The sequence below is a fragment of the Schistocerca cancellata genome, chromosome 4 (genome assembly GCF_023864275.1).
Source record: "Schistocerca cancellata isolate TAMUIC-IGC-003103 chromosome 4, iqSchCanc2.1, whole genome shotgun sequence".
NCBI classification, from domain to species: domain Eukaryota; kingdom Metazoa; phylum Arthropoda; class Insecta; order Orthoptera; family Acrididae; genus Schistocerca; species Schistocerca cancellata.
In genome coordinates this window covers 703,491,945-704,068,660 of record NC_064629.1, presented here as the reverse complement: position 1 = coordinate 704,068,660, position 576,716 = coordinate 703,491,945, and the positions used below count along the sequence as shown (strand labels likewise).

General features: G+C 43.7%; 1 protein-coding gene and 2 pseudogenes across 1 annotated transcript; 2 read left to right on the top strand and 1 right to left on the bottom strand.

Moving 5' to 3' along the window:
* Window positions 1–122,512: 122,512 nt before the first annotated feature.
* On the bottom strand, window positions 122,513–412,896 carry LOC126184391 (protein artichoke-like). The gene is made up of 2 exons (XM_049926775.1): window positions 409,662–412,896; window positions 122,513–122,841 (listed from the first exon to the last, which is right to left on the bottom strand). Exons 1-2 carry the CDS (start codon window positions 412,894–412,896, stop codon window positions 122,513–122,515), a joined length of 3,564 nt encoding a protein of 1,187 aa, XP_049782732.1.
* LOC126185577 (5S ribosomal RNA) lies at window positions 269,271–269,388 on the top strand (annotated as a pseudogene).
* Window positions 412,897–465,969: 53,073 nt separating the features above from the next.
* LOC126185751 (5S ribosomal RNA) lies at window positions 465,970–466,086 on the top strand (annotated as a pseudogene).
* The last annotated feature ends 110,630 nt before the right edge of the window (window positions 466,087–576,716 follow it).

Here is a 576,716-nt window from a genome sequence, read left to right as displayed (position 1 = left end):
TCTTTGTCAGGGTGGGTTCGAAATACAGCTTTTAATGTATCAGACCTTTTATGACCTGACCTCTAATCTAGAAGGAGAAGAGATTTGTTCCCGCAGAACGGAAGAAAAGCATGACGCATGAAAAGTGTAACGTTTTCTTTTCCCATTTTTCCAGACTTCGATGCGTCTGCTACAAGACTGTTTGCGTAGAACATTGTTCTTTTGACACATAGTCCAAAACGTCCAGTTGGTTCTTGAAGACACACATATATTTTAGGCAGCAATGAACCATCCAGAATAATTATGGGCATTATAGTGTATGAATGGGTGAGTGCAGTCGTGGACTGTGCAATCGCCTCAATATGTTTTTCTCCTTTGAATGGCAGTGTTCTTTTCACACGCATTTCTTTTTGAAAACTTCACTGATCTGCATTGTACACGTATGATTCACTAAAACTAGCGATCTTATTTTTTGCATTCGCAAGAAAAGCTTCTATCATTTCGATTTGTGTCACTTCATTTTCCGACCTGTTTCTCGATACAAATTTTGTTATTTTTCTTGCCACAATTTTTTGTGATCCTTTGAAGCGACTAATCCAACTTTGAGAAGCTGTAAATTCTTTAGCGCTTATCGCGTTGGCAATCTCTAACGCCCAATCACGCAAAGTTGTATTGCTCACACCAAATGACTGTTGTGTGGCATAGGTAAATAACTCAAAAAGTCACGCATTTATCTCCGTTGCAATTTCCAGTCGACTATTACGTCGTTGAGCGACTTGCTTTTTCCATCTATACAATTCACGTTCAGAACGGACAAAGCGATACTTATTTTGAACAGTACTGACACGTAGGCGTTTCTTACCACTTTCGTTCAACCAATACGTCACCGCTTTTTCTTCGTCTGATAACGTAATTGTAGTTGCTGGTGTTACTTTCGGAGATAATTGATGATGGTACGTGGCACTATCACTCGAAGAGTCTTCATGAGTGCAACTTTCGCTGGTGTCTTCGCCGTCTGTAGAGTCACAGTCTGCAATATCGAGTGTTCCAGTTATTTCTAGCCACATGTCTGCGCCATTTACATGCTCGTCTAGAAGTTTAGCAACCATGTCGCACAACACGTAGTCTTCACGCGTGTTTCCTGTTGATTGCTTCATTTGGCGTCTGTGGTATATCTCCATGGCAAGCAGCAAAACATTTACAGGGTTCGCCATCACCTGTGAGGGGAGATTCACCGTAAAGTGGCTTGCGGAGTATAGATGAAGATGTACAGAACATCTTTCATATCCCTAACCAGTTTCAGGACGGTATGTTTCGAAATACGTACCAGAAATTAAAAGGACGTGCATGCCACAGAAACGAATATTCGTTTCCCCTTTCCACCAAAACCTTGCAGCGATATTCCTCTTTAGTGAACGCCGCGATAAGACGGCCGCTCTTCCCGACCATGCGCACAACGCTCGCGACTCGCCATTTCCAGGGGTGGCCAGCCGTCACTGCAAGCGCCAAGCAGGAAACACAGCCATGTTCGTGATTTTTTTTAGGTGACTTCCAGTTCATGTCAGCAGCTACAATTTTGCATACGGACCTTTTGCACAGTTAAATAACAGTGCTAAAAAAATCAATACATGTTTCGGCATGACAAGTCTGACCATTCCCTTGTGAGTCGCATGGCGCATATGACTGCAAGTGAAAGGATGCAGCAAATACTCCAATATTCCGAGTATAAATGTAGGTTTCTCAGCCACACGCTTCATTTGTCTTTCCTGATGTCTACTGTCGGTACATACGAGGTGCGACAATAAAGTAATGTGATTTTCTTTACAAGATGTGGCAACCCTGCAGGCTTGTGTAAGCACAATATCTTTGACCTTGGTCTATGAGCTGCTTCTAGTCCAAGCGGCACATCGATGCAACCGCTCAGTCGTGAGTTGTGCTGTAATAAGTTAACCGTTGTTTGTGTCTCTCGCAACGGAAATGGAACTGCATAATACTGCGCAATGGTATGCCATTTCTTTTTGCGTTAAACTGGTGAAAACGCGACGACAACTTACGGTAAGCTTCAGAAAGCTTTTAGAGAGGAGGTTATGTAAAGAGCTCAAGTTTTTCATTGGCATAAAATGTTTAGTGAAGACAGAACGAATGTTGAAGATGAAGACCGCAGTGGAGGACCATCAACCTCACGGACGGATGTCAACTTGGCCAGGGTGCGTGAACTCATACGATCTGATCGAAGATTACCCTTGAAAATGATTGCAGAAGAACTGAACATCAATCGAGAAACGATTGCCGGCCGTGGTGGCCCAGCGGTTCTAGGCGCTTTAGTCCGGAACCTCGCGACTGCTACGGTCGCTGGTTCGAATCCTGCCTCGGGCATGGATGTGTGTGATGTCCTTAGGTTAGTTAGGTTTAAGTAGTTCTAAGTTCTAGGGGACTGATGACCTCAGATGCTAAGTCCCATAGTGGTCAGAGCCATTTGAACCATTTTTGAGAAACGGTTCGTCTAATAATAACTGAAGATCTTGGTATGAGAAAGACTTGTGCTAAAATGGTCCCCAAAAACCTCACACCACAACAGCGAGAAACACGGAAAAATGTGGCAGACGATCTGTTAGAGCAAACGGAAATCAATCCAGAATTGTTGAGCTGATGAAAGTCGGTTTTTTCAGTACGATCCAGAGACAAAGCGCCAAAGTTCGCAATGATGCTCAAAGTGATCACCCAGACTAAAAAAAAAAGCTCGCATGTCAAAATCAAAAGTGAAGTGCATGCTTGTGTGCTTCTTTGATTCCAAGGGAATTGTTCAAAAAGAGTGGGTGCCTCCTGGACAAACAGTTAACCAATATTACTTCAAAGAAATTTTAGAAAGGCTTCGTAAAAGCGTTCTTTGTGTCCATGCCAACATTGCTGATAATTGGATTCTGCATCACGATAATGCGCCATCCCATACTGCTCTGTCAGTACAGCAACTTTTAACCTCAAAACAAATTTCAGTACTACCACAGCCACCTTATTCGCCATATATAGCTCTTTGCGACTTTTTTCTATTTCCAAGAGTCAAAACGACGGTCGAGGGACCCCATTTTCAAACAACACAAGATGTCCAAAAAGCTGTGACGAGGGTCTTGGAGAATATTACAGAAGATGAGTTCCAGAAATGTTACCATCAATGTCAGAAGCGCTGAAAAAAGTATGTGCAATCAGAAGGGAACTACTTCGAAGGAGACAACACTAAATTTGACTAAAACGGTAAGCAATATTATTTTTCACATCAGTCTCATTACTTTACTGTCGCACCTCGTAGTCATACATTCAGAGCAGATTTTTCCCTGCTGCTGATGTCACTGTATGGGACGGCACTTAAGGGAACGACAGTTTTACAGCACATTTTAATTTGTCACCATTAAAGTTAGCCAAAATATCTAACTACACTGCCTTAAATAGAAAGTGCATCACCCCCATGGACTGCATTCAACGGCCACACGGTATAATACAGGGCGTTTCAAAAAGGAATTTACAGCTTTGAAAATTCATATAAATTAATTCATAGGACCTACAGAGGTTACTGTAGTGTCAATTTGTAAAGAAATACGTCACATTTTGTCTCTCGTAGTTCATTAGTGCCGAATCGCACCGTGAGGAGCGCCAGCGGCAGTTGCGTTAAAGATTCACTGGACCTGAGCGTGGTGTTGCCTGAGCGTGCTAGCTGTGTGTTCTGGATTGAAGAATCGACGTCGGCGACACAGTTCAGCGTATAGGCCTACAATTTATGAGTGGCGTAAATGTTTTGTAGAAACAGGGTGCTCGGTAAGACATGGGAAATCATCAGATAGTCCAAGCACGTCTGACGACGACGTTGAGCGAAGGAGAAAATGTTCTGTCAACAGGCCTACGAAATCGATTCGGCGTTCATCTCGCGAACTGCAAATCCCACATACGACTGTTTGGCGTGTGTTGAGAAACCGTCTGCATTTGAAACCGTACCAACTGACGATCGTACAAGCAATAAAAGACACTGATAAAATTGCTCTCAAGAACTTCAGTGCTGATATGTTGAATCGCTTACATGATGATGAACATTTTTGGACAAAATCATCTTTTCTGACGAGTCGGCTTTTCACGTAAGTGGCAAGGTTAATATACATGACTGTAGGATTTGGGGCAGTGAAAATCCACATCAAACGTTGCAACATGTTCGTGATAGCTCTAAATTGCACGTTTATTGTGCATTGGACAAGAACAAAGTATACGGCCCCTTTTTTCATGAGAGAACCATCAATGGGGTAGTGTACGTGGATATGGATTTTCTCAGTGACTGCTTTCCAGGTCAATGGATTGGCGGTAATGCGCCAATGGCATGGCCCCTTCGTTCTCCAGACCTGACACAACTCGATTTTTGTAAATGAGGATTCATTAAGGATTGGGTCCGCTTCTGCTCTTGATATATGTGAACGACCTCCCTTCCTATCTGAAACAGGAAGCTGAAGTGACACTGTTTGCTGATGATACAAGCATCATTATTAATCCAGTAAAAGAAACTCCTATTGCAAATGATACAAATAAGGTCTTTGGAAAAGTCATTAATTGGTTTTCTCCAAATGAGCTTGCTCTAAACTTTGAAAAAACACAGTACATCTAATTTTCTGCTGCAAAAAGTACAGTTCCTTCAATAAATATAACACATCGACAGAAGTCAGTAGACACGCTAGAGCATACTAAGTTTTTGGGTGTACATATAGATGAGAATCTTAATCGGAAATTCGTATTTTGGATCTTCTAAAGCGACTAGGTTCAGCAAGTTTTGCAATCAAAGTAATTGCCAATATTGAGGATATAGAAATTAGTACGCTAACATGCTTTGCATGTAATATGGAATAATATTTTGGGTTAACTCGACATTTAGACAAAAAGTATTCACGGCTCAAAAGAAAGTGATTAGAATAATGTGTGGGGTTCATAGTCGCACATCTTGTAGGCATCTTTCTAAAAGATTGGGACTTCTTACAACAGCCTCACAGTACCTTTACTCAGTAATGAAATTTGTTCTCAACAACTTAGACCAGTTTAAAAACAACAATGACATTCGTGATTATAATACCAGAAAAATGAAAGACCTACACTATCCTTTACTCAACCTATCTTTGGCACAGAAAAGGGTAAAATACGGTGCTATAAAAATTTTCAACAAATGTCTGATAGACAGCAGTAATAGCTTCAAAAATAAATTGAAATCATATCTCCTTAACTACTCCTTCTGTACCATAGATGAATTCTGGAATGGGAATAAATAAATCTATAAATATAGTATATGCATTTTGTGTCATTTAAGGGAATGGGGTAAATAATAGAAATATTAATCTTCAACTCTGTAAAATATATATATATATATATATATATATATATATATATATATATATATATATATATATATATATTAAAAAGTCTTCTTTAGTATGTGCATTTCTTGTGCATTTGACACGTTCCACATCATAACGGCTACCGTACCGTGCGATTGATCAATGGAACACACAACCAACAAAACAAAAAAAAAAAAAAAAAAAAAAAAAAAAAGAAAAGTTTTGCATCACGTCGGTTCCGAGCGTTCGTGAGCCTGTACAGAAAATTGTAATAGAGATCAACATAAACATCATTGCCGCCCTCTTTACTGCTCGTGAAAACCACACATTGCATGTTGTACCACCATACAGTGAGACCTTCAGTGGTGGTGGTCCAGATTATTGTACACACCGGTATTTCTAATACCGAGGAGCACGTCCTCTTGCATTGATGCATGACTGTATTCGTCATGGCATACTATCCAGAAGTCCATCAAGGCACTGTTTGTCCAGATTGTCCCACTCCTCAGCGGCAATTCGGCGTAGATCTCTCAAGGTGGTTGGTGGGTAAGGTCGTCTACAAACAGCCCTTTTCTATCTATTCCAGGCATGTTAGATAGGGTTCATGTCTGGAGAACATGCTGGCCACTCTAGCTGAACTATTTTGTTATCGTGAAGGAAGTCATTCACAGAGTCACCACGCTGGTGGCGCGACCGTCTAGGCATGGTTGAACTACAGACAACACGAGCCGTGTACCTCCTTCCTGGTGGAATGACCGGAACTGATTGGCTGTCAAACTCCCTCCGTCTAATAGGCGCTGCTCATGAATGGTTGTTTACATCTTTGGGCGGGTTTAGTGACATCTCTGAACAGTCAAAGGGACTGTGTTCAAAAATGTGTGTGAAATCTTATGGGACTTAACTGCTAAGGTCATCAGTCCCAAAGCTTACACACTACTTATCCTAAATTATCCTAAGGACAAATACACACACCCATGCCCGAGGGAGGACTCGAACCTCCGTCGGGACCAGCCGCACAGTCCCTGACTACAGCGCCTTAGACCGCTCAGCTAATCCCACGCGGCAAAGGGACTGTGTCTGTGATGCAATGTCTACACTCAACGACTATCTTCAGGAGTTCTGGGAACTGGGGTGATGCAAACCTTTATTTGACATGTGTATTTGTGCTTCCTGTGCTGGCTTCTCTACACAGACTTAGAGCAAGAATCTAGGCCGACACTGAGCAAGTTATTCCTGCAATTATTCAGCAACTTTGGGAAGAAATTGACTTCTGATGGAATGTGTGCAGGAGAAGCAACGGAAGCCAAATACAACGTCTTTAGTTTAAGGTAAAAACAAACCCTTGCTGAGTTTTCCTACAAAATAACCTGAACCCAGCTCTGTACCTTCTTTCAATAAATTTATATGAAATTTTAAAGTTGTTAAGTCCTTTTTTGAAACACCCTGTGTGTGCATACTGAAGGGTTGTAGAAGGAGTGATTCATTTGTCATGGTCATAGGCGATCAGATGCTGCTCAGGATGCCTCTCTGTTTCGACTCTGCAGGCAGTAACTGTGCTAAGTGTAGAGGTGAACAGTGTTTGCAACATTCATTCTAGCGTACAACTATTTCCAGCCGACGAGTACGTACTCCTATTGAACAACTTAGCCCATTTGAAAGGAATCGCGTTGTGGGCCCATCAGCAAGCTGGACGGACGTATCGACGGACTGCTGCACGTGTTGGGCTCAATGTATCGGTAGTGTGTCGCTGCTTTCCGCAGCGGTCTATGGAACATTCCCACATGCGTAGACCAGGTTCTGGACGTCCGCGTAGTACAGACACACGTCTAGATCGACGCATTTTGCGAGCAGTGGTGGTCGACCGAACATCATCCAGGGAAGAAATATGGGCACGTGTTACATATTCTGTATCACCAAGTAACATGGGGAAACGTCTGCTTGCAGCAATACTAGAATCACGTGGCCCTCTGGCCAGGATACCACTGACACCACGACACCGGCTGCTCTGCTGTCGTGGAAGAGTCAACTAGAGAATGGAATAGCGCTCTCTCCTCTTCAGGAATGAGAGTAGAACCTACTCTCATCACTGAAGACAAGAGAACGACAGTCTATGCTCTAGTCAACTCCTGTATGCGGGTGATGGACGTAAACGCGTACGGCGTAGGCTTGATGAGCGGCCTATTCCAGAGTGCATTCGCCAACCAAACACAGGTCCGTCTCCAGGCTTCATGCTGGTTCAAATGGCTCCAAGCACTACCGGTATGGGACTTAACATGTGAGGTCATCAGTCCCCTAGACTTAGAACTACTTAAACCTAACAAACCTAAGGAACCTGCGACCGTAGCAGCCGTGTGGTTCCGGACTGAAGCGCCTAGAACCTCTCGGCCACAGCAGCCGGCCGCTTCATGCTGTTGGGGCCAACAGTTACCAAAAAAAAAAAATTGTTCAAATGGCTCTGAGCACTGTGGGACTTAACATCTTTGGTCATCAGTCCCCTAGAACTTAGAACTACTTAAACCTAATTAACCTAAGGACATCACACACATCCATGCCCGAGGCAGGATTCGAACCTGCGACCGTAGCAGTCGCGCAGTTCCGGACTGAGCGCCTAGAACCGCTAGACCACCGCGGCCGGCCCCAACAGTTACAACTCGAAGTCATATTTGGTGTTTATGCAGGGCAAAGTAACCTGCGTTGCACAGGTTGATATCCTCGTGCTACTGCTATTTCTTCAACAGAAAGGCGATGTGCTTTTTGAATAGGACAATGCTCGTCCACATACGGCTACTGCTACGATGCATGCTCTTCATGGTGTACAAGTGTCGTGACCAGTAAGACCACTGGATATCTCGTAAATTGAACCTGTATGAGACATGATGAAGCGGGAACTTACTCGCTCTCCAGAGACAGCAAGAACCATTGCCGAATTGCAACAAAGGGGCAAGAGGCTTGGGACAATCTATCGCAGGATAGCATTTGGCACCTTTATGATCGTTTGCTTGCGAGAATAAACGTCTGCGTTGCCACCAGAGGGATAACACTGGGTGTTGATGCAACTGTTTGGTCACCCTTTGTTGTGACATGTGTGTTTCATTTGGCCTTACTTTGTTGGTGACCTACTCCTACAAGGAGTCACTTGTCAATAAAATGATATTGTCATTTAGGGTGCTGCATTTTTTTCTGGCAGTGTATATGTTCGCCGCACGATACCTCTCCAGAAATTTGTACAACTTATTTCCGTGGACTTCTTCTTGGAATATATGGGTTAATTGTTGTCCTAAGCCCAAATTTCGCCTCTAATTTCGACAATACATAAACCTCTAAATAACTTCTTCTTGTGTCAAACTGGGTACAACAGAGTATTACTCATTTTTTAACAATGTTGTCTCCATTATCAGCTACTGTAGGAGAAACTGAGGCTGGGATCAGTTGTCACTGACATTCTATTAAAAATGGCGCAGTAACTGATGCGCGTAAATTTTAAATATTCAGCGTACGGCAGATAAACTCTTGAAAGCCTTCGTTTTCCGGAGGGTTGCCGCATTACTAGATTTCAGGCGCACTGATTCAGTCCCGTAAGCTGCTTTGCGAATGAAATGCAGCGACAGACGGAGCACAAATCTTAGTGGAATGAAAGCCATTGTTTACGTTAATTGGATTTTCCGCCAAGCGAATCTCGTGTGATGCTTATGCGGAAATCCAGAAAATGAGATGATGGGCCAGAAGCTTGAATTTCTGGTACTTTATGGTATGTTTGGTGTAAATTCAGTGATAAGCTACATGAGACGTGTATAATATTGTTAGTCAACGTCAAGGTCTGCAAGTATGCTTACCGCATCTTCTGCAAAAATCAGGCGACATTCGAATGAGAACTTGTGTCTGCCCACACTACATAGACCATCATCGAGTTTTTCCATACTTCTTAGTTCTTATATTGGGAAAAACGATTATTCTAAGCACAATAATGAAATTCACATAACGAATGTAAGTAAAGAGGTAGGCAACATATTAGCGCTGTTTGTAAGTTATATGACACACCTTCATGTTGGAACAGGGAAAACTACACTCCTGGAAATTGAAATAAGAACACCGTGAATTCATTGTCCCAGGAAGGGGAAACTTTATTGACACATTCCTGGGGTCAGATACATCACATGATCACACTGACAGAACCACAGGCACATAGACACAGGCAACAGAGCATGCACAATGTCGGCCCTAGTACAGTGTATATCCACCTTTCGCAGCAATGCAGGCTGCTATTCTCCCATGGAGACGATCGTAGAGATGCTGGATGTAGTCCTGTGGAACGGCTTGCCATGCCATTTCCACCTGGCGCCTCAGTTGGACCAGCGTTCGTGCTGGACGTGCAGACCGCGTGAGACGACGCTTCATCCAGTCCCAAACATGCTCAATGGGGGACAGATCCGGAGATCTTGCTGGCCAGGGTAGTTGACTTACACCTTCTAGAGCACGTTGGGTGGCACGGGATACATGCGGACCTGCATTGTCCTGTTGGAACAGCAAGTTCCCTTGCCGGTCTAGGAATGGTAGAACGATGGGTTCGATAACGGTTTGGATGTACCGTGCACTATTCAGTGTCCCCTCGACGATCACCAGTGGTGTACGGCCAGTGTAGGAGATCGCTCCCCACACCATGATGCCGGGTGTTGGCCCTGTGTGCCTCGGTCGTATGCAGTCCTGATTGTGGCGCTCACCTGCACGGCGCCAAACACGCATACGACCATCATTGGCACCAAGGCAGAAGCGACTCTCATCGCTGAAGACGACACGTCTCCATTCGTCCCTCCATTCACGCCTGTCGCGACACCACTGGAGGCGGGCTGCACGATGTTGGGGCGTGAGCGGAAGACGGCCTAACGGTGTGCGGGACCGTAGCCCAGCTTCATGGAGATGGTTGCGGATGGTCCTCGCCGATACCCCAGGAGCAACAGTGTCCCTAATTTGCTGGGAAGTGGCGGTGGGGTCGCCTACGGCACTGCGTAGGATCCTACGGTCTTGGCGTGCATCCGTGCGTCGCTGCGGTCCGGTCCCAGGTCGACGGGCACGTGCACCTTCCGCCGACCACTGGCGACAACATCGATGTACTGTGGAGACCTCACGCCCCACGTGTTGAGCAATTCGGCGGTACGTCCACCCGGCCTCCCGCATGCCCACTATACGCCCTCGCTCAAAGTCCGTCAACTGCACATACGGTTCACGTCCACGCTGTCGCGGCATGCTACCAGTGTTAAAGACTGCGATGGAGCTCCGTATGCCACGGCAAACTGGCTGACACTGACGGCGGCGGTGCACAAATGCTGCGCAACTAGCGCCATTCGACGGCCAACACCGCGGTTCCTGGTGTGTCCGCTGTGCCGTGCGTGTAATCATTGCTTGTACAGCCCTCTCGCAGTGTCCGGAGCAAGTATGGTGGGTCTGACACACCGGTGTCAATGTGTTCTTTTTTCCATTTCCAGGAGTGTATTAAAAATTAATTAGAGGAAGTAAATGGAATATTTTTTATTTGAATGTCTAACGAAATTTGGAAATATATTCGGTTCATTGTATTAGTGGTTAGTCAGTTTTCACCAGAGTATCTAATAATTTTATTTAATTTCTGACCGATTGTGAACGACGTGGAATCACAGATACAGCTTAATATGTCTCAGTTCCCAGCGTGTGAACTTATAATTTTCATCCTTCTCAATGCTCACGAATCAGAAAAGCTGTAATGCATAAGAACTCTCAGTTCTAAAAAATGTAAGTGTGATATGGGACTTAAATCCACAATTAAACAAAAACCATCTACAAGTGAAAGTTAGCAAACGACCAATATTAGGCAGTAAAAATATTACGTCACAAAGTAAATTATTCCGTCTAACATAACTTTGTTACGCATGAAAACAGAGAGATTGAAGCAATTCGGGAAAACTATACACAAAAGTAGGAGAAGAAGCTGAGCAGCGAACATACATTACCAATTACCAGCTGGATTTGGTTGAACGAGAGAAGAAATACACTGAGGTGACAAAAGTAGCGGGATACTTCCTAATATCGGGTCGGACTTCATTTCACATGGCGTAGTGCAGCAGCTGGACGTAGCAAAGAGTCAACAAGTCGTTGGAAGCCCCTGCACAAATATTGAGCCATGCTGCCTCTATAGCTGCCCACAACTGTGTAAGTGTTGCCGGTGCACTAACTGACCTCTAGATTATGTTCCATAAATGTGTGATGGGATTCACAGCAGGCGATCTGGGTGGCCAAATCATTCGCTCGAATTATACAGAATGTTCTTCAAACCAATTGCTGAACAATTGGAACACGAAGTCCATGAATGGCTGCAAATGCTTGAAACGTCTATGTGAAGTCGTTTCATAAGACGCTTGTCGAATTTGGTACAACTTATTCACTTTACTACCTGATTTTAGCTCAATTCATGAACTCTCACAGAAAGACTGAGCACTCAGATAAGGCCTATTGAATATTATATGTGTGTTTTAATGTGGGGTTTCGGTTTTGTTTTGTGGAAAACGCTGAGATGGTCATCGTCTGCTGGGAGCAGACGGTGTTGCTTCTCGTTCGAAGGAGAGCACAGGATGACCAACAAAGTTTTCCAATACCTGAATAGAGAGGTTTACCCATCTTAGTCGAAGGCTGTATTTGTGTGTGAGGTTGGTGACGGAGGGCTACCCCTGTGGTAGCTTCCGCTGCACAGGGAGCTAGGTAATCTCGAAAGAGAAAGCGGCACTCTTCGGTGAACGCTTGGTGAGTACGGATCGTACCCCCTTAGGGTTTCAGGTGATAGGAAGCAGGTTGAGTTACGACTTCGTTATGTTTAACTGTTGAAATACTTAAGAACTTCAGCTTAACTGAAGCGTGTGAAGCCAGTTATTTTTTCGAATGTGCCATAATTATATTGCTTTAAATAGGCGATTTTTGGGTCTTTGAGTTAAAAGTGTGGAAGTTACTTTGTTCATTTTGAACAACGATGAAGCAGAATTTCAAACGGTAAATCTAACTTGGAAAAGCTGGTTAGGATCACTTCAACCGTACGTGAGTGTAATACTGTGTCAAAGCGAGTATGATTTTTAATGGTTTTTAATCTTATATTTTGTGGAAGTTGCTTTTGTCTTTGTGTGTCGATTTCGTGCCACGTGTTTGGTAATCAATGACCCTTCTGGTCCACCACGGCAGCGCAATAGGCTTTATTTTAACAGTTTGCTTGTTTAATGAGCTCTAATTTCTGAAAGAATATCTGTTCTTTCGTGCGCTTTCTACAAAGCAGCACAACAGTATTATTTGGAATGCACCACGTGCTCTAGTTCGGCCGTTTGCAAGCAGCAGACGTAGTTAGTATGTTGAATAATTATCGCACAACCTCCTGCATTGGTTAAACCTCTGTCCAGAATATTGCATACGTAGAATCGTAATGCGAATCTCACTAAGACATTTTTATGGTATGCATGCAAAGGAGATGATAGTATCATTGTCTCCCACCCCCGTTTTCTGTGTTTCTTCTTGCTGTAGTTAAATTGTGCTCTGTTACATTCTCACGTAATTCTTACTTAAATATTTCTAGTCAGGCGCCAGTTATGTGTAGTTAGGATGTGCAACAAAATACTTAAATACAATAAATAATCTAAGTGAAAGATAAATTCTGTGGTGTTGATCTTACCCACTTACCCCGATTTCCAATCCTGAATTAATCAAGTTGCTTTATGCACGACATGGAGTGCTATTTATCTGGCTACTTAAAGAAATTTGCATCCTTGTAATTAAATTGTTAAAGTAATTAAACTAATAATTTTCCAGCTCCGTTTTTTTCGAAACGGTTAGGAAGGGCTTGGGCTGGTGGCGACCCTGAATTTCTGAACTTTTATCATTATTTGTGTGAGAGAAGAAGCTAGAAATGCGAGATAACGTATATGGCTCGAAGAGAAACGTCGTAAAGATAGTAATACGTTACATGGTCTCTACGTAACCGAACATAACCATTTCCAGTCAATGATAGGTTCAGCTGGATCAGAGGACCCAGTCCATTTTATTATGGAGACACCACCAACTTGGGTCCATGGACTCGTGGGGTCTACGTCGCACTCTAACCCTACCATAAGCTCTTATCAACTTAAATCTGGCCTCGTCTAATCAGGCCACGGATTTCCAGTCGTCTGGGGTGCAACCGATGTGGTCACGAGCCCAGGAGAGGCGCTGCAGGCGATGTCGTGCTGTTAGCAAAGGCACTCGCGTCGGTCGTCTGCTGCTATAGCCCATTAACGCCAAATTTCGCCACACTATCTTAATGGATACGTTCATCGTACGTCCCACGTTGATTTCTGACGTTATTTCACACAGTGTTGCTTGTCTGTTAGCACTCACAACTCTACATAAACGTCGCTGCTGTCGGTCGTTAAGTGAAGGCCTTCGGCAACTGTGTTGTCCGTGGTGAGAGGTAACGTCTGAAATTTGGCATTCTTGGCACACTCTTGATACTGTGGATCTCGGAATATTGAATTCCCTAATGATTCCAGAAATGGTATGTCCCATGCGTCTTGCTCCAACTTCCATTCCGTGTCTAAAGTGTGTTAATTCCCATCGTACGGCCATACCATCGGGAACTTTGCACATGAATCACCTGAGTAAAAATGACAGCTCCACCAATGCACTGCGTTTTTATATCTTCCGTAGGCGTTACTGCTACCATCTGTATATGTGCATATCGCTAACTCGCGGCTTTTGTCACCTCGGTGTAGACTAGTAGACGTGGTTCAACGACAGCGCTGCTAAAATAACTTAATCTGCGAGCGACATTAAAATTCAAGGACAATCTTTTAAACGTATTTTCTTTATGAGAGCTTATGTAATTACCCAACAACTCTTAACAGTCGTGCAGTAGCTATGATATATATGCCAAGTGGAAAGCGAAAACGTCGAAATTTCATACGGAATTACCGTCGACTCTCAGAACCCATTACACCCTCAAAATCGATTAAAAATAATTTATGCATACGTGACACAGGACAGCAAAAGTTCCACTCTCCAAGTTGCATGTGTTACTTTGGTAATATCGACATAATAACTATTCTGGCATTATCGACTATTACTCTGCAATACCAAGATCTCCACCTAGACTTCGAGATTGTGGGATTATAGTAGAGAGGAAGATCTGATAGTGATAATAAGTGTCTAGTAAACTCGTTCACAAGCTAATGATGGATGGTGTTTCCATATGCACTTAAGTCTAAGCTCGTTCCAATTAATTAAGTCGGAAGTTCTAGCAAAAACTTCGCCAGTTGTAGTACCGACTATCGTACTGCGGTGGTGTAATAGTTAGCATTTCTGCCTAGCAAGCAAGAAGAGCCAGGTCCGAGTCCTGGCAGCAGTGCAAATTTTATTTCACTTCGTCTGCTTCGATCATTATCTTAGTATGCTTTTAAGTAAATATTAGTAGAGCTTCACTGTCAGTCTTTTAAACTTCGATATTAGGGGTAATGATGCTGTAGATTTGGACCTTCACTTTGCACTAGGAAATCGTAATTCCTACGTAATTATAACTGACACTGCCAAGAAAATTCACGCAGGGAATTGCTAAGGTTGAGAATGCAGAGGAATATAGGGGGTTGTTTGGGGGAGGAAACCAGACAGCGAGGTCATCGGTCTCATCGGATTAGGGAAGGATGGAGAAGGAAGTCGGCCATGCCCTTTCAAAGGAACCATCCCGGCATTTTACCTCGAGTGATTTAGGGAAATCACGGAAAACCTAAATCAGAATGGCCGGACGCGGGATGCAGACCATGATGATGATGTCCCATATTCCGAGGAGTGTAGGGAACGATGCGGGAGAGCCGCACCGCCGACTAGGCAACGTCCTAGCGGATGGGGGTGCCATTGTCTTCCTCCGACCGTAATGGGGATGAATGATGATGATGGAGACGACACAACCACACCCAGTCATCGTGAGACAGGGAAAAGCCCTGACCCCGCCGGGAATCGCACCCGGGACCCTGTGCGCGGGAAGCGAGAACGCTACCGCAAGACCACGAGCTGCGGACGGGATGGAGAGGAATATACTAAATAGCTGGAGAATCAAGCACTTCTCAAATTACCACAGTTTCATTTTCAAACATCAATTTTATTATTATATATTGTGTTGTAAGATGGCAGTATTTTGGCACCTTACAATTATTCCGTCCCACTGCTATACATGCCGTTAAGTAGTGATTAGATGTGTACTGATAGGACTGGAACCGATTATTAAAGTTAAAGAGTATGGCTAATTTCGTCAAATATATTTATATAGGGTGTTACAAAAAGGTACGGCCAAATAAAGAAAAGATGTTATGTGGACATGTGTCCGGAAACGCTTAATTTCCATGTTAGAGCTCATTTTAGTTTCGTCAGTATGTACTGTACTTCCTCGATTCACCGCCAGTTGGCCCAATTGAAGGAAGGTAATGTTGACTTCGGTGCTTGTGTTGACATGCGACTCATTGCTCTACAGTACTAGCATCAAGCACATCAGTACATAGCATCAACAGCTTAGTGTTCATCACGAACGTGGTTTTGCAGTCAGTGCAATGTTTACAAATGCGGAGTTGGCAGATGCCCATTTGATGTATGGATTAGCACGGGGAAACAGCCGTGGCGCGGTACGTTTATATCGAGACAGATTTCCAGAACGAAGGTGTCCCGACAGGAAGACGTTCGAAGCAATTGATCGGCGTCTTATGGAGCACGGAACATTCCAGCCTATGACTCGCGACTGGGGAAGACCTAGAACGACGAGGACACCTGCAAAGGACGAGGCAATTCTCCGTGCAGTTGACGATAACCCTAATGTTAGCGTCAGAGAAGTTGCTGCTGTACAAGGTAACGTTGACCACGTCACTGTATGGAGAGTGCTACGGGAGAACCAGTTGTTTCCGTACCATGTACAGCGTGTGCAGGCTCTATCAGCAGCTGATTGGCCTCCACGGGTACACTTCTGCGAATGGTTCATCCAACAATGTGTCAATCCTCATTTCAGTGCAAATGTTCTCTTTACGGATGAGGCTTCATTCCGACGTGATCAAATTGTAAATTTTCACAATCAACATGTGTGGGCTAACGAGAGTCCGGACGCAATTGTGCAATCACGTCATCAACACAGATTTTCTGTGAACGTTTGGGCAGGCATTGTCGGTGATGTCTTGATTGGGCCCCATGTTCTTCCACCTACGCTCAATGGAGCACGTTATCATGATTTCATTCGGGATACTCTACCTGTGCTGCTAGAACATGTGCCTTTACAAGTACGACACAACATGTGGTTCATGCACGATGGAGCTCCTGCACGTTTCAGTCGAAGTGTTCGTACGCTTCTCAACAACAGATTCGGTAACCGATGGATTGGTGGAGACGGACCAATTCCATGGCCTCCACGATCTTCTGACCGCAACCCTCTTGACTTTCATTTATGGTGGCATTTGAAAGCTCTTGTCTACGCAACCCCGGTACCAAATGTAGAGACTCTTCGTGCTCGTACTGTGGACGGCTGTGATACAATACGCCACTCTTCAGGGCTGCATCCGCACATCAGGGATTCCATGCGACGGAGGGTGGATGCATGTATCCTCGCTAACGTAGGACACTTTGAACATTTCCTGTAAGAAAGTGTTTGAAGTCACGCTGGTACGTTCTGTTGCTGTGTGCTTCCATTACATGATTAATGTGATTTGAAGAGAAGTAATAAAATGAGCTCTAACATGGAAAGTAAGCGTTTCCGGACACATGTCCACATAACATATTTTCTTTTTTTGTGTGTGAGGAATGTTTCCTGAAAGTATGGCCGTACCTTTTTGTAACACCCTGTATACTGATACTTGTGGTTAACTTGCTTGCTGGGTGATGGGCTTTTGTATAGACTGGCTGGGCTGCGTAAACTTTGTGGAGCCGAGGGGCGTGAGGCCACACGCCGCGGCCTGGGGCAGGCAAGGGGCCCAGTGGGGTGTGTCAGAGCGGCAGTAGTTGCTGCGTGGAAGGACACTCGCTTTAGGCCATCGTCGAAAAGCGAAATAACGTATAAATGTGGCCACTGATCCGATTGGGGGCCAAGGTACCGAGTTTTAAGTGGGCGCAGGCGTATGAATGGCGATAACTGTTCCACAGAGACCGGTTCAGGCGGACTGGCGCCGTGTAGTCGCGGGCGCGAATCCTTTCAAACAATGCTGTGGCGAATTCGAAGCGGCCAGGTGACAGGCTGGCGCCTCGAGCCGTTAGTTGTTTTGGCACGTACACCAGACTTGTTCCCGCGAATTTTTGAGTTGGACGGTCCGCATTGGCGCATTTGCTTGAAGCGTTGGTAGGTGGGTTGCCTTCTGGAAAATTCAACGAAAACTTGAGTGTGATTGGCCGGAGCCGTTTAGTATGACGAGAGAAGGATAATGCACTGTGATTTCTTAGCTATGATTCGCTCGCTCGTACCTGTTTGGGGGGGGGGGGGGTAAGGAAACGCGAGCTGGTGAGCCGGCAGTTTTAGCTACGGGATTCCTGTGTGAATCCTGGAAGGAGCAGCAGACCCTGCTTCAGCTCTCAAAAGCGCGCAGAAGAATTCTATTTTAGCCTCAGTGCGACGCAGAACTACTGACCTAGAAATCAGTTAGAGCCGGGGTTCCCAACAAAATTTTCTCGAGGACACCTTCATCGAGCATGATTGGTACCTTGTCATATCACAGTATCAAGTACCTAAAAAGGCCAAATTAAGAGTCTTTTTATACCGTAAGTTTTATATTTTTGGTACTTTGAAAAAACATTGACATTGTTATTGTTCAATTTTCGATTATTGTTCAAAATCTTTGTCTTCAAATCTGGGTGTTTAGTATAACAACCTCCTTAAAAAATAATGGTCGATTGTCGTCTGAAATGCGAGTTTCTGTGTAAAGTTAGTTGTCAGCTGCAAAGAGGCAGCGCGCGCAGTCTAAGGTATACAGCAGAACTATTTGCCTCTATCTAATTCTCGTTTTGCGCTAGAGTGTGCTAGTGTCAGTTGGCTCAAGGAAGATGCTAGACGCAGAATATAGCGTTCGCTAAAGCTCTGCTCATGCAGCATGCAGCCAAAACAAAAAATCTGTTACCATACGAAATATATTTAATATATTTTTTATTCTAATAGCATCTTGCGGACCCCTCTGGCACTTGGGGGATGCGGACCACCTGTTGGGAACCACTGAGTTAGAGCACTGTGTTTTTCTGTACGTTTAAAGACGAAACTGTGCTCCGTCTTGCGTTGGGAGTCCTTGTCTTACGTCTGGCATACAGTTATTGGTAGCGCTTTGCTATTATTCACTTGCGCTTAAGACGCTGCTGAATTCCGCCTTGTGCTGGAAGATCGCATCTTACGTTTGTTGTCGGGACTAAAATGACAAGATTCAGCTTTGCTTTAGCAGTTATAGACAGCACTCTGCTGCCTAAAGTCTTAGGTTTCAGTTCTCACCACATTTGCGGGTCTGCAGCTTTGTCGCCGTCGGCAACTACATCGAGTATCTACATGGCAATCAACCAACACGCTTTTGCTTCGGTGATATATAGCCAACGGCACCGGCTTCTTGGAGCAGATAGAAATTAAATTGTTGGGCTAACGTATAATTGTTACTCCACTGAGGTTACACGGCAATCACTCGATTCCAGTAGTTTCTTCCAGTTTGGTACGACGGACGAAGTCAGTCATATCGTATAGTATTTCTCAGATCGCGTTATCCACTTTGGGCAGAAGCAGGCTGAATTTTTCTAATATTAGTTAAGTCCATTTATTTTACCATTGTTTGAGTTCACAAGACACTTATTGTTTCCTATTGGTGTCGGTAAATTTCTGGGCTTTTATTAAAATAAATTGTATAGTGAACACTACAATTTGTCCTTCCACTGGCATTATAGTCTATCCTTGATCCTTCTTTTACTGACATGATTATTTTTTGAATTTGTGCTCTAACATTAGCCACAGGGGATATTTATGAGTGACAGGGCCAGATTTCAAGATCGCCTTAATTTAAAGTTTCCTTTGCGCAGATTAACACTGATAGGTGTCCGTTCCCGTTTACTTCGAAACTCTACAGCTGAGACGTAGGAAAGTACTCGCGAAAATCACACTTGTACCAAACACATACAATAAATGAGCGGGGGCGCGTTAGAGTTTTACTGCCTGTAATTGGAACAGACACGTTGGTTACTATTACTATAGGCAGATTCACTTGGTACCCAATAAGTTGTGGGCGTTTCAGAGCTTTCGTTGTTACTGTGTATCAAAAAGCTTAACAACTGACTACCCTCTTGGGACACAGCATCTCGAATTCTGCTGAGCCCCACAAAACCACTGCGCTTCGTTTAGGAAGTAGGAAATACAGGTAAGTAGTTTAGACAGTGATGTTACTCGAGATTTATTGAGGACGGCGAAGATTAAACAAATGAAAGTATACAAATAAATTATATGCTCATTTTCTGGCATTTAATTTTTACGTCTAATCAAATGAGTCAAATGGCTCTGAGCACTATGGGACTTAACTTCTGAGGTCATCAGTTCCCTAGAACTTAGAACTACTGAAACCTAACCAACCTAAGGACACCACACACATCCATGCCCGAGGCAGGATTCGAACCTGCGACCGTAGCGTCGCGCGGTTCCAGACTGTAACGCCCAGAACCGCTCGGCCACCCCGGCCGGCTCGTCTAATCATCATCATAACAGCTTTGAACGCTCTGTCACATTTTGCAGAAAACAAACCTACGCTGTCAAAAAACGAGAAATTCTTAGAAAATTTCACACATGCCGAACGAAAAACGTGAAAAAAATCCAGTTTCTGAGGAATACAATCAGAATCTTCAACAATGTCATCAGCATGGAATTTGGCTAAGAGAAGATTGCCACACTGGCACTTAAAGAAGGGCAGAATATCGGAAACTTTAATGACAGTAATGGAAATGGGCAAACAATTAAGTGCCACAAGCCAGAACCTACAAATACCTAGTCGTTTTTCAGTTTGAACCGCCAAGCATGAGCATGTAAAAAGTGTTGGCAGTAAAGACTACACCCAAAGGGTTAGAAAAATTTTGAAAACCAAACTGAATGGCGCCAATACCATTAAGGCAATCAATACATGGACCATACCTGTCATCAGATACGCTGCAGACATCATGAACTGATCACAAGTAGGATTGGATAATTTGGACAGGATGACAAGAAAACTCATAACAATTCACTACGAACTTCTTCGCAGTGAGGCCGACAGGTCTGTACTTGTCCAGAAAAACAGGCGGTTGAGGATTCTTGCAAGTGAGGTTGACAGTGGTAGAAAATAAATATGAATTGGCAAATTATGTGAAAAGAGGCAGAATCAGTTGCGATTAAAGTAAACAAAATGCTTCTCAAAGTACAGCGAACCAAAAACCGATACCGGAAAGCTGCACTCCAGTGCTGGAATAACAGCTCGTGTAATAAAGAATTGCATGGACAATATTTTTGGAGAAAACTGAAGGCAAAATAGCTAATGAAAAGACCCTGTTTCGGCTGACCACCGGATCTCTAAAGAAGAAAACTGGAGGAGTGATTTTTGCTGCACAAGAACAAAACATCAGAGCCAACGCGCCACCAAGGCCAGAATCGAGAAATCAGGAAGAAGATTCAAAACTCTGCAATGTAGCTGAGGAAACAGTCGATCATATCTTGAGATGTTACAAAAAGAACGCTCAGGCTGATTACAAGCAAAGGCACAATACTGTGGCACAAATGATCCACTGGAACCTATACCAAAATTACCATCTGCCGGTGGCAAAGAACTGGTGGGAAAACAATGCAGCAAAAGTTGTCGAAAATCAACATACCAAGTTACTGCAATACTTCCGAGTTCACACAGATGGAACGTTGGAACAGAATACAACAGACATCACATTGGCGCAGAAAAAGTACGTGAGGATCTTTGATACTGCCATCGCAGGTGACTATGAAACCGACGAGAAGCAACTGAAAAAACATGTCAGATACGGCTACCTGAAGGTAGAAGTACAGCGACTTTGGCGTAAACCAGTGAAAGTGGTCTCAGTGATTCTCGTCAGACAGGGAGCACCTCCAAAAACTCTTAGTGGGCACTTACAAACCGTTTATATTTACAAAACATCCATCTGCCAGCTACAAAGCGCTGCATTACTGAGATATAAACAAATTATCTGCCGATACATCACGAAGTCCTAGACGCTTGGAAGTGTCCGACTAGTGGTGTAACACGAAATCTAGCATATTGATCTCATTTTCTGTGTTTCATCTACACCAATAATAAATCTGTAAGAGTGTCGTGTCTGTCTGTTTGTCTGAACACGCTTCTCCAAAACTACTAGATGAATTTTAGTGGGGTTTTCGCAGGTAACTTGAGCACAACTAGCGGCACCATATAGGGTATAGTTTATCAACATAGGATCATGAAAAATAAATCGTGATTTAAAGTTTTATCTGAAATCATCGCATCTGTAGAACTAAATTCCAGTCCAAGTTGCAAATTTTTACTTTTTATTCGTTCGATGACTAGTTTAGAGTCGAGACCCATTTTCAAATCATCATAACATAGTCGAAAATTGCATTTCAGAAGATGTCAAAAATGTGCAATGAACGCTTACAGTGCATATGAGTTAGCTGTATGCACTGTAAATGTTTATTGCACGTTTTTGAGAATAAAAAGTAAAAATTGGCAACTTGGATTGGTTTCTCGTTCTACTGATTAACAGGAGTTGCTGACCCAAGCTACTCCAGTACGCTGGAAGTTCGTAAACCATCGTATCTGTCTGTTTCTCTGACTGACCACGCTATTCTTCAAAACTACTTGACGAAATTTTTGGGGTTTTCGCAGGTAACTTAAGCGTAGCTTGGTGAACGGAATAGGATTTATTTAATCAAAATCGGATCACGGAAAACTATAGTGAAACAGGAAGTTTTATTGATACTAACATTATAAATGTGAAAGTAAATCTGTTACGTTTTCACGACTTGCTGAACCGATTTCGAAGAAAACTAATTTGGAGGCAGCTTGGACCCTGAGGAAAAGCACAGGCTAATCTAGAAAGTGTGTAGTTCAAGATATTTATTGATTTGAAGAATGTTATGTGAATTAGGGAACATATTTAGATATTGAAAAAGTTATTTACTCTTCGACATTTTAGCTTTGTCACACTCTGAAAATGCTTTTATTGGTGATATGTGTTACATGGTAGGATTCAAAGTAACGTATAAAATACTTATAGAATCTTCAGTGTGTTTAATCCATACTTCCACACTAGTTGTTGCATAATGGATGCGTTGTACAATGTAGGCCTATAGCTACTTCAGCAGCACGAAGCGTGCATGTGCGCTCCTGCCCATGCTCCTCTGTATGCACAGCTTGGCAGCGACACACTGCGCATACTGACGCTTCGTGCGTTGGGACAGTTTGGGAGGGGGGAGAGCAGGGTGCACATTACGGGCTGTGCTTGCCCGAACAGGCAGACACGTGAAGGCAGCTGATGTTATTGAACGTGTAGTAGCGGCCTGTTTATTGATGTCACACTCATTACTGAGGGTAATCAAACAGTTCTGTAAGTAAAGCTGTTAGGAGGACTAAGAGAGCTGAAGGAAAACGTTTGTAAGCTGTCACAGTCATCTGGAGTTAAGCTTGTTCTAGTACATCCAGCAGCTGAAGGGAACAGAGATGCGAAGGATCCACAGAGCAAACAGGAAAATGGACGTCGTAGTACAGGAATTAGTAATGCAGAGAAATACTGAGATATATTCACCATACTTTTTCTGAACCACTACTGGCTATTTTAAGTTCAAATGGCTCTGAGCACTATGGGACTCAACATTTTAGGTCATAAGTCCCCTAGAACTTAGAACTACTTAAACCTGACTAACCTAAGGACATCACACACACCCATGCCCGAGGCAGGATTCGAACCTGCGACCGTAGCAGTCCCGCGGTTCCGGACTGCAGCGCCAGAACCGCTAGACCACAGCGGCCGGCGCTATTTTAAGTGTGAGCTGTTCCACCGTAATGCGTTCAGCTAGTGATAAAGTACGAAATCCAGCATACTGATCTCATTTTCCGTGTTTAATATAGTAATAATAATAATACTAATTATTATTATTAATAATTTGAAATAATTTTGAGATGTACAAGACTCATTATTACCACCACCCTCGTTACAGAGTGTAAAAATTGAGTTCTGTACGTAAAGTTGTTAGGAGGGCTACGAGAGACGAAGTAAAACGTTTGTAATTTATCACGTGCATCTGGAGCTATGCTTCTCCTAGTAAATCGCGCAGCTGATGAGAACTGCGATATGAAGGCTCCATGGAGCAATGAGGAAATTTGACGTCCTAGTAAAGTGAATTAGTAACCCTAAGAAGGAGGAGGAGATTAGTGTTCAACGTCCCGTCGACAAGGACGTCATTAGAGACGGAGCGCAAGTTCGGATTAGGGAAGGATGGAGAAGGAAATCGGTCGTGCCCTTTCACAGGAACCATCCCGGCATTTGCCTGAAGCGATTTACGGAAATCACGGAAAACCTAAATTAGGATGGCCAGACTTGAGTTTGAACAGTCGTCCTCCAGAATGCGAGTCCAATGCGCTAATTCCCTAAGAAGAACTAAGATCTATTCACCATGTTTTTTCTGAACCATTATTGGCTATTTTGAGAGTGTACTATCCCACTGTACGGTGTCAGACTAGTAATAAAATACGAAATCCAGCATAGTGATATCATTTCCTGTGTTTACCACAGTAATAATAACAATAATAATAAAGTAGATACTCTGCACTTCAAACGTCGGTTTTCCACAATGGTGCCTCTCATGATTACAGCACAGCAACACACAAAAGAACAAACACTGCATTGTTCAAAAAATTCAGAAACCCAGAATTAATCCTTTCTGCAGTTCCGAGATGTGACTCTTTTTTTGAACTGCAATCTGTAACGCAAACGGAAGTATCTTATCGCGGTTGTTAAATGAAGTGTCAGGGTTCATTTACTGCGTTTCGAGACTGACAGAATAGATAAAAATATAAACTTCTTCAAAATATATTAAATGCGTCATCTTTCTTCTGCAGATTCTTGAAAGAAAGGATTCCTAACTTGAACATCTTCAAGGTGTGGGACTTCAAAACTCCGTACGCAGTTTTTGAGGGACGCGAAAAATCACGATTTGTGTGGCCACAAATTATGGCTTGGAGTTATGATTATGGTTGGTTGGGTGATTTGGGGAAGAGGACGAAACAGCGAGGTCATCGGTTCCATCCGATTAGGGAAGAATGGGGAAGAAAATCAGCCGTACCTTTTCAAAGGAACCATCTCGGCATTTGCCTATAGCGACTGAGGGAAATCACGGGAAACCTAAATCAGGAGGGCCGGACGCGAGTTTGAACCGTCGTCCTTATGAATGCGAGGGCAGTGTGCTGACCACAGCACCACCTCCCTCGGTAATTATGATTATGTTTTATCCGAATTGTCGACATATATCCTGGTAGCAGAAGAAGAAGTGATCGGATGTCTTACGCATTTAGACGCCCGTGTTATGAAACATTTAAATATTTTACTCTGTAGTTCGATTAGCCAAGGAGGGTCAGTGCGATGGACACAACGATATCCTGGCCTAAGAGCTATAGACTTCTGTGTTTTGGAGGACATGAGCCGCTGCGATGTACCGGACACTGAATACCACGTTGTTGAAACTACGGTAATTATTCAGAGGACCTAGTCGCTTTCAACATGTTAAAAAATCATTAGACAGTTGTCACTTATGCATTTCCATGCACGGAAGACACTTTATACGACAGAACCAAAATGAAGATATTTTCAATAGTATCTCAGGTACCGATTACCTATCTTCCAAGTAACGACTGCGATATATGTGTCAAATGTAAAAGAGTTCAAAATGGTTCAAGTGGCTCTGAGTACACTATGGGACTTAACATCTATGGTCATCAGTCCTCTAGAACTTAGAACTAATTAAACCTAACTAACCTAAGGACAGCACACAACACCCAGTTATCACAAGGCTGGGAAAATCCCTGACCCCGCCGGGAATCGAACCCGGGAACCCGTGCGCGGGAAGCGAGAACGCTACCGCACGACCACGAGCTGCGGACTGTAAAATAGTATCTAGCTATCTTATCTACCAATCCCGAACCGCTCTACAGAAAATTTCTAGGATTTTTTGCACTCTCAAGTCCATTTTGGGATACGTAATGCACTGCATAACGAACTATTTGACGAAACAAAATATAAGTGGTGTTGATAATAGTACGATTCAGTTGTGTAAATAGCAGTTCAGCGCAGCGATTACTGAAATGGCACTATCCAGGTGGTGTAGTGGCTGAGTCAATAGCCTGTATGCCGGATAACAAACCACGACTCGGCCACCCTGATTTAAGTTTCCCGTGACACCGGAAAATCGTTTCAGACCTGGAATTTCTTCCGCAGGGTTATTTATTCCACATTCCTTGTCTAACTAAGTGTTCCGAACTCTTATGGCCTCGACATAGCGAGAGTATTCATCTATAAAACGATTCGTAAACTAGCGCGCTGTCTTCTCCGTCCTTCATGACTAAGCAAGGCAACAGCCACATGCTGGTATTCGACCGTCTACGGCGTAGTGCCGGGCCATGTAGTGTTCGCGGCAACACGTGAAGTGTATCTACTCCGGTAGACAGCTCAGGCTCTGCACAGTTCCTCTTAGTGCCGCGGCTACTCCATTATTACTCGGCAGAGTGAACTGAAAATTTGAATTGCGCGGCAACACCATCGTATTTCCGCTCGATAAATATAAAGAGGAGGTAGCAATAGCGCTATACTCTAGTATTTACAAGTGATGTCCTGCCTTGAACGTGATTTTGGTTTGACAATTGGACGCTGTCAACCTGCCACCGTTAATTCACTATATAACACGTACGAATCAATGTTTCGTCTGAATATATCACCAGTCACCTTGATTCGGATACTTAAATCTTTCGTAAAAATTGAATGTAATTTGATTTTTGCAAACTACATTGCTTCATATACACACTATAATTCATTTGTATTCTTGCATTTTCGGAAACCATATCCCACAGACGAACAATTTTTTTCAGAGTTTCTTTGCTAGCCTCGAAGTCGACTTCCGCGAAACTAAGGCTGTGACTCTGGACGAAGGAGTCCAAAACCCATCTATCAGTATCATATGTTAACACTCTGGAATATTCAGTAGCCCAACATTAACATAAATATTGGAAATGATATGTGGTGTCTACATCTACATACATACTCCGCAATCCACCATACGGTGCGTGACGGAGGGTACCTCGTACCACAACTAGCATCTTCTCTCCCTGTTCCACTCCCAATCAGAACGAGGGAAAAATGACTGCCCATAGGCCTCTGTACGAGCCCTAATCTCTCTTATCTTATCTTTGTGGTCTTCCCGCGAAATGTAAGTTGGCGGCAGTAAAATTGTACTGCAACCAGCGTCAAATGCTGGTTCTCTAAATTTCCTTAGTAGCGATTCATGAAAAGAACGCCTCCTTTCCTCTAGAGACTCCCACCCGAGTTCCTGAAGCATTTCCGTAACACTCGTGTGATGATCAAACCTACCAGTAACGAATCTAGCCGCCCGCCTCTGAATTGTTTCTATGTCTTCCCTCAATCCGACTTGATAGGGATCCCAAACGCTCGAGCAGTACTCAAGAATAGGTCGTATTAGTGTTTTACAAGCGGTCTCCTTTACAGATGAACCACATCTTCCCAAAATTCTACCAATGAACCGAAGACGACTATCCGCCTTCCCCACAACTGCCATTACATGCTTGTCCCACTTCATATCGCTCTGCAATGTTACGCCCAAATATTTAATCGACGTGACTGTGTCAAGCGCTACACTGCTAATGGAGTATTCAAACATTACAGGATTCTACCAAACGAGATCTCTGAAAAAATTCACTGTGATGTATATGATGCTCTCATGACTAAAGGCCGGCCGCGGTGGTCTAGCGGTTCTGGCGCTGCAGTCCGGAACCGCGGGACTGCTACGGTCGCAGGTTCGAATCCTGCCTCAGGCATGGGTGTTTGTGATGTCCTTAGGTTAGTTAGGTTTAAGTAGTTCTACGTTCTAGGGGACTTATGACCTAAGATGTTGAGTCCCATAGGGCTCAGAGCCATTTGAACCATGACTAAAGATTTCGTATCCTGGAGTGAAACGAGAACCTCTACACTGTCAAAATTGGAACACAGACAGGAAATGATTTTTTTTTTTTTTTGTGAACAGACAGGTTTGCGACAATCCTCCTTGTTACTGACAGAAGCGTCAGTATTAAGCGCGGTGTTGTTTGCCATTCATCAGGCTATTCTTTACATAATCGATGTACGAGTCGACAAAATCCTAACGTGTGGTGTGACTCGACGAGCGCCCAACAGACTTTTACGAGGATAGCCGAAGAAAAAACTGTAACTCCACTAGCACACGATATACTAAGGAGTCTCATCACAGCAAAGGAGTTGTTTCAAGTGATTAATCTACAGTGGGTACGGGGATGTGTTCCCACTAATGTACCCCTACCACATTCTCAATAGTACACTCGCCAACCAAACAAAACCGGAATAGGCAATGTCAGTAGACACGGACCATAATATCAAAGGCATATACTAATGGGCGATTCAGCAACAGATTTCACCTCAACCTTAGTTTCTCAACTCGGCGTTACATGAATACTAATAAAAACAGACATTTGTTAAAATTAATATCCCATCCAAGGTGTGATTCCTGTCTCATTGAAGACGACATTGTACATATACTAATATAATGTGATAAATGGAATCGAATGGTTCAAATGGCTCTGAGCACTATGGGACTTAACATCTGAGGTCATCAGTCCCCTAGAACTTAGAACTACTTAAGCCTAACTAACTTAAGGACATCACACACATCCATGCCCGAGGCAGGATTCGAATCTGCGAACGTAGCAGCAGCGCGGTTCCGGACTGACTCGCCTAGAACAGCTCAGGCACCGTGGCCGGCAAATGGAATTATCCAAGAACAATTTCACCATAAAGTATTTTAATAATTAATGATTATTTTTCTCTTAGAATAGCTATTAGTTCTACGAACATGTTTGCTCCCAAATGTATTTGCCTTTTCATCCGTATTTGTGAAAGGGAGCTATAAAATTTGAGGAGCTTCCCTGATGTTTCATTATGAATACTTCAGTGTATATACCGTCCGCCCCCGGTAGCTGAGTGGACAGTCTGCCTTCGGCGGTGCTACGGCACGGACGTCTGTTTACGTCCCTGCCGGAGAAGTTCTCGCTCGCGCAGTTGTTTACCTCATCGGCGTACTCGCGCGTTTAGACGACTCGATATAGAATGGCGCATGCATACCGAAAGTCGACTCTCAAGATTAGTTCAAAAAATGGTTCAAATGGCTCTGAGCAGTATGGGACTTAACATCTGTGGTCATCAGTCCCCTAGAACTTAGAACTACTTAAACCTAACTAACCTAAGGACATCACACACATCCATGCCCGAGGCAGGATTCGAACCTGCCACCGTAGCAGTCGCGCGGTTCCGCACTGAGCACCCAGAACCGCTAGACCACCGCGGCTGGCCTCAAGATTAGTTTTTCGAATGAATATGCAAGACCGAAAGCCAACGAAATACAAAGGTTCCTACGAGACGAAGTTAAACTTGACTACAACGAACTTATCGGAATCCACCTCTCCATAGTGAGCAGTGTCGTTTAAGTCAAGCTGATTAACGATGCAGTATGTGACAAAATCATCCGAGATACTAAACATGGACTCAAATTTCGTCACTCTGATGGACATGTTGGAGAAGTAACTATTGATCACGCAGGACTGGGCTTACGAAACATACGTATTTTCGAACTTCCCTTCGAGGTTCCGTCTGGCTTGGTCGTTGACGCCTTACGCCCATATGGAAGAGTGCTTAGCCACGTTGAGGAAAAATGGTCCAACTTCACGACTTACCCCGTTCTCAATGGGGTGCGTCAAATCAAAATAGAACTGACACAATATGTACCCTCGTACTTGTTCATCGGTGGAAGCAGAGCTATAGTCATCTACGATGGACAACCCAAAACATGCTCAGGCTGTGGGAAAGAGGGCCACGTCAGTTCAGAATGTATGCAGCGGAGGATAGTGCAAGTTTCAAACGGCGAACCCGTGCCTCCGTCCACGTTGACGCCGCTGCCACTAACGTATGCGGACGCATTTCGAACAGATGCCATCCCGAAGAATGACCAGCTACAGAATCCTGACAGTTTACGGCAACCGACTGCAGCAGAGACCGCCTCCAGTGACGAAATGACGCACAATTCTGCCGCTCCGTCACCGACGACGCCCTTAACCGAGCGGAAAGGATCGGTAGGAGGTATGGAAATTGATCTTGCGGTTGTGCCGACAGCTGCTTTCGTCCCTGATCACCGGGAGTCACTTCCGCACTCGGATACGGAGGCGCACACGCGCAAACAACGATCGCCGAAGCGCCACAAGAAATGACGGCTAGCGCCGTCGGATACCTGCTTACTACAGTCCACATCTGACGGACTTGGGTGTAACGTGGATACAGTGCATCCGGATGCGCAACGGGAGGTTCTACCTCCCACACATCAGTACGACGCGAATCAGGCTAGACAGGGGTTGCATACAGACACACCGGACGGAAAGCCCACGGAAGGAGTCCCTCCACTCATCGCAGCAACGCCACCGCCTTCGGTCAGCCAGGCCGGAGAAACACGACGGGAGCGGGACCTTCAGCACAGGAACTGGGCCGAAGAATCCGATACCGACCCACAGACCGACGAAGCCCACGCAATGGCGAGTGCTGCGTCCACCGGATGTTAACCACGCAGAAGATGCAGACTGACGCACAGACAGCATGTCACCGGGCAGCAGCACACAAATTAACATAAGCGTTCATGTGCGCTTTACGCACTGAGGAACAGCGGCAGGCATATCGAACAGCCTGTATTAATATTAATACGATCAGAACGCCTGTCAAATTGCAATTATTACGAGACATGTTGCATGCGTCAGACGTCGACATCGTTCTGCTGCAGGAAGTATGTGTTGAGAGCTTCCCCGACCTCTATGAGTACGATACATACATTACACCTACTACCGACGGCGGCAGCGGAACAGCGATACTTCTACGTAGCGGCATAGTAGCTGAGGACGTGGTGTACCTGCCGTCAGCGCGAGGACTGGCGCTCACAGTGCTGGGAGTACGGGTCGTTAACATTTACGCACCGTTGGGGTCAGACAGACGGCGCGACCGATCCCGATTTTACGCAGAGGAGATTGCAACACTATTCTTAGGTCGGTGGGAACATGTCTTATTTGGAGGCGACTTCAACTGCGTGCTCGCACCAAAAGATCAACACCCACGTTATACTTCATGCCCGGAGCTGCGGCAACTCATACAGGACATGAATCTCATTGATACATGGGAGACGATACATGGCGACAGACGTGGATACACCTACGTCACGAGTCACTCTGCAAGTCATCTCGATCGCATTTACGTAACACGTTATCTCGAACTTGCGATCCTCGATGCGGAATTGTGGCCTGTCGCCGTTTCAGAACACATAGCATATATATGCACGGTCTCCCTGAGTCGTCAACAAGTGTGAAGGAGTCGCAGTGTTTGGAAACTGAATACAACACACCTCAGGGAACCTGAGTGCAGACGCTTAATCGAAGACACTTGGCACGTGTGTGAACGACGCCTCCCGACATATCCGACGATGTTGCTGTGGTGGCTGGAATGCGTTAAGCCTGCATTGCGCCGAGCGTTAATTGCATATGGAAGAGGGCAGATGATGTGGAGGCGACACACGACCGAATTTTATTTCACGATGTTCCGCGAACTTTCTGTACAAGCACCTTCACAGGAGCGTCGTGCCGGTATAAAACGAGAACAGGCCCAAATAATTTCCATAACGCGCCGCCGTCTGGAGGGTGTCGCAATCCGTGCAAGGGCCTTTGAACGAGCCAGTGGAGAATCGCCGTCGATGTATCACGTTATCAGAGAAAAACAACGTAGCCGCAGAACCTTAATACAGACGGTCGTACTGCCAGATGGTCGCCGTATGACAACGCAAAAAGACATTGCCAACGCTTTTGTGGAACACTACGGTCATCTCTATGAAGAAGCGGAACACGATCAGGCAGCCTTTCATGAGGTCCGACGAGCGCTCTCCGCGTGTCTCGACGAGACGGCCAACCTGGAGTTAACAGGTGAAGTCACAGTTGACGACGTAATGGAAGCGATTGATAAGGGAGCGTCGCACAAATCGCCTGGCCCGACGGGTTTCCGTTAGAGTTCTATCGTACATTTAAAGATCTCATGACTCCACGATGGACTGCCATGTACTGCGAATTGATGTCTCGCAACGTGCCACTTCCACCCTCCTTCGTGGAAGGAATGATCATCCCCATCCACAAACCATCTGGCGGCACACGGACACAGGCCTACCGGCCACTGACCCTTCTTAATTGCGACTACAAGATCTACGCCACGATACTTGCAGCACGCTTTAAACGCGTAATACGCCAAGTGATATCACTCGATCAAACCCAGCTAGGAGGAGATAGCAATATACAAACGGCACTCAGCGACTACCGCGATATTATCGCACTGGCATCAACATGTCGTCTCCGGGGTGTATTGGTATCGATAGACTTCGATCGCGCATTTGACAGGCTGAGTGATGCTTATAGCGCGGACGTGATGACGAAAATGAAGTTTCTCTACATCTACATCCATACTCCGCAAGCCACCTGACGGTGTGTGGCGGAGGGTACCTTGAGTACCTCTATCGGTTCTCCCTTCTATTCCAGTCTCGTATTGTTCGTGGAGAGAAGGATTGTCGGTATGCCTCTGTGTGGGCTCTAATCTCTCTGATTTTATCCTCATGGTCTCTTCGCGAGATATACGTAGGAGGGAGCAATATACTGCTTGACTCTACGGTGAAGGTATGTTCTCGAAACTTTAACAAAAGCCCGTACCGAGCTACTGAGCGTCTCTCCTGCAGAGTCTTCCACTGGAGTTTATCTATCATCTCCGTAACGCTTTCGCGATTACTAAATGATCCTGTAACGAAGCGCGCTGCTCTCCGTTGGATCTTCTCTATATCTTCTATCAACCCTATCTGGTACGGATCCCACACTGCTGAGCAGTGTTCAAGCAGTGGGCGAACAAGCGTACTGTAACCTACTTCCTTTGTTTTCGGATTGCATTTCCTTAGGATTCTTCCAATGAATCTCAGTCTGGCATCTGCTTTACCGACGATCAACATTATATGATCATTCCATTTTAAATCACTCCTAATGCGTACTCCCAGATAATTTATGGTATTAACTGCTTCCAGTATCTGACCTGCTATTTTGTAGCTAAATGATAAAGGATCCTTATTTCTGTGCATTCGCAGCACATTACACTTGTCTACATTGAGATTCAATTGCCATTCCCTGCACCATGCGTCAATTCGCTGCAGATCCTCCTGCATTTCAGTACAATTTTCCATTGTTACAACCTCTCGATATACCACAGCATCATCTGCAAAAAGCCTCAGTGAACTTCCGATGTCATCCACCAGGTCATTTATGTATATTGTGAATAGCAACGGTCCTATGACACTCCCCTGCGGCACACCTGAAATCACTCTTACTTCGGAAGACTTCTCTCCATTGAGAATGACATGCTGCGTCCTGTTATCTAGGAACTCCTCAATCCAATCACACAATTGGTCTGATAGTCCATATGCTCTTACTTTGTTCATTAAACGACTGTGGGAAACTGTATCGAACGCCTTGCGGAAGTCAAGAAACACGGCATCTACCTGTGAACCCGTGTCTATGGCCCTCTGAGTCTCGTGGACGAATAGCGCGAGCTGGGTTTCACATGACCGTCTTTTTCGAAACCCATGCTGATTCCTACAGAGTAGATTTCTAGTCTCCAGAAAAGTCATTATACTCGAACACAATACGTCCGGAAAGTTTTGTCACCGTCGTCATGAGACTGCTCCACGGAGCCGCATCCAAAGTGCTCATCAATGGACGCTTGGTGGGGACCATCACCATCTCACGATCGGTCAGACAAGGGTGCCCGCTGTCAACGATATTGTATGCCATCGCTGTCGAGCCGCTGCTCTGCGGGCTCCGGAATCGACTCCAAGGAATGACGATAAGGCACAACAAGTTTATATGCCGAACATACGCAGATGACCTAGTGTTTTTAGCACAGTCAGACGACGAGGCAAGAGCGGCCTTGCATTGGATTAATTTGTATTGTATGGCTACGGGAAGTCACCAGAACATGGCAAAGTCGGGAGCGATGAACATCGGGAGAGGACTCCCGACGGGAAGGGTAGCACCATTACAGCCGATCAACAAGATGAAATGCCTAGGAATTATCTTCACTACAGACGTTCGACGCACGGCGGCACAGAGTTACAGACATCTTCTGCAAACAATTCGTGCGAGTGTCCGAAGTCACAGGTTAAGGGCACTGGATATGATACAACGGGTCACCTTTGCCAACATTTATCTAGCTTCACGCATCCCCCACCTGTCACAAGTTCTTCCTATGCCGGTGGTGTTGGCCCGCCGAATCCTGGAGGCACTAGGATATTTTGTGAGCACAGGTCTGCTTTTTAAGGTAGGATACGGAACCCTCACCCTTCCTCGTAGTCGTGGAGGTCTTGGACTAGTCCACGTACGCGACCGAGCAGTGGCTATTTATGTAACCACAATGATAAAGATGTGGACACGACACCAGACCAGTCTGACAGGCACCTTGATAGATGAACTCGCTCCACCTTCTCGTTCGGCTCCGGTAGCGGTGTCTCACATCTCACCATCGCTTGCCCATATGCGAACCTTTTTTGTGGAACATAGTTATGTACATATGGAACTACCGACTACCAGGACGGCAACTGCACGTGATATATATCACATCTTTACTCGACGACGACCGAATAATGCCGTAGAGCGACGCCAACCAACAGTTACGTGGTCAGTGGTATGGCGTACAGTGCACCACCCACACCTTGATACGGGAACGCGCGCACTGTGATATCAGGTGGTAAATGGGAAATACGTGACTCGTTCCAGGTTGCATACAATTCATATGGCGGACGAGCCACTGTGTCCGCAGTGCAATGTTATAGACACAGAGGAGCATCGCCTGATATGCGGACCTTCGGCGGACGTATGGTGTTTGGTCAAAAAAATGATCGCCTTCCTCCTTCGGGTGGGGCCGCAAACAATAGAACCACGCATACTACTTCTCCCAGATAGGACATATTATCCCCGAACAAAGACAAACGCAGTGACTTGGATTCGAGGTTTGACTGTGCGTTATCTTTTCCGAGACGGCAGTAAGAATGTGCTCGAATTTTGGGCCTTACTACTCACAGCTTATGAGACATCCGAGATATCGAACATATTACGCAAATTTTTTAGGGAGTGCCTTGCTTGATCCCCGACCCAGTAGGGGTGTCCCGGGTAAGAGAATGTAATTATTGTCTATACGTATCAGAACAAGAAAGGACCAGGACAGTGGAGAGGATCCACAACCACACGTGAAGACGTACCCGACACCAACGCGAGGTATAACGGGATTAGCGAGGTACGCGGCCAAAAGAGGAACGTAGACCGTTATTGTTTTGTAATGGCAGAAGCAGGATATTTTTGTTTTCACTATTATGTAAGAAAAACGTCCACTTACTTACGTTTCCCAGAAAAATTTTATTTTTTAAAACTCATTGTCTTATATATTTAAAAAATGCATCATTATTTCATCCCCATCGACGCGCAAGTCGCCGAAGTGGCGTCAAATCGAAAGACTTGCACAAAGCGAAGGGTCTACCCGCCGGGAGGCCGTCATCACACGACATTTAGTGTATATACCAAGTCAGATTTTATATTAAAAACTTCTATGGCGCAGTCAGACTATAGCACTTTCTAGGGCAATTATGTCTCACATCGCTTACTTTTGTACAGTTCGATTATGTAATACATTGTCACATATATTTTGTATTGAGGTCAGACAATTGTTCTGTTTGTATCATTGACATAACTGTAACTCGTGAAGAGGCTTTGCCTGAAACCAATTAAAAACGCTGTGCAGTTTTGTCTAAGTTCGTACAGAAGATGCACAAAAATATGGAAATACCGCGAGAAATGCATGCTTGAACATAAATGCAGATGCTCACCAAGCCTGCAGGTTTCGCTGCTGTATTTGACAACGAACGTCATCTGTGCCAGGTCCTCGATGCGTTACGAGTGTCAGTAGTGGGCAGAACAGGGTTCTGTGTAGTTGTGAGTGCATCATGTTGTAGCTCAGTGAATTGGAACAAGGGCAAATTGTTGGTGCTCGTACGGTGGGTGCTTAGTAACAAAGGCAACTGAAGGGTTCGGTGTTTCAAGAGGCACCGTATCGAAGGGTTATACCGCATACAGGTAAAGTGGAAAACATCATCCGCTATGTCACAACGCCGACGAAAGTATGTTTGGGTGATCGTGAAGGGTGAAACCTGGCGGCCGTTCGGTGATTGTTTGGGTAGCTTTAACGTGGCGTTCCATGTACCCCATGGTTACCCTGCAAGGTCGCATTACTGTCAAGCATTATGTGATCATTTTGGCTGAACGGGTCCATCCGATGGTACAATGTTTGTTCCCGAATAGTAATACTGTGTTCCAAGACGACACAGTTCGTATCAACCAGGACTGCTCTTATGAGCACGAGGATGAATTGTCCCACCTCCACTGGCCACCACAGTCACTAGATCACAATAAAATTGAGCCCTTGTGGTATACTTCGGAGAGAAACTTGTGTGATCGCTATCCTCTTCCATCATCGTTACCTGAACTTGCCACTAGTTTGCAGGAAGAACGGTATACACTGATGTGACAAAAGTCGTGGGATACATCGTAATATCGTGTCGGACCTCTTTTGCCCAGCAACTCGACGTGGCACGGTCGCTGGAGGACCCCTGCAGAAATATCGTGCCATGCTCCGTCAATAGTCGTCCATAATTGCGGAAGTGTTTCCGGTGCAGGATTTTGTGCACGAATTGACCTCTCGGTTATGGCCCATAAATGTTCGATGGGCTTCATGTCAGGCTATATAGGTGACTAAACCAGTCGCTGGAACTGTCCAGAATGTTCTTCAAACCAACTGTGAACAACTGTGGCCCTATGACATGGCGCACTGTCATCCATAAAAATTCCATTGTTGTTTGGGAACATGAAGTCCATGAATGGCTGCAAATGGACTCCAAGTAGCCAAACATAACCATTTCCAGTCAATGATCGGTTCAGTTGGACCAGAGGACCCAGTCCATTCCATGTAAACATTGCCCACACCGTAATGGAGCCACCACCAGCTTGCACAGTGCCTTGTTGATAACTTGGATTCTTGGCTTCGTGGGGTCTGCGTCGTACTCGAACCCTACCGTAAGCTCTTATCAACTTAAATCTGGACTCGTCTGATCAGGCCACGGTTTTCCACTCGTCTGGGGTCCAACGGATGTGACATTTCCAGTCAATGATCGGTTCAGTTGGACCAGAGGATCCAGCCCATTCCTTGTAAACACAGTCCACACCGTTATGGAGCCACCACCAGCTTTCACAGTGCCTTGTTGATAACTTGGGTTCTTGGCTTCGTGGGGTCTGCGTCATACTCGAACCCTACCATAAGCTCTTATCAACTTAAATCTGGACTCGTCTGATCAGGCCACGGTTTTCCACTCGTCTGGGGTCCAACGGATATGGTCACGAGCCCAAGATAGGCGCTGCAGGCGATGTCGTGCTGTTAGCAAAGACACTCGCTTCGTTCGGCTGCTGCCATAGCCCATTAACGCCAAATCTCGCCACACTGTCCTAACGGATACGTTCATCGTACGTCCCACATTATTTTATGATATTATTTCACGCAATGTTATTTGTCTGTTAGCACTGACAACTTTACGCAAACGCCGCTGCTCTCGATAGTGGTGAGAGGTAATGCATACAGTTTGGTAATCTCGGCACACGTTTGACGCTGTGAATCTCGGAATACAGAATTCCATAACGATTACCGAAATGAAATGTCCCATGCGTCTAGCTCCAACTAACATTCCGCGATCAAAGTCTGTTAATTCTCGTCGTACGGCCATAAACACGTTTGAAGCATTCTCACTTGAATCACCTGAGTACAAATGATTGTTCCTCCAATGCAGTGCCATTTTATACCTTGTGTACGCAATACTGCTGCTATCTGTATATGCGCATATCGCTATACCATGACTTTTGTCACCTCATATTCACTTGAAAACCGTACAGGAAATGTATTTATCCACTCCGAGAGGACGGGAAGCCGTTTTGAACGCCAACGTGTTTCCTGCGCCTTATTAGCCATGGCAATGTGTTGTTTTTGATCTTCCTAGCCGGCCGAAGTGGCCGATCGGTTAAAGGCGCTACAGTCTGGAACCGCACGACCGCTACGGTCGCAGGTTCGAATCCTGCCTCGGGCATGGATGTGTGTGATGTCCTTAGGTTAGTTAGGTTTAAGTAGTTCTAAGTTCTAAGCAGTTGAGTCCCATAGTGCTCAGAGCCATTTTTTGATCTTCCTATAGTTTTATCCACCCCCTGTATTTCTTTGTGGGCAACGGCCTTGCCACAGTGGATACACCGGTTCCGATCAGATCACTGAAGTTAAACGCTGTTCGGCGTGGCCAGCACTTGGATGGTTGACCATCCGGGCCGCCATGCGCTGTTGCCATTTTTCGTGGCGCACTAATCCTCGTGATGCCAATTGAGGAGCTACTCGACCGAATAGTAGCGCCCCCGGTCAAAGAAAACCATCATAACGACCGGGAGAGCGGTGTGCTGATCACACGCCCCTCCTATCTGCATCCTCAGCTTTGGATGCCATGGTGGTCGGACTGTCCCGATGGGCCAGTTGTGGCTCGAGGACGGAGTGCTGTATTTCTTTGTGTTGTTCAAAATAGCGCTGAAAATTCTGCCTAATAACACATTTATCCATCTCGTTGATGTGACACTTATTAAGGGCAACTTGCTTCTTGTTCTTTGGGGGCACATACTTGAATTCCACTCCGCACGGTATCGTGTGCCTCATTTCGTAATTTGCACACTACTGACTTGCTCAACATTAACTTATTGCTTGCTTGTTGAATTACCTATTCTGCCTTCTTTCCCCATCTAGTCGGCAGTAAATGTAATGACGTTAACAGCAAACCCCCGAGGCTGACCCCGAAGGCATGTTCCTCGATCATTTCCAGTGGCTGCACTGCGAGGTTACAGTGCGAACTACTTGGATCTAGAACTTGGCGACATCTACTCATGCGTCCAAGATAGCTCCTGATATTGAATGGTCCTCGGTTCGCTTTATCTATCAATAAAAGCCCGATAGTGTCATGTCATGTACGCGAAAATGCTAAGTACTTACTGTTGGAAGGATTGCACGTGCAGCCACCTGAGAGGCGAGCAGCCGTCATCTTCTTAACGTTGTAAATCTGAACGGTTTCATCACAAGAAAATATGGCAGCATTCATACGAGCTATGGCGCTGGTGAACTCTAGAAATAGCTTTAATTTTCTAAAGTAAAAAGTCGCTTTAAACTGAACGCATCATGTTTCAGAGAAGGAACTGGGCTGAGAAACGGCATCTTGTAACAACATCGTAAACCACAAAAAATCAAACCTACAGATTTTCATATGTCGTGCTTTACTCGCTTGCTTGAATTTTTCTTCAGTACATTTCACCATTTTCTGCCTTTTGCACGACGGAATTCCTACTCTCTTTGGTTCCATTTCGGTTACCACCACCGTTTTTTTCCGAGTGCTGAGTTCCTAACAAAACCACAAAAAAGACAGTTTTAAAATGTGTGTGACATCTTACGGGACTTAACTGCGAAGGTCATCAGTCCCTAAGCTTACGCACTACTTAACCTAAATTATCTAAGGACAAACACACACACCCATGCCCGAGGGAGAATTCGAACATCCGCCGGGGCCAGCCGCACCGTCCATGACTGCAGCGCCCTAGACCGCTTGGCTAATCCCGCGCGGAAAAAAAGTCACCTAGAGCAGGTGCGTAGAGAAAGTCAAGTAGTAATGACGGCAGTCTACAGAGGCGACCGCAGGAAAATGTGCATATGCACAGGAAAGATTTATTTTTTTAATGTTCGTGCGGCAAATATTCGAAAATGTGTTGTGAGATGCCTTCTTTTTATGTAGTTTGCTTAGTACAAAAACAGGCCCTATAACTACCATGACGTCGCATTATTGTGGCAAAATATTTACCATGAGGGTAACGAAGACCTCGCAACATGACAAGGTACAAATGAATATATACACATAGTTACAAGTTTTTGTGTTACACGGTTCAGTCACATTAATGTGACCACCTGTCAGAAGCCGGAATAACCATCTTTTGCACCGCGGTCGTTCAGAAAGAGGATCAGTGAGGTTCTGGAAAGTACCGACAGGTATGTCGAGCCATGATAACTCCACTACCGCGAACAGCTGCGTTAGGCTTCACGGTTGCGGATCCATGGCATGAACAGCCTGCTCGGAGTGGTCCCACAGATTTTCGATTGGGTTTAAATCTGGGGAGTTTAGTTGCATAGGGAGTGTGGCAAGCTCATCACGGTGCTCTTCGAACCACACATGTAGCTGCAAACTGTGTGACACGTTGCATTGTCCTGTAGATAGATGCCACTGTACTGAGGAAAAAACTAACTACATCTGGGGTTGTAAATGGTCCCCAAGGATAGATGCATAGTTGTGTTGATCCACTATACCTTCCAGAATGACGAGATCACACCAGACCATAACGTTCTCTCGTTCGGCATGGGTCCTTACGACGATTGCTGCAGGACCATACACTCCAACGGCCATCTGTCAGATGGAGCAGAATACGTGATTCATCTGGAAAGACCACCTTTTGCCACTCAGTGGACGTGCAGTTACGGTACTGGCATGCTAATTTCAGCCTTCGTCGCCGATGAACAGCAGTTAGCATGGGTGCATGAACCAGGCGCCTGCTGCAGAGGCCTGTATGCAGCAACATTCGCTGAACTGTCGTTGAGGACGCACTGTTCCTAGCACCGTGGTTCAGCGGGTGGTTAGTTGCTCAACAGTTGCACGTCTATTCTCCCGTACATATCTCCGCAGCCCTCATTGACCCCTGTTATCTATGACCCGTGGCGCACCACAGTTGCCTCGGCGTCGGTTTTGGGTAGTGCTATTTTGCCATGCACCGTAGGCTTTAATCGTGGCGGAATGTGAACTGTTTACAAACGTAGCCGTTTCGGAAATGCTTCCGCCCTTGGACCGAAAGCCAATTATCGAACCCTTCTGGGCGTAAGATAAATCGCTCCACTGCGCATTACGGCAACGACTACACTGTTTTCCACGTCTTTTTTTTTCTTTATTGTTATTTTAATCACCTTGTACAAAGGTGGGCTGTCAGCACCATAGTACGCTGCTCTTCAGTCGCGAGTGGTACAATAAATGACAGAAAGTAGGTACAGATAATACAATAAAAATGGCGGGTAAAAACTGTAGACACGAAAAACAAGATACATGAAGCCGTTCATGCTGGACAAGAAAAAACACTAAAACCTGTTGACACAGTGCACAAAACACGGACGACTGCGACGGCACAGGTGAACGGTGGTGGCATGACGGCGAAAGAACACTGAACACAAACACAAAGGCACACACATGAGACACTGATGGCGATGATCTCCGGCAGAGAGAGAAGGGAGGGAGGGTGCCCAAAGGAAAAAAACACAGGAAGTGGGAGGGCGGATCAAAGTTGATAGGAGGGGTAGATGGAGGGGAGGAGGGCATCATCAGGGAGGGGGAGCTGGCGGAAGCCACCTTGGGAGAGGGTAAGGAGAGTGGAGAGGTGGAGACCGGGTGGGACGTGGGAATACAGGCGCGGCAGTGGGCGGGGGTGTGAGAGGATGGGTGAGGCAAGCGGGTGAGGAGGATCGAGTTTACGGGAGGTGTAGAGGATTTTCCACATCCCCCCGTCACACCTTATGTACCCTCCACTACTAGTGCGGTCACCTGCGAATGATTACTGCGCGTTGACGTTGCATGCAGGGGGTAGTCAAATTAATGTGACTGGATGGTGTACAATGAAATCATCAATAATGATAGATTTACAAGGATCCTTACGTATAAGTATTTGACAACATCCGTCATTAACATGAAAAAGAAAAAAAAATATTATTTGCAGTGATGTTTGATCTATAACATACACTTCTGGAAATTGAAATAAGAACACCGTGAATTCATTGTCCCAGGAAGGGGAAACTTTATTGACACATTCCTGGGATCAGATACATCACATGATCACACTGACAGAACCACAGGCACATAGACACAGGCAACAGAGCATGCACAATGTCGGCACTAGTACAGTGTATATCCACCTTTCGCAGCAATGCAGGCTGCTATTCTCCCATGGAGACGATCGTAGAGATGCTGGATGTAGTCCTGTGGAACGGCTTGCCATGCCATTTCCACCTGGCGCCTCAGTTGGACCAGCGTTCGTGCTGGACGTGCAGACCGCGTGAGACGACGCTTCATCCAGTGCCAAACATGCTCAATGGGGGACACATCCGGAGATCTTGCTGGCCAGGGTATTTGACTTACACCTTCTAGAGCACGTTGGGTGGCACGGGATACATGCGGACGTGCATTGTCCTGTTGGAACAGCACGTTCCCTTGCCGGTCTAGGAATGGTAGAACGATGGGTTCGATGACGGTTTGGATGTACCGTGCACTATTCAGTGTCCCCTCGACGATCACCAGTGGTGTACGGCCAGTGTAGGAGATCGCTCCCCACACCATGATGCCGGGTGTTGGCCCTGTGTGCCTCGGTCGTATGCAGTCCTGATTGTGGCGCTCACCTGCACGGCGCCAAACACGCATACGACCATCATTGGCACCAAGGCAGAAGCGACTCTCATCGCTGAAGACGACACGTCTCCATTCGTCCCTCCATTCACGCCTGTCGCGACACCACTGGAGGCGGGCTGCACGATGTTGGGGCATGAGCGGAAGACGGCCTAACGGTGTGCGGGACCGTAGCCCAGCTTCATGGAGACGGTTGCGAATGGTCCTCGCCGATACCCCAGGAGCAACAGTGTCCCTAATTTGCTGGGATGTGGCGGTGCGGTCCCCTACGGCACTGCGTAGGATCCTACGGTCTTGGCGTGCATCCGTGCGTCGCTGCGGTCCGGTCCCAGGTCGACGGGCACGTGCACCTTCCGCCGACCACTGGCGACAACATCGATGTACTGTGGAGACCTCACGCCCCACGTGTTGAGCAATTCGGCGGTACGTCCACCCGGCCTCCCGCATGCCCACTATACGCCCTCGCTCAAAGTCCGTCAACTGCACATACGGTTCACGTCCACGCTGTCGCGGCATGCTACCAGTGTTAAAGACTGCGATGGAGCTCCGTATGCCACGGCAAACTGGCTGACACTGACGGCGGCGGTGCACAAATGCTGCGCAGCTAGCGCCATTCGACGGCCAACACCGCGGTTCCTGGTGTGTCCGCTGTGCCGTGCGTGTGATCATTGCTTGTACAGCCCTCTCGCAGTGTCCGGAGCAAGTATGGTGGGTCTGACACACCGGTGTCAATGTGTTCTTTTTTCCATTTCCAGGAGTGTACATGAACATGCGATTCCAATGTTTATGGTATTGTATGTCTGCCTCATTTTGTGTTACTGATATGGTAACATACCGACATTGGGCGTTTATGTTCGTACTGGTCATTGATGTCATCGTGGATAATTGACGAATTAATGTGTTGGTTGAGTAACGAATCTATGTGATATAAAGCGCATCTCTTCACTAACAGTTTTGATTTTAAAGTCACTGTGCTCTGTTGACCTTCTAACGAATCGTGAAGAATTTAATGCACTACTGGCCATTAAAATTGCTACACCACGAAGATGACGTGCTACAGACGCGAAATTTAGCCGACAGGAAGAAGGTGCTGTGATATGCAAATAATTAGCTTTCCAGAGCATTCACACAAGGGTGGCGCCGGTGGCGACACCTACAACGTGCTGACATGAGGAAAGTTTCCAACCGATTTCTCATACACAAACAGCAGTTGACCGGCGTTGCTTGGTGAAACGTTGTTGTGATGCCTCGTGTAAGGAGAAGAAATGCGTACCATCACGTTTCCGACTTTGATAAAGGTCAGATCATAGCCTATCGCGATTGTGGTTTATCGTATCACGACATTGCCGCTCGCGTTGGTCGAGATCCAATGACTGGTAGCAGAATATGGAATCGGTGGGTTCAGGATCCCAACGGCCTCGTATCACTAGCAGTCGAGATGAAAGGCATCTTATCGGCATGGCTGTAACGAATCGTGCAGCCACGTCTCGATCCCTGAGTCAACAGATGGGGACGTTTGCAAGACAAAAACCATCTGCACGAACAGTTCGACGACGTTTACAGCAGCATGGATTATCATCTCGGAGACCATGGCTGCAGTTACCCTTGACGCTGCATCACAGACAGGAGCGCCTGCGATGGTGTACTCAACGACGAACGTGGGTGCACAAATGGCAAAACGTCATTTTTTCGGATGAATCCAGGTTCAGTTTACAGCATCATGATGGTCGCATCCGTGTTTGGCGACATCGCGGTGAACGCACATTGGAAGCGTGTATGCGTCATCGCCACACTGGCGTATCACCCGGCGTGATGGTATGGGGTGCCATTGGTTACACGTCTCGGTCACCTATTGTTCGCATGGACGGCACTTTGAACAGTGGACGTTACATTTCAGATGTGTTACGATCCGTGGCTCTACCCTTCATTCGATCCATGTGAAACCCTACATTTCAGCACGGTAATGCACGACCGCTAGTTGGAGATCCTGTACGGGCCTTTCTGGATACAGAAAATGTTCGCTTGCTGCCCTAGCCAGCACATTCTCCAGATGTATCACCATCTGAAAACGTCTGGTCAATGGTGGCCGAGCAACTGGCTCGTCACAATACTCCAGTCACTACCCTTGATGAACTGTGGTATCGTGTTGAAGCTGCATGGGCAGAGTTACCTGCACACGCCATCCAAGCTCTGTTTGACTCAATGCCCAGGCGTATCAAGGCCGTTATTACGGCCAGAGGTGGTTGTTCTGGGTACTGATTTCTCGGGATCTATGCACGCAAATTGATTGAAAATGTAATCACATGTCAGTTCTAGTATAATATAGTTGTCCAATGAATACCCGTTTATCATCTGCATTTCTTCTCGGAGTAGCAATTTTACAGAATGTCTTATTTTGGACAACTTCGTATTCGTTGATATGCGGAGACGCAGCATGTCCCCGCATTGCAGGTGTATAAGATTACTGGTTGTACTATCGACTTATGAAGTAGGATACTGTTTTTTCCTTGCTTTATTTGGTGCGTCTGCCATACGTTTCTTGAAGATAAAGCGTTTGTACAAATGAACTCCAAGATATTGGGTGGATTATTATTCACTGAATAACAGCAGTGGGTTTTGTACTGTCTTTTTCTTGTACAAAAGGTTGCTTACATTTCGTTCACGGTTCTTTTGACTCGCCATTCTGTAAACCATTTTTCAACCTGTAGCAGTTCCCCTTGGAGTTAGTCGTGAATGTGTGAATGTTCGTTTCGTTGTTGTCGGTGCAATATATCGCTGTATCATCAGCGAAAGAAGCTATATTAACTGGATGCAAGTCTGGTATGTCAGATAGCGGGATGCCTACGACACGATATTTACGGAATGTACCTGGTGATTATAATTAAAGTGCAGCTACACACAGCTAGTAATTATCGTTTGGTAGCGAATTTATTAAATATTCTAACGCGTTAATGCGGAACTGATTTAGTAAACTGGAAATAAATTAGTTCCAATTTGCCCACGAGATACAAGTCTGGCGCTGTTAATGCAAGAAAAACGTTTAGAGATGTTGTCATATGTAATGGATTAGGAACGGGACGTGGGCAGAAAAGGTCAAACAAGTGCGAAAGACATAATATTGAGTTTATTATTAACTGCCGCTTTCACAATTTGTTCAAGACGAGCGCCAGAGACGTCGACGAGATCTGCATCCGTAAAATGACATGATCGCCGGTTGCTCGCAGCAGTTACTGTGGAATCTGGGCTATGTGTTCCTGTATACTGGCCCTCAGATCAGGGAAATGCCGAAAGTGTCGCTGGTAAAGGTGCTGTTTTAGATATCCCCAAAGCCAAACGTCACATGAATTTTGATCAGGTGGTCTTGCAGGTCGCGCACCTGGATAACCTCTGGGGTCAACACGTCCGTGGAAGGTTGCATTAAGCATATATTTTACTGTGCGAGCGACATGAGGTGTTGCCCCGTCTTACATAAAAACAATTTTTTCCACACAGCTGCGCTCTTCCAAAGCAGGAAACACCTGCTGAACGAGAGGATCTCCGATAATAAAGATACTTGTAAATCCACACTACACAGATGTGGCGAGTGAAAATGCTCTTCTTGCATAACAGTACCCCAAATTCGGCAGTTCTGTGTATTCACTGCACCCTGTAGTGTAAAATGTGCCTTGTCATTCCATATAATGCCGCCCGACCACATGTCATCAACTTCGATCCGTGTCAGAAACCGAAGAACATATTCAGAATATTGCTGCGGATCATGGAGTTCCAATTGCTGCACCTTCTGGATCTTTTACAAGTTCCAGTGTACAATAGACCTCAAAACTTCCCGTACTGTTGGCCATGGGATGAACAATTCTCTTGACAGTGCACGAATACAAGCACCATTTGGGGCACGTGTTGCATGGTCGGTTATAGCAACAGCAACCTTCAATAACGTCCATCGGGATAGGACGCCTTCCTCTTCCAGGTGTCACACCAAATTCTCCCGTGTTTAAGAATTTCATTGTCTTCTTCTATAAACCATTTAATGATATCGGGTCCCTCCTCAGACCTTTCAATCGGCGGTACTCTTTCAATGCAGCAATGTAATGGTTGCCGTTCATGTAAAACAGTTTCACACACGGCGCACGGTTCTCTTCTCAAAACCCGTACTGTTCATTCACGTTATGGATTGTCAAGTGAATGGGTGGATATCATACCTTCATTCAAACAGCGTACAGCGCCAGATTTGTAGCTGATGGCCAAAACTGGAACTAATGTGTTCCAGCTTAAATCGGTTCCGCATTAACGCATCAGCATATCAAGATTCGTTCCCATACGATAATTACAGCCCACACTGGACCTCCGTGAGTAGTTACACTTTAACTTCAGTCACCCGGTGCTTCGTGAACACTGATGTGTGATTTCTGTGCCACAACGATTAACCTTGTCGCCAATGTGCACTGGCCCACAGCATAAAAAGAAAAAGAAGTAAAAATTGCCGTAAGACACATAGCACGAATGAAAGCATGGTTCAAAGAAAAATCTAGATTTTTTCACATCATTGAGTAAAACGAAACAATCATGTGAGAGCTGGTACTGAAGAAAGCGAGTTAATCGCAACAATATACTTTCAGGTTACATACAGAAGGTATAAATAACGTGGAATTGATCAAGCTGATTCAGCTGCAGTCTCCAGTCCTTGAATTTCCCTAAACTGAATTTCTCTGCTCAGAGCAGTTACTTTAGGCCCTTTCTCCACTTCATTTCCCACAAACTCCCAGAACTTTCTATCACAATCACACTATACTCTTGTCATCTTCAGAGCAGTCGTGGGTTCTCAGACAGAGCAAGCAGTTCAATGCCAGTTTTAAACGCTTTCGAAGGATGTAATAAATGTTTGTAAAATGGTGGAAAGCTCGTTATTTTGTGAACATCTGTGTGTCATTTTCCGAAGTATTGAAAACTGGCATACTATTTTGTAACTGCTATGCCCGTGAGGGGCTTCTGGTTCCCCATCGTGCGTCTCCCCAGGTGGCGGATAGGGGGATGCTCGGCCATGCAGATGTCTAGCGGGTACCAGGGAAATTAAATACTCGGCTGAGCTGAAGATGAGCTGAAGGTTCAAAATGGTTCAAATGGCTGTGAGCACCATGGGACTTAACTTCTGAGGTCATCAGTCCCCTAGAACTTAGAACTACTTAAACCTAACTAACCTAAAGACATCACACACATCCATGCCCGAGGCAGGATTCGAACCTGCAACCGTAGCGGTCGCGCGGTTCCAGACTGTAGCGCCTAGAACCGCTCGGTCACTCAGGTCGGCTGAGCTGAAGGAAATGCACAGATATTTCAGGCACAGTGCCAGCAAAATGGGACTTTTGATAAAGCAAAAAAAAAAAAAAAAAAAAAAAAAAAAATATGTTGAAATATGTTGAGTCATAAACCCAAACCCACACTTTGAAATTGACCAACATTCAATATTCAGAAAAATTCATCAGTTTAAACACCTTGGATCGCGCTTCAGCAGTGAAAATATCATGGCTCTAGACATAAATGAGAGAATAGCCTCAGGATCAAGATGTCTGTAGGCTCTAAGCAGCCCACTCAAAAGTAAAGCTTTGTCAGTGACCACTAAAATTAAGATATATATTCAAACTGCTGAGGTCATCGGTCCCTAGACTTAAACATTACTTCAACTAACTTATGCTAACAACAACACACACAACCATGCCCGAGGGAGGACTCGCATCTCCGGAGGGAGGGACCGCGCAATCTGTGACGTGGTGCCTCAAACCGCGCTGCATTAAGATATATAACACCATCATCTGACCAGTAGTACTGTATGGTTCTGAAAGCTGGACGCTTACCAAGGAAGCAAGAAAAAAACTGAATGTATTCGAAAGAGAAGTGATGAGAAAAATCTGGGAACCTGTGGTTGGAGAATGACAAATGGAGAGTTAGAAAGAACACAGAAATTTATCAGTTAATGAAGCAACCCACTATCGTCCACAAATTAAAAAGTAGGAGACTGCAATCGGCTGGGCATGTGGCTTGAATGGAAACCAACAGAATTCCTAAGAACGCATTTGAGGGCACTCTCCAAGCAACAAGACTATTGGGCCGACCTCACACACGGTGGAAAGATGGTATAAAGAAGAACGCCGCAGCATTATGAATCCTCGCAGGGTGGAGAGAGACAGCGAGAGATAGAAGAAGATGGAAGCAGATCGTCGATGCAGCGCGTTGTCTACAGGGCCTGTGACAGCTGAAGAGAAAGGAAGTAAGTAGCTATGATACAAGTAGAGGTGTTCCACAGAGAAGTTAGGAACTGAAGAATGCAGCAAGTACAGTATGGCAGGAAATAACTTTCTGGTTCGCAGGTGATAAGCTAACCCTCAATTACAAGAAACCCAATATCTTGTATCTCACATGTAATTATGGGAAGCTCTCTTCGAACGAATAATCACAATCTGAAGTAAGAGAAGATCAGAATATTATTTCCTATTCCCTCATTTGATACTGCTTTACTCTGATTTACTTTACGTCTTCCATTTCTGGTCGTTATATAGGGTGATAATGAGTTCACATGGTTATCTCTAACATTTGGAATCAACACCGTACGTTGTTTAGAAGGGTACAAGGCTTTGCTACGAGGCCACAGCAGCAGTCGTGTAGATTGATATAGGTATACCCATTAACTGTGTTCACTCGAACAATGATATTTAATGAGCAGTGCAGCGGGCTAGCGAGCTGTTAGCCAGGACACACGTGCAGAGACGGGATGGCAGGCGAGAATACTGGAATTGTGGCACGACGGCGTCATGCAGCTGGCGTTGGAAGTTCACGCCCGTCTGACCGTGAAATAGCTTTCGACTTGTCAGCGGCCCTAAATCCGAGCCAGCGCAGTGGCAGTGTGCCCACATTTTTTTCGGTTTCCTTTTTTTTTTGGGGGGGGGGGGGGGCGACTTTAATAGCCGTCAGTTGCGGCACTTTTCCCGGTGCTGAGATGCTACGCTGGCCACGCCACTGTTCCTGCGCTCCGTTATTGCCTCTTTTCTTGTGTGTCCCCCTCTCGCACGTTTCTCGCCTTCTTTTGTTATCAACTGTTTTCACTTAGAGGGTATTGTGCCTGCAGAGCCTTTTGTTCCTTGCATTACTCGTTATGTGCTTTAAGGTAAAGCACCTCACAATTCCTGAAACAAGAAACGAGTTTCTGTACTGGAGGCAATTCTGCCAGCAATAAAGTCATTTTCAGAGCTGTTAACCAGTTCGATATGTCTTTAAATACTTATAGAAGTTGCAGTTTTTCTTCAAGTGTGAATTTCAATATATTTCTTCATTGAAAACTGTGAGAGTTTTCCGCCACCGTTCATTGTCGAGCAAGGTAAGGTTTAGTGTTTCATCAACATCAAGTTTTTTCGGAATGGAGCACTATTTGACTTGAAGGACAGAAACAGGTATCAGCCACATCCTATTTGACAAACATATAATTATTTGCCTAATACTCTGAAGCACCACAGAAACTGGTACAGGCATGCGTATTAAAATACAAAGATATGTGAAGAACCAGTGTACGGCGCTGCGGTCGGCAACACCTATGTCAGGCAAGTGGCTTGTTAGATCGGTTACTGCTGCTACGATGGTAGGTTATCAAGATTTAAGTGAGTCTGGACGTGGTGTTATAGTCGGGGCACGAGCGATGGGACACAGTATCTCCGAGGTAGCGATGAAGTGGGGATTTTCCCATACGACCATTTCACGAGTGCAGCCTGAATATCAGGAATCAGGTAAACCATCAAATCTCCGACATCGCTGCCGGCGGAAAAAGATCCTGAAAGACAGAGACCAACGACGACTGAAGAGAATCGATCAACGTGCCAGAAGTTCAACCCTTCCACAAACTGCTGCAGATTTTAATGCTGGGCCATCAAAAAGTGTCAGCGTGCGAACCATTCAACAAACCACCATCGATATGGGCTTTCGGAGCCGAAGGCCCACTCGTGTACCTTTGATGACTGTACGACACAAAGCTTTACGCCTCGCCTGCACCCGTCAACACCGACATTGGACTGTTAATGACTGGAAACTTGTTACCTGGTCGGACGAGTTTCGTTTCAAATTGTATCGAGCGGATGGAGGTGCACCGGTATGGAGACAACCTCACGAATCCATGTACCCTGCATGTCAGCAGGGGAATGTTGAAGCTGATGGAGGCGCTGTAATGGTGTGAGGAGTATGCAGTTGGGGTGATATGGGACCCCTGAAACGTGTAGATACGACTCTCACAGATGACACGGACGTAAACATCCTGTCTGATCACCTGCATCCATTCATGTCCATTTTGCATTCCGACGGACTTGGGCAATTCCAACAGGACAATGCGACAGCCCATAATTGCTACAGAGTGGCTCCAGGAACACTCTTCTGAGTTTAAATACTTCCACTGACCGCCGAACTCCCCAGAAATGAACATTATTGAGCATATCTTGGACGCCTTGCAACGTAATGTTCAGAAGAGATCCCCACCCTCTCTTTCTCTTACGAATTTATGGACAGCTCTGCAAGATTCATGGTGTAAATTCCCAACAGCACTACTCCATACATTAGTTGAGTCCATGGCACGTCGTGTTGCTGTACTTCTGCGTGCTCGCGGGGGCCCTATATGATATTAGGCAGGTGTACAGGTTCTTTCGCTCATGAGTGTATTATATAGGGAAATTCTGAAAGTCCTTCTTACCGTTGCTATTACGATAGTCAGTACGAAGACTGGTTTGATGCAGCTGTCCTTGCTACTCTCTCCTGTGCAAGAGCCTTCATCTCTTAACAACTACTGCAACCTACCTCTTTCTGATCCTTCTTACGGTACTGTACCGATCTCTAGGACTGCCTCTACGGTTCTTATCCCCCATACTTTCCTTCAGTACTAAACTGGTGGTCCCTTGATATCCCACATTGTGACCTATTAACCGATCTCTTCAATTAGTCAAATTATGTCACAAATTTCTCTTATTCCTGGTTCCATTCAGCAACTCCTTATTAGTTACGCTATCTACCCATCTAATCTTCAGAATTATCCTGTAACACCACATTTTACAAGCTTCGATTCTCTTCTCGTCCATTGCTATGCTCCATACGAATACTTTCAGAACAGATTTCCTAACACTTAAATCTAAATTGGATGTTAACAAATTTCTCTTCTTCAGAAACATTTTCCTTACCATTGCCACTCTACATTTTATATCCGCTCTGCTTCGGCCACCATCAGTTATTTTGCTGCCCAATTAGTTAAACTCATCTACAATTTTAAGTTTCTGGTTTCCCAATCTAATTCCTTCAGCATCATCTGATTTAATTCTACAACATTGCATTATGCTTGTTTTGCATTTGTTGATATTCATCTTACATCCTACTTTCAAGACACTGTTCATTCCGTTCAACTGCTCTTCCAAATCCTTTACTGTCTCTGACAGAATTAAAATGTAATCGGCAAACCTTACAGTTGTTTGGGTACCGTTATCAATAAGCTTACAAAGAATCGATATTAGCTGGTAATTTCTGGCGGCTGTGATATCGTTGATGCTCTAGAAGGCTCTGGACGTTAGAGCTTCGCGCCAATGGTTGGGTATTCTCTAGTAAACGATACACGCTATTAATCGGTGAAGAGAGTCAGTCGTGGCTAGTGGTTAAGTGTGACGGTCGGGCTGCAGCGTAGATGTGCGGATGAAATGTTAATTTTGTTAAAGGAATAGTTTAAAGAAAATAAGAAGTGTTTCCAGTCGTGGAGATAGTAGAGAATTCATGGAAAACATTTGTTTGAAAATAAATGAGAAGAATCGTGAGTTACTGTCAGTTGAAGACAGCGGAGTGATGTGTTTATGGCAGCCATTTGCATAGGCGACCTTGTTTAAAATCTTTGACACGAGAAAAAGCCTTAAACAAATTAGTGTGAGTCAACAGAATAATTAATATTTTCCCAATGCAAACGTACTTAGTGGCTAAGATGATGATGATGCGGTAATCAGCGCCAGTACAAATTCCCAACCTTTACTCAGTCCAAAGTCGCCACTTGCATGAATGATGATGAAATGATGAGGCCAACACAAGCACCCAGTCATCTCGAGGCAGGAGAGAATCCCTGACCCCGCGGGAAACGAACCCGGGACCCCGTGCTCGGGAAGCGAGAATGCGACCGCGAGCCGGCCGCGGTGGTCTCGCGGTTCTAGGCGCGCAGTCCGGAACCGAGCGACTGCTACGGTCGCAGGTTCGAATCCTGCCTCGGGCATGGATGTGTGTGATGTCCTTAGGTTAGTTAGGTTTAAGTAGTTCTAAGTTCTAGGGGACTGATGACCACAGCTGTTAAGTCCCACAGTGCTCAGAGCCATTTGAACAATTTTTTTGCGACCGCGAGACCACGAGCTGCGACAAGTGGCTAAGAGGCAAGTGTGTTGTTGAACTGAGTGAGATCATTTAGGGCACACTTAAATTGCAGTAAGTGAAATAAACAGCATTTACATTGAAAGGCTTCTATTATTAATGAATAGTTTTTAAAAATAAGTCCCTATAATTATAGGATTTAGAATTCAGGATGGTTGTAGGACCACGTTTTTACACGATTGGAGCAAGCGTATCTATTGTAGCAGACCCCCTTCGCTCGTCCAATTACCGTAAGCTTAAGTAAACATTTATGAACTGAATTTATACAAATATAAGGAGCGGTCAATAAGTCCCCTTTGGGGCCGTTTCTGCAGAGTATATTCAACATTGCGCCGTTCCGATGCGGTTATACAAGCATCGACACATAGACAAGGGATTAGTGTGGCATTTAGATCTTTCCGACGTGCGTGCAGTAAATGCGACGTTATTACCAAATGCGTCAAAGCAGGAACAACGCACTGTTATGCTTTCCTTGGCCGCCGAAGGACAAACAGCAGTCGACATCCATCGGAGAATTAAGAATGTGTATGGGTAGCATGTCTATCGTAAACCATTGTTACTCATTGGTACACCAAGGGGTACCGCTGCTTCGCGATAACACACGTTCTTACATCACAAATGTCGTAACGCAAAAGTACGCCACATGAAGTGGAAGGCGCTCTGGCACCCGCTCTATAGTCCTGATCTTAACTCATACGACTTTGGCCTCTTAAAAAAGGCCTTGAAGAGTCGACGATTCCTGTCGGACGAGGATGTGCAGCAGGCAGTTATGGACTTCTTCACGCAGCAGGACATGGTGTTTTGCCAAACGTTTATCTTGAACCTCATGCGTCAGTGAATGATTACCTCAGTGTTCGCGGCGATATTTCCTGATTGGCGTACGGACTATGGACTATATGGCCTTCGAACGTAAACTTTTTGATCGCCTCTTAGAGACTCAGACTCAAAAAATAAAAGAGAGAACAACAACTAACCACCACGAACGAGTTATCCGATGGGACGGAAATCGGTATTTGTGATGTACATGTTAAGATTTCAGAACAACAGTTGGATGGTTTATTCAAGAGAAAGAGCTTCACAAAATGAGAAAGAGGCTAATAACGCATTGGTCCATCTCTCGTCTGATGCAAGCAGTTATTCGGCTTGGCATTGATTGATGGAGTGATTGGATGCCCTCCTGAGGGATATCGTACCAAATTCTGCCCGATTGTCGCGTTAGATCGTCAAAATCACGAAGTGGTTGGAGGGCTTTGGCAAATACGAAGACAAGCAGTCCCTGTGCGGGCGGGCATTATCTTGCTGAAATGTAAGCCCAGGATGACTTGCCATGAGGGGCATCGAAACGGGGCACAGAATACCGTCCACGTACCGCTGTGCCGTCTGGGGCCCACGGACGACAAACAAATGGTCCTTCATGAACAGACTGTCACTGATGGTTGTCGGGCCATGTAGCGGGCGACAGGTAGACTGGTATCCCACCCTGTCTTTGCTGGTCATCGGGACTCAGTTCGAAGCGAGACGCAGCACTGAAGACAATTCTAGTACAGACAATGAGATTACAGGCCGAAGACGAGTCTGGAGTCGCCCCAGACAGCGGTGGGATACCAAACTGACCATACGGCCAGAAAACCGGGAGTGATGGTCTGGAGTGTCATTTCATTTTATAACAGGACGTTGACGATATTCTAAGCCCCGCTCGCACATGGCGAGGGTTTCTACTGCTTGTCTTCGTGATTGCCAAACCCTACCTTTGTCAGCAAGGTCGCCGGATCCCTTACCAACGGAGAACGTTTGGAGCATTACGCGCAGGGCCTTCAAACCAGCTCGGGATTTTGACGAAATCATGTGCCAATTGAACAGAATTTGGTACAATATCCCTCAGGAGGACATCAAACCACTTCATAAATCAATGCCAAGCCGAACAACCATTTGTATAAGAGCCAGAGTTGGACCGACAAGTTACTGACTTGCTCAATTTGTCAAGCTCTTTATCTTGAATAAACCATCCAGTTTTTTTTTTTTTGAAACTTTAATCATTTCTTTGTCTGTATACGTACATTATATCTACCACTATTCGTCACATGCGGGAAATTCCTTAGTGGTGCGTCGTTTTTTTCTGTCTTAGAGCATATATACTCGACCGGGGAGGGGGGGGGGGGGGAGGGTTGCTTACAACCTAAATCAATCTGCCGGGACGGATGGATATGTGGAATACGAGGTGTAACTACTGATCCTCTTCACTCAGTAACTGAACAGTTGCTTTCAGCACAAATTATTATGTTCGTTTCTACACTACTGGCCATTAAAATTGCTACACCACGAAGATGACGTGCTAAGGATGCGAAATTTAACCGACAGGAAGAAGACGCTGTGATATGCTAATGATTAGCTTTTCAGAGCATTCACACAAGGTTGACGCCGGTGGCGACACCTACAACGTGCTGACATGAGGAAAGTTACCAACCGATTTCTCATAGACAAACAGCAGTTGACCGGCGTTGCCCGGTGAAACGTTGTTCTGATGCCCCGTGTAAGGAGGAGAATTTCGTACCATCACGTTTCCGATTTTGATAAAGGTCGGATTGTAGCCTATCGCGATTGCGGTATATCGTATCGCGACACTGCTGCTCGCGTTGGTCGAGATCCAATGACTGTTAGCAGAATATGGAATCGGTGGGTTCAGGAGGGTAATACGGAACGCCGTGCTGGGTCCCAACGGCCTCGTATCATTAGCAGTCGAGGTGACAGGCATCTTATCCGCATGGCTGTAACGGATCGTGCAGCCACGTCTCGATCCCTGAGGCAACAGATGGGGACGTTTGCAAGACAACAACCATCTGCACGAACAGTTCGAAGACGTTTGCAGCAGCATGGACTATCAGTCGGAGACCATGCCTGCGGTTACCCTTGACGCTGCATCACAGACAGGAGCGCCTGCGATGGTGTACTCAACGACGAACCTGGGTGCACGAATGGCGAAACATAATTTTTTCGGATTAATCCAGGTTCTGTTTACAGCATCGCGTGTTTGGCTACATCGCGGTTAACGCACACTAGAAGCGTGTATTCGTCATCGCCATACTGGCGTATCACCCGGCGTGATGGTATGGGGTGCCATTGGTTACACGTCTCGGTCACCTCTTGTTCGCATTGACGGCACTCTGAACAGTGGACGTTACATTTCAGATGTGTTACTACCCGTGGCTCTACCCTTCATTCGATCCCTGCGAAACCCTACATTTCAGCAGGATAATGCACGACCGCATGTTGCAGGTCCTGCACGGACCTTTTTGGATACAGAAAATGTTCAACTGCTGCCCTGGCCAGCACATTCTCCAGATCTCTACCCAATTCAAAACGTCTGGTCAATGGTGGTCGAGCAACTGGCTCGTCACAATACGCCAATCACTACTCTTGATGAACTGTGGTATCGTGTTGAAGCTGCATGGGCAGCTGTACCTGTACACGGCATCCAATCCCTGTTTGACTCAATGCTCATGCGTATCAAGGCCGTTATTACGGCCAGAGGTGGTTGTTCTGGGTATTGATTCCTCAGGATCTATGCACTCAAATTGCGTGAAAAAGTAATCACATGTCAGTTCTAGTATAATATATTTGTGCAATGAATACCCGTTTATCATCTGCATTTCTTCTTGGTATAGCAATTGTAATGGCCAGTATTGTAGGTTAAGAGAATAAAAAATGTGGTTAAGACACTCAGTTCAAACACAGGGGAAGCAATATCAAGATCTCTGCCCAACAATAATTATTTAGATAAATCATTTCGGGCTAGAGACAGCAGTATTCTGACTACTAGTTTCTTTCGCAGTCTTTTTCCAGTCCGACTTAGTTCTCTGTCTGTAATGAAGACAATGTTGACCTCACGTTGTACTCTAAACAAATACTTTAATTCTTTGCAAACGAGACTGCACACTATTCCAGAAAGGGGGGACTACTGCGCCACCTCGCTTGGTGTGTAGTTCTTCCAAGTGTATCTCTTCCAAGTTAAGGGGTTGTCGAATATTGCACCCGATTATCTAGCTGTGATCTCCATCATATATTCCCAACTTTGAGGCTTAACAGTTAAACCGCAAGCGGGCACGCCCATATATACAGTGCGCCAACCACAAATAAAATTGTTTTGCATTGTTCCATTGTTGTTTCACAATTGCGAGCCCACACCTATTCCTTCATTATTGCTTCAGCCAACACACTGATGAATTTTGTTGCCACGCGTGCAAGGGAGCAGCAGCATTATAAAAGAAACAGCAAGCTAGATGAGAAAAAAATTATGGCCAGTGCAAGAAAATGGCCCAGATTACGACCTAGCAGCACAATCCCGCAATGAGGCAGTTGTCTGTGAGATAATTAGTAATAAAATAATCGGCTGGCTGGGGTCTGATGCAACAGCGCTGTTTAATGCTTCGAGTGGGTCAAGTGTGGTTAACACATGTCCGAGGCAACAGAGTGATAATGAAAGTTTTTTATTATTGTTTAGTTAAAAAATGCTCTAGCTCATATAATGTAAGTCTAGTTTATCGTTGTTTCATTAAACCGAGATGAATTTGTGATTTTGCTCATATTTGTGTACCCTGATAACATAAAGACAGCTATTACCTACATGTGTACAAAATACGCCAGGCGCCCACTCGTGTTATGAAAAACGGCGCGCCCGCTCGAGGGTTAAATGAGGTGTCAGAGTTAATGTAAGCAAGGGATCTCATTTCGCCAGGCGTACACTGAGCACGATTACTTGCTTCTTCTTGTTAAGAGTAATGCGCCATTTCTGTTCCCATTTACCTGTTTTACACAATACAGTGTTGAGACACCTCTAATTAGCGTGCTGTTCTTCAAACAGAAGAAATACATGTTAATGAGTAAAGAACTGTTTCCATGTAGTGTCCAGCATAGATGTCAAATGTGTACATCTTACGAAGTATCAGACTAAGGTCCAACCGTTGAAGACCTCTTGCTCCAAGCGTCTTTGTTGAGAGAACCTTTGTTCCTGTGAAAATACCTTCACAACAGCTCAGCAGTTCATCGTTGTGCCGCTGTTCTACAGCAGTGACTGAACCACACACGAGGCACATATCGCCCAAATCTTCACCAGTAAGCCAGTCATTACTCCTGCGTATCACTGTTATTATACAATAAGCACTGCCAGAGAAATAAGCCCGATGCAAGAGCAAGCAGTACTGAGCGCAAGCTTGGGTTCGAAGAGTGAATTAAACAAGTTCTTTTCTAAACAAGACGCAGTGCATACCGTCGACATTTGCAAAGTTGTGCGTGTTTTTTTAATGCAATACATTTTCAAAGTTAAATGGGGCTAAGAGATCAAAAGAAATGCAATTGCTCTGCAACGAGGCAAGGGTGACCAAGGGCCGCTCATATCAAAATACTCAGAAAATATTCCCGACCAACATCCAAACATTTTCTTGACAAAAAATAAAAACACCTACAGCCGTCCTTATGATTTTATTCAACGCTTCGCTGCGTCATCTTCAGGCTTTTTAGATGCGGTACATGTGGATACGATCCCCATGCATAACCCATTAGTTGCCAGTCTTACTGGATTCGCAGATAATCTGAAACTCACGTGTCAGCACTCCAACCATCAACTGTACCTGCGAATCCAGTAAGGCTGCAACTGACGGGCTATGCATGGGGATAGTATCCACCAGTACCGCATCAAAACAGCCTGAAGATGACGCAATGAAGCGTCGAAACTGGTAGCGACAAAATAAAATAAAATCATAAGGACGGCTGTAGGTGTTTTTATTTTTTGTCAAGATAGTAAACGGCCGTCGTCCCAGAGACGTCCTGCTAAAAGGATGGACATACAAAATCCAAAAAGTTTGTCAGAGGATAAAATACCAGGTCTCTTTCTACACTGCGCAACAAAATTAAAGGATCACTTTTTTGAAACCCTGTATTTTCCACCCATTGTCACGGTTAAATTTGAATTTTTCCCAAACGCGCGTACAAACCTTCGTCTGTAATCGTGCAAAAGCGCGGCACACTGCGACTTCACCCTCGGGTTCGACGATACTTCAAACACCAAGGTGTGGACACTTGCGAAAATGGGTTACAGCTCAGAAGTTCATGTGACGTGTAAGGTGGGTTAATGATGTCACATTGGCACCAAATTAGACCAGAATTCTACTCAATGCCATCGTGGACTTGTTGCACTATGGAGAGGTCGTCACGTACCCTCTTACCCACATTTCACCCCTTCTTTTGACGCCTCTACGACGGATGTCAGAAGAGCGACACCGAGCTTTGAAGTCACGCGGTTTTCTTGTGAGTGGCCGAGGACAACATTCTAGACACACCGCAGATAAGAATGAGCACGAAAAGGTCGCAGGGGGTGGCATAAAAGGACGGTAATGAAATCACACCTTTCCCTGAGGCTTTGATTCTCACACATTTCGCGGTCGAAAACGACAGTTCATGTTGCGTTGAACAACAGGACGACGTCCTTCACAATCTTTGGCTCTCCTAACACCCTTTCGCGTTTCAACTCATCCCTAAGAATACTGTGGGGCTGAATCTCCATTGAATGTGATCACACCTTTTTAGAGCGCAGCGCGACCGCAATTTTTGCATTTTTGCTCTCGTGTACAAGCTGGAAACACTAGGCGTCGTTCAAAGCCATTCGACGAAATTTGAACGTGATCCGAAGAACCAAAGGGTGCTTAGGCTTTTTCATCCCTCCTCTTTCGCTTCCTCCTGTGGCGTGATCATGGAAGGAAGTACGACATTGACGCATGAGTGAATAAAACGGCAAAATGTTCTTCTAATACCCCCAGTTCGGCAAAACCCTTAAACCCACCCGCCCACCTTTTTGGAGCACGTTAAAAGTGTTTCTGTACAGACAGAACCCACAACCACAATACAACGCGCCTACAGGCAGGCTACACCGCTGTGCTTTCGCTGCTACACTATTGCTCACGCGCCTACAGGAAGGCTACACTGCTGTGATTTCGCTGCTACACTACTGCTCACGCGCCTGATAATAGGCCATCCAGAATCACAGAGTGTCGATGAGGTTGCTAGCGCCTAGGACTTCGTCACGGGTTCTGTCTGTACAATTACATTTTTAAAACTCTCGATAAATGTGGGCACGTGCCACCAAGAGTTTTGCTGAACTGAGGGGTCTTAGAGGACCCCTTTGCAATTTTATTCACACCTGTGTGTGTCGCATTCCCCTATGATCACGCCACTGGAGGAAACAAAATAAGAGGACTGAGAAAGCATAAGCACCCTCTGCTGCTTCGGATCACGTTCAAATTTCGTCGAATGGTTTTGAAAGGTCTCTAGCTGTTCCAGCAAAAACTGCGATCGAGCTGGGCTCCAAATGGGTGCGACCACTTTCGATGGGGTGCAGCTCACAATTTCCTTAGCGAAGAGTTGAAACGTCCGAAGGTGTCAGCAGTGTCAAAGGTTGTGAAGAGCGCCTTCCTGTTGCTCATCGCAATACGAACTGTCGTTACCGATCGCGAAACGTGTGGGAATCAACGCCTCAGGGAAACGGGTGGTTTCATTGACGTCCTTTACGCCAACCTGAGCAGTCTTTTCGTGACGAGTAGTATCTGCGGTATGTCTGAAATATTTTCCTCGACCATTCATAGAAAAAAACGCGTGCTTTCAATGCTGGGCGTCAAGGTTGTGACCTCCACCACAGACGCGGCAAAAGAAGGGGTGAAATGTGGGTTAGCGTGGTTGCCTTAGCTGTAGTACGGTGAATTACACTACTGGCCATTAAAATTGCTACACCAAGAAGAAATGCAGATGATAAACGGGTATTCATTTGACAAATATATTATACTAGAACTGACATGTAATTACATTTTCAATCAATTTGGGTGCATAGATCCTGAGAAATCACTATCCAGAACAACCACCTCTGGCCGTAATAACGGCCTTGATACGCCTGGGCATTGTGTCAAACAGAGCTTGGATGGCGTGCACAGGTACAGCTGCCCATGCTTCAACACGATACCACAGTTCATCAAGAGCAGTGACTGGCGTATTGACCTGACGTTTTCAATTGGTGTGAGATCTGGAGAATGTGCTGGCCAGGGCAGCAGTCGAACATTTTCTGTATTCAGAAAGGCCCGTACAGAACCTGCAACATGCGGTCGTGCATTATCCTGCTGAAATGTAGGGTTTCGCAGGGATCGAGTGAAGGGTAGAGCCACGGGTCGTAACAAATCTTAAATGTAACGTCCACTGTTCAAAGTGCCGTCAATGCGAACAAGAGGTGACCGAGACGTGTAACCAATGGCACCCCATACCATCACGCCAGGTGATACGCCAGTATGGCGGTGACGAATACACGCTTCCGATGTGCGTTCACCGCGATGTTCCCAAACACGGATGCGACCATCATGATGCTGTAAACAGAACCTGGATTCATCCGAAAAAATGACGTTTTGCCATTCGTGCATCCAGGTTCGTCATTGAGTACACCATCGTAGGCGCTCCTGTCTGTGATGCAGCGTCAAGGGTAACCGCAGCCATGGTCTCCGAGCTGATAATACATGCCGCTGCAAACGTCGTCGAACTGTCCGTGCAGATGGTTGTTGTCTTGCAAACGTCTCAATCTGTTGCCTCAGGGATCGAGACGTGGCTGCACGATTCGTTACAGCCATGCGGATAAGATGCCTGTCATCTCGACTGCTAGTGATACGAGGCCGTTGGGATCCAGCACGGCGTTCCGTATTACCCTCCTGAACTCACCGATTCCATATTCTGCTAACAGTCATTGTATCTCGACCAACGCGAGCAGCAATGTCGCGATACGATAAACCGCAATCGCGATAGGCTACAATCCGACCTTTATCAAAGTCGGAAACGTGATGGTACGCATTTCTCCTCCTTATGCGAGGCATCACAACAACGTTTCACCAGGCAACGTCGGTCAACTGCTGTTTGTGTATGAAAAATGGGTTGGAAACTTTCCCCATGTCAGCACGTTGTAGGTGTCGCCACCGGCGCCAACCTAGTGTGAATGCTCTGAAAAGCTAATCATTTGCATATCACAGCATATTCTTCCTGTTGGTTAAATTTCGCGTCTGTAGCACGTCATCTTCGTGGTGTAGCAATTTTAATGGCCAGTAGTGTATACGTGCTCGTATTACAGACATAGCATTATGACTTTTCGTAAGACGTTAGCTTCTAAATTCCTAGTTGAGAGGGGTGCTGAGCATTTTTGGCTGCTTCTTTCGGCTCCTTTCGGAGTCGGTCTACGAAACTCTTTGTTTAGTGATTTCTTGTTAGGTTACACTATTTAGTGATGTCGGGCCTTGTGGCCTAGTGGTAAAGCGCGCTCTGGAAACCAAGCGGTCGCGGGATCGAATCCCTGTCGGCAAACGAAAATTTTCAGTGTGTCTTAAATATAGCCTTCACCTCAACGATCTGATGAGTTGCCAAGAACAACACTTGGTTCAGATTACAAATTAAACTGTGCTTTTTGCGGTTGGATAACTGGGGGAGAGTAGCGACACGCAAGTCACCAAAGTGGCGTCGAATTAAAACACTCGCACCCAGACACTGACCCACATAAAATTATCATTATTTTTATTATTTAGTGATCTTTTCTGATTCCGATGGAGTGGTAGTTGTTACCTGGTAAGCCGTGGTCTGTTTGGGAACCTTTGAGGGTCTTTCTTGATGCTTGCAAGATCTTTCTCGTGAGGTATTTAGTGTCTTCCCCGCAGTGTCTGTCGTTAGAGGTGAGGCGTGAGAAGTTTCAGGTGCCAGACCGTAACAGTATTGATACCAGTTTGTTTCCATGCAGTATATCTGACGCTGAGAGAGTGGTAATAACTTCTCCATGTAGAGCTCCATGATCAGATTCAGCGAATTAGTGGACACGTCGGGCAGCGGATATGAACTTTTTTGATGCGTGCGAGGCGTTATAGTTTCTGATCAGCTTTGTTCGCTTGCCGAGAATGCCACTAGTTTACGTGTTTGGAGTTAACAGAATCCAATTCATGGTTGCGAGCTACGTGCATCCACAACGGAATTGTTAACGATCAATCCGTGCCTATTCCTTGCGTGGCTTCGTAGTTCAAAGTAATGGTGATAGAGGAGGTGGGGGAAGGGGAAGTGAAATGGAGGAGAGAGGCGCTTAGTAAACGGAATTATAGATCGTGGCGTGACAATCAAAAGCATTCTGCCTGTCGCGTGCGTCTCGGAGATTGGGTTGAAAATTTAATAAATATCTCCGTGTTAGTGCACGTTTGGTATCAGCTGTTTGTCGCCATAATAACCGTTATATCCGACGATATGAATACTACTTGAGAGTTTACGTAGAACACGATGACTTCCTGTTGCTTCTGTATCAATTTTTCAGGATAGCATTGTAAGTAGAAAGAACTGTAGAATGCCTCAGAGTTGTCCGGTGCCAAGAGAGAGGAGACAAAGCATGTGGTGAGGAAAAAAGAGAGGAAGAGTGAAAGTGAGAAAGATGCGGACGTCGCAATGTGTTATTTGTCTCTCTCTCTCTAAACAGAACACGTACCTTACTCGTTTCGCACTCATTTTTGTCGTGGCTGTTGTCATGCATGCCTATTTCAATGGTTTCTCTGAACAATAGAGATAGAACTGAATAAAGTTACACAACCAGCTACTTTTCGGGCTTTCGTCGTCTCAGATTTATTGGGATCATGTAACAGCGCTTGGGTGTCTGACTCGTTTTTATCGATTGCTTGTTACGTGAGGTGGTGGCCGAGCGGTTCTAGGCGCTTCAGTTTGGAACCGAGCGACCGCTACGGTCACAGGTTCGAATCCTGCCTCGGGTATGGATGTGTGTGATGTCCTTAGGTTAGTTAGGTTTAAGTAGTTCCAAGTTCTAGGGGACTGATGACCTCAGATGTTAAGTCCCACAGTGCTCAGAGCCATTTGAACCATTTTTTTTCTTTACGTGAGCGTACTTGGCACGTTCTACAGCTCTGCTTTTATCGTTACCTATGTGTCCCCTACCTGTATCTCTAAGTTTCGTATTACCTCATCAGCAATGTTAGATGTCTTGGTTTGTGTACCCGCAAGACTGCTTTTAAAGCCGGTGCTGTTATCTAGAGCCACGACATCTGTTCGTATTTGTGTTCCACCTGATGTTCCCTGATCTGCACATGCTTGTACATACCTAAGTTTCTTCACTGAATTTCTCCTGTCTTCGGTAACATCGACTTAATTTGTGGGCTTCCTGCTTTAAGAGTGACTGCAGATCCGAGAACTTCGTGTGTACACGGTTTTCCGTCATAGACCCTCATTGATTAAAAGAGTGATACCGCAACGTACCAAGGAATGGGTAGTTTTTATCCAATATTAACACTATGAACGCTACCTGCCTCCATAGCCGAGGATGCTAAAACACACCAGTGCGGTGGCACTCGACTCGAAGGTGAGACGGTTCGAATCCTATTGGTGGAAGTTTTCACTGCCAGTATCTGTCCGGCAAGGGGAGCAATGGTGTTCGCGCCGGTCTTTGCGCCAGTGTTCTGGATTAAATTCCAAGTCTCTTGGTAGTGAGGGCATGTGATATTGTTCATGGTGTTCCGTCATCGTATGGGGTCGTTAAGCTCTGCGTCCGCCTTCATTCTATTCGAGAGGAGTAGGCTATACAGGGTGTTACAAAAAGGTACGGCCAAACTTTCAGGAAACATTCCTCACACACAAAGAAAGAAAATATGTTATGTGGACATGTGTCCGGAAACGCTTACTTTTTATGTTAGAGCTCATTTTATTACTTCTCTTCAAATCACATTAATCATGGAATGGAAACACACAGCCACAGAACGTACCAGCGTGACTTCAAACACTTTGTTACAGGAAATGTTCAAAATGTGCTCCGTTAGCGAGGATACATGCATCCACCCTCCGTCGCATGGAATCCCTGATGTGCGGATGCAGCCCTGTAGAATGGCGTATTGTATCACAGCCGTCCACCGAGCACGAAGAGTCTCTACATTTGGTACCGGGGTTGCGTAGACAAGAGCTTTCAAATGCCCCCATAAATGAAAGTCAAGAGGGTTGAGGTCAGGAGAACGTGGAGGCCATGGAATTGGTCCGCCTCTACCAATCCATCGGTCACCGAATCTGTTGTTGAGAAGCGTACGAACAATTCGACTGAAATGTGCAGGAGCTCCATCGTGCATGAACCACATGTGGTGTCGTACTTGTAAAGGCACATGTTCTAGCAGCACAAGTAGAGTATCCCGAATGAAATCATGATAACGTGCTCCATTGAGCGTAGGTGGAAGAACATGGGGCCCAATCAAGACATCACCAACAATGCCTGCCCAAACGTTCAGAGAAAATCTGTGTTGATGACGTGATTGCACAATTGTGCAACATTACCTCCCTTCAATTGGGCCAACTGGCGGTGAATCGAGGAAGTACAGTTCATACTGACGAAACTAAAATGAGCTATAACATGGAAATTAAGCGTCTCCGGACACATGTCCACATAACATCTTTTCTTTATTTGTGTGTGAGGAATGTTACCTGAAAGTTTGGCCGTACCTTTTTGTAACACCCTGTATATTGGCTCCAGGCGTTTTTACCCTCTCTTTGCCTCATCGTCACACAATACATACATGTCACCATGCTATACACACACTCGTTACAATCATCTACATTCTACAAATGTTATACGACAACACTTTGACATATTCGCCAGAGAAGGAGACAATGCGAGTGGAAAAAAGCCGCCCTTTCCGACAGGCTGCTGAATCCATCCAGTGGGATATTTGAGCCATCAATGCCTTACGCTATTTACATTTTCTGTTACTGCTATTCTCAACCTTGAAATTCATTTTCCAAGATTTTTCTTTGGGAACTCCTGAAAAACCTGTACCTAGTATTCTAGGGCAGATGCCATTTTTTCCCTTCAAATTGGATATTCAATATTTTTACTGCTCTATGAGTTCAACAGTCATAAGTAATAATTGTCCCCTAGAATGCATTAAGTTCGTGAATCAACCAGCTTGATTGAATGACATCTAACAGTCACTTAAACGAGTAAAGTGCAGAGACAGGTACTTTCGGGTCTTTCGTCGTCTCATGTTATTAGGGTACCTATTCGGAACTGGAGCATATGACTCGTATGAATCGGTTGGTTATTGCTGTGTCATCTTCACATAATTTTAAGTCTGATGCCTTCGCGTAGAGTAGTGCTGCAACCCGCTCACTTCGTTATCTACAGGTCTATTTTTTCGTATAACCAACCGTCGATTTCTGTCATCTTAGGTTCCTCGAATCCTTATATAAATCCGAAACGTAATTTCTTTTTCCTGACCAGAGTTTTCGTTATTGATTTGTTTAATATGCTCGCAAAGTTCAGACTCTTTCCTGTTTCCGACATCGCACACATCACATCGTGTGGTTACTTTACAACGCTCAGACACTGCCGCGACGGGAATTACAGCTATCAGCACACTACTCCAGACACGAGTCAAAATTTTATTGAATACTTTGTGATAAATTGAAATTTATTCCAGACCGACATTGGAATACGGATTTTCTACTTTTTTCAAACAGTCGTCTTAACCATTAGGTTATCTGAGCACCCCTCCAGGCCTGAACAAAATTTTTGTTGTGTTTAAACCGCGAGTCGCGTGATAGGAATTCCATTGCAAGCAAGACTTCCCTCTAGCAACACAGGTTGCACAGGTGAGGTTATTTGCTAGTGTGTGTATGTGTGTGTGTGTGTGTGTGAGAGAGAGAGAGAGAGAGAGAGAGAGAGAGAGAGAGAGAGAGGGAGACGAATAGTCATTCATTTGGGTGACCTACAACAGAGGTCGTCAGCACAATAGGAAGTATGTGGCAAGTTATCAATCACATAAAACAAGGGAATAAGTCGAAGACGACGATTGGAAGCTTGTCGAAACGTTACCGCAGAACGACTCCTTGACTCGGCTGACAACACGAGAAGACATCATCAAGTAGGACGCAGTTCCATATCATTGCGCGAGCCAGGATATATACCGCATTCAACGAGTCACCAAGCACCTCCAGCCTCAGTTCCCCCACAGATCACCTACCGATCAACATCGGCTTGTTCGCCGAACGTTCAAATGGCTCTGAGCACTATGGGACTTAACATCTTAGGTCATCAGTCCCCTAGACTTAGAACTACTTAAATCTAACAACCTAAGGACATCACACACAGTCATGCCCGAGGCAGGATTCGAACCAGCGACCGTAGCAGCAGGGAGGTTCCGGAATGAAGGGTCTAGAACAGCTCGGCCACAGCTGCCGGCTTCGCCGAAGGAATAACCACGCTCGCCGACAACGGTTCCTACATGAAGTCAGCAGCCCAGCGACTACCCAAGACATCGCCACGGAGCACTGTCTATGTCGGGGTGAATGCAGTCATACTCACCGATTTGGACTCAGTTTCTGAACGGGGGTGTGTCAAAGGCTAGGTCTGTTTGTACGAGGGTCACATGAATGTTGAGTATTCATGTCACTGAATAAATCAGTGTTTTGGTCACAGATCTCTGTATTTATTTCGGCTGTAATATTAACGTATATGCTTGCCTAACACTGTTAGCTGTGAGTAGCACCCCTGTTCAGACAGACATCTCGTAGGCCGTTGTCAGCATTCAGAAGCCTCCGTAGCCATATACATTGGCGACGAACTGTTCTTACAACACAATGTCATTGATATTCCCTTCTATCACTTCCGAACACAACAACCAAATATTTATCCATCGAGTGCGTATGAATAGCACTACTGGGAGAAAGGATTTGTTGATGAACTGTGCGTTACCCTAACATATGGATATACAGGTTGTACCACAATTAATAACGAAAACTGGCACGGGTGAAAATACATGGTTCAGTGACCACCGTCTATGATCGACGTCAACTTGCAATAACCACTCACAGACGGCACATGCAGCACTAGCAATGGAAGATACATGAAGCCTGTCGGGGGGTACGTGGAAAACGGTGCAATTTTTGTAATGCGGAAACTGAACTTATTATCTGACGTCCAAAAGGGCATCATCATTAGTTTTCGGGCAAGGGTGGAAGCATTTCCGAAACGGCTAAGTTTGTGAACTGTTCGCATGCCGACGTGTTAAAGTATACGAGTACAGGGCATGGCAAAATGGCACTATCCAATACAGGCGCCGAGGCAACTGTGTTGCACCACGGGCCATAGACGACAGGGGTGAATGACGGCTGGTGACGGCAGATGAATCAAGGGGCTACCAAAAGTGTACGCTCAACGACCGTTCAGCGAACGCTGCTGCGTATGGGCCTCTGCAGCAGGCGCCTGTTTTATGCACCCACCTGACTGCTATTAATCGGCGACGAAGGCTGTAATTTGCGTGCTTATACTGCTATTGGACGTCCACTGAGTTGGTGGCCTTTTACATGAAGGACCTTTTATGCAGCACCTGACAGATGACCGTTGGCGTGTACGGTGTGAAAAATGTGAAAGCAAACACTCTGCAACAATCGTCGGAAGGCTCCAGGCCGCAATAGGGAGCGTCATAGTGTGGGGAATGTTTTCGTGGCATTCCCTGGGTGATCTCATCAATATGGAAGGTAAAATGGATTAATACAAGTTTACAACTGTCCTTGGAGACCACGTCCACCCCTACATGCTATTTGTTTTTCTTCCACACGATGGGACCCATCAGCAGGACAATGCAACGTGTCACACAGCTTGCCGTGTATGTGTGGGATTCGAAGAGCATAAGTATTGTTCTACCGTGTTTCCCTGGCCACCAGACTCCACGAAATTCAGCCCAATCGAGAATCTGTAGGACCACGGACCGTTCGCGCCACGCATCCTCAACCGAGGAACCTAGCGCAGCTCGCTACGGCACTTCTGTCGGCATTACTCCACATCCCTGTCAATACCTTGCAGAAACTCACTGACTCTTCTTGCACGTCTCCCAGCGCTCAGGCTTTTGACAGATGGTCACATTAATGTGACTGGACTTTTTATGTCCCAGAAAAACTGAGTCTGCAAACGAATTGTTTGCGAGATAACTGAGAGTATGTTCCTTAAGAGCAACCACCGACTTCAGGAAACGTAGTCCTATATTCTTCACAATAAAACAGACGAGTCTCAGAAGAACGTAAAAAATCTTCGTGCTTAAACAAACAAAACGCACGACAAGGAGAGGAATCATAGGAACTATAATGAAACAGCTAACCTAAACACACACACGCACACACACACACACACACACACACACACACACACACACGCACAGACACACACACACACACACACACACACACACACACACACACACACACACAAAGGGCTACGTATGAGGATGAGGATCTACATCTACACACATACTCCGCAATCCACCATACGGTGCGTGGCGGAGGGTACCTCGTACCACAACTAGCATCTTCTCTCCCTGTTCCACTCCCAAACAGAACGAGGGAAAAATGACTGCCTATATGCCTCTGTACGAGCCCTAATCTCTCTTATCTTATCTTTGTGGTCTTTCCGCGAAATATAAGTTGGCGGCAGTAAAATTGTACTGCAGTCAGCCTCAAATGCTGGTTCTCTAAATTTCCTCAGTAGCAATTCACGAAAAGAACGCCTCCTTTCCTCCAGAGACTCCCACCCGAGTTCCTGAAGCATTTCCTTAACACTCGCCTGATGATCAAACCTACCAGTAACCAATCTAGCAGCCCGCCGCTAAACTGCTTCTATGTCCACCCTCAATCCGACCTGATAGGGATCCCAAACGCTCGAGCAGTACTCGAGAATAGGTCGTATTAGTGTTTTATAAGCGGTCTCCTTTACAGATGGACCACATCTTCCCAAAATTCTACCAATGAACCGAAGACGACTATCCGCCTTCCCCACAACTGCCATTACATGCTTGTCCCACTTCATTATCGCTCTGCAATGTTACGCCCAAATATTTAATCGACGTAACTGTGTCAAGCGCTACACTACTAATGGAGTATTCAAACATTACGGGATTCTTTTTCCTATTCATCTGCATTAATTTACATTTATCTATATTTAGAGTTAGCTGCCATTCTTTACACCAATCACAAATCCTGTCCAAGTCATCTTGTATCCTCCTACAGTCACTCAACGCCACCTTCCCGTACACCACAGCATCATCAGCAAACAGCCGCACATTGCTATCCACCCTATCCAAAAGATCATTTATGTAGATAGAAAACAACAGCGGACCTACCACACTTCCCTGGGGCACTTAAGATGATACCCTCAACTCCGATGAACACTCACCATCGAGGACAACGTACTGGGTTCTATTACTTAAGAAGTCTTCGAGCCACTCACATATCTGGGAACCAATCCCATATGCTCGTACCTTAGGAGTCTACAGTGGGGCACCGAGTCAAACGCTTTCCAGAAGTCAAGGAATATGGCATCTGTCTGATACCCTTCATCCATGGTTCCCAAGATACCATATGAAAAAAGGGCGATTTGCGTTTCGCAGGAGCGATGCTTTCTAAAGGATTTTGGTGTAGTATAACGTATCCTGACATGAATTAGAAGATGTCAGTATGGAGAGGGATAGCAGGATTGTTAAGACTGGAAGACGAGAATCGTATACTTCGGACATTTGATGTGACAGTACTATGAAGATAATTCTAAACATAAAGACTATCTAAGACAAATACGAATACGATATGAAGTACAGATACAACAGTTCAAAGACTATATATATGTAATGCTACAAGAAGTAGCGACGTCCGATGTTGCGAATATAACTGGGTATGGTGCAACCCTTAACATTAGGAAAGAGACGAGTACCACAATTTTATATAAAGAGGGAACACCATGCAGTGCGCAGGCCATTTTAAAATGTGTTGGAAGAATAACGACACGAATAAACGAGTTCGCTTTAACCATCGTACTCACGTATATTCACCCAAGTCATTCGTGAGAGTGCTTACGTGGTTCGTCCAAGTCTCACGCCTCAGTAGTGTGTTTACAATTTTTCGGCGTGCAGCTGCAGAAGTAGCGGTTATAAAGGTAAGTACTGACAAAGTTATTTGTGCACTGTTAAACAGTTATTAAATTTAATAGTTTTCAGCCGTGTTTCGTGCTGTTTGTAGCGAAATAACGATTTAATAAACTTTTGGAAACGTTCGCTCGCTGTGTCTTCTAGAGTTTTCTATGCATTGAAGTCGTTTAGTAAACTTCGTACTTTAGTTTTCAGCTGACGTTTCTTATTTTTTTTAGTGAAATATTTCAGTAAAATTTTCATTCAGTGCTTTACCTTCGTTAAGTGTTCCAGTGACCGCTTGAAGTTTTGGTTTTAGCTAATAATCTTGTGAAGTTTCGATGGTATTAGTATTAGCTGTGGTGTAGTAGTATGAATACAGGTAGTTGCTTTCTTAGTAGACAGAGAATTTCGAGAACGCTGTTCTTAGTTCTATAAATAGTTCTACTGGTGTAACTGAACTTAGGTAACATAAAACTATAGTTTTTTTCAGTAACTGTAAAATTTTACCATGAGTGAGAAGTGAGGGCTCTGTTATAGGGTTGTGAGTAGTGGCTAAGGGTGTGGGATTTGTTCAAAGTATTTTCATTGTGGGGAATGCAGTGGGAAGCCAGTGGGCATTCTAGCGAGATCCTCTACTGTGAATGCCGAATCTGTAGTAGAAATAAATTGACAGAAGAGCAGGAGCGTAAGATCTGTGTCCTTCAGGTGCAGTTACAAAGCATAAAGGAGGAACTAGATAAGTTGAGGAGGGTGAAGGGTGGTGGGGAATGGGAATTGGCAGTTGGCAAGAAGGCAGCTAGGAGGAGGAGGTATTCCGACAGTATACGCAATAGATTTGGCCAGCTGTCAGAGTTGAGTCGAGAGAAGCCTCTTGTAGCTGTAGAGGAAGGGAACATGCAGCAATTATCAGCAGTTAGGAAGCCTAGGTCAGTTGCAAAGTCTAATAGAAAGAAGAAGGTTCTGTTGCTAGGTAGTTGTTCGCACGTTAGAGGTGTGGGCCAGCAATTGCAGGAAGTATTGGGCCAGCAGTTGCAGGAAATGTTCGGGGTGGGGGTGGGGGGGGGGGTGAGTACCAGGTCACCAGCATTGTGAAGCCTAATGCAGGGTTATCTCAGGTGGCTGACAGCATAGGGGACTAATGTACGAATTTTACGGTGGAGGATCAGGTAGTGATAGTGAGTGGAGCAGGGAACAGTCTTGACAGGCACGGGGAATATAATGTAGGTTGTGACTTCGGAAAGATAGCTACTCAAACTGGTGGCACTAATGTGCATTTCGTGCAGCTGTTTCAGCGTCATGATCGGCCTCATCTTAATGCGCGTTAACATGGGGCTGGAGGGGGCGCTGATGGCAGAGGGCATGGGTCACATTTCAGTGACTACAGTTGGGTCTATCAGTAGATCGGGTTTCACTAGGCATGACCTGCATCTCAACAGGTATGGGAAGGGGAGGCTGGCAAAGCTTATAGGTGACAGTGTAGTGGGTGGTGGTGGGATTACTCATGGAAAAATTCCTGTAGTAGTTGGTGTTAGAGCTGCACCTTTTTTAGATTGAAGTCAGATGATAGGTATACCTGCTTAAAGGAAGTCCCTCTAACTAAGGACCCACCTTCAGAGGATGTCATGTTTCCAAGTAGAGAAGGAATTAGCATATTTCATCAAAATATAAGAGGTATTAGAGATAAAGTTAGTGAACTGCTTATAGATGTTGACTCTGAAATTATTGGTATATCGGAGCACCACTTAAATAATTTGACAATCCAGAGGCTTCCCTTACCAGGATACAAAATAGCTGGCTGTTTTTCAAGGAGTTCCTTGTGGGGTGGGGGAGTGGCTACGTATCTAAAAAACAGTATTCCACTTGAGTCCATAGAAGTATCACGGCACTGCACTGAACAGTATTTGAATGTTGTGTAGGGACAGTTGAATTTAGTGAAACTAAACTTCTAATTGTTGTTGTTTATAGGTCCCCTAACTCTGACTTCAGAGCATTTCTGCTCAAGCTAGAGAGGGTTCATGCTCCACTTTGTAGGAAGTACCAGAAATTAGATATAAGTGATGACTTCAATATAAATTTCGCATATGATGGTGCAAGAAAAAAGATGTTGGTAGATCTCCTAAACTCATATGATTTGATGCATACTGTGTTTTTTCCAATTAGGGTTCAGGGGAACAGTAGCACAGCCATAGACAATATTTGTATTCATTCTTCAGTGCTAGTAGGGTATTCTGTTAGTAAAAGGGTGAATGGCCTTTCAGATCATGATGCACAAATTTTAACACTAAAAGGCTTTTGTACTGAAGCAAATGTCACATATAATTACCAACTATGAGGGAAGTTAACCCAACAGCAATAGAGAGTTTTTTAAACCTTGTCAAGAACAAGAGTAGCAGGATGTTTATAGTGCCGATAACATACATGACAAATATAATTCTTTCCTTAACACATTTTTCATGCTCTTTGAGAGTTGTTCCCATTATAACGTTCTAAACGGGGTACTAGCAGTAATAGGCAGCCCGGGTGGCTGACTAGTGGGATAAGGATATCATGTAGAAGAAAGCGAGAAAGCGGGAATAATATCAAAATGTTAGAAGTAGTCACAATCAAGCTACAGTATCCCATTACAAACAGTATTGTAAGGTGTTTAAAAATGTTATTAGGAAGGCAAAGAGTACGTGGTATGCAAATAGAATAGCTAATTCACAGGATAAGTTTAAAACCATATAGTCAGTTGTGAAGGAAGTGTCTGGTCAACAGCACAAGGTCCGACGATGTAAAATCAGTTCGTGGTAAAAATATTTCTGTTACTGATAAATCAGATATACGTACAGTATTAAACAATCATTTTCTGAGCATTTCTGGTGAATTAAATTAAAATTTAGTTTCTACAGGGAGTCATATAACTTTCTTGGCAATTGCCTTTCCTAGATTGATGAATGAAATTCTCATCTGTGACAGACAAGGGGGAGATTGAGTCAATAATTAAATCACTGAAGACTAAGGACCCTCATGAATATGATGGAGTGCGTAGCAGAATATTAAAGTAATGTGATGCATATGTTAGCACTGTACTTAGCCATATTTGTAATTTTTCCTTTAGGAATGGTCAGTTTCCTGAACGATTAAAGTACTCGGTAGAAAATCCGCTTTACCAAAAGGGAGAAAAGGATAATGTAGACAATTTTAGACCTATTTCTATGCCATCAGTGTTTCCTAAAGTTATTGAAAAGATTGTGTATGTTAGAATAATTGATCATTTTATGTCACATGATTTGCTATCACATGTACAGTTCGGCGTTAGAAGTCGTTTATCAACTGAAAATGCTATATTATCTTTTCTCTGTGAGGTACTGGATAGGTTAAACAAAAGGGTTCGAACGCTACGCACATTATTGATTTAACTGAGGCGTTTGATTCTGTTGATCACAAAATATTGCTCCAGAAGTAGGACTATTCCAGAATACAGGGAGTAGCTCACAACTGGTTCACCTCTTACTTTAGAAACAGACAGCAAAAGATCATTATTCTCAATGTTGAGAATAGCTGTGATGTTTGGTCTGAGTGGGGTACAGTCAATTGGGGGGCGCCTCAGGTATCAGTGTTGGTGTCACTCCTGTTCCTTATTTATATAAATGATGTGCCCTCTAGTATTGCGGGTAACTCTAAGTTATTTGTGTTTGCTGATGACACTAGCTTGGTAGTAAAGGATGTTGTGTGCAACATTGGCCAGTTTCAAATAGTGCAATTCATGACCTAAGTTCATGGCTCGTAGAAAATAAACTAATGCAGTTTTTACAATTTCTAAAACACAATTCACAAAACCTGACGTTTTAATTTCACAGAATGGGCATATGATTAGTGAAACTAAACAGTTAAAATTTCTAGGTGTTCAGCTAGATAGTAAACTGTCATGGAAAGCCCACGTTCAGGAACTTGTTCGAAGGCTTAATGCTGCCATTTTTACTATTCGAACGGTATCTGAAGTGAGTGATCGTTCGACGCAAAAATTAGTCTACTTTGCTTATTTTCTTTTGCTATTGTCGTATGGTATTATATTTTGGGGTAACTCTTCCCGTTGTAAAAGGTTATTTTTGTCTCAGGAACGGGCGGTTCGGGCAATAAGTGGTGTTAAGTTCACGAAGCTCTTATCGACCCCTGTTCACGAGTCTGGGTATTTTGACATTGGCCTCTCAATACATGTATTCCTTACTGTCATTTCTTGTTAACTATTAGCTTATTCCCAAGAATAAGCAGATTCCACTCAGTTAATACTCGGCAGAAATCAAACCTGCATTTGGATCGGACTTTCTTAACTCATCTGCAGAAAGGTGTGTAGTGTACTGCTGCATCCATTATCAATAAACTACCGATCGAAATAAAAATCTTAGCAGTAATCCACGCGCTTTCAAATCGAAACTGAAGAGTTTCCTCATGGGTCACTCCTATCCTTGAAAAATTAAGCTGATTATTGTTGTATTGTTGGTTGCGTTTACTTAAACATATGGACTGACTTTTTTCGGGTTCATTAACATTTTATTTTTATCTGTTATTGTTTGTATGCTGTAATTTCGTGTACTGATATGTTCCATGGCCTTGGAGACTTGCTCGTCAATTTTTTCCCGCGCAACTTGGCGTGTAAATAAAATAAGAAAAAAGATTTCTTTCGTGAGAGAGTTATAACCCTATTAACAAACATCGAGACTGATATAATAATAACTGCAGAATTTCATTTTGCCCTCCGTGACACATTCAGTCACATAATTTTAATTATTGCGAAGAGCTTGTAACACTTATATCGATTAGAAGTAGGTTTATATTATGCAACTGTGTATCTGCAATAATGGAGTATGCATTCTTTGTTATTTAAAGTTCTTGATTTGTGACAGGAAAATTATAGTTTTGTAATGTATATATGGAAAAAGCAAAATGATTTGTTAAAACGATAAATTATTATAATATGTGTATGTTCATAAAAAGAAAATGTTTATTGAAAGCGGGTTCATGCTTAGGGCACTTGTAATTGTAATATATAAAAGATGTAAGAAAGTCCCTCCGCAACGGAAGTGGCATGGCGTGATGTAAAAGGTGGTTTTGGCGGTCGAACTGAGCGGCTCCTTGGTGTGAACGGTAAGCAGTATGTGGCTAGCCGTAGCATGGTACACTTCGACGTTGCTAAGAGAGGCAATTGGAAGCTGTTTTACAGTGGATTTGCCTAGGATGTGGATCTGGCTATTATATGGTATTCTCGGCAAAAAGGAATGGCAATAATATTGTGAAAATCCGACACCAAGAAGAGATTTTATGTAGCATTCGAACATCAAGAGCCATGAGTACAGTTGTGTCGCTTGCCACCAAATTTCGCCCCACTTCACTAACATCATACATTCAGTAATGTATATGGGCGTGGACCAGTTGACGTGTGTGTGGTTTGAGTAATAATGAAAAAAACAAGTTTGTGTCGAGAACCATATTTTCTATCCTGATCACGAACCTATGCCGGGTCCTCACTAAAGCCGAGTATCCTGATTTAAATGAACAATTATTGCGTTCAAGTGTTTTAAAATGATTATTTGCCTAATGTAAAAGGAGTAGTAAAAGTTAAAACTACAGAAGTGAAGTCAGATAGGATTTGCTAAAGTATCTTCAGTTTATTACAAAGCATAGTTTTGTAGGAATACTGTGCAAGATTGTGTAAATATTATTGTTTAAAATACTTGCTTCACAGGTGATAAAACAGCTTAAGCAGTGTATTTATGAGATTATTCGTCTTTATTGATTTTTTATGTCAGTTAAGATAAAAGCCCCTCATGTCCAAATTTAGTTCTGCATTTCATGCAGTAACATTTCATTATTTGATTAAGTAATGCCCTTGAGTGAAGCTGTCATTAGTATGAGCTTGGTCCAAAATTACTTCTTCTAATTTACTGATGTGAGTGTGCGCTACACACAGTTTAGAGTGCACTGTGTTAGTTTGTATCCTGTTTTTGCTATTTAAAGGGAAATCTCAACGAGAGTAACTTCAATAACCAATATTCAATTTTCTTAAACGTATGTTTCCAAATTAATGTGCCTAATTGGGCTGGCGACCGTTCATTTTTTTCATTCACTTATGATTTTATCACTTCCACTAACTCCCAAAGTTAAAGTCCGTTTGGTTTCTTCCGTTAATTTCGCTAAATTCTAAATTATAGTCCTATTCCTTTGTCCATTAGACACATGCGCGGTCAATCTTAAAAATCCTCCCAGAGGGTAACATTAGCTTGTTTCACGGCAAGTTAGTGTTATAAGCTCCAGACATAATTGATCCATTAAGAAAAAGATTTTTCCCTTACCAGCATGTAATAAAACTGGATATCAATAACGTGCTAAATCAAAACTTAGAAAAAAAATCGAACAAGCGCGAGTAGCACCCGCGATCTAAGGATTCCGTAAAAACTAAAATCTGTATACAGATAATAATAATAATAATTCGTGTGGCTCATTGGCCTGGTTGATACTTTCTACTGGACGCCACTTCGGCAGCTTGCATGTCCCTAACCTACCCCAGTCATCGAACTGGGGAAAGTTGACCTACAGTTTAATGTGAAATTCGTTTCACGTGTTGTTTCTGGCGACTCCCCATATCGTATAGGGGTGAATGCTAGGTTAAAGCGGAGATTGAAAAATTCGTGGTTCGACGGAGTTTCGATCTCGTGGTTTGCAGACGCGTGCTTTACCACTTTTTTTATTTATGTTAAATTTCTTATTCATTGTAAAGTAAATGATACGGAATATTTTTCCTGTCGTGCAATTGAGAAAGGGAAGTCCCTTTTCACGGGCGTATATTTCTTCATCCTTAAAAGGTAAAGTAAAGTCTCTTTCTGAAATCCCTTATACCTCTCAACTACCTAAAAATTAAACGTATGCTTCTTCATAAATGGAAAGAATTCTCATATTTTGCCTAAATTCAATGACTTGTCGTCAATAGTACCTGAAGTTCTTGTTTCTTTTTCGGGAAAATCGGTGAAATAAAAAAAAAAATATTTCTTCTCCTTCGTTGTAGCAGATTTTCTTTGTACTACCTGTATCCTATGGTAAGATGCATTTAAAATGCAAGTAACATAAGGACAAAAAGTATTTAACTTAATTACAAAGTAAAATGAGAAGATTCAGCAATTTATACACTGGTCTTAATATATCAGAAGCGTGGATACTACACTCTATCACAGTTGGCAATATTTTTTTAAATAATTTCGTTTGTTGCGCAGTTTATGGTGTAATGTTGTTACTTTAAACTTACATTCCGTTAAACACTGCGTGTCTGGTGTTATCAGGAAATGCACGAATTGACCCAATAGCTAGTTAAGCATTTTCTTTTTCTGGCCGGGGTATCGCTTTTGATTCTGTGTCACAACATTTGTATTTTGACATACTGCGGTGCCGTCCGCAAAAATGATGCAAGTTTTCGTTGTGTTCGGTCCCAGATTCCGCGCGCGTGGTGATACGTGGTCCTGTGTATAAGTGTATCCTATTCATTATACTTATCGCGATGCTGTGAATTCCCAAGATGGTGGGAGTATGTCTTCGTGCGTACTGGAATCATTTCATTGAACACTTTGTACTATTCTGTACTAAAAACTAACGTAGGCTGTTTGTTATGAATGTTCTTCCACACCTCAGGTCAGTTTGACACGAGGGTATTTAGTTCTCGTTCAGCTAAGAACTGGACATTTCTTAATATGGGGGTGCCTTTTCTTTGACTGCACATTTTGTCTTCCTTTCCTAGTAAGATCTAGCTTGTGAGTGAGCTGTTAAGCTTCCGAAGGTGAGGTTCGACCGCAAATTCATATAGTGCCATCGATACTGGGCAAACCTGACAGACCGACTGTTTTATATCGAATGGCGTACTTAGTTGCCCATTGATCATGATTTTCGACTCAGCTCCTTGCAAAATGCCTCTGACAAGTTGCGAGAATTTGTTGCAGATACCAAATTTCCCCATTGCTTTTAGTAGAAAACTGTGGGAGTTTCGGTCGAAAGCTTTCGAAAAATCAGTAGATATTACGGAGCACCTTGTTTTACAGATATTCGTGATGGCTAGTATGTCACGGTAGTCGCTCAGAATGTCGGTTATACTGCTTCCAGGGACCGTGCACGTTTGGTAATCTCATATCATGTCCTTTTTCTATTTTTTCACAACGTCCCTAAATTTTGGATTAACTGTTCAAGATAGTATTTTGTAGTCGGCGTTCATCAAGGTTATCGGCCTAAGGGATTTGATGTTTGTTGCCGGGTATTTCCTGAGTATCAGTACGATGGCACTCTCCCCCACCCCTCCCCCTTCCTCCGTCGCTCACCATCCGCACCTCCCGCCGTGGAAACTTACAGGGGCTGCTGGACATACCACGCGCCAGTGAATTTATTAATTAACTCTTCTTTCAATATACCCCAATAAGTGAGGTAGAATTCAGCTGGTATGTCACCTATCCCTGGTGACCTTTCCTTCAGGCTTCTCATTAGCGCTTCATATATTTCCTCTTCTGTAAATTCTTCGCTGAGAGATTTGTTGTCTGCTTGTGTCAGCACGGCATGAATATCGTTCAGAAAAAGTATGTCTACTGCAGCATACAACTCACGGAAATGTTGCACCATTCAGCGTTTGATATGAGCGTGCAGTTTTATCATCTCCTTTCCTATCTAGAATTTTTTGTCCTTTTCGATTTGCCGATTAGATGGCAGAGTCACTTATTTCTGTTTTGGATAATATTGTCACCTTTCAGACCCTCTAGTTTTCTTCTCTGTATCGACATTGTCTTTGCTTTTTTCTTTCTTAGCTGTGAACTTTTAGTGGTTTATCTGGCTTAATTTGCTACAGTTCGCAGAGACACATGAAACAGATTTCCCTTGTATTTTGCTCCTACACACTTTTATTGTACCCACAGTGTCTAGGCAATTTCCTTAACTTGGGTTTCGCATACTCTACCCACCAATTGTATCTGTTGAGGTATTTCGTTATGTTAGTGACACAGGCCTTCCATGTTTTCAGCACTGCAATTCTGCACTCTCCGCCTCTCTGTAAGATAGTATTGAATTTCCAGTATCTTTTTCTACGGCAAGTTATTTGCTTCTATAAACTGATTCTGGTAATATAAGCACAACGATCGGAGAAATTTGCAGGGTAGATTTTTGACGTAGTGACGTTACATATTAAGTCTTACGAGATGTAAATCCGATTTGTTCTTCTAGGTGAATGACTAGTGACGTAAGTGTACATTAATGAATCTGCTTTTGTTGGCTCCCACGTATTTATCACACTTAAATTTCAATCCATGTATTCGGGTTCCACGCATCTGTTGAATTTTTTCAACAATATCGTTAAAACCATCATCTCATACAACTCTGCTCCATTTAGTTGGTAGAACGTAGATAACTTCCTGTGTGAAAAACTCGAACCTCGCCTCTCTGCGACTGCTAACAGATGGAGCATACACATTTACAAGGACTGAACCTTCTATTTGTGCTGATATTTCTTTACTGCTTAGTAGTCCCCCAGTTTCTGCCACTTGAATACAGTCTTTTGTTGATATCGCCGTATCTGCACTTTCAGATCCGTTGAGAACTATGTTGTATCCTGAAAATAGATTAAGATTGTTCGTTTTGACTTCCTGTAGTAATGCTATATCAATTTCAGAAGCGTATAAGACAACCATTGCAGAAAGGTCAGTTTGAACTTAGCTAAAATTCTGTTGATATCTAAAGTACAAATTTATAATTTTAACAAGTTATAAATGTCTTTTGTGGTTTTGAATTATTTTCCGTTGTCTGTATTTGATATTGCTGATATTGTAATTGGTTTTAAAGTTTCATCTGAGAGTCGGCTTCGTATATCTTCTCCTATATTTCCGCTTGGTTGTACTTGACCATGTAATCCCCAGCATCTGTACTTCCTTTCCTCCCTTAACGACTGACCGCAGACAATTGATGTTCGGCATGGGAGATAGCTTCTGAGTCAGAAATTGTTATTTATATGTTCAATCGCGCTTCCCCCTCGATCACTAATGGAAGTGCTCACTCCCCCCCTCCCCTCCCCTACTTCGTTACCACTCACAGAGATTTTCCTCTTACAAGGGAAGGCCACGACGTTCGGATCACGGGCTTACTTCAAACGTCGTACATTTTTAACAATCCGTTAACAACATAATGCGCAAGCAATAAGGCGTACTACTTAGGCAATTTCAAGAAAATCGTAAGAGAAGTTTAACGCGTCAGTGATGTATCAGTGCCTTGCAAACCGGAATACGAGCTGGCAGTGGTCATGTGGCTAACGTTCAAGCTCCGGAACCGGTTGATCGCTGGATCGAATCCTACTTTTTTTTAATTTATATTTTTTCAACACTAGTCATATTATTTCATAAACAAAACGCTTGAAAGGTAACATGCTGAAAAGATATGTGCATCTGCATTAACTTTTATTGACTTTCCAATGTTATTTCGCTGTTTACTAGCTTCTATTATTACGACCAATCTTACGTGTCTTTTATTTCTGTAGGCAATATGTAGCACCTTCCAACTTGTTCGAATTGTCTTCTTCTAGTGAAGATGCTATTAAAATACACTGAATCGTACACCGCCAATCTTCGGCACCGGCATTTACGAAAATGTTGCTTTACGTATGGTTTGCATCCAAATTGTCGGAAGAAAGACATTTTTCAAAATGTCAACGAGATTTGTTTTTCCTTAAAACTCTGAAGATACCTTGGGCATGTGGGAAAACTGCATTCATTCGATGTAGCAGATGCCATTTTAATTTGTGTTTTCAGTGTCTGTATGAAAAATATCATCGTGCAACTTGTAACGTCGGAAGTGCATCCGACGATTAATCGTCTGGCATATTGTAATTCATTGTATTATTGAAGACTGTTATTTACACCATTATTTTTCGATGATTGTCAACGGCTTTCTATGTCTATCCCACATTCTTGAAACGTGCGTCTGCAGCAGATGGAAACGTCCAGGTACAAAGCAGTTCCCGGTACGTTACCCGACTACACGTGTAAGGGATTTCTGAAACCAAAAGTATGAATGTTCAGGGAAACGTTATGCCTTAGGTCGTTTACTTGCCGATAAATATAAATATAATATTTATTGTGATAATAAAAATTAGCACACAGCAAAATAACATGGGAAGTATTCGACCCGGCGATTAAATAGCTTTTTTTTTTATCGTAGTCTTGTGTATTCTCACATTTTCGAATAAAAGAAAACATAAGGAGACGTTATACATAGTATATGATCTTCGTTGATATCCTTTCTTTTTTTTTTTACATGATTAGCAAATGGCTACAATAGCAGACCACATGAAAAAGAAAAAGTCAGCAGATGCAAAGCCATCCGTGAGTAAACTTGTGTAAGGAAAAATGTTGATCAGATGGAGAGAAAAATGAGATTAAGGAAACTAGGAAGACTTTCTGCGTCATGCTCCGAGTTGTCTCGCCGTCAGAACAACGTCCATTCTATCGTTGGACGGGGTCGCCCTATCTTGGTTGGCGCATTTCGTCGAGATTCCAGGTCCTGTGTGGGTTGGCGAAAACACTGTGTATATAGTACGCGAAAGTGGTCCGATACTATCTATGTGGACGCAGGGTATGGTGTCGTACTTGGAGAGGTGTCCAGAAGGCTTCCGAATCGACGATGTCGTCCCGGAAGGTGTAGTTATAGCCATGCCACTGATCCATGGGCTGTGTGCCTCTTATATGATGGAAAGTAGGTCTCGTATGGATATATCAGCATCGTAGCAGAGACGTGATGTGGGAATACTAACAGGTAGAAAGCCACGATCTTCTGTACAAGGGTCCAGGCACCTGCTGCTGCTGCTGCCCCACACACCAAACTGTGTGAATACGTATCTTCGACATTGCACTTGAGGCATAGGGGTGAGTCCACTAGCGCAGTGCGGAGTAGTTTCTGTCTTATAGTATATTTTCCGTTGACGAGAAAGTACCACGACACGGTGGTATCAGTGGTATGGTATGGTTGATAGATCGATTTCGAAACTGTGGACAGTGAAACCGGGAGGGAGGGAGGGAGGGGAGGGAGGGGAGGGAGGGGGGAAGCGGCCGGAGTGGTCGAGCGGTTCTAGGCGCTACAGTCTGGAGCCGCGTGACCGCTACGGTCCCAGGTTCGAATCCTGTCCCGGGCATAGATGTGTGTGATGTCCTTAGGTTAGTTAGGTTTAAGTAGTTCTAAGTTCTAGGGGACTGATGACCACAGCAGTTAAGTCCCGTAGTTCTCGGAGCCATTTGAACCATTTTTGAGGGAGGGGGTGAGGGGGGGTGATGTGAATCGACGGGGTTTTGTTTGGGGTGGTGACGGTCGGAGAAGGTGGCAGATGTCGCGAATGTTCGTCTTCTGGTCCTGGGGAGCTCGGTGCATGTTTGGCCGTATTCCAAAAAGAACCTACCGATGTGTGATACTGGAGGTGGGATATGTACTAATGACGTCGGTGAGCGTCTCGTAATAGGTGCGAACTCGGCGGTCAACACTTCAGTGAAGCTGATGTCCTGGCCTTTCCACAAACGGATCATAGTATTGGTGTAAAATGCCTTGGTCCTAGCTCTCACGTTAACCAGAGCGAGGCTACCATCAGGCATCCGTAAGGTGAGAGCATCATGCTAGACTGAAGATATGTCCCGAACATGTAAAACACACGAAGGGCGCCATTGTAGCAGCGATGGGCAGGATCTGCGCGATGTGTGGCATCCGTGCTGCCAGATGTGTGTTAACAAAGGTGACGCTCTGGCACATATTCAGCAGGTGTAGTGGTTGGTTCAGCACGTTTGCCCGGATGAGTTGCGGTAGCTCCGGAAAACGGGTCGCAGAAGCACGGCGAATGACTCGCGCATACACCACTTCGAGACAGCGGAAGGTGTCCAACGGTTCAAAAGGAACTACACTGTCTGTGGGAAGGCCACGGCGGATCTTCATGGCGCATGAATGAGATTTTCACTCTGCAGCGGAGTGTGCGCTGATATGAAACTTCCTGGCAGATTAAAACTGTGTGCCCGACCGAGACTCGAACTCGGGACCTTTGCCTTTCACGGGCAAGCGCTCTACCATCGTTTTTTTTATTTTTTTCATAGTGTGGCCGTTTTTAAAGCCGGGAATCGAACCCGGGCCCGTAGGACGGCAGTCCGTCACGGTGACCACTTTTTTTTTTTATTGAACAAACGGAGGTTACATATATATATACACAAAGCAAAAGTTCTTCAAGGTACCAGTTAAACATATACAAATGAGTGTTAGGTAAACAAATTATTAGAATAACATGAAATACAACAAAATAGAACATATCCTGTTTTCCTTTTTTTTTTGTTTTTGTTTAAAAATTTGTACTGAACAAAATAAAAGTACATATATATTCACTATGTAAGAGTTCTTCAAGGTACCATTTAAAAACATACAAATGACTGTTAGTTAAACAAAAAAAAAATATTAAAAAAGAAAAACATTAAATACAACAAAATATAACATATTCTGTCTTCTTCCTTGTTTTTTTTTTTTTTTAATTGTGTTTGTTTTTGGTCGCTGCATGAGAACGTGGATAAGGGTGTTGCATCATGTGACAGGTAGGCATGATACACCCCAACTTTGAGGGGGGTCAAGGAAGACGCTGCGGAGATAACCGGCAAAAGTTTGTCGGTAAGATGGTTTTCGGGTGAGGGTGCTATGCGCGGTCACAACTTTGTACCAGAAGTCAAGGACTGTATGCGGACCACTCTGAAAGAGATATTCTAAAGCCTTTCCTTGAAACCAGATTAGGGTATGGTGCTTAGCAAGAGGGTAGTGAAATGTCTGGGGCAACAACAGGAAATCCCGGGTTACCGTCGTTGGCGGGGCACGGAGGTAAAAGCCCACGATTCTTTGGATGAGGAGCCATACGTTTTGTTTCAGGGGGCACGTAAGACGGTGCTCGTCGGTGTCTTCGAGCTGACAGTCAGGGCAGAGTGGGGAGGTGGCCAGTCCTATGCGATAAAGTCGACTATTAGTCGGGAATTTTCCATAGACTAAAACATACCAGAGTGCAGACACAGACGACGGTAAAAAGGGTGCATGCACACACCCCCAAACCGTGCGCCAGTTAATGTCAGGATGCTGTAGCACCATGGGGTCGCAAGGGTTGGACAGCATAAACAAACGATAGTAATCTTTTGTACGGGGAGGACGGGTGACTGGAAGATCGGCCCGAACGTAGCTGAGTTCTATGAAACAATTGGCGACGTAGTACAATAATGGAGAAATAGGTGCCACATTGATCGGTGGATCGAGAGAAGCTGGTCGGAGGATATCTAAGAGACTGCGTGTTAGGGACGGGACCGGCCCCTGCCAGTGCCGCAACAGAGTGTGGACAAAGAGTGCAGAAGAGCGTGCCCGCACGTTGATGAGTCCGAGGCCACCTTTTGCAGGAGGCAGTATTAGAGTGTTGTAGCGGACTTTGAAAAGTGCCCCTGCTGACACGAAATATCCAAAGGCTGATTGGATGCGGCGGCCAAGGAGTAACGGCATTGGGAGGATCTGGGCGACGTGTACCAGTTTAGGGGCGACATAGATGTTGAGATAGGACACACGTTGGAGTTGGTTTAAGTTACGGTGCACTTGACCGCGGACATGGTGCCGAATCGACTGCAAAAGCCGCCGATAAGCCAGGGCCACTGTGCGGCGTATGGAGCTCGTAAATTCGATACCCAAGTAACGAAGGGTGGCACTGACTGGGAGTGGGGTCGGCGCCATAGCCGGGAGGCCGCGCCCAATGTGCATCATAGTCGATTTACGGACATTAAGAATGCTACCAGAAAGACGTCCATACTGGTGGATCCATTGGATGGCGTCATTGAGTTCCGTGGAGGAGCAGGTGAGAAAGAGGAGATCGTCCGCATAAGCCCTACAGTAAAAGGTGTGGTCACGCAAAGTGAGGCCCTGCAGTCTAGAGGTAAGTCCAGTGATGAGGGGTCAAGTGCAATGGCATATAGTAAAGTAGACATAGGGCATCCTTGACGCACAGAGCGGCGTATAGGAATCGGTCCTACAAGCCTCCCATTGACTTGTACCATCGAGACCGCGGGAAGTAGTAACCGGCGAATGGCATCGACAAAAAGCAATGGGAACCCCATACGTGTCGCCACCATGAGGAGGAATGGGTGTCGAACGCGATCAAAGGCACTCGCGAAATCGACGGATACCAGTGCTGCACGAAGGCGACAAACCGACGCCAGTGCAATGAGGTCACGGCATTCCCCTAGGGCTGTTTGTAAGGTGGCCCCACAACCACGTGCAGTCTGCTCAGGTGAAAGGACCGTAGGTAAGACGGTGCGTATGCGCGCTGCTAAGAGGCGTGCATAGATTTTATAGTCTGCATTCAGTAGTGTAAGGGGGCGATATGCAGAGACATGAGACCCTCCCTTCGGTTTAGGCACAGGTAGAAGAATGCCAGTGACGAATTCAGGCGGAATTGGGAAGGACGGAGTAAAGAGTTCCTGAATCATTTCCGTCCAGCGAGGAAGCATTAACGTGGTGAACGCCCGGTAAAACTCCACTGGGAGACCATCTGGTCCGGGTGATTTGTTCTTGGCCCCTTTGTTGATCGCATCTACCACCTCTTCTGCGGTGATTGCAGACATCATGGACGTTGACTCCGCTACGGTGAGGGTCCGAGCAGGGGAAGGACGGAGATCATCAGGAATGGGCGTCGCCATCGGTTCATCGTCATAAAATTGGCGATAATGTTCAGCAAAGGCGGACACGACTGCCGCCTGTGTTGTGTGGTGAACACCATCGGCGGTCGTGATGTTGGGGACGAAAAGCCGACGTCGACGACTATGGTCGGATGCGGCATGGATTGTGGATGGGGTTTCGTCGTGGAGGAGGTCTTGTCGTCGGGAACGTACCACGACCCCATGCAGTCGTGCACGCTGAAGAGAGAGGAGACGAGCTTTAGTACGTTGTCGTTCCCTGTGGGTGTCAAGTGATGGAGGGAGCGCATCGAGCTCACGGAGGACGGCGTAGTGAAAATTTGTGGTATCTCGATGCCATGCTGCTGCTTCCTTGCCACATTGTATGAAGGCCTTTCTGATCGCAGGTTTGGCACATTTGAGCCACCAATGGAACGTGGATGTGTACTGCGGAAGGCGTCTTTCGCAAGACGCCCATGTAGTGGCAATACATTGTCGGCAGTGTGGATCATTAAGGAGGGAGGTATTAAGCTTCCAGTAACCTCTGCTGCGCCACACTGATTGAGGTGGCAGAGCCAGGGAGCAAATGACGGCGCAATGGTCCGAAAATGCAAGGGGCCATCGTTCAGCTTGGGCGACTTCATTGCCGAGGTGAGCAGAGACATAAAACCGGTCCAGTCTGCTCGCAGAATGTGCTGTGTAATGGGTAAAACCGGGGGTATTGCCATGAATTTTCTCCCAAACGTCCACTAGATGAAATTCTTCGATTAAGGTGAGCAGCGCCGGGCATGGCGAATAACCAGGCACTTGGTCCTGCGGATGGAGGACACAGTTGAAATCGCCTCCCATGATAAGGCGATCATAGCGTCCAGAAAACAGGGGCGCCACGTCATGTCCGAAGAAAGTGGACCGCTGCCGACGGTTCGTGGAGCCAGACGGAGCGTAGATATTGATGACGCGCGTGTCGAAGATGGTAACAGCCATGCCTCTTCCACAGGGAAGGATTGTCGTGTCCGTGAGTGGGATTCCTTCGCGTATGTAGAAAGCCACTCCACGCCCTGATTGATCACATGTGGACGTGTATGAGTCGTAGCCGTAGACTGGTGGTAGTGTGGCAACGCGTACTTCCTGAAGAAGGGCGACGTCAACGTCGGAGGCCCGAAGCATGTCACATAGGAGTTGCAGCTTGGGTGCAGTGCCGATCATGTTGATGTTCAGTGTGGCAAACCGGTATGTTTGTTTCAGTGGTGGTGGACGCGCATCTACCATCACCAAGGGAAGTAAGAGGAGGGCACCGACCGGAAGTCCCGTCCCATCAGCTGCAATGCCTCGCTTTTGATGTTAACAGGCAGCCTCGTCCGGCGGAGGTAACTCATCCGGAGGAGGGGGCGTACCTTCCTCAATGTCGTCGGCCCATGCTCCTGTGCCGTGGGTCTGTCCAATGTCCATGGGAATTGCGTCGTGGTGAGAGAGATCTGGAGTTGTCGGCGGGGAGACAGGCGTCTCAACCGGCGCACCGACCGTTACATTGTGCGTGGCGACCTCCATGGTGGTCCCGTCCTGCGAAACGTCTTGTTCATCGTGAAAGTTGTCCGCCGACCTCTGCGTGGAAATGTCGGCTGCTTGGGTGTCGTCTTCGTCGTCGCGGGTGGCGACGCTTTGAGAGCCCGTGGGTGAACGGCGACGGCGTTTGCGCCTACGTGGCGAGCGTTGTTTGCGCACGTGTTCCTCAGTATCGGACGACGGCAAGGAGGAGCGTCGACCTGGTTCGAAGGCGTCGGTGGGTACAATGAAATTGTCAAACAGGTGTTGTGAAGATGTACTGGTCTCCTCAGCGTCCGGTGCGGGAGCCTGTTCGGCGGCAACGTTGTCAGGTGGGACGTCTGCACCGTCCGTTGGTGACTGGGACGGTGGGACGTGCCGATCGGAAGGACCGGGCGACGGACTGGACGAAACTGTAGACGTGGCGAGAGCCGCTGCGTAAGTGACCGGTAGGGCGGTCATCGTGGGTGTGACGGACGCTTCCGACAACGGGAGCTGCGCGACACGTCGTTGAATGCATTCGGACCGTAGGTGACCTTTCCCGCAACCGGAACAGGTCCGAGGTTGGCCGTCGTACATTATAATGGCACGGCAGCCTCCGATACGTAGATAGGAAGGCACGTGTTTCTGCAACTCGATGCGGACCTGTCTAACACCGTTTAAAACTGGATAGGTCTGAAATTGGACCCATCGTTCGGCAACATGTTCCAGAACGTTGCCATAGGGACGGAGCGCCTCGATGACGACGTCTGCAGGTAGTTCGAACGGCAGTTCGAAGATCCTTATCGTCCGTGTGCCGAGACCTGCGTGATCGACGGTAACGGGTCCGACGTTGCCGTCGGAATGACAGAAGCGCAGTCCACGTTTTGCCTCTCGAAGCACCTTGTCGCACGCCGCATCGTTGATCATTTTGACATAGACGGTACTGCTAACTATGGACAAGTGGATACCAATTAGATCCGTTGGTGGTATTTTAACTTCATCGCGTATAAATCGTTCTACCTCCAGGGCCTTGGGTCGGGCGAAGTCGGAACAAAAGTTGAAACGTAATGTCTTCTTCCGATAGTTGTGCGCCATGGTGGTCTAGAAGGAAAACGGCACTTACAGCGGCCGAAGTAAACACAAACACACCGTGCGCGCCTCGCCCGCAGCGCTCTGGCGCGTGACCGCCTCGCAGCACTGTCGGCGGCAGACTGTACCATCTGAGCTACTGAAGCACGACTCACGCCCGGTACTCACAGCTTTACTTCTGCCAGTATCTCGTCTCCTACCTTCCAAACTTTACAGAAGCTCTCCTGCGAACCTTGCAGAACTAGCACTCCTGAAAGAAAGGATATAGCGGAGACATGGCTTACCCACAGCCTGGGGGATGTTTCCAGAATGAGATTTTCACTCTGCACCGGAGTGTGCGCTGATATGAAACTTCCTGCCAGATTAAAACTGTGTGCCCGACCGAGACTCGATCTCGGGACCTTTGCCTTTCGCGGGCAAGCGCTCTACCATCTGAGCTACCGAAGCACGACTCACGCCCGGTACTCACAGCTTTACTTCTGCCAGTATCTCGTCTCCTACCTTCCAAACATTACAGAAGCTCTCCTGCGAACCTTGCAGAACTAGCACTCCTGAAATAAAGGATATAGCGGAGTCATGGCTTAGCCACAGCCTGGGGGATGTTTCCAGAATGAGATTTTCACTCTGCAGCGGAGTGTGCGCTGATATGAACTCCTGGCAGATTAAAACTGTGTGCCCGACCGAGACTCGAACTCGGGACCTTTGCCTTTCGCGGGCAAGCGCTCTACCATCTTTTTTTTTTTTTTTTTTTTTTTTTTTTTTTTTTTTTACTGGGATGTCGTTTTTATTTATTTATTTATTTATTTTCCATAAAGATCACTCTGTTAATAGGAACATGTAGATCATTTCATGGTATAGCATGAGCATTATATATGGAGCGGTGAGAGAAGCGTGATGTTCATTATCAGCTGTCAAATGTGCACCCCGACTGCACCCGGCACATCCCAACTGCGTGGGGGGTCGAGGAAGACTGCCTGAAGATAGCTGGCAAAGGTTTTCCGATAGTGTGACCATCTATGAACCTCATTGTGGGCTTGCTGCAAGAAATACCAAAAGTCGAGTCGCGACTTGGCAGCGTCCCCATAGAGGTACGCGATCGTCCAACCTTTGACCCAGATGATCGAGTGTGATTTAGTCGCCGGAAAGTAGTCACTCTCCGGATGTAAGAAGGAAGCAGGTGTAATATGTTGCGGGGTCACACGGAGGTAGCAAGCCACCATCTGTCTTCCTAGGAGCCATACGTCCTCCACCGCGATACAAGTGAAGCGGTGATGGTCGTCATCCACTTGGCGACATTTCGGGCATAGCGGAGTGTCCACTAGTCCAATTGCATAGAGTCGTTGGTTGGTGTTGAACTTGCCACAGGTGACAGAGAACCACAGTGCCCGAACGAAGGTAGGAAGGAATTTTTGGTGCACATGTCTCCAAATCTTCGGCCAATGCAACTTGGGGTGTTTGAGTTCAATGACATTACGACTTATCCGTCGTTGCAGCCAAACATAAAAATCCTTCGCGCATGGTGGTCTCGTGCGCGGAAGCTCGTCTCTGATATAACTAAGTTCCACGATAAATGTTGATACATGCGCAAAATGTGGCGTAATGTTGCCCACCGCTACCGGAGGTGTGAGGGACGCTGGAACTAGGAGATCCAGTAGGCGGGATGTAAGGGAATCACGCCCGCTACGCCATTGCTTGTACATCGTGGCTAGAAGGAGCGTCGTCGCTCGGCAGTGAACATTCGTAAGTCCGAGTCCCCCCTTGTCCGTAGGGAGCGCGAGCGTTGTGTATCGCACCTTGAGGGGCGATCCAATCATCACAAAATAGGCTAATGGTGATTGAAGTCAACGTCCGAGCGTGAGTGGTAGGGGCAGGATCTGCGAAATATGCACCATTCGAGAAACCACATAAGTGTTCAGATATTCGACTCGTTGCAAAGGATCAATGCGCCGTAGGAGATGTTGTCGGACCATGGTACGTGTTGTCTGTAAAATACGTCGGTAGTTAACTGCCGCAGTATGTTTTACAGATGAGGTAAAGTCTATGCCGAGATAGCGGAATCGTTGCACATAAGGAAACGGACTGATTTCTTCCGGCGTAAGGCCCCTTCCAACAGGCATTGCTGCCGATTTGTTCATGTTCACTGCACTACCCGCCGTCACACTGTGGTCCAACAACAGTTCAAGGACCGTCTTCACCTCTTCTTCAGAACGAACGAGCAGCAGGAGGTCGTCCGCATAGGCACGACATTTGAAGGTGTAGCCCCGCAGTTCCATCCCAGAAAGAGAATTTGTGAGCCTCCCAATTAATGGTTCCAACGCTATCGCGAACAGCAGGATCGAAAGAGGGCAGCCCTGGCGAATGGATCGTCGAATGTGAATGGGCCCTGCTATACGCCCATTAACCTGTACCAAGGATTGTGCGCCTCCATAAATCCTTCTAATGAGACCAGTAAAACGGTCTGGAAATCCCATTTGTTACAGTACAGCGTACAGATAGTTGTGGCGCACCTTATCAAAAGCACTGTCAAAATCAACCGCCACCATCGCCGCTTTAAGCCGGCACTCCTCCGCCAGCGCTATCACATCACGGCATTCGCCAGTAGCTGTTTGCACATTTACCGATCCACCCGGTGTCGTCTGTTCTGGAGAGAGAACGCTACGAATTAACATGCGACATCGGGACGCTAGCAACCGTGCAAAGATCTTATAGTCGGCATTAAGCAGGGTGATGGGGCGATAATGTGTGACCGTAATTCCTGGCTTTGGTTTATGTACTGGCACCAAGAGGCCTTCCATAAAAGCCGGTGGAATAGGCGCATCGGAATTTAACATCTCGTTGTACATTTCCGTCCATCGTGGTGCCATTTCGTTGCGAAATTCTCGATAAAATTCAACAGGAAGTCCATCAATGCCTGGGGACCGATTCAACGCACCCTTTGCGATCGCATCATGTACTTCCTCACAGCTAATGGCTTCCAGTAAGGTTCTCGCGGCTTCCACCGTCAGTGTACGGGAGACGTACGTGGCTATACGTTCGAGGTCATCGACAGGAGCTGCTTCTTCCCGATAGATGTGTTGGTAATGGTCGACGAATGCAGAGATAATGTCCGCTTGACGCGTCACTCTTCGGTCTTCGCGGGTAATTAATTCCCGTACCAAAACGCGTCGTCGGTGCTTTCGTTCATTCACGACGTGGTGCATGGAAGGAATCTCGTGCAGTATCGTATCGTGACATCTGGCGCGCACCATGGTTCCCTGAAGATTTTTCCGAGCTAAAGCCACTAGTTTAGCTTTTATCCTTTTGCGTTCGATCCAGACGTCCTGTCCTGGCGGACCATCGTCCAGGTCGCGCAGCGCTGCAAAATAAAAGTCGGTCGTACGGCGGCGCCATTCTGCCATCTCCCTGCTATATGAGATGAACGTACGGCGAAGCGCCGGTTTAGCACAAGTCAGCCACCAACCAAGCTTCGTCGCATACCTTCCAACCCTTCGCTCGCACAACGTCCATGTCTCAAGGATCCGGTGACGGCATTCAGGAGCATGTAGATGTTGAATGTTTAATTTCCACGGGGCCTTACTGTTCCACACCTCTCGACGGGGAAGAAGCACCGTACAGATGTAAGCGCTGTGATCGGAAAATGCCAATGGCCAGCGTTCCGCGTCCTGGACATCATTTGCATGAGCGCGTGAGATATAAATGCGATCTAACCTGCTCGCCGAATGACTTGTCACGTATGTGTATCCCGGTGCATCTCCATGTCGTAATTCCCACGTGTCACTAAGTACAAGGTCGTTGACAACGATTCGCAACTCTTGGCTGATGTTTGCTTGCGGCCATTGGTCTTTCTGGCTGAGAACACAGTTGAAATCTCCACCAATTATTACACATTCATAACGTCCATGGAAAAGTGGGGCAATGTCTTCTGCATAAAATCGCGCCCTATCCCGCCGCCGATTGTTTCCCGACGGTGCATAAAGATTGATGATGCGTGTCCCAAACGTCGTGAAAGCCATTCCCCTGGCCGACGGAAGGTAACACACGTTTTCCACTGGGAAGCCATCGCGCACGTAAACTGCCACCCCACTCCCATTGTGATCTCCATGTGACGAATAGCATTGGTAACCTGCGATGTATGGGAGTGCAGCTATGTGGACTTCCTGCAGCAAAGCAATATCCACATCAGATGCCCAAATCGTTTCCTTCAGTAGGTGTATTTTGGCCGGTGAACGCACGTCATTTATATTTAATGTCGCAATACTGTTTGCATGGCGTTGAATCCCACTCTGTCGATGCGCAACACCATCTCCCTGCATCGGCGCTGGGGGCTGAGTTAGAAGACGTTCTCTCGCCCCTCTCCCTTCACCTTCAGCAATTATTAGGCCGTCTTCGTGAGTGCCGGCTGCCTCTGTATGACGTCCGGCGCCTCCTCAATATCGTCATACCACATCTTTGCAGGCAGTGATATATTGGTGTCCATTGCCACAGATTCTGCGTCTGGAGAGCCAACTGGTTGTGATTCCTCTTCAGCATTACCACGTCCCGGTACCGTCAATGTGACAGACCGCTGCGGGTCTGATCGAACAGTTTCCATTGCCTCATCCTGTTTCGTAGATGCTGGTGTGTCGTCTTGGTCCACAGGCACATCGTCGTCGGGGCAAGGGGAGTCATCCCTAGGAGATGTCGTGCGACGGCGCCGTTTCCTCCTTTTCGGGGAACGTTGTTTGCGTGATCTTCCTTCCGTGTCCTCAGATTGTAGGGAATCACGGCTGCCCGACAGAAAAGCATCCGTAGGAACAGAAAGTGTTTCGAGACCCATCGTTGTACTTGGCGGGAGTTCGGTCGAAACTGAAGTTGTCGTCATAGAGTGTGTTCCAGACGGAACAGCATCCGTAGTGGCTGGAACTGCTTCGTGTACTATCGTTGTGCTCGGTGGGAGCTCGGTCTCATCCGATGGTGTCGTCGTAGATTGTATGCTCGATGGAGCAGCATCCTCTGCCATCCCGACGTCTGCTACAAGGTTTCGGAGAGTGTCATCTTGATCTTCCACCAGGGCTGTATCTTTTCGGTCATCAGCGGACACAGTGAGAGCTTTGGCATAGGTGATCGGTAGTACTGTCATCGCCGGCGACGGCTCCCGCACATCTGAAGGCAGTTGCGTAATCCGCCGATGCATACAGTTCGACCTGAGGTGTCCCTCCTGGCCACAGCCAGAACATGTACGTGGTTGACCATCGTAAATCACCACCGCCCGACAACCACCAATTGTCAGATAGGACGGTACATGCTTCTGAAGATCAATAGTGATCTGTCGCACTCCGTTAAGAACTGGGTACGTGGCGTATTGTGTCCAGCGTTCTGCTGTGTGACCATGTACCGTGCCGTATGGCTTAAAAGCCTCGATAACTTCGTCAGCCGGGAGCTCAAATGGCAGCTCAAAAACACGTATTGTCCGTACACCCTGACCAGCATGTTCTACAGTGACCGTGCCGACATTCCCGTCACTATGGCAAAATCGGAGACCTGCTTTTGTCGCCTGTAGAATTCTCTCACACGCCGCGTCATTTACCATCTTAACATACACCGTGGGACTAACGATGGACAGATGAATTCCGACAATATCGTTTGGCGGTATCTTGACGTCCTCTCGAATGAATCGTTCCACTGCTAAAGCCTTTGGTCGTTCGTAGTCTTTGCAGAAATTGAATCGTAATGTAGTTTTCCTGTACTTGTTCGCCATGATCGTTGTTACTAGCCCGCGCGCAGACTAAGTCCACAAGTAAACAAACACTCGCACACGCCGCACAGGTGGAAGTACCTGACCTCCGCTTCGCACGGCCGCTAGCGCCGAACTGCCATCTGAGCTACCGAAGCACGACTCACGCCCGGTACTCACAGCTTTACTTCTGCCAGTATCTCGTCTCCTACTTTCCAAACTTTACAGAAGCTCTCCTGCGAACCTTGCAGAACTAGCACTCCTGAAAGAAAGGATATAGCGGAGACATGGCATAGCCACAGCCTGGGGGATGTTTCCAGAATGAGATTTTCACTCTGCAGCGGAGTGTGCGCTGATATGAAACTTCCTGGCAGATTAAAACTCCTTTCTTTCAGTTTTAATCTGCCAGGAAGTTTCATATCAGCGCACACTCCGCTGCAGAGTGAAAATCTCATTCTGGAAACATCCCCCAGGCTGTGGCTATGCCATGTCTCCGCTATATCCTTTCTTTCAGGAGTGCTAGTTCTGCAAGGTTCGCAGGAGAGCTTCTGTAAAGTTTGGAAGGTAGGAGACGAGATACTGGCAGAAGTAAAGCTGTGAGTACCGTGCGTGAGTCGTGCTTCGGTAGCTCAGATGGTAGAGCGCTTGCCCGCGAAAGGCAAAGGTCCCGAGTTCGAGTCTCGGTTGGGCACACAGTTTTAATCTGCCAGGAAGTTTCATATCAGCGCACACTCCGCTGCAGAGAGAAAATCTCATTCTGGAAACATCCCCCAGGCTGTGGCTAAGCCATGTCTCCGCTATATCCTTTCTTCCAGGAGTGGCTCTGAGCACTATGGGACTCAACATCTTAGGTCAGAAGTCCCCTAGAACTTAGAACTACTTAAACCTAACTAACCTAAGGACATCGCACACACCCATGCCCGAGGCAGGATTCGAACCTGCGACCGTAGCAGTCCCGCGGTTCCGGACTGCAGCGCCAGAACCGCTAGACCACCGCGACCGGCGTCTTTCAGGAGTGCTAGTTCTGCAAGGTTCGCAGGAGAGCTTCTGTAAAGTTTGGAAGGTAGGAGACGAGATACTGGCAGAAGTAAAGCTGTGAGTACCGGGCGTGAGTCGTGCTTCGGTAGCTCAGATGGTAGAGCGCTTGCCCGCGAAAGGCAAAGATCCCGAGTTCGAGTTTCGGTCGGGCACACAGTTTTAATCTGCCAGGAAGTTTCATATCAGCGCACACTCCGGTGCAGAGTGAAAATCTCATTCTGGAAACATCCCCCAGGCTGTGGCTAAGCCATGTCTCCACTATATCCTTTCTTTCAGGAGTGCTAGTTCTGCAAGCCCCCCCATGAACCATGGACCTTGCCGCTGGTGGGGAGGCTTGCGTGCCTCAGCGATACAGATGGCCGTACCGTAGGTGCAACCACAACGGAGGGGTATCTGTTGAGAGGCCAGACAAACATGTGGTTCCTGAAGAGGGGCAGCAGCCTTTTCAGTAGTTGCAGGGGCAACAGTCTGGATGATTGACTGATCTGGCCTTGTAACATTAACCAAAACGGCCTTGCTGTGCTGGTACTGCGAACGGCTGAAAGCAAGGGGAAACTACAGCCGTAATTTTTCCCGAGGACATGCAGCTCTACTGCATGGAGAGCTGCATCAAACCAGTCTTAGGACTGAAGACCACAACAACAACAACAGTTCTGCAAGGTTCGCAGGAGAGCTTCTGTAAAGTGTGGAAGGTAGGAGACGAGATACTGGCAGAAGTAAAGCTGTGAGTACCGGGCGTGAGTCGTGCTTCGGTAGCTCAGATGGTAGAGCGCTTGCCCGCGAAAGGCAAAGGTCCCGAGTTCGAGTTTCGGTCGGGCACACAGTTTTAATCTGCCAGGAAGTTTCATGGCGCATGGTTTTGCAACGTTCATAGCACTCCCTGCCCCTGTGCTGTAACTCGTAGTCCATTGCACCGTGCCTTGCATTTCGGCCGCTGGACGTGCGACGAGGGCCCAGTCGTCCGCGTAGGCACTGCAGCGGAACACGGAATGAAATACCCGTCAAGCGTCGCCGTAATCTGCAGGTGTGTGCTTCCACCGCAAAGGTGTAAATGACGGTCCAACTTACTTAAGGAGATCTTTCCATGGGACACAACTTGTCGTGGCACACGTTCGAGTCGCATAGCTAGAAGGCGCGTGAAAATTTTGAAATCGGAATTTAGGAACGTGATCAGCCAGTAGCTATCAATCCGTGTTGCTCCTGCGGGTTTTGACGCTGGTGTAAGTAAGCTTTGCATCAACGTTGGTGACGGGATTTGCCGCGCCGGACAAAGTCGCAGTACACGTCTCTCCGTCGTAGCAACATCAAATCTTGGAATGTTCCGTAAACTCGAGCGGTAAGCCATCCGGGCCCGGAGACCGATTCACTGATCCTTTGTCCACAGCTGCAAGGTCATTGTCGGTGGTCACTACCGCAGAGAGAAGGGTTGATGCTGCGGAGTCTAATGCACGATAGATCTCCTGGGGAACCTCGGAATTAGCCTCCGTACCGGCCGGTACTTTATGATAGAGATGTCCGTAGTACGTTGTGCAGGCATCAGCTATGGGAGCTTGCGATGTCAACCGTCGTCCGTCGGGTAAATCTAAGGTTGACATTAAGGCCTGTCGAAGTCGTCGAATGCTGTGAACGATATGATACGTAGCAGGCTCTGCCCCGCTAAGGACATCACACGCATCCATTCCCGAGGCAGGATTCGAACCTGCGACCGTAGCAGCAGCGCGGTTCCGGACTGAAGCGCCTAGAACCGCTCGGCCACCGCGGCCGGCAGACTTGCGTCGTTCCGGTACAAAAGCCGCGGCTGGTATGATGATGTGATGCTGTCTTCAGTCTCCATAAGAATCTTGGAGCTATCCTTGTTAATTTCGAGCTTGGACGTATCCGGTTGGAAATAATTTTCGCGGGTGGCACTGCCAGTGGCAAGGTGCTGTGACACCTTCACTTGTGGTAGTCCTGGGAGGGCTTGTGAGGGCATGGCGTGCAGTGCTGCCGCATAGGCGAGTGGAAAGGCGGTTGGGGTTTGGTTGGTGTTCGTGTCGTCGTGCTGTAGCTGTGTGATGCATTCGTTATGTATGTGGTCTTCTTTTTCTTAAGCGGAACATGTTCGAGGTTGTCCATCGTAAATCACCACTGATGGCAAATCACCACTGCTGGGACGTGTCGTTTGAGACCTGTTCGGACTTGTCTCACACCAAGAGAAGTGGATACGTCGCGAATTATGCCCATATTTCGGCTACATCACTGTGGACTTTTCCATACGGTCTTAGAACCGCGACGACTTCGTCTTCCTGTAACACCAAATGCAGTTCTAAAACACGGATCGTCCGAAGGCCAATTCCGGCGGGATCCATCAACACATGCCCGATGTTGCCGTCAGAGTGCAGAAATTTTCCGTGTCGCGTCCATTGGATCATCAGGTTGCAGGCAGCGTCAGAAGTCATCTTAAGATAAACTACGCTGGTGACGATCGATAGGTGAACGCCGATGAGATGGACACGAGGAATTTTGACATCATCACACAAGAATTGCTCGACGGCCAAGTTGAACATAAAAGTGTTATTCCTGTAAGAACTGATCATGATAATTTGTTCGACTTAGAAGCGCGGTGACGCGAAAGTAGATAAACGATACGCACGGCCGGCCTGAGTGGCCGTGCGGTTCTAGGCGCTACAGTCTGGAACCGAGCGACCGCTACGGTCGTAGGTTCGAATCCTGCCTCGGGAATGGATGTGTGTGATGTCCTTAGGTTAGTTAGGTTTAATAGTTCTAAGTTCTAGGCGACTGATGACCTCAGAAGTTAAGTCGCATAGTGCTCAGAGCCATTTGAGCCGATACGCACGCGTAACGGCGGGGACGGCTGAGCGCGGTCTCCATTGCGGAACTACCAAAGGAAGACTGTGCTTGAAGGCTAACCACACGATCGCAGCCATCTCGTACTCAGGGTCGCAGCGCTTCGGAACATCACTGGCGCGTATAACTTCTCTTGCGGTTTTCTCGAAATCGCCAAAGCAGTACGCCTTACGACTTGCACATTATGTTTTCCTAATGAACAAATAAAAGTGTATAAAGTTTGAAATAAATCCGTGATGCGAACGTCGTGGCCTGCCCTCGTTAGATATTTCAGTCGAAAATAGACTCAAATTTTCGGTACCAGAAGAATCAATTGTGTTCATATGTGATTGTTCTATTGTTTCTGACGGTGATTCCACAGATTCTTCCCCTGCATATATTATCGATTTAATTTCAAGACTTGGCTGTGGAGCAACGCCCATCGCATCGCCATGAACGACCTCCATCTCAGACATTTCTGATTTGGTTGTTGTAAACTGTCCGACTGCGACCGCAATGTCTCTTTCAAGGTCGGATTGTTTACCATTTGTTGCCTCGACTTGGCTAATATTAGCTTCGTTATCATCTTCGCTATACTACTGACAAGCTGTTAGGTAATGGCTCAGTATTACCGCTCCTAAATTAGTCTGACTCTTTTCCAAGTACGCCTAAAGGCGAAGATACTCATTCGATTGAAATTCTGGAACAACACAACTGTGTTCAGGATAAGTGTATACAGCTTCGGGAACATTAACAGCAACTGGATTACTTTCACCTGGTGTGGCACTGCTGGCTACCGGTTCACTATTTCTTCCTGCTAGGATTTCAGAAAGTAATGGTTTACGTTTAGTTATGTTGTGATCAAGGTGGAATTTTCTTCTGGAACAGTTGTAAGCGTATTGTCATATCGCTGGCTTAGTTGTGGAGTATCTTTGCGGACAGCCGCGTCTGTAGAGAGTCGAGGACGGACACGAAACTGTTGTGTTGTGTTGTGTAGTGTGTAGCTCTGCATGTGAGAGGCATTGTTAGCATGGAAGTTGAAGTGTTGCTAGAGGGGCTATTACAGTAAAGTGATGAAATATGGAAATGATTCAGAGGAAAGTGCGTCAAGAAGTAATTGAAAATGAGCAGTTCCGTCAATAACGTATTTATGTATCCTCTCGTGGCGTGTCGCACAGCATCGATCATCCGCACCGTGTTCGGTCTACAAGAATGAACTAATGTGAATCAGCAAAAATTAGTTACCATAAAAGAGTGCAACCAAGTGCCAGTGTCTTGTAGCGACCGTGAGAACGTGCGTTCGGTCATCGCGTTTCCGCATCATCAACAATCAGCCGCGCCGCGACGGTTACGCGCACGCTCGTAGACATGAGAACTGAGAACTGAAAAACTAACTTTACGAACAGTGTGAAAATATCATTACTAGCATCAAGGAGGACTATTACCAGATATCTGTATGTGTGACGAGCGTAAGAACTTTCGTTCGACATTCGGCTTCCGCATCATCAACAATCACCCGCGTCGTGTCGGTTACGCGTACGCTCGTCCGAATGATATTTTAGAGTATTAATCATCAAGATTGTTAATTGGGATAAACATTTACGATTTAGAGTGTAACCAGTGCAACTTGTGGTTTCCATATCGTCTCAGAATATAGATGTTCATACCAGAAATAGGACAGTGTTGTGTTTTAACATTGAGTGGCTACCCTAAACCTGCTTGCATATTTCGATAGATAATTTCAGGCAAGCCAACAGCAGTGTAGAGCAGGACAATACGACCGCCGCGGGATTATCAGGTACGTGGTGTGGACAGGGCGCACGGTCACGAAACGAGAAGTCAGTTTAAAGTACCCCACCCATTCGGACTCCCGGGCGTGTTACACAGTGTTGTTTAACGTGATCTGTTTTATTACATATGAAGTAACCTGGTAATTGGCGCCGGCCGGGGTGGCCGAGCGGTTCTAGGCGCTATAGTCTGGAAACGCGCGACCGCTACGGTCGCAGGTTCGAATCCTGCCTCGGGGATGGGTGTGTGTGATGTCCTTAGGTTATTTAGGTTTAAGTAGTTCTAAGTTCTAGGGAACTGATGACCCCAGAAGTTAAGTCCCATAGTGCTCAGACCCATTTGAACCATTTTTTGTCCGCAGCTCGTGGTCGTGCGGTAGCGTTCTCGCTTCCCACGCCCGGGTTCCCGGGTTCGATTCCCGGCGGGGTCAGGGATTTTCTCTGCCTCGTGATGACTGGGTGTTGTGTGACGTCCCTAGGTTAGTTAGGTTCACGTAGTTCTAAGTTCTAGGGGACTGATGACCGTAGCTGTTAAGTCCCATAGTGCTCAGAGCCATTTGGTAATTGGCCCATGCATGTGACGTATGCTTGACAGTCGTCAATACTCATTACAGATGGGATCGGTCTTTTAACTTCCATCCATTTTGATAGCTCTTATTTCATTTGGGACGGAAAACTGATAAATATCAGCCAAGACGTCGTTCCCAATTGCACGAACGTTTCCATAAGGCTGCAACTGGATTTTATTACTTCATTTGGAACCCTCATGGCGATGTAAAGACACATTTGGCAAGTTGCATCAGAGTGAACTAACGTTAAACTTAGCGATAGAGCCTGTTGTTAATGTTAGCTCAAAGTGACCAGTACACATACGGATTACTCGCGCGTACACTATGTTAGAGTGAATTTTGAAACAGTAGATCGACTCATTAGTATTCACTTGTGCACTGTTTACTTGGTCTTTTGTTAATTTCATGTAGGTAGTTACTCTTCTCTGAATTTTGAAAGCTGCTGGCCACTCGTCGTCGTTTTCGAATTCCAGTTTCATTGTATTCTTGCGGGGGAAGATGTCCATTGTTGTTTATACATTATTACACACTAAGGAAAGAGTAAAGCTTACCACTCTCCGCGTAATGCAGCTGTGTAGTAGACCTTACACAAGGCGGCACCCCGATTTCACGTGACTTGTAGACATTGGCTGCAGCGCACACAAGTAAACAGCACGTGACCGACCGCTGCGATCGCTGGAGCGGAACTGCCCGCTAGACCATCAGGCCGAACGTCTATACAGATCTATTGGTGTTGAAGAGTGAGTTTGCGAGTATCAAAATCTGTCATATATATATGGCCGTATCTTTTGACTGCATTGGCTTTGAAGCTTAAACTATTTACACTGCCAAGGGACCGTAGACCTTACTATTTGACACAAAATTTCTTCTTGATACGTCTATCCCTTCCTCAGACAAAGGGGTCTTAACAGACAGCCCGGCAGACAGACGGACAACAAATAGAAAACACACAATTTTAAACATGGCTCACAGCAGCAACCATAAATAAATTTTACGTGTATCAGGTATACAGCCAATGGGTTGTATAAGTTTAATGTAAGAACCTTGACTACTAAGCATATCTTCTTCATAAGGAAGTCACCTCTAATGTTTAAACATATTACAAGATAAACTTCTAAAAAACTTAATGCCTGACCACACTGCAAAGAAGAAAATGGAATAAAACTGGTACTTATATAAATTACATGACGTTATAATTGTAAACATGCATGATGAGCTAAGGAGCTCAAGTCAGACAGCAGGAAGTATGAAATAAAGTCCTCCATGCAAACAATAAAAATGTTTACAACAGGTACAGCTTGTTAAAAGAGCAGAGACTGGGACTAAACTGTTTGACACAAGGTGTGATGCCAGGTAAACAAGGTGTAGAGCGCGCTACTGTGCGCTAGCAGCGTGGTAGACGCTCAACTGTATGAAATACGTGCCTGTTACAATAACACATCAGAATGATACTTATTTAGATGTTTAAACAAAGTAATTGTATGTTGTATAAAAGCAGGACGAATAAATGATACAAAAGAAAATAACTTTTATAAAAATGACTACGATAATATGTATTAAAAATTGGTTGGTTGGTTTGGGGGAGGGAAGCAAACAGCGAGGTCATCGGTCCCATCGGATTAGTGAAGGATGGGGAAGGAAGTCGGGAGTGCCTTTCAAAGAAACCATCCCGGCATTTGCGTCAAGCGATTTAGGGAAATCACGGAAAACCTAAATCTCGAGGGCCGGACGCGGGTTTGAACCGTCGCCCTGCTGAATGCGAGTACAGTGTGCTAAACACTGCGCCATCCCGCTCGGTTTAAAAATTAGTAAAATGATTAGTTACAAATACGTGCTGAGAGTAAGGAACTTACTGTGGCAGGATTTTTTTATCAAGACATTACAGCAAGCAAAAAGAGGGAAATACGCTTTACATAAACTCTTCAAAACAGCATGTGGTACACAGTGCCTTCTGGCCTACAATCAGTAAGCAAGTACAGAGTCCACAAAAGAAATGGGAACGACAACGGTTCCGAAATGGAAGTGAACAGACATGAACCAAAGAATCAGAAGGTTGCGAGGAGTGCCCTAAAGGTGCTAAACAAGCTGTTGTTTCGTAACTGCAGTTGTTCGTTTACGATGAGTCCACCTTTACTGACTATATCTGTAAAGATCTAAAGTTCTTCTAAGACACAAAGTTTCCACTCTTTCTTCTCTCTATGTAGAACCGTCGTTTCGTCTATGTTTTTTTAATTGTGCCTCGATATTAGCAAACACTCTGCGAAAACGGAATTATGGACATAAGTACCTGTCTTTCCTCGAAAGTGTAACTTACATCTTATCATAAGAGCCCTACCCCTTTGCCCGATACAAAACACTAGGCAATTGTCTCAAGTGACTTTGTAAACTCATAAGATACGTAAAGGGTTATTTGACGTTTTTAAATTATTGATTAATTTTTTTGTAAACTATTTTTTGTGAAGAAAGCTATCTTGCATTCATATTTTTTAACTAATAGACGCTGAATCCTATATGATACGAGGGCTGTTCAGAAAGTAAGCTCCGATTGATCGCGAAATGGAAACGACTATGATAATCCGATAAAGCTTTGCACAGATGTGTTGGGCAGTGTCTCTAGTATGACCCTAGATAGCATCACGTCACTCCTCTCATTTCTGAGCTCACAGTGATCGCGTAAAGTTGTCTAGAGAATAGTGTCTCCCGCCAAGTACGAGGACCTGGTGAGAAATTTCGCCTGAAGCTATACAGCCAACATTACATAACTGTCGTGCAGTTTCTTCTACAAGGCAATATTCTCAGCCGCATTCTGAAGGGGCAATGAAGATGCTCCTGCATCGTTTTCAATTGGAAATGTTTAACTACCCACAATACAGCCCGTAATTGACTCCCCCTGCCTTTCATTTCTGCTCACATGAACCGCTGGCTATGAATACAACATTTTGGCACAGAAAACGAGCTGTAGGCCAGCGTAGAGAATTGGCGGAAAGCACTGGCGGCTGTCTTTTATGATGAGGGTATTGGAAAGTTGGTGCAACGCTACGACAAATGTCTTAGTCAGAACGGCAACTACGTAGAGACGTAGCTGGATGGTGTAGCTAACTGTTAAAAATAAAACATTTCTAATTTTCACTGTGGTTCCCATTTCGCGATCTATCGGAGCTTACTTTCTGAACAGCCCTCGTACATTACCTAAGTAAGGTATCGAAATACATTTTCCTTTATCAATGTCGTCATTCAGATTGTTACCTAAAGTAGTGATTCTTTTATCGGTATTCGCTTCGAAAATTTTTTCCACTAATGAGGTTTCATACCCGTTATTAAAGGCTACTGTTTTAATCAAATTAATTTCTTTCTTTAGTTTAATTTGTGATAGTGGTGTGACTATAGCACAATGAATAGCTGAATGAAAGAAAGCTTTCTTATGGGACTGAGGATATGTTGAATCCGAAGGCACAACCTGATCAGTATTCGTTGCCTGACAGCAGATATCAAAAGTTATTTTATCATCTGGTATGACCAAATTCAGATCCAAATAATTTATCTCTCGTTTTTCATTTCTTAACTCACAAGTAAAACTAATCTTCTCATGAAGATTATTAAATATTTCGAGGAACTGGTTAATACCTTCATTAGTTCTATTATACTTAATCAAAATATCAACTACGTACCTAGAAAAGGACTGAACGCCTAATTCTGTAGCTTGCAGTGCGTAATCCATTAGCGGTCCTTCTAGCAGACATGTTTATAAATTCAATAGAAGAAAAATTTTTCAGAAGCTACGCCCAGTAGGTGACGCACTCTACACCATGTTCACCTGGTATCGTAACTGGTTACCAAACGTTTAGTTTAATGTCTGCTCTTTTAACAAGCTGTACCTGTAGTAACGATTTTTACCTTTTCCCTGGAGGACTTTATTTCACATTTTATGCTGTTTGACTTGAGCATCTTAGCTCATCAAGTATATTTATAATTTTATCGCCATGTAATTTGGTTAAGTACCAGCTGTATTCCTTGTTCTACTTTTCATTGCGGTCAATTATTAAGTATTTTAGACGTTTATCTTATAATATGTTAGGACATTATAGTTGACTTCCTTCTGAAGAAGATACCCTTAGTGGTATCAAAACCTGGTCAAGGTTTTTACGTTAAACTAGTACAACCGGTTGGCCGAATACTTTATATATTAAGAAACAAAAAGTTAAACGAACTTTTTATGTGATATCGTTACGAACTAACAATATTTGGAGGTTTTCCTTTACTTGTACTGTGAAACCTTGCTCCTAGCCAAATGTTATGATTCTAGGTCTACCGGAAATTATGAGTGAGTTTGCGAGTATCGAAATATGTGACACAAACGGCCGTATCTTTGGATTAGAGTGCTTAGAAGCTTAAATTTTTCACACTGCCAAGGCATTGTAGACATTAGTATGTGACATAAATATCAACTTGATAGCACTACCAATTCCTGAGAAAAAGGAATCTTCACGGTCGGACGGACAGACAGACAGACAAACAAACGGATTACAAAGTGATCCTATAAGAGTTCCGGTTTTACCAATTGAGATACGGAACCCTAAAACTAGTTAGACTCAAAAAACAAACCTAAATGCAATCGCCAACAACCTCCAAGGCGGGCTAAGTTCAAAAAATGGTTCAAATGGCTCTGAGCACTATGGAACTTAACATCTATGGTCATCAGTCCCCTAGAACTTAGAACTACTTAAACCTAACTAACCTAAGGACATCACACAACACCCAGTCATTACGTGGCAGAGAAAATCCCTGATCCCGCCGGAAATCGAACCCGGGAACCCGGGCGTGGGAAGCGAAAACGCTGCCGCACGACCACGAGCTGCGGACACGGGTTAAGTGACATCACCGTTGATAGTGGTGCACAAAGGAATAAGGCTGAGAAAATGGCAGTCGAGGTGTATGCCGGCCAATTGTGAAACTAAATGCCAGTCCGTTGCAAGTGTTGTCTACGACAGTAACAACATTGTGAATTGTAGCCTTACTCCTTTGTCAAAATTGTATCTGCAATTTTTTTGTTTCACGTATTAAGAATAATGTACTTAAACAGTGAGATGAGCAAAAAAGGAAGAGTGGAAAGAGTGGAGAATCAATTCGGGATGCAAGAAAACGTGGTAGAAATGAAGATAAACCTTAGGTGCACCGTTAAAACGTATGGTCGTAGGAGAAACTGAACGTGAAGAATAGGTATGTACAAAATATTTATTACTACCCAATATTTGACATTGTATGTGATTTTCACAATCTAATGACTAATCAATTTGTTTTTAATTCTGTATAAAGACAAATCTATGTCTTGCTTTGTTTCTGTTAAGGTGCAGGTATAAGCTTTGGTACGACTGCGTCCCACTAAAGCAAAGAGGTGTTCATTTTCACAACTTCTATTCCCTCAAAGTCCGCAGTTTGTGGTCTCGCGGTAGTGTTCTCGCTTGCAGAGCACGGGGTTACGTCCCGGGTTCGTTTCCCGGCGGGGTTAAGTATTTTCACCTGCCTCGAGATGGCTGGGTGTTGGTGTGTCGTCTTCATCATCATAATTCATCACCATTACGGTTGGAGGAAGGCAATGGCAAACCACCTCCTCTAGGACCTTGTGTAGCACAGCTGTGCGTGTCTTCTGCATCGTACCCTACGCTCTGTCAAAGAGTATAGGACTTCATCATCATCATCATTCCCTCAAAGACAGGGTGAAGCACAACTCCTTTTTTATGAGGCCGATGGTCAACATTCTTGTCTTTTACAAGAGGTATCATGCAGTGAATGATGATCCAAACGAAAGAAGACTGCAAGCTACAGTTTGTTATTTTTTGCCAGATGGGAAGTATGACGTCGAACAGGTCTGTAGCAACACTATTGTTCAGATTTTCACAGTAACCAAACGCGGAATCGAGAAAGAACAACTTGAAGGACGGAGCACCTCCAAGGTTCACAAGAAAGCAATTACCAATAACATAAACAAGAATTTGGTTTCACCATCACAACCACTTGCAAACAACTCCTTAGCTGAGAAGAAGAGAATCAGCAATATGGGCTGCGATATTTGAAGGCTCTTCAGTCCGGAGCCATGCGGCTGCTACGGTCGCAGCTTCGAATCCTGCCTCGGGCACGGATGTGTGTGATGTCCTTAGCTTAGTTAGGTTTACGTAGTTCTAAGTCTAGGGGACTGATGACCTCAGATGTTAATTCCCATAGCGCTTAGAGCCATTTGAACCATATTTGAAGGAAGATACTGGAGAATTCTTCGACGAATTAATCAATAAAAACTTCTTTCTGTCCTTTAAACATTAGAATAAGGTTCAAAAAATCACGTGATAATATACATAGTCAAATTTATTATAAAAAAAATCGCCAGCTTATACTTGAGATGTATTTCACTGACATTTACCTCATTTTTACCGATAAAAGTATGACACTTAGAACGTTCAGAATTCTTCCATGTAAAATATTAGGTTTAATTCGTAAGACGATGAAATTAAAAAAAAAATTCTGTTGTAAAACGAATCTTTCCCCAGATTATAAAAACGAGGGTCATTCAAAAAGAAATCCAATACATTTTTTCTGAAAGCAGGTTAACTTTATTCAGGAACCCAACACACCGTATTATTCCACACTCTTTTGGCTATAAATCTCTATAATTTATCATAATCTCATTTCAATGGACGGCCTTACATTACCTTACTAGGAAGACTTTAATGGCTCTATGGTAACACTCTACAGGTCGACGTTGGAGTCAAAGTGTTGCTGCATCAATAACCTCCCCGTCATCCACGTACTGCTTCCCGCCGACTGTACCCTTCATTGGGCCGAACAGGTGGATGTCGGAAGACGCGAAATATGGGCTGTAGGGTAGTTGAATAATCCAATGGAGTTTGTGAGCTCCTCCCAAGTGCACAGACTTGTGTGAGGCCTTGCGTTTTCATGGAAAAGGAGAAGTTCGTTTGCATTCTTGTGGCGGCTAGGCGGTTCTAGGCGCTTCAGTCTGGAACCGCGCGACCGCTACGGTCGCAGGTTCGAATCCTGCCTCGGGCATGGATGTGTGTGATGTCCTTAGGTTAGTTAGGTTTAAGTAGCTCTAAGTTCTAGGGGACTGATGACCTCAGATGTTAAGTCAAATGGTTCAAATGGCTCTGAGCACTATGGAAGTTAACTTCTGAGGTCATCAGTCCCCTAGAACTTAGAACTACTTAAACGTAACTAACCTAAGGACATCACAAACATCCATGCCCGAGGCAGGATTCGAACCTGCGACCGTAGCGGTCGCGCGGTTCCAGACTGAAGCGCCTAGAACCGCTCGGCCACTCCGGCCGGCGATGTTAAGTCCCATAGTGCTCAGAGCCATTTGAACCATTCTTGTGGCGACGCAGATACTGAAGTCGTTTCTTCAGTTTCCTGAGAGTAGCACAATACACTGCATAGTCGATCGTTGCACCACGAGGGAGGACATCAAATAGAATGAAATGAAATGTCGTGTGACGAGGGCCTCCCGTCGGGTAGACCGCTCGTCTGGTGCAAGTCTTTCGATTTGACGCCTCTTCGGCGACTTGCGCGTCGATGGGGATGAAATGATGATGATTAGGACAGCACAACACCCCAGTCCCTGAGCGGAGAAAAACTCCGACCCAGCCGGGAATCGAACCCGGGCCCTTAGGATTGACAGTCCGTCGCGCTGACCACCCAGCTACCGGGGGCGGACATCAAATAGAATGATCCCTTTAGACACCCATAAGACGATAGCCGTGACTTTACCGGCTGAGAGTGCAGCTTTTAAACCTTTTCTTTGGAGGCATCACTCCGTGGACTGCCATTTTGTTTCCGGATCGAAGTGATTAATCCATGTTTCATCGCCTTTGACGATGTTCGAAGAAAAATTGTCACCATCAGCCGCATAAAGCGCAAGCAATTTCGCACACACATGGTGCTTCGTTGCTCTTTATGGTCTTCTGTCAGGCAGTGAGGCACCCAGCGGGCACACAGCTATGAGTACCGCAACTCGTGGACAAGTGTGTCAGAACCATCAACAGAGACGTCCAGTTGAGCAGCGAGGTGTTTGATTGCTGGCCGGCACACGAGAGATGGGACAGGTTTGGCGACCTAGTTGTGTTGATAACAGAGTCCTTGCCCAACGAGTCACAGTGCATTTGTTCACCGCCAGGTCTCCGTAGACATTCTGCAAGCGCCTATAAATATCTCCAAGCGCCTATTAATATCTGCGATGTTCTGGTTTCCCGTCCAAAGAAACGCAGTGACTGCTGTCTGCTTGGAACGTAACTCTTTACAGACTGAGATTCGTCCGCCGCTCGTGGTCTCGCGGTAGCGTTCTCGCTTCCCGAGCACGGGGTCCCGGGTTCGATTCCCGGCGGGGTCAGGGATTTTCACCTGCCTCGAGATGACTGGGTGTTTGTGTTGTTCTCATCATTTCATCATCATCCAGGAAAGTGGCGAAATTGGACTGAGCAAAGGTTGGGAAATTGTACGGGCGCTGATAACCACGCAGTTGAGCGCCCCACAAACCAAACATCATCATCATCAGACTGAGATTCAAGTTTTTGGCAGTTAGTCCATTTTTGATGCCTAGTTTCCATGCATCAACGGGTGTGGGCCTTGATTGAAGGTGAGGAACGACTCAAAGGATAAACCTGACGAAACAAAAAAAATATCTTTACTGTGAAATAAAATCGTAGCAGTATCTAACTAAAAGGCAATCGGCTGGAAAGTGCATATCTGTAAGATTAAAGTGTGCTGCCGGGTAACAGTGAGTACCGTACTGATCCATCTTGTGCACTGTTGTACGTTTGGAACGTACTTGGCGTGCTTTCCACAAAATAGCCGAGGCGGTATCGCAGAAGCCTGTCCTACTCTATGATGGCGGCTCTCCTGAGGTCATCGAGTATGTGACGAGGGTAACTGCGGCGACACGCTGAAGTGTGAACTAATCTCAAGCATGCTCAGTTGGATTCACGGCAGCAGTACCGCAGGCTATTCCATTTGGCTGATACCTGCTGGTTGGAGGAAGGTGTTCACGAGGTGAGAGCGGTGTTGTCGTGTATTATCGCCTCAGCTGAAGAACTCGTTGCGGAAATTTTGATTGTAGGGCAGAGAAATAGCTTCGAGGATCCTTCATCGATACCGCTCTGCCTTCAAATTACCGTCGATAGGTATGAGAGGTGTCAGTTATAGGAACATGGAAACGGCTCGGAACATGACTGATCTCACTGACTGCTGAAGCCGCAAACTGTACACTATCTGATCAAAAGTGTCCGGGAATCGTTGTGCATTGCGAAACTGACCACTAGATGTCACGAGAGGCAGACTCGTCAGTATAAACGGAGGCGGGGAAGACTGTGTTATCTTTAGAGAAACAGTAACAGCGGTATGGGTCGGTCAGGAGTGCTCAATGACTTCGAACATGGACTAATCATTTGTCGTCACCTGAGTAGCAAATACATTAGGGACATTTCAACTCTTCTGAAGCTGCCCAAGTCGACTGTTAGTGACGTGTCTGTCAAATGGGAACGCGAAAGAAAAACTTCAGCTATACGCAGACTAGGCAGACCTCATGTACTGACGGACTTTATAAATAATTGCTTAAAATCAGCGAAAGGAAACGCTCATGATCTCCAGATGGCTACCAGACGTCCAGCTAGCACAATTAATTTGAGGAGAGGGTCAAGAAGTTCGTCATATGCAACAAATTTCTATACTCAATGATCAGCGACACTTAAGGTGGTGTAAAGAACGACATCTACATCTACACCATACTACACAAGCCATACGACGCTGTGTGGCGGAGGCAACTTCTGGTGCTGCCTCTGGATCATGGGGTCCTGGGTTCGATTCCCGACCGGGTTGGGGATTTTCTCCGCTTGGGGACTGGGTGTTTGTGTTGTCCGCATCATTTCATCATCATTTCGTCATCATTCCTGAAAGTGGTGAATCTGAACTGTGCAAAGATTGAGACTTTGTAGGGGTGCTGGTAACGGCGCAGTGGCGCGCTCCACAAACCAGATATCATTACCATCATCAGCTACTTCTGATGCCACTGACTGATCCCGCCTTCCCTGTTCACTCGCGAATGGCGCGTGGGACGAATGACTATCGGTAAGCCTGTCTATTAGCTCCGATTTCTCGAATTTTGTCCACGTGGTTATTTCGTGAGATATATATGGGAGATAATAAGGTATTTGACCTTTCGCGCAAAGTACTCCCTCGAAATTGCAATAGGAAACTTCTACGTGACGCACAAAGCCTCTCTCGTAGCGTCTACTACTGAGTTTTGTTGAGCATGTGTCTCGTGTAGCCTAAGCGATCTTGTGACGTAACCCGCCGCTCTTCGTTGGCAGTCCACTGCTGGCCATTCCGCAAATCTATTCCGTTTTCTGGCGCTGCTACTTTCTTATAGACAAACGTATCATCTGCGAACAACCTTAAAGAGCTTCGGAATCTTTCTACTAGATTATTTATATACCTTGTAAACAATAACTGTCCTATGATACCTACTTGGGGTACTCCGGAAATTTACAACTGCCGATTTTGTTTCGTTTCTTGAGTCGACTCGCAAATCTGGTCCGATTCTCGTTAAGCTCGTATTTTTTCACCAAACGGCAGTACGGGACGGTGTCAAATGTCTTCCTGAAGTCGAGGAACACGGTATCAACCCGAGCACATTTGTCCACTGCGCTAAGGATCTCATGGAGCACTAGAGCGAACTGGGTTTTGCATGATCTCTGCTTGCGGAATCCATATTGCGCCGCGCAGTCATTATCGGAGTGGGACGGAAATAGGTAGATGTGATGTACATGTGCAGACAAAAAAGGGATTACAATTTCAGAAAAATTGGGTGTTTTGGTTCAAATGGCTCTGAGCACTATGGGACTTAACATCTGTGGTCATCAGTCCCCTAGAACTTAGAACTACTTAAACCTAACTAACCTAAGGACGTCACACACATCCATGCCCGAGGCAGGATTCGAACCTGCGACCGTAGCAGTCGCGCGGTTCCGGACTGAGCGCCTTAACCGCGAGACCACCGCGGCCGGCTGGGTGTTTTGTTCAAGAGAAAGAGCTTCACACATTGAGTAAGTCAGTGAAACGATGGTCCACCTCTGACCCTTATGTAAGCAATTATTCGGCTTCGAATTGATTGACAGAGTTGTTGGATGTCCAACTGCCACGTTAGATCGTCAAACTCCCGAGCTGACTGCAAGCCCCTGCACATACTGCACATTGCTCCAAACGTTCTCAAATGGGGAAAGATCCAGCGACCTTCCTGCTCAAGGTAAGGTTTAGCAATCACGAAGACCATGCTGGCAGGTATTAGCTTGCCGAAATTTAAGCCCAGAATGGTTTGCTATGAAGGCAACAAAACGTAGCGTACAATATCGTCGACGTACCGCTGTGCTATAAGGATGCCACAAATGACAAGAAAAGGGGTCCTGCTATGAAGAGAAATGGCAACCCAGACTATCGCTCTTGGTTGTCGGGCCGTATAGCGGGTGACAAACATGTTGGTATCCCACCACTGGCTGGAGCGTTTCCAGACACGTCTTCAGCCTGGAATCTCTTCGACTGGAGTAAAATTGTCTTCCTTGATGAGTCCCGCTTCGGAATGAACTCCGATGAGCAGCGAAGACTTACCTGGAGACGCCCCGGACGGTGGTGTGATAGCAATCTGACTGTCCTACACGGCCCCGACAACCGGGCGTAATTGTCTGTGTTGCCATTTCATTTCGAAGCAGGACTATTGGGTTGTCATCCGGTGCACCTTTAAAGCGCATCGGTACGTCGACGATATTGTACGCCCAGATTTGTTGCCCTTCGTGGCAAGCCATTCTTGGCTTACATTTCAAGAAGATAATGTGCTCCCATCCTTCCGCACACGGCGAGAGTTTCTACTGCTTATCTTCGTGCTTGCCAAACCCTACCTTCGCCAGAGAGGTCACCAGATCTCTCCCCAATTAAGAACGTTTGATGCCCTCCATTCGGCTCGGGATTTTGACAATTTAACGCGCCAGTTGTACAGAATTTTGTACGATAACCCTCTGGAGGACATCAACAACCTTATTAATCAATGCAAAACTGAACAACTGATTACGTAAGGGCCAGAGTTGGACCAATGCGTTAATGCTTGCTGGATTTGTGAAGCTCTTTCTCTTGAATAAATCATCCAATTTTTTTCTGAAATTGTATTCATTTGTTTGTTTGTACATGTTCATCATATATACCGATTCCCGTCCCTTTGGGATAATTTCTTCGTGCTGTGTAGTTCTTTTCTTTTATTATCTTAGAGCGTACGTGAGCACAAAACATGTTCCATAATTCTACAACAGATTGATGTCAACAATGTAGGCCTATAATTACGTGCCTCTATCTTACAACCGTCCCTGAAAACGGGAATGTCCTACCCTTTTTACCAGTCGCTAGATACCCTTCGTTGCTGCAGTGTTCTACGATAAACTGCTACTAGGAAGGGAGCATGTTCTTTCGCGTAATTTTTGTAGAATCTGATAGAAATCTCAACTGGTCCAGATGCCTTTCCACTTCTGAGCGATTGTGGTTGCTTTTCTATTTCGCCATCGGTTATCTCGATATATGTCACATTGACGTTCGTACGATGACTGAAAGGTGAGACCCTGTTATGATCCTGGGCGGTGAATCAATTTCGGAAGACCGAATTCAGTATTTCGGCCATCTACATATTATCTTCCGTTTCCCATTTGCGCTCCTCATTTTCGTCCTCAGCACTCAATATTTGATGCTGGCTACTCAGATTCTCTGCAGTTTGTATCTTGTCACTCCTCCTCAAAAATATTTTCCTTTCTTTCTCAACATTCCTTGTAAAAATCGTGGTCATAAGTGCTATCGCAGCCTTATGATCACTGATACCTTCCTCTACGTTGCATGATTCGGTAAGTTCAGGTCTGTTTGTTTCTAGGAGATCTAAGACGTTATCTGCTCGAAGTGATATTGGGACGAGACTCTTAGAATAATATCACAGGAAACCCTGACATTGGCATCAGTTTTGATAGCATTACTCTCCCAGTCTGTACTTGACAACTTGAAGTCACAATCTATTTCAACGGTATGACTAAGAAAATTACTAACGATATACTACTAGATCTCTCTAAAGCGCTCTGCCACTACAGATCCTGATCCAGGCGGTATATAAAAGCGTCCGATTACCATTTTTGACCGACTTTTCACCAAGATTAATTCACATTCGGAATCCGTGTTAACGTCGCTAGATATTATCAAATATTTTACTACAATAAATTTGCCACCACCATCGGCGACTAATCTATCCTTACAACAAATATTCCAATCTGTTTCCAACCAACTTCGTGTTCCTGATACTGAATTAGCGACACTAATTTTGGGACATGTCATTGGATGATCCTGCAGTTTACTAATAACATACACTACTCGCCATTGAAATTGCTACACCACGAAGATGACGCGCTACAGACGCGAAATTTAACCGACAGGAAGAAGATGCTGTGATATGCAAATGATTAGCTTTTCAGAGCATTCACACAAGGTTGGCGCCGGTGGCGACACCCACTACGTGCTGACATGAGGAAAGTTTCCAACCGACTTCTCACACAGAAACAGCAGATGACCAGCGTTGCCTGGTGAAACGTTGTTGAGATGCCTCATGTAAGGAGGAGAAATGCGTACCATCACGTTTCCGACTTTGATAAAGGTCGGATTGTAGCCTATCGCTATTGCGGTTTATCGTGTCGCGACAATGCTGCTCGCGTTGGTCGAGATCCAATGACTTAGCAGAATATGGAATCGGTGGGTTCAGGAGGGTAATACGGAACGCCGTGGTGGATCCCAAAGGCCTCGTATCACTAGGAGTCGAGATGACAGGCATCTTATCCGCATGGCTGTAACGGATCGTGCAGCCACGTCTCGATCCCTGAGTCAACAGATGGGGACGTTTGCAAGACAACAACCATCTGCACGAACAGTTCGACGACGTTTGCAGCAGCATGGACTATCAGCTCGGAGACCATGGCTGCGGTTACCCTTGACGCTGCATCACAGACAGGATCGCCTGCGATGGTGTACTCAACGACGAACGTGAGAGCACGAATGGCGGAACGTCATTTTTTCGGATGAATCCAGGTTCTGTTATCAGCATCATGATGGTCGCATCCGTGTTTGGCGACATCGCTGAGAACATGCAGTGGAAGAGTGTTTCGTCATCGGCATACTGGCGTATCACCCGGCGTGATGGTATGGGGTGCCATTGGTTACACGTCTCGGTCACCTCTTGTTCGCATTGACGGCACTTTGAACAGTGGACTTTACATTTCAGATGTGTTATGACCCGTGGCTCTACCCTTCATTCGATCCATGTGAAACCCTACATTTCAGCACGATAATGCGCGACCGCATGTTGCAGGTCCTGTACGGGCCTTTCTGGATACAGAAAATGTTCGACTGCTGCCCTGGCCAGCTCATTCTCCAGATCTCTCACCAATTGAAAACGTCTGGTCAATGGAGGCCGAGCAACTGGTTCGTCACAATACGCCAGTCACTACTCTTGATGAACTGTGGTATCGTGTTGAAGCTGCATGGGCAGCTATGCCTGTATACGCCATCCAAGCTTTGTTTGACTCAATGCCCAGGCGTATCAAGGCCGTTATTACGGCCAGGGGTGGTTGTTCTGGGTACTGATTTCTCAGGATCTATGCACCCAAATTGTAATCACATGTCAGTTCTAGTACAATATATTTGTCCAATGAATACCCGTTTATCATCTGCATTTCTTCTTGGTTTAGCAATTTTAATGGCCAGTAGTGTATTAATCTTTTCAGTATCCGATCTGCGAAGACGAACATTCTCTGAGATCATTGTAACTGACGTAACTTCGATTTTGGGAGGCAATTCGTCTCTTTTAGCAAGGGGGTAGGAGGGTGGTTCTCTAAATACAAAATCCGCCATGTGCACACGACATGTAGTACGCTACCCTAGTAGTCGCTTACTGCTTGTAGTGTACCCCTAACGTATTATGGGAAACCCTAAAATTCTGCATCCGATAATGGAGGACGAGAAATTCGCATCTGATACGGTCACAGAGTCTTCTGAGCCTTTGGTTTCGAACTTCCATTCTGCTCCAAAATAAAGGACCGCGTTCGACCATAGGTACTATGCTACCAATGGTCAGCTTTGCCTGCACCCTGCGTGTCGGTTGCACTCATTGTCCTCGATAACCCCCGGCGGAGCGTTTCTACGCCATGCACTAAACACCCCCCTCCCCCTCCACTGCCGGCAAACATACTGATGTGGCAATTAAATAGTAGGGTTTTGGTTTAGTGAATGTCTGAGGAACCTTAACTAGTGCCAGCAGTGAAGTACGGATTAGATGGTATTAGGGTATGGGGCTTTTTTTTTCATGGTTGGGATGTACTACCCTTATCGCGCTTAAGAAATCGATAAATGTGCAATGATAAGAACATATTCTACAGTATGATGTACTTCGTACAGTAGAGGAACAGTTCGAAGATGATGTCTGATCAGCATGAGAGTGCACCCTGTCATAAAGCAGCATCAGTGAGGCAATGGTTAGTGGACAGTGATGTTCCCGAAGTGGACTTCCCTGTCCAGAGTCCCGACTTGAACCAAATGGAACACCTGTATATGAGTTAGAACGTCGAGTTCTCTCCAGACTCCAGAGTCCCTAATCTCTACCTTCTCTGGTTTCGGCTCTGGATGATTGGGCTGCCATTCCTTCACAGACAGACACCTCATTGAAAGTGTCTCCAGCAGAGTTCAAACTATCATCAAGGTGAAGGACGGAGCCACCGATTTTAATGCTCACTAGTAGATGTCCCGGTACCTTTGATCAGTTACTCTATGCTTAAGACGTGCAGTGTTATCTGGCTGTATCAACACTCTTTTATGACGGTCATCAGACGTCAAAAAAATCCTGATTCGTTGATGAAGAAAATCCTATACTGTTAATCCAAATTCCATTCCAAGTCTGCGCTTGTAAAACCTCTTCGTGCTCCCGGATGCTGGATTAATTGTAATATTGTTTGTAATGAACGACTAGGGGCCGTGTCGATGGTGTGGACGCAGTTTCGTACTGACTAGGTTGTACAGCCCACGCGGTAGGCTGCAAAGGGTAGCGCACAGTTCTGTTGTATTCTTGTAGGGGTAATTATGAGACGTAACTTAAAGCATCAGCTGATGTTTCTGTCCACGGGCAACCACTTTGGGGCTGGTCGCAAAAGTTTTGTGTGTCCCATTGACGTGTGAGGATACCTGACAAGTGGCCGCAGTGTATGTCACTAGTGCAGGCAGCTTTTGTACTGAGAATCCGCCCAATGGCAATCATGGCCTGTCTTTGAAATGACTCTTCAAGGAATCTTGACAGATGGTACAGAGTTTAGAAGACTCGTTGTCCCGTTCACGATAGGAGACACTACGCGCTTTACTGAAATATACTGTGAGTGCATGTTTACTTTTACCTACATTACAGCGGTTGTGGCAATTTCTATGGTCGAAAGATTTATATTCAAAACGACGCAAAATATGCAACTCATGAAAATGGTGCATATTTTTAAGCAGTTTATGTAGAGTTGTTATGGATACAACTGACTCAACTTGAGCCTCATTTCCAACGTAAATGGTAGCAGTATCTATCACGTAAATTTCAAATGGTTCAAATGGCTCTGAGCACTACGGGACTTAACTGCTGAGGTCATCAGTCCCCTAGAACGTAGAACTACTTAAACCTAACTAACCTAAGGACATCACACACATCCATGCCCGAGGCAGGATTCGAACCTGCGACCGTAGCGATCGCGCGGTTCCAGATTGTAGTGCCTAGAACCGCTCGGCCACCCGGGCCGGAAGAACGCAGGAAAGAACATGAGAGGTATTATCGCCTACGCTGTCCAGAGAAATCTGCGTTAGTTGAGCATGCGTTAGAAAACGATCACCACATGAAATTTGACAATACCTCTGTCGTGACTCGCACTAACGGCTTCTAGGGCAGTTTAATAAAGGAAGTCATTGAAATAAAAACTACCGCAAACACCCTGAATTGAGACGGTGGCTTGCAGCTCAGCGCTGCGTGGGATCCAGCGATCGCGAGGTTGAAGAGGGCACATCGATCGCCGACTCAACACATGGCCATATATGGCAATGTCACAGGCACCAGTGACGTCTCAGCCGGAAGCTAGCGTATATAAGGGCGCCGCAACAGACCACTGGCAGTCATAACACTTGACAATGGCGAAGGAGTGCTTGGCCGAAAGCTCGTGTAGTTTTAAGCAATTGACGCGGTTGGAAACCCGAGAACATTTTATTCAATAGGTAGACTGATTCACGAAGGAGGTTTGTGAATATAATTTATTACTGCCACGTCAGACAAGCCTCCCGGCTGTATACACAGTGATACCCGTGCGAAGCCTGGATGGGTCGGTAATGCGATAGAAATTTTTGTGTTAAGTTCCCATGGGGCTAAACTGCTGAGGTCATCGGTCCCTAGGCTTACACAGTACTTAAACTAATTTACGCTAAGGACAACACACACAAACACGCCCGAGGGTGGATTCGAACCTCCGACGAGGGTAGCCACGCGAACTGTAACAAGTCGCCCTAGACCGCGCTGCTACCCCGCGCGGCGATGCGACAGGAATGACAGTGATTATATAACAGTCAAAGTGGGAAGAACGAGGGTAATCCCAAGAGTAAGGTCTCCTATCTATTTATAACTACATAGACTTGTTTATTTCTACAATGGTTTACATCAGTTTACAGCTTGAACATTTAGCTATATTTCGACATAATCAACATTTCTGTCGATGCATTTTTGTAGACGCTGTAGCAGTTTTTGTATGCCCATGTCATACCAGCTCGCCGCCATGCTGTTCAGAAAGTTATGAACCTCTTCTTTCACCTCGTCGTCGGAGCTGAATCGCTTTCCGGCCAAATGCTCTTTTAACGTAGGGAACAGGTCATAGTCACTGGGCGCCAAGTCAGGACTATAGAGTGGGTGGGTGATTATGTCCCACTGAAACTGTTGCAGGAGAGCAACGGTTTGCCGAGCGATGTGTGGGCGAGCTTTGTCATGGAGAATGTGTACGCCCTCGCTCAACATTCCTCTTCTCCGGTTCTGAATTCACCGTTTGAGTTTTTTCAGAGTCTCACTGTACCTGTTAGCGTTAATTGTGGTCCCAGCGATTCAGCTCCGACGACGAGGTGAAAGAAGAGATTCATAACTTTCTGAACAGCATGTCGGCGAGCTGGTATGACATGGGCATACAAAAACTTCCACAGCGTCTACAAAAATGCATCGACAGAAATGGTGATTATGTCGAAAAATAGCTAAACGTTCAAGCTGTAAACTGATGTAAACCATTGTAGAAATAAACAGGTCTATGTACTTATAAAAAAATAGGAGACCTTACTTTTGGGATTGTAACACCCCACTCGTCAAAAAATGGTTCAAATGGCTCTGAGCACTATGCGACTTAACTTCCGAGGTCATTAGTCGCCTAGAACTTAGAACTAATTAAACCTAACTAACCTAAGGACATCACACACATCCATGCCCGAGGTAGGATTCGAACCTGCGACCGTAGCGGTCACGCGGTTCCAGACTGAAGCGCCTAGAACCGCACGGCCACAACGGCCGGTCCCACTCGTCACTTATCTGGTTTTGGCGTGTGTTCACCCCAGCTAACTGACTAACAGATCAAAAATGGTTCAAATGGCTCTGATCACTATGGGACTCAACAATTTAGGTCATAAGTCCCCTAGAACTTAGAACTACTTAAACCTAACTAACCTAAGGACATCACACACACCCATGCCCGATGCAGGATTGGAACCTGCGACTGTAGCAGTCCCGCGGTTCCGGACTGCAGCGCCAAAACCGCTAGACCACCGCGGCCGGCACTAACAGATCAACAGAGAGTGCAAAACTGCCGTAATATCGGATAACGCAAAAAGTAATAAGGCCCTGTGACTCCTGACTGAACTGCGGTGGCAGTGTTGACGTTAATCGATTCAGAATTGATCACTTTTAATTAAAAAGGGGGTGCACATTGATGTTATATTCAGCTGTTGAACACCGGATGCATATGTTGAACATAAAATTAAGAAAGTGACTTGGGATTGCAACTACTTGATTGAAAACAGATGCAGTCGATTAGCACAAATTTATTTTAACTCCCGACCTTCAGTCATCACATTACAAGGGTCTCCTATCACGCAGTGGTAATAAATTGCGTTTACGTGGAGTAAAGGGCGATAAATCAAAACTAATTCCTATCGACTGACCCAGGCGTAAAGCGTAGTGCGAGAAGAATTCCCCAATACACGGCCCATGAAACCGTCGTGGAAACTTTGCCGACGTGATCCAACAAATTAATCAGCCGGAGCGGGTGCAATATCACCGAATTCAGCGTGGCGGGGCGGCGTTGTTGTGAGGACGTTGGCCGAGCTCGTGGTGCTGCAAGGCTGCGCTCGTCTATTCACTCCTAGCTATCTTGCTCAGTACATAGCTGAACCAAAACTTTCTATCTCCAAGCTCAATCGTTCCATTTGCTAAGTCCTAATCTGCAGAGATGCTCACTCTTTCTCAGGCAAGCTGAGTAAAGAACGCCCCGTCCGCACTCTAGGCAAGTTGGGAACGGAAGACCTCTATGGGGAATTCTCACAGTCCGCTCTTCGCCTCGGTTTCCCCTCCAGCAAAATCACTTACGCCAATTGCAGCGCAAGTCGCGTTAATTATGCGTCACTTCCCAGCGCCGAACAATGCCTGCTCTGGGAAGTGAACGAATTCCCACAAAATTTCCCTTCCTCTCAACTTATGCTCTTTAGCTCCTCCCAGGGCACCCATCAAGGTTAGCGTCTGCACAAAACACCAATTTTTCCGGAATTCTTACTCCCAGGAGAGTACTTGAAATTCCTCGGTCCTATGTTCCCATCAGAGGCTGGCGTATTTCATTCTGTCGGTCTTCACCTGATTTACTTCAGACTCTGCGGACCGTGAATTCAGTGTGAAGTTGCAACAGTCACGAACACGCATATTCTGGCCTCTGTTGACCGCTCCACCGTAGCTTTACGCGGCTTACTCGCATGTTTCACTGAAAATGGGACGACGGACATTTATCAACAGGCGTACAAGTTCTCTGTCTGCTTCCCGGTACACCAGCATGGGGTCAACCACCCACTCACTGTCACTCATCTTAAGGCAGCTGGAGGCCGCACCCCGTTACCGCTTTCTCAGAGCTCGAGCCGCCCTAAGCTGCTTATTGTCGCTTCCCTTCGCTGTTCCCCAGCTGGCCACGGTCATCTCGAATACTTCCCTGTCTAACAACCCTACCACAACAAAGGTCGAAATTTTAATAACGATTGTGGTGTTGCTCACGCTGCTAAATACTGCATTTTCGGGCAACATCAGTCATATTATGTGGCAGGTGTCATTAGAGCACAGTTAATAGTCATTTCATGTAATAATGAAAAAACTAGACACCCATCTTTTTGTGTTTCCCATGCTGGTCTCGTCGTAAAATCATGGCTCAGTCGTTGAAAATCTAGGTGATTATGATTCCAAGCTCGGATGCAAAGAGGCCTAGGTTTTATTCTGCTATTTTCAAAAGTTTTGTAGATGTGCATCTCAAACCATTCTTGGAGATTAAACCTTTCAAAGTTAGCACAATAGTGATGTAAAAAAAATAATCAGCACTCTGAATTTAAGTTACCCTTCCTTTTAATTACTTTTATTGCAATATCACATAAACACAAAACATCATTTCACAATACAAAACATACTTGAAAACATCTTCCTCACAGTCACTGTTAAAGTTCACATTTTATAAGCTGACGACAATATTCGTCTTTCCAACATGACGTCCACGACTTGACTTTCTCAAGGTCCGACTCTCTAACAACTCAACAACTAACTAACTATCGCTTACGCGCCCAAAAATCAGAGTTACAAGTACGTCAAAGATCATAGTGACAAAAGAAAAAATACACATAAGAATAATATCATTGAAATATAAACATATCGATGTATCAAAAATGAAATCAAATCTGAATGTTGTCGCAGAAATATGTTAAGTAGTTAACAGAAATACAGTAGGATATTACTGGTATCGAGAGGTTCAGGTGAGGTGCCGTAATGGTTACATAATTCAAGTACCATTACACCTGGGATAAACTAGCCTCCAGTAAATCGACGCATTTCCACAAAGTTTTCATGTCGTGTGAATTACTTTAAGACCATCACCCGACATTAAATATTCCAATACGTCCATACTATACCCTCTACAAGATGCATTGTGCCTTGTCAGTCATTTTTATTCCGCCCTACTGTTCGCTCAACGTGAGTTAGGTGATCTTTAATGACTTCATGTAAGGGGCATAGTTCTTGCCATCTTACAGGATTACCCTCGTTGAATTGTCTTTTACGGTCGCAGCTCGAACTTTCCGAGGCTATAGATCAGACTTTATGAGTACGCCTCGTATCTGAGCAGGTTGGCCCGCAGTAAAGCTAGATAGATTTAGCTAGGTTACGGAGTGCTCTTACGGTATCCTTGCGGTCGAGGGGGCGCAGCGTGACGCGGAAGCCGGCGGAGCGCGACGAGTTGTCGCTGTGCCAGGTGACGAGCAGCGAGGTGGCGGTGACGGGCCGCGCCCACACGTGGCGCACGGTGGGAGCCACGCAGCGCCGCCGCAGCTCCGGGTCGGCCAGAGACAGGCCGGACACTTCCGCGGGCGCCGAACACTCGTGCTCCGCCGCCAGCGCCATCTCCAGCTTGGGGTGCTCGTCCAGCCACAGCAGCAGCTCGCGCGACTCGCAGCCGCAGTCCAGCGGGTTCCCTGCAACACGCCGCCAGCCGCTGTCAGACCCGCGATGTCGGTCGGCATTAAGCCTTCAATTATAGAGCACGTGACGGTACAAACCCCCGTTACTAGATGAATATTTCTAGTATGCGAGGACTGCTTTGTGGAAAGCGAACGCGCTACACAGTGCGCGATTCGCGGAAGCGCATGACGCGCCCGCTCAAGATTTTGCAACGGTCGCCGGGGGCCACGTGGCCTGCAGCTTGGGGTATTGTTTGGTTTTCCGCGCATTACGCGAAAACTATGTAACTTACGGTGAAGGCCGATGCGGCAGTGGATTGTGGTCAGCAATACAGGGTGTTACAAAAAGGTACGGCCAAACTTTCCGGAAACATTCCTCACACACAAAGAAAGAAAATAAGTTATTTGGACATGTGTCCGGAAACGCTTACTTTCCATGTTAGAGCTCATTTGATTACTTCTCTGCAAATCACATTAATCATGGAATGGAAACACACAGCAACAGAACGTACCAGCGTGACTTCAAGCACTTTGTTACAGGAAATGTTCCAAATGGCCTCCGTTAGCGAGGATACATGCATCAACCCTCCGTCGCATGGAATCCCTGATGCGCTGATGCAGCCCTGGAGAATGGAGTATTGTATCACAGCCGTCCACAATACGAGCACGAAGAGTTTCTACATTTGGTACCGGGGTTGCGTAGACAAGAGCTTTCAAATGCCCCCATAAATGAAAGTCAAGAGGGTTGAGGTCAGGAGAGCGTGGAGGCCATGGAATTGGTCCGCCTCTACCAATCCATCGGTCACCGAATTTGTTGTTGAGAAGCGTACGAACACTTCGACTGAAATTGCAGGAGCTCCATCGTGCATGAACCACATGTTGTGTCGAACTTGTAAAGGCACATGTTCTAGCAGCACAGGTAGAGTATCCCGAATGAAATCATGATAACGTGCTCCATTGAGCGTAGGTGGAAGAACATGGGGCCCAATCAAGACATCACCAACAATGCCTGCCCAAACGTTCACAGAAAATCTGTGTGTTGATGACGTGATTGCACAATTGCGTGCGGATTCTCGTCAGCCCACACATGTTGATTGTGAAAATTTACAGTTTGATCACGTTGGAATGAAGCCTCATCCGTAAAGAGAACATTTGCACTGAAATGAGGATTGACACATTGTTGGATGAACCATTCGCAGAAGTGTACCCGTGGAGGCCAATCAGCTGCTGATAGAGCCTGCACACGCTGTACATGGTACGGAAACAATTGGTTCTCCCGTAGCACTCTCCATACAGTGACGTGGTCAACGTCACCTTCTACAGCAGCAACTTCTCTGACGCTGACATTAGGGTTATCGTCAACTGCACGAAGAATTGGCTCGTCCATTGCAGGTGTCCTCGTCGTTCTAGGTCTTCCCCAGTCGCGAGTCATAGGCTGGAATGTTCCGTGCTCCCTAAGACGCCGATCAGTTGCTTCAAACGTCTTCCTGTCGGGACACCTTCGTTCTGGAAATCTGTCTCGATACAAACGTACCGCGCCACATCTATTGCCCCGTGCTAATCCATGGACATCTGCCAACTCCGCATTTGTAAACATTGCACTGACTGCAAAACCTCGTTCGTGATGAACACTAACCTGTTGATGCTACGTATTGATGTGCTTGATGCTAGTACTGTAGAGCAATGAGTCGCATGTCAACACAAGCACCGAAGTCAACATTACCTTCCTTCAATTGGGCGAACTGGCTGTGAATCGAGGAAGTACAGTACATACTGACGAAACTAAAATGAGCTCTAACATGTCCACATAACATCTTTTCTTTATTTGTGTGTGAAGAATGTTTCCTGAAAGTTTGGCCGTACCTTTTTGTAACGCCCTGTATGCACCTTCTGAAAGATCGATCTTTATTTCAAGTCACGAGACGCAAAAGTTATAGTAACCTCAAAATCGGTTAATATCACGAACACTGAAAGATTAATAAAAACAGTAAATAAAAACTTACAGGGATGAGTGAGCACTCATTAAAAACGTTTCGTCATAGCGGATCGAGTGCCGTAGTCATATGTTAAGATTCATAAATAATTAAGCTCGTAAAGAGCAATAAACAAAGTATAACGGGAAATAGTGTATAAAATTCAATAGAAAATTCATGCCGAAAAGAATGGCACTATATAATATTTTGGGGGATAACACGTATTTTAAACTAGTTAAGTTATACTATACACTTAACTTGCAATAGTTTTCATTGTTTGCAAATTATTATTAACAGTTATCGCCCACAATTAATTAATTATTATAGAAATGAAGATTGTGAGCAGCGCAATGTGTATATCACTATAGATTACGTCTAAAAACGGTGCTACATGCAGTTCTATGTTAAAACTTTGCAGCACAGATGTCAACAAACAAATTTGCGGTAAGTGGCGAAATTTTGCAAAAACTAAAACTTAATTTACGGGCGATAGAATAACCCTAGAAGTTAATGTAAAGTGATAAATAAGATGTACTTCTTAGCGTGGTTCTGGTGGTGCACTTATTTCTGTCGAGGGATATATGTATCATTATTTGCAACCCTAACTGGTGAGATTGGTACTTGCATAAGAAGGGGGTTGACGTCCGAGCCTATATAAGCGAGCGGCCATCTTGGCCAGGGGTCAGTCGTTGGGCAGTCGTTTTGGAGGGTGGGTGGCGAGCAAGGCCGACTTGATGGTGGCCCATGTGGTCCTTTGAGAATTCTTTTTCACGCCGATTTATTTCGACAAAGAGTATTGTGTAATGGTGCAAGTGTGCAAGTATATGTATGGTGAACTGGAAGTGCTACGATTATTTATGTGAGTACGATTTTACGAGGTATACATCGTCGTAAGTGAACATGTGGCTAACTGTGATTTCGCCCCAAAACTTCTAGAACAAAGAGGACAGTGGGACTTGTGGTTCTGTTCGAATTATTTGAATAATTTTCGTTTATAGCAGCCTACATTACTGCTATTGGGGGCTCGGAGTCTAATTATTATTAAATTAAAACTGTAAACCGTCTCACCAGTGCTAATTTCATTGTGTGAAAGAAAAGAACAATGCTAATAAATAGTGATTGAACTGTGTCGTGAAAACTGATTTTAGTATAATAATCGCCTAATTTTTGTTGCCTAGCATAAATTGTACTTATGTCTGAGTGAATAATTAATTCAAAAACTATAACAAATGCGCGGGTGTGGAAGTGTACTAATGCACCAAGTGTGGAAATCATCCCCTGAGACTTACGTGAGAGCCAAAAATTTGCAATAACATATTTTAACCAATATTTGTATATGCACATTCGTGTGAACGCTCCAACCGCATTTCTTTATTATTTTACCGCCCCGTCGCAAGCAGTAAATAACAGCGGAAAACTGCTCCTATAGGAACCCGAAAAAGGCAAATATTATTCTGTTTAAAAACCTCTGAATGAAAATTGAGATATGACCTGCCTCATTCTACCTTCCAGAACACTTAAAAAAGCTCTGAAAAATTTTGGCTTGCTTACGTATTCGTTCTGTTTTTAACGTGCAACTGACCTCTCACTGCCACTAGCTCCCCTAACTGTAACTCGCTCACAACCACTAGTCCATCGCTGTAAGTCGCTCATACCCGTCCACTCTCACTACCCCATTCTCTCACTCATCCAGCCCAACTCATTGTCATGATGTCTTTGTCTCTGTCTCTGTCACTGCCTCCTTCCTCACAGACACTGTCTTTTTTGTTCTCTCCTGCTACTGCTGTCTCTTCTCACTGTCAATGTCTCCCGCTTACTCAGTCTTACTGCTACTGTCTCATTCATTCCTTCTCACTTCTGCTGCCTCTTCTCACTGTCACTGTCTCTCTCTTCTTCGTTGTCATTGTCATACACATTGTCTGTCGTTATCTCTAGCTCTCACCAATGTCCATTTTCTCCTTTTCTTGATTCCTCTCCCACTGGAACTGTCTCTTTTCCTAAAATTTTTCTGTCACCCTCAAGTATGTTACACAGCCAGTTTGTTCCTCTCCTCTCTCACACTGCCAGTGTCTCCTTCGCTCTTCCTATACCACAACCGCCGTCTAGTATCGTCCAGTATTTATTACTTTTCTCTCTTTTTTTCCCACACTATCTCCTTCTCTCTGAGCATAAAAAAGCGCGAATACGTTCGCACGCCAAAATTTTCGAATTTTTTTTAAAGATACTGTTGAAGATAGAACGAGGCAGCTGGTACCACTCTTTTCAGTCAATCTTTTTAATAATAAATAGGAACATATTCGCTCCAATAGCAGCATTTTTCCGCTGGTTCCCTTCGTCTGCCTGCCACAGCAGGCCATGTCACTCATATGAAAAGAATTTTATAGGTCAGTAAAATTTTGTTAGTTTACTAATGTGAAACAGAAATAACGCAAAATTAATTTCAGACGTCAGACCGGATTTAACTTGCACAAAAATTTTGCATGTGCTTCAGTATTACAACATACGGTTCGCAGAAGCCTTGATACCTCAATTTATAGAGGTGTCAGAAGAACGTCACTGACAGAGCTTCTCGAGTTCCTGCTGCTAATAAGGCGAGTACACCGTTCGTTTATTATATATTTTTAGGAGCTTCAAACAGGAGCGACTTATTTTCGGTTGCCTGTATAGTTACTAGTATATTTTTGTAATTTCTTGTGTGTTTGAGTGCTTACTGGGAACAACCTTTTATTGTAGTAACAGTGTAGCATAGAGTACCGCCGTTGCTATCGACCCTTGTATCGACCCTTATTTCGTACAGGCTTTTGTTTGTTTTGCCTAGAACAGCTCAGTGTTGGTTAGACCGTCAGTGACAGAGCCGCTCCAGTTCCTGCTGCTAATAAGGCTAGTACACTGTTCGTTTATTACATGCTTTTACGAGTTTCAAACAGGAGCTACTTCAGAAATGGATAGTCACTGTGATTGCTGTGTACAGATGCGAGCTGAGTTGATGCCCCTTCACTCACAACTACAGGCAGTGTTGGCTTCCGTCACACAGCTTGAGGCTTATGCTAAGGGGCATCACTGTGGGGTGCCAGACTCGGGAATGCGAGGGACGTCGAGCAAGACCCACTTGTCCCCCGATCGGTCCGCTGCTGTGGCCGCGCCGGGTATTGCCTGCACCGAGGTTGAGCCCTCACCCGCGGTCGAGTAGGAGATCATTCCAAAGTCTGGCAGGCAGCGAAAGACTTTCCGAGGGGCCGATCATAGGGCCTCCCCGATTCGTTTGCCGAACAGGTTTCGGGCGTTATATGCGGCTAACGAAGTCTCTGAGCCAGATGCAGTCATCCACCCTGTTCCAGAGGAAGCTTCTCGGCCTGCAAGGTTTGGGCATTCACAGAGGGGGGAGGGGGTGGTTTGCTGGTAGTTGGGAGCTCCAAAGCTAGGCGCGTAATGGGGCCCCTTAGGAACATGCAAGGAGGGGAAGGAATCCAGTGTGCACTCCGTGTGTATACCGAGGGGAGTTATTTCGGATGTGGAAATGGTGCTTCCGGATGCCTTGAAGAGTACAGGGTGCAGCACAGCACGTGGTGGCCCATGTCGGTACCAGTGACGTGTGTCGCTTTGGACTGGAGGAGATTCCCTCTGGTTTCGGGTGGCTAGCGGAAATGGTAAAGACTGCCAGTCTTGCTTGCGAGATTAAGGCGGAGCTCACCATCTGTGGCATCGTCGACAGAACCGACAGTGGTCCTTTGGTGCAGAGCCGAGTGGAGGGTCTGAATAAGAGGCTCAGGCAGTTCTGAGACCGTGTAGGCTGCAGATTTCTAGACTTGCGCCATCGGATGGTGGGTTTCCGGGTTCCGCTTAATAGGTCAGGAGTCCATCACACACAGGAAGCGGCTACACGGATAGCGAGGGCTGTGTGGAAGGGACTGGGCGGTTTTTTAGGTTAGAGGGTTTCTGAAAACCACAGAAAGAGCGTCCGTCTAAAAGGGGGCAGGTAAAACACAGTAAGGTAGTTGTATAAACGATCAGTATTGTAGTTGTAAATTGTCTTAGCTGCGTTGGGAAGGAATCAGACCTCCAAGCCCTAATAGAAAGCACTGAAGCTCAAATACACTCCTGGAAATTGAAATAAGAACACCATGAATTCATTGTCCCAGGAAGGGGAAACTTTATTGACACATTCCTGGGGTCAGATACATCACATGATCACACTGACAGAACCACAGGCACATAGACACAGGCAACAGAGCATGCACAATGTCGGCACTAGTACAGTGTATATCCACCTTTCGCAGCAATGCAGGCTGCTATTCTCCCATGGAGACGATCGTAGAGATGCTGGATGTAGTCCTGTGGAACGGCTTGCCATGCCATTTCCACCTGGCGCCTCAGTTGGACCAGCGTTCGTGCTGGACGTGCAGACCGCGTGAGACGACGCTTCATCCAGTCCCAAACATGCTCAATGGGGGACAGATCCGGAGATCTTGCTGGCCAGGGTAGTTGACTTACACCTTCTAGAGCACGTTGGGTGGCACGGGATACATGCGGACGTGCATTGTCCTGTTGTAACAGCAAGTTCCCTTGCCGGTCTAGGAATGGTAGAACGATGGGTTCGATGACGGTTTGGATGTACCGTGCACTATTCAGTGTCCCCTCGACGATCACCAGTGGTGTACGGCCAGTGTAGGAGATCGCTCCCCACACCATGATGCCGGGTGTTGGCCCTGTGTGCCTCGGTCGTATGCAGTCCTGATTGTGGCGCTCACCTGCACGGCGCCAAACACGCATACGATCATCATTGGCACCAAGGCAGAAGCGACTCTCATCGCTGAAGACGACACGTCTCCATTCGTCCCTCCATTCACGCCTGTCGCGACACCACTGGAGGCGGGCTGCACGATGTTGGGGCGTGAGCGGAAGACGGCCTAACGGTGTGCGGGACCGTGGCCCAGCTTCATGGAGACGGTTGCGAATGGTCCTCGCCGATACCCCAGGAGCAACAGTGTCCCTAATTTGCTGGGAAGTGGCGGTGCGGTCCCCTATGGCACTGCGTAGGATCCTACGGTCTTGGCGTGCATCCGTGCGTCGCTGCGGTCCGGTCCCAGGTCGACGGGCACGTGCACCTGCCGCCGACCACTGGCGACAACATCGATGTACTGTGGAGACCTCACGCCCCACGTGTTGAGCAATTCGGCGGTACGTCCACCCGGCCTCCCGCATGCCCACTATACGCCCTCGCTCAAAGTCCGTCAACTGCACATACGGTTCACATCCACGCTGTCGCGGCATGCTACCAGTGTTAAAGACTGCGATGGAGCTCCGTATGCCACGGCAAACTGGCTGACACTGACGGCGGCGGTGCACAAATGCTGCGCAGCTAGCGCCATTCGACGGCCAACACCGCGGTTCCTGGTGTGTCCGCTGTGCCGTGAGTGTGATCATTGCTTGTACAGCCCTCTCGCAGTGTCCGGAGCAAGTATGGTGGGTCTGACACACCGGTGTCAATGTGTTCTTTTTTCCATTTCCAGGAGTGTAGTTACAGGCACGGAAAGCTCGCTAAAGTCGGAAATAAATTCAGCCGAAACTACCTAACAGTGTTCAGAAAGGATAGATTAAATACAGTTGGTAGAGGAGTATTTATTGCTGTCAGAAGTAGTTTACCTTGTAGTGAAATTGAATTAGATATTTCCTGCGAAATAGTATGGGTAGAGGCTATACTTGACAATCGGACTAAACTATTAATTGGATTGTTTTGCCGACCCCTCGACTCAGAAGATATAGTTGCTGAACGGTTCAAAGAAAACTTGAGTCTCATTTCAAATAAGTACCCCGATCATACAATTATAGTCGGTGGTGACTTTAATCTACCCTCGATATGCTGGAAAAATTATACGTTTAAATCCGGCGGCAGGCATAAAACGTCATCCGAAATTGTACTGAATGCTTTCTCAGAAAATTACTTTGAACAATTAGTTCATGAGCCCACTGGAAGCACAAATGGTTGCGAAAGCATACTTGACCTCTTAGCAGAAAATAATCCTGAACAAATAGGGAGTATCATGACGAATACAGGGATTAGCGACCACAAGGCAGTTGCTGCTAGGCTGAATACCGTAACACATACAACCATCAAAAAGAAACGCAAAGTACATCTATTTAAAAAAGCTGATAAAAATGCTCTTAACGCCTTTTTAAGAGACAGTCTCCACTCCTTCCGATCTGATCACGTAAGCGTGGAAAAGATGTGGAATTATTTCAAAGAGATAGTTGCGACGGCAGTTGAGATATATACTACATAAATTAATAAGTGATGGTACTTATCCCCCATGGTACACAGAACGGGTCATATCGCTGTTGCAGGAGCATCGAAAAAAGCATGCCAAATTTAAAAGAACGCAAAATCCCCAAGATTGACAAAGTTTTACAGAAGTTCGAAATATAGCGCGTACTTCAATGCGAGATGCTTTTAATAATTTCCACAACGAAATTCTGTCTCGAAATCTGGCAGAAAACCCAAAGAGATTCTGGTCATACATAAAGCATACCAGTCGCAAGACGCAATCAATAGCTTCACTGCGTGATAACAACGGTGAAGTCACTGATGTCAGTGCCACTAAAGCAGAGTTATTAAACACGGTTTTCCAAAAGTCCTACACGAAAGAAGACGAAATAAACATTCCTGAATTCCTATCAAGAACAACTGCCAAGATGAGAAACATAGAAGTAGACATCCTCGGTGTAGCATAGCAGCTTAAATCACTTAATAAAGGCAAAGCCTCCGGTCCAGATTGTATACCAGTCAGGTTTCTTTCAGAGTATGCTGATACAATAGCTCAATATTTAGCAGTTATATACAACCTCTCGCACACAGAAAGATTCGTACCTAAAGACTGGAAAATTGCTCAACTCACGCCAATACCCAAAAACGGAAGTAGGAGTAATCCTCTGAGTTACAGGCCCATTTCACTAACGTCGATTTGCGGTTGGGTTTTGGAACATATACTGTATTCGAACATTATGAAGTACCTCGAAGAAAACGACTTATTGACACATATTTAGCACGGATTCAGAAAATATCGTTCTTGCAAAACACAACTAGCTCTTTATACTCATGAAGTAATGAGAGCTATCGACAGGGGATGTCAAATTGATTTCATATTTTTAGAGTTCCAGAAGGCTTTCGACACAGTTGCTCATAAGTGTCTTCTCACCAAACTGCGTGTCTATGGAATATTACTTCAGTTGTGCGACTGGATTCGTGATTTCCTGTCAGAAAGGTCACAGTTCGTAGTAATAGACGGAGAGTCATCAAGTAAAACAGAAGTAATATCCGGCGTTCCCCAAGGAAGTGTGGATCGAATTTGCAAACTTTATGCATCCAGTATTTGAGAATGAGAGCACTCAGTGACTTGAAACAAACTTTGCACATAATCTGAAACTTTTAAGAATTACTTTCTCGCTGACAACCCCTACAAAATGATGAAAGGACAAAGTTTATCACTTACGGAATTTTCGCTGTTCATACAGTAAAACAGCCGCATCAGGCATGAAGTTTTCATTCATTACTTCTTTGCTACTATCTCTACTGACGACATACTGTGCAGATAGTATTCACATACACCACTGAAAGTGCGTGCAGAATTATATAATTGTAGAACACATAGTTCGGGAGATATGACACCACATACTGATAAGCGCGAAAAACTGATGCGTGACGTTTTAAATTATTACTTCTTTATTACAAACTCTACTCACAACAAATTTTGCAGGTAGCTGCCATGTACACTACAGGATGCACCTGCAAAATTATATCATTGTACAATGTATAGTTCAGCTCGTAAACACTGAGCTGCGTGAAAGTGTAATTACAGAGTGAAATTCGGTAGAGATACAGGTGAAATATGTGTACAAATACGTGTGGAATATGGTAAATAGACTTGAAATATATTTGATGGGTACGTACGCGGACAATGCCACGTGTAAAAAGCTCATCCTAAACCTCTGGAACGATTTCAACCAAATTTTGTACACGTATTAGTTATGATCTAGAAAGAAATAATCGTGGGGGTTAGAACTATCAGAACGTTATTGGGGTGAGGGCGAGAACGTGGAGATAGAAGGGGGGAGGAGGAGATAGCTAGAGGGAGGAAAGAGAGGGAAATAGACAGAGGAAGGAAAGAGGAGGAGATGACCAGGAGAGTGGAGGAGGGAACGACAGACGGGGGGAGGAAGAGATGGACAAAGAGAGGAGAGGAGGAGGAGATGAAATTAGAGGGGGAAGGAGCAGATAGAGAGAGGGGAAAGGAGCAGTCGAACAGAGAGAGGGGTAAGAGGAGATGGGTGGTGGAGATGGACAGAGACGGGGTGAAGGTGGAGGTGGAAAGAGAGAGGGGGAAACAGGAGACGGACTAGTAGCAGATTGGAGTAAGAGAATACCCAGGCAACACCAGGTTCTCATCTAGTGGTATCATATTTTAGCTTTGTAATGATCACTAGGGTATTTTCTGTGATTGAACAAAGTGCTTCTTTCTTTACATGTATATTATTGCACAGTGAAAACCGCTACTGTCAGAATACAGTTTTGCGAAATTTTGGATGGAATAAGCTTTCCAGTAATCTCTCATCCAGCGGCAGACGCCACAAGAGAGCCTTGTACATCACGGAGATGTTTGCTATTAATATTCCGAGAGTGTAGAGGTAAGCAACGTATTACATTTTCCCACATACATATCGCAAAATGACCACAACAGGAACATCAGAGAGATGACTGAAAGTTGGTACACACCAATCGCGAATGGAACAGCAAAGTGATGCTTGTGGTACTACAAGTGCCCTCTACCACAGCCGTGAGGTAGCTTGCGGAGTGTGGATGTAGAAATGGATGTTGATGTTGATACAGTTGGAAAACCATGGTGCACATGAACTTTCTTGAGAAACTGCAAATGTGTGCAAGAACATGGTCGGAACATTCCTCTTTCTACATCATAGACAATGTTCGGTCATCTGAGCACGCGTCACGTGTGGCTCTAAACATCCCTCTAGCAATGTGGTAAACTAGGAGAGCGGTACTGCCATGCGATTCGTGAGGCGTGCTTTAATACCCCAGAGGTTAGAAGCTGCTCGCCACAGGCAGCACAGATTTTCCAGAATGCAGTTTTAATCTAATATGTAAGTTCATATGAGCCAAGTGAAAGTTTCATTTTATAATGACATTCGAAGTTCACATACCGTATACAGCCCTCTATACGTGCACGTAACACGAGGTTCAGAAAACTACTCAGCTGTAGGTCGAACTACTGTTGTATATTTACAGTTACTGAAGACATACGCAGCTCAGTACCGTCCTTGTGTTTCTTATGATTTGCATGTTTGCTTCATGATGTTACAGTTCTGAAAAATGATAGTAGATACTGAGTTCAAATTTAACTACTTATCAGGAAGGAATTGACCTTCTCCATGACAACCAGCTCATATTCCGAAACCTCCTTATACGAAACTGAACTCGTGTTCTTAACGCCAATAATTTTTTTTTCTTCATTTTCTAAAACCCTTAAGTGCGATTTCGAACCGAGACTCATATTTGTTGATGAACATGCGTCGGGCAGAATGTACTGCGCACTGTTTGCGCAAAAAACTTACACTAGTGAATCTACAGCTATGTATCCCTCAGGAATGAATTTTTGTTAAGATCACATCTGTGGGGAACCGAATCGTCAATATCCTCGAAAGGTTTCACCAGCATTTTCTTTATTTTAATAATTACGTTATGTAACGCTTTTATGAAAATTATTGCTAATCACTGACGGCAGCTAGATTAAAATGAAAATGAACCTCCATAATTGTAAGTAGTGGAAGGTGTATTAAACAATTCATGTTCTCGTTCTCTGCCGAGAATAAATGTCTGTCTCGTCGCTTTCAGATAACATCAGTGCAAACCTCGATGGAAAACCCCATCGCTTTGCTTTCCTGTTTGCAAAACCAGTGCGTATATTCAAAGCGTAGTCTGCCCATGAGAGCAATTTTCGATGTTTGCTCACCGCTGCCTTAGTACACGCCGTACTCTGTGGAGCGTCGGCGTTTAACCTAGGCTGTTTATAAGCAATCTGGTAATTAGTACCGGCACGCAAACACTTCTTCCACGCTAGTGACCAGATAGGATGATGAAAGTGCCCTCCTAGAATCGGTTGCTTCGGTCGAACGCTAATATGCATCAGCTTCTAATGGTTGCATGTGGCTGGCTTGGCTCTTTATACAAATTGCAAGGCAATACAAGCTTGAATGTGCCTACAAAAAATGGACCGCTAAGAAGTAATTAAGTACATGCATTGTTGCATTAAATGTGACACAAATGCAACCTTCGAAGCGCTAGCTACTGTGACTGAATTTAATACTACATTCGCAAAATACATGCTATTATCATTATAGTGCCATACATAATCCTAAAAGACCCTCTTGTAGAGCCCCATTTTCTGAACATCTTCTGTTCAGCCCTAAAGACACCACTGAATAAAACTACTCATCACTACTAACAACATCAGAGGAAGTATTTTGCCCAGTCATCCGTTGAGTTATCATAGCACAAATCTGAATATTTTGGCTGACCCTGAAAAATCTATTTCTCAAGTACTATCTTTCTGACTTAACAATTGTGTTCTATTAATAAATGGCTCAGTCACAGTAAGGGCGACCACCTGTCAAAAGCCTGAGTAACGCCTTTTGCAGCGCTGAGTTGAGGTTCAGGGAGGTACAGACAGAGATGTGGAGCCCTGCCGTCTCTAGTGCCGTGGTCAGATGTGCTAGGTTTCTCGGTTGAGGATCCATCGTGAGGACAAACGGATCGAGATGGTCCCATAGATTCTCGACTGGGTTTAAATCGCTGTACTTTGGTGTCCAGGAGAATAGGTAAACTCTTCAAACCACCCATGTACACTGCAAGCTGGCCGGCCAGTGTGGCCGAGCGGTTCTAGACCCTTCAGTCTGGAACAGCGCGACCACTACGGTCTCAGGTTCGAATTCTGCCTCGGGCACGGATGTGTGTGATGTACTTAGGTTAGTTTGGTTTAAGTAGTTCTAAGTTCTAGGGGACTGATGACCTCAGATGTTAAGTCCCATAGTGCTCAGAGCCATTTGAGCCATTTTGAACTGCGAGTTGTGTGACACGTTGCATTGTTCTGTTGGCAGATGCCATCGTGCCGAGGAAAAAACAAACTGCATGTAGGGATGGACATGGTACCCAAGGATAAATGGTTACTTATGGTGATCCATTGTGCCTTCAAAATTGATGAGACCATTCAGGGAATGCAGTCCGGCCTGGACCCTTCCGACAATTGTGACGCCGTGTACGCCAACGAACATCTGTCCGATGGAGCATAAAACGTGAGTCATCTGAAAAGACCACCTGTCACCTCTCACTCGACGTCCAGTTGAGGTATTGGCGTGCAAATTCCAGCCTTCGTCGTCGATGAAAAGCAATCAGCATTAGTGTATGTACCAGGCACCGGCTGCGAAGGCCCATACGCAGCAAAGTTCGCGCACTCTGTTGAGGGATTAGTAAAACTTAATCACTCAGCAGGTCAGGCCAACGCGTGGTTGGCCTGTGATGAGGTTGTTGGCCCAGTCCACGGATGAGCCAGTTGCGGGAGCGTCCCGTCTTCTCGTAGAACTTCCTGGCGATGGCGTGAAACCTGTCTCGAAGAGGCAGGATCCCGGTGTCCTCGTGGAGTTGGCGCGTCGAGAAGCGCCTCGGAAGATGCATAGCAGTCTTCAGGGCGCGGTTCTGTATCCGCTGCAGAGTCACAATGTGAGCATCTGCGGCTTTCCCCCAGACCACGGTCGCATACTCTAATAATGGGCGAACCAATGTTAGGTAAAGCGTGATGCCGTATTGCGGTGGCAATGACGACTGCGGGTTTAGCAGCGGATACAGGGAGCGAAGGCGTCCTATTGCTCTCCCTTTCACATCACGGATGTGATGCTCCCAGGTGAGCCTGCGGTCTAGGGTAACCCCTAGGTATTTCGCCGTCCCACTCCATGGGATAGTTTCTCCCAAGGATTTCGACCGGCGTAAGCCCTGGCGGCAGAAGTCTTCGGGTGGAGACGACTGCCTGGCTTTTCGTGGCGTTGAATTTCAGCCGTCACTTTGTTGTCCATGAGCCCAAGGCGTCGCACCCGCGTTGGAGGCGGTTTCTCAGCACTTGGGCGTTCATGCTGCGAGTGAACAGGGCTGTATCATCAGCGTACAGCGCCAGTTCGACTCCTGCCACTTTCGGCGCGTCGGCAGTGTACAAGGAGTACAGCGAGGGGCCGAGAACCGACCCCTGCGGCACCCCTGCACGTATCTGCTGGTCTGTGGACGTGCCGTCGTCAGCCCTCACGTGGAAGGTTGGTTCAAACAGGTACGACCGCAGCAGCGTCATGTGGGACGTCGGTATCCCTTGTTCAAAACATTTGAACTCGAGACCGTCGTGCCACACCGAGTCAAACGCTCGGGAACAGTTTTTTTTTCTTTCTTTTTTTTTGCGTCCCCCGACAAGCTTTATACACTCTCCAGTGCTAGTACTGCCCTGTGTCGTCAATGTGTGGTTACTGTACGTTGATGTCGAACATAGACTGTGGTCACGTTAACGTGCCTGCCGTGTAGTATTGATGATATTTACATGTAGCTGAACCAATACTGTATCTTCATTACGCGTGAGAGAAATACGCTAATGTTTCTACGATGAAAGTAAGTAAACTGACATTATGAGTCACATTCAGTGGTTCGTGTCGGTTGCATTACTTTCATCAAATATGTCAATAGTCATCAGGATCAGAAAGTAGATGTGTTAAATGCGATAGAATGAGGAAACTTGGCCCAGTCACTCAGGAGAAAAAAAATCTTGAGTAGTGCAGAACCACGGATCTCCTAGACGGGCTTGAGAGGGCTTGCAGTGTGATATGAGAAAGATAAAACGGAAAAGGGTAATTTTATCCTTCTTTGTATCAATCACGTACACTGTAGACAATAAAAAGTGACCTTTCGACTAGATATTGCTACAACGGACATCTTCAGTAAGGTGTAATGAGAGATTTGACCACTTACGCACGTCGCTGTACCCTCTTAACAACTGCCGATATTATCATAAAAATGGTCCATAGACACAGTCCTCAGGCTGATGTACGGGCATGCCTTGTTCATGAGACAGCAGACAGAAAGCCTAAACTAGGTATTTATTTATATAACACTCATTCTGCCTCTTAAAAAAAATGGTTCAAATGGCTCTGAGCACTATAGGATTTAACTTCTAAGGTCATCATTCCCCTAGAACTTAGAACTACTTAAACCTAACTAACCTAAGGACATCACACACATCCATGCCCGAGGCAGGATTAGAGCCTGCGACCGTAGCGGTCGTGCGGTTCCAGACTGTAGCGCCTAGAACCGCTCGGCCACCCCGGACGGCCTGCCTCTTTCATTTTTGAGTATTTTTTAGCAGCAGTAGCACTATTTAATTTACGTTAAGGAGCTATACAACTAATTTAAACATTAGTTAATTCACTAGTCTTAATTTTTTTCATTCTCAGTTTAATTATCACCAGACTTTATATTTCTTACGTCGATTTTCTGTTTGGTATGTTCTGTATTTACAGTTACAGCATTAGACTGCTAAGTAATGTAATTGAAATTATGAGACAGACCTGTGTTAACCGATAGATGGTAGGTTATTTGTAGAGAACAACAAATAAATTATGTATTGCGAAGCTATTGTACAACTGTGTCATGAGTCGGTACTGAGAATGTTACACACCAGTAGTCAGGCGTGTTATATTTCTACCGCACCATTTTCGGGACTACGTTATTCCATTATCAAGTACTGTGTATGTCCTCACATTTCTTTGTCGGAAGTAATAATTTTCAGCCCTTGTAGTCACTCCACTTTGAATTTCCTTGTGTGCTGGTACACATGGCGTGTGCCTGGCTTGGCACGTTCCAGATCGTCCGTCATGAAGTTATCATACAACTGTCTCATGTCCCATGAATCGGTAAGTACGATTGATTCCTATGAATGTCATTTTTATAGCTGATGAATATCGGCATGGACGTGCCTGTCGCTTGTCGCTTCACCCTAGAATATTGGCGCTAGCGATGGGCATTGGCGTCAATATCGTGCGATGACCTCTAAACGCAGGATAAGAAAGTGCTCACAGCACCGGTGGCCACATTGACGCTTCGGTGACTAACAACACGGGTTAACTAGGCTGAGTGTCCTACATATCGTGTATCCTAAATGTTTACTTTTTCTCTATCGTGTGACTACAGATGGAGCTGAAAACTCAGTACACACTGCAAGTAACTATCCTGCTTTAGTTTTCTGGAATCAGTTCCCTTCTAACCATGTCTTGGCTTGAAACTACTCAGCTGAGTTAGTAAAAACTGAAAGTGGAAATACCCGGGAACATTATCCTATCACTGGTCGCTGTGGCCGAGTGGTTCTAAGCGCTTCAGACCGGAACCGGGCTGCTGCTACGGTCGCAGGTTCGAATCCTGCCTCGGGCATGGATGTGTGTGATGTCCTTAGGTTAGTTAGGTTTAAGTAGTTCTAAGTCCAGGGGACTGATGACCTCAGATGTTAAGTCCCATAATGCTTAGAGCCGTTTGAACCATTTTTTTCATTATCCTGCCTTTTCCTGTTCCTAATATAGCCCATCAGATTAAATTACGGGCGTTTGTTGTAGGAATCGCCAGTTGTTCACAAATGGAAATTGTAAAATCAAAGTTTTTTCAAGTTACATGACGTCAAGTGTATTTAAAGCCGAACACAGAGGTGCTTTCACGATTTTAGTGAAGACAAAAACAACCTCGTCAGACTGTACTGTACTATTTTCTCAAATTAGGTTTTCAAGAGTGTGAAGCCAAATTAATATTTTGTTTAGTGAACCCTTAGATCGTCGTTCTTGAAAGAATTTGTGTAGTTATGACTGCAGACGTCGGATTCCTCTTCAAAAATAAAGCCTACTGCTGTTGTTCAGCGTCGTCTTCATCTTTGTTTATTATAGCTTTCTGGAAAGTCAAACACTTGATATCATTCCGGAAAAAGTCGAATAAAAACTTTTCTAAATCGATACAGTAATTCAAAAGCTCTGTTTCTAAATCTCATGTCGGCTCTGCTTATGTCTCGATCTTCTTAAATTTTACGTTAGTTTACTAAATATTCTCCATCAAAACCGGCTCTGAGTAGTATAGGACTTAAAATCTGAGGTCATCAGCCCCCTAGAACTTAGAACTACTTAAACCTAACTAACCTAAGGACATCACACACATCCATTCCCGAGGCAGGATTCGAACCTGGGACCGTAGCGGTCGCGCAGTTCCAGACTGAAGCGCCTAGAACCGCTCGGCCACACACGCCGGCTATTCTCCATCCTTACTGTTTCTAATGTAATCTCGAGTAGCTGACCTTGGTATTCCAAACGTTTTCTTAGCTTTCTGTGGTGTCACCGCCAGACACCACACTTGCTAGGTGGTAGCTTTTAAATCGGCCGCGGTCCGCTAGTATACGACGGACCCGCGTGTCGCCACTGTCAGTAATTGCAGACCGAGCGCCACCACACGGCAGGTCTAGAGAGACGTACTAGCACTCGCCCCAGTTGTACAGCCGACATTGCTAGCCATGGTTCACTGAGAATTACCCTCTCATTTGCCGAGACAGTAGTTAGCATAGCCTTCAGCTACAGTTGCTACGACCTAGCAAGGCGCCGTATTCAATTGCTATAATACTTCTGTATCATCAAGAGCAATGTTCTACAAATGTGGATTAAAGTTAAGTATTCCAGAAGCTACCTACTTTTCTTTATAGCATTCATTACGTATCCTGTTTCAGACCTCACGCCAGCCGCGTGAGCTTAGCGTGCAAATCGGTCTCCTCTAAAAACAGTGTTGGCAATTCTGCCGACACTTTACTTTCTATGTTTGCATTTCTTTGTTATGAACAACACGACATGCAAGTTGAAGACTTGCTGAGATCTATGTTCGCTTTTTCTTCTTTTTGGCAACATAGTCGCCTTACCTATTTATGAATGGTGATGAAGTTTTAACCGATGAAACTGAGATGTACTAACAGGAAAATGAAATGGTACTCACAAGGTACACAGTACGAATGTCTTTAATACCACTAAGAGGAGATATTGATCGCATGTTAGCGGTTGATATTAAGCAAAATGCTCGGTTGGTACACGGGAGCGCAAGAAGGTGTCGTGGCACTTCAAACCTCGAAGTTGGCCTTTGGCGCTCATATTGCCTTCAGGACAAGTGTAGGTGATGTTAGACACAGAGGTTATAAATTGAGGTGACAAAAGTCAAGGTATAGCGATATGCTCTAATACAGATGGTGGTAGTATCACAAACACAAGGTATAAAAGGACAGTGCATTAGCGTAGCTGTCAATTTTACTCAGGTGATTCATTTGAAAAGGTTTCTGACGTGATTATGGCCGCACGACGGGAATCAAAATCAAATGGCTCCAAGCACTATGGGACTTAACATCTGAGGTCATCAGTCCCCTAGAGCGTAGAACTACTTAAACCTAACTAACCTAAGGACATCACACACATTCATGCCCGAGGCAGGATTCGAACCTGCGACCGTAGCAGCAGCTTGGTTCCGGACTGAAGCGACACCCCCGGGATAACAAGGCCGCCCAGCAGTGTTAGTGACGTCGCACTAAGCGGCCCATAGCCGACGCAGCAGTCCACGGACACCTCCGTACAGACGCGCCTGATGCTAACGATCTTCTGTCCGTCATACAGGAAGGAGCGAACTATAATTCGAACCAAAGACCAAATTATATATATTCTTGTAAACAGCATAAAGGTTCATAACGAAATACCTCTTACATATACGGGCAGGAATAGGTTCTAGAATTCCTCTGTAAAGTGTTTATCTTCAGTACGAGAATGAACATCAAATTGTCAGATTTTCTAAATAGAAAAGCACTTTGTTAGTAACATACAGCAATAATGATACTTGCAGTTGGTGATTTATACGTGGAAAAGGAAATAAGCTGTAGAGAGATTGAAAATGGTAAGTAAAGAGAGCCTCAGCCTTTTGCTCACATTCTTACATGTAATGCACTTGGTTGTTTCTCATTTCCTTACCTTTCATAACATTTTTAATATTGTTTCAAGAAGTGTATCTTCAATAGCAGAGTGAACTTCAAATCGTCAGGCTTTTCTTAAAGGAAAGAGCAGTCCCTTAGTATCACAGTGCAAGACAGAATCTTGTGTTCAGTGATGTCTATGTTAAAAGGAGAATATTTGATATCTATCTTTTGTTTCCATTCTTTATTACTGGGGATACACTTGTAAAAATTCTTGAAAAGAGCTGACACCATGAACATATGAGTAAATTCACAATATTCATGTGTTTTATGAGATAAAGCGAACTCTTGTTACCTTATTGTAAACGAAAGTTGTGAGGGTTTTGCTATGTATGACAGTGTTTAAGATAATTTACTTTCAGTGTAATAGGTTGAAAATGTTAATTCCTGCTGCCAGTTGGCATTTGTCACCACCTGTATGCGAATTTTAAAGCTAAATAGTGTTCTGACAATTATAAAATAGTGGCAAAGTTCCTCAATCGATTAAACTTACTCCTGCCCGTATATGTAATCGGTATTACGTTATGAACTTTTATGCTGTTAACAAGAATATATATAATTTGGTCTTTGGTTCGAATTATAGTTCGCTCCTTTCTGTACGACGGACAGAAGATCGTTAGCATCAGGCGCGTCTGTACGGAGGTGTCCGTGGACTGCTGCGTCGGCTATGCGCCGCTTAATGTGACGTCACTAACACTGCTGGGCGGCCTTGTTATCCCGGGGGTGTCGACTGAAGCCCCTAGAACCGCTCGGCCACGGTGGCCGGCTACAATCTCCCAAAAGTGGAAATGCATCTGGGCCCAGTGAGATAAAGATACGATTCTTCGTTGCAGCAGCAATTAATCGTGCGCAAGTAGACTGCTGGAACAACGAAACATTTCAGGCGATTGTAAAAAGAAGCAACTCTCTTCGTTTTTGAGAAGGTTCATCAGACAGATATGCATAACTGTAGACTTACTCACATATTGTTGCCGTCTATCGGTTGTAGAATTATTGAACACGTTTTGTGCTTGAGTGTTATTCAGTTCGTTCAGTTTTGATAGGCACTCCTGCAAAGTGGCAAAGCGACGGCTTGAAATGTGTGTCAATATATGCATGATGATAGACTATAGTACTGTCTACCGCCAGCAAGTGGTGTTGCTGCTTCCCATTGGTGGCAAATTGCAGCAGCTCTTGTTCGGGCTTGCAAGTACAGTGTTGGACAACACGAAAGCAGAAGAGCAGGCCAATGAGTGACATTGTGGTTTCTCTGCAGGGGAGGAGTGACTGCTTAAGACATCCACAAGAGGTTAGCAGCTACATGTGTGGAAAAGGACCAACTCACAGATCCGTGTTTCGTTGAGTGTTGGGATGGAGTGATGACAGGATCACTGATGAGAAACGCAAAAGCACTGGGAGTCCAGCAACTGCACGCAGTTCAAACAACGTCCATCGTGTTAATGAGGTAACACGGGCAGGCGAATCACTTTTGATGAACTACAGAAGGCAACTGGTGTACCACAGGAAACCCCCTACACCGTCATCCATGAGGATTTGAAGATCAACACCGCGCGGAAACAGAAGCGTGTAGAGATATGGCTCAAATGGTTCAAATGGCTCTGAGCACTATGGGACTCAACTGCTGTGGTCATAAGTCCCCTAGAACTTAGAACTACTTAAACCTAACTAACCTAAGGACATCACACACATCCATGCCCGAGGCAGGATTCGAACCTGCGACCGTAGCGGTCGTGCGGTTCCAGACCGTAGCGCCTTTAACCGCTCGGCCACTCCGGCCGGCCGTGTAGAGATATGCCAACGGCTGGCGCAACAGCGCACAGCAGATCAAGTGGAGTTTATTAAGCGTCTTGCCACCTCCGACGAATTATGGTTCATCCAACGGACTCTGTCTCTGGAGTGGAAGCATACTGGGAGCCCTCGTCCCAGGATGTCGCGGCCGGGACTACTCGCGCAGAAACAAATGGTGACTGTGTTGTGGGACTGGAAGGGATACTGCTGGTGCATTGCCTCCCTCCCAATATGACACTCAACAGTGATCAGTACCGCAGTTCACTGCACCAACTCAGCCGACGTATCCAACAACACAGCTGCGGAAAGTGGGGCCGTGATATTCTGCTCAGTCACGACAGAGCGCGGCCACATGCCAGTCGCCAGTACATTGCCACTGCGCGTGAACTAGCCTTTACTGTGCTGCCACATCGATCATATTCGCAGGATCTGTCTTCTAGTGACCGTGCCCAATTCGTCACAATGAAAGAGCTCATGTGTGGTATTAAGTTTACCACGAATGACGAACGTCATGCAGTTATCCGCCAGTAGCTCCAGGACACACCCAGAGAGTGGTTCGCTACGCTAATACGGAAGCTGCCTGAACGACAGAAAAAGTGCACAGACATTGGTGGGGAATATCTGTAATATAATCTGTACTCATTTATATGATAGCCGGCCGGAGTGGTCGAGCGGTTAAAGGCGGTACAGTCTGGAACCGCGCGACCGCTACGGTCGCAGGTTCGAATCCTGCCTCGGGCATGGATGTGTGTGATGTCCTTAGGTTAGTTAGGTATAAGTAGTTCTAAGTTCTAGGGGACTTATGACCACAGCAGTTGAGTCCCATAGTGCTCAGAGCCATTTGAACCATTTTTTGTATGATAAATGGTTCCTGTGAACAGTCTAAAGTTGAAGGCCAATCATTTTTGGACGCTCCAAGTGTGACATTGTTGGAGACTGAAAATCTATTCGTTAGAAATCAACATGAAATCCACAAGCAGCAATATTGTGAAACTTAGCTCTCTCTGTTCATGAATGAGATCTACTAAGTAGTAGATAACGGCACTCAGATTGATACTGTATTCCTTGACTTTTGTGAGGCATTCGTTACAATTCAGAAATGTCTTCTAGCGAATTTATGGAATATCGGATTAGTTTTGTGATTACATTCAGCATTTTTTAGGAGACAGAGAACCCGTCGCTCTTAAAGGGGATGATGCCCTCAGGTGTAAAAGTAATTTTGGACCCTCCTCAACGGATATTTTGTGGTCCTTACTGTTTACGAATGTATATTAATGAACTGGTGGATAACTTTGGAAGTTTTGTGAGATTGTTCGCTGTTGTACATCAGGAAAGCACTACGCCAGAAGACTGCAGCGAAAGAGCCGCGCCGGGCGGTGGTGGCCGTGCGGTTCTAGGCGCTTCAGTCTGAAGCCGTGCGACCGCTACGGTCGCAGGTTCGAATCCTGCCTCGGGCATGGGTGTGTGTGATGTCCTTAGGTTAGTTAGGTTTAAGTAGTTCTAAGTTCTAGGGAACTGATGACCTCAGCGGTTAAGTCCCATAGTGCTCAGAGCCATTTGAACCATTTGAAAGAGCCGTAGAGGATCCACGCTTATCGCAGGTACTGGCACATGAACCTCATAACAATGACCTTAACATATTGCACATATATACTCGGAAAGATACTTTATTGCTCGATTTCTGATCTGAGAAGAATCACTGGAAGAAACAACAGCAAAATATATAGAAGTATGTGTCCAGAGCGAGATAAAGTTAAATGCTCACATATAACTAGTTGTAGGAAAAGCTGATATCATCGGAAGACATATATTCCAGGACTTAACAAAGATTCAAAGGAACTGCTGAAATAAGGGAACAACTATTCAATGAGGACCCCTTTTCTGAGCCTGCCGCTTTGGCCGAGTGGTTCTAGTCGCTTCAATCCGGAACCGCGCTGCTGCTACGGTCGCAGGTTCGAATCCTGCCTCGGGCACGGATGTGTGTGACGTCCTTAGGTTAGTTAGGTTTAAGTAGTTCTAAGTTCTAGGGGACTGATGACCTCAGGTGTTAAGTCCCATAGCGCTTACAGCCATTTGAACCCTTTTCTGAAGAAACAATTGAAACAGGTGAACAGCTGATGTCTGGCATATCTGCCTCCAGAAGGGAAAAGTGACACAGTTACTCATTGAAGCATAGCAGTCATAAAACCTGGAAACTCTTGAAAAACCTCAACGCTGACCACATTAAAGCTCCTGCTGAAATGGCTAATGTAACTCATGATCAAGTAGCCCATCATCTGCTATTAAATGGCAAAACGAAAAGAAGATATGTCAAGATTAAACTACAAAGATATGCTGAAGAAAATGACTTTATTGCCTGCCGTTTCACATTAGCAGAACTAGAGGACGCTATGCGTTGCATGAAGAACAACAAAGCTCCAGGATTAGATGATCTACGAGAAGGAAAAATACAGAAGTTCGGACCAGGCACTACATGGTGGATTTTAAATCTATTTAACAACTGCATTTCTAAACTACAGATACCCAAAATCTGGTGTAAAGCGAAAGTGGTAGCCTTACTGGAACCTGGGAAAGAGTCGACAGATCCCAAGAACTTTCGACCAATCTATCTTCTGTGTCATGTATACAAACTGTTGAAAAGAATGATTTTGAACCGCGTATTAGGTTATGTAGTTATGTAGACCGGAGCCTAATCAAACAACAGGCAAGATTTTGGCCAGGAAAATCATGTTGTGGCCAGATCCTCAACCCAACTCAGCACAGAGAGAACAGATACCAGAGAGGGAAAATTACAAGTGTGGCACTCGCGGACCTAACAGCAGCGTACGATACAGTAAATCACAACCAACTCATAAGAAAGATTTACGCAATCACCAAGGACTATCGATTAATGAAGTTGGCAGTGCGCTGGCACCGCTGATGTACATTATCTACAACAATGACCAACCTCTCGGGAAAAATGCAAGATCTTTCATCTATGCAGACGATACAGCAGTTGTAGCTCAAGGACGTACATTTTGAGCGGTGAAAATGAAACTGACAAAATTCTATGACAAAAACCACCTAAAGCCTAACCCATCCGAAACACAGGTGTGTGAGTTTCACTTGAGAAATAGGCAAGCTAGAAAAAAACTGGATATAACTTGGAGGGGAATGAAATTACAACATACATACACCTCTACATACCTAGGAGTAAAGCTTGACTGAACACTCACTTTCAAAGGTCACTGCGAGAAAACAAAGCTGAAAGTCTGCAGCCGAAATAATACACTACTGGCCATTAAAACTGCTACACCAAGAAGAAATACACTCCTGGAAATTGAAATAAGAACACCGTGAATTCATTGTCCCAGGAAGGGGAAACTTTATTGACACATTCCTGGGGTCAGATACATCACATGATCACACTGACAGAACCACAGGCACATAGACACAGGCAACAGAGCATGCACAATGTCGGCACTAGTACAGTGTATATCCACCTTTCGCAGCAATGCAGGCTGCTATTCTCCCATGGAGACGATCGTAAAGATGCTGGATGTAGTCCTGTGGAACGGCTTGCCATGCCATTTCCACCTGGCGCCTCAGTTGGACCAGCGTTCGTGCTGGACGTGCAGACCGCGTGAGACGACGCTTCATCCAGTCCCAAACATGCTCAATGGGGGACAGATCCGGAGATCTTGCTGGCCAGGGTGGTTGACGTACACCTTCTAGAGCACGATGGGTGGCACGGGATACATGCGGACGTGCATTGTCCTGTTGGAACAGCAAGTTCCCTTGCCGGTCTAGGAATGGTAGAACGATGGGTTCGATGACGGTTTGGATGTACCGTGCACTATTCAGTGTCCCCTCGACGATCACCAGTGGTGTACGGCCAGTGTAGGAGATCGCTCCCCACACCATGATGCCGGGTGTTGGCCCTGTGTGCCTCGGTCGTACGCAGTCCTGATTGTGGCGCTCACCTGCACGGCGCCAAACACGCATACGACCATCATTGGCACCAAGGCAGAAGCGACTCTCATCGCTGAAGACGACACGTCTCCATTCGTCCCTCCATTCACGCCTGTCGCGACACCACTGGAGGCGGGCTGCACGATGTTGGGGCGTGAGCGGAAGACGGCCTAACGGTGTGCGGGACCGTAGCCCAGCTTCATGGAGACGGTTGCGAATGGTCCTCGCCGATACCCCAGGAGCAACAGTGTCCCTAATTTGCTGGGAAGTGGCGGTGCGGTCCCCTACGGCACTGCGTAGGATCCTACGGTCTTGGCGTGCATCCGTGCATCGCTGCGGTCCGGTCCCAGGTCGACGGGCACGTGCACCTTCCGCCGACCACTGGCGACAACATCGATGTACTGTGGAGACCTCACGCCCCACGTGTTGAGCAATTCGGCGGTACGTCCACCCGGCCTCCCGCATGCCCACTATACGCCCTCGCTCAAAGTCCGTCAACTGCACATACGGTTCACGTCCACGCTGTCGCGGCATGCTACCAGTGTTAAAGACTGCGATGGAGCTCCGTATGCCACGGCAAACTGGCTGACACTGACGGCGGCGGTGCACAAATGCTGCGCAGCTAGCGCCATTCGACGGCCAACACCGCGGTTCCTGGTGTGTCCGCTGTGCCGTGCGTGTGATCATTGCTTGTACAGCCCTCTCGCAGTGTCCGGAGCAAGTATGGTGGGTCTGACACACCGGTGTCAATGTGTTCTTTTTTCCATTTCCAGGAGTGTACAGATGATAAACTGATATTCATTGGACAAATATATTATACTAGAACTGACATGTGATTACATTTTCACACAATTTGGGTGCATAGATCCTGAGAAATCAGTACCCAGAACAACCACCTCTGGCCGTAATAACGGCCGTGATACGCCTGCACATTGAGTCAAACAGAGCTTGACAGAGCTTGGATGGCGTGTACAGGTACAGCTGCCCATGCAGCTTCAACACGATACCACAGTTCATCAAGAGTAGCGACTGGCGTATTGTGACGCGCCACTTGCTCGGCCACCATTGACCAGACGTTTTCAATTGGTGAGAGATCTGGAGAATGTGTTGGCCAGGGCAGCAGTCGAACATTTTTTGTATGATTCTGTAAACAGAACAGGGATTCATCAGAAAAAATGACGTTTTGCCATTAGGGCACCCAGGTTCGTCGTTGAGTACACCATCGCAGGCGCTCCTGTCTGTGATGCAGCGTCAAGGGTACAGGTCCGTACAAGACCTGCAGCATACGGTCGTGCAATATCCTGCTGAAATGTAGGGCTTCGCAGGGATCGAATGAAGGGTAGAGCCACGGGTCGTAACACATCTGAAATGTAACGTCCACTGTTCAAAGTGCCGTCAATGCGAACAAGAGGTGACCGAGACGTGTAACCAATGGCACTCTATACCATCACGCCGGGTTATACGCCAGAATGGCAATGACGAATACACGCTTCCAATGTGCGCTCACCGCGATGTCGCCAAACACGGATGCGACCATTATGATGCTGTAAACAGAACCTGGATTCATCCGAAGAAATGACGTTTTGCCATTTGTGCACCCAGGTTCGTCGTTGAGTACACCATCGCAGGCGCTCCTGTCTGTGATGCAGCGTCAAGGGTAACCACAGCTATGGTCTCCGAGCTGATAGTCCATGCTGCAGCAAACGTCGTCGAACTGTTCGTGCAGATGGTTATTGTCTTGCAAACGTCCCCATCTGTTGACTCAGGGATCGAAACGTGGCTGCACGATCCGTTACAGCCATGGGGATAAGATACCTGTCATCTCGACTGCTAGTGATACGAGGCCGTTGGGATCCATCACGGCGTTCCGTATTACCCTCCTGAACCCACCGATTCCATATTCTGCTAACAGTCATTGGATCTCGACCAACGCGAGCAGTAATGTCACGATACGATAAACCGCAATCGCGATAGGCTACAATCCGACCTTTATCAAAGTCGGAAACGTGATGGTATGCATTTCTCCTCCTTACACGAGGCATCACAACAACCTTTCACCAAGCAACGCCGGCCAACTGCTGTTTGTGTATGAGAAATCGGTTGGAAACTTTCCTCATGTCAGCATGTTGTAGGTGTCGCCACCGGCGCCAACCCTGTGTGAATGCACTGAAAAGCTAATCATTTGCGTATCACAGCATCTTCTTCCTGTTAGTTTAATTTCGCGTCTGTAGCACGTCATCTTCGTGGCATAGCAATTTTAATGGCCAGTAGTGTATAATACGCAAGCTCACTAATAGCTCACGGGGAGTTCAATCAAATGTCCTACGCACATATACCCAATCCTTATGTTTCTCCACAGCTGAATACGCAGCACCAGTCTGGCTGAACTCTGCACGCACCAAGCATGTTGATACCGCTCTCACGGAGACAGTCCGCATCATAACATGTTGTCTACGACCAACTGCAGTCGACAAAATCTACCAGTTGGCAGGCATAGCACTGCCGGACGTAAGACGAAGAACAGCGGCAGAAGTCGAAAAGAAAAAACGGGAATACGACCCCAAGCACCCCACCTTTGAAAGTGAAACACCGTGTTCAAGGCTGAAGTCCAGAAAGAGTTTCCTGTAAACAGCTGAAGTAATTACATCTTCTCCTTCCGCTCGCCGAAGTGAGCTGTGGCGGGACAAAATAATTGGAAATAATAGCCAAAACTTTAAGGAATAGCCTGCTGCTGGTTTCCAACTACCGCATCGGACGTGGAAGACTCTGAACAGACTGCGGACTGGAGTTACGAGGGGCAAACAAAACTTGAAACGATGGAGATGCATTTCTGGAGATGCAGCCTGCGAATGTGGAGAATCTCAAGACGATGCACACCTCTTGGTCTGCCCGAAGTTGCCTGAATCCTGCACACTTCATGACCGGGTCGCAGCAAATGTTCCAGCAATCAAGACTGATCATTTCTGGGCCTCAAAACTAATTTGACTTGTATAAAATCCTATGTATACAGGGTGAGTCACCTAACGTTACCGCTGGATATATTTCGTAAACCGCATCAAATACTGACGAATCGATTCCACAGATCGAACGTGAGGAGAGGGGCTAGTGTAACTGGTTAATACAAACTATTAAAATATGCACGGAAGTATGTTTTTTAACACAAACCTACGTTTTTTTAAATGGAATCCCGTTAGTTTTGTTAGCACATCTGAACATATAAACAAATACGTAATCAGTGCCGTTTGTCACATTGTAGTTTTGTTTATTACATCCGGAGATATTGTAACCTAAAGTTGACGCTTGAGTACCACTCCTCCGCTGTTCGATCGTGTGTATCGGAGAACACCGAATTACGTAGGAATCCAAAGGGAACGGTGATGGACCTTAGGTACAGAAGAGACTGGAACAGCACATTACGTCCACATGCTAACACCTTTTTATTGGTCTTTTTCACTGACGCACATGTACATTACCATGAGGGGTGAGGTACACGTACACACGTGGTTTCCGTTTTCAATTACGGAGTAGAATAGAGTGTGTCCCGGCATGTCAGGCCAATAGATGTTCAATGTGGTGGCCATCATTTGCTGCACACGATTTCAATCTCTGGCGTAATGAATGTCATACACGCCGCGGTACATCTGGTGTAATGTCGCCGCAGGCTGCCACAATACGTTGTTTCATATCCTCTGGAGTTGTAGGCACATCACGGTACACATTCTCCTTTAACGTACCCCACAGAAAGAAGTCCAGAGGGGTAAGATCAGGAGAACGGGCTGGCCAATTTGTGCGTCCTCCACGTCCTATGAAACGCCCGTCGAACGTGTACCTCATCCCTCATGGTAATGTATATGTGCGTCAGTAAAAAAGACCAATAAAAGGGTATTAGCATGTGGACGTAATGTGCTGTTCCAGTCTCTTCTGTACCTAAGGTCCATCACCGTTCCCTTTGGGTCCCTACGTAATTCGGTGCTCTCCGATACACACGGTCGAACAGCGGAGGAGTGGTACTCAAGCGTCAACTTTAGATTACAATATCTCCGGATGTAATAAACAAAACTACAATGTAACAAACGGAACTGATTACGTATTTGTTTATATGTTCAGATGTGCTAACAAAACTAACGGGGTTCCATTTAAAAAACGTAGATTTGTGTTAAAAAACATACTGCCGTGCATTTTTTTATGGTTTGTATTAACCAGTTACACTAGCCCCTCTCCTCACGTTCGATCTGTGGAATCGATTCGCCAGTATTTGATGTGGTTTACGAACTACATCCAGCGGTAATGTTAGGTGACTCACCCTGTATATTATAGGTGTGTTTGATTTTTTAAATAATTTTATTATACTGTCCTGCATACGAAAATAATAGATAATAATCGGAAGAAGCCGAGGGAAATGTAATTCATCCGCTAAATGGGCTGCTTCAATCTATTCTCGATATTTTTCGTCCGTCTAGCCTCTCATGGAGAAAATCAGAAGGAGAAAAGCGCGAATCCTTTCAGGACCGTCTAGTAAGCGTGACAGGATCACGGAGATTCACCAGAGGTAAATGTTATATGAGAAGCGTTCTGCAAGTGTTATAGATTCTGCGTTTACTGCAAGTGTTATACATTCCAAAAAGCCGTCAGGCAACATGATAATTCCTCCCAAATACGCATCGATTACCGAAAATCGTTATTCCCAAGCATTATTTACGGATGGAATAGGGTGTAATGGGTGTTTTGGACTGGTTTATCTGGGAATTAACGCTGCTGAATCGGAGCTGATGAACTTAAGCGCCTGATCACTTTCTCTTTCCCTCTGCCACCATCATAAATGTATAATGTTTGGTATCAAATACAGTGCACTCACTGTGCAGCTGAATGTTGTCGACACAGAAAAAAAAGTGTAACGGGTAACTCATCTCGTTGTTTAGACCTACTGCTGTAGATCATTTTAAAATTACAATGTTCACGCAAAAATCACAAAATTCAAACTCAAATATAGAATCAGCAGGAGAATTTTATCATCCTGTGTCCCCGATCTTATATATTATTAATGAAAATGTTATACTGGCGGTCATTGCTTTGTTGTGGTACAAAATAAGACTAACATACTAAATTTAAAAATAGATCTGATAACCTAAAATTTTAGAACATGCTCAAAGTAGACACTGTTTATGTTAGAAAATATCTGAAATAAGTGCAATACTCAGAAAACTCGATATTAGAAACTTAATGCCACTGGAATGTGAAAGTGTAGATGGTTGCCGAATGTAATCATAGTGCTACAGCGGAGAATAGTATATTTAGCTGTATTTTTGCCATGAAATAAAGACTTATTCGATATTTTAGAGTGTATTAGCATATTGCCGTATGTTCTAAACAAATTTTACTCGAAAATTACTAAAAACAAACAGAAATTACCTTTGTATTTCGAAGACATGATGCAACTGCGATAAAAAGCTTTCTTTTTTAAGCAGGTGCTGCCACCTACTGGGAACATGAAGAAACGAAACCAGTGATGCACTGAAAGTGCGTAGTGTAAAATATATGTTAGAATGAGGAACAGCGAAATTAGTTTATCCCCTGAGCTAGAAACAAATATTTGAATGCAGCATATATGGGAAGTAAGAACTGAGGAGGTTTATCAAAATAAATAATAGTTCAGTCGTTGAGTTAGGTAACAACGGTTTCCATCAGATCACCAAAGTTAAGCTCTGTTCTGCTTGACCAGCACTTGAATTTGTGACCGTCTGTGTCTGCCGATCGCTGCTGGCAAACAAGGTGCACTCAGCCCTTGTGATACCAAATGAGGAGCTGCTTGATTGAGAAGTGGCGGCTCCGATGACGAAAACTGACAACGGCCTGGAGACCGGTATGCTAACCACATGCCCATCCATATCCGCATACAGTGACGTCTATCGACTGAGGATGACAGGGCGATCGGTCGGTACCGTTTCGCCTTCCGAGGCCTGTTCTGACAGATTTTAGTTTAGATTTTTGCTTCGAGTTAGAATAGTCGTTTTGCCTAGCCACAGAACCTCCATTAGATTAGATACTGTTTTACTGTCACCGTCACTGTCATTAATATTCAGTCTCTAAGGTCAACGCGTGCATTAACGGTAGTTGCAAAAACAGGTTGAAACGTCCCCTTAGCAACATTAATGAATGACTGTGCTGATAAACCTCTTACATTATTTGATTTTCAAACAGCTGAGCAGAACTGAACGTACTCAGAGATTTCGCTCTTTACCTGTTCTGATCAACACTAAACTGACACACAATATTTTTAGCGCAACGCAATCTGACTTTCAAAAATCCCTATAAAAGAATGGCCGTCATTAACAATAACCTATACCTTTCATGAATCACTTACCTCACAAAAATTTTCGTTACTCGAACTACCGTAATACAGCGAGCGCCAATACTGCCAGCTAAATAAAATATTCTAGCTACTGAAGGCACTAACTACTGATAGGCATAGTTGGCAAATGAAAGATTTTGATAGAGAACAAACAATGTAACTTCCTGGCAGATTAAAACTGTGTGCCCGACCGAGACTCGAACTCGGGACCTTTGCCTTTCGCGGGCGAGTGCTCTACCATCTGAGCTACCGAAGCACGACTCACGCCCGGTACTCACAGCTTTACTTCTGCCAGTACCTCGTCTCCTGCCTTCCAAACTTTACAGAAGCTCTCCTGCGGGCACACAGTTTTAATCTGCCAGGAAGTTTCATATCAGCGCACTCTCCGCTGCAGAGTGAAAATCTCATTCTGGAAACATCCCCCAGGCTGTGGCTAAGCCATGTCTCTGCAATATCCTTTCTTTCAGGAGTGCTAGTTCTGCAAGGTTCGCAGGAGAGCTTCTGTAAAGTTTGGAAGGTAGGAGACGAGGTACTGGCAGAAGTAAAGCTGTGAGTACCGGGTGTGAGTCGTGCTTCGGTAGCTCAGATGGTAGAGCACTTGCCCGCGAAAGGCAAAGGTCCCGAGTTCGAGTCTCGGTCGGGCACACAGTTTTAACCTGCCAGGAAGTTTCATATTAGCGCAAACTCCGCTGCAGAGTGAAAATCTCATTCTGGAACAAACAATGTATTTACCTTAATAGTGTTCAAAAGTAATAATATATATATCAGTTCATGACATCCAGTCTTACAAATTTACTCTCTCTGATGTACACACGTCCAGATCATCCGCTCTCAAAACTCCGCCATCTCACTCCCCACATCCACCACTGCTGGCGGCCGCCTCCAACTGCGCAACGCTACGCGCTGTTAACAACCAACTGCCCAACACTACAATGGCGAATGTTCCAACAATGCCAACCAGCCACAGACTGCACACAGCACAGCCAGTGATTTTCATATAGAGCGCTAGGTGACGTTACCAACATAAAAACCTAAACAGCCTACTTACAAGGTGACTATGGTTTTGGTCGAAGCATGTTGTTATTATACCGTGGATGGTTGTTACTGGATCACTAGTGGTAGCAACACAGCGTCTGAACATTGACAGCGTATGTGGCCAGTACTATGAGCTTCAGTAGTGAGTCTGAAGCCCACGTGAGTCGATCGTTTTACGATACGAAGACTGTGCTGAAACATATACACTATCTGATCAAGAGAATCCGGACAATTATTAGTGGACATTAATTTCGTGTATGTCAACCCTTCGCCTTCATGACACTTTGAAATCTCCTGGAGATACTTTTAATGGGACGTCTGAATGTCTGTGGAAGAATGGTGGCCCATTCTTCCTCCTGAGGCGAAACCAAAGAAGAAAGTGAAGTTTGACGCTGGGGTCTGGAGCGAAGTCGACGTTCTAACTCAACCCAAATGTGTTCCGTTTGTTTCAAGTCAGAACTCTGTGCAGGCTAGTCCATTCCAGGAAAGTTATTGTCAACAAACCGATGCTGTTTATGCTTTATGACAGGGTGTAATGTCTTGCTGATACAAACAGTCATCGTCTTCGAAATGCTCCTCTACCTTCCACAGTCCACAATGTTGTAAAATGTGTTCATGTCATTCCGCATTTAGCGTTTTCTTAAGCGCAGTAAGAGGATCAGAGCCGAACTACGAAATACAATTCCATATAGTAACACCACCTCTTCCGTACTTCAGTGTTGGCAGTAACCATGAGCCAGCCGCTGTGGCCGTGCGGTTCTAGGCACTTCAGTCTGGAACCGCGCTGCTGCTACAGTCGCAGGTTCGCATTCTGCTTCGGGCATGGATGTGTGTGATGTCCTTAGGTTAGTTAGGTTTAAGTAGTTCTAAGTCTAGGGGACTGATGACCTCAGATATTAAGTCCCATAGTGCTTAGAACCATTTGAAGCATTCTGCAGTACCCATGATGGCAGATAACGTTCTTCAGGCATTCGTCAAACCTAAGCCCTTCCATCGGGTTGCCACGAGGTAAGGCATGATTCACCACTCCAAATCACCTGTTCCCAGTCATCCATTGTAAAGTGGCTGCGCTCTTTGCACCACCACAAGCGTTGCTTAACATTACCTGCAGAAATATGTGGCCTCTGAGCAGCTGCACGAAATTGTACACCATTCTTTGTAGTTCCTTACTCACAGTCATTGTGGTAACTGGACTGGTGGCAGCACTTTGGAATCCATGAGTGATTCCTTCCATTGATTTCATGCAACTTTTTACAACCACCCATTGCAGTGCTCTACGGTCTCTAACCGGCTGTACATGAGGTCTGCCTGATCTTGGTTTATCTGTCACTATTCCTTCGGCGTTTCCACTTCACCAACAGTCGATTTGGGCAGCTATAGAAGGGTTCAAATGTCCTGTATGTATTTGTTATTCAGGTGACATCCTGTGATTAGTCCACGTTCGAAGTCAATGACCTCTCCTCCTATTCTGCTGCTACTGATTCTCTACTAACAACACAATACTTCCCAATTCCTTTTATACCGGCGGGTCCGCATCTTGTAACATCTAGCGGTCAATTCCGCATTACTTAACGGTGGTCCGGTTACTTTTGATTCGATAGTATGTAATACAGAAGTAATACATCCGGAATCGAGCGCAGCCTCAGAAAAATTATAATGAGGATCAGTCTGCTCTAGATGTCTTTCTGTTCAAAGAAAATTAAAATATCTATGTCTATAAGACAGATAACCCTCGAACGACGTGTTGATGGAAAGTGTATGGACACTCGTCACCTACATTTTTAATATATCGTACCTTGATATGTATAGTACATCTTTCATAGTGTACTACTCATGCTTAGTATAGAGGAAGATATACAGAGCAATAACCATCCCTACTACATTTGCAGACGGTGTGCTTGACAAATGTTTGTATGCAAAAACTCGACATAATTCATCGGACCATATTAACAGCTTTCAGTAATTTTCGGCCCATGTTGAATGACTTTAGCATTGTTTGTGTTGCTGTTAGAGGTTCTTGATGATGATCAGTGATTCGAAGTTCGCCATCCGGCCGCAGTGTTCCATATGTGTAGCTCAAGTCGGCTTATGATTTGTAGAAACAAGTGGTTCGTTTTTTCGATTGCGTTCTGGTATCACTTGTGTCATTTTAGCGTACTGTTCTTTATGAGCTTAGCATTAAGTATCTGGCTATCGCTGTCACTGAGGATTGTTTGTGGAACGCTGTTACTTTTCTTTGATAATCCCCTGAAAGGAGTTGCGTATATCGTTGAAACGTTGGATATTGTTGCTTTTGAAACACCTACACAGCAGGTTAGATACGACACACTCAGTCTGTCTATCTCCCGCTTCCATCAGTATGCTCTAGTTTCGTGTGAGTGAGATCTTACAATTTGCTTCTGTTACGTCTGGTTTGTTGCATGGACGAATACGTAACTCAGTATAACCGTAGCTGAGGCCAACTTGCTTCACTTCGGTAACAAATGACGGTTGCAGCGCATGAATGGTCTTTGTTATCACTTGCTGATGTCCAGAAATGTGGTGTTTCCATGGTTTTGTTAAAAATATTGATGCAGATAAGCGCATTCAGAACATTGAACTATCTTTATCGAATAAAATATATCGCAGCAATCACTTGTTACTAATATTTTATTAGCATGATGCGTTTTGGAAGCATGTTACCATCATCAGGTGAATTTACAGTTACTTTTACATTGTAATTAATATGATTTGAAGTTAGTCTTGTTTACTGTGTGTGCAATTGAGATTATGTGCCGAAACAGACGCCTGTTCAGGAAGATAAATATGTTGTAGTGCATAAATTATGTGATAAGTATAAATAGTCATTATGTTAGTGCATTTACTTACATTTTTGTTGGTAATTTCGTTGTCTGGCACACAGTGCACAGTAACAAGTAAATCACAGCTTAACACTCTCACGATCCGATCATTTGTCTACAGCAGTCCAAAGAGTCTTAAAAACTAAGATAAGCTAGTTTCTACTACTGGAACAGTACTATACGGTGAAGATGAAACATTTAACTTCGGGGGTGTATATGTTGTGGAAAATATAAGGTGAGTAGTTGGTGAAGACAATTTTTTTCAATGAGAAAGCCATTCAACACTGGAGAAGTTTTTAAACAAGTAAATATTATTACTTTCAAGTTTATCATTTAGTAACAAGTCTACATGTACTGTGCCATGAATGAATATTTCCAATTGTTCATATAAGTCTATTGGGTGTCCCTTGGTTATTTTATGTAATATATGAAGATCATGTGTAATATCGTAGAATAGGTGGCCTATGTTCTTTATGTGGTTGGTTATTGCTGATTTATTGTAGTTGTTAGTGTGGTAGGCATCTATATGTTCGTTGTATCTTTTTAGGATGTGTCGCCCGGTTTGGCTTACGTAGAAGGCTTTGCAGGTACTACTATTTTATAAATGCCTGACTGTGAGTGTGTGTCTGTATGTGTGTTAATATTGTGTCTCAGTGTGTATTGCAGTTTGTTATGTGTTATGTAGGCAATGTTAATTTTGTATGGTCTGAAAATGTTTGCTATTTTGTAGGGAAGTTTACCTGTGAAAGGAATGCAAGCAGTGAGTTTCTTTTTCATTTTCTGCATGGAAGTTGATTGAATACAGTTTTTTTCTTTTTTATGTGAAGCTGTCAATTAATGTGTCATCGTAACCATTTGCTGTAGCTGTTTCTTTGATTGTACTGAGCTCATCAAGCTTTGCATATTTATCCACTAATATGCTGTTGGCTCTGTTAACTAATGCTCTGTATGCAGCGTGCTTGTGTGTCACTTGTGTTGGACACTTAACCTCACTGGCACACAGAGCAAAGAAAACTAACCTTACTTAATGTTAATTACAGTATCAAAGTCACTGTAAATGCACCTGATGACAGCTGGATGCTGCTGAAACGCGTCGTGCTAGTAAAATATTAGTAACTAGTGACTGTTGCATTATATATTGTTTCATAAACATCTTATAATACAGTCGCAGCCCTCAAATAACGTCCATAGAACTTCGATAAAATTAACTTTAAAAGTAGTGCCAATCTGTTCAACTATTTTAGCAAAAATATAATCGCTGGTACTACATATATATCTATTAATATAACAACTATTTTCTATAACCTTTTAACTCGAACACTGCATAGCTTTGATTCTGTGATACCGATTTCTTTTCGATTCGTAGTTTACTCTGCATGTCGTTATTTCGAATAAATTAAGTACATACAAACTTATACCTGAACGACACAGAATCGACCATTAATGAGAGACTTGTGACATGAGAATGCTCTTAAATATTACGCTGTGACTATTCGTGCGTGTAACTGAGAATAACAACCCAGTATTGTGCGTCCTAACTCTTTCACAGCACTAATAAGAAACGGTCACAGGGTACAAAGATGCTATTTGCCGCAATGTTTTATTCTCTTTACTTTGATAATCACAATTCAGTGGATAAAATATTTACATAAGTTAACTGCTATTGTTCTTGGACAATGCAAATTAAACAGAGGTACGATAATTATTGGAAAATATTCTGAGATCTCTCTCAGGTCTGGCAGAAAGTCTACAGTATAAGAAAAGTTTAAAGAAAGGCGATTGAGCAATATTTTGTGAAGGCAACGAATAAAATTTGTGTGCTTATATTCAAGAATATACTTGAAAACGTAGTCAATTTAGAGATAAAATATCTAATTATGATCATAAGTCCCGTATTTTACTTTTACAATGACCAATATAATTTGTGATCAAAAATAACAGACACAAATCAAGGAAATCTGAGAGGGAACAATACTTTACTTGTGAACGTTGAATGAAAAACGCGATTGGTGCTCTTAGTAGTTTTACACAATTTTCCCGAATGAATATGCCAAGAAGACTATAACAGAACAATCTCGACACAATGACATCCAGGTTTATATCTTTCTCGGCTTTGCCAGCTCTACGTGATACCGCTTCTTTTATAGCCAATACCGGAGCTGTGGAAACGGCTCGTAAAATTCTCACTAAGCCGGTCTCTTGGAGGAGGGGAACAGCTTTTATGAGTAATCTCTTTTCGAGAAATTTTCGCACCTGTGAAGTACAGCAATTTTTTTTTTGGCTGTTTTTGACGATTTTTCTTTTGATTTATTGTCCATGATTGTACGCCATAGATAACTGTTCGAAGTGCAAGCATGAAATGATAGCTCCTCTCCAAATGCACAAATGTATCTTTTACTGAATACTGTGAATTAGCGATTATCGGGGTTCTGAGCACCAGCGTAAGCAAATTGGGGACTGGTTATCCGTTCACACCTCAGATGCATAATGTCTAAAATATAGGAACACATGCACGTAAAAAGTAAAGTTTACTCAGTCTGCAAACGGATAGCTCATCAGATTTTTTTTCACAGCATTTTTTGAGACGACTGTGGTCTTGGCTTTGTCGTGGCCTGTCCCTTCATAATCTTTTCCGATAAAACAGACATTGCACAACAAAGTATGTTTCCTCAACACACCCATTCATGTGGAGTAGATATTCATCTGAGATTTCATAACAAATCGGAAGAGAGGAACAGACGACCCACCTTATAAATCTTGCAGAGGACATTAATGGAATTTCCCTTTCAATCCTCAGCCTTCATTGGCGAGAATATGACAGGCATTGGCTTTCTCCTGCCCATGTGACGGGTGTATTTTAAGCTCTTGCTTGCGACAAATGTTAAGCAGTTCAAGCAGAATAGGTCACTAGCAGTGTTTTAATGTGACCGTATGTTTATAAGCTTGCCACATTATCTGTTACGTAAAGCAGCACGGTATTTAAAGACATGGCACATACAGACTCAAGACAAAGCAGCAGTAGCTACGAAGGGTACTTGTCGGTAGGAATTCTTCTCGGACAGCGATCACCAAATACTGATGAGGACTGTCGGGAAGAACGTATCACAGCACAGGTGATAGTAAAGTTTAAGGGATGTTCTGAAAAAGCTGCACTCGTATGGTCCAGTGCACATGTAAGTAGTGTTAAGCGAAATTGTGCACCTTAGTTTCACTTTCGGTTATCGTGGTGTAGAAACATGTTTTTCAGTGAACTTTCTCGGTTTTAATTTAATATTTTATAACGAAAAAGTGTAACAATACGTTTCACTAAGTATACATGTTGTCTTCTTTGTTTTTCGTCCTCTTCTTTCCGCAACTGCACATACTCAATTTGTGTAGGTTAAGTACCGTCTTTTGTAACTGTGATTAGTCTTATTAATACCAAACACGTTTAACTTTATTCTAAAGCTTCTTTATTGCTCACTATAACAACATGGATTTATATTACAATTTTGTTTGCTACGATCATGAACAATTCGCATGCTTTAACTTTGCACTATAAACAGTGTTAATTACTATCGTAACTCAAGTCTTTTTTTTACGTCATTCTTTCCTGTCCTTCTAATATATGTGTTAGATTTTAGCAAAGTGCACTTTCACTAACACTTAATATATTCACGTTTTTGTGTTGTGAAGTACCACTGTCATCTCGCCGCTTCGCGTGTTTTGTTTCGCTATTGCAGGATGCGTCCGTCCTTTGTTTTCGCTCTCTCTCTCTCTCTCTCTCTCTCTCTCTCTCTCTGTCTCTCGCTCTCTCCCTCTCGCTCGCTGTCTGTCTGTCTGTCTCTCTCTCTCCATCTATGTGTGTGTGTGTGCGTGTGTGTAAAGGGAGCTAACATGTCCTAACTGCTGGGTGTATAAATTATTGCTTTACTGTTCGTCTTCTTAGCTGCGTGGATGCCAGAACGATAGCTCAACGTGTTCTGTCAGAGAACTGGCTGCCTTCTGTAATAAACTGAGTGAAATATTCAACGACGAACGGGCGTCATTTGACATCCCCTCCACACCCAAGACAAAATGCCGAGAACAATGACAAACAAATTAAAAAAAAGTAGTCAGGGCGCGTGGCGTGACTGCCATGCAGCGGGCCCGGTTCGATTCCCGGCCGGGTAGCAGATTTTCTCCGCTCGGGGACTGAGTGTTGTCCTCATCATCATTTCGTCATCATTGACACGCAAGTCGCGCAATGTGGCGACACCTGAAAGGACTTGCAACTCGGAGGCTGAACTTTCTCATGTGGAGACTCCCGGCCATTAATGCCATACGATCATTTCATTTCATCGGTTTACTATCGTACAGCGGTGGCTGATGCAGGGTGGCGATACTGCCTAGTTTGTGATATTATTTTGTGGTGTCTAGGGGGTTTGTTCTTTCGCTACTATTTGTTTTATTAGTAGTTTAAATAGCGTACCGTTGCTGATGTTTGTCTGGTCATTTATTATGTGTTTCTTCTGTATTACTGCTTTTTAAATTTGAAAGTTCTCTTGTAAGTTTAGAAGATCTTTCTTGTTTCTGACTCCGACTATTTTCATGTCCTTTTCTATTGTGGTAGGGTGGTGGTTTTCATACCGGAGGTGTTCTGTAAATGACGGCTGGTGTCATATTTCCATGATATTTTTGTGTATCTTATTTCAAAAGTTCTGCCTGTTTGCTTTAAGTATAGATCATCACAGCTGTTACACTGGAGTTGGTAAATGCCAGATTTTACTTTGGTATGCTATTTTTATTCCTTGCTTCTTGAGGATGTTACCGATTCTGCGTGTCTGTTTGTTTCCGTATGCGAGTGTGTAGCAGATTGTGTGCTGAGTTTCTGCGTCACGCCTTTGCTGTGTAGTTTTTGCTGTATGTTTTCCTCGACTTTCTTATTCGGTTTTGTTAATACGGATTTTTGGTATCCTTTATTTTTTCCTAACTGAATAATTATGTCCAGCTCCTTATTATAGTTCTGTTTGTCAAGTGGTACTGCGTTTATTTAGTCTTTGAAGCATATACCTGAGTGCCGGTTCGTTTTTGGACATGTGAGTGGTTAAATGATTGATGTAATATTGTGTCCGTTGTGGTCTTTTCCCATCTAAATGTTGAATGAAGGTTGACTATTTTTCTTTGTGATGGATAAATCCAGGAAGCGTATTTGGTTTGCTTGTTTTGTCTCTAAGTTGAACTTTACACAAAAAGTAACGTGTTTACCTCCACATGTAGTTGTTCTATTGTATTTTCTGCATCAGTACTGTACACAGTATTTTACAGTTACTATTTTCTGGTAAGTTATTTCTTATATTTTGTTCATGAATATAATTGTTAACTTACGTGAAATTGTGTATCCAATTTGCAATCCTTCTTATAGATAGAACTCTTCACTAAATTACCAACCAAAATCACTTTGAATTCAATAAAGAATTCTACCTACAAGAAGAAGGATTCCCAATGGTATTCCCAGGCTCAGAAAAGGTAGTAAATATCTTCCTGAACAAAACAGAAGAAAGAATTTTCCAGAAAACAGTACCAGGAATATACAATATACTGTATTGTTCGAGATACATGGATGACATCGTCGCCTTGAACCAAAAAATAAAATATGACAATTACATTACACAAAACATAAAGTTCACCTTAGAGACAGTCCAAGAAGGCCAATAAACTTGCTGGATATATTCACCACAAAGGAAAATAACCAACACTCATTCGGAAGAATGATGTAAACAACAAAAAAGGTGAGTAACAATAAGAATTAATACTGTTTATATCAGTAAGTTAAACATGTGAATTATTCATGATCCTAGAAAACAACACTAGAGAGAGAGAGAGAGAGAAAAAAAAAAGAAACCATACTGCTACAGTGACCGTTAAAGATGCTTTAAAATAAAGCGAAACGCCTTCAGTCTTAATAAAGACTTTCATTACAGTTGCAGAAGACGGTATGAAATCTACATAACTTGTTCAGAAAATATCGTTAACAGTCTTAACCCTCTCTAGCGCGACCCACCGACTTACAAATGAAGCTTTCGGTCCTCCCAATGACAATCATCGCGAGACTGCGTGATGAGCAGAGTACCAAAGTTGTTGTTGTTGTGGTCTTCAGTCCTGAGACTGGTTTGATGCAGCTCTCCATGCTACTCTATCCTGTGCAAGCTTCTTCATCTCCCAGTACTTACTGCAATCTACATCCTTCTGAATCTGCTTAGTGTATTCATCTCTTGGTCTCCCTCTACGATTTTTACCCTCCACGCTGCCCTCCAATGCTAAATTTGTGATCCCTTGATGCCTCAGAACATGTCCTACCAACCGGTCCCTTCTTCTAGTCAAGTTGTGCCACAAACTCTTCTTCTCCCCAATTCTATTCAATACCTCCTCATTAGTTATGTGATCTACCCATCTAATCTTCAGCATTCTTCTGTAGCACCACATTTCGAAAGCTTCTATTCTCTTCTTGTCTAAACTATTTATCGTCCACGTTTCACTCCCATACATGGCCACACTCCATACAAATAGTGCAGCATTTTGCAATTACTCTCGAGTTTTAAAACAAATGATGGTATGCGAGAGTAATATTTAAAACGATAATGTCCTATACACACACTGTGAGGCTTTGATGACTTTCTGTGACGCTGCACTTGTGTTACACGTGCTGTACATTACCTGCGTCGTGTATATCAGGGAAGTCTAAGGCCTGTTCCCGCTTTAGTGGATGTTACTGTCCCTGCCGAGTGCATGTTCCCTATTGCTTATTTAGCAAAAATCTTCTAATCTCATGCGGTTCAGCAAATTATAATTAATTAAGTGATGCAGATTTATCAAAATTTCTGTAATTATTCTTAGTAAAGGAACTAATGGTAATTCCGGCGAAAGCGTATAAAAGGTTCAGATGCGCCTTGCTTTACAGAGTCTGTTCGTTTACTTCAATGCAGCAGTTTTAAATACCAGTGCACTAATACACATAACAAAACTGCTGTCAGCATAGTTGTCCCAGTTTGGGATTACAGAGCCACAACAGCGGCTAGAATGAGGAACAACTGATCTCTTCATTCGCTGGTGCTGCAACTGAATTATATAATACTGATTATGAACTTACGGTTAAGAATCCACCATTCTCAAAAATGATAGAAGCAATTATGAAAGACAGAGTAATGAATTACCTGAATAAATACAATCTTTTAAGCGAATCACAGTTTGGTTTCCGAAGTGGCAAAAATACGGAGTCAGCCATAGTAGTACTTGATGCTCTTCACAAAGATGAGTGTGTCACAGGCATATTTTTGGATCTTTGTAAGGCCTTTTACACAGTCGACCACAAGATTCTATTAAATAAATTAGAAGCATTAGGAATAAGAGGGTTAGCTAATGACTGGTTCCGACCATGCCTAGCAGATAGGGTACAAAGGGTAGAGATAACACATACTTCTAACAGATCTAAACATTTAGTAAAACACTTATCAGAACCAAAATACATTAATATAGGGGTTCCGCAAGGTAGCATATTAGGACCAATACTATTCCTGATACACATCAATGACTTTCCCAGTAGTGTTACACATGGTGAAAAAATGCTCTTCGCCGATGACAGCAATATTACAGTCACTGAGAAATCAAGATAACTCTTGGCAGAGAAAGCAAATGAAACTCTCAAGGCAGTTTACGATTCGTTAATAAGCAATAAAGTGACACTGAACATAAAGAAAGCTAACGCCACTAATGCCATGAATTTCAGTTAAAAGAAGGAAAATTACAATGTTAAATTAAATGTAGATGGCACCTCTATAGACTCTGTAACAAATTAAAAATTTCTAGGAACGAATATTGATTCTCAGCTGAAGTGGTGTGAACACACAAAGGTAATTGCAAACAGAATTTCATCAGCACGTTATGCCCTTAGAATCCTATCATCACTGTGTAACATATATTGTCTTTTAATTACATGCTATTCATATGTACGCTCAATTCTTAGCTATGGCATTCTTTTTTGGGGAACAAATGCACAAAATATGAACACAATTTTCAAACTCCTGAAAAAAGCCACAAGAATAATAACTAAAAATAGTAGTCTAGCTCATAGTAAGGATCTGTTCAAAACATTGGGGATTTTAACTGCTCCGTGTGAACACATTTACCAGTCAATTCTACACATCAAAAATAATATTGGTAATTACTTCACGAACCGATCTGTCCATAACCATGGAACAAGAGCTATACTCAACTTACATTTACCAAGAAAAAATAAACACAAAACTCAAAACAGCATTTTCTACCAAGGAATAAAACTTTTTAATAAATTACCAAAAGAGATTAAAGAAACTGCAAAAATACACTTATTTCAAAAGGCAGCTAAAAAGTACCTGTTATGCAATTAGTTTTATACATTGAAGGATTACTTAGATAAAACAGAGTAGGGGTTTGGTAAAAAAAAGTTACACAAATAAATGAATAATAATAATGATTATAAAACATCCAACATTCCTCATAACACCTCCACACTATGTTTTTTCCCTTCTTTTTTCTTTTTCTAGAAAAACTTACGCCCAATCTATGCATAGCACAATGCTAACACCTATTCCTCTTTCTGAGCTCAACAGCTCACTCATTATAGAGGGATGCTGACTCAGTTTCTCAGGATAACAAATGGGAAGTTGCGGTACAGAAAATGGCCCAGAGATCACCCCAGAGATCTCTAGTGTGTGTGTGTGTGTGTGTGTGTGTGTGTGTGTGTGTGTAGTGTGAGAAGTGTTATGAAACAATGTGTGTATAGTGTGTGCAGTGACTGATAGTGAGATATGAGTGAACAGTGTGGCATTACATTATTTAATAAGTTATTTGTAAAAACGTTTTGTATACCAGGAGTAAATCTAATGAGTGTCTGTAACTAGAAGTCTGTAAATGTGTGTGTATACGATTTAAAGCACTGTGTCTTCAGGCCACAAATGGCCCATCGGGACCATCCGACCACCGTATCATTCTCTGCTGAGGACGCGGATAGGAGGGGCGTGTGGTCAGCACACCGCTCTCCCAGTCGTTGTGATGGTTTTCTTTGACCGGAGCCGCTGCTATTTGGTAGAGTAGCTCCTCAATTGGCATAGCGAGGCTGAGTGCACCCCGAAAAAATGGCAACAGCGCATGGCGGCCCAGACAGTCACCCATCCAAGTGCCGGCCACGCCTGACAGCTCTTAAATGCGGTGATCTGACGGGAACCGGTGTATCCACTACGGCAAGGCCGTTGCCTGTATACGATTTAGCTTATTTTAAATTTGTCTAAACTTGTAAATACTTTGATATGTCCCATATCCTCGTAAAAAGAGATCTACGGATGAATAAAGTTACTAATACTGCTACTATGCTCTGGAGTAATAATTTGTTCCAAAATGAACGTACTCTAATAAATTCTAAAACAGACTCACAGATCATTTTTTTAAAATTCGTATCGGTTTGAAATATTATTATATTTATCTCCCTGCCGAATGTTCCAAATGTAATTCGTTTTTCGAGGCAATAAATCTAAAACGAATGAAACGAAAATAAAAGTTTTCTGGCATTCGTAACGATCGCACTGGTATAATCAGAGCAAGTAGCTAACAGTAAATAGTGGTGCTATGGCTGTGTGCCTCTGTTTATATCTCGTCGTATTATATTTACTGCGGCTCTCGCTGGTACTTCACGTGAAACACTGCCTAATAACGTGTACTGGTCTCGCTGAAGCAGTAACGTCCATTAGAGGAACACATAAACCGCTCTCCGCGAGTACTCCGTCACGAAAGTAGCTGTTGCATATGTATGGGACTATTTCAGATTATTATGAAGACGCGCTGATAGATATCTTTAATTTCCCGGCAGTGTACCCCCTCCAACAGGGTATCTATCGACTGCCGCAGCTCTTTCGTCAGGCGTCAGGTATTTCCTGTGCGCAGCTTGATGCTCTGTTAGCATGAAAGGAAATAAACTTCAACACGTACTACTTGCCCATTCCACTTACAATGAGGCAGATGCAACAGGTGTAATCGCAGGAACCCCTGCTACCTACCTCGAAAGTGTTGGTTTTTTCAATAAATTAAAACATTCATGATTAATCAATAATTGCAGCATTCACGATAAAAAAAACTACAGAGACACAAGTCCATGCGGCAACAGATGCATAAATTCTCCAGAAATTTGCATGCGTTTGTGGGTTTTCAAGAAATATGTTAGTGACGCAACGTATGACAACGAAATGCACAGTTTGGTTTTAGCTGGCTTTCATTACTTCAGTGTGGTGACTGACGGTGGTCAGATAATGAATAGACTCATTTGCACTGATTGTGTATGATATGCCGGCAAATCTTCAGTGGATTAGTCCTGTCAAAAAGTCTGCTGAGACTGTCCCCTATACATTATTAAAAACATACTTCGCGCAGTGAATGGTGCAGTTAGGTGGGTGGAGTGGCTCAAAATTTGTACCTGAACTTTGATCCGTGAAAAATTCGGTCCTCGGAAAAAGAGTGTGGTTCTATCAATAGTGGAATTTCTCTTGCGATATTCATTATGATCTCAAAGTTGTAACGTCGCATACTAGCTGACTCCGGTGGTAGGAACTGTCCTGAATTTTATATCTGCCAATGGCCTAATTCGGCTGAAATTACAATTGAATAAAAAAGATATCTTGACTGTTTTGTTCCTGAAAACAACGAGTGTGATTTACGTACAATGGGTCCTCACGTCATTTTACACATAACCAAATCCGAGGGCAGTCAGATGCGTTTGCACGCGTTTATGATGCATCGAGAAGGAGAAAGGTGTGTGTCAGGAATGGCATCATGTTGAGGACTTAATGTAGTGTAAAAAGATTGCTGCTGTCATAGAAAAGAATGGCCAATATCTCAACTAGTATTTCTCTCCGAAACTTATGTTCATGGGAAATTTCGTTCTAGAACTATCTCCTGTAACGATAAAAACTGGTGTGCAAAGCTTAAGGACGAAAGCAATTTTCGCATGACGTGTCACTGCCAGGAAACATACTTAGCTCAACGAAAATAGGGCCATACATACAAATAATTGCGACAGTATAGTGCAAAACGTAACTGAAAGAAATGCACAATGAGACGAAAAGAAATGACCCTTTCATTGAAAGACAGTAATTACACTGAAATCACTGAAATCACCGCGATTTTTTGTGGTCCCCTGGACATTACAATAGGCGGGACATGGTTCTTAACAGAGGGTGTGATCACCAAGAACGGTGATGCATGCTTTGCAACATGCTCTCATGCTGAGGTTGAGGTTGGCAAGGAATTCTTGTGGTAGGACATTACATTTCCCCACCAGCGTGGTTGACGAATGCTGAATGTTCGTTGGCATATGTGGACGTGCTGCATCAATACAAAGCATCGCACATGTGCTCGATGGGATGTAAGTCGGAAGAACGACCAGGGCAGCCCATTCGCGGAATATCTTCTCGCAGCAAGAGCTCCGCCACCAGCCCTGTTCGACGCGGTAGCACATTGTATTCCATAAAAATAAAGTAAGGGCCGAATGCACCCTTAAAATGGCGCACATGAGGAGGGATTACGGTGTCACAATAAGGTTGACCGATGAGTGTACCGAGCTGAAAGGTGAGGGGGTCAGTACGCCGATGCAACATTAAGCCTCCCCACACCCTAATACCTAGCCAGCAAATAAGAGGGCACCTCCAGAATCACTACTCATACTGAATCTGATCTCAGCCGACTATAGCAGACAACCTATGCTCTAGAACCAGCGCAAACGGTGCCGCAGATATGCGTGTGTCAATGCAACACAGCCTACTGGTCGTCGGGCATAGACACCACCCCGATGTAGTCGCCGTGACACTGAGGAGGGTGTGATTGTGTGCCTTACGGTTCTAGTAAAAGTACTGCAACTGTATCCGCTGTTTGGCGTGGGTTCCTTCCTGCCTGTTGCTCAATGTAGCGGTTATGTGCTTCTGTAGTTAAAAATGTAAATGTCGTGTGACTAGGGCCTCCCGTCGGGTAGACCGTTCACCGGGTGCAAGTTTTTCGATTTGACGCCACTTCGGCGACTTGCGCGTCGATGGGGATGAAATGATGATGATTTGGACAGCACAACACCCAGTCCTTGAGCGGAAAAAAATCTCCGAATTAGCCGGGAATCGAACCCGGGCCCTTAGGATTTTCATCCTGTCGCGCTGACCACTTTTTTTTTAAATCTCACGTTTTTCGTTTTCGTTCGTTGTATCTGCTCGGGGCGGACGTCGCAAGACACCCGTTTCAGTTCGTCGTTGTTCCATTAACTCAGTTTTTTTTATCACAGAGGGCAGCTAACCCTCTGAGCGAACACGCTGAGTTACCGTGCCGGCGCCACTCAGCTGCAGGGGGCGCACTGCTGCTGTAGTTGACTGTGGTAGACCACCTCCTGTACTTCTCGCAGAAGTGCCTGTGGCTCGGAACGCTCCCCCTGCTCGTGAAACAATTTTGTGAGCAGTACCAAACTCCTGGGCTACACTCCTCCCCTCCTCCTGTTTCCCCATGATTCTCCTCCGTGCAAAGTCACCCAAATGTTGTCTCCGGACCATGATGTAATTGAAAGCAGCATCGTAGTGCACCGTAACTGCTCCCTGATTGACACACGCATACGCACACGAGCGCGTGTACACACACACACACACACACACTCACACACACACACACAAAATTTTTCCCTTTCCTACAACTGCCTCACGTTGCGGGACCAGACTCATTAAGTGCTATTAATACGTTACCTTGCGCTACATGACGTAGAACTTCTTTCTGTGCATGACTGGGAGACGTCTGACAGCATGCACCCGCGCTTTCATTCATATCCACCGGATAGTTAATATGTTATGTAATTTTATCTAGGTCGTCCTTAAGATTTTCAGAGAAGTATATTTTTTCAAACACCATATATATCCTAACAAATAACAATAAGATAACGGTGTTTAGCGAACCCGTCTCTCAGCACATATTCTTGAAACGCTTATCCTCGAGGAAATTTCTGTCGAAGATTTCGACAAACGTCAGACATCTTCCTATGTAAACAATGGATCCAATGGTCATTCCCACTTACTAGATCTATTTTCGAGTGTTCAGAAGTTTCATTACAAGTCAGTTTAAAAGCATACGGAAAGTCTTGTACCGCGATATGGGCACAGTCCCTTAACAAGACGCAGTATGTACTCGTCTTAGAAATTCCTGTACATTATCTTTTATAAGTCATTTTCCATAGTCCTGGGGGAGGTTGTACTGAATGTGAAAATAATTCAAATATTGACTTTCAGTTAAGTGCAATACAATGATTTGACTCAAAATTATGAAATATTACTGTATTGCATAGCTAGTGTCAACTATAAATTAGCCTAAAACATTAATTTTAAGAGTTTCTGTGAAGTATCGGGACTTTCTCAGCAGTAAGCTCCTTAGTTCATTCTAAATTTTCACCGTACTACATCCATGCGCTCTAAAGTTGTACCGATGTATGTGCCTCCTTTCTGTACTAATGTTAACCCCGCGGAGTCTTTTTAGAGGCTGGTTTCGATGATAGTGTTGTCTTCTATCTTTCAGTATTTGGTTTTGAGAAAATAGAGTTATTGGTGAGTTCTGTAACTTACAATTCATTGTAAACCGGAATCATCGCCAACATTTTCCCTGCAGAATTTGCTATTCATAGCAAGAATTCATATATGCAAGAAAATTTTCAGACATCGGAATTTCTATTTACTAGCTCGACGCAAAAGAATCGAGAGAACTCGCATCAGTTAGGAACTGTGAGTTGTTGTTGTGTCATTTTTAGATATGTAACTGGGTTTTCTCACTGCGAGATTTTTTAGCGTATTTAAGATATGCAGACCAAAATTACAGAATATCCCTTAAAAGTATGTTTCAGGGTGCTGCATTACATCTGAAACTATCTGTTTCCTTAACGATTTTCATCAGTATATGAAATAGTATTTGTATTGCAGTTCCTGTATGTCTCTCAAATTCTCTCTCTAGCCTTCCAGGTGAAAGTTACCTTTAGATTTCCTAATTCACTCTATAGAAATGCCAGTATGGAAGCTGCAACATGCTTGCGGCTGAAACCCTTAGCCGCTAATGTCACAAATGATCTTCTGTTTGGTCTCATTTAACAAAGACTGAAAAAAACTAAATGCTATAAAATATCAGGAAGAAATGCCCTTCCGTTAAGTTTACTGAGGGACATAAACAAATTCAGTTCAGTGTCACAAATGCACCTTTGATCTTTGAATGGAGGTAGCATTTTGGTGGGTAAAGTGCTATATTTCAAGTGAAGAATTTGATATTGAGTTCACCTCTGATCTCTGAACGGCCAGCCTGTGTAACGCATAGATCTTAACCACTTAACAAACTTACTTACACGGGCTCTCAGTCCATATAAAGTGTGAAGATCTGAAAAATACTTCATTCACCAAGGCGATAAATACAAAGGGCAGTCTTTCAGTGTGGTTCTTGTTGCAGAAAAGAGTTGTACCATGGAACACTTTTCCCTACAATAGAAGTTTAATATAAACTGACGGGAAAAATTTCAACGCCAAGAAATTATTTCTGGGTAACGTATTTAAGTAATTAGCACTGCAAGATCACAGGTTAATTTAAGTGCGAGATAAGCTATTGCAAACGTGAAATGCTAGTTCATTAATAACAGGGGTAACCTCCAGAATATTGAATGGAAGCGTGCAAGCGTGCATGAATTGTGTTGCACAGGTGCTGGAAGTCAGTTTGTGGGATGAAGTTCCGTGCCGTCTGTACTTGATCGGTCAATACGGGGACGGTTAATGCTGTTTGTGGATGAAGCTGGAATTGTCGTCCGATGATGACCCATATGTGCTCCATTGGAGACAGATTTGGTGATCGAGTAGGCCAAGGCAAGATGTTGCACACTGTAGAGTATGTTGGTTTACAACAGCGGAAGGTAGGCGAGCGTCATACTGTTGGAAAACACCCCCTGGAATGCTGCTCATAAATGGCAGAACAACAGGCCAAATCACCAGATTGTTGTACAAATTTGCATTCAGCGTGCGTGGGATAACCACGAGAGTGCTCTGGCTATCATAGAAGATCGCATCCCACACCATAACTGCAGGTGTAAGTCCAGTGTGTTTAGCACACAGACAGGTTGTCTCCAGGTCCTCAACTGGTCTCCTGCTAGCCAACTCATGGCCATCGCTGGCACCGAGGCAGAACCAGCTTTCATCAGAAAACACAACAAGCCTCCAATGAGCTCTCGATTGACACCACTGCGGTAGCAAATGGAGGTGATCTGGGTTCAGCCGACACCCCCGGGATAACAAGGCCGCCCAGCAGTGTTAGTGACGTCACACTAAGCGGCCCATAGCCGACGCAGCAGTCCACGGACACCTCCGTACAGACGCGCCTGATGCTAACGGTCTTCTGTCCGTCATACAGAAAGGAGCCAACTATAATTCGAACCAAAGACCAAATTATGTATATTCTTGTAAACAGCATCAAGGTTCATAACGAAATACCTCTTACATATACGGGCAGGAATAGGTTCTAGAACTCCTCTGAAAAGTGTTTATCTTCAGTACCAGAATGAACATCAAATTGTCAGGTTTTCTAAATAGAAAAGCACTTTGTTAGTAACAGACAGCAATAATGATACTTGCAGTTGGTGATTTCTACGTGGAAAAGGAAATAAGCTGTAGAGAGATTGAAAATGGTAAGTAAAGAGAGCCTCAGCCTTTTGCTCACATTCTTACATGTAATGCACTTGGTTTTTTTTCATTACCTTACCTTTCGTAACATTTTAATATTGTTTCAAGAAGTGTATCTTCAATATCAGAGTGAACTTCAAATTGTCAGGCTTTTCTTAAAGGAAAGAGCAGTCCCTTAGTATCACAGTGCAAGACAGAATCTTGTGTTCAGTGATGTCTATGTTAAAAGGAGAATATTTGATATCTATCTTTTGTTTCCATTCTTTATTACTGGGGATACACTTGTAAAAATTCTTGAAAAGAGCTGTCACCAGGAACATATGAGTAAATTCACAATAGTCATGTGTTTTATGAGATAAAGCGAACTCTTGTTACCTTATTGTGAACGAAAGTTGTGAGGGTATTGCTATGTATGACAGTGTTTAAGATAATTTACTTTCAGTGTAATAGCTTGAAAATGTTAAGTCCTACTGTCAGTTGGCATTTGTCACCACCTGTATGCGAGTTTTAAAGCTAAATAGTGTTCTGACAATTATAAAATAGTGGCAAAGTTCCTCAATCGATTAAACTTATTCCTGCCCGTATATGTAATCGATATTTCGTTATGAACCTTTATGCTGTTTACAAGAATATATATAATTTGGTCTTTGGTTCGAATTATAGTTCGCTCCTTTCTGTATGACGGACAGAAGGTCGTTAGCATCAGCTGCGTCTGTACGGAGGTGTCCGTGGACTGCTGCGTCGGCTATGGGCCGCTTAGTGTGACGTCACTAACACTGCTGGACGGCCTTGTTATCCCGGTGGTGTCGGTTCAGCAGAATGCACGCTACAGGGCGTCTGGGCCGGAGCTGCCCCTGAAGTAAGCGATTTGTAACAGTTCCATGTGTCACTGCAGTGCCAACTGCTGCTCAGATTGCTGTTGCAGATGCAGTACCAAGCGCCGGAGCTATACGACGAACACAATGGTCTTCCCTCTCGGTAGTGCCACGTGGCTGTCCGCAGCACGGTCTTCTTTTGACCGTACGTTCTCGTGACCACGGCTGCCAGCAAGCATGTACAGTGGCTACACTCCTAACAAGTCTTTCTGCAATATCTCAGAAGGAATATCCAACTTCTCGTAGCCCTATCACACGATTCCATTCAAGCTCAGAGAGGTGTTAATAATGGCGTCTTTGTCGCCTTAAAGGTGTTCTTGACTAACATCAACTCACAACGTCCACTGTCAAATGTAATTAACTCTCACAATCGTTACAGTGTGTAACTAAAGCAAACCTGATTTGCATCCTCATAGTGGGCTTACTAGCGCCACTCTAATGCGACTGGCTGAAGTCTGAACAGATATCATCTCTCAGATGCAGAAACACGCCTACCAACCTTCGTTCATGTTGCACAACACCTTCTTGGTGTTGGGTTTTATTCTTTTTTTCGTCAGTGTATTTTCATATTCCTTTTTCAGATTATGGCATTTTTATGTGCTGCATTCTTTTTCAGAAATTACAAAAATTACTCCGAAAAATTAATGTTTCTCCAAATGTGAAAACGTATTCCAAGGTACAACATCGTCATGTACATAAGAACAAATATTCTACTCAGTTTTAAAACTGTTGCACGGGAGAAAATCACGTCAACACTATGCCTAATAGTCTTTGCGATATATTGTTACTCCACTACACATCAATAATCAGCAAGTGATATCAAACTAAACAGAAGTACTATCGAAAACAAGTTACAAGTTAAAAAATTTTGAAAATGGAGTTATTGGAAGAAAAGACAAAGTTCCATTTTCAGGACAGGTGAAATTGCTAAGACATTAACGAATCTCAGTTAATCTGCTAATATCACATGTTCTGTTCATGGTTTCTGTTTCATGGTGCAAGATGGTGCACGACCAACAAAGTATGGTTTATCACACGTTATGTAACTAGTTTTAAAATATATAGAATTTTTACTTGCCAACGAATTCTGCAGCTGAAGTTTAACAATATATTCAAAATAGCTTCAGTGTATTATACGGCACTTAAAAAGTATACAGAACTCCAAATATTTACAAATACTACACAAAACACAACCTCAACAACAACGTCAAAACTGTAGAAAAAACAGCGGAAACTGCCTATGGTGGTCTCTAGTGCGCATTCCTTTATGTGATTCTAAAATAAATGTCCAGTTCACTAGACTGAAGTACTGACCAAAAAAAAAAAAGACATCATGTGTTTCTAGATACACTATTCTCTAGGTACAAAACCCCGCCCTACATTTAGCAGCATTATGTTACGAGGGAAAGTCAATAAGGATAGGCAATTTTTTAAAATGAGAACTTTGCATCGGGAAAACAACGTTGGAAGTAACACCATTTCTCTTCATGGTTTCAAAAAATGGTTCAAATGGCTCTGAGCACTGAGGTCATCAATCTCCTAGAACTTAGAACTACTGAAACCTAACAACCTAAGGACATCACACACATCCACGCCCGAGGCAGGATTCGAACCTGCGACCGTAGCGGTCGCGCGGTTCCAGACTGTAGCGCCTAGAACCGCTCAGCCACTCCGGCCGGCTTCATGGTTTCCCTCAACCTCTATGCACGTGGTCAATCTCGTGACAATCTTCTTAATCCCGTCCTGGAAGAAATTTTATGGTATCGTATGCACTGCCACGTTATTCGACAGAAACTTGGATTCACGCAGATGCTCCTTTAACGGAGCAAACAGTAGTAGCTGTCTGTATTCACTGTCAGACCTTTATAAATATAACAAATCATCATTGGACCTTTAAAGTCCCAAAACACCGTCATTAGCAACTTTCTAGCAGTAGCTTTGATTTTAAACTCCTGGTATTGGGGAAGATGGATGTTTCCACACGTTGTTCTGTCACTTAAATTGAGTAGCAATGGACCTTCATCCCAAAAAAGGTTACTGTGCGATTGAAAAAAGAGATTTTTCCTTTCTCTTCAAAACGCCTTGAATAAGGTTTCGACATTTACAAACGTTCATTTCTTCCTTCGTGCATACGGACAACATAATGAAATTCTGTGGGATCACTACGAATAACTAATCACTGACTTGGTAAACAACAAGCGAGAACTTCACGATAGCTTAGATATTCATGGACGATAGCAATTGCTGAACCGTGTCTTCTATTCTACTTATGCGCAATTTCATCATTTCCAGATCGAGGATCATCACGGATCATTCACTCAGGTGTTTAGATGTTCCTGCCCTTTTTGGACTTGGGTGACCTACCCGATCGCTCTTCGTCGAAGACAGATACACATCCACTAGATTTATCCACTAATAAATATTTCGTCCAATAAGGCAGCTATCACCTATGCTGCACCTGCGTCCTGAGAAAAATCTCCGCAGCTTTAGTCCCTTCAGAGTACAGAGAACGAATCAGTCCCTTCATTTCTTGCTTCGTGCATACGGACAACATAATAAAATCCTCTGGAATCTCTACGAATAACTAATCACTGAACCAAAATAGCTAACGCACAAAAAACTGTGGAATTAGGGCATATTACTGTTGAGGCAGTGCTGTCCACCTATCGAACAGAGAAAAATGAGCTTTACCTATAGATTTGCTATCGGGATGTGCTTCATTTACATTTTAAATAGACTTCAGTTTGTCTCGAATTGTTACTGGAGACTAAAGATTATGAAGTCGAAATGAGTTTTTCGTCTGTCGACAACGAATCAGTGTTTTGGTAGTTATCTATGAAGCTATCCTGGAAAACTTACACACCAAAGAGGACGGCCCCTCTGCAGTTGAACACCCTTAACCATCGACCAGCAGTTATAAATCCGAACCTGTGCCCACAGGGAACCACGCGGAGCCGATGCCGCCGAAGCAACCGTAATCTGAGGGTCAGAGTTGCCCAGATGTGCCCATTTTCGATGTCACATTACTCCATGTTCTCTGCCACTATCGTTCAACCCATGATAATGGTGAAATTTCAGTCACTGGGTTTCACGTCACATATTCGAGGAACATTTATGTGTTTCAAAAATATTCAGCGGTTTTCACTAGATCACTGGGTGGTAACTAACGAGCTCCTGTTAGTGTACTCTGAATAATGAAGGTCCCAACAATACGAGAGAGTGATATTCCATACAAAACCATCACTTTCTATGCGTCAACTAAATTCGATGGATGGATCTAGTGAAGGCTGACTTGTAGCCAGTGACCGTGATTCTGTTTATTTACCTCTCTGTTTACAGAGAAGTTAAGTCCATCCGTAAAGAGCACGTCACTGGGTAAACGACGGCTTTTGCACAGCCTGCATGTTTTGCACTCTGGAGACTGAACCTCATTATCTGGATAGTCCTTAGTGAGATGTTGTAACATTAATATTTTGTAAGGGTGTCATTTGTGTATGGCCAAAATTCTCATTATGTATGAACGGCTGACTCAGTTTCCTGGTAGATGTGGCAAGTACTGCGCTTGAGTCCTGTTAGTGAAAGATGCAAGAACAGCGGTTCATTTTGCTTCATCTGTAGCCATTTTCGATCGTTCAGCTTTCGGTTTATCGGCAACAGAGCCTTTTTATGGATTTTTGGGAGAAGATTCAGCACCGCAGTGTGGGTTATGGGTGGCTTTGGTTGAAATCCTCAGTGATAACACGAATGCTACTTTCTCCCGATACCAAGGCGATCTCAGTTTGTGTCAGCGCCACTAGGTTTCACGTCATCTGTAAGGAAGGAAGATCAGTCAAAACTCTGAGAATGAATAAACCTATATTCAAACGGATGGGCACAATCTTTTTCCTCGTGTAATTCTCAGTCTGTGTGATTTATTCCACGATCACCCTCTCCATTTGAAAATTACGAGTTGTACCCAAGATTGTGGCTTCCAGAATGGCCACAATGTTGGTAACATAACCTCACAGGTTTCCTACGTCTTCCATCTCATACTACTTTAAAGGTGTTTATCCACCTTTTTTTTTTAATTTTTGAAGGGTTGTTGCACACCTGTAGACCACCCTGTCTGTGTATCTTCTACGTGAATGAAGACAGAAACGTTTGGTAAATTCAACTTACATATATGACGACAAGGTTTTTGTTTTCAAAAGAACCATCCTATTTTTAAGGGGCCGTCAAATGAAAATGGGACTGTTGAAAAAAAGTAAGTAAACTGTTTATTCTTTCAAAAGTGATCCCTATGAGTGTTAAGATTTCTCTCATTGTGAGAAAAGACGGTAAATACCTTCCTGGAAAAATATTTATGATTGCCTATGGAATTATGATTGTACCCAAGCGTGCACCTCTTCATTCGAAGCAAATTGACGACCACAAATGTGTTCCTCCAAGGCTGCAAAAGCATGAAATTCGCTTGGGAGAGATCAGAATTGTATGGATGCTATGGAATGTCGGGTCCACCTGTTGTCTAGGTATGTTGCAGAAGTTTCTCTGGGAAGCACTTACTCATCCTCCATGTAGTCACAAGCTCTCCCTATACGATTTCCAGTATTCCATCTTTCTCGTTTTCATTTGACTGTCCCTAATAGAATGGTACAGCTTCCATATGCTTGCATGTACAGCAATGGAATACCATGTACAATTGCGTTTAGAACAAAATTTTCATTAACCATTCATAAACGTTAGGCAACGGCCTTGCTGCAGTGGATACACAGGTTCCCATCAGATCATCGAAGTTAAGCGCTGTCGGGCGTGGCCGGCAATTGGATGGGTGACCATCCGGGCCGCCATGCACTGTTGCCAATTTTCTGCGTGCACTCAGCCTCGTGATGCCGTTGAGGAGCTACTTGACCGAATAGTAGCTGCTCCGGTCACAGAAAACCATCATAACGACCAGAAGAGCAGTGTGCTGACCACACCCCCTCCTATCCGCATCCTCAGATGAGGATGACACGGCGGTCGGATGGTCCCGGTGGACCACATGTGGTCTGATGACGGAGTGCTTAGCTTATTCATAAACGTTCCATGTTCCCTTCAACAGATGCACAAAAAGCGCACAGTATGGTTTGAAACACAAACATAGCCGAAAAAACATCATCAGACATGCCTCGATGCACATTGAGTATTGAACGAACAAAATAACTGCATCAGCAGGATCCCTTGCCTGTAGCCTCATGAACTGGCTAATATTTTTTTCCTTCATCGTAATTTCCATTCCCCATCAGGGGCAGGCTGGCAGCAGCATAAGTGTTGCTCTTCAACCAAGAGACATAAATAGACAGGAAGACATTTAAAATAATATAAAGAAGAAAACACGGCGGAATATAGAAACAAAAAAAGGTCAGAACAGAAGAAAAGAAAGCATACAAAGATGTGACTGTAAAATAGCTAAAAATCTAAAAAAGTATTTTACACAAAAAACACACTGGGTTAAAAGGCACCAGACAAAGTACAGCTGGAGCATAAAAAGTCGCAGAACGATTAAAACAGCCACGTGACGGACGGCGTAGCATAGATCAATCATGGGCGATAAACAGGTCGAGCACACAATGAAAACCACATCACTAGATGACACTGTATAACGGCACCGAAACTCTACACTAACGGAGCACACTGAGAGCGAATAAAAACCTGAGAGGATCTGCTGGGGGGGGGGGACAAGATAAAAGGAGGCGAGGAGGAGGGGAGAGAAAGGGGGATGATGTGAGGGGTGGGGGGGCGCTGAAGGAGGGCTGGGGAAGGAACAGGCAGGAGAGGAAAACAGTCAAGGAGGGGGTGCAGGGACTCAGGGGGAAGAAGGGAAGCCGTGATGGGACGAGGATGGGGGAGGAAAAGGGGGGGGCTATGGAGGGGGAGTAACAAGGCCAGGTTACAGTTGGAAAGAAGGGTAGAGGTCATGGCGCAGTTCAACATCTGGGAGGGGGAGGTGCTGGAAATTGCCCTGATGAAGTAGATGGAGGGTGTGGATGTAGAGAGAGGGAGGGATACAGCGATGGAGGTGTGGCAACTGGCGGGGGGTGGAGGGGAAGGAGGAAACCAAGGGATGGGGGGGGGGGGGAATCAAGCCTGCGGATAGTGTAAAAGATGCAGAAATGTAAGAGGAAAAGGAGGAGGTGGTGGAAGGGGATGAGGTCATACAGGAGTTATTTGGGTGAAGGAAGATGGATCCGGTAGGCAAGGTGGAGCGCATGCCGTTCGAGGATAGCATTGTAGAAATACGACTTCAAAAACATTGAGATGCGTGAAAAACAAGCTTCCGCTTGAAACGAAGCTCAGATTACCCATACCATACTCATCCCGTGTTTAATAACGATAGCACGTGGCGATTTCCAAGAAACACCAAACATGGTTGTAATCGAAGCTTTTCTAAACTTCTTCTCGCATACATGATTACATCAGATATTTAACACATTAACTCACTTGTAAAAAATCAGACGTTTGAAGCAGTTTTACACTAGTATGTTCGATTCTTTAACGAATATGAGGTTTACAGGAAATAACGGAAAAGCAAAACACCAGAGAGGTGATCTCAGTCTCTGAAGAAGAATGTTTATCTTACCTGCGTGCAAACTGACACTTTCCTTTGTCAAGTCTGGACATTTGTGATACCAGAGAGTGTCTACAGATCGTGCCATTACGTTTAAGTTATTGTATTATTGATATTGAGGAAATATAGACGATAAAACATATAACTAGTACACAGCCTATTTCTAATCAGAAGCTTTTCTTCTCACACACTGTTACAAAACAGTTAAAATTATTTACTGACGTCAGATTGCTTTCATAAGAATTTATCTAGCTAAAACTGCACTCTTTATGATCGGAAGACTTTAAAATTAGGAAAGGTAATGATTTTGCGCAAAGAAGTGTGATAAAAAAAAGGAAAAACTTAGAGCAAACCCTCGGAGACACCGAGTGTTAGGAATCACACGATACCTTACTATTATGGCTTTAGGATAACTCATTCGTCGGGCAATCCAAAAAGCTGTACATACAGCAAGGCCACAAAATAAGCCATTAGCCACGCGACATTTCTCCCTGCATTCTGCACCGCGCAGGGGCGAAATCGGTTTCCACCTTCATTAAGGAAATGTCCGAGCCCCGAGCGATTTAGTGAAACTGGGTGAAATTAATTTTCGTCGCGAAGTACTACGCCCGCTTAATTGTTTTTCCGCGTAAGATGGTTACATTCGCCGAGAAATTAATTACGTAATGCTGCAGAGTTATTCGGATAACACGGTTCTCTCTGTACGTAATTAATGTTGTACTGTTAGTCTTCAAAGAACATTACGTGAAGCGACAGCGAACAGATTTAAACAATTCTTGCGATACGTAAATTTTACAGTAGCTGCAGACAGTTTAACTTCATTGCATTTACCGTGTTCGGTGTTTCTTAGAGAGCCTACAACTGTGCCATTTATGATTTTAATAAATGAAGCAGTTATGTATTTTTTCGTTCACAGTACGACGCATTTCGAGAATGTATCATCTTTATGTAGCGCGGAGAAATTTGGCGTTAATGGGCTAAGACAGCAGACGACCGACGCGAGTGCCTTTGGTAGTCGCATGACAGCGCCTTTCCTGGGCTCGCGACCATGTAGATTTGACCTCAGACGACTGTAAAACCGTGGCCCGATCAGATGAATCATGATTTCAGTTGGTAAGAGCTCATGGTAGTGTTTGAGTGTAGCTCAGACCCAACGAAGCTATGGACCTAAGTTGTCAACAGGGTACTATGCAAGCTGGTTGTGACTCCATTGTGGTATGAGTTGTGTTTACATGGTAAGGTTGAAAATGGTTCAAATGGCTCTGACCACTATGGGACTGAACAGCTATGGTCATCAGTCCCCTATAACTTAGAACTACTTAAACCTAACTAACCTAAGGATATCACACAACACCCAGTCATCACGAGGCAGAGAAAATCCCTGACCCCGCCGGGAATCGAACCCGGGAACCCGGGCGCGGGAAGCGAGAACGCTACCGCACGACCACGAGCTGCGGACACATGGTAAGGACTGGGTCCTCTGACCCAAATGAACCGATTATTGACTGGACATGGTGATGTTCGGCTACTTAGAGAGCATTTACAACCATTCATGGACTTCGGTAGGAAAATGTTTCTAGAAAGAATAAATGGCCGGCCGATGTGGCCGAGCGGGACTAGGTGCTTCAGTCTGGAACCACGGGGCCGCTACGGTCGCAGGTTCGAATCCTGCCTCGGGCATGAATGTGTGTAATGTCCTTAGGTTAGTTAGGTTTAATTAGTTCTAAGTTCTAGTGGACTGATGACCTCAGACGTTAAGCCCCATAGTGCTCAGAGCCATTTGAACCATTTGAATCATTCATGGACTTCAGTTTCCCTAACAGCGATAGAATTTTTATAGATGACAATACGACAAGTCACCGGTCCGCAACTGTTCGCGACTGGTTTGAAGAACATTCTGGACAGTTCGAATAATGATTTGGCCACCCAGATCGCCCGACATGAGTCTCATCGAACATTTATGGGACATAGCTGAGAGGTCAGGTGTTGTACAAAATCCTGCACTGACAACACTGTCTCAATAATGGATGGCTCTAGAGACTGCATGGCTCAATATTTCTGCGAGGGACTTCCAACGACTTGTTGAGTGCATGCTACGTCGAGTTGCTGAGCTACGCCGAGCAAAACAAGGTCCGACATGATATTAGGAGGTATCCCATGACTTTTGTCACCTCAGTGTATACACCGCATACAGCGAAAGCGGAAAAACGCCATCCGCTAAGTCAAAACACGGACGGAAGTGTGTCTTGAATGATCGTGACTGGCTCTTACTGAAGAGGGTTGTCACGAAAAATAAGAGGACAACAGCTGCAAAAATCACTGCAGAACTGAATGTCACACTCGCATACCCTGTCACCAACAAAACAACACGAAGGGAACTCCGTAAGCTGGTAACTGCAGGGCAGGCTGGAATTACAAAACCAGACATCAGTGATGCAAATGCTCGTTTAGGAAAATGCCGTGCCAAAGCCATAAAGCCTGGACTGTGAACAATGGAAGCATGTCATTTGGTCGAATGAGTCTTGCTCAATACTGTTTCCGTCTTCTTTCCGAGTTTACGTCCTAAGAGTGAAACGTAGCAGGGATTCGGTGATGATTCGGAGAGCAATATCGTGATATTCCATGGACACCATAGTTGCTCTGCAAGGTCGCATTAATGCAAAGGATTATATGTCTAGTTTGGCTGACTAGATCCATATCATGCTACAATATTTATTCCCAACGGTGATGCCGCGTTCCAAAGCGACAGGGCACCTGTTTACACACCTCGCATAGTCCAGGACTGATTTTGTTAGAATTAAGATGAATTTTCACATCTACCCTGGCCACCACACACACCAGATCTTAATATCGTTGAGCCTTTGTGGTGTACTTTGGACCAACAGTGTGTGTGACGGTTTGCGTGTAAGCGGATTTCTGCACATAGAAGGAGGCACATTACTCTCAAGAGACAGAAAAAAATACTATGTCATAACATTAAAACGTAAAAAATCATAACATTTATATTTTTTCAATCATCTAACTGCAGTAAAACCACAAAAGCACGACTGCAGGGTAGGAGACACAAGGAAACACACACGCAAACATAACATAAAACATCAAAATAAGGATATGCACTTGACAACTGGAATAAATTCTCGAAACGCGTCCTAGTATGCATGAAAAAATACGTAACTGGTGCAGTGTTTTATTATTTAGATCTCGAAGGAGTTTATTCAAACAGATTCTGTTCGTCTCTAGTGAATTCTGAAGTACTATCACATAATAACATGCCATTCGCGAGTAATATACACTCCTGGAAATGGAAAACAGAACACATTGACACCGGTGTGTCAGACCCACCATACCTGCTCCGGACACTGCGAGAGGGCTGTACAAGCAATGATCACACGCACGGCACAGCGGACACACCAGGAACCGCGGTGTTGGCCGTCGAATGGCGCTAGCTGCGCAGCATTTGTGCACCGCCGCCGTCAGTGTCAGCCAGTTTGCCGTGGCATACGGAGCTCCATCGCAGTCTTTAACACTGGTAGCATGCCGCGACAGCGTGGACGTGAACCGTATGTGCAGTTGACGGACTTTGAGCGAGGGCGTATAGTGGGCATGCGGGAGGCCGGGTGGACGTACCGCCGAATTGCTCAACACGTGGGGCGTGAGGTCTCCACAGTACATCGATGTTGTCGCCAGTGGTCGGCGGAAGGTGCACGTGCCCGTCGACCTGGGACCGGACCGCAGCGACGCACGGATGCACGCCAAGACCGTAGGATCCTACGCAGTGCCGTAGGGGACCGCACCGCCACTTCCCAGCAAATTAGGGACACTGTTGCTCCTGGGGTATCGGCGAGGACCATTCGCAACCGTCTCCATGAAGCTGGGCTACGGTCCCGCACACCGTTAGGCCGTATTCCGCTCACGCCCCAACATCGTGCAGCCCGCCTCCAGTGGTGTCGCGACAGGCGTGAATGGAGGGACGAATGGAGACGTGTCGTCTTCAGCGATGAGAGTCGCTTCTGCCTTGGTGCCAATGATGGTCGTATGCGTGTTTGGCGCCGTGCAGGTGAGCGCCACAATCAGGACTGCATACGACCGAGGCACACAGGGCCAACACCCGGCATCATGGTGTGGGGAGCGATCTCCTACACTGGCCGTACACCACTGGTGATCGTCGAGGGGACACTGAATAGTGCACGGTACATCCAAACCGTCATCGAACCCATCGTTCTACCATTCCTAGACCGGCAAGGGAACTTGCTGTTCCAACAGGACAATGCACGTCCGCATGTATCCCGTGCCACCCAACGTGCTCTAGAAGGTGTAAGTCAACTACCCTGGCCAGCAAGATCTCCGGATCTGTCCCCCATTGAGCATGTTTGGGACTGGATGAAGCGTCGTCTCACGCGGTCTGCACGTCCAGCACGAACGCTGGTCCAACTGAGGCGCCAGGTGGAAATGGCATGGCAAGCCGTTCCACAGGACTACATCCAGCATCTCTACGATCGTCTCCATGGGAGAATAGCAGCCTGCATTGCTGCGTAAGGTGGATATACACTGTACTAGTGCCGACATTGTGCATGCTCTGTTGCCTGTGTCTATGTGCCTGTGGTTCTGTCAGTGTGATCATGTGATATATCTGACCCCAGGAATGTGTCAATAAAGTTTCCCCTTCCTGGGACAATGAATTCACGGTGTTCTTATTTCAATTTCCAGGAGTGTATTTCTCGTTAGACCAAGACCTTATCAAATTCAGGACCTGTAAATAAAATGGAACTGATATTGACATCCAACCTTAGAGACCTACTTTAATCTACATCTATCCCTGTGCGCCGTGGTGTATGGCGGAGAGAATTTCGTGTACCAGGTAACTCCCCCCCCGTTACTGTTCCAGTCGCGGCGAATGCTGGACAGGGAGAACGGATTGTTTGTAAGCCTCCGTCTGAACTCGAAACTCTCTAGTTTTCATATTCATTGTTCCTTCTCGAGGTATATTTAGGAGAAGGAATATATTGGTTATATCTAGCAGCAACGCACGCTCTCTGAATTTGGCAGTGTACCATTTTAGGGTGCATGCCACTAGAATTCGAAGAGCATCTATTGGGGCTTTCGTGATTACTAAACAAGCCTATAACGAAACTCTCTGCTCATCTTTGGATCATCTATACTTATTCTGTCTACAGGGTGTCCCAGGAGAAATATTTAATATTCAGGGATATGACATTAACGATTATTCAAAGCAATTGTCTTACAAACATAGGCTTTCAACTCCATACCTAAAGTGCTACGAACACTTCTTCAGAAGAAGAGATGTTTCAGAATAGCGAAGACGAACAAGTACTCATAGCCCTTAACGTATGCACTTTACCGACCATGTTTAGCGGACTTTTTTTCTTGGTTTGGTCCACACATCACCTCTCAAAATAAGGAAAGCAAAGAGCTTGCAATAGAAGAGATCTGTTTCACAGAATCGAAGATGAAGAAGTGCTCATAGGTCTTAAAATAAGTATTTTAGAGCCCATATTTATTGGACTTTTTGCTTCGAATGGTCGTACCTGTCATATCTTTGAATGTTGGCCATTCCTCCCCGTACAACCTGTACCCAGACTTCCGACCAATAATCAAATATCGGTCGAACGAGAGTTTCGTTAGCTACCATCTTCGTGAGTGGATTGAATTTTCTGAGGATTCTTCCTGTGGTGTCGTCCGAAGAACAAGTTGCCCTGGTAAAGTTGATACATCGCGACGGAACGACGGGGATTCAAAGAACTTCAGCGCTACAAGAAGCAACGACGAATAAGAGACGTCAGCGTAGACACACCCTCAAAAGTTCTTTGGGTCACCTCTGCAGCCTTAGAGACGTAATTTATTCTACATCTATCCCAGTACGCCGTGGTGTATGGCTGAGGGAGTGCCGCTCATCCTACGCTGCAGTCATTGCCGAAGACGACAGCGTCTTCTCATTACAGCCAGCAGTGAGAAAGTTGTATGACACAGAACCATGTATCACAGTTCATAGCCAGTTCCACTTTGAGAGAAGAGACTATGATCATGTACTGTATCAAGTGATGAGTTAAGTGTTCACTGACAATCACAAATATTCATGACGTTTCCGTGGACATAGATCGTTCAGAGTTCAGTATTCCATCTTGCTCAATTTATAATAAAGCGATTTAATATTTTGTATATATTGTGGTGTCAACTCGGCCTCTTCCAGAAGACCTCTTCCAGAGACCGCAAGTCTCTAGAGGAACGGAAGGTTCCAAATGATTGGAAAAGAGCACAGGTAGTCCCAGTCTTCAAGAACGGTCGTCGAGCAGATGCGCAAAACTATAGACCTATATCTCTGACGTCGATCTGTTGTAGAATTTTTGAACATGTTTTTTGCTCGAGTATCATGTCGTTTTTGGAAACTCAGAATCTACTATGTAGGAATCAACATGGATTCCGGAAACAGCGATCGGGTGAGACCCAGCTCGCTTTATTTGTTCATGAGACCCAGAAAATATTAGATATAGGCTCCGAGGTAGATGCTATTTTTCTTGACTTGACTGGAAGGCGTTCGATACAGTTCCGCACTGTCTCCTGATAAACAAAGTAAGAGCCTACGGAATATCAGACCAGCTGTGTGGCTGGATTGAAGAGTTTTTAGCAAACAGAACACAGCATGTTGTTATCAATGGAGAGACGTCTACAGACGTTAAAGTAACCTCTGGCGTGCCACAGGGAAGTGTTAAGGGACCATTGCTTTTCACAATATATATAAATGACCTAGTAGATAGTGTCGGAAGTTCCATGCGGCTTTTCGCGGATGATGCTGTAGTATACAGAGAAGTTGCAGCATTATAAAATTGTAGCGAAATGCAGGAAGATCTGCAGCGGATAGGCACTTGGTGCAGGGAGTGGCAACTGACCCTTAACATAGACAAATGTAATGTATTGCGAATACATAGAAAGAAGGATCCTTTATTGTATGATTATATGATAGCGGAACAAACGCTGGTAGCAGTTACTTCTGTAAAATATCTGGGAGTATGCGTGCGGAACGATTTGAAGTGGAATGATCATATAAAATTAATTGTTGGTAAGGCGGGTACCAGGTTAAGATTCATTGGGAGAGTCCTTAGAAAATGTAGTCCATCAACAAAGGAGGTGGCTTACAAAACACTCGTTCGACCTATACTTGAGTATTGCTCATCAGTGTGGGATCCGTACCAGATCGGGTTGACGGAGGAGATAGAGAAGATCCAAAGAAGAGCGGCGCGTTTCGTCACAGGGTTATTTGGTAACCATGATAGCGTTACGGAGATGTTTAACAAACTCAAGTGGCAGAATCTGCAAGAGAGGCGCTCTGCATCGCGGTGTAGCTTGCTTGCCAGGTTTCGAGAGGGTGCGTTTCTGGATGAGATATCGAATATATTGCTTCCCCCTACTTATACCTCCCGAGGAGATCACGAATGTAAAATTAGAGAGATTAGAGCGCGCACGGAGGCTTTCAGACAGTCGTTCTTCCCGTGAACCATACGCGACTGGAACAGGAAAGGGAGGTAATGACAGTGGCACGTAAAGTGCCCTCCGCCACACACCGTTGGGTGGCTTTCGGAGTATAAATGTAGATGTAAATGTAGAAGTAATCTAAGAACCTGTCATAGTGCCGACTAGTGTTTTTTCGTCCAGCACAACACTTCCTATGAATCTCTGTCCGCCGTATGCCTGTGTTATGATTAGTTTTATCTATTTACTCTATTATAAATCGCTTCACAGAACTGCAAACCAAACCGCTTCTCAGAAGTTCCCACATATGAATGCGTATAGTGTTAAATTTTCCAGTTAGTATATTCTCTTCTACACTGAAGAGCCAAAGGAACTGGTACACCTGCCTAATATCGTGTAGGGCCACTGCGAGCACGCAAAAGTGCCGCACTAGATGTCTGAAGTAGTGCTGGAGGGAACTGACACCATGAATCCTGCAGGGATGTCCATAAGTACGTAAGAGTACGAGGGGGTGGAGATGTCTTCTGAACAGCACGTTCCAAGGCACCCCAGATATGCTCAATAATGTTCATGTCTGGGGAGCTTGGTGGCCAGCGGAACTGTTTAAACTCAGAAAAGTGTTCCTTGAGCCACTCTGTAGCATTTCTGGACGTATAGGGTTCGCATTGTCCTGCTGGAATTTTCCAAGACCGTCGGAATGCACAATGGACGTGAATGAATGCAGGTGATCAGACTGGATGCTTGATGGCCGAGCGGTTCTAGGCGCTTCAGTCTGGAACCGCGCGACCGCTACGGTCGCAGGTTAGAATCCTGCCTCGGGCATGGATGTGTGTGATGTCCTTAGGTTAGTTAGGTTTAAGTAGTTCTAAGTTCCAGGGGACTGATGACCTGAGATGTTAAGTCCCATAGTACTCAGAGCCATTTGAACCATTTGAAGACAGGATGCTTACGTACATGTCACCAGTCAGAGTCGTATCTAGACGTGTCAGGGGTCCCATATCGTTCCAACTGCACACTCCCCGCACCACTGCAGAGCCTTTACCAATTTCAAAAGGCCTTTGCTGACATGCAAGCTCCATGCATTAATGAGGTTGTGTCCATACCCGCAAACGTCCATCCTCTCGATACAATTTGAAACGCGACTCGTCCGACCAGGCAGCATGCTTCTAGTCATCAACAGTCCAATGTCTTTGTTGGCGAGCCCAGGCGAGGCGTAAAGCTTTGTGTCGTGCAGTCATCAATAATACACGAGTGGGCCTTCGGCTCCGAAAGCCCATATCAATGCTGTTTTGTTGAATGGTTCGGACACTGATACTTGTTGATGGCACGGCATTGAAATCTGCAGCAGTTTGCGGAAGGGTTACAATTCTGTCACACTGGACGATTCTTTTCAGTCGTCGTTGGTCCCGTTCTTGCAGGATATTTTTCCGGCTGCAGTGACGTCGGAGATTTGACGTTTTTCCGGATTCTTGATATTCACTGTACACTCCTGAAATGGTCGTACGGGAAAATCCCCAGTTCATCGCTACTTCGGAGATGCTGTGTCCCATCGCTCATGCGCCAACTATAACACCACGTATAAACTCACTTAAAACTGGATAACCTGTCATTGTAGCTGCAGTAACCGATCTAACAACTGCTCCAGACCCTTGTTGTGTTATACAGGGGTTGCCGACCGCAGCGCCATATTCTGCCTGTTAACATATCACTGTATTTTAATACGCATGCCTATATCAGTTTCTTTGGCGCACAGTTTAGTATCCGACACGTTAACAGACCTTCACAGATGATCGGTGTATAGTGTGAATTGGTCTTAATTTGAACCTTGAGTAAAAATGTATCATCCTCTGGTGGAATCAAAGGAAGAAATCAATGTGATTGCTATATGTTGCATACTGATCGTGTGTTTCTATTTGATGTTGCAAGATAAGGAATGCTTCAGCGCTGAGTACTTAGAAAATCCATTTTCGTGCGAATTTTGTTATAATGGTAACAGTTACGTCTTTCTGCCTCTGCTTATGCTTATATCACTGAGGTAGGCACTGAATCTTAAACCGTAGAACAGATATGAACCCTGTTACCAGAGCAGCCGGTCCTGACTCATGCCAGGGCGTGCTGAAAAGTAAGTCTCCGAATTTTTTTATGAAAACTATTATACCTTTTTAAATAAAACAAACATAATTGAAATTCTATATCTTTACTCTTGATGTCTACATATTTATCTCTCAACATAGTCACGCTGGCGACGAATACATTACTGCCCGCATCTCGTGGTCGTGCGGTAGCGTTCTGGCTTCCCACGCCCGGGTTCCCGGGTTCGATTCCCGGGATTTTCTCGGCCTCGTGATGGCTGGGTGTTGTGTGCTGTCCTCTGATTTCCGTTATATTATCGTGGTGATCGCTTCTCCCTATGTAGGTCAGTGTCAACAAAATATTTTCACATTCGGAGGAGAAAGTTGGTGATTGGAATTTCGTGAGAAAACGCCTTTCTTTTAATGATGTCCAGCCCAAATCCTGCATCATTTCTGCGAAACTCTCTCCCATATTTCGCGATAATACAAAACGTGCTGATCTTCTTTGAACTTTTTCGATGTTCTCCGTCAGTCCTATCTGGTAAGAATCCCACACCGCGCAGCAGTATTCTAAAAGAGGACGGACAAGCGCAGTGTAGGCAGTCTCCTTAGTAGATCTGTTACATTTTCCAAGTGTCCTGCCATTTAAACGCAGTCTTTGGTTAGCCATCTCCACAACATTTTCTATGTGTTCCTTCCAATTTAAGTTGTTCGTAATTGTAATACCTAGGTACTTAGTTGAATTTACGGCTTTTAGATTGGACTGATTTATCGTGTAACCGAAGTTTAACGAATTCCTTTTAGCACTCATGTGGATGACCTCACACTTTTCGTTATTTAGGGTCAACTGCCAATTTTCGCACTGTTCAGATATCTTTCGTAAATCGTTTTGAAATTTGTTTTGACCTTCTGATGACTTTATTAGTCGATAAACGACAGCGTCATCTGCAAACAACCTAAGACGGCTGCTCAGATTGTCTCTCAGATTGTTTATATAGATAAGGAACAGCAAAGGGGCTGTAACACTACTTTGGGGAACGCCAGAAATCACTTCTGTTTTACTCGATGACTTTCCGTCAATTACTACGAACTGCGACCTCTCTGACAGGAAATCACAAATCCAGTCACATAAATGAAACAATATTCCATAAGCACCCCGCCCGTGGTGGCCGAGCGGTTCTAGGCGCTTCAGTCCGGAACCGCGCGACTGCTACGGTGGCAGGTTCGAATCCTGCCTCAGGCATGGATGTGTGTTATTTCCTTAGATTAGTTATAAGTAGTTCTAAGTTCTAGGGGACTGATGACCTCAGATGTTAAGTCCCATAGTGCTCAGAGCCATTTGAACCATTTGAACCATAAGCACGCAATTTCACTACAAGCCGCTTGCGTGGTACAGTGTCACCTTCTGTTATACTGGTGGGTCTGCCTCTCGCGACATGTAGTGCTCAATTTCGCGTTAAGTTGGAGTATCCGGATACTTCTGATCAAGTAGCGTACATTGCTCATGCGACTGCGCAGTGCAATGTGGATGTTATTTCGTACCAACGCTCTATTTTAGTCCTAATCCATTATCGAAAGAAGCAAGGAAAAGTAGCTATCCTGTTCTCCGGAATGAAGCCTAATTTTTCTTATCGTTTTCTCCGGCTCTGTACGCGAGATGGTTACAATGGAACTGTCGCATAGTTTTTCTCAAGTACGCTCTCTTAATTTGCACACAGGGTTTCGAGAGAGTAACGTTTCCATTCTTCCATGTATTCCCATTCCAGCTCCCTGAGGATTTATTTTACAGCGTCACATGGATTATATCAATCTGTTTATTCTATATTTATTCATATTTAACGAGAGATTCCATTCTTTCCACCAAGTGGAAATAATTTCAAAGACGATATGCGTTTCCTTACGATCATCCAGCGACTTTAATAATGTAGCAACAGCATTGGAGGTGAACAATCAGAATTTGTTGCTGACTATATCTGATACATAATTTATTTATATTGAATGTATTAGCCCTACTATTACGCTTCCGATGATACATTTAGTTGTATTGAACATACGCCATCCAGAATGAGATGTTTTCTTGCACTAGTAAAAATTCTTCGAGACAACCACACGTTTGGAGAGACACTTCGTATGATCGTATCTCAGTTTCTAATCGAAAATGTGGGTTACTGTCGAATGTATTTCGGCCGTTCTAGGAAAAGAGAATCGTAGTCTTCGTCTGCATCTTCTATTTGCAAGATATCATGTATGAATAAAGTGAGCTGTGTTACCTGACTCAGTGCAATTTTTAAGTCTCTCCTTGCAAGTGCGTCGAAATGTGGAAACTTGTAACATTCATTTCCTGCAACACATAGACACTTACCTTTAATTCTCATCCTGCATTTCTTGTGTACTTTTTCTTAAACGGGAGCAACACACACTCTTCACGTAGTACGATACGCTGTGTGAGAGATTGTGAATAAATATGAGCTAGAAAGAAGACAGCATATTTAATGTAAAATCCAAGAGGAATTCCATCAGGGATTGGAACCTTATTCGTTTTGAGTTGCCTCAGTTATTTTCCGATATCGGGCGTGCATACCTCCATATTTCTTATTTGCCACTGTATGTGTCGGCCAAACATTGAAATGATGATATTATTATGCACGAATACATTTTCAGATATGAAAGGAAATGCAATATTTCTGGATAGTCTGACAGTGAAATTTATTTTAGGGATTACGCATAGTTAATCTACGGATGCAAGACTTGCCATTAACTTTTCTCGTCCAGATTTCCTACAATCCCGTTTGTAGCAATAGTGTAGTAGTATTTACTTTCACAATAATTTCAGAATATTAGCATTAAATCATGCTGGATCTTTGCTGCCTTTTGTTACTTAGATTGGCACACATTTATTTAGGAGAGGAGTTAGGACGTATTTGAACTTTAACTGCACCTATACTGTTTTTATCATTTCTGTTAAACGCAAGTATCGCAGCATATGCATATCGACATCACGTCACAGGCAAATCTGCTCTTTAACAGATGTAATACTCTCTCTACCCGGAAACACCGCTGCGAACACGTGTCACGGCCGCGATAGTTACTCACACTGCTGCTCTATACGCGTAAATCTCGCGATCGCACAACAACAGACCAGTTGCTGCTAACCAGTGAAGCTGACCGCCACGTGCCGTAAGATTAACAATGTGCCGACCGTTATTTAGCACGGACTTTTCCGGATCAATGATTCGGATTTGTGTGTTTACGGATCTCGGCAACTTTTGCTGCTTTAACGGTTTTCGCTTCGCAGCGGAATTCACATTGTGAACCCCATGTTACCCGTTTCAGTCACTGGGGTGCATCGACCACGTTAACAGACTAGTATTTCCGTATCAGAGTACCACACTAAAACAGTATTTCTCTCATCATAGTCCCTAATCGACTCTGGTGACATTCTCGAATAGATAGGCTTTGTTTTTGCTAAGGGGTCTAAAACATTTCTTTTTCGTGTAACTTGTCGGCAAGATGTAACTGTAATATAATGTTTGTAATATTAATTCAGTTATTATTGGTTTTTCCAGTCTTAAGCTTACACAGACATAGAGCATTTTTCATCAGGGGAGTTCCCCATTTGTTTATTAGGTTGGTCCATTAAATTCGTAGCGTTTTTGTTTTGCATGTTGGTATTCCGGTTGCTATGGGTTTATTTATCGATTGTCATTTTTATTTGTGATTCACTGTTGCTATTTGAATTTACATGCTTTCATTTTGTAATTTGTAGGTAGTGAGTGGAGCTGTAGAAGCTAGAAAATTGTGTGCCAAGTGGAGAAGTCGGAACACTTCCGACATATTATTCTGTTTAAGGTCAGTAGAGGGCTGACAGCAGCTGAGCCAGCCAGAAACATTTGCACCGTGTGTGGGGATAATGCCATTGGACAGAGCACCTTAAGAAAATAGTTTTCTGGTTTCAAAGAGGATCCTTTTGACATTAGTGACTTTCGATGTACAGAAAGACTTTCGGGGTTTTATGAAGATCATTTAAAACAATTAATCGACAAGGATCCACGTCATTGTACTCGACAGCTGGTAAATTTGATGAACAGTCATTATTCCAGAATCGTGGGACATTTGCATGCAATGGGGAACCTTAAAAATGGGTGTATGGGTACCGCATGCTCTAAGACAAAATCACAAAAATCTGCGAGTGGCTGTATGTGCATCCCTGCTTGCTCGCCATCAAGTGGCTCATGAACAACACCGATCATTCCTATCATTTATCCTTCCTGGTGACGATAAATGGTGTGTTTATGCTAACATAAGGAAACGAAAAGAATGGCTGAGCCCAAAGAAATCGGCAGTGGCCCGTACAAAGTAGAGATGGGGGATCTGCTCTTGAACTAATTCATAGAGTTCAATCTTTCAAAGGAGTGAACAATCAGTGATTCAGAAAAAAAGAACGGTAGCTCCAAACGTTTCCCACGGCAGAGAGAGAGAGAGAGAGAGAGAGAGAGAGACGGAGCATATCAGCAGCGCCTCTGCTGGTCACAGCACAGTGCACGCCACACAACACAGCCGGCGCCGGCCTCTGTCCTGCTTCTACCTTGGCTGCCTGCATTGTGCAGTGCCCCATTGGATTTTGTGTTTCACATATGCCGTCTCTGTGCGTCATCTGCCGCGTGCAGTGTCTGGCGCAGCTTAACTTCGCATCACACTCTGTCGGCGATCTTTTGAGTCGCACGTCCTGCCCTCTGGGCAGTTTATGCGAGTAACAGGACAGAGAGCCACCTAGCGGATAACATAGGAACTACTTGCAACAACCTGCTCGCAAGGGAACGGACGATTTGTCTCGGAGCGGGTGAGTTCACCGCTCCCCCCACCCTCGGAACTCGCCCGCTCAACGCTCACCCCACCGTTCTCGACTCTAGCCAGAGCATTAAGCAAAGCAACTCAGGTGTCACTCTGGTCTCTGCGGTCTTAGCTCACGCAGTAATACAGCTCGCGGCTCGACCTGCTCGACTCAGCGCTTCTGTATCGGAGTTCGTCTCTACTGGATATTGTTCTTCGTAGTAATACCGCTATGTATATTACATTATTATGTTATGTATACATCATTTGTTTTTATTTTATTTTTATTTGTTTAAACTGATCAGATTAGGTTCCTGATGACTCCTCTTACCATAGGATTTTTATTATGGACACTCGAATTTACGCTTTAATTACGAGCGAACCGATAAACGTATCGCAAAATGTGATACACCAATATTTTCCTTGTTTTATTCTGCGTAAGGCTATATGCAGCACTTTCGTTTTACAGTCAAATTTATATATTTTTTTCTTATTCTGGTACGGATTTTGCGATTTTAGGCGTCTTCGGAAGGAAACGTTCACTTTAAAAATATATGGCTTGCGATGTATTTGTATGAGGTTAATGAAATTTTAATACGTTATAGCCAAATATATTGTTAATGTAAATCTCAAGTTACAACATTTTCCGATCACCCAAAAAACTACGATAGTGCAAAATAGATCAATAATCAAAAACTTTGTCATATCGTGGAAATTTCAATAAACAATACAAAATTCTTACTCATTATCTGTGTTACTTCAAAATAGGATCAAATAAGATCAAAATACAGGTATAGTACTGGAATAAACCAAGTTTAAAGGGCAATGTGCCTTCCATTTATTTTCTATTGTAAATGAGTGGTGAGTCATGAAAAAGAGCTAATCCATTTCAGGGAGTGAACAGTTCTGATCCGATCTCTGAAAAGAACAGTTTTGCCCATCTCTAGTACAAAGACTTGCGCCCATCCACAAAAGATAATGTTACGCATCTGGTGGAACAGTGATGGTGTGGTGTACTACGAATTGCTACCCCGAGGTGTAGCCATCACTGCTGACATTTATTGTCAACAAATGAGACGTCTTGCAGACGCAGTCCGAGAACAACGATCAGGAATATTGCGTGAGGTGATACTACTTCACGGTAACGCCCGTTTGCATTCTGCTAGGCTGGTAGAAAACATTATACGGGAGTTGGGTTGAGAGGCCATTCCACTACCACCTTATTCACCTGATCTTGTGCCCTTAGATTTTCATATTTTCCGCTCTCTGTCGAAGAACCTTCAAGGAACTTCCTTTACGGTTGAAAATACACTCCGAACATGGCTCGAAGAGTTTTTCGCCTCAAAACCACGTGATTTATACAGTCCGGTAATTGTAAAGTTACCCCAGCGTGGCAGACTGTTGTAAATAGTGAAGGAAAATGTATTATTCGTGACTAAAGTCCGTGTTGTATGTATCTTTTGTGTTTATTAAACTTATGGAAAAGTTCTACGAACAAATGCATCAACCTAATACAAATTAACTTCAGTGGCATTGCCAGACTGATGTAAATAGTGAAGGAGAATGTATTATTGATGACTAAAGTCCATGCTATGTGTAGCTTTTGTGTTTATTAAACTAATCGAAAAACATTTACACCAACCTAATACAAATGATCTCCAATGGTAATTCTGGAAATAAGGTGTACATAGTACTTCGCCTGACAAAAGAAGTGAGAAGGAAAAGAATTGAAACTTCACAGTATGAACCGGTGAACGATATTTTTCGCAGTGATCACAAAAACGAGTCAAATTTACAGAGGACTCCGCAGTATAAACCTAATTACCAGTATGACGATGCACCGCCCTCTGGCATGGATACATGTACTGATTCAGTTGGGAAGGGTATCATCAATCAGTTGCAGCCTCTCTTGAGGCAAGGTGACCCAAAACTGTTTTAACCTGTTCTTGATGTCCTGTATACCGGCGCGGGGACAACAAGAAAGTCAAGGCTGATCCCACGCATATTCTATCGGGAATATACACTACTGGCCATTAAAATTGCAACACCACGAAGATGAAGTGCTACAGACGCGAAATTTAACCGACAGGAAGAGGATCCTGTGATATGTAAATGATTAGCAATTCAGAGCATTCACACAAGGTTGGCGCCGGTGGCGACATTTACAACGTGCTGACATGAGGAAAGCTTCCAACCGATTTCTCATACACAAACAGCAGCTGACCGGCGTTGCCTGGTGAAACGTTGTTGTGATGCCTCGTGTAAGAAGACGAAATGCGTACCATCACTTTTTCGACTTTGATAAAGGTCGGATTGCAGCCTATCGCGATTGCGGTTTATCGTATCGCGACATTGCTCCTCGCGTTCATCGAGATCCAATGACTGTTAGCAGAATATGGAATCGGTGGGTTCAGGGGGGGGGGGGGTAATACGGAACGCCGTGATGGATCCCAACGGCCTCGTATCACTAGCAGTCGAGATGACAGGCATCTTATTCGCATGGCTGTAACGGTTCGTGCAGCCACGTCTCGATCCCTGAGTCAACAGATGGGGACGTCTGCAAAACAACAACCATCTGCACGAACAGTTCGACGACGTTTTCAGCAGCATGGACTATCAGCTCGGAGACATGGCTGCGGTTACCCATGACACTGCATAACAGACAGAAGCGCCTGCGATGGTGTACTCAACGACGAACCTGGGTGACGAATGGCAAAACGTCAGTTTTTCGGATGAATTCAGGTTCTGTTTACAGCATCATGATGGTCGCATCCGTGTTTGACGATATCGGGGTGAACGCACATTGGAAGCATGTATTCGTCATCGCCATACTGGCGTATCACCCGGCGTGATAGCATGGGGTGCCATTGGTTACACGTCTCGGTCACCTTTTGTTCGCATTGACGGCACTTTGAACAATGGACGTTACACTTCAGATGTGTTACGACCCGTAGCTCTACCCTTCATTCGATCCCTGCGAAACTCTACATTTCAACAGGATAATGCGCGACCGCATGTTGCAAGTCCTGTACGGGCCTTTCTGGATACAGAAAGTGTTCGCTTGCTGCCCTGGCCAGCACATCCTCCAGATCTCTCACCAATTGAAAATGTCTGGTCAATGGTGGCCGAGCAACTAGCTCGTCGCAATACGCTAGTCACTACTCTTGATGAACTGTGGTATCGTGTTGAAGCTGCATGGGCAGCTGTAACTGTACACGCCATCCAAGCTCTGTTTGACTCAATGCCCAGGCTTATCAAGGCCGTTATTACAGCCAGAGGTGGTTGTTCTGGGTACTGATTTCTCAGGATCTATGCACCCAAATTGCGTGAAAATGTAATCACATGCCAGTTCTAGTATAATACATTTGTCCAATGAATACCGGTTTATCATCTGCATTTCTCCTTGGTGTAGCAATTTTACTGGCCAGTAGTGTATCTAGTGATCGTGCTAGCCGCGGGAGTACTTCAACTTCACGCAACAGTTTATACAGACACTTGTTATGTGTAGTTGAGCATTGTCTTGTTGAAAAATAGCACCACGATACTGTCGCATGAGAGGTAAAAGAGAGGGCACAGGAGGTGATGTACCATTCTGCTGTCAGCGTTCCGTCTTTTGCTACCAGTATAGACCACAATTCATACCTGATGGTTTCCTACACCCCGGCGCCAGAAGTAACACCTCTATGACTTTCCAAAATATTTTAAGAGTGGGACCTCCACCACACTCGCCGAGGAGGGGCGTGCAGGACGGTGCAGAACCTCGATTCATCACTGAACACAATGCGACGCCAGTGATCAACCGTTGACGGCACCACTCCTAACGTAACCATTTTATAAAACCAATTTCTCCCCTTTTTAGTTATTTTAGTTATTCTTGCGGCTGTCCGACACGATTATGGGAGCTTTAAATAAAGAACACGCTTTATTACAAACATGACCATGTTTTTAATACCAACACTTGTCTGTTATACTTTTCAAATAATAAAGTTGTACTGTTAAAAAATGGAAAATTTCACTTTGAAATGATAGCAGTACAAGTTAAATTGTTTTGTTTTATTGTATAGGGGTAGTCAAACTTCCTTACCTACCACTCACTTTTGTATCCCTTTTAGTAGTAAATTTTCTAACCGCTCAACAGTTTTAAAGTAATGGTGATTTCTAAAGCATGGAAGTAATTTTAGGTTATAAAATTTATAAAGCGGAGTTGCAGCTAGTTAAAGTATGTAATAATTATTACTTACCAAATACTTTGTTCAAAAGGTTCAAATGGCTCTGAGCACTATGGGACTTAACATCTAAGGTCATCAGTCCCCTAGAAACTTTGAACCACTTGAACCTAACTAACCCAAGGACATCACATACATCCATGCCCAAGGCAGGATTCGAACCTGCGACCATAGCGGTCACGCGGTTCCAGACTGAAGCACCTAGAAGCGCTCGGCCACACCGGCCGGCAAGTACTTTGTCAAAGTTTTATGGATAATTAATGAAAACGTATTTAACTATGAACCGCCTACCACACGCCATGGAAGCCGGGCCGGCCGCGGTGGTCTAGCGGTTCTAGGCGCGCAGTCCGGAACCGCGCGACTGCTACGCTCGCAGGTTCGAATCCTGCCTCGGGCATGGATGTGTGTGATGTCATTAGGTTAGTTAGGTTTAAGTAGTTCTAAGTTCTAGGGGACTGATGACCACAGATGTTAAGTCCCATAGTGCTCAGAGCCATTTGAACCATTTGGAAGCTGGAACGTCCACTAGAGAGCAGTAGGGACCAGATTGACTAACACTGTTTTAGCATGTAACACACTTTCCTAACAATGCATAAACTCATCGAGTCTTGTGGTAGCAGTTATCCCACGTAGTTCCATATTCATATCGAAGTAACGTTTCTAAATAACTGAATTACTCAAACGCTTTTCTCCTACGAGCCGACGCAACACTTTCCATTCTTAATTATACATTCTAGCAAATTCTTCATTCAATTTATCCGCGACGCGGTTTCGAGCGACCGCTCCGTGCTGAAGCCCAACAACGACTCTACGCTCACGTTAACTCGGCGCGTGGCTAGCAGCACTAGGAAGTTGTTGACGTTATACGGAAGGACTGCTCTCGCTCCAGAGAAAAGGCGAGCTCAGCTTCGAAAATTTCAGAATCCAGCCATAGGTAAGAAGTAGAATATCGTTACGTCATAACATTCAAGATAGCAGTATTCCTTACAGTTTGTGTTGTGGTATTAACGGCAGGCTCCGCATAGGACGGTAATTCCCTAGTCCGGCTGCTGCTAGTAGCCGACCAATGATGCAGGATGAACACAGTGTCGTACGCCGCGCGTAGTGGCCGCGCAGTTAGAGGCGTCAAGTCGCTGATTGCGCGGCCCCTCCCGCCCTAGTTTCGAGTACTCCCTCTGGTATGGCTGTGTGTATTGTTCTTAGCATAAGTTAGTTTAAGTAGTGTTTAAGTATAGAGACCGATGGCCTCAGCAGTTTGGTCCCTTAGGAATTCACACACAGTTGAACATTTGAACGGTGTAGCAGGTACTCCATTACTCGTTCTCGGATGTCAGGCGCATATATGAAGTGGTTACAGTGTGCTTGGTGCACAGTACAGCGATCCTTCCTTGTGGTGGTCAGGCGTGGCCGACCGTTACCTTGAAGAAGAGTCTGCCTGCCAACACGTTCCCGTGTCATCTAATATCGGGCCACAGTCGCATCCGAATGCTCCACTAATCTGGGTGTTGCACGACTGGACCAACAGGCCAACTGGAGACTCACAATGAGGCCTCGTTCAAACTGTGCCAGTTGATGATAACGCTGTCTCGTACAATTACGTGGAGTACGTGGCATACGCGTCCTTCACAGTGATCATTAGACATCGGTCTCCGTACACTCCCCTTGTACAGGTGAGTCGCTAACTATTGCCACCTAGAATAACTCCGAAAGTATGACAGTAGCTGAAAAGTTTGTGGGACAAAAGTTGTATGGGACAACGGTGGCCATAATATGACGTTGGTTTTTTCTTGCTAGGTGGGGTCGCTTCAGAAATATGAAGGTCAACTTTGGTTTTTGAATGGGATGCTATAGTTTGGTACTTATTTTCTGATAGCTGCTATCGAGACGAATCCAATGACGTGTAACAGAAAGGTCTTTGAAGGTCAACGAAGGTTACAAAGGTGGCGTGAACGTCCATTTACAGACGGTGTTCGAAGTGATGACCACTGGTATCAATGCAGTGCTGCAATCTTCTTATTTCTTATCATAGATTGAGTGGTATTCCTTACCACATCGGCACTTATCGAAGCACATGCTCTGACAGTTCTCTCTCACATATCTTCAGATCTACACTCCTGGAAATGGAAAAAAGAACACATTGACACCGGTGTGTCAGACCCACCATACTTGCTCCGGACACTGCGAGAGGGCTGTACAAGCAATGATCACACGCACGGCACAGCGGACACACCAGGAACCGCGGTGTTGGCCGTCGAATGGCGCTAGCTGCGCAGCATTTGTGCACCGCCGCCGTCAGTGTCAGCCAGTTTGCCGTGGCATACAGAGCTCCATCGCAGTCTTTAACACTGGTAGCATGCCGCGACAGCGTGGACGTGAACCGTATGTGCAATTGACGGACTTTGAGCGAGGGCGTATAGTGGGCATGCGGGAGGCCGGGTGGACGTACCGCCGAATTGCTCAACACGTGGGGCGTGAGGTCTCCACAGTACATCGATGTTGTCGCCAGTGGTCGGCGGAAGGTGCACGTGCCCGTCGACCTGGGACCGGACCGCAGCGACGCACGGATGCACGCCAAGACCGTAGGATCCTACGCAGTGCCGTAGGGGACCGCACCGCCACTTCCCAGCAAATTAGGGACACTGTTGCTCCTGGGGTATCGGCGAGGACCATTCGCAACCGTCTCCATGAAGCTGGGCTACGGTCCCGCACACCGTTAGGCCGTCTTCCGCTCACGCCCCAACATCGTGCAGCCCGCCTCCAGTGGTGTCGCGACAGGCGTGAATGGAGGGACGAATGGAGACGTGTCGTCTTTAGCGATGAGAGTCGCTTCTGCCTTGGTGCCAATGATGGTCGTATGCGTGTTTGGCGCCGTGCAGGTGAGCGCCACAATCAGGACTGCATACGACCGAGGCACACAGGGCCAACACCCGGCATCATGGTGTGGGGAGCGATCTCCTACACTGGCCGTACACCACTGGTGATCGTCGAGGGGACACTGAATAGTGCACGGTACATCCAAACCGTCATCGAACCCATCGTTCTACCATTCCTAGCCCGGCAAGGGAACTTGCTGTTCCAACAGGACAATGCACGTCCGCATGTATCCCGTGCCACCCAACGTGCTCTAGAAGGTGTAAGTCAACTACCCTGGCCAGCAAGATCTCCGGATCTGTCCCCCATTGAGCATGTTTGGGACTGGATGAAGCGTCGTCTCACGCGGTCTGCACGTCCAGCACGAACGCTGGTCCAACTGAGGCGCCAGGTGGAAATGGCATGGCAAGCCGTTCCACAGGACTACATCCAGCATCTCTACGATCGTCTCCATGGGAGAATAGCAGCCTGCATTGCTGCGAAAGGTGGATATACACTGTACTAGTGCCGACATTGTGCATGCTCTGTTGCCTGTGTCTATGTGCCTGTGGTTCTGTCAGTGTGATCATGTGATGTATCTGACCCCAGGAATGTGTCAATAAAGTTTCCCCTTCCTGGGACAATGAATTCACGGTGTTCTTATTTCAATTTCCAGGAGTGTAGTTGGAACATCTTTATAAACAATGTCTTTTACGAATACCCACACGAAAAAATCCAGAAGCGTCAAGTGTGGAGAGCGAGCCGGCCACGACACATCTCCGCGTCGAATCCAACGATTGGGGAATTGTCTCTGCAACTCGTTTCTAGCCATCAGCGAAGAATGTGCCGGACATTCATCGTGTTGATACCACATTCTGTTTCCTGTTCCTAAAGGTATTTCTTCCAATAACAGACCTAATGTTTCTTGCAGGGATGTGGTGTACTTCCTACCCTTAGGATTTCTTTCGATGAAATAGGGGCCTACAATTCTGTCCTCCAGAATCCCACACCATACATTCACCGACCACTGTTTTTGATGTGCAATTTGCCGCAGCCAACATGGATTTTCAGTTGCCCAATAATACATGTTATGCAAATTAACATTTCCATGTCTCGTGACTGTAGCCTAGTCAGTAAATAAAATCAAATTAATAAATGTGTCATCTTCTGAATCTGAAGTTGAGCCCATCGGCAGAATTCAGTGCGACGCATACAATCCGTACCAGTTAATTCTTGGTGGAGACTGATATGGTAAGGATGATATTTATGGCGATGCAGAACGCTACTCTGGCTCATGCCAGATTCCCTTGCGATTTGACACGGACTAACACAAGGATCTCGAACCACAGTGGCAAGAGTACCAGTTTCCGTTTGCTCGTTAGCAACTTTCCTTTGCCGGATATGTTTCCGATGCATTATAGATCCAGTTGTTTTCAATTTATCATACACATATTTAAATGAACGACGTGTAGGGTGAGTACGTTGAGGATATCTTTCAGCGTATAAGTCTCTAGTTCTCACTGATTTTCGTTGGCAGTCTCCGTAAATGAGAAGTATATCGACTTGTTCTTCGAAGGAATACATCATTGAAATTCACTTGATTCGACGATACTAGTCCTACCGTTCCTATTGGTGTTGTATTGTGAAACCGTCGAATGGTGTTTACGTGTCAATGGCACGTTAGTTGAATACGTCGTATTCGGCGAATATTTACTATTTGCACGATATAAGAGAGAGAATTGTTAGAGCATGTCCTTCAATAAATGCCGAAGTAATAAGGAATACCACTCAATCCATGACAAGAAATAAGAAGATTGCGGCACTGCATTGATACCAATGGTCGTCACTTCGAACTCCTTCTGTAAATGGACGTTAATGCCACCTTTTTGACCTTCGTTGACCTTCAAAAACCTTAGTATTACACGTTGTTGAATTTGTCTCGATAGCCGCTATCAGAAAATAAATACCAAACTTTAGCATCCCATTTAAAAAAAAACTGACCTTCACATCTCTGATGCGACCCCACCTAGCAACAAAAAACTAACGTCGTATTATGGCCCCCGTTGTCCCATGCAACATTTGTCCCACAAACTTTTCAGCTACTATCATACTTCCGTAGTTATTCTAGATGGCAATAGTTAGTGATTCATCCAGTATATCCTGCCAGGCCTGGTGACAACATTATACACGAACAACACTAATGTACCCGGGTGGTCGTGTCGTCACAGAGAACTGCAACTCCATTCATTTTCGAACTCGCCGATGGCGTTTACGCGTACGAAGTTACTGACATTTGATCGTGTCTTCTGGCTTTTGGGTTCTTCTCCCTTTTTCAGGCAGTGCACTTTTTTAAATTTTGCCATTTGTGGATTAAAAACCAGTTTTTCTTTATAAGTTTGGCGTTTGGTTTAGTTATGGTATTTTTTCCTTTTATTTACTTATTCTGAAGCCCACGATTTTTTCCCTTGTTGTTAGCGGCGATTTAGGTCGAAAGAAACCTGGTAGGACGTTTACTTTTAGCGAATTTCCTTTGCTGCTGTTTGTGTTGTTTGCACTTTGCTGCTGTAAACTAAACAAAAGTTTTGCGTCTTAATGTTTTCAAAGGAAAACTTTAGTGTTTATCTCCCGTGGACATCGAGTTCATTAGAGATGGAGCACAAGCTCGGAATGTTCCAAGGATGGGGAAGAACCATCCAGGAATTTTCCTGAGGCGATTTAGAGAAATCACGGGAAACCTGAATCTGGATGGCCAGACCCGTATTTGTACCATAGTCCTCACGAAAGCGAATCTAGTATAGTAACCACTGCGCCACTTCGTTCGTTTTAAATGTTCTTGGGCGTAATAATTCACCAGTAGAAATTGGGGAATGGAGACGCATAAACTTCATTCCATCTTTTTTTTCTAATATTTAAGCCGCCTACCTTCCAGCCATCTTCAGAATGAGCCGACTGAGTACAAAGTACACTACGGTACTTGTTCCGTCGTTTTTAATTACAGAAAACACATTTGATGGAGACTTTGACCGTCCACTCGTACGTCAGGAAAGATGCATGGAACACCGCAGTTGCACTTTACTCTTACACCACACGAAATCGATTGTGGCAGACCACTGTATCGATACCAGTCACTCTACGCCACGGTCGACCACGGCTTGCCAAATTGCTCGATAGTCCGATTTGCGGGCCGCGTGTAAGTAGTCCTTCTCGAAAGCATCATGTACAGCGTGACATTTCATTTAGCATTGCGATGTGGCATTGTTCGGTTGGCATAACTCTCTTCATTTCAGGAGCATCGTGATGTCATTGCTGTTTACTTTTCGCTATTTTTTCGTGGTATGAGGGACGTTCACAGGTTCAGTGGCTGTTTGCACAAAAAGAGGTGGTCTAGCAATCTGTCTGCAGAAGCCTCTAAAGCAGAATGGGAATGAGGGGCGAGAATTCTCAACATCTATTACGCAGTCGCTTAATCCACGGGTACTGAAAATTTGCAGTGAAACGACATTGTAATAGGACGCAGAAAGAATTTAAAGATTTAGTTGACAATGAAAGAGGAAAAAATTACAACTGTTACTAACGCGGTTCATTATTCTGTACGTCAAGAAGCACTTTGTTCTAAATTTACATGCATGGAGCACTCGAAGAAATTGGTGGTACGAATAGTAAAATTTTTGAAGTCACACGCATTATTCCACTGTCAATTGCAATAGTCTTCGATGGAAGCGAACGAAGAGTTTGGAGACTTTATATATTACTGCAAAGTACGTTAGCTATGTAAGGGGCATGGCTGTAACGAGTTTTGAATTAAAACCCACTATTTTTGAATTTACGATGGAAAAGAGTGCAGGAACGAAAATTAAAACATCCGGAACGATTTACAGACCTCACATTTTAACTGGACTTGAATGGACACTGTCCACAGTACGACACTTTAAGTGAGAAGCAACTTATTTCTGATTTGATGGTGATGCATTTAGAAAGAAAATCGCATTGAAGGAGGGAGAAGTTCTGAGAAACACAGTCCAGTTCCCTAAGATCAAAATGGTTCAAATGGCTCTGAGCACTATGGGACTTAACATCTGAGGTCATCAGTCCCCTAGAACTTAGAACTACTTAAACCTAAATAACCTAAGGACATCATACACATCCATGCCCGAATCAGGATTCGAACCTGCGACCGTAGCGGTCGCGCGGTTCGAGACTGAAGCGCCTTGAACCGCTCGGCCACCCCGGCCGGCTCCCCTAAGATCCCGTCGTTAAAGAGCATGCGAGGTCTGAAGAATTCATTGTCGCCTTGAACGAGTTACAAGGATCGGTTTCTAAGCATCTTAAGGACACTGCCACTCTTACATCAGTTTTCGAGCTCTCTTTGAGAGTTTACTGTTTGAATTGAAAAGGCCCGTGTGCATGTGCAGATGTAACTGATGGGTCTTCGATGTAATTCCTTTTTAAAGTGAAGTCCTACAGTAAAACTATCCAGGACACCTACAATGTTTTCCTCAGGTAGAGCTTCCATGTCTCCCTAGCGAGGTTGCAAAAGTAGTATAATATTTTGATCGACATGTATGAGTGAAACACCTTTTCTCGATTATGACTCTAAACAAGTCACAATTACGTGGCAGCCTGAGTGCAAAAATCTGTGAAATTGCCTGCGTTTGTCAGTATGCCAATAGTTTGTAGCAAATAAAAATTACGCCATGTCTTCAGCGCACCAAAAATGGTTAAAAAATACTGAAAATTGGTTTCTTTGTGATCTGTATTGTTGAGAAATGTGAAATATGAAACCAAGTCGAACTCAGTGCAACAGCATTACCATTCAAATGCGGTGTTATTGCACTTTCCGCTCTTCCCCCTCCTCACACTCAGACAGCCTGTTGTGGCAGTGGGGGAAATGTGCAGCTAGGCTGAGGGTTATGGCACTCCTACCAGGACATGGCTCTCAAGTTGAATTGTTGGCTGCCCCTGCTCTATGCGGTATGGAAATGCTGAAATACTAGCGTTGGCTTAATCTTTTCTGGACTCGGTGGTGAAAGAAACAGTTGAAATTCATTTAGTGAAAAATTTAATTAACAATGATAGCTGTTTCAACACAGACAAATCATGGGATCCAGTGCTTTCTTTAATAAACACGCAAAGACTCCGTTACAGTGCATTTAATGGTTCAAATGGCTCTGAGCACTATGGGACTCAACTGCTGTGGTCATCAGTCCCTAGAACTTAGAACTACTTAAACCTAACTAACCTAAGGACATCACACACACCCATGCCCGAGGCAGGATTCGAACCTGCGACCGTAGCAGCAGCGCGGTTCCGGACTGGAGCGCCTAGAACCGCACGGCCACCGCGCCCGGCCGCGCATTTAATAATGACTCATCAACATCCCAGCAAGAATCGAACACTTACGTTCAGATTCAGTTTATGCATATTCCTGACCGCCGATTAACGTCTCTGGCACTTGTCTTTTCTGCGATTTAAAACAACGTATCACGTACTGTAGTGTATTGTGGATTCTATCTCTGAAGAGCGGCGGAGGATATACAGTCGAAACATTAGAAAAATAAGAAATAAAGGTTCTGCAACTGATTTCCCTCAAATTTGTGAATGAATTCACAAAAGTTGTTTTCATTGAAATAGTACTGTGGTTTCACCTGTTCCGTACTTAGTGCAGTGTTTTCGTTTCTTCCTTTGTTTTTCATGTAGATTGTGAGTGTTACCGACACTGGAAAGACGAGATTTTTTTAAACGTTTTCGTAATCGTGCGAGTGTGAGTGTGTGCGTGAAAGAAAGAGAGAGAGAGAGGGAGAGAGAAAGTGAAAGAGAGAAGAACATGTATATATATATTATTGACATAGGCAGAATGACAGATTTCCTCACAGGCACAGTCTTCTTTGAATCGCCCACTGCAGAAGATACGATAGGAATTGTCATCGTTTAATAAATAAGATATCCGGAGGATTAGAGAGCTGTTGCTTGTATTTCGCAAACAGTCCTACGTTTTGTGTACTTTGTACATATTGGAGAGATAGGCGTTAGCATAGAGATACGGTGGACTGTGGTACCGTTTTACACAGAAGAGCGCCCATATGCCAGATACGGAAAGTAGCACTTTCCAACGAAGTAGCACTTTCCAACACACACAACACTATGCAGTAGCATTTTACTGACCTGCTCAAACAATTAACTACAACTAGTTTTGCTCTTCGTATAATTGTAGAAAGAAAAGAATCGTGCTCCTGGTATATTTCGCGTATTTTCATTTAATAATGTTCTATGGAATAATTTTGTGTGGGAATTCATCACTTAGAAAGACAGTATTGATTCTATAAAAGCGAGAAATAAGAGTAATGTGTGATGTTTACCTTCTGATATCGAATAGACACCTATTCAAGAAATTAGGCATTTTAATAGTACAATTATAATGCACATATGTGCTAATGGAATTTGTCATAAATAATCCATTATTTGAGAAGACTAGTGATGTCTATACCAACTACATTAGATGAAAAAATGACATTTAGCATTCATTGTTAAAGGTATCAGTGGCTGAGAAAGGAGTTCAGTATGCAGCAACGAAAATTTTTGATCATTTGCCCAATAACACATGTGTCTGATTGGTAGCAAAGCAAGCTATAAATCAAACCTAAAACGATTTCTTGTAACAGATGTTTCTATTGCATGGACGAATTTACATTTAAAAAAGGTATCCAGTAAAAAGACAAATATAAACCCAGGTGTTTACGCGTAGTTGCATAAATAGGACAAAAATAGTATGTTCATTAATTCTAACTCTAATCTCGTATACAAATGCTGTAAACTGATTCATTCTACATCACTTCAAAAAAATAGTCGTTCAAACGATCTATGGAACAAGTAAATAACAACGAGAACGTGCTGAAAGATAATGCCTCTCAATTTCTTACGTGAAAATTCTTACAGTTTTATTTAATAAAACAAACGTTATTAACATTCTGTATCTTTATTGTTCATGTCCACATCTTTATTTCTCAACAGTCACCCCAGCGACGAACACATTTCTCCCAACGAGAGCTCAGTTTGTTGGTACCGTCACTGGCTTTGTTGACAGAGTCAGAGGCTCATCTCGGCTGGGACCTGTTCATCAGTATCAATGTGATGTCTTCGAAGATGCTCTTTTAAGTTTTGGAAAGAGATGAAAATCAGATGGGGCCAAGTCGGGACTGTATGGAGGATGATCGATGACAGTGAACTCAAGGCGCCGGATTATTTACAGATGACGCGGTGCTCGTGTGTGCTCTGGCGATAGCACTCTGAAGAAGATGGCGCTCCATCTGTGGACGAACTCTTCGAATTCATGCTTTCAGTTTTCGGAGGAATTACAGAACACTGTTTCTCATGCACCGACATATTAACGTAACATACCACCATGTTACACGTTACAGTTTAGAGCCCTCTAGCGGTAGAGTGTTGCAACTTGTGTCAGCGAAACGGGAAAGTCGACCAAGTAATATGCATTACATGTAATACCTCAACCGATATTGCGAACCGAATAAAAAATTCTGAGGCATTACTTTCCGTCACACCCTCGTAATAGGCAAAGCGCAGCCACGTTCTAAGTCAAGTCGGCTCCAACATGAAAAATAACTAGTGCTATGTTATCTTATGCATATGGTGCACCCTGTGCAGAAAAAAATTGTGCCGCAATTATTACTTTCGCATTTGATAGAAATTACGAAATAAATACGAGAAGGCAGAAATGGAGGAATATGGACATCCCCTGTCCCTGATAAGGAGTGATGTTCGCTGCAGGTAATGGTAGTAGGAATGAGTCGGTGAAATACCAATTTCTGGAAATGAGATTTCGTGCCGTACCATGCAGACACATTATGTGACTGAGACGTCAGTTCAGACCTGTATCACAAATGAAACCAACGTGTGATCCCAAAACATTTTAATGGATAATAGCAAGGTTACGATGAGAGTCAACTTTTAGAAAATTTTATCTCACTATTGCTGCACATGGAAATATAATGAAACATCATAAAACCTAGGTGTTCTTTTCCTCTGATGAGGTTTATCACATTAATTTTCTCATCTAATCTGTTATTTACTTAGCTGAGTGCATGCGCGACTCCGACAAGCCAGACATCACTAGCACTCATTCGTTAAGGTTCTAGAGAAAACTGGGAGAAGGTGAAGAACAAATAGTTAATGAGGACCAATGAGTTCTTTCGCGGGAAGCAGATGTAACATTTTCGAGCTTTAGAAATGTAACGTACTTTTGTATCTCCTCCTTTTTCAAGTCACTTTTTGAACTTAGTAGATCTTCATTTAGCGAAACGTTTTTGATGTTGTTGAGCCACAGTCATACAGTACTTTTTAAAAGAGTAACCCACCATTTGACTGTGTGTTACTATATTTATCTTCACATATTTCGGCTTTATGGTATTATCAAGTACATTGTTAAACGTTGTTAGACCGCTATTAAGTGATATCTGTTAAGGCAGTCCAAAGCAGCTGGCCGGAGTGGCCGAGGGGTTCTAGGAGCTATAGTCTGGAACCGCGCGACCGCTACGGTCGCAGGCTCGAATCGTGCCTCGGGCATGGCTGTGTATGATGTCCTTAGGTTAGTTAGGTTTAAGTAGTTCTAAGTTCTAGGAGACTGATGACCTCAGAAGTTATGTCCCATAGTGCTCAGAGCCATTTCCACCAAGTCCAAAGCAGGTAAACAAGACTGACACATATGTTTAAGACAGTTACATCTTACACGGTCAAACCGTGGTTTATTCTTTTAAAAAATCATTTAGCAGTTGGGCACTTGTGTATTAATGTGGTGGATTCAAACATTTCATTTTACAGAATAGCTGAGCTCCAGCTTTGGATTTTTCATTTTTTAACAAATGGTATTATTTTATAAGACGTTGAAGAAAGATTATTATATATCATGAACCAGCGCAAATTAATGAATTGCATGTATCTAGAAGTAGGAAGTAAGAATTAGAAGAAATAAGCATTAATTAACAACCAGCCAGGTAGGTGCTCGTCCAGGAGTTTGATGTGGCAACAGCGCGAAGTGATGCTGGGGTGTCAATGTTACCCTCACATTGAAAGCACTCCTGGCTCTTTTCGTGAAACGTTTTACTGCTAACATTATCGAACGTTATGTCACTGTGCCATTACTTTGAAAATCTATCAAATGCCGTTAATATTCCACTGTAATGCTTCATCAAGCCATGAGTCCTTCAGTTTTTCCACAGCTGAAACAGTATTGATCAAGGACGGCCATGCAAACTAATTAATGTTGAAGGACAGTTTCGTTCTGCAGCCAATTCGAACTCTAACCTACATCCCCCTCCTTACTCATATCTCTGAGGAACGTATATATATATATATATATATATATATATATATATATATATATATATATATATCAATGTAACAGTACCGGGTCTTATTACTTCTGTGCCCGAATAACAATGCAGTTTTCATTTCTAGATAATTTTCAAATTACTTTTTTAGTCTAATATATATATATATATATATATATATATATATATATATATATATATATATATAAGCTGTTTAGACACTTGTATTTCCATGAAGTCTTCACTTCTTCACTTCCTCTTGATGCACATACAACTTTCTAATGGTCAGATTACCTCCATTCACCATGATCGTCTGAGCATTTGGAATTAATTTGTCGAGATTTAAGGGAAGAAACTGGTAATCCAAGTCAGGAAGGCCAGAAAGCGATCTAAACCCCTTTCCTCCAAAATAGTGCTATATTGTCTTAATAGTTGTACGCCTGCATCAAACCAGTCTCAGGACTGAAGACCACACAGCTGTACGCCTGCACTCGTTCTTAAACAGCACATTCAAATACATTCACATCGTTTATATTCTGTTGTTTATCTTATGCCTCACAGTCCCTATAAGGCCCGACCCATTTCATCTGCGTGGATTCTTGCCGCTCTTAGTTCTTCTACGAGTGAAATATATTACACCATACTCATGTGGATCATTCGACTCTTGCGTCTACGTGGAACCATTATCAAACCGAAATTCTCGAAGGTACTAATGAAGTTGTATCCTTTCCTGCTGCTTTATTAGATGGCAGCGGAGGGGACAGACAAATCCTAAGCAAACCATAATGACAGCATTTACAAGAAAGGAGTCGTACATCACTTGAGTAGTTAACCCGTTTCTGAATAATTCTCAAGATATGGACTGGACAATGAAAACAAAGAGCTAGAGCTACTCAACGGAAATTTTGTTGACAGGAATAATAAAAATGTAGTATATAGCAGAATATGTAACTTATTGGCAGGATATATTTCCCATCTGTAAGTGACACCTTACCGATTACGAAGCTACTACTTATTGTTATGTAAAGGACCTTCTGGTTCATACATATGGAAAAAATCCAAACCAGGAGTTACACTTCCTGTTGACAAGCGAGACGCATTTTTCACATAATTGATGCGTAAATGGGTGCCAGTATCCAAAATTCTGACTAAACGAAAGGGCCATCTTAAAGTGAAGTATTGATGCCTCAGCAATTTATTACTACTGCGAGCTATCAAAGGTCTTTCTGTGAAATACTCTGAAAGAATACCATCCACTGCTTCAGACTACACGTTTTGACTATACTGCAAATTCGAAATAATGAATCACGCTTTCTTCCTAAAAATTAAACTGCAATTCATCAACTATCTGTAATTAATAACGATTTTTTGATAAAATGGTGAAAATAAGATATTTTACGGTAAAAAAACCTTTACTGGTGATTGTGAGATGGATATCAGTGGAACAGTACCGTGTCTTATTGCTTCTGTGACCGAATAACAACGCTGTGTTAATTTCTAGATAATTTTCAAATTATTTTTTTAATCTAAGGAGCCATATTTTATGGTTTTACCCTCGAAAATAGCGGTGTGTGCTAAACCACTGCTTCCGCGTCGAGGAGATATGGTGGCAACGGATCAAATCCACCCTGCGGATTAACGGCGAGTTTCGGTATGCCGGCCAGTCTGGATGTGGTTTTTAGGCGGGTTTTCACATCCCACTGTGCGTATACCGGGCTGGTACTCAAGTCCAGACACGGTTCGCAAACTTTTAGAAAATTTTCGCTCACTTTCACACGAATAACACTAACCCCAGGCAGTTGAGGTACACATAAGTGTATTCCGTCGCCGGGGCTAACGGGGTGGCGACAGGAAGTGCATCTGTCCACCCCTTAAACTACCCATGCTACATCCGTTGATTACCAAGCCTATCCTGCGATGATGAGGGACAAATGTGCAAGAAAAAGAAGATTCATACTTTGTAGTTTTACTTCATAACGAGCACTCATACACAGATTTGTTATTGCCACTGAATAATCAACTCCTTCTCGTAGTTGCAAAACCGTTGTGCACTGTCCGAAAATTACGTTTCCTCTACTAGTATTTGCCCTTAAATAACTGAAAAAATTTCCGCAGTGACATAACAAAAGGCTGATTGTATATTTACGAGATCCATCATGTGGGGTGAATTCATCAAATGTTTAGAAACATGGCTATCAAGACATAAATCACCTCGTTACGGGATGTAATGCTGCCATCTTCATCAATCTTAGCCTGATATGTCTCTAACTTACTAGCTATCTATGACATTAAAAATATAGCAAATAAAGAAATATACTTTCCATAAAATATTACATGGCTGCACTGTGGAACTCACTTTTCTCATCTAGCATTTCGTTGTAAATGTGTAATGTGTAATCACGGGGCCCATATATCAGTACGAAAAGCCATTCACGTTGGTCGCTGTGGAAGGGGATAGACGTAGTTGTCGTTTGAAATCTCGTTCTCATGTACGCCAAAAAAGAGCTAGAGCAATAAATACCGACATTCGAAACGAATAATAGCAGCAAACAATATAACCGCCGGTTCATGTAATTACTGTCAATTAGCAACTGGCCCGCCGACGGGGGTTGTCTACCGTAATTAAACTTGTGTTCCGCGTCGATTGGGATTTGGAGAGAGTCAGATGGCTTTACCAAACCGCAAAATGACGAAAATAATACACGCGGGATATCAGATTGCGAAAGTCTTTCCCGTAATTGTACCACGTATCAATATGATTCCTCACTAGCGCATCAAGTTCTCCCGCCTCAGGTGAAAATTCCCGTAATTTGAGTGTGCAGTCTTACAATTGATGTACCCAATAATCCAAGTAGTTACTGTTGTATTCACCCTTTTTAGTGGGCGGAGATCGGTGAGCTATGTGGTAACGTGTTACAGAAGTGGCAGATAATGTATTTTGATCTGTGATCAGTATCACGCATGAAATGTGAAGAATAATTGTCTTTGTCAAGCCGTTATATACGTTTGCAGTCCATCCCAGTTAAGATATTATTACCACCATTGTTGGTCCATCTTGTTACATGGCTACTGGTGGTATTCCGCGCCTGGTAGATAAGTTATGCAGTCCGTACGCATTGTTACATGTTCATGGGCACGTCCAAGGTGACGGAACGTTTCTGGCATTCTGTAACGTTCCCACGTCGACACATTGTACTGCGCTGATTCCATAGAACCGACTAGTACATATATATGCATGCACTACATCACTGCCCTGACTTACGACAGGAGTAGAGGGCCATATGATCGGCTGCTATCAGTCGACCATCATTTACGGCGCTCCAAAACGACCTGTGTGCTCTTTAAAGGCGGTATTTAATATTTCACCTAGTAAGCTTATATCGCACCTTTCATTACTTTTACATACACGCTAACAAATGTTAATGTTTAAGTTGCAAATACAATGGGTTTTCGGCGATTGTAATTTATTGCAACTTGTAAATATGCAAAAAATGGATAATATAGTAAAAATTAATGTAATATGCTTAAATTTTATGCACAAACTAATGGACAGATCTCATGTTTCTTTATAATTTGATGAGTCTTTTTCATGTAAAGCATAAAGACAACTTGAGGGAGCTGTGAAGCTTATAGACAATCTCATGTTTGTATCATATGTTAATCACACACCTAAATGCTTTAGTTAAATGCAAGTGATACACGGCCTACGAGGTATGGTAATTCAATGAATATTGCAAGTTTTGCTGTTGTTATATTTTAATGTATATTCCGCTTTATGACATATTTGAGTTATGTAAATTTCTCAAACTTTTTTGTAGTGTAGTTGTGATAAAAAGTTTCGAAGAAAGGCACAACCATGTACAACCAGAGGACCTGTGCGCAACTTTCTCACTCTAATAGTTTTAAATAACGCCAGTATTTGGAATAAACGGAATCGTTAGAACATGGGTAGTTGTGGGAATGAAGATTAAAAATCTTAAAAAGTGAACCGAACGACGTCAAATATTACCTATGAATTTGTGATACTTCCTTGAATATATATTTCCATACACATAATTTTGAACAAAGTTCTTTCGTTCAAATGGTTCAAATGGCTCAGAGCATTATGGGACTTAACATCTCAGGTCATCAGTCCCCTAGAACTTAGAACTACTTAAATCTAACTAACCTAAGGACATCACACACATCCATGCCCGAGGCAGGATTCGAACCTGCGACGTAGTAGTCGCACGGTTCCAGACTGAAGCGCCTAGAACCGCTCGGCCACCAGCGGCCGGCGAACAAAGTTCTTTACAGAGCATTGCAGTACCACGGCGTAAACGACATTTGACAAAAATGTTAGTTGATTTAGTTACCATTAAAAATGCTACGTACAATTGTCCATGTGTAATGATGCGATTTGGTAAATACAGTCCTGCACTTTGAAACGTTTGTCCCTGGGATATGACTACAAATGTAATTTTAATAGGCAACTGTCTTCTTGTCAACTGAAAAGGCATGCTTGGATAAAATTGTGTTAAGTTTATCCGTGGTATTACAACCGTTTTCCCGGTGTCAATCAGCTGAGCATTAATTGTAAATTCATTGAGTTTTGTGCATGCTCCGCTGACTAAGCTCTGCTAAGGTTTCAGCTTCTTTATCAACACGAAAATAGTGATTTCTTCTAGTATAAATTTATATGGCGGTAATTCTGACAAATCTAATGAATGTAAGAATTCCACAGGCTGTTTATCTTTTCGGAAAGAATATTAGTTTAGAAAAGTCAACTTATACAGCGGGCAGAGATAATGGACTATAGTAATGGTCAGGCTTATTATGTGTGACAATGCTGTATAGAAACTACCCAGTTAATAAGTACTTTAAAACAAATAAAATAGTAATTGTAATTAGATACAGGAGGGCTAGATATGGGATTGCTGGAAAAGTGTAAACACGTTTTGCTTCGGATCACTTTCAAATTTTTTCGAATGGTTTTGAACGGTACCTACTGTTCCACCCAGTATACCAGAGCAAAAATTGCAGTCGCGCTACACTCCAAAGGGGTCAAGTTACATTCAATGTGGTTGCAGCCCCACAATGTCATTATAGAAGGGTTGAATCGTTCAGAGAGTGCCAGCAGTGGCAATATTTATATCGAACGTCGTTGTGTAGTCCATCGCACTGCAAGCTATCGTTTTCGACCCACAAAAGTGTGTAAGTGAACGTCCCAAATGAAGCGGTGTTTCAATGACGCATTTCATGCCACCTCCTGAGGCCTCTTGTATCGATTCAGAGCGGCGGTGTATCTGAAATGGTTTCCTCGGCCATCCATAAGAAAACTGCGTGCTTTCAACGCTGAGCGTCACAGTTCTGACCTCCATCGCGGGGGCGTCAAGAGTGGGGGTGAGACTTGGGTAAGGGGGGAGTGTAACGGCCTTCCCATTGTGTGAGATGTCCACGCTAGCTTGGGGTTGCATTGTGATGAAATTTGGTGCCAATGTCACATCATTAACGAAATTTACATTTCACATAAACTACTGATCTCTTGCCATATTTTCGCTCAAATCGACTCGCTGTTTGAAGTTTTGCCGAGCTCGAGGGAACGTTGCAGGGCGCCAAGCTTTTGCACCATTATAGAGGAAGATTGCAATCTTCTTTGAGACGAATTGCACACTTCTTTGTCACAATAGGGAGATTGACGGGTTTCAAAAAAGTGACCCTTCAGTTCTTTTGTGCATTGTGTATCACCGTTCACCACGAAACCAATGAATTCATGACCGTTCCTTCGCCCAAGCTCACATTCTGGATACACTTTTGTTATTGGGTACAGGACATTTAGGACTTTTAGTTTTCCATTTTTTAAACTTTTTTAAACCCATCGAGCATTGAACACTTACATAAAAACGCAACGGTGAACGAAAGATAAGCGGGTCCCTAAAAGGACCAGTCACCTGTGAAATAGTTTCTAAAGATGAACTAGTTTGAGTACCTAGAATCACCTCTCAGATTTAATTTGAATATTGAAGAGGGCTTACAGAAAGTAAAGGACTATCGCGATTTAGGAGTTATTTTTCATGGACATAAAAACAACGTGTTATAGTCTGCTGGCGACATAGCAGTAATCGCTATAAGTAATCGACTGCTCTTTCACCCCCCGGTAGCTGAATGGTCAGCGTGACAGATTGTCAATCCTCTGGGCCCGGGTTCAATTCCCGGCTGGGTCGGGGAATTTTCTCCACGCAGGGACTGGGTGTAGTACTGTCCTCATCATCATCCTATCATCCTCATTGACTGCAGATCGCCGAAATGGCGTCAAATTGAAAGACCGGCACCCGGCGAACGGTCTGCCCGACAGGGGGCCATAGCCATACGATCAAATAAAAATAAAATCAGCTGTTTGATAAAACGAACTTGTGCTAACTGATGAATGTAATATGTACACAAAGAGAGAACTAAGCTAATGGTGTGTACTGTTTGCTCCAGAAGATACGGGTCGCAACCTATACAAAGGGTTGCCCATTGATCGTGACCGGGCCAAATATCTCACAAAATAAGCGTCAAACGAGAAAACTACAAAGAACGAAACTTGTCTAGCTTGTAGGAGGAAACCAGATGGCGCTATGGTTGGCCGCTAGATGGCGCTGTCGTAGGTCAAACGGATATCAACTGAGTTTTTTTAAAATAGGAACACCCATTTTTTAGTACACATTCGTGTAGTACTTAAAAAAATATGAATGTTTCAGTTGGCCCACTTTTTCGCTTTGTGATAGATGGCGCTGTAATAGTCACAAACATATGGCTCACAATTTTAGACCAACAGCTGATAACAGGTAGATTTATTAAATTAAAATACAGAACGTAGGTAAGTTTGAACATTTTATTTCGGTTGCTCCATTGTGATACATGTACCTTTGTAAACTTATCATTTCTGAGAACGCATGCTGTTACAGCGTGATTACCTGTAAATACCACATTAATGCAATAAATGCTCAAAATGATGTCCATCAATCTCAATGCATTTGGCAATACGTGTAACGACATTCCCCTCAACAGCAAGTAGTTCGCCTTCCGTAATGTTCGAACATACATTGACAATGCGCTGACCCATGTTGTCAGGCGTTGTCCGTGCATCACGATAACAAATATCCTTCAACTTACCCCACAGAAATAAATCCGGGGACGTCACATCCGGTGAACGTGCGGGCCATGGTATGGTGCTTAGACGACCAATCCACCTGTCATGAAATATGCTATTCAATACCGCTTCAACCGCACGCGAGCTATGTGCGGGACATCCATCATGTTGGAAATACATCGCCATTCTGTCATGCAGTGAAACATCTTGTAGTAATATCGGTAGAACATTACGTAGGAAATCAGCATACATTGCACCATTTAGATTGCCATCGATAAAATGGGGGCCAATTATCCTTCCTCCCATAATGCCGCACCATACACTAACCCGCCAAAGTCGCTGATGTTCCACTTGTCGCAGCCATCGTGGATTTTCCGTTGCCCAATAGTGCATATTATGCCGGTTTACGTTACCGCTGTTGGTGAATGACGCTTCGTCGCTAAATATAACACGTGCAAAAAATCTGTTATCGTCCCGTAATTTCTCTTGCGCCCAGTGGCAGAACAGTACACAACGTTTAAAGTCGTCGCCATGCAATTCCTGGTGCATAGAAATATGGTACGGGTGCAATTGATGTTGATGATGTATTCTCAACACCGACGTCTTTGAGATTCCCGATTCTCGCGCAATTTGTCTGCTGCTGATGTGCGGATTAGCCGCGACAGCAGCTAAAACACCTACTTGGGCATCATCATTTGCTGCAGGTCGTGGTTGACGTTTCACATGTGGCTGAATACTTCCTGTTTCCTTGAATAACGTATCTATCTGGCGAACGGTCCGGACACTTGGATGATATCGTCCAGGATACCGAGCAGCATAAATAGCACACGCCCGTTGGGCATTTTGATCACAGTAGCCATACATCAACACGATATCGACCTTTACCGCAATTGGTAAACGGTCCCTTTTAACACGGGTAATGTATCACGAAGCAAATACCGTCCGCACAGGAGGAATGTTACGTGATACCACGTATTTATACATCTGTGACTATTACAGCGCCATCTATCACAAAGCGAAAAAAGTGGTCCAACTAAAAAATTCATATTTCTTTACATACAACACGAATATGTAATAAAAAATCGGGGTTCCTATTTAAAAAAAACGCAGTTTATATCCGATTGACCTATGGCAGCGCCATCTAGCGGTCCAACCATAGCGCCATCTGGTTTCCCCTTCAAACTAGACGAGTTTCGTTCTTTGTAGTTTTTTCGTTTGATTCTTATTTCGTGAAATATTTGGTCCGGTCACTATCAATGGACCACCCTGTAGACAAGCACTGTGCTGACTAACAGTGAGGCTCAACTTAGTGTGGCTAAGCTCGAAAAGAGGGCGCACTCGACAAAGGCTATGTTACAACTCCACCTTACGTTACACAGTTAATTAACAAGTGCTCATCCATCTGCCAAACGTGGATATACGCAGGAAAACGGATGCACTCAGCAAGACAGCATTAGTACTCATCTACAGTCGCCACCAATAAAATCTGTCTCGAGATTATTCAAGTGATGTTACTCATCGTTCATTGAATCTAGGGCTATACCAGCCCTTAAAGACAGATCACAGCAAGTGAACGTCGATTTATACTGAAGCGCGAAAGAAACTGGTGTAGGCACGCATACTCAAATACAGAGATATGTGAACAGGCACAATACGCTCTGCGGTCGGCAGCGCCTATATAAGACAACAAGTGGTTGGTGCAGTTGTTAGATCGGTTACTGCTGCAACAGTGGCAGGTTATCAAGATTGAAGTGAGTCTGAACGTGGTGGTATAGTCGGTGCACGAGCGATGGGACACACCATCTCCGAGGTAGCGATGAAGTGGGGATTTTCCCGTACGACCATCTCACGAGTGTACCGTGAATATCAGGAATCCATTAAAACATCAAATCTCCGACATCGCTGCGGCCGGATAAAGATCATGGAAGAACGGGACCAACGATGATTGACGAGAATCGTTCAACGTGACAGAAGTGCAACCCTTCCGCAAATTGCTGCAGATTTCAATGCTGGACCATCAACAAGTGTCATCGTGCGAACCATTCAACGAAACATCATCGATGTGGGCTTTCGGAGCCGAAAGCCCACTCTTGTAACCTTGATGATTGCACGACACACAGCTTTACACATCTTCTGGGCCCGTCAACACCGACAATGGACTGTTGATGACTGGAAACACGTTGCGTGGTCGGACGAGTCTCGTTTCAAATTGTATCGAGGGGATGGACGTGTACGGGTATGGAGACAACCTGATGAATCCACGGAACCCGCATGTCAGCAGAGAACTGTTGAAGCTGGTGGAGGCTCTGTAATGGTGTGGGGCGTGTGCAGTTGGAGTGATATGGGACCGCTAATACGCCTACATACGACCCGGTAAGTGAGACGTACGTAAGCATCCTGTCTGATCAGTCGCATCCGTTCATGTCCACTGTCCCTTCTGACGGACTTGGGCAATTCCAGCTGGACAATGCGACACCCCATACATCCAGAATTGCTACAGAGTGACTCCAGAAACACTTTTTCTGAATTTAAACACTTGCGCTGGCCACCAAACTCCCCAGACATGAACATTATTGAGCATATCTGAGATGCCTTGCAACGTGCTGTTCAGAAGAGATCTCCTCTCCCTCGTGCTCTTACGGATTTATGGACATTCCTGCAGGATTCCTGGTGTCAGTTCCCTCCAGCACTACTTCAGACATTAGTTGAGTCCATGCCACGTCGTGTTGCGGCACTTCTGCGTGCTCGCGGGGCCCTACGCGATATTAGGCCGCAGTACCAGTTTCTTTCGCTCTTCAGTGTATATCGCCACACACAATCTTCATACTCTAGTTAAGTATTGGAAAAATTACTTCAGTAAATCATAAGTTGTTGCTGACCTGTGTTCTTGTCTATTTCTGCTGTGCTCTTCCCTAAGCGTATTTGGCTCTGTGACGAAGCTGTACAGTTACTGCGTGCAAGCAAGCCAACTCATGATAGCAACCACTTTCGGTTGTTGTTCGTTCTCTTTGCCGCCACATTTATATGTTTGTCGCGAAGTGCCGGTCAGGGTGGCCGAGCGGTTCTAGGCGCTTCAGTCTGGCACCGCGCGACCGCTACGGTCGCAGGTTCGAATCCTGCCTCGGGGAAGGATGTGTGTGATGTCCTTAGGTTAGTTAGGTTTAAGTAGTTCTGAGTTCCAGGGGAGTGATGACCTCAGATGGTAAGTCCCATAGTGCTCAGAGCCATTTGAACCATTTTTTGTTGCGAAGTGTTTTTGGTGTATACAACAGTGTGTGTTGCGAGATGACATGCTGATAGGCTAAGTGTTGAATTTGGACAAGATAGCTTTTGAATAGAAGGACGAATTTTGTTATGGCAGTAGCAAAATAGATAAAGAAGGAAGATGTAAGAAAGACATAGAGGTAAGGAGTGCAAGAGGTTTTCTATAAAAACAAACGGTTACAAGCATCCTGAAACACAAATCTTGGGACCAGTGAAAGATTCGTGAAAGTCTATGAGTCGAGTACAGCGCTGTATGAGTGTTCAAATGGTTCAAATGGCTCTGAGCACTATGGGACTTAACTTCTAAGGTCGTCAGTCCCCTAGAACTTAGAACTACGTAAACCTAACTAACTTAAGGACATGACGCACATCCATGCCCGAGGCAGGATTCGAACCTGCGACCGTAGCGGTCACGCGGTTCCAAACTGAAGCGCTTAGAACCGCACGGCCACATCGGCCGGCTTGTATGAGTGTGAACCATGGACAGGGGGAAGACAGAAATAAAACGTTTAGAAGCTTTTGAGATGTGGTTGTACAGGAAATTATAGAAGGTCAGATAGCTTGATCGAGTAATGAGTGGAGACTTTCTGTTGTGAGTCAACGAGTAACAACGAATAATAAAGAAAACATAATGAAACCAAGATATTAAATGATTGGACGCCTATTAAGGTATGAGCGATTGGTGTAAACAGTAGTTGAAGGCATGTTAGGTGGAAATAGTCATATGACAGGTCCTAATATATGAGGAGGATGACTTGGAGTGCAGCAATTATGCTGGACCGAAGAGGTGGCTGACATGTGACAGGAATGGAAAGCTGTAAATTGATGACAAAGACTACAGTTTCGACAAACAAACACGCCAACCCAAATAACTTACCTTGGTTTTATATCCGTGCAGATCCAGGATTCGATAAACATGTTATATCCTAGCCAGTAATGCCAACCGAGCCCGCTGCCAAAAGGTTGGCAGCATCAAAGTCCGGACGCCGTCCGCATAAGCAGCGCCAGCGATACAGGAAATCGCCGCAAGTCTGCGCGCGCCACCGCTGGCTTCTGGCTTCTTAAGCGCTGGAGTCGCGAGCGCTAGACAGTTCTGTATTCGCCGCTCAGTTGTATACTCGCCACCGATTTGTGTACTTGCTAGTCAGTTGTGTGTTCATCGCAGCAGAGTTGTTGTTTGTCGTCAGCCGACGCTGACCTAGCCGCTCCGACTCGAACTAGACAGATTTCTGTAGACACGGAGTTCACTACTGTGTTTCTGTATCTTCGTTAATAAAGATAAGTACCGACTTTTATTGAATCAGAGAGTTTGGGTTTTCATCTTTCTGTTCACTGTTCCAGCGGACCGGTCGGCCCGCTATTAAAAGTGTGGCGGTGACTTCGTAAGCCGTTTCTACAGCGAAGTGTTTGTCGCTAAGAACGCCGCCACAAAAAAACATGTATCATATTTCCATTTAGATGCCTCCCTACGTCGTCGAAGAAACAATTGTTTTTTTTCGTGAGGGGCCAGATTTAGCCTAGGTCGTACATTCAGTGAAACATACTTCGTTGAAACGGTTACTCAGGTTTTACAGTCCTGCGATGGAGACTTACTTTCCTATGCACCACTTCATATCCATCGCTCTAGACGTTTTGATGTTGAGCACAGATCAAACTGAGCACTGGGTGGTGGTTGTAATGTCTGAAAATTACTGCACGTTAAAGACTTTGTTCGTCGCCACGCTTAGTGGCCTGAGAGACATACGTACTATAAATTTAAGTCTCCCGTCACGTCGTGTCTGTCCGTATGTTATGCCTAATCTGAGGAACTACTCTAGAGATTTTAATACATTTCTCACTAATAGAGAGACTGATTGGCGAGGAACGTTTGTGTATAAAATTTATCAAAATGGTTCAAATGGCTCTGAGCACTATGAGACACAACTTCTGAGTTCATAAGCCCCCTAGAACTTAGAACTACTTAAAACTAACTAACCTAAGGACATCACACACAACCATGCCCGAGGCAGGATTCGAACCTGCGACCGTAGCGGTCGCGCGGTTCCAGACTGCAGCATCTAGAACCGCCCGGCCACTACGTCCCGCTAAAATGTATCAATTATAGTAATGAAGAGTGTGTAATAGATGTGTTATTATCTATTCTATATTCAGTTGGCATTTGGAGTTACATCTCGTGCTAATGATGAGAGTTACGAGCTGGTCATTTAGAGAGGAGGCGACATATGAAGGGAAATAAGTAACAGCCTCCGCAACTCCAGGGAGAAACGAATATTGACTAAGATCTATGTTGTTGTTGTTGTTGTCTTCAGTCCTGAGACTGGTTTGATGCAGCTCTCCATGCTACTCTATCCTGTGCGAGCTTCTTCATCTCCCCGTACTTACTGCAACCTACATCCTTCTGAATCTGCTTAGTGTATTCATCTCTTCGTCTCCCTCTACGATTTCTACCCTCCACGCTGCCCTCCAATGCTAAATTTGTGATCCCTTGATGCCTCAGAACATGTCCTACCAATCGGTCCCTTCTTCTTGTCAAGTTGCGCCACAAACTCCTCTTCTCCCCAATTCTATTCAATACCTCCTCATTAGTTATGTGATCTATTCATCTAATCTTCAGCATTCTTCTGTAGCACCACATTTCGAAAGCTTCTATTCTCTTCTTGCCCAAACGATTTATCGTCCATGTTTCACTTCCATACATGGCTACATTCCATACAAATACTTTCAGAAACGACTTCCTGACATTTAAATCTATACTCGATGATAACAAATTTCTCTTCTTCAGAAACGCTTTCCTTGCCATTGCCAGTCTACATTTTATATCCTCTCTACTTCGACCATCATCAGTTATTTTGCTCCCCAAATAGCAAAACTCCTTTACTACTTTAAGTGTCTCATTTCCTAATCTAATTCCCTCAGCATCACCCGACTTAATTCGACTACATTCCATTATCCTCGATTTGCTTCTGTTGACGTTCATCTTATACCCTGCTTTGAAGACATTGTCCATTCCGTTCAACTGCTCTTCCAAGTCCTTTGCTGTCTCTGACAGAATTACAATGCCATCGGCGAACCTAAACGTTTTTATTTCTTCTCCATGGACTTTAATACCTTCTCCTTTACAGCTTGCTCAGTATACAGATTGAATAACATCGGGGACAGGCTAAACCCTGTCTCACTCCCTTCCCAACCACCGCTTCCCTTTCATATCCCTCGACTCTTATAACTGCCATCTGGTTTCTGTACAAATTGTAAATAGCCTTTTGCTCTCTGTATTTTACCCCTGCCACCTTTAGAATTTGAAAGAGAGTATTCCAGTCAACATTGTCAAAAGCTTTCTCAAAGTCTACAAATGCTAGAAATGTAGGTTTGCCTTTCCTTAATCTATTTTCTAAGATAAGTCGTATGGTCAGTATTGCCTCACGTGTTCCAACATTTCTGCGGAATCCGAACTGATCTTCGCCGATGTCGGCTTCTACAAGTTTTTCCATTCGTCTGTAAAGAATTCGCGTTAGTATTTTGCAGCTGTGACTTATTAAATTGATAGTTTGGTAATTTTCACATCTGTCAACACCTGCTTTCTTTGGGATTGGAATTATTATATTCTTCTTGAAGTCTGAGGGTATTTCACCTGTCTCATACATCTTGCTCACCAGATGGTAGGATTTTGTCAGGACTGGATCTCCCAAGGCCGTCAGTAGTTCCAGTGCAATAATGTGTACTGCCGGGGTCTTGTTTCGACTCAGGTCTTTCAGTGCTCTGTCAAACTCTTCACGCAGTATCGTATCTCCCATTTCATCTTCATCTACATCCTCTTCCATTTCCATAATATTGTCCTCAAGTACATCGCCCTTGTATAGACCCTGTATATTCTCCTTCCACCTTTCTGCTTTCCCTTCTTTGCTTAGAACTGGGTTTCCATCTGAGCTCTTGATATTCATACAAGTGGCTGTCTTTTCTCCAAAGGTCTCTCTAATTTTCCTGTAGGCAGTATCTATCTTACCCCTAGTGATATAAGCCTCTACATCCTTACATTTGTCCTCTAGCCATCCCTGCTTAGCCATTTTGCACTTCCTGCCGATCTCATTTTTGAGACGTTTGTATTCCCTTTTGCCTGCTTCATTTACTGCGTTTTTATATTTTCTCCTTTCATCAATTAAATTCAATATTTCTTCTGTTACTCAAGGATTTCTACTAGCCCTCGTCTTTTTACCTACTTGATCCTCTGCTGCCTTCACTACTTCATCCCTCAGAGCTACCCATTCTTCTTCTACTGTATTTATTTCCCCCATACCTGTCAACTGTTCCCTTATGCTCTCCCTGAAACTCTGTACAACCTCTGGTTTAGTCAGCTTATCCAGGTCCCATTTCCTTAAATTCCCACCTTTTTGCGATTTCTTCAGTTTTAATCTACAGTTCATAACCAATAGATTGTGGTCAGAGTCCACATCTGCCCCTGGAAATGTCTTACGATTTAAAACCTGGTTCCTAAAAGTCTGTCTTACCATTATATAATCTATCTGATACCTTCTAGTATCTCCAGGATTCTTACATGTATACAAGCTTCTTTTATGATTCTTGAACCAAGTGTTAGCTATGATTAATTTGTGCTCTGTGCAAAATTCTACCACGCGGCTTCCTCTTTCATTTCTTAGCCCCAATCCATATTCACCCACTATGTTTCCTTCTCCCCCTTTTCCTACTCTCGAATTCCAGTCACCCATGACTATTAAATTTTCGTCTCCCTTCACTACCTGAATAATTTCTTTTATCTCATCATACATTTCATCAGTTTCTTTAACATCTGCAGAGCTAGTTGGCATATAAACTTGTAGTACTGTAGTAGGCATGGGCTTCGTGTCTATCTTGGCCACAATAATGCGTTCACTATGCTGTTGGTAGTAGCTTACCCGCACTCCTATTTTTTATTCATTATTAAACCTACTCCTGCATTACCCCTATTTGATTTTGTGTTTATAACCCTGTATTCACCTGACCAAAAGTCTTGTTCCTCCTGCCATCGAACTTCACTAATTCCCGCTATATCTAACTTCAACCTATCCATTTCTCTTTTTAAATTTTCTAACCTACCTGCCCGATAAAGGGATCTGACATTCCACGTTGCGATCCGTAGAACGCCAGATTTCTTTCTCCTGATAACGACGTCCTCTTGAGTAGTCCCCGCCCGGAGATCCGAATGGGGTACTATTTTACCTCCGGAATATTTTACCCAAAAGGACGCCATCATCATTTAACCATACAGTAAAGCTGCATGCCCTCGGGAAAAATTACGGCTATAGTTTCCCCTTGCTTTCAGCCGTTCGCAGTACCAGCACAGCAAGGCCGTTTTGGTTAGTGTTGCAAGACCAGATCAGTCAATCATCCAGACTGTTGCCCCTGCAACTACTGAAAAGGCTGCTGCCCCTCTTCAGGAACCACAAGTGCTCTGGCCTCTCAACAGATACCCCTCCGTTGTGGTTGCACCTACGGTACGGCCATCTGTATCGCTGAGGCACGCAAGCTTCCCCACCAACGGCAAGGTCCATGGTTCATGGGGGTAAGTAGGATCTATACACATTATAAATTAAAGTCCCATGCCTTTTTTCCATCTGTGTGTGAAGGCTAATCTCACGAGCTATTGTTGGGATTCTGAAAAGCTTTTCACTAATAGACAGACTGATTCACGAGGAAACGTTTTGTATATCATACATATTATATACATGTCGGTCGGCCGTAGGCACTTAGTGCAACTCGTGCCAACCCGGGGCGGTTTGCTAGATCGTAATAACGTTGAGAGGTTGTTTTGTACGTGAGACAGATGCGTGAGCCAGCAAGGAACCACTCTTCCAGTTTCTTGAAAATGACCAAACATAGATGGTCCCAGCGACGCCCTCATCTGGATTTACCTGTCCCCTTCTCAAGCAATAATCATTGCACATAATTTTTCGAAATTAATATTTTCTATTCACGTGCCTATCTCTAACGTTGAAGACACAGTTTCAGCTCTGTGAAAAGTGTCTCCTATTCAGGTGTTACTACACACAACAGTATCGGAATATGGCCAGCAATTCACAAATGAAGTCCGTAAGCAATTTGTGTAGATCACGAGTTTATAAAATATTACTGATTTCTGATTGAACTTTCAGACATCTTCAGATCGTAAAATATCATTACAGAGTGTGAGAAGTAACGTATTGCACATTAAAATACTGAGTCGTAATGTACTTTAATGTACAACATGTGACGTGTTATACTCCGTAATGGTATTTTATTATTTGAAGATGATTGCTAGAATAATCGAAACAACTTATATTTTATAAACTCGCTATCTAGACAAATCAAAGCTATATTAAGAATAATTAGGACACAGTAATTGTTGGTAACTTTTGATAGAACTCTGTCTTTCAGGGAGGTTCTGACAAAAAAGGCCGAAACATTGAAAATGAGAAACATAATCATTCAAAAGCTATGTGGTACAATATGGGCATCATCGGCCTTTATCCTACGTTCTTCTGCTCTGAACCTTGTCTTCTCAGCCGCTGAATATTGTGCCTCAGTCCAGATAACTAACGCATATGCAGAAAAGACAGATGTACAACTAAATAACACTACCAAAATGATAGCTGGTGTTATCAAATCGACACCTACGGAATGGCTGCCAGTACTAAGCCAAATTCCGCCCTCTCAACTACGACGCATAAATTCTCTCACGAACGAGAGCAAAAATATCATGGACAATAAAAATCTACCAATCGATTAACATATCGATGATGTAAACCTTAACGGACTCCGCTTTTGACGACCACCAACAATAACAGCGAGAGTCGCTGTGGAAGATGATCACGGAGAAGAAAAATCTGCCAATCCATCAATATATTGATGATGTAAACCATAACAGACTCCGATCTGGACGACCACCAACGATAACAGCGAGAGTCGCTGTGGAAGAAGAGTTAAACATTGTTAATGCAGGGACTCAAGAACTGACAGGACGACAAAATAATTTGCCATGTATCACCCAAAAATCACCGGGATTCGTGTAACGCAAAACATAATCAATGCTAAACAGAAAGAGGACCCAACTTGGGAGATGTGCAAAACTTTTTTACACAAAATTGGGTAAGAAACCATCCCCACTTTGCGTTTGCGGCGAAGATCATCAGACTACAAACAGACGTTTTTGGAAAAATAAAAATTAACATGGATTCCGCAAACAGAAATATTGTGAAACTCAGCTCACTCTGTTCATACAGGAGATCCATAACATTATAGACAACGGCGCTCATGTTGATTCCCTGTTCCTTGAATTCAGGATGGCATTTGAGACCATCCCACACGGCCGTTTAGTGATAAAAATACGAGGTTATCGAGTACCGGAACACATATGCGACATGATTCACGACTTCCTTGCAGGTAGAACGCAACACGCCACTCTTAACGGAACAAAATCTACAGAGGATTGATAAATGGTGCAGGCTCTGGAGTATTATCCTGAACGTAAATGAATGCAACATATTGCGCATACATAGTAAAAGGAAACCACTACTGTGCAACTGCATTATTCAAGCGAAACTTCTGGAGCAAGTGTATACCGTAAAATATCTCGGAGTACCTATCCAGAGCGACCTTAGGTGGAATGACCACATAAAACAAATAGTACGAAAAGCAGATGCCACACTAAGATTCATAGGAAGAATCTTAAGGAAATGCAACTCGTCCTTGAAGGAAGTGGCTTGTAATGCGCTAGTTCGACCGATTCTTGAATACTGTTTATCAACCTGGGATCCTTAGCAGGTGAAACTGAGAGAAGAAACAGGGAAGATCCTACGAAGAGCGGCTCGTTTAGTACAAGACCGTTTAGTCCGCGCGAGAGCGTTTCAGAGATACTCAACAAATTACATTGCCAGACGTTACAAGAAAGGCGTTTGGCATCACGGAGAGGTTCACTACTCAAATTTCTTGACAACATATCACTTCTTTCCACATACCTCTCGCATAATGACCACGACGAGAAAATTCGAGAAATTAGAGATAGTACGGGGCTTACCGACAATCGTTCTTCCCACGCGCCATTCGCAAGTGGAACAGGGTAGGACGTATCAGTTAGAGGTACCAGAAGTACCCTCCACCACACACCATTAGGTGGCCTACGGAGTATGCTGTAGATGTAGATCACAGAAGAATACCCAAAAAAGTCATACGATGGTTGTTGAGAAGACTTCCTGCTGACGACTCCAAAGTCGACAGATCACATAAATGCTCTAGATGTTTGCTTATAAGATTTTATGTTGTATGTAGTGTGCTCTACAGTCTATGTATTTTTTTTCCAAAATAAGTAACTTTACCACATAGATAAAGAGGATACCTACACTAACGTTCTCAGCAGACATAGGTCAACTCGAAGAGGCAAAGAATTTCTGCAGGGCTGTTGAACGAAAAGCCATCCTACAGCCTGCCCTCCATCCCGCAGCCATTCTAGGTAACAAAAGAGTCCAGAGGGTTATCGCATCTAGGTCAGCTCTTTGAAGCATCACCCAGTACGGACAGAGGACGACGCCTGTGGCTCCCATGGGCCTCCTGTATTCTGAGCAGGTCTAGAGACGCCCTTTGATGCCACCAAAATCAGTTACGCCGCCGCCGCCGCTGGCGCCTCTACCACTGACCTCGCAGACCGCGCCGTCATTGTTTGGCCGGACGCATTACTGGTTGCGGTCGCCACAGGCAAGACAGCATCCGACACCGCTGCGTCAACATGATACATCTGAAGAGCCCGTGGAACTCAATCCTATGAGTTTATACCTCTTCCTTATTGATCTTTCTTCGCCATCCTCATCGCAAGGGGCAACACAAAGTCGTGTGCTGCCAACAGTATCCGCCCCTTTGAGGAAAAAATTTACAGCCGATTTTTTCAGTGTCGCTGAATTGGAAGAAGTGTCGATTCTTCACTCAGAAGAATTTCTCTACTTGGCACGTTAGTCCAACAGCACAGAGCCACGCACACAGGACTACACCTCCCGATGCAGAAAAGCTTTGAAATGTCACACTGCCGCATCTGATACCTGGCCTCCGTCATCACGCCGAAGCACTGCTGCTCTCGTTGCATGTTCTTCAGTGTTCGTCATCCACCGTAAAAGGTCGCAGCACTTTGATTTACGGATTTTGCCTGTATACTACACTAGTGATTTAGTTTCTGTAAAACGTAAAGTCGTATGGCATTGATGGCTGAGAGATGCTGAAGGGTAGTATAGATCTTAAATTAAATTTTCTCTGAGACATTTAAGTTTCTAATTTACCTACGATAACGTTGGAAGTTGAATAAGTGAATTAAAATTTGTGCTACAGCCAGGACTCGAATACAGGACTTCTTACGTAAAGCAGATATGCTGACCATTATACCACCAGAGCACTATGCTCAACTGAGGTACACGAACTACCCAAGTCAAACACCCTCCCCAACACGAACTCTAATTCACATCTCCCCTTACATTGTCACTATTACCAAGGCTCTCTAACAATGGAATAGCACCCCAGCATTAGACGTAATGGGGAAGTGCTGTACTACATGTGATCGTACAGAGTCCCGGCCGGAGCACAAATTTTAATTCACTTCTTCAGCTTCCAACGTTATTGTAGATAAATTAGAGACTTAAATGTCTCAGGGAAAACTTAATTTAAGATGTATACGATCACATGTAGTACAGCACTTCCCCATTACTTCCAATACTGGGGTGCTATTCCAATGTCGGAGAGCCCTCGCAATAGTGAAAATTAAAGGGGAGGTTCAAATGGCTCTGAGCACTATGGGACTTAACATCTCAGGTCATCAGTCCCCTAGAACTTAGAACTACTTAAACCTAACTAACCTAAGGTCATCACACACATCCATGCCCGAGGCAGGATTCGAACCTGCGATCGTAGCGGTCGCGCGGTTACAGACTGAAGCGCCTAGAACCGCTCGGCCACCAACGGCCGGCTATAAGGGGAGATGTAAACTGAAGTTTGCGTTGGGGAGGGTATTTGACTTGTGTAGATCGTGCAAGCATGTTGCCCATAATGCTGCGGTGGTGTAATGGTCAGCATATCTGCCTACAGAGCAAGAAAACCCAGGTTAAAGTCCTGGCCATAGCACAAATTTTAATTCACATCTTCAGCTTCCAACGTTATCGTCGATGAATTAGAGACTCAAATGTCTCAGGGAAAATTTAATTTAAGATCTATACGATCACATTTAGTACTGCACTTCCCTATTACGTCCAATGCTGGGGTGCTATTCCAATGTTGGAGAGCCCTCTTAATAGTCACAATATAAGGGGAGCTGTGGATTGGACTTTGGGGAGGGTATTTGACTTGGGTAGTTCGTGCAGCAATGTTGACCATAATGCTGCGGTGGTGTAGTGGTCAGCATATCTGTCTAGTAAGCATGAACACCCCGGTTCGTATAGCGGCCGCAGCACAAATTTTAATTCACTTCTTCAGCTTCAAACGTTGTCCGAAGGGTAGGTTCTGCCGCCTAACTGGAAGGTTTTTCCTATCCTTGGCATACAGTAGCACCCTTGCGAAGTGTTAGGTGTCTTTAAGTGTACCTAGTAAGACTACGCGACTGTAATACGTTTGTGTTACGTATGGTGTCATGTTTGCGTTGGATGATAATGGGAGAGGGTGAAACCCGCTGCCGACACAAAGCCTACTTCTCTCGAATAGCACCAAGATGCCTGCTGAACTTAACGTCCCTATCAGACTGAGGGATCACCAGCAACAGCGTCACACGCCCTCAGTTCCTGTGACACTGTTGGAGGTATGGAATTTAATCTAGGACATTGGCACAAAGTCTGTCTGTCAGGAGCTTCACGACATCACCCCGCCTCCCATTTGCCGTAAAGGCAAAGAAAAAGCAGCCAACAGCATTCGTGGTGATGTAACCAGGCAGTTACCCACCTCAGTACTGACCACGCCCAACGTTGCTTAACCTCGGCGAGAGTACAAGAAGCGGTGTGCTCGTTGAGGCAAGGCTGAGGAATGTCAGCTCTTGTGTTCTTGTACTACAGCAGCATTATGCATATAGAGGATTTAAAGAAGTGTTCGTCTATTGTACTGGCATTCAGTTAATGGAGTGTACTACAGCGAATGTAACACAGTGGACGAGAAGTAAGTGATTCAGAATTGAGTGAGGTGGCATACACGTATGCGCAACACTGCCGCTTCTTGTGTGACTGGAAAGGTCAATGCTTCCCTCACATCAGTCAATTAAGAGTCGTCAAGCTCAAACGTGAAAGCAAATGGCCTGATTTCTCCTCAATGGCAAGCAGTACAGTTTCATTGTGTGTGTTTGGATGAGGTACATACTTTGGTTTCTGAGAAAGAAGATGTTGGTTGCTTTCATTTAGAGTCCTCTGTGGAACTGGTGGGTAAATAAGGATTGTACGCAGCAGCTAATGAGAACTAGTCTGCACAGTGTGAAAACAGCACGGGATAACCACCAGCTTGTTCATTTGTTCATAACAGAGAGTGTAGTTACATCAATGATACTGCCTCCCCACTTGAGCATTGATATGGGATCGACCTACAGCGTTATCTGCTGTCAGCTGGGCAGGAGCTGGGCTCGAATTCCGGCCCGTCACGCATTTTCACTTGTCGCCGCTGTTCCGCATAGTGTTCCGATGCAGCTGACATAAATAGTTCCTTCCCTTGCCTTTCCTTTCCCCCCGTCCACCATCTAGTTACATAATAAATTTAGAGTTTTCTCTACGACAGAATTTTCTCTCTGCTCACTGCCCTCAGTGCGGGCCGCATCCGTACAAGACGCGACGATGGTGACTGCAATCTAGCTGCTCGAACTGCTAAATGGTGATGAATTGGCAACTGGATGCCACACGCGATTCAGACTTCTAAGAATTATGGGGAATCTGTATAACAAGCTGCTGTATCAGATATGTACTAGATGGGGAGGCACTGCACTCGCCTCAGGAAATTCCATATAACATATTTCAGCTGGACAATACCCTACCATTTGTGACGAGGAATGTGTAAGCTTTCTTCGGATACGCTCGGTCGTTAACGTGTTCAACAACGATCCTTCAGCAACCAATGTTTATATCTTGCGGACTCGCATGAAAACTGTGTGAACGAGATTACCTACGAACTTACCTTTATTCATATTCATTTGTGTGTGTGTGTGTGTTTGAATTTTCGAAACCAGAGATCGTATACTATAATCGTAGTAATACGTGGGTTGTTTAAAGTTCGTTTTAGAGCCGCATGTCTTTGGAGTTTTTCTCATACATTAGTGAATGTTTCTGTATACAGACTGAAAAAAATAAAAAAAGTAAACAAAATAAATAGGAGAGAAGTATACAATACAACACTGAGGGAGGAAGAAATAGAATTTCCATCTTAGAGTCTTTCGTCACGCTTCATTCGGAAAATTCATGTTAAATTTATAGACAGAGGAAACGGGAATGCGCTTCACGCAAGCGATTGTTAACACTGGAAGCACGTTAGAAGTATTTCTCTTCCGAATTTTATAGAATGGAATTAAATACACTGATTGGCCAGAACGTTATCGACATAAACCCGTCCAGGTGATAGCAACATCACCTGGCGAAGAACGACTGCTAGTCAGACACACACACGATGCATGTACACTGAAGCGCCAAAGAAACTGGTATAGGCACGCATATTCAAATAAAGAGATATGTAAACAGGCGGAATACGGCGCTCGGTCGCAACGCCTATATAAGACAACAAGTGTCTGGCGCAGTTTTCAGATCGGTTACTGCTGCTACAATGGCAGGTTATCAAGATTTAAGTGAGTTTGAACGTGGTTTTATAGTCGGCGCACGAGCGATGGGACACAGAATCTCCGAGGTAGCGATGAAGTGGGGATTCTCCCGTACGACCATTTCACGAGTGTACTGTGAATATCAAGAATCCGGTAAAACATCAAATCTCCGACGTCACTCCAGGCTGAAAAAGATCCTGCAAGAATGGGACCAACGACGACTGAAGATAATCGTTCAACATGACAGAAGCGCAACCCTTCCGCAAATTGCCGCTGATTTCAATACTTTGCATTAACAAGTGTCAGCGTGCGAACCATTCAACGAAACATTATCGAGATGGGCTTTCGGAGTCGAAGGCTCACTCGTGTACCCTTGATGACTGCGCGCCACAAAGCTTTACGCCTCGCCTGGGCCCGTCAACACTGACATTGGACTGTTGATGACTGGAAACATGTTGTGTGGTCAGAGGAGTCTCGTTTCAAATTGTATAGAGCGGATGGACGTGTGCGGGGGTGAAGACAACCTCATGAATCCATGGATCCTACATGTCACCAGGAAACTGTTGAAGCTAGTGGAGGCTCTGTAATGGCGTGGGGCGTGTGCAGTTTGAGTGATATGGGACCCCTTATACGTCTAGATACGACTCTGACAAGTGACACCTACGTCAGCATCCTGTCTGATCACAGGCATCCATTCATGTCCATTGTGCATTCCGACGGACTTGGGCAATTCCAGCAGAACAATGCGACACCCCACACGTCCAAAGTCACTACAAAGTGGTTGCAGGAACACTCTTCTGAGTTTAAAGACTTCCGCTGGTCACCAAACTCCACAGACATGAACATTATTGAGCATACCTGGGATGCCTTGCAATGTGCTGTTCAGAAGAGGTCCTCTCCCCCTCATACTCTTATGAATTTATGGACAGCCCTGCAGGATTCATGGTGTCAGTTCCCTCCAGCACTACTTCAGACATTAGTCGAGTCCATGCCACGTTCTGTTGAGGTACTTTTGCGTGCTTCAGGAGGCCCTACACGATATTAGGCTGGTGTACCAGTTCCTTTCTCTCTTCAGTGTAATATGAGCGAGCTTAGTGTCCCTGTGTAGAATGGGGAAGACGCGCGATGACTTTGACCAAGGACAAATTGCGGTGGTTCGGAGGCTCGGCACGAGCATTTCAGAAATTGCATGACTTATCGGGTGTTTGAGGAGCGATGTGGTGGGTGTCTTTAATACGTGGCGAAACCAAGGTGAAACCACCTCCAGACTTCGTGGGATTGAGCGGCCACCCCTCATTACAAGTGTCAGACGTCGTAGGCTGGGTAGATTGATAAAACAGGATAGGCAGCAAACTGTGGCTGGACTTACAAGAGACTTTAATGCTGGGCAGAGTACAAGTGTGCCTGAACACCCAGTGCACCGAACACTCCTAACAATGGGCCTCCGAAGCCGACGACACATACATGTGCCAATGTGAACACGACATCGGCAACTACGACTGGAATGCGTACGTGACCACAGGTACTGGAAGTTGGAGCAGTGGCAGTGCGTTGAATGATCTGTGAATCCCGATACCTTCTTCATCATCCAGATGGGAGGGCGTGGATCCATCGTCTTCCAGGGGAACAGCTCCTTGACACCTGTACTGCAGGACGGAGCCAAGCTGGTGGCGGATCCGTTATGTTCTGGGACACATTCACGTGGGCTTTCATGGATCCAGTGAAGCTCGTGCAAGGCATCATAACTCCAAGGAGTATCGTACACTGCTTGCAGACCACGTACACCCCTTCATGATGATAAGGTTTCCCGGCATCAGTGACATTTTTAAACAAGATAATGCACCATGTGATAAGGCCATGATTGCGATGGACTGGTTCGAAGAACACAGTGGTGAATTTCCAAATGATGTACTGTCCCCCCAGGTCGAAAGATCTGAACCTAGTTGAACGCGTCTGTGACGTCATTGAACGTGGCGTCAGAGCTCATCGCACCCCTCCCGCGATTTACGAGAATTAGTTGACTTGTGTGTGCAGAAGTGGTGCCAACTCCTTCCAGCGGTCTACGAATGTCTCATTGCTTGCATGGCACGACGCGTCCCAGCTGTTACTTATGCCACAGGTTGACATACCGGCTATTAAGTAGGTGGTCATAATGTTCTGGATGATTAATGAACACTTTCCTTGTTGTGTGCCGCTTCACCATTCGCAGTCGTAACGGCAGCAGTGAGTTTACTGGCCTCAAGAAGAGTGGCTTGTGTAGCGACGCTGATCTGAGCTCGGTCATGCAGCACATGGAGATAAGGCAGCACAAGGCCAATGCTGTCTGTCGACAGCATATCAGATGTTGTCAGTATGGCTGAGTTTAGAAAAGACAGAAGGAAGATCAGAGTTTAACGTCCCATCGACTGCACGGCAATTACAAACGGAGCGCTAACTCGGAAGGAAATCTGCCTAGCCTTTTTTTAAAGAACAAGCCAGACTGAGATTAGACAGGTGAGTACCTTCTTGCCTTGAGAGTATTCCTAGAGAAACTCTGCTAGTTCGCCGGCAATATATTCATTCACTATCTGATCATAAGTATCCGAAACCCCTGTGTAATGCGGAACTGACGACTAGATGTTATAAGAGATAAATCCACCAATATGCAACAAGGCGTGGAGTATTGTGTTATTTGTAGAGAAGCAGTGACAGCAGAAGCTCGGTAGCTTCGAATGTGGACTTGTCACCAGATTTCACCAGAGTAACAAATCCATCAGGGACATTTTAAACCTTCTAAGGTTGCCCAACTCGACGGTGTTTTAGGTTTAGAAAAAGCCTGTTGAATGTGGCCCTGAGCACTATGGGACTCAACTGCTGAGGTCATTAGTCCCCTAGAACTTAGAACTACTTAAACCTAACTAACCTAAGGACATCACAAACATCCATGCCCGAGGCAGGATTCGAACCTGCGACCGTAGCGGTCTTGCGGTTCCAGACTGCAGCGCCTTTAACCGCACGGCCACTTCGGCCGGCCCCTGTTGAATGTTACCTACCGTCATGTGTAATGCTAACAGTGAAAAGCGGAAGAGGTGGTGTACGGAATAGGGACGTCTTTACTGGTTAGGGATTGGTCACCTTATTGCACTTAAGAAAACGCTACATGAGGAAATATATAAAAAAATTTAAAGCATTTTATACTGTGTACAATAGGGAAACACTTCTACGTCACTGATCCTTTGTATCAGCATGACAGTGCACCTTGTCATAAAGCAGCATTAGTGAGGCAGTAGTTTGTGGACAATAACATGCCTGAAGTGGATTGGACTGGCCACAGTCCCGACCAGAACCCAGTGGAGCACCTTTAATTAGAACGTCGACTTCGCTTCAGACCCTTGCGTACATCATACCTTCTCTGGTTTCGGCTCTTGAGGAAGAACAGACTCCATTTCCTCCACAGACATTCAGAAGCCTCATTGAAACAGTCCCCAGCAGATTTCAAGTTGTCATAAGGACGAACGATGGACACACCCTATTTTAATGTCCACTAATAGGTGTCCTGATACTTTCGATCACATAGTGTACACTCTCCAGCTGACCGAACTAGACTTAAGCGAAATATAAGTCAATAACATGTTGATCCAACTCTGGGCCATATTCAAGCACTTACTCGGCTTGGCGCTGATTGATAGAATTGTTAGATGTCCTACTGAGAGATATCGTACCAAATTCTGTCCAAGAGGCGCGTTAGATCATCGAAACCCGAGATGGTGGGAGTACTCTGCCCATAATACTCCAAATGTTCTGACTTGGGATATCCGGTGACCTTTCTGGCCAAGATAGGGTTCGGCAAACACGAAATCAAACAGTAGAATCTCTCGTTTTGTGCGGTGGGGGAGGGGGGCGGGGCATTATCTTCCTGAAATGTAATTATCGGATGGTTTGCCATGAAGGGCAACAAGACGGGGCGTAGAATATCGTTGACGTACCAGTGTGCTCTAAGGGTGCTGCAGATGACAACCAAGGGGGTCCTGCTATGGAAAGAAATGGCATCGGAGACCACCACCCATAGTGTCGGGTGTCGAGCTGTATGGCAGCGAACAGTCAGGCTGGTACCCCATCGCTGTCTGAGGCGTCTCGAGAAAGGTCTTCGCTTGTCATCGGGGCTCATCACTGAAGACAATTCTACTCCTGTTAAAGAGATTTCCGGCCGAAGACGTGTTTGCGGGCGCCCTGGACAGCGGTGTGATACCAACCTGAATGTCGTCCACCATACTGCCTCACAACCAAAAGTCTGAGGCGCCATTTCCTCTCGTAGCAGGACCTCTTTGGTAGTCATCCGCGGCACCCTTACAGCAGAGCGGTACATCGACGATATATTGCCCCCTGTTCTGTTGGCCATCATGGCAAGCCATCCTGGGTTTACGTTTCAGGAAGATAATGCCTGCCCGCACACGGCGAGAGTGTCTACTGCTTGACTTTGTGCTTGCTAAATCCCACTGTGGCCCGCAAGGTCGCCGAACCACTCCCCGCATGAGAACGTTTGGAACATTTTGGGCAGGGCTCTGCAACTATCTCGGAATTTTGGCGATGTAACGCACCAACTGGGCAGAATTTGCATGATATCCCTCAGGACAACATTTAACACCGCTTTCAATGCCAAGCAGAACGACAGCTTGCGTAAGGGTCACAGTTGGACCAACGCGGTACTGACTTGTTATTTTGTGAAGCTCATTCACCTGAATAAGTCACCCAATTTTTTCTAAAATTGTAATAATTTATTTTGCCTGTACATGTACATAATATCTACCGATTTCCGCCCCATTCGGGTAGTTCCCTCGTGGTGCGCCATTTTGTCTTGTGTGTGTGTGAAATCTTATGGGACTTAACTGCTAAGGTCATGAGTCCCTAAGCTTACACACTACTTAACCTAAATTATCCTAAGGACAAACACACACACACACCCATGCCCGAGGGAGGACTCGAACCTCCGCCGGGACCGGCCGCACAGTCCATGACTGCAGCGCCCAGACCGCTTGGCTAATCCAGCGCGGCATTTTTTGTCTTACAGTGAGACTTACGCCACCGTACATTATTGAACTACACTGGTGTGCAAAATTTAATGACTGAAAGAAACTCTCGCATGATGTGTCACTACCAACCAACACAGGTCGATGAAACGTTGACTACAAAAAGAAAGATCTACTACGGTATAGTACGGGGATGCTAACTAAAAGAAGAGTACTATGAGACGAACAGAAATGACACTTTTATTCAAAGAAAAAAATTACACGTAAGTCATCGCGACTGATGTTGGTCTCAGGACATCACAAAAGCCGATCCATGTTCTTAATAGGAATGCTCTGCAATGTGCTCCCATACTGGCCACAAGGTTGTTAAGGAGTTCTTGTGGTAGGGCATCCAATGCCTCCACCAGCGCGGATGACAAACTGCCGGTTGGTCGTTATTGCATATGGGGCTGTTTGTCTCCCCACCGCATTCTACACGTGCTCAAGAGGAGGAACGGGCAGGCTTGTCCATTCTCCGAATATCCTCTCGTTCTAAGAGCTCCCCCACCTGCTCTTTTCGATGCCGTCGCGCATTGTCATCCATAAAAATTAACTCAGGGCCGAACGAGCCCCTGAAAAGATGCACGTGGGAAAGGAGTTAAGTGTCACAATGTCGTTGACCGGTGAGTATACAGTGTTCAAAGATTTGTACATCAGCACGCGTATTCACCCTTATGCCTTCTACACTATAACACCTGGATCACCAAACTATCATGTTAGACAACGTTCCTGTTATCACTACATGTTACCACCTCTCGACATATCAGGATGCAACCAGAATCGCTTCTCAGACTGAATCTGCTCTCATCCGAGAAGAGCACGTGACCCCACACTTCGTTAGTCCAGTCCCTACGATCTTGACAGCATCGAAAAATGTTCCGCCGATGTGCGGGTGCCACCGAACACAACGTATGGTCGTCGGCGAAGAAACCGCAAGCATGTACTCGCCGTGTCACTGTGCAAAACGAATTTTGTACATTTCAGTCCTGATAAATTTGAACGAAATTGCACCCGTTGTTTGACGTGGCTGCCTTCTATCCTGTTGCAAAACGAAGCGTCTTCTGCTGTGGTTGACCGTGGTATACCCCTCTTGTACTTCGGGCAGCAGTGCCTGTAATTCTAAACGCTCCCCATGCCGGTGAAGCAATGCTGTGTGCGGTACAAACTCCTAGGCTACACTCGTCACGTTTCGTCCTTCTTCCTGTTTCCCGATTGCTTTCCAATGTGTGAAGTCATCCAGATGTCTCAGGGCCATGTTGTAATGAAGAACACCACCACAGTGCAGCGTCACTGGTCGCTGATCAACACACATTGTCTTTTCCCGTTCCTTCAACTGCCTCCTGTTGCGGGGCAAACCCATGTAGCGCTGCAGCCGCGCTGACCTCACGTCAGGTATTTTCTGGCTTTCTGTGCGAGACTGGATCACCCTTGGCTACATCTTACCGCACTTTTATTCATTTTCACCGAGTAATTAGTATGTTATGTTACTTTATCTATCACTTTCATAAGTTTTGGAGAGAAGTGTATTATGATTCAGTCCTCATCTTATGACTGGCTGAAATTAGTATTACTTGCAGTTTCTGTGTACTCAATAAATTATGGTGCGTCTTTCAAGGAGACATGAAGATATACCATTGTTTCTATTTTATCCTATGTCGGATTCGCTGGAGGATACTAATAGCTGTAACTATAACCGGTTGGAAAGTCGGATTCGCTACGTAATTTTCTTTTACATACCGTTTTACCACAATTTATCTATGAAATTCACACGTTAATGGCAGCGACTTATCAAAGCAAATGTCTATTCCACAAGAATCAGTAACATGTTACGTAAAATAATCAGCACCTTAAGGAGAACCACAGTGTCCGAAGCGATGGAAACCGACTTTATAATTAAACTGTCATTTATTTTACTAGAAATTTTATGAAATTTTTAAGAGGGCCTTGTTTGTACAAACAATCTGTTACATGATTGTGTTTGTCATATAATGTTCCTCAACAGGCGCTTATTTATTTTCTCTAAAAATATAGATACACAAATTTTGTATCTTTGAACTGTGTGAACAGTTAGTTATTGCTGCCATTTACCCTACATTTATGCCTAAACGTATAGAGTCTTTACATCATTGTTTTTCGCTTTCCTGTGGCTGCATACCCATTTCAGTAACAGTTCTGTAGCTAATGCATCCTGCCATGTTGCGCAGGTATTCTCAGTAATGCTTCTGTCGTCAAATTAGCCCTAAAATTGTGACGTCATGAAAAGGAATATTTAGGCAAGAAACGTTAGAATTTATGAGTTTTGACAATTTTAGTATATTGGGCCTGTTATGAGCCTTGTGATATGTGATTTTTTAGTCTTTTCATTAGTCACATTATACTTTTTTTACACTGGCAGTTATCGGGTATCAGTTGCGTATTTCCTGATACATTCATGACCTATACACAGTAGCAATGTATGAAACGGGTTTAGAATGCCTAAACGGTACTGCTGACCTCAGATGTTAAGTCCCATAGTGCTCAGAGCCTTTTGAACCATTTAGAATTCCTAATAGAATTATTTTATCTGGTGAGAACTTTCGCTTATTAGCGTAGGATGCACCCAAATACCTGATTGACTATGAGGAGAAAATGCAAGGGGATGTGCTCATCATTCATCGAAAGTACCTTTTTTCACAGAGCACGACTATGAGATGAATGAAAACATACAAAAAATGATACCTAGATCGATTGCTAGGTAAGTAGGTAGGTATGTAGATGGATAGATACAGAGAGAGAGCCGAGAAAGAGAGAGCGAGAAAGAGAGAGAGAGACAGAGAGAGAGGGGGAGACGAAAGAAACAAAGACTTCGTAATAATTTTATGTACAATCTCAGGTCGTCTCTCAGACGGGAAATATAAAATAATAAAGGCGTGAAAATTAATCATAAATAACTTTCCCAATAGTGTAAGAAAAAGCACATCACTTAGAACTACTTATCTTAGTCAAGAGGCACATCGACAGCGTTATGGTACGAGGCTGGTAAATGTGAAGTAACACGACATGATGAGGCTCTATTTTGCGAAGCTGTGAAATAAATTGGTAGCAAAGCGTTGTCCTTATCGGTGTTATCATTTCACAGTGGCCGCACATGTTCTTCGTATTAGCCATGAGAAATTTCCCCTCAAGAGCAATCATTTCACCTCGGCAGTGTAAGAGTAATAATCAGCAATGAAGTTTCAGTGGCGCCATATCAAGTAGCAGTTTGTACGGGGTGTTTTATTCCTACAGAAGGTAGAACTGGTCAAAAGTAGTAGAAAAATTCTTGTAATTACATGTTCGGAAGCCAGTACGTGTTGAGATGCGGGCTGTTTTATTTATGACGAGTAATGTGTAGTATTCAGCATGAGGCAGGATTCACAAGAGATGTTAAGTAAATTACAACAATACGCACCGTTGGACAGATGTGTCTCTTCGAGCAATCATGGAAATGAGGCATCAGGATCGCTTTAGTATCAACTTATGGACAGGATTTGCAGTAACAGATCCATAGCGAAAGAAGGAAGGAAAGAAAGAAAAAAGATTAGGGTTTAACGTCCCGTCGACAGCGAGTTCATTAAAGACAGAGCAAAAGTTCGGAATAATTCGAGGATGGGTAAAGAAATCGGCTGTACCCTTTCAATGGAATCATCCCGACATTTGTCTGGAGCGATTTAGGGATATAGCGGATAACCTAAGTCTGAATGGCTGGACGCGTGTTTGTACCGTCGTTCACCCGAATGCTAGTCCATCGAATTAACCACTGTGCCCCCTCGCTCCGTGGTACATAGGGACATGCACTTGACCAAACAGTTTAGCAGGTGCTATGTCTCACCGATTTGTGCGCTGTGAATTACCAGCACTACTGGATAACATTACACATGCAGAAAGACAACGCCGATCCCCCCTAGTGCCAAGCTACTTTCTTTTGATGTTAGCAACTAGTTTACTAATATACCTGTTTAGGAGTGCCTAACTATTCTCACAGACTTACCAGATAAATCAGGAGTTAGCCCGGTTGTCACAGATGACCTAAGTATAGCTACAGAAACTTGCCTAACACACAAAATTATTTCCGTTTCAATGGCAGGATATAGAATCAGTTGGATGCTCCAGCCATGGGATCCACCCTCAGTCCAGTCTTTGGTGAAATTTTCATGGACAATTCTGAAAAAACAGTTTTTGGAAAGCCGTCAACTCTCCTCTAATGTCGGATACTGGTTTAGGTGTGTTGATGATGTGTTATACTTACGGACTCCTCCTACCTCGAAGCACTCCATAATGCACAAAAAGCAGAAACAACAGGATACAACTTTCCTTACCCTGTTCTCGACCCACCACCACAAGAACGCAATAAATGGTACACAATTCCATATGTAGGAAACGTCTCGCTGGATGTAGCCACATAGCTTAAATCCAGGTACGTTGTTGTTGTGGTCTTCAGTCCAGAGACTGGTCTGATGCAGCTCTTCGTGCTACTCTGTCCTGTGCCAGCTTCTTCATCGCCCAGTACCTACTACAATCTACATCCTTCTGAATCTGTTTAGTGTATTCATCTCTTGGTCTCTCTGTACGATTTTTACCCTCCACGCTGCCCTCCAATACCAAACTGGTGATTCCTTGATGCCTCAGAAGATGTCCTACACAAACGGTCCCTTCTTCTAGTCACGTTGTGCCACAAATATCTCTTCTCCCCAGTTCTATTCAGTACCTCCTCACTAGTAATGTGATCTACCTATCTAATCTTCAGCATTCTTCCGTAGCACCACATTTCGGTAGCTTCTATTCTCTTTTTGTGTAAACTATTTATCGTCGACGTTTCACTTCCATACATGGCTGCACTCCATACAAATACTTACAGAAACGACTTTCTGACACTTAAATCTATACTCGATGTTAACAATTTCCTCTTCTTCAGAAACGCTTTCCTTGTCATTGCCAGTCTACATTTTATATCCTCTCTACTTCGACCATCATCAGTTATTTTTCTCCCCAAATAGCAAAACTCATTTACTACTTTAAGCGTCTCATTTCCTAATCTAATTTCTGCAGCATCACCCGTTTTAATTCGACTTTACTCCATTATCCTCGTTTTGCTTTTGTTCATATTCATCTTATATCCTCCTTTGAAGACACTTTCTATCCCGTTTAGCTGCTCTTCCAGGTCCTTTGCTGTAGAAACATCGTTTAACGTGCACAGCACTGTTGGACACTTTTCGCCCAATGGTAAAGACAGCACTTCAACTTTGGAAAAGAGTGGAATATATAAAATCACTTGCAATTGCGGCAAACTGTATATAGATCAGTCTGGCAGGGCAATATGCACCCTTATGAAGGAACACCACAGACTGTGGAACCTTTTAGAAAATGAGGTTCTATCTTTGTAGACCACTTGCTTAAAGAAGGTCATAGTTACAAGGAGAAACATGAAGTATTACATCACATCCATAAGGGAAGGAAGACGAACTATCTCGAAATAATGGAAGTTAATAAACATACGTCCATCAGCCCAAGCTTCATACTCAACGATCGAACATAGTTCCCCTACTCGCCACTTCTAACTACAGACACTGCTCATAATCCTACCCAGGCCTTGTTGTAAATTACCCCTCATACTCAAATGCCCCATTTTCCTTTGTTTCGGTTACTATAATTTCTCTTATTTGTTACACATTTTTAATTTGTATAGTCACAGCTGCTTCACTTACCTGCTTAATCTCACTATTATATCTTATCTGTCTGTAATTTAGGACCTACTAAAGACTAGACTATTTTGTGCAGCCACACCTATGGAATACTCGTATGTCAGTAAAGTTTATTGTTCAATTTATTTTTTTCTATGGGCAACTGTTGTAAATTGCATTTAGTCCATCAATTAATTTGTCACATACAGGGTGTTTAAAAAATGACCGGTATATTTGAAACGGCAATAAAAACTAAACGAGCAGCGATAGAAATACACCGTTTGTTGCAATATGCTTGGGACAACAGTAAATTTTCAGGCGGACAAACTTTCGAAATTACAGAGTTACAATTTTCAACAACAGATGGCGCTGCAAGTGATGTGAAAGATATAGAAGACAACGCAGTCTGTGGGTGCGCCATTCTGTACGTCGTCTTTCTGCTGTAAGCGTGTGCTGTTCACAACGTGCAAGTGTGCTGTAGACAACATGGTTTATTCCTTAGAACAGAGGATTTTTCTGGTGTTGGAATTCCACCACCTAGAACACAGTGTTGTTGCAACAAGACGAAGTTTTCAACGGAGGTTTAATGTAACCAAAGGACCGAAAAGCGATACAATAAAGGATCTGTTTGAAAAATTTCAACGGACTGGGAACGTGACGGATGAACGTGCTGGAAAGGTAGGGCGACCACGTACGGCAACCACAGAGGGCAACGCGCAGCTAGTGCAGCAGGTGATCCAACAGCGGCCTCGGGTTTCCGTTCGCCGTGTTGCAGCTGCGGTCCAAATGACGCCAACGTCCACGTATCGTCTCATGCGCCAGAGTTTACACCTCTATCCATACAAAATTCAAACGCGGCAACCCCTCAGAGCCGCTACCATTGCTGCACGAGAGACATTCGCTAACGATATAGTGCACAGGATTGATGACGGCGATATGCATGTGGGCAGCATTTGGTTTACTGACGAAGCTTATTTTTACCTGGACGGCTTCGTCAATAAACAGAACTGACGCATATGGGGAACCGAAAAGCCCCATGTTGCAGTCCCATCGTCCCTGTATCCTCAAAAGGTACTGGTCTGGGCCGCCATTTCTTCCAAAGGAATCATTGGCCCATTTTTCAGATCCGAAACGATTACTGCATCACGCTATCTGGACATTCTTCGTGAATTTGTGGCGGTACAAACTGCCTTAGACGACACTGCGAACACCTCGTGGTTTATGCAAGATGGTGCCCGGCCACATCGCACGGCCGACGTCTTTAATTTCCTGAATGAATATTTCGATGATCGTGTGATTGCTTTGGGCTATCCGAAGCATACAGGAGGTGGCGTGGATTGGCCTCCCTATTCGCCAGACATGAACCCCTGTGACTTCTTTCTGTGGGGACACTTGAAAGACCAGGTGTACCGCCAGAATCCAGAAACAATTGAACAGCTGAAGCAGTACATCTCATCTGTATGTGAAGCCATTCCGCCAGACACGTTGTCAAAGGTTTCGGGTAATTTCATTCAGAGACTACGCCATATTATTGCTACGCATGGTGGATATGTGGAAAACATCGTACTATAGAGTTTCCCAGACCGCAGCGCCATCTGTTGTTGAAAATTGTAACTACTGTAATTTCGAAAGTTTGTCTGCCTGAAAATGTACTGTTGTCCCAAGAATATTGCAACAAACGGTGTATTTCTATCGCTGCTCGTTTAGTTTTTATTGCCGTTTCAAATATACCGGTCATTTATGAAACACCCTGTATTTTATCTTACTTAAATAACCTTACATCGCATTTACACTGAAATAATACATTTCGTTTTATTCGTAAATCTAACATTAATATTTTTTATCTCTGGAAATGAAGATACTCTAGAGATGCACTAGTTTAAAATCTTTGATCCTACAAAATTTCAGTGCACCACATACTTGTCTTCGTAACTGATGATGGCGTAACAGCCGAAAACCGGTTTGTGAAATAAATAATAAATGTTGTAGAATATTACACCAGCGTTGTGTATGTTTAAATTCATAATGTATAAAACAGTCTACCAAGAACCGATGGAACAGTCAGTCAATACAACGATTGGAGTCTACGCAAGACGGTGCACCGCCTCATTTTCCACGAACTGTGCGGCAGTGCTTCACCGCAACGTTTCATGGACAATTTATGGGTCGTGGATGCCCGGTAGCATGGCCACCCCGTCCGCCGGACACGAATCCTTTTTTTCACTAAAACCAACTAGATCGCGTATTAAAATTTCTTTATTTATTAGGGTAAAGTTGTCTTAGTCGTACTAAAGATTAAGTCGTACTCCAGTAATACCTGATCTCACGTTCATAAAACGCGAAATTAAGTGCTGTAAAACTGAACTAAATAGTTGTCCGAGTGGGCATATTCAAGTGAGGGGACCACTGGCTGCCGTGACAAACAAATAATTAACAACTAAGTTTGTTTGACTGTTTTTATTACACTCTCTCGCTCGTTTGTAAGCAACTTCAGAGACCAATATTATAATAAACTAGTTGTTTTGCTTCATGTGTATTTTCATGGTACTCTACCTTTCATTTAAGCATAATCAAACTGTAAGTATAAGTTTATGCCTGTAGTTAAGGTTATGCCTGTAGTTCTGGTGTGAAACGGTAGAGGACTCACTACCTAAGTTGTACCTACGGAGAATTCGTTAATCGTAATTGTTTCAGCTTATCAGTATGACGAAGGGGGCGTATAATAGGTGGAAGCACGACGATATGGAGGAAACTTTACTGAAACATAGAAATGGTGGAATTCGATTAAATGAAGCCAACGCCTACACTGCCTCATCATTAGAAGCGCTTACATGAAATATCAAAATTTGGAAGACCTGATGATTGTGACCCTAGAGATAGAAGATGAATTAGCAGAGCATATAGTTAATGTAGAGTCTAGTTTCTTCGGAGTAACTATATCTAAACTAACGAAACATGCGTACCAACTTTCTGAGAAATATCATCTACCGCACCGCTTCAATAAGGAAAAAAGATAGACGATGAAAATGGTATACCAGGTTTGTGAAATGTCATCCCATTTTTTTCTTGCGAGTTCCCGAAGCAATATCGAATGACACGACGGAAGGGATTTAATAAAGCACGTGTTACTGAGTTTTTTGTTAAATGTGAGCGTTCTCGCTTCCCACGCCCGGGTTCCCGGGTTCGATTCCCGGCGGGGTCAGGGATTTTCTCTGCCTCGTGATGACTGGGTGTTGTGTGCTGTCCTCAAGTTAGTTAGGTTTAAGTAGTTCTAAGTTCTAGGGGACTGATGACCATAGATGTTAAGTCCCATAGTGCTCAGAGCCATTTGAACCATTTAAATGCGAGGAAATACGAGAAGAACATAAGTTTACCGCCGATCAAATGTATATAATGTGGATGAAATTGCATTATCCACAGTTCAAAAATCGTCTAAAGTAATTGCCCGAAAAGAAAAACACGAGGAGGGCGCTATCACAAGCGGAGAAAAGGGGTCTTACAACGACATGTGTATGTACAATGAATGCAGCAGGCCAAGTCATGCCTCCGATGTTAATAATTAAGCCGAGCTGACTGCATGATGTCTTAAAAAGGGGCGCTCCACCAAACACAGCATTTGGATGCTCGACAAATGGACAGATAACATCGGAACTGTTTGTCCGATGGCTAGAAAATTTCATAAAATGTTCAAAAGTAGAAAAAAGGGACCAGAAACAAAGTTTTCTTTTACTGGATGAACACAACACACACTCACACCAAAAATTTAGAGGAATTTCATCTGGCTCGTGATTGTATTACAATCATGCTATCATTTCCTGCTCATATGATTTATTGTCTACATCCATTGACAGATTTTTCTTTAAAACATTAAAAAACAGCTACAATGAAGTGACGTTTTCATGGTTCGTTTCAAATCCAGGTAATGTCATAAAACAAGCTAAAATTGCAGAAATCCTGGGCAATGCATACCCTAGATCAGTTTATTTGGACATAGCACTAAACGGTTTTAAGACAACAGGCTTTTGGCTGTGTGATAGAAATGTCGTCAAAGAAGGTGACTTTGTAACTACTACTGTACATATTGTTGTGAATCAAACCAAGAATCGGCTGATGGAACTGAAGCAACAAAGCGAAAATTTGAAAGGCCACCTAACGTTTCAGCACCACTCAATGATCGGTGTGGACCTTCTAGAATATCTCAAGAATGTGGAACACAAGACAATACTGTGACAGTTTCCGAAATGAACAGTCAAGGAATAAAGTTTTACTTGAACACTTTATCTCTTATGCCATGTGTAACAAGTTATCAAGAAAAATACGGAATGACCTAAACCAACAATGGAATTAACATCAACTTCTTATAGAAACGAAATAGAAGCAAAGGAAAGGCAGATAGAAAGAAAAATTCTGTGCACGGATCTATAAAAAGAGACATGTAGATGAAAACTTTAACAAGAATATAAAAATAAAAGACAGAGTGAGTTGGTTACGTCAGTTGTGTAAGCAAGTGTGATTCAGGGTATGGAAATGTAAAGAATAGGTACATGATCTATGTGCTGGCCTGTAAAGAAAAATTAAGAAATACTTGCGTGATATCTGTGTTCAAACCAACCGATTTTGGGTATGCCATTTCTAGAAATTTAATTTGATAAGAAATTATATTTCGTTTCCTGTGCTTAATTTCACCTCGTGTGACTATGGAAGTAACGTTTCTTTTATAGTTTGTAACTTGTTATTGTGACTTTTTTACACTATTCCATGCATTTATTATGCCGCCTCTGATTTCCTATCCTAAGTACGTCTTAGGCTATAGGGGGTAAGGATTAGAAAACCAGGAGCCTTAACCGTACGGAAGGTACAGATTTGAAAAAGTTTGAAAACCCATTTTGTGGAAAGATTATTGTATTTGTGAGGAAGCTGGTTAGTAGTCTACAAAATAAAGATTCAGTATACGCAATACAAACTGTGTTATTTCAGTTGTGGTACGAAATGCAGTGGAAATGAGCGTACGGGCCGGGAGTCCCCCATTCGGGGAAGTTCGGCCGCCGAGGGCTTTGTATTCGACGCCACATTGGGCAACTTGCTTATCGGAGATGGAGATGAAATGATGATGAGGACAGCAAAACACCCAGTCCCTGAGCAGAGAAAATCTCCTGTCCCAGCCGGGAATCGAAGCCGGGCCCCTAGGTGGGGTATTCCGCCGCGCTGACCACTCAACTAACGGGGGCGGACACCACATACAGTAATTCTCCCTTAACGGGCATGACGTTTCGGCTACGGCCATCATCAGCTATAAATGAACATGGAACTTGTAAAAGGAAAGTCTGTGTCAGTACTAGAAGCTAGGTCTAATATTTAACCACAAAATATTCACAATGAATATTAACATACAGGAAATTCGTTTCCTTTACTAATAAGGACATGAATCCGTTGGATTTCTGGCTTTGGGGACATTGAAAGGCATTGATGTATGCTCAACCCCTCCACAATGTGCAGACGTTGCAGAAGCGTGTGACTAAATGCATGTGACGCAGTCCGAATGGAACTAAGTGCATTTGAAAGAGTGGATGATTCACTGTGAAGAAGGGATGAAGGATGTGTCGGGATGCGTAGTAACCACATACTGTGCTGCCTATAGTATAAACTTCTACGTAACAGACAGACGGGATTGAGAAGACAGATTGACCAGTACCTCAACAGGTATTAGTTTCTCGACATATAATTATAGGAACTTTTCTCATAGTTCTGATCAGTACTACACACTGTAGGAATACGTGTCACTTTTTTCAAACATCTTGTATAAACATATATTATGCTGTCATTCAGGCACAGCCATTGTGTTACTGCGACGACAGAAGAAACAACTTACCGGTTTTTTTGGATATCAGCAACCGAAAGAGAGAAACTCTGAAAAGTGTACTATTATCCACTAGCGACAGCAGGAAGGAAGATTGGGTTTAACCTCCCGCCGACTTCGAGTTAGTTAGAGACACAGCACAAGCTCAGATTGTGTCAAGGATGGGGAAGAAAATCGACAGTGCCCTTTGAAAGCAATCATCTGGGCATTTGCCTGGAGTGATTTAGGGAAATCACGGAAGACTTAAATATGGAGGCCGGACGCGGGTTTGACAGGGGCTTGACTCTCGATTGTGAGTTCAGTGTCCTAACCACTATGTCACCACATTCGTTGTGAAGCAAAGTGCGCTACTTCACTTTACCGTGATATGGTTCTCATCGTCGAACGTTGTCTCCTCAATTCTGTGGAGCAGTTTACCAGCCAGTGAACTGGGAGTACGCATTATGTGTATAATACGTGTAGCCATGACAAGAATTATCTAGAACACCTAATCTTATTTGATATTCAACCCTCAGATCCTGGGATTATGAGGCAAATTCCAGAGCAGTCTGAGCCACCAAATCCACGGAGGTCAGTAAACGTTTGCACCAAAGCCACCAAATCCACGGAGGTCAGTAAACGTTTGCATAGCAACGGTGTCAGAGGCAGACGGCATTACTGGAAGTACAATTTGCAGAAGAGCGTACTGCAGAAGTTCCAAGTGGTTGCCAAGCCGTCGGCGTAAGTTGTGTACGGTAATATATGAGCTTAGGCGAGAAACCGTTAAGCACGCCAGTTATATGCGCTCGGAAGTTTCTGCGAAGGCAAACTTGCAGCTCCACCCTCCCCGTAGTCAGAGCTGCTAAACGCACGCCTTGCAGCAGCATTCGCGGGCAGGTATCCGATTCTAAACCTGGTGGCTGTAGAAATTTTCATCGACATTTATTCAACGGTAAGGGGAGAGGCAGCGCTTGTATAAAGTCACTGATCACCAGACTATCAAGGCAAGTCCTAGGTTAAATCCGAGTATTCTCCGCAGTCACACACTACGTTTACATGGGCTCCGAAACTGGTTTCACGTAAACTGCTGTCGAAATACTGATTCCGGTTGGCCACGTAAACACTCGAATATCGATTCTGGAAATGCAGTTTTGGTTGCCAGCTTTCAATTTCCACACTCAATGTCCGCGGCATCTGAAGACGGTACCACATTTAATTCGATTGTCACGTTGCTGCTTGCTTTTTAAAAAGATTATTTTTTCCGGTTTATTGAATGACTGAGTATTTGAAGTCGTTAAGTGAGCTTTTATATAATATGCATTCCTGTGTGTTTAATTTGTAAGTGTGATGCTTTCAGTGGCCTGTGTAGTGTTGGTGGGAAATGGACTGATTTGTTATATATGGCACCTTGCTGCTGTCATCTTGGTTGATTTGGGGGAAGGGACCAAAAAGCGAGGTCATCGGGGAAGAAATTCGGCCGCGCTATTTCGAAGCAACGAGGCCGGCATTTGCCTGAAGCGATTTGAGGGAAACCACGGAAAAGCTAAATCAGAATGGCCGGCGCTGGTTTGAACCAACCTCCTCCCGAATGCGAGTCCAGTGTGCTAACCTCTGCGCCACCTCGCGCGGTCTGATGTCTGTCGCTGATAACGTATTGCGAAGCTGTGTGACAGTGCTGTAGCCACTTGGTGGTAAATTAATGAATTACCTAAAAGTTACTGCACTTATTACACCATTAATTGTGTCACTGGTAGACTGCATAAATCATGTCCATTAAGAAATTGCTGGCACTAGTGGACTGGGCTGCAATGAGTGGTGCCACTTATCACACATCCACAGAATATCTTCTAAGGTGGATGTGAATATCTCTGATGGAATGCGACAGATCACGCTGAAGTCTAGAACAGTAATCTGCTGTAATGCATTGGTTAACTTGCGTTAAAATATCTGATGTTGCATAATACCCAGATGACGTACTTCTGCAGCAGTCGGAGACAGTTTGTCACTGGGCCTCTTCAGGTGTTGAGAGAGCTGAGGCTGGGGTGATGGACTTGACATCCCTCATACTCTGAAAAGCATTCCAGCCAGTGATGTGGAAACAGTGAAATAGACGTTCTCGAATACGTATTGACAGCAGCGTTTCCAGTGTGTTACAAAATTGAGAGCTCTAGCTGTGGAGCTCTTTTACATAATCGCTCACTTAACAACTTCAAGTAAGTACCCATATAACAAACTGAAAATAACTCCACTATATAAAAAGCGCAAAGTAAAGCCGTATTAAGAGATAAATTGTGTTCTGGGGGTGTAACAGGGTGGAGGGGGCAAATGTGTGTGGTAGAGGCGTGGGAGAAGTTTGGCCGCCATTTCCCTCCTTCATAGGTCTGGTAAAATAAAGGTTGAGCAGATGATTCCCCATTGCATCTACCCCACTATGTTACAAGAAACAATTACAGGGTGTTTCCAAAAGTTATACGGCCCTCCACCGCGTGCGTCGCCAATGCGCAGAAATGACCGAAGAGTGTTTATTTTGCACAAAATGCGTCAACACTACGGTGGAATGCAGTTACTGATAACACTAACGCAAATAATGCATGTGGACAGAATATAAGTAAATCTCTGGGCACTGTTCTACACTGCTAGAGGCGAAACTGATTCTTGACCATTCTGTACGGCAACTGTAGAGTTCTTCCGGGAACGACAGTTTCTCTACCATGAACGCTGCTCGCTTTTAAGTTTACAGACAGGCTATGACTCCCCAGCATTTCCTATCCAGTTCTCCTACGTGAATAGAAAAAATAACTTTACTTAGCGCTTAAACTGACATTTATACGCCCTCCCCACAATCCAAACGCTCACACCCCCACCGGTCAGCATATTTAGTATGTTGTTCAGGAGACTCCCTCCTGGCACTGTGCAAGAATTTGCGACTGCACAATTTTTTCTCCTAATGGATCTTTTTCAATCTTTGTTGTTTTGACTAACTTACAGATATGCTTCGTGGAAAATAAATGTTGCTGGGAAAACTAATATTTGATCGGCCTAGCTGTATCGATTCAGGTATATAATTTAAATGCGACAGTGAAAAACCGTTTTCATAATTCAGTTTCAATCTTCCGGAAGTCGTACGGCATGTAACCGTGGTGAAAGAGTGATGACATTTCATTATTTGAGGACGTTTAGCTCGGCGATCCTCTAGACGTTATTCGACAAGTGTGGACTATATTCCAGCATTTTCTGCCTTTTTTATCAACAACAGTACATCAGTGACGCTGTACACTCACTGTCACCCACAAAATTAGTTTCACATTAGACATAACGGACATGTTAACGACGAAACTGTGTCCCACTGAAAGGCTTCCGCCAGACATGGAGCCACTCGGATATCGGCACCATTTCAAAGGAGAAATGTCTAATTTACGTTATGTTGCATTAGATTTGACTCCGAGTAAGACGCAGAAATGGGTTACACTTTTCCACGAACAATCCCTGCAGTACTCACTCTTCTAGACGGTCTAGGTGCCGTTTAATAAAGCAATCACTTTGACGGGGGAACGTAGGCTGGACGACTGGAAGCGAAAGCCAGATACGAGTATACGAGTTTAATTGCACAAGGTTGTGATCTGATACTAGTTTACAACACTGAATTTCCTGTCATCTAGAAAGCTGAGCACTTCGGCGGGTGTTATTCACAAACAGCAGATTCTCCTCAACGGACGGATTAACGAACCGGATAAAAGAGGAACCACTCAATTAAAACCGTCACTTTCTTTTTCGTGCATCTACAATGAAACGCCAAAGAATCTGGTGTAGGCATGCGTATTAAATTGCAAAGATATGTAAACAGGCAGGATACGGCGCTCGGTCACAACGTCTATATAAGACGACACGTATCTGGCACAGTTGTTAGATCGGTTACTGCTACTACAATGGCAGCTTATCAAGATGTAAATGAGTTTCATCGTGGTGTTATAGTCGGTGCTCGAGCGATGTTCTACAGCATCTCCGAGGTAGCGATGAAGTGGGGATTCTCTCGTACGACGATTTCACGAGTATACCGTGAATATCAGGAATTCGGTAAAACATCAAATCTCCGACATCGCTGCGGCCGGAAAAAAGTCCCGCAAGAACGGGATCAACGACGACTGAGGAGAATCGTTCAATGTGACAGAAGTGCAACCCTTCCGCGAACTGCTGCAGATTTAAATGCTGGACCATCAACAAGTGTCAGCGTGCGAACCATTCAACGAAACATCGTCGTTATGGGCTTTCGGAACCGAAAGCTCACTCCTGTACCCTTGATGACTGCACGACAGAACGCTTTACGCCTCAACTGGGCCCATCAACACCGACATTAGGCTGTTGATGACAGGAAACACGGTTTCTGGTCGGGCGAGACTCGTTTCAGATTGTATCGAACGGCTGGATGTGTACGGGTGTGGAGATAACTTCAGGAATCCATGGACCCTGCATGTCAGCAGGGGACTGTTCAAGCTGCTGGCGGCTCTGTAATGGTGTGGGGCGTGTGCAGTTGGAGTGATATGGGATCCCTGATACGTCTAGATACGACTCTTACTGGTGGCACGTATGTAAGCACCCTGTGTGATACCTTCATCCATTCATGTCCATTGAGCATTCCGACGGACTTTGGCGATTCCAGCAGGACAATGCGACACCCCACAAGTCCAGAATTGATACAGAGTGTCTCCAGGAACACTCCCCTGAGTTAAAACACTTTCGCTGGCCAGCAAACTCCCCCAGACATCAACGTTATTGAGCATATCTGAGATGCCTTGCAACGTGCTGTTCAGAAGAGATCTCCACTCCCTCGAACTCTTACGGATTTATGGACAGCCCTGCAGGATTCATGGCGCCAATTCCCTCCAGCACTACGTCAGACATTAGTTGTCCATGTCACGCGGTGTTGTGGCACTTCTGCGGACTCGCGGGGGCCCTACACGATAGTAGGCAGATGTACCAGTTTCTTTGGCTCATCAGCATTTTAGCGTCCACCGGAAGGAGTCGCAAGGGCAGTTTCCTTAAAAAATAGACTATCTGTCGTCAAAATAGCATGTCTATTCAAGACAAAATAATGTAAGTCAACATGAAGCAGCTTAATCAGATAGTAACCATGTGAATGAGTGTGGTTTGCTAAACACAATTGACTACTATGTGCATACGGTATTGCGAAGTATAAAAGTGCAGTCTGTAAACTTAATTCAACCAATGGATATTTTTCCCAAGGACCGAGCTAGGTAACACAGTGGATAATACACTGGAGTAGCATTCGGGAGGACGACGGTTAAAATGTGCACCCGGTCATCCAAATTTAGTTTTCCTGTGATTTCCCTAAATCGCTACAGGAAAATGGTGGGATGGTTCCCTTTAAAGGGCACAGCCGAACTTCTTCTTCATTTCTGAACCATTCTGATCTTATGCTTTGTCGCTAATGACCACAATGTCGACGGGATGCTAAATCTTACTCTTTTTCCTTTTTCTCCAACTTGTGTAAATGGAGCATTCAACTAGACATATCTAAATAAGTTGAGTAGAATGACAGAAATAATTGAGGTTGGGGTGGAGTGTGTGGAAATAGTGATTTCATTGTCTCCGTGGATAGTGCTCTTATTGGTTATATTAATTTTTATATAAGAGCCGTTTTTCAATTCGTATGCACTATATTAACGAAGATTATTTAAATTTTTTATGAAACATTTCGGTAACAATTTAGTACTACAAATTGCAATTGTTAGAAGTTACGAGGCGCAACCAGAATCTGTTAATGAATCTGTCTATCTGAGAACACTGGTAATATTACAGAATGATATTAGTATGGAAGTAAAGCGGCGGATCCACAAGGCTAATAAATACCATTATGGGCTGGCCCCATAACTCAAGCCCAGAAATCTGTCCAGAAGAACAAAGTGTCAACTATAAAACTTTTATACGTCCAGTATGGACATATGGCTTATAAACCTGGACACTGACATAACAGTGTAAAGAGTAAGGAAAATCCGTGGGTGAACTAATGAAGATGAAACATGGCGACATAGCAAATGCCATAGGATAGTGGGGCGCAGATGGCACAGGTGTGTTGTATGCGTACCACACTCCCCCTATGGCAACTGCAGTTGTGTAGGATATCTTCTGAGAAGTAGTTGTGCAAGTGATTTGTGTACGATGCAACGTGGTTGTGAGCTGACGCCGTTCGAACGGGGTAAGATGGTCAGCGCCCGACGCATGGGAATTTCGATTTTGGCAGCGGTACAGGAATTCGCCTTCAGACGTTCAACCGTGTCCAGACTGTACTGTGAATGGCTGAATGCGGGTGCCACAGCTACCCTCAATTACCGTGACCGGCGACATTTGAGACGGATCGTCAATAGTGACAGAAGGGCAACAGTGCAACAATTGACGGCTCAGTTTAACACGGGACGTTCTAGCCACGTCTCCCAGCGGACAATCCGTAGGAACAAGGGTTCCATGGGGTATAAGAGCCGGTACCGCACACGGGTGTCACTTAACACAACATCCATCGGGCACAACGGCTTGCATTTATCTCCAATCGAGAGGGATAGATACTGGATCAATGGCGTAACGTGCGCAGGTTGGAATCCTGCCTCGGGCATGGATGTGTGTGATGTCCTTAGGTTAGTTAGGTTTAACTAGTTCTAAGTTCTAGGGGACTGATGACCACAGCAGTTAAGTCCCATAGTGCTCAGAGCGATTTGAACCATTTGAGCGTAACGTAATATTCTCAGACGAATCACGATTTCAACTGCACCATGCCGATGTGGGGCCACATGAGTAGATGGATCCCTGCCAAGAAGGTAAGGCCCAAGGCCGTGGAGTCTCTGTTATGGTTTGGGGCGCATTTTTCTGATAGGGTCCAGTCCCGGTCCGCGACATGTTGAGCTGCTCCAAGACCATCTCCACCCACTTTTGGTCTTCCAACACCCTGACGGTACTGCTGTGTTTCAAGATGATAACGCGCCGTCACATCGTACATGCGTCTTTCGGGGCTGGTTCCAGGAACATAGAGGGGAGTTCCAAAGACAGAGATGGCCTCCCTGAGGCCCAGATTTGAACCCCATCGAAGATATATGGGACGACTTGGAACGCAGGCTCCATGCCATGGATCCTGCACCCACAAACACACCACTATTGTCTGCCGCTCTGCAAACGATTTAGTGTCAGCAGCTTCCAGAGGAATACCAAGGATTTGTAGATTCACGTCCACGGCGCCTAACTGCAGTCCGCAGGGCCAGACGAGGTCCCACGCGATGTTAGCTGCCCATCCCATAACAATTGAAAAGCAGAGTAATTTTGAACTTTATAGATTATGTAAAGATCTTGAAATCATAAATTTCATTAAAATAAACCGCCTGAAATGGGTCGACAATGTTTTCGCATGGAACATGATAACCCGACAAAAACAGCACTGCTGCAAAACCCAGAGGGACGAAGAAGCAGGGGAAAAGCAAGACTTCAATATTTGGATGACATGTCTCCATCTTCTGACATCGATAATTTTTATTGGATGGAATGATGTCCTAGAGCAAGCTATCAAGGGCTGTAGAGCCAGGAAGAAAAAGAGAGAAATTACGCGTATTTCTTCTCCGTAGCAAATTCTCAGTTTCATAAAGATGTCTGTCGAATTCTGTTTCTTCTCAATGTTTACAATGTACAGAAGAGATTGATTAAGTCCAGAATGTAAGCGCGAAAAACTATGTTTTCATAGAAATTATATTTGATCCATTATGAACATGTACAGCATTAATGGACAGTGAAAATGTAGCCACAGAAAGGAATCATATGCCAGCGACAAGAATTTATTTCTCACCCGTGTAACATTACCAACTGCAATATTTTTCGAGTCCAATAAAAAGCTACGAAAATCTGTATTAATGGCGATAGAATTTTTTGTACTTTTAAGCGTTCAAATGACGAAAAAAAAATGCTTTAATGTTCGGGAGTAGGGAAACTTGTGTGTGTGTTAGCATATCAGATGCAACAAATAGAGATCATATGTTAGCCTCATAACTGGAGATATATATATTTCACTGCAGCTAATGCCCAAATTAGTGTATACTTTCAACGCCAGCTGCAGTGAAATGGTGGGAGACAGCTGCTGCGGAATGGATACATCTCGTGGTCGTACGAAAATGCATGATTCTGAGAAAGTTATCCCAAATATTTTATGTTGCATGCAAGAAGTCCTAATTTAGGCAGTAAATGAGACCGAGGGCTTATATTCACTTTCTGTGGGTCAGCAAGCAATAATAATTTATCAGTGAATCACAGTTGGGATTACAGAAGAGATGCTCAACAGAGAATGCCATTTACAAGTTCACTCACGAAATTTTACAAGCATTAACTAATACCATAACTCAGGTTGGTATATTCTGCGACCTGTCTAAAGTATCTGACTGAGTTAAACACAATATTCTGTAGATAAAGCTGGCCGGCGTGGCCGAGTAGATTTAGGCGCTTCAGTCTGTAGACGCGCGACCTCTACGGTCGCAGGTTCGAATCCTGCCTCGGGCATGGATGTGTGTGATCTCCTTAGGTTAGTCAGGTTTAAGTAGTTCTAAGTTCTAGGGGACTGATGACCACAGCAGTTAAGTCACATAGTGCTCAGAGCATTTGAACCATTTTTTTTTTTTTTGCGTTTCCAGGCGTTTGTCTTATATCCTCCTTCGAGGACATGCTCTGTTCCGTTCAAGTGTTCTTCCAAGCACATTTCTGTCTCTGACAGACTTACAACGTCATCGACAAAGCTCAAAGTTTGTATTTCTTCTCCTTGAACTTTGATTCATTCTTCTAAGTTTTCTTTTGTTTCCTTCACAGATTGGTTAATGCACCGACTGAATAACATCGGGGATAGGTTACAACCTCGTCTTACTCCCTTCTCAACTACTGCTCCTCTGTCCCGCTCCTCGACTCTTGCAACTACCATCTGGTTTCTACATAATCTGTAAATAATCGGCCGGCCGGATGATAAGTCCGCCTCGAACATATACAACGAACAAAATAGAACAAAATGGGATCGACACAGAATTAAGAAAAAAAAGCGGTTCTAGGCGCTTCAGTCTGGAACCGCACGACCGCTACGGTCGCAGGTTCGAATCCTGTCTCGTGCATGGATGTGTGTGACGTCCTTAGGTTAGTTCGGTTTAAGTAGTTCTAAGATCTAGGGGACTGATGACCTCAGATGTTAAGTCCCATAGTGCTCAGAGCCATTTGAACCATTTTTGTAAATAATATTTCGCTCCCTGAATTTTATCTTGCACATGAGGTGAAATAGTTTTGTCATTACCGGCTCTCACAAGGATATCAATACTTTTGAGGGAATGTCATCTAGTACAAGGGTGTTGTTTCAATTTAGGTCTTTGAGTGTTTTATTAAATTCTTCTCACAGCATCATATCTCCAACCTCACCTTCATATACGTCTTCTTCACTTTCTATAACACTGCCTTAAAGTTCATTTTCCTGTATAGCCCCTCCACATATTCCTTCACCTTTCTACCTTCGCTTCTTTGCCTTTTAATGGTTTTCCATCTGAGCTCTTGATAGTCGTAATATAGCTGTCTCTCATCTCTTCAAAGGTCTTTTTAATTTTTATACAACGGTATCTATCTTTCCTCTAGCTTCTATAGCCTTACATTTGTCTTCCAGCAAATCCTGTTTAGTCATTTTGCACTCTCTGTCAATCTCATATTTTAGGCGTCTGTATTCTTTTTCGCCTGACCGATTTACTGTATTTTTATATTTTCGCCCTTCATCAGTTACACTAAATATCCCCTATGATATCCAAGGATTTCTACTAGGCCTTGTCTTTTTATGTATTTCATCCTGTGCTGTCTCCAATATCTCACCCCTCAAAGCTACCCATTCATCCTACATCGCATTTTTTTTCCTCTGTTGCAGTCAAAAGTTACCTAATGCTCCTTTTATAACCCCCCCCCTCCCCCCAGCAACCTCTGGTTGTTTCAACTTCTCCAGGTTCAATCTCCTAAACTTCTTACCTTCCTGCGACTTCTTCAGTTTTATTCTACAGTTCATAACCAATAACTTATGATCAGAGTTCACATGTGCCGCTGGAAATGTCTTACAGTTTAAAATCCGGTTCTGAAATCTCTGTCTTTCCATTACATAAGCAAAATGAAGTCTTCCGGTGTCTCCAGGTGTCTTCGACGTACACAGCTTCCTTTTACGTCCCTTGGGCGAAGTGTTAGCGATGACTATATTCTATACAAAATTCTACCAGGCGACTCCATCTTTCATTCCTTTCCCCCAATCCACATTCTCCTACCGTTTTCCCTTTCCTTCCTGTTCCTACTATCAAATTCCAGTCCCACATCACAATAAAATTTTCCTCGCCCTTAACTGTCGAAATAATTTCTGATTGTCATCATACACTCTTCGTCATCGGCGGAGATAGTTGGCATATAATCTTGTACGACTGCGGGGGGTGTTGGCTTCGTATCTATGTTGACTACGATAATGCATTCCCTATGTTGTTCACAGTAACTTACAGCGTTCTTATTTTCTTTTTCATTATTAGGGTGAGGTGGGAGATATGATGCTGGTAGAAGAATTTAATAGAACACTCACAGACCTACATTACCCCTATTTGATTTTGTATTTATAATCCTGCACGCGCTTGACAAAACCCCCTGTTCTCCCTGTCACCGAACTTCATTAATTGACACTATATCTAACTTCAAGATATAAATTACCCTTTTTTAAATTTTCTAACTTATCTACCCGATAAAGAGGTCTAATATTACACGCTCCGACCCATAGCATACGAGTTTTATTTTCCTTGTTGACGACATCCTCCTGAGGAGTCCCCATCCGGACATCAAAATGGGGGACTACTTTACCTCCGAAATCTTTTATCCAATATGATCCCGTCATCAGTTAACCATACAGTAGAGCTGTATGCGCTTGGGAACAATAACGGCTGTAGGTCTTCCTTGATTTCAGCCGTTTGCAGTACCACATAGAAAGGTCGCGTTGGCTGATGTTACAAGGCCAGATCAGTCAATCATCCAGACAGTTGCCTCTGCAACTATTGGAAAGCCTGCTGTCACTATTCAAGAAATACATGCTTAAAACTTTTATGAAACACGTGTTTGGCTGGCCGCTTCATAGATACCTGTCCGTTGTAGCTGCACCTACGCTAGGGCTATCTGTATCGTTAGGCAAGCAAGCCGGCTCATCTTGAAAAGGTCCGTGGTTGATGGGGGGATGATTACAGTTCCAGAAGAAATAAAAATGACATTCATTACTACACATTAAGGTTGTACCCAGGAAAAAGGATTGCACAATGCTGCCACCAAAATTTTTGATCACTTAGTCAATGATATAAAATCTCTGACAGATTGCAGCGTTAAATGAGAGTGATAGACGATGATAACAATCACATAGACTCTCTTCCAAAGGAAGCAAACAATGTCAGAAATAAAACCGAATCACTTTGACTTGCACTTCGAATTCCCTTCAAACAGTATTGTAAATAAATAAGAAATAATGGGACACGGCACTCCAAAACGAATGATTCTAAAATCAGTAGAAATATCCGAAGGAATCGTGTTTGAATAGAATACTCTGTTTCGCCAAAATTAGATGATGACTGAACTTTTAGGCAAACAGCGTATGAAGAAACATTACCAAAAAAAATAGTAAAGACTTAGTTGTATATGTATCCAACAAAAACACAAAGCAAAGCACTGTAGCGACATAGTTACGTCAACAAAGTATCGCTGAAATGATGAAATCAAGGAAAGCAACATTTGTATTTTACTGAGCATGAATCAGGTTTAATACAATTGCTACATAGACTGAGCATAACCCAGAACAAAGAGAAGTTATTCTATTCATTAATGCCTATTATGTGAACAAAATGTAACATTCATTTTTACGTTTCAAGAACATATCTTCACATACATTAATATTCTAAACTGAAAATGTTAAAACTAAAATATTTCTGATTATAACCTTGTAAACTAGCAGTTGGGTTTCAAACGTTAGAAGAGAGAGAATAGAGATAGCGAAGCAACGACCCATACCTCCTCCTGGGGATTCCGGAATGGCATATGGGTCTTGGTAAGTTCAGAGTCTATCTTCGGAAACAATGGCTGTATGTAAGTATCCGGCTGTACCATGAGAAGGATGCTGTGCACATAGTGATGTCATCTACCACACGGAACGTACGAACAGTGTCCTGAACTTCAACAACGCAGCCCGACAGACGAGAATAGGCCGCTGTGTGCAGTTAATAGCCTTTCAACATTATCAGATCTTTGGGTGGTTCTGATATAACAACGCAATGAGGAACGTTTTACTTCTCTTATCGACATATTGATGAGATATCCTGCGTTGTTGAGAAGAAACAGAATATGAACGATTATTTTGTTAAGGTAAGTGCAAAACTGTGAGTTAACTTGTTGTCAAGCTGTGTAGGTGCCACGAATATTATTTATAACGACAATAAATCAAAACTTAAATGTGTCAGCGCGCGTCGGCGTTGTACCACAGGCTTGAGACATTGCTTATGTTTGAAATTACACTAAGAATCCTAACAAAGTTCTAACATTCTGCGTGGTGTCTGTTTGTTCTATATCGTATCTCCCTACCATTTTCGCGCATCGACGCTCTGAGCGTGTTTTTTAGGGAATTGACTAGTTTGAACCTGGGACCTGTTGCTGGTAAGGAGACGCCAGACCACACATGACATGTAGAGTTCAGAAGAGTTCAGTGAGACTAGCGATGATATAACCAAATACTTAATGATTTCAGCGTCAGCTCCACTGCAGTCTCTGTAAAAGAATCTTAATACTAACTAAATTTAGTGGAAGGGGTTCAAGGCTTTCCTATTTTTAGTTAGCTGGTAAAATAATGTCGAAAAAGCAGTTAAGTTTACCATTGGAAATTTTATTCTACTTACAAAACATTGTTTATAAATTGCACTATTGATAAAAGGAAATGTTTTAATACAGGATGATAAAAACCAACTGCGTTCAACAAAAATGTGAACGAATATTCCCTGAATGGGTTTCCAAGTTCTACAATGGATCAAAGGATGACCTATGCCATATCACATCTATAATCTAGGTCTGAATTAAGTTTCACAAAAGAGAAAACTATCAAAATGGTCTACAGTGACCCTCAATTATCTTTAATTACTTATCTAACTTGTCGTAAATTACAGTGGCTGATGTGGCTTCTCAATAATTATATAACAGAAAAATCATCGCATTTCAGATTTTAACTTACGTAGCAAATGTGAATACCATGAGCTTTAATTGACGATCGACACTAGTATTACGCAAAACGGGGGTGTAACAGATGAGACTTCTGCAGTTCTGAGTGAAGCTTTATGCGCTCAAAAATGCGGCATCGCGTGCGTTCATTACCTTGTCGGTGTTCGTCAGGGGGCGGCGGCCGGCGCAGCTCTGTCCAGCTCGCCGTCTCGGAAGCAAATCTCCTCCTAACTTCTCCTTACTACAATTTACCGAAGTTGGTTTAAAAAAACTATCTGGCTGTGTTTTCATCTGACCAATCAGGGTCTCAATGTTAACCTTAAGCTCCGCCTACAAAAATTCTGTTTATCCAATGAGAAACGTTATACTTTTCGTGGTGGGGCAATGTTTTTAAAGTTTGCAACGTAACAGAGGCGCGAAAAAGTCTCACGCTAAAACTTGCAGCTGGTGTGGTCCTTTTAGTGTTATCGTAAGATCTATACTGTTCTTCTGGAGGGCTCTATCTTTTAACATAGACGCTAAAAAGTCTCACGCTAAAACTTGCGGCTGGGGTAACCCTTTTTGTGTTATCGTAAGATCTATACTGTTCTTCTGGAGGGCTCTATCTTTTAACATGGGCTGGGAGGTGGTCCTAGCGGTTAGCTGGCGACGTAGGTGTCCGTGCCTTATCGTAGGGCCTCCCAGCTTAACACAGTTCTGCTCTCGGCTTCTGTTCTCGTTTCTCCCCTCGGAACTGCGTTTGTCTCACGGTGGGAAGGTATGACATGCATTTAGGCATTCTTGTGTTAATCTGTGGTATTCCATTTGCTCACTCGTTACTCGTATTACTTTGGTTAATTTAATGTCACGATTTATTCGGAGCTATGTGACATACTACTGGATTTGCTTATCATGTCAGGGTTTTCATGGAAGGTGTTGGATTTGCCTGACACCCTACAAAGTATAAGGAAAGACAGTTTTTGAACTACAAATCCTTAAAAATCGTAATTTAATACTTAATGGTTTTGACGGGACTGTTTACAAGACAAAAAATCCAATCTGTTATCAAAATATTTGCTCTAAATCCTTGTTTGAATTCGACTGAGCATTTCCAGTAGGTATCGCAAGCTGACTATGCGTCAGGCGTACATTGACAGATGCACTTGTGGCAGCGCATCCAAGACTGGGCTCCCCTTCTCCAGAAAACGCTTCGCCACGTAATCGTCAGCGCGCTTGTGGGAATGGGAGCTGTGATAAAGACTAAGAATTGTCATTGTCGTAATAGCTGTCGTTACGTTAAATGGCCGCAAGTACGAACTTCGACGTCAATTTGAGATGCGTCCCCGGAAAGTTTTGATGTTATGCGAAAAGGTCTCATAATGCCGTAAGAGATTTCTTTACTGTAGATCTCTCTCTGCAGTACCTGCTCTTTTATCTTTAGGGGAAAACAAATTACAGCGTACAGTAGCAACGAACGAAAAGTGGTTTACTTCGCCTTTCTTGGGGTCATCACTTACTTCTAAAAAGAATCTACAAATGAAACTGCCTACACCACACTTGTCCGTCCTCTTCTGGAATGTTACTGCGCGGCAAGGAATAGTTATCAGATAGGATTCACGGAAATTATCGGAGAAGTTCAAGGAAGGGCGGCTCGCTTTGTATTACCTAGAAATATGGCAGAGATATGCGAGTTGTGGTGACACTCATTAAAACAAAGGCATTTCTCATTGCAGCGAGCTCTGCTCACGAAATTATAATCACCAATTTTCTTCTCCAAGTGCAAAAAAATGTTTATTTCCCCATACGTATGGAGAAATGATCATCGTGATAAAATAAGAGAACTCAGAGCTCGCACAGGAAGATTAATTTTTCCCACCAGTTATTCGAGAGTGGGATGGTCGCCTCTGGAAGTAGTTCTACAAACACCCTGCCAAACACGTAAGTGTAATTTATGAGTCTCTGGCATGGTGCAGGGAAACAGGTCAGCAATTTATTTTTATTAAAACTACTATTTGTATTTCTGATGAAGTTGCAATTAGAAATTTTCTTTATTTGCGGTGGCTAGTATCGGACACGACGTCCATTACCAAACCATTGCCTATAAATAAATTAGAGCAATTATTACAAATTTTCTTTTAAATGAACAATTTCACATTCAGAGGACATAGTTTTTTCTTTTATAAACTAACACTTACGTACGTCCATGGTAAGTTGGTTGGTTTGTGGGATTAAAGGGACCAGACTGCGATGGCCATCGGTCCCCATGGTAAGTATGAAAACATAATACAACCAGTACATTTAAATAACCACAATCCGCAATCATGATTATTATGTACAAAATCATATACAAAATCAGTTGACCTGATGCTGTGTGGCAAGAAGCACTGATAATACGTTGTAAATGATTTTGTACATGGTATTCATGATAGCCTAGTGTGGTATCGATAGCTAGGATGCCACGGCGTAGCTGCCAGTTAAGTTGGCACTACGACAGACAACGACGACAGCGCCCTCTGGCAGGCGCAGTTCAGCTCTGCGAGCACCACAGTAGATTCTGCCCCACTTGATGATCAACACCAGACGTTGACTCTCTTCTTGCCGAATTACCAAGGTTAGAGGTTAGAGGCAGTATTGCACGGTATAAGCGCCATGTCTCCCACGGCAGCTGGGGGGGGGGGGGCTAATTATCAGTCCCGTACACTTTTCAGAGTGGTCAGAAAAAGTTCCATGTTTAGTAACAATTTATTTGCCTACCAGTTGGTACATAAATGGCAAGAAATTTTGAACTGCTGTAACGGATCACTTTGTGTTGGCCACACTTCTGAAGATTATCGAATACACCGAAACTATTTGTCTAATGATTGATTTACAAAAGCGACTTGGAAACTCTCCAACTGTGAGCAGTTGCAAGCTTCCACCCGATAAGTAAAGATGGAGGAGAACTGTGGTTGGGAAATGATACATAGAAAGTAAGAGAAAAGCCCTATGTACTTTAAAGTACTTGAAGCTGGTGGTAAATGAGGCAGAATTTGGTAACAAAGACTGTTACTGTAATGGTCTGGCTGGTTACAAAGTGAATTAAGTTTTGCCGTTGCCCATTACTCAAGAAAACCTCATCTTTCCCGTATCTGGTTGTGGTAAACCATGTAAGTACGCGCTGCAGTTTTCTGCACATTATTATACTATTGATGAGAATTGCAAAATAAGTAGCCACCTGTACAGTTTATGGCATTCGGCGGCTGCACAACTGCCACCTACTGAGCAACAAATTATTAGTAGCGTGGTTTTGCCATGTCTTATGTTCACGCGGAAAATATTGCAATCCTGAAATCCTGGGACGGTCGACCCTATTTATCGCCAGATTCCGCAACATATATCAGAAATTACTATTGATATTGTGATTCGTACAAATTCCTGTGGTGGCGGATCGCTGCAAAAACCTGGAAATCCAATAGACTCAAATTAACAAACGATAAAAACTAAATTTATTTTCAGTAGGGCAATATTTGCATTTCGCGTGCTACGAGGTTGCAGCATATGGAATGGCACCGCACCAGTGCCTCGCTTTCACATGCTGTTGGCTGTAGGCAAGCGCTTATCCACGACGTGGTCCTTCGTGTGCCATTATTTGAATCTTGTACTGTGTCGATACGAGTATAATTATACAGTTGATTTTAATGTGCATACCGGAAGTATTAGTGACTTCTCAGCCGTAGTTCACTTCTCATTTGTAGAGCCAATTTACAGATGACATACACACAAATGCACATCATGCACACAGTGCATCCCCTTGTCCCTCTCTCAGTAAGACAAACACTAGATTATAAGCACTTCGATTTAGGTGCACGAGATGGAGAAATAGAAATGGAGTTGCGATTCCGAACACGGCGACAGCGACCGACCGCGGCTGCAGAAGACAGATGGCAACGCTGCCACCTGCAGTCGATGCGTTGCGGAACGCAGCGACAGACATGCTATGCTGTTGCCGGGAACAACTGCGCGAGGCGAGATGTCTGTTAACACCACCGCTGTTATTGGAAGAGGAAGACGATGACATTTATTGTTGCATATAAAAGTGCAACTGCAGATGGTAGTTACACAGCACTGATAAAAAGACACTTGTTAGGTGATGAAAATATCTCCAGAACCTACTGTCCTTTAAATAAAAGACAGTTTAATTTCGGGCTCAGTTTTATTAAAGATGACATAAAACCACAGTGCGTAATAAATGCAATAAGTGCAGAAGAAAAATTATATTTGACGGTGAGGTAAGTCCGCAAAATGTTATACATTATTAGATTGTGCTGCAGTTCCAAGACTTCGTGAGAGAGCTGAGGAGGTTGAAGGGCTGCTGTTATCACTTGGCTGATGTGTGCAGCCATTATTTCATAATCAGAAACGATCGTACAAATTTTTCTTTTGGCCTCTGCCTTATAAACTGGAAGGCAACGGCCTTGCTGCAGTAGATACACCGGTTCCCGTGAGATCACCGAAGTTAAGCACTGTCGGGCGTGGCCGGTACTTGGATGGGTGACCATCCGGGCCGCCATGTGCTGTTGCCATTTTTCGGGGTGCACTCAGCCTCGTGATGCCAATTGAGGAGCTACTCGACCGAATAGTAGCGGATCCGGTCAAAGAAAACCATCGTAACGACCGGGAGAGCGGTGTGCTGACCACACGCCCCTCCTATCCGCATCCTCAGCTGAGGATGATACGGCGCTCGGATGGTCCCGATGGGCCACTTGTGGCCTGATGACGGAGTGCTTATAAACTGGAGGTAAACTCCCTACAACTGCGCTGATGTGACGGAAAAATAAGTCAATATTATCATCTTTGTGTTCCATAAACGTTTTTAGTAAATTTTGCCTAATTTCGTGCCTTTCTTTCCACATTTTTAATATTGTATCATCATTACTGCGAACTTTACTACGTTTTCTTTTCCGTGCTGGCACATAACGTTCATCGTTTGTTACCACAGATGTTTCACCACTATTTTCTATTGTGTGTGTTTCTTCCATATCTTCTTACTGTGATGCTGAAACGTCCAGTTGAAAAGTGCGACCTCCACTGTCTTCTTGGCTTTCTTGTATTGGTTCAAATGACTCTGAGCACTATGGGACTTAAAATCTGAGGTCATCAGTCCCCTATAACTTAGAACTACTTAAACCTAACTAACCTAAGGACATCACACACATCCATGCCCGAGGCAGGATTCGAACTTGCGACTGTAGCGGTAGTGCGGTTCCAGACTGAAGCGCCTATAACCGCTCGGCCACAGGGGCAGGATTTCTTGTATTGTTGTCTGTGATGATGTCAATGTAATATTTGTTCCTCCAGATCCGTCTTGTGGAACACTGTCAAGGAACGATAACTGTTCGTGTATTTTTTTTTTAATTTTTTTGAGGCAGCAGAGCCCGTTCGTAATTTGCTTTTCTTCTTGAACCTCTGGTAACCGTCCCTTAAAAATTTCCACTTCTTCTCACAGGCATCACCAGTAAATGGCAATTATATTAGCTCTATGCTTTCGTTTGTTTCAGATTCTTGGCCGCAAGCGAAAGTTACCGGTCTTTATCATTTGCCCATTGTAATCACCATCTTACATATCAAGAGTTGTTAAAAATGTTTTGAAGATATTAAGAATAAAGCTGCTGCCCATGTTGATGCCACCTTCTACTGAGTCAGATTTCAGACGTATTGAAGAATTATTTTGGCTGAAGTGGAATTTACCTAGTTGTGTAGACTCTATAGATGGAAAACATGTTAGCATAAGGCACCAGAAAAAAGTGGATCTCTGCTTTTTAGTTACAAAGATTTTTTTTCAATTGTTCTGTTGGCTATTGTGGACGCAAATTGTAAATTTATTAGCGTTGATGTCGGCGCTTACGGAAAGGAGTCTGATAACGGTATATTTCAGAAATCGGCTATGGGCAAGAAAACAGCCTCAAAGGAGTTTAATATACCTCCACCAAAATGTTTGCAGGCACAACTGTGGTATTACGACATTTCTTGATAGGAGACGAAGCGTTTGCTCTCAGTGATTGTATGATGAAACCTTATTCCAGAGGAGTTGCTACATCACATCGAGACAAACAGATCTATAATTATAGATTATGCCGTGCTAGTCGAGTGTCAGAAAACGCCTTTGGGCTATTAAGCCAAGTATTTAGGGTATTTCATAGTCCTATTGCTGTGGCGGCCTGACGTGGTTGACGACCTCGTTTTGTCGGCATGTTGTTTACACAATTTGCTACGAGACGGTTATCTTGAAGAAAATGGTATTCCATTCCATAGCTATAATGTTAACGAAGCAACCAGCCAAAACCACATGCATAGATTTTCTCGTTTTGGAGGATTTCTAAACAGCAGTGGTTTTGAAATTAGAGACAAACTTAAATGTTTTTTCTCCAGTGGTTACGGTTCTGTGTCGTGGCAAGAGGCAGCAGTTAACAATGGGTTGTGAATAGCAATGGATTGTATAATGATTTATGTAAGACGAAACATATACAGGGTGTTACAGAAAGGTACGGCCAAACTTTCAGGAAACATTCCTCACACACAAATAAAGAAAAGATGTTATGTGGACATGTATCAGGAGACGCTTAATTTCCTTGTTAGAGCTCATTTTAGTTTCGTCAGTATGTACTGTACTTCCTCGATTCACCGCCAGTTGGCCCAATTGAAGGAAGGTAATGTTGATTTCGGTGCTTGTGTTGACATGCGACTCATTCCTCTACAGTGCTAGCATCAAGTACATCATTACGTAGCATCAACAGGTTAGTGTTCATCACGAACGTGGTTTTGCAGTCAGAGCAATGTTTACAAATGCGCAGTTGGCAGATGCCCATTTGATGTATGGATTAGCACGGGGCAATAGCCGTGGCGCGGTACGTTTGTATCGAGACAGATTTCCAGAACGAAGGTGTCCCGACAGGAAGACGTTCGAAGCAATTGATCGGCGTCTTAGGGAGCACGGAACATTCCATCCTATGACTCGCGACTGAGGAAGAGCTAGAACGACGAGGACACCTGCAATGGACGAGGCAATTCTTCGTGCAGTTGACGATAACCCTAATGTCAGCGTCAGAGAAGTTGCTGCTGTACAAGGTAACGTTGACCGCGTCACTGTATGGAGAGTGCTACGGGAGAACCAGTTGTTTCCGTACCATGTACAGCGTGTGCAGGCACTATCAACAGCTGATTGGCCTCCACGGGTACACTTCTGCGAATGGTTCATCCAACAATGTGTGAATCCTCATTTCAGTGCAAATGTTCTCTTTACGGATGAGGCTTCATTCCAACGTGATCAAATTGTAAATTTTCACAATCAATATGTGTGGGCTGACGAGAATCCGCACGCAATTGTGCAATCACGTCATCAACACAGATTTTCTGTGAACGTTTGGGCAGGCATTGTTGGTGATGTCTTGACTGGGCCCCATGTTCTTCCACCCATGCTCAATGGAGCACGTTATCATGATATCATACGGGATACTCTACCTGTGCTGCTAGAACATGTGCCTTTACAAGTACGACGCAACATGTGGTTCATGCACGATGGAGCTCCTGCACATTTCAGTCGAAGTGTTCGTACGCTTCTCAACAACAAATTCGGTGACCGATGGATTGGTAGAGGCGGACCAATTCCATGGCCTCCACGCTCTCCTGACCTCAACCCTCTTGACTTTCATTTATGGGGGCATTTGAAAGCTCTTGTCTACGCAACCCCTGTACCAAATGTACAGACTCTTCGTGCTCGTACTGTGGACAGCTGTGATACAATACTCCATTCTCCAGGGCTGCATCAGCGCATCAGGGATTCCATGCGACGGAGTGTGGATGCATGTATCCTCGCTAACGGAGGACATTTTGAACATTTCCTGTAACAAAGTGTTTGAAGTCACGCTGGTACGTTCTGTTGCTGTGTGTTTCCATTCCATGATTAATGTGATTTGAAGAGAAGTAATAAAATGAGCTCTAACATGGAAAGTATGCGTTTCTGGACACATGTCCACATAACATATTTTCTTTCTTTGTGTGTGAGGAATGTTTCTCGAAAGTTTGGCCGTACCTTTTTGTAACAGCCTGTATACTGTTGCCTTTTTATCATATTCATATAATAATTGTTAATGCACATATGGATATATTTTTTAGTAAATAATTGATTGAATATACGTACTTGTTTTATTTAACTCTTGTGCTACAGCTTTCCAGACGTTATCTTTCACTAACACATTTCTGTGTTCTTCATGTCCTGCGTCATAAATTACAGAATATTTCGCCACACTGTAAATTAACTTTTCTTCATCGGAGTCCGAGAAACTCATTTTCACTTAATTGGGTATGTTCGGCCTGTAAAAGCAGTCTCTGGTCGCTATGCGATTCGGCGGCAGCGGCATTACAGGGTGTGCGGTGTGCCGTCAGAGCAGGTATACGGCGGCAGGCGACGCTGCCGCCGCGTTCCGCACGCCTCACATTGCAAACAATGGCAACCAGTGGTGACGCCTGCAGCCGGTCGGTGCAGTCTGCAGTGTGCAGTCGTGTTCGGAATCGCACCTATAGTGTGACTGTCCAGCACGCCCTGACTCCAGTTCCGTAAGACATAGAACAGAAATCGTACACAACTCTACCATCCATCTTCTACCAGCCCACGTGGAAAGATTGCTGTTTCAACCTAAAACGTATAAGCTTCTTTACTGCTGCACCAGTCACTGTATACATGCAGCCTCTTTCTTCACCTGAAGATGACGGCTGTTTCGTAGTCGAAATATCGTTTACGTTTGTTGACGACATTTAGCAATGTTGCCAAGAAGGCTTCAGTGGACGTTGGTAATGACAGAGAGGGACACCTGAACTATGCATGACGCCTAGAATTGCCTACTGCCCAACTTTACTTTACAACGGAACTGCGTGGGCACTTTTAAAGATTAAACAAGCGAGTGAATAGAATCCATGCAGAAACTACACAGCCATTCCGTCAGAATCACACCCTTGCATCTGTCGGTAGCACTGCAAACGATTTTAGGTAGTTTCTGAATACAATCTTTGCGAATGCTATGCGTGTTCACCTGTTAAGTTAGCCGGCCGTTGTGGCCGAGCGTTTCTAGGTGCTTCAGTCTGGAACCGCGCGACCGCTACGGTCGTAGGTTCGAATCCTGCCTTGGGCATGGATGTGTGTGCTGTCCTTAGGTTAGTTAGGTTTAAGTAGTTCTAAGTTCTAGGGGACTGATGACCTCAGATGTTAAGACCCATAGTGCTCAAAGCCACCACCTGTTAAGTTTAGTATAAGGTACTGATAACAATATGTGGGTGGCTATATTACTTTAAATAAGTGTACACTGATTTTCAGTTGCAGGAAAATCGTTTTTCCTATGTCAAATAGTACAGTAGTTCATCATGTTTAAACGAGAGACACTTAGGCTCTGGTGGGAGGGAGGGGGAGGTATCTCGTCCGGATATAGCTACGTGGATTCCGCTAAGAAAAATATCGATGTTATCGAGACAAAGGGGTTGCGGGACGTGCAGCTCACGACATACGACGCTCCGTGGGACACACACGGGCCTGCCATCGATAGTAGGCCAAAACGTCCTTATAAACTGCTGCCGGAAGCTCTACAGTAACAGCATACAGAATACCACGTTCCAGTGTCATTCGACCTTTTAATGTCGAACACAGCGGGTGCTAATAGTGCGATTGCGGATTTGTCCTCAGCCGAGGACGCTCGCGGTTCCGCCGGTTGGTAACCGAAGGGCTCTTGGCCCTCCGAAAGTGCAACCGATCACCCTACTACATCGACCCACGCTATGATGAGGATTCCGATTTGATTTAACCTAGATACGAATAATAATCATCATCATCATCATCATCATCATCATCATTATTTAAGACTGATTATGCCTTTCAGCGTTCAGTCTGAAGCATAGTCCCCCTTATAAAATTCCTCCATGGTCCCCTATTCAGTGCTAACATTGGTGCCTCCTCTGATGTTAAGCCTATTACTTCAAAATCGTTCTTAACCGAATCCAGGTACCTTCTCCTTGGTCTACCCCGATTCCTCCTACCCTCTACTGCTGAACCCATGAGTCTCTTGGGTAACCTTGCTTCTCCCATGCGTGTAACATGACCCCACCATCTAAGCCTGTTCGCACTGACAGCTACATCTATAGAGTTCATTCCCAGTTTTTCTTTGATTTCCTCATTGCGCACACCCTCCTGCCATTGTTCCCATCTACTAGTACCTGCAATCATCCTAGCTACTTTCATATCCGTAACCTCAACCTTATTGATAAGGTAATCTGAATCCACCCAGCTTTCGCTCCCATACAACGAAGTTGGTCGAAAGATGGAACGGTGCACAGATAACTTAGTCTTGGTACTGACTTCCTTCTTGCAGATGAGAGTAGATCGTAGCTGAGCGCTCATTGCATTAGCTTTGCTACACCTCGTTTCCAGTTCTTTCACTATGTTGCCATCCTGTGAGAATATGCATCCTAAGTACTTGAAACCGTCCACCTGTTCTAACTTTGTTCCTCCTATTTGGCACTTAATCCGTTTATATCTCTTTCCCACTGCCATTACTTTTGTTTTGGAGATGCTAATCTTTATACCATAGTCCTTACATTTCTGATCTAGCTCTGAAATATTACTTTGCAAACTTTCAATAGAATCTGCCATCACAACTAAGTCATCCGCATATGCGAGACTGCTTATTTTGTGTTCACCTATCTTAATCTCACCCAGCCAGTCTACTGTTTTCAACATATGATCCATAAATGATATGAACAACAGAGGAGACAGGTTGCAGCCTTGTCTTACCCCAGAAACTACTCTGAACCATGAACTCAATTTACCGTCAACTCTAACTGCTGCCTGACTATCTATTTAAAGACCTTTAATTGCTTGAAAAAGTTTGCCTCCTATTCCATAATCACGTAGAACAGACAATAACTTCCTCCTAGGAACCCGGTCATATGCCTTTTCTAGATCTATAAAACATAGATACAATTCCCTGTCCCACTCGAAACACTTCTCAATTATTTGCCGTAAGCTAAAGATCTGGTCCTGACAACCTCTAAGAGGCCTAAACCCACACTGATTTTCATCCAATTTGTCCTCAACTAATACTCGCACTTTCCTTTCAACAATGCCGGAGAAGATTTTACCCACAACGCTGATCAAAGAGATACCTGTGTAGTTGTTACAATCTTTTCTGTTTCCATGTTTAAAGATTGGTGTGATTAATGCTTTCGTACAATCTGATGGAACCTGTCCCGACTCCCACGTCATTTCAATTATCCTGTGTAGCCATTTAAGACCTGACATTCCACTGTGTTTGATGAGTTCCGACTTAATTTCATCCACCCCAGCCGCTTTATTGCACTGCAATCTACTAACCATTTTCTCCACTTCCTCAAATGTGATACTATTTCCATCATCATTTTTGTCCCATTGTACATCGAAATCTGAAACATTACTGAACGTATTTTCACCTACATTGAGCAACTCTTCAAAATATTCCCTCCATCTGCCCAAGGCATCAACAGGATTCACCAGCAGTTTTCCTGACCTGTCCAAAATACTTGTAATTTCCTTCTTACCTCCTTTTCGGAGACTGCTAATTACACTCCACAATGGTTTTCCAGCAGCTTGACCCAAGGTCTCCAACCTGTTTCCAAAGTCTTCCCAAGATTTCTTCTTGGATGCTGTAATCATCTGTTTGGCTTTGTTCCTTTCTTCAACATAACTATCTCTGTCCACCTGAGTTCTAGTATGTAGCCATTTTTGATATGCCTTCTTTTTCCTTTTGCAGGCTGCCTTGACTGTGTCATTCCACCAAGCTGTTTGCTTCATCCTACCTTTACACACTACTGTTCCAAGACATTCTTTGGCCACTTCTAGAATTGTGTCCCTGTACCTTGTCCATTCCTTTTCCAGTGACTGCAATTGACTACATTCAACTAACTGGTACCTTTCTGAGATCACTGTTATGTACTTGTGTCTGATTTCCTTATCCTGAAGTTTCTCCACTCTTATCCTCCTACACATGGACCTGACCTCCAGCACTTTCGGCCTCACAATACCAATTTCACTGCAGATTAAATAGTGATCAGTGTCATCAAAGAATCCCCTGAATACACGTGTGTCCCTCACAGCCTTCCTGAATTCCTGATCTGTTATTATATAGTCAATGATAGATCTGGTTCCCCTGCCTTCCCAAGTATACCGGTGAATGTTCTTATGTTTAAAAAAGGAGTTTGTGATTACTAAGCCCATACTCGCACAGAAATACAGTATACAGAGAAGTTGCAGCATTAGAAAATTGTAGCGAAATGCAGGAAGATCTGCAGCGGATAGGCACTTGGTGCAGGGAGTGGCAACTGACCATTAACATAGATAAATGTAATGTGTTGCGAATACATAGAAAGAAGGATCCTTTATTGTATGATTATATGATAGCGGAACAAACACTGGTAGCAGTTACTTCTGTAAAATATCTGGGAGTATGCGTGCGGAACGATTTGAAGTGGAATGATCACATAAAATTAATTGTTGGTAAGGCGGGTACCAGGTTGAGATTCATTGGGAGAGTCCTTAGAAAATGTAGTCCATCAACAAAGGAGGTGGCTTACAAAACACTCGTTCGACCTATACTTGAGTATTGCTCATCAGTGTGGGATCCGTACCAGATCGGGTTGACGGAGGAGATCGAGAAGATCCAAAGAAGAGCGGCGCGTTTCGTCACAGGGTTATTTGGTAACCGTGATAGTGTTACGGAGGTGTTTAGCAAACTCAAGTGGCAGACTCTGCAAGAGAGGCGCTCTGCATCGCGGTGTAGCTTGCTCGCCAGGTTTCGAGAGGGTGCGTTTCTGGATGAGGTATCGAATATATTGCTTCCGCCTACTTATACCTCCCGAGGAGATCACGAATGTAAAATTAGAGAGATTCGAGCGCGCACGGAGGCTTTCAGACAGTCGTTCTTCCCGTGAACCATACGCGACTGGAACAGAAAAGGGAGGTAATGACAGTGGCACGTAAAGTGCCCTCCGCCACACACCGTTGGGTGGCTTGCGGAGTATAAATGTAGATGTAGATGTAGATGAAATCCAAGAGCTGTTTCCCGTTCCTATTGGCCTCCATATCCTCTCCAAATTTACCCATAACTTTTTCATACCCTTCTGTTCGATTTCCAATCCTGGCATTAAAATCACCCATGAGTAGAACACTGTCCTTGTCCTTTACTCTAACAACTACATCATTGAGTGCGTCATAAAAACTATCCATCTTATCTTGATCTGTCCCTTCACAATGCGAATATACTGACAAAATCCTAATTTTCTTGCTAGACACTGTCAAATCTATCCACATCAGTCGTTCGTTTACATACCTTATTGCAACTACACTGGGTTCCATTTCTTTCCTGATGAAAAGCCCTACACCCCATTGTGCAATTCCTGCTTTGACTCCTGACAGGTAGACCTTGTATTCTCCCACTTCCTCTTCATTCTCACCCCTTACCCGAATGTCACTAACAGCTAAAACGTCCAACTCCATCTTACTTGCAGCCTCTGCCAGCTCTACCTTCTTCCCAGAGTAGCCCCCATTGATATTAATAGCTCCCCATCTAGTTTCCATTCGTTTGCCGAGTCGTATCTTAGGAGTCCCTGGTTCGTCAATTAGTGGTGGGACTCCGTCACCTCCAAAGGTCCGAGGCATTTGGCTCTGATTGTTGCCAGCATCATATTTATAGTACCAGGGAAGCAGGTTGCTAGCCTTGCTTGACCCGGGTCCCATTGAGTTTTACCCCTAACGGTTGAGGGACTAACCTGTGGATTTGGTAGTCTTTGCCGTCTGAGCACAAAGGTGGCCACGACTCGGAATATGTCCGAGATGCCCAGCCTTATTCCAAAGTAACTGGTATCCCGACTGTCAGGACCACTTACTTGGCCACTCATACGTTGCCCGTGGTTCATGAACTAGGACATGATACCAGGAACCCACACTATGAACCACGAGTACGAATAATGGAAGACGAAACACATAAAGCTTGGAATGCTGTCCAGTGGGGGCTTGGTTCCTTGCTGTTTCTCATAAGTCAAAACAACACCAGAAAACGAGTGATGCGGCAGCAGCGCAAGTGAGTTGCCTTACCAACGCGACAGTCGACATCAAGCAACGAGATGCCCACCGATCGCAAGGCTTCGAAAAATCCAAAAGCAGAGTAAAAACACGTCACCTGCCGGCAATCGAGAGGCTACAGACGAAGAATTCTTTTGAATCAGTGGCTGAGGAGGATGCCAAAGGAACTCGAGAAGTGACGGTAGGTTCACAAGTACTTCGACCTGTACTACAAACTTAAGGACGTCGTCGACGATTACGTCTTCGAGGTCAAGCCTGCGCGGAAGGATCTCTAAAAGATCCGTCCACACATGACGGAAGGTCATTGCAAGATTCGCAAAACAGCTTTGCATTCAGTTTGCAGAACGACTTTAAGTTTTATATAGGGTGACCAAAAATTCCGTTAACATTTCAATATTTACTAATTCACACAAAAGTATAGGCAGATAGGTAAAAACTGAGAAACATTCCCGAAATGACGTGGGGTTTTATTGAAACCAAAAGTGAGTGCAAAATCTGGTCAACAGACGGAGATGGACAACAACACGTCAGTGATGTCGCATGAGAATCGTGTGTAAAATGAGCTTTAGTAACAGAGGGAGTCAGATCATCCCTAGCCTGACTGATAAACAACTGCTGGAAGGATGACTTTTATGCGGGATGGCACTTCTCCCCATACTGCTACATGTGTGACACATCTCTTTCGCACATCATTTGGCGAGGATCACGTGCTATGCCGCCACGTCCATCATGCTTGGCCTCCAAGGTCCCAGGATCTCACTCAGTGTGATGATTTGTTGTGGGGTTACCTGAAGTCATAAGTCTACCGCGATATCACTACCTCATGGGGGTTACTAATGGACAACATCCGTCGAAATTTCTCACCACACCTACTGATATACTGTACAGTGCTGTTCACAGAATTGTCCTTCAGCTACAGATATTGTTGATGAATTACGGCCGACATGCTGAGCATTTGCCATAAAGAAAACGTTCTTTGTTAAAAATTAATTGTTATGCTAATTATTGCTTTTGGATCATACTAGAGAACCCGGCAATGCTTCGCAGTTGCTAAATCTGTAAACGAATTGGATTTACGTCCTAATCTCCATCTCTCCCCCTCTCTGTGTCCAAGTCCTCCCCTCGCCCCCTTTGTCGATATCCCCCTCCTGCCCCCTTTCTCTTCCCATCACCTCTTCCCCCCTCTCTCTGTCCGTCTCCTCTTTCCCCCCTCTCTATGTTCACTTTGTCCCCCCTCTCAGACCACCTTACTCTCCATCTCTCTTTGAGCCTGTGTACTGGTTTTGCAAAAGAAATCTTGATTGTAAATTGAAGTCTCTTAAAATGAATGGGTACATCGGCTGGGATCATTGGTGTAAGAGAGACCTCTCTAGCTGCTGAATCTGTGAGGATGGTAACATCCAAAGATAGTACTTCAAATGTATTAATCTGTTACTGGGTAGGATCACAAAGATTAGGCGATCCAGATTTCGTGTTAGTATTCTAATCATAAGCCGACAAGCTATTCGTATAATTTTCCTGTTTTAAGGAAGAAGAATGTACGTATGTAGGTGAAACAATTTGTCTAGTAGTTTAAGGGGGTTAGGACGTCAAACGGGCCGACTTGGAGCAGGAGAGGCATCACAGGACATTTTAATTTCCACTGTCTATACTTTTACAAATAAATTCATAAAACTTTGTCAGCATGACCAGGAAGGATTCAGAGAGCCGGCCGCGGTGGCCAAGCGGTTCTAGGCGCTTCAGTCCGGAACCGCGCGACCGCTAGGGTCGCAGGTTCGAATCCTGCCTCGGGCATGGATGTGTGTGATGTCCTTAGGTTAGTTAGGTTTAAGTAGTTCTAAGTTCTAGGGGACTGATGACCTCAAATGTTAAGTCCCATAGTGCTCAGAGCCATTTGAACCATTTTTGAAGGATTCAGAATTTACACTCACAGCAGTGGAAGTTCGAAAACATAGCAAAATAAATTTTTTTTTTACATGTGAAATTTCATCATTTTTTTCAGTTACTAATGGCAGCATTTGTTGCTATAGGTACACTTTTCTTCATAAGTAAGAGAGATTCTTCGATGAATTTTGCACAGCATACAAACCATACTCAAAGGTGTATGGAACTCTAGAACTTTACAAATCTATTAAAAACTGTGGTAAAAATTGAGGTAATTAACTAGTAAATTTGTGTTTTTTCTAAACACGAAGTTTAAAATATAACAGCTCATTCGTTTTTTCATAAATTAAATAAATTCTAGAGTTTCATACACCTGTAAGTATGGTTTGTGTGCTGTGCAAAATTCATCGAAGAATCTCTCTAACTTGTGAAAAAAAAAAAACTGTACCTATAGCAACAAATACAGCCATTAGTAAGTGAAAGAATGATAAAATTTCACACTTAAAAATTTTATTTTGTTATGTTTTCGATCTTCCACTGCAATGAGTGTGAATCCTGAATCCTTCCTGGTGATGCTGACAAAGTTTTATGAATTTATTTGTAAAAGTATAGACAGTGGAAATTAAAATGTCCTGTGATGCCTCTCCTGCTCCAAGTCGGCCCGTTTGACATCCTACCCCCCCTTAAATGCTCTGATATCGTAGTCAAAGACTGCGAGAAAGAAGGTAGGAGACGAGGTACTGGCGGAATTAAAGCTGTGAGGACGGGGCGTGAGTCGTGCTTGGGTAGCTCAGTCGGTAGAGCACTTGCCCGCGAAAGGCAAAGGTCCCGAGTTCGAGTCTCGGTCCGGCACACAGTCTTAATCTGCTAGGAAGTTTCAGAGAAGAAGCTTTCCCCGCAAGACCCATCCCGGGCCGCGGTGGCCGAGCGGTCGCAGGTTCGAATCCTGCCTCGGGCATGGAAGTGTGTGATGTCCTTATGTAAGTTAGGTTTAAGAAGTTCAAAGTTCTAGGGGACTGATGACCTCAAAAGTTAAGTCCCATAGCGCTCAGAGCTATTTGAAACATTTGAACCCAGACCCAACGCATAGCATCGGTGCTGACAGACAATGTCATCATCGAGGTTGATGCGAAGGCAGAAGATCAGTCTGCGGTGTTCGCCACCAGTTTCGTTCCCGTAGAGCATCCAAATGGACGTGTACACGTTATGGTTAACGAACGGCTCCCATTGTATCTGGTGAGGCGTACAGCTGACGACCACATCACACCCATATCGGCATCTGTGGCCCAAGATCAGCTGCAGAAGCTTAATGCAAGGAAGGCTGGAGGGGCCAATCTCATAACCAGTCAGTATAAGCATGCAGACACAGTGGCTGTTATGTCACAGAAGGACTCGCGATCTCTTAAGAGTTATCCACCAATCAGTCATCTTCCGACGCTCTCCAAAGTATTTGAGAGGGTATACTTGAAGAAGAACACCTCCTTCCCTATGACCAATTTGGATTCTGGTGAGGGCATTAAAATACCCACAAACTGAATCGACTGACGGGAAACGCTATGGATGCTAAGGAATGTCGGTAATACATCGGGATAGTTCTATTTGACGTTTGCCAACCTACTGATTCCATTGGCACGAGGGTTTCCTGTTTAAACTACTGATGCTTGGAGCCCCGTGTAAAACGTCAGGCTTCTTCATTCCTGTCTCCAGAGTTGGCATTTCCATGTCCCTGCCGGATCGAAAGAATCGTCCCGCCACCATATCCACACCCGAGTCCCATAAGGATCCATCCTGGTGACCGTTTTGTATGTTGTCTTTAAGAGTGACATGCCTAGGACGAGGAACACCTAACTGGCGGTATATGTGGACGACACTGCGCTCCTAAACAAGAGTAGGAACTCACGTACGCTGCAGTGCCAACCTCAACGTCGCCATGATGAATTCATTGCCTGGTGCCACCACAAATCGTCTCACCTCAAATTCTCAGGAGAAGCTAGCTGCCATCCTTGCTCGGCGAGCTGTTGTAAACACTCACCAAGCTGTTGAGGTCCAGAGAAATGCCTGTAAAGTGGATGAAACACATGATGTACTTGGGAATCACGTCCTTTACGCAACTAACGCGGTGTCTACATATTGAGGACGTCCACTGCCTAGCAATGGACCGCTTACGCCAGCTCTACCAGGTCCTCAACCCGCAGTCGACAATAGCGCCGGATGTCAAACTGACCGTCTATCGGTCGCTTGTACGACCGCTCATGGAGTGTACGGAGGTCGTATGGGGCAGTGCAGCTGAACAGCATATAGGACGACGTCAGCGTGTTTAGAACCGGACTTTAAGGCTGGCTCTACATATTTCTCCAGATTAGCCGACGGAACTGGTATAGGAGGTAGTGGACGTTACGTATCTGAGAGAACATTTACGGAAGATGTCGCATACTTTCTTCGCTGAGATGGAAAGCTCGCACGACAGACATATTGTGGCGTTAGGGCGCAAAGATCACCAGTGCACCAGTACTCGCTGGTACGTCTTGCTATGCACATAGCATGGTAACAAGTAAGTACAGTTCGCACTGAATCAACGGAAGAGAAGTGAAGTTACCGCCGTACGAAATTGTCCCAAGAAACCAACTCCAAGGTTGAAGGAATAATCAGACCGTTTAGCCTCTTGTAAACTCTGGGCCAATGAATACGAGCTCGATTTCACAGTACCATCCACAGTCACATTGTTCACTGAATGAAGAGTGTGCACAGCATACTAGAGATGCACTGTTGAGTCTGGCTCCCTGCAACTGACTGGATTTTGGATTTGTTCTATGGACTGTACATTGCACTGCTTAGAACAACTTTGCGAGGACTTAGGACTCTCTGGTATCATTCTTTCAGCATCGAGTTTACTCGCTCCCACTATCCAGTTCGTTCAGATTTTTGTGAACTGTAAGTGGTTCTGTTGTTGTTTAATTTTGCATTAATAAAAGCTGTTCATGTTGGTCACAGGAACCCAAAAGAGCGTGTTCAAAACCTTTGCTTCAAAAATTACTGTTATCAGCTGTGAAAAATGACTAAAGAGCATTATTTGCCCATGCATTTTAATCTTTTGAAATGATGAAACGTAAATACGTCTTGATACACATCACCAATATTTGATAGTTACGGGGAAGATGTTTTTACCAGAGAAAGTGTTATTCTGAAGATCACTCGCATAACTTACACTAAAGCAACAGACCTGTCATACAAGGCACTTCCTTTTAGCAATGGAAAGCTTTCTTACAGAATTGCTAGATGCAAGAAATCCCACATAACTGAATAAACATTCACCTTTATTAAAGTGACTGACGGGAGGTAAAACTTCTGCTCAACAGTTAAAGAACATACCAATCTTCAGTGACAATGTTTGTAGAACTATTTCCGAACTCTCGAGATTTTTAGACAGAAATCATTTGACAACTCACAGAAAACTGTTTTCCCTTCAGAAACGAGGGAGAAGGAAAATAAGTGTTTCGGGTACTGTCGACAGCGAGATCATTAGTCTGAAAATAGCTCAGAGTAGGGAGGGCTCGAGAAGGAGATCCTACATGACCTTTTCAAAGGCTTCGTCCAGATATTTGCCTTAGACGGTATAGGGATGCCTATATAAGAATGGACAGGTGGAATTTGAACCACCATCCTCCTGGATGCGTGTCCAGTGTCTTAACCATGGAGCATCCTCGCGTCATCGATGATCGCTTTTCCGATGAGAGTAGCGCGGGAGAAAATGTTTCGTTTTCTGAGGTTATTCTGGGAACAACTAATTAAAGTGCTCTGTTGTTATCAATAAGTTTCTTAATATGCATTACCGCTGGATGCAAACGTTGTATTATCCACAGTTTGGTCTCGTGTAGTAAGTGAAGTACGTGCTGGATTACAACAACAAGTAAAAGTTGTCAGGTCATTAGTTTTACGGTACCTAGCTTTAAGATGTTCTCCAGAACGTAATCAAAATGAATCGTCGGAAGTGTAGTATTTTTAAATTACTTCTTGGGCAAGTGGTTGCTAAACACAGCCTTATCATTTTTCATTTATGATGAAAGGCTTTCAAGAGGCAGAGTATTACAGAAAGTGCTTGTCTTCAGGCAAGAGCTGATATATTACATAGCTAGAGTAGACACCCTCTCGCATAAAGAATGAACCCATTGCACTGAACAGACGCCGGAGAGCCCTCTCTACACCTCATTTCAAAAAGCCAGGTAATATACCGAATGGACACTCTTTACCCGGGGCGCCCATTAAATCTGTACAACCCAAGCAATGAGAATAACTGAAGATTACAGTGAGACACCTGCAGCAAGAGCTAAAACGCTGCAGGCGCGGAAAAAATTCGCTACCAAAAGTAAAAACTGTAAAGAATGGAAATAAGACAAGGAAACGAATTCTGGCCGTTTGGGTATGCACTGAACAGCGACAACGTGCACAACTGCACTGCAGACATTTCTTTTATTGGCTTAAACACTAGTAGACAGACTGAGGCGGATATTGCAATACGAAGTCTGTCTGTACTCATCGAACTTTCATGTTTCCATCTTTCATTAGTATGACCCGTAAAATCAGTAGGATAGCGCTGCCCTCTATGGTCAGAAAATCGCTAATGTCTGCACTTTCTGGTGTCAGACTACAGCTGAGGCAGTTGTTTTTGTTGTCTTCAGTGTGAGCGTCCGGTTTCAGATTACAGCTGAGGCGACTGCACGAGTTATAATTAAGGTCAACCCCTTCACTTGCCTCCTCCTACACGTCTCCTCTCCCCATCTCTTCTCACCCCTCCCTTTCCCCCATTCCCATCTCTCATTCCGCTCTCGGACTCGTGCATCAACGTCACCATGATCTCAGCCAATAGCTGTGGGGCTCCACCGGTCTCATACAATTCGCTCTTGACCAATAGGAATCCAGTCCCCCTCCTATCCCCTTTTTGGTTATCAAATCCCATTGCAACTCATTTGGGGTATGTACGTCATAATTCAAGGATCACCATGAAATCCTCTCAGCAGGCACCAGACACTGACACCAGCCAGAACAAAATGCAGTAGAAGACAGATTTTAAAGTACATATTTGCCCATAAATTATTAACAACAGTATTATTAATATTGTTATTATTAGTTTATTAATATACTTGTTTAAACTCATGTTTTATTTTTTTCCCAGCAGCTCAACATGCCCTTCACCTGATACTAACAGAATTGCAGGATCAGGACACACAATGTTCAACATTTCATGAGAAGATCCCGTCGCAACGAAAATCGCCTTTGTTTTAATGATTGCCACTCCAATTCACGTATCATGTCTGTGACACTGTCTCCCCTATTTCGCAGATGAAGAGCGTCTGAAACTTCTACGTGTTTTGAATGCAGGAGTTCAGCTGTCATTAGTTTTCCGTCATGGGAAGTTTACGAGTATCCAATCCCTCCAGAGTCCCCAGAAAAACGTGGGTGATTAAGATGTCAGTTAGACTAGAAACGCCTTGATTTATTGTTCTGGTACTGCAAACACACAATATGGGGAATGCGAAAAAGGAGTCTAGGTTATTTGACAACTGTAAATTACTTAAATTCTGAGTTTACAGCTTGACTGGGATAAAAACATGTATAACCAATGTTATGTTATGTTAACAGGAGACCTAGAAACGACGGAGAGGCTCCGTCCCCGCCGCAGCCGCAGTGGTCCGCAATCCCACGATGACTATCGCAGTCCACTTCACCCCTCCGCCGTCCCACACCGAACCCAGGGTTATTGTGCGGTTCGGTCCCCGGTGGACCCCCCAGGGAACGTCTCACACCACACGAGTGTAGCCCCTATGTTTGCGTGGTAGAGTAATGCAGGTGTACGTGTACGTGGAGAACTTGGTTTGCGCAGCAATCGCCGACATAGTGTAGCTGAGGCGGAATAAGTGGAACCAGCCCGCATGCGCCGAGGCAGATGGAAAACCGCCTAAAAACCATCCACAAACTGGCTGGCTCACTGGACCTCGACCCAAATCCGCCGGGCGGATTCATGCTGGGGACCGGCGCCTCCTTCCCGCCCGGAAAGCCGTATATAGCCTATTGTATGACATACGCACAAGGTTTTACCCTTCTTGCTATGAGGTTGAAGACTGATTTGGGTGCATGTTCAGCCAACAGAAGTTTAAATAATTAGCGCCCATAGTGGTGATAGATAGTTCAAAACAAAACGAGACAGTGAAACTGGAACTGTGGACATATGTATTGAATCTGAATCATTATGAAACTTCCCTCCAGGCACTGCAGCATACATATTATTGCTACATGATCGTTTCATAAATTATTCACCTCTCACAGGAATTATACAATATGTAGTATAAACGTAAAGTATTTTGTCATATGTGAGGTATTTCACGACGACGCCTCAGAGTGCTAACAACACTGCGGACACATAGGGTTTTACAATGATTGTGGAGAACTTGTGTTTAACGATGTTGCATTCATTGCATTCTCGAATGCAGGACGGGCATGAATCAAGTTTTCCAAAACTGTCGTTTCACCCAAACCGTTTAGTGGAGTAGAGTGTACCAAGAATAAAAGGAACACTGCATGGTTGATGCAATTTCATAACAGAAAACGCCGGAGTGATGCTCGAATTTCGCAAAAAAATGTGGCGGCATCACTCCAAAACTATGATGACGGTTTACATAAAGGGCCGTCAAAAAGTGTCGTAGTTGTGCTACATCTTCATGGTGCTTCACTTCAAAATCTGAAAGAGTACAACGGGTCGTCAATTTGAAGACTTAAGCCAATGTTGCCATGAACTTGTGCACTACATGCACCAGTTAGCGTCTTTCAGGCACCACAGCAGCCCCTCGAGTCACATACGATATCTGAAAATGACAAACCTTGTGGCATGGCTGTCCAAAGAGGAAATCGCCAGACTGGAGACAAAGATCCAACATGACGTTGCAGATTCTGGAGAAGGATACATGTTGGAGGCAGACCTAGCATATCTACTGATTTACGTGATGGAGTTACATGATGTGCACAGCGACCCGCCACTGTGACCAGAGCACCTATTACTATGCAGTGGTTGCAGCCCAACGTTGAGGACAATGTGGGGGAATAATCACACATACATTCTGCACTACAGAAATCTCCAGCAATGTTTCACTTTGGGGATAACTCTTATTAGAGTCACCTGCGCTATCTTCTTCATCTAGTCAAGCTGGTAGAAGGAGTAAATTGATATAAAAACCGAAAAAGGGGCACTCACAATGAATGGTTCTGAAAAGGATTTTTTTAAAGAAATTAATAATTCTGTTTTCGGTAAAACAATGAAAAAATGTTAGAAACCAACACGAAAACCATTAATTTTACCGCTGGGGAAGCATTATGGCACAAGATATTTCATTGCTGGCCATATTTTAAGTGGGTCAGAATCGTGAATGAAGGACTAGTCGCTGTGGAAGTGGCTAAGATTTCAGTGGAGTTCACAAAGCCTGTCTATAGCAGTATGTGCAGTATGTGTATTCTGGACCTCTCCAAACTCCACAGATACCGATTTTACAATGAGTTTGCAAAACCAAACTTTACGGACCTCAAGTTAATTTATATATATACAGAACGTTTCATCTACTGGGTAAAAGGTTGCAATCCCTATGAAGTAATTAGGTACACTCCTGAGGAATTCGACATTTCTGGATATGCTACGGATAATCCTTAAACCATACCACCTCAGAACAAGAAGGTTCAGTCTGATGAAAGACGAGTCAAATGGCTTACAGACTGTGGAGTTTGTGGGCCTCAGATCCAAAATAAATGCATACCATATAGATGCAGGTGCCATGCAAAGACAGACTAAGCGTGTGCATCATGCAACCTTACAGATTCTTTTGATTGCATACTAAGAGAAGTGTTTGTGCAGTGGTAATGCATTTCCACATATGGTATCCCAAGTATTCTTCCGGTTGTGAGGTCATCAGGTGCATAATGAAGTGCAAAAGTCAGCCTGTTGTACTATGACAAACGGCTCACCTGTAGGGATGGTATTGGAACTCACTCATTCTCACACTACTCACTTGGGCGACTGGATGGATGGATGGATGGTTATTTATTTGTAAACATTGGATGTATGCATCGAATACATGGATGAACCGTTTGCCATAGGTTTGTGTATGCATATGCATGATTGATTGCACTCTATGTGTATGTATATATCGTGTGTCCTATGTACATGACTCCACACTATGTGTGCCACTAAGAGTATTGCTCATCAGTGTGGGATCCGTTCCAGGTCGGGTTGACGGAGGAGATAGAGAAGATCCAAAGAAGAGCGGCGCGTTTCGTCACAGGGTTATTTGGTAAGCGTGATAGTGTTACGGAGATGTTTAGCAAACTCAAGTGGCAGACACTGCAAGAGAGGCGCTCTGCATCGCGGTGTAGCTTGATGTCCAGGTTTCGAGAGGGTGCGTTTCTGGATGAGATATCGAATATATTGCTTCCCCCTACTTATACCTCCCGAGGAGATCACGAATGTAAAATTAGAGAGATTCGAGCGCGCACGGAGGCTTTCCGGCAGTCGTTCTTCCCGCGAACCATACGCGACTGGAACAGGAAAGGGAGGTAATGACAGTGGCACGTTAAGTGCCTTCCGCTACACACTGTTGGGTGGAATGTAGATGTCGATGTAGATGTAGATGTAAGAGCCAGAGCTATATATATAGCTCTGGCTATATATATATATATATATATATATATATATATATATATATATATATATATATATATATATATATATATATATATATATTGTTAAACTAATACAATATGTAAACTTTAAATAATATTGTAAAAATCTCTGAAAAATTGTTACATAAAGTATGTTATTTCACCATTGCATAAATATACATGTCACCTTTTAAAGCATAAAAAGGTCGCTGAAAACTGTTGTTCATAATAAATTTTATTTTTAATAAAGTCATCCTTTACTACAGAGTAGAAATGACTGGACTCATGTAATTGCTCGATAGGAGGAGTTGGAATTAATTTGTTATAACACTCTGTAAGTTTGAAATATGAATGCTTACAATTAAGTCAGACAGCTAATTATTAACAACATGGAGTTATATCTGCATTGCAGGTGTCTTCAATTCATATTCTCCCTAATTTAAACTTAAATTACAGTACTTCCTAACGACACTTACCATCCTACAATTCGCATTTAAACGTAAATTTTTTTACAGTAGGCAGATACACATCCATGTAAAGCATTTCATTTTTTGTCAGACATATCAGCATTTGGGCCAATCGTACCAATCCACCAATTTTACAGACTGTCCTGTCAATATGCCAGTTTTACCAATTTCTGGATTTGTCAGAACAAATTAATTATAATGCTCTCACATTGAATTGAGAACAAATTGCCCGAGGGCGATGGGCCCCATGGACATTGGCTGATGATGTTGATGTGTGATTAGCCGAGAGCGAAACAGAGGAGGGGGACGGAAAGGGTAGACAGGAGAGGGGAGTTGATGGGTTGAGAGAGGAGGTGCTCTTGAATATAACTTGTACTATTGCCTCAGCTGTAATTTGACACTAGAAAGAGTTGACATCAGGAATTTTATGACCGGAATCGACAATGCCCTCCTACTAACAGCCACCCCAAAAATCCAAAAAATACATATTTCCAAAAACAGAGATAAATATTCCACTAAGAGCCACAGCAGTACTGAGTCTCAGCCATCATTGGTCCTTTTGTCCGCTACATCCTTCACTATTACTAATAAATCAAACAAAGGTAGAAAAGGTATATATATATATTGTGTTACATGCGTTTGCAGAATTATCCCAGTGTATTTGCTGAAGAGAATTGTAGGAAGGAGGTATGTCAGGGAACAATTTAAGTTTAAATGAGAGAGAATAAGAATCCAAATATACTGTGCAGATCTGCCGAGAATACATTAGCAGAAAACATCAACACAACTTCCAGAACCTCTGCATAGAGTGGAAAGATAGTCAACTGAATACGCAGAAGCTGAGGCTGCTAAATTTATATGCCTAGCAAAGTTGCCAGAGTACTGCACACTGCAGTAAATGTTCAAAGAAAGGAAAGTAAAACGATGTACGGTAACACAAAGTCTTAGTAGATGTCAGCTCTATACCAGCGAGTGGAAACTATAGACTCAGTGAATTTACGCCGCCTACATCGAAAAGCCAAATACGTATTGAAAATTAATAGTCTGGTTGTGACGTGGAGGGCATAATATTGAATTACCACGAAACAATCGCTCTTTGTGGGAGTGACATGTATTGATGGAAGCTTTAGTTTTCAGCTCGCAGTGAAAAGCGCAGCTGGGAGGCTGTCTATCTCGCGTTGACGAGCGCAGACCGCTGCACACGTTTAAGCCCTCGTGTATTACCGCAAAAAATATTACACAGGAGATACCTTGGTGTCCCACCGGAGACTTAGTCGAATGCTATAGCTGTGAATTTCCCCAGAGAGACGCTTTCTATAGACGTAAATGCAGCTCGTTATCACTTATTGTGTGTTCTTTGAGCAACATTCGTATTGTGTTTTTTGCTTCGTGATAAAATATTAAAACAATGTAAGTCCACTGTTGAATAACTGACAGTCGTCACATTTTACTGTATCTGTATCTTAGAATATACTTCAGCGTTTGAATAAAGACATTAATCACTGTCATTTGGTCCTAATATAAAGCAATAAATGTATACGAATTATTAATAAAGGTGCTAAAAATGTACATAAAATATTGTTATTTGGTTTGGTTCTACCCTTTAAGATCACAAGTGGCTTGTTCAGTACACTTACTTTCTTCCCGACACTTCTTCATTTTCTTACTTCTCCTTGTTCTCTCTGCTTCCTACATTTTAATTTTGTTGCTGGGAACAGTCAAAATATGATATTCCCCTCGTTTTTCTACAGCTGCACCTCCCCTGCACTACAGTGTATGGGTTTCTTTCTCATATTTCAGCTGTTTTCTGATACACCTAGGTTGTGGCACGAGGCATCGCCCCTATAGGAGTCTTGACCACTAGAAGTAGCTTCATACATGTAGTGATGAGTCACGGCTCCTTTGTGACATGTTCTAACTACCCAGCTATTTGCCGATAGTTACGGCTCCGGCCGAGAGACGTCGCTATCGTACAGGCTATGAAAAATTATGCAGTCAAAGGAATGTATTTTTTCGTAAATAACTTTATATGTTGTGAATATTATTTCTTCTGTTAACTATTACTAATTTTATGTGTTTAATTATTATAGAGAAAGAATATATAAATGTAAAGTAATGTAGTTGTATGTGGGTAGCTTGACGGAGTCCTAACTCTCTTTCACTCCATTCTCTCCCCGAGTCCTTTTGCTTTACCCTGCTCTGCCTTCCTTACTCCTCCTCGCGTTCGCCCTGCCACCCCTTTCCTTTATGTGTCCGCTCCCTCAATCAGCTCTGCCCCACTTTGCTTTTTCCTCTCCTCCCCCCTTTTTCCCCCTCATCTGTCCGGGTTCTTCTTCCCCCCCCCCCCCAATCTGTCTTAGGGTGAGATGTGTCATATTCGTGTCTATTCGACAGTGCAGTGTTTAAGTGAGTGTTCTGTGTTGTGCTTCCCCTTTTTTGTGTTGCAAAGAGAAACCATACTGTCGCTAGGTGTGATTTTTATCTCTTGCGAACAGAAACCAGACTGTAGCTGTGTTTTTTAAATTGTCTGTCTACTGTTGTAACTGTCTACTTACTGTGTGTCTTAATTAGCATCACCAACCCTTTGTTTTTATATTTTAACTTCCACAACTTTCTGTCATTTTACAGTTCTAAAAAGTCAGTTTTATCGCCTGTTTTTATTGTTTGTTATCTTCTTACTATTTTTTTACTCTTCTGTAGGCTGAAGAGTGGCATATTAAGCGGTTGCCAGCCCGCCCGCCCCCCCCCCCCACCCTTATAGGGTGAATCGAAACTCAATAAAGGAAAAAAAATGGTGTCATTCGTTCCAGACAATTTGTGATGTGTAATTCGTCTGTTTATGTAAGTATACTTAGATATTTCAGTTATATAAGGTGAGATTATTTTGATATCTGTAGGTTTTCTGAAACTTTTCATTTAATAAACTGCTCTGAAAAAAATACTGTGTTGTGATTGGTCCAAAGTAGAAGATGCGGGATAACGAGAATTAAATCTGATAGCTAATAAACAATGATAGAGCCCCGCCAATCATATGAGAGAGCATTCATGCGTGTTTTATGGGCTAGTCTATTGCTTTCAGGAGTTTATAAACACATTCGAAGGCACAGACATCATGGTGATCAGACACAGTCACAGTGAGAACTGAAAGGTTTTGGCTTTATAAAGATCGTGGAGTGCCGAAAAGCGTTAAACGGCGAAGGATATAACCGATTGTGCGAATTCCGAATTTTCTGTGTGATCTTTTTGAATAGTTAAAATCTGTGTGGCGTATTGTACAGATCGTGATCGAGAATTGATGGTTAAGACAGGCCGAATTGTGTGAGCATTCTAATTCACAGATAATCTCTTTGTAAATTTTCCGCTGCTGGGTAAATGTGTATACCATACGTTGGCTAGCTCTGGGGAGCTACCGTGATAGTGTGTGATAGTTGAACTGTAAATTCAACTTAGATTCGGATTTGGCAGTAACAGTGTCTCTAATAATTGACAATACAGTGAAATTTTTATTCGAAGGGTTTCGCTCATGTAATAGCTGGCAAAACTTGAAACGTGAAAAGCCATTTTACACATTGGTTCCACTAGAGCTTCTCCAGTCAAGCCGGCCGGTGTGGCCGAGAGGTTCTAGGCGCTTCAGTCTGGAACCGCGCGACCGCTACGGTCGCAGGTTCGAATCCTGCCTCGGGCATGGATGTGTGTGATGCCTTTAGGTTAGTTAGGTTTAAGTAGTTCTAAGTTCTAGGGGACTGATGACCTCAGATGTTAAGTCCCATAGGTCTCAGAGCCATTCTCCAGTCAAGGACCATCAATCTTTTTCCGATGGGGCAAGCGTTGGTTACAGAAGATCAGCCAAAGGTAAGTGAACATAATCTTGAACAGAATAACACTGCGCCACCATGCGTCCTGACTTGTTTCATTCAACATACACTGAAGAGCCAAAGAAACTGGTATACCTGCTTAATATCGTGTAGGGCCCCCGCAAGCACGCAGATGTGCCGCAAAACAACATGGCATGGACTCGACTAATGTGTGGAGCAGTACTGGAGGGAATTGTCACCTTGAATCCTGCAGGGCTGTCCATACATCCATAAGTGTACGAGGGTGGTGGAGATATCGTCTGAACAGCACTTAGCAAGGCATCCCAGATGTGTTCAATAATGTTCATGTCTGGGGTGTTTGGTGTACAGTAGATGTGTTTAAACTCAGAAGAGTGTTCCTGGGGCCACTCTGTAGCAATTTTGGACGTTTAGAGTGTCGCATTGTCCTGATGGAATTGCCCAAGTCCGTCGGAATGCACAATGGTCATGAATGGCTGCAGATGATCAGACAGGATGCTTAAATACGTGTCGTACCTAGACGTATGAGGGGTCCCATAACACTCTAACTGCACACGCCCCACGCCATTACAGGGCCTCCACCAGTTTGAAAAATCCCCTGCTGACATGTAGAGTTCCTGGGCTCATGCGGTTGTCTCCATACCCATACACATCCATCCTCTCCATACAATTTGAAACGAGACTCGTCCGACCAGGCATCGTGTTTACTGTTATCAAAATGTTCAAATGTGTGTGAATTCCTAAGGGACCAAACTGCTGAGGTCATCGGTCCCTAGACTTACACACTACTGAAACTAACTTATGCTAAGAATAACACACACACCCATGCCCAAGGGAGGATTCGAACCTCCGGCGGGAGCTGCCGCGCAATCGGTGACATGGCTCCTCTAACAGCGCGGCCACTCTGCGCGGCCGGTTATCAACAGTTCAATGTTGGTGTTGACTGGCCCAGGCGAGCTGTAAAACTTTGTATCATGCAGTCATCAAGGGTACACAAGTGGGCCCTCGGCTCCGGAAGTCCATATCGATGATGTTTCGCTGAATGGTTCGCACGGTGACACTTATTGATGGCCCAGCATTTAAATCTATAGCAGTTTACGGAAGGGTTGCACTTCTATTATTTTGAACGATTCTTTTCAGTCGTCGTTGATCCCATTCTTGGTTCAAATGGCTCTAAGCACTATGGGACTTAACATCTGAGGTCATCAGTCCCCTAGACTTAGAACTACTTAAACCTAACTAACCTAAGGACGTCACTCACATCCCTGCCCGAGGCAGGATTCGAACCTGCGACTGTAGCAGCAGCGCGGTTCCGGACTGAAGCGCCTAGAACCGCTCGGCCACAGCGGCCGGCTCCCATTCTTGCAGGATCCTTTTCCGGCCGCAGCGATGTTGGAGATTTGATGGTTTACGGGATTCCTGATATTCACGGTACACTCGTGAAATATTCTTACGGGAGAATCCCCACTTAATCGCTACCTCGGAGATGTTGTGTCCCATCACTTTTGCGCCGACTATAGCACCACGTTCAGACTCACTTAAATCTTGATAACCTGCCATTGAAGCAGCAGTAACCGATCTAACAACTGCGCCAGACACTTGTCTTACATAGGCGTAACCGACCGCAGTGCTGTATTCTGGCTGTATATATATCTTTGTATTTGAATACGCATACGTATACCAGTTTCTCTGGCGCTTGAGTGTATGTTGGCCATTTTGATTTTCATATGTTATTGGTCAACATGTTGTAGTCTGCATCCCAACATTTTCTTCCGTACCATGTTTGAAATGAGGTGCTAAACTCTCATATAAGTCCTGTAGTATTCTTTGTTTACAAACTTACCTTGTTTTTTTTTGTGCCGCTGATGTCCCACAAGAGCTTCCTGTTCTCCTTCTTCAGCAGAACACAGGGTCACTTGCCGTACGTTGTCGTCAGGGTTGTATATCAAGAGATAGATCTGATTGTTGACATAGAATGCCTCAAGTTCTACATCTGCGCCATACTCCGCAAGCCACCTAATGGTGTATGGCGGAGGGTACTTCTCCTACCACCACTAGCCCGTCTCCCCTTCCCTGTTACACTTGCGCATGTCACGTGGGAAGGGTGATTGTAGCTAAGCCTGTGTGTCGGTTCTATTTTCTCGAATTTGCTTGTGGTGGTCATTACGTGAGATATATGTGGGAGGAAGTAATATGTTATCAGACTCTGCCATGAAAGCGCTCTCTCAACATTTCAATAGTAAACCTGTCCGTGATGCGCAATGCCTCTCTAGTAACGTCTCCCACGTAAACGCTATCGCGCCGACTAAACGATCCCGTGACGAAGCTCGCCGCTCGTCGTTGGATCTTCTCTACTTCAATTAGTCCTACCTGGAAAGGATTCTATATTGATGAACAATACTCAAGAATCGGCCGAAAAAGCGCCTTATAGGCCACTTTCTTCGCGAATGAGTTACATTTCCTTAGGATTCTGCCTATGAATATCAGTCTGGCATCTGCTTTCCCTACTATTTATTACATGTAATCATTCCACTTAAGGTCAATCTGGATAGTTACTCCTAGGTATTTTAAGGCAGGTACTGTTTCAAGCAGTTTCTCATCAATAGTGTAGTCGCACAGTAGTGGTTTTCTTCGTGTATGTACGAGCAATACGATACATTTATTTACGTTCAGAGTCAGCTGCCAGAGCCTGCACCATTCATCAGACCTCTTCAGATCATTCTGGAAATTGATACTGTCTTCTGGCATTGCTACTATGTTACAAACAACCGCACCATCTGCGGACAGTCTTAAAGGCCATCCGACGCTTTCTAGCACATCGTTTAGTAAAGCACCTATCACACTTTCTTGGAGTACTGCGGAAACTATCTTTACATCTGTCGATTTTGTCCTGTCAAAGCGACGTGTTGAGTTATGTCTACAAGGAAGTCTTGAATCCAGTTGTAAATCTGGGCCGATAGTCGGTAAGCTCGCATTTTTTTCACTAAACGGCAACGCGGGACTGTGTCATATGCCTTCCTGCATCTAAGGAACGCTGCATCAAGCTGAGTAGCGTAGTGTCTACCGCTATGGATCTCATGGAGACACAGAGCGAGCTGAGTTTCGCAAGATCTCTTGTTTGTGGAATCCATGTTGATTTTTATAGAGGAGATTTTAATTCTCCAAAAACGTCATAATTGTTGAGTATAAAACTTGTTCCATAGTTGTATAAGAGACTGATATTAGCGATATAGGTCTATAATTGTGTTTATGTGTCCTGCGTCCCTTGTGTCAACAGGAATGACTTGAGCTTATTTCCAATCGCCAGGTATGCTTTGTTGCCCCAGAAATCTACGATAAACTTCTGCTAGAAGATACGAAACTCCTTCCGCATAATCTTTGTACAATCTTATAGATATTTCATTTGGTGCTGATGCTGTAGTTGCTTTTCTATTCAGCCATCGGCTATCTCAATATCTCTTATTTCGACGTCATAATGTTACGACCTTCCGCGGTAAAACAATTTGAGCATTCCTCAATGGATTCTTTTGCCATAGCTAGTCTTTTTAGCATATGGTGGTTTCTGTTATATCTAGAACCTGTCCGTCATGCTTTTGTATGTTTGAAGCTTTCCTGTCATGTTCTGCCCAAGATACCGGACATTTTGCACATTCACTGTTACTTGACTTTCAACCTGCCAGTTGGTCTCTACATTCAGTACCTTAGTCTCATTGTGAGCTTTGATGAGGCCGGACTTGACTGCAGTATCAACCCCATTTTGCATAATCTTCGTACTTGTGTATCAATGACATGTCAGCAAAAACTGACACGCTGTCTACTGTGCATTTATGCCTTATTTTGTAATCAATTTGTAAACCTTAACGATTATGGATTTTTTCACTGTCTCTACTATTTGTCCACATCATTCAACAGAAAAAATCCATCTTTTGACGAACTACAGCTGTAATTTCAAAGCTTTCCGACACTGAACATCGGTACATGCCCGTAGTAGTTGCTCCTTCCAGTGTCCCTTACTAATTCATATTCTTGCCTGAAGAACCTCCAGTAATTCATTTCTGTCCGCATAATCGTTAACTTTCGTAAAGTACAAGAAGGTCGTGTAAAGTAATCATGGTCCCAGTTACAACAGCAGCATTCAGTAAAATTACAGTAATTAAGTTTACTGTTTTGTAAACATATTTAATCATTTTACATCAGTTGTTAGATTAATTTTATTTATCCTGTAGATAAGATTAAGTATTAATCGGATATTTCAGATGAATTTGATTCCTAAACAATCATGTTTCACCTAACTAATGTAGACATAGTTCGTAGTTTTTATAACTTACAGAAAACTTTTAGGTTAAGTGCAATAAGAGCAGTGTACTATAGTGCAGTGTAACAGAAACTCTTGTATGAAGAAGATTCAGTTTGAAAATGGTACCAGAAGAGCAAATGGGCATACGTTAAGTATGCTATATATAAAAACCAATGAAGATGTTGAAAAAATTACGTAAACATGTTTGGCTGAGAAAAATGCAATACAAGACAAATTGTAATTACCTTATCTTCAATACAAGCAGGAAACAGGTTTAAATTAAAGTTTTTCGCACCTCCTATGAATGGAAAAAAAGAAGCTGACTAGAAAGATTTTGGCCTTTTTCGATGCAAAACCAAAAACCGGAATGCCCTAATCTACGAACACAAATGAAAACCTTCAGATATGGTAGATCATGCCAGCAGACGTCTTCAGCTGACATACCAATAAACAGAATAAATAGAGAAGAATGATTTAAAACAAGAAACAGACCACCCGCAACGGAGAAGCGCAAAGGAGCGCACTCACTAAGAACGAACGAATTTTGGACGCAGAAAAAAGTGACGCTCACTGTCAAATGCAAAAAAGATCAAGAGAGAGAGAGAGAGACAGACCTAGTAAAAAAACTAATAAGTAATACTAGCCTTTTCCCTGTGGCTTCGTCAGCGTATATCTATGTTACGTACACTCAAAGACAAAAAAAGTCCCACCACGAAGGATTATCCGAATGGGATGGAAATCGGTAGGTGTTGTGTACGTGTACAGACAAACCAATGATTCCACTCTGAGAATAATTTGATGATTTATTGAATAGAAAGAGATTTACAAATTGACCAAGTCAAGAACGTGTTGGTCCACCTCTTCCCTTTATGCAACCAATTATTCGGCTTAGCATTGTTTATAGAGTTGTTGCATGTCCGCGAGAGATGTCGTGCCAAATTCTGTTGAAGTGGCTCGTGACATCGTAAAAATCCCGAGGTGGTTGGAGGGCCCTGCCTAAAATGCTCCAAATGTTCCCAGCTAGGGAGAGATCCGACAACTTCCTGGCTAAGGTAGTGTTTTACGAAGACAAGCAGTAGAAACACTCGTCGTGTACAGGCTGGCTTTATCTTGCTGAAATGTAAGTGCAGGATGGTTTTCCATGAACGTCAACCCAGCGGGGCGCAGAATATCTTCGACGTACTTCTGTGTTCCAAGGGTGCCATGAATTACAGCCAAAGAAAAGAAATCGCAACTCAGACCATCACTCCTAGAAGTCGGGCTCTATGGAGAGCAACAGTCAGGTTGGTATCTCACCAGTGTCCGAGGCATCTCTAGCCACTTTTTCGGCTTGGAATCTCAGTGACTGGACAAGAATTACTTTCATTAATGAATCCCTCTTGGAACTGAGCCTCGCTGACGAGTGACGACGTGTCTGGAGACGTCCCAGATAGCAGTAGGACCTGACTGGCACCCATGGTACGGTCTGACAGCCACGGGTGAGAGTCGTGGGTGTCATTTCATTTCATAGTTGGATGTCATGGTTGTCATCCGTAGCACCCTTTATAGCATAGCGGTACGTCGACGATATTCCATGCCCCGTTTTGTTGCCCTTCTTGGCAAGTCAGCCTGGTCATGCATTTTAACAAGATACTGACCTCCTGCACACGACGAGCCTTTCTGCTGCTTGTTTTCATGCTTGCTAAACCCTATCTTGATCAGCAAGGTCGCGTTATTTTCCCCAATTGAGAACGTTTGGAGCATTATTGGCAGGGCCCTCTAACCAGCTCAGAATTTTGGCAATCTAAAGAGCCAATTGGATAGAACTTGGCGAGATGTCCCTCAGGAAGACAGCCGGCAATGCCAAGCCAAATAACTATTTACATAAGGGCCAGAGTGACATCAATGCATCATTGCCTTGCTCAATTTAAGAAGCTCTTTCTGTTGAATAAATCACCAATTTTTTAATGAAACTTAGTCGCTTTCTTGTGTGTACATGTACAGCACATCTACCAATTTCCACTCCATTCACAAAATTCCTTCCTGGTGCGCTGTGTTTTCTTTTCGAAAGTGTATACTGCACACATTTCTAAACCCATCTCCTCCTCTCGTCTCTCTCTCTCTGCCCATCACCTCCTCGCCTCCATATTTGTTCATCAGCATATCACACCTGCGTCTGTCCGTCCCTTCCTTCCACCTGAGGTTATATTTCCTCCTGTCCCCCCTCTCCTTACCCATCCCCTTCTGCCCCCTCTCTCCCTATCCTTCCCCTCCTTCTCACATCTCACTATCTTCTCCTATGTCCTCCTTATTCTTCCCTGGGCATGTCCATCGGCACATGTAGCGCCTGCAAAGGAGGTCGACGAGGCAGGCTGCTGCTACACCCACAACATGCCTCTCATCCAGCACAACCAAAATGCCATGCCGTGTAGGCTGTTGTGGAAAGCAGCCTGACAAAGCAGCCCGATACTACTCCAACAAAACATGCTGTTGTGCTGGCAGCCTATATGGCAGGGGGTTAAAGAGAAGGATATCTCTGTCTCTGTGAATACACTCTAAGAGAAATAGAAAAACGTATACAGACGCACCATCAATGAATTATCTGAATGGGACCGAAACTGGTAGTGTGATGTACATGTACAGACAAAAAAAATGCAATTTCAGGGAAAAAGAACGATTTCACGATTTTCTCAAGAGAAAGATCTCCACAAACTGAGCAACTTAGTAAAGCACTGGTCCACTTCTGGCTATGATGTAAGTAGTTATTCGGCTTGACATTGATTGACCAAGATGTTAGATGTCTTCCTGAGGGATATCGTGTCAAATTCTGTCTGATTGGCGTGTTAGATCGTCAGTACCGAGCTAGTTGTAAGGCCCTGGCCATGATGCTCAATACGTTCCCAGTTGGGCAGAAATTTCAGTTTGGAAGAGATCCGGCGATATTGCTTGGAAGAGATCCGGCGATATTGCTGACCAACGTAGAGTTTCACAAGCATGAAGACAAGCAGTAGAAACTATCGTCATGTGGTTGTAGACATTATATTGCTGAAATTTAAGCCCATAACTGCTCGCCATGAAGGGTAGCAAATCGAGGTGTAGAATATCGCCGATGTACTGCTGTGCTGTAAGGTTGCTGTGGATGAAAATCGAAATCGTCTTCCTAAGAAAAGAAATGGCATCCAGAACCATCACTCCCAGTTGTCAGGCTGTATCCCGTCTCTGTACTGGCTATCTCCAGGCACGTCTTCACTGGTTGTTGGGGCCCAGTTTGAAGAGGGGCTCATCACTGAAAATAATTCTATTCCATTCAATGACATTCCATTCCAAAAACCTGTCTGGAGACCCCCTGGACAGCTGTGGGGTACCAACCTGATTGTCGCCCGCCATACAGCCCAAGAACCTGCAGTGATGGTCTGGGGTGCCATTGCCCTTCATAGCAGGACCCCTTTGGTTATCATCTGTGGCACCCTTATAGCACAGCGGTACATCGACGATATTCTTCACCACGTCTTGTTGCCCTTCATGGAAAGCCATTCTCGTCCTAAATTTCAACGAAATAAAACCGTCAGGTACACGACGAAAGTTTCTCCTTCTTCTATTCATGTTTCCCAAATCTTAGCTTGCCCAGCTCGGCAGATCTCTCCCCAATTGAGAACGTTTGGAGTATTATGGGCAGGACCCTCCAACCAGCTAGTGATTTTGACAGTATAAGAAGCCAGTTGGACATAATTTGTCATGGTGTCCCTCAGGAGGACATCCAATGACGCTGTCAATCAATGACAATCTGAATAACTGTTCGCATGAGGGCCAGAGTTGAACCAATGCGTTAGTAACTTGGTTAATTTCTGAAGCTCTTTCTCTTGATTAAATGATCCAATTTTTATGAAACTGTAATATTTTATTGTATGTACATGTACATCACATCTACCTTTCTCTGTTCCATTCAGATAATTCCTCCACGGTGCTCCGCTTTTTTTGTCTTAGAGTGTATAATGCGCACACCTCTTGTTTACTCCTCCTCCCCTCTTTCTCTGTCCACCAACTACATGCCTCCTTAACTGTCCATCCTAGCCTCCCACTTCTTTCTGTCCATCTCCTAATCCCCTGCCTCTCTGTCTTTACATCTGCCCTTCTCTCCTTACCCATTCCCTCCTGCCCCCTCTGTGCCTATTCATCCCCACCTGTCCCCTCTCTTTGTCTGTGCATCTTCCACTTTATACTCCTTAACCTTTTTACAGGCATGCCCCTCCACATGTGTAGCCCCTGAAAAGGAGTTCGGAGGAACTGGCTGGTACTACACCTACAACACACCTCTTGTGCAGCACAACCTAAATGCCAGGGCCCTGGAAAGAATTTTTTCCCATGATATGTAGGGTGCCATGCAAATTATGTTGAGAAAGCGGGGCGATACTGCTCTAATACAACATGGTTGTTGTGCTGGACAACCTACATGTTGGAGGTTATAAAACCATTTCCTCTCCATAACGTGTAGGCTCCCCTGAAAAAGCACTTGAACGTGGCAAGTGGGTACTACTTCCACATAACACTCCTGTCACGAAGGGCCGCCTGTATGGCAGGAACTTGAAATTATGCGTATTTGTATCTATGTGAATACACTTTAATACAAATAAAACGACACATGAAGGAGGTATTATCTAAATGAGACTGAAAACAGTAGATGTGATATACATTTGAGGACAAATAAATGATTACAGACTTAGAAAAAAATTTATGATTTTTTCAGCAGAAAGAGCTTCACAAGTTGAGCGGGTTAATAATGCGCAGGTCCACCTCTGGCCCCTATACAAGCAGTTTTTCAAATTGGCATTGATTGATATTGTTGCTGGATGTCTTCCTGTGAGATATCATGTTATATTCCGTCCAATTTTCACGTTGAATCGTTAAAATCCAGAGCCGGTTGGAGGGCCTAGCTTATGATACTCCAAACCTTTTCAATTGCGGTGAGATCTAGCGACCTTCCTGGCCTAGGTATGGTTTATTTAGCACGAAGACAAGCAGTAGAAACCCTCGCCACGTGGGAGCGGGCATTATCACGCTGAAATGTTTGCCCAGAATGGTTTTCCACGATGGGCAAAAAAAGCAGCGTGTAGAATACCATCGACACGAAGACAAGAGAGAGTGATGAAGTAAAGGAAAAAGGGAAAGTGACTTGCTGAACGTATTGACAGATAGTTCAATAAGAAAGAAAAGTCTAAAATTACAAGACGACAGGAACATATCGATGGAATTAAACACTGGAACAAAATTCTCAAAAAAATTGTGTAATTACATCGCGCTTAAAGACCGCCTCTGGGACTCTAATCCTCGACACTTGGATGTTATCACATGTGGAAAATGGTCTGAACAAAATCGTATTTAAACTGTAGGAGAACTGGAGGAGGAACGCACAGCATTTTAATTTAGGGTGACTATCGCATTAGTTTAAAAGAATTTTCTTGAACATTAGCAAGATACTTACAATAACAGACGACATTATCGAAAGATACTGTGTAATTAAAACGATATTTCAGACTGAAATATAACCTCTAAAGGAAAATCGTAATGCTACAAACGCGGGAAGTGCCAGGCTGACAACTTTTCAGCTAAAAAAAATGGTTCAAATGGGTCTGAGCAGTATGGGACTTAACATCTGAGGTCATCAGTCCCCTAGAACTTAGAACTACTTAAACCTAACTAACCTAAGTACATCACACACATCCCGAGGCAGGATTCGAACCTGCGACCGTAGCGGTCGCGCGGCTCCAGACTGTAGCGCCTAGAACCGCTCGGCCACCCCGGCCGGCTAACGTTTCACCTGCAGACTGACTCTGAATCGAAGTAAAATTCCTACTTAGAACTCCTTGGACTTTTCATATCTGGTTACCCATTTCACCCAACGTCCTTGACAAGTTGTTTACACATTCTGTTGTTTTGGATTGTCCCTATAGAAGGGCCTTCATTTGTTAATTTCAATAATCATGGATACTGCAAGCCACTATACACTAAAAAGTATCTTTTCTGCAAGGGTTCCTGTAGACTTGATTACTCACCTTTTGTTTACAACATTTCGATTTCGATACTTATCTGTGCCCTTAATTTTATCGTCCATCTGTGGTACCATACTTTAGATTCGTCTCTGATTTCCTCGAATTTCATATTTAACTTCTATACAGCACGGACTGCAAAGCAAAAGAGGTGTAATTGTGATTTTCAATCATAATCAATGCGACAAACCGTAATTGCTGAAGAGTAATTATCTTATTTTAATTTGTTAGTTAAAAACGAAGTTATTTATCGAAAAAAGTCAATTTTGATTGATAAAAATGGAATTAAATAATCTATTACACCTGGAGTCAGAAGTAATTACTTTGATTGCTTAAGATGTAAGAGAATAATCGCTGACAGACAATAATCATACATTTTAAAAAGAGTTTCTGTTATCGCAATAAATATGACACTTCGTCATGGTATAAGTACGAGAGTAGCCACAGTGCACTCGCGGATGTTGGGTTAAGGCGGTATTTTTGTAGCGACTAGGAACGAAAGACTGCATATTTCACACACTCTGGTTCTCTTATAGTTTCTGGGAGACGTTCTCTAGGAGGGTAAAATGTGCAGCCACATTATTACTGGAAAGACTTCGACTTTGTGTGTGAATCAAATTTTCACATTTTTGGTGGATCTTTTGTCTTGTCCTCTCTTGTTGGCGGGAGACGTGGCAGTTCCTGGTCGATTTCCCCAGTGTATCTCCCCTACCCCCTTCCTCCAACATTCTTACCACCTCCGTCTACGGCGGTTACACATACACTGGAGCCCTCAGCACACCTATTAAGTGAGCGAGGAGAATGAAAATGAAGGCTGTGGCACTCTTGACAACTCTGAGTTCTTCGAAGCTACTCCTTTTTACAGAATTCACGCACCATCATCCACCAGATTAATTGAATTCCCTCTGCTATCTATGTGATGTCAGACACAAATATTGTCTGTCGTACCATTTTGTTATTGATAATAGACTCAGATTCCAAAGAGTAAAGAAAAGGAAGATGCATATTTGAAAGTAAGATGATTAAAAATAAGAAATCGCGATAAGAAGTGGTGAAACGGACTCAGTAAAACCACTGAAACTGATTAAGTAGAAGCATCACATCATGTAATAAAGAAGGAAAGAGATAAGGATGAAGAGATGGTCATATGCAGAAAAGGCTGAATCTAAAGGAAGGGATACATGGCATATTGTTGTAAATAACAACCAAACTCTACTAGAAATTTTTACGGGTGCTATTCAGCAACTAGTTTCAACCTTGAGCTCACAATTTCACAGAGCCTTTATATGTTTTCATCTTGAATATCCCATGGCTGCAATTTTAGAATATATGAATAACTCATGAAACACTCAAGCTATCCGGCGGTGGAAGAAGGATGTGCCGGATTCCAAAGTATGAGACAAAAACCTGCAGTATAGTGTACACTGCATAAAAATTAAATAAGAAAGACGTATGGCGAAGAAGTCAAACGGGATGAGAGAGAAATACGTACAGAAAGTGAAAATCATGTGGTCATAACATAAATAAATCTGTTAGTTTAGCCAGCCGGGGTGGCCTAGCGGTTCTAGGCGCTACAGTCTGGAACCGCGCGACCGCTACGGTCGCAGGTACGAATCTTGCCTCGGTCTTGGATGTGTGTGATGTCCTTAGGTTTGTTAGGTTTAAGTAGTTCTAAGTTCTAGGGGACTGATGACCTCAGCAGTTAAGTCCCATAGTGCTCAGAGCCATTTTTTGTGCTAGCTTACGAATAGTCAAGTACAGAGAGAAGGGGATACAGATTGCAGCGGTTCTGCGAAAGCATGAGTAATGCAGAAAACCTGTTCCCTTTTTGAGAAAGAGAAAGTGCGTCGTTTGATCACAGGAAATAGGTAACCCAGTAATGTGGTCATAATTTGATAGAGCACTGAAAGATTTTATCTCACTGAACAGGAATCGATGACACAACTCTGCGGCTACTGAAGTAAGTGGACGGTACTGGAATTACAAGATTATTTGGGTTGGCGTCTAATGTCCATGAAACTGGATGCCAACAATGTATTGCATTACTGAAGAAGACAGGCGTGGATCTGACATTTCACGCTTCTGAATTCTTGACTATAATAATACAGAGAACAGGAGAAACAAAATTTGAATACATGGTGTACGATTATCAGTCTGACATAAACAGAAGTAGAGGTGTCAGGGAAGCAATAATTCATTAATAATAATGAGCATATGGCATTGGTGGCCGGGAGAACCCTCGCTGTGCGGTTCGGCCGCCGCTCCACAAGTTCTTTAACGCCACAACGGCGACTTGCAAGTGAATGAAATGATGATGAAGGACACACGACACACAGTCATCTCGAGGCAGAGAAAATCCCTGACCCCTCCGGGAATCGAACCTGGGAGCCCGTGCGCGGGAAGCGAGAACGCTATCGCAAGACCCAGAGCCGCGGACAGGGGGTTAATGGACGAGGGACACTGCATTGCAGTCTGCGGTAAGTTGGGAATTTTGATACCTTGCAGAGAGAGTAACTAAAACAAGGATATGTTCATAATATTTTCGGACCTAGAAAAATCACTCCGATAGAATAAACTTGAATAACATGACTGAAATTGTAATCAAGTATAAATACAGGAGAATAATAGTATGTGTGGACTGCAAGTAATTCAAGAATCGCCTGCCGAAGCGGCCGAGCGGTTCTAGGCGCTACAGTCTGGAACCGCGCGACCATTACGGTCGCAGGTTCGAATCCTGCCTCGGGCATGGATGTGTGTGATGTCCTTAGGTTAGTTAGGTTTAAGTAGGTCTAAGTTCTAGGGCACTGATGACCTCAGAAGTTAAGTCTCATAGTGCTCAGAGCCATTTGAACCATTTTTCATTCAAGAATCAGTAACACTGCAAAATGGGAAAAATTATAATAAAATAAGTCCATGTTAAGAAAGGCGTGAGGAAGAACTGTAGCTTATCGCTTCCATTAGTTATCTTTTATATCAAAGTAGCAATGAACAGAAGTGAGAAAGACCTGAGAGAATGGTTTTGGATAGACTGCTTAGTACAGAATTTTAATCAAGGTAAAAGTAATACAAATCTGTGGGTGATAAATCATCTTGCTGTAGTTAGAATCTTCTGTTGACAAGTATAACTACAAAAGGAGGAAAAAGAAAAACACATTGCGTCTGCGGAAGGCAGAGCTTTTGAAAGCCAAGTGAGAGTGATGAAGTAAAGGAAAAAGGGAAAGTGACTTGCTGAACATATTGACAGATAGTTCAGTAAGAAAGAAAAGTCTAAAATTACAAGACTCCAGGAACATATCGATGGAATTAAATACTGGAACAAAATTCTCAAATAAAAGTGTAATTACATCGCGCTGTATAGAAGTTAAATATGAAATTCGAGGAAATCAGAGACGAATCTAAAGTATGGTATCGCAGATGGACGATAAAATTAAGGGCACAAATGTTGTAAACAAAAGGTGAGTAATGAAGTCCACAGGAACCCTTGCAGAAAAGCTACTTTTTAGTGTATAGTGGCTTGCAGTATTCATGATTATTGAAATTAACAAATGGAGGACCTTCTATACGGACAATTCAAAACAATAGAATGTGTAAACAACTTGTCAAGGACGTTGGGTGAAATAGGTAACTAGTATCCATGATTATTGAAATTAACAAATGAAGGACCTTCTATACGGACATCCAAAACAATAGAATGTGTAAACAACTTGTCAAGGACGTTGGGTGAAATAGGTAACCAGATATGAAAAGTCCAAGGAGTATTAAGTAGGAATTTTTCTTCGATTCTGAGTCAGTATGCAGGTGAAAAGTTATCAGCCTGGCACTACCCACATATGTAGCATTACGATTTTCCTCTCGAGGTTATATTTTAGTCTGAAATATCGTTTTAATTACACAGTATCTTTCGATAATGTCATCTATTATTGTAAGTATCGTGTTAATGTTCAAGAAAATTCTTTTAAACTAATGCGATAGTCACTTTAAATTAAAATGCTGTACGTTCCTCCTCCAGTTCTCCTACAGTTTAATTACGATTGTTCAGATCATTTTCCACATGAAATTACATCCAAGGGTCGAGGATTAGAATCCCAGAGGCGGTCCTTAAGCTTTGTGGGCATAAATGACACCAGCCTATTTTTTCTTCCTGTGCTGTTTGAGCCTCCAAATATCCCACGAAGTATTTCACTTGACATATAGTGCATTTGAGTCTCTTAGATGACATTTTTCTCACTTTTCGATAGTTTAGAATTATTTTGGTTAAAATAGGCGGTAAATTGTAAGTTACTGCTTTTAACAGACATAGTTTTCGTTATTTTTCTTGACATTATTAGCATTTTGACATTTTCTGTTTGCCATTTGGTAATACGTGTTTCACATTGTTTCCCGAGATCTATATGTGTGCATTTTCGACATATTTGTTCCGACAATACTCATGAATAACGTTTGCATAGGAGCCCGCCCCCTCCATCGTAACCCTTCATGCACTGGTCTGATTACATGTTACGAAGCCCCTCCTTAACGTTAGTGATGCGAATACCAGGTAGTTGTCGACAGTTAGATGCTGTACTTAGACGTCTTTTGCCTCGTATTTCTAAAGATACACTATGTGCTCAAAATTATCCGGACACCTGGCTGAAAATGACTTTCAAGTTCGTGGCGCCCTCCATCGGTAATACTGGAATTCAATATGATGTTGGCCCACCCTTAGCCTTGATGACAGCTACCACTCTCGCAGGCATGCGTTCAATCAAGTGCCGGAAGGTTTCTTGGGGAATGGCAGCCCATTCTTCACGGAGTGCTGCACTGAGGAGAGGTATCGATGTCGATCAGTGAGGCCTGACACGACCTCGGCGTTCCAAAATATCCCCAAAGGTGTTCTATAGTATTCAGGTCAGGACTCTGAGAGGGCCAGTACATTACTGGGATTTTACTGTCGTGTAACCATTCCGTCACAGGATGTGCATTATGAACAGGTGCTCGATAGTGCTGAAAGGTGCTATCGCCATCCCCGAACTGCTCTTCAACAGTGGGAAGCAAGAAGGTGCTTAAAACATCAATTTAGGCCTATGCTGTGATGTTGCCACGCAAAACAACAAAGGGTACAAACCCCTGAGGCGTAGCGCCGTATACCGATCCTGCATTGGAGGCGGTTAAGTGGGAGATGTGTCACAGTGACAAATGGTGACGCGAGATTGAACACGCACGTAGTTTACATATCAGTCGGTAGAGGACAGTATTGGATAGGGGGCTGTGATTTAGTTTCGATTGTGCCCACTAGAGTGCACTAAAGTAATAGAATGTTTTTCATAAACTGTTATAGTGTTTACATAAAGTGTTATTATGTCTTTTTGTGTATGTAAAATTTTATAAATGTGTTTTAGCAGTATGAATGATGCGTGAGTGTGGTTTAAGGTTAATATGAAGATAATTGTTTAACGAGTTATGTAGTGGGATTTAGTGTGGGAACATTTCGAAGAAGTATAGATGTGGACAAAGGGGATTTTTGTAGAACAGATTTGTAAAGTAAGTTTATGGTAAAGGGAAAGTTAATTCAGGTATAAATAACAATAGTAAATAACTTTATGCGTAAACAAATCTTCAGCATATTAGATAATTACGTCGGCAAAAAGTGCAGCCGTTAGGTTTACTATTTTGCAATTAGTTATTGATGAAAAGCACGGACTGATGCAGGAGAATTTTGTTTTGCTATTGGATGTTGAGTAAACCGAGCAATGGTAAAGCAATATTCTTAGCGCGCCTTTCTCTGCTGGTAGAGAAGACTTAGAGTATTCTAGAGAGGAGTCGGAGCCTAGGCATGAAACAGTTCTGACGTGTGTAGTAGTAGTTCCGATGGAAATGATAAGTTGCCGGATCTATCAGTCTTTCATACTTGAAAAGTGTTGTAAAGTGACGGCATAATTATTCCGATGGGTGTGTAGAAATTTCGAAATTTTTAAGTGAATTCTGTGACGAGAAAAGACATAAATTCCGCGTGGCGTATTGAGCAGATCGGTGGCTAAAAACTGTGGCTGCATTAGGTACCGAGAGACTTAATATTTGGCGAGCATTCTCAATCAAAAACAATCCCTATTTTTGTAGCTATTACGTTTTCGGGAAATGTAACACCATAAACTTGCTAACGTGAGTAAAATGGATTGTGAGTGACTGTGTTAAGACTAGCACGGGCTTGGCAGTGGAACTTGTTCACCTAAGTTTCAGAATATATTAATTAAGGACAAAATTTCCAACATTTCATTTCGTGTGAAAACTTTCACCCAAAACGCAGATTAGTGACTTTAATTGTAGCCTGGTTCACGTCGAAGTACAGTAGGTTTCACTTGGCTTTCTTACTGATGATCTGCTGAGACAATGTTCACAGGTAGGTGCACATTCGTCGTGAAGGGACGGCAGGAACCGCACCGCTGCACCCCCTCCATGAAAACCACGACCACACCATAACAACACCGCCTCCGAATTTTACTGTTGGCACTACACACGCTGGTAGATGACGTTCACCGGGCATTCGCCATACCCACAACCTGCCATCGAATCGCCACATTGTGTACCGTGATTCGTCACTCCACACAACGTCTTTCCACTGTTCAATCGTCCAATGTTTGCATTCCTTACATCAAGCGAGGGTCGTTTGGCATTTACCATCGTGATGTGTGGCTTATGAGCAGCCGCTCAACCATGAAATCCAAGTTTTCTCACCTACAGCCTAACTGTCATAGTACTTGTAGTGGGCACTAATGCAGTTTGGAATTCCTGTGTGATGGTCTGGATAAATGTGTGCCTATTACGACCCTCTTCAACTGTCGGCCGTCTCTGTCAGTCAACAGTCGAGGTCAGCCTGTACGCTTTTGTGCTGTACGTGTCCCTCCACGTTTCCAATTCACTATCACATCGGAAACAGTGGACCTAGGGATGTTTAGGAGTATGGAAATCTCGCGTACAGACGTATGACACAAGTGACACCCAATCACTTGACGACGTTCGAAGTCCGTAAGTTCTGTGAGTCGCCCTATTCTGCTCTCTCACGGTGTCTAATGACTACTGAGGTCGCTGATATGAGGTGCCGAGCAGTAGGTGGCAGCACAATGCACCTAATATGAAAAACGTATGTTTTTGTGGGTGTCAGGATACTTTTGATCACATAGTGTATCTTTGGTGTACCCATCGGCCTAGGATAATGTTTCACTAAGAGATTAATACCAAGAACCTAGTCATCATTTACCACAAATCTGCGTTCATGTCAGTAGTCACATGCAATTCACACACAAGACAGAACTGAATCATAAAATGCAGAAAAAATGTCTCCTTCGCATGGCACATCCATACAGAGATAACATTTCTTAGATTCAGCATGAGAGATCAACATATACACTTACTCGTATATATGTACATTGTATCGACATATAGTGATTATGTGATGAAAATTGTGAAATAATGCTGTGATTTAAACTCAAAACATACGACCATGGGCATCAACAGGTGTGAGACCAAAGTTAAAAAGTACCATTGTGTAGACTCGAACGCTCCTGATTGTTAGGCAACATGGCGGTCGTCAGTGAGGTTGGTATTCTAACAACCCTACCACAACAAAGGTCAAAAATTAATTATGATTGTGGCGTTGCTCACGCTGCTAAATACTGCATTTTCGGGCAACAACAAAGGTATATTATGTGGCAGGTGTCATTAGAGCACAGTTAATAAAATCATTTCATTAAATAATGGATAAACTAGGCACTTATCTTTTCATGTTTCCCACGCTGGTCTCGTTGTGAACTCATGGCTCAATCGTCGAAAATCTAGGTGGTGATGATTCCAAGCTCAGATGCAAAGAGGCCTAGGTGTTATTCTGCGATATTCAAAAGTTTTATAGATGTATTTCATAAACCATTCTTCAAGATTAAACTTTTGCAAGTTAGCACAATGGTGATGTAATAAAGTAATCAGCACTCCGAATTTAAGTTACACTTCTTTTTTATTGCTTTTGTCGCAATATCACGCAAGTCATTCCAAAACATCACTTCACAATACAAAACATACTTGAAAATATCTTCCTCCCTGTTACAGTTCACATTACATAAACTGACTACAATTTGCGTCTTTTCAACATGACGACCAAGACTTGACTCTCTAATAACCGCTTACGCGCCAAAAAATCAGAGTTAGAAGTACGTCAAAGATCATAGTGACAAAAGAAAGAATTCACATAAGAATAATATCATTGCAATATAAACATATCTATGTATCAAAGTACCTCTACATTAATGAAATCAAATCTGAATGTTGTCTCAGAAATATGTTAACTACTTTACAGAAACACAGTAGAATATTGCTGGTATCGAGAGGTTGAGGTGAGGTGCCGTAATGGTTACGTAATTCAAGTACCATTACAGTATCCAACCTCTTTACTGTGCGACTCCAGGTACCTCTTCGCTGGTCGTCTGAGCTTAGTTCAAAGCGGGACTCATCACTGAAGAGAATTCTCCTCCAGTCAATGAGATTCCAGGCCGAAGACGTGTCTGGAGACGCCCCAGACACCGGCGGCATTTCAACCTGTCACACGCCATGTGACCCGACAGTTATGAGCGACGGTCTGAGGTGACATTTTTGTTCATAGCAGGAGCCCTTTGGTTGTCATCCGCGGCACCCTTACAGAAAAGCGGTACGTCGGCGTTTTGTTGCCCTTCATGGCAAGCCATCCTATTCATACATTTCAGCAAGACAATGCCTGCCGGCAAACGGTGAGATTTTCTACTGCTTGTTTTCGGGGTTGCCAAATGTTACCTTGGCCAGCAAGGTCGTCGGATATCTCCTCAATTTTGCATTGTGGGCAGAGTCCTCCAACCAGTTGGGTATTCTGAAGATCTAAGGCGACAATTGACAGAATCTGGCACGGTGTGCCTCAGGAGGACATCCAAGTACTCTATCAATCAATGCCAAGCCGAAAAATAGCTTGCATAAGGGCCAGAGGTTGACAAACGCGTTATTGACTTGCTCAATTGGCTGGCTCTGAGCACTATGGGACTTAACATCTGAGGTCATTAGTCCCCTAGACTTAGAACTATTTAAACCTAAGGACATCACACACATCCATGGCCAAGGCAGAATTCGAACCTGCGACCGTAGCGGCAGCGTGGTTCCGGACTGAAGCGCCTAGAACCGCTCGGCCACGACGGCCGGCATTGCTCAATTAATGAAGCCCTTTCTCTTAGCTAAATCATACAATTTTTCTGGAATTATAATCATTTGTTTGTCTGTACATGTATATCACATCTATCGAATCCCTTCCTATTAGGATAATTCCTCCGTGGTGTGTCGTTTTTCATTGTCTTAGAGTGTCGACTACCCCGTCAGTGAGAGATGACCTGCGTTCCTGCTACAGATAAATGCGACTACACCGTTCGTTTGCAAATGATATTTAAGAATAATCTGAGTTGACACAGGTTGTCAAAACAAGCGACTTATTTTACATTTCGCCAGTGTTCTTTAGCTTCATCGGTGTGTGTCTGTGTATTTATCAGACCGTCTTTACTATGGATAGGAAGTGTGACTGCTGCATTTAGATGCGAGTGAAGTTGGTGACCCATCGGTCACAGCTCCACGTAGCGTTGGCTTCAGTCACGCAGTGTGAGGCTGTTGCTAATTGGCATCACTGTGGGGGGCCTCACAGGGGGACGCAAGGGACGTCCGGCACGCAGCATGTGTCGCGCCGATCGGTCCACTGCTGTGGCCGCTAGGGGTACTGCCCGCACTCACGTTTATCTCTCACCCATGGTTGAGTGGGAGGTTAGTTCCAAGATGTGGCCGGCAGCGAAAGACTTTCCGTATGACCAATGGGAGGACCTCCTCGGTTCGTCTGACTGACAGTTTTTAGGAGCTATCGGTGGCTGACGATGTCTTTGAGGCAGATGAAGTCGCTCGGCCCGTTTCAGAGGAATCCCCTCGGCCTGCAAGGTCTGGGAATTCACAGAGGATGGGATTACTGGTAGTTGAGAGAGATAAGGGTGTAATGGCGCTGCTTAGGGATATGGCTGCGAAGGAGGGCAACAAATCCAGTGTGGATTCTGAGTGCATACTGCGAGGACTCATTCCAAATGTGGAATGAATGCTTGCGGATGCCATAAAGAGCACAGGATGCAGCCAACTGCAGGTGGTGGCTCATGTTGGTACTAACGATGTGTGTCGCTTTGAATCAGAAGAGATCCTCTCTGGTTTTGGGTGCCTAGCTGAAGTAGTAAAGACTGACAGTTTTGTTTGCGAGCCAAACACTCGGCGAAGTAAGGAATCAGAAAAAGAAATGTCGGGTACGACCTTTCTGCCATACATTCCCAGAGTGACTGACAGAATTGGCCGTATATTGCGCAAACATGGCGTAAAGACGATTTTCAAACCGACAAGGAAGATCAAAGAGTGTCTTAGATCGGCGAAGGAGAAAAGAGACCCACTTGCAATGTCGGGAATATACCGTATACCATGCACATGCGGAAAAGTTTATGTCGGAATGACTGGACGATCCATCAACACCAGGATCAAAGAGCATAATCGACATTGCAGGTTGGCGCAGGTGGAGAAATCGGCCGTGGCAGAGCACACACTGAATGAGACCGACCACGTAATAAAATTCGCCGACACGGAAGTTCTGGCTGTAGAGAAGCACTATCACACGCGCTTGTTCAGAGAAGCTGTAGAAATGCAAAAACACGCGAACAGTTTGAACAAGAAAGAGGAAAGCCTTAAGGTAAACGGATCCTGGCTTCCCGTACTGCAGCGAACGACCGTCACAGGTAGCAAGAGGAGAACCGCACCGGAAATGACCGCAGAGAAGCCCTCGGACGTTGGCGCGCCAGGTACATATAGTCTGCGCCCGCGAGCTCGGCTCCAGTTCACCACCGGCAATGGAGGGTGAAGCTTTGACAATGCCAGCCACTCGTGCTGGCGAAACGTCAGAAAAATCATTATATGAACGTCGGCCGAAGAACCAGAGACAGAAGCCAATAGGCATTTTGTCAACAAGTGGCCACGAAAGCCTTAACAAGATTGTGGTCCTTTGATGCAAAGCCGTGTGGAGAGTCTGAATCAGACACTCAGGTTATTCTGCGAACGTGTAGGTTGCAGATTCCTCGACTTTGGTTTCCAGGTTCCGCTAAATAGGTGAGAAGTCCACTACACGCAGTAAGCGGCTACATGGGTAACAGAGGCTGTGCGGAGCAGACTGGGTGGATTTTTAGGTTAGAGGGTCTCGGGAAAGTGCAGAAAGGGCTTCAGTTTCAACGTGTTCAAGACGGACACAGGAGTGCAGACATAGGAACTATTGATTTTGTAGTTTTGAGCTGTCGTAGCTGTGTTGGGAGAGAACCATGGCTCCAGCTTCTAATAGTAAGCACTGATTGTCAAATCATTATAGATATGGAAAGCTGACTAAAGACAGAAATAAGTTAAAAGGAAATTTTTGCAAAGGACCTAACTGTGTTCAGAAAGGATGGATAAATACGGTTGGTGGTGGAGAGTTTATTGATATCAGAAGTAGTTTACCTTATAGTGGAACTGAAGAAAATAGTTCCTGTGAAATAGTATATGTAGAAGGTATACTTCACAACCGGAATAAATTGATAATCAATTCCTTTTATCGACTCCCGGTTCATACGATACAGTTGCTGAACAGTTCAAAGAAAACTTGAGTGTCAGTTCAAACAGGTACCCCATTCATTCATACAGTTATTGTTGGTGATGCCCTCGACATGTTGGTGGAAATACATGTTTAAAGTTCGTAGTAAGCATAAAACATCGGCAGAAATTGTACTGATGCCTTCTCAGAAAATTATTTTGAACAACTAGTTCAGGAGCCCGCTTGAAGTGTAAATGGTTGCAGAAACATACTTGACATCTTAGACACAAATAATCCAGACCAAATAAGTAGTATCATGAGAGAGATACGGTGATTAGTGACCATAATGTTGCTGTAGGTAGACCAAATACCATAACATTCAAACCCACTAAAAACAAACGCTAACGCAAAATTCATATGTATAAAAAAGCAGATAAGCATTCGTTTGACACCTTTCTAAGACAGTGTCCGCTCTTTCCAATCTGACTATGTAAACGTAGACCAAATGTTGCTTAGATTCAGAGTAATATCGACGGCAGTTGAGAAATATATACTAAATACATTAATGAGAGACGGTACTGTTCCCCCACGGTACACAAAACATGTCAGAACACTACTGTAGAAGCAACGAAAAAACCATGCCAAATTTGAGAGAACGCAAAATCCCCAAGGATGGCGAATTTTTGCAAAAACTCTAAATTTTGCGCGAATTTCAATGCGACACGCTTTTATTAGCTTCCACAACGAAACTTTGTCTCGAAATCTGGCAGAAAGAGATTCTGGACGTATGTAAAGTACACCAGTGATAAGACGCAATCAATGCCTTCACTGCAGGATAACAATATTGATGTTACTGATGACAGCGGCACTAATGAAAAGTTACTAAACACGGCTTTTCCGGAATTTCTTCATAAAAGAAGACGAAGTAAACTTCCAGGATTCGAGTCAAGAACTATTTCCAACATGAGTAACTTAATTTACATCCTTGGTATGGCGACGAAGCTTAAACCACTTAAGACAGGCAAGGCTCCCTGTCCAGAGTGTATACCAGTCAAATTCCTTTCAGAACGTACTGATAAATAGCCCCATACTTAGGAATCACATGTAACTGCTCCCTCGTATAATTATCTGTACCCAGAGATTGAAAAGTTGGACAAGTCGCACCAATATCTAAGAAAGGAAGTAGGAGTGATCCACTGAATTACAGACCCATATCACTAACGTCGATTTGCAGTAGAATTTTGGAACATACGAGTATACTATGCTCGAACATTCTGAATCACCTCGAAGAAAACAATTTATTGACAAATAGACAACGCGGATGCAGAAAATATCGTTCCTGTGAAACACAAGTATCTCTTTATTCTCACGAAGTAATTATTGCTATCTACTCGGGACGTCAAATTGATTCCATATTTTTAGATTTCCAGAAGGCTTCTGACACCGTTCCTCACAAGCGACTTCTAATTAAGTGGAGTATTGTCTCAGTTGTGTGACTGGATTCGTAATTTCCTGTCAGAAAGGTCACAGTACACAATAACTGACAGAAAGTTATCGAGTAAAACAGAACTAATATCTGGCGTTCCCCAAGGAACCCTTATAGGCCCTCTGCTGTTCCTGATCTATACAAATGATTTAGGAGACAATCAGGGCAGTCCTCGTAGATTGTTTGCAGACTATGTTGTCATTTACGTCAAGTAATGTCATCAGGTGATCAGAACGAATATTAAAATGATTTAGAAAAGATAACTGTATGGTGCAAAAACTGGAAATTGACTCTAAATCACGAAAAATTTGAAGTCATCCACGTGAGCACTAAAAAGAATACGCTAATTTTAGTTACACGATAAATCACACGAAACTAAGGGCTGTAAACTCAGCTAAGTACTTCGGTATTACAACTATGAATAAGTTAAATTTGAACGATCACATAGATAATGTTGTGGGGAAAGCAAACCAAAGACTGCGATTTATTGGCAGAAGACTCAGAAAATGTAACATGTTTACTAATGAGACTGCTTGCACTACGCTTGTCCTCCCTCTTCTGGAATAGTGCTATACCGTGTGGGATCCGCATCAGACTGGATTGACGGAAGATCTCGAAAAAGTGCAAAGTAGGGCAGCTCGTTTTGTACTATCGCGACATAGGGGAGAGAGTACCAAGCGTATGGTACACGAATTGGAGTGGCAGTCATTGAAGCAAAGCCTTTTACCGCTGTGGCAGGACCTTTTCATGAAATGTCAGTCACCAAATTTCTCCTCAGACCGTGTAAATATTTTGGTGGGAGAAAGGGTCATCATAATAAAATAAGACAAGTCAGAGCTTGCACGGAAAGATTAAAGTGTTCGTTTTTCCCGCTCTCTGTTAGAGGGTGGAACGGTAGAAATGTAGCTTAAATTTGATTTGATGAACCCTCTGCCAGGCACTTAATTGTGAAGAGAAGTAGCTTAAATTTGGTTTGATGAACCCTCTTCCAGGCACTTAATTGTGAATTGCAAAGTAATCATGTAGATATAGATGTAGATATATGTCAGAGGGGAGTGGTTTAATACACTTGGGATTATTTTCCACCTAGAAAAAATTGGATTTCGTCAGTTATTACTAGAAACCCAAAATATCGCCACTGAGAGATGTCTCTTAATCCATGGGACATAACCGTAACATGATGAATGAAGAAAACACTCCATCAGGCTACGCCTTGCCAGTGTACGCTGTAATGTCATGACAGACGGAGAACTTTTCTCATGAAGTCTGGTTCCCAGTTAGTGTACAACCTTTACTCTCGTACCCATTAAAAATAGGAATTTCATGATTTTGGATTGATCTAAGTTACATTGCCAATGCAGAGTTTTGGATTTGGTTTTTCGCAGTTTTCTTAAGTCACTCAGTGCAAATCAGCAATGATTCGACAGCTTACGTAGTAACTTGCAGAACCAACCGGGACGTGAACTTCGATAAGAGTGTATACGATATTGCAGTGGCTGTGTTGTTAAGAAGAACGATGCATGCATGTCCGATGGAACATTGCATTGTTCTTCTTAACAACACAGGAGCTGAAATATCGTATTTATCTGCCGATACAAGGCAGTGACCTTAAATTAAGAAAAAAAATCCTTCCTTATACGGGACTTACATCACGTGTATACGAGTACAGGTTGTGGCAGAGGAACGGTGACGTATGGGAGTTTGGGCCTGGCCGTGAATCGTGCACAGATAGCCAAATCAGTTAAGGTGACCACTCGCGTAAAGTGGCTGGTCCGGTTTCGAGTCCGGATGCAGCACAAATTTTCATTGCTGCCATTCCGTTGTACATACAGCTGATGGATGTTCGTATTCGCAACTGCGAACACATTTCGTCTATATTATTAGTGTGGTTTATTTCGCGATTGTGATAACTGCAAACACCTGGATGTAGTTACTCCCTGAAACAGCCAAGTGTAGTCATCGACTGTGTTTCCACCGCAGTGTTTCTTACTTACCGGACTCGTAACACGGGTCTATGCTCTGAACCACTGAGATGACGTAAAGCGAATATCTCCATATTTATTTCCTTCTGTTGTCGTCCATGCAGGATGATGTGATAATCTGATTTTTTATAAAGTAGTAGGTAGCTTTTCTGATATGGAATGTGTATCAGTAATTATGAAATTATGATGACAGAATGCCTTAATGCACAAAAGAAGTGAGGCTCCTAGAACTGGAGGAGGAAACGAAATGAAAGTTATCGGATTGAGAGGGTAAGTGTTGTAATGTTAGTGATTACAATGTCGAGTCAAATTTACAGCGAGCTTAACCGTATGAGCACAAACATTAGTGTGATGCTGCAGCCCCCTGACCTGGATGCATGCACTCATTCGGTTGGGAAGGTATCGTCAAGTCACTGTATTCTTCCCCGAGACAAACTGCCCCACAGATGTTATAACTGGTTCTTGATATCTTGGAGATTGGCGCTGGGTCGAAGTTGTCTCCCGAGGTGATCTCAGATATGTTATACCGGCGACAGATATGGGATCTTGCTGGCCACGGCAGTACCTCAACAGCCGGCCGCTGAGGCCAAGCGGTTCTGGGCGCTTCATTCCGGAACCGCGCTGCTGCTACGGTCGCAAGTTCGAATCCTGCCTCGGGCATGGATGTGTGTGATGTCCTTAGCTTAAAGTAGTTCTAAGTGGCTCTGAGCACTAAGGGACTTTACTTCTAAGGTCATCAGTCCCCTAGAACTTAGAACTACGTAAACCTAACTAACCTAAGGACATCACACACATCCATGCCCGAGGCAGGATTCGAACCTGCGACCGTAGCGTCGCGCGGTTCCAGACTGTAGCGCCTAGAACCGCTCGGCCACCCCGGCCGTCGTAGTTCTAAGTCTAGGGGACTGATGACCTCAGATGTTAAGTCCCATAGTGCTTAGAGCCATTTTAACCAATCGAGTACCTCAACATCACACACACAGTTAATAGCTACAAGTGCTATGTGTGGATGAACATTGTCAAATTGCATGGGAGCTAACACATAAGGACGCATATGTCCGTGACGTACCGTTGTGTCATCATAATTCCCTCAGTCACTGCCAGCTGTGATCTGAAGTCATACCCGATGGCTCCCCACACAATGACGCGAGGAGTAACTCCGTTGTTCCTCTCCCAAACATCCGAAGAATGGCACATTTTCCCAGGTCGCCGTCATACTTGCCGATGATGGTCACCGGGGTAGTGCAGAATTGCGATGCATCGCTGAACGCAGTACGAAGCCACCGTAATAAGCGCATGCTTCCCGGTCAAGGTACCACTTCAAACACAGCTGTTTGTGTTGTAGTCTTAATGGCGGCATGCATATGGTACAGTAACTCGCTAGTCCGGTTGTTGCTAGTCTCCGACCAATGGTGCAGGATGATAAAATGTTGCAGGGAGTCCATTATCCAATACTGGATGGTACCTGCAGATCTGGAGAGTTTAACGATGGGCTTGGTGCGCAGTGCAGCGACTCTCTCTTGTGGTGGTAATCGATCGAAACCTTGGGTTTGTGGGATTGAAGGATGCGGAGAGCCACCGTGGGGGCTGGGCGTCTGTCCTCGCCCATTCACCCTGTTAGTAGACAAGTGACCGCTCCTTCACCAAGTTTCGGGCAGGCAAACGAGGAAAGCTGTTTGCTAGTTACCGGTAGCTCCAATGTTAGCCGCGTTATGTAACCCCTTAGGGAAACAGCGTGCTGGACTGGAAATAAGTCCGATGAACGGTCTATATGTCTGCCGGGGAGCATCATCTGTGATATGGAGGAAGCCCTGAAGGGTGCTTTCTAAGTTGCTGAATGCAATCATCTTCAAGTTGTGGTCTTGTCAGCATCAGCTCCGACTGTCACTTGGGTTCTGAGGCCACCCACAGTTGATACAATCGCCGGCCGGAGTGGCCGAGCGGTTCTAGGCGCTTCAGTCTGGAACCGCGCGACCGCTACGGTCGCAGGTTCGAATCCTGCCTCGGGCATGGATGTGTGTGATGTCCTTAGGTTAGCTGGGTTTAAGTAGTTCTAAGTTCTAGGGGACTGATAGCGTCAGAAGTTAAGTCCCATAGTGCTCAGAGCCATTTGAACAGTTGATACAATCGGTTGGCGGAAGAAGCGAAAGCTGCCAGCCTCACTTGCAGAGTGCAAGCAGAACCCACAATTTGCAGTATGATGCCATAACTTATTGGGATCTTTTGGTTTGGAGCCGAATGGAGGGTCTCAACCAAAGTCTCCGTCGGTTTTGTGACTGTCTTGGCTGCTGATATCTGTACCTGTGTTACGAGGTAGAGAATTGTAGCGTTACCCTTGATAGGTCAGGGGTGTACTACATACGGGAAGGAGCTACTCGTGCAATAGAGTAATTGTGGTGTGCACATGGCCCTTTTTTAGGCTAGGCGAGAGTTTAAAGTCCTCTGATGAACGGTTACCCGTCAGTATGCAAAGAGTGAAATACGATAGAGTGCAAAGTAAAGACACTTTGACTGTGAAAAATTTTAAGAGTAAATTACCGGAACATTCGTTACGAATTGCGTGGACTTACTCCCTCCAGAAAAGTTGTCACGCTCAAATTGTGCTCAGAATCGAGAGCTGGAAGAAACCCGAAATAGAGAGGTCTCAAATATTTAATGAGGCTTGGAACGTATATCAGAAAGACAGATTAGACGACATAGGGGTGGGAGTGTTCATTGCAGTCGATACAAATATCATCTGTCGACGTCTGCATTGAATCTGACTGTTAATTTACCTGACTCGAGTGACTGGCCTAGGGGAACTGAAGTTAATCAGTTGATGCTTTCACCTGGTACTCGATCCCACCGCAAAGTTGTAGAATCGTTCATGGAAAGTTTGTGCCAAGTAGCGCGGAAGTACCCCGATCATGCAGTATTAGTTGGTTCAAAAATGGTTCAAATGGCTCTGAGCACTATGAGACTTAACTTTTGAGGTCATCAGTCACCTAGAACTTAGAACTACTTAAACCTAACTAACCTAAAGACATCACACATCATCCAAGCCCGAGGCAGGATTCGAACCTGCGACCGTAGCGGTCGCGCGGTTCCAGACTGTAGCGCCTAGAACCGCTCGGCCACCCCGGCCGGCAGTATTAGTTGGAGGCGACTTTAACCTAGCGAGTATACATTGGGACGTCTGTGGATTTATTGCAAGTCATTCGGTCAGAGTCTTGTGAAGTAGTTCTGAACACGTTTTCTGAAAGCTGTCTTGAGCAGCTAATTCAACAACGCACACACAGTGGAAATATTTTAGACCTTGTAGCCACAAACATACCTGAGCGTATCGACAGTGTCAGTATACAAACAGGGATTAGTGATTATGATGTCATCATAGTGACGATGGTTACTAAAATTGATAAATCCATTAAGAAGTCTAGGCAGTGTTTATGCTGGAAAGAGCAGATAAGCAGTTATTAGGATCCTACTTAAACAATGAACGGACATCGTTTAGTTCCAATACGATTGACGTAGAAAAATTATGGGCATAGTTTAAGCTGACTGTAAATGTAAGAAGTTAATGCCGAGTACGTGGATTAAGGATCCTAGCTTAATAACAAAATTCGGAAAGTGCTGAAGAAGCAGAGACTGTTGTTCCTCCGGTTCAAAAAGGAACGTAGAAATGTCGACAGACCAAATATAGTAGAAATTCGCGGGTCTATAAAAAGATCGATGCGTGAAGCATAAAGATCTTGAAGACAACCCGAGGAAATTCCGGTAGTATGCAGAATAACTAAGCGGGTCGAAGCATCCTGTTCAGTCACTCGTTGACCAGGCTGGCGTGGCAATAGAAAACAGCAAAAGGAAAACTGAAGTTTTAAATTTCGCGTGAGAGAAATTATTCACGCTTGTAAATCGTGTAAACTCTGGATAATCGTTTGGATTTAGTTTAAGAATCTTCTGTAAATCATTCTCCTTTTCGCCATCTTCCTGCCAAGACGATGATAAAATTTTAGTTTTGTTTTTCTTAGATTAATAATACAGTGTCACGAGAAATCATGAGTTATTCAATATTATTATAATTCATTGTCCTAAAATTGGCTTTTAAATATTTCTACAGCTCTTTTGAAGATGAGTGATGATTGAAGCTGGACGGTGCTAATACGGTGATGCCACTGACGGGCCGCCATTACAGCATCCTTAAATGCATACCAAATGGTGAACAGCATCTGTATCCATTCTAAATTTATCTCACGAAGTCCAGTGTTTTATAAAGGATCATTGCATTACAAGCCCATACAGGCACTGAAATACCGATTCACGGTTACACATTACCCTGGTAGCAGCGAATCGGCGACTGCTGATTATGTTGTTATTTTCCTAGCTCACTTCATCAAGATAATTCCGCTTTCTCTTCTTGCTAGTGATCAAATAATTAACCCTTAATCTTTTATATGAAGGAAAGAGGATTTATATGACATACCTATGTTAGACCATGATGAAGACTTCCATGTGGAGGACATTGTAATAGGCGTCCCTGGCGTACAGAAGCAGTTGGAAGAGTTGAAAGCAAATAAGTCGCCGGGTCCCGACGGAATCCCAGTTCGGTTTGAGAGAGAGTTCTGTGCTGCTTTGACCTCTTACTTAGCTTGCATTTATCGTGAATCTCTCACCCAGCGCAAAGTCCCATTCAACAGAAAAGAAGCATAGGTGACTCCTGTATAATAAGAAGGGCAAAAGAACGTATCCACAAAATTACATTCCAATATTCTTAACATCGGTTTGCTGCAGAAATCCTGAACATATTCTTAGTTCGAATATAATATATTTCTACGAAATAGCGAATGAGGGAAGAAAGGGAACGAATTGGAGGGAATTCGTTATTTCCAGCCGCACAGGGCCTTGTCATAATACGTTGGCGAGACTCGAACTCAGATTTTCCGTTTCTCATGTGCGGTTGCCTTAACCGCTTCTTTTTCTTTTCATTTTGTTCGTCACTGTTCTGATTATTTGGTGTGGGCAGAAATCATATGACACCCCTCCAAATTCATTGTTTAACACTTCACTCAGTTCTTTTATTACAAATGGTAGCGAGCCCTCTGACCGAACATGCTGAGGTACCGCACCGGCTTCCGCTTTGGCCATCCGTACACGAACCCTGATCAACTCAAAATTCCCAACTTACCGCACGCTGCGCCGGGCGCTGTGGCCAAGCGGCTCTAGGCGCTTCAGTCTGGAACCGCGCGACCGCTACGGTCGCAGGTTCGAATCCTGCCTCGGGCATGGAAGTGTGTGATGTCCTTAGGTTAATTAGGTTTAAGTAGTTCTAAGTTCTAGGGGACTGATGACCTCAGACGTTAAGTCCCATAGTGCTCAGAGCCATTTTTACCGCTCGCTGCAATGCAGTGTCCCTCGTCCATTAACCCCTACTCGCAAATTATTGGTTCCCGTAGGAGCTCAGACGATATTAGTGAGAATTGGCAAATTCGGGTTCGAGACCCGGTCCGGGACAAATTTTCAATTTCCGCCATTGCATTACCACACTGCCCTGTGCGGCTAGAAGTCACGAATTCCCACCCATCTCTTCCCTTCCTTACCCCGTACTCTATTTTATAATACTCGTAAATGTATGCAGCAGTCGCGTCATAACGAGTGGTGTCTGTTCCTTCTGTTTCCTTGAGACAGAAAAACTTCTGTCAACAAATCAGCATTGATTTGGAAAGTATTGCTCGTGCGAAACTCAGTTTGCCCTTTTTTCGCAAGATACCCTGCCAGCAATGGATGGAGGTAACAGGGAGATTCCATATTCCTAAATTTCCGAAAAGCTGCGGTGCACAGCTGCAGTCTGTTAACAAACGGACGAGCGTAAGGTTCAAAATGGTTCAAGTGGCTCTAAGCACTATGGGCTTAACATCTGACGCCATCTGTCCCCTAGACGCCATCAGTCCCCTAGACTTAGAATTACGTAAACATAACTAACCTAAGGACATCACACACATCCATGCCCGAGGCAGGATTCGAACCTGCGATCGTAGCAGCAGCGCGGATCCGGAATGAAGCGCCTAGAACCGCTCGGTCACAGCTGCTGGCCGAGTGTAAGAAATAGGTTCCCAGAGATGTGAGTGGTTCGAAGACTTCTTAAGTAAAAGAACCAAGAATATTAACCTCAGTGTTCATTAGAGGCAGGGATATCGTCAGGAGTGCCTCAGGGAAGTGTGATACGACCGGTCGTATTCTTTGCATACATTAATTCTGACGAACAGGATGAGTAGTAATCTGCTGTTGTTTGCTGATGCCACTGTGATGTATGTGGGAGAGTCTTTGAGTGACTGTAGGAGTATACAAGATGACTTAGATTACATTTTTAGCTTGTGTGATGAATGTACCTAGCTTTAAATGTAGAAAATGTAAGTTACTGCAGATGAGGAGCAAAAACAGTTCCGTAACGTTAGAGTACACCATTATTAGTGTGCTGCGTGAGACAGTCACGTCGATTAAATACCGAGGCGTAACGTTGAAAACGTGATATGAAATGAAATGAGAACGTAAAAACGGAAGTCGGAAAGGCGAATGGTCGACTACTGCTTATTGGGAGAATTTTTGAAAGTGTGGTTCATCTGTAAAGCAGACCGCATATAGAAAGATAGTGTGACCCATTCTCAAGTGTTCAGGATCCCTACCAGGTCGGATTAAGGGAAGACAACCAAGCAGTTCAGAAGTGGGCTGCTGAAATTGTTACCTGTAAGTTCGATCAGCCTGAACTCAAATGGGAATCCTGGAGACAAGACGATGGTCTTTCCGTGAAACTCGGTTGAGAAAATTTGGAGAATAGACATTTGCAGCTGATTGCAGAACGATTCTATTGCGTATAGTTTCCGTAAGGGCCAATGAGATAAGATATGAGAAATTAGACATATTTTATTTTTATTTATTTATTTGTGACTTTGGGCAGCAAAGATCCTACAGCCAATAGTATTTAAAAAGTGTCATGTCAGCATAATTGCAATTTCCACAGTTGAACAATAAAAAGAGTTCGATGTGCAAACATGATTTCTTAATGTAAAATATAAGCACTAAAAGATGAAAACCAAACAGACAGTAGTAGTTCTACGGAGACATACAATCATTTCTCCCTCGCTCCATTTGCGAGTGGAACAGGAAAGGAAACGACTACCAGTGGAACAAGGTACCTTCCGCCATGTGGTGTGTGTGTGTAGATGTAGATGAAGTTGCTGTCGACGTAAAATTAATTTACCAACTGTGACAGTAATAAATCTACAAAGAATTTATTTTGTGTTGCTGACCGCAGCGTGAAAGCACTGGCTGTCTCAGTTGATGGCATTCAGTAGTAAATTTCTTCTTCAGGCATAAACTCAGCACTGGTATGAGTCTCGGGAGATCTACGGCGCATAATGTAAGTAATTTATTTATTAAAGATTTCATTTTAGAGCGTCTGAAGACACTGAGGTACAGAGTCTCATGCCATCATGCCATTCTCCCCGATTTGTGCTTACGTTGATTTCCCTCCTTCGCTGGGGAAAAAAAATTTCGGGAAATTAGGTTGGGAAGATCGAAGGTTAAAGATCACATTAACAGCGTGAAAATGTGTCAAACAAGACATCCGTTCTGCATTAGTATACATGGAGTTGACCTCGAATTAATTTATCGAATACTTCGTTTATTTACACTCCATTTAGTTTTTCATTCCTCGATGGACTTACTGAAACTGGAATGAGGAAATGTCACGTCCATTCTGTTAACAAAATGTCTCTCTCTTCTTGGGTCTCAGTGTTGAGGATAATATTACAATCATCGCATAAGTTTCGTATATGAGCGAGGGAAAGTGCGTGAAAGTTGCAGTCGGACTACCATGGCGACCATCTTGCGATTCCAAGGGATTCACAGCCTGACTTCCTCATATGAGAAAAGTTTCACTGTACCGACCTCCTGGGACATTGTCAGGCTACTTTTATTACATGGCTTGTTCTTTCTTCTTAGAGCAGGTACACTCCAGGGACGGAAAAGAACTTTCTTGTCCTGAACTCATTACGTAATGCGTTTCCCTAAGTAAGTTAAGTACGCTACTTTTCGCCCTCATCTGAAGACATGGCAAGCGCCATAACCCGATTTCCTAGAAACTTAGCTCAGTAGAAGAGAAGTCAGAGTCAAAACAAGCGAACACATGTCTCGGCTCATCCACAGATACTCGGCCGTTTCTGAGAAAATAAAGGTCAAAGTTTTCGACGTATTTTGGTGCCTTTTAGCGGGCAACCTCAGCAAACATGGCGACACATTGGCTAGCGTCGCGCGCTCGCACTTTTCCACCTCGTATTCGAAACCCAGTTATTACTTTTATTCATTTGCATGTTTATTTATTTACTTCTGATTATCTACCTATGTCCGTAAAAGCTTTGCACGCAAAGATGGAGTATCAAGAGTAATAAAGAGGTGACATTGCTGGGACACTTTTGATTTCAAATTGATATGCAAGTTAACAAAATAATCAATTAATTACCCTCTCCCAACCACGCCTACCCCCAGTGACGTCATGTGTTTTTCTGAGCCTGCACGTGGGTCCCAGCATCCTCCCCCCTCCACACCTCTATCACTCCCCCATTTATCCTATTAGCAGGAGTTTAGAATTTTGGTTGGAATTTCTTTGTCCCAGGGTTGTACTGATGTCCCATCCCACCCCCTACCGGGAATTGGCGGCAAATTAAAAATGGCGCTGCTCTTTCTGGGACTCAACCTCAGGTCCTCCTAGATGGAAAGCCCATGTGCACCCCCCCCCCCCCAACACAATTATACCACCTGAGGCACTTGGAATTGGCGGGAAATTAAAAACAGAGGTGCCCTTTCCGGGACTCACATCACGATCCTTCTACATCTACATCTACGTGATTTCTCTGCTATTCACAATAAAGTCCCTGGCAGAGGGTTCAATGAACCACCTTCAAGCTGTCTCAAGTACTCGTACATCACCCAACACATGGAAGCTGCCGAGATGCAGGAGAGGAAGGTTAGGTTGGGGTACTTTATTTATTTTGGTCGTGGAGATGAAGTAAAGAACGGTCCTAATTATGTAATTAAACATACAGATCGTATCTAATTACACAACTACTGTATATGCATAGCGCTACACAAGGACTGCCTAAAATCGCAATACAGCTCAAAAATTGGCGATGCCATACAACTGGTGTTATCCTACAGGGAAAAAAATTTCACAATACCTCTCGAAACTAGTGGCAGGCGCCTCAAACTCTACACTTCACCCACAAGCTGGTGGGAGAAAGGCTGAGGTGTAGGATACTATCTTTTTTTGTTTGGCGAATATATTCAACTGACGAGATGCTGGTGTTATATTGTGGTGTCCGTACTGTAAGACCTTCGGTACACACACCATCAGATAATTTGACTTGTCGGTCTAACGAAGTAGGCGAGTGTCAGCAATATGTCTCGTGGTCTTATCGTGGTGTGTTTATCTTCTGCCGTTAGGTCAGACGATAGAAATGCCACTTGCACGCTTAGAGTAGCAGATAGACGGTGACCAACTTTAAACAGAACTTGATTAATTTTCACACATATTTATTAAAATAATAAAAAGCATAAACATTACGTAACTTGATTCTGGATGCTATTTACAATTGACAATCTGACGTTCCTTTGGTCTTGGTACGTTAATCTTATTCTCACATATCTCTGATACTTGACAAAGTGTCTATCATTTATCTTCATGGCTATGTACAGGAATATGATAATCTTATTAGGCACAGACTGAAACTTGACTATAGATTAATACAGACAAATGCAGAATAATGCACTCGTACAGACTAATACAGACTGACTAATCCAAGGTCTGCACACTCGTTATAATACCTCGCACGTTCAGGTATCACTGCGTGAGTGTGATCCGCGAGGAGAAAAGGTTCTACGTTAGCAGCAATCTCATTGGCTGCGTTACATATTAATACGCCGATCGGCGGAAGCAGAATTTGGTCCGTATCTAAGACAGCGCCATCTCGTAGTGCGGAGACGGACGAGCGCTGCGCCTGCGCTGTTGTGCTTAGTGGGGCGCGCTCTAGTGGGAAAGTTGTGTACGCGCTGACTACGCGGAACTATGTACACAACATATATAGAGGGGAGATTAATAAGTTTATTACCTGTAAACACACAGCTGAGGACTGTATCTGTTGTTGTTGACATCAGAATTTGCTACAGATGCCTGCTCGACAATCACCCTGTAGCCCAGGTAATCGAATCCAGTACACGCTACCACAGTTGATGGAAAAAATGCATCACTGTTCTAGGTACTCTTCGAAATTCTCGTGAGAAAACCAGCACTCATAAAGAATGGGTCATAATGCAAAACATGTAATTGGGAAAATCGTCGTCTCAAAAGATTACAAAAGCTGAACGTGCATTCTCATAGACTTACAATTAGAAACTGCCGAAATTCGAGGCCCCTTACCTCCCTTATCCCTCCCCCCTCGCACCCTCCCCCCTCCTGCCCTTCCTCCCTCCCTACCCCCCTCCACCGACAAAAAGGACAGACTTTATCAAATGGTCAACTGCTATCGCCGAACGCAATATGGTTTTTCTGCGGCCAACAGCCACCCCTCGCGGTCGCTGGCCGCACCCGGCCTTCTTCTATACCCCCTTGGATGCTGGTAGCACCCAGGCGCCTTGAGGCGACATCCCTTCGTCAACTCAAAAGGGAATTGTAGCGGCACTGCCCCGCCCTCGCGTCTGTGTTAGGAGGCCACACACACTGAACAGTTACCCACACCGCCATTCTGCGTTTGGGAACAGCTGTATTTAACATCAACACATCTCTTATAATTGAACATCTATTAAAAAAGGAGAACAAGATCATGATGATAGTAAATGTCCTCTTTCCACGAAAATAGGCACAGTCCATTTCCTTTAGTTTTATGAGCAAAATTAGTATAGTTTTTATGTTCCACTGCTGTATACAATTCGACCTACAGATCTCCATCCTGCATAAAATTGGGGAAAAAACTTCCACTATTTTACTCGAAAAATACCAATCACCGCAGAATGCCCTCATTATTTCGAACCGTCATCGGAGTAAAGAACAAGCGAGGATGTAAACTGCGAAGAAAAAAATCTATCTTAAGCAATTTCTTTCAGGTTGATGGACAAATTACACCACCGGAGAGCGTCTCTCATGTTCAAATAAATGCCTGTAAATAAACTGCTATGCACATGTGTATTAATAACATTTCAAACACATAAAATTAGAGAATACAATCTGCCACACCATTGGCTCATGTTGTAAAGAACAATCTTTTTTACATTCGACAACAACATGCAATAATTCAAGAGAACGTTACTGTTTTGTACACTATGGAATGTCCCGTTTTACCAGTGGGAAGCTATATCACACCAGAGTTTACAAAACAAACCGTGAGAGCCTGTCTTGCTACAGAACCTCCTTTAAGATTTTACTGCATCTCTCTCTCTTCAGCTACATCAAAACCAATTACCGTATGCTTGCTTACATTTGACATTTTTGCTCCATAACTTCCCTCTACCAACATGTCTGTAAAATTTCTAATCATACAGCAGAGTCCTGTGTTCTAGTTTTGGAAGCAATTTGATCATCGCAGCCTGTTTCACGCAATCCAGTAACATGTCAGGGGGAAAAAGGAACACTATTATTTCTAAGTTCCACAACGATCTCTAATTCAAGTGGTGACTACTTTATAACAAGGTCTTGTGGTAACACCTGTTTTTTACACGCTATCGTGGCGATAATAATAGAAAGAGTCATGATTCCATGAGAACAGATACAGCGGATTTCTATTTGTTGTATGAGCAAAATCAGTGTAGTATTGAGAGAACTATCTTCAATCAGTTTTTAGCAGGTTATACCACTTCTTATAATAGGACCTCCTATAAGATTTTACCGCCTTTCTCTCTTCTGATATATCGTAAAAACATACACTGTCTCCGTTTGACATCGAGGATATTACATATGCACATATCGCCCCATTGGATCACGTGGCCAGTGATCGAAGTCACGTGCACAGATCTGTGTAAAGTATTGTTGACTGTACTGGAGGAAGACCTTATCCAGCAAATTATCAATCACAAGAGAGGGTTCCTGTATTGGTCTGTGATAAGCAGTTCAATACATCGTTTTTTCAGCTGTAGCACATCCAAGCAGTATACTTACACAGTTTTCTTCACCACCATCCACTTTGCTTTTCTACCATTACTTCGAGGTCTGTGTCAGATGCTAACACAATATTAATACGCTTCGATCCTTTGGCTCTCACAGAAAGCTGAACATCGTATGGTGGAAACTATGCAACTCCCACAACGCACAGGTCGGTATAATTCTTCAGAATTGATTGATTTACACGAAATGTTTCAAACTTCATCTGTCTGGAGCTCCATCTTGTATAAACCATATGTTTCTTTTTAACTGTCTGTTATATCATGGCAACACTCTCATGTCTACTATACACCGATAAGAGGCGCTATCCTCATAGACACGTGGGTTCTGCCGGTAAGATTGGTGCTGCAGGGAGGATTGGTCAAGGGTAATGTGGGAGGGCTCTGTCATTCTTCGACTTTATCCTACAAAGACAAGGGTACTCTGTGACGCACATCCACAAAGGGAAAGATGGCCAGTTGTAATCATAAATTCTGCACTTTGATCGACGCGCTGGAAATATGTAGTTAACCTAATTGCATCGGTATAGGACGCTGTCTGGTGTACTTTGGATGTATATGGCCGAATGAACGTACTGCACAGTCATCTAGCTACAGTCGCAAATTAGTACATTGTAACTGCAAAGTAGTGGAGTGGTGATTTAGTGATGATACAGAAACTGGAGAGCATTCTGCTGTGTCATTGGCTGGCGTTGAAATTACGGAACAACTCATGTAGTTTGATGTGTATGACCGAATGGATGGACCGAATGGATGTACTGCACAATCATCTATCTGCATTTGCAATTTAGTATATGGTACTCGCAAAGTATTGGAGGGGTGATTTAGTTATGATGCAGAAATTAGGAAGCTCAAAATGGTTCAAATGGCTCAGAGCACTGTGGAACATAGCATCTGCAGTCCCCTAGAACCTAGAAATACTTAAATCTAACTAACCTAAGGACATCACACACAGCCATGCCCGAGGCAGGATTCGAACGTGCGACCGTAGCAGTCGCGCTGTTCCGGACTGAAGCGCCTAGAACCAATTAGGTAGCGTTCTGCTATGTCAGTGGCTGGCACTGAAAATACGGAACAACTGGTAAAGTTGCTAAAATTGATTGCACTATCAACTGCTGTATGTATTAAAGCACATTGTTCCAGATCAACAGCGTCTTTCCCATCCCATCCGTCCACTGGTACGCTGTTGATTACCACATAATGATTGACTGGCACCACTTGGTCAAGATGGAGGGCACCATGGCAGAACAGAACTTTTCACTGTGGAGCATGGGATTAGATGCAGATGTCATCACCTTCAGACAGTTATTTGGAAGCGTTCCTCAATTCTACATACCTGTCCATATGCTGCGATAACCTCCACATGCTTTTATTTTCTTTTTCACCAACAACATAACACTAACTCTTCTTATTTCTACAATCTCGTGCGTGTTATGAATAACACATGCCGGCGTTGGTAAACACTGGAACAGCAGTAACGTACATGCCTGCAAAATGAGGAAACAATGACTGTCGAAATGGCACACCAAGACATCCGCTACCCCTTCACTGTGGACGATGAGATTAACCTTATAGGTCATCACCATCGGATAGCCGTTGGAAACGATCTAAAATGACGCAAACTCTTTCACTTTCCATATGTTGCGATGTCTTCCACATTTTTGTCAATGAGAAACATCGCCTCTGTGTTTTCTATCTACCAACCTGTATGTTGTGGGAGCTGCATACTTTACACAATGCGATGTTCAGTTTTCTGTGAGAGCCAAAGGATTGAAACGCGTTTTAGCACCTGGCACAGACCTTGGAGTCGTGGTAGAAAAGTAAAGTGTTTTGCGGTGTACACAACTGTAGTCATGTACTGCTTGGATGTGTTACAGCAGAAAAAACAATGTATTAAAGTGCTTATGACGGAACAATACAGGAACCCTCTATTGTGATTGATAGTCTGCTGGATATGGTCTTCCTCCAGTACTGTCGACAAAACCTTATGCAGATCTGTGCACGTGACTTCGAGCACTGGCCGTGTGCTCCAATGGGCGATATGTGCATATATAATATGCTCGGTGTCAACACGTAGACGGTATTTGCTTTTTCAATATATCGGAAGAGAGGGACACAGTCACGTCTTATAGGAGGTTCTTTTACAAGTAGTGGTGTAACTGGTTAAATATTGAATGCAGATAGTTCTCTCACAACTACACTGATTTTGCTCGTAAAACTGATAGAAATCGGCTGTAACTATTCTTGTGGAATCATGAATGTTTATATTATTATCGCCACGACTGCGTGTAAAAAGCGGGAGTTACTTCATGTCCTGTGTTATTACATACTTAATACTTGAATTATAGCTCATTGTGGAACCAAGAAATAATAGTGTTTCTTTCCCCTGATACGTTAGTAGATTGCGTGAAACAGGCTATGATGATCGAACTGCTTACAAAACTAGAACACAGGAATCTGCTGCATGATTAGAAATTTTACAGACATGTTGGTGGAAGGGAGTTATGGCACAAAAATGACAAATGTAAGCACACATACGGTAATTTGTTTCGGCGTAGCAGAATTGAGAGAGAGATGCGGTAAAATCTTATAGGAGGTTCTATTATAAGACAGGCTCTCATGATTTGCTTTTCTAAACTCCGGTAAGATATAGTTTGCATTGGTAAATCGGGACTTGCCATTGTGTACAATACAGCAACGTCCTCTTGAATTATAGCATGTTGTTTTCAACCTAAGATCATTGTTGAATGTGAGAGACGCTATCAGGTAATGTAATTTGTCCATCAATCTGAAAGAAACTGCTTAACATAGATTTTTTTCTTCGGAGTTTATATACTCGCTTTTTCTTTTCTCTGATGACGGTTTCGAAATAACGAGGACATTCTGCGGTGATCGGTAGTTTTCGCTGAAAAACAGTGGAAGTTTCTTCCCCCCCCCCCCCAATTTTACGCAGGGTGGAAATGTGTAGGTCGAATCGTGTACAGCATTCGAACATAAAAACTATACCGACTTTACTCATAGAACTAAAAGAAAAAGGGCTGTGCATATTCTCGTGGAAAGAGGACATTTGTTACCGTCTCTATTGTGTTCTCCTTTTTAACAGATTCTTGATTATAAGAGATGTGTTGACGTTAAATACAAATGGTCTTCATAGGAGAATAGCAGTGTGGGCGACAGTCCAGTATGTGTGGTCTCCTGACACAAATCCAGGGGCAGGCCAGTGCCGCTAAATTCCCCTTTCATGTTGGCGAAGATTGTCGCCCCAAGGCAGACTGTGTGCCGCCAGCATGCGTGGGGATATGGCGGAAGGCCGGGTGCAGCCAGGGACCGTGAGGGGATAGCTGGTGCCTGCAGAAAGACCATGGTAGCGCTTGACGATAGGAGCTGACAGTTTGTAAAAGCCTGTGTGCACCCCCGCCCCCCTCCCATCCCTATGAGGGATTTTACGTCAAGGAGAATGCACGTTCAACTGCCGCCCCTTCTGCAAACTTTTGGGACGACGATTTTTCGAAGTACATGTGTTGCATTATGACCCATTCTTTGTCAGTGCTGCTTTTCTCACGACAGTTTCGAAGTGTAATTAGAACAGTGATGCATTTCTTCCATCAGTTGTGGTAGTGTGTATTGGCTTCCATTACCTGAGGTGCAGGGTGATTGTCGAGCAGGCGTCTGTAGCAAACCCTGACATCAAACAGATATAGATACAGTCCTCAACTGTATGCTTACAGTTATTAAACACCCCTATGTCCAACACCAGCGTCTCGCTGGTTGAATATATTTCCCGCCAAAATAAATAAAGATAGTATCTTGCATCCCAACTTTTTTCCCGCCACCTTGTAGGTGAAGGGTAGAGTTTGAGTGTGCCTGCCACTAGTTTCGAGTGGTATTTCGATTTTTCGATTTTAGGCAGTTTCCTGTGTAGTGCTATGAATTTAGTTGTGTAGTTAGGACCAGTCTGTATGATTAATATCGTAATTAGGGCCGATCTATACTTCAGTTTCCCAACTTTCTCTCCTGCATGTGTTTGGAGGTGCACTTGGACTTTCTGTCAAGAAGGGCCAGGGCTCGAGTCCCAGTTAGGGCACCGCCATGTTTAATTTCCTGCCAATTTCCGGGCAGGGGTGGGATGGGACGCCAGGCCACAGCAGGGACAAATAATTTTCCACCAAAATTCGAAATTCCCACCAAAATGAGAAATTACCGCCAAAATTCGAAATTCCTACCAATAGGCAGGGGGAGAGGTGTGAATGGGGGAGGACGCTGAGAGCTGGGAGTCACGTGCAGACTGAGGAAAACACATGACGTCAAATTGTGGTGGGTGTGGGTGTGGTTGGGGGTAATTAATTGATCAATGTAATTAATTTGCATATTAATTTGATAACAAAAATGTCCCAGTACCACCATCTCCATACTATATCAAGTTAAAGGATACAATGACGTTACATTAATTGTAAAATTGCAACCTGGTTTATCTTTAAGTGTCATACATTTATCATATATGTGTGTATGACATTTTCAGGGTTACAATCTTTCTAAATTCTCGTATTCCTATATTTTATTCTTATGTCAGTTGCTTTATTAATTGTTATATTTTATTCTTACGTTTATTCTTCAGGAAGATTTGGTGCACAGAATTGGATGATACCTATTGTAGAAACATTAGAAACATAGAAATTCCGATCGCCACGAGCATCGCACGAAGGCAGGTATGTCACAATGACATTTCTTCACATGAATCTCACTTTGGAATGAAACGTCGTTAATATTGCTGAAGACGTCATGCGTTGGCAATAATTTCGCATCAAACCACGCATAACGAATCACTTCACTAAAAACTAGTGCCTGCAGCTGATTTTGAATCGAGATACACTGTATCGTTCTCAGTCATATAATGTATTTTTTTTTTAATTCATTCACCTAACAAACGATTAGTAGACTATAAGGACAATGTTATTTAAAGAAATATAGGAAAAACATCCTTATAGCAATCTCCTGCGGACGTGGATAGACAAATGAAAAACAAAAATGTAAGTAATAATCGGGTTTCGAACACGAGGCACAGAATTGCAAAGCCACGACACGCCACTAGCCATTATGCGAGCGTTTCGGTTAAACTGTCTACTCGTTAAAAAGCTCATAAAGTACCTTGAAAACTTTGACCGCCGTTTTCTCAGAAACGGTCAAGTATTTACGGAGATGCCGAGACACTTGTTCGGTTATTTTCACTCCTCTTTCTCTGAGAAAAGTTTTTGGGAAATCGGGTTATAGCACTTGCCGTGTTCTCGTCATCAATGTGAAATAGGAGGACTCGCCCTTTAAGTGTTTAAACTCTATAGAATTTTTGTTCGGTTTAAGTATTTGAACGAAAAATGCATTGTTTAATATTCCTCAAGGTTTATTTTTTTCTTTATCTGTTACTAAACCATCTGTCGCTGTCTTTAATAATCTCAATGTTGACAGGATTCAAAACTCCAATAATCTTTCTTTACGTTACCTGGGGGGAACCACACTGACTGAAGTTGCTTTTGACTTAAATGCATAAAGCAGTCCTTCAGTTGTTATATGTTCGATGCTTTGTCATTGGTTGGATGAAGTTATTGGTTATAAAGTTATCCCAAAAGTCTGACACGTGTTCTTACAATTCAATGTTTTCATTATTCAACGAACTAAATAATTCGCTAGTCTCATTTCCTATATATTAAATAACATTCAAAACAAAGGATTCCATCTATGATGACGCCATCTATGGATCGAGCAATTAGATTTTGCTGTTACGACAGATGATGTGGAACATATGCTCAGTGATTTCGTGTTGAAGTTTTCTTTCACTCATCATTCTATATGACATTATTGAGTGAAAATACTGTATGTACTGTAGACTTATCACTACTTAAACCTAACTAACCTAAGGACATTACGCACATCCATGCCCGAGGCAGGATTCGAACCTGCGATCGTAGCAGCAGCGCGGTTCCGGACTGAAGCGCCTAGAACCGCTCGGCCACAACGACCGGCTACTGTATGCAAAATATGTCAACTTGCTGATTTGTCTCTTACCAATATTTGCGATGATTCTAAGTGCAAATTGGCTGATAATTTGTTTTTAGGAGTTAGCAAATGTACTTTTTTCCAGTTTAAATTCTCATCAATACGGATACCCGAAAAATTTGAAGTTTCCATTCTATTTATTGTGATATCACCATGTAATACACTTGTCATTTGCTACAGTGCCCGTACATCGCAGAAATTAATATGTTGCGTCTTTTTGAAATTGAGAGTGAGATCATTCACAGAAAACCAGTGAGTGATACTTTTGACAACGTTGTTTACCATCTCTTCTGTTGATGTATATATGATTGGATTGATTACAATACTAGTGTTATCGCTGCAGTCATGGACTGTGCGGCTGGTCCCGGCGGAGGTTCGAGTCCTCCCTCGGGCATAGGTGTGTGTGTTCGTCCTTAGAATAATTTAAGTTAAGTAGTGTGTAAGCTTCGGGACTGATGACCTTAGCAGTTAAGTCCCATAAGATTTCACACACATTTGAACATTTTTTAACTAGTATTATCTGAAAAAAGAACTAATTCTGCTTGTTGTGTATTAGATGAAACATCGTTTACATGTATGAGGGACAACAGCGGACCTAAGACTGATGCTTTGGGAACTCTATATGTGATTTCTCCTCAGTGAGAAGGATATTTCCGGACAATGTTGCCTGAATTACTAAATACAACTTTCTGAATTGTTTTGGTTATACATGAGATTATTCATTGGTTGGCCTTATCATCAATCCCACCAGATCCTCAGTTTATCTAGCAGAATATTATGATTCACTTGGTCAGATGCTTTATACCTGCCTCGGAAAATACCAACTGGCGCTATTTTGTTATTTACTGCTCGTAAAATTTGGTCAATGAATATGTAAATTGTATTCTCAGTAGATCAACTCTTCTGAAATCCAAACTGTGATTTACTGACGATATCAGTGTTGCTCAGGTGAGATACTATTCTAAAATACATCACATTATAAAAATTTTGGAAAATGGTGTCAGTAGTGAAACAGTTAGGTAGTTATTAACATCTTCCCTATCACCTTTCTTAAGGAGGGGCTTAACAGCGACATATTTCAGTCTCTCTGGAAAAATGCCTTGAGTACGTGATGCAGTAGATATTTCAGATAAGACAGGGCTTGTACAATAGGGTTACAATAACTGAAATTCGAAACATCTTTCCAACAATAACGAACGCTTTCTGGAAAATTACATCGATGTATCACATATTACTTGTAAAAATGACTTGGTGGCCGTGATGGATAACTATAGCTCATAACACGGTATCATCCAACTAAGTGTACAACATCTGGTGTCCTCTTCAAACATTCGACGTGAAAGCCACGTAACCAGACATGTCTCTTTGGTTTTTTGTACTCTATGCCGCTGATATTTACTCTGTTACTGCGAAGGTATTGGACACGTATACGCTTAATACATGTAAACAAAAAGAATGCTGTTCCGTGTAAAGCCCATAAGTAGCTATAATCTGAAACGATTATTCAAGAGACACTGAATCAAATTCTAAATAATTGAAAATTGCATTACATTATTTAAGAATGCAACTGACCATATTTAACATCTGGAGAAGGGAAAACCAACTGTGGTTCTTCAAAGAGTAATAACTTTATCACTTACCGTTTCATTTTATCTTATCCGTTTTTTTGTTTACTCTACGATTGTTACAAACAAGTTCTTCTAAGTCTACCTAAAATACTTGGCTACTTTCAGTGTGTTTAGGTGAGAGTGAGACGAATAAGAGCGTTGAGCTGAACTAGGCCAAAATCTGCTAATGGTATGCAAACTCACAGCAGGAGCTGAGCAAACGGAACAGCATGACCACACAACTTTCTCGTAGAAACCTCACCTTCCGCTTCCAACTCGTGAAGGAGTCAAGTGGCTACCACAGAAGCTGAGTGTGTGTGTGTATGTGTGTGTGTGTGTGTGTGTGCATTGCTTTTAAGTCTGATGAACATTATAATAACGGCTCTTTAAGATATGTGGTAGTTCACTGTTATATGCGGTACGGAAGCTCGTTTTCCCGTGTTATTTATGGAACTGAAAGATAGAAATCGGTAACAAATAACTTACTTACCTTATTAACCCTCCTATTTCTACCAATTTCTAAAGGTAAAAAAATATAAAGTAAAAAACTATATAATGAATTTGAGAATCGAACACAGCCAGGTGCCTTGGTCGCTACGTCATCGGTGTTTCCGTTGAATAGCGTCTACCTTTGAGAACATAAGCGGCAATCGTTAAAGTTTCTTTCCAAGATTTCTAGAATAATATGTGCTTGCGGACACCATATACACAATGTGATCAAAAGTATCCGGGCACCTGGCTGAAAATGACTTACAAGTTCGAGGCGCCCTCCATCGGTAATGCTGATATTCAGTATGGTGTTGGGCCACCCTTAGCCTTGATTACAGCTTCCACTCTCGTAGGTCTACGTTCAGTCAGGTGCTGGAAGGTTTCTTGGGGAATGGCAGCTTAATCATCGCGGAGCGCTGCAGTGAGGAGAGTTACCGATGTCGGTCGGTAGACCTGGCGCGAATACGGCGTTCCAAAACATCCCAAAGGTGTTCTATAGGATTCAGGTCAGGACTCTGTGTAGGCCAGTCCATTACAGGGATGTTATTGTCGTGTAACCACTCCATCACAGGCCGTGCATTATGAACAGGTGCTCGATGGTGTTGAAAGATGCAATCGCCATCCCCGAATTGCTCTTCAACAGTGAGAAGTAAGAAGATGCTTAAAACATCAATGTAGGCCTGTGCTGTGATAGTGACACGCAAAACAACAAGAGGTGGAAGCCTCCTCCATCAAAAACACGGCCACACCATAACACCACCGCCTCCGAATTTTACTGTTGGCACTACACACGCTGGCAGATGACGTTCACCGGGCATACGCCATATCCACACATTGTCATCGAATCGCCACGTTGTGTACCGTGATTCGTCACTCCACAAAAAGTTTTTCCACTATTCAATCGTCCAATGTTTACGCTCCTTACACCAAGCGAGGCGTCGTTTGGCATTTACCATCGTGATGTGTGGCTTATGAGCAACCGCTCGACCATGAAATCGAAGTTTTCTCACCTCCCACCTAACTGTCACAGTAATTGCTGTTGATCCTGCAGTTTGGAATTCCTGTGTGATGGACTGGATAGATGTCTGCCTGTTACACATTACAACCGTCTTCAACTGTCGGTGGTCTCTGTCAGTCAAAAAATGGTTAAAATGGCTCTGAGCACTATGGGACTCAACTGCTGTCATAAGTCCCCTAGAACTTAGAACTACTTAAACCTAACTAACCTAAGGACATCACACACATCCATGCCCGAGGCAGTATTCGAACCTGCGACCGTAGCGGTCGTGCGGTTCCAGACTGCAGCGCCTTTAACCGCTCGGCCACTCCGGCCGGCCTCTGTCAGTCAACAAACGAGGTCGACCAGGTACGCTTTTGTGCTGTACATACCCCTTCACGTTTCCACTTCACTACCACATTGGAAACAGCGGACCTAGGGATGTTCAGGAGTGTGGAAATCTCGCGTAGAGACGTATGACACAAGTGACACCCAATCAGCTGACAACGTTCGAAGTCCGTGAGTTCTTCGGAGCACCCAATTCTGCTCTCTCACGATGTCTAATGTCTACTGAGGTTGCTGATGTGGAGTTTTCTTGGCAGTTTTCTCGAAAACGGGGTGGGAGGTGGGGAGGGGTGGGGGTGGGGGAGGGGGAGAATTTTGACCTAAAATATCTGAGCGTTTTCTATTTTAGGTTTTACGCAAGCGACCCGCCAAATATGTGCCGAATCGATTGGTTGTGTCTCAGACCTTCCCCTTGTTAGGGACTCTTATGTTTAAAGTTTTCTTGCAGAAAATCACTGTATCAGTTTGCTGGGGTAGATAGCTGCAGCACACCTGGTTACTAGACCCCGATACTTTGATGAAATCTTGTTGTTCCAGGGCCGGTAATTACTAAAGGACGCCAGCGAACATTTTGATCCTATCAAAAGCTGTTCCTTATGATGTATTCTGTCACCTCTAGACGTTTGATGCGAAGACTTCAGAACATCTGGTATTTAATAATAGATAACCATTACGAACCATAGTACAAATCCCTCACGAACATGCTGCACGATGTAAGGGGGCAAGGAAGGACCTGAAATGGAATTTAGACCAATGGTGTCGGGTTCTCTACACTAACGAGTGAAGGTTTGTCTGACGCTTGATGCTTTTCGTAGAAGAGTGAAGACGACCCACGTACCATTACACGTTTCAAGCAAGCATTCTCACGCGTTCATCAATCAGATTGGTCAGTAATGTTTTGAGATGGTAGCACGTATGGATGTCTGTTGCCTCTTATGGCTATAAAGCGAAGCTGGAGGACTGTGCAGTACTTGGACAGGATCCTTCTACACAATGTCCAGGTCTATAGACAAAATTTCCGTCATGGTTTCATGTTTTAAGACGATAATACACGAACACCGCACACACCACGTGACTACAACCGTGCCCCAGGAGAAACGAAATGGAATGGCTTGAGGTATTTGTTGACATAAAATAACTTAAGCATGCTTGCTACCGATTGTATCATGCCAAGCGGCATCATAGAAACCTTCTCACCCACTAGATTATTTCGCAGTACAAGAATGCTTTGAGAAGAAACATCACGATTTGGCCCGCAACAGGAATCATAATCACGTACTGGTCGCCTGCTTTCTAAAATTATATTGTTTGAAAAACGCTATCTAGATCACGTTTTTCGTGACGGTTATCACCTTACGCTATTTTCATTTTTAAAAGTAAAAGACATGATTTATGGTACCACTGGCGTCAGCTAGCACAGGGAGGTCTACAAAAATACAGAAATACCAAAAACAGAACTTATATGGACTACGAATCGCACTAGCATTCAAAACAGTTTCCAATGGTCTCGGAGTGAACAATACAGGTGCTATATTGCTTTCAAGGGAATCTTATACCATTATTCCAGCAAAATAATGGCACGTTAACGTAACAATGATGGAGGTGGATGGCTATGACGCAATCTGCTCTCCAAAATAGACCACAAAGTGTCAATAATACCAAAATCGGTTGAGTTTGGTGGATATGGGAGGTGCGACGCTTCACTCTCTTACTCACAAAACCAATCCTGGGCGATGTCAGCTGTGTGAGCAGGGACCCTGTAGTCTCAGAAAGCAGCATCAACGCTGGGGAAAACATTGGAGCGTTGGATGGACTAGAATGGTCATATAATCATTGACAGTAATGGCCGCATCGTCACCGAACCCCCACCATGTTTCATTCTTGGTACGTAAACCCCACCAGAAGTTGTATGTAAATACTGTGTAACAAGACTCATCCGAACAAATGGCTTTCATTGCTCTATAGTCCAGATTTTATGGCTTTGGCACCACCCTTCCCACTTGCGGGCATATGCGTCACTGATGAGTGGGTTTGGGATTCCAATTCTGCTATTCAAGCTAATGGAGTTCCCTTAGTGATGTTTTGTGGTGACAGGATTTGCGATGGCGACATTCAGTTCTGCAGCGTCTTTTGCAGCTGTGGCCTCTTATTTTTCGACACAATCCTCTTCAATGGCCGTCTGTCACGATTACTCAACATACACTTTCCTCCGCGTTGTGACTTAGCGGATGACGTTTTTCCGCTTTACCTGCATGCTGTATAAATCTTTGATACGGTGCCTCTTGAAACACCAAACATTTCGCCTCCTTTGGTTATGGCAGCACTCACCATAGGAGCACCAACCATTTTTCCACTTTCGAGTGCCCTGAGCTACGACATAATGCTGTCGACTGACACTTGCAACGTGTTAAGGAGGTTGCACAGGTATTGTTCATGGTGAAATACAACACTGTAGCCGTCGGGCTTGTCTAGCATCTACATTTATGTTCAAGTACGCATTTAGCGCGGTGTTTCCATGTGTTTGTCGGCAAGCTGTCGCAAATTCTCTCCAAATTAGATGCTGAAAAATGTTTGGCAACAAATGCATACCTCGTATCTGGTGTGGGCTTCGATTCAAGACCAACTGAGAGTGAATTATACGCTTCACGAAACTGAAACGTCCTTGATTATGAAATGAAAACAAAATAGTTACCTAAATAAAAGCAGTGTGTTAGAATTTGAAAGTCTTTCCACATCTTTGAAATTAAAATATGCAGCTGGGTAATTATCAGTACTGTATTACTATGCCTCATGTATTTTAAAATGCTCGGATGTCCGTTGGTATACTGTCCACAACGTAGTCACGTTACATCTCGAGCTTGTCCAAATTTTCGGTTGCGGACCCTCTGAGGTAATCCAGTGTGTGAGGACCATCCCTGCGACTACACTTTGCATATTTCAAATGGTCACGAGCGTGCACAGTCAGGTTCATGTCAGCAGATACCACACGCCATTCCATTCGGGTCATTCAAACCTCCTGGCGGAAGGTCTTCACGATATGCATATGCTGTGCTCGTGCATTATCATCTTGAAACACGAACATACGCCGGAAAGTTGGCGGCATGGCTGAACAACAGGTAATAGGATTCTGTACAAATACTGAAAATACTTAACATTAATCTCGATTTTGATGCCACCACAAAATAAGGCAGCATGCCTGAGACGTACACTGGCGCCGGACGGCCTGCACACTTTGCTACGACGATCACCAGGAGTCAGCAAGTCATGCACTTGTCAACGAAAACAACTCGACGCCGTTGATCCTGATTTCATTGTTCCCTTATCCATATTCTTCGCACACCATGCTACTATTTTTTTTGTTCTGTAATCTGTAATGGATGCTTCAATGCCAAATTGATCATATGGAGACGGTTGCGTACAGTCTTGGTCGACAAACTTTTACAGAGCCTTTAAAACGTCAGCACGCACTTCTATTGAGTTCAACTCGGGGCACCCACAACTCATAATTTCTAGGTCATGGTCATCACCCGATTTTGTTGACCACGGGCGACCACTACGAGGCTGGTATCCAACGTTTTGTGACTCTCTAGTAGTGGTACAGTGTTCGAATGACTTCGGTGAGGTTTATGTCGTTTGTGGAGTTTTGTACATTCAAGGTCTATAAGCAATTAAATTATGAGCCCCTGTTCTGCTACGCCACAAATGAATCCTACGGATTTCAACAACAATCAATGATAAATTAAACAAGCTGCAGCCGATTCCAGGAGTTTGGTCTCACAGTTCACTTGTGATAGGAAAATTTCAGTGGGTGCAAACCACGAATTCATACTGACACGTTTATTACGTATACACAATTCACAATAACAGTAACCATCGGCCATGTTTTCCCACTTCTGCCAATATACTTTTGAAAGGATTCAATAAAAATATGGTTATTGTCACTGAACTACCTCAAAATCAAGTCACACTGAATTACTTTGTAGCATCTCTTAAAAAACCTATGTATAGACATGCCTCACCCCACCGGTTGGTGTGAGGTGATGGTTCAAATGGTTCTAAGCACTATGGGACTTAACATCTGAGATCATTAGTCCCATAGTTAGACCTAACTAACCTAAGGACATCACACACATCCATGCCCGAGGCAGGATTCGAACCTGCGACCGTATCAGCTTCGTGGTTCCGGACTGAAGGGCCGAGAACCGCTCGGTCAAAGCGGCCGGCCGGTGTGATGTGACAAAAACGAAATATAAATATGTACTTAGGGCAGATTTAAGCTGCCTGAAGGCCAGCAGTAATTTTATATTAGTCTTAACGCAAAACAGTTTTTCCGTTGTACTTTTAAATTAATCATAATGCGTACAAAGCTTGTAGCAACCATTTTTGAGTCCGCTATCCCTTCCTCAACTCGTTCTACCATCTTAGAAAAATAACGTAATTCACCAACAAATATAAATGTAATTGTTACAAAATTTAAATAGAGGGTCAAATGCTGCGTAAAATGTCTCATCATTACAAAAATTGTGTTGATTCCAAAATCGGTCATACATTTTGCGAGTCAGTAATATTTCCGAAGATATGTTGTTGTTGTTGTGGTCTTCAGTCCAGAGACTGGTTTGATGCAGCTCTCCATGCTATTCTATCCTGTGCAAGCTTCTTCATCTCCCAGTACCTACTGCAACCTACATCCTTCTGAGTCTGTTTAGTATATTCATCTCTTGGTCTCCCTCTACGATTTTTACCCTCTACGCTGTCCTCCAATACTAAGTTGGTGATCCCTTGATGACTCAGAATATGCCCTACCAACCTATCCCTTCTTCTAGTCAAGTTGTGCCACAAATTTTTCTTCTGTCCAGTTCTATTCAATACCTCCTCGTTAGTTAGGTGATCTACCCATCTAATCTTCAGCATTCTTCTGTAGCACCACATTTGGAAAGCTTCTATTCTCTTCTTGTCTAAACTATTTATCGTCCATGTTTCACTTCCATACATGGCTACACTCCATACAAATACTTTCAGAAACGACTACCTGACACTAAAATCTATACTCGATGTTAAAAATTTCTCTTCTTCAGAAACGCTTTTCTTGCCACTGCCAGTCTACATCTTATATCCTCTCTACTTCAACCATCATCAGTTATTTTGCTCTCCAAATAGCAAAACACATTTACTACTTTAAGCGTCTCATTTCCTAATCTAATTCCCTCAGCATCACCCGATTTAATTCGACTACATTCCATTATTCTCGTTTTGCTTTTTTTGATGTTCATCTTATATCGTCCTTTCAAGACACTGTCCATTCCGTTCAGCTGCTCTTCCAGGTCCTTTGCTGTCTCTGACAGAACTACAATGTCATCGGCGAACCTCAAAGTGTTTATTTCTTCTTCATGGATTTTAATTCCTATGCCGAATTTTTCTTTTGTTTCCTTTACTGCTTGCTCAATATACAGATTGAATAACATCGGGGACAGGCTACAACCCTGTCTCACTCCCTTCCCAGCCACTGCTTCCCTTTCATTCCCCTCGACTCTTTTAACTACCATCTGGTTTCTGTACAAATTGTAAATAGCCTGTCACTCCCTGTATTTTACCCCTGCCACCTTCAGAATTTGAAAGAGAGTATTCCAGTCAACATTGTGAAAAGCTTTCTCTAAGTCTACAAATGCTAGATACGTAGGTTTGCTTTTCCTTAATCTATTTTCTAAGATTAGTCGTAGCGTCAGTACTGCCTCACGTGTTCAACATTTCTACGGAATTCAAACTGATCATCCCCGAGGTCGTCTTCTACCACTTTTTCCATTCGTCTGTAAAGAATTCGTGTTAGTATTTGCAGCCGTGGCTTATTAAATTAATAGTTCGGTAATTTTCACATCTGTCAACACCTGCTTCCTTTAGGATTGGGATTATTATATTCTTCTTGAAGTCTGAAGGTATTTCGCCTGTCTCATACGTCTTGCTCACCAGACGGTAGAGTTTTGTCAGGGCTGGCTCTCCTAAGGCTGTCAGTAGTTCTAATGGAATGTTGTCTACTCCCGGGGCCTTGTTTCGACTTAAGGTCTTTCATTGCTCTGTCAAAGTCTCCACGCAGTATCACATCTCCTATTTCATCTTCGTCTACATTCTCTTCCATTTCTATAATATTTTCCTCAAGAACATCGCTCTTGTATAGACCCTCTATATACTCCTTCCACCTTTCTGCTTTCGTTAGAACTGGGTCTCCATCTGAGCTCTTGATATTCATGCAAGTGGTTCTCTTTTCTCCAAAGGTCTCTTTAATTTTCCTGTAGGCAGTATCTATCTTACCCCTAGTGATATGCGCCTCTACATCCTTACATTTGTCCTCTAGCCATGCCTGCTTAGCCATTTTGCATTTCCTGTCGATCTCATTTTTAACACGTTTGTATTCCTTTTTACCTGCTACATTTACTGCATTTTTATATTTTCTCCTTTCATCAATTAAATTCAATATATCTGCTGTTACCCAAGGATTTCTATTCGCCCTCATCGTTTTACTTACTTAATCCTCTGCTACGTTCAATATTTCATCTATCAAAGCTACCCATTCTTCTTCTACTGTATTTCTTTCGCCCATTGTTGTCAATCGTTCCCTAATGCTCTCCCTGAAACTCTCTACAACCTTTGGTTCTTCCAGTTTATCCAGGTCCCATCTCCTCAAATTTCCTACTTTTTGCAGTTTCATCAGTTTTAATCTACAGTTCATAACCAATAGATTGTGGTCAGAGTCCACATGTGCCCCTGGAAATGTCTTACAATTTAAAACCTGGTTCCTAAATCTCTGTCTTACCATTATATAATCTATTTGAAACATGTCAGTATCTTCAGGCTTCTCCATGTATACCACCTTCTTTTATGATTCTTGAACCAAATGTTGGCTATGATTAAGTTATGTTCTGTGCAAAATTCTACCAGGCGCCTTCCTCTTTCATTCCTTACCCCCATTCCATATTCACCTACTACTTTTCCTTCTCCTTCTATTCCTACTATCGAATTCCAGTCACTCATGACTATTAAAATTTCGTCTCCCTTCATTATCTGAATAATTTCTTTTATATCACCATACATTTCATCAATCTCTTCGTCATCTCTGGAGCTAGTTGACATATAAACTTGTACTACTTTGGTAGGCGTGGGCTTCGTATCTATCTTGGCCACAATAATGCGTTCACTATACTGTTTGTAGTAGCTTACCCGCATTCCTATTTTCCTATTCATTATTAAACCTACTCCTGCATTATCCCTATTTGATTTTGTATTTATAACCCTGTATGCACCTGACCAGAAATCTTGTTCCTCTTGCCACCGAACTTCACTAATTACCACTATGTCTAACTTTAACCTAACCATTTCCCTTTTTAAATTTTCTAACCTGTCTGCCCGATTAAGGGATCTGACATTCCACGCTCCGAACTGTAGAACGCCAGTTTTCTTTCTTTTGATAACAACGTTCTCCTGAGTAGTCCCCGCCCGGAGATCCGAATGGGGGACTATTTTGCCTCTGGAATATTTTACCCAAGAGGTGGCCATCATCATTTAACCATACAGTAACGCTTCATGCCCTCGGAAAAGTTACGGTTGTAGTTTCCCCTTGCTTTCAGCCGTTCGCAGTAGCAGCACAGCAAGGTCGTTTTGGTTAGTGTTACAAGGCCAGATCAGTCAATCATTCAGACTGTTGCCCCTGCAACTACTGAAAAGGCTGCTGCCGCTCTTCAGGAACCACAAGTTTGTCTGGCCTCTCAACAGATACCCCTCCGTTGTGGTTGCACCTACGGTACGGCTATCTGTATCGCTGAGGCACGCAAGCCTCCCCACCAACGGCAAGGTCCATGGTTCATGGGGGGTCCGAAGATATAGAGAATATAATATTACGATTAATTTTAGGTTGGTGCATAAGTTAGTACTTTTTAATTTTGTATGGAGGCAGTGAGTGGAGCCGGACTCTAGAAAATTGAGTGCAAATTGGCGAAATCGGAACGTTTCTGTCATATTCTTCTGTTTCAATTCAGTAGAGGGGTGACAGCGGCAGAGGTAGCCAGAAACATTTGGTCCCTGTGTAGGGATAATGCCATTGGACAGAGCACGGTAAGAAAATGGCTTTCTCGTTTTAAGGAGATTCATTTTGACATTAGTGACTCTCGATGTTCATGAAAACCTTCGGGGTTTGATTGAGATCGTTTAAATACATTAATCTTCAATGACCCAAGTCAGTGTACACTAGAACTGGCAAATATGATGAACTGTGATCATTTCACCATCCTGCGACATTTGAATGCAATGGGGAAGGTTCAAAAATCGGGTTTATGGATACCGCATGCTCTAAACCAAAATCACAAAAATCAGCGGGTGGCCATATGTGCACCTCTTCCTGCTCGTCATCAACTGGCTCGTGAACAACGCCGACCATTCCTATACTACATCGTTACTGGTGACGAGAAATGGTGGATGTATGCTAACATAAGGGAAAGAAGGAAATGGCTGAGCCCAAAAATAGCAGCAACTCCCAGTACCAAAACATACGCACATCCACAAAAATAATGTTACGCATCTGCTGGAACAGCGACGGTGTGGTGTACTGCGAATTCAATCCCGGGGTGTAATCATCAGTGCTGACATTAATTGACAACAACTGAGACGTCCTGTCGCAATCCAAGAACAACGACCAGGTAGATTGCATAAAGTGATGCTATTCTCTGATAACGCCCGGTTGCATTCTGCTAGACTGACTAGAAACACTATACAAGAGATGAGTGGGAAAGCACTTGACACTCACCTTATTCACCTGATCTTATGCCCTCAGATTTTCCACTCTCTATCGAACAACCTTCAAGGAACTTCTTCCCGGAAGAAAATGAGCTCCAGACATGGCTCGACGAGTTCTTTACCTCAAATCTACGTGATTTCTACAGTCGCCGAATTGTAAAGTTACCCCAGTGTTGGGAGACTGTTGCAAACAGTGAAAGAGTATACATTACTGATGAATATTCTCTGTCATTAGTGTCTGTTGTGTTTATTAAACTTATGGGAAAACGTGACGAACTTAATGCACCAACTTAATATTTCATTAATATTTCTTTATACGCTGCATCTGGGTTGCATTTATATGTATAAAACATCAAATTTTATTCTCTAGCAGCAGTTCGAAGAGCTTTACTTTTGAAAACAGTCGTTTGATTGCATTTCAATATTTAATCATAACATCCTTAGTTAATAGCTGACATAATTTTGGAATTAGCCAATCGTTTAAGTCCCCATGAAATCTATAAACTTATTATGATTTTTAGTTTTTATATATCAATTCATGGCAGCAAAATATGGGGTTATGAATTTAACTGGTTTCAAAATTCGAAATAAGATTGTTTGACACGAATCCTAAAATATAATTTTAGAATGATTGTATGGCAACTATGTAATAAACGATGTTGCGCTATTGGTATAAACGTGTCTCGCGTATATAGAAATACAAGTTATATAATATCAGTTTCGATTAGAGCCAAAGAGTCTGTTGCTAGGTATCGTGATCGACTTTGCTTCAGTAATCGATAATAATCGCTAATGAAGTTACGTCACACATTTCGGCTGGCAGCTTCCCGTGCTGTCAACCCGTCTTGCCGTAAAGTGACAGCGCGCACATAGTCAAAGCCTGAAGTGACCATTCAAAGCGTACACAAGTTGCAACGTTCCTCTTGCGAGTGCCGATATAACGTGCTCTACTGTACTGTGTTGAGGTAGCAGGTTTACTTTTACTTCCATTACACAGATAGCTATACGTTATAATTTCCTGTGGTCGAAAAGGTATTACGAAAGAGGTTTTAGACCGAAAAACACTAGCTATGTAAGTTAAGTGACTGGTGTAAAACGTTTTAGAGCAGTTTAGTGGGCATCTAGGAACCATTGTGACGATTTATAACCTAGATGTGTACTTATCTTCAAAGTTTAACACCACCGTTCTCAATCATCGACGTCGCAAAGAGCCCAAAAGGTGCATGTCTGCATAGGGGCTCCCCATTGAATAACGATCATTTTGTCATTCTGCATTATATGTTAAGCGGTTTTAGCGTTTACTTATTCAGCTCACTCTGGATATAGAGGGAGTTTGACAATTATACGTACAAACGAAAGGGGCGAGAAAATACACTAAGGTAAGAAAATTTCATTGGATAGGGATATGCACATATGCAGATGGTGGTAGTATCATGTGCTCAAGGTATGAAGGCACAGTGAGCTGGCAGAGCCGTCATTCGCACTCAGCTGATTCATGTGAAAAGGTTTCCGACGTGATTCTGGCGACACAAAAGGAATTAACTGCATTTTTGTACTTTCTCTCGTCGTTTTACCTACTTGATCCTCTGCTGCCTTCACTATTTCATCTCTCAAAGCTACCCATTCTTCTTCTACTGTATTTCTTTCCCCCATTCTTGTCAATCGTTCCCTAATGCTCTCCCTGAAACTCTCTACAACCTTTGGTTCTTCCAGTTTATCCAGGTCCCATCTCCTTAAATTCCCAACTTTTTGCAGTTTCTTCAGTTTTAATCTACAGTTCATAACCAATAGATTGTGGTCAGAGTCCACATCTGCCCCTGGAGATGTCTTACAATTTAAAACCTGGTTCCTAAATCTCTGACTTACCATTATGTAATCTATCTGAAACCTTCCAGTACCTCCAGGCTTCTTCCATGTATACAACCTTCTTTTATGATTCTTGAACCAAGTGTTAGCTATGATTAAGATATGTTATGTGCAAAATTCTACCAGGCGCCTTCCTCTTTCATTCCTTACCCCATTCCATATTCACCTACTACTTTTCCTTCTCTTCCTATTCCTACTATCGAATTCCAGTCACCCATGACTATTAAACTTTCCTCTCCCTTCACTATCTGAATAATTTCTTTTATCTCATCATACATTTCATCAATCTCTTCATCATCTGCGGAGCTAGTTGGCATATAAACTTGTACTACTTTGGTAGGCGTGGGCTTCGTATCTGTCTTGGCCACAATAATGCGTTCACAATATTGTTTGTAGTAGCTTACCCGCATTCCTATTTTCCTATTCATTATTAAACCTACTCCTGCATTACCCCTATTTGATTTTGTGTTTATGACCCTGTATTCATCTGACCAGAAGTCTTGTTCCTCCTGCCACCGAACTTCACTAATTCCCTCTATATCTAAGTTACTCTATCCATTTCCATTTTTAAATTTTCTAACCTACCTGGGGATTAAGGGATCTGACATTCCATGCTCCGACCCGTAGAATGCCAGTTTTCTTTCTCCAGATAACAACGTCCTCCTGAGTAGTCCCCGCCCGGAGATCCGAATAGGGGACTATTTTACCTCCGGAATGTTTTACCCAAGAGGATGCCATCATCATTTAACCATGCAGTAAAGCTGCATGCCCTTGGGAAAAATTACGGCTGTAATTTCCCCTTGCTTTCAGCCCCTCGCAGCACCAGCACAGTAAGGCCGTTTTGGTTAGTGTTACAGGGCCAGATCAGTCAATCATGCAGACTGTTACCTCTGCAACTACTGAAGAGGCTGCTGCCCCTGTTCAGGAACCACACGTTTGTCTGGCCTCTCAACAGATACCCCTCCGTTGTGGTTGCACCTACGGTACGGCTATCTGTATCGCTGAGGCACATAAGCCTCCCCACCAATGGCAAGGTCCATGATTCATGGTTCATGGAGGGGGGGGGGGGGGGGTAGCAGCACCGCTTAGGTATGCTGAATCTCAGTACGTGATGGAGGGCATCCTGTACCACTACAAATAGTTTCCTTTCCTATTCCACTGGCAAGTAGAGCTAGTGAAAAACAACTGTCTATATGCCTCCGTATAAGCCCTAATTTCTCGTGTCTTATCTTCATGGTCTTTACGCGAGATATATGTTGACGGCCTTAGTATGAAGGCAGTTTATATGATTTTCGTCTCACTTGGGAAGTTTAGAAATAAGCGTAGTCCTCAGATGAGTGACTGGATTCGTGATTTCCTGTCAGAAAGGTCATAATATTAGTAATCGACGGAAAATCATCGAGTAAAACTGAAGTGATATCCAACTCTCCCCAAGGAAGCGTCATAAGCATTCTGGTGTTCCTGAATCTACATAGACGATTTAGGAGACAATCTGAGCAACCGTCTTGGATTGGTTACAGATGATGTCATTTACTGTCTTTTAAAGTCTTCAGATAATGAAAACCAATTGCAAAATGGGTTAGACAAGATGCCTGAATGGTGAGAAAAGTGGTAATTGACTGTAAATAATGTTAAGTGTGAAGTTGTCCACATGAGTACTAAATGGAATCCTCTAAATTTCGGTTACAGCATAAAACACTAAATACTTAGCGATTAAAATTACGAATTACTTAAACTGGAACGACCAAAGACTGTGTTTATTGGCAAAAGACTTAGAAATCGGCCGGCCGCGGTGGTCTCGCGGTTAAGGCGCTCAGTCCGGAACCGCGCGACTGCTACGGTCACAGGTTCGAATCCTGCCTCGGGCATGGATGTGTGTGATGTCCTTAGGTTAGTTAGGTTTAAGTAGTTCTAAGATCTAGGGGACTGATGACCACAGATTTTAAGTCCCATAGTGCTCAGAGCCATTTGAACCATTTGAACTTAGAAATCGTAAGGAGTCTACTAAGGAGATCGCTTAGGCTACGCTCATCCGCCCTCTTCTGGAGTACTACTGTGCGGTGTGGGATCCGCATCACATAGGACTGACGGAAGACATCGAAAAAATTCAGATAAGGGCAACTCGTTTTGTATTACCTCGAAATAGGCGAGAGTGCTACGGATATAATACGCTAATTGTGCTAGGAAACATTAAAACAAATGCGTTTGTCGTTACGACAGGATTTTATCATGAAATTTCAATCACCAACTTTCTCCTCAGAGTGTGAAAGTACACTCATGTTCAGAAAAAAAACCACCTTGAACGACTGGAGATAGGACGTTCACATTCACAGGTCATGTACATTAGTATGTTCTGCTGAACTGATTAGCATTTCAGTCACCTCGGTTCAGCATGTGTTCTGTTGCCTAGTAGGCACATGGTCCGCCATAGGCTATGTTAACTTGGTTCACGCGTGATAGCTTGGACACGTATAAGGTGCGAATGGCGTCGTGTAATATAGCCATCCATGCTGCTTTCTCCTGATTCCAAAGTTCATCTGTGGTGGTTGGCATTGTTCACAGCGCTGGCGAGCCAGGGCAAAAGGCTGACATCCTGTGCCACCAAAAAGACACATGTTCCTGCACAAACTTACTAATTTGGCGTTAGGGTTCGCGCATATGTCTTCGAGGTGTCCTGCATATCTGCTCAAGTGACACTGATCCATTACCTTCGGTCTTTAGCGACAACGAGAGCCGCAGGCACATTTTACCGGTAGGCGGTGTTGCGCCACGATAGCGATGTTGTCCTTGAACCTGTGGGCCGACATTGTTCAAATGCTAATCATTTTTGCAGAACATACTGCTGTACATGTCCTGTGAATATGAACGTGCTATCTGTAGTTATTCAAGGTGTTCTGTTCTTTTTCTGAACAGGAGTGTATTTTGATGGCGCCTACCTACATAGGGAATTATAATCAAAATAGGAGAAGTCAGAGCTTGCACGGCAGGTTTTAAGTGTTTGTTTTTCCCGCGCGCTCTTCGATAGTGGAACGGTAGAGAAATAGCTTGATGGTGGTTCTACGAAACCTGTGCCAGATACTTAATTGTGAATTGCAGAGTAATCATGCAGATGTAGATGTGGATGTAGATGTCTTGGACTTTAAGAGTGTTGTAATACTGGCATGACTGCACTTGTGCATATGTCGTATCGAGGAAACAATTGGTTCTTGGACCTATGTTTATTAGGATTGTTTGCTTGTCTCATTAGTCTCTGCTCGCCCCTTCCTGTATGCATTGAAATTTTGCTGTTAGATCTCTACTTTCAATGCTCAATTTTACTTTCTCTATTTTTCATTTTTCGTGAAATACTGATTATCGCAGCGTGAATGCAAAGCAGATTCTATACCAGTATCGACTACAGAAATTCTCTACCTTTGAAGTTTTTCTCTCCTTCAGGGAATCACGAACCAATGAACGCTTAGTGCGGCATTCGGTGAGGCTGTAACGTGGCCTTTCAAATACCTGTTTCGTACTTCTTCTGCGGGACGTGCAGTGTGGTGAGCGGAAGACTAGGTGGGTGTTGAATGCGATGGTTGCTGAGTTGCTGTTTTCGTGCGATGGTTCCTGTTATTGGGGCTATGCGTAGCATTGCTTATCAGCAACATTATTGCGTTAAATCATTCATGACGTACTTACAGTTCCTAGCAAAGTTTTCTCTCATTCACGTAGAGAAAATGCTGTAAACAGCACTGGTCGACATACGTTCCACGCGTCGTTACGAACTCTTTGCTTCCTTGTAAGGTTAGTAGCTAATAGTCTTGGTACAAAATCCGAGTTTAGTCAATTAATATGAAGAGCTACACAGTCAGTTCAGTCACTCTTCCCTTTAGTTTAGCGAGTTGGAAACACTATTCACGTAATAGGAACGTATCTATAGTTTATCTAAAAGGTGTTGTTGCGCTCCGAGAATGTATGTATTATTCCACACGATTGATTTTAGAAATTAATTACATAAAATAGTTTGCAAATATCCTGGCTTATTTCGATTTCCTTGGTCACTTATTTATTATTTAACTGCATTAACGTAACTGGTATTCTGCAGTACAGCCGTTGCCGGCCGTTGTGGCCGAGCGGTTCTAGGCGCTTCCGTCTGGAACCGCACGACCTCTACGGTCGCAGGTTCGAATCCTGCCTCTGACATGGGTGTGTGTGATGTCCTTAGGTTAGTTAGGTTTAAGTAGTGCTAAGTTCTAGGCGACTGATGACCTCAGATGTTGAGTCCCATAGTGCTCAGAGCCATTTAAACCATATTTTGAGTACAGCCGTTATTTAATAGCACAATGCAATACGCAACCTTTGGCTGTGTCCCTTGATACATTCATATCTCTTTTCATACCAAGGCTAGGTTTCCATATTCTGACTATTAAGTGTCCCGTTCTGTGTATGAATTATGCAGTAATGAAGGTAAGTGTGACGCAGATACGACATGGACAGACGCCGTATTTGATTCTACAAAAGATCATATGGTCGATATTGCATATTTGACTGTGAAAATTACAAAAGCGGGGTTGATATCCCCAATGCGCCTTGACCGACTAGAAGTCGAATTACTAAAACGTGCTCACTATTTCAGGAGTCTCACAGATGATTTTCCATATTCACTTGTGTTCATTAAAGTGAAATCGCTGATGTTTACAGTTGCGCGATTAATCTAGATGTGGGTTTCGTGTCTTTCTGGCGTGCGTGCAGTAAATGCGGAAACATGAACTATGGCGACGTTATTACCAAATGCATCCAATCAGGATCAACGTGCTGTTGTTCTTTAATTGGCTGCGGAAGGACAAAGACTTTTCATATTTTCTCCTGTACTCAGACTGCGTACATAAACGTATTTCATGGGTGACAACTTAGTTTATAAGAGGGCATAGATTGTTTAGATGAGGACATTTTCGGATTCACTTAAACGAATAATCCAAACTTTAAATCGTGAAGTCACCTTACGACTTCCTGTATGTTGTTTACGATGAATTTTCTTCAAGCTATACCGTTGGAAACTATTTTAAAATTTATTTTACTGCTGACCGGTTATATACGCGGTATCTGATTGTTAATGTTGTTTTCTGCATTTATACCCTGCAGACAGCTGTGAAGTGTACGGAAGAGGGTACGCCCTATTGTACCAATTGTTAGGTCTTTCCCCCTTTCCATCTACGTATGAAGCGCGGAAAGAGCGATTGCCTAAATTTCTCTGTGAGTCCTGTAATTAGTCTTATCTTGTCTCCGCGATCCCTACGGGAGCGATACGTGGGGGGTTGTAATATAAGGGGCATTCAAAACGTTTCTATTCAAAGGCTGTGCAGCTCAGGATCGGTATGCCAATCAGGCACAACCACCTTGAGCATTGAGCCACTTATACCACAGATGCACCAGGTTGAAGATAGCCGTTTGATAACACACCGTAACCTGCTGCATTAAGAAGTCCGTAACTGCCGCTACACATCCTCGTCCGATAGGAATCGTCGACCCTTCAAGGCCTGTTTTAAGGGAACCGAAGCACTATGATCATGTGGGGAGAGATCAGGACTGCAGGGCTAGTTTGTCCTGTTTGCACAGATTTGGTAATAACGGCACCATAGTTCACGTTCTCACATTTAATTCACGCACGCCGGAAAGACACGAATGTCACGCTGATCCCTTGCCTACACGTCGGTGCTTATATATCCGCTGCAGCAACGTCGTGGAATGGAAACTCTCGCCGTGTGCAGGCAGTCAGGTTGGCATCCCACTGCTGTCCACGGTGTCTCTAGACAATTTTTCGCTGGCCATCCGGATTCAGTTCGAAGTGGTATTCATCACTGAAGACAGTTACACTCCAGGTAACGAGATTTCAGGACGAAGACGTGCCTGGAGACGCCTGGGACAGCGGTGAGATATCAACCTGACTGTTGCCCGGCAACCAGGAGTGATGGTCTGGGGTGCCATTGCTTTTCATAGCAAGACGCATTTGGTGGTCAGCTGTGGCACTCTTTCAGCCAGCAGTACGTCGACAATATTCTTCGCCCCGTTTTATTGCTCTTCATGGCAAGCCATCCTGGATTTACATTTCAGCAAGATAATACCCGGGCGCACACGGTGAGAGTTTGTAGCCCGCATCTCGTGGTCGTGCGGTAGCGTTCTCGCTTCCCACGCCCGGGTTCCCGGGTTCGATTCCCGGCGGGGTCAGGGTTTTTCTCTGCCTCGTGATGGCTGGGTGTTGTGTGCTGTCCTTAGGTTAGTTAGGTTTAAGTAGTTCTAAGTTATAGGGGACTGATGACCATAGATGTTAAGTCCCATAGTGCTCAGAGCCATTTGAGAGTTTGTACTGCTTGTCTTCGTGCTTGCAAAACCCTACCTTGGCCGGCTATACCGCCGGATCTCATCTCAAATGAGAACGTTTGGAGCACTGTGGGCAGGGCCCTCCAACCGGCTGGGGATAACGTGCCAACGGGACAGAGTTTGTCGCAGTATACCGCAGGAGGCCATCCAACAACTCTATCAATCAGTGCCAGGCCGAATATCTTCTTGCATAAGGGCCAGAGATGGACCAACGCGTTACTGACTTGTCCAATTTGTGAAGCTCTTTCTCTTGAATAAATCATCCGATTTTTCTGAAATTATGATCATTTGCTCGTCTGTGCATGTACATCACATCTAACAATTTCCGTCCCATTCGGATAACTCCTTCGTGGTGCGTCTTTTTTTTTTTTCTTTTTTTTCTGTTCCTTGGAGTCTATATTCCCAGAGTCATTACTAAAGTTGGTTCTAGAAACTTTATAAGTAGGTTTTCCAGGGATAGTTCGCGTAACCTTTTATCTTTTTTTTACGGCTTACTCTCTCTCTCTCTCTCTCTCTCTCTCTCCCTCTCTCTCTCTCTGTCTCCAAGAAAGCAGTTGCTCTTCCATAATGTACATGACATAAATCTGAATCAACGCAAAGGTTTAAGAGAGGAAAATTTCGAAAAGTGGAACTTACAACAGAAAGATGGTTCTGGATTAATATAAAAAGTCTTGCAAAGTAACACTGAACGTGTTACCATGTAACTGTTTCGAATTGCTCTGCCACATCAGATGTGAAAAAAGTCTCTTGGAGATCCTAGCTATAAATGGATCCGATCTTATCCACACTGAAATGAAATGTCGTGTGGCGAGGGCCTCCCGGCAGGTAGACCTGATCGCCTGGTGCAAGTCTTTTGAGGTGACTTCACTTCGGCGAATCGCGCGTCGATGAGGATGGAATGATGATGATGAAGGCGACACAAACACCCAGTCCTCGAGCGGAGAAAATCTCCTACCCAGCCGAGATTCGAACTCTGGCCAACCTCTAGGACAAGCCGGCGCGATGTCCACTCAGATATGATGGCGGACTTATAAACACTCTCACCAAACGACAGATTTTCTGCTATGGTTTCCCAGGGATACAACAGTTTTGATTGCGATGAGAACTAGATGATCAAATTCCCGTAAATTACTGTTTCCAACATTCTTAAATGCTTAGTACGAGTGCAGCGAGAATTCTGGTGCCTAGAAAATTGTCATATATTAAGACTAATTCGAAGTGGCCACCAAGAAAATCAGTCACATGGTATGCAGTAATTCACTCCAGCCACTGACGATATCACATTGTCCACGAATGTAAGTGAGGAGCGTCACGTATAAATGGTGTCCCAGAAGGAATGGTCAATATTATAGGATATCACTGGAACGCTCATTCGAAGCAAAACAGCACAGTAAACACGTTATGAGCGCCTCTTCATCTTGCATAGTGTCAAACAAATCTCTTCTAATGCAAGCTCTTTGCTTTCCATATTTTGAGAGGCGGTAGGATAGACCAAAGCAAGAAAAAATGTTTAGCAAACTGGGATTCTGAAATGCATGCCTCAAGAGCTATGAGGATTTGTTAAGCTAAACAGACGTGTCTCACAGCAGCGAAGATTATTATTCACGGCGATACCTCGCATGAACGATGAACCTTGCCGAGGTAGGGCGCCTTGCGTGCTTCAATGATAGAGATATCCTTACCGTAGCTGCAATCACAACGTAGTGGTATCTGTGGAGAAGCAAACCGAATCTGGTCCCTGAGGAGGGGCAGCAACCTTTTCAGTAGTTGCAGGGGAAACAGTTTGGATGACTGACTGGTCTGGCCTTGCAACATTAGCCAACATGACATTGCTCTGTAGTTACTGTGAACAGCTGAAAGCAAGGAGAAACTGTAATCATTATTTTTCTCTAGGACTTGCAAAAACTAAAACAATGGTAATGGAGTGTAATTGAACTAAGTCAGGTGATTCTGAGAGGAAAAGGTCAGGGAAGGATGAAAATTGGAAGTCTATGATTCTGCTGTATGATACACCGACTCTGAGATATTATTATCGCGAGGAGTAGCGAGCGAGAGTTGTCGAGGAGAGTCGGAAGTGGTCGGACGCAGCGTGCGGTGGAGAGGAGCCGCGCGACATGAGATACCGTGATCGTGCTAGTAGTGCTGGAGGAGACTGGTATTCAAAAATGGCTCTGAGCACTATGCGACTTAACTTCTAAGGTCATCAGTCGCCTAGAACTCAGATCTAATTAAACCTAACTAACCTAAGGACATCACACACACCCATGCCCGAGGCAGGATTCGAACCTGCGACCGTAGCGGTCACTCGGTTCCAGACTGTAGCGCCTAGAACCGCACGGCCACTCCGGCCGGCAGACTGGTATTAATCGAGGATTTTTGGTAATTTGCCTTTTTGCTGTACGTAGCTGTTGGTTGCCTGCGCGCTGGAGGGATTTTGTCAGATTTGTGTGTGCATACATTCTCGTCTCTGTTGTGGCAAGAAACGTGTTTATTGAGTATAGTCATTGTGGAGTAGTTAAAAGTCTGTGTAAAGTTTGTCAGTGTTTAAATTATGTATTGCAAATATAACAAACTATGTATTTTATTCGTTTATTTCAATTTTCTTTACATCGTTTAATAGTAGTTGATCAAAACTCTCCTAATCATTCAATTTCTATGTATAAAAATATTGCAGCAGTAGTTGTTGCAATTAGTCCACGCGTTGTACTCTGCATGGATCACAGCACTGCTTCTGAAATATTTTAGCATGTGTCTGATCACGCAGTTGCAGCGGCAAGACGAGATAAGTTGTCCGTTGCGTACAGGAGCATTGTAGAACACTTGTTTGGAGACGTTAGAGAATTTTTTTAACTCGCAATCAGATAGTTGAGAATTGATTTCTTTATAATACGTAGGAGGAGTAATTAATTTTCTGTTCGTATTTCTGTTCTTTTTTTTTTCTCAATCAGAGTTCCATTATTGTCAGAGACTGAACGTCACACACACATTTCCATACCTATTTTAAAAATAATTCCGAACTCGTTTCACCTGTCGACCTGTCTGTCAGGATTTCGTTTCGTTGGACGATTTCGCTGTTAGAGGTGCTTCGTCTTGCTACTGCATTTGCAAAATTTTATACAGTAGTACTTAGTAGTTGTTGCATAGCATTTTTCGTTGCTTGCGCGCTGCTTCGCATTAATTCAAAACTTTTTATTTCACCAATTTTCTATTTCAGTATTATTTTGTAACAGTGAAGTTAACTGCTCTGTGTTAAAATAGTTTTGATTTTTTTGCCATTTTACTTATTGCTACAACGACAATAGAAACTAGGCCACAGGCGGGAATGGACAAGACGGTAGAAGTAGCTCCAAACGAAGTTTCGGAAAATTTGAGATATGGTGTAGAAAATTCTTCTCAGGATAATAAACTCAGTGAACTTTTGAACAATACTATGAATAATCAGAGTATGTGCCATTATTTCCTGACCGTGCGTGATGAATTACAGGGAACTACTCGCAGTTCAGGCGATCAAAATACCGTAATGCAGTCCGATTTTGTTATGAGAGATTCAGGTATTGCTTCTACTTTTACAAAGCAATGTAATTTTGTCTTCACCTCCTTTAGTAATAATGCTTACACAATTAGTACTAGCTCATCTTGGTGAGATTATCAAGCAGGAAATAGGAACTAAATTTCAAGCAAATTGTTTCGGGATGAGATTAATAACAATTTAAATCGTAAATTCGAGGAAATGTCTGAACTGTTGAAAATGCAGGTACATGAGGAACTCAAGTCAGATATTATTAACCTTGAGTCTAGACTTGATCATGTACAGTCGTTGATTTTGCTGAGTTCAGACAACAGACATCACAACAAGAATTTCAAATAGAGGAATTAGCACAAAAGTTCGAGTCATTACAGTTGCAGACTAACACTGCATTCCCGAAAACTCCAAGTCAGTTGATGACTGTTGCAAAGCGAGTTGAAGAATTATCACTGATACCGAGGAATTTCAGTTTCTGCAACCTTTTAAAGAAGGGCAGATGACAATTAATCAGCAAAATAAACGTGACGTACAAAAGATACAGGAAAAGCTTGCCAGTATCGAAGAAAACATCGGTTGCGATAACGATAGCAGTAGGTTCAATCGTTATCAAGAGGGAAATCCCAATGAACGCATTGATTTTGGAAATGCTGATCACCTCCCTTTTGAACGAGATATGTCTGCAGGACACAATGATTGGTATGCGAGTTACGGTATGACAGAAAACTCATCCGTTCAGAAAAATGATGTTTTCGATCACAAACATATTCTCGCATTTAAGTTACGGGATACATGTTACTTCAGCAATATGGAAAAGGGAATTCGTGCCGTCTTGGCAAAATGCAAACTGTGCCAGAAGGTAAAACCACCCACCGTTACGAACAAAACGTCATACCTCCGATCATTCCTGTGAAACTAAGAGAATTAGCTGCTGTTGACATTTTCGGTGATGTTATGAGATCTAAACATGGTCATTCATTTGATTTATTAGCTGTTGAGCTTACCTCCAAATTTGTGTCATTCACACCTTTACGGAAAGCTACTGCAAAATATGTTTCCATAGCATTCGTAAAAAACTTTCTGAAAGAAGTAGGGCATGTTGAAAAAGTAATTTCTGATAATGGCACACAATTTAATGCTAATATACGGCTAAAAACTTTGCGACGTAGAAGAATTGGACCAAGATTTGTATCACGTTTTATGCCATCTTGTAACCCCTCGGAACGCATTGTGAAAGAATTAGGTAAACTTTGCAGATTGTACTGCTACCGTCAACACAGAAATTTGGATACCCACCTATCTTATTTTGAAAATATCATTAACGAACTATCGAATGGTTCTACAACTTTACCTCCACTCCTTATACTAGAGAATAAACAACCAACAGACTGTATAAAACACAACGACGCTTAAGACACTGCAAAATAATTAATTTAACATCGGGAAACATCGAGAAATCGGCAGAGAAAAGAAAGAAGCTACAGTATCCACGAGTGAACAGCAAGAGTTTACAGGTAGGCCAGCAAGTGTTGCTTGAACAGAATCGTTTATCTCGTAAAGAAAAGTATTTAAGCAGCAAGTTTTCTTGGCGTATGAAGGTCCTTTTCGCATACGGCAAATCGCACATGCAAACACTGTGGAACTTGAAAGCATAGGCACACATGAATTACGAGGTCTTCATCATGTATCGAACATCAAAGTGTACAAAGAATAGTACCCTAGGGGATTTACTGTACTTTGATAAACATATGCAGTGGCGAGCATAGGAGCCGCAGGTGTTGCAGTGCATTTTATTACTTTAGCTTTCAGCACTGTTTCATACTCTTCAACTAATCTGTGTATCTGTTAACGTATTTTAGGGAATAGTGATCATCTATGATTTGTGTTATGTGAAGGAAAGTACATTGAATTTTCTAAGTATAGTCTGACAAGCTGATAATACAGTGGAAAGAGACAGTTTTTTGCATCTATATTTTCACTATGACAATCTGGAATGGTAAGCCATCTGTGAACAATTTGAATTCAGCTGGTATTATTCTGAGTTTACTGATGAAGTATCTGAAATGTAATACCGTTATCTCATTTAATGAGTTTGGAATTTTTCTTTTGAGACATTGGTGTAACAGCGTAAACTTGATTTTATCGTTCTAAGATACCAATTTTTTTTCCTTCAGGAAGATAGTTTGCACATATAATGATGTTTCTTGTGTCTTGTGGTAACTTGTGATGTGCATTTTACTTTACCTTTAACGGACAGAATACTGTGTTATTTTTTAGCAAAGTGTATGAGATGAATTTTTCTGTAGGTAAATATTTTGTGAAGTAGTTCATGAATTGTAGAGGTACAACTGCTGACTTTATTTTGAATGGGAGACTGTGTATGAGAGGTTCTGAATTAAGAAAGGTATTCCCGATGGGCAATAGTTTAACTAGGAACATTTCTGATTGATACTTGTTCTGCTATTTATTAAGTATTTTGAGGAGTGATAATTTCAAAGTTGCATGCCTACACATGATGAATATAGGAAATACTGTACGATATAGATAAAGAATATAATGAGGAATTTTGCTTTAGGATTACCACCTGCAGGTTACGATGTTATTATGAGTTATTATGGTGCAACTATTGAATATTATGGTGCAATTATGGCACATTACGTGAAGTGGACTATGATTCTTAGGAGATTATACTGAAGGTTAATGAAATATGTTGTTCTGAAGAAGACAGACGAGGCTCTACATACAATTTAGTGAGGAAGCATTTCTAGCATCTATTTATGGGACAAGACAAGGTAAGGAACATACACTCCTTAAACGAAGCAACACACACCTGTACCGCATACATGGAGGTTCTGTTTGGCACACTTTATTCCAAGGTAGAGTCACAGTGATATCTTCAAAAAGGTTCATTTTGTAATGAAAGGACTTCCGAGCGGACACTGCTACTGCAGTTTTTATGCTCTTAACGAGATTTATTGTGACCCTAAGAGTTATCGATTGTGGAAAGAAAACGAATTACAGTTTGAGATACCAATCATACACGCTATAAACATTGTAAACTCTAGTACACTCGAAACATTTACCTGTATGAAACACCAAAGCTTGCAGAGGACACATTTTCTTTTCACCTATTGGGAGATAAGAGTGCACATGTGGGTGTATCTGTCAAGTAATGAACATGGATAGATTTACAAAGACTTTTTCTCTGCTGGTAAACTATGTGAGATACGCATGAAATGAATTTTCTAGCTGTGCGAAGTTGTGGAATGAAAAATTGTCTCACGAAAAAATAATATAAAATTGGTTTTCTACTGATTACAGTTTACATTTACTGCATTTTATTCTTTGTGTGTGTGACACGATCATAATTGAATTTTTCTCTATTACAGAAGTCATAAAAAGAACACAGAACTCTGTGCATTTGTAGGAACTAAACAATATTTTTCAGATCGGTGTATAGCGTTCGTAGCGAGCGAGTCACATTCTAACATTACGAATGTTGCAGTGGTCTGTTTTGGAGAAGCAGCCAGTCGCGCTATAAACATTGATCCACGACGTGTATACAGATATGTTATGCATTTTGACAACCTTTTATTTTTAGCTTGTAGCGTTTTTACGCCTTGGTGGAAGTTGATCAGCTACATTTTTATGCATGTTTTAAGTAACTGCGTAAGATAAGTTACTTCAATACTTTAATGTCTTTCTATTTAAACGATTTTATTTCAGACTTTCTCTCGTGTGTCTGCTACAGCAGTGATGCTGTGCCGAATCTATCACATAAAGTTAACCATTGTAAGATGATAATTTTTTGTCACTAAACAAAATTGATGCTTAAGAGAAGTTATCTGTTTCATTTTCGGTTTTATAAACCATTTCTTTCAGATACTGCTGAACAGTTTGAGAATAAATCCTTTTTAGTTGCACCTTAAAGTAAGTTATGTCATTATTAATTACTTTATAAGATATGTCTTTTGACGGTCGTATTTATTTTGCAGTTGTGGCTAACTACGTATGGCCATACAATTCTGACGCCACACACGGACAAGTTGACATTTGACATCTGACGATACTGACCTTGGATTGCTACCTGCTATTTTCTGTTCGATGATCATCATGTAAACATTGGTATGATTTTTCAGAAATGAAATATTCGTGTTGTAATAATAAGAAAGTACTGGCGATAATCACAGTTCATTTACTCAATGATTGAATGTGTAATAAGTTATTAGAACTATGTTGAATATGCAGTCACAAGAAATGACGTTCTTTACTATCTCACGTTGACTGTCACTTATACTGTATAAGGAGGAATTTCATGTGTACTAACATATATTTTTTTCTTAAATATCTCCCACAGAAATTCGGTTATATCAACTTTATATTTTGATTTTTTACCTGTAATTTTATTGTGTATGTAAATATATCTTCGAGTAATGCTAATTTTCTATTGTATGACAATTTAAATGACATGTATCTACAATACACACACACACACACACACACACACACACACACACACATACAGGGCTATTACAAAAGATTGAAGCGATTTCATAAATTCACTGTAGCTCCATTCATTGACATATGGTCACGACACACTACAGATACGTAGAAAAACTCATAAAGTTTTGTTCGGCTGAAGCCGCACTTCAGGTTTCTGCCGTCAGAGCGCTCGAGAGCGCAGTGAGACAAAATGGCGACAGGAGCCGAGAAAGCGTATGTCGTGCTTGAAATGCACTCACATCAGTCAGTCATAACAGTGCAACGACACTTCAGGACGAAGTTCAACAAAGATCCACCAACTGCTAATTCCATTCGGCGATGGTATGCGCAGTTTGAAGCTTCTGGATGCCTCTGTAAGGGGAAATCAACGGGTCGGCCTGCAGTGAGCGAAGAAACGGTTGAACGCGTGCGGGCGTTTCACGCGTAGCCCGCGGAAAATTGGCTCATGCCACAACTGGAGACCGACAGCGCCGACTTCATCTTTCAACAGGATGGTGCTCCACCGCACTTCCATCATGATGTTCGGCAATTCTTAAACAGAAGATTGGAAAACCGATGGATCGGTCGTGGTGGAGATCATGATCAGCAATTCATGTCATGGCATCCACGCTCTGCCGACTTAACCCAAAGCGATTTCTTTCTGTGGGGTTATGTGAAAGATTCAGTGTTTAAACCTCCTCTAAAAAGAAACGTGCGAGAACTGCGAGCTCGCATCAACGATGCTTTCGAACTCACTGATGGGGACATGCTGCGCCGAGTGTGGGAGGAAGTTGATTATCGGCTTGATGTCTGCCGAATCACTAAAGGGGCACATATCGAACATTTGTGAATGCCTAAAAAAACTTTTTGAGTTTTTGTATGTGTGTGCAAAGCATTGTGAAAATATCTCAAATAATGAAGTTATTGTAGAGCTGTGAAATCGCTTCAATCATTTGTAATAACCCTGTATATATATATATATATATATATATATATATATATATATATATATAGGGTGAGTCACCTAACATTACCGCTGGATATATTTCGTAAACCACATCAAATACTGACGAATCGATTCCACAGACCGAACGTGAGGAGAGGGGTTAGTGTAATTGGTTAATACAAAGCATAAAAAAATCCACGGAAGTATGTTTTTTAACACAAACCTACGTTTTTTAAATGGAACCCCGTTAGTTTTGTTAGCACATCTGAACATATAAACAAATACGTAATCAGTGCCGTTTGTTGCATTGTAAAATGTTAATTACATCCGGAGATATTGTAACCTAAAGTTGACGTTTGAATACCACTCCTCCGCTGTTCGATCGTGTGTATCGGAGAGCACCGCATTGCGTAGGGATCCAAAGGGAACGGTGATGTACCTTAGGTACAGAAGAGACTGGAACAGCACATTACGTCCACATGCTAACACCTTTTTATTGTTCTTTTTCACTGACGCACATGTACATTACCATGAGGGGTGAGGTACACGTACACACGTGGTTTCCGTTTTCAATTACGGAGTGGAATAGAGTGTGTCCCGACATGTCAGGCCAATAGATGTTCAATGTGGTGGCCATCATTTGCTGCACACAATTGCAATCTCTGGCGTAATGAATGTCGTACACGCCGCAGTATATCTGGTGTAATGTCGCCGCAGGCTGCCACAATACGTTGTTTCATATCCTCTGGGGTTGTAGGCACATCACGGTACACATTCTCCTTTAACGTACCCCACAGAAAGAAGTCCAGAGGTGTAAGATCAGGAGAACGGGCTGGCCAATTTATGCGTCCTCCACGTCCTATGAAACGCCCGTCGAACATCCTGTCAAGGGCCAGCCTTGTGTTAATTGCGGAATGTGCAGGTGCATCATCATGCTGAAACCACATACGTCAACGCGTTTCCAGTGGAACATTTTCGAGCAACGTTGGCAGATCATTCTGTAGAAATGCGATGTATGTTGCAGCTGTTTGGGCCCCTGCAATGAAGTGAGGACCAATTAGGTGGTCGCCAATGATTCCGCACCATACATTCACAGTCCACGGTCGCTGTCGCTCTACCTGTCTGAGCCAGCGAGGATTGTCCACGGACCAGTAATGCATGTTCCGTAGATTCACTGCCCCGTGGTTTGTAAAACCCGCTTCATCGGTAAACAGGTAGAACTGCAACGCATTCTCTGTTAATGGCCATTGACAGAATTGCACTCGATGATTAAAGTCATCACCTTGTAATTGCTGATGTAGCGACACATGAAACGGGTGAAAGCGGTGACGATGCCATATGCGCATGACACTACTTTGACTCAGTCCACCGGCTCTCGCAACGTCCCGTGTACTCATGTGTGGGTTCATGGCAACAGCAGCTAACACACCAACTCCACCCGCTTCTCCTGTGACGGGCCTGTTACGGACCCGTTTGCGTGCTACGCCCATACATGTTTATACAGTTGGCGATAGATGTTTTGCAATGTGCGGCACGTTGGATGCTCTCTTTCCGGGTACCGTTCTGCATACACCCTGCAGGCTTCAGCTGCATTTCGTCGACACTCGCCATAGATGAGTATCATCTCCGCCTTTTCAGAGTTCGAATACACCATGGTCACAGTTCCTACAACACTACACTATCACAGACGTCTGGTAACACGGTGTACTACAGTTGGTCTGCGTGCGGAGACGAATGCAGAATAACAATAGCAGCAAGCGCTACTGCGACAGCTAGACCAAACCACAACAGTGCACTACAGCCACACTCGTAAACACGGCCGTCATCGTAAACATGTCCCTGCAGATGTTACTCGCCGACCGTGGCCCGTGTTTGTTACAACACGCAACTGAACGTCGGAGGTTTGAAGCGTCAACTTTAGGTTACAATATCTCCGGATGTATTTAACATTTTACAATGCAACAAACGGCACTGATTACGTATTTGTTTATATGTTCAGATGTGCTAACAAAACTAACGTGGTTACATTTGAAAAAACGTAGGTTTGTGTTAAAAAAAAACTTCCGTGCATTTTTGTATGGTTTGTATTAAACAATTACACTAGCCCCTCTCCTCACGTTCGGTCTGTGGAATCGGTTCGTCAGTATTTGATGTGGTTTACGAAATATATCCAGCGGTAACGTTAGGTGACTCACCCTGTATATACACTCCTGGAAATTGAAATAAGAACACCGTGAATTCATTGTCCCAGGAAGGGGAAACTTTATTGACACATTCCTGGGGTCAGATACAACACATGATCACACTGACAGAACCACAGGCACATAGACACAGGCAACAGAGCATGCACAATGTCGGCACTAGTACAGTGTATATCCACCTTTCGCAGCAATGCAGGCTGCTATTCTCCCATGGAGACGATCGTAGAGATGCTGGATGTAGTCCTGTGGAACGGCTTGCCATGCCATTTCCACCTGGCGCCTCAGTTGGACCAGCGTTGTTGCTGGACGTGCAGACCGCGTGAGACGACGCTTCATCCAGTCCCAAACATGCTCAATGGGGGACAGATCCGGAGATCTTGCTGGCCAGGGTAGTTGACTTACACCTTCTAGAGCACGTTGGGTGGCACGGGATACATGCGGACGTGCATTGTCCTGTTGGAACAGCAAGTTCCCTTGCCGGTCTAGGAATGGTAGAACGATGGGTTCGATGACGGTTTGGATGTACCGTGCACTATTTAGTGTCCCCTCGACGATCACCAGTGGTGTACGGCCAGTGTAGGAGATCGCTCCCCACACCATGATGCCGGGTGTTGGCCCTGTGTGCCTCGGTCGTATGCAGTCCTGATTGTGGCGCTCACCTGCACGGCGCCAAACACGCATACGACCATCATTGGCACCAAGGCAGAAGCGACTCTCATCGCTGAAGACGACACGTCTCCATTCGTCCCTCCATTCACGCCTGTCGCGACACCACTGGAGGCGGGCTGCACGATGTTGGGGCGTGAGCGGAAGACGGCCTAACGGTGTGCGGGACCGTAGCCCAGCTTCATGGAGACGGTTGCGAATGGTCCTCGCCGATACCCCAGGAGCAACAGTGTCCCTAATTTGCTGGGAAGTGGCGGTGCGGTGCCCTACGGCACTGCGTAGGATCCTACGGTCTTGGCGTGCATCCGTGCGTCGCTGCGGTCCGGTCCCAGGTCGACGGGCACATGCACCTTCCGCCGACCACTGGCGACAACATCGATGTACTGTGGAGACCTCACGCCCCACGTGTTGAGCAATTCGGCGGTACGTCCACCCGGCCTCCCGCATGCCCACTATACGCCCTCGCTCAAAGTCCGTCAACTGCACATACGGTTCACGTCCACGCTGTCGCGGCATGCTACCAGGGTTAAAGACTGCGATGGAGCTCCGTATGCCACGGCAAACTGGCTGACACTGACGGCGGCGGTGCACAAATGCTGCGCAGCTAGCGCCATTCGACGGCCAACACCGCGGTTCCTGGTGTGTCCGCTGTGCCGTGCGTGTGATCATTGCTTGTACAGCCCTCTCGCAGTGTCCGGAGCAAGTATGGTGGGTCTGACACACCGGTGTCAATGTGTTCTTTTTTCCATTTCCAGGAGTGTATATGTGTGTGTGTGTGTATTGTAGATACATGTCATTTAAATTGTCATAAATAGAAAATTAGCATATATATATATATATATATATATATATATATATATATATATATATATATATATATATATATACTGTGGGATCCACGATTAATTGTAACATTTTCTGGATATGTTACCATTAATGTATTTGGACAAGTCTGAATGTCACTGAGTAATGTTATATGTGACATATTTTGTATGTTCTGGATCAGGACATGTACTATATAGTACGCTGTGTACTGTACCATCAGAAAATGAAATTGTACAGAACAAGTTTGCCACTATGTGATTGGCCTAGACTACATATGTACAACTGTACTTCAAGGAACTTGCCACACTTATGTAATTATCTGTTTTCTCAAAGGGATATGACGTCAATGCTTTTGATTATCATGAATTCTTTGGTACTCAACAAGGTATACTTGTGCCTTATACTATTATTACTAATTCTGTAACGCATCATTACCTGAATATGAAAAGGAGTGACACACTAAAACATTCTGGTATGGTTGTCAGATGACATAATGTATGTAATGAGTCCCTGCGTCTGCTTACACATCAAACTTGTGTCTCATCAAATGAAAATATTAACATTTTTGGTGCGGTTGTCAGCGGACATAATGTGTGCAATGCGTCCCGGAGTCTGCTTACACCTCGAATTTGTGTGTCGTCAGATGAATATATTAACACTTTGGTGTGGTTGTCAGTGGACATAATGTGAGTTGCCCCCGAGTCTGCTGCTCCTAAAAACTTATGTTTCTTTACTTGATTTTCTGTTGCCAGATGATTTTTACTCTGTTAATGAACTGTAAATAACATTTTGTTATCTTGTCATGCAGAAATGAGTGTTTATCTGCACAATGATACATGTATATATATTTTATCTCTCTTTGCACTATTTGCAAATCTATGTAATATTTGTATCTACACAAGTGAAATACATTTTTTACACTGTTGGAGAACTATAAATAACGTTTTGTTACTCTGCCAAATGAAGTGCTATCAATGACAGGTGGTTATGAGAGCTTACATGCAAAAGATAATATTTGTGTATTATTTTTGGTGGACTACATTTCACAGCTTATGAATTTCCTGAATGTACATAACTTATGTAATCTTATGCTTTTATGTATGAATTCTACCACTTTTGTAAAATATGTGATGCCATTCTTCTCAATTTTGATATGCAAGAATTTTGCGTTTGCTACTTGCCAACATGTCAGACAAGAATCACGCCACAAAATTCTTAAAAGTGAGTGTGGGGATTATGAAAGTTGGACGACTGTGAGTCTGCTGTGTGCATACGCAACCTCTGACTCTGAGATATTATTATCGTGAGCAGTAGCGAGTGAGAGCTGTCGAGGAGATTCGGAAGTGGTCGGACGCAGTCTGCGGTTGATAGAAGCCGCGCGACATTAGAGGTCGCAGTCTGCCGTGATCGCCGGCCAGAGTGGCCGAGCGGTTAAAGGCGCTACAGTCTGGAACCGCACGACCGCTACGGTCGCAGGTTCGAATCCTGCCTTGGGCATGGATGTGTGTGATGTCCTTAGGTTAGTTAGGTTTAAGTAGTTCTAAGTTCTAGGGGACTTATGACCACAGCAGTTGAGTCCCATAGTGCTCAGAGCCATTTGAACCATTCTGCCGTGATCGTGCTAGTAGCGCCGGAGGAGACTTTGACATTAATCAAGTATTTTTGGTAATTTGCCTTTTTGCTGTATGTAGTTATTGGTTGCTTGCGCGATGCAGGGATTTTGTCAGATTTGTGTATGCACACATTGAGAGGAGTGTCCGTACCTTTGTTGTGGCAAGAAACGTTTTTACTGAGTATAGACATTGTGGAGTAATTAAAAGTCTGTGTAAAGTTTGTCAGTGTTTAAATTATGTACTGCAAATGTAATAGACTGTAGATTTTATTGGTTTCTTTCAGTTTTATTAACATCGTTCAAAGCTAGTCTACCACGCCCCTCCTGATCATTCAATTTCTATGTATAAAAGTGCGGCAGTAGTTGTTGCTATTAGTCCATGCGTTGCATTCTGCATAGATCACAGTATTGCTTCTGAAATATTTATGCATGTTGCTGATCACGAAGTTGCATGTTGCGTGCAGAAGCATTGCAGAACGGTTTTTAGGAGACGTTAGAGAATTTTTTTTAAAACTCGCAATCAGATAGCTGAGAATTGATTTCTTTCTTTATAATTCTTAGGAGGAATAATTAATTTTCTGTTTCTATTTCTGTTTTTTTATCACACACACATTTCCATACCTCTTTTAAAAATAATTAGGAACACATTTCAAGGACACAATATGAGTTTTGCAATTTGGGCAGCAAAATAACGGATAATGTTCGAAGCAGTGAGGATATAAAATTCAGACTGGCAACGTTAGGAAGTCTTTTCTAAAGATACACTACTGGCCATTAAAATTGCTACTCCAAGAAGAAATGCAGATGATAAACGGGTATTCATTGGACAAATATATTATACTAGAACTGACATGTGATTACATTTTCACGCAGTTTGGGTGCATAGATCCTGAGAAATCAGTACCAAGAACAACCACCTCTGGCCGTAATAACGGTCTTGATAAGCCTGGGCATTGAGTCAAACTGAGCTTGGATGGCGTGTACAGGTACAGCTGCCCATGCAGCTTCAACACGACACCACAGATGAACAAGAGTAGTGATTGGCGTATTGTGACGAGCCAGTTCTCGGCCACCATTGACCAGACGTTTTCAATAGGTGAGAGATCTGGAGAATGTGATGGCCAGGGCAGCAGTCGAACATTTTCTGTATCCAGAAAGGGCCGTACAGGACCTGCAACATGCGGTCGTGCATTATCCTTCTGAAATGTAGGGTTTCGCAGGGATCGTAAAGTCCACTGTACAAAGTGCCGTCAATGCGACTAAGAGGTGACCGAGACGTGTAACCAATGGCATCCCATACTATCACACCGGGTGATACGCCAGTATGGCGATGACGAACACACGCTTCCATTGTGCGGTTCACCGCGATGTTGGCAAACACGAATGCGACCATCATGATGCTGTAAACAGAACCTGGATTCATCCGAAAAATGACGTTTTGCCATTCGTGCACCCAGGTTCGTCGTTGAGTACACCATCACAGGCGCTTCTGTCTGTGATGCAGCGTCAAGGGTAACCGCAGCCGTAGTCTCCGAGCTGATAGTCCATGCTGCTGCAAACGTCGTCGAACTGTTCTTGCAGATGGTTGTTCTCTTGCAAACGTCCCCATCTGTTGACTCAGGGATCGAGACGTGGCTGCACGATCCTTTACAGCCATGCGGATAAGATACCTGTCATCTCGGCTGCTAGTGATACAAGCCCGTTGGGATCCAGCACGGCGTTCCGTATTACCCTCCTGAACCCACCGATTCCATATTCTGCTAACAGTCATTGGATCTCGACCAATGCGAGCAGCAATGTCGCGATACGATAACCCGCAATCGCGATAGGCTACAATCCGACCTTTATCAAAGTCGGAAACGTGATGGTACGCATTTCTCCTCCTTACACGAGCCATCACAACAACGTTTCGCCAGGCAATGCTGGTCAACTGCTGTTTGTGTATGAGAAATCGGTTGGAAACTTTCCTCATGTCAGCACGTTGTAGGTGTCACAACCGGCGCCAATCTTGTGTGAATGCTCTTAAAAGCTAATCATTTACATATATCACAGCATCTTCTTCCTGTCGGTTAAATTTCGCGTCTGTAGCATGTCATCTTCGTGGTGTAGGAATTTTAATGGCCAGTAGTGTATTTGTCTGGAATGTAGCAATGAACGAAAGTGAAACGTGGACGACAAGCTGTTCAGAGAAGATATTAGAAGTTTTTAAAATCTAACGCTGCACGAGACGATGAAGATTAGTGGGTAAATAAAATAGTAATGAGGATGTACTGAAATGAAGTGAGCAGAAAAGAAAATGATGGAAAGATCATTCTAAAAGCTGGGAGGCTTTAAGAAAATTTCAAGTTTGGTAACGGCGGGAAGCGTGTGGGTAGAAAATGTAGAGCGAAACTTAGGCTCGAATACAGTACGCAGGTTCAAATGGAAGTAGGTTGTAGTAGTTCGGCGGAGATGAAGATATATTTATCTGTAGTTTAAAATGAGAATGCGGTTACTTCGATTTTACATTATACAGGGTGGATCACTAACTATTCCCACCAAGAATAACTTCTATAGTATGATAGGAACTGAAAAGTTTGTGAGACTAAAGTTGCATAGGACAACGGGGGCCATAATATGACGTTGGGTTTTTGTTGCTAGGTGGGGTCGCTTCAGAGATATGAAGGTCAACGTTTTTTTTTCTTAATGGGATGCTATAGTTTGGTACTTATTTTGTGATAGCGGCTATCGAGACGAATCCAATGACGTGTAACAGTAAGGTCTTTGAAGGTCAACGAAGGTCCCAAAGGTGGCATGAACGTCGATTTACAGAAGGTATTCGAAGTGATGAGAATTGGTACCAATGCAGTGCTGCAATCTTCTTATTATGGATTGAGTGGTATTCCTTATCACATCGGCACTTATCGAAGCACATGCTCACACAATTCTCTCTCACATATCTTCAGGTGTAGTTGGAACGTCTTTATAAACAATATCTTTTATGAATACCCGCAATAAAGATTCAAGAAGCGTCACGTTTGGCGAACGAGCCGGCCACAACACATCTCCTCCGTGTCCCATCCAACGATTTGGGAATTGTCTCTGTAGCTCATTTCTAGCCATCAACGAAAAAGATGCTGACACCCATTGTGTTGATACCACATTGTGTTCCTTGTTCCTAAAGATATTTCTTCCAATAACACGCCTAACGTTTCTTGCAGGAATGTGGTGTACTTCCTACCATAAAGATTTCCTTCCATGAAATAGGGGCCTATAATTCTGTCCTCCAGAATCCCACACCACACATTCACCGACCACGGTTTTTGGTGTGCAACTTGCCGTAGCCAACATGGATTTTCAGTTGCCCAATAATGCTCCTTATGCAAATTAACATTTCTACGGGTTGTGAACCTAGCATTGTCAGTAAATAAAATCAAATTGATAAATGTCATCCCACTGAATCTGAAGTTGAGCTCATCGGCAGAATTCAATGCGACGCACACAATCCGTACCAGTTAATTCTTATTGGAGACTGATATGGTATGGATGTTATTTATGGCGATGCATAACACCAAGAACACTACTGTGGCTCATGCCAGATTCCCTTGCGATTTGGCGCGAACTAACACAAGGACTCGGACCACAGTGACAGTGTGGGACGGCGGATGGTATAATAGAATATATGTTTTGTATTTATGCTGTTTGCCGTTCTCAACACTGGCTCTCTAACTACACTATTGGCAACCAGAAAGTGATTAGCAAAACGTAAAGCCTGTAATTAGAATTCCTAGTGCCCACTTCATCTGAGAAATACATTTATAGCTACAGCTTATAGCTCTAGGGAATTAGGAGATTGTCTGGGATTCATAATCAAAAACCATTTTCTCTAAAATGTTCACTATATTCTGAAAGTCACAGACCAAAAAGAATCCACACAATTCAACTACCAGAGCAGTTCAGAGTCTAATGCGCTGATGCAACTATAACTGTTCAAATCAAATGTTTAAGTGAATGCTCGCCATAATTTGATGATAATGTTCATCAAACGCCACGCTAATAATGGTAGAATGTCTGTCCTGCAGCGGCACATGAAAATACGACATACGCAAACTAAAGATAGATCATTAACGTCATCCCAAAATTAATACTTCACTCGAAAACGATTTCATGGTTACGCGTATCCCGAGTAACTTATTACTGCATCCAAGGCTGTTTATATCAACGATACCGACGCGACGCGACTCCCGGCACAGGTGGTGCGCTAATCAGCGTCTGGAGAGAACTTACATATAAAGCCGCGGTGCGGACAGCTATGGGAACGCCTGATCAAATCTGCTCTCCCGACTAGCCGCTGGGCTAGTAATGCACCACTTTAAGTTATCGAATAAATCATTGCTTCCTTTGCTTATGGCCGATGAAGCTTTCAATTTAATTGTGCAATCAGCACACAAAGTCTGACGTGGCTAAGACAAATATTTTGGGCGAGAGAATTAATTTAATTACACTACACGCAGTAGACGAGCTCTGAACTTGCTCTTTGGAGATACGCTATAGCTATAGTTTTATAGTTATTCTGTTGAAACTTTTCACATTTTTATGATTATAGCGGATCTCCCTTCTACTTAAATTTAAACATCCTAGCTTTATTTATTCGCCTACATAATCTATCTTGCTTCCTTAATTTTTAAGACAAAAACCAGAAAATCATGAATTTCAACTAAAATTTTAATTTGTGAGATCCAGAATACTGTTTCTACTAAATTATTATGCAAAAGGAATCTAAATATAAATTTTTAAGTTTCTAGCTCTTTTCTGTTGCGCCAATGATTTTTACAGAAAATCATCCAAATTTCGAAAATGGTTAAAGTTATTGAACTGATATCCAACACATATTGATTTTGTATTACTCCTGGCATGCTAGAAACGTTTCAGGTTATTTACTTCATTTTAAAGTATTGCGCAATATTTATGACGTCAGAGCTAGTTACAGCGGACTAGGCTGGCACACAATGGAAAGACTGATGTGAATTTTATAAGGCGTGAGTATGCTGCTTCCCTACAACAGGACTACCAATTTCCGTTTCCTCGTTAGTAACTTTCCTTTGCCGGATATGTTTCCGATCTTTCAGCGTATAAGTCTCTAGCTGTCACTGAATTTCCCTGGCATTTTCCGTAAATGCGAAGCATATCTGCTTGTTCTTCAAAGGAATACATCATTCACATTCGCTTGATTCGACGATACCAGTCTAACGTTCCTATTAGTGTTGTATTGCGAAACTGTCTAATGGTGTTTACATGTCAATATCACGTTAGATGGATACGCCGTATTCGGCGAATATTTGCTATTTGCACGATATACGAGAGAGAATTGTCAGAGCATGTGCTTCAATAAGAGCTGAAGTAATAAGGAATACCGTCCGCAGCTCGTGGTCGTGCGGTAGCGTTCTCGCTTCACGCGCCCGGGTTCCCAGGTTCGATTCCCGGCAGGGTCAGGGATTTTCTGTGCCTCGTGATGACTGGGTGTTGTGTGATGTCCTTAGGTTAGTTAGGTTTACGTAGTTCTAAGTTCTAGGGGACTGATGACCATAGCTGTTAAGTCCCATAGTGCTCAGAGCCATCTGAACCATCATCTGAATAAGGAATACCACTCAATCTATGATAAGAAGATTGCAGCACTGCATTGGTTCCAATGCTCATCAATTCGAATACCTTCTGTAAATGGACGTTCATGCAACCTTTTTGACCTTCGCTGACCTTCGAAGACCTTACTGTTACACATCATTGGATTCGTCTCGATAGCCGCTATCAGAGAACAAGTACCAAACTATAGCATCCCATTAAAAAAAAAAAAGTTGAATTTTATATATCTGACGCGACACCACCTAGAAACAAAAAACTAACGTCGTATTATGCCCCCCCCCCCCCCTCGTTGTCCCATGCAACATTTGTCCCTCAAACTTTTCAGATACTATCATACTTTCGGAGTTATTCTAGGTGGCAATAGTTACTGACTCGCCCTGTATAATGGAAATGACATGCCGTGAAGGTAAATAATTTGGAGAGGAAATGAATGAATGGGTGGAAGTAGGCAAAAAAAAGGATAACCAAAATTATTGAAGTTCCAAACCGAAGATCTTAAGCTCTGGGGGTTCGATTATCGAACAGTCCGAATATTTTTATCTGTCACTTACCACTCCTTTCACCTTTGGCACTTTTTAACCAGGCACGTGCCGAGTTCCACAGTGACTAGGAATTCGCGGTTAACTTTAGGCCATTGCTATAACTTTCTAGGTAAATCAGTTTAAACGTCGCAGAAAGTCAAGGGAGTACTACCTGCAATTGAGCCATGCCACGTAAATCACTGTGCTTTCAAACTAATCTTCGAGCTGATGACATATTTATCCGCTCTTTACGATGCCTTAAGTGTACTGTAATTATTTTAGTTCCACCTCTGCACCTACTAAGAGAATGTAAGTATACAATTGTATTCACAAAAGTTTCCGATAGAAGTTCCGATAGGAGTGAGTGCGGGCACGCAGAACGCGAATCTGCAGTCGGCGCAGAGGGAGCGCAGCGGCAGTGCTACCCGGCGCTGCACAGAAGAGCCTGAATCCGCTTACCCCAGCCCTGAGCTCTCAGCGCTCAACCCCAGCCCTCCACACGCTCAAGTGGTACGGCTCACGCGCCCACAGCTCCTGCTATGCCGCAGCCTCTTCGGAGATCGAGTAAGGCCTTGCTTTGCGTCGTAACATTTCATGTCAAACTTCAACTCACTGCGTGAGATAGCGGCTTAAGATAACGTCAGGAGGCTGAGAAGCCTGCGATACGCCATCCAGACAGGGTCGATTGGAGATCACAATCACTGCTTTATGGTAGTGAGTGGTTCACATCTAAAACAGTGTCAGGTTATGGCATACATGTAAGACACAAATAGGAGACGTATGATGTGTGAGAGAAGACTTGGTCATTCTAAAGAAGAGCATACATTAGTGGCATTTCTTCTTTTATTAGCCTATCATGTAGGTAAAGCTACTTTTTTTGAGTACTGACGCTGTACTACAAATGTGCAAATTATAAAACCCTTGTTTCCAGAAATATCCAGACTTATTTCATATAATCCTTCTATTTATTCACTGGTCAGTCTATACATCAGACTCGCGACCGACTGAGAATAGATAGAATACTGTCAGCTGTGATCTGACCATACACAGGGTGTGCCAAAAACCACAGACAAACTTCAGGGACAGGTTACTTATACAAAAATAAGTGAAAAATGTCTAGTAAACATACACTCTAAAGTGCATGTCTTAAGAGATATGAGGACTTCTTAATATTAGATACTATGAGACATATCTCTTCTTCTGCAACGTCTTTGCTTTCCATATTTTGCGAGGAAGAAGTATCGGCCAAAACAAGAAAAAATGTCCAGTAAACATGGGGTCTATAATGCATTCTTCAAGCGCTACGAACATCTGTTCGTCTTCGCTAGTGTGAAACATATCTCTTCTAATGAACAAGTGCCCATAGCTCGAGAGGCATGCATTTTACAGCCCATGTTTACTAGACATTTCTTCTTCTTTTGGTCCATACTACCTCCTCGCAAAATATGAGAAGCATAGAGCTTACAGTAGAAGAGATGTGCTCATATCTCTTAAGGTACGTGCTTTAGAACCCTTGTTTACTGGATATTTTTTCTGTTTTGGTGTAAGATACCTGTCACTAAAGTTAGCCGGTTTTTTTTTTGGGGCGGGGGAGTGGGGGGGGGGGGGCTCCACCAGTTAATAACGATGTACTGTGATCATGATTCTAGGCTACCTCTCAACTCAAAATCAAATAAAATTGATTTCTCTAACAGTTAACTTCTTCCCAATGCTTCTAGTACGTACTTTTACCATTGTGAATATACACAACTTAAGCCTAAAATCTTCACTTGCCCACTTAGAAAACATTTCTCACACATTTAAATCTAACGACACGATGCCTCTACATGACTTTATTATCATCAGATTTCCAGACCAAAATCTGTGCGAGAGGTCGCTACACCATCCTTCAATTTCCTAATGAAGCCTCCTCTCAAACGTATACAAACCTTAATGTTGAACCTGCCCTCCCAAAGTCTGGTCAATCAAAAGTAATACGAAAGGAATCTTAGAGTTTTACGCCTTGTCGTATTGAGGTGATTAGAGGCAAAGAGCTATCAAAACTGTTAATCTTGAAAGGAATCGGTTTTTCGCGTCGCAAGCCAATCCGCTGTTTCTTGCCAAAGCATCGTAGTTCAGCTAGGCTGCATGACTTTTATCTGCTTTCACAATGTCGCTAGGCAGCCGAGCACGAAAGAGAGACGCTAGTATCTGTCAAAGCTTACTGGGAACTGAGGTCAAAATGACGTTTCCATAATACTCGAAACTTGATACCAGACGACAAATGAAGAACTTTGGAGTCGCCATAATGAGTATAATGAAATTTGAAGTGTTTAGTCACGTCCTACGAATTTATGCTGTCACAAACATGTCACTATTTGTGCGATTTGTTATAGTTAATAATTTGTTAATTAATTAATAATTAATAATTAATAATTAATAATTAAATGTCAGTTAAAAACCTTTAAAAGATCCTGAGTTAGTTTATTTCATGTTCCATGGATCATTTTACACGATAAACCGTAATGACATGTTACGAATCACATTATTTATTTATTTTATTTATTTATGCATTTATTTTACCTGGCAAGATTAGGGCCTTCAGGCCCTCTCTTACACCTAACCAGGCATACTCAGATTCAGCAAATTTCAGTTTCTACAGAACATTAAGGACATATAACATGTTATACAGTATTAATGTTAAAGAAAAAAAATAGAGATTATAAAAGTAGTACAATGATAATTATAACAATCAAAAAATAATTATAGCAATCAAGAATAATAATAATAATAATAATGACTATGTATATGAAAGTAAACATATTTTTCTTTTATGAATGTCAGTCCTATTGCTAGTTGGGAATTTTCTCGTTATATTCTTGCAGCTTGTGAGTTATTCTCATCAAGCAGAGACATAAGACGATAGAATGGGGTGAAAGAGATATAGAAGAGGTAGATAGGTTAGAGGAAGAGAAATAGAATGGTAAAATTCGAAGCTATGATGGAGAGGAGAAAGAAAAAGATGAGAGGGGCACAACAATGGTGGCTATACCGTCCCTAATATATAAGTCTTGAGTTCCCTCTTGAATGTTGAGTGGTTCTGGATAAGACGCAGATCACAGGGGAGCGCGTTCCATAGTCTTATGGCTGAGATGGAGAATGACACGGAGAAAGATTTTGTGTTATGTAAAGGTACAGCCAAGATGCTAGACATATCCGATCTGGTATTGCGGTTGTGGAATGATGATAGGTGTTTGATGTGAGAAGATAAGTACTGGGGGCACCAGTGGCTAAGAAATTGATGAAGTAAGCACATCGTGTGGAGATCGCGTGCCTTTTGTGGGCGTATCCAACCTAGCTGGGAGTATGAAGGATTGATATGATCATACAACCGTATATTGCATACGTATCTAACGCAAGCATTCATCACTAGCTCGAGGCATCTCGAATTTTCACTATTTGTGCCGTGTTGAACTACATCACAGTAGTAATCTTACATTGGCATCGTAAATTAATTTGTAAATATGACTATATGCTGAAGATTTATAACGTTTTTTATCCTCAACACTCAGATGTAAGTTAGTAATACGTATCCACCACCTTTTACACATTACAATAACAGAAATTCTTCTTCGGAATAGAAGGCATTCTTAAGAACAAACTCTTCCAGTTTATTTGCAAATTTTACTTTACTGTCTAAGATGAAAATGTAAAATGAAATCCTAAGACGAACGTCTGAAGTTACAGGAGTTCACTGTAGTGTGGTGGGCAGAGATGTGCATTCATCAAGTCAAAGGAACGGAAGCGTGAAGCTACGAAGTCAGAAGGAATGGCTTCACATCCTCGCTTATTGAAATAGTTTCTTTTAAACACCTTAGCATCTGTGAAAGGTTCTTGCAATTTCTAATTACGTTAATAGAAGTATATCCTGAAATATTCGCTGTTATATACATACAAGAAATTTATCTCTCAGGGGTGATTTTATTCGATTTCGTGAACATGCCAGGGGCTATGGACAAACAAATTACAACAATTTGCTTCTAACCCATATCCATATTAAAAGTGAATCTGCGGAGATAATGTGATAATTTTATGAATGCCTGATATACGTAGTTTCATGTATTCACTATCAAAAATATATAACATGCTGGAGTTTTGTGACAAATTTTGTCTCTTAGTCGGAGTGAAGTGTATACTTTGTAGAAAAAGGCCTTATTTTTCCCTCGGACAAAGCAATTACACGCGCTTTTGGATTCTACGGGCACGTGTACTAATACTGAATTTCCTTGCTCAGGTATGGAGGCTAGGTAAAGCTATATAATTGTAGCTGGAAGACATTTACAGAATGGATTTTGTGCCATGTGTGAATCAGCAGGAACAGAACAATTAATTCTATTAACTATAATGCTACAGCACAAGACTTTGATTTAACTAGATTTTTTTCCTCTCTGAACAGCAGTCAAATTAAACGCGTGAACTCATATAGCTTCTCATATTTGCCTTTCATATTATGGTCTCCTGACGGCTTTTATTGCCAATGTGCCATTAACTAGTATTTAATTGTAAGCTTCAAGTGATACTAGCATATTCCTTACAGAAACGTTCCCTACATGCTGGCGTTATCTAAACACGAGTACAGTGCCTTTATCGCTGGAGTAGAGACCTCTTTACAACCGAGTCAGCTCTGAGTGAAACCCTCCTCCCCTCAACCAACGGTACTTCACCATTCACACAACTTACTTCCGTAAAACTCGATGTGATCACGAAACGCCATAGCAGTAGATAAATTTGCTATAGAAGTACACGTCATTTTGATGTCACTTCCCAGTAAGCTTCGAGTGAAACTAGCTTTTCACGGGAAGGAACATCTTGCGGAGACTTTGAACTGTGGGATCCAGATAGGTGATTCCCGCGAAAATTTCGGTTCGAGTCAACTTGGTCACACACGAAGCTACTCTTGGAACGACATTTGTGTGGCGTGGACGCTTTGGTGCCAGTTTTCGGCCGGCGGTTTCAACATGCCGTATCATGTACTTGAGTGAGCATGTATTTGCCTTAATCTGTGCAATCCGCGAGTATCGCTTTCGTCTCTTACAGATCGTGTTACTTTTGAGTCATGTTTAAAAAGAGCGTATTTTAGCGTCGCGGTTTTTTTTAATCATAAAGAAAACCAGGGTTGCTTTATGATCAGTTAGGACCCATGTTGGCGAAATGGGTGACGATATTCAGAGGCTATTATCACATCCGTAAACACAAGTGGCAATCAAACTCTCCGCTCCCGCCACGATCCCCCCCATCCCCCCTGAATTAAAAGCAGGAAGAACGATTTCATTGTATTATTTTCTGGTCAATATATATGCAGACATTATTAATAGTTTTTGCTAGGTATTTAAAAAAATACTAATCGTCCACATAGGCTTATTTATACTGTAACAGATCTTTTGGAACATTATAATATCTTTCTGGCACAGACTGTGTCCATTTTATCATTGCATTAGAAGGTTTACTTTGCCTAAACTTACAACCACTTGGCTTTATACTGTCACGTTTAACCACGCTGAAATCCAAATCCAAAAGTAAGATGGTCAGTGAAATACAACACTTAACACCGAAAGGACGTAAATTACTAACACCAAGGTACAGCCAAAGCAGAATTGAAAAACGGAGAGTGCAGGAATTTATACAAACAACAAATATTTCGGAATGCTAGTATTTATACAGACATCAAATATTCCAGAATATCCAAACATTCTAAGTGCACGGTATTTCAAGAACCTTCCAGAAACGATAAATACCAAATAATAAATAATCACTGATGGTCTAGTTTGAAGTGGCGGCCCGTTGCAAGGCAGCCAGCTAATTAATCCTAGCAACATCAAGGCACATTTCATAAAGTGTGTTACCAAGGGGCGGGAGGAGGGGAGAAATGAATGCTCACCACAAAAAGATTAAAAAAAATTCCGTAAGGTGTTATTAACTTTTATTAACAACATACTTTTAAAATAGGTACTAAAATGTAAGTAGGATCCCCAACCTGAAAATATCTTTTAGCACAATCTTAGCATTTCAAAGCATTTTCCGTAACGTATACACAGAGAGAGGGATACTTTAAGACCACCATAAAAAGTAAAATTACAAATTTTATTAATTGTCGTTCATTCATAGCATACTTTTTGAAGACATACAGATGTGTAATAAGGAAATATGAATATGACACTTGTTGGGAAAAGTTACATTCACTACTAAAACTTAAATTTCCGAGTTAAGTTTTACTGAAAAATTTAAAACAATTACGGAATCTGGCATAAGAAATCATTAAAAATAATAAATGTGTCTCAAAATTTAAAAATACAAAGACATGACTAGATTACAATATTTTCAAAAGTTAAGCATAAAGTACCCCTGCTTGGTATTGTGCGAGGGTTAAACACTACCTCCCCCCCCCCCCCCCCCCCCCCCCCACACACACAGCGTATCACACTCTGGATCTATATCTTGCGAACTATGCTCTGTATGGAGGCTCTGGCGGAATCTCGCGTTGTGGTAGTGTTGTTGTACCCTCTTCACTACAATGATCATCGAAGGTAGCCATTCCCGTCAGAGCTTCACTGTCGCTGAGTGGGTCTTCAGTTTCTTTGAAACTCACGCTGCCGATCTGTTCCTCTGGACTGTAGTAGGGCTTGATAGTTTAACTGAGCATCCCGACTAATGGCCGGAAACCATCTCGTTGTTGATGGTGGGATAACAATATCTTCAACGAAAAGCAATCGCCGAGAGAAATCTTCGTTATATGTGGTTGTTGGAATATCTTTGTCAGTCTGGAGCTCTGATCTTCCACAGTGTATGACTACTTGTGATGCCTGCTAGAAACCCTGTCCTAGGGTAACATTATGAGTACGTTCTCTTCAAACGAAAAATTATAACTGCTGCGGTCTTTCATTGATATTATTGGAGAGATACATGTTGTTGTCCACAACGATGGGCATCGTCTGCCCCCCCCCCCCCTCAACCCAATTCACTTTATAATCGTCTACAGTTGACCGGCTTGTATACAACTGTTGTGATGGTTGGCGTCTGAAGGGGTAGACGTCGTCGAAAATTCGCCTTCTTTATCTGCAGTATCGTACAGCGTGTCCAGGCCATCCATAGATATAGAGGACACATACCGGCGTGTTTCCCTCTGTCTTCCAAATGTGTTTTCCTCTACGGGCTACTAGACTTGGAGTAGGAGTTGGTTGTACCTGTGTTGGACGGGTTCTGCGTTCATCGGGTTGGTCTAGTCCATTCATTCGGTGCGGCTGGTACAGCTGGCGGTAATGATTGATAAACCTGTTCTTCAAAATTCTTTATTACCTCCTGACGTATCGGGTCGACACGCATGTCTGATATCTCTTCCTTAAGCTGTCCGACAGTTCTGGCTGCCATAGAATGCTGTATTCATCTTCTTACTACTTGGTGTATGAGAGAGGCTAGGTCATGGTGGTCTTCCACAACTGCCACAGATACCATATACTGTATTTGGTCATACTACTTGCGTCTCATTCTTTTTTGTTGCATTTCTTCGAAGCGCTGGCCCACCTGATGAACGTCCCGTTTGTTTATGACGTCTTTTACCAGAAACCTGGCACATGGCTTCTGCAACACCTTTAACCAAGTATGAGATTTTGTCAGCTTCTGTCATATTTGGATTCACAATGTGGTATCGGGCAAAACATTCAGCGTGGAGGACTGTATAGTTTTTCCATGATGTTGAGCCCTGTTCTTCACTTGTTCTTCCGCTAAGAGAGCTTACTGCTGACAGTAGACAAACGTTTTCGTCAGTTCGGCCTGGAATTTACTTAAGCTATTAGGCTTTTCTTCGTTGTTCTCATACCACTGCTGGGCTGTGCCGTCCAAGAAATCGCACACATTTGTCAAACACATCATGTCATCCCACTTGCTGTATTTGGCGTCTCTGTAAAATGCTTTTAACCATTTCTTGATGCCCTGACCAGCATCTCTTTAGAACAGAGAAGGATGCCTCATGTACAGCTGACTTACTTCTGTCTTGGGTTTCACTGGTCTCCAGATTATACGGACCGTCGGAACGATGTACATTTCCGTGGTTTCTGTCCATGTAGACGAGGCTTTTACGTTGCCTAATAGGTGCGACGGTGATGTAGATATTTTGAAGTAGCTGGAATCTCCACTAAACAATTTCACGTCGTAACAGAATGAAGTCCAAATCTGAAAGAGGGTCGTCAGTGAAATACAACTATTGGCATTGAAAGCACTTTTATTATGAACACCAACATACAGCCAGAACAGAACTGACCTCCTGGACTGAGAGTGGAGATATTTACACATAAATCGAATATTCCAGATTCTACAAGCATTAAAAATACAAGATATTTCAAAAAGCTCTCTGATACGAGAAAAAATAAGTAATCGTTGACAGTCGGACTTGAACACACAACGCACACTCCAGCCAGCGACTTTACCTATTACGTCACGCTGTAAGCACCACATCTCGTGGTTATTTGTTTACGTCAGCACACTGTTTCCTCGAGGCAACTAGCCCCTTTTATTGTTTTTCTGCACTAGGTAATGCACTTGCTTTGCTTCACCACGCACCATTCCACTGTCTTTCAGGTAACTTGACGTGTTCGCAGACTGGAGTAACATTTTTAACAAAAATTTTCGTCGTTGTTTGTTAAGATATAAAAGTTTTTGTTCTGAATCCTTAGTTTCAGAGCATACAGATGGCAAATATATTGTCTTTCGCGGGTTTTGTCTACATCACGTCTTCGTCCAAAACATTCGAAAAAGTAATGTACTCAAGATTAGTTTCACATTTAAGAAGAAACAGTTTACGTAGTACATAACGGTTTTGATTCCAGAATGGTTGCTCGACTGAGGATACTATTTATACACACACTCACCAAGTATTACTAGCCTTAAATAACAAAATGTCACCACTTGGTTTTTTGTTTTGATCTTTGCAAGGCGTTTGACTGCGTAGATAATGTTACTGTCTTAGAAAAACTTACGTTTTGTGGAACTTCAAAATCAAATAGCTCTGAGCATTATGGGACTCAACTGCTGTGGTCATAAGTCCCCTAGAACTTAGAACTACTTCAACCTAACTAACCTAATGACATCACACACATCCATGCCCGAGGCAGGATTCGAACCTGCGACCGTAGCGGTCATGCGGTTCCAGACTGTAGCGCCTTTAACCGCTCGGCCACTCCGGCCGGCTTTTGTGGAACTGGTGCGTTCACAGAAAACTGGTTTGAAGCACATTTAACAAACGAAAAGTAAAAAAAAGGAAAAATTTTTGCGCTGAATAATTCAAACGATGTTGAAAGAAGAGAAAATTTTAGTGACTGGGCAGAAATAACGAATGGAGTCCCAAAAGGTTCACTTTTGGGTCTATTGCTTATATATATGTGAATGACATTCCCCTTAACATTCATCAAGCAGAATTGATAATTTTTTGCAGATAATACTAGTGTTATAGTAAATGCCGTTAGAACGAAAGGAATGCCTCACATTTTTGAGTGCGTATCTTGATGAAAACTTGAACTGAAAGTAGCATATTCCGAAGCTGTCGAAACAACTAAGTTCAGATACTTTTGCTCTCCGTACAATTGCTAGTCTTGGAAACAAACGAATCAACGTCCAAACATATTTTGCATGTTTCCGTTCAATAATGTCTTACGGAATAAGTAATCATCTTGGGTACCGTAACTCATCACTCAGAAAGAAACTATTGTCCACACAAAGGCGAACAGTAAGAATAATCTGTGGTATTCGCCAGCGATCGTATTGTAGACACCTCTTCAAGAGGTTAGGCATTTTAACTGCACCATCACAATACTCATATTCCCAAATGACATTCGTCATAAATAATCTACCATAATTTGAGAAGAAGAGTGATGTCCATACCTACAACAATAGAGGAAAAGGTGACCTTTATGACCCGTTATTAAAGTAGTCAGTGGCTATGCAGTAACAAAACTTTTTGATTATTTGTCGAATAACTTAAGATGTCTCACAGATAGCAAAGGATTTTTTAAATTTAACCTAAAATCTGGACGAATTTTTATTTAAAACTGGTATCCCGCAAAAAGAAAACTTTGTTTTTAAGTTTAGTTGCATGACTACGACTAATAAACGAAGAGCACTAGTTTGCTTTTGTTAACCAACGGAGGATTCAGTTAACATCAGTACGACTAGATAAATCACATGTTCATTAATGTTAACACTAATCACGTATACCAGGTGAACATCATTAGAACCGACAAACTGCAGGGACGGATTCCTGACTGGAAATGGAAGAAAAAAGGTACTATGAACATGTGTCCGGAAGTGGACGGTGTACGTGCCACAACTACAAATCGTCTTGGAACACAGTACAGTGTTGCATCGCATCCGCGTCACAACAGTTCAGAGTGGCCTTCATGGGACTGCAAGTGATAGGGAGGTTAGCATAGCGGTTATCATACAGGATACATAAAACCGTACTTTGGTTTGCACCATGTTGGCGGGCCACTTGCCTGGAGCTGGTACTAGGTTCAAAAAATGGTTCAAAAGGTTCTGGGCACTATGCGACTTAACTTCTGAGGTCATCAGTCGCCTAGACCTTAGAACTAATTAAACCTAACTAACCTAAGGACATCACACACATCCATGCCCAAGGCAGGATTCGAACCTGCGACCATAGCGGTCACGCGGTTCCAGACTGAAGCGCCTTTAACCGCACGGCCACACCGGCCGGCAGCTGGTACTAGGGTTCGTCTCATATCCTGTAGAACCCGGTTCTTCATATCTGGTGTATGCACAGACCGCCGCCTCCCTGCACGCTCGTCTGTCTGAAAGGGACCCATTATCACACGTTCACCCAAAAAGGGCTTGAAATGTTGAGTGATGTCGTTAGTGTCTGTGAGGGCAATTGTTTTGGTGTAGTCGTGCTGTCTCTCGACTGTTTCAGTCAGTTTGGCCGCACACAAATACCATCTCGGCTTCTTCCCGGCATGAATACCGGACCCTTCTGCTGCTTACAGTACGCTGCCTCAGTCACACAGCCTACAATACACAAGAAACTCACGGCACGTTGTTAGAGGAACTGTCATTCGTCAGCGCCATCTACCGTGGTAACGATGCATTTCCAGACATATGTTCATAGAACCTGTCTCCCTCAATTTCCAGTCAGGAATCTGTTCCTGCAGTTTGTAGGTTTTATTGATGTTCACCCTTTACATCTCCTCTGAACTGATTTGTTCCACATCTTTTCGATAAAGCAGTCGTTCAAATGATCTGTGTATCATTAACTAACTAAGTAACTAAGAACATGAAGCTCGTTACAGAGTTACGTATTAGTGCAATATAATTCTTGGTCAGAACTTAATAATCTCTTTCTTTCAAAAACTTTTTAAATAAAACTTCCGATGCGCTTATGAAAGTACCACCATTGTCGTTAGAATTCCCAAATCAGTTTGCGTTATCAGTGAATCATTGCTGGAAACCAGGATAAAATGTGTTTTAAAATGGTCATTGTCATTAATAACACCTTTCAAGCTTTCAATCCCGGTAGCTTTTCATGAGAAAACTGTGTCACTGATGGCTTAGCTGATTAATACGAAAGAATTGACAAACTAATAACACAGCTGGATTTTATCTTAGCAAGCACAAAGTCTTATTCACCAACTCCCTTTCAAAACATGATTAAAATGTTATTGCTAGATCCGACAGTGACGCCGATATGGAGAGTGTGGGTAGCATGCTCAGTGTCGTTCCCTGCTTGAGTTCAAATGTGGCGTCCGTCAAAGACACCACACGTGTAGGTTGCCTCAGGATATAGCGACAAGGAGAAAACTTACTTGCCTGAAACAATTATTCGCTGAAATGGGCACGATGCAACTGACATTCGGCTGAAATTGGTCGATTTGTTTGTGGTGACAGACTGATATGTAGTGTAGCCAGAGGCGTTGGTTAGATTGAAAGGTGATAAGCTGGTCGTGAGTTGGCGAAGACAACGAATGTGAACGCCAGATAGAGGTCGCAATAACAGACTGATCAGTAGCATAACTTAATGTTTACATTCGCGCGATATATGATCTATCGATTCCAGCCAAACGCCAGCTGTACTGTACTCATTTTAGTTGCTCGTCCCGACACTGGCGGCGTGCTCATCAGCCCCTTTATTATCTTTGAGATCCAGCCTGACAGCCAGTCTTAAATAGCACCGCTCCGGCATTTCTCGGCCACCGGTATTTTATTTACGATGGCTTTGGCAATGTTTATGGATTTTGGTTTTGGACACGTTTTTGGCCGGCTGTGTATTGAACTGTGTGCCACGACGTGGCAGGGTTTCATACGAACTGCTCTGTGTAGCTGTGTTGATGTGTTCACTGATAAACTTATTTAATCCTGAGGACTTCGCAGCTCGTAACAATTAGCTCCGATAGTTTTCGAACCTTAATTCTGCCACTATGGAGAAGCTTCTCCTTACATCGAAATCCTTCAGCAAGACAAGGTACAGCTGTCTGCAATGCAGAAACAATATATCTACTCTGAAAGTCACTATGCCGACGACCCCATTCTCTTCATTTGAGGAGGACGCCGACTAGCAAAAACTGTATCATCTTCGACAGCACTAAGAATTCATTGCTTCGAAAACAGTGGATTCTTGTTATGGCCTTCTTAGGAGACGGTTCACTTCAAAAGGTGTGTCGCATAGAGAGTCTTGAAGATTGCACTTTTCTCGCAACTTCAAGGAGTTGGCGGAACATTATGCCCAGAAAAACCGTATACTCGTTGTATTGGCTAGACTAGAACTTAACCATGGTCACAAGGAGTCCAATCAATCTTGATAGGAGTGGGTGACAGATCTGCAGGCTTTAGGTCATTGTTGTAAATTCCGCTGTGACAATCTCTCCTGGAAACAAAATTACGCTGATTCTGTGATACGTGATGTAGTAATTAGATTAGCACCGGATTAAAAGGTGTGACCATAAGCTCTGCGGGTGGAAGATCTCTCCTTAGCAGACGTTCTGTGAGTAGCACGCAGATTTTAAGACACAAGGTGACTCAGTAGCGAAAAATTAAGGTTCGTATTTGACACGCAGTTTCCAGACTATTTCTATTTTTGTCACCCTGTAATCAGTGGAAGTGTGACTGACATTGCTGTGCTCTGTGGGTGCAACAGTTGCCTACCTTACTCCGGATGCAAGTGTCGGAACATGATCAAACCCCTTGTGATGATGGTTCATAGCAAAAATTGATTCCAGTTACACTATTCAGCTATATTATGAGTAATTTCTATTCGTGTTAGTTTCTTATGCCCAGTCGATATACGCTCCACACAAGAAGGAAGACTAGAGTTTAACGTCCCGTCGACAACGAGGTCATTAGAGACAGAGTTGAAGCTCGGATTATTGCAATAACGTTGAAGGAATTCGGCCGTGCCATTTCAAAGGAACCATCCCATCATATGCCCGGAGCGATTTAGGGAACTCACGGAAAACCTGAAACAGGATGGTCGTACGCAGATTCAAATCATCGTCCTCCCGAATGAGAGTGCCCCGTGCCAACTCCTGTGTCATCTCGCTCACTACGACACAAAAGAAGAATATATCTTCAGTCGACTTGAATCTCTGTGAATGATAGTGTCACAACTGTCGTTTCTGTTGCTCAGTTCCACTAACACCAATGTCAGAGACTTTGGCATCAACACGCCCTTCACTTCTTTGGTGTTGTCTGTGGTTACAGTTGTTGACGATCGACCATAAAGTGGCGCTTTATCAACGTTCCCCTCAAATTTATCTATGTTGTATGTAATTGGTTGAGGTCAGCTATTGTATCATAAATTATGAAGTAAATTTTTTTCTGATTCAGTCACTTTTTAATAATATTTATTAGCACGATGCATTTCCGTATCATCTGGTGCTTTGCATTTGAATGTAAATTAATCTGAAATGTGATGAAACTTATCTGCTAGGTGTGCCACTGAGGTTACGTATAGAAAGTTAAATATTAATCAGAATTTTATGATGCATAATGGCACGCGTTCTAAGGAATGAAAAACTCAAGATCCGGATGTCTCAGTACCGCTTTATCTAGAAACAATAGACAGAACTGCACACATATATGTTAGCTTGCAAAGTGTAACTCATGCACTGCACAAAAGATTAAGGGCCGCATACTTTTCTTTATGATCTGGGACGACGAGCTATTGCACTTGCACAGTTAACTGACATTTCACCTTTGCCAGACTGTTATGCAGGATTACCTTAACAAGGGCAGTTTGCTGGCGTTTGAACTCGTTTTAGATTGTTTTATAAGGATTTTTTTTCTGTTTGGTCTGGATTGTCATGACGCCGAAAGCAATTTTCAGGTCAGTTTTATTTTGACTATATTGTACAATGTCAAGTGACATCAGTGCTTTGAGTAATTCCAAAAGAAGCCTTCGTTGACAATTTGCATCGGCATTATAAAAATTCTCAAATGCTTATTGTGGACCTTGGATGTTACTCTCAAAGGGAATAACGGTATTTTGTTGTATCTTCTCATTTCTTTGTTTCTGATATGCTTGCTAAGTTGCTCATGTTTAACAAATATTTCTAATGCTAAAAAATTTAGTGCAGTTAAAAATGGTTAAAAAGTGTGTAAAATAAAGAGACGTAGAAAATAAAAGAAATATAGGAAAATGGAAGGTACATAAAACTATGCAATACCCCATTTTTTCTGTAAGAGTGACAAATCAACTTGTGCCTGAGGAATTCTGAAGAGAACAACATGTGGAAACGAGGGCGCTCCCTTGTAAGAGTGTCCACAAGAATTTGCAGATAAGCTAGGCGAGAGGTCTTGCGAATCTTCGAGTCGGCTTAACCAGGCGGCTTAGCAAGTCTTTGAGGCTCTAACTCGACACCACGTAGTTTGCATAACACACTTACCATAGCAAGTAAACTTTCTCGCCACTGTGAAAATCCCACTTTTGCTGTCGGGAGGACCTAACCAAGCAAATGTTTAGAGCGTGGCTCAAGGACGCTGCCTCCAAAGTTTTGTAGAGAAGCACATCACGTACTCGAGTTCTTGCAGAATATTATTAACAATTACGAAGCTGTCAAGCGGGAGGATTAATGGAAGCAAGTGAGATGCAGGTGATCGTTCAAAGAAAGGGGGACGGGTAAGAGACTTGGTTGGGACATGGAAAGTGGGAGTGGTCTGATTTGTTTGGTGGTGGCTTGAAGACGGAGAAGGCTCTGAAGAAGTGTGGTTCATCTTTAAAGGAGTGTGACTCAACTTCGAGTACTTTTCGAGTGGTTTTATACCTACCAGTTTGAATTGAAGGAAGACACTGAAGCAATTCAGAGGCGGGCTGCTAGATTTGTTACTGGCAGGCTCGAATAACACGCAAGTATTAAGTAGATGTTTCGGGAACTGAAATGGGAATCCCTGGAGGGATCGCGATATTCTTTTGAAGGAACAGTACTGAGAAAATCCAGCCAACCGGCATTTGAAGGTGACTCTAGAACCAATCTACTGCCGTCGACATCCACTTCGCGTAATAACGACGGAGATAAGAGCAATAAGGCCTCGTAGGAAGGCATGTAGACGGTAGTTTTTCCTTCGCTATATTTGGGAGTAAAACAAGAAAGGAAATGACTAGTGCCGGCCGGAGTGGCCGTGGTGTTCTAGGCGCTACAGTCTGGAACCGAGCGACCGCTACGGTCGCAGGTTCGAATCCTGTCTCGGGCATGGATGTGTGTGATGTCCTTAGGTTAGTTAGGTTTAATTAGTTCTAATTTCTAGGCCATATTTTTAAATGACTAGTAGTGGTATAAGTAGATTTCCGCTGCACTCCGTACGGTGGCTTGCGGAGTAAGTGTGCAGATGTATGATTGCGTGCTGAAAAGTAATGCCTCTGAATTTATTTATGAGAAAATTCTTGCAGCTTTCTAAATAAAACAAGCTGTATTAACATTCTACATCTTTATTCTTCATGTGTACATGTCTGCAGCCCCCTGCCGCTAGAGGGATCCGAATTGTAGCGTGTAACATGGCGGTGAGTAACGTAGCTACGTTGGTGGTTGAGGAACAGCGTCCTGTAATCGAGTTTCGAATTCGAAGAGTTCGTCCACACACGGAGCAGCGTCTCGTTCAGCAGGACAATGCCAGACCACAAAAGAGCACTGCTACATCCTAATAATCCGATTCACTGTTATCGATAAGGCTCCATACGGTTCTAAATTGGCCCAATCCGATTTTCCAAGACCTAAAGAACACATTCGACGATTTCATTTTAATAGTGATGAAGCGGTGCAAGCAGAGGTGAGATCTTCGCTCTGTCAACAAATACAAACATTCTCCAGTGACAGTATCAATAAACTGGTTTCTCGTTGGAAGAAATGGGCACACCGCCAGGGTAGCTGCGCAGAGAAATAAATATGTAGACATGAGACTAAAGATGTAAACTACTAATGAAGTTTGTTTAATTTAAAAAGCTTTATGAGTTTTCACACAAAAAATTCGGAGGCATTACTTTTCAGCATGACCTCGTGGATGTAGGATGAGGGCAGGCTTGAACAGCGAGCAGCCATATGATCATAACGAAGGTAAGACACTGGTCCATTTCATCCGTTTTAAACGGGTTTGAATTGGCGGTAAATAGTGAGGCATTCTGACACTGGGATGTGTAGCGCCTCCTTTTCTTTTCTCCCAGTAACTCAGAAAAATCTTAACACAAATTTTAATAAAAATTTCAATTCTAACATTACTGAGGATGAGAAACCGGAGAATATGAATCACCCACATGCTTCACTTTAAGTTTGCATTTATTACAACACAACCAGTTAAAACACCAACAATTACGTGTTGCAATTATTTAGGCAGGTCACAGCTATACTGACATCAATTTACACAAAATAGATTAAAGCTTGCAAATTTAGAAATTTTAAATTCCACTAAAATTAGCGAATAAACAGTTAAACTGGGGAACAACTTGGTTCACATTTGACTTGCATACATTATATCACTGAAACACTTTTCGACGAGATACATCGTAGAACTAAGCAACTAACACGTTTTACAGGAAACCGGGTCAGTTAGTTTAATATGAGAGCGATATTTCAGTGGGCTTACTTAAACACTAAATAAGACAGGATAAATCTAGCACCCATTAAAAGGGGTGTATACATTAAATCATGGAAATAGCACAATAAATTCAAAGATATCATAATTGTATATAAACAGGCTTTCAGCACAACCCTGTTTCACCCTGATCAATTCGGCATATAAAAGGGGTTACAAATTATTCTTAAAACCATCACTTTGAGATCACATTGGCCGTGTAAAATCAACTTAATAAACTCGACCACAATAAGTTACTCCCTAGAGCTATATAAAACTATCATAAGATGAAAGAAATCCCAATGGACCAGGGCTGGCCTAAAGCTAGTTTGAGGAATTAAAGCCCTCCGTAAGGCTGAGGCAGGTAAATAAGGGCTAATATTCACCTCCACAAGGTGCTAAACTCATTAATTGAAGTGATTGGCTGAAGAACAAACAAGTCATGATAGAAATCGTAACAGCCACCAGGAGCCGGGCAACTGTAACGGCATATAGGAAGAGACCCGCCAATAAGTCTTTGCAGATTCCGGGAATTCACACTTCCAGACTATGGGTAGGAAATAGAAGACCTTTTGGTGACTCAAGAAATGAGAGGACTTGAACGAACCGAATAAAATTACTATTAATTAACCTAAGTGATAAATTAAATATATCCCATATGACCGTTGTGAGTGCAGAGGCACTTAACAGACCATTAAGATGACATAACGTGGTCTTGACCAGCACCCAAAAAAAGAGAACATCGCATGTCAAAACCCCATTTAACGGGCGGAACAAGTTTTACATAATTTAAAGTATAAATAGTTATTTGACTAATTAAATAAGATCTGATTTAAAAACTAGAGTTACACAAATGCAAATTTAAGTCACATTTACCTTGGTTACTTGACGTGCGTCGTGAGCGGTATGGGACGTCCCGGTTATCGATTCAAGCAAACCCACGACTCAACCACAAGACAATAAGAATTCATTCCTAACACATTGGGCTGAATATTAAAACTGAAATGAACGCAGCAGCACACAGCGGAAGAAACGGAAGAGAATACTAAAGCATCTGACAGGAACAGTGAACAGCAGTCACGACGAGTAACTTTGGCAATATGGCATGGTTACTGAATCACCGTTTTAACAGAATGTGAATGTCAACCACCGCTAAACAAAGGTGTATGATAGGTCTTAGTTTGATTGATGCTCACTCCGACGAATAACTACCAGTACCGGGACACAGTATTGCTTCCACAACGGCAACATAGAGGAAACAGAACTGATAGAATTTCCATAACGTCTTGAATCAGACACCACTATTACATCCCGATGCCAGCAACCTTATCGAGGCCTCATCCACACTAGCCATAGAGCGTCGGCAACGGCCACGCTACTCGCGTCCACTCCCCACTGCTGGCATTCCCCTTCACCCCCTGCTGCGCGTGCAACGAGGAACCGCTCAACGCAGAGCACACAGCGCTCCCTTGGAATTGCTAATAAACAAAAAATGGCACGTGGCGGGAACTGAAATTAACGCTGCAAACGACATTAAGAGGGAGAGGAATCGAACTGTGAAGAAGACACAGTTCAACCTCTCCTTCCAAAGCAAAATTCGCCAGAAGAGAGAGGTCGCTAATCATCATGAAGCTTAATCTGAGTAATGTGAACCTTGGTAATCCTGCAGTGTCGGGATGTTTAATTAATTAATTAACTGGTTCCAACACTTCCTGTATGAGATAAGGTCCAAGAAAACGCGGAGCCAATTTACCACTCCCCTCACCACTGGATTGCTTACCGGGATTAAAGTTCCAGAGAAAAACTCTGTCGCCAAGCTTCCCCTGGAAGGGGCGCCTGCCGCGATTATAACGAGAGCGCCTCTCGTTGGTGTGCTCACCGAATATTTGCCCTAGCTCTATCCTAGTTGCTTTTAATAAATGGGCGTCTGTTACTTCAGGTAACAAATCGTTGATGCCTCATAAATTACTCAGGGGACAATTCAACGTATAAGCCAGCATTAAGGACGCCGGCGTAGCTCCAGATGCCTCATGACGGGCAGAATTAAAGGCGAAACTTAACCACGGGAGAGATTGGTCCCACTTGGATGGCGAATGTGTATGATAAATTATTGAAGTGGCGTTCAAATTGCGGTTAAAGCGCTCTGCAAAGGATGGTTGCGGATAATATGGAGTGGTGGTAATATGACGGAAACCATTATTTAAACAGAAACGCTTAAACTGACGAGATGTGAACGCTGGCGCGTTATCACTAATTAAGGTTTTGTGGGGTCCAAAGACGCCGAAAATCCTGGTAAGATGTTGTATCGTCAGACTAGCGGTGACCACGCGACAAGAATCAAGCCAAACAAACCGACTAAAGCCGTCAACGAGCACCAAGATATATTTACAACAACTAGAGGTCCGGGTAAGAGGCCCTACATAGTCAATAAATAACATCCGTTGGATTTTGCTCCCTCTCAAACTGTAAAAATCCCATGCGCTTGCCGCCACTAGGTTTACCCATCTTACACAAACGACAGCTATTGGCCAACCTCTTCACGTTACGTCTCATAGATGGCCAAGCCAATTGTTGGTCAATCTTAGCTAGGGTTCTGGCAACACCCAAATGACCTCCAACAACGGAGTCGTGAAAGTAATGAAAAGCAGGGCTAACCAACTGTTGGGGCAGATAGATTTTAGGCTGTCTATCTGAGCCGGCCGAAGTGGCCGTGCGGTTAAAGGCGCTGCAGTCTGGAACCGCAAGACCGCTACGGTCGCATGGATGTTTGTGATGTCCTTAGGTTAGTTAGGTTTAACTAGTTCTAAGTTCTAGGGGACTAATGACCTCAGCAGTTGAGTCCCATAGTGCTCAGAGCCATTTGAACCATTTTTTTGCTGTCTATCTCTGCCAACTTGCTTACATAGTATACCTCTAATTATAGCGTAACCCGGAATGTTTTTGCTCGAAAGCAGATTTTCCCTGATGGCTCCCTACCTCGGGTCCTCTTGCTGTTTCTCAGCAATGTCCACAAACAATTCAGGAATCTCACCAAAGACCCCAGCTACAAATACGTGATACACGTCTTGGGAATCTTGCTCTTGCTTAGCAAACATACGGCCTAAGGCATCGGCAACAAGGTTTTCGGCACCACGAATGTGTCTGACCTTAAACCAAAAGGCGGAAATTCGAACAGCCCTACGAGCAATTCTCCCAGTTTTTCGTGGACGGGCCAACACACAACTTAATGCCTGATTATCAGTTTCCAATGAAAATTCGCGATGCTCAAGGTAAAACCTAAACTTCTCAAGGGCAAAGAGCACAGCCAATGGCTCCAATTCATAAACAGAATAGGTGGATTCAGCTCCTGATAAACATTTCGAAGCATAAGCGACAGGACGTCTATCGCCATCGACTTCTTGCATAAGAACAGCCACAAGACCACCCCTCGAGGCGTCCGTTTGAAGAATAAAGGTTTTACTGAAGTCAGGTACTACTAAAACGGGAGGATTAGTAAGGGCAGTTTTAAGTGCCTCAAAAGCCGCTTGCTGGCTCTCTCGCCACTGAAAATCGATGTTCTCACTACGCAAACTATTCAGAGGAGCGGCTAACTGAGCGATATTGGAAACAAACTTGCGAAAATAGATGACCATGCCTATAAATCTGGCAATATCCTCCTTATTACGAGGAGGACGGAACGGCCTTGAAATGGCAATACGTTCTTGATCAACCCTGGTCTGCCTAAGCCTAGTGTTCCAAAAACGAAATTTCGCGGCGTCATAACTTAATTTTCTTATGTTTAACAGTTGGCCGGCCGGAATGGCCGAGCGGTTCTAGGCGCTACAGTCCGGAACCGCGCGACCACTACGGTCGCAGGTTCGAATCCTGCCTCGGGCATGGATGTGTGTGATGTCCTTAGGTTACTTAGGTTTAAGTAGTTCTAAGTTCTAGGGGACTGATGACCTCCGAAGTTGAGTCCCATAGTGCTCAGAGCCATTTTGAACAGTTAACCCAGGCTGTCCCAAGCGATCCAAAACCAACCTCAAATCCTGAAGATGTTCATAAAAACTGGCACTATAGACTACAACTTCATTTAAATAATTGTAGACACAGTTAAACTTAAGATCACCCAAAACATTATCTAATAGGCGTGAGAGAACCGATGCCCCGGTAGCAAGCCCAAAAGGAACACGATTGAATTCAAATAAATTCCAATCGGTTACAAAAGCGGTAGCGGGCTTAGAATCCTCGGTAAGCAGTATCTGATAATAAGCCTGATTTAAATCGAACACAGGAAACCAACGTGCTCCAACAAACCACGTAAAGCAGTTATGAAGATCAGGCATGGGGACCGACTCTAGTATGACCTTCTGATTGAGCTGAAGATAATGGACTACCCGACGATACCATGATCCTTAGACACCAAAAATATCGGCGACGCATAACGAGATGTAGATGGCCTAATGACGCCAGTGATTAGCATCTCAGCGATCTTTCGGCATAATACCCGCATCTTCGGGGGTGACAGACGGTAAGGAGCCTGACGTACAGGAATATCATCAACCAGGCGGGTTTTATAATGAATACGATCGATGACCCCCAACCGATTAGTAAGAAAATGAGGATAAAGTTGTAATAACTGAAGCAAACGGGATCCCTCAAGCCGAGACAGATGACCAACATCGAACTGGGAAACCACGTTATTAACGGTTTTTAACCCAAGAGACCCATGACAAGAACAAAAGGCAAATTTCTCGCTCGGCCGAAAGGCGAAACTAAAGGTACAACCATCTGTTGTGAATTGGCAGGAGCCAATTCACGGGGTTTGGAGGAAGCCGAAAGGCACACGTTTAAGCTCACGCAGGCTGGCGTGAGGTCTGGAACAATTAAAGGAGTTGAGTCTAATAAATAAAGTACGTAGTTGATGTAATACTTAACTTATCCATAATTGGAGAACATCGTTCTTGACGGTACATTAATAACAATCTCAATATAAACTGGCAATGGCGCCTTGCTAGGTCGTAGCAAATGACGTAGCTGAAGGCTATGCTAACTATCGTCTCGGCAAATGAGAGCGTATTTGTCAGTGTAGCTTCGCTAGCAAAGTCGGCTGTACAACTGGGGCGAGTGCTAGGACGTCTCTCTAGACCTGCCGTGTGGCGGCGCTCGGTCTGCAATCACTGACAGTGGCGACACGCGGGTCCGACGTTTACTAGCGGACCATGGCCGATTTAAAGGCTACCATCTAGCAAGTGTGGTGTCTGGCGGTGACACCACACCATCAAAATTAAGAATCATCCCAATCTTGCAAATGAAATAACATCCCAACAACAGATTGACGGACAAACTCTTAAAGACCAACAGATAGACCTGCCAGGAAACGTCGACTATCTCCCCTAATAATGTCAACGTCTGGTCATTTACCGCATGACATCCCTACATGGAGGGAGACAAAGAAGGAAGTTTGCATAAGGAACGAAACTCCAAGTACCACGCATAATCGAGTATAGAAACTGCACTACCCGAATCTAGCAGGGCGCAAACAGGTTCATGATTAATCAGGGAGCAGATGCAGGCAAGCCAAGCCCTGACACTAATTTAACATGGGCGCATCCTTTAGGAAGACGAAATTGAAAATCCCGCCCGCTCCTCTTCTGGCGTCACTCGCTCGCACGAGCCGTTCGCTGCAGTTGGTAATCGCGAACTAAATGATCAACAGCCCCACACCTAAAACATCTACGCTGTATCCCTGACGAGAGAAGCGGTCCCTTAGGCTGTTTGACAAGCGACATTTGGTCTTGACCGGCGGATATTTCCTGACGACGTTCATCAGCAAAACTAAACGTTTCAATAGAATTAATCAGACTCGTCAAAGCGGCTCCCGCACAAACTCGGTCCGCGACTGGTCCTCGGGTCTCATTCCCTGCACTATGACTAGAACAGCGTCGCGTTTACTTAGAGACATACTGAGCGCGCTACCGGGCATTCGAACCCGCTCAACATACTGGGACAAGCTCTCATTGAACCCCTGCACCCTCCAAAAATATTGGCCCTCCAACTACTGCCGAACCCTAGGTGAAAGTTTACGTCTGATAATGGAATCTCTCAACTCACACAAGGCAGCCTGCCCGTGCAAGACTTCCGAGAAAATTTAAATAAGAACACCGTTAGATAGCGGATACAAAAGACGCAAAATAATTATCTGGGGAACCTGTAAGGCATCAGCGCGTATCTCAAGATTAACGGTTAACCATAACACCTTCTGAACTTGATCTAAATTGCCAGTCATTAACTGGGAAATCCCCTGCAGAAGGTACATAATGGGATTAGGCAATTTTGCAACACATTTCCGACACTTCCCCTTAAACTCTTGACCCTGCAAACTTTGATTATTATGGACTAAGGAACACAAACTTTCTTCATCATCATCACGAATATGCTCCAACCCCAACACACTGGCTTTAACCTGCAAGTCGCTTACTTTCTGGACAATATGGCCTACCAAGTCCTGCTGTTCCCTATTTAACGACAACAATTCCAAATCGCAAATGCACGAGTACCAATGACATAACTGGGCTTGTAACCTCCCACTCTATTTGGAGGTGACACGTGTACCGTAGAGAAATGCAATATTCTGTGCCAATTCCTCAACGGCACTACCAATCAAAAGTAAAGCGTCACTGATATGTCCAACAAGTTCGCCCGAAATGACGACAGGACTAGTCAAGGCCCCACGCAATCAAGCGACCAATTGCCCCCCCCCCCCCTTGCGTGTGCTGTTGCCGAATACTCAACTCGCAGACCAATTACCCCTTCTTTAAAAGGGCAAGACCGGGACAGTCCCGCTGCCCCATCACGCACGCTCTGCTACCATTTGTAGTGGCTCCTTTTCTTTTCTCCCAGTCACTCACAGAAAAATCTTAACACAAGCTTTAATACAAGAATTTAATTCTAACTTTACTGAGGATGGGGAACGGGGGAATATGAATCACCCATAAGCTTCACATTAAGTTTGCATTTATTGCAACACAACCAGTTAAAACACCAACAATTACGTTTTGCAGTTGATTAGGTACGTCACAGCTATACTGACAATAATTTACACAAAACAGATTAAGGCTTGCAAATTTAGAAATTTTAAATTCCACGAAAATTAGGGAATAAACAGTTAAACTGGAGAACAACTTGGTTCACATTTGACTGTTATACATTATAGCACCGGAACACTTTTCGACGAAGTAAATCGTAGAAAACGGAGAACTAAGCACATTCACGTGTTACAGGAAACCAGATCAGTGGGCTTACTTAAACACTAAATAAGACAGGGTAATGGTTCAAATGGCTATGAGCACTATGGGACTTAACTTCAGTCCCCTGGAACTTAGAACTACTTAAACCTAACTAACCTGCTCAAAGCAGGATTCGAACCTGTGACCGTAGCGGTCGCGTGGTTCCGGACTGAAGCGACTAGAACCGCTCGGCCACACCGGCCGGCTAAGACACGATAAATCTAGCACCCATTAAAAGGGGCATATAAATTAAATCATGGAAACAGCACAATAAATTTAAAGTTATCATAAATATATAACAACACTCTTCTAACACAACTCTGTTTCACCCTGGACAATTCAGCAATATAAAATGGGTGACAAATTATTCTTAAAAGTATCACTTTGAGATTACATTGGCCGTGTTATATGAACTTTATACACTCGACCACAATAAGTTACTCTCTAGAGCTATATAAAACTATCATAAGATGAAAGGAATCCTAATGGACCAGCACTGGTCTAAAGCTAGCTTGAGGAATTAAAGCCCTCCCTAAGGTTGAGGCAGATAAAGAAGGGCTAAGATTGGCCTCCACAAGGTGCTAAACTCATGAATTGAAGCGATTGGCTGAAGAACAAACAAGTCACGATAGAAATCGTAACAGCCACCAGGAACCGGGCAACTGTAATATAGGAAGAGACCCGCCAATAAATCTTTGCAGATTATGGGCATTCACACTTCCAGAATAAGGGTAGAAAATAGAAGACCTTGTGGTGACTCAAGAAATGAGAGGACTGTAATGAACCGAATAAAATAACTGTTAATTAACCTAAGTAGTAAACTAGATACACCCCATATGACTGTTGCGAGTGCTGACGCACTTAACAGACCATTAAAATGACATAACGTGGACTTGACCAGAACCCAAAAGAAGAGAACATCGCATGTCAAAGCCCCATTTCACGGGCGGAACAAGTTTTACATAATTTAAAGTATAAAATAGTTGTTTGGCTAATTATATAAGATCTCATAGAAAACTAGAGTTACACATATGCAAATTTATGTCACATTTATCTTGGTTGCTTGACGTGCGTCGTGAGTGGTATGGGACGTCCTGGTTATCGAATCAAACAAACCCACGACTCAACCACAAGACAATAAGAATTCATTTCTAATACATTGGGCTGAATATTAACACTGAAGTGAACCCAACAGCACATAGCGGAAGAAGCGGAAGAGAATACTAAAGAATCTGATAGGAACAGTGAACAGCAGTCACGACGAATAACTTCGGCAATATGGCTGGGTTACTGAATCACCGTTTTAGCGGAATGTGAATGTCAGCCATCGCTAAACAAAGGTGTATGATAGGTCTTAGTTTGACTGATGCTCACTACCAGTACCAGGACACAGTCTTGTTTCCACACCGGCAACATAGAGGAAACAGAACTGATAGAATTTCCGTAACGTCTTGAACAGACAGCACTATTACGTCCCAATGCCAGTAGCCTTATCGAGGCTACATCCACACTAAGCATAGAGTGTCGACAACGGTCGCACTACTCGCGTCCACTCCCCGCTGTCGGCCTTCCCGTCACCCCCTGCTGCGCTTAAAACGAGGAACTGCACCGCGCAGAGCACTCAGCACTCCCTTGGAATCGCTAGTAAACAAAAAATGGCGCTTGGCGGGAATTGAAATTAAAGCTGCAAGCGGCATTAAGAGGGAGAGGTATCGAACTGTAGTAAAGACACAGTTCAGGGTGTATATAGCGACCATCGTCATGAGTGTTCTGGCCTAGGGCAGGTCTTCACACGTAACTCTGCATGCAGTCCAGTCACCTGCTACCCTCTTTGTTTTCTCATAATTGTTTTCTGTGCTTATACTATCCTCCATCTGGTATTCTTCTTCTTATTCTTCTTCTTCTTCTTCTTCTATTCATCGTTCCTTCCAAAGCATTCATCCGTGAAAAATTTCTTCTTATCCAGAGTCCAAGTCAGTTGTGTTTCCTCGTCCTGAGTACATTTAAAAAATCTCTGTCTTCTCCCACTCTTCTCAACACCTCCTCATTTCTCACTTTGTGTACCTATTTTATCCATTCCAACCTCCTCCAACTCACATGTCAGATGCTTCTATTCTTCTTTTTTCCTCTTTCCTCAGTGTCCTTGTCTCAACTCTGTATAACGCCTTGTTCCATGTGAAGCACTTCGCCTGTCTCTTCCTCAGGTCCCTGTACATCCACCCACACAGAAGCCTCCTGTTTTTATTAAATGCATCCTTAGCAATTGCTGTACGCGTTTCCACTTCCTTATTCACCGATAATCCATCAGTTCTACTTGTTTTATGATTCTTCATCTCTCTTAAAGGTCTCGCTATTTCACCTTTCAACATGCAATATCGTTTGCCCTTTGCTATAACTTTCATCTCCGCTTCTAATTCAATATCGTTTGGTTTTTGATCAGCCGCATATAGGCATTCTACATACTCCTTCCACCTTCCCAACATTTCCTCCAGTTAATGAACTTCTTTCTATTCCCATACCTGTCCTGCTTTTGTTTGCTTGAAAGACTACATCAGGAGCTAATCAATGCAAAACTCGTATTTTCCTTCCTTTCCAAGTATTTATATTTCTTTACATCTCTCTTTCATCTATGTCTTCCTTGCCCGCTGTTGCTTCTCTCCTTATTTCAATTTTCAGCCTTCTGTGTTTTCTTTTCCCTTCCTCACTTCCTACTGTCTTCCATTTCCTTCTTCCCTCCATCTTAGCCAGCATTGTCTTTGTTTTCCATTCTTTCCTTATTCTGCCCAATTTCCTACTTCCTTACCCCTTCAATTTCTTCTGCAGGTTCCTTGAAGTTTTGTCTCATCCTCTTTCATTACTCGTTTGTAATGAAAAGTCAAGAAAAATAGCATCTACCTGGGAGCCTGTATCTAATATTTTCTGGGTCTCATGAACAAATAAAGCGAGTTGGGTCTCACACGATCGCTGTTTCCGGAATCCATGTTGATTCCTACATAGTAGATTCTGGGTTTCCAAAAACGACATGATACTCGAGCAAAAAACATGTTCTAAACATGTGGTTTTATTGTCGACGATCTTGTTAAATCGATAATCTTCCTGCTTTTCTTTGATCCAATAAACACGTCCTAGATTTTCGAGACTCAAGAAGTCAGAGAACGTAATAAATCTCACCTACTCATACAGCGTAACGCGTAACGCCACAGCTCGCGTAGGTTAACGACCGAGGGCTGACACACTGGCCTGGTTGGGCGCTGCAGTTTCATGCGGTCTCCCCCCTCCCCCAACGTTCATTCAGGTAAATGCTGGGTTGGTTCCCAAATTCCACCTCAGTCAATACGATACACAAACAACTAAAATGCTATAACACACAAACAAAGGTTGCTCGATTCACCGACAGATGGCGCACATTACTTTTCTATCTTACGCCACCCTGATGACTGTGGCGTCAGGAATGGCATCCAGCCGCAAAGTTAAATAATAAAATAAATTTTGGAAAATAAAAATGAATAATTCTGTAAAAGAGTACCCCCTACTAAATGGAATAAACAGTAGTGAAAAGAAGAAGTGGACACAATAGGTCTATTAAACAATAAAATAAATTTTGGAAATTAAAAATGAATAATTCTGCAATTCCCTGATAAATGGAATAAACAGTAGTGAAAAGAAGAAGTGGACACAATAAGTCTATTAGGTTGATAGCCGTCGTTTGGAGTAGTTCTGTTTGTGAAGAAAGCCTGTCGATGCTAAGATACAATCTATGAAGTATCGAGAGAGGCAAAAAGTAGGACAGTTTGGTAATTCCTGTAATTGGTCTCTCAAGTGAATGTGGTACTTGAGACACAATACAGCCCCGAATAAAACGGGAACACTACAGCTAAAGTAAGAACTGAACGCGTTTACGGCATATATCATTGTAACCTTGAGATTGTGCACTTAACATGCATGATGTTTAGAATAGTTCTTAGGTGTTGCGTAACATGTTGATCAACGCGCATCAGCTGTATCTATCTTCGAGATGAAAAACATTTGCACATTTGATTTCTGTGCTGCTAATGTTATTCCGCTAATGCAATCAAAATGCTCCGAGACAGAAGCAACATAACCCACTGGATCAAAATGTATCATACTGATACATTTTGAATTTGTCAAGGGTGTGGCGCCCACCAAGAAGAAATAAATTAATAAAGGTTGACGAAAGCCTTCTTATTCACGTTCGTTCAACAGTTTTCGTCATTTTACTAACAATTTGAGGATGATCTGTGCTGCTGGCAATAATCAAGACGAAAGAAGACTGAATAGATACATACATCAATAGAAAGTAAATGTTATGAGTATTAATTCAGGTCTTATAGACATTAATAGCATTAGTGACTCAGCACTTTCTCAAAATTCATAGTGCAGGAAAGAAATTAATTGTAACATTTCACAAAGAGCCATTCTTCTATTCCATGACAAAGATTACGGTATTTGTTAAATACTGAAATCACGATAGCTGGTGAAAGTTTATTCTCTGTGTCGCTGTTGGTTTACTGAAACGATGTGAAGAATTACTTAAGAAGATTCCAGAAACTAATTCGCTAACCATGGATGACACGGTTCACATATGTGGTGAAACAGTTGAAAACAAGAAGACATGGTCGATGGTGAGCGAAGTGATATAGTAATAAACCGATATATTGCTTCTATGTGAAAAATTAAAAGTATGTGGAGAAACGTGATTCGAAGTTTATATATGACTATAACAACAAGTGCACACGGTTCTAGGCGCTTCAGTCTGGAACCGCGCGACCGCTACGGTCGCAGGTTCGGATCCTGCCTCAGGCATGGATATGTGTGATGTCCTTAGGTTAGTTAGGTTTAAGTAATTCTAAGTTATAGGGGACTGATGACCTCAGATGTTAAGTCCCATAGTGCTCAGAGCCAACAAGTGCACTACCAACTGTTCTATGCGAAGACGAGTCAACGACTAATTCTATGCTTCATCTTGCTAGAGGTTTCTCTTCATTCCTTCCTACTTGTCACAGGTAATCAACGCGATATATCTTCCGGAAGGGGAAAAAATCCATCTCAGTAATGACTATGCATTCTCATTTAGAGTTTGTTGTGACCCACCACACTTAGATTTGTTGTTGTTCTCTTTCATAGCCTAACAAGCTCTACGAGACGAATCTTCCGAAACCGAGAACATATCCAGCTTCGTAAAATGGAGTTAGTACTCTCTTTCTAGGGAGTTACCTATAAAAACGGCCACGAGTCGAGTAAGGGTTAGCAAGAGACGTCTCATTTACATAAAGCCAATACGGTAGGCAAAAATGCGATAAACCGACCATTCACATACATTGTGAATGTGCCGTCTTTAAAGCTCTTATTCTGCTTCAATGGCAGGTCGGAATTTGTGGTTCAGTAACGCACTGCTTGGCTCTGGTCCAAAACGGCATTCTTTTCTCGGATAGAGTGTATTTCCGCGATGAACGTACGAGGGCTATTCGGAAAGTAAGTTCCCATAGGTCACGAATGAAAATCAAATATGTTTTATCTGAAATAGTAAGCTACACTTTACCTACTTCTCTACATAGTCGCCGCTCGGACTTAGACATCTCTCGTTGCGTTGTACCAACTTCACAATACCCTCGTCATAGAAGGCAGCCGCGTGTGCTTTCTGCCGATTCTCTACACTCGTCTACAGATCGTTGTCCGTGCCAAAATGTTGTATTCATAGTCAGCGGTTCATGTGAGCAGAGATGAAACTCAGGACGAACCAATTACGAGCTGTGTTGTGGATGGTCAGACACTTCCCATCGAAAAGCTGCAGGAAGTTTTTCATTGCCCTTGCAGAGTACGGCCGGGAATTATAATGAAGAACGAAGCGCATGACAGTTACATTGTATCGGCTGCACGACATCAGGCGAAATCTCTCAACAGGCCCTCATACATGCAGGAAGACATTATTTTCTAGGCAACTTTATGTGTCCACTGTGAGCTAAGAATTGAAAAGAGCAACGTGCTGCGATCGACGGGCACACTAGAGATGCTACCGAACATATCTGTGGTAAACGTCATGGGATTTTCACAGTGGTATCCATTTAGCGACCGATCGGAATTTACTTGCGGAATAGCCCTCGTATATTACTGTGAATATACACGAAGAAAATGTAAGTAGGCTGTTTAGGTTTTTATATTGGTAACGTCACCTAGCGCTCTGTATGAAAATCACTGACTGTGCTATGTGCAGTCTGTGGCTGGTTTGCATTGTTGGAATTTGCTATTGTAGTGTTGGGCAGTTGGCTGTTAACAGCGCGTAGCGTTGCGCTGTTGGAGGTGAGCCGCCAGCAGTGGTGGATGTGGGGAGAGAGATGGCAGAGTTTTGAGAGCGGATGATCTGGACGTGTGTCCATCAGAGACATTAAACTTGTAAGATTGGATGTCATGAACTGATATATATATATATATATAATGACTTTTGAAGACCATTAAGATAAATACATTGTTTGTTCTCTATCAAAATCTTTCATTTGCCAACTATGCCTATCAGTATTTAGTGCCTTCAGTAGTTAGAATCTTTTATTTAGCTGGCAGTCTTGGCGCTCGCTGTATTGTAGTAGTTCGAGTAACGAAGATTTTGTGAGGTAAGTGATTCATGAAAGGTGTAGGTTATTGTTAGTCAGGGCCATTCTTTTGTAGAGATTATTGAAAGTCAGATTGCGTAGCGCTAAAAATATTGTGTGTCAGTTTAGTGTTGATCAGAATAAGAAAAGAGCGAAATGTCTGTTTTACTCAGCAGTATTTGTATCAAATAAGGTAGAAGTTTACTAGCACAGTAATTCATTCATTTTTCTAAGGGGACGTTTCAGGGGACGCTTTAAAAAGAATAGTACTTACCTCAAAGGCATTTCTTTGCACGTGGAGCTTTTCTGGAGGGATTCCAATCTTACTGTAAAGGAACTTTAGGAATGTCGTATCTAGTGAACAGAGAGTGTACAGAAAGTAGTGCGTTACCTACCTGCTATGGACATGTGCTTCACGTGCCTCTCGACAGAATGCAGGACCGCCACGGGGACTGTCTTCAGCAAGTTCTCACTGATGTCGAGAAAACGCACACTCCTCAACGTCCGAAATGCGTCATCAACTATGGTCGAAATTTTGTTGCCGTTGAGGCGAAGGTCAGTCAGTCTCAGCAGATGGCGGAATGTCTTCTTACCGACGTAAGTTATTTGGTTGAAGGAGAAATCTAACACTTTGATATTTTTACTTTCTAAGAACACGTCCTCTATGAACTTGAGATGGTTGCCGGAGAGATTGAGCATCTCAATGTAAACGAGTCCCTGCAGGATTTCTTGGCTCCATTTACTGATGTGATTCTCGCTGAGGTCGAGCTTCCGCAGGTCCGTGAGGTTCCTGAAAGCTCCCACTGCGATGTCCGTAATGTTGTTCCTATTCAGGTACAGGTTGAGCAACTTGCCGAATCTGCTGAGCTCGTGGTTTCTGACAACACTCAGATTTGTGCCTGTGATGTGTATTTCTTGGAGGTTGGATTTATCGTGCACCACAGACATGTTTCCTACCCAGTAAAGTGGATTTCCGGTGAAGTTGAGCCAACCGAGAGACGGCAAGTTCTTGTCGGAGAGGGCGAGAGTGGGCAGCTGCTTGAATCTGTTGTAAGAGAGATCGAGCCTCCTCAGGGAAGTGGACAGCAGGAAGAAGTTACTGGGCAGCGACAGGAGCGAGTTTCTTGCGAGGTCTATAGAGATGAGATGGGGAAATTTGGTGTACTTGAAGCTACCGAAAGACGAAATGAAATTCTTACTGAAATCTAAGTGTTTCAACATGTACAGGTTGTTTAATCTTCGCATGTCCACGTTAGAGAGACGGTTTTCTGATATTATTAGCACCTCGAGACTCGAAATGGTGGCGAGAGCTTCGTAAGGAATTTCTGTGAAAGAGTTCTTGTGCAGGCGGATTTCTTTCAGGCGTTTTAAGCCTTTAAACAGATCTTTGTTGAGCTTGTGTAGTCCGTTCCCACTGAGTTCGAGGCGCACGAGGTCGGCGTTGGTGGCCAGTAGGTGCCTGGGCACGTCGCCGATCTGGGACCTGGCCAGCGAGAGGACTTGCAGCGACGGCAGGCTGGAAAGAGCTCCCGCCCGGATGCCCGCGAGGCTGTTGGCAGACGCGTGCAGAACCCGCAGTCCCGGGACGTCCAGTTGCCCCACGGCTGCCGCCGACAGGTTGTTGCCTTCCAGGTTCAGCTCGTTCAGATTGTTCAGACCGCGGAACGCACCGCTCTCTATTTTCACTATGCCGCACTTTTTCAGGCTGAGAATTCGTATTGGAAGACCTTGCTGCAGCATATTTTCGTGGAGGACGGCAATTGAGTTGCCAGTAAGATCGAGAACGCGTAGTTGGTTGAGGAACGTCAGTGCGAACGAATCTACCTTCGTTATGGCGTTCCCAGACAGGTACAGGTCGACGAGCCCGTGGAGTCCGAGGAAAGTGTTTTTCGTTATGTACTGCAGCTTGTTGAAACTGAGGTCCAGAGTCTTGAGACGCGACATTTGGATGAACGCTCTGTCTTCTATGACGGATATGCTGTTGTTTGTCAGGTACAGCTTCTCGGTAACTATAAGGTCACTGAAGAGGAATCTGCCGATTCTGTTGATGTTGTTGTGGCTAAGCGACACGATCTGGGTATTAGACTGGCCGCGGAGGCTGCTGTTGTGGAGGAATGCCAGTCTGTTGTAGCCGAGTCTGATGGATACTAGGGACGAAGACTGGTGGGGAAAAATATCGCTCAGGGATTCTACGTAATTCTTTTCGAGGTTTATGTGTTGCAGATATCTCTGGTTCCTGAATGCGGCCGTTTCGATAACGGAGATTTCGTTATTTTGCAGCTCTAGTTCGAATAGGGAAACGGCACTTTTGAAGAGGTCTTTTGACACTTTATCAATTTTATTGTTGTGCAGTCTCAATACGGTGAGGTTTTTGAGCGTGCTCAGCGTTTTCCGTTGCAGTTCGGATATCCTGTTGCCGTCCAGGGAAAGCTTGGTGAGGTTTTCGCAGCTGACGAGGAGGTCGTGTGGAATAGTCTGTAGAAAGTTGTCACTCAAGCGTAACTGCAGTAAGTGGCGCAACTCTCGCATCGAGTCCGGGCCGATGTGGCGTATCGCGTTTCGCTGGAGGTGTATTACTTCTAAACTCACGGAACCCTTGAAAGCACCGCCAGGAATCTTTAGTATGTTGTTCTCAGAAAGGTACAGTTCCTTGAGTTCTGGAAGACTCGCGAACATGTCGCCGATGTGATGCAGGTGGTTGTAACTGAGGTCGACAGTGCGCAGCTGTCGGTTGTCTCGGAAGGTGTCCTCGGAAAGGGAGACGAGACGGTTGTGGCTCAGGTCGACGGATTCGAGGTCGAGCAACGGCGCGAAAGCTTCCTCGTGCACGCCGTCGACGACGTTGTGGCGCAGCGACAGCTGGCGCAGCGCCGGCATCGCGACGAAGGCGTGCGCGTCGACGGTCGACAGCTCGTTGTGCGCCACGTCGAGCAGCAGCAGCGCGCCGAGGCGAGTCGCGTTGGGCTGCGGCACGGACGAGATCTCGTTGCGCGCCAGGCGCAGCGTGCGCAGCGCGCGCAGCCCGCCCAGCTCGGCCAGCGGCAGCGCCCGCAGCCGGTTGCTCGACAGGTCCAGCTCGGCGAGCGACTCCTCGAGGCCGGCGAACGCGTGCTCGGACAGCGCGCGCACCCTGTTGGCGCGCAGGCTGAGCGCGGCCAGCGGCAGGCCCCGGAAGGCGTGCGCGGGAACGGCCGACACCAGGTTGGCGTCGAGCGAGAGGGAGCGCAGGGCGGCGAGCCCGCGCAGCGCCGCCACGGGCACGGCGGCCAGCCCCGCGCCGCTCACGCCGAGCGCCGTCAGGCAGCGCCGCAGCCCGCGCAGGCTGTCGTCGCGCAGCGCGCCCGGCCCGGCGCCCGAGATGTGCAGCTGGCGCAGCGGCGGCGACGGCGCGAAGGCGGGCGCGCTGCCCTCCAGCTGCTGCACCGTCAGCGACGCGACGGGCAGCCGCAGCGGCGCCAGCACTGCGGCCAGCGTGTCGCCCGCGACGTGCGCGCAGCTCACCACCAGCCCCGCCTCCGATGGTCGGCACGCGCACGGCGAGCAGTCCTCTGCCGCCGCAGTCGCCGCCGCCGCCACCGCCACAGCCGCCGCCGCCAGCGCTAGTGCCACCACTAGCACTGCGCTCCTCATCCGGCAGCATCTGTCAGCAGCGCGAGAAAAGCGACCTTACCTCACAGAAACACTGTCGCGCCGTACTGGTCATTAACTAACAAGTGAAAGGCCACAGACACGGCGAACAAATGGTTCAAATGGCTCTGAGCACTATGGGACTCAACAGCTTAGGTCATAAGTCCCCTAGAACTTAGAACTACTTAAACCTAACTAACCTAAGGACATCACACACTCCCATGCCCGAGGCAGGATTCGAACCTGCGACCGTAGCAGCCCCGCGGTTCCGGACTGCAGCGCCAGAACCGCACGGCCACCGCGGCCGGCCACGGCGAACAGGTTCGGTTCATATTTGCGAAGTTCTGTATAGGTTTGCAGGTTTGCGCTAGCCTCAAGGAATAATTTTGTTCAACTGTGTCTGCCTTCTGAGCGTTCTATACTAGTGGAGAAGTAGCGCGCCGTTTATCTCTTTTGAAATGTCCGGGCTCCAAACGCCGAACGCAGCGGAGTTGGACGGAATGTGCCGACGGCGACAGCGGGTTGCACTGCTGCTGCAAAGGCCGACTTAAGTGTATAAGAGGGGGCGCGGGGTGCGGGGGCAACGCTTGGCATCACTGTACTCGTATTTGGGCCTTATGTGTATAAACACCTCACCCAGGCCGCCCTGTCAGCCGCGAACTCTTCCGAAGGGAAACGGAACTATCTTCGAACAAAGCGGGATTCTCGCGCCACCTTACCAATTCAGGTGTAGCTGAGAGCGAACTATTTCCTGTGCAAACTTCCTGGCAGATTAAAACTGTGTGCCCGACCGAGACTCGAACTCGGGACCTTTGACTTTCGCGGGCAAGTGCTCTACCATCTGGTAAAGGTCCCGAGTTCGAGTCTCGGTCGGGCACACAGTTTTAATCTGCCAGGAAATTTCATATCAGCGCACACTCCGCTGCAGAGTGAAAATCTCATTCTGGAAATATTTCCTGTGCGTTGTGTTAGTTATTTTAGAGAGTGCTACAGTGAATTTTGAGGCTCAAGTGACAAGTGAATGCGTGAAATAATGAATCAGGTAATTTCATTGCTCTCTGAACCCTTTAGTTCACGGAAGTTTGAAGAAAAATTAGAAATCAAGAGGCTAGGTAGGCCGACTCCTGTTTTAACTATTTCGCAGACCGTAAAAACAAAAAGTCGACAGTTCAATAGGAAATTTAACTCTGAATTGTACAACGAGCATGAATGGCTGTGTGGTTGTGACATGAAAAATGCCTTGTTTTGTTTTCCTTGTTTATTATTTGGAGTAGATCTTTCATGGTCTAAACGCGGAGTCTGTGACATTCAACACCTCCATGACAAAATTAGAAAACACGAACTTTCTTCAGTCCATGTAAATAACGTTTTGAATATATAAAGTCTAGGCAATGTAAATATAGCTACCCAATTAGACAGTGGGTACAGAAGGTCCGTGGCATTACACAACCAAAACGTTACCGATAATTGGTACACATTGAATCTAATTATTAACTGTATTCGTTTCTGTGGTGCGTTGGAACTTGCCCTTAGAGGACATGATGAGACTGAATCATCTTCCAATCCTGGTGTTTTTCGTTCCTTAATTAATTTTAGTGCAGAATTCGGTGTTAAAATCGCATTTAGAGAAAGCTACAGTTTTCAAGGGAACCTCATAAACCATCCAGAATGAACTCCTCCGGTGCATGCTTCAAGTCTGCCAAGAGGAAATTAGAAAGGAAATTAAGAGTGCAGAGTTGAAAGATTTTGGGACTTCATAACACCAGAAAAGCATGATGCCCAGTCTTTGGTAACGTCCATCATCGAACAGATAAATAATCATTTAGGGAGTTGTCCACATAAACTAATAGCGCAAAAATATGATGGTGCTGCAGTCATGAGTGGTTCGTCACGTGGGGTGCACGTTCCTGTTAAGTAAAAGTTTCCCAATGCTTCATACATTCATTGCTATGCCCACCAGTTGAACCTCATTATACTCAAAGCCGCTTCCATTAATAAAAATGTGCGAATATTCTTCAATAAACTTCAGGGACTTTGCAGCTTCTTTTCAGCAACTCCTCAAAGAACAGCAGTTCTCGACGAAATAGTACGAAAACGACTGCCACGTTCAGTGCCTACTCGTTGGAATTTTTAGTCAAGGAGCGTCAATACCGTGCATGAATAATATGAGCCAGGGGGAAAAACTGTGTAATGAGAACACGATCCTGCAAGCCTGTGGCTTAGTAACAATTTTGGACGATGAAAAGTTCATTTTCTGTCTTTCATTTTTTCATAAAATCATGATCCATGTGGATATTTTGTGTAACCATCTTTCAAAAAGGCATATTGACACAACTTACACACACAATCAGCTGACAGCTTTTGAACGTGAAATTGCGAACATTAGGGAAGGAGTGAGTGAAAATTCAACAGGTTTACACGAGTACCATAAAAGAGGGAGAACTGAAGATGGCGCAGCGATGTGTAATCTACTGCGGGATGCAAAAGAAGTATGTCATGTCGTAAGTTACTAGGCAAAAGAAAGATTCAAGTTCACTGGACACCTAGTTGCAGCCTCTCTCTTCCTACCAGAGAAATTCGCTGCTTACTCTTCCAGTTTTCCAGAAACTTATTTCAGAGCTACTATTGAAGGCTACTCTTTTTTGGAAGCAAAGAAACTTCGAACAGAATTCTCTGTTATTTATGGAAGGAGTTCAAAAGCATGTGTGGAGCTTTGAGCTTTCTGGATTACACAACATACAATAATCTTTGTGATACTGTGCGAATCTGTGAAGCTCCTGATAGCAGTAATTAGAATTACAATGACCACATCAGAAGCAGAACGTTGTTTTTCTTCGCTGGAACGCATCAAAGCCTTCTTGCGGAATACTATGGACCAAGAAAGACTATCAGCACTCGCGATGCTATCTATTGGACGAGACCTCATTTTAGGAATTGCAGACTTCAATCAAAGAGTGATCGAAAGATTTGCAAATATGAAGGAAAGAAGAACAGAGTTCAGAGATACAATCGAACGGCGTTAACATCAGTGCTGCTGAAGAAGGTTAGTAAGGCATGCCTACCACTCTTCGAGTATATATAGCTGCAGTTGATTTTAATTCCTTTTATTCTGCGAAAGTAATACTTTTTCTGTGTACATATTTTGGTTTTATTATGAGTAGATGCAGGAGTGACACGAGCTAGCGGTCTGTTTATATCAGGCATTACAAAAACATTGAGCAGTGTACTGATTTTCTCTCTTTTGTTGATTTTTCCTTCGTGAGTAAAGTGCACCACCATTTTCTTTAGTCACGAGCCGCCACTGCTCTACCTGCGCTGTTTTTAAGAAAACCACCTCAAAAGTTCGTAAGGAGTAATCGACTCAAAATTGATGAGATCGATAGATAATTAAAAAGTGTGCATTTTTCATCGTCATGTATGGGGGTCTGCAAACGCTTATTTTCCTATGAGGGGCTGCCAAATGTTTCCGTTCGAGGGCATTGCTGCAGCGTATATGCAACGTAGGGCGGCTCCGATGCGGGTGTACAGGGAGTTCGGAAATTCCCATTACAAACTTCTAGGACTTGTAAAGAGAAGTGAGTAGGTAATATATTGAATAGGAATCTTCTCCGAAAGCGTACCGTTTCCGTGTTGCAGCCTTTTGAAAACATGTTCGCTAGGTGGATATGCAGGAGGGTATTCATTGTGGGGTGTGGTTGTGTCTGATCGGCTGATGTCATTTGACGTCCATCCTACCTCTGTGACCTGGTTCGAGCCTCATTCACGTGTCTATGAGTGTAACAGAAACATGGCTGATTACACGTTTGTAGAATGCACTGACATGATCGTTCCGAATGGCGATGCTCACAGCAATGCAAGAGATCTCCGTCGTACACTCTTTTTGCCACAATTACGCAACTCATTCGAGCAGGCGTGACTGTGGTCTTCCAAGGAAATGCCAGACACCCGAACTGGGTGAGACCGGACTGCATCACGTTGGAGAGAACCGGTCAACGACTACATGAGCAATTTCTTTGCCTGTTAAAGAGTGGAACTGTAAAACAAGTGATGTAATGGGTCACCCCTCTTCAGTTACTTGTAAAAGTGGTCGCGTTACCAACATGTTTTCAAATGGTTGTATCACGGAAAATGTTACGTTTCCGGACACTGGTTCCAATTCAAAGTAGTATCTACTCACACCCCACTACATGTCCTAAAAGTCTGTAACGGGAATTTCTGAACACCCTGTACAAAAACCGACATTTAGGTAAGCTATTAGTATAGTTTTCGTTAGCTTTCCGACGGGCGTGCTTAAACGCGGAAACGTAAACTTTGGCGACGATATTACCAAACGCGTCCCAACAGACAAATGTGCTGTTATCCTTTTCTTGGCTGCCGTAGGGCACCACTGGTAGACATCCTTCGGAGAATAAAGCATATGAATATAGGGCAGCATGTGTGTCGCAAATCACCGTTGTTAAATGGTGCGAGAAAGGGTGCTCCTACTCCATGATAACGCATGTCCCCATATCGCAAATCGTAATGCAGAAGTTACGCCAACCCAAGTGCGAGACACTCAGACACCCGCCCAATAGTCCTGATCTCTCTCCATGTTATTGTCACGCCTTCGGTCCCTTAAACTAGGCCTTCAAGGGTCGACGATTCCTGTTCATTGAGGATGTGTAGCTCTTCACGCACCGTGACACAGCGTTTTACCAAAAAGGTATCTTCAACCTATGGCGATGATAGGATGATTGCCGCATTGATCAAGGCGATTTTGACTGATCCGCATACCGGTTCTTGACAGTACGGCGTTCGAACGAAAACTTTTTGGTCTCCCCTTACAGAAATCGAGTAAAGAAAATGTTACGACTGGCGTACCATGTACCCATATGCTTAACGCTGTTCAAAGATAGCGCCGCTGGCATAGTGGCCAAGGCATCTAGCTGACGAGCAGCAAAAATGCTTCCAACTGTTTTCTTATTTGTGTTTTTTCCTTACGGAATCTGGTAGGGGTAGGCAATCAATAAGGAATGATAACAAGATAGGCAAATCAATTTCTGAAACGACTTGGATTACTAAACAATTAAAGATTGAGTTCTGACTGCCTTACAATGGCCCTTTCAAAAGATTCAAAGCAAATGTACTCCAGCCACCAAGAACGTCTAATTGCCGCGCGGGATTAGCCGAGCGGTCCAAGGCGCTGCAGTCATGGACTGTGCGGCTGCTTCCGGCGGAGGATCGAGTCCTCCCTCGGGCATGGGTGTGTGTGTTTGTCCTTAGGATAATTTAGGTTAAGTAGTGTGTAAGCTTAGGGACTGATGACCTTAGCAGTTGGGTCCCATAAGATTTCACATTTTTGAACATTTGAACGTCTAATGAAATTCAGTCTTCGTCCAACTACATCGTTCCACCTGAAGATTTGGCAGAAAACAGACTTCGTTTACGTTTAATAATATTTCTTTTCCTCGAATTAATTTTAACGCATACCACGCATACAGTAGCATCGCCTAAAATTGGTGTTGAAAGGTGATCATGAACTGTACTGTGAATCGTTGTTGTAGCAGTATGGTTTTGCAGTTCCCGTTGCGTGTAATTTTAAAACCTTCAAATAAAGTTCTGTACAGCACCTCGCTGTTAACAAGCAATGAGCGGTTGGTGGCCCATGTGACAAATTGACAGCAGTACTACTCGGAACTGTTTTTATACAGGGAGTCTTAAAATTTTAATTCCTTATTAATCCAAGTCGTTTCGAAATTTATTGACCTACCTCACTATTATTCGTTATTGATTACCTTATTAACCATTCTATTGATACTAATTTAGATACGGAAAAACTACAAATATTAAAAAAATAGAAAATGCATTTCAGAATCGAGCAGAGGTTCTCTGCTCCAAAGGCAGATGCCTTCGTCGTCACGTCAGTGGTGCTATCTTTTAACAGTGTTTACGTTATTGGTACACAAGCGGCAGCCGTAACAGCTTTTTGCCACTACTTCTAGGAAAATAAGTCTTTGGATACACCACCTATGATGATGATGACCAAGTGCACAATTTTCAATTATTTATCGCTCTAGTAAATTTTGAGTCGGTTACGCGTCATATACAGTTGGGGTGGTTTTCTCCAAACAAGGGTGGGGGGGGGGTGTTGAGCGAAAATATCTTAGAGTCCTTCATTTTGGGATGTACACAAACGACCTGCCAATTTTGAGCCGTATCTGAAGCCTTCTCCATGTAACCATTTTAAATTCTATAGGGATAGAGGCGAGATCATGGTTGTGTTAAAATTTGGAATTTAAAATGTTGATTCCATCACTCACGATGGGAAAGCACTTATTTTCACGCACTCTGTACGTACGTGGCTTCATACAGACGTATGTTTGGTATACTGTTTCAGACATAAATAGAAACTGCACTGTCAAAGATGATATGTACTCTGTGTTCACCCTTGATGTGTAACACCTTTTTCAGTGTTGTTCACGAATATTGTATCTTCTTTGACGATGATAATTAATTAAAGTCTCATGATGGTCTCTTAACCAGAAAATTGGTCCCCAAAATAAATTATTACTGTAGAACGTACGAATATTGTATTCTTCATTAGTACACTACTGGCCATTAAAATTGCTACACCAAGAAGGAATGCAGATGATACTGGGGTATTCATTGGACAAATATACACTCCTGGAAATGGAAAAAAGAACACATTGACACCGGCGTGTCAGACCCACCATACTTGCTCCGGACACTGCGAGAGGGCTGTACAAGCAATGATCACACGCACGGCACAGCGGACACACCAGGAACCGCGGTGTTGGCCGTCGAATGGCGCTAGCTGCGCAGCATTTGTGCACCGCCGCCGTCAGTGTCAGCCAGTTTGCCGTGGCATACGGAGCTCCATCGCAGTCTTTAACACTGGTAGCATGCCGCGACAGCGTGGACGTGAACCTTATGTGCAGTTGACGGACTTTGAGCGAGGGCGTATAGTGGGCATGCGGGAGGCCGGGTGGACGTACCGCCGAATTGCTCAACACGTGGGGCGTGAGGTCTCCACAGTACATCGATGTTGTCGCCAGTGGTCGGCGGAAGGTGCACGTGCCCGTCGACCTGGGACCGGACCGCAGCGACGCACGGATGCACGCCAAGACCGTAGGATCCTACGCAGTGCCGTAGGGGACCGCACCGCCACTTCCCAGCAAATTAGTGACACTGTTGCTCCTGAGGTATCGGCGAGGACCATTCGCAACCGTCTCCATGAAGCTGGGCTACGGTCCCGCACACCGTTAGGCCGTCTTCCGCTCACGCCCCAACATCGTGCAGCCCGCCTCCAGTGGTGTCGCGACAGGCGTGAATGGAGGGACGAATGGAGACGTGTCGTCTTCAGCGATGAGAGTCGCTTCTGCCTTGGTGCCAATGATGGTCGTATGCGTGTTTGGCGCCGTGCAGGTGAGCGCCACAATCAGGACTGCATACGACCGAGGCACACTGGTGATCGTCGAGGGGACACTGAATAGTGCACGGTACATCCAAACCGTCATCGAACCCATCGTTCTACCATTCCTAGACCGGCAAGGGAACTTGCTGTTCCAACAGGACAATGCACGTCCGCATGTATCCCGTTCCACCCAACGTGCTCTAGAAGGTGTAAGTCAACTACCCTGGCCAGCAAGATCTCCGGATCTGTCCAGCATTGAGCATGTTTGGGACTGGATGAAGCGTCATCTCACGCGGTCTGCACGTCCAGCACGAACGCTGGTCCAACTGAGGCGCCAGGTGGAAATGGCATGGCAAGCTGTTCCACAGGACTACATCCAGCATCTCTACGATCGTCTCCATGGGAGAATAGCAGCCTGCATTGCTGCGAAAGGTGGATATACACTGTACTAGTGCCGACATTGTGCATGCTCTGTTGCCTGTGTCTACGTGCCTGTGGTTCTGTCAGTGTGATCATGTGATGTATCTGACCCCAGGAATGTGTCAATAAAGTTTCCCCTTCCTGGGACAATGAATTCACGGTGTTCTTATTTCAATTTCCAGGAGTGTATTATACTAGAACAGACATGTGATTACATTTTCACGCAGTTTGTGTGCATAGATCCTGAGAAATCAGTACCCAGAACAACCACCTCTGGCCGTAATAACGGCATTGATACGCCTTGGCATTTAGTCAAACCGAGCTTGGATGGCGTGTACAGATATAGCTGCCCATGCAGCTTCAACACGATACCACAGTTCATCAAGACTAGTGACTGCCGTATTGTGACGAGCCAGTTGCTCGACCACCATTGACCAGACGTTTTCAATTGCTGACAGATCTGGAGAATGTGCTGGCCAGGGCAGCAGTAAAACATTTTCTGTATCCAGAAAAGGCCCGTACAGGATCTGCAACATGCGGTCGTGCATTATGCTGCTGAAATGTAGGGTTTCACAGGGATTGAATGAAGGGTAGAGCCACGGGTCATAACACATCTGAAATGTAAAGTCCACTGTTCAAAGCACCGTCAATGCGAACAAGAGATGACCGAGACGTGTAACCAATGGCACCCCATACCATCACGCCGGGCGATACGCCAGCATGGCGATGACGAATTACTCGCTTCCAATGTCTGTTCACCGCGATGACATCAAACACGGATGCGACCATCATGATGCTGTAAACAGAACCTGGATTCATCCGAAAAAATGACGTTTTGCCATTCGTGCACCGGGGTTCGTCGTTGAGTACACCATCGTAGGCGCAGTCTGTGATGCAGCATCAAGGGTAACCGCATGCATGGTCTCCGAGCTAATAGTATATGCTGCTGCAAACGTCGTCGAACTGTTCGTGCAGATGGTTGTTGTCTTGCAAACGTCCCCATCTGTCGACTCAGGGATCGAGACGTGGCTGCACGTTCTGTTTACAGCCATGCGGATAAGATGCGTGTCATCTCGACTGCTAGTGATACGAGGCCGTTGGAATCCAGCACGGCGTTCCGTATTACCTTCCTGAACCCACCGATTCCATATTCTGCTAACAGTCATTGAATCTCGACCAACACGAGCAGCAATGTCGCGACACGATAAACCGCATTCGCGATAGGCTACAATTCGACAGTTATGAAAGTCGGAAACGTGATGATACGCATTTCTCCTCCTTACACGAGGCATCACAACAACGTTTCACCAGGCAACGCCGGTCAACTGCTGTTTGTGTATGAGAAATCGGTTGTTCAAAAATGGTTCAAATGGCTCTGAGCATCAGTCCCCTAGAACGTAGAACTACTTAAACCTAACTAACCTAACGACATGACACACATCCATGCCCGAGGCAGGATTCGAACCTGCGACCGTAGCAGTCCCGCGGTTCCGGACTGCAGCGCCTAGAACCGCACGGCCACCGCGGCCGGCGAGAAATCGGTTGGAAACTTTCCTCATGTCAGCACGTTGTAGATGTCGCCACCGGCGCCAACCTTGTGTGAATGCTCTGAAAAGCTAATCATTTGCCTGTCACAGCATCTTCTTCCTGTCGGTTAAATTTCGCGTGTGTAGCACGTCATCTTCGTGGTGTAGCAATTTTAATGGCCAGTAGTGTAATTACGAAGCTGTTCTATCAAGAAGCGACGGAAAAAGTAAGTTAACATGATAAATAAGAACATCAACGTAACAAGCCATAAAATATGAAGGGGAGACTTACGCGAAAGCGATCAAAATAGCAAAAAAAAAAAAAAAAATATTCGATCTTCCCTTACCACATGGCATTGAATATTATGTTCCAATTACACTTCTAAGTGTGATAAAAACAGCCGGCCGGAGTGGCCAAGCGGTTCTAGGCGCTACAGTCTGGAACCGCTCTGTTGCAACAGTCGCAGGATTGAATCCTGCCTCGGGCATGGATGTGTTTGATGTCCTTAGGTTAGTTAGGTTTAAGCAGTTCTAAGTTCTAGGGGACCGATGACGTCAAAAATTAAGTCCCATAGTGCTCAGAGCCATTTGAACCATTTTTTGTGAAAAAAATTATAATTAAGAAAAGCTTGCACAGGGGCACACCGCTTTGTTGTTCTGTATTTCTTCATGTTATTTATTCCTGCGGTGTTTCCTTGCAGTTTTATACAGTCACAATGTGGGGAATATTTCGGTGTTCAGCAGATCCAGAACTTCCAAAAACTTGTGTTCATGGGAAAAAACCTAATGGAAGTTACAGCTCTGTGATAGGAAAACCATGCACGAAGGCGACATTTGTTTCCACACCTGCTGATGAAGTTACAGCGTATGATGCTTGTTTAGTTTTAAACTGTGTTGATCTTGGAAGACTACTGACTCTGCGGAGGGTAGGTTTTGATGCTGGAGCTTTCACACCGCCGATATTGAAGGAAATCGATAACAGGAGGCTTGAGGCAGCTGACATTATTGTTACTCAGTTTGAAAATTAGGTTAACCTAGAAGGACACGGAAAGCAAAGACTGCTAGAGGATGAAGAAGAGAATAAATATGGTTTGCACTAGGTAAGACCTAATACGAACACTGTCAAACCTTTTTCAATTCAGGTTTTCCGTAACGTACATTTTGGCAACGTTATGTGTCTTCTCTTCACAAATCACTGACAGTATAGTACTTACATTTACTGTGCAATTAGTCATTACTATAGTGAAACATTCTGTTGAAGCAATTTTCATTTACTACAATAATAAGGCATTTATGTAAGAGAAAAGCCCTAAGATTTGGTATACTTTTTCCCTGAAATTGGGAAGCTGTAAAAATCTAGCAAAAGAAGAATCAATATTGTGTTCCACAGATATCTGTAATAATAGTATATCAAATGCTGCACAAAAATACATTAATTTCGTTTTGACAGATATTTAAAAGAAAGGAACATTTGTGCTCACCTTGTTGTAAAAGATTCAATTGTTTATAATTAAAAACATGTAACTTCAATAAGCTTGAAAGGGATGAGTCTATTCGTGTAACATTCCTTAACAACTGTGCCAAAATTAGTTACTATGCCTTGAAAACTTAGTATTTATAAGTTTTTTTCAAAGTATTTTGTGACGTTTAAGTTTGTCTCGTGATATAAATAATCAAATAACTTACGCGAATGCAGCCGTGTTACGTCCTAGACAACCGTCAATATTTCGACTGGTGAAATACCCCGTCGCTTCCAATACACAACTGCAATGTTAGAGTGCTGCACAAGAAAATTTAGAGCCTCGATAGGCGGAGTTAATTCTAGAAATAACCATAGTACGACAGATGCAGATAGACGACACGCAATCCATGAACAACCAGTGACACCGCACAACCAAAGCGACAACGTCAGAACTTATCGACAGTGCATATTTATTACCGACGGATGAGCAAGCAGCATTAACACTTTCTCTCTGCTGTTCGAACAAAGAGAGCGAGCGAGAGAGAGAGAGAGAGAGAGAACATGATTCCCAGCAGAATATAAGCAAAAATTCCGTCACCGTTTCTAAGGTTGCTTACTGATTTTAGGGTCTCTAGATGATGATCTTGACTTACGTAAGGCGGGTGTCTACAGTATCCAATGTTGTTGTTGCGTATTATGCAATGGTCAGACCACCAGAATCGTGAATTATTGGCATATAGAGCATAAGAACTACACAAGATTACAACAGACGATAAGATCTGCAATTCTAGAACATTGTCTTGGTACCGCTCATCATATGGAAGACAACGATATATGATTCGGGCGTACAGTTCCAGCTACTGGGACAGTGTTATTATGGAAGCAGTTGAAATCGATTTAGAAAGTGAACTTATATATTTTTGCCTGGATTCTGCTCTCTCCCTCGTCAAACAACAGAGGTACCGAGCTACAGCTACTTGCTCACCCACTGATAGTTAATATTCATTATCGATAACTTCTAACGTGGGTCATCTTTAATTGTGTGGTGGCTGTAGCTGTTAACGGTGTGTGTGTGTGTGTGTGTGTGTGTGTGTGTGTGTGTGTGTGTGTTACCTTCCCGCATAGCCTTATTATGCTTCCTTGACTGGCTTATCCCCTCCTACCGACGGCTTCAATTTCCCTGCACAATATTCTGTCCCTGAAAGTGACTGTATCGAACTATCACCCGTTGACGACCTCACCCGCCTGCATTTTTGTACGTTATTTGACCACTAGATCTTTTTTAAAATTTACGAAGCGCTTCTGAGGCTTTTCTCCATCACCAGGTAGCAGTTCCAGAGCTTAGCAAGTGATACACTCAAGAAATTCTAGATATTTAGACATTGTTGGCTTCACAGCAACTAAACACCGCAACTGTCATCCGACGATGGAGCAATACTTCCTAATCGTGACGTATACAGGAAATTTTAAAATTCAATTACTGGTTACGTTGTTACTTTATTTATACATACCCTCATCATCCATATTGTCTTAACGCAATAATCTGCGCTGCGCGGAAGCCGTTGACAAAAATAATTTTGCATGGCTTATGTTTTGGCTTGCATTCTAACTTAAAAAAGAGTCAACTATGTAGTTACATTAACATGAACATCCCTCAAATCTGAAATATGTAAGGCATACTTCATCACTTGATGTATAGTACATGAAGTTTCTATCGGTACGTATAGAGTTACTGTCAGGCGTAAGGGAAACTGATCATGAACGTTGCAAACTGGCTTCTAAGGAGGAGGGTGGCGGCAGGGGTGGGGGGGGGGGAGGAGGAGGGAGAATTGAGGGCGCTAGTCCTGAAATGTCGAGGTGTTCTACAGAAGTGTTGGCACGTGACACTAGTGATATGAACCGTTCGTTCGCATTAATAGTGATATATGCCACCTCTCCATGAAACACTGCCGGCCACTGTGGCCGAGCGGTTCTAAGCGCTTCAGTCCGGAACCGCGCTGCTACTACGGTCGGAGGTTCGAATCCTCCCTCGAGCATGGATGTGTGTCATGTCCTTAGGTTAGTTAGGTTTAAGTAGTTCCAAGTCTAGGAGACTGATGACCTCAGATATTAAGCCCCATAGCGCTTAGAGTCATTTGAACCATGAAACACTGCGGAGAGTTCTCTAATTTACCACTAGACTTGGTTATATAGCCTGACCAATTCAAACTGACGTAAAGCCCTTCCATCACTTTCGAATGGGCTGCATTCTGAGCGAACATCTCAGAATTAGCTTGTGATAGTGACTTCGAATGCAAAAATGGGATTCGAGTAGATAAACATCCAAATCAAATATGGAGCTATAAACTGTTCTATTATTGTTATGAATACCAGCTAGAATCTACAGTGATCGATGTTTAAATTACACAAATCCTTTCGACAAGTGGAAGTAGCTCAACAAGTGTCGGAAGACCTCAACGGGTACGTGGAGCCATGTTGTTCACAGTGTTAGCCATAGATTTTACTTTCGCGCTTCTGTTCACTTTCATAATTAATCGTAACAACGAAAATACAACAGCAATGCACAGACACTTATCACTGACATCCTCGCAACATAGACACAGTCCTACAATACTACGCGAAGGTGTTAGGAAAGATACTACGTTGACATTTCACTCCATCCCTGGAATAATATTGAGAATGGCTACAGTATTCAGACAGAACTAATAGCTAGGTAGTGCAATCGAATAACAACACAGTATAATTGAAAGCCATGCTGCCTGTCATCAGCGCACCTTCAGAAAGAAAGATATTTAGGACTATCTTCGTTCTCATTTTTATCATGAAGCCTAACATTTCCTAATAGGAAGTAAACACTACAAGTTCAATACGGCGTATATGACATCATAGTGGTTATAGGCGCAGTCACAGGAGACCAGCTACTTGCAGTACACTTCCTCATACTGGGAAATTATTTTTGCGTCTAGAGGATATTTATACCATTTTAGAATATTGTTACAGTGATAGACTGAATTCTGAAGAAATGTCCAGTTATATGATAGAATACTTTGGTTTTTATTACTGTTGTTCCACTCTCAACGGGTTGAGTTCCTTCTATATTATTTTTCTTTTTGGTACATCAATGAAATACAGAATAATTTATATATATAGCTATAGCTATATAGCTATAGTCAGGCAGCAGTAGCCGGCCGCGACACGAGCAGCAACAGGGAAGTAACAGTGTTTGTGACTTTTACGACTTCCTAAACTGGAACGAATTTTATAATATCATCTGTGTGCTTTAATAGTTTAGTTTCTTGAGTTTCTGCGTGTTTATTTAGTATCTAATAGCCACAGTTCTCGCGTTTTCGTTTGCGTCGGAAAGTAAATCGATTTTGTGACACAAGTTCCTAATCAGGGGCGAATTAGCTTTTTCAATCTCTGCATGTTAATCTAGCCGACCGCGGTGGTCTAGCGGTTCTGGCGCTGCAGTCCGGAACCGCGGGACTGCTACGGTCGCAGGTTCGAATACTGCCTCGGGCATGGGTGTGTGTGGTGTCCTTAGGTTAGTTATGTTTAAGTAGTTCTAAGTTCTAGGGGACTTATGACCTAAGATGTTGAGTCCCATAGTGCTCAGAGCCATTTGAACCATTTGAACCATGTTAATCTAATTTATTAGACACAGTCCCTGCGTTTTCGTCAGGGTCTACAATAGAGTTGCGCAACACGTGCCGATAGTCCGTTTATCTACATTGTTTAGTTTTCCACGGTCGTTAGTATGGACAGGAACTGGCTTGTTGCGTGCGGATCCGAGCCGAGTTGGTGACACTTCGCTCTCAGCTTCGGGCTGTGATGGCTTCGGTTACACAGCTTGAGGCTGCAGTGGATGGGCACCACTGTCGTGAGCCGGCCGTGGGGATCCAACGGACGTCCAGCACGACCGAGTCGTCCGATCGGTCCTCACCGGTGGACAGCCCAATTAATGCTCGCACTGAGGCTGACCCCTCACCTGTAGTCGAGTGGGAGTCATCCGGGGCGTAGCAGGCGGCGAAAGACTTTCCAGGCGGCCGCACGTGAGTCCTCCCCGGTTTGTCTGACAAACAGGTTCCAGGCGCCGTCTGTGTGTGGCTGACACTGTCGCTGAGCCACATGCTGTCGCCTGCACTGTTTCAGAGGAAACCTCTCAGCCTGAAAGATCCGGATAATCACAGAGGGTGGGATTATTAATAGTTGGGAGCTCCAACATTAGGCACGTTGTGGGACCCCTTAGAGACATGGCTGCCAAGAAAGGAAAGAAAACCAATGTAAACTCCGTGTGCATATCGGGTGGAGTCATTCCAGATGTGGAACGGGTCCTCCCGGATACAATGAAGAGCACAGGGTGCAGCCAACTGCAGGTGGTTTCTCACGTGAGTATTAATGATGTGTGTCACTTTGGATCACAAGAGATTCTCTCTGGTTTCTTGCTTGCAAGATGAAAGCAGAGCTGACCATTTGCAACATAGTCGACAGGATCGATTGCGGACCTCTGGTGCAGAGCTGAGTGGAGGGTCTGAATCAGAGGCTCAGATGGTTCTGCGACCGTGTAGGCTGCAGATTCCTCGACTTGCGCCAAAGGGTGGTTGGGTTTCGGGTTCCGCTGAATAGATCAGGTGTCCACTATACGCAGGAGGCGGCTACACGGGTAGCAGGGGCTGCGTGGCGTGGACTGGGCGATTTTTTAGATTAGAGGGTCTCGGGAAAACACAAGAAGGGTTTCAGTCACAGAGGGTGCATGCCGAACACAGGAAGAACGTAGATACCGCAACCATCGGTATAACAGTTGTAAATTGTCGTAACTGTGTGGGGAAAGCAGCAGAGCTCCAAGCGTTAATAAAAAGCACTGATGCTCAAATAGTTATAGGCACTAAAAGCTGGCTAAAGCCGGAGATAAGCTCAGCGGAAATTTATGCGAAGAACCTAACGGTGATCCGAAAGGATAGGCTAAACTCGGTTGGCGGTGGCGTGTTTGTTGCTGTTAGTAGTAGTTTATCTTGTCTTGAAATTGAAGTAGAAAGTTCCTGTGAGTCAGTATTGGCAGAGGTCATTGTTGACAACCGGAATAAAATAATAATTGGATCCTTTTATCGACATCCCAATTCAGATGATACAGTTGCTGAAAGGAAACTTGAATTTGATTTCAAACACGTACTCGACTCATACGATTATAGTTGGTGGTGACTTTAATTTACCCTCGATACGTTGGCGAAAATACATGTTTAATTCCGGAGGTTCGCATAAAACATCATCCGAAATTTTGCTAAAGGCGTTCTCTGAAAAATATTTCGATCAGTTAGTTCATGAGCCCACGTGAATAGTAAACGGTTGTGAAAACGCACTTAACCTGTTAGCAACAAACAATCCTGAGTTAATAACGAGCATCAAAATGGATACAGGGATTAGTGAACACAGAGCTGTCATAGCGAGACTGAATATTGTAACCCCCAAATCCTCCAAAAATAAACGAAAAATATACCTATTAAAAAAAGCAGATAAAAATTCACTTAACGCCTCCCTGAGAGACAATCACCACTCCTTCCAAATGAATGATTGACTTGTAGACCAGATGTGGCTTTAATTCAGAGAAATAATATCGGCAGCAATTGAGAGATTTATACCAAATAAATTAACAAACGACGGAGGTGATCCTCCTTGGTACACAAAACGGGTTGGAATACTGTTGCAGAAACAACGAAACAAACATGCCACATTGAAACAGACGCAAAATCCCCAAGATTGGCGATCTTTTACAGAAGGTCGAAATTTAACGCGGACTTCAGTGCGACATGCTTTTAACAGTTTCCACAACGAAACTTTGTCTCAAAACCTGGCATAAAATCCAAAGAGATTCTAGTCGTATGTGAAGTATGTTAGTGGCAAGAAATAATCAATGCCTTCTTTGCGCGATAGCAATGGAGATACTATAGAAGACAATACTGCCAAAGCAGAGTTACTAAACACAGCCGGAGAAATGCCTTCACAAAAGAAGACGAAGTAAATATTCCAGAATTCGAATCAAGAACAGCCGCCAACATGAGTAACGTAGAAGTAAACATCCTCAGAGTAATGAAGCAACTTAAATCAATTAATAAAAGCAAGTCCTCTGGTCCAGACTGTATACCAATTAGGTTTCTTTCAGAGTATGCTGATGCATTAACTCCATACTTGACAATCATATGTAACCGTACGCTCGACGAAAGATCCGTACCCAAAGACTGGAAAGTTGCACAGGTCACACCAATATTCAAGAAAGGTAGTAGGAGTAAGCCACTTAATTACAGGCCCATATCGTTAACGTCGATATGCAGCAGGAGTCTGGAACATACATTGTGTTCGAACATTAGGAATTACATCGAAGAAAACTGTCTATTGACACACAGTCAACTTGGGTTTAGAAAACATAGTTCTTGTGAAACACAACTAGCTCGTTATTCACCAGTAGTGTCGAGTGCTATTGACAATGGATTTCAGATCGATTCCGTATTTCTGGATTTCCAGAAGGCTTTTGACACTGTACCGCACAAGCGGCGTATAGTGAAATTGTGTGCTTATGGGATATCGTCTCAGTTATGTAACTGGATTTGTGACTTTCTGTCAGAGAGGTCACAGTTCGTAGTAATAGACGGAAAGTCATCGAGTAAAACAGAAGTGATATCTGGCGTTGCTCAAGATAGTGTTATAGGCCCTTTTCTATTCCTTATCTATATAAACGATTTGGGAGACAAGGCGATCATCCGTCTTAGGTTGTTTGCAGATGACGCTGTCGTTTATCGACTAATAAAGTCATGAGAAGATCAAAACAAACTGTAAAACGATTTAGAAAAGATATCTGAACGGTGCGAAAATTGGCAGTTGACCCTAAATAACGAAAAGTGTGAGGTCATCCACATCAATGGTACAAGGAATCCATTAAATTTCGGTTACACAATAAATCAGTGAAACATAAAGCCCGTATGTTCAACTATATACCAAGGAATTACAATTACGAACAACTTAAATTGGAAGGAATACATAGAAAATGTTGTGGGGAAGGCTAACCAAAGATTGCGTTCTATTGGCAGCACACTTAGAAAATGTAACAGATCTACTAAGAAGACTGCCTACACTGCGCTTGTCCGTCCTCTTTTAGAATACTGCAGCGCGGTGTAGGATCCTTACCAGATAGGACTGACGGAGTACATCGAAAAAGTTCAAAGAAGAGCAGCACGTTTTGCAGTATCGCGAAATATGAGAGAGAGTGTCACAGAAATGATACAGGATTTGGGCTGGACATCATTAAAAGAAAGGCGTTTTACGTTGCGACAGAATCTTTTCACGGAATTCCAATTACCATCTTTCTCCTCCGAATGCGAAAATATTTTGTTGACACCGACCTTCATAGGGAGAAACGATCACCACGACAAAATAAGGGAAATCAGAGCTCGTACGGGAAGATGTAGGTGTTCTTTCTTTCCGCGCGCTATACGAGATTGAAATAATAGAGAATTGTGAAGGTAGTTCAATGAACCCTTTGCCACGCACTTAAATGTGATTTGCAGAGTATACGTGTAGATGTAGATGTAGATGAATTGACGTACTGATGAAAAGATGTTAACTAGCAAATATTATGATAGCAGTTGGAAGTGTTGAAGCGAGACTCAATTGCTGGTTACAGAATTACATGCACTTAGTGAATGGAATTTACTGATTGCAATTGCTCTTGTTATCACTGGAAAAAGAGTTGCGGAGTTATAACAGATTCATATATAATTTAGTCATTAATGGGCATAGGTGCGAGATGCACGACCAATGAAGAAAGCAGAAACAATACGCAACTGGTCGTCACTTATTCTTTTGCTTCGGTGATCAAGTCATAGCCATCAGACGTTCCTCGTTTGAATCCTGAGAGGTAACTGGTGGTGTGCACTAGCACCTTACTGCCAGAGATGTAAAACTACCGTAGACTATCATAAGTAAGCGTAGTTCTCTGTAGTTTTCAATGTAATCATGGTCAATTAAGATGGTAACCGCGTTACCTGAACCTTAGGTTTGTTGTGTACCTACACTCCTGGAAATTGAAATAAGAACACCGTGAATTCATTGTCCCAGGAAGGGGAAAGTTTATTGACACATTCCTGGGGTCAGATACATCACATGATCACACTGACAGAACCACAGGCACATTGACACACGCAACAGAGCATGCACAATGTCGGCACTAGTACAGTGTATATCCACCTTTCGCAGCAATGCAGGCTGCTATTCTCCCATGGAGACGATCGTAGAGATGCTGGATGTAGTCCTGTGGAAAGGCTTGCCATGCCATTTCCACCTGGCGCCTCAGTTGGACCAGCGTTCGTGCTGGGCGTGCAGACCGCGTGAGACGACGCTTCATCCAGTCCCAAACATGCTCAATGGGGGACAGATCCGGAGATCTTGCTGGCCAGGGTAGTTGACTTACACCTTCTAGAGCACGTTGGGTGGCACGAGATACATGCTGACGTGCATTGTCCTGTTGGAACAGCAAGTTCCCTTGCCGGTCTAGGAATGGTAGAACGATGGGTTCGATGACGGTTTGGATGTACCGTGCACTATTCAGTGTCCCCTCGACGATCACCAGTGGTGTACGGCCAGTGTAGGAGATCGCTCCCCACACCATGATGCCGGGTGTTGGCCCTGTGTGCCTCGGTCGTATGCAGTCCTGATTGTGGCGCTCACCTGCACGGCGCCAAACACGCATACGACCATCATTGGCACCAAGGCAGAAGCGACTCTCATCGCTGAAGACGACACGTCTCCATTCGTCCCTACATTCACGCCTGTCGCGACACCACTGGAGGCGCGCTGCACGATGTTGGGGCGTGAGCGGAAGACGGCCTAACGGTGTGCGGGACCGTAGCCCAGCTTCATGGAGACGGTTGCGAATGGTCCTCGCCGATACCCCAGGAGCAACAGTGTCCCTAATTTGCTGGGAAGTGGCGGTGCGGTCCCTACGGCACTGCGTAGGATCCTACGGTCTTGGCGTGCATCCGTGCGTCGCTGCGGTCCGGTCCCAGGTCGACGGGCACGTGCACCTTCCGCCGACCCCTGGCGACAACATCGATGTACTGTGGAGACCTCACGTCCCACGTGTTGAGCAATTCGGCGGTACGTCCACCCGGCCTCCCGCATGCCCACTATACGCCCTCGCTCAAAGTCCGTCAACTGCACATACGGTTCACGTCCACGCTGTCGCGGCATGCTACCAGTGTTAAAGACTGCGATGGAGCTCCGTATGCCACGGCAAACTGGCTGACACTGACGGCGGCGGTGCACAAATGCTGCGCAGCTAGCGCCATTCGACGGCCAACACCGCGGTTCCTGGTGTGTCCGCTGTGCCGTGCGTGTGATCATTGCTTGTACAGCCCTCTCGCAGTGTCCGGAGCAAGTATGGTGGGTCTGACACACCGGTGTCAATGTGTTCTTTTTTCCATTTCCAGGAGTGTATTACGTATGCGGTCAGTGTCTTACTAGATTCCCCTAAAAACGGAAAGCAATGAATCCTCTAAAAACTGTGTGAGGATATATATATATAAAGGCCCTTGTCACCTACAAGACGTTTTTGTTCTAGGTAGTTATCTTACAGTGTGTTACTTAAAAAAAAACAGTATTTATAAAAAAATTTAAATCATCACTGTTTAATTCAGGCTTATTCGAAAATTGTTGAGAAACAGAGGGATGTTGTAGTAAAAATTAAAAAATTACAGATTTATCATACAGTGCTCGAAAACGCAACATCCTAAATAAATAAATAAACAAATAAATAAAATTAAAAAAACCACCGCAAAACAAATACATATAAAACATCGCTTCAGTACTTCATCGAGTCTGTGAAGCACGTTTCTGTTATTCATAAACAACTTTCGCTCTTATTAATAATAACAGGGAAGTCTTGTCTTTGATCATGTTAAAGAACATTCTATTGAGTACAAAATAACAAAAATAATTATGTAGCTTTCTTTATGTCTGTGCATGTAAATTGTACTTGCATCAAAAGTAATAGTTTTGGTTACACGAAAGCACAGTAGTTATGCGATAAACTAATTTCTGTTACTTGTAAAGGCCAATTTATATTCTGTAAAGATATAAAATACACAATGGATCAATACTGAACGATTTTCGATTTTAATTATGTGCAAAACAAGCAAAAAACAAAGAGAAGTCGTCGGCTCCCAGTTTCACCAATCCTACCAGTAATAATATCATTTACTACGTCATTTATATGCTGTACAAAAGTGCGAACCGTAGTTTGCGTAGCGTGTAACTCTCCTTGCTGTGTATCATACAGGTTATAAACTGTCGCAGAGGCACAGTGCCCACTAAATCCTATAACGGCACATCAAACGTGTTCGCTAATAACCACGACGTTCAGCGTGAGTGCCACGCACGCACGCACTCTCTCTCTCTCTCTCTCTCTCTCTCTCTCTCTCTCTCTGTCTTTCGCTCCGTCTCTCAGAACTCAAGAAGTAATAATTGCTACTCCAAAGAAGGCAGGTGATTACAGATGCGAATATTATCGAACCAGCAGTTTAATAAGTCATGCTCGCAAAATACTGACACGAATTATTTTCAGAAGAGTGGAAAAGCTGGTAGAGGGCGTACTTGTGACGGATCAGTTTGGATAATGCTGACGCGACGATTTATCTTAGACTGACGAAAGTCAAACTAAATTTTATAGCATTTGTAGACTTAGACAGAGCGTTAGACAATGTTCACTCAAATACATTATTTGAAATTCCGAAAGTAGCAGGGAGCGAAAAGTCATCTACAACTTGTACGAAAACCAGACTGAAGTTATAAGAGTCGATGGACACGAAAGGGAAGCCTTAGATGACATGCGTGTGAGACAGGGTTTGTCAGTCAGTACATTGAGCAAGCTGTGAACCGAGGAGAAATTAGGAAAGGGAGTTAGGGACGGGAATTAAGATTCAGGGAGAGGAAATAAAAACTTTGTTTGGTGACGCATATTAATTCTGTTAGAGACAGAAAACGACTCGGAAGAGCAGTTGAACGGAATGAATGGTTTCTTGAAAAAGGTCGTAAATCAACATAAAAAAGGTAAATAGGGTAAAGGACTTTAGTGAATTATATCAGGCAGTTCTGAGGGAATTAGATTACGGAGGAGGAGGAGGAGGAGGAGATTAGTGTTTAACGTCCCGTCGACAACGAGGTCATTAGAGACGGAGCGCAAGCTCGGGTGAGGGATGGATGGGGAAAGAAATCGGCCGTGCCCTTTTAAAGGAACCATCCCGGCATTTGCCTGAAGCGATTTAGGGAAATCACGGAAAACCTAAATCAGGATGGCCGGAGACGGGATTGAACCGTCGTCCTCCAGAATGCGAGTCCAGTGTGCTAACCACTGCGCCACCTCGCTCGGTAATTAGATTACGAAACAAGACACTAAAAGTAATATATGAGTTTTGCTGTTTGGCACCAAAATAACAGCTAATGCCTGGAGAATAGAGGATGAAAAATGTAAACTGGCACTAGCAAGAGAAGGTTTGTCGTAAACATAATTTTGTTAACATCGAACATAAATTTAAATGTTAGGAAATTCTTTACTAAGGTATTTTTCACACATGCAGCCTTGAACGGAAATATAATGAAGACGATAAACGGTTAAGGCAAGAAGAGAATATAAGATTTTCAAATGTGGCGTTAGAACAGAACGTTGAAAAGTAGATGAATAGGTCGTATAAACAATGGGAACATACTGACTAACTGGAGAGAAAAGTAATCTACGCCACAATTAGACTAAAAGAAGGGATACCTCCTGCGGCAGCAAGGAATTTTGAGTTTGGTGATGGAGGGAAGTTAAAATACAGTCAACAGGTCCAAATAGATGTAGGTTGTAGCAGCCTAGGGGCAGAGCTACATCAAACCACTCTTCACATTGAAGACCACAATAACAATGCATTACAGCTAGAGTTGTAAGACTACTGTAGGCTATTGTAGACTATCATAAGAATGTATAGACTACAGTAGTTATCTTAGTAATATTGTGCAGTTGTCATACCAGCGTTGCCTGTACGTTACAAGTGTTGCATACCTATCGGGAGTAACCTCATAATGGCCGCTTTCTTTACGTATGCGATCAGTGACTTACTAGATTCCCCTACAAAACTGGAAGCGGTGAGGTCTCTACAACATGAGTGAGGATACATAAAGAGCAGGGTAACCTATCGAACACTTTTGTTCCACATGGTCATCCTCCTGTCTATTAGTTAAAAGTAAACAGAATTTATAGCAAAATTGAAATTGTCAATGTTCAATTCTGTTTTTTTTTCGAAAATTGTTGATCTGTAACTTGAAACAGAGTGATGTTGTAGTAAATAAAAACAATGCGGATTTATCGTATAGCACTAGAAAACGTAATATCTTCACCAAAAAGGTAAAATTTTTAAAAATCCGCATTACAAAAATATATCAATTATTGCCTCAGCATTTTGTCGAACTTAAATAAACATATTTCTATTATTAATAACAACTTCCGCCTTTATAAATAATAACAGGAAACTCTTCGCTTTGATGAAGAACGTTTTACTGAGTACAAAATTATGTAAGATGTAACACTCCTTTTATTTAGTGATATGTATATTGTTACATCTTACGTCAGTCAATATGTAAAAATGTATATAGGGTGACTCAGGTAAGATCACGTAAGCCGTAATACTCCTTTTATTTCGTGAACGGTTACACATATTGAAACGCGGTTTTCAGCAAATGTTAGAACGATAAGGGGCACCCATTTTTTGTCTGGTTGTTTTTGGTGCTGGTATCAACGGAGGTATTGAACCAAGTACGCTTTATTAAATGGAAGCGTATACTTTTTATAAATACATTCGATAGGTCTTGAGAAGATAATTACAGTGATATAGCGTTTGTTAATGTAGACGTTGATAGCTGTCGTAAAACATACTAAAAATGTCCTAGAATGTGAGAACACAGTGGCTGGAAACAGCATTTGCGGTGTAAACACTGCCAGTCAGGTGTCCCTCACCAAGTCGCGTAGCTATACACCGTAAGGTAGGCCTGTGGTACGAGAATAAAACTTTATTTCCACTCGAACCAACTTACGACCGAGATGTAGGTTCACCTATGGATGTTGTGTATGGAAATACGACATAGGCTAGAATCTAGCATGTTGTTGTTGTGGTCTTTAGTCCTGAGACTGGTTTGATGCTGCTCTCGATGCTACTCTATCCTGTGCAAGCTTCTTCATCTCCCAGTACCTACTGCAGCCTACATCCTTCTGAATCTGCTTAGTGTATTCATCTCTTGGTCTCCCTCTACGATTTTTACCCTCCACGCTGCCCTCCAATACTAAACTGGTGATCCCTTGATGCCTCAGAACATGTCCTACAAACCGGTCCCTTCTACTTGTCAAGTTGTGCCACAAACTCCTCTTCTCCCCAATTCTATTCAGTACCTCCTCATTAGTTATGTGATCTACCCATCTAATCTTCAGCATTCTTCTGTAGCACCACATTTCGAAAGCTTCTATTCTCTTATTGTCTAAACTATGTATCGTCCATGTTTCACTTCCATACATGGCTACACCCCATACAAATACTTTCAGAAACGACTTTCTGACATTTAAATCTATACCCAATGTTAACAAATTACTCTTCTTCAGAAACGCTTTCCTTGCCATTGCCAGTCTACATTTTATATCCTCTCTACTTCGACCATCATCAGTTATTTTGCTCCCCAAATAGCAAAACTCCTTTACTATTTTAAGTGTCTCATTTCGTAATCTAATTCCCTCAGCATCACCCGAGTTAACTCGACTACATTTCATTATCCTCGTTTTGCTTTTGTTGATGTTCATCTTATATCCTCCTTTCAAGACACTGTCCATTCCGTTCAACTGCTCTTCCAAGTCCTTTGCTGTCTTCGACAGAATTAAAATGTCATCGGCGAACCTCAAAGTTTTTATTTCTTCTCTATGGATTTTAATACCTACTCCGAACTTTTCTTTGGTTTCCTTTATTGCTTGCTCAATATACAGATTGAATAACATCGGCGATAGGCTACAACCCTGTGTCACTCCATTCCCAACCACTGCTTCCCTTTCATAACCTTCGATTCTATTAACTGCCACCTGCTTTCTGTAGAAATTATAAATAGCCTTTCGTTCCCTGTATTTTACCCCTGCCACCTTCAGAATTTGAAAGAGAGTATTCCAATCAACATTGTCAAAAGCTTTCTCTAAGTCTACAAATGCTAGAAACGTAGGTTTGCCTTTCCTTAATCTTTCTTTAAGATAAGTCGTAGGGTCAGTATTGCCTCACGTGTTCCAACATTTATACGGAATCCAGACTGATCTTCCCCGAGGTCGGCTTCTATCAGTTTTTCTATTCGTCTGTAAAGAATTCGCGTTAGTATTTTGCAGCTGTGACGTATTAAACTGATAGTTCGGTAATTTTCACATCTGTCAACACCTGCTTTCTTTGAGATTGGAATTATTATATTCTTCTTGAAGTCTGAGGGTATTTTGCCTGTCTCATACATCTTGGTCACCAGATGGTAGAGGTTTGTCAGGACTGGCTCTCCCAAGGCTGTCAGTAGTTCTAATGGAATGTTGTCTATTCCGGGGGCCTTGTTTCGACTCAGGTCTTTCAGTGCTCTGTCAAACTCTTCACGCAGTATCATATCTCCCATTTCATCTTCATCTACATCCTCTTCCATTTCCACAATATTGTCCTCAAGTATATCGCCCTTGTATTGACCCTGTATATACTCCAACCTTTCTGCTTTCCCTTCTTTCCTTAGAACTGGGTTTCCATCAAAGCTTTTGATATTCATGCAAGTGGTTCTCCTTTCTCCAAAGGTCTCTTTAATTTTCCTTTAGGCTGTATCTATCTTACCCCTAGTGAGATAAGCCTCTACATTTGTCCTCTAGCCATCCCTGCTTAGCCATTTTGCACTTCCTGTCGATCTCTTTTTCGAGACGTTTGTATTCCTTTTTGCCTGCTTCATTTACTGCGTTTTTATATTTTCTCCTTTCATCAATTATATTCGATATTTCTTCTGTTACCCAAGGATTTCTACTGGCCCTCGTCTTTTTACCTATTTGATACTCTGCTGCCTCCACTATTTCATCCCTCAAAGCTACCCATTCTTCTTCTACTGCATTTCTTTTCCCCCATTCCTATCAATTGTTCCCGTATGCTCTCCCTGAAACTCTCTACAGCCTCTGGTTCTTTCAGTTTATCCAGGTCCCATCCCCTTAAATTCCCACCTTTTTGCAGTTTCTTCAATTTGTGGTTGCACCAAAGGTACGGCTATCTGTATCGTTGAGGCACGCAAGCCTCCCAACCAACGGCAAGGTCCATGGTTCATGGGGGGAGGAGAGCTTAGCGTATCAAAACTATTTCACATTTGAGTATCCTCCAAGATTTACGTGAGCTGAAACAGAGAAATCGACTGTTCATTCTTCAAAAATAAAGAGAGCTTATACGCTGCAAAAAGCAACTACAGTATAAAATATCTAATGTTAGAAGAAAGATTTGACCTATCTTTTCCTGTACGTGTCTATGTCCCTCTTAGAGGTAAAATATATGCTGTCGGACAACTGTCTCTACATGCACTGGTCTAAATTATATCATATGGAGTAAATTCGTTGAATCAAACATTTTATTAAAAATACTTTGGTGACCACCTGTACACCGCGAAATAAATATTCTTCTTAACGAAACGGCCGTGGTGGCCGTGGTGGCCAAGCGGTTAAAGGCGCTTCAGTCTGGAACCGCGCGACCGCTACGGTCGCAGGTTCGAATCCTGCCTCGGGCATGGATGTGTGTGATGTCCTTAGGTTAGTTAGGTTTAAGTAGTTCTAAGTTCTAGGGGACTAATGACCTTAGAATTTGAGTCCCATAGTGCTCAGAGCCATTTGAACCAACCATTTGAAACGTAGTTTCATGCTGAACGTAAGCGCATACTGTCAGTGTCACCAGCTACGTGCAATACACGCTGTCGACTTACTTGACATTGCAATGCAATTTCGTACACACGTTAATAAAATAAACAATTTACTAAGAGTGTTTTGGTAACCTCCCATATCACATAACATAAATCTCTTTTTGCAAAACAAAACAAAAAAAAACCTTATTCCTTATTTAAGCACGTGTTCAAACTGTTGATCATAGACTGAAAGGCACATTTGCAATCGCCATTCGAAAGAACGATGAACCGATGCAATCACAGCGGATGATATGGTAGAGCATTCACTGGCGATTCGACGACACATTTCATCTGGCGTAGTTGGGGCTCCATCACACACTGTATATTTGAGTTCTCCCCAAAGAAATAAATCAAGAGGAGTCACACGGGGCGAATGAGATGGACAACCGTTGTCTTGTAGCCACATACATTGTCGAATATCCAGTGGTGCCCGTTGTGAAGAACCGGCAGAATATTCGTCAGAAAGCGTGCGTACGAATGCCCATTTAGAACGCCCAAGATGAAACAAGGTCCCATTATGTAATTTCCTATGATGCCGCACCATACGTTGGCCTTCCACGGTCGTTAATGTTGCATCTGACGAAGACAATGGGTATTTCGCCTGCCCAGTAGTGCATGTTATGCAAATTAACATATGCGTGGTTTGTAAACGTTGCTTCATCGGTAAAGATCGTAAAACGTAAAAAACGTAAACTCCGCCCACCGGCCCTGGCTAACCCAACGGCACCGACCGGCCGCCGTGTCATCCTCAGCCCACAGGCGTCACCGGAAACGGATATGGAGGGGCATGCGGTCAGCACATCGATCTCCCGGCCGTTTGTCGGTTTCCGAGACCGGAGCCGCTGCTCCTCAGTCAAGTAGCTCCACAGTTTGCGTCACAAGGGCCGAGTGCACCCCGCTTGCCAACAGCGCTCGGCAGAACGGATGTTCACCCATCCAAGTGCTAGCCCAGGCCGACAGCGCTTAACTACGATGATCTGACGGGAACGGGTGTTACCTCTGCGGCAAAGCCGCTAGCATCGGTAAAGAGCATACGTTGGGAAAACGTAGGGTTGTCTCTCAGTTGCTGAAGGGCAAACCGACAAAATTGTGTATGACGTTCGGAATCACGCTCGTCGAGTGCCTGATGTAGTGACACATGACAGGGATGGAAATTCTGGCGGTTCAGGATGCGAATAACACTCGTCTGGCAGATTCAACATTCCTTGGCGATATGTCTCGTACCACTGTGCGGATTCATAAGCTTCTTCGTGTTCTCTGTCAGTAGCAGTCTTCTTTCCTCACCTCTTTTTGACGTTGAAGCAGCCTGCCCATACTAGCGTCTTAATAATTCGTGCAATTTCCTGGCGCGTCGGACATTGGCGATCTAGATAGATAGCTGTATACCGCTGTGCTGTTTTTATGCAATTTCTTTGACATTCACCATATAAAAGCGGTATATCCAACTTCTCCTCATTGGTGGACATGCCTGTATGCAACGAATGCTGAAGCAGAAATGAATGGCCTGCAGTGCAGAGAACAGACAGGTAAACAGCAAATGAGTTGACATTCTGACACAGCGTAGCACGAGAGCTCTGCTTGGCCTAACGCCGATTCCGGACATCGCGCTCTCAAATTGCAGGACATTTCTAATTTTCTTTTTACGATAGGTTTCAACGTCAACATTAACAAACGATATGTTACTGTCACTCTCTTCTCAAGGAATATCGAATGCAGTTATAAAAAAAATATACGGTTGCATTTTAAAAAAGGAAACGTACCTGCTTCAATATTTCCATTGATACCAGTGATAAAAGCATTAACCAAACAAAAAACACACGCACCTCGACGCTCTAACATTTGCCGAAAACTACGTTTCGAAATGTGTAACAGTTCACGAAATAAAAGGGGTGTTACGTCTTACGTGACTCTCACTAAATTTACATGCATCAAAAGTTATAGCTTTGGTTACATAAAAGAGCAGACGTTACGCGATTAACTAACTTTTATTACTTATAAAGGGCAATTTATATCCTGTAATTATATAAAATACACGGTGAAATAACACGGAACATGTGCAGTTCGTTTTATGCGAAAAGAGAAAAGAGAGAGAAAAGTCGTTGGCTCCCAGTTTCTCTGTTACACATTTATTTTTGCTTTTGTCTTACCAATCCTACCATTGATTGGCGACTCGATGGAATGTCCTGTGCACCACGACCAGATAATGGATATACTTAGAAGGAGAGACAGCATTGGTCGTATTTTTTTGTTTTATTAACCGCAAAATCGATTTTCGGTCACTTAGTGACCATCCTCAGTGCTGTAATATACAATTTAAATTGGTTGGCACTGATGTCAACAAGCTTGTTGACACCAGTGCCTACCAATTTAAATTGTATATTACAGCACTGAGGATGGTCACTAAGTGACCGAAAATCGATTTTGCGGTTAATAAAACAAAAAAAAAATTACGACCAATGCTGTCTCTCCTTCTAAGTAAATCCTACCATTACTATCATTAATACTACCTCTTACTACGTCATTTATGTAGTGTACCAAAACTACCGAACTGCAGTTTTGGGAGACCACAGCTCTTATTACAACTCTTTCTCACACCGCTGGTTCTCAGATTACATCAGATGTGCAGCCCCCTAATACAATTTAAGATGTAGGCGAGAAAATAGTTAAATGCTGACCATCTAAACTTTTGTAGGATTAAGAGTAAAGGTGAATGGGAAGGAATATTTCTTAAGATATTTAAATATTCTAAGTAGTTTCACGTCTCATTCAGCTACGTGTCATTGCTACAAAATCAGTAGATCATTAATGTGTGTTGTAAATGATGCTGAAATTTCAGTTTAATCTGGATTATTATAAAGCTACTTCTCAGACAGTAGACCTTTAGGTCTGCTTAGTATTCACCATCAACATAATTATCATCACTATTACCAATATTATTATTATTATTATTATTTTCGGGTTGTGGCGATTTCAGTGGCTGGCGTTGCACATAAATCGAAGAAGTAACTTCTTTTGTGGCTGCTTGGAGTTTATCGCCTGACAGCAGGTACGGTCAAGAGGCTAATGTTTAACTTTTAGGCTGATGCAAAAAAGTATGGATAACCATGAATACATCCTCCATGTCTGGTGGTTTTCAAAACTGTTTCAATTTGACATGATAGCCACTTGTGTTTATCGTGGACATTATACATTAAAATGTTTATGTTTTACCTGTTTTCTGAATTACTTTTAGGATTTTTAAAATGAACATGACACTGAGTTCGTGTCATCACGAGCTCTTATACAAGTAAACAAAACATCTACAGTCCCAATTAAAGTAAATAAGCTGATACTGGTATATTGGTAATCATAAATGTTCTAACAATAAGTCATTTAACTGTTCACCTCATCGAGTCATCTGAGAGGAAACAGACTATCGGTATGTTCAGAAAGTCTTATAGCGTTTAAGTGAACAGTGGTACCTGTCGTATGTGTGATAGCACTAACAGACGTTATTGGACGTGAGATGCCGTGAAATTTGTAGAATACACAGCAACTTGTAAAACAGTATGTGCAGTGAAAAGGTAGCATAAAACTGATATATGTCGCATCTTTTCATACAGTCGTGAAGTATAGCAGTGAAGCTCTTCGTTTATCTCCATACAGGCGCATCTATATAAACGACGTAACTGCAGAACTGCAATAAAACTTATCGAGATTTGAGCCCGTAAACCTGAAGGTTTTCAACTACGTGTCGGGTTACGTACTCACGTTCTCTCTCGAAGAGGAGAAAGACGATATGTTTCACACACTCTGCAGACTGACATGTCAGCGTATCGAGAAACTTTTAGTGCATCGACAAACTGTGGAAACCGTCACTTAAACATTAGCTATTTCAATCAAATACACTTCACCGTGTTTTTAAACCTGATTTGTGTAGTTTATAAGATACATACTTTCATATGTACTGTTTCACATGCCAACGTAGCCCAAAATGAAGATTCTCGGAAGGAGTAGCGCGATGAATCATTTAACCTTTTAAACATGTTATAGAGTTAACCTTTCAAGCATGTTGCCATGATAGCACAAACTTGTAATTTGTTATGAAGGCTACGAATGAAATACGAATTTTAACGAGGAAACAGCTGATAAATTGTCGATGTCTTTGTGTCCCCATTAATAAGGTGATACCTGCAAAGAAACACGCTAGACCGAGAATGATGAAAGTTTGAAGAAGTTAGGGAAAGGTATTCTTGATGCGTTCCGTTTCAAACATCATATCTCGTTCAAACTACGATAATTTTCGAAGTGTATGCATAATAATGTTAAATCATACAGCATTACACATGAAAAGGTAGAACTATGAACGATAATGTCATTATAGCGGTCTATGCTTCTTTAATAGGATTCTAGACTATTTGGAAATTACTGTCTGGTGGCCTTGGCACTTCAGCAAAACTTTTCGTTAAAATGGAACGCAGAGGAATAGAGCGCAATTTGCATTTAACTAATTTCTCTTCCCGAGATGCGAACATATGTCCCAGTTTGTGTGCTGCAAACCATATTAATTAATTAAAAGACGAGTTCTCTTTAAATAAGTAATTCACCACTTTGATGTGATGTGACTATTGTTGGCGCCAATTGTGTATTAAAAATTCTGTTTCTTTTGTGAGGGGGAATGTGATCATGTTATTAGCACACTTAACAGCATATTCATCTCGCTATATGAAGAGGAGCTTCAGTCTGAAATCAGTCATGGAAAAACGAAAACAACTTTCATGAAATTGTGACCAGATACTGTATTTTAATTATTGCCGCAATCTTTTTGTGCTATCACGGATAGCAAATAGGCTCTGTATAAGAAATAACTGATGAAAGGGAAACTATTAGGTATATTCTCAGATTTGAAGACGTTGATGTTATCACGTGAGGCCTAGGCAGAAATAAGAGTATGGAACAATGCGGCAGAAACAGCAAACGGTTAAAAGTAGACAAACGACCGCGCGTATAGTACAACCTGGCAGCCGAAGGAACTGGGGCGTCTTGTGCTTTGCAAGAGACTCATTACAAGCTACACTGCGCAACACAATTGAAGGAGTACTTTCTCGAAACCTCGTAATTGTTTCCCACTGTGACGTAGCAGTTTGAAATTTGACGCAAAGGTACCTGCGGTCTTCCTCTGTAATTGTGCAAAAGCCTGGCACACTGTGATGTCGGGCTCGGCCACACTTCAAACCGCAGGGTGTCGACACATACGAAAAAAACGCCAGAGCTCAGAAGTTCGTGAAAGGTGGGTTAATGATGGTGTATTCCACCACAAGTCTGGCCAATGCCACTGTGGACGTGGAACCAATGGAAAGGTCTTATCCACATTTCACACCCTCTTTTGATGCCTGCGCGATGGAGGTCAGAGCCGCTAAGCCCAGTGTTGAAATCACGCGGTTTTCTAATGGGAGGCCGAGGAAAAAATTTCAACACACTGCCGCCCAGAACCGACACGAAAAGGCCTCTGGAGGCGGCATAAAGCGCGTCAGCGTCAGTGAAATCACCCCTTCTCTTGTGTCTGAACGATCACTAGTGGTTTCATCATGTACAACAGAGAAAACAATTGCAGACGTGCTGCACGCAAAGGGTTGATATCATTTTCAGAGGGGATGCAGTCACTCACTGTCCTTAGAGAAGGGTTGACACATCCAGGCATGTCAGCAGTGTCAAAGGTTGTCAAGAACGTCGTATTGTTGCTCATCGCACTGCTGTGCGAACTGTCGCTCTCGACCACGAAATGCGTGGGAGTCAACACCCCAAGGAAGGGGTAGTTTCCTGATGACTTCTACGCCACTACTAAGGTATTTTGTGTCGATTCTGTGCGGCGGTATGTCTGAAAAGTTTTACTCGGTGACCAACAAGGAAATGGCGTAATTTCAACGCTGGGCTTTAAAAGAAGGAGGCAGATGTGGGTAAGAGTAAGTGTAACGACTTTTCCGTCATGTGATACACTATGTGATCAAAAGTATCCGGCCACTTGGCTGAAAATGACTTAAAAGTTCGTGGCGTCCTCTATCGGTAATGTTGGAATTCAGTGTGGTTTAGGCCGACAATTAGTCTTGATGACTGCTTCCACTCTCGCAGGCATACGTTCAATCAGGTTGGGGTTGTTTTGGGGAAGGATACCAGACAGCGAGGTCATCGGTCTCATCGGATTAGGGAAGGAAGTCGGCCGTGCCCTTTGAAAGGAACCATCCCGGCATTTGCCTGGAGCGATTTAGGGAAAGCACGGAAAACCTAAATCAGGATGGGCGGACGCGGGATTGAACCGTCGTCCTCCCGAATGCGACTCCAGTGTCTAACCACTGCGCCACCTCGCTCAGTCGTTCAGTCAGGTGCTGGAAGGTTTCTTGGGGAATGGCAGCCCATTCTTCACGGAGTGCTGGACTGAGGAGAGGTATCGGTGTCGGTCCGTGAGGCCTGTCACGAAGTCAGCGTTCCAAAACATCACGAAGGTGTTCTATAGTTTTCAAGTCAGGGCTCTGTGCAGGCCACTCCATTACAGTGATGTTATTGTCGTGTAATCACTACGCCACAGACCGTGCATTATGAACAGGTGCTCGATCGTGGTGAAAGACGCTATCGCCATCTCAGAATTGCTCTTCAACAGTGGGAAGCAAGAAGGTGCTTAAAACATACATCAATGTAGGCTTGTGCTGTGACAGTGCCACGCAAAACAAGAAAGGGTGCAAGCTCTCCGCATGAAAAACACGACCACAACATAACACCACCGACTCCGAAATATACTTTTGGCACTACGAACGCTGGCAGATGACGTTCACCGGGCATTCGCCATACCCATACCCTGCCGTCGAATCGCCACATTGTGTACCGTGATTCGTCACCCCGCACAACGTTTTTCCACTGTTCAATCGCCCAATGTTTACGCTCCTTACACCAAGCGAGGCGTCGTTTGGCATTTACCGGTGTGATGTGTGGCTTATGAGCAGCCTCTCGGCCATGAAATCCTATTTTTCTCACTTCCCACCTAACTAGTACTTGCAGTGGATCCTGATGCAGTTTGTAATTCCTGTGTGATGGTCTGGATAGATGTCTGTCTATTACACATTACGACTCTCTTTCTGTCAACAAACGAGGTCGGCCTGTACGCTTTTGTGCTGTACGTGTCCCTTCACATTTCCACTTTATTATCACATCGGAAACAATGGACCTAGGGATGTTTAGGAGTGTGGAAATCTCGCTTACAGACGTGTGACACAAGAAACATCCAATCACCTGACCACGTTCGAAGTTTGTGAGTTCCGCGGAGTGCCCCATTCTGCTCTCTCACGATGTCTAATGACTACTGAGGTCACTGATATGGAGTACCTGATAGTAGGTGGCAGCGCAATGCTCCTAATATGAAAAACGCATGTTTTGTGGGTGTCCAGATACTTTTGATCACATAGGGTACGTCCAAAATGGTGCTAGGAAGAATTGTGGTGAAATTTGTTACCAATGCGACATCATTGACCCTCATTATACTTCACATGAACTTCTGAGCTCTGATCTTTTTTTTTTTTTTCGAACTGGTCGACATATTACTGTCTGAAGCGTCACCAACTCGAGGTTAATGTCACAGGGCGTAACGCTTTCGCAGCATTACGTAGAAAGGTTTCAGGCAATTTCAAACTTCTATAATCTCATGGGAGACAATTACGGGGCTTATAATAAGTAATCCTTTAATTGTGTTGCGCAGTGTACATTCTAACTGGAGGAAATATACAGAGGACACTCTAGAACAAAGAAAAGTTCGTGTTTCCTTGCTGGTACTTACGATACCGTTGATAAATCGGTGAATGACTGTGGCTTGACTGTGTAGCTCAAAGTTCACGCAAAATAGTCAGTTGTAGGCAAGGGAATGAAACACCCCTAACGTACGAGAGTCTACAGCAAAGTCAGCGGGTTTCCGAAGCGCTTTCGAGGATACAAAATTCGGTGGAATGCCGGCCTATACTCATCGGATCAGACACTACTTTTACATGACTCACAGCTTCCGGAAGAAAACAATTAAATTTTGTAAACTGTTCTTCACTGCCGTGTTTACATGTTAGGAACGAATCAATTTTAATAGTCTGATCAGTACTCGTTTTCCAAGGTTTTGTTGTTTTAGACGAATGATTGTAAATAAGCTGTTCAAGTTCTTCAGCATAAATAAGTGAGGTTATCATTTATTTCGTAATATTTTTAATAAATAAAGTGTACAGTTTCCTTACCGGTATCAGTGAACTCTCAAGGAATGGGAGAAGGCGACTGTACAAGAAGAATTGTTTACAAATCTTATCCACGCAAGTTAGTGATATAGAAACTAGTTTATTACACCTACCCATATCACGCGCATTGTGGAAAATAATGTGAAGTGCTAGATAGTTGTATTTCATCGCCTTCGAGACTTGAAGGCGAAGGAAAACTTCACAATACGTAAGGGCCCTTTCCTGTCTCTGCGCACAAGTAAATGAAATGTTTTATAACCAGCAATGTTTGCGAACGAGAGCTTTCGCAACTAACAGAGAAAGTGGGTGCAACAATCTACAAATGCAGAATGTAAAATTGCTGCCAATCAGTTATTTTTTTGTAAATCAGGAAATGTAGCATTTATGTACTATTTTTCGTCTCTTAAAAATACGAGGGGGAGTTAATAAGTAATGCAACGCATTTTTCTTTCTCGGCAAATTTCGTTTGTAAAAATGCGGAATTTGTTGTGGGACATCACAGAATACTCCCGCTTCAGCTCCTATAGTTTCCTGTAGTGTCAATAGGTGGCGGCACTGTACGTGGCCTTCAAAATGTCGGCGGTGCTTTCCAGGCAGAGAATTGTCACTGAGATTCTTTTGGCGGAAAACCATAGCATCGCAGATATTCATAGGCGCTTGCAGAATATGTACGGAGACCTGGCGCTAAATAAAAGCACGGTGAGTTGTTGAGCGAGGCGTTTTTGATGATCGCAATAATGTCGGGCTAACATATCAGATCTCTCTCGTTCCGGCCGGTCGCACGCAGCTCTGTCTGACTCCTGCAATGTTGGTAAGTGCGGACCCTCTCATATGAGATGATCGACGGGTCACAATCAAACACCTCGCTGCTCAACTGGACGTATCTTTGGTATAGCTGACACACTCGTGCACCAGGTACGTCCCGGCTGGTATCCTCACCGTCGTGCGGAAGACCATAAAGAGCAACGAAAGACCATCTGTGCGCAACTGCTGACTAGTGAAGCTGGTAGTGACAATTTTCTGTCGAACTTTGTCACAGGCTTCACACGAAACTTCAAGTGGGAAACAACACGGCAGTTCATGGAGTAGCGCCAAACCATCTCTCCTCCGCAGAAAAATTTCAAAACCGCATCCTCAGTCGGTAAATTCACGGCGACGGTCTTCTGGGACTCTGGAGGGGTTATTCTGTATGACTTACTCCGTCAGGGTGCGACGATCACCTCTGAAGTGTACAGGGATACCCTTAGGAAACTGAAGAAACGACTTCAGCGTGTTCGTCACCACAAAAATGCAAATGAACTTCTCCTTCTCTATGACAACGCAAGGCCCCAGACAAGTCTGTGCAACCAATAGGAGGTCATAAAACTTTATTGGTCTGTTATTCCTTATCCACCCTACAGCCTCGATCTCACACCTTCCGACTTTCATCTGTTTGGCCCAATGAAGGATGAATTCTGCGGGAAGCACCCTGAATAAAACCAACCTCCTTTCAGACAAAAAATAGTGTTGCATTATTCACAGAGAGCCTCTCGTAAAGTGTACTTCTCTTCAATTAAATAAAAGTCACGGGAATACCACTGCTTGTTATTCACTCCACATATACTGAGGTGACAAAAGTCATGGGATAGTTATATGCACATATACAGATCGCGGTAGTATCTCTTACACAAGGTATAAAAGGGCACTGCATTGGCGGAGCTTTCATTCGTACTCATCAAGTGAGTCATGTGAAAAGATTTCCGACGTGATTGTGGGCGCACAATGGGAATTAAGACTTTCAACGAGGGATGGTAGTTGAAGTTAAACGCATGGGACATTTCATTTTTGAAATCGTTAGGGAATTCGCTATTCCGAGATCGACAGTGTCAAGGGTGTACCGAGAATACAATACGAGGTGCATTCAAGTTCTAAGGCCTCCGATTTTTTCTCTCCGGACTGGAAAGAGATAGAAACATGCGCATTGTTTTAAAATGAGGCCGCGTTCATCGTCAATACGTCCCAGAGATGGCAGCACCGTACGGCAGATGGAATTTTACCGCCAGCGGCGAGAATGAGAACTGTTTTAAATACTTAAAATGACGACGTTTTCCTTACTTGAACAGCGTACAGTCATTCGTTTTCTGAATTTTCGTGGTGTGAAACCAATTGAAATTCATCGACAGTTGAAGGAGACGTGTGGTGATGGAGTTATGGATGTGTCGAAAGTGGGTTCAAATGGTTCAAATGGCTCTGAGCACTATGGGGCTCAACATCTTAGGTCATAAGTCCCCTAGAACTTAGAACTACTTAAACCTAACTAACTTAAGGACATCACACACACCCATGCCCGAGGCAGGATTCGAACCTGCGGCCGTAGCAGTCCCGCGGTTCCGGACTGCAGCGCCAGAACCGCTAGACCACCGCGGCCGGCGAAAGTGGGTTTGTGGGTGCGACAGTTTAATGAAGGCAGAACATCGTGTGACAACAAACCGAAACAACCTCGGGCTCGCACAAGCCGGTCTGACGACATGATCGAGAAACTGGAGAGAATTGTTTTGGGGGATCGCCGAATGACTGTTGAACAGATCGCCTCCAGAGTTAGCATTTCTGTGGGTTCTGTGCACACAATCCTGCATGACGACCTGAAAATGCGAAAAGTGTCATCCAGGTGGGTGCCACGAATGCTGACGGACGACCACATGGCTGCCCGTGTGGCATGTTGCCGAGCAATATTGACGCGCAACGACAGCATGAATGGGACTTTCTTTTCGTCGGTTGTGACAATGGATGAGACGTGGATGCCATTTTTCAATCCAGAAACAAAGCGCCAGTCAGCTCAATGGAAGCACACAGATTCACCGCTACCAAAAAAATTTCGGGTAACCGCCAGTGCTGAAAAAATGATGGTGTCCGTGTTCTGGGACAGCGAGGGCGTAATCCTTACCCATTGCGTTCCAAAGGGTACTACGGTAACACGTGCATCCTACGAAAATGTTTTGAAGAACAAATTCCTTCCTGCACTGCAAGAAAAACGTCCGGGAAGGGCTGCGCGTGTGCTGTTTCACCAAGACAACGCACCCGCACATCGAGCTAACGTTACGCAACAGTTTCTCCGTGATAACAACTTTGAAGTGATTCCTCATGCTCCCTACTCACCTGACCTGGCTCCTAGTGACTTTTGGCTTTTTACAACAATGAAAGACACTCTCCGTGGCCGCACTTTCACCAGCCGTGCTGCTATTGCCTCAGTGATTTTCCAGTGGTCAAAACAGACTCCTAAAGAAGCCTTCGCCGCTGCCATGGAATCATGGCGTCAGCGTTGTGAAAAATGTGTACGTCTGCAGGGTGATTACGTCGAGAAGTAACGCCGGTTTCATCGATTTCTGGTGAGTAGTTAATTAGAAAAAAAAAATCGGAGGCCTTAGAACTTGAATGCACCTCGTATTTCAGGCATTACGCCTCACCACGGACAACGCAGTGGTCGACGGCCTTCACTTAACAACCGAGGACAGTTGTCAGTGCTAATAGACAAGCAAACTTGTGTGAAATAACCACAGAAATAAACGTGAAATGTACGACGGGTGTATCTGCTAGGACAGTGCGGCGAAATCTGGCGTTAATGGGCTATGCCAGCAGACGACCGATGTTAGTGCCTTAGCTAAGAGTACGACATTGCCTGCAGCGCCTCTCCTGGGCTTGCGACCATACCGGTTGGAATCTAGACGACTGGAAAATCGTGGCCTGGTTCGATGAGGCACCATGACTCAATTTTCTGGAGGAGACTTCCAACGACTCGTGCCACGTCGACCTGCCGCACTACACCTTTCAAAAGGAGGTCCGACATTATATTAGGAGGTATTCCATGACTTTTGTCATCTCAGTGTATAGTCACTTCGTTCACGTCAAGCAACGTTTTAAATAACGTGTAGCACCTTGGCAACCCAAGCACGTACCAAATACGGCAGAGTGTTTACGTGTAACGAATACCATTTGTGGAAGATGAAATCCAGCAACCAAAACCACGTATCCAAAATCGATAGTGGAGTGTTTACAGAACCAGCCAGAAGCACCTGAAATTCGGCAGCCAAAAGCACGTATCCAAAGTCGATACGGGAGTGTGATTACAATCAACCAGGGTAGCCTGAAATCCGTCAACCAAAACCACTTTTCCAAAATATATATTGGAGTATTTAAATAACCAGTTGGTTTGTAGCAAACAGGGTTTGGAGCCGGTATGCCTGTATTTAGAGATCAACGATGGCATCCGAGGAAGTGGAAGTAGACCAAACATTCTCGTTAATATATGTCCACCTTGAAGACATGATGCATGAAAATATTTCGAGTGTCATCTGAGGATTAGTCGCGTGAAACATGCAGTGCCGAATGTGTGGACAACGGCGAAAATTTAATAGATAGATTCAAATAATTACAGTTCCACCACGAATGTTCGACTGAAGAATGGCAACTCTTGTTTTTATCCGCTAAAACGACGGCAAGTGATAGTGCGTAAGATTTGTCACTTGTTCTAGTTCATCACTATTCCTGGTGTAGTACCAGCCCTTAACATATAATTAGCACAAAGGGATTATCATGTTGCATAGACACGCTCTAATGCCAAACCTTTGCATATATTAAAGAATATACTTCCGATATCTTACTGTAGATTATGTGGGGAAGCAAGTGCTACGTACGATTGTCCCTAGTTAGCGACAGTTTGCATTAAGTGCAAGCGTTCCTGTAATTTCTTGTGATTTGCAGCTGAAGCACCGAAGCAAGACGTAAACATTCTTACAATTTCAGAGAAGTATCGTGAGCATGGGAGTTTGTGGTCAGGGTGGTTTCTCAGAGTTAATTCACTATTTTGTAAATAATTTAGTACCATCGGCAAAATGTTGCGTTAATACGCTCAATACTAATTCTGAAACTGCTCACAGATGGCTGGTAGCAAGTAAAGGTCAAGATCATCCCAACATCCACCTGCCAAATTATCGGGTATAGCAACAAGAATTCCAAAGAAGCGGGGCAGGCTACACTGCAACTTATTCAACAACAAATTTCACTGTAAGAATTACACACAGCTGCTGTTAACCAGGATTTTGCGAAATCTGTATAATGACTTTGGTGATGCACTACGAAACACAATTGTCAAAAACGTGTTTCAGTATTACGCAATTCTTTGGCGTCGCTGTGCGCACTATGCGAGGAAACCTCTGGCATTTGTCAATATTGTGTGGGCCTGAGTGACAGCTGAGCTGTTTCGCAATGGAAACCATGTTTCGGATTCGTTTTAGAGGGCAAATGGTGAAAAGGTTGGCAGGGGGGAGGGGGAGGGGACACGATAGAACTGTGTGATTTGTGAGAACGACTTGCTCGTGCCGGTACCGCCTCTAAATCAAAATGTATGGTCTGTCTGATTATATCTGTGCTGCGCCTTGCCTATAGAATGGTAAATTGTTGATCAAAGTACACATGCGAGACAGGAAATTTTTAAATCCACTGATATCACTCTGCAAGTTGATTGTGATGGATGTCGAATAATTGCTCAGAACTGTCAAATGCAATCTCTGGCGCTGTATTATTGGTTTTGCGAACTTAATCAGTTTTTGTAGTCTGTTTCGCGTCGTCGTTGTGTGTAAAAGTCTCTTCTAGTTTGATAGTCGGATGAATTTTGTGACATATTGTACTTTCGAATCTTTAATCTGTCTTGAACTGTGACCATGTAGGCTACAGATTCCTTGACTTAAGCCATCGGATGGTGGGTTTCCGGTTTCCGCTTAATAGGTCAGAAGTCCACTACACACAGGAAGCGGCTACACGGGTAGCGGGGGCTGTGAGGAAGGGACTGGGTGGTTTTTTAGGTTAGAGGGTCTCAGGAAACCACAGAAAGGGCGTCTAAAACGGGGCAGGTAAAACACAGTAAGGTAGTTGTTGATAAGATCGGTATTGTAGTTGTAAATTGTCGTAGCTGTGTTGGGAAAGAACCAAATCTCCAAGCCCTAATAGAAAGCACTCAAGCTGAAATAGTTATAGGTACGGAAAGCTGGCTAAAGACGGAAATAAGTTCAGCCGAAATTTTTCGAACGAGCTAACAATGTTCAAAAAGGATAGATCAAATACAGTTGGTGGAGGATTATTTATTGCTGCCAGAAGTAGTTTTCCTTGTACCCGATTTGAAGTAGATCGTTCCTGCGAAATAATATGGGTAGAGGTTGTACTTGACAATCGGACTAAACTATTAACTGGATCGTTTTACCGATCCCCCGACTCAGAAGATATAGTTGTTGAACAGTTCAGAGAAAACTTGAGTCTCATTTCAAATAGGTACCCCACTCATAAATTATCGTCGACGGTGACTTCAGTCTCCCCTCGATATGCTGGAAAAATTATACGTTTAAAGCTGGCTGCAGCCATAAAATGTCATCCGAAAGTGTACTGAATGCTTTCTCAGAAAATTATTTTGAACAATTAGTACATGAGCCCACTCGAAGCGTAAATGGTTGCAAAAGATTATTGACCTCTTAGTAACAAATAATCCTGGACAAATAGGGAGTATCATGACGAATACAGGGATTAGCGACCACAAGGCAGTTGCTGCTAGGCTGAATACCGAAACACCCTCAACCATAAAAAGAAACACAAAGTACATCTATTTAAAAAAGCTGAAAAAATGCTGTTGACGCCTTTTTAAGAGATAGTCTCCACTCCTTCCGTTCCGATCATGTAAGCGTCAAAAATATGTGGAATGAGTTCAGAGAGATAGTATCGACGGCAAATGAGAGATATATACCACATAAATTAATAAGTGATGGTACTGATACCCCATAGTGCACAAAACGAGTGATATCGCTGTTGCAGAAGCAACGAAAAAAGCATGCCAAATTTAAAAGGACACAAAATTCCGTAGATTGGCGAAGTTTTGCGAAAGTTCGAAACATAGCACGTACTTCAATGCGAGATGCTTATAATTTCCACAATGAGACTCTGTCTCGGAATCTGGCAGAAAACACAGAGAGATTCTGGTCATACATAAAGCACACCTATGGCAAGACGCAATCAATACCATCACTGCGCGATAAGAACGGTGAAGTCACTGATGGCCGTGCCACTAAAGCAGAGTTATTAAACACGGTTTTCCGAAACACCTTTACCAAAGAAGACGAAGTAAATATTCTTAAATTCCAATCAAGAACAACTGCCAAGTTGAGAAGCATATGAGTGGATATCCTCGGTGCAGCAAAGCAGCTTAAATCATTTAACAAAAGCAAGGCCTTCGGTCCAGATTGAATACTAGTCCGAGTCTTACAGAGTATGCTGATGCGATAGCTCCATATTTAGCAATTATATATAACCGCTTGCTCATAGAAAGATCCGCACCTAAAGACTGGAAAATTGCACAAGTCACACCAATACCCAGAAAGGGACATAGGAGTATTCTGCCAGCCGGGGTGGCCGAGCGGTTCTAGGGGATACAGTCTGGAACCGCGCGACTGCTACCGTCACAGGTTCGAATCCTGCCTCGGGCATAGATGTGTGTGATGTCCTTAGATTAGCTAATACTCAGGGACTACAATTACAAACAACCTAAATTGGAATGATCACTTAGATAGTGTTGTGCGTAGAGCAAACCAAAGACTGCGATTCACTGGCAGAACACTTAGAAGGTGCAACAGGTCTACTAAAGAGACTGCTTACTCTACACTTGCCCGTCCTATTCTGAAGTACTGCTGAGCGGTGTGGGATCTACCTCTGGTGGAACTGAGGATAACACCGATAAAATTCAAAGAACGGCAACTCGTTTAGCATTATCGGGAAATAGGGGAGACAGTGCCACAGACATGATACGTGGCGTGGCAATCATTAAAACAAACGCGTTTTTCGTTGCGACGGGATCTTCTCATGAAATTTCCATCACCAGTTTTCTCCATCGATTGCGAAAACATTCTGTTAGCACCCACCTACAAAGGGAGAAATGATCATCACGATAAAATAAGAGAAATCAAGGCTCGCACAGAAAAACTTAAGTGTTCGTTTTTCCCGCGCGCCCTTCGAGAGTGGAACAGTAGAGAGACAGCTTGAAGGTGGTTTACTGAACCCCTGCCAGGCACTTTATTTTGAATAGCAGAGTAATCACGTACATGTAGATGTAGATGAACTACACTTAAAAAACCACGAATCCTTAACGCTTTTGTGTCGTGAAAGCAATATTTGTTTCCTGAAAAAAATGTGGTGCTATGTCGGAGCAAATCTGCGTTCATGACAATGTCGTCAATGCAGTCAGCCTGCGTAGTTTGAAGTATTCTGCGGTATGGAGGGTGTCTTTGTCTATAGCAGACGGCGCACCGTATGTCAGTCGCAACTCTCGGGAGAAAATATACAGAGTGACCCAAAAGTTCTCTAACATTTGAAAATTCAATACTTCACGGAATAATTTAGTAGAGAGGTAAAAACTGAGACACAGGCTTGAAATGACATGGGTTTTTACTGAAGCCAAATAAGTGCACAAAACGACCAACAGATGGCACTTCATATCTACATCTACATGGTTACCCTGCAATTCATACTTAAGTGCCTGGCAGAGGGTTCATCGAACCATTTTCATACTACTTCTCTACCATTCTGTTGGCAACTGCCTTGCCGCAGTGGACACATCGGTTCCCGTGAGATCGCCGAAGTTAAGCGCTGTCGGGCGTGGCCGGCGCTTGGATGGGTGACCATCCAGCCGCAATGCGCTGTTGCCATTTTTCGGGGTGCACTCAGCCTCGTGATGCCAATTGAGGAGCTACTCGACCGAATACTAGCGGCTCCGGTCAAAGAAACCCATCATAACGACTGGGAGAGCGGTGTGCTGACCACACGCCCCTCCTATCCGCATCCTCAACAGAGGATGACACGGCGGTCGGATGGTTCCGATGGGCCACTTGTGGCCTGAAGACGGAGTGAGTGATTTCTCTACCATTCTACTCTCGAATCGCGCGTGGGAAAAAGGAACACCTAAATCTTTCCGTTCGAGCTCTCATTTCTCTTATTTTATTATTATGACCATTTGGGTGTCAACAAAATATTTTCGCATTCGGAAGAGAAAGTTGGTGATTGAAATTACGTAAATAGATCTCGCCGCGAAGAAAACCACCTTTGTTTCAGTGACTGCCACCTCAACTCGCGTATCATATCAGTGACACTCTCACCCCTATTGCACGATAACACGAAACGAGCTGCCATTCTTTGCACTTTTTCGATGTCCTCCGTCAGTCCTACGTGGTAAGGATCCCATACCGCGCAGCAATATTCCAGCAGAGGACGGGCAAGTGTAATGTAGGCTGTCTCTTTAGTGGGTTTGTCGCATCTTCTAAGTGTTCTGCCATCATAGCGCAGTCCTTGTATCGCCTTCCCTACAATATTATCTATGTGGTCTTCCAATTAAAGTTGCTCGTAATTGTAATTCCTAGGTATTTAGTCGAATTGACACCCCTTAAAATTGTGCGATTTATCGTATACCCAAATTTTATCGGATTTCTTTTAGTACCCATGTGGATGACCTCGCACTTTTCTTTGTTTAGTGCCAATTGCCACTTTTCGCACCATACAGAAATTCTCTCTAGATCATTTTGTTTCTGGAATTGATCGTCTAATGAGTTTACTAGACTGTAAATTACAGTGTCATCTGCAAATAATCTAAGGGGGCTGCTCAGATTACCACCTAAATCATTTACGTAAATCAGGAAAAGCAGATGGCCTAAGACACTACCTTGCGGAACGCCAGATATGACTTCTGTTCTACTCGATGCTTTACCGCCTATCACTACGAACTGTAACCTCTCTGAGAGGAAATCACGAATCCAGTCACACAACTGAGACGATACTCCATATGCACGCAATTTGATTAATAGTCGCTTGTGAGGAACGGTATCAAAAGCCTTCTGGAAATCTAGGAATATGGAATCGATCTGAGATCCCTTGTCGACAGCATTCATCACTTCGTGGGAATAAAGAGCTAGATGTGTTGCACAAGAACGATATTTTCTGAATCCGTGTTGTTAATGTATCAATAAGTCGTTTTCTTCAAGGTGATTCATAATGTTCGAGCACAGTATATTCTCCAGAATCCTACTGCAAATTGAGGTCAGTGGTATGGGTCTGTAATTCAGTGGGTTACTCCTATTTCGTTTCTTGAATATTGGTGTGACCTGTGCTACTTTCTATTCTTTAGGAACAGACCTTTCGTCAAGTGAGCGGTTGTATATGATTGCTAAGAAAGGCGCTACTGTGTCTACATACTCTGAAAGGAACCTGATTGGTATACCATCTGGACCGGAAACTTGCCTTTCTTAAGTGATTTGAGTTGTTTCGCAACACCTAAGATATCGAATTTTATGTCACTCATGCTAACAGTTGTTCTGGTTTCGAATTATGGAATATTTACTTCGTCTTCTTTAGTGAAAGAATTACGGAAAACTGTATTTAGTAACTCCGCTTTAATGGCACCATCATCGGTAACATTTCCATTGCTATCGCGCAGCGACAGTATTGACTGTTTTTTTGCCACTGGTGTTCTTTACATACGACCAGAAATTCTTTGGATTTTCTACCATATTTTGAGACAATGTTTCATTGTGGAAACTATTAAAAGGCTCTCGCATTGACGTCCGCACTAAATTTCGAGCTTCCGTGAAACCTAGCCAGTCTTGGGGATGTTTCGATCTTCTGAATTTGGCATGCTTTTTTCGTTGCTCCTGCAACAGTGTCCTGACGTGTTTTGTGTACCATGGTGGATCAGTCCCGTCTCTTATTAATTTATGCGGTGTGAATCTATCTATTGCTGTCGATACTGTATCTTCGAATTTGAGCCATATCTGGTCTAAACTTACATAACTAGCTTGGAAGGAATGGAGACTCTCTCTTAGGAAGGCATCAAGCAAATTTTTATCTGCTGTTTTAAATAGATATATTTTGCGATTATTTTAGTGGTTTTGGTTGATATGGTTTTGAGCCTCGCTTCAATGACCTTGTGTTCACTAATCCCTGTATCCGTCATGACTCTCTCTATTAGATCAGGATTATTTGTGGCTAAGAGGTCAAGTGTGTTTTCGCAACCATTTACAATTCGTGTGGTCTCATGAGCTAATTGTTCAAAGTAATTCTCAGAGGGAGCAATTACTACAATTTCGGAAGATGTTTTCTGTCTTCCACCGGCTTTGAACATGTATTTTCGCCAACAAATCGAGGGTAGATTGAAGTCTCCACCAATTATAACTGTATGACTTTTTTCTTTTTAACAAATGATCTGTATCTCGGCCGTCATTCATCAACAAATCCTGTAGTCGGGGGACAATATTGCGAGCAGCACTGTAAAGCTTATCAGTAGATATGGTGAGAAATTGCCGTCGGATATTGTCTTTTAGATTTCCTAAGATGTAGGATGGTCGCGGTAGACTTGCGACTACAGGCAACCCGACAAGCAATAATCACACGGATTGAGTTCTGGGGAAGTAGCGTCTCAGCACGCGAAAGTATTGTGTGCAAGAGGTCTTTAACACTTGTAGTAATATGGGATGGAGCGCCATCATGCATAAAATCGTACCTCCCAGCAGGTCTTTATCAGCCATGCTAGGGACGATGTGATTCTGTAACACATCGATGTACCTCGCACCCGTCACGCTGACGGTCGGAAAAGTGGCACTCTGCATTTCTTCGAATATAATGGGTCCGATCACGATTGAGGTGGTAACTTCATATCACAAAGTGACTTTCTCGTCATGCAATGATGTTTCCACGACAGTTCTAGGATTTTATGTCGTTCAGATTCTGCAGTTTTTGGTGTTGACAGATCCTCGGAGTGTGAAATTCGTTTCGTCGGTCCACAAAACGTTGGACAACCGGTTGTCATATTCGCTCGTTTTTTGAAGTAGCCACACCGAAAATGCCCTCCACTAAACCTAAATCGGTGGCTAACAGTTCATTGTGACGCTGGATTTTGTACGGGTAGCATTGGAAGGTACACCTTAGTGCTCTCCAAACAGCAGTGCGTGGAATGGAGGTGCTACGTGCGACTTCACAAGCACTGACTTCATCATGGGAAGATGAAAACAATAAAGTCACCATTTCGTCCTGAACTGTCACAGTAGGAACAGCGTCTGGTCGCCCACCACGGGCCAATCACCTAAACAAACCGTGACTTCGAACTTCGTTGTCGTTTTCTTCAGAGCAACACATGTCACAGGACCTTTACCAGATCGAATAACTTTCTTATGGCGGTAGGATTGTAAAGCTGAAGCAGCGGATTCTCCATTCTGGTAGTAAAGCTTCACTAACAGTGCCTTTTCTGACAAAGTCAGCATGTCGCGATTGCTGGCGCATCTGATTGCCTCTCTCACTACAGCTCATTTTATACACGATACTCATGCGATGCCATTGGCATGTTACTGTCCAGCGCTGTCTCTTGACGGTGTTTGCACTTTTTTTTGTTTCGAGAAAACCCCATGCCATTTCAGGCATGTGTGTAAATTTTTTCCTCTACACCTACATTTTTGCGTGAATTAATGCATTTTCAAATGTTAACGGACTTTTGGGTCACCTTGTACTTAAACTGGCCGCCAACGCGCTATCGCCAGCGATCCTCTCACCAGAGCTCACCGTCTTCCTATGGGTGGAGCTACGGACGCCACCACAGGATGCTGTCTTCGCGTCTACTCACTGCATGGAAAAACATAATTAAGTTTTCGTTACTTGAGTCAGTGTGGACGGAAAACAATTTACCATATGGGTATCCAACTTTACAGGAATGGTGTTCAGACTGTATGCTGCAGGATTTGCGTCGTTAGTAGTGTTAATGTCATGACTTGCCATTATGCGCCGGTACTGGTGCGGTGACGTAGGGTTGAAACACAAGCACCAGTGTACATTATAGTAACAGGCAGTAAAAGTAGGTCTGGAGAAGGGGAGCAGGGCTTTACTCATAAACCTGTTCTATCGAAACAACAGCAATAGTGCTGCTGCTCTTCGCTAGTATCGATGCGTTAAAGGAATACGGGAGACTTCCTCTTTCTGCTGCGAGGTTGAAGAACATGATTCGGAAGTTCGAATTAACTGACGATTTTGGAACTGCTTCTGGGAGAGGCCGACGGCCAGTTGCGCCACAAATTGTAGAACTTACTGTTTGCAATGTGCGATCTTCGAGCAGTGCCCGAGCTGTGTTACGATAGCTGATCATTCCATGGTTCACCCTTCGAAAAGTGCTGCGAATAATTGTGGAATGGTATCTCTAGTGTGGTTCCAGGCTATCGTGGATGGAGATGATCGTCAGAATTGGCATAGTTTGTAACGTGGAACATAAACATGGTACGCAGTTAATAAATGTTACGTTTCACTTGGAAATTACAACGTGTTGTTTTTAAAATGTTTATTCGTTATTTCTCTTCGCATGTCCTTACAAATGTTTCCACGAAGTTTCATTGTCCTACAATCACTGGTTTGTTATGGGGGCCCTCTCAAGTAGCGAAAGTTTACTTATAACCACCCTGCGTATCGGTCCACGTGTCTTTTTTGACACCGAACACCGGCTTCCGCCATAGGTCTCAGAATACTTGCAGTGAGAAAAGTACGTACTGGTACGACGCTATTGATATTCAGTGATTGAAATTGTTAGCAAGTGATGAACATTATTGTACAGACCATTCAGTGATAGGCTTCATGAGAACCAGTGTGGAACAGAAGATTAAGAATTCTAAGTTGTGTATAACATACCTTACTTTTTACACGGTGTAAATAAAAGTATGATGTTTAATTTATTTATTATATTTCTGTAGTTTTCTAAGGCACCTCATATCAACTACGAGCACAATGTTCATGACATAGCGTGTGATAGTTGCCTCAGATTCGTTCGAAGTTTTCGATCTAATGCTATTTTTCGATCTAATGCTGTTTCTTACACTTCCTTACAGCCATTTAGCCAACACATGGGCTGGCGAAGAAGTTCCGCCTCCCTACCACAATGGTGCAACGTGAAACACTGTAAAACCTTTTCCTTCCTTCAGTGACAAATCTCTTTCATAACACTGCGCAATCAAACACAGGACAGACCAAGTTAGTTCGGATTGCACATAATTTCTTCGATGTCGAAGAAACAGCACAGTCAAAATAAGAAATAAATATTTGTTGTTTACACCTTTTTAAGCAAATGATGAAGTTGGTAGATTACATTCGCCTGTTGAACAAGACATTAATGGGAAGGAATGGAATGGAACAAGTAAGGAGTATTATGCTTATGGTGTGCATCACTTCCATTGCAAGTGAGCTGGTTAAGGCATACCCTGCATTCATCTTCGCGAATCGTACTGAGCTCTTTGGATTTATCAGCGGCTTTTGTTGTTCGATCTACTGAGCGAGGCGACTTAGCGTTTAAGGCACAGAACTCACATTTGGAAGAAGTTAGCCTCAGATCCCAGACTGACTATCCAGTTTCGTATACGGTTCCTAAAGTCTGATTCTCGCCCATTTAATCCAGAGCGTCGTCTCTGATGTTCCCAATATCAACGCAATGTAAAATTATGACCATCCTACATTGCTTCCGTCCTTACTTCTTTATCATCCGTTTTGTACGACACTTCACTGACTTCCGTGATTGAAACTGTTAGCAAGTGATCAACATTATTGTACAGACCATTCAGTGATAGGCTTTATGAGAACCAGTGTGGAACCGACGACTAACAATTCTAAGTTATGCATAACATACCTTACTTTTTACACAGTGTAAATAAAAGACAGAAATGGGAAGGAACAGAATGGAACAAGTAAGCAGTATTATACTTATGGTGTGCATCACTTCCATAGCAAGTGAGCTGGTTCAGGCATACCCTTCATTCATCTTCGCAAATCATACTAAGCTCTTTGGATTTATTAGCGGCTTTTGTTGTTCAACCTACCGAGCGATTCTTTTCCTATTAGTGGTCTTCTAGAAACGTAAGTGGCCGGCCGAAGTGGCCGAGTGGTTCTAGGCGCTACAGTCTGGAACCGCGCGACCGCTACGGTCGCAGGTTCGAATCCTGCCTCGGGGATGGATGTGTGTGATGTCCTTAGGTTAGTTAGGTTTAAGTAGTTCTAAGTTCTAGGGGATTGATGAACTCAGCAGTTAAGTCCCATAGTGCTCAGAGCCATTTGAACCATTTGTAACGGAAGCATAACTTTAGTGCCTTGTTGGTTGGAAATATGACTATTTATTACAGATTTCCTGTTTAACTGGAATGTTAGCGTTCTCTTGAAATCAAAGGTGTCTTTGTAACCTATTTACGCTTGATTTTGTGACATTCTTGCGCTAACAGCAAAGAATCAGAAGCGATTATAGGAATTATATGACTATTTGGATGAAATGGGCTGGTTCCCGACCATGTAACAAATCGAATGTGGTTCATATGGTGAAACAATGACCTGTTGAAAGAGGGGCAATACTGAAGTTTTAAAGCAACTATAAACACCTACATTTTCCACGATTACATCGTTTCATGTGAATGTAAGGGTTATTATTTACTATATTATATTCTTTATTTTTTCTCATACGGACGTAACTAGTATTCTGGACCTAAATATAGTTAATAGGACCTTAAAATTAAAAGAAAGTAGTACTATGGTAAACTCAGGAGTTGCATGTATGAGCACCAGCTTTAGCTTGCCATTCCAGAGAATCTTCTAACACTGAGAAAAATATCTCGACAATCTTTCAAGTGGACTACTGGGATTATTTCTCAGTCTTAGGCTCAAGTAGTCCATTATGCGAACGCTAAGACGTCGGTGTAAATTTTCGTATCAAATAATTGCTCTTTCGAGATGGTGCTAACAGCTTCTGAAAAATAAGAAGAAGTAATTACACCTGCGTTGGCTGAGGAACGAGAGCAGCGCTACGTTCCTTGCTGAGTCCCAGGTGTCGCTGCAGGCGATCGATCCGGTGCGGACGGCGGCGAAGAAGGGAAGGCGCTCAGCGCTCTTGAGGCCAGCTGTGGCTGTGCGGTACGCAGTTTATGGAAGCGCGCTGCCCGCCTTGGGATCGGCTCCAGCATCCTTGCTACGGCTTTATGGACACCGCGGGCGTTTGCATCCGGAGGCTGAGTGCCACTTTGTTTGACTGATTCCTGTCTTCCTCATTGGTGCTATACGAGAGGGGTAGGCTACGCGCTGGCACACGGTTTCATCTGTCACCGTCCTAATTTCCATAACCGTCTACAGCATCACTATATGAGGACAGTTATCTCGACGACATGTACTTTACCCAGTACAACGAGGAAATTAGAAAGACCCAACTACATTTCACTATGTTCCACAAACAGCCATGAAAATTCTGCCAGTACCTCGTCTCCTATCTTCCAAACTTTACAGAAGCTCTCCTGCGAACCTCGCAGAACTAGCACTCCTGAAAGAAAGGATATTGCGGTGACATGGCTTAACCACAGCCTGAGGGGATGTTTCCAGAATGAGATTTTCACTCTGCAGCGGAGTGTGCGCTGATATGAAACTTCCTGGGAGATTAAAAATGTGTGCCGGACCGTTGGTAGAGCACTGGCCCGCGAAAGGCAAAGGTCCCGAGTTCGAGTCTTGGTCCGGCACACAGTTTTAATCTGCCAGGAAGTTTCATATCAGCGCATACTCCGCTGCAGAGTGAAAATCTCATTCTGGAAACATCCCCCAGGCTGTGGCTAAGCCACGTCTCCGCAATATCCTTTCTTTCAGGAGTGCTAGTTCTGCAAGGTTCGCAGGAGAGCGTCTGTAAAGTTTGGAAGGTAGGAGACGAGGTACTGGCAGAAGTAAAGCTGCGAGGGCGGGCCGTGAGTCGTGCTTGGGTAGCTCAGTTGGTAGAGCACTTGCCCGCAAAAGGCAAAGATCCCGAGTTCGAGTATCGGTCCGGCACACAGTTTTAATCTGCCAGGAAGTTTCATATCAGCGCACACTCCGCTGCAGAGTGAAAATCTCATTCTGGAGCCATGAAAATTGTTTACAACGAAGAATAACTGATCACAAATTACTCATAAAGAAACCGTTATCTATCGGATTTCTCACGAATTCTGTTATCACTCTTCGCGTACTGTGTATCTACAACTCCAGTTTCTCTCTGTGGTCTGAATTGAGACCGTGTGAAATTACCCTGAAAGGAACGCACGAGCATTATAAGACGGTATTAATGAATAGCGAGAAACGTCATCGTAGAATCAACAACAAGCAAAAGGCTTCCTCGGTATAGTCCATATCTTATCAAGACATTTGTTTTCTGTCTGCCTGTCTATCTGTCTCTCTCTCTTTCTGTTGGGTTCAACCGGAATTCTGACTGGAAATGTGAGTGGCAAGTCACGAAAACCCGGAACCACGAACTTATTGACAACCCAACTGTTAAAGTTCCAGGTTTTCATCAACCTAAGGAGGTGTTGGTATAGCTTATAGATGCACAAGTAAGGATTTTGCACTGACAATACGTGTGACTGTGGCGATATTGAAACAATAAATCACACCGTGAATGACTGCCCAAATAGACGTTTCACTAGTGGTATCAAGAGTTCACATGAAGTATCCGAGGAGGCGTACCACTGGATTGGAGCCTCCAAACATTCGTGTGTAGCCTGGCCCGTTGAATGTTTGTGTAGTGTTAATAGTTTCACATGTGTAGCTTTCGGAAAAATACGAGGGTTGGATAAAAAGTAGTGGCAATACTGCCGTAAAATGAAAGATGTGCGTCAAATGGCATGTGCGTTGTCTGTAGCTGATAGCAGAAGGTCAGTTGAAGCAGTGCAGTGAGCGACAATGGGTGTGTTTTAGTCAACTGCAGTGGGTACTGTCAGAAGCCGGTTCAAGCGCTCCGACAGACATCACCTTCACCCTGCCCTAAGAAGAAAGCGAGGGCATCTTCTGTCACTGCATCCCATCATCCTTCACGACAGTTCACAACGAACTCTATGCTCTGACAGGAGCTGCTGTGTACGTGGCGGTGGAAGATAGTCACCCGATATGAGTCCTTACGATTACGACCACTTCGCCAAAATGAGGCACCTCTTCCCGCACGTATGCATCGGCCTTGCCGCAGTGGATACACCGGTTCCCATGAGATCACCGAAGTTAAGCGCTGTCGGGCGTGGTCGGCACTTGGATGGGTGACCATCCAGGCGCCATGCGCTGTTGCCATTTTCCGGGGTGCACTTAGCCTCGTGATGCCAATTGAGGAGCTACTCGACCGCAAGCGGCTTCGGTCAAGAATACCATCATAACGACCGGGAGAGCGGTGTGCTGACCCCACGCCCCTCCTATCCGCATCCTCCACTGAGGATGACACCGCTGTCGGATGGTCCCGGTAGGCTACTCGTGGCCTGAAGACGGAGTGCTTTTCTTCCTGGCACGTGCTGTAGCATCATTCGTGACGTAGGGCGGTACTTGCGAGACATCGACAGAGATGGACTTCCATCTGTGTGGGGGAAGATGATGCAGGACTAATTGAGGGCATGTAATATGGTGAATGTCTGTCATTAAAGTCTGGTATGAATTACAACAGTGTTGCCTCTGCTTTTTATCCGACCCATGTATGTGTAACAATTTTGTTGTTGTAAATGATGCGTACGATAAAAACAATAAGTCTATTAGATTCAAAATTCTTTATCTCACATATTCTGCAGGCACCTATTCTGAACACACAGTTTATTTACAACTTTGTTTACGCCGAAATATTGATTACATGTCTTTTTATAGCTACTTTTCTTCTCGCCAAGAAGATCTGCAACCACACCTAGAGGCAGTGTTATCTCACATCCTTATCCAAAACGGTATCCTTTGTGAATTACATGAAAATAATAAAATAACAATTAATACAAAATTTATCCAAAAAGTGACTCATTCCGTAACAACAGACTGATTCTTTGAATGGCAAAAGACAGAGCAGTACTAAAGGTGCGCGTTTAGTCTCGTACCCTCACGAACAAAGAAAGATTAGGATTTAATGTCCCGTCGACGATGATGTCATCAGAGGCAGAGTACAAGCTCCGATTGCGGAAGGAAGGGGAATGAAACCGGCGTGCTGTTTCAAGAGAACCCTCCGGGCATTTGCCTTAGCGATTTAGGAAAATCGAGGAAAATCTGTCTGGATGGTCGCCCACAGATTTGAACCACCGACGTCCCGAATACATGCACTCAATTACCACTGAATTCTGACCATACCAGTAACGTGTCAGCTCTGTCGTGTGATATTTGCGACGTGTCTTCACAGAACTCCATTGCACTTAGAGACGGGACTACTTAGTCAATAGAATATGAGTGTGGGTGGGAGATATTTATGAAACTCTGGAAGGTTGCTAGACTGATCTGCATTTACATCTACATCTCCAGTCATACCTCACAAGCCATTGTCAAGTGCGTGGCACAGTGTACTTCGTACCACTGCTACTCTTTAACTTTCCTGTTCCAGTTGCAAATTAAGCAGGGGTAAATTGAACAACTATGTTCCTCTGCACGAGCCCAGAAATACCCAGTTTTTTTTCTTACAATGATCCTTGTACAAGGTGAAAGCTAAAGTCAACAGAAACGTTCTACAGTCTGCTTTCGGAAATGTTGATTCTCTAAGCGTCCTGAAAGCGTTTCGCAAGAAGATCGCCTCTTCCCCCCAAAGATTCCACCAAGCAGGATGACACAACGGTAAAACAATGGAACAGTATTCCTCACGGCGGAGGCCACATCCCCGTCCGATCATCCCGATAACGATTTATTTCCCCGTCATTACTGTACCCGAATTTGTGCTTCTTATCTAATGCCCTCATCTTCGTCGAGACGTTAAACCCTAAACTTTCTTCCCTTTTTATTTGCAAGTGTTTCCATCTAAGTATACAGAGAATTATCATTGTACGCTGGTACTGATCGAGAAGTCATATTACAAATGTAGTTACATGTCTTTGAATTGTTTCAATATCTGCCTTGAATGCGAACTCTTGCAGATTCCAAACGCTTGAAAAATACTCAAAAATAGGTCACACATGCGTTGCGTCTGCAGTTTCCTATATAGGTGCGCTACAATTTCTTAGAGCTATCGCAATAAACTATAGTCAGTCATTCACCTTCCCTGCAACTGAACTTACGCGCTCCTTTCGTTTCAGGTCCTTTCGCAACGTTGTTCCTAGAAGTTTAATCCACGTGTGGTGTCATCGCCAGACACCACACTTGCTAGGTGGTAGCCTCTAAATCGGCCGCGGTCCGTTAGTATACGTCGGACCCGCGTGTCGCCACTATCAGTGATTGCAGACCGAGCGCCGCCACACGGCAGGTCTAGAGAGACTTTCTAGCACTCGCCCAGTTGTACAGCCGACTTTGCTAGCGATGGTTCACTGACAAATTACGCTCTAATTTGCCGAGACGATAGTTAGCATAGCCTTCAGCTACGTCATTTGCTACGACCTAGCAAGGCGCCATTACCAGTTACTATTGATGCTGTAAAACATGTACCGTCAAGAGCGATGTTCACCAATTATGGATTAAAGTTAAGTATTCCAGCAGCTACGTACGTTTTTTGCTAGTCTCATTTCCTTGACCTGTTCCAGACCTCACGCCAGCCTGCGTGAGCTAAAACGCGTGCCTTTCGGCTTCCTCTCATAGTGGGTTGGCTCTCTTGCCAATCCACAACATCACGTGACTGAGTTAAGCAGCACATCACTAACATTGAATCTGAACATTACACGAATTTTTCTCGCACCTATCCACGATAATTTACATTAATCCACATGTAAGCAAATTGCTATGCATCACGCCCAACAAAACTTCCATTTCAGTTATCCTCAATCTCCCTACAGTCACTAAACGACGATACTTTCCCATACAAAACAGCGTCAATAGCAAAAAATATTACATTGCTGACCAACCTATCTGTTATATCACATCTACCGATTTCCGTCCCATTCAGATAACTCCTTCGTTGTACGTCGTTTTATTTTTCTTTTCTTCTTCTTACAGCGTATATGTTTTGTGAAACACAAGGAAGGGGATTAAACTTTACCGTCGACAAGATCATAAGAAACGGAGCTGAAGCTCTGATGTGCAAGGATGGCATCAGCAAAGGAACCACTTAGCATTCGAATTACGGCAATCAGAGGAAACCTAAATTAGGACTGAGAGTTGAATGCTACTCTTTCTGAATGCGACTTTAGCACTACAGCACCTCACTCGCTGATGAGCAATTAGGAAGCTTGACATTTCGATGAAGCTTATATCTACATCATGCTCCGCAAGTCACCTAACGGTATATGGTGGAGGGTACTTCTGGTACTCCTAACTGATCTCCCATTCCCTGTTACACGCGCGATTGGCGCGTAGGAAGACTCGTTGTCGATAAACCCTTGTATTAGCTGTAATTCCTCGAGTTTTCTTGTCGTGGTCATTTCGCGAGATGTATGTCGGAGGAAGTAATATTTTGTTAGACTCTTTCCGGGAAGTGCTCTCTCGACATTTTCAACAGCAAACCACTCCGTGACGCAGAACGCCTGTCTTGTGATGTGTACCTCTGGAGCTTGTTGAGCATAAGGCTCTCGCGCCGACTAAGCGATCCCGTGATGAAACATGCCGTTCTTCGTTGAAACTACTCTATATATTCTATCAGTTCTACCTGATGAAGATCCCAGACCGATGAACAATACTCAAGAACTGTCTAACATGAGCCTTGTAAACCACTTCCTTCGTGGATGAGTTACATTCCCTAAAGGTTTTGGTAAGAATCTCACTCTGGCATCTGCTTTTCCTTCTGTTTGTGTTACCTGGTTATTCCACTTAATGTCACTTTGGATAGTCACTCCTAGCTATTTCACTGTAGATACTGTTTCCAGCATCTTTTTTTATCATTAATGTAGTTGCACAGTAGTGGATTTCTTTTTTTTATGCATGCGCAATATGTTACATTCACTTACGTTCGGGATCAACTGCCAGAGCCTGCACTACGCATCAGTCCCCTATAGGTCAATCTGCAAATCTATACCGTATTCTGGCGTTGCAACTGTCTTTTTCACAACCGCATCATCTGCGAACAGTCTTAAAGCACTTCCGACTGTTTGTACAGGATCAAATGTTCAAATGTGTGTGAATTCCTAAGGGACCAAAGTGCTTAGGTCATCGGTCTCTAGACTTACACACTATATAAACTAGGTTATGCTAATAACAACACATACACCCATACCCGTGGGAGGACTCGAACCTCCGGCGGGAATTGCACAGGATCATTTATACACATTATGGACAGTAACGGTCCTATTACACTTCCTTGGAGTACTCCAGAAATTAGCTTTACTTCTTTCAATTTTGTTCCGTTATGAGTCACGTTTTGAGTTCTATCTGCAATGAAGTCGCAAATCTCGTCCGATACTCGGTAAGTTCGTATTTTTTCACTAAAGGGCAACGCGCGATTGTGTCAAATGCTTTCCTGAAGACAAGGAACACGGCGTCAATCTGACCGCAGTTGTCTACAGCGCTATGTATCTCATGCAGGAACAGAACCATCTGAGTTTCGCAACATCTCTGTTTGCGGAATCCATGTTGATTTTTATAGAGGAGATTTTCGCTCTCCAAAAACGTCATAAATCTTGTGCATAAAACATGTTCCATAATTCTACAAGACAGACGTCAATGATTTATTGCTATACTTATGTGCATCTGTCCTACTACCCTTCTTGAAAACGGGAGTGAATTGTGCTTTTTCCAGTCGCTAGGTACCACTGATTGCTCCAGAGATCTCCGCTAAACTGGTGCTAAAAGGGGAACAAATTCTTTCGCAAAACCTTTGCAGAATCTTGCGCGTATCTCATCTGGTCCTGGTGATTTTCCACTTCTTAGCGATTGTAGTTACTTTTCTGTTTTGTTATCGGTTATCTCAGAATCTGCCATTTCGACGTTCATACGGTATTTGAAAGGAGAGAATGTACTACGTTCATCCGCGGTGAAAATATTTCGGACTACAGAATTCAGTTTTTCGGGCCTCTCTTTTATCTTCCATTTCGGTGCCAGTATGATAACTGAGTGACTGAAAAGAGGATTTCGAACCGATCACTGATTTTACAGTTTTTAGTCAGATCGGTTGACAAAATTTTACTTTCAAAGGCATTGAACGCTTCTCTCATTGTTCCCCTTACCCTCATTTTCGATTCGTTCAGCTGTTGTTTGTGCGCTAGATTTTGATTTCTCTTGACCACGTAACGAAGCTCCCTTTCATATGGATGGTAACGTAATCTGGATGACATTAGAGCCCGAGAGCTCTTAAAGAGAGAGAGAGAGAGAGAGAGAGAGAGAGAGAAAGAGAGAGAGAGAGAGAGAGAGAAGATGGGGAGGGAGGGGGGATGGGAGGGTGAGAGAGAGTGAGGGAGAGAGAGAAACTTTCTCCTGTGAAACCTGTGTCACCTATTCCAGCGTTCATGAACTGCCACAACCATCCTCAACGGCGTATCTAGTAAACAACAAGTACATATTTATGGTTGCAGCAGGGATGAAGATATATTGATGTGATAAATCGTGCCTGTTCCTACGGTTGGTGTAATTTTTCGTCTTCAAGATGTAGATGGTCCATATTGTAGGGAAGCTTTAAGAAATAAGCACATCAATAGAAGTTTCGCATCACCTCGGTTCCGAGAGTTCCGGAACCTGTACAGAAAATTGGGATAGAGATCAACATAAACATCATTTCTGCCCTTTTTAGTGCTCATTAAAACCACACATTGCATATTTTACCATTATACAGCGACACCTTCAGAGGTGGTGGTCCAGATTGCTGTACCTCTAATACTCAGTAGCACGTCCTCTTGCAGTGATGCATGCCTGTATTCGTCATGGCATACTATCCACAAGTTCATCAAGGCACTGTTGGACCAGATTGTCCCAATCCTCAACGGCGATTCGGCGTAGAACCCTCAAAGTAGTTGGTGGGTCACGTCGTCCATAAACAGCCCTTTTAAATCTATCCCAGGCATGGCCGATAAGGTTCATGTCTGGAGAACATGCTAGCCACTCTAGTCGAGCGATGTCGTTATCCTGAAGGAAGTCATTCGCAAGATGTGCACGATGAGGGCGCGAATTGTTGTCCATGGAGACGAATGCCTCGCCAGTACGCTGCCGATATGCCTCCACTATCGGTCGGAGGATGGTATTCACGTATCGTACAGGTGTTTCGGTGCCTTCCATGACCACCAGCAGCGTACGTTGGCCTCACGTAATGCCACCCCAAAACAGCAGGGAACCTCCACCTTGCTGCACTCATTGGACAGTGTGTCTAAGGCGTTCAGTCTGACCGGGTTGCCTCCAAACACGTGTCCGACGATTGTCTGGTTGAAGGTATATGCGACACTCATCGTTGAAGATAACGTGATGCCAATCCTGAGCGGTCCATTCGGCATGTTTTTGGCAAATGTATACCGCGCTGTATTGTGCCGTGGTTGTATAGATGGATCTCGCCATGGACGTAGGGAGTAAAGCTGCGCAACATACAGCCTATTGCGCACAGTTTGAGTCGTAACACGACGTCCTGTGGCTGCACAAAAAGCGTTATTCAAAATGTTGGCGTTACTGTCAGGGTTCCTCCGAGACATAATACGTAGGTAGCGGTCATCCACTGCAGTAGTAGCCTTTGGGCGGCCTGAAAGAGGCATGTCATCGACAGTTGCCGTCTCTCTGTATCTCCTCCATGTCCGAACAATATATCTTTGGTTCACTCCGAGACGCCAGGACACTTCGCTTGTTGAGAGCCCTTCCTCGCACAAAGTAACAATCGAACCGCAGTACTGACCGTCTAGGCGTGGTTGAACTACAGACAACATGAGCCGTGTACCTCCGTCCTGGTGGAATGACTGGAAGTGATCGGATTTCGGACCCCCTCAGTCTAATAGGCTCTGCTCATGCATGGTTGTTTACGTCTTTGGGCGGGTTTAGTGACATCTGTGAACAGTCAAAGGAACTGTGTCTGTGATACAATAGCTGGCCGGAGTGGCCGTGCGGTTCTATGTGCTACAGTCTGGAGCCGAGCGACCGCTACGGTCGCAGGTTCGAATCCTGCCTCGGGCATGGATGTGTGTGATGTCCTTAGGTTAGTTAGGTTTAATTAGTTCTAGGTTCTAGGCGACTGATGACCTCAGAAGTTAAGTCGCATAGTGCTCAGAGCCATTTGAACCATTTTTGTGATACAATATCCACAGTCAACGACTGTCTTCAGGAGTTCTGGGAACTGGGGTGATGCAAAACTTTGTTTGATGTGTTTATTAACAAAGTAGAAACTGAGATCTGTGGTGTCTGCAGAGTAGTGCCTGGCTGATTCCCTGCATCACAATGCCCTATAAGGTTGGATGCAATCGATAATTTGAGATTTTTTCTAGTATATGATGGTACCTTTTTATACAACGAATTAGGTAAGCTTTAATAAAAAAATGTGTGGGAATGAGTCTTCGAACAATTTGTAAGCTTTCATAGTGTAGAGTGGAAACGAAAGTCACAAAATTTCCGTCTTCCTCGGCCTCGTTTTTTTATATTAAATTTGGTCCTCTATATGACCTTCATTTCTACATCCATACCGAAGGCCACATTGAACTCTAAACCATAAGAAGAATACCAAGAACCGACTATCACAAAGCCATGTTCGATGGCTGCCCCGCAGAATGTCAGAACTCATGGGATCACACAGTTCAAATATATTGTAATGGCGCTGGAAAGTTTTAATTTGTGGTACATTTCAAGTGGAAAAATAGAGAACAAGCATCACTCTGTAACGCGTTTCTATCTAGCGGCGAGTCTCTGTACTAATATCTGAAATATGAATGTAAATAGTACATTTTAAATTAATCGATGTGTTTAGCAACCGTTATTTTATGAAATGTGTCAAACAGAAAACAGTTTACTTTGGTCAGCTTGAGATGTGTTGCTGCCTCACTACTACCGTATTGTACGGTTGCGAGGGAGAATCTTGCAGTGCGTTTGTAGCTGATCAGACTTGGCTCAGAGTGAAACGAATTCCTCTCGACAGCGGAATAAGAGCGATCCCTCGAGGCACTATGGAAAACACGGGGAACAACGGAAGTGCGCTTGCAGTTGTGGAGCTTACTTTAATATTTCAAACGCCATGCCGCCACAGGAGAAGTTGGAAGACTAATACAAAATCTCAGTCTATCACTTTGTGTGTTTACTTTTTCTTCTCACTTATTATTCGCGAATTGTGTTTTTTCTGAGAGTGCCTTCAACGTGAACCACTGTATCACTTTTTCACTCTGTATTTGTTTATCGTATGACGACGGTTTCCTCTAACTTAACATAACGCCTAAGAACTCGCTGTCCCCTACAAACATGTTACATATAGTTGTCAAACCTGGGTTCCAGGTAGTTATACTAACCCGCCCTTCATCCACAAGAAAACGAGATCCTTATAAACAGATAATAAGTTGTCAAATTACAGTGGGAAATACTTGGTATTAAAAAAAGTATACAGGGTGTTAAACAAAGTATTCCATATTTTGACAGGCGATAGTATGGACTAAAACAAGAGATAAATGTACAGCAAACATTGGCACTCAAATGGATACTTTAAGATCTATGAGCACGTGTTCAGCCGCGCGGGATTAGCGGAGCGGTCTAAGGCGCTGCAGTCATGGACTGTGCAGCTGGTCCCGGCGGAGGTTCGAGTCCTCCCTCGGGCTTGGGTGTCTGTGTTTGTCCTTAGGATAATTTAGGTTAAGTAGTGTGTAAGCTTAGGGACTGATGACCTTAGCAGTTAAATCCCATAAGATTTCACACACATTTGGACATTTTTTGAGCACGTGTTCATCTTCCCTACTGGCAAATATATCTTGCTACTTCAAGCTCTTTGCTATGAAGAAGAACCTATAGAATTCAGCAAGTAAATGGGTAAACGAATGAGAACATTTTTCTGTAACTGTGAAACAGCAGAGCTTCAAATGTAATCTGCTTGATTTTACGTACGTCCTGCACTTGTAAGACACCGCCAAAGGGCGTACTCAGTATTGTGTCCATTCATAGTAAGGTATTCTTCTGTCCGACGCACTCTCTGGAAAATTCCAGGTTCGTCACGGATGCGCTGGCAGCCATTGATGACACGTACCTCTAGAGTTTGTAGACCACTCACGAGATGTGCCTACATCAAAGGTTCTAAGTGTCTCCTCAATCAATTAAAGTTTCGCACGGAACCTCCGTCACTAATCAACTGTCTATTAAATATGTGTGTGAGGCGTTTTCGGGCAGTTAGGAGAAAATGGGCTGGTGTTCCACCATGTATGCACCACATCACTAGTCTCTGCTGGAATGGTACCTCCACCAGCAGAACAGGCAAGTCGTTTAATAGGTTGATAGGAACTGTAGGCACCTAGCACCAGTGAGCTGTTTGGTAGTATGTAAGCTCCCATTAGTCTGTCTCCAATAATTCCAGTCCATATACACAAAAAAAAAAAACAACGCACCACGAAGGAATTATCCGAGTGGGACGGAAATCGGTAGACTCGATGTATTTGTACAGAAAATAATATTACAAATTCAGAAAGATTTGATGATTTATTCAAGAGATAGGGCTTCAAACATTTAGCAAGTCAATAACGCGTTGGTCCATTTCTGGCTCTCATGAAAGCAGCTTGGCACTGATTGAAAGAGTTGTAGGATATCCTCCTGAGAGATATCGCGCCAAATTCTGTCCAATTGGCGCGTTAGATTGTCAAACTCCCAAGCAAGTACAATATGTTTCAAACGTTCTCAGTCTGGGAGAGATACGGCGACCTTGCTGCTCAAGATAAGGTTTGGCAAGCATGAAGACAAGGAGCAGAAACTCTCGCCGTGTGCGGCCGAGCATTATCTTGCTGAAATGGTTCAAATGGCTCTGAGCACTATGGGACTTAACTGCTGTGGTCATCACTCCCCTAGAACTTAGAACTCCTTAAACCTAACTAACCTAAGGACATCATACACATCCGTGCCCGAGGCAGGATTCGAACCTGCGACCGTAGCGGTCGCGCGGTTCCAGACTGTAGTGCCTAGAACCGCTCGTCCATTCCGGCCGGCTTGCTGAAATGTAAGCATCGGATGTCTTGCTATGAAGGCCAACAAAACGGGGAGTAGAATATCACCACGTAACGCCGTGCTGTAAGGGTGACGCGGATGACAACCAAAGGGATTCTCCTATGAAAAGAAGTGGCACTCAGACCATCGCTCCTGTTGGCGGGCAACAGTCAGGTTGGTACCCAACCACTGTCCAGGGCGTCTCCAGACACATCCTCGCTGGTCATCGGCGCTCAGTTTGAAGACACACCGGACATTGGTGGAATACCAACCTGACTGTAATCCACCATATGGCCCAACGACCAGGTGGATGGTGTGGGGTGCCATTTCTGTTCATAGCAGGTTCCCTTTAGTTGTCATCCACGGCCACTTACAGCACAGTGACACGTAGACTATATTGTACATCACATTTTGCTGCCCTTCATGGCAGGCCATACTAGATGGACATTTTAGCAAGGTAATGCCTACCTTCCCACGGCGAAAGTTTCTACTGCTTGTCTTTGTGCTTGCCAAATCTTACCTTGGCCAGTAAGGTCATCGATTCTCTCCCCAACTGAGAACGTCTGGAGTATTATGGGAAAGGTCCTCCAACCAGCTCGGGCTTTTGACGATGTAACGCACCAGTTGGACAGAATCTGGCGATGTTCTTATCTAGAACTGTGAATATAGTTTACAATAACAACTTTACCTATCTTTACTGCATGCTGAACCCATGGAGACAAATATATCCTTATTTGTCTACAGCATTCTGTAGGTCTTTCGTAACAGCACAGATCTTCAACAGAAGGAAGGAAGAAATGTGTTTCAAAGTAACGACGATGAGCAATTGCTCTTAGCTCTTAACGTGTGCAGTTTTAAGCCCATGATTACTAAATGTTTTTGTTTTGTTTTGGTCCACGCTACCACTTCTCAAAATATGCATAATTTATCTTTAACATCCTGGATATTGGACAAAGTAAACAAAACGTAACGAAAATACATAACGAATAGATACACTCAAGACTACCTCTTTCTTGGCAGTTGTGATGAACCAAAATATTTTTAATTGGTTTGTCACGGCTTCCCTGTTCGCCTGCCCTTATTACGTATTTATGATTTAGATTAGATTCTTTGTGTTTATTGTGTTGTATGGTTGTGTTATACTAACGTTTGTTTACAAGATCTTTAATGAGTAATATGGGCGGCCGTAGCAGGATGATGTTGCTTTCTCTTTGCTAAGTAGCCTGGGAGGCCCCAAAGAGCAACGAATATGAAGCAGCTGTCTGTATAAGCAGCAACCGGCGGATTCGATCAGAGATGCTCTTATTATTACGAAAAAAGCAAACACTGGTCTTTTTTCTTTCAATGGTTCACTAATGGGCTCTCCATTAACTTAATGGAGTGGCTGTTCGCGCATTTCCTCCGCTGTATCTGGATTATTGTCTGTGGGCAGCATCTTATATTTACCTGGTTAAAAGAAGACCGATGCTACCCGCAAGTCGGAAGTAAATAGTAGCAGGCAATGAGTCAAATATTCTGTGTGAGCATAATTGATGTTCGTGAGATCGATTTTACTGGTTTCATGATGTTGTCCACTGCGGTTAAAAATGAGTGGATAATTTTGAGAGTCCAACTATAGATAAAATTGACTTTGGGTTAATTTTATTCAAGATCTTGAATGGACAGTTTTGGGGATCCAGCTATAGATAATATGGAGGTTGGGTTAGTTTTATTCAGAATCTGGCATTTGAATGTGGAACGCTGGTTATTGTGAGTGGATGAAACAGTATTGAATTTGTCGTTAAGTTTTATGGTGTCGGAGCATAGACCGATACATAATTTTGATTATTAGAAGGAGACAACTGTTATGAGCACTTCTAGGTAACTGAGTGCGTCCGGTATGATTTGGCTTATTGTTGCTGCTAATAGACACACTGACTACTAGCTGGGGTCTCAGTGCCATTGGTGGTATTTTATGCAATATCCTTTCCTTATTTGGCGGATTTTAGAGTGGTAGTTCAGGTGAATTCCAAGCTATTTTCTAAGAGTAAAGCGACTGAAGGCATTCTTGAAAGAATTTATGATTACTGCCCAGTAGTCATTTTGAGGACCTTTATTCAACTTTATGAGGAGTGTTCTTCCTTCAGAAGTAACTGTGGAATTCCGCCTGAAGAGGGAAAATAATTTTTGCTGTTGTAATTAACTTTAGTGTGAAAGTGGCAGTGGCATCATATTTTTGTTTAGAATAGGCGAGGCATATGAGTAGGTTTGGGGATTATAAGATTTTTGACACTTTCATAAAAGTATAGATCCTGTAAGCATCAATACAGAACTAAAAAGAAAAAAAGCGAAAAAAGGAGAGAAAAGTGAAAGCCAAAAGAAAATCTGGGTTCCATTTTATTTCTTTAGACGTATGAGACAGGCGAAATTCCCTCAGACTTCAAGAAAAATATAGTAATTCCAATCCCAAGGAAAGCAGGTCTTGACAGATGTGAAAATTACCGAACTATTAATTTAATAAGTCACAGCTGCCAAATACTAACGCGAATTCTTTACAGACGAATGGAAAAACTGGTAGAAGCTGACCTCGGGGAAGATCAGTTTGGATTCCGTAGAAATGTTGGAACGGGAGGCAATACTGACCCTACGACTTATCTTAGAAGAAAGATTAAGGAAAGGCAAACCTACGTTTCTAGCATTTGTAGACTTAGAGAAAGCTTTTGACAATGTTGACTGGAATACTCTCTTTCAAATTTTGAAGGTGGTAGGGGTAAAATACAGGGAGCGAAAGGCTATTTACAATTTGTGCAGAAACCAGATGGCAGTTATAAGAGTCGAGGGACATGATAGGGAAGCAGTGGTTGGGAAGGGAGTGACACAGGGTTGTAGCCTCACCCCGATGCTATTCAATCTGTATATTGAGCAAGCAGTAAAGGAAACAAAAGAAAAGTTCGGAGTAGGTATTAAAATCCATGGAGAAGAAATAAAAAAAAATGGCTCTGAGCACTATGGGACTCAACTTCTGAGGTCATTAGTCCCCTAGAACTTAGAACTAGTTAAACCTAACTAACCTAAGGACATCACAAACATCCATGCCCGAGGCAGGATTCGAACCTGCGACCGTAGCGGTCTTGCGGTTCCAGACTGCAGCGCCTTTAACCGCACGGCCACTTCGGCCGGCGAAGAAATAAAAACTTTGAGGTTTGCAGATGACATTGTAATTTTGTCAGAGACAGCAAAGGACTTGGAAGAGTAGTTGAACGGAATGGACAGTGTCTTGAAAGGAGGGTATAAGATGAACATCAACAAAAACAAAACGAGGATAATGGAATGTAGTCGAATTAAATCGGGTGATGCTGAGGGAATTAGATTACGAAATGAGACACTTAAAGTAGTAAAGGAGTTTTGATATTTGGGGAGCAAAATAACTGATGATGGTCGAAGTAGAGAGGATATAAAATGTAGACTGGCAATGGCAAGGAAAGCGTTTCTGAAGAAGAGAAATTTGTTAACATCGAGTATTGATTTAAGTGTCAAGAAGTCGTTTCTGAAAGTATTTGTATGGAGTATAGCCATGTATGGAAGTGAAACATGGACGATAAATTGTTTAGACAAGAAGAGAATAGAAGCTTTCGAAATGTGGTGCTACAGAAGAATGCTGAAGATTAGATGGGTAGATCACATAACTAATGAGGAGGTATTGAATAGAATTGGGGAGAACAGGAGTTTGTGGCACAACTTGACTAGAAGAAGGGTCGGTTGGTAGGACATGTTCTGAGGCATCAAAGGATCACCAATTTGGTATTGGAGGGCAGCGTGGAGGGCAAAAATCGTAGAGGGAGACCAAGAGATGAATACACTAAGCAGATTCAGAAGGATGTAGGCTGCAGTAGGTACTGGGAGATGAAGAAGCTTGCACAGGATAGGGTAGCATGGAGAGCTGCATCAAACCAGTCTCAGGACTGAAGATCACGACAACAACAACATTTCTACATTAAAAGAGGATTACCGATTTTATGATGAAGTCATCGTAAAAGTGCTCATAATCCTAAATGTAATACTTGAAGAACTATTTCGAGAAGGATAGGATCTGTTGCTCAGTTATGAAAGAGCCAGCTTCTGATAGAAAATTGATACAGAGTGAAGTGATCTTGAAAATACCGTTATTGCTCTGAGAGAAAATAGTACTGACAATTCACAAATTGCAAAATATCTTGGATTTTAAAAGAGAAAGTGTTAATAGGCTTATGTCACCTCAGAACATAGTGACAGATTAGTGAACTTTCGCAATATATGTCAATCGTCTGTTGAGAGATAGGTACCTCTGGTGTTTTCACGAGTTTGACGAATAATAAAAGACAATCAAGTTATGTTCCACCGCAATTGAAGTATCAGGAACACTGAACGGTAAACTTGAAACTTATATTAAAGAAAATACTTACTTACTATCTCAACGTAGTTGCCGGACTGGACTCTATTTCAACAATGAGTTTATTGCTTTGTAGAGATATTCCAATAGACTCTTACGCCATTGTACGTAATTAGATTTACACTGGCGGAAGTTGGAGAAATAACGCCCGGCAAAAGCAAAAGATAAAGAAATTACAACTTATTTTAATCTTATTTTAGGATAGGAATTAATAAAATGTAGCTCACTAATCAATTTCAGATTTTGTCTTGAATTCAAACCAGACACTGACTTGAAGAATATCGAGCTCTAACAGATCAGTCAGAGGTTGATATACTGATGTAGACAGTTGCGAAGAGAGGTACTGTCTGTTTGTGCTAGGTAAATAATCCTTTTAAGACGTAGAACGGGAAATATGTATACAGAACTAGTTAAAGGCAGCAACTTTGGTGTACTGACAAGCATATCTAGTGCGTAATAATCTGGTTGCGTTTTCAGTTTCTTAATACAATCATAATCTCAGCACACAGCACACATTCCGCTGCTGTGTGAAAATCTCATTCTGGAAACATCCCCCAGGCTGTGGCTAAGTCGTGACTCCGCAATATCCTTTCTTTCAGGAGTGCTAGTTCTGCAAGGTTCGCAGGAGAGCATCTGCAAAGTTTGGAAAGCAGGAGACGAGGTACTGGCAGAAGTAAAGCTCTGAGGACGGGGCGCGAGTCATGCTTGGGTAGCTCAGATGTTAGGGCACTTGCTCGCGAAAGGCAAAGGTCTCGAGTTCGAGTATCGGTCCGGCACACTGTTTTAATCTGCAAGGAAGTTTCATATCTGTCATTGTTGATCATTGTGTGGTACCGGTCATTTGATGGATTGTAACAACACAGATCTTCTGGCGTATGCTTCAGTCACTGGGATAGTTTTATTAAGGAAGATATTAAAATTAAACTAGCAAGTGACGTAAATAAAGACTGATCATTTTGATTAAATTCTGCCAGCTGTTATGTTATCTCCCTAGCCAAGCAACACAGATACAGAGTTTTCCCTAATTACTCGGTCGTCGTTATTTAATGTTTCATTGTCGGTAACATATGGCATTGGTCATGTTTGGTTGTGTGATGGTGCTAGTTGTTTATGGTGTTTATCTTTTTGCATATGCCATCTTTTGGTCGTGGTTGGCGTAGTCCCTTTCGCCGACGGATTAGTTTGATTTTGACAGTGATCTCTCGTTTCGGTTTTGCCTTGAACATGAAGGTGTGGTCACTTTTCGAAATAACGACGGTTGTAGAGGACGTTTGCATCTCTATTCCCGCAAGTTATTTGGTTGTAGGCAATCTTTGAGTTAATCTTTTGTCATAAGGTATACTTCTAGAGGTAAACACTGATAATTTAAGAGTGGTACTTGTATCACATGTTTCCTTTCAATGGTTTCAGGCTGTTACACATTTAATTATCAAAAAAGCCTCATTCTGAGGCTGTCTGTACATGTGATGTCCAAAAATCATTACTAAAAAAAGCTGTAAAAGCAGTTCACAGTGACAACCGTGAAGCATATTTAACAAAACTGCAACAGTGCTGTGGTCATTGATGCCTTAGGTTTTTGATATCATTGTTACCCTTTGTTAATGTAACCTCTTTCTTATGCTGTCATTCAATAGATCGCAATGTGGCTGCACAATTGAAAATTATTGAATTTGGAAGACGAAACTTTCGGTCTGAAACACGTACAAGTTCTAATAAATTGATACTGTGGACAGTTGAAGGTATTTTTATTTATTTATTTTTTTTACTAACACAAACTGTGATTTTAAAACGTCTAATGTGACAGATTTCTTCGACCTCTGATTGTCTTCTTTAAACATATAAAATGATGAATTATTGACAGTTACTAATATCGAGGGTATGCAGCAAGACTACGCGGACATTATTGTGGACCACCTGCATCTCTTCATGCTTGATGTTTTCCCAGAAGGCGATGGATCTTCGAGCAGTTTAACTGTCTGTATCACAAGGCCAGAAATGTGCTCAGTGGTTGGAGGAGCATGATAATCAATTCGTGTTCATGTCTTGCCCAGGAAATTCGCCTCATATAAACCGAGTGGAACACGTTTGGGATGCTGTCGGGGACCAAAAACCAGCAGCCCATGATGAAATTTTCACTTTGCAGCGGCGTGTGCGTTGATAGGAAACTTTCTGGCAGATTAAAACTGTGTGCCGGACCGAGACTCAAACTCGGGAACGTTGCCTTTCGCGGGAAAGTGCTCTACCATCTGAGCTACCCAAGCACAACTTTAATTCCGCCAGTGCCTTGTCTCCTACCTTCCAAACTTCACAGATGCTCTCCCGAGTTCGAGTCTCGGTCCGGCACACAGCTTTAATCTGCCAGAAAGTCTCAGCAGCCCATTGTTTACGGCAACTGCGTGATCTGTGCGTAGACATCTGGAGTCACATACCTCCGGAAACTTACCAAGGACTTATCGAATCCATCCCAAACAGAATCGCTGCAGTATTGCGGTTCAAAGTGGACCAACAGGCTGTTAAACACGTGGTTATAATTTTTTGACTCATCGGTGCTTGGTGTGCGCCCTCCCTTTCAGTTATTTCTCCTTTCTAGAAACCTTTTCCTACCCTCAGATATTTAATGCTATGGGCCCCCTTTACTTCTTTACCTATGAAACCTCTTCCGTGATATAAGCACCTACGTATGTTTAATAATTATGTTTTCTTCAGCAACCATCGGTCATCGTTCTGACAGGAACCCACCGCCTCAATTCAGTCCTGCCACTGCGTCATCCGCTATTTCACCATATTAAGTCACTGTTTCATTCTTTTCGTTATTCCTATCTGCAGAAAAATTCTTAATATTTTCTATTTGCGAGGCAAATGTTTCACCATGCATCACATATGCTGTTATCACTACAACTGAGCCGGCCGGTGTGGCCGAGCGGTTCTAGGCGCTTCAGTCTGGAACCGCGCAACCGCTAGGTCGCAGGTTCGAATCCTGCCTCGGGCGTCGATGTGTGTGATGTCCTTAGGTTGGTTAGGTTTAAGTAGTCGTACGTTCTAGGGGACTGATGACCTCAGCTGTTAAGTCCCATAGTGCTCAGAGCCACTTGAGCCACTACAACTGAAGGCAAGGGGGGAGGCACCCTTTAAGAAGAAAAACAAAACATTATCGGCTGGAAGAACGATTTACTAACCTCATGCTCCTACACTGCTGACGTCCAATGACGCTTTTGATGGAGAAAATAAAGCATTCGGTCGGCTTCGCGGGTTCCGACCAGGCACAACCGATTTTCATCTGTTTTCAGAACTTAAAGAACATCTTCGATGATTTCACTTTGATAGTGATGAAGCAGTCCAAGGGTGACTGTGATAAGAAATAAATACAGACATAGACATGATGAATAAAGAAATGAAAGTACATAGTTCCAGAGAACTGTTCAAACCTTAAACATCTATGATGCATACATGCAGACTGAAGCGACGAATGAAAATCTGTAGCATGGAAGGATTGGAAAAAAAAAAAAAAATGTGTGTGAAATCTTATGGGACTTAACTACTAAGGTCATCAGTCTCTAAGCTTACACACTACTTAACCTAAATTATCCTAAGGACAAACACACACACCCATGCCCGAGGGAGAACTCGAACCTCCGCCGGGACCAGCCGGACAGTCCACGACTGCAGCGCCCAAGACTGCCGGCTAATCCCGCGCGGCGAAGGATTCGAAGCAGGGTCTCCTGTTCATTAGACAGATGTGCCAACCGCTACGCTACCCTTGCACAGTGGCTTTGTAAAACTTCACGGACTACCCTAACATGCCTCCCTACTCAATACAAATTCCCATTCGCGCCTCAGCCCATTTGGTACTTCGTTCGATGCTGAGTTGCTATTCCAATATAGTTGGAGAGCCTCTACAATACTGTTCGAGTTTACGGGGAATACAAAGTGGGATAAAAAATGAATGGCAATTTGAATTGAGGAAGGAAGTGTGGTAGAATAGCCCGTGTGGTTTTCCGGAGCCACTGTGCCACGATGGCGTAGTGGTTAGTGCATCAGCTTAGTGAGAAAGAGATGCAGGTTCGAATCCAGACGCTGGTACAAATTTTCAAAAAAAATGTTCAAATGTGTGTGAAATCTTATGGGACTTAACTGCTAAGGTCATAAGTCCCTAAGCTTACACACTACTTAACCTAAATTATCCTAAGGACAAACACAGACAGTCATGCCCGAGGGAGGACTCGAACCTCCGCCAGAACCAACCGCACAGTCCATGACTGCAGCGCTCAGACCGCTCGGCTAATCCCGCGCGGCACAAATTTTCATTCGAAGCTTCAGTCTGCATTACACATCATGAAGAATAAAGATGTTGAATGTTCGTTTTATTTAAAAAGTGCTAAAAATTTTCACATAAAAATTTGCTAGCTTTACTTTAGAGCTTGCCCTTGTAATTAAGTAGCACACCGCCATCATATAAACTACAATTCTGAGCCCTCTAACGGCAGAGGGCTGCAGATATGAAGACGAATAAATATGTAGAATGGCAAGAACGTTTGTTTCATTTTAAAAGCTTTAAGAATTGCCTAAAAAAATTCGGGGGCATTACTTTTCAGCACGCCCTCGTAAAAACAGTTTCTAAGAAGTGGTTTCGGTGTACAGCGCCAAAAGTAAACTGATTTCAAGTTCGGAATCGGAGGCTAGTTGTTTATTAACGAGGAAGACTCGAAGTGTTTCTCCGCAATAAATAAATTCAAGCGTCGTGAGCGCGCGACTCTGCTAAGTTCAGCCTCTGGGGCTTAATCAGCCTGTGAATCCGTTGCGGACAAGTGCGGAGCCCCCATTTAATAATGGCCCTCGGCCGTGTGACGCGGCTTTGTTGCCGAGCCGCGTGTGTCGGCCACATCGCTATTGGTGGCGGCTGAAAGCGTTAAACCCGGCGAGCCCGGTGCCTATGTATAATGTAGAGCGGGCGACGCGCCGCTTTGCGCATCACGGATTGATGAGGTCGGGACTCCGTAGGTATCGACCCGTGATCTGCCGGCCGGCGGCGCGGCTCCACATCAAACGGGCTGCGGTCGCCTTATCAGGCCTTGCGGCTTGGCTGCTCTGCCGCCGAATTTCCTGCAAAATTTTCATGCCCAACTTCCCGTGCTGCCAACTATGCGTGGTCGCATGAACTTGAAGTACTTGTGTAACAGTCGAGAAGCAGCATTCATTCTGAAGATACAAAAACTACTTAAACGTCTCCTCGGTAGGTCCAGCTCCGTTTTCAAAATTAGTGTTAATCTACGTTTCTCGCTTCGCATTTAAAGCTCCGCGAATTCGTCATATCGAACCACGCCATGAAAAGTGGCACAAGTCGAAAAACGGCATCTTTAGTTTACGTTACTGAAAAATACATGTGAAGTACCCCAACGTCCACGAAAAATATTGTAGAATTTACTGGCGACAATACTTACTTGAAATTTAATGAAAGCTTACAATATTTCAATATAAGTTCCATAGAATTAATTCTTCAATTCGAGTTTTTTCAAGTGCTGCATTTTAGAATTGTGCCACTGTTCTTCCTGGGGTGCGATATTTTAAACTTGAAACGCGTACAACAGTAATGTAGCTGTTACACTAACTTTCCTAGATAACAGGACGCAGCATGTCATTCTCAATGGAGAGAAGTCTTCCGAAGAAAGAGTGATTTCAGGTGTGCCGCAGGGGAGTGTCATAGGACCGTTGCTATTCAAAATATACATAAATGACCTGGTGGATGACATCGGAAGTTCACTGAGGCTTTTTGCAGATGATGCTGTGGTGTATCGAGAGGTTGTAACAATGGAAAATTGTACTGAAATGCAGGAGGATCTGCAGCGAATTGACGCATGGTGTAGGGAATGGCAATTGAATCTCAATGTAGACAAGTGTAATGTGCTGCGAATACACGAAAAGATAGATCCTTTATCATTTAGATACAAAATAGCAGGTCAGCAACTGGAAGCAGTTAATACCATAAATTATCTGGGAGTACGCATTAGGAGTGATTTAAAATGGAATGATCATATAATGTTGATCGTCGGTAAAGCAGATGCCAGACTGAGATTCATTGGAAGAATCCTAAGGAAATGCAATCCGAAAACAAAGGAAGTAGGTTACAGTACGCTTGTTCGCCCACTGCTTGAATACTGCTCAGCAGTGTGGGATCCGTACCAGATAGGATTGATAGAAGATATAGAGAAGATCCAATGGAGAGCAGCGCGCTTCGTTACAGGATCATTTAGTAATCGCGAAAGCGTTACGGAGATGATAGATAAACTCCAGTGGAAGACTCTATAGGAGAGACGCTCAGTAGCTCGGTACGGGCTTTTGTCAAAGTTTCGAGAACATACCTTCACCGAAGAGTCAAGCAGTATATTTCTCCCTCCTACGTATATCTCGCGAAGAGACCATGAGGATAAAATCAGAGAGATTAGAGCCCACACAGAGGCATACCGACAATCCTTCTTTCCACGAACAATACGAGACTGGAACAGAAGGGAGAACCGATAGAGGTACTCAAGGTACCCTCCGCCACACACCGTCTGGTGGCTTGCGGAGTATGGATGTAGATGTAGATGTAGATTTTATCGATATTTGACATAGAAAGAAGTGGCAGCAAGCCGGACACTGAGAGAAGTCTTTCACTTCCGGGTGGCCCTTCACTGTTGGCGTCCCGCTACTGATTTACGATTTTGACAGACTTTTCTGTTTGAAGATACTGCAGTTTCAGACCAGGAAAGTTCGTGCACGTAGAGGACAAATCCGGACAGACATACACACCACGTGCGCATGAAAATACCACAGCACATTTTGTTCGTTCCTGGTATTTACCATGGAACTTCAAGTTGTCACGTCTATAAAATATCTACGAGTATGCGTACGAAGTGATTTGAAATGGAACTACTACATAAAACTAATCGCAAATAAGACGGATGGCAGACAGAAATTCTTTGCAAAAACCCTCAGAAGGTAGCTTACAAAACCCTCGCTTCACTAATAATTGAATATTTCTTGTCATTCTGGGATCCGTACCACATAGGAATGATAGAAGAAATAGATAAAATCTAAACAAGAGCAGCGTGTTTCGTTACGGGTTCATTTAGTAACTGGAAAAGCGTGACGGAATGCTTAGCCAGTTCCATTGTCAGACTCTGCAAGAGAGACGTCCGCATAACGCTGTACCTTACTGGTAACATTCCGAGACCGTGCGTTCCTAGATGTCAACCAATATATTGCTTGCTCGTAAGTCGGAACTCAAAATTTCGAGCTCACACGGAGGCTTTCCAACATTCGTTCTTCCCGCGAACGATTCACCACCAGAATCGAAAAGGACGGAAAGGAGGGAAATGACACTTCCACAGAAAGTAACCTCCGCCATACACCGTAAGGTGACTTGGGGAGTATGCATGTAGTGGTAGAAGTAGAAAGCTGCTACCTAACAGTCGTTGGACAAAATGAATGTCACCGTCAAGTTGTCGTCTACATTACGCAGCTGGGCGGTGTCGTAGGAAAGCTTGTTCGTTCAGAAGCTTTTTTTTCTTGAAACCTGTACCGCAACTGTTACGTAGAACAATTCTTTTGCCTCTCTGCAGTCATCTCAAGTTTTGACTCGTGTTGGAAAGAAGCACGAACCTTATGGCACGAAAAATAATTCCTTACTTAGCACGTTCATACATCTTTTCATTTTTATGCCAAGAGTTTTAATTTTTAAGAAGTTTTGACATTTCTCATTACTGCTAACATGACGTAATCTCTAGAAGATTGACTCCAATGTCAATCGCATGACTGATGGATTGGAAGACACCTGAATACATGTCGTCACTGGAGTTGCAGCTCTTCAAATATAGCCCTAGTGATACGCATGAGTGTCGTAATTAGCGACATTGTTCAGTAATTGATAAAAGTGGCGCCTCTAGATAATAGAAAACTGTTCTTTACTTGGCAGTAGTTAGTTGTTTCTTTACATAACTAATTCATGAATGCTGTTTCTGTATTCCTCGCCCGCAACGCCTCTTTATGCAGCAGCCAACTGTGCTCTCCGGTGGGAAATTAGTGCGAGTCACGCCACGTCGTTTGGGAGGGAAACAGCTAGCCAGAAGCTGCCGAAAATTCGTGCCAATATAACTCGTACTTACGCCACATTGAAACCTAAAGCCTAATTCTGTTAAGTCTCACACTCCACTCGACTAGATAAACTGTAATGTGTTTAGTTTTCTCATAATTAAATCCGCGTTTTGTCCGATATTTCAGATCTGATCTGAGAGAAATCGTGGGTAACCTCAGCAACATTTATAAAATACATAGGTGAAAATATTAAAACGTTACAGTGAAGAAGTGGTGTTAGGCGAATGGAGTTTTGTTTAGATATTATACAGGCTGTGCTCAATATACGGCGTTGGCGACAACCAATGGGCAGAATGTCTTTGAAAAAGAGTTTAAATGATTTTAAAAGCCGAAAAAAATTCAGAGATCGTGCGTAGAGGAGGTCATACAGACAGCCTGTTCTAGAACATTTTTCCTTCCACACAAGCGACGTTTCATGTGGCGCTTCCCCCCCCCCCCCCCCCTACCAAGGCACCTCTGGCGCTCCTCTCCGCCTGGCCACCAAGCTGCCGTTACTAATTGTGATATATGCTGTTGTAGAAATCTTATAGTTGTGACACGTCTTCAGCCCCTCTGAGCTTGGCGCCCCTAGCGTGGGCTTGTGTCGGTTGGGCCTTAAACCGGCCCTGCATAAAGATATTGGCTGCCGTTTCAGTTTGGGACTGTTGGTAACCAGAACCAGACGCCGTCATAAAATGTTCTTATCTTGCTCATTGAATGAATCGTCCGTTGATCATGCTGGCTACGCGATTTGAATGTCCTAGATGTATCCTACGATGTTCAGTGTTCCCTCGAAAAACACTAGAGGAGTACTGTCATTGTTTCTTGCTCTACGATGCTCCGAGTCACTCCTGTAATTCGTTGCTTGGTACAGTTTTTAGTGGCAGCTATCTTGGTCGACAATGCGCTCACAGCTGACCGTCACAGGGACAGCAGTAGAAAGAATCTGCATTCAACATAAAAAGTTGTACCACTCATCTTCCTATCTGTACTTTTCATTTACTGTCAGAGATCAGTTTTATGGAGTTAAGATGTTGAGAGTAAGCCTGTCGATTTTCACGCTTTCTCGTGATCCAATAAAAGATACTCTTGTTCTAGGTGATATTACGCGAGTTAACGATGGTCTCAATTCGTGATCCGACTGCAGTGTGATCAGTAATGAATGGTCGTCTGATGTGGTGGTCTATAATGCCTATCAAGCCAGGACGGAGCTCCAAACAATTCATCACTCTTTCAGCAAGATAATATTTTGATAACGTGCGTAATAATGTATACCTTAATTCACAAATTGCAAATTAAATACGAAAGTGATGTATGTTCAAAAATGTTCAAATGTGTGTGAAATCTTATGGGACATTTCCTAAGCTTACACGCTACTTAACCTAAATTATCCTAACGACAAACACACACACCCATGCCCGAGGGAGGACTCGAACCTCCGCCGGGACCTGCCGCACAGTCCATGACTGCAGCGCCCTAGAACGCTCGGCTAATCCCGCGCGGTTGTGATGTATGTTGTACATTTATATACATGAATTTCTTACTCATAAGCAATGAAACAGACTGTGCGAATTTAAAGAAACACGATATATCCTTATATTTAAGATGTACGATGGCTTAAAGTGCGCTGTACTAAACATGGTACAAGGGACAGATTATAAATAAGTAACTTCAGTTCCTATAGTCTTACACATTACACGGTCACTGCGTGTTTCCTGACCGCCAATAGCACAGCACTTATACTATTGCATTTACTGCCCTGTAACAGAGCCTCATGGAAATATATCGACTCTACGAAATGCAACCCTCTAGGATTGACGCCCCTGCTGTAAGGAGGCGCAAGAAGCAGCTGCATTAGCGACGTTCTCTGCTGGAGAACGGGGTACAACACCGGCCACACGGCGCGCTATGTCAATACGCTCTTGGGCTCACAAGAAGTAGTGACGCCACACTGGCTGCTATGATACTTACTTCAGTTCTTAATTTTGTCGTGTTCTATCGAGAGCTTGCATGTGAAACAGTAATAATAGCTCCCTGCCAGAGACTGTCGCTGGAAATCGTGTAAGACCTACAGCGTCACGTACTGTGACGCACGTCACTTGGCCCGTATACAGGGTCGAGTCACATATCAAGTTCGATATCATCATGCAGTAACCACACAGTGATGGAAGGTGACAGCGTTAGCGGTGAAGGATGTATAAGGCCTGTTGGGGAGGGGGGGGGGGGGGGGCAGGGGGCGGGAAGCTCTGTCTTGCCGTAATGCGGGGACGGAAAGATTTATCTGACGTCCTAAAGGGCACGATCATTGCTGTCGGACAAAGGGTGGAAGCATTTCCGAAACAGCTAAGTTTGTGAACCGTTAACATGCCACAGTGGTTGAAGTATACAATGCATGGCAAAATGGTGCTATCCTTAGCCGGCCAGCGTCGAGGCAAGTATGATTCACCACGGGCCATAAATGATAGAGCTAAACGACGGCTGCAGAGACGTGTACTGGCGAATAGACGGCCTAAATGGAACAAGGGAGTACCAAACGTGCCTCCTCAACGACAGTTAAGCGAATGTTTCCTATATGGTTCTCCGAAAGAGATGCCTGGTACATGGATCCGTTGCGACCGCTGTTCATCAGCGACGAAGACTGGAATTCACACGCCAGTACCACAACAGGACGTTCACTGAGTGGCGACAAGTGGCCTTTTCGGATGAATCACGTTTTTTGTCAATCGGACAGACCGCCGTTGGCGTGCACGGCGTGAAACCACTGAAAGTAAACACCCTGCAACAGTCGTCGGAAGGGTCCATGCCAGAGGAGGGAATGTTACGGTCTGGGGAATTTTTTCGTGTCATTCCCCACATGATTCCGTCAGTCTGGAAGTCATAATATATCAACAGAACTATACATCTATTCTTGGTGCCATAACCACCCCTACATGCAGTTTGCTTTCCCCCAGCACAATGACATCTACCAGTAGGACAATGCAACGTGTCTCACATCTCGCAGTGTACGTGTGTGGTTCGCAGAGCACCGTTCCCCTCTGGCCACCGAATTCCCAGACCTTAAACCCAATCGAGAGTATGTAGAACGACCTCGATCGGGCTATTCGCACCCTGGATCGTTAACCGAGAAACCCAGCGCAGCTGGGCACGGTAATGGATTCGGTATGGCTTCATGTTCTTGTCGGTACCTTTCAAAACCGCACTGACACTCTTCCTGCACGTCCTGCAGCGGTATTCCCTGCAAAAGCTGGTTATTCAAGCTTTTGGCAGGGGGTCACATTAATGTGAGAGGACCGTGTATCTCGTTGGTCACGGTATGCTCTAAATGAAGCGCTATCCACGTGATAAGCGTTACACTGAGCCGGCTGATCCGTTTTCCTTGTAGTTTACTACTGGAAGTATCTGTCTCGTATTCGGCGACTTTGCCCACTCCTACTGGTTCTCCGTATCGTGCTCTGGACGCTGTCTTTACGTTTGAAATGTTCCCAGCTCCTCTGCTCAGGCTCATGAATACAAACTTGAAAGTGTGTGTTGTAGTTCGCTACTAAATATAATTTCTGAGTCACGTCCTTAGAGTTCCACTAGTGCAGCGTCTCAAATAGTAAGGTTGAGAACAGGTATGGGGTACAAGCTGGGAGTGGAAGAGTATTACTAATACAACGATGGTCATCACACCATAATTCAATCGACTGGAAACGTACAGAATACGATTTCACACTGCAGATAGACAGCACTAAAGCGATCGATCAAGTGAACAACGAGTCAATAACATCAGCATGGCATGAATGAAGATTACACTATGTGATTAAAAATATCCGGACATCCCCAAAAACATACGTTTTTCATATTAGGTGCACTGCACTGCCACCTACTGCCAGGTACTCCTTATCAGCGACCTCAGTAGTCGTCGTAAGAGAGCAGAATGGAGCGCTCCGCGGAACTCACGGACTTCGAACGTGGTCAGGTGATTGGGGGTCACTTGTGTCATACGTCTGTACCAGATATTTCCACACTCCTAGACATCCCTAGGTCCACTGTTTCCGATGTGATAGTGAAGTGGTAAAGTGAAGGGACACGTACAGCACAAAAGCGTACAGGCCGACCTCTTCTGTTGACTGACAGAGAGCGCCGACAGTTGAAAAGGGTCGTAATGTGTAATAGGCAAACATATATACAGACTATCACACAGGAATTCCAAACTGCATCAGGATACACTGCAAATACTATGACAGTTAGGCGGGAGGTGAGAAAACTTGGATTTCATGGTCGAGCGGCTGCTCATAAGACACACATCACGCCGGTAAATGCCACAGACACCTCGCTTGTTGTAATGAGCGTAAACATTGGACGATTGAGCAGTGGAAAAACGTTGTGTCGAGTGATGAATCACGGTACACAATGTGGCGATCCGATGGCAGGGTGTGGGTATGGCGAATGCGCGGGGAATGTCATCTGTCAGCGTGTATAGTGCCAACAGTAAAATTCGGAGGCGGTGGTGTTATGGTGTGGTCGTGGTTTTCATGGAGGGGGCTTGCACCCCTTGTTGTTTTGCGTGGCACTATCACAACATAGGCCTACATTGATGTTTTAAGCACCTCCTTGCTTCCCACTGTTGAAGAGCAATTGTGGGATGGTGATTGCATCTTTCAACACGATCGAGCACCTGTTCATAATGCACGGCCAGTGACGGAGTGGTTACACGACAATACCATCCATTTAATGGACTGGCCTGCACAGAGTCATGACCTGAATCATACAGAACACCATTGGGGATGTTTTGGAACGCCGACTTCATGCCAGGCCTCACCGATCGACATCGATGCCTTTTCTCAGCGCAGCATTCCGTGAAGAATGGGCAACCATTCCCTAAGAAACCTTCCAACACCTGATGCCTGCGAGAATGGAAACTGTCATCAAGGCTAAGGGTGGACCAACGCCATACTGAATTCTAGCATTACCGATGGAGGGCGCCACGAACTTGTAAGTCATTTTCAGCCATGTGTCCGGATACTTCTGAACACATATTGTATCAAGAAAATACACTGAAGCGCCCAAGAAACTGGTGTAGGCATGCGTATTCAAATACAGAGATATATAAACAGGCAGAATACGGCGCTCGGTCGCAACGCCTAAATAAGACAACAAGTGTCTGGCGCAGTTGTTAGATCGGTTACTGCTGCTACAATGACTGGTTATCAAGATTTAAGTAAGTTTGAACGTGGTGTTACAGTCGGCGCACGAGCGATGGGACACAGCATCTCCGAGGCAGCGATGAAGTGGGGATTTTCCCGCACGACCATTTAACGAGTGTACCATGAATATCAGGAATTCTTTAAAACATCAAATCTCCTACATCGCTGCGGCCGGAAAAAGATCCTGCAACCTGGTCCGACGAGTCTCGTTTCAAATTGTATCGAGCGGATGGACGTGTACAGGTATGGAGACAACGTCATGAATCCATGGACCCTGGATGTCAGCAGGGGTCCGTTCAAACTGGTAGAGGCTCTGTAAAGGTGTGGGGCGTGTGCAGTTGGAATGATATGGGATCCCTGATACGTCTAGATACGACTCTGACAGGTGACACGTACGTAAGTATCCTGTCTGATCACCTGCATCCATTCACGTCCATTGTGCATTTCGACAGACTTGGGCAATTCCAGCAGGACAATGTAACACCCTAAACGTCCAGAACTGCTACAGAGTTGATCCCGGAAAACTCTTCTGAGTTTAAACACTTCCGCTGGCCACCAGACATTATTGAGCATATCTGGGATACCTTGCAACTTGCTGTTCAGAAGAGATCTCTACCCCTTCATACTATTACGGATTTATTGACAGCCCTGCAGGATTAATTGTGTCCGTTCCCTTCAGCACTACTTGAGATATTGGTCGAGTCTATGCCACGCCGTGTCGCGGCATTTCTGGGTGCTCAAGGATGTCCTACATGATATTAGGCATGTGTACCAATTTATTAGGCTCTTTAGTGTATACTCAGTTCATACACAGGTAATTTCGAATCAACGAGTGAAAATTGTATACAAATACTGGAAGCAATTATATAGGTCAGACTATTCGTACCGTTTCCGACCGCTGTGCAGAACACCAACGCCACATTAAAAATAGAGAGCTTGAGAAATCGGCAATTGCGGAGCACAGCCTCACGAACAAACACAAAATATTGTTCGATGAAACTAAAATTCTGTCCCATGCCTCCACGTACTGGGATTCTGTTATTAAGGAGGCTGTTGAAATCAGAATGAGCCAAAAGAACTTTAACCGCGATAGCGGATACCATATGAGCCGTGCGTGGAAACGAGCGCTTGATGCAGAGAAGCAGCAGAGACGTTCCTTCCAAGGTTTACGTTTAAACGGAAGCGGTGGCGCCACCGGCGCACACAGTGACACCGTCTGAGACAGCAGCACGTAATCGCCGACCAATCAGAAGCCGACCAATCAGAAGCCGTCTTCGGGCTATATAGAGGCTACCATAGCAGCAGTGGAGACAGTCAGCTCCTGACGATGACGATGGAGGTAATCGTCGAAAGCTCGAGATTTCATCTAGAACTGACGCGGCAAGAATACCGAGAATATTTTATACATAAGTGCCGCCGCGAAAAACTTCGTTCTCATATTCATTAGTGTGTTTGAGAACGTTATGTAGCCGCTATTCATAAGACGATTGTTTACTCAATAACGTAAGTTCATTATCTGATCAAAACTTCTCGGATACCTATGAATGGAACTTAATATGAAATGTGGCTACCCTTCGCCTTCATGACGGGTTGAACTCTGCTGTGGAAGCTTTCAATGAGGTGTTTGAATGTCTGTGGAGCAATGCCAGCCAATTCTTTCTCAAGAGTCGAAATCAGAGACTGTAGTGATATTGGACCCTGTGGTCTGTAGTGAAGTAGACGTTCCAAATCATCTCAAATATGTTCCATTGGGTTCAGTTAGGAACTCTGAGCCCTTCACAGATGCTGCTTTATGACAGGGTGCATTGTCATGCTGTGTAAGCTTAGGGACTGATGACCTTAGTAGTAGTCCCATAAGATTTCACTCACATTTGAACTTTTTTTTTTTTTTGAGCAAGTCTTTCGATTTGATGCCATTTCGGTGATTTGCGCGTCGATGGGGATGAAATGATGATGATTAGGACAACACAACACGCAGTCCTTGAGGGGAGAATCTCTCAGACCCAGCCGGGAATAGAACCCGGGCCCTTAGGATTGACATTCAGTCGCGCTGACCACTGAGCTACAGGGAGCGGACTGAGTATAGATGAGGTTTGTGGAAACTGGTGATGCAAAACTTTTTTGATGTGTGTACAAGGTATTAAATGATGCTTGTAATGATAAAACGTTTAAGAACATTCTGAAAAGTGGCACGATCTACTAGAGACACGGTCATTTTGACAGGTACCAACGCATAAACAGTATCTTTCCTTTCTTTGAGGAAGGAAGCTTTATTGCTGAAGTTTGTGTTGACCAGTTTCCGGTTGCTTCACAATAGCGTTTCCAAGACGTGTTTTGTCTGGTGCAGAAATTTTAAAATATTTTATTTCAGCTTCAGATAAAGAATCGGAATCTGAAGGTCTTCGTAATGTTTGAGAAATGGATGAATTACACGGAAATGAAACTACAAACGCTGTTGATGATGAGGAATATATTCCTCTTTTGATGAAAGCAGTGACTCTTCAGTCAGCTACGTTGCACCTACAGCACAGGTACAAGCAAAAGAGAGGCAAACCGGTGTTAGCTTTACCTATAGCAGGTTAGTTTGTATAGCCTTTACATTATTATTATTATTATTATTATTACTGTTTTTGTTGTATTTGTATTCATATTTCGGAAAGCGCCATAGTGGTTTTCGAAGTTAATTTCACGGTACAATAATTTGAAGTTCATTGCTTATGTTGTAACTGAATTATGACTATACGTTTTCACGTATGTCAAACGAACAGTGTGCCCATACCCATAACTGTCAGCACTAGAGGCGTTCGGGGCAGAGCGAAAGAAAAAATTCAAGTGAAAGAAAATCCTTCGATTGGAAGTAGTGAAATAGCTAACGATGGAACAATATGGACTACAAATGTATATTTGCTTTTATTATTTTCTGTGAAAACACGTTTTGGCTACTGGACGTTATTCATTTCATATTTCGTTGTCATATGAAGGGCTCCTTTCAATAGTGGTGCAAGTCCATTACCTGCACTTTTCTGTCTATAATGCTTCTGAAATTAATGGTCGAAACATACAGAAAGAAAGGTTCATCTCTAGCAAGAAGCCATATGCTTGAATATTTCTGGTGTCTCAACTGCAGATTTTTCAGCGCTCATTTAACTTCAGAACTCTGTATCTCAGAATGAACGAAAATGGACTTCCACCACTGTTGAAATAAGCCCTTCCTATATATGTGGAATAATTATTGGGTATAAAATGTTTATTGTGCCATGTAGTTCTTCAGAATAAGTAAAACTATGTCCTGACAAACATTATAAATAGTACGAAATAAATTGGTATACATCCAAATGCGTTACCTATTTTGTAAAAAGGAAAATAAACTTCACCCATCAAAATGACGGTTTCGTCCTTCTAGGTAAACTATAATCCCTCCTTCTAGTTTCATCATGAGAAAATCAATTTTTTTCGTGCTACATCAACAACATAATGCATGTTTGAGAGGCAAATAAAGCTGATGGCTTTGTTCATACTTTTCAGTAAATCTTGACTGCGTCCTTCCAATGATTTTTTTTTTTGTTTTGTTTTCGGGGTGTGGGCGGAGTTCTATATTTCGGCGGTCAGTATCATAAAATATTATTTTGTTACAATCGTGTTATTGTTTGCTTTGGTAGCTCATATTACAGTATTATATTGTGTATGTTCAGTCATCTGTAAGTAAATTAAGTAAACAAGAATTTCCTTGCTGTTTTGCACTCCAAGTTGGTTGGTTGGTTGGTTGCGTTAAAGGGGGGAGGGAGGGAAGGAGGGAAGAGACAAAGTGCTACACTCCAAGTCTCTAAGGGTTAATTTATAGTGCACCAAGCCTTTTTGTAACATAATGAATAATCTAAGACCCAGAAAGCTTTTGAGCGCAAGGCACCTCTCCTATACCTTTTTTGACATACCAAGCGTTCTCAATAACAACCAAGTCTGGTAAGGTAATGGTGAGTACGGGTGTTGAGAGAAGTCCGTTTCAAATTTCTGTCCAGTCATCTTAATTTACACCACGATTTATCTAATCGAATTAACTGGATGGTACTTCATCAAAACCACTGCAGATTACCTCAATAGGCCTAGTCCAGTCGGAGCTGCTGCTGCCACTACTACACGTCGAATGACTCGATTTCGTCCGAACGGTGAAATCTAACCTTTATTTCATCCACCATCCAGTCAGTTTACAACACTATTTAAATTTGTGACACCAAATTTAATACCATTGTTGGTGGTTACCTGTAGTAAAATAGGAATCTGGACGAAAGTATTTTTCAAGATACGATTGAATCAAATATATTTCTAATTAATAGTGGAATACTAAAGAACGTTCATGCCTTATTTGCAAATACTTTACGAGAATTAATAATATATAAATAGCAGTAATATACAGCCAACGGCCTTTCCCCAGTAGTAAGCCCGGTTCCCATCCTATCATCGAAGTGCTGTCGGGCTTGGCTACCACTTGGAAGGGTCACCGTCCGGGTCTACCGAGCTCTGTTGGCAAGCGGGATGCGCTCAGCCCTTGTGAAGCCAATGGAGGAGCTACGTGAAGGAGAAGTAGCAGCTCCGATCACGAAAACTGTAAACGGCCAGGACAGCGATGTGCTGACCAGTTACCACTCCATATCCGCATCCAATGACGCCTTGCGCCTGAGGATGACACGGCGGTCGATCGATACCGCCGGGCCTTCCGAGGCCTGTTAGGAAAGAGTTACGTTAAGTAATATGTAGCTTTAAGTCTCATATCTTTAAATTAAAGAAAGTTTGAATTCCAAATGCTGTTACAACAGCACAGTGATTTACGGGTAACTGTCCTCTTTAAATTACTACCCTTGAATATCTGTAAGCGATTAACGTACGTACCCAGAAAATTGTTGAGACGGCGGGTGGGGACTTAAGGCACAGTAATTAATCCCTTGGAATGGGCACGAAACAATCATGAATCGAACCTTCGGGTTACTGACCCAGCATTTAAATGATAGTAATAAATAAGTAGAAACCGCAGAAAAATTGAGCCGTACTACATCCATTTATTAACGTAACATTTATGGTAAATGCTTCTCACAGGTTAACATAAAATTCATTTTGTGTACATACGAAAATATTTTGATCGAGTACTAAAAGAGGGACAGTACAGTTACACAGGTTGAGAAATTGTTTCGTGAGCAAGGAGAAGATTTATAAAATGGTTTATCGAACAATCTCGTACGTAATTTAGTGTTGTAAAGTCGTTTACCAAGCTAAAATTGTGTTATTTGCTCATGCGTATTGTCCAGCGCTAACAAGGTTACGCGTAACGAAGTTGTTTCCTCTACAGAAGTAATATCATTGACTTTCCAATCGTACGCGGACGATGGGTTGCGTGAGCGGAGACCTGGAAATAATTGGTGCAGTGTGTTATTATCTGCAGTGCCGCATCCAGTTTCTGTGCAGCGGCCTAAAAGCCATGGGCTGTGTTCGGTGCTCAACAGACTTTAAACAAATAGTATTCGTGAAGACGGTATGCTACCTTTAATTTCAAATATAGTGACATGAATGTTACTCAGTAAGGGAATGTGAGGTATTTGTTATCCTTTTAGGATTGTTGTTGTATCATCTGGGTACACACGATTCAGCAGCAGTCGAACGTAGTGGTCTCTACTCAATAGTTTGTTCAGTTTTAACGGAAGATCCAGACTGTACCATAAAAATACGCAGTAACTGGGGTTTATGACGTAGTACCGTCAGCTCCACTCCATAATCTTTCTGTAACACCAAAAATCCAGAAATCTTAAAAATCCAGACATCTTTGTTCATAATTCCACTTGTACACATTATTGTTATTTCAATTTCTCATGAAACGGGGAGATGGAAGCAAGTGCAGACCCCTAAAATTAAGCACTGCTCATAAAATTTGCAATACATAAAACAAGTGATTTTAAAAGTGTACATATAGGCGATCGTGTGACGAATTTTAAAGTATACAGGTGGTTCTACATGACAGTGAAGTGTTTAAAAAGTACGCAGAGCTTGGAAAAAACCATGGAAACACTAAAAACACAACACATTACCATGCTTAAGAGCGGTGTAGGAAAAATGGAAAGAGCATATGGCAGTGTTGGCCGGCAGGCCCCATCAGGGGAAGTTCGGCCGCCAAGTGCAAGTCTTACTTCACTCGACGCTACATTGGGTGACTTGGGTACCGGTGATAAGGATAAAATGACGCTGAGGACAACACAACACCCAGTCCACGAGCGGAGAAAATCTCCAACCCGGGCGGGAATCGAACCCGAGCCCGTTGCATGAATTTGTTCGTGGTAGACGTCCGATGACAGCCGTTCAGGTTGTTCGTTGATCCGTTCACTCAGTTTTTTATTAGAGTGTAGCTAAGCAGGTGGACGGTGTAAGAAAGCCGTTGGCATGCAGAACAGATTCGAGTCATTTCTGAATAGATGAATACAAGTCCTCTATGATTTTCAAGCGACTCTTACACCATTCTTCCTGTAAAGTAGTGGTAAGTGCAGATAACGATGATGGAGGTGGATAGTGACCACGCCGCCTTCTCTCCAACGTAGAGGGCAAATTTTCAGTAGCATTGAGATCTGGTAACTGTGGTGGCCAGGGCAGATGCGATAAATCATCCTCGTGCTCTCAGAACCAATTCTGGACCACGCAAGCTGTGTGAACAGTAGCTCTGTCGTTTTGGAACACTGCATCACCACTGGGGAACAAACATTGTACCATGTAATGAATCCGATCAGGAAAAATGATCACATAATGTTTGGCAGTAGTGCGACCTTGCAGAGTACCCATAGAGCCGCTGTAATATCACAGTATGGCTGCCCAAATCATCACCGAACCCCAACTATGTTTCAGTCTTGGGACGCAAATTTGGCCAGAAGTTGGAAAGAGTGTGCAACAAGACTCATCCGACCAAATGACTTTCTTTCATTGCTTCATAGTGCATCAAAATGGCTTCAGCATCACGTTTTGCTATTCTGGACTTTTGCGTCACTGATGAGTGGTTTTGGAACTCTCGCTCGCCCAGAAATTTCCGAGCTCTCTTGATACTGCCTTAGTGCTGATATGAGGTTACAGCTGAGCCGTCGACATACCTCTGTGGATTCCAGAAATATGTGCACCGGATGACGTCACTGACAGATCGCTCTCCAAAGCATCACATGAATTTAATTGCAGATGCGGTACAACAACTACTTTAATGAATTGAATTTATTACACAGGGGTGGCATTAACGTACGTGCTACATGGGTGCTGTGAGCCACAATATCATAAAAAAGGGTTCGTCAGGCTATTGAATGATATAATGTCCGCTATGAAACACTATATATTACGACTCTCTGTAGACTTCAAGTGTAGGAAGTAGGGAAACCGTTATAATTGTTAAGTACTAACATGGGTAACAATGGAATCCAAATATAAATAACTTGGAAAAAATCGGGTAATGAGTCGGTGATGAATACGTTAAAGTCAATACTACATTTGGGGAAACAAGTAAGTTCGTGGAAATCGAACAGTGATTGCGTAATGTTTATCCGAGAGAAAGAAAGAGCTACAGAAACGATCATGTATGTACCTACTCTCTTGACTGAGCACATGTTGAGCTTAAGATTACTGATAAATGTACTCGAGTCAAAAATATGATAGTCCTAACGTCAATCGGAAATCTTCACGTACAACTTATAACTCGGCTGGCGAATGCTTCAAGTGCTCATCAGACTTAGCATTTCCCGCAAGTGGTTTCTGTAGTGGCTGCAAAACTGTAAGTAATCCGGCCTGCACCGAAGGCCGCTCGCTACTAGAGCTCAGAATCAAAGTTCCTCTGTCGGCTGAAACGTCGCATGGCGAGTCGCGGATGGAAGTAAGTTCTACAGAGCGCTCCCAGAATGAGGTTTCTCTGTCTGTTGGAGTGTGAGCCGTGTGCATGATTCTGATGACCAATGACTGTGATTCTTCTGAATACCAACCAATCAGATCCGTTCTAATAATTCAGCAATCTCCCTTCCACACTGAAGTTTTAATATAATTAGTCAACAGCGTGGGTTTTTGGTGTTGATGCTCAGAAACAGGCAAACCTCTGAATCTGTCCTATTACGTGTTTCATCCTGCGTGCCCTTCTCCTCGTACACACAAGCGACTTCTGTTCACCCTCTCCAGAATTTATTTATATTTTCCAATGATAGTTGCTTCTACTGTTCTTAGTAGAGTCAACAACAATTCTGTTAGCTTAGCGGCAGTGTGACTGCGGTAGGTGCCGTACTCTTAAGCACAAAAAAAGGCGAATGGTCTCTCTTCCTCGTCTTGGGCCTCATGAATCCCAGAAACGGGGTTCCTGAAGGGTGTACGGCTTTACGCTACTGCACGCCTCATTGCTGTTAGGTTATGACGCTCCTCTTTGGCGCGGGTGGACACGCTACGTTACAAACAGTACAAAATAGCTTTCCGTCATTTAAGACGCAAACACAGAAGGCACCTCTCCAGTGGATCTTAGCCCACAAGCAATATACTGGGCCCAGCTTCTACTTGCTTCTTCTACTCCCCTGATAGTGGAGGTGCTTGTCTTCTGAAGAGGACTGCAGCTTCTACCTGCCTCTTCTACTCCCCTCGTAGTGGAGGTGCCTGTCTTCTGAGGAGGACTGCGACTCAATAATGGTCAGGCAATGGCTTGCTCTCCCCTATTCTACTGTCCTCAGGCCAACAAGTGCTCAATAGTTTTCCCAAGTACAGATTTAAACAATCTTCCAGAATTAGAAATTAATGTGGAATTTTAGTAATTAGACGTGACAATAACTGACGTTATCTTTAACCATACCCGTATCACATCTCTAACTAGGGATTAATTTAGATTAGATGTTTTCATCAATTTAACGGAGTTTGATTATGATACGTGGTAGTTTTGAAAAGAAGTTCGCATAGCACCGTCAGAGCTCACGATTGCGATATTCTACATCTACATCTACATAGGTACTCCGTAAGCCACCATACGACGCGTCGCGGGGGGACCCTGAACCATAGTCATTTCCTTTCCTTTTCCTGTCGCAGACAGAGCGAGGGAAAAACGACTATCTATATGCTTCCGTGTGAGCCATAATTTCTCGTATCTTCTCTTCATGGTACTTGCCTGCAATGTATGCTGGCGGCAGTAGAACCATTCGACAGTTAGCTTCAAATGACAGTTCTCCAAATTTTCTCAATAGTGTTCCTCGTAAAGAACGTTGTCTTCTCTCCGGGGATTCCGATTTGAGTTCCGAAGTATCCCCGTACCCCGTTACATGTTGTTCGAACCTACCGGTAACAAATCTAGCAACCCGCCTCTGAATTGCTTTGATGTCCTCCTTCAATCCGGACTGGTACGGACCCCAAAGGCTCGAACAGTATTAGAGAGTAGGTCGCACCAGCGTCCTATATGTGGTCTTTTTTACAGATGAACGACACTTTCCTAAAATTTATGTGCGAGCATGCCCTTCTCGCGGGTTTCCCGTGGTTTTGTTGAAATCTTGTATTTGGTAAAGCACGACAGAAAAAGGAGCCTGTCGGAGAGACACATCACATACATGTCTTATTAATTCACGTAATTCCACCTGATGCTGTAAGTTTCTGTTTCTGAAAAGTGTAGTAGAAATAAAAAAAACTGTGGCAGGTAACGGTAAATAGGTAGTTTTCAGTAGAAATCTTTATTTATTCAGTGACAATTCTTTTGCTGTTGATATATTTATCGTAACGAAGTGTATGCAGCGAGTGGCAGGAAAAGGTAACTGCCACCTCCTCCCTCGGCCGGCAAGAATAGAGTATTATGTCGACGTGAAAGCTCAGAACTATTTCATTGTTCCCCGCTGTTTCCCTTGTGTCTGAAAACTCCAGCTCGCTCTGCTATCTAAAATAATTTTGTGCATAAATATTTTAGTTCGCTCTATTTTTTCTCGGATTTCCAGCCAAAGTCAAACACTATTAAATACGTGAATCTAGAGTACTTCTCATCTATCTGGACGTTATCTTCCTGACAGCAATGTAATAAGTACAGACTTCGTATTAACTACTGTCTCAGTTGAGAGCATTGTAAGTAGTAAGTACGTGTTCTAGAATGGTCGTATTTGGAGCTTAAACTAGGATTCATCTCAATATCCTGTGGAACTCCGTCCTCCATATCTTGTATACGCACAGTTCACAGCCTCCTTGCACTGATAGGGCTCACGATAACACAAGCGCTCAAAAAGGGCTTGAAATGTTGTGTGACGCGATTGATGTCTGTGAGGGTATTTGTTTCGGTACAGCCGTGCTGCCTCTCGATCATTTCCATCTGTTTTGTGGTACACAAACATCATCTCGACTTGTTCCCGACAGGAATACCGGACCATTCTGCTGCTTACAGTAAGATGAATCAATCACAGAACCTGCATCACGCGGCGCGTGCTCAGAGAAACTATCATTCGTCAGCTTCTCATACCCGGCTAAATACGTCACAGATAAAGTGATAGAGTAGGTCTAACACTTGAAACTGAAGAAAACGTGCAGAGAGAAGAAGTATTAAATTCGGGATTTAATAATATACTCAGGCATGAGGATTCTGTTTTACCAAAATTCGACGATTGCATGTAGTCGACAATGAGAATAACTGAAATAGGCACTCCCGGCATAGAAACATTATTAATACTGTTCAGTGCGATCAAGGAATTTGGCTCTGATGGAATTTCAATAACTGTGTATTGAACACGCTACTGAATCAGCCCTCGTCTTTCTTTATGAGCGAATGGTTCCAAATGATCGGAAAAGAAGGCAGGTCGCTCCAGTTTACAAAAGGGTTAGAAAAACTGATGTTCACACTCACAGTGAAATTTCACTAATGTCCATACGTCGTAAGATTTTATAGCATCTTCTAGGTCCGAACAGCATGGCGTTCTTGAAGCAAAAGAAAGTTCTCTCAAAGAATTAGAACGGGTTAAAAAAAGCACACAAACGTGTAAAACACTGGTCACTTTTTCTGAATAAAATCTTCTAGGGCTCTTAACGCCTCTTCATTGATCAAATGCATAAGCGGAGCGAAAACAAAACTCACTAGAAATCACACAAATGATTTTGGTCCGAATTTTCATAGCCAAATGAAGTGTGGGAGCCCGCATCTCGTGGTCGTGCGGTAGCGTTCTCGCTTCCCACGCCCGGGTTCCCGGGTTCGATTCCCGGCGGGGTCAGGGATTTTCTCTGCCTCGTGATGGCTGGGTGTTGTGTGCTGTCCTTAGGTTAGTTAGGTTTAAGTAGTTCTAAGTTCTAGGGGACTTATGACCACAGCAGTTGAGTCCCATAGTGCTCAGAGCCATTTGAACCATTTTTGAAGTGTGGGAAATGAGCAAAGCGTGAGGTCTGATTTTGCAAACAGTAGATTAAATGGCTTGACGTTAACCAAGACAAGAAAGAAAAACTTTGTTATTGATTTGAGAGGAAACTGAAATACTTCACGAACATCTGGTCTACATATGCAAATGAAGTGTCAAAACAAATCACAACAGAGATTGAAACTTACCTACTTTTTCTTGATCTATATGCTCTTAATAACTATAACAAAATACCCAACAATATTTAAATTTATTATGTTTTACGCGTTCTGAGATAACTGGAAAATAAAAAAAAAACAATTGAAAAAATTAGTCAATTGTTTTATGAAATGATATTCAAAAAAGTACGAAATAAAACAGGTTAGAAAAACATTTGACGTGTCTTTGAATGATGCTAGAACTCGTGTGCAGCAAATGAGATGCTGACTGAGAATTTAAAGATCAAATGGTTCAAATGGCTCTGAGCACTATGGGACTTAACATCTTAGGTTATAAGTCCCCTAGACTGGGTGTTGTGTGATGTCCTTAGGTTCGTTAGGTTTAAGTAGTTCTAAGTTCTAGGGGACTGATGACCATAGATGTTAAGTCGCATAGTGCTCAGAGCCATTTGAACCATTTTAGCCATCAGTCCCCTAGAACTCAGAACTACTTAAATCTAAGTAACCTAAGGACATCACACACATCCATGCCCGAGGCAGGATTCCAACCTGCGACCGTAGCGGTCGCGCGGTTCCAGACTGAAGCACCTGGAACAGCTCGGCCAATTGGGCCGGCATTTGAAGATCAATGTTTAACTCAGAATCTTAAAATGTTAAAGAGTGCCACAGAACATTTGATGGAATTTCAATCTGTCGTCTCCTTACATCACTAAAGTATGCCAATGTCAGCTGCTGTACATTATTCTAAGCATCAGTCAAACGCGCATCAAATATCTTTCTCATCTGATTCATCTCTTACTTTTAGAGAAAACGACTGATTTTAAAAAATATATATATTATTTGTAACGATGTTTCGGCTACTATCGTCATCAGATCAAAACTTCGAACTTTTACAACATAGTTCAGTGTCAATTGGGAAAAAAGACCAATGCCTTAGCAAAGCATCAACTTTTTTCTGTCTGATAATGGCAGTAACCTAAACATCGTTATAAATAAAGAATACGTTAAACAATCTAGACGGCTTTTTTGACAAAAATCCACAGTTACTGGTGACTCATTTTGGGGATTTCTTTCTTTCTCACACAATATATTGTATACAACACGTGAATCTGACTAGATAGCTTCCGTCTTCCTAGGTCTCTGAAATTCATTTGACACCTTACCATATTGTCAACTGCTAAACGAGACCCGATAACAATGATTTTTTTCAATATATGTCATGGACTCGAAGAATGTTTAATTAATAGAGTCCAGTGCTTTTTGCAGGGCAGCGAATTATCTACATAATCGAAAGTCACGTCGAGTATTCCGTAGCGATGCACAGTAGGGGTGATAATATTCTGAACGCACGAGTAATTTATGAGATATGGTCAGAAACACTATATGATTTGCCGCTCTCGATACTGTTATTTACAGATAAGTGTCGTAAGAAGATCTTACGGAAATGCGGAAAGAATGTACAGTATTTCCATTTGGTATACTAAAATGTGGTACATAAGCCGTCCGTCCAAAAAGTTCCCGGCGATAAACGACGTCAGCGCAGTAGTGAAGGAGGCAACGTGAATAAACCACTGTAACAACAGATGTGCATTCGACCAGCAAGCAGTATCAAGTGGCGGACGTGGACCGTAGTGTGTCAACTAGAGTAGCGCTCTACCAAAACAACGGTTCGCTGTCCTAGTACAGTACATAAATGACACACTAAATGGTACGGGGTAGTATTGGCAGCACTGGTTGGGAATGTAACACAAATGAATGTGCGAGAGAGAAACTGGGAAGCGAGACTTCTCTTTGTATTTTCTTTGTTTGTTAGTTTAGTTTGTACGTAATTAGAACCGCACATCGTTCACTGTCAACCCATTGTATATTTCACTGAATGTCCTTACAAAATATAAATTGCATTTTATAAGTAATAAAAATTAGTTTATCGCGTAACTTTTGCACTTTTATGTAATCAAAGCAATTACTTTTGATGTTAGTGCATTTTACATGCACAAACGTAATAAAATCAATATAATTGTTGTTGTAATTTTGTGCCCATTCATCATGATCAGAGGCAAGAGTTTCATTAGTGATAAATGTGAAATTGTTTATGAATAAAGGAAACATGTTTTGTGTAAGATCGACGGAGTATTCAAACGATGTTTGGTATGTTTTTATTTTGCGTTTTTTAAATGTTATCTTTTTTAGAGGAAATTACTTTTTCTAGCCTGTGCTGCTTTTCCTACAACATCCTTCTTTTGCACGTTAATAAATCAACAATTTTCGAATAAAATCCTAATTAAACATTGGCAATTTCAATGTTACCGTAAATACTTTTTATTTTTAAGCAATAGACAGAAGGATCACTATGTAGAACAAAAATGCTCCGTAGGTTAGGATACCCTTTATACATCCTCACCCAGTTTCTAAATGGTTTACTGCTTCCAGTTTCTATAGGACTGTAGTAACACACTGATCGCATACGCAAACAAAGGCATCGAAAACAGGTAACGCGCAATAGGTATGCAACACACCTAACGTGCAGGTAACGCGGTTTCGATCTTAGCTGTCTACGGCTACTAGGAAAACTACAGTAGTCTACACTTATTTATGGTAGTCTACGGTAGCCTACGCTAATTTTACAACTCTAATGCCAACGATATTGTGTCACAGATCGCAGTGGAGCAACTAAATAAATAATTCAAGACATTCTGAAGAAGAGAAAAATGTATGCGCAGTTCGTCCCGCGCACCTCGACTCCCGAACAAAACCAACGACACGTGGACACTTGGCGCGATTCGATTGAAATGCAAACCGCGGACAATTCTTTTCTAGAAAAAGAATAGATGTTATCAACACAGACCTATCACAGAACGACGAAGCGATAAAATTCACTTGAAGCGTCAATGCTTTGAAGCCATGCCATACATTCGAGGCAATGTGACTCGCGAGTTGAACCAAATCCCAAAAAATGACATTTCTGATAGTTTCACGTGGTTGCGTGAACGTTCTATGCATTTTACTCAATTTGGGGGGAGACTATGTAGAACACCTAAAGCATTAAAACCGTCATCTTAACTTTTATAATTTTATTAACCCAGTCTCGAACCTTTTTGGACTGACAGGGTAGTGTGGTGTGTCATGTTTTTTAACGGCTGTCCAAGCTACAAAAAGGAGGCTGTTTTCTACAGCAGGTGGTATCAGATACATGTAGGCACCTAAGACAAACTCAGCCTTCAGTTCACCTCTCTGTATTTTAATAGGACAAAGCCTATATCTACATCTACATGGATACTCTGCAAATCACACTTAAGTGCCTGGGAAAGAGTTCATCGACCCACCTTCACTATAATTTTCTATTTTTCCACTCTCTAACAGCATGCGAACCCTGATTTCCCTTATTTTATCATGGTGATCGTTTCTCCCTGTGCAGGACGGTGCCAACAAAACATTTTCGCATTCGGAGGAGAAAATTGGTGACTGAAATTTCAAGAGAAGATTCCGCTGCACTTAAAAACGCCTTTATTTCAACGGTGCCCATCCCAAATCCTGCATTATGTCCGTGACACTCTCTCCCATATCTTGCGATAACACAAAACGTGCTGCTCTTCTTCGAACTTTCTCGAAGTACTCGATTAATCCTATCTGTTAAGGATCACAAACCGCGCAGCAGTACTTCAAAAGAGGACGGACAGGCGTATTGTAGGCAGTCTCTTTAGCAGATCTGTTACATCTTCTAAATGTTCTATAAATAAAACTCAGTCTTTGGGTTGCCTTCCCCACAACATTTTCTATGTGTGCTTTCCAATTTACATTGCTCCTGATTGTAATTCCTAGGTATTTAGTTGAATTTACAGCCTTTAGATTAGACTGGTTTATCGTGTAACCGAAGTTTCCATTCAGCACTCATGTGTATGACCCCACACTTTTCATTATTTCGGGTCAATTGCTAATTTTCGCACCATTCAGATACCTTTTCTAAATCATTTTGCAATTTGTTTTGATTTTCTGATGAGTTTACTGGGCGATAAACGACAGCGTCATCTGCAAACAACCTAAGACGGTTGCTCAGGTTGTTTCCTAAATCGTTTGCATAAATAAGGAAAAGTAGAGGGCCAATAGCACTACCCTGAGGAACGCCAGAAATAACTTCCGTTTTACTCGATGACTTTCCGTCAATTACTACGAACTGTGACCTCTCTGACAGGAAATCACGAATTCAGTCACATCACTGAGACGATATTCCATAAGCACGCAATTTCTCCATAAGCCGCTTGTGTGGTACAGTGTCAAAAGCCTTTTGGAAATCTAGAAATACGTAATCAATTTGAAAAGACACAATAAAATATAAAATACACAATGGGTTAACGCTGAACGATGTGCGGTTCTAAATATGGGCGAAAAAATGAAAAAACACACAAAAAACAAAGAGAAGTCATTGAGTTCCAGTCCTGTCACACATTCATTTATGTTTCTTTCTCTACCAATGCTACCAGTACTACCGGTAATCCTACCATTTACCACGTCGGTTATGAAACGTACCGAAACTACCGAACCATAGTTTTGGTAGAGAGGAATTCTAGACTTTTATCTTTTTGAAACACAGCGTCACAGAGGTCTCGAAGACAGAGCACAGTGACCGGATGTAACACGTCTGATATATATCGTCTACCGTGCGAATACTGGTTATGCAAAGGCGAGCTGTTCCTATTCGGTACCTAAAGAACCCCACAGCATCACAGAAGATGCTGAGCCCGTATTGTGATGAAGAGTATAATACTGCAAAGCTCGTTCTCATAGGAGTCTCTGCACACTGACGCGTCCATCGTGATTGTGTAAGCAGAAGTGATACTCCTATGAAAAGACGATATATTGCCAGTCCTGTGTCCACTGCTGTCGTCGGCCGTCGCACTGTGAGTGCACCTCTTTCAGCTGCCGCAGCAATGGAAGACACAACAGTGGTCATCGCAACAATGGTCGCCATTTTGAAAATCCGTTATTCCACAGACATTATCACGCAGTCCGTATGGATACTTGTCTCGCTGCGAAGAAATCTACACTGTCCAGTTATATTAAAGTGACCACCTGTCAAAAGCCTTAAAAAACACCTTTTGTAGCGCAGAACGCTGCGAGACGTCCAGGGACAGTCAGTGAGGTTTTGGAAAGTACTGACAGGGATGTGGAGCATACAGACTGCTATGTCGTGGCCAGCTGCGCTAGGTTTCTCGTTTGAGGATCTATGGCGTGAACAACCTTATTTAAGTTGGTTCCACAGTTTCTCGATTGGATTTGGTGGCCAGAGGAGTACGATAAACTCATCTTGTCGCTCTCTGAACTACGCACTTACGCGACGTGCTGTGTAACACGGCTCATTGTCCTGCTGGCAGATGTCATGAAGCCGATGAAAAACAAACTGCATGTAGGGGTGAACATGGACCCAAAGGATAGCTACATCCCTGTGCTGATCGTTTGCGCCTTCCAGAACGACGAGATGACCCAGCGAATAACACGAAAACATTACCAGATCATAACGCTCTCCCCTCTGGCCTGGACCCTTACGACGACCCAATCTCCATCTGTCCGAAGGAGAGTAAAACGTGATTCATCTGGATACGCCACCTGTCGCCATTCTGTGGACGTCCAGTTGCAATACTGGCGTGCAAATTCCACTCTTCATCGACGATGATCAGCAGTCAGCATGGGTGCATGAACCACGTTCCCGCTGCGAGGCCCATACGCAGTAATATTTGCTGAGCGGTCGCTGAGGAAACACAGTTTTTAGGCCCCTGGTTCATCTGGGCTGTCAGTTGTTCAACAATTGCACGTCTACTCGCGACATCTTCACAGCGCTCGTTCGTAACTGTTATCTATGGCCCGTGGTCCACGACAGCTGACTCGGTTTCGGATAGCGCCATTTGACCTTAACCACGGCAGCACGCGAGTTGCTCATAAACTTAGCCTTTTGGGAAATGCTTCCACCCTTGGCCTGAAAGCCAATAATCATGCCTTTTTGGACGTCAGGTAAATCGCTCCTTTTTCGCATCATAACGACTGCACTGCTGGCCGCGTCCCTCCGTCCCATCCTCCCCCCCCCCCCCCCCCCTCCCGACACGCTTTTTATCTGCTCTAGTGGCAGTGGTACCACTTGCGTCTGTGAGTGGTAATTGCGTGTTGACGTCGAATATGGTTGTTGGGCACATTAATGAGATTGTACCAGCCATTTTGTGACTAAGGTACATCTACATCTACATCCATACTCCGCAAGCCACCAGACGGTGTGTGGCGGAGGGTACTTTGAGTACCTCTATCGGTTCTCCCTTCTATTCCAGCCTCGTATTGTTCGTGGAAAGAAAGATTGTCGGTATGCCTCTGTGTGGGCTCTAATTTCTCTGATTTTATCCTCATAGTCTCTTCGCGAGATGTACGTAGGAGGGAGCAATTTACTGCTTGACTCCTCGGTGAAGGTATGTTCTCGAAACTTCAACAAAGGCCCGTACCGAGCTACTGAGCGTCTCTCCTGCAGAGTCTTCCACTGGAGTTTATCGATCATCTCCGTAACGCTTTCGCGATTACTAAGTGATCCTGTAACGAAGCGCGCTGCTCTCCGTTTAATCTTCTCTATATCTTCTATCAACCCTATCTGGTACGAATCCCACACTGGTGAGCAATATTCAAGCAGTGGGCGAACAAGTGTACTGTAATCTACTTCCTTTGTTTTCGGATTGCATTTCCATAGGATTCTTCCAATGAATCTGAGTCTGGCATCTGCTTTACCGACGATCAACTTTATATGATCATTCCATTTTAAATCACTCCTAATGCCTACTCCCAGATAATTTATAGATTTAACTGCTTCCAGTTGCTGACCTGCTACATTGTAGCTAAATGATAAAAGATCTTTCTTTATATGTATTCGCAGCACATTACACTTGTCTACATTGAGATTCAATTGCCATTCCCTGCACCATGCGTCAATTCGTTGCAGATCCTCCTGCATTTCAGTACAATTTTCCATTGTTACAACCTCTCGATATACTACAGAAGCATCCGAAAAAGGCCTCAGTGAACTTCCGATGCTACCTACAAGGTCATTTACGTACATTGTGAATAGCAACGGTCTTACGACACTCCCCTGCGGCACACCTGAAATCACTCTTACTTCGGAAGACGCGCGGATATACCTTCTTACACGGGAAACCAAGCAAGATTTCTCTAATCTCTGGCTGTAGTTGCTGGGGTCGCCGTGATTCTGCATGGCGTTGAGTATTACCCTTTAGACCACACTGATTTCGTATTCGTATGACACTTGTGGGATCCCGACGTACGGGAGCAGCAATGTCGAGCAACATTAAAACACCATTTCTAAAGATCACGATTTTGCCATTGTCGAATACTGACACACACAACTAGATGTTTCTCCTCGTTGCATTAGCCATAACACGATCTTCTCACAAACAAACAACCTTCAGTTGCCATTTCTGAATAAGAAATTCTCTGCGTAATTTAACCTTATATTCGTATGTATATTACTCTAACCTAATTAGTGTATTTGCGTTATGCTAATTACTTGCATAGCCAAGCATGTAGCATAATTCGTGCCAATATGGCGATTGTTGCATGCCGCCTCCAAATTGTTGCAATTTTAATGGCCAACATTGTAAATGGGTGAGCAGAAGCCGTCATTCTTCTCACGCTCTATGAGCTAAACACCGCGCACTCGCCACGCGACCATCCGCCACCAACTGCAAAATAGCAAACGTCTCGGCCGGAGTAAAATTAATGCAGTGTTGCTCTGGAGATTTGTCAGATGTGCACGCCCAGCTTTTATACTGCGTCAGATGTTTTCTTGCTCGTGATACGAGCCGGATGAAATCGTAGCAGTGAGACGAAATTTGGGCCGTATATCTTGCGGAGACGGCCAGGTGGATGTGACGTGCTGAGCACGCCACTCACGCAGAGCTTATATAGGCTTAGCTCGCTTCCCAGCGAGACAGGCTGCGCCACAGATGAAAGGCCGTCCCGAGATAAGCGGCTGGCGGCCGGCTTGTTCCTACTGCCGCTCTACCAAACACGCCCTTCTGTCGTCCCTGCATGTTAAGCAAGCACAATACACGCTTACAGCAGTTGCTGAGCTATAATCAAAAGGCACAGTTCGTTATATTACGGGAATCTTCTCAGTATGCAGTTCCAGAAACACACTACTGTGTCAACACTTCACTTTATCGCAGTTGATTTTGTGGCTTAGGGGAATTCATAACACCATTGCGGGAGACGTTTTTGCTACCAGCAGCCTTGTATGGCATCAATGTTGCATGCAATGTTCTATAATCAGTTTCTGTAAGTTCATCTTCATACAGTATGATTGCGGGACCTCGGCTGTTAAACACTAAATGTGAAATCAAAAACACCTTCAGCTATGTATATTTCCAATTTCATTTTATTTTTGCTACGAGTTTTAACTTTGCATAATGCCATCTTCAGGCTTTCTGACCCACGTGTAGGAATAATCCCACCTCTTATACGATACAAACAGGGGACAACTTACCGGCACAGGTATCCGTGGACTTCTTGCTAACAACGCGATCTATTTGTTCATCGATTTCTGACTTAATCAATGAACGAAGAGATGGAATTGTTAAAAAGAATTATACGGATACCAGTAACTTTATGTTGGGCTCTATTTCGATTGTATAAGAGGTGAGGCTTTTCCTACACGTCGGTTAGGGAGCCTGAAGATGACGTAGTGTAAAACAAATCAGTAACAGCTTGCACTGTACGTGCTTGAGTCCTGCAGAAAGTGTCATCACTTTGGAACGTCAACCTACGACCGGCTTAGAGACAGAGGACAGAGGTGATGACACTTTCCGCAGGATCTGACCATTTTGCAGGACAAAGCACAAGCACGTACAGTGCAAGCTGTTACTGATTTGTTTGACTGATGGGGCTGTTAAGTGCTATACCACCTACTGCACTCCCCTGACTTAAGCCCTCGTAAGTTCACCTCGATTTCTAAACTGAAGGAAACACTTCACGGCATTCGCTTCAGAACTGCTACAAATTCCTAAGGCCATAGACCGTGCCGCTCGAACTGTCAACGAAACTTGCACTGCTAAGAGTATCCTACGATTTCCACATCGCTGGCAACGGGTTATACACAATGCTGGTGGCTACTTTGAAGGTCAGTAAAACTTTGAAACACGTATCTATTTTGTACGAGCTGTAAATAAATAGTTGCCACTATTAAAGTTCCAGCGCTCGTACGTGTATGTTCCCGTCCTGCTTGATGTGTGTGATTCTGTATTTACGAAAAATTTCGTGAATATTCAGTCTAGAAATTCCTAAATCGACCTTCAAGAAATATTCCAAAGAAAGTATAGCGACCCATGAACGAATCTTACCGTATGAGACAACTTTAAACAGACTTTGGTCAGTCATTATTTACGTTCCCTTTTTAGAGCAGCATTAGAACCACATTTTTCAGCACATTAATGAAACTGTCATTCATACTGTGTTCGTTTTTAGACTTGTAACGTACAGGAAGTGCAACTCTGCCGTTTACTAGTTATTAGAAATTCTTATTTACAAGCCACATCATAACAGTGCACGAAAGGCGGTCATTAAAATTTAATCATCACCTCGAAAAAAATGAGGTTGCATAATTAATTTTCCATTTGTTTGAGGGTGCATGTCTGCAGTCCCGGCACACAATGAAGTCCTAGCACCACAGTAGCGTAGCACAACGCCAGAGGTGTCATTAAAAATAATGAATCAGTTCAATGATGAAGTGAAGTATCGTGCAGAAATTAGACTGCGCAACACAATTAAAGACTCACTTTTTCGAAACCCCGTAAGTGTCTCCCACTGTGACGCAAAAAGTTTGAAAATGGTCTCAAAGGCGCCCACGAGCTTACTCTGTAAATATGCAAACGCCTGGCGCCCGACGACGTCACCCTCACGCTCTACGGTGCTTCAAACAGCAATGTGCCGACACCTACGAAAAAAACGTCAGAGCTCAGAAGTTCGTGTGACGTATAAGGTGGGTTATCAATACATTTCACTCCTTCTTTTGACGCCTCTGCAATGGACGTCAGAATCGCTACTCCTAGCGTATCACGCTGTTTTCTTATGGTTGTCCAAGGGAAACACTTCAGACACCGCCGCTCAGAAACGACACGGAACGGCCTTAGGGAGAGGTATGAAGGGCGCCAATGACATCACCCCTTTCCTTGGGGCGTTGATTCTCGTAAATTTCGCGGTCAGGAACGACATTCCGCAGTGCGGTGAGCAACAGAACGATGTTCTTGACAACCTTCGACCCCCGGCTGTTTCTAACCTCCTCTTAGGACGTTGTGGGGCAGCATCCCCACTGAATGTGATCGTTCTCTTATGGAGTGATCTCGCGTACAGGCTGGAACCGTTAGAGACCGTTCAAAACTGTTCTATGAAATTTAAACGTGACCTGAAGCAGAAAGGGTTGCTTATGCCTTTTCAGCTCGTTTCGTGCCCTTCCGTGGCGTTGTCATGGGGGGAACGACATTGACATATGCGTGAATAAAATGGTAAAGGGTCCATCTAGGACCTCCCAACTTCATCTGCACCCTCTGTGACACACACTCAACTTTATTGAGAATTTTAAAAATGTACCTGTAGAGAGACATTCTGTAAAGTAGTCTTAAGTGTCTGCTAGGAGGCATCTGGAATCGCAAGGGTGTGAAGTGGTTGCCAACGGAGGCTTTTTTCTATGCCTTCTATTTACTATAGCATAGTTTACTTGATTGTACTATAGTTATTGTAGCTCATTGCAGTGAACAGGAAGGAAGAAACTGATAATCTAACCCTGTTTACTTGATTTTGCTATCCTCATTTCTACAAATTTTTTCACACTTACATGCCGTGTCCGACGCCTTAATCATTTCCTGCGTATTTCAAAGTTTTGTAAAAGTGAAGCAAATTCTTGTTGGGGGTGTTATTACTGTAACAATAATGATTATTATTGTTATTACTATTACGATATTTTAAAGAACTATCTTTGATATTTCTGATTTTTGTTGTATACACTACTGGCCATTAAAATTGCTACACCTAGAAGAAATAAATGGGTATTCATTGGACAAATATATCATACTAGAACTGACATGTGATTACATTTTTACGCAATTTCAGTGCATAGATCCTGAGCAATCAGTACCCAGAACAAACACCTCTGGCCGTAATAACGGCCTTGATATGCTTGGGCATTGAGTCAAACAGAGCTTGGATGGCGTGTACAGGTAGCCCATGCAGCTTCAACACGATACCACAGTTCATCAACAGTAGTGATGGCGTATTGTGACGAGCCAGTTGCTCGATCACCATTGACCAGACGTTTTCAATTGGTGGTGAGATCTCGAGAATGTGCCAGCAGTCGAACTGTATCCAGAAAGGCCCGTACATGACCTGCAACATGCGGTCGCGCATTATCCTGCTGAAACGTAGGGTTTCGCAGGGATCGAATGAAGGGTAGAGCCATGGGTCGTAACACATCTGAAATGGAACGTCCACTGTTCAAAGTGCCGTCAATGCGAACAAGAGGTGACCGAGACGTGTAACCAACGGCACCTCATACCATCACGCCGGGTGATACGTCAGTATGGCGATGACGAATACACGCTTCCAAAGTGCGTTCACCGCGATGTCGCCAAACACGCATGCGATCATCATGATGCTGTGAACAGAACCGGGATTCATCCGAAAAAATGACGTTTTGCCATTCGTGCACCCAGGTTCGTCGTTGAGTACAACATCGCAGGCGCTCCTGTCTGTGATGCAGCGTCAAGGGTAACCGCAGCCATGGTCTCCGAGCTGATATTTCATGCTGCTGCAAACGTCTTCGAACTGTTCGTGCAGATGGTTGTTGTCTTGCAAACGTCCCCATCTGTTGACTCAGGGATCGAGACGTGGCTGCACGATCCGTTGCAGCCATGCGGATAAGATGCCTGTAATCTCGACTGGTAGCGATACGATGCCGTTGGAATCCAGCACGGCGTTCTGTATTACCCTCCTGAACTCCACCGATTCCATATTCTGCTAACAGACATTGGATCTCGACCAAGGCGAGCAGCAGTGTCTTGATACGATAAACCGCAATCGCGATAGGCTACAATCCGACCTTTATCAAAGTCTGAAACGTGATGGTACGCATTTCCCCTCCTTATACTAGGCATCACAACAACGTTTCACCAGGCAACGGCGGTCAATTGCTGTTTGTGTATGAGAAATCGGTTAGAAACTTCCCTCATGTCAGCACGTTGCAGGTGTCGCCACCGGCGCCAACCTTATGTGAATGCTCTGAAAAGCTAATCATTTGCGTATCACAGCATCTTCTTCCTGTCGGTTAAATTTCGCGTCTGTAGCACGTCGTCTTCGTGGTATAACAATTTTAATGGCCAGTAGTGTATCTTTGATATTTCTGATATTTGTTGTATATATTTGTGTGCACGTAACGAAGTGTTCTACGGTTATGTTTCATTGACAAATAAAACAATAAATGAGTGTAAATGACTAGTACAGTAAAATATTCGTGCTTTGACTTCTATGTAGGTGATCAACAGTTGGTCTTTTGCGTCCACTTGACAATCGTATAGTATGGATCTTATGTTAGACGCTAAACAATGCGAAAATCAAGGCTACATCAAAGGTGCGCTATTTGTAGCTGCTGCCCCTCAGTTCTTTGCAGAAACACGTCAGACATCTCTGTGGATCCATACGCACTCATTTTGCTGCAGGTTGCTGTGTCAATGATTGAATGATATTAACATTACAGTAGTGTTGACGTGCAATAAATCTTTGTTAAAATCTGATACTGTGATGGGTAATAAAGGGAGGGAGATTATAGTTTATCGTCACGTAGACATGAACGTCATTAGGGGTGCAGCATTAGCTCATTTGGAGATTGACGTAGAAGAAAATTGCACTGTGCATAAAATGGAATCGTCAGCCAGGTTTGATATCGGAAAATATGCTATCTAAATGACTCTTATCGCACCACAGTCCACCCGTGATGGCGATACTAAATATTATGGCCCATGTTTACATAGTGCAGTACAGTAAAGTGAAAGCAAAGGCCAAAGCAGAAATGTTATCGTATAACATTCCGTCGATACTGACATCATTACGAATGAAGCACTAGCATAAACTGGGCAGGGGGGGGGGGATTAAATCGATAGTTGCCTTGTTGAGAGAACTATCTATGTAATCAGCTGAAGTAAAAAGAAAAAAAGGAAACACGATTTGTGTTTAACGTCCCGCCGACGAGGAAATCATTAGAGACGAAGCCGAAAGCCGAAGCTCGGATTGGGGAGGAATGGGAGTTGAAGACGATCGTGTCCATTTCATAGGCCTTATCCTGGTATTCTCCATGGAAATGGCAACTCGCGGATTTGAACCGGTGCCCACCGGTATGCGTTTTCGAGCAGGTGAAAAGGAAGAGACGCTCGAATAGGAATGATTCTCCTCCCGTAGACAAATAATATTTTTCAAACACATGTATCACTTCGATTGATGACGCTGTAATAGTTTTTTGCATATTTATAATTTCTTAGTGAAAGCAGACTGAAGCCACTATTTTCGAGGAAAGTCTGCCAGTTGGTACATGTCAAAAATGACTAAGTCGTATAAACTATGAGAGCAATTATCAATCGTGTCAGTTACGTTTCGGTCTTCGCACAAGTCGCTCATGCAACAGGGCTTCATGTCATCACGTCGACGACCCCTACCAGTTTTGGAGAATAATTTATATTCCCGATAACACAGTATTTTAATACAACCTGGAATAGATTAAATTCCTGAACTATTAAAACCGATGAAAATATTAAATAACAACAACACATATACATACGCTATTCATAAATTTGAGCCATATAGAAACTAGTAGAAGTAAAGTGTTAATGTGATCGAAGATCAATGATAGTTTAGTAACAAACAGCAAACGCGATCGTCATATTATTTCCTATTCTTCATCTCTCTGGTGGAACTGCATAACAGTGTTAGTTTGTTATCTATAATTGTTGCCAACCTTTGACCTGATAATAGTGTCGTTGTTCTGTGATAACACAGGTTCCTTTGCTTTTGATATTCTTTCATTATACCATCTTCAGTGTTGTATTGACAATATATACCCGTTTGCCATCTTATATTCATAACACTACCTCTATGAATCGAATTGAAGACAGTTTCATTGTTTGTATGCACTTAATTATGACATTTATTTATGTAGACCATATAATCAGGCCCTATTTTATGTTAAAGTTGTTTTGAATTTTTTCTATACTGCTTTCTGAGTACTGTAGGTGATTTTTCTTCATACATACAAGATTTATTTTTTACATTTGACTGTGTGTACTACAAATATCTTTTTGTTTTATTTTTCTTCTAGTCTTCTAGTTACGATGTTTGTCTTAAGTGAAACCGGCTAGTTACGATGTTCGTCATAAGTGAAACCAGCTCAGAAATCAAGCTACACATGTACAGCTGAAGGCTAAAAATGCGCTTTATTTAAAATATCTAACGGCTGTGAGGAGTGAACTTTAAGAAGTTCTCATAACAGTAGTCTTGAGAAATGTGTAAAGGAGGTAGGAAGCGACATATAGATTTTCACATCTCCCTAGCGTGCCTGATTTCTGATTCTTATGAAACCATGTAACCTTTATACAGAAATGGCGAACGTAATTGAAAGTCTTCAGAGGAAGCAACAATAATAGCGGAACCGTTTTTACCGCGCTGATTTCTTAACTGATAAAGTAGTTAAGGCCGTTGCTTTTCTTCCAGTTGCATCGCGTTCGAGAATGATGAAAATGTAAAAATGAAACTAAATCTGTGTCGCTGTTGATACAGCGGGAGGCGGCCTTCGGTTTACCCTGACAAGCTCTATTGAAATCGTCTCCCAGCTCCTCCCATTTTATCAGAAAGTCTAGGCTGCTTCTGGTGAGGGATAATACCAACTAGTGTATTCTAAAATAGCAATAACAGTAAGAATTGTGTCTTGGTGTACTGAAACGTGCTACAATTACTAAAATTGGTAGGATAAGTCGCAAACTGGACTCCTTTAGGTGTCGAGGAACGAAAGACAGTAGTGAATACTGATTTATAGTTGATGAAAGAGTTCACGCAAATACTCAGGTATTGTGACTGCTAATGAGTTACAGCAGTGATTATTTCACAACATTTGTTGAAACTAGGATCAAGTTTCAGTAGAAGGAAGTAGTAAAATAACACAGAAACATTCATGTGTTACATACAAACCCAAAGAAAACTTTTCAAATGGCGTAAGCTATAAAAAATTATTGAAAATCAACGCTTGTAGGTGAACATCACAGAAAAATAAAACATTGAAAATAGTAAAACGACAGTGGAAAGCCTAAAGATCAAAAGGCTCACTGACTTGCATGTAAGTGTTTATTCCTCCCAAGTAATTAAGCACATCATTGGAATATTAAACCCCATTGATTGGTTAAATTATTTGAATATAAAATATTTTGATTAAATCAGTAGTAGTGGACATGTAAATAGCTGCTGTTTTGTTCACCTTCTCCAGCATCTTATCTTTCTTCACCTTCTATAGAAAAGGAAATTGTCCGATACGATTGAAAATGATCTAACAAGGTTTGATTTATAATGAAATTGGGCGGCCGCTGTGGCCGAGCGGTTCTAGGCGCCTCAGTCTGGAACCGAGCGACCGCAACGGTCGCAGGTTTGAATCCTGCCTCGGGCATGCATGTGTGTGATGTCCTTAGGATAGTTAGGTTTAAGTAGTTCTAAGTTCTAGGGGACTGATGACCTCAGATGTTAAGTCCCATAGTGCTCAGACCAATTTTTAACGAAATTGGTTGAGACTGCCTTAAAAAACATTAAAAGTGAAAGAGACCGCCATGAAAACATCGTCAGCACTGTGTGGTACATTATGCTGCCCTCATTATGCAATTTACTATGTGTAGTTGTATTTCGGGACTCACAAAAATTCGTGTTAGTCTTAAAGAAGGATACATAATGATATCAGACTGTACTAAGGATGAATGCAACCACTATGATTCTTCTAGCAACCGTGTTTGTTTTTCGAGATTTTTCGTCTTGTTTCGTCAAAAGGGGAAAACCTGGACTCATCGGAGAACGAAAAGGATTCGTAAATTACTATCGAACAAGGAGGTAACCTGAGTGATACAAGGAAAAAAATCTGGAGAGTCGGAGCTTAAATTTACGTGTCGAAAGCATAATTTATGTTTTTCGTGGCCATACAAATGTTGTGTCGTAAATATGCCACACTCCGTTCTTTCTATCTCTGTAGTCCAACAAGCATGTGTTCAGTATGTAAGGATATTGACGTCGACGAGTGGTCGAACATTAGTCTGCCTTCCTCATCCCATTCCAATAAAACCGAAAATTTATGTCTGTTCGACTGATGTTCGTACAAGTTAGCGTGTATGAGGCTGGTATGCGGATACGAATAGCAGTAGAATAGCTGACAGTCACATACGACACAATCCATCACACCAGGTCATAAAGGCACGAGAAGTTGAAAAGAAGAAGATAAGAGCTAGTTATGATCTCAGTATCTTTTCCAGTCGTCAAAATGAGAGGCAACACTCGATATTAGGAAATTTACACCGTTGTTCAGTCCTTTAAAGTACCGGTAAAAGAACTGAATTCTGTACCCTAGATATCAGAAACCCCGAGTAATTGTGAAGCCATTTCGATTTATTATTAATTTTCGTTATTTCCAAATCGAGAAAGACGTAAAATCTCTATTTCACATTTGAGTCAGTTACCGTTGACGTTTCTATGATTTCACGCAACTGAAATGTAGCTACAGGTGACAGACTTAACCGCCGGCAGGGATTTGGGAAGAAAGCTTTCCATCAGAGGCTGAGGAGGTCTCTGAATTTGCAACTATATGGGATTTCTTTCTTGAGAAAGTTCTCTTTCGTTTCCTCACTGTAACGCCCGACTGCGTTACTGGTGAAATGTTGCAACCGCAGAAAGTGACTGCCGATAAAATCTTTTTAGGGTAGAACCTAAGATTGGAGGTCTCTCAACGAGTTTCCGAAGTGGACAATAGAATCTAAAAGTAAGCTGAAGTAAGTAAGTGAGCTCCAGACCTCAAAGACTGAATCAATAGCACTGCGAACCACGGTGGAATGACATAAACTGTAGCTTGGCTACTTAAAGGCCGTCCTATGCTCGTGAGATTATCTAGATATTCAAGTAAGTTCAAAAAATATCCCTGGAACTCATCAGCTAAAGTTTGACTTATGGAGATATGTAATAAAAGAAAATCGTACTACAGGAAGTATTTACATATTCAAAGCGATTGGTTATAACTCGGCAGGACAGACCAATACGTCTAACACCTGGACATAGTTCTAAAAACAGGAAGGTACACAGCAAACACACTGTCTGTCTTACAATCCTATTATACACAGAAACACAACAAGCAGGTAGTATATTCATTGTGGTCATGTCGCATACTTCGTAAGCAATGTATTTTTATCACGCCACTGCATTTGTGCATCTAAAGACGAAACATATTATAAGCATTCTGCAGTTGCGAAGGAGTGTAACTTATTAATTAAATCACGAACTGTGGATGTTATATACACACATCAAAAAAGTTTTGCATTACCCTCGTTCCCAGACCTTCTGAACACAGACGTTGACTGTGGATATTGTATTACAGACACAGTCCCTTTGACTGTCCAGAGCTGTCACTGAACCCGCCCAAAGATGTAAACAACCATGCATGAGCAGAGACTATTAGACGGAGGAGGACCGACAGCCGATCAGTTCCAGTCATTCCACCAGGAAGCAGCTACACCGCTCGTGTTGTCTGTAGTTCAACCATGCTTAGACGGGCAATACCGCGGTTCGATCGCGTCCGCATTGTTACTTTCAGCCAGGAAGGGCTCTCAACAATGGAAGTGTTCAGGCGTCTCGGAGTGAACCAAAACGATGTTGTTCGGACATGGAGGAGATACAGAGAGACAGGAACTGTCGATGACATGCCTCGCTTAGGCCGCCCAAGGGCTACTACTGCAGTGGATGATAGCTACCTACGGATTATGGCTCGAAGGAACCCTGACAGCAACGTAACCATGTTGAATAATACTTTTCGTGCAGTCACAGGACGTCGTGTTACCACCCAAACAGTGAGCAAGGGACTGCATGATGCACAACTTCACCCCCGACGTCCATGGCGAGGTCCATCTTTGCAACCATGACACCATGCAGCGCGGTACAGATGGGCCCAACAACATGCCGAATGGACCGCTCAGGATTGACATCACGTTCTCTTCACCGATGAGTGTCGAATATGCCTTCAACCAGACAATTGTCGGTGACGTGTTTGGAGGCAACCCAGTCAGGATGAACGCCTTAGACATACTGTCCAGCGAGTGCAGCAAGGTGGAGGTTCCCTGCTGTTTTGGGGCACGAACCTTGGCCTGCTCTTCAAATTGCTACCCTCATTCACGATTCGTCCACTATTTAACACCTGATGGATTGTGTTAATGCGTAGTCTTACCCAGACGCACGGATAACATCACAGCTCAGCATCCTGTGATCCATGTATCAGATAACTAACATGTTGACGGAGGTGAGAGTAGAACTTTTGGTCTGGTCACCACGTTGGTGGCGGCGTAGAGGGGCCCCATCTCTGATTGTTGGGTGGCATTATGTGGGGCCGACGTACGTCGCTGGTGGTCATGGAAGGCACCGTAACGGCTGTACGATAAGTGAATGCCACCCCCGACCAATAGTGCAACCATATCGGCAGCATATTGGCGAGGCGTTCGTCTTCATGGACGACAATACGCGCCCCTATCGTGCACATATTGTGGACGACTTCTTTCGGGATAACCACACCGCTTGACTAGAGTGGCCAGCATGTTCTGCAGAAATGAACCCTAACGAACATGCCTGGGATAGATTGAAAAGAGCTGTTTATGGACGACGTGACCCACCAACCACTCTAAGGGTTCTACACCGAATCGCCGTTGAGGAGTGGGACAATCTGGCCCAACATTGCCTTGATGAACTTGTGGATAGTATGCCATGAGGAACACAGGCATGCATCAATGCAAGAGGACGTGCTACTGGGTGTTAGAGGTACAGCAATCTGGAGCACCACCTCAGTAGGTCTCGTTGTATGGCGGTACAACATGCAATGTATGGTTTTCGTGAGCAATAAAAAGGGCGGAAATGATGTTTATGTTGATCTCTATTCCTATTTTGTGTACAGGTTTCCGAACTCTCGGAACCGGGGTGATGCAAAACTTTTTTTGATGTGTGTAGCATGCAATGCGTATAAAAGTTAAATGCGTCGTTTGTAATATTTAGTTATGGAAAAGAATATTAGACATAGAATGTTAAGGTTCTGCGTACAGAAGGGGCATATTTTTACTCACAGGGCCTTATTATCGAAGACGTGTAAAATACCAGTACACTGTAGGTGCTATTTGACAACCCGTTATGGTGTATGTCGAATAAATCTAATCAGAGTGAAGCTTCAACAAGTTAGACGCACACTATGATATCTAATGCATATCAGATAAACTCTGATACGCGTAACAACTTACATTCGGGAGTCCGAAATTTCTCGCAAAGAATGCGATCGTTATCCAATTTACTAGCTGTAGTTGTATTCTGGGAAACACCAAAATTCGTATTAATCTTAAGGAAATGTAACACAATGATATTAATGTATCCTAGGAATTAACATTAGCTGCTGTACACAAAAAATATCTGTCTTACGGCAAATATAAAACATATTATCTTTTACGAGTATGATATACTTATTAAGAGATGAGTGTTATCGTATCTTATCATAGATCAAACCAAGCATGTTGAAAATGTTGCAGTTAGTAGATGAAGTTTTGAATTAAAAGCTGAGTATCACTTTCAAAATAATTTCCCAGTTTACTCGTTCACTGAGTTCTGTAGGTACTTCTGTATTAAAAGTTTTGTGTGGACAGAATTCTTCACTTTGCAGTCCAGGCGTCTACATCTTACTACCATAGCTGTATATCATTCTTTGCCTAAGGCGTTTGGGACGGCTTTACTGAAGAGAGGTGTGGTGAGCACATTGATCTCTCAGCCGTTAATGGTGTCTTTCTAAAGCGACCACTATTTTTATTTCAAATCACTCCTCAGTCTCACCGGACCGATTGGACACGCTGACCACTGACTTGAGGAAGCGAATTTTGGGGTTCGACAGTCTTCGTTCATACTAAACAAATTTCATTTGAGCCATACCTTCTACTTAGAACATCACTATCTTACTTTGCGATATGGTGACGGTTTCAACAAAAGAGGAATTTTGCTTATGACGTATTTAACGCCAACGAAGACGTACAACTTTTTTCTGTACTGAAATACATGGAGTTCCTCCAGTGGTACTGCAAAATTGGCGTCGTTCTACACCGTTTCGCGACTCTGCATCCCTAGATATTTACGTTCACTCAACGAGCGAAAACAAACAATAATGTTAGCAGTGTTCCTATATGCGAATATGAATTTAGCAACAACTAAATTTTGCGTAGTGTCTAGTTGTACCTGTTTTCCAGCGTAAGTCGCTGATGATGCTGTGTAGATATAAACATGATGGTCAGTTCAAGAGTACTGAACGCATTTATATCGTAATCTGCCAATAATGCAGAAAAATGTACCGAACGTTGATTTATGTTCGCAAATGCGTTAAATGCACAAATGGATATCGAACTATAGAGAATTTTGTGAAAAGCTTACACCAAGCAAACTTTGTGCTATATCCATTGTGTTTGAGTGAACCTGAAGATAATATCATGGATATTTCGAGAATCCTGTAAAAAATGTGAAGTATTATTTTGTTAACCATCTACTATTTTCGTAACGTCTCTTATCTACTGTTTAACTCTTCTCTCAAATCCTTGTAATATTTCAGAAGCGTTTTATTTTTGTTACAGATATACCGGAAAATTTGAAAACGGTAGAAAAAACATTTACGCGAAAAATAATATTCTTTCTGTACTTTTTCGGTTTTGTTTCCATTTCATCTAGTTGAACCATTTTTTCTTAACTCAGGTCTGTTATTATTAATTTGTTCTTCTAACTAATAATTAGATACATAACAGACATGATCAACTTCAAGGCGGCCGCTGTGGCCGAGCGGTTTTAGGCGCTTCAGTCTGGAACCGCGCGACCGCTACGGTCGCAGGTTCGAATCCTGCCTCGAGCATGGATGTGTGTGGTGTACTTAGGTTAGTTAGGTTTAAGTAGTTCTAAGTCTAGGGGACTGATGAACTCAGATGATAAGTCTCATAATGCTCAGAGCCATTTGATCCATTAATTTCAAATTTTTAATTTATATACCTGTCCCAGCAGCTTGTTACTTGTAGATACAAGATACTTACTGCAATTCTGCTACCAATTACTTTAATCTTTTACAGTCTGGAACCTAATCAATTAAATTAATTCTTTTGGTTGTACATTTTATTTTTTATTTTTATAGTTTCCTTTTTGGTTTAAAAACCGTTTCACCGAGGAAAATTTCTCTGTGGCTTCTCCTTTCAACTGCCTGATGGACGTCAGAAAGTCATATATCTAAAAAGTGATCTGAGGATAGCTCAACTGAGAAAAGTAGACAAAACTTGATGGAAGAAGAACGCTATTCTACATACAGAATGCGAATGAGCTTACTCCTCCTCTAGCAGGACCGAGACGCTCATACAACTATAACTGTGGTCGCTACGAGTGAGCGGTATGCATCACGTTTATCAATCAATGTTTTACCTGTGCCTACGTGTATCTTGCAGAAAGGCCATGAAGGTAAACTTAGAGTTTCGAGCTCACACAGAGACTCAACAGCAATTGTTATTCCCGCGCATGATTAGTACCCTGAAACGTTGGTGGGGGCTGAAGGGGAGGAACGGTGGAACACTATTTACCCTTTGCACACTCCACTATATTGGCATGCTGTGGATAGATGTAGATGCAGATATGATTAGCATTCCGTGAATTATGAAGTGACTAGAATTGTTTCACATGTTCCCACGTAATCCTATGAATTCAAAAATGGTTCAAATGGATCTGAGCACTATGGGACTTAACTGCTGTGGTTATCAGTCCCCTAGAACTTAGAACTACTTAAACCTAACTAACCTAAGGACATCACACACATCCATGCCAGAGGCAGGATTCGAACCTGCGACCGTAGCGGTCACGCGGTTCCAGACTGTAGCGCCGAGAACCGCTCGGCCACCCCGGCCGGCAATCTTATTAATTCAGATGAATTTAATCATATACAGGGTGTTACAAAAAGGTACGGCCAAACTTTCAGGAAACATTCCTCACACACAAATAAAGAAAAGATGTTACGTGGACATGTGTCCGGAAACGCTTGATTTCCATGTTAGAGCTCATTTTAATTTCGTCGGTATGTACTGTACTTCCTCGATTCACTGCCAGTTGGCCCAATTGAAGGAAGGTAATGTTGACTTCGGTGCCTGTGTTGACATGCGACTCATTGCTCTACAGTACTAGCATCAAGAACATCAGTAAGTAGCATCAACAGGTTAGTGTTCATCACGAACGTGATTTTGCAGTCAGTGGAATGTTTACAAATGCGGAGTTCACAGATGCCCAATTGATGTATGGATTAGCACGGGGCAGTAGCCGTGGCGCGGTACGTTTGTATCGAGACAGATTTCCAGAACGAAGGTGTCCCGACAGGAAGACGTTCGAAGCAATTGATCGGCGTTTTATGGAGCACGGAACATTCCAGCCTATGACTCGCGACTGGGGAAGACCTCGAACGACAAGGACACCTGCGATGGACGAGTCAATTCTTCGTGCCATTTACGATAACCCTTATGTCAGCGTCAGAGAAGTTGCTGCTGTACAAGGTAACGTTGACCACGTCACTGTATGGAGAGTGCTACGGGAGAACCAATTGTTTCCGTACCATGTACAGCGTGTGCAGGCACTATCAGCAGCTGATTGGCCTCCACGGGTACACTTCTGCGAATGGTTCATCCAACAATGTGTCAATCCTCATTTCAGTGCAAATGTTCTCTAGGCTTCATTCCAACGTGATCAAATTGTAAATTTTCACAGTCAACATGTGTGGGCTGACGACAATCCGCACGCAATTGTTCAATCACGTCATCAACACAGATTTTCTGTGAACGTTTGGGCAGGCATTGTTGGTGATGTCTCGATTGGGCCCCACGTTCTTCCACCTACGCTCAATGGAGCACGTTATCATGATTTCATACGGGATACTCTACCTGTGCTGCTAGAACATGTGCCTTTACAAGTACGACACAACATGTGGTTCATGCATGATGGAGCTCCCTCACATTTCAGTCGAAGTGTTCGTACGCTTCTCAACAACAAATTCGGTGACCGATGGATTGGTAGAGGCGGACCAATTCCATGGCCTCCACGCTCTCCTGACCTCAACCCTCTTGACTTTCATTTATGGGGGCATTATATATATATATATATACACTCCTGGAAATGGAAAAAAGAACACATTGACACCGGTGTGTCAGACCCACCATACTTGCTCCGGACACTGCGAGAGGGCTGTACAAGCAATGATCACACGCACGGCACAGCGGACACACCAGGAACCGCGGTGTTGGCCGTCGAATGGCGCTAGCTGCGCAGCATTTGTGCACCGCCGCCGTCAGTGTCAGCCAGTTTGCCGTGGCATACGGAGCTCCATCGCAGTCTTTAACACTGGTAGCATGCCGCGACTGCGTGGACGTGAACCGTATGTGCAGTTGACGGACTTTGAGCGAGGGCGTATAGTGGGCATGCGGGAGGCCGGGTGGACGTACCGCCGAATTGCTCAACACGTGGGGCGTGAGGTCTCCACAGTACATCGATGTTGTCGCCAGTGGTCGGCGGAAGGTGCACGTACCCGTCGACCTGGGACCGGACCGCAGCGACGCACGGATGCACGCCAAGACCGTAGGATCCTACGCAGTGCCGTAGGGGACCGCACCGCCACTTCCCAGCAAATTAGGGACACTGTTGCTCCTGGGGTATCGGCGAGGACCATTCGCAACCGCCTCCATGAAGCTGGGCTACGGTCCCGCACACCGTTAGGCCGTCTTCCGCTCACGCCCCAACATCGTGCAGCCCGCCTCCAGTGGTGTCGCGACAGGCGTGAATGGAGGGACGAATGGAGACGTGTCGTCTTCAGCGATGAGAGTCGCTTCTGCCTTGGTGCCAATGATGGTCGTATGCGTGTTTGGCGCCGTGCAGGAGAGCGCCACAATCAGGACTGCATACGACCGAGGCACACAGGGCCAACACCCGGCATCATGGTGTGGGGAGCGATCTCCTACACTGGCCGTACACCACTGGTGATCGTCGAGGGGACACTGAATAGTGCACGGTACATCCAAACCGTCATCGAACCCATCGTTCTACCATTCCTAGACCGGCAAGGGAACTTGCTGTTCCAACAGGACAATGCACGTCCGCATGTATCCCGTGCCACCCAACGTGCTCTAGAAGGTGTAAGTCAACTACCCTGGCCAGCAAGATCTCCGGATCTGTCCCCCATTGAGCATGTTTGGGACTGGATGAAGCGTCGTCTCACGCGGTCTGCACGTCCAGCACGAACGCTGGTCCAACTGAGGCGCCAGGTGGAAATGGCATGGCAAGCCGTTCCACAGGACTACATCCAGCATCTCTACGATCGTCTCCATGGGAGAATAGCAGCCTGCATTGCTGCGAAAGGTGGATATACACTGTACTAGTGCCGACATTGTGCATGCTCTGTTGCCTGTGTCTATGTGCCTGTGGTTCTGCCAGTGTGATCATGTGATGTATCTGACCCCAGGAATGTGTCAATAAAGTTTCCCCTTCCTGGGACAATGAATTCACGGTGTTCTTATTTCAATTTCCAGGAGTGTATATATATATATATATATATATATATATATATATATATATATATATATATATATATATATATATGTATATATTCCTTTCTGAGATATGTCATATTCTGACGTGCTGAAAAGCAATACCTCCAAATTTTTTATGTGAAAACTCTTAAAGCTTTTTAAATAAAACAAATTTATTAACATTGTTAATCTTTATTCTTCATGTCCACCCATTTATTTCTCAACATAGTCAACCTGGCGACGAACACATTTCTTCCAACTGGAATTCAGTTTCTTTACACCATCAATGTAGAATGTTTGACTTCGTTCACGGAGCCACAACCTCGCCTCTGCTTGCACCGCTTCGTCACTATCAAACTGATAACCTAGGTGTTCTTCACATTTTGGAAGCATATGAAAATCGATTGGAGCCAACCTGACGTTAGCACCACAGTTTCCTCCATTACGAGCACGAAAACACAATATCGTGCACTACTGGTATCAATACAATCATCACCGTACACAGGTTTCATTATTCTACTGATTTCAATTGGACGCACGTTTTCTGCGGCTATAAACTCGATTCCAGCACGCTGTTTCTTACACGCCGACACAGTTACGTTAGACACTGTCATGTTACACGATACAGTTCGGAGTTCTCTAGCGGCAGAGGGTTGCAACTTGCGTCAGTGAAGCGGGAAAGTCGACAGAGTAATATGCATGACATGTAATACCTCAACCGATATAGAGAAACAGAATAACAATTCGGAGGCATTAATCTTAAGCACGTTGTCGCATTTTGATGAACATGTAGGCTTTTGCTCTCTTTTACCAATTGAACCTTGATACCCATTGTTACTGCAACTGCGGCAGTTTCCGTCAGTGACAACAAATTCGGTCTGTTTTGGGAAACTGTAGGATGTTTCAGTTCTATATCTTCTGACGAGATTGGCCTCAGGTGGGAGCAAATGTATGTCTTATGAAATAATGCACTACGCCTAATACACCGGAAAAATATCCCATCTCGGTTTTTTGTGTGTGATGCGCAAAGTATTGTAACTATATGTAGCTAAATTACAAGTGACATTACTGTTCCAGTTTTTTGGAATTTGTGATTTTCATTTTTCTTTTGATGTTAACATTTACGCTACAGGAGGATTAGAGTTACAAGGTATTGATCTGACGTGCCAGTTTTTTGGAATTTGTGATTTTCATTTTTCTTTTGATGTTAACATTTACACCACAGGAGGATTAGAGTGACAAGGTATTGATCTGACGTGACGTACCAAAACGCAAGGTTTCACTCATCTAGCATCGCGGTTGTGCCCATTTATTAAACAAAACCATTCACAAGCTCCTTCTCTGTTGCTCTGTCAGCCTCTGGAACAGACTACCCTGCACCCCGCGCACAGTTAAGAACAAACTGAAACACTACTTTCTATCACCATCATAACGTTTTCCGGAAAATTTACATATCCCTCTGTCAACTATTAAAGCCAATGCTCCTACCTTCTGCCAGTTATGCTTCTTTCTCTTTTCCTTTCTCAATAAGTCACGCCACTTTGTTTTCCCTCACCTTCATCACCCTTGTGTCTTCAAGTTTGGCCGGCCGGGGTGGCCGAGCGATTATAGGCGCTGCTGTCTGGACCCGCGCGACCTCTACGGTCGCAGGTTCGAATCCTGCCTCGGGCATGGATGTGTGTGATGTCCTTAGGTTAGTTAGGTTTAAGTAGTTCTAAGTTCTAGGGGACTGATGACCTCAGAAGTTAAGTCCGATAGTGCTCAGAGCCATTTTGAATCTTCAAGTTTCTGTCTCTATCCCTATTCTAGCCCTTTCTGTAGAGTCCCTTGAACCTATCTTCGTATTATTTGTATTTATTGTTACACTTACCGTGAAAGAATGTAAGCTATGTGTTTTTATTTCCTTTATTGTAATTTCTAAATGTAGTATTCTTCGTAGCGAATTCATGAACTGGCATATATCGTGCCAAGATAAGAGCATTGCGCAAATTCTCAGAATAGAGTACGTGTTCTGGGTTTCCTTTACACACAATTCTGCTTCCGTACGATTAACAGGTGCACCACAGTGTGCGACTGAAATTACATGGCATCTGAAAACGCACTTCAAAGTTGAAAAACGCCCGACCTTATGATTTTTATGGCTAAAACGTCTAAACAGCGCACAGATTCACCGTGAAATTCTGCTTTATATGGACGAAATGCAATGTCACTTCCAGCCGTAGTGCAATGGTGGCAACAATCTGAACGAGGCCGAACAGTCGTGGGTGATGCTGATCGTAAAGGAGGCAACATCTTGCACCATGTGATTTCCTTCTGTTCGGCAAGCTGAATGAACATCTTAGGCAAAACAGATTTCCCATCTATGAGGACGTTCACACAGCGATTCTCGAATTGTTTCGTGACCAAGTACCGGATTTCTCTCGTCGAGGAATTAAACGATTGGTAGAATACTCCAACAGCTTTTTACGGTGACTTGATAATAGTGTCATTTATCTGTGACAGCTGGAAGTGTAGTGCAGCATTCAATAACGTTGCTTGGCCAGCCATAAAAATAGATAACTTACTTTTTGACGTCCCCTCATATGTTAGATGTAATATGCTTATCGTAATAGATGTAACGTAAAATATGTAGAATGCCTAGTTACAAGTAAGAGAGGGTCTGAAAATCCTAATCTTGCCAGGTTGAATAAATCAATAAACAAATAAATGAATAAAAATTTTATAGTAAAAACAATACCTGAAGAAGAGGAACTCTAGTCTCTTTCTGGATTAGCGGCACTCAAACCCCTCTCGAAACACCTTCAATTATATTACTCAACGTTTCAACTATGCATTTCAGTCGAATAACGGTAAGGTTCTATCCAACAGGGCCACGACGGATTTCCTTCCACTTCCTTATCCACGTAAGTCAGAGTCACTTCCATTTTGGCGGGACGCTACAGATCAGCTTTAATTTGATATAAAGATGAAGATGAAATACCTTGCACTTCAGCAACGTTAATTGTACAGCACATATATTGGTGTGCAAAACTTAGGGATGAAAGTAACTTCCGCATGATGTGTCACTGCCAAGTAACACAGCTTGAAAAAACTTGGACCATACTCAGGAATAACTGTGCAGTATAGTACAGAAAGTAACTGAACTAAATACGCAGTGATACGAAGAGATGTGGCACTTTTACAAAAATACAAATTTGCATTCACCTGCAAATTATACTCGGTCCTGTCACATTAATGTGGCTATGTTCCACGTCTACTTGTGATAACCACTCACAGACGGCAGGTGGTAACACTAGCGGTGACTCGGTAACGTATCACGGGGTGGAAGACAGTGCAGTCTTTGTCGTAATGAGGAAACGGCACTATTTATCTGACGTCCAAAAGGGCATGTTCATGTGCTTTCGGGCCAACGGCGGAAGCATTTACGAAACGCCTAAGTTCGTAAATTTTTCGCAATGAACCGTGGTTGAAGCATACCGTGCATGGCAAAATGGCGCTCTCCAAAACCAGCCCCGAAGTAACTGCGGTGCGCCATGGGTCATAGATGATAGGGGTGAACGACAGGTGCGCAGATGTGCATGGGTGAACAGATGTGCAACTGTGAAGTAACTGACTGCCCAGATGAATCAAAGGGCTACAGTGTCTTCTCGACTACAGTCCAGCAAACGTTGCTGAGTATGAGCCTCCGCAGCAGAAGCCTGGTTCATGCCGACTGGTTCATGCTGACTGCTGTTTATAAGCGACAAGCGGCTCCTACCGTCGGAGGTTCGAGTCCTCACTCGGGCATGAATGTTGTGTCGTCCTTAGCGTAAGTTACATTAAGTAGCGAGTAAGCTTAGAGGTCGATGACCTCAGTAGTTTGGTCCCATAAGACCCAACCACAAATTTCCAAATAGGCGACGAAGGCTGAAATTTGCGCGCCAACACTGCAATTAAACGTCCAATGAGTGACGACAGGTGGCCTTTCAGATGACAACCACTGGTGTGTACAGCGTGAAACGTCTAAAAGCAAACACATTGTAACAATCGTCGGAAGGACACGGCCGGAGGAGCGTTATGGTCTGGCGAATATTTTCAGGGCACTTCCCGGGTGATCTCGTCAGTAGAGAAACCACAATGTACAAGGCGTGTTTTTAAGTAAGTACCGTTTTGAAATTTAAAAAAGACGTGCTAAGATATCTTAATAATTTTATTTTTACATGAAAGCCTGTACCTTAATCTACTTTTCTACATAATTTCCGTCAATATTGAGCCACTTTTCATAACGTTGTACCAGTTTTTGAATACCCTCCTCATAGGAGTCTGCCGCCTGACTTGTTAACCACTGCATCACCACTGTTTTGACTTCGTCATCGTCTTGAAGACGCTCACCGCCTAGGTGTTTCTTCAAGTGCAGGAACAGATGCTAGTCACAGGGCGCAAGAACGGGGCTGTACGGAGGATGATCTAGAGTTTCCATCGAAAAGATATGATGAGATCTCTGTTCTGATTAGCCACATGCGGACGGGCATTGTCTTGCAGCAAAACGATGCCCTTGCTCAACTTCCATGGACTGTTGCTTTGACTCTGATGTGACGTAGGCTACCCATGTTTCATCGCCAGTAACAATTTGGCTTAAGAAATCATCACCGTCGTTGTGGTACCGCTCAAGGAAAGTCAATGCACTGTCTAAACATTTGGTTTTGTGCACATCCGTCAACATTTTCGGTAGCCAACGTGCGCACAATTTTCGATAATTCAAGTGCTCGGTCACAATGTTACACAAAATACTACGAGAAACATTAGGAAAGTCATTCCGCAAGGCGGAAATCGTAAAGCGTCTGTTTTCTCTCACCTTATTGTCCACGTCCAACACCAAACATTCATTAAGGATCGAAGGACGCCCACTCCGTTGTTTATCATGCACATTTGTGCGGCCATCTTTAAATGCTCTCACCCACTTTCTTACCATTCCATCACTCATAATGTTTTCTCCGTAAACTGCACAGATCTCACGATGAATATCAATCGCTTTTAGGCCTTTAGCAGTAAGAAATCTTATAACAGCCCGTACTTCACAGTCGGCGGGACTCACGATTATCGGAGGCAACTTAAACACTCAGTACACAACGTAAACAAGGAAGAATCAGACTGTAATGGCGTCAGTGCGTAGATTAAAGTACTGGCTTTCATGTGAAAATAAAATAATTGAGATATCTTAGCACGTCTTTTTTAATTTCAAAACGGTACTTATTTAAAAAAACACGCCTCTTATCAACAAAAGTATGCCTCTATCCTTGTATCCATGTCCACCGCTACATGCAGTTAATTTTTCCTCGGCACAATGACATCTACCAGCAGGACAATGCATTGTCACACAACTCGCAGTGTACGTGCGTGGTTCGAAGAGCACCAGGATGACTTTACCGTACTCCGTGGCCACCAATTCCCCGTATTAAAACCCAGTCGAGATCTGTGGGACCACCTCTATCAGGTTGTTCGCCCATGGATCCTCAACCGAGACACCTATCGCAGCTGACCATGGCACTGGAGTCGTCAAGGCTTCACATTCCTGTCGGTACCTTCCAGAACCTCACTGACTCTGTTCCTGCACGTCTGCGCTGCAAAAGCTGGTTATTCAAGCTTTTGACATGTGTGTTATGATGATGATGATGTTTGGTTTATGGGGCGCTCGACTGCGGGGTCATCAGCGCCCGTACAAGGTTCCAATCTGTACACAGTCCAATCTAGCCACTCTCACGAATGATGGATAAATGATGAGGACAACACAAACATCCAGTCCCCGGGAAGAGAAAATCTCCAACCCGGCCGAGAATCGAACCCGGGAAATCGAGATCCAGAGACTGCAGACTTTTGATAGGTGGTCACATTAATGTGACTGGGCAGTGAAAAGGCGGGACATGGACATTAAGAAGGTGCTTGCATAATACGGACGGTAATGCATGCTTTGCAACGTGTTCCCATACTAACCACATGGTTGATTAGGAGTTCTTGAGGTAGGGCATTTCACTCCACCACCAGCGCGATTGTCAACGGCTGGATGGCTGTGCATGTGGACGTGCTGCAGTACGTCTCTCGAGCGCATTCCATACGTGCTCAATGAGACTTAAGTCGGGGAACCGGCAGACTCGTTCTTTCGTCGAATATCCTTTCGTTCAAAGAGCTTCTCCATCTGCGCTGTTCGAGTCGGTCACGCATCGTCATCCAGAAAAATGAGATCAGGACCGAATGCAACCCTGAAAAGACGCAGATGGGGAAGGAGTACAGTGCCACAATAACATTTACCGGTGAGTGTACAGCTTTCAAAGATTTGGATGTCAGTATCCACATGCAGAATTAAGGCTGTTCACAAAACACCTGCAGCACCAAAACGATCGTATTCGAAAATATTCCTGGGTACATTATGTGTTCTGACCTCTCACAATAAGAGGCCACCTCCAGCATATCGTAGCCATGTAGCAGCAACAACTCCATTGTTGAATATGAGCGACCTGAGTAGACTGCAGCTTTATGTACCAGTAGCTCGGTTGCCACATAAAGCATGTTAACGACAGACGATTGTTTGGTAGTAGTCACTTCTTTATGATACTACTTGGACCAAATGACAATGTGATGAAAGTGTGAGTTTACGCGGTGGCCGTGCGGTTCTGGCGCTGCAGTCCGAAACCGCGGGACTGTTACGGTCGCAGGTTCGAATCCTGCATCGGGCATGGGTTTGTGTGATGTCCTTAGGCTAGTTAGGTTTAAGTAGTTCTAAGTTCTAGGGGACTTATGACCTAAGATGTTGAGTCCCATAGTGCTCAGAGCCATTTTATTGTGAGATTGTGAGTTTACAGTCTTATCTTAGGTAGAAGATAGGGTCATGAGGGATAGCACAATTCGCGTACCTCTCGCGTGTGATTTTTAAACTGTCCTCTTTACTTGATTATCTTTATTGGTCAGTTTGGGTGCCCTCTCATGTGCCTGCGCCCTTGGTTAGTGCCTGACGCCGCCCACTAGGTATGGCCGTGGACACATAACTCTCACTATTCGCAGAGGAAATGTGTCATTGCTAGCTATGGAAGAAAAATCTACCTCAAGGCAGTTGAGACCACCACATCCGGGTCTCCCCTCCAAAAACGTCGCACAACTTTGCTGAACTTAAAGTAATGTTCGGTGCATATGCAATCGTGCATTGTGCTGTTGTGTCGTACTGGCACTCGTAATAAGTTTCGTTTAAGACTAAACAGGTGGTTGGATGAGAACAGCGTTCGCTGGTGGGATCGGTGTCGGCCAATGATTCGGTCATGTACCGTAATGGTCCGTGATATTCGTCCAAAGCTTACGTGGTAACTACAAGAGTATGTGGCCGCAGAATTAATAGAATCATAATTCTGCACCTGCCTATCGTAGCAGACCCTACCACAGCGGAGAAACGGCTGAAATAAGAAGTAGAATGTCTAAATTGAAGTCAACTGAAAACGAGACACATGTAAGAAAAGTGAGCAAACTGTTTATTATTTAAAAAGGAATCGCCATAACTGTTAATACATTTATCCCGCAGTGAGACAAGGTGGTCATTGCCTTAAAGGGAAAAAGCTGTGCCGGCCGGAGTAGCCGAGTGGTTCTGGGCGCTACAGTCTGGAACCGCGCGACCGCTACCGTCGCAGGATCGAATCCTGCCTCGGGCATGGATGTGTGTGACGTCCTTAGGTTAGTTAGGTTTAAGTAGTTCTACGTTTTAGGGGAATGATGACCTCAGATGTTAAGTCCCATAGTGCTCAGAGCCATTTGAACAATTTTTTTGAAAAAGCGGTTGCCCGCGGAACTAAAATTGCATCCAGACGTACACCTTTTCATCCAAAGCAAATCGATGGCCACTAATGTGTTTCTTCAGGGCTCCAAAAGTATGAGAATCACATTGTAAGTCACCGGGACAGTATTGAGGATGTGTAACGGCTTCTCAGCGAAACTTCTGCTGCGTAGTCAGCACCCTCATATGTGGCCAATGCTGTTTCGACTACGCTGCTATATTTTAACTGGGAAACCCTAGCACACCCTCCATACAGTCCCGATATCTCCCCATGCAGTTGCCATAGTCTTGAAGCCCAGAAGTAAGACATTCGTGGCCGTCGCATTGCTTCGGTCGAAGAGGTCCACGCCTGAGTGCAATCCTGGTACCGCCGGGAACTTTAAACATTTTTGCCTGAAGACTTTGACCTTCTTGTCACACGGTGTGATAAATGTATAAATGTTATGGCGCTTACTTTTCTACATCTACATCTATATCTACATCTACATCTACATCTACATACATACCCCGCAAGCCACCTGACGGTGGGTGGCGGAGGGTACTTTGAGTAACTCTATCGGTTCTCCCTTCTATTCCAGTCTCGTATTGTTCGTGGAAAGAAAGATTGTCGGTATGCCTCTGTGTGAGCTCTAATCTCTCTGCTTTTATACTCATGGTTTCTTCACGAGATATACGTAGGAGGAAGCAATATACTGCTTGACTCCTCGGTGAAGGTATGTTCTCGAAACTTCAACAAAAGCCCGTACCGAGTTGCTGAGCGCCTCTCCTGCAGAGTCTTCCACTAGACTTTATCTATCATCTCCGTAACGTTTTCGCGATTACTAAATGATCCTGTAATGTAGCGCGCTGCTCTCCGTTGGATCTTCTCTGTCTCTTCTATCAACCCCATCTGGTACAGATCCCACACTGGTGAGCAATATTCAAGCTGTGGGCGAACAAGTGTACTGTAACCTACTTCCTCTGTTTTCGGATTGCATTTCCTTAGGATTCTTCCAATGAATCTGAGTCTGGCATCTGCTTTACCGACGATCAACTTAATATGATCATTCCCTTTTAAATCACTCCTAACGCCTACTCCAGATAATTTATGGAATTAACTGCTTCCAGTTGCTGACCTGCTATATTGTAGCTAAATGATATGGGATCTTTCTTTCTATGTATTCGCAGCACATTACACTTGTCTACATTGAGATTCAGTTGCCATTCCCTGCACCATGCGTCAATTCGTTGCAGATCCTCCTGCATTTCAGTACAATATTCCGTTGTTACAACCTCTCGATATACTAAAGCATCATCCGCAAAAAGCCTCAGTGAATTTCCGTTGTTATCCACAAAGTCATTTATGTATATTGTGAATAGCAACGGTCCTACGACACTCCCCTGCGGCACACCTGAAATCACTCTTACTTCGGAAGACTTCTCTCCATTGAGAATGACATGCTGCGTTCTGTTAGCTTGGAACTCTTCAGTCCAGACACAATTGGTCTGATAGTCCATATGCGCTTACTTTTTTCATTAAACGACTGTGGGGAACTGTATCGAACGCCTTGCAGAAGTCAAGAAACACGGCATCTATCTGGGAACCCGTGTCTATGGCCCTCTGAGTCTCGTGGGCGAATAGCGCGAGCTGGGTTTCACACGATCGTCTTTTTCGAAACCCATGCTGATTCCTACAGAGTAGATTTCTAGTCTCCAGAAAAATCATTATACTTGGACATAATACGTGTTCCAAAATTCTACAACTTTTGAAATTATAAACAGTTTACTTAGTTTCTTCTGTCTCGTTTTCATTTGAGTGCCCTTAAGAACAAAACATAAACTGATGGAAGTTATTTTATGATCCTGCAATGAAGGCTGATTCTGATTTTTAGGCTTTTGCACACTGACCCAGTTATAAAACATTCCAAGGTCGTGCGAAATATTGTGCCTTAAACATGTAAACCGAAACATCTGTTTGCCACGAGTCATAGCGGACCTACTGAAATCGCGTACTGATTTCAGTAATTAAACGCAACGAAACGTGCAGCCACTGTGGCTGTCACCATCAGCAAGTGAAATGAGGTGCGGCGTACAGATGTTGTTTGAAATGTGCCACAGAATAGTAATGAGGTAGCGGCGCAGCCGAAGCCAGACCTGCCAGCTATCTATCGCCGGGCTGCGCCCATCGAATCGGTCGCCACAGTGCAACTGCTACACTTCTCCAGCAATTGACCCAAATATTCTCCCACGTCCAATCCATATGAGCTGTTGAACAGTAATATTATCTTGGAACTCTTCCATTTGGTCCGTGTTTGCGTAGAAAAATAGTAATATCACAAATTGAGTCCTCCTTGATGCCAACAACTAACGATAGAAGAATATTATCACATACAAAAGGCTATAGTCTAAGGGAAAAATGTAATAAATGAAAACACAACACTCTACAACAATACACTCTTTACCGCTCTGAGAGAACTGACCAAGGACACAGAACAGAAAGCACACACACGCAAAAGAACCACCTTCCCATCACTCACAGAGATATAGATAATGAACAGAAGACGTCGTAATTCGCGCTACAGTTTTTCATAGCCTTTCTCGCTACTTGCGATACGCCTCTCACGACACACGCGAACAGCAAGATGGCGTAAGATTATGGATCAGAAACGAAGTACAAAAGTTTTGTTTCTCTGTGTAAAAAGCAGCCACACACCATCCAACGATCGTGAGTACACGAATAGCTAAGCAACAGCTAAATACACACCAAAATAACTGGTTTCCAATACCACAACCCCAAGTATATACTGCTGACATATGAAGTTCACCTTTGAGTATTTGCTTACTAACAGCCGCTCACATGGTTGCAGATGACATGATGTTCGCTAAGTATAAAAAGACGGCAACAGAAAAAGAGCACTGAAAATATGTCATAAACAGCGTCAATAATAGCTTAAAACATAATGTAACATACAATAAATAAGACAGTATAAAAGTATCAATATAAAACTATATTTCAAAAGACGATTTGTAAAAATTTAATTATGTTTTACTGTGTTTGTACAACCATACCATTTTCTGAATGTTTTAGATTTTAAAAAACCACTGATGATGGCGATATTTGTCGCCGAAACTAGTTTGGGATAATAAAGAAATAAACAAATAACACGGTGTTTGCATCAAGGCGGACTCAATTCGTGATATTACTATTTTAGCTGTTGTACATCTAACTCTTTGTTTTCCAACAGCTCGTATCCTGGCTGCGTACTAATCTGCCATACGTCAAGTATTCGAAAATCGTCGTAGTTCACCGACAATTTAGAAATGTCATGAATCGATCTATAAAATATCCCTCAGAGAGGACTATTATTCACCAATTCTCCCTATTAAGGATTCTTAACGGAAAGGGAAGAAACCGTAATGAAAAGATCCATCTTGCACGTATTTCTCTGTCACAGAGCATGAATACTGAAGAATCGACGTGAGAGTCTTACTGCTTGCATGGTCCTTGAGTCTTATTTTTCCCGTATTTTTGCTGGCTGCCAGAAGCATTGTTCACAAACATTTTTTTGTAGAGCAGTCGCCGGCCAGAGTGGCGCGGCGTTCCTGTGATATCAAGTGACGCTCGCTGTGGGAATCCACGTTTACGACGCACATATGTAAACGCCGCATAAAGTATTCTGGCGGCGTCGCTTTCTCATATGTGGGCGAGGACAGATAATAGCCGGAGGGAATGCGACGCCTTGTCGCGTGAATAACTGCACCTACGGTGGCTGCGCTCTGTGGAGGATCTAATACTGAAACATTCCTTTCCTTATGATATCCCTGGCTACATTAAGAGCATTGTTTAAGATAACTGATTAGATACACTGTCGCTAAATACAGTATGGACAAGAGAAATGGATATGCCTTCTATTCAAAACATTAAAACATAACCTTAAGCAATACCACACACAAAAAAATTAAGAGGGCGGGAAAATAATGCTAATAGTGGCATTTACAAACGACAAAACTTCAGCCAATACAACGGAATCAGTGGCAAGCAATTAATCTTTCTGAAACGGATTTAAAATATCCAGCCCTATAACAGCAAAGACTCTGGACTCGCAAACTGGTGGTTGGAGGTTCATACCTCCGTCCGGCCACCTAATTTTTTTCTATGGTTTCCCTAAACCGCCTAAGGTAAATACCAGGGTGATTTCTTTTAAAAAAGAACAGGGCCCATTTTATTGTTCATTCTTCTCCCATCCGAATTTATATCCCATGTCTAACAACCTCGTTGCCGGTGGAACGCTAAACCATGATCTTCCTCCCATGCCATCCATTGAAATAATGTTTTTGACATATTTCTTGGCTATTGCTCGCCTGGATGCTTGGATTGGTAAGTATTTGAGGAAGAGGGACGAGTGGAAATTAGCAGTCCGTGACGATCAGCCAGTCTAGTAACCCAGGGAAGGGGCGTTTCCTGTGCGGCGTTCTGATTCCTAGCTGCACCGTTGAAATGTAAAGCCCGATAGTGAAAGGGTAGGGCCTACTAGCGAGAACACGGCCGTTAGTTCCAGTGTTGACAGAATTCATGCCCCCACCACTCCTTTTCCCCGATAGACCACACATATAGTTCGCCAAGTATAAAGATTCGAAACAAATGGTGGAAGTAACCCAGAACTACAGAAACTTCGGCATACAACTGCCGTATGAATACAGAGAATTGCCTACGGATCGTCAAGATGCTTTATGTTTGGATAAGCCTTGCTTGTCTTTGGAACTTCTGAGATTGAGTCTGTTCGTACACTGGATTTTACAGATCCACAGGATCTGATTACGAGTACGATGTATATCTGCAATCTTAATCACATATTGCTGGTATACTTTTCTATACTTCTTTCTATTTTGGATTAACTGGGGACAAGTCTTTTATAGTTTTGCTACACTCTAGCACAGATCAAGAACACAATCAGTATCTCCATCTACATAAATATTTCGCAATTCACTGTATGTAGTGCCCGGTGAACGGTACTTAATACCTTCCATAATCGTTCACTTTCCCGTTCCACTTGTAAATGGAGAAAGAGTTACATTGTCACCAATATCTTTGTAAGAGCCCTAATATTCCTTCACGGAGTGTTGACGATAGCTGATCGTTAAGATTACATTTCAACTGTAGATTATATTTAAATTGCAAAGAAGATGAAAATAAGCTTATTGTTTAGAGCCATGTTGTAGTAGCTGATATTGGAGCCAGAGTTCTAGAACAGCTTAAGAAAGACGAGGATAGGAATTGGTCAAGGACCTGTTGAAGGAACTATCACATTATACTGATGAAAACATTTAGGAAAATCATGCATAACGCAAATCAGGATGACTGAAAGGTTTTGACACTGAAACAAAGGTTTTTATGTTGACCTGCTGAACAGTTTGTGAAAAACAGTTTTTCCGTCCAAAACCTTATCGATGTTATATTAGTTCGGAAAATACTCTCACAAAGTGACTGCTCTTGGCTGATTTGGCAGGTTAACCCTTGGTAGAATACTTTTCCGTTTTTCATCTCATTCTTCTGTGCGCTACGTTCATCCGTCGCTATTGTACAGTGCTGATCAAGAAGAAGCTTAACCGGCAAAATTTACCAAATCTCGAGAGAAATTTGGAAAGAAAAATGGATCTGTTAGCTTCCAGACGGCTTACACTCACCACATATTATAGCTTCAAACACTTTTCACACTGCCGCGCCGGATTAGCCGAGCGGTCTTAGGCGCTGCAGTCATGGACTGTGCGGTTCGTCCCGGCGGAGTTTCGAGTCCTCCCTCGAGCATGGGCGTGTGTGTTTGTCCTTAGGATAATTTAGGTTGAGTAATGTGTAAGCTTATGGACTGATGACCTTAGCAGATAAGTCCCATAAGATTTCACACGCATTTGAACTTTTCGCACTAATGTGCATTTACATTAGAAAGCACTTGTTTTGTTTAAAACGTTACATTTATTGCAAATGCTATCACTAATTTCATTCCTGTAATAAGAATGAAATCAAAAGACAGTTGCTACTTTTATATTTTGTTATGTACTTCTGATTCATTAGCGCAAGTGGTTACGGATGGACAGCCAGTAAAATATTAGCTCTAATGAAATGAAATCTATATGTGGGAGGATTCGACAGGCATTCACACGTCCTTTTAAATAACAAATTTTAGGGATTATTCTCCAAGGGAAACGTGAAGGTGTGGTACTCTCCAGCGGGGTCGCGCTCATGAATTTCGGGAGCGTATCATAAGGTAGGAAGTACAGCTTCGGCACTGGCGGCTGCTTTTCGGAAGCCCCTGCAGCTCTTGTTAACATGCAGGAAGGCTCTTCTGCCCATAACGAAGCGTGCCGCGCGCTCACTTCCATCTGTAGGAACTCCTGTCGCACTCGCGGCAGCTCCCTTTCTTTCTTTGTGAGTGTGACTGAAATTTGTTCGCATTTATTACGCGACTGTGCCTGCGGTTCGTGTTGTGAAGAATCGATAATGCAGTTGCGGCAGTGTTTCCTGTGGCTCAGTCACCATGCCCACCGATCCGACAGCGTGTTACGGACAAGCAAGAGACCACGGACGTTTCATAAGAACTGACATATCGCCGAACGGAAGTACGCGACCATATAAAGGCTTATGTAATAGTTTATTACGTCAAGATCGCCTAGTAACTAAAATGTTCACATTACCGATATCGGCAGTTTATTGCCATTTTCAGATGTTATGAATCAACTAAAAGCTTTGTCATAACTTTAAAAAAATTATGTTAAACACTATGAATATAATCAAGTGATGTAAAATATATCAATGAATTATACATCATGTCATCACATAGTAAAACAGAATCTCTTGACGTCATGATGTGTAATTCTTTCGTTACATAGTCTCTTTTACTCTGTGACTACATGGTGTGTAACTCATTCGTATAAATTTCCAATACGTCAATGTGAACACAGTAGTTACTGGGCGATCTTGACGTAATAAACCGTAACCGAGAGAAATTTGAAAAGAAAAATAGATCCGTTAGCTTCCAAAGGGCTCATACTACAGCTATGTTACTCACCATGAACATAACGAAGTGGTACAATATATATCAATGTATTATACATCATGTCGTCACAGTAAAACAGAGTCTCTTTTACTATTGACATCATGATATGTAGTTCTTCCGTCACACGCGCGCTCACACGCACACACACACACACACACACACACACACACACACACACCCACACCCACACACCCACCCACCCACACACACACACACATATATATATATATATATATATATATATATATATATATATATATATATATATATATATATGCGCTCTATTCGGAAAATAAGGTTCGATGGAGGATGGAGTGCGAAATGGAAACCACAGTGTGAAGCTTCGCATAGATGCTTTGGGCAGTGCCTCTAGTATACCCGTCGATTGCGTCATGTCCCTCTTTTCAGTTCCGAGCACACAAAAATGGCTCTGAGCACTATGGGACTTAACACCTATGGTCATCAGTCCCCCAGAACTTAGAACTACTTAAACCTAACTAACCTAAGGACATCACACAACACCCAGTCATCACGAGGCAGAGAAAATCCCTGACCCCGCCGGGAATCGAACCCGGGAACCCGGGCGTGGGAAGCGAGAACGCTACCGCACGACCGCGAGCTGCGGACAGCCGAGCACACAGTGAGCACGTTTAAATGCTTAGAACAATAATGTGTCCCGCCAAGTAAGAGGGCCTGGTGTGAGATTTCGCCGAATGTCATGCAGCCCACATTGCCTTCTGCATGGCAATTCTCGGCCGCACTCTGCAGGGGCGGTGAAGACGCTCCTGTAGCGTTTTTGATGGGAAGTGTTTGATCACCCACAATAGAGCCCGTAATTTACTCTCCCTCAGTTTCATCTCTGCTCACATGAACCGCTGGCTATGAAGACAATGTTCTGGCACAGACAACGAGCTGTAGACCAGCGTAGAGAATTGGCAGGAAGCACAGCCGGATGCCTTCTATGACGAGGGAATTGGAAAGCTGGTACAAAATTACGACAAAAGTCTAAATCGGAGCGGCGACTATGTAGAGAAGTAGCTGGAAGGTGTAGCTAACTGTTGCAAATAAAACATTTTTGATTTTCACAGTTGTTTCGATTTTGCGACCGATCGGACCGTCCTTTCTGAATAAGCCTTCGAACGTTTCGGGTCACGGGGTGATCATGTTAATGCTACTAAACCTCCATTCACAGCAAAATAAATAACAGTTAACAGTCACGTGCTGTTATTTTGCTAATTCAGTAGTCAAGGAAAACTTTTTGTATCAGAGGTTACGTTGGCAGTGTGAGAGCAGAAACAGTTGTTCACAGCCATTTACTTACTACTGGCTTTGGTACTACAGCCACGTCAAGAAGGCTAAATGTGTGAAAGTTTGCATGTGAATTGCTGCTAATACTGCAGTTTAGTGTTTATTATCTAACAAGGTTAACAAGCACCGCATCTCTACTCTTTAATGTAAAGTGCACCGATCGTAATATATGAGACACACCTAGGCTACAACAATCAGATACAACATCCATTCTACTTAGGAAACGAGGCTTCTTTGCGTGGAAACTACATGACATGATAATTAAATTAATAGACAGATATTACGAATTCAATGAAGTTATTGTGCCGAGTCAGTGTACATACTTGTAAACATTCCTGATATCCAATTCCAGATGAATGGAAGATTGTGATAGCTCGATTCGCTGCTAACCAGTTTCACGGAAAGGGCGAGATTTGTAAGATGATAATGTGATGCCCTTGTTAGTACGAGACAAGGACAAGTGACGAAGGAACATTTAATGACGAACATTAATTTTGTAGGGCGATGGACTCTGAAATCTGTTTGTAAAGACGTCATTCTTGTATTATGAGAACTTTATAGATCTGCTACCAAGGTCCTCTGAGAAGATGTATCTTTCCTGTAATGACAGAATTAACTAATTACGTCAGCTGTTCATTTTTTAAATAAAAAATATAAACTTTTCAGTATCAAAGTGGTATTTAATATTAGAGATAACATATTAGGATCTTCAACAACAGATTTTGAATTAAAAATGTTGATACAACTCAAGTAGCTTATTTATTATTTTATTTTCAGGTAACAGGTTTAAACTATGCCACCTCCACACTAAAATGTTATTGTGTGTGCAGTGCAGACAACAATGAATTAGCACTTCCATATACTGAGCACTAGTTCACTGTGTAATGAAACAACTTGTCTGGTTTTTAGCTGACCAGTGCCCAGTGCGGGACACTACTTTTTCATTAGTGCTTGCTCTGCCACGGCAATAGCGTCATGGTCTGAAGAAGGTATACCTGAAAACGGTTGCTACAAATCAAAGTAATAAATAAGCGCCTTGGGCAGTGTCAGGATTTGTGACAGTGGACCTGACTCCTAAAGGAATAGAAAAAACAGCAGGAACTGCTGTTCTACGAAGATAGATTTCGTTAGCTTTTCCAATTGTAGTAGTGTACGTTTTCTGAAGTCCAGCCATCGTGTTTAGAATCCTGATGGTTAGAAATCATACAGAAATACGCACTTAGTAACTAAACGCTAGCGTGGTATGTTAAAAATTAATTGTTACATAACATCTTATAGCATAGGTATCTACTGAGATAACTCAACACATTGAGAATTACCTTACGAGGCCAGAAGTTGAACCACACCTAGATCGAAACTGTTCACCGAACCAACAGTAATCAGTTATCCTGGTATGCCAGGCAGCATTCACGTGTTTCATTTTAATGATTTTACACATCAATGCAATGGTTTTTCTTCCCAGTTATAGAATGCACAAATCATTAAAATTCGAAACTTAATTTCATTAATCATAATCGATGTTTCTCGAAAGCCTGCAGCTGTGTCATAAATGATTTAAGTAATACAACACTGCATCAGTTAAGTTTTATCATGCGTAGCTTGACGTGTTTCAGAAATTTATTCCCATTTTCAGATGAAGCTATTTATGTGTATGTGTATGTGTATATGTATGTGATGCCTGTCTGTGTGTGTGTTGGTGTTCCCCTCTAGTCCTCCAGTCATCTTTTTAATGTTTTGAGGTATTGTGCCTCTTTCAATGCGCAGAAATTCACTCACCAACACCTGAAAACCATAAAAATGGGACTGGAAGGCAAAAGCAGCACACGCAGACATCATATACAGTACTAATGTAAATAGCGGCACTACAGAACGACAGTGAAAAATCGCCTCGTACCTTGTTTCATGAATTATGTCATAAAATTCTACACACGTCCAACGAAACTTTAACAGATGGTAAAGAGACGTGCAAGACTTTCGCCATAGCTTAAGTTTTAGTGATGTTTTGGTGATACACAGGGCTTTCGGACGCAGAAATAAAGCTACCAAATTCTGTATGAGTGAACGTCCACCACAAGTCGATCCACAAATACAGTAAAAAATAGGAAGAAGAACAAAAGAGGAAAAGAGAATACAGTTCAAATACTGCAGTAATTTGTTTGCTTAACTCTCGCCGCGTTATTGCCTCTGGCAAAAGGTAGCACGGCACGCTAATCGTGCACGTAAACAACTTTAACTTGCGCACACGCTTCCGCTATTTGCAGTCGCTGATGCTCTGCAAGAAAGCTTTACTCTTTGATATCTTCGCGTGGCTCTAGTAGCTGACACAATGCTACGATGTTACTAAGGAATGAAACGGGGAAGTTGGCTAAGTACGTTAACAGTTCGTTTTCCACTACAGAGTGTTATAAATGACGCGATGTGAATTAATATTTTCTTTATATTAATTTTCCCATCGTTAAATGCAAATTCTGAGCTAACCTCATAAACCTAACTAAATCTGATATATTTTAAATTCTGACATGACGTTCCGGTCAGCTTTATGTAGAGTCAGACTATGTTGCTATCCTGAAGATGTTCCGTAGTTATTGTGTATTTCATAAATAATTATAAATGTTATCGCAAGGGACTTCTTAACTGAGTAAGACAGAAGCTAAGAACAATTAGCGTCAACAGCTGTGTGTTCTCGGTATGGGACAAATATCAGAATATCGACTGTTCGATCCACACGTTCGAAATGGTGCTGCAGTTCGCGTCAGTAATTACAGTCTTACGAAACAACTTCAGACGTAACTGTAGCAGAGATAATAGTAGTAATATCAATCAGGAAGTGACACCGCGTGTACAACATTCAACATTTGTGGATGTCTGAGACGGAATCAATGTAATTTCCCGAACAAAGAAGCCCTGTTGTTGAGCTGCGGTAAAGTATGTGTTCTAAGGCAATAAATGGGCTCTGAGCACTATGGGACTTAACTTCTAAGGTCATCAGTCTCCTAGAACTTATAACTACTTAAACCTAACTAACCTAAGGACATCACACACATCCATGCCCGAGGCAGGATCCAAACCTGCGACCGTAGCGGTAGCGCAGTTCCAGACTGTAGCGCCTAGAACCGCTCGGCCATTGTAGCCGGTTACACTGATGAGCCAAAATATTATGACCATCTATTTAAAAGCATGTTGATCCACTTCTGGAACGCAATTCAGCAGTAATTCTGCGTGCCACGGATTCGACAACTTCTTGATAGGTTTCCAGAGGCTTGTGGAAAGAGATGCCTATGCATAGGTCACACACTTCCCGTAATTTACGGGCGGTTGGTTTGTGGCCCCTGATAGCGTTCCAGTTGGATTTCATCGGATTCAGATAAGCCGAATTTGATGGCCAAGACATCAACCTCTGTTCACTATCATGCTCCTCAAGCCATTTCAGCACGATTCTGGTCTTGTGATACGGACAATTATCCTGCTGGTAGGTACCATCGCTGTTGAGGAAGACATCAAGCATGAGGGGTTATAGGGGTTCCTAATAAAGTTCACGTAGTCCACAGCTGTCACAGGTCCCACGGAAGTCCAGGTGAATGTCACTTATAACATAATATTGCTCCCACCGGCCTGTGTCCGTGTCGCACTGAATGTTTCGTCCGCAGCTCGTGGTCTTGCGGTAGCATTCTCGCTTCCCGCGTACGGGGTCCCGGTTTGAATTCCCGGCGGGGTCAGGGATTTTCTCTGCCTCGAGATGACTGGGTGTTGTGTGTCTTTCATCATTATTTCATCATCATTGACTCGCAAGTCGCCGAAGTGGCGTCAGATAAGAAGGACTTGCAATTCGGCGGCCGAACACCCCGCATGGGGTCTCCCGGCCAACAATGCCGTTCGATCATTTCATTTCACTGAATGTTCCGTGCATCCGCTCGCCTGGTTGACGACGTATCTGGACACCGCCATCGACGTGGTTTAACGATAAACGGGATTCAGCGAAACAGACGACACGATTCCATTGATCCGGGGTACAATCTCAATGATCCCGTCCCCACCTGATCAAAACTGACGATGTTGTTGAATCAGCATAGGAAAACATAGGGGTCCTCTGCTGCGGAACACCCTGTTCAACACCGTGCGCTGAATGGTGTGCTCCAAAAATCTTGTGCCTACGCCAGCACTGTACGCTGTTGTCACATCTGCCAGAGATTCCCACCTACCCTGCTTTAGAGAACGGGAAACCCTCGGATCCCTTCGTTCTGTGATGAGGTATGGACGTCCGAATGCTTGTCGACTACTCGTGGTTTCCGCATTATACAACCACTTTCCATAGACGCTCACGACACTAGCACGGGAAAAGCCAACGAACTCCGCCCTTTCCGAGATGCTCGCTCCCAGGCACTGGACCACAACAGGCTGGGTTTTCTCAAAGACGCTTAAGTCTCCCGATTTTCGCATTTGCACTGCTTATCGTTGCTGGAATGATTCCCTATTCGTCTCTGCTCCACTCATATACTTCTCTTGCAGCATAAAACCTTGTGGTGGGTAGAAGTCATAACGATTTGACTCATCGATTTACCTATAGCACTATCCTTGAAAATACGAATGCCTCAGGAAAGAATAATACGCACTTTTTTGTCATCGCATTCTACTCCGCAGATAGACACCAAACGTCGTAGTGCAGTGGGTAAGGTAATAAGTGACTTTTTTAGTTGTGTTCCTAACCACTTAAGGTGATTATGAGAGGGTTCCTTTTGAAAGTGCTGGGCAGACAGCCTAGCCCTCCCCGAGCCTGTGTTCTGTATCTAACTGCCGTGCTGCTAACGAGACGTTAAATTCCAATCTCCTTCTTTGCACAAATAGCCAGGAAACTCTCTCTCTCTTCCCGAACAGGCCATGAAGGCCCAAAGGTACCGACTGGCCGCCGTGTCATCCTCCGCCCACAGGCGTCACTGAATGCGGATATGGAGGGTCATGTGGTCAGCACACCGCTCTCCCAGCCGTATGTCAGTTTCCGAGACCAGAGCCGCTACTTCTCAATCAAGTAGCTCCTCAGTATGCCTCACAAGGGCTGAGTGCACCCCGCTTGCCAACAGCGCTCGGCAGACCGGATGGTCACCCATCCAAGTGTTAGCCCAGCCCGAAAGCGCTTAACTTCGGTGATCTGACGGGAACCGATGTTACCACTGTGGCGAGGGCGTTGGTACAAATAGACGGAAAATCATATAAAAAGAAACCTCTCTAACTGATGTTGCTAATCACTGTAATGCAGTAATATTCTATGACGGAGGTTCCGTCTCAAATCCTGCCCAGGCTGAGGCAGCTAAAGGGGAAGATATGTGTGGAATAGTTCCTGATGGTCAGATTTAATGACCCCAATTATCAAGTAGACCTTGCACCGGTGTCTTTCGAAGTGAGAACGTAATATACAACTTCTGATGACATGTCTGGACGTAGGGAAACAGAGACCCTGGGCTTTGCGTCGGCATAGAATTTCGCTGAATATTTGTCTGAACAACACAACAGTTATGACATTTACTGACTCATTACGATTGACCCACCATCAATAGATGCGATAAACTACAGGTAAATACACTCCTGGAAATGGAAAAAAGAACACATTGACACCGGTGTGTCAGACCCACCATACTTGCTCCGGACACTGCGAGACGGCTGTACAAGCAATGATCACACGCACGGCACAGCGGACACACCAGGACCGCGGTGTTGGCCGTCGAATGGCGCTAGCTGCACAGCATTTGTGCACCGCCGCCGTCACTGTCAGCCAGTTTGCCGTGGCATACGGAGCTCCATCGCAGTCTTTAACACTGGTAGCATGCCGCGACAGCGTGGACGTGAACCGTATGTGCAGTTGACGGACTTTGAGCGAGGGCGTATAGTGGGCATGCGGGAGGCCGGGTGGACGTACCGCCGAATTGCTCAACACGTGGGGCGTGAGGTCTCAACAGTACATCGATGTTGCCGCCAGTGGTCGGCGGAAGGTGCACGTGCCCGTCGACCTGGGACCGGACCGCAGCGACGCACGGATGCACGCCAAGACCGTAGGATCCTACGCAGTGCCGTAGGGGACCGCACCGCCACTTCCCAGCAAATTAGGGACACTGTTGCTCCTGGGGTATCGGCGAGGACCATTCGCAACCGTCTCCATGAAGCTGGGCTACGGTCCCGCACACCGTTAGGCCGTCTTCCGCTCACGCCCCAACATCGTGCAGCCCGCCTCCAGTGGTGTCGCGACAGGCGTGAATGGAGGGACGAATGGAGACGTGTCGTCTTCAGCGATGAGAGTCGCTTCTGCCTTGGTGCCAATGATGGTCGTATGCGTGTTTGGCGCCATGCAGGTGAGCGCCACAATCAGGACTGCATACGACCGAGGCACACAGGTCCAACACCCGGCATCATGGTGTGGGGAGCGATCTCCTACACTGGCCGTACACCACTGGTGATCGTCGAGGGGACACTGAATAGTGCACGGTACATCCAAACTGTCATCAAACCCATCGTTCTACCATTCCTAGACCGGCAAGGGAACTTGCTGTTCCAACAGGACAATGCACGTCCGCATGTATCCCGTGCCACCCAACGTGCTCTAGAAGGTGTAAGTCAAGTACCCTGGCCAGCAAGATCTCCGGATCTGTCCCCCATTGAGCATGTTTGGGACTGGATGAAGCATCGTCTCACGCGGTCTGCACGTCCAGCACGAACGCTGGTCCAACTGAGGCGCCAGGTGGAAATGGCATGGCAAGCCGTTCCACAGGACTACATCCAGCATCTCTACGATCGTCTCCATGGGAGAATAGGAGCCTGCATTGCTGCGAAAGGTGGATATACACTGTACTAGTGCCGACATTGTGCATGCTCTGTTGCCTGTGTCTATGTGCCTGTAGTTCTGTCAGTGTGATCATGTGATGTATCTGACCCCAGGAATGTGTCAATAAAGTTTCCCCTTCCTGGGACAATGAATTCACGGTGTTCTTATTTCAATTTCCAGGAGTGTAAATGCTTGTTTCCCGCATTAGCATAAGAGTTCTGTAGTGAACGTGGGACCTTCTACCCACAGTTTTACGTGTACCAAACTTTGTTAAAATCGATTTCTTCCTGCTGAAAGTCGGCGTTAGACCTCATGAAGGTAGATTTCCTGCTCTGTTTCAAATTTTCCATTACATAAGTGACCCGTTCCTCTTGTCATAACTGTTGACTTCACCAGGAAGTGATGCAAAGAGGAAGTCCACTGTGTGAGACAAAAGATCTCTGATTTTATCTTTACCTTCAGAACACGCTGCTTGTTTTTTCCAGTGAACTGGCACTCAGTTATATCAATTAACGCTGAGTTTTCAGTTGTCCTGAATGTATCACTTTAATAATGGTTGAATGTGTTACTTAAAATAGACAGATATCTCATTAAGATCTATGTCATATTCATAAATTTCCTTGTACTCCACTCTCTCTCATCACAAACCATACATCTGTTCAGTTTAAAACCACTTTGGTAGTCACCAAGTGTGTTCTCCGTACTTATTTTTAGCTTTAGAGAAACTTTTCTGTAAACGGTTCGTATTACTAGGACAACGGTTTTATCAGTCTGAGATTATGATTTTTCTCCTTGTCATAAATTTTCTATATTATATAGTTTTCTGTTCCTCTGGCACGCTTTCAGCTTTCCACATCTCTGTAATATGAGTATTTATTCCTAACATGAAAGGACGCTTTTCATAACTTGTAAGTTCTGATTGTATGCCACCAATACCGGGTACACGAGAAACTTAGCTGCAGAGTCATCCGTTTCTACTTATTCTGATGAACTCTGACCATGTGATAAATAAACAGCCGGCCGGAGTGGCCGTGCGGTTCTTTGCGCTACAGTCTGGAACCGAGCGACCGCTGCGGTCGCAGGTTCGAATCCTGCCTCGGGCATGGATGTGTGTGATGTTCTTAGGTTAGTTAGGTTTAATTAGTTCTAAGTTCTAGGCGACTGATGACCTCAGATGTTAAGTCGCATAGTGCTCAGAGCCATTTGAACCATTTGATAAATAAACGAAACACCTAAATGCTATGACCTTTTTTGTATTTCTAGAATCGAAACCTTCGGAAAATAGCCAAAATTTTCCGACAAGGTAGTAAGACAAAAATAAAGTGCATTGAGTTAAAGCTGAGCTACAAATGTGACTTTGAAGACAACGGTATTAAATGATAGTTTTTCTTTTAATCACTTTAAAGCTTGCCAAGCAATGCATAAATATGAAGACATATGTGGCTCAAAGAAATTACAATCTCGTTGTTGGAACAAGTTATAAGCTGTTGTGTCACTGCTACCTCATGCATGCAGCGAAATCGTTGAAAAAGTATTCAAACAATTTAATCCTGCATTTAATTTTAAATCAAAATCACACTGGCAACATATTTGATTAGCTGTTAGTCTGGTTTGCTCCTATCTCGGTTTGAGTTTCGCTTTCATGCCGATCACTGAATGATATATTTTAACGTTGCAGCCCTCCGGCTCCCTCTATCTCCTGCACTCAAGCCGAAGCTTGAGAAAGTATAAAAATGTAAGGAATCTTCACTGTTAGAATTAAACCGGCAGTGAGACGACAGATATCGGTGGGTGGCCACTTACTGGTTATCTGGTTCTGCTTAAATATCGTGAAATAGATAGCAATTCCCTCCACATTGACTGAACTCATATGACATTAGCGGCGCTCTTTCCTTTATCGGATGAGAACCATTTCTCCGATGGCGCTCCTCGTACTTTGTAGCGTACCTTGGATCTGTGCCAACGCGGAGTTTCATCCTGTTCCCTGTTTCATCACCATAGTCGTTAAGAACGACACACTTACAAGCGAACAGAAACATGAAATCATCACAGTGATTCATACTGTTCATCTTCATATTGCATGCATGATTCAATTCGGTAATGGGAAGACAACGGCATGCCAGTACAGTTTACGAAGAAGGAATTCGCTGTTCATTTCCTTGACTTCGGCTGGTTCACTAGATATTGTGTAATAACTATGCCACCCAAGGTTTATTCACTATCGTACTGATTCTTCTGAGTAAGATACGTATTTTGACTATTATCCTGCCATCAGCAACCATCTACCGGTACTAACGTCTGGAGAAGAATGGAGAGATGCCAGAAACCTTATTCAAGTGACATCTATATAGGGTGTATCATAATTAAAGGAGTAAACGCATACCGTTGAAAGTACACGATACTAGAAGCAAAAGAGACTTAGTAAACATGAGCTTTAAAACACATACTTTAAGATCTATGAACACTTCTTCATCTTTGCTACTGTTAAACGTATCTCTTCTACTGAAAAATGGCTCATAGCTCTTAAGGTATGCATTTAAAAGTCCCGTTTCTTGAACTTATTTTCTTGTTTCTCCTAAGCTACCGGATTGTGTTTGAGAGCCCGTGTTTACTGAGAATTTTTTTCTTCTTGTATCGTGTACCTTCAACTGTAGCGTTTACGCCATTAATTATGGGTCAGGGATTTTCACCTGCCCAGAGATGACGGGGTGTTGTTGTGTCGTCTTTATCATCATCATTCATCCCCATTACGGTCGGAGGAAGGCAACGACGAACCACCCCCGTTAGCACCTTGCCTTGCGGGTCTCCCGCATCGTTCCCCTACGCTGTGTCAAGAAGCATGGGACTTCATTTCGATTTCCATGTACACTCCTGGAAATGGAAAAAAGAACACATTGACACCGGTGTGTCAGACCCACCATACTTACTCCGGACACTGCGAGAGGGCTGTACAAGCAATGATCACACGCACGGCACAGCGGACACACCAGGAACCGCGGTGTTGGCCGTCGAATGGCGCTAGCTGCGCAGCATTTGTGCACCGCCGCCGTCAGTGTCAGCCAGTTTGCCGTGGCATACGGAGCTCCATCGCAGTCTTTAACACTGGTAGCATGCCGCGACAGCGTGGACGTGAACCGTATGTGCAGTTGACGGACTTTGAGCGAGGGCGTATAGTGGGCATGCGGGAGGCCGGGTGGACGTACCGCCGAATTGCTCAGCACGTGGGGCGTGAGGTCTCCACAGTAAATCGATGTTGTCGCCAGTGGTCGGCGGAAGGTGCACGTGCCCGTCGACCTGGGACCGGACCGCAGCGACGCACGGATGCACGCCAAGACCGTAGGATCCTACGCAGTGCCGTAGGGGACCGCACCACCACTTCCCAGCAAATTAGGGACACTGTTGCTCCTGGGGTATCGGCGAGGACCATTCGCAACCGTCTCCATGAAGCTGGGCTACGGTCCCGCACACCGTTAGGCCGTCTTCCGCTCACGCCCCAACATCGTGCAGCCCGCCTCCAGTGGTGTCGCGACAGGCGTGAATGGAGGGACGAATGGAGACGTGTCGTCTTCAGCGATGAGAGTCGCTTCTGCCTTGGTGCCAATGATGGTCGTATGCATGTTTGGCGCCGTGTAGGTGAGCGCCACAATCAGGACTGCATACGACCGAGGCACACAGGGCCAACACCCGGCATTATGGTGTGGGGAGCGATCTCCTACACTGGCCGTACACCACTGGTGATCGTCGAGGGGACACTGAATAGTGCACGGTACATCCAAACCGTCATCGAACCCATCGTTCTACCATTCCTAGACCGGCAAGGGAACTTGCTGTTCCAACAGGACAATGCACGTCCGCATGTATCCCGTGCCACCCAACGTGCTCTAGAAGGTGTAAGTCAAGTACCCTGGCGCCAGCAAGATCTCCGGATCTGTCCCCCATTGAGCATGTTTGGGACTGGATGAAGCGTCGTCTCACGCGGTCTGCACGTCCAGCACGAACGCTGGTCCAACTGAGGCGCCAGGTGGAAATGGCATGGCAAGCCGTTCCACAGGACTACATCCAGCATCTCTACGATCGTCTCCATGGGAGAATAGGAGCCTGCATTGCTGCGAAAGGTGGATATACACTGTACTAGTGCCGACATTGTGCATGCTCTGTTGCCTGTGTCTATGTGCCTGTGGTTCTGTCAGTGTGATCATGTGATGTATCTGACCCCAGGAATGTGTCAATAAAGTTTCCCCTTCCTGGGACAATGAATTCACGGTGTTCTTATTTCAATTTCCAGGAGTGTATAATGACTATTCACTGAGGTTTGTAAAGTATTGGGCAGGTAACTGGCAACGGCTACATCAGTACCGGGAAACACAAAAGAAAATAATCACCAAATTCTATCAGAAGAAAACATGTATTCACTTCGTATGGAATGATACCTTCTTCTATTAGTTACTGTTTCGGCTTGACTCCCTCATTAGAAGGAAAAAAATATTAAATTGTCCTCTTACTGAGTTCCACTACTTATAAACAAAACTTAATAAAGAGAGGGTGGTTTATGTTATGCCTATGTTTATCAAATCGTCACAGCCACACATTCGCTAAGTCATTCCCATACTACCGATATGACTTAAGGTAACTTCAGTATAAATAAAGAGCAATATGTAATATGTACCGCTCTTGTAGGTAAATATTTCTGAATAATTATCATAACTGTACTAGGAAGCAAAGAAACTGTAATAAGAACGTATGAAAAAAAAAAATTACAAGAGCAGGAGACAGACCAGTGGAATAATCTGATTTCTGTAGAAAAAGGGAAAATGTGTAAGCGTAATGACAACTACCACAGCAAGGAAGATGTGGACCAAGGAGATTAGTTTAAACAGAGACAATGGCCGATGATTTGCTAAAGTCAGGGGCTGAATGAGGCAGATTCTACGGAGCTGCAGTTGCTACAAACTAGGATCAGCAACACGAGTAACTTCCGGATTCGGACGACCGGTGGGAAACATAATTTTTCATTACTCCCTGATAGAGATTATGACGTTATAGTCAGAACGACCACCTTCTGCAGCTATTACTGTATTACAAACTTTGTACTGTATCCTAATTCGAATATAATAACTTGTTTTGAGAAAACTGGTCTTCTACACTGTAACCAGTATGAATTATTAAAGCACTGATTTTAATAATTACCAAGTATAACTGTTTACAAACCACGCATGAAAATCAATTCCGTATTTCATAATTTTCAAAAAGCTTTCGACAGATTGTAGCATGACAAATATTACAGAAAATTCACTCACCCACGTGGTGTTTAACTGTTTTTGGCAGTAGCGTCAAAGCCATCGTTTGGATGTGCCCATAAAACTGCCACACGACCGGTACCATTGAGCGATCACGTACATCGAAAGTAGTTTTCTTGCGGTGCTTAACGCTTTGTGGCATGTACAGCCTTTGAATATGATTCCTGTATCCTTGTAAGGTTACTCGATGTGGAGATGTTTAGCTTTGAAATCGATACCATGTAAAACTGGAAACAATAAATACGAGTATAACTAAGTGAATAATGAAAAAATAAAAGGGAAAAAATATTTTCCCTGTGACGTTGCTATAACCTGGCATCCTCATCGTCTTCTGTCACCAAAGCAACTACAAGATATGCGGGAGCAATTTTTGCGGAGTCGCGTTACTGATGTAATTTTGTATTACGGCAGCCAGATATCGAAATGTTATGAACTGCGTTTACTAAATATTAACTTATTGCAGTATCAGGCTCGTGGCCGAATATCGAACTACAGTAGCAGACAGTGAAGATGAAAACTTCTATATTCAGATGTATTTATGTAATGGCACATATTAGGTGTGTAGTTGGTAAGGAATATCTTTTTTCAGTGAAATGGGCATTGAAAATTGGGGAGTTTTTAAAGAATTCAGTATTATTGCTTTCAAGTTTATCATTTAGTAACATGTCTCCATGTACTGTACCATGAATGACTATTTCCAGTTCTTCATTTGGTGTCCCTTGTCCATTTTATGTAATGTATGGAGATAATGCGTAATATCATAGATTGTATGGCCTGTGTTCATTATGTGGGTGGCTATTGCTGGTTTATTTCAGTTGTTCGTGTATTAAGCATTTATATGTTTGTTGTATCTTTTGTTGGAAATCCCTCCCGCTTTGGCACACATAATGTGCTCTACAAGTATTACATACTGCTTTATAAATGACTGATTGTGAGGGTGTATCTGTGTGTATGTTAAAAATTGTCTTTATCAACTACTCACCTAATATGTGCCATGACATAAATACATCTGGAAATAAAAGATTCCATCTTCACTGTCTGTTACTGTTTTAGCAATAGAAACTAGTTCAGCTTAGCTTTTAAGACTCTTTGGATTGATGTAAAAAATGACGATGAAAGTGTTATATTGTGGTGTACTTGTTACTATGCTCTGCGTCCCAGACAACGAAATTACCCACGTAAATGTAAGTAAATGAATTAACAAAATCATCTAATCAGTCTCATCACATAATGTTCGCACTATAACATATTTATCTTTCTGAACAGGGGTGTTCTTCGACGCATTACCTTATTGGTACACACATCAACGGAAACTAATTTCACTTCATATTAATTACACCGTAAAAGTAATTGTAAATGCACCTGGTGATGGCAGAATCTTGCCAAGATTCGTCGTGCTACTAAAATGTTGGTAAAAAGTGACTATCGCAGTGTATGTTATTTCATAAAAAGTAAAAATTCATTTTTAATCGTGTTTCACTCGAGCGTGAAGATTACTCACAATCAGAAACAAAATGCTTTGATTTTTCATGTATGAAACGTATGGTGGTTTTTCATGTGGTGTAACAACGTTTATTTGTTAAATTAACGCGTGACTGCTACGGTCGCAGGTTCGAATCCTGCCTCGGGCATGGATGTGTGTGATGTCCTTAGATTAGTTAGGTTAAATTAAAATCGAAGGGCTCGCTGCTATCACCTTTGAAAAATATGGTCCTGCCTTGTTTAGGTTTTTCCTGTGATTGTCCTAAATCGCTTAAGGCTGATGCTGGGTTTCTGCAACGGTACCGCCGATTTACTTGACCATCCTTCGCCAATCCGAGCTTGTGTTCAGTGGGTAATCACCTCGTCGTCGAAAAGATGTTAAAACCAAATTCCCTTCCTAACTTAATAAGAATTTCTACAACCTACACGTCGTTCACTGAACGCTCGCCCAACACGACTGCGCTGCAGGGGTTTCCACGTCTCTATACGCCCGAATGCTTCCGTCTTAAGATGGGTCTCGCGGTGAGGATATGGTATTCTATTACGGGTCTCGTGCTTAAAGGATTAATTGTTGCAATTATCGTATGTCTACAACATTTAATAATCCATTATGGTACTAGAAACAAATAACCACTCTTTCAGAGTGAGTAATTTGACGCAGACTGTGCGGTTCCTACTTCATGTACAGCACGCCTTTTTGAACCATTACATTCAGTGCTTTCTGTCGATGCTCTATCTAATTATGGCACTGTATTTTTCGTATTTATGTATTGCACTAATGATGTTTTCCTTATTAGAGGGTGGTGACTTTGTTTCATGAAAAGATTTTCCTGAGATTCGCTGGTTATTATAAGTTGAAATTCGAAATTTCTCCAAACCAATTTTTATTGTACGTGACAGAAAGATTTGCTTTACTAGCTTTCATGGCATCAAATGGATTACTTTCAGTTACTACGGCACTTGTTAGTGATTATTCCGTCTTCAGCCAGTATTTAAAGTTTTATGAACAATTCAATAGGTTGTAAACTCTTTATGCTGCTAGAATCCATTGTCACCGTCGTCCAGCAGCATTCCGTGCAACTTCGTATCATTGTGCGCTACCTTCTGGTATGTTAGGAATTCTCGCTGTAACACTCTTCGAACTGTTTTCAGTCTGATGTAACATCAGTTGACTTTGATGGCAAGAACGCACCATGATTCAAATCGGATACCCTTCACACTACGGTCTTAGTTGACCTGAAGAGCGACATAGCGAGCTAGTCGGCAGAGTACTAATTTTCATGAAAGTAGCAATAAAGAACAGAAACCTGAAGATTCAGTGCTGATTTGTTAAACGTGCGAGTTCAAATATGGATGGGTTTTTCATTTGTTTTTTTAAATTAAAACCCACTTTTACTTTTGTGCGGATGACGGATACATATCTCTGCCTCGTGATGACTGGGTGTTGTGTGCTGTCCTTAGGTTAGTTAGGTTTAAGTAGTTCTAAGTTCTAGGGGACTGATGACCATAGATATTTAGTCCCATAGTGCTCAGAGCCATATGAACCATTTGAACGGATACATAGCTACGTGACAAATTCTAACGAGCAGTTCATTACTCTCATAAGCATGTAATAGGAAACGGATCTGGAGCCCAATAACGCACAGATAATAACAGGCATTACCCACCCGGATTGAGATGTGATAAAGCTCCCGCTTCTGGGACGGAGGCGTACCGGCCACGGTTCGAATCCGCCCGGCGGATTAACTAAGACGGCCAGTGCGCCGGACAGCCGTGGCTTTTCGGTGGTTTTCCACATCACTTCTGGTGAATAACGGGCTAGAACCTACGTACCGCCTTAGATACATGATACGCTAACATTTATAAAACTTTCTCGAGCTTGGACATAACATTTACTCTAGACGTTGACAGGTGGGTTACACTAATTCCAATCTGGGGTGGGGGGAGGCTGGTGCCGAAATAGGTGACTGATGACCTTAGATGTTTAGACTTCTTATACCCACAATCAGCAGTAGAAGCAATAAAGGACTTTCTAGTGTTTGTTGAATGCGTCAAGGATAGCAACAAACTTCACACAATTCAGTGCCCTTCTTCCTCTTTTTTTGCACGGCTCTACAAACGAATGTATCCTAAAGAGAATCTGAGAGCGTTTTTGAACAAATTGAATCAGAGCATTTCTTTACTCTGCTAACGCTTCAACTCCCTCTAGAGTTCCTTAGAATTCCCTTAGATTTCACAGGACTCTTCGACTGGATTCAGCTTCAGATTTTCATAGTTCTCTGCACAAGGCGCCGCCTTCAAATTTTAGACATTTATGTTAATTTCTCAATAGTGCTGCAGTTTTCGTGAACAGTAGTGCGGTGCGAGTCGTCTGCACTAGCGCTTGACGGTGATTCGCAGGGAGCAGCTTTTGGTGGTAGGGCAGACAGGGCTGTGGGCAGAGAGCAGGAGGTGTCTCTTTGAGCGGCACTTAGCGGCCCAGCCGCAGGACAAAGGCGCAGCGCGGGCGCACTACTCGTAATCGTGCTGCCACCACCGCCACCGCCTCCACCGCAGCTTTTTCGCTTTGGCCGCTGCCCACGGGCGCTTTCGCTAGGGCCGCTTCACATTCCGTGCATTGCCGGCTTCTAAAGCCCTAACTACACTACTGGCCACTAAAACTGCTACACCAAGAAGAAATGCAGATGATAAACGGATATTCATTTGACAAATATATACTAGAACTGACATGTCATTACATTTTCATGAAGTCTGGGTGGATAGATCCTGAGAAATCATTACCCAGAACAACCACCTCTGGCCGTAATAATGGCCTTGATATGCCTGGGCATTGAGTCAAACAGAGCTTGGATGGCGTGTACAGGTACAGCTGCCCATGCAGCTTCAACACGATACCACACTTTATCAACAGTAGTGACTGGCGTATTGTGACGAGCCAGTTGCTCGGCCACCATTGACCAGACGTTTTCAATTGGTGAGAGATCTGTAAAATGTGCTGGCCAGGGCAGCAGTCGAACATTTTATGTATCCAGAAAGGCCCGTACAGGACCTGCAACACGCGGTCGTGCATTATCCTGCTGAAATGTAGGGTTTCTCAGGGATTGGATGAAGGGTAGAGCCACGGGTCGTAACACATCTGAAATGTAACGTCCACTGTTCAAAGTGCCGTCAATGCGAACAAGAGGTGACCGAGACGTGTAACCAATGGCACACCATACCATCACGCCGGGTGATACGCCAGTATGGCGATGACGAATACACGCTTCCAATGTGCGTTCACCGCGATGTCGGCAAACACGGATGCGACCATCATGATGCTGTAAACAGAACCTGGATTCTTACGAAAAAATGACGTTTTTCCATTCGTGCACCCAGGTTCGTCGTTGAGAGCACCATCGCAGGCGCTCCTGTCTGTGATTCAGCGTCAAGGGTAACCGCAGCCATGGTCTCCGACCTGATAGTCCATGCTGCTGCAAACGTCACCTAACTGTTCGTGCAGATGGTTGTTGTCTTGCAAACGTCTCTATCTGTTGACTCAGGGATCGAGACGTGTCTGCACGATCCGTTGCAGCCATGCGGATAAGATGCCTGTAATCTCGACTGCTAGTGATACGCGGCCGTTGGGATCCAGCAAGGCGTTCCTTATTACCCTCCTGAACCCACCGATTCCATAACCTGCTAACAGTCATTGGATCTCGACCAAGGCGAGCAGCAATGTCGTGTTACGATAAACCGCAATCGCGATAGACTACAATCCGACCTTTATCAAAGTCTGAAACGTGATGGTACGCATTTCCCCTCCTTACGAAGCATCACAACAACGTTTCACCAGGCAACACTGGTCAACTGCTGTTTGTGTATGAGAAATCGGTTGGAAGCTTTCATCATGTCAGAACGTTGAAGGTGTCGCCAACCTTGTGTGAATGCTCTGAAAAGCTAATCATTTGCATATCACAGCATCTTGTTCCTGTCGGCTAAATTTCGCGTCTTTAGCACGCCATCTTCGTGGTGTAGCAATTTTAATGGCCAGTAGTGTATTTCATCGAAACTAGATGACACAGCATCAAATAATGGACAAATGGATGTGACTGCGGAAAATTAAATAAAAAAGATGTGTACGAGAACAATGCAAAAAGGAAATGACATATTATTATGGCAGGCCAAGTAACTTTTCTCAATTCTTTGCTACATTAGACAGAGACACAGATACCTGACAGCCTTCTTCTTCTTCCTGACCTTAGTCCGTGTCGGCATGGGGCTGGCATGTTATTTTGGATCTGGCACTGATAGTGCTAGAAGGTGCCCTGTTGCCCTTTCTGTGGGACGCTCTTTCGTCCCTCTCCACTCGAAGCCCTGGGACAGAATTTGATGTGAGTGGTGGACTGGCAAAAAGAAATGGTTCAAATGGCTCTGAGCACTATGGGACTTAACATCTTAGGTCATCAGTCCCCTAGAATTTAGAACTACTTAAACCTAACTAACCTAAGGACAGCACACACATCCATGCCCGAGGCAGGATTCGAACCTGCGACCGGAGCAGTCCCGCGTTTCCGGACTGCAGCGCCTAGAACCGCACGGCCACCGCGGCCGGCGGTGGACTGGCAGATTGAGTGGGAAAAGCTTTATTTTAATCATTTTTTTGTTTTATTTTTCTCAGTTACGTTCTTCTTACAGAGGAACTGTGTTCCTATGCAGCGTCACAGCTGGGCAATGATAATATGGTACCAGTTACCAATGGATGCCGCTGCCTACACATGCGTTGTTCACGTGCATATCACTCTCACAGCGAGTGACTCTGACGAAGTGAAGCTTAGGTGAAGCGTCGCCGATGAGTGTACGCTTCCAACATACCATCTACCAACCAATCAGAGGGCTATGAATTGTCACGTGGGGCCACAGAGCGGGCTAGCGATTGCAAACCAGAATAGACCTGACGCTGTCTTGGCGGCCAACTTTCGACTCGATCATACTTGCCTGAGTCGGGCAGTATGACCCTCAGTCTATTGGTGGCCTCCCAGGCGCCACTCGTATCCTTTAGAGGTAGACTTGTGGAATAAATGTGGTACACCAGACAGTTTGGAAACTCATACAGTTATTGTTTTTATAAGACTTTGAACATAGCTGCTAAGGTTCAGTGACCGTGTCAGAATTATATTAAAACAAATAAGCCCTCGGTCACAAATATTAAGTCAAAATTGAGCAGGTTTCGACGCTACTATGAGCGTCGTATTCAGAATTAAACTAACTGTTCTAAAACATAACAGGTATATAAGCCATTAATAAACTAAAGTGTGTACTGACTGGAAAGAGATGCAGTACTTTTCTTGTATGTCATAACTGACTTTTTTTTACCTTACAAAATGTATCTCTGTTTAAAGTAGATAAATACGTAACTTTATTATTATTAGTGTTTACGTTATGCCTGAATCAGCTTTATTACAATTTCATGTGCCTAATTTTGAATGTACAGTAGCCTAATTGTTTCTGCAACTACTAGATGGTGCTCGTAGCAACACCATGTTTACTTGCCCACACTTTCTAACGTGGGCACCTCAGTTTTGTTGCAACCCGTGTTCACTCAAATACGAGCTGCCCTTAGCGGCTCTCCATGTTATCTTATTTACAAACTTTCATGACGTCGCCTTTACGGCTTAGATTCTTTTTAGAATATGACTTGTAAGTACTGCATCTCTTTCCAGTCAGTACACACTTTAGTTTATTAATGTCTTATATACCTATTATGTTTTAGAACAGTTAGTTTAATTCTGAAGACGACGCTCATAGTAGCGTCCAAACCTGGTCAATTTTGACTTAATATTTGTGACCGAGGGCTTATTTGTTTTAATATTATTGTTTTTACTTCAAATTTATCCACTTCCGGATGCCGACATCCCTCAGTCGCCTTGCCCTATGCTAATCTTGAACACTGTGTACCTGATCTGTCCGCATCTAGTGTCATCCCATGTGAACGTGAGAGAACGTTTTCTTAGTGTTGGTTGGTTGGCTGATTCGGGAGAGGGAACCAAACAGCGAGACCATTGCTCTAGTCGGATTAGAGCATCCCGGCATTGGTATGAAGTAATTTAGGTAAATCACGGAAAATCTAAATCAGGATGGCCGGACGCGGGTTTGAACCGTCGTCCTCCCGAACGCGTGTCCAGTGTGCCAACCACTGCGCCACATCGCTGGTTTTCACAATGTTTGCGAATTGTGTAACTGGGCTGGCACTTGGGTACCAGCCCGGTATTCATCTAGTCTGATGAGCGAAACAGCCTTAAAAACGGTTTTTGAACGTCCTCGTCGTCAGAAAATCTGCGAGTGCTACGAAATCAGTTCGTCGACTGCCCGGACATAATCATCTGTGGTCGATGCCGTTGGGTATCCTTTCTGATCATCATCACGCACGACTATGCAGTCTTGGTCAAATTGTTTTCACCATTTCACAAAGGCTAGGTGCCACATTGCATGTGGGCCATATACAGCCAGAAATTCACTGTGACTCTATGTGCAATTTGGACGTATGTCCCACAAAAATATTACTGTGCCACGTACTTCGATGTTGGAGTACGTTTCCAGTTGCCGCACGCAAAGATACTGGTATATCTGTCTAATATCGTGCATGGCCCCCGCGAACACGCAGAAGTGCCGCAACACGACGTGGCATCGACTCGACTAATGTCTGATATAGTGCTGGAGGGAACTGACACCATGAATCCTGCAGGGCTGTCCATAAATTTGTAGGAGTACGAAGGGGTGGAGATCTCTTCTGAAAAGCATGTTGCGAGACTTCCCAGATATGTTCAATAACGTTCATGTCTGAGGAGTTTGGTGGCCAGCAGAAGTGTTTAAACTCGGAAGAGTGTTCCTGGAACCACTCTGTAGCAATTCTGGACGTGTAGGGTGTCGCATTGTCCTGCTGTAATTGCCCAAATCCGTCGGATTGCACAATGGACATGAACGGATGCACATGATCAGACAGGATGCATATGTACGTGTCACTTGTAAGAGTCGTATCTAGACTGCACACACCTCACACCATTACAGAGCCTCCACCAGCTTAAACATTTCCCCGCTGACATGCAGGGTGCATGGATTCATGAGGTTGTCTCCACACCCGTACACATTCATCCCCTCGAGACAATTTGAAATGAGACTCGTCCGACCAGGCAACATGTTTCCAGTCATCAACAGTCTAATGTCGGTGTTGACGGATGCAGACGAGTCGTAAAGCTTTGCCTCATGCAGACATCAAGGGTACACGAGTGGGCCTTCGGCTCCGAAAGCCCATACCAATAATGTTTCGTTGAATGGTTAACACGCTCACACTTTTTGATGGCTCACCACTGAAACCTGCAGCAATTTGCGGAAAGGTTGCACTTCTGTCCGGTTGAATGGTTCTCTTCGGTCGTCGTTAGTCCCGTTCTTGCGGGATCTTTTTCCGGCCGCAGCGATGTCGGACCGGATTCCTGATATTCACGGTGAACTCGTGAAATGGTCGTCCGGTAAAATCCCCACTTTATGGCTACCTCGGTAATGCTGTGTCCCAACGCTCGTGCGTCGACTATAAGACCATGTTCAGACTCACTTAAAGTTTGATAACCTGCCATTGTAGCAGCAGTAACCGAACTAACAACTGCACCAGGCACTTGTTTTCTTAAATAGGCATTGCCGACTGCAGCGCCGTATTCTGCCTGTTTACACATCTCTGTATTTGAATACGCTATACCAGTTTCTTTGGCGTTTCAGTGTATTATCCATACCGCAGCAGAACTGTGTCTGTAGGACACCCGTAAAATGTACTGTCTGCTGACAACGTGCCACTCTTGTTGCCCAATAGCCTTAGTGTGGGAAGACATGCGGTACTTTGTTTTTGAAGTCCCCTCGTACTCTTGACCGTACGTTTAACGAACAAGGTAGACGCACACAATAATTGTACAGAAAAGTAAATCAAATTGCATATTGCAGATAAAACAAAGCCTCACAAATTAAAGGTTTAAAAAGGGGATCGACATACAGGAAAAATAAACACCTTTAAAACCGGTTATACATCAATACCCAGTTGCTGTTAGTGTCATATTATCGAATTTTAGGTAAGGACTGTCTGTCTGCAACTGACAAAGGCAATATTTGTTTTGACACACGTGTGTCGCCTCAGTTTATTAGAGTGAGACATAAAAATTATCAAAATACACTCCTGGAAATGGAAAAAAGAACACATTGACACCGGTGTGTCAGACCCACCATACTTGCTCCGGACACTGCGAGAGGGCTGTACAAGCAATGATCACACGCACGGCACAGCGGACACACCAGGAACCGCGGTGTTGGCTGTCGAATGGCGTTAGCTGCGCAGCATTTGTGCACCGCCGCCGTCAGTGTCAGCCAGTTTGCCGTGGCATACGGAGCTCCATCGCAGTCTTTAACACTGGTAGCATGCCGCGACAGCGTGGACGTGAACCGTATGTGCAGTTGACGGACTTTGAGCGAGGGCGTATAGTGGGCATGCGGGAGGCCGGGTGGACGTACCGCCGAATTGCTCAACACGTGGGGCGTGAGGTCTCCACAGTACATCGATGTTTTCGCCAGTGGTCGGCGGAAGGTGCACGTGCCCGTCGACCTGGGACCGGACCGCAGCGACGCACGGATGCACGCCAAGACCGTAGGATCCTACGCAGTGCCGTAGGGGACCGCACCGCCACTTCCCAGAAAATTAGGGACACTGTTGCTCCTGGGGTATCGGCGAGGACCATTCGCAACCGTCTCCATGAAGCTGGGCTACGATCCCGCACACCGTTAGGCCGTCTTCCGCTCACGCCCCAACATCGTGCAGCCTGCCTCCAGTGGTGTCGCGACAGGCGTGAATGGAGGGACGAATGGAGACGTGTCGTCTTCAGCAATGAGAGTCGCTTCTGCCTCGGTGTCAATGATGGTCGTATGCGTGTTTGGCGCCGTGCAGGTGAGCGCCACAATCAGGACTGCATACGACCGAGGCACACAGGGCCAACACCCGGCATCATGGTGTGGGGAGCGATCTCCTACACTGGCCGTACACCACTGGTGATCGTCGAGGGGACACTGAACAGTGCACGGTACATCCAAACCGTCATCGAACCCATCGTTCTACCATTCCTAGACCGGCAAGGGAACTTGCTGTTCCAACAGGACAATGCACGTCCGCATGTATCCCGTGCCACCCAACGTGCTCTAGAAGGTGTAAGTCAACTAACCTGGCCAGCAAGATCTCCGGATCTGTCCCCCATTGAGCATGTTTGGGACTGGATGAAGCGTCGTCTCACGCGGTCTGCACGTCCAGCACGAACGCTGGTCCAACTGAGGCGCCAGGTGGAAATGGCATGGCAAGCCGTTCCACAGGACTACATCCAGCATCTCTACGATCGTCTCCATGGGAGAATAGCAGCCTGCATTGCTGCGAAAGGTGGATATACACTGTACTAGTGCCGACATTGTGCATGCTCTGTTGCCTGTGTCTATGTGCCTGTGGTTCTGTCAGTGTGATCATGTGATGTATCTGACTCCAGGAATGTGTCAATAAAGTTTCCCCTTCCTGGGACAATGAATTCACGGTGTTCTTATTTCAATTTCCAGGAATGTAATTAACCGCAATAAACATTGTTTAAATGAAGGCGTGTTTTCGCTTACGCTGTAACTTTATGTAATACTTTTATTTACTGTTTGCCAATTTCAACGAGCGGTTCTAGGCACTTCAGTCCGGAACCGTGCTGCTGCTACGGTCGTAGGTTCGAATCCTGCCTCGGGCATGGGTGTGTATGATGTCCTTAGGTTAGTTAGGTTCAAGTAGTTCTAAGTCTAGGGGACTGATGACCTCAGATGTTAAGTCCCATAATGCTTGGAGCCATTTGAAGCCAATTTCAACCTCCTCTTCACTGTCAAGTACACTATCCGATCGAAAGAGTTCAGATACCTATCAGTGAAGATTAATATGGGGCGTGTCAACTCTTTGCTTTTATGACGGATTGAAATCTGCTGGGGACACATCCAGTGAGCTGTCTGAATGTCTGTGGAGAAATGGCAACCCGTCGTTCCTCAAGAGTCGAGACCGGAGAAGATTGTTGGACGCTTGGGTCTGAAGCGAGGTCGACCTTCTAACTCATCCCAGACGTGTTCCATTCTGTTCAAGTCGGGATTCCCGGAAGGCCAGTCCAGTTCGGAAATGTTAGAGCGCACAAACAATTTCCTCACAGATGCCGCTTTATAACAGGGTGCATTGTCATGTTGGCACAAACAGTCATTGTCTCCGTATTGTTCCTCTGATTTACACAGTACTAAGTTCTGTAAAATTTGTTCATATCCTTCCGCATTTAGCTTTTCCTTAAGCGCAATAAGTGGACCACGACGAGAAACAGCCCATACCGTAACACAACTGCCTCTGTACTTTACTGTTGACATTACAGATGATGGTGGGTAACGTTCTCCACGCATTCGCCAAAACCAAACCTTCCACTGGATTGCCTCAGGGAACAGCGTGATTCACCACTCCAAATCACTTGTTTCCAGTCCTGCGCTGTCCTTTGGCATCGTTCTTGACACCGCGTCAACAATCGCTTAGCATTGACTACAGAAATATGAAGCTTATCAGGAGCTGCTCGACCCCTGCACCCTATTCTTTCTAACTCCCTATACAGTCGTTGTGGTAGATGGACTGCTGATATCACTTAGGTACTCACGAGGTATTCCTTCCGCTGAGTTCATGCGTGTTTTTTTTATTTTTTTTTCACACTGGTCGACGGTCCCTGTCTCTTAATACACGAGCTCTGTCTGGTATTGGTTTAGCTGTGATAGTTTCTTCGCATTTCCATTTCACAGTTACGTCACCAACAGTCGACTTGGGCTGTTTTGGAAGGTTTAAATGTCTCAGATTGATGTGTTACTGAAGTGAGATTCAATACGCAGTTCACGTTGGAAGGCACTGAGCTCTCCTGACACACCAGTCCTGCTGTTACTGCTCCTCTGCAGACAACACAGTGGTCCCCGCCTTCTTCTGTACTGGCGAGTCCGCCTCTTGTAACATTAATGGTCAGTTCCGCATTACATAGGGGTGTCCGGATACGCTTCGTCAGTTAGTGTATTGACTTATTAACACAATACGAACGAAAATTAATCACACGCGTAACTTTAAATGAAAGATACATCTAAATAACGTTTTTGATTCATTTTCTCCGTTTTGTGTAAACAGGCAAATGCTTGATAGTGACTATGAGGCTAAAATAGGCAAATAACAAATAAAAGTACTATATAAAGCTACAGCCTAAGCGGAAACATGTCTTCGTTTAACCAGTATGTGATGGCCGTGGACACAGTTGCGAAGACAAAACTTGGTTGCCCTGTGCCGAAAATTGTTTTTGGTTCTATAGGCAGAACAACGGCTTCATTAGCAGTGCAGCAAGAGCACATTAGCATCGGTAGAGTAATATTAGCATACACAGTAACTAATAAAACTACAATGAACAAAATTTGGGGGTTATTTGTAACTTACGTGTACAATAGAAGCATATGTAAGCTGGAAGTGTTGCAAACAGACCTCGGATGATGCCTTAATAAATTGAGGCGCAAGACGTCTGGCAAAACAATTACTCCCTCCATTCAGTTGTTGACAGGCAGTACTAACATAAAAATCAGTTAAATAATAAGATAAAAGAAACATGGAATCAAGTACTGATAAGTAATATCACTTCCCCGAAGTGTTATACAAAGCTCACAAAAACTCCTCGTACTGATAAAAATGCGTGTGAATAATTTCGATTGACATCTGCTCAGTTACTTTTAAAGTGTAGTCGAACCCGTGTATGATTTGTGGAAGGAAACACAAAACCATTCAGATCGTCGTACTGAACGGAAGTTGCAGTCAAAATGTAGTTCACCTGAGAAAGAGGTTGAGACTGAGACAGAGAAAAATAAACCAAGATTCGCTTAATCTACCTTATGCCCGTGCAATATCTGTAAAGGTCGGTAAATTCTTACGCAATCTTGGCATACAGCATATTTTGCTCCCGTCAGCAAAGATAAAAAAATCTTCTCTTCTATCCTGAAAACGGTCTAGGTATGGAAGTGATCTCCCAAGACAACTCAGTCACATTCGCAGCTCGAATCATAGCCAAGCTTTGGAGCAGTCAAATCATTAAGTTAACATATCTTGCGTATTTTCATTCAATAATATCGTATGGAATAATGTTTTGGGATAACTCATCAAACAGAAAGAAAATTTTCGTTGCTCGAGAACATGATGTAAGAATAATATGTGATGCTCACACACATTCATCTGGTACACATGGCTTTATAGAGTTAAGCATTTTGATTACTGCTTCACATTATATTTATTCCCTCTGAAGTTTGTTATAAATAATCCACTGTAGTTCAAAAGGAATAATGGCATACATAATTACAATACCAGATGAAAAAAATTACACTTATTACTCCACATCAAGGTTGTTTTAACACAAAAGGGGGTGAACAATGCTGCCACCAAAATTTTTGGTCACTTTCTTAATGATATTTAAAATTTGACATATAGTGACGTTACACTTGAAAACAAACCTAAAAAAGTTCTCCTTGACAACTGCTATTCCGTAGAATAATTTCTATTTGATGTTATCGGTAAATGGTGGTGGATATGAATTACTGATTCACATCTGTATTTCAAAGAAAAAACCTGTAAATGGTCATCTTGTAACCGTATTTACAAATGAATGAAAGAGGACTCTCTTCATATCATTACAGTTAAACATAAAAATGATCCGTAGGGCATAAAACGAACTAACCGAAAGTCGAGTGTATACCGCATTACACGCAAATATGGCCTTTCTTACTTGGAGCAAACCACCAGAACATTCGAGGGGAGGCGCAAGAAACTTGAGCGACACACTCGATTAAAGTAACCGAGCTAATCAGCTGTCGCCGAGCACTTCCTTGAATATAATCAGTGACAAATAAGATGAGAACCGTGTCGTTGATAAAACATGTTTTTGGGACAGTGTAATTCGGAGACTATCGAAATGCATATGATGGGCAACCTAAGAGAGGTTTCAATATGTAAACAAGGCGTATTGTATGACACTCAAGTAATTAGCCACATCCACCAGAGCTGGGAAAGGACGAGAGAATGTATGTTTCACGGAATATCAGTACAGACGCTGAAAAAAAGGGCATCAAATGGCGTAGATGGCATCGGACTTAAACTCAGCTATAAAAGCGACACGAAATCAACGATAGTCCAGTCTGGTTAGAGTCCGGGTAGCGAGTTCACAAACAGCACTTCTCGCAGCACCTGAAGAAGACGACTGGGTCGAACGTCGCTATTGCATAAAATGGAAAAAACTCGGCTGAACACCTAGAAAGTCACGATTAAGGAAGCTGATTACATTGCTCAACACTAATAACACTCTAACGATGTCCTGGTCAGTAGCTGCTGTGGATCTGCGAGTACTGTCCAACAAGCTGTACGTTCAGTCCCGAGCAAGAAAATAATTTCTATTTCTCGTTTTCGTGAATGTTGCTGAAAGTGACAGTCTAAGTAGTTAAGCTTCCTCTTCCAATCCAACGTCCTGGAATGTTGTCAGTTAGGTAACGTCGGACGTGATTAGAGAAGTTCTCTAACCACGTCCGACGTTATCTGAACGATATCATTCCAGGACGTTGGATTGCAAGAGGAGGAACAGAAGATGAACTTCACCGCTTGTGGCTTCCCAGGTCTCCTGATCTCAAACCTTGTGACTTTTATTTGTGGGATTACGTAAAGGACCGCGTTTTTATCCCCCCTGTATCAGGCACTCTTGAAAGTCTACGACGTCGCATTGTTGAAGCTGTGAATTCGATAACGAGCAGCAAATGAGCCACCGCTTCGATATTTGTTGTGTAACACATGGTGCTCACATTGAATGCATAAAAACTTGAACTTTTCTCTTTCCAGGAACTTTGGAATTGTTTTTCTATCTCTTGTAGTTTGAAAGCAACAAGTGTTTGAAATCTGTTCATTCTTTTTGAAGAGTCCTGTATTAAAGTCTGCAGTAAATAGCAATTTCTTAGTATAAAGGTTTCTGTTATGATATACTGAGCCCCACAACACTAGTATATGAAGATTGCAGCAAGTGCCCTCGGTACGTGTTCACCATTCCACCCCTTTCTTTCTCACGCAACCGGTATTAGCAGTTCGTGAGGCTAGAATCCATCACTGTCACCGATAATAATACACTCCTGGAAATTGAAATAAGAACACCGTGAATTCATTGTCCCAGGAAGGGGAAACTTTATTGACACATTCCTGGGGTCAGATACATCACATGATCACACTGACAGAACCACAGGCACATAGACACAGGCAACAGAGCATGCACAATGTCGGCACTAGTACAGTGTATATCCACCTTTCGCAGCAATGCAGGCTGCTATTCTCCCATGGAGACGATCGTAGAGATGCTGGATGTAGTCCTGTAGAACGGCTTGCCATGCCATTTCCACCTGGCGCCTCAGTTGGACCAGCGTTCGTGCTGCACGTGCAGACCGCGTGAGACGACGCTTCATCCAGTCCCAAACATGCTCAATGGGGGACAGATCCGGAGATCTTGCTGGCCAGGGTAGTTGACTTACACCTTCTAGAGCACGTTGGGTGGCACGGGATACATGCGGACGTGCATTGTCCTGTTGGAACAGCAAGTTCCCTTGCCGGTCTAGGAATGGTAGAACGATGGGTTCGATGACGGTTTGGATGTACCGTGCACTATTCAGTGTCCCCTCGACGATCACCAGTGGTGTACGGCCAGTGTAGGAGATCGCTCCCCACACCATGATGCCGGGTGTTGGCCCTGTGTGCCTCGGTCGTATGCAGTCCTGATTGTGGCGCTCACCTGCACGGCGCCAAACACGCATACGACCATCATTGGCACCAAGGCAGAAGCGACTCTCATCGCTGAAGACGACACGTCTCAATTCGTCCCTCCATTCACGCCTGTCGCGACACCACTGGAGGCGGGCTGCACGATGTTGGGGCGTGAGCGGAAGACGGCCTAACGGTGTGCGGGACCGTAGCCCAGCTTCATGGAGACGGTTGCGAATGGTCCTCGCCGATGCCCCAGGAGCAACAGTGTCCCTAATTTGCTGGGAAGTGGCGGTGCGGTCCCCTACGGCACTGCGTAGGATCCTACGGTCTTGGCGTGCATCCGTGCGTCGCTGCGGTCCGGTCCCAGGTCGACGGGCACGTGCACCTTCCGCCGACCACTGGCGACAACATCGATGTACTGTGGAGACCTCACGCCCCACGTGTTGAGCAATTCGGCGGTACGTCCACCCGGCCTCCCGCATGCCCACTATATGCCCTCGCTCAAAGTCCGTCAACTGCACATACGGTTCACGTCCACGCTGTCGCGGCATGCTACCAGTGTTAAAGACTGCGATGGAGCTCCGTATGCCACGGCAAACTGGCTGACACTGACGGCGGCGGTGCACAAATGCTGCGCAGCTCGCCCCATTCGACGGCCAACACCGCGGTTCCTGGTGTGTCCGCTGTGCCGTGCGTGTGATCATTGCTTGTACAGCCCTCTCGCAGTGTCCGGAGCAAGTATGGTGGGTCTGACACACCGGTGTCAATGTGTTCTTTTTTCCATTTCCAGGAGTGTACGTCAGACGTTTTCATGTCTATGTGCAATACAAGACACGTTCGTGAAGCTATGCGGTAATCGTTGTTACCAACCGAGGTTGGTCAAGGGCAGCGAAGACGTCTACACGCAGTAGCTTTGAGATGGCGCATCAGTTTCTTTCAGATCCAGTACATGTATCTTGATAAGAAGAGGCGACGCCGGCATAGTGTCAGTTGCTAAAATATTGATTTGTTTCCCTCACACGCTTTGAGTAATTTGTCTCTTGTGTCCAGTGACTCCAGATGAAAAGTGCGTAATGCCCCATGCTCTCATGATACAAACGGCGTGGCAGCACTATCGGCAGCAGCAGTACAAAAGCAATTATTCGTGGGTTTCTGTGTATTAAGATTTATTTATATTAGCTTCTTGCAGCAAAATTCGAGGCTGACAGCCTCTTCCTGAGACCAGTTCGTGTGAAGGGGTGCTGTATGATTGACATTCCTCAACCAACTGCAAGGTGCATAGTAGGAGATACTTCATACCATTGTTAGTAAGTGCCTTTACTGTTTCATGGGAGTATGGGAGTGGTGGAAAAATTACTACAAAATGCAATATTTCACGGAAGATATTTGCGTCTTTGGACTGCGATCTGAAGTTCACAAAACATAACTCACCAAGTCTGTACACAATATAAATATCTTTCTACAGACACGATCTTTACGTAAACGCAGAATTATTTTACAGCTCGCTGAAATACTGGTTCTCAAATGCGGAATCGAAGAGTGTGCACACTTCACAAGGACAGCCTGCGGATATATGAAATCATACTCCATGTATTCTCACTGAAGTTGACCTATATTAAAAGGCACAGCGATTGCATTATCCAGATCTTTACTGCCTGCTGCGCCAATCCGCTGTTTTAGTCACTTCTTTGAAACTTCAATTTTTGCATTTCGATGACGAATAAGAGAACAGCATACCGAGAAACAGCAGTTTCTGTTTTAGTGGCAGGTGACAGCTTCGTGCGGTAAATTTCACACTTCGCATATCCCCAGAATAATTTACAAAAATAATCATTTATGGTATTAATTATATTGTTAGTCCAAACATTTTCAAGGCTGGGTGAACAAAAAATAGAGAAACGTTAAGATCGTGGTTTCAGTGTTTTAGTTGTGCTACATAGTCTACCCCTCCCCCCCCTCCCCACCTTGAGTTAAACGCACATACCAAATAAAACTGTCAGAAGAGTCATTTTTTTGGGACGTCGTTCAACTCGCTCGTCACCTACGCACCTTCTTCAGTATTGGTGAATCATCA

Coding starts and splice junctions, on each gene's coding strand:
- LOC126184391 (XM_049926775.1), bottom strand. CDS start 412,896: ATGAGGAGCGCAGTGCTAGTGGTGGCACTAGCGCTGGCGGCGGCGGCT. Junction 122,842..409,661: donor GAAGCACATGTCCATAGCAG/GTAGGTAACGCA, acceptor GGCGTGTTGCAG/GGAACCCGCTGGACTGCGGC.